Source organism: Lepus europaeus, chromosome 1 (assembly GCF_033115175.1).
Source record: "Lepus europaeus isolate LE1 chromosome 1, mLepTim1.pri, whole genome shotgun sequence".
Classification (NCBI taxonomy): Eukaryota; Metazoa; Chordata; class Mammalia; order Lagomorpha; family Leporidae; genus Lepus; species Lepus europaeus.
In genome coordinates this window covers 117,150,118-117,643,208 of record NC_084827.1, presented here as the reverse complement: position 1 = coordinate 117,643,208, position 493,091 = coordinate 117,150,118, and the positions used below count along the sequence as shown (strand labels likewise).

At 45.6% G+C, this 493,091-nt stretch overlaps 8 protein-coding genes and 1 long non-coding RNA gene across 17 annotated transcripts; 5 read left to right on the top strand and 4 right to left on the bottom strand.

Moving 5' to 3' along the window:
- Nucleotides 1-33,566: 33,566 nt before the first annotated feature.
- On the top strand, nucleotides 33,567-51,009 carry CHRNA1 (cholinergic receptor nicotinic alpha 1 subunit). The gene is made up of 9 exons (XM_062200503.1): nucleotides 33,567-33,609; nucleotides 38,868-39,013; nucleotides 39,105-39,149; nucleotides 40,549-40,658; nucleotides 42,882-43,077; nucleotides 43,515-43,752; nucleotides 47,542-47,765; nucleotides 50,336-50,575; nucleotides 50,878-51,009. The coding sequence occupies exons 1-9, from the start codon at nucleotides 33,567-33,569 to the stop codon at nucleotides 51,007-51,009; spliced, it is 1,374 nt and encodes a 457-aa protein (XP_062056487.1).
- Nucleotides 51,010-78,862: 27,853 nt separating this feature from the next.
- WIPF1 (WAS/WASL interacting protein family member 1) lies at nucleotides 78,863-203,748 on the top strand. 4 transcript variants are annotated; one of them, XM_062188063.1, is made up of 8 exons: nucleotides 78,863-78,999; nucleotides 175,515-175,603; nucleotides 180,167-180,296; nucleotides 186,508-186,675; nucleotides 188,968-189,741; nucleotides 194,757-194,969; nucleotides 195,594-195,707; nucleotides 200,807-203,748. In XM_062188063.1, exons 2-8 carry the CDS (start codon nucleotides 175,553-175,555, stop codon nucleotides 200,860-200,862), a joined length of 1,506 nt encoding a protein of 501 aa, XP_062044047.1. In that variant the 5' UTR covers nucleotides 78,863-78,999; nucleotides 175,515-175,552; the 3' UTR covers nucleotides 200,863-203,748. The 4 variants fall into 4 exon arrangements, with proteins under 4 accessions (XP_062044047.1, XP_062044075.1, XP_062044057.1 ...); XM_062188091.1 differs by lacking the exon at nucleotides 78,863-78,999 and adding an exon at nucleotides 156,051-156,216; XM_062188073.1 differs by lacking the exon at nucleotides 78,863-78,999 and adding an exon at nucleotides 158,317-158,404.
- Nucleotides 181,979-284,274, bottom strand: LOC133757573 (uncharacterized). Its single transcript, XR_009865698.1, has 4 exons — nucleotides 284,188-284,274; nucleotides 280,494-280,565; nucleotides 199,718-199,877; nucleotides 181,979-182,037 (listed from the first exon to the last, which is right to left on the bottom strand). It is a non-coding gene; the product is annotated as an uncharacterized LOC133757573 (long non-coding RNA).
- A 77-nt stretch (nucleotides 284,275-284,351) lies between these two features.
- On the bottom strand, nucleotides 284,352-286,087 carry LOC133763118 (laforin-like). The gene is made up of 4 exons (XM_062196380.1): nucleotides 286,034-286,087; nucleotides 285,347-285,639; nucleotides 284,772-285,299; nucleotides 284,352-284,658 (listed from the first exon to the last, which is right to left on the bottom strand). The coding sequence occupies exons 1-4, from the start codon at nucleotides 286,085-286,087 to the stop codon at nucleotides 284,352-284,354; spliced, it is 1,182 nt and encodes a 393-aa protein (XP_062052364.1).
- GPR155 (G protein-coupled receptor 155) lies at nucleotides 284,737-382,199 on the top strand. 3 transcript variants are annotated; one of them, XM_062187996.1, is made up of 18 exons: nucleotides 284,737-284,926; nucleotides 289,607-290,103; nucleotides 298,783-299,182; nucleotides 301,540-301,705; nucleotides 302,896-303,051; nucleotides 304,352-304,435; nucleotides 305,073-305,190; nucleotides 309,111-309,195; nucleotides 309,289-309,379; nucleotides 310,654-310,864; nucleotides 310,978-311,139; nucleotides 316,694-316,798; nucleotides 320,818-320,954; nucleotides 322,737-322,832; nucleotides 326,197-326,261; nucleotides 328,097-328,234; nucleotides 368,237-368,334; nucleotides 382,099-382,199. In XM_062187996.1, the coding sequence occupies exons 2-18, from the start codon at nucleotides 289,638-289,640 to the stop codon at nucleotides 382,197-382,199; spliced, it is 2,679 nt and encodes an 892-aa protein (XP_062043980.1). In that variant the 5' UTR covers nucleotides 284,737-284,926; nucleotides 289,607-289,637. The 3 variants fall into 3 exon arrangements, with proteins under 3 accessions (XP_062043980.1, XP_062043976.1, XP_062043988.1); XM_062187992.1 differs by lacking the exons at nucleotides 368,237-368,334; nucleotides 382,099-382,199 and adding an exon at nucleotides 331,301-333,869; XM_062188004.1 differs by lacking the exons at nucleotides 310,978-311,139; nucleotides 368,237-368,334; nucleotides 382,099-382,199 and adding an exon at nucleotides 331,301-333,869.
- Nucleotides 338,244-338,839, top strand: LOC133751247 (heterogeneous nuclear ribonucleoprotein H2-like; the record flags this gene model as incomplete). Its single annotated transcript, XM_062181216.1, has 1 exon — nucleotides 338,244-338,839. A coding segment is annotated over one exon (471 nt), but the record flags the coding sequence as incomplete, so codon positions are not given.
- Nucleotides 350,231-382,594, bottom strand: SCRN3 (secernin 3). 4 transcript variants are annotated; one of them, XM_062188040.1, is made up of 8 exons: nucleotides 381,831-382,125; nucleotides 380,430-380,595; nucleotides 377,425-377,606; nucleotides 376,682-376,881; nucleotides 375,191-375,400; nucleotides 354,722-354,884; nucleotides 353,770-353,950; nucleotides 350,231-351,375 (listed from the first exon to the last, which is right to left on the bottom strand). In XM_062188040.1, the coding sequence occupies exons 2-8, from the start codon at nucleotides 380,583-380,585 to the stop codon at nucleotides 351,205-351,207; spliced, it is 1,263 nt and encodes a 420-aa protein (XP_062044024.1). In that variant the 5' UTR covers nucleotides 380,586-380,595; nucleotides 381,831-382,125; the 3' UTR covers nucleotides 350,231-351,204. The 4 variants fall into 4 exon arrangements, with proteins under 4 accessions (XP_062044024.1, XP_062044018.1, XP_062043999.1 ...); XM_062188034.1 differs by lacking the exon at nucleotides 381,831-382,125 and adding an exon at nucleotides 382,226-382,352 and having other exon boundaries at nucleotides 350,233-351,375; nucleotides 375,191-375,403; XM_062188015.1 differs by having other exon boundaries at nucleotides 350,233-351,375; nucleotides 375,191-375,403.
- Nucleotides 382,595-382,618: 24 nt separating this feature from the next.
- On the top strand, nucleotides 382,619-427,571 carry CIR1 (corepressor interacting with RBPJ, CIR1). Its single transcript, XM_062188050.1, has 10 exons — nucleotides 382,619-382,781; nucleotides 384,742-384,836; nucleotides 389,928-390,001; nucleotides 390,531-390,541; nucleotides 390,628-390,692; nucleotides 391,071-391,119; nucleotides 392,727-392,844; nucleotides 424,029-424,135; nucleotides 424,996-425,081; nucleotides 426,541-427,571. Exons 1-10 carry the CDS (start codon nucleotides 382,710-382,712, stop codon nucleotides 427,244-427,246), a joined length of 1,383 nt encoding a protein of 460 aa, XP_062044034.1. The 5' UTR covers nucleotides 382,619-382,709; the 3' UTR covers nucleotides 427,247-427,571.
- Nucleotides 427,572-436,919: 9,348 nt separating this feature from the next.
- SP9 (Sp9 transcription factor) lies at nucleotides 436,920-439,341 on the bottom strand. Its single transcript, XM_062200488.1, has 2 exons — nucleotides 439,313-439,341; nucleotides 436,920-438,362 (listed from the first exon to the last, which is right to left on the bottom strand). The coding sequence occupies exons 1-2, from the start codon at nucleotides 439,331-439,333 to the stop codon at nucleotides 436,920-436,922; spliced, it is 1,464 nt and encodes a 487-aa protein (XP_062056472.1). The 5' UTR covers nucleotides 439,334-439,341.
- Nucleotides 439,342-493,091: the final 53,750 nt, after the last annotated feature.

The following is a 493,091-nucleotide window of genomic DNA, read 5'->3' as shown; positions in this document are numbered from 1 at the left end:
CAGCCGAGTGCCAGCAACCCAGGTCTGGGGCCTGGGGCCTGGGGCCTGGAACTTCACCACCCGCCACCATAGGGCTTTGCAGTAGTGGCCCTCCAGGGTCTGTGTCCTTGTTTGTCAAATCAGCATCCTTCTAGAACTAAAGTCCTGTCCCGCTTTTAAAAGTGAAACAGCATTAAAGACATTTTCAAGCCTTCAAGACTGTCTCAAACATAAGGGAACAAAAATAGAGTTGTTCCCTGGTTTCAGCCCAAGGCTATAGTAGGAAGTTGGTAGAACTCTCTCTGCTTCCATCAGTGTTCCTGTGGAGAAAATGTGGTCATTCAAGAGCTACTCCTCCACAGCTCACTTCAGTCTCCTGTGAAACGTGTCATTGCACCAGGCACCACTGAACACGGAGATTGATCAAGTGCAGACTTGATTGAGAACATGGCAATTTTCTTTAAAGTGGCAGCCACTAAAAGGCACCGAACACAAATGCTCTTGACCTATGAAATATATTCACCAGAGAGCTGATCTAATGAGTGTGCCCCTGGGTTGGGTAAGCCTGGACTGCTCTGTGTTCATGGCTGGGCTCCGTCTTCTACACAGACCTACTGTGAATGGAGAAATCCAGTTGTAAAGGATCACCCTGTGCCCGAGAATACTCTCAGCCCAGTCTGAGGGCTGGGGTCGAGCAGGCACTTGAGCTGGGGCTGTACCTGGAGGAGAAGCGCCTCCCACAGAAGTAGCGATCTCCGGGGCATCACAGCTCCAGGTGAGGTTGTGGATGACCAGCCCCGGGAAGAGTGCCTGTGGTGGCGGTGTTAGAGAGCCAGCCTTGTGGTTTGTGTCCTCAGAACGTGCAGACAAGTCACAGCCAGCTCGGCTGTGAACATCCTTGCACGGTTGGGTAACACTTCCTTCAAATGAAGAAATAATTCCCAGCCACTGGAGGTAGTTTCCTTAAAAGATAGCCAGAATCCTTTCCATACCTTTCTTTAGCCAGTGCGAGATTTCTTATGTCCTGGTCCTTTACGCTGAGGCAAAGGTTTCTGTTCCCACCAGTAAGGAGGGGAGAGGAGGAACCGATAAACCACCCGTTGCTACCCCCAACAGGTGCGCTGCTCTCACCAAGGGTCCATGCCTTCGATTTTCTGTATAGAGGTTTAAAGCATTGACATGGAAGGGGGCCTGCATACTGACAAGTGAGTAAAGCCGCCACCTGCAACACCAGCATCTCATGTGGGCACTGGTTCTGGTCCTGGTTGCTGCACTTCCCATCAAGCTCCCTGCTAATGCTCTTGGGGAAGCACCAGAGTGGCCCAGGTGCTTGGACCCCTGCATCCACAAGGGAGACCTGGAAGAAGCTCCTGGCTTTGGCCTGGCCATTGCAGCCATTTGGGGAGTCAACCAGCAATGGAAGATTCTCTTACTCTTCCTTTCGAATAAATTTGTTTTTTTAAAAAAATAGAGAAGTCAAAGGTTTTCCCCTTTACCTTTTTGGTTTTTAATGCTCTTAGGCCAGCTAACCAAAGGAAGTACTTCTTCACTGAGCCAGACTTAAAATGTGCCGCCTGTGAGTGGGAAAACAAGTATTTACCGAAATGTTTCTGGTAAGTTGACCTTTGAATAACTTCGGTTCAGGATTCCAGTCACTGGTTTTTTTCCTTAATACTTTAGAGTTTATCACTCCAAAGCTGATTAGATATGATTGGCACGTCTATGAAGCAAAAAGTTTAAAACGCACATTGGGGGAAAAAAAGGTACCCAAAACTCTTTCCAACTGCGTTTTTTTATTCCTCAGAAGTGAACTTCTCAGGGAATCTCTAGGTGTTTCTATAACTTGATGTGCCTGTAACATTCACGTTTGTTTCCTAACTGCTAACAAAGGCATTCCCTTCCAGGAACCGAAGCAGTCATGTTCTTCCCATGCCTCATTCTACAGCTCACACTCGCACTGACACCTGGGTCGCTCTGATCCAGCATTCACTGTGGCCAATAGGAGTCTGAGTATAGCAGTCAGGGGCCTGTCAGCCCAGTCCTTAGAGATCTGGTTCTCACAGTAGCATCTGCAAATGTAAGGAAAAAGACCTGCATCCCTTGACGTTTCCATGTTGCTCACTCCACATACATTTCCTGTGTGCCAGGCACTGTGCTGGGACTGACTTAGACCTCCAAGATCAGTTGCAGCTCTCAAGGAACTTGCTAATTTAGCCTCATCATTCTTAGGCTTCTTCACATTGTGCACCTGGTCACCTGTGGGCCTCAGCACACGTTGGCAACAGAAAGCTACAAGAAAGAAGACCACCTTCTCTTGGGAAATGAGAGCTCTCAAGTCCTACTCCTGGAATTCCACTTGATTCTTTAAAGTTGATCTTAAATGTTTGACCAATAAGGGCCTTCCAGAAATAAAATGCCATCAGCCTGGAATATTCTTAAAACTGAAATCTTTTGATTTTCATCATGTCAAGCTTAGAAGTGTTTCCCCTGATGTGTCTTCGGGTACAGCTTGTGCACAGTCCTAAGCTTGTCCAGGCAAAAACAGCAAGTCCTAGCATGAGTGGACACTTTATTCTTACCAAAGAAATGTTTATAATACAAATAATGTGTTCAAGGTTTTAAATTATATTGAAATTATGAGAAAGAGGACACAGGCATACAAAGGTTAAGTGCAGCCATCTTAGCATCAATGTTCCCTTCCCTGTAGTTCAGGGACAGAAGTTGTGACCAGCACCAGGACAAAGCAGTGAACATAGCCATCATGGGCAGGCTCCATGCCCTCACCCTCACTGGCCCACTTTGACCTCTCTGCCCCAATATTGGGCAAACTCCAGTATCTGTTGGCATCATCCAGAGAACTTAGTAGAGCAGTTTTATGGCCCCACCTCATCTCCAGAATTTCTGAATTAGGAGATTTAGGGTAGGGATCAAGAATGTGTACATCTAACCAGCCCCCTGGTGATGCGGTCACTGCCAGTCCCAGGGTAACTCTTTCGGAGCCACTGATCCAGAGTGTCCTCCCATGGCTCTACATTAGAGCATTTGAGTCCCCTACCACAGAACAGTTAAATCGAACGTTCCATAGGAAAGACCTGGACAGATGGCTCCCCAGGAATTCAACTATTTCCTGTTGATAGTTGAAATGTACTCAGAGTATGGTAAGACAGAAGAGAGAAATGATTGTCGTGAAGGTGGGAGTTTCTACTCAACAGACCGTGGAACCTAGAGGAACTGCACACAGGGCCAGATGGGGAAGGGCCTGGGTCAGTTTGGAGGCCGAAGGAAGGCAGAGGGTGGGCCACAGCCTTCGTTGGGGGTTCTCAAGGGAACGGTGAGCCAGGCGGGGAGGTACACTAAGTGTATGACTGACTGAGCCATTGTGATGGTTTCTGGGCTGTAGGGGAGGTCCCTTGTCTGAAGCCTGCCCTGGGGTGACTTAGGGCAGAAGAGAATATTGGCTGCTAGTGGTTGGTTTGTATATTAACAGGCACACTCAAAGGGGGTCTTTCGCTATTTCTACGAATTAGGCAGCTCTGGGAGAGACAGTCTGCCCAGGATCAAGGCCCCAAGGGCCAGAATGTCGAGAACACAGAACTAAGAAGGTATCAGTTGGCTGTCATCACTTCCTTTCTGGCATCTCCCACTTTTACCACCTCGGTTTGACTCTGTCCTCAATACTTTCCTTTCCTATTTCTTATTCAAATTTTATACTAAATTGCATAGCTTAACCTAAATCAGATGTTAAGTCAGAAAAAGGAAATGGGAGTTTGTCAGAAAAAGGAAATGGGAGTTTGTCAAATTTTATAAAAATCACAAAGAGAATGGATCAGATGAACATCTGCTTAACAAGACGACAGGCAGCTTCCCTGGGGACCACTAAGTCATTTTTATCCAACAGGCACTGAACTCAAAGACCTTGGTCCCCCAACAAGCAGTTGATGTTGGAGGTGTTGAATAACCTCAAGGAAGATTCCTTAGTTCTCAGAATACACTTGAGGGGCTAGTGCTTCAAATATCAGAAATGTGAATTGTCCTGAGCACTAGGATTTGGGACTCAAAACAGTACCCCAAAGACTGGCACTTGGCCAGCCTCAGAGGCCTCAGTCAAGGTCCTTCTAAACTTATCTTGTTACCACTGCAAACACAAGGAGAGGCTCTCTGGAACACTCTCATCTGCCCCAAGACATGGACGAGGCACAGAACACAACTGCCTTCCATCCCCACCAGGCCTCACAATCACGGGAAGCAAGACTGGAGTGATGCCTGCGTGGATGTCGTCACAAGACGTTCTCGTCTCTGGCTCAGATTCCAGAGGGAATCATTCAAGCGTTCTCTATCTTCTGGATTCCAATAATCATTTACTATCTCTAAAATTGCGTACCACATCCCCCACCCCCAACCCATTTCCTTCTTTCCCGTGAAGGGGCTGCGTAAGCACCAACAATCTGGTTGACGTGTTGAGTTTCACACGCGTGTCTGACTCGGGCTTCCACACACGTTAGTCACTAGTGGCAGCCTTTCTGTTTATCATCACTTCATGTCAACGAACCTTCCGAGGGTGAAGGGAGAGCCTTTCGAGGACAGCCTGCATCAACCTGACAGCTACGAGGCCTAAGGACCGAGACCCCCTCCTCAATGTCACTTCGCCGTTTATTCCAGGAAACTTTGCCCGAGGAAGACAAGACAAGACTGTGCACCAACACTGTACTCTGCCTCAGGAACTTCCTGGAGATGAACTTCCAAGGCAGCAAAGAGCTTGCTGACCGAACAGGAGCTTTCCTATCACGCCTTCCCACAAGGCCCTGCTACAGTCCCTCGTCTCAAGGGACTACTCCCTGCCTTGAAGACATCTTAACTGACTTGAGCCTACGATCCCGAGACTACAAAGCCCTCCTCTGACTTCGCATCCCGAGACACTGCTTACACGCTGCGGTTCTCTCCCTCTTACCACCCTAGTTCCAATTTAACCTAGTTTTGCTCTGTTAGCAGGCAGTCTGGGAACTCAGCAGATAGTTCAAGAGCAAAGGGCCCTGGAGTCAAAGCAGCTTCAGGAAGATGCCTCAGTTCCACCTTATGAACAGGCATGTCGGCATCTTAGAGCTTCTTTAAAAGTAAATTTAAACAAGCTGGTAACTTGGGCATGGGAAGATTTTTTCCTGCAAACTTATGATCAAAGAAAAATTCTGACATGTTCTAAATTTAATTACAAGAGCTAGAGAACAGAGGGAGATTAAAAAAAAAAAAAAAAAAAACTTCCCTAAGACTTGTTTATTTGAAAGGCAAAGCGACCGAGGAGAGGCCGAGAGATCTCCCCTCTGCTGGTTCACTCTCCAAATGGCTACAACAGCAAGATCTGGGCCAGATCAAAGCCAGAAGCTCCATCCGCATCTCCCACATAGAGGGGCCCAAGCACTTGAGCCATCATCCCCTGCCTTCCCAGGTGCACCAGCAGGGAGCTGTATTGGAAGTGGAGGATCCAGGACTCAAACCAGTGCTCCAATATGGGATGCTGGTGCCACAAGCAGCGACTTAACCCATTGTGCCACATGTTGGTCCCAAGATAAGAAAAGCCAATTAGTTAATAGCTGGAGGTGAAGCCAACAAGAACAGTCTCACCCTTCTGAAAGAAAGGTGGACTTGAACCTTATCCTGTTGGTGCAGGAATTGTCCAGGCTCAGAACCCAACCTGCCCAGAGCTCCCCAGTCTGCACTCTCGTCCCTAGACTTTTCCTACCCGGAGTCACGTGGCCCCTCCTTACCCAAGCCAACACAGATCCATCGTAAGCAATTCCTTTCTTCCTCAAATTTTATTAAAATACTCTTAGCTCTAAGTCCAGTGGACATTTTTCCAACTGCTACCTGGTCTTGCTGCTGGTATTTTCCAGAAACTTGCCCCGGGATCTGTTTCTTCCTTTCTAAGCATCTGAGGGCTCAATAAACCCCTTTATTTCAGATATCCCTCGGTCTCAAGAATTTTAGCTTAACATTACTAACTTTTCTGGGACCATTTTTCGCCTTAACAGGTTTGCAAACATTGATTTTAGTCAAGTCATAATGACTAGGAGAAATTAATGACCCTGACATCCTCTAGCCAACGGTAAGCGAGAAGGCACCAGGCTTCCCCACACTTCTACTTCCCCAGGGCCTCTGCGCTGGGCCAGCACCCTGCCCCCAGGGGACAGCGAGTTTCCTGGGCTCTCCAGTCTGTCTGCAGATGGCTGTTCACAGCAGCCCCCCAAGCCAGGCACCACCCCCCCACACACTTTGCCAGAGCAGGAAGAACATGATGCCCTCTTGTCCCGGGTTCCCAAAGCCACTGGAGCACCTGCACAGGGCCCCACACAGGTTGCGCTTAGAATGAGCACTTCATCAACACCCACTGGATAACCAGTCCTCCTCCTGAGGGCAGGGCAGGAGGTGGGGAAATCTCCATCCAGCACCTCGGTAGCTTCTCAGCCAGGGCAGCCGACTTCCCATCATTTGCATGCTAGAAAGCCCCTGGTCTCCTCCCAGGTCTGGGAGAAGAAAATCATAGCTCAGAATTCTAGTATCCAACACCCTGTCTGAAGTGCATGGCCAAGCTAAGAGGACTGGCGTCACAAAGCCAAGATCACTCACACCACCAAAGAGCATCTTGCAAGTGCGTTCCTCGGGGTCTTCTCGCTAGGAATTGGTCACCGTGAATAGTAACTGTAGTGATTAAAAGGAAACATCTGAGCACCGGCAATGTGTGAGGGGTTTAAGCTGCTGCTGGCGGTACCTGCATCCCAACCTGATGGCCAGTCCGTGTCCCAGCTACTCTGCTCCCAATCCAGCTTCCTGCTCATGTTCCCGAGAAGGCATCAGACTATGGCCTAAGTACTTGGGCCCCTGCCACCCATGTAGGAGACCCTGATGGAGCTCCTGGCTTCATGTGGGCGGCCACCGGGGCACGAATCAGAAGATGGAACATCTCTCGATCGCTCTCCCTCTGTTGCCCTAATCCCTCTGCTCCCACTCCCCCCCCCCCACACACACAGTATCTTTCTCCATCATTCTGCCTTTCAAATAAATCAATCTTGAGAAAATAAAAGGAAACATCTATGAAGACAGGTTGGAATCCTTACACTCTAGCTGGGTGTAGCAAGAAAAAAACAGAGCTGCCAAAGAGAAGCAGCTCAGCACGTCACTTCATGCGAGGGAGGAAGGGAGAAGCGATGGACCATTCCCTGAAGCTGCTCAGATGAGGCCCCAACCTAGGCCCCTGGTGCCACCGATTGTCTCCCCTGTCCCCGCCACGCGAGCTCACTGCCCTGGCTGGCTGCTGCTCTCTCAGATCGCAGAGCCGTCTGTTTACAGAGGCGGCCAGGGTGCTCACTCTGCAAAAACGCAGGCCATTGCAGGCCTACTGCACTGTATGTGGGCGATGGCAAAGCTTTCTTCCCGCCTACACCCCATGAACCGCTGTTCTTTCTTCCGATTCCAACTTTATAATGGGGAACAGAGGCTCTCACAAGCAATAAATGCCCACTGCTCCCCGCCTTGCCCTCCGGTGGGGGCACCAAGGAGCCTCCATACAGCCCAGGAGAGGACTGGCCCAGGCCAGCTTTAGCCAAGACACACAGAAAACGGAGCCTGTTGTGAACTGCCTCCCCCCCCTTGCCCTCAGACCTAATCAAATGCAAGCAAAAGCAAAGAACAAACCCCCGGGATCCATCAGCAACACGGGTAGTTCCTTTCTTCCACATACGTTTTCCTTGTACCAAAAGCCTGGCCCAATCAAAGCGAATCCAAAGGCCAAAGTTAGTTCTGAGTGCCTGAGGCATTCTAGGATGTCGTGGGAAAAAACCTCAGGCTTGGAATTCTAAAACAAAGCTTGCCGATTATGGAAGGACATTGCAGAAGAGAACGCCGGCCAGAAGCTGGGGCACCTGCAACACCGAAATTCAGGGCGGAACTTTACACCCTCAACCTCTGCAAAGCTTTGCTTGTGGCCGGCAGGGAGGGTGACCACAGGGCTGGTGGCTGGCCACTGCCACCGGAAGAGCCATCAGGAGGCTGAGCGGCAAAGGGCGGGTCATCCTACAGGCCCGCCATTCCAAATGATGTTGAAAATGGTCCCGAGGAAGTATTTGTTCTGAAAGATCAAAGGAGAGAGGACAGAAACTCTGCCAGGGGCTCCTGATGTCTGTCCAAGGCAAGGAAGCACCAAGGGTCTAATTAGCATGGGGAGGGTGGCGGGTTTGATTACCAAGGGGCTGGTTTCCTGGTGGGGCAGCACATCACAGGTGTGAATCCCACCCGTTCACCCTAGGACCCTGCACTCTTGAACAGGTCTCTTGCATAGCTCCCGGGTGATGGCTCAGCTGAGAGCTCCTGGCTCTGCCGTTACAAAGAGCTGGCCCTGCCACAGTTAGGTGGGTCTCCAGGGATGTCCCCTAGAGACCACAGCAGAGCCCTCGAGCCTCCCCTGCTGCCGTGGGTGGTGTCCTCTGGTCCCACGTGTGGGCCAGGAGGGACTGGGAAGCGAGGCATTTTGCAAATGGGTGGGTGACCCACAGGGATGCGTGGTCACGGCAGGATCTGGTTGCCATGGGGATGAGAGGTTTTCTGCTTGAGGAGTAATTTTCCATTGTGTCCATACACACGTGGCAGATCAGTGGGCTTTTGCAGATGGCCTCCAGGGGAGGAAACATTCTAGAAGTTGTTCCCAGGGGCTGGCTCTGTGAGGAGGGGTAGCTAGGTCAGCCTTTGCCGCGGGGTGGGGAGGGGAGGAGCAGGAGGTCTCCCCAAGTCACTCAGGGCATCAGTGCAGTGTTGCCGGGTGCTGGATCAGGAGAGAGAAGCATTAAAGATAAGCCAAAGACAGGATTTTCTCCTCCTTCACCAGGGAAATTTCCTACCTTTCCTGCAATTCAGCAAATGACTCCACCCCCCAGGACTCTAGCTCAACATTTAGGAGCAGTATTTTGAGCCCCTATGGACTTTGGGGTGTGTTGTGAAATACACAAAGCGTAAAAGTTACCATTTTAACTCCTTTCAAACGTACAATCTGGTGGCATGAAGCGCATTCACCATGGTGCAGCCATCACCTCCAACTTCAGAACTTCCAACAAATAGAAGACTGTACCCATTAAACGACACTTTCCCATTCCTCTTTCCTCCCAACATCTGGTAACCACTATTCTGCCATCTCTTGAATGTGCTTACTCCGCACACCTAATACAAATGGAATCACGTAATGTTGGTCCTTTTGTGCCTGGCTTACTTTGCTTAGCATAACGTATTCAAAGTTCATTCATGTTGTAGTATGGATTGGTATTTCATCCTTGGGCCCAGTGATTGGGCCAGTGGTTAAGATGCCACTTGGGAAGCCTCCATCCCACATCAGCGTGTCCGGGTTTGAGCCATGGTCCCACTCCTGACCTCAGCTTCCTAATAATGCACACCATGGGAGATAGCAGGTTATGGCTCAAGTGCATGGGCCCCCATACCTCCATGAGAGACCTGGACTGAGTTCTCAGTTTCCAGCTTTGGCCTGGCCATGTAGGCATTTGGGAGTAAGGAGAGTAGACCAGTGGATGGGAGCTCTCTTTCTTAAACTTTATTCTTTTTCCCCTCAAATTGACAGACAGGGCTCCCCAAATACCTATAGCCAGAATTGGACCAGGCTAAAGCTGGGAGCGAGGAACTCCACCCAGGTCTCCCAAGTGAGTGGCAGGAACCTAACTATTTGAGCCATCACCTGCTGCCTCCAAGGGTATACATTAGCAAGAGGTTGGAATCAGGAGCTAGAACAGAATGAGAGGTAGACACACACACTCCCCACCTCTTGCTTGAGTGAGGTCCTGTATCACCTAGGGCTCTGCCCCCAGGAATACCATCACCAGAGACTGAACCAATATAGTCCATGCCCGATCTTAGACTGTGAACCTCCAAAACTGTTAGCCAAAATAAATCTCTCTGCTTATCAGGTAGCCTGACTCAGGTATTTTCTCTAGTAGTAATGAAAACCTGAATACATCTTAGTTCAGTTTTCTTCTACTGACTGTTCAGATGCACTGTACTTGGGAACAGCACTCAACGTACTGGTAATAAATTGATTGACTTAAGCCACAAGGTGGGAGGAGAGGGCAACCGTCCTGTCTTCCAAACCCTCCTGACCCACCCTGTGTACCCAGCCATACGTGGCTTCTACCACCCATTCATGAGGGCCTGCATCACAACCGCCTTCCCACCCCCCACCCTCACCTCCTGCCTCCCACCAGTCCATGCTGGGGGCCCACAGCAGCTCGCCCACAGGCTGCCCTGTGCTCTTCTCCCCAGCACATCATTGGTCCTGGCAGTCACCACAGCCTGCCCTGCCCTCACTGTTCTTTGTGATGCTTTGTATTCTCTGGCAGCTCATGCCTTCTCCCCAACCCCACACATGTGCACCTGCAGCATCTGGTGCTAGACTAAGCCCGCAGAACTCAGTAAACAAGAGCTGCCGATTCATGACCCTGGCCATAGCCGGGCAGGTGCTGCTTGAGCCTTCTGCAGTAACAAACGTCTATACTTGCAAGAAGCCATTTCTAGAGATGGAGGCTGGGTGATCACTCAGCTCCATTTTGCTTTTGTTTCTTTGAATATTTTCATTGTGAAATACAGCATACACTCAACATCCATGTAATTGAGCAATGTAAAGCAGACATTCTTGCTCTGGGTGGCAGTGACAAGGAGAACCTTGCCACACACCCCATGAGTCCCTGTCCACCTTACAAAACCCTGGCCACATCCCTTGGGGCAGCCCTATACCAAATTGCCATGTTTTTCCCTTTTTTTCATATTTTACTACTTTTATATCCAACCCTTAAAAATGTGGTTTAATCTTTGCTTATTTTGGAAATTTACATGAATGAAATAATACTGTAAATTTTTTTTTATTTGCTTCATTCACTCAGCTTTAGGTTTGTGGTTATACCAAGCCATGGCAAGTTTCCAGTGTGTAGATACAGCTCAATATACTTAGGGCATATATCTGATACGTGTTGATGGACATGGGTTGTTCCAAGTGTGGAGCTCTCAGGAAAAACACCCCAACACATCCCTAGACACAAGACGTGAGCCCAGGGCAGCACTGCAAGGCCAGCTCTGCAGGCCTTCACTCCTACTAGGTAATGAGAGAGTGGATGGGGTTGTGTCATTCTCACTCCCGTCTCCAGCAAGAAGCTACCTGCTACACCCCTACTCTCCTACCCTAGAAAATGCCCTGGAAAGCCACACACACATGGAAGGCTGCCCACCCCTTCTACTGCAGCTAAAAACATCTGACAGCCACATCATTAATCTTGATGACCTCCTAACCCAGGGACCCCTGAGGAACCTTCCACAGCAGTCCCTGCCCTAGTCTCTAGGGTCCAGGCACATCAGAGAACATTGCTGTTATCCTGAAGCTGTGAACTGTAGAACCCCAGCTGGCACAGGTCATAAAGTGACCATCAAAGCTCAGGATGCCACTGTGATGTTAGATGGATCCCAGGTGTCCCCTGCAAACTCCCTTTCTGCTCCCTGCTGAGCTGAGCCATCCCCTCCCCCAACCCCAGCTTGGCAGCCCCAGCCATGACCTGGGCTGGGATCGGAGTTGCTGTAGCCTTAACCTTGCCAGCTGGGAGCTCCAACTTCTGCCTGGTGACTAGACCTGCCTCAGGAACAGATCAGAGATGCTATATAGACCACATCAGAATCAAGTGATCCAGCTCAAGTGTGGAAGTAAATAAAAAGTTCATCAGTCCATTCTCTTTGCTCAAAGACAAAAAAAATACATGTGCACTTTATTCCAAATTTCAATTACTAGAGGTCAGTACAAAGAACACAAGCAAAATCTCTGAAAATCTCACCAATCCAGAAACAAGCATCACAAACCTTGGTCAATGTCATTCCAGTTCTCTCAGGGCCAAAATACAGAAGGACAGCAGATGGACAGATAGGCGGATGGATGGATAGAGGAGTAGAGAGCTATGGATATAATTTAGAAAAATTCTATACATTTTAGAATTAAAGGGAAGGAAGGGGTTTTAAGATCCCCATATCCCATAGCAGAGTGCCCTCAGATCCTAGCTCTGCTCCCGACTCCAGTGTCCCATTAATGTGCACCCTGGGTAGCAGCAGGTGATGGCTCAAATAGGTAGGCCACCGCCACCCACACGGGAGACCGGCATTGAGCTCTGGGCTCCTGGCTTCAACCTGGCCCAGTCTTAGCTGTTGCAGGCATTTGGAGAGTGAACCAGCAGCTAGATCTGTCCCCCAGCCTTTCAAGTAAATAAAATAAAAAACTAATAATTATGTGTCCCTCTACGTTTTGAGAGTTATTATATTTATTTGAAAGGCAGATTTACAGAGAGGAAACAGAGAAAGCAATCTACCACCCACCAACTCATTCCCCAGATGGCCTCAATGCTTTGGGCTGGGCCAGGCCAAGACCAGGAACCTGGAACTCCATCTGGGTCTCCCACGTGAGTGGCAGGGGCCCAAACACCTGGGCCATCTTCTCCTGCTTTCTCAGGCACATTGGCAGGGAGCTGGATCAGAAGTGGAACAGTCAGAACTCGAACTGTTGCTCCTTTGAGATGCCATTGTTTCAGGGGGTAACCTAACCCACTGTGCCACAACACCAGCCCCACTGCTCTTTAAAAAACTCACATTTGTTGGATTTTTTCTCCTATCCAAGCATTCTTAATGCAGAAAGAGAACACAGAATTCATCCACATACCACTATCAGAAAATTAGTGCTAACATGTCTGCACACATGGGTATACACGTGATATGGCCTAAAATGTGTCCTGTCCCCAAGTTCACATGTGTGTAGCCAGGCCCCCATCCTTTGATGTAGATTTTTATCTGTTCCTAGGCCTCCATTCATCGGTCTGCACATGGTGTTGATAAGTCAACTCCTTTCTAGGGATAAACTCACTGAATGAGGGGACTAGAACACAGGTAAGAGTCTGGAATGCAGGCCTTGAAATCCTTTTCTTACCCCTACAGCTAATCATCTGCTGCTATACTTGGAGATGTGTTTCAGGAACTCCAAACCTTGCTCAAAAACAAAGCAAAAACCAACTGCTCTGAAGACCCTGGACTATTGGAGCCCACTTTGCCATCAAAACATCTTCAAAAGAACACGGGGGCCGCCCATCGCTGACCAAAGGCAGGCCATGATGCAGCAGGCTGAGCCACCACTTTTAACACCAGCATCCAGTATCAGACTGCCAGTCTGAGTCCCAGCTGCTCCACTCCTGGCCCAGCTTCCTGTTACAGTGCCTGGGAAGCAGCTGTCAAAGGCCCAAGTGCTTTAGGCTCCTGCCACCCATGTGGGAGACCTAGATAGAGCTCCTGGCTCCTGTCGCTCCACCTTTCAAAATAAGGTAACTCTTAAAACAGCCACTACAGAGCAAGGCCATGAGTGCTGGGGACCGATCAGAGAACCACACACAAGCTGGTCGTGCACCAGTCGACCCCTCCACTTTCATCTGTCAATCACACTGCCCTTAACCTCTCAGGGAGTCTGGAATTTAAGCAACAACTACCTGACTCCCTGCGTCGAACATTGCAATGAACACCAGCTTTCTTTCACCACCCCAGGTACTGGGGACTGGCTTTGTAACAGGGGAGTGGGAGCAGTTCTGGGGCTCTAGTAACTCCTCCAACTAATTGTCCTATAGCACGTAGAAACCCTAACATCTGGTGTGACTACATTTGGAGATAGGGCCATTAATGAGGTAATTAGGATTAAGTGAGGTCATAGGACCCTGATCCAACAGAAATGAAGTTCTTTGAAAAAAAAATTCATTTATTTATATTGAAACAGTTACAGAGAGAGAGGGAGAGAGAGCATTATCCAGGTCTCCCATGTGGGTGGCAGGTGCCCAGGCACTTGGGCCATCTTCCACTGCTTCTCCCAGGCCATTAGCAGAGCTGGACAACAGTTCTGCAGGCCTACCCCTGTCCCTACCCCCCCAACCCAGACAGGGCTCAAGGGTAAACGGAGCCGAAAGGAACCAAGGGACGAGCCCTCACCTGCCACATGGTAGGAGACAGAGCTTTGCGTCTCAGCTTGGCCACAAACTCAAGTTTGCACGTGAAGCAAAACAAAGCCAAACATGACCATTACGATGGCGGTAAACCGTCTATAAACCTGCATTTCTAGAGACCAACGCTACAACTAGAATTCCCATCACCAGAATACCAGACCACACCGGAAGTGCTGTTAGGCGGGGCCTCGAAGCCGCCAGCAGCAGCCCCTCCCTCCCTCCCAGGCTCCCTGATGGCACAGCAGCCCCAGCCGGCTGGGCCCCGCTTTCCTTGTCAGATTGCCCTTACTCCCCAGACACACAGGCCTTCTGTCCTGCAGACCCCACAGCCACAGAATCAACTCACCACAGATGGAAACATTTAAGACAGAAATCCAGAAAGTTCCAGAAAGCAAAACAAATTTGCCACATGCCAAGCAGGACGCTGAACACACGCAGACGGAACGACGTGTAGCGCCCCCTCACAAGCCCCCGGCCTCTCTGCAGCGCTCTGGAGCCGTGCGCACCTTACAGCCGGGCCCTGACGGCAGCATCCGCGCTGAACCGGCACCGACTCTCTTCCCACCATCATTCCCCAGACAACACCGTGTAGCAACTCTGCACGCAGCATTTACATCGAATCTGGTATCCCAAGTATCCTGGAGGTGATTAAAAGTACACAGGAGGGTGTGCACAGGTTATGTGCAAATACGACACCATTTTCTGTAACGCAGTTGAGCATCCGTGAATTTAGGTTATCTATGGGGTGCTGCAGCCTCTCTCCCATGGATACCGAGGGGTGACGGCTCTTAGGAGAATACAGGAGGGAAACCTCCAGCCATGTCTAACCTGAGCTGGGCAGAGCCCAAGGGTGCACGGGGTCACAGAAGGGAGACCCCTTGAGGAGTAGGAAGAGCTGCTGGGAAGAGTAAAGACATCCCCAGGAGCACCCAGGGCCTGGATGGGATGTGCACCCTGGAAGGATGCTCACCACTCACGGTCAAGGCTCACCTCCCCAGCAGACCCCAGACCTGTGTCTCAAAGTGCAGGTCAGGGCCTCCGAAGCAAGGCCTCATCTCCCAGTCGGGACGGGACAGCCTGCGTGAGCTTCCCAAAGAGCACCCGAGGAGCCAGAAGTTGCAGCCACGTACTTTGTCTCCATAGCAACAGGGGCTTGAACCAAATTTTAAACAAACCATTTGGGAAATAGACACAATAAATAAAAAGGGGCTTAAGTCTGTCCCTGGAGCCAGCTCCAGGAGTTGCCTGTCCCCGGGGAGGGAGCTGCTCCAAGCTCCCGGCCCCTCCTCCAGCCCCAGCCCAGGGCCCCAGCAGCAGACCAGGCTCCACAAAGGCCCTGACCAGGGAGCTGGGAAGCTGGGTCCGAAGTTCGTCATCCCAGCCCTCTGCCACTCCAGCCTCCCTGGCACTCCTCCTTACCCAAGACCCTCACGGCGTCCCTACCCCCAGGGCACCGCCCCTGCTCACCCTCCCGCCCCCTCGATCTCGTCATTGCCTGATGGCTCTGCAAGACGGGCCTGTGCCGTCCACAGGCACTGCTCCAGGCACCAGGACTGCGTTTCAGCCAGGTGCCCGTGATAGCAGCACTGCCCCCCAAAACCACGCCTCCCCGACCCAGAGGCAGACATGGGGGCCTCTGCGTGGGGCACACAGGCTGGGGGCCTCCTAGGATCACACCGTGTGAGGGGCTACCTGCTCCCACCGTACCCCACACAGGTCAACCTGACTCCCGGGCAGGTGGGGGCAGGATGAAAAAGACTTAGGGTTCCTGCTCCGTGGGGGTGCAGAGCAAGCTCGCCGGCTTAGCCCCACACAGCACCAGCTGGCGAGCACACCAGAACTCTGTCTTCCCCCATGCCACCTCCTCCTCTCACCTAAAATGGGAGGAGAGAGGGGGAGGAAATGCTGCCTTTTCCTCCTGTGCTGAATTTATCCCAGCCGCATGCAGACCGGCTGCGGAAGCCTGGGAAAAGATAAACAAAGACGCCTTGCAATCATTTTTCCAAAATCTCCCCGTGTTCTCTAGCCCACTTGGTTTGCTTCCTACCTTGCTGGCGTTGGCTCTCCGCCCGGCTCCACTCCAATCCGCATCTGAAGCCGGCCTCCTGACTCTCAGAGGCCCTTATATCCCACCCCGCACGAGCTGCAGACCCCGGCAGAACATTCGTTGCACCTGTGGGGACCTTGAACCTCAACAGGTGCCTAGTGTTTTCTAACTGGCAACCTTTCTTTGCCTCGGTCACTGTTTGGCCACACTTCTTGGTCACTAGCTCTGCCCCAGCCCCCTCTACACTCTGCCCAGAGCAAGGGCACATGGCCTTGTCCCCTTCCTTGCTCCCTGTGGAGGATCTTGGGAGAGATGCAAATTGCTCCAAGCCTCAGGGAGAGAGCCTACATATGTAGCACCTGGATCACCTGGCTTGGACCACAGAGGCTGGTGGTGGGGGAAGAAGGGGAAAATCTCCAGGGGGCCGGATGCCGTCTGGTCTTCCTGATGGCCAAGTGTTGATAAAAGAGCTGTCTGCAGAGTCCCTTCTGGAAAGCGGGCCTGTTTGTTCCGTGCAGCTGTGGCTCTTCATCAAGTTCAGGTGCCCCTAAGAGGCCACGTGCCACCATTTGCCAGGCGGCCAGCATGCAGCAGGCCAGGTCTGGTGCTGACCGCATTACCAGACCCTGGCACCAGCAGCATCTGTGAGGACTGAGCTGCCCCATGGGACACAGAGACAGTGCCATAGGCCTGGGTGCAGCGGGAGCCTCGTGCCTCCGTTTTCCCAGTCTCCCCCTCCCTCGGTCTCTGAGCCACTCAACACTCACATTCTCCTGCCTACATCAACCCAGTTGGCTCCAGCTGAGCACAACCGGGAGCTGATTGCCCAGGCCTGGGCTCTCATTCCAGAAACTTCCACCCTACTTCTTTCCAAAGCCTGTCTGCTTGCCCAAGGCCAGAGTGAACTCACTACCCTGAGACAAGCCTATCTCTGTCAGGTTAAAGGGACAAAAGCCTCCAAGTCTTGCACCAGCCCCTGCTGTCACCCCTCCTCCAATCCCTGGCTTCCTCCACCCGTGGGGCTCTTCCCACCGTTGAGTGAGTGGCCCGAGCAGTGACCGTGTGCGGGCTGTTGAGGACATCTGAAACAAGGCCACTGGCCAAGATAAAATTTCTCTTGGGAAGCCCCCGCTGGCCCTCTTTGTGGCCTCCAACCTGTTTGCTTCAAGCCCACCTATCCCAGTTACCTGGTTACTTGTAACTGGGGCTCTGATACACAGAGCAGGTGCCCAGGGATGGCCTGGAGGGCCCGCCCCAGCCTGATGTGGTTAGCAGTCACCATAATCCCGTCCTGATAAGTCAAAGACAGCAAGTGGTGCTGTGGTGCCTGCCCCGTGGCCTTGGCAATGCTCTCCCTGCCCCGGCTTTTGGCACCTGCTGGCAGTATCCGTTACTTCAGCTGAGGTAGATGTGGGCCTGAGCATCCCTCTGTGCCTGCTTTGTTCTCAGGGGAGCAGGAATACAGCCCGGACCCAGAAACAAAGAGTTTCTTAGCTCCCTGGGGTAGGGGAGGATCTGGGGAGGGGCCAAGGGGCTCTCCGGAAAACAGGACCTGGGTGATTCTTTGCATCATCTCTGGCCCCAGACTAGAATTCCCACCCCTAGACTGAGGCCTTGAGCAGGCAGAAGTGGGTCGCTGGTTGCTAATCCTCCTGACCGGTCACCCACAGATGGGGGACTCTGAGAGCGCCCAGCCAGCACCTTGTCCCCAGAACCTCGTTTCCTGCTGACATGCAGGCATGTCGTCATTCCCGGGGAGTCTGAGTAGCTGTAGAACGTGCTATTTCCATGTTCCCTGGATTCACCTGAGCTAACTCTGCTGCTAATTGGGTTTGTATCTGGCAGTGGTGACATTTAATAATAATAATAATAAAAAAGGTTCTGTTCTCCCGGAGCACACAGGAAAGAGTTGTCTTCTTGGAGCGCCGGCTTCCTGTGAGCATATCTGAATGTGATCAGGTGCATCAGAGCCGCTTTCAAATGCAGCCCCCAGGAAATAAGATGCACAGAGCACAGATGCAGTTCCTGCAGCCTAATGGCCTCGCACTGCTTTAACCACACGGCAGCCCGGAAACGGCCACACACAAAACCCAGATACGGCACCCCCTGCCTCCATAACCCCGCCACGCGGCACACACCTGGAGGAAGAGAGATGGGAGTCTTCCTGCCGGGTTTTATTTTTTTCTGGTCCAGAACAAATCATTCCCCAAATGTTTGAACATCCTGCATGGGGGTGGAAGTGATACTTACGTCTCAGGGAAAAGATGGTGTGTTTAGAGAATCATCTAGCTGGTGGTGCCGGCAGCCAGGGCCGGGGTCACTCAGGGCAAATCTCGAGGCCTGGGCATTTCTGTGTTTGGGGTCTCGGTGGGTTAATTTCGCCACCCCCACCCCGCACCCCTCCTTTGATTTTCAGTCCTGTAGTTTTGCAAGCCTCTGCCCAGGGACCCAGAGGCACCTCTTGTTCATAAAGTCCACATTCATGGCCCAGGGCCCGCAGTGGCTGGGGGGAAGCGGCCTTCCCCTGGGCAGTGGGAGGGAGCCAGGCTGTGGTCAGCGGGTGGTGAGCAGGGGTCCCCCGCCCAGGGGTGGGCGGTGCCAGCCTCCGCTGCGGTTGCCTGCAGGACCCCATGCCCTGCCTGTACTCGTGACGCAATGCGGTCCGGCCAAGCTCTGGGAACCCGAGCTGCACATTTCCTGCCTTTCATCTTCGGAGTGTCGGGGATGAATCTGTCCAAATCGGCAAACCACGTCCATCACTGGGGCAGAGAGCAGGGCAGCGGCTCGGAGGGAGCGGTGCCAGGCGGCCGGCGGGGATCACAGAGAAGAGGCTGAGGGCTGGGGGTGGTACCAGGCACCGTGCCCACACCGGGCCACATGAGTCCTGCTCAGACGAGGGGCACAGCCTGTGGGCGTTGTGCATGCTTGCGGTGGTCGGAGCTGCGTCATGGCTTGTGGGCTCCGGGGGGGGGGGGGGGGGGGCTGCACCGCGGGATTCACCCGGCCGCCCCTTGATCTCCTGCCAGGGTGGAGTTCTGGAGAGGATTCAGATTCAGAGAACGGAGGCGCGGACCGCCAACACACCAAACGTGACATTTGGGCGATGAGACTGATTTTGCAAAAATTAAACATGTGAAAATGTATGCCGCAAGCCAGGTTGTGCTTGTGTCCTGTCCTTGGGGGTGGCATGGGTGGGGAGGAAAGGAAATGCACCCCCTGGAGGATGGCTTCATTACCACGGAGAAAACTCAGGAACAGTACGTGCTGCTGTGGTCACCGGCTTGGGAGGACCCAGCTTTGCCTGGCTTCCTGGATTTGGCCACTTCGTTTCAGGCTGCTTGCTCTCCTTGACTCCCCCCACCCCCACCCCCCATCTCCACCCCGGCCCCTCACCCGCAGCCAGGTTCTGCCTTCACCTTCCCATTCTCCAAGGCACCAGGATCCATGCAGTGGTTCAGGTGGCGCTGGCCCCCAGGACTCCTTCTGCAGTGTCTCCCTTGGGTCTTCGCCTTCAACTGTCCCCCCTCTGAAACCTGCTTCCTTTGAATAAACCCACCCTGGCGTCCCTGTTCTCGCCGTGTAGCCCTTCTGAGTCTGTCTTTGCCCTTCCTGAGCCATATGGGAGGGGGCAGGTGATCTGTGTGCATCTCAAGGGAGTTTCCATCTGCACAGTCCCAGTCTTCATGCATATGATGCAGGAGAGTGTGCCGGGTTAGGACGGAAAGGGACGTACAGCGCCGCACACTGGCGGGGCAGGGTGCTCATCCCAGGGCCAGACACTAGGGTTGTGTCCTTAAGGCAACCATTCTATTAAAGGACAAGATCTTCGAGATCTTCCTTAACCAGCGTGCCAATCAGCCTTCAGAATAGAAATGAACACGAAAGCACAACCCTACAAATTACCAAGCTTTTTCTCCTGCAATCATAAGCCAAAGATCAGCCTCTAGGCAATTATATATATATATATATATACACATATATTTTTATATATAAAACACATATTAGTATACATATACAGATAATATATAATAAATATATACATTTATGTATGTTATTATATCTATACAAATATATAATTGCATGTTTATGTATTTGTATTTTAAAGCCAGAGAGAGAGAGATCATACATTCACTGGTTTGCTCCCCAAATGCCCATGATAGCCAGGGCCAAGCCAGGCTGAATCCAGGAGCCAGGGACTCCATCCTGGTCTCCTGTGCGGGTAGCAGCACCCAAGTACTTGAGCCATCACCAGCTGCCTTCCAGGATACATATCAACAAGAAGCTGGAAAACAGGGACTCAAGCCAGGCACTCTGATGTGGGATGTGGGACATTCCAAACAATACCTAAAACCATTTCACTAAATCCTCCCACTGCTGATTGTGTTTTTGAGAAGCAGTGTTTGAAGCGCTCTCTGGGAAGGGTCAGGTGCTACCATATTAATCCAGAACAACTTGCAGTGGGTGTTGAACCAGCGTGGTGGGAACCAAAGGCAAGCCAACCTCACATTAGCGACCCCTCAATGTGTATGAGTGCTCTGAAGAGCACTGTTTGCAATTTGGTGGGAGGTCAGCTTGGGACTGAATCCTTTCTCTGCATCCATGTCCCTCAGGGTTGTGCTTCTCAAACACGTCTGCTGGTGGCGCTGTAGCCACAGAGGAGGACAAATGCCTCCCCAAGGAGCCCGGGTCTGCTCAAAGGGGCCACATACAGCACTCATCTCCTTTAAGCTCTTGTACCTTAAGCACTGGTGTGAATTCTTATTTTTAAGATTTATTATTTACTTATGTGAAAGGCAGAGTGACAGAGAAAGATGGAGAAGGAAGAGAAAGATCCTCTATTTGCTGGTTCACTCCCGAAATGGCCATAACAGCCAGGGTTGTGCCAAGTCAAAGCCAGGAGCCAGGAGCTCCAGCCTGTTCCTTTTTGTCTCCAACCTTTGCTCTCCTGGCCAGTGAGAGAAGACCTGGACAAGACATGGGAACAGGCTTCAGGCTGCCTCCCTGCAGGCCAGGTAGAGCCGTGGTCCATGGCTGCCCAAGATGAGGTTGGTCAACTCCTTGTTCCCTCAGCACCACCAGTTGCTTCCTGACCGGTGCTCTGACAGCTGGGCTGGCATCCTTCTTGGTTTACAAGTTGTTATTCTATTCCTGTAAGTATTAATCAACATTTGGGTTTTAATCATAACACAGCTAATGCATAATTTCTGTTTGTTTCACAGCAAATTAAATAGAGAATTGGCAGCACATTAAATAAATGGTTAAATTGATAAATTTTTTTCTTCAAGTCTTCAAGTAAAATCAAAGCTCTAGGAAGATGCCCTGTGTTTAGCCGGTGGCCCCAGACCCTCTTCTCCTTGGGAGAGCTGCCAGAGAGGGCACAAAACCCAGCTGGTGCAATTAGCACATGGAATCAGGGCCTACAGAAGGGACTTGGGGAGGCTGACAACTGATCGAAGCCATGTAATAGGACAATGTGCTAATGTACTTAAAATGAGTATGGCGGATGAAAATGGTGCTTAGGTAACATTCAGTCTTGCCTAGACACTCTTGACACCAAAGGAACCTACGTACACATTCTGATTTCTTCTAAGTCCTCTATAACTAGCACATGGTACAGTGCCATAAATATTCAAGCACATCTGTACTCTCCCACTGCACTGCAGAGCACGAAATACTTCTGTCAGCTATTCTGTCACGCACAAGGCCCACCGTCCTCAGCTGTAATCAGCTAAGCAGTCCCGAGACCAATGATGTCATGCCTAAGAAAACCAGAAAAATGGGTAGGTAAACAGTATCACAGTAGTTTGTGCTCTTGTCAAACTTACGCTGCATATCACAGACTCTCTCTAAAGAAATCTGTTCATGCATTTATTATTCTATAGATTTGGAGACTAAAAGAGAGATTGCTTAAATTTTCATCATGTGCTGAGTCCCCAGAACATAAGATGTCACTGTGTATCAAAATCCTTTAGTGAATTATTTTTGGTGTTTGTCAGATTTTTACTCAAAAGGATTCATCCTTTGGAAAAGACAAGGAAGGATTCTCCCCAAGATGATAAACTCTTTGATATTTGACCATACTTTTGCAAAGGGTTGTGCAAGTCTTTTTTTTCCCCCAAGATTTATTTATTTATTTGAAATAGAGTTACACAGAGAAGGAGAGGCAGAGAGAGAGGTCCTCCATCTGCTGGTTCACTCCCCAGTTGGCTGCAACGGCTGGAGCTGCGCTGATCTGAAGCCAGGAGCTTCCTTCAGGTCTCCCATGTGAGTGCAGGGGCTCAAGCACTTGGGCCATCTTCTACTGCTTTCCCAGGCCTTAGTAGAGAACTGGATCAGAAGAGGAGCAGCCGGGGCCAGTGCCGTGGCTCACTAGGCTAATCCTCCGCCTGCAGCGCCGGCACATGGGGTTCTAGTCCCGGTCGGGGCTCTGGATTCTGTCCCCGTTGCACCTCTTTCAGGCCAGCTCTCTGCTATGGCCCGGGAGTGCAGTGGAGGATGGCCCAAGGGCTTGGGCCCTGCATCCCATGGGAGACCAGGAGAAGCACCTGGCTCCTGGCTTCGGATCAGCGTGTTGCGCCAGCCGCAGTGGCCCTTGGAGCGTGAACCAACGGTAAAAAGGAAGACCTTTCTCTCTGTCTCTCTCTCTCACTGTCCACTCTGCCTGTCAAAAATAAAAATAAAAAAGAAGAGGAGCAGCTGGGACTCAAACCAGTGCCCATATGGGATGCTGGCGCTGCAGGCTATGGCTTTACCCACTATGCCACAGCACCAGCCCCTGTGAAAGTCTTTGTTAGACTCCTGCCCTCACAGTGAGTGCACAACTAACACCATTGTCTTAAAGGACAGGAGGAGGAGCGGGATGTGGTTCAACCAGAAACCTGCAGCAAAAGGGGCGGGCACTGGGAGCAGCAGTTCAGTTGCTGCTTGAGTCGCCTGCATCCCTTATGGGAGTGCCTGGCTCGGCTTCTGATTCCAGCCTCCTGTGAATGCACACTTGGGTCCAACCACCCACGTGGGAAAATGCAGATGGAGTCCTGGCTCCTGGCTTTGGCCTGACCCAGCTCAGTTGTTGGGACATTAGACATCTCTCTGTCTTTTAAATTAAAAACAAAAACCAAAAAACTTCTGACAATATTTTATAATTTCTTATATTGTCTGCTTTATGATATTCTGAGAGCCCCAACTTTTAGCTTTGACAGTTTTTAGAATTATTACTCATCATTTTTATTATGTAATGAATAGAGTAACTCTCCAGCTAGACACAAGGTACTTCTTGCACCAAGGCATTTAATTCTACTGGAAGATGATAAGAAAATTCCACTGCAAAAAAAAAAGCATGAGAAGTGAAAAATAATGTTTCAGTAACCTCTTTACCAATGCCATTATTGCTTTATGGAGATAATTAAAAAACAAAATTCAGAATTTTAAATTATCTGTCTCTGCTGAGATCAATACTATAAAATATTTGTGCCAGTTTTTTCTGAAGTAAATTCCTCATTAATTTTATGTTTGATAATTCTTGTCATAGTGTCAAGAGTAGAACATTCTCAGTCCAAATTAAAACTAATTAAGTTATTTAGGGAACTCAAATGACTAACAATGTTTAACAGTTAGCACCTCTCAGAATAGAAACTCAAGCAGCTGACAAAATGGCAGTTGAAGAACATTCATGGCCTTGCCTATTCCAAATCACAGCGAAGACTGGCGTGCTGGTGTAGCAGGTGTAAACCCAGAATCCTCCAGGGTCCCGCCTTGGTGCTGGCCCAGTCCTGCAGAAACGTAGCATTGGAATCAGATCTTTTCTGTCTCTTGAGAAAATGCCAAAGGTGGGAGTGTGTTTCCCATTTCCAATGGAGCCCCCAGAACAAGCTGGGCTTCCCTGGCCGTGGTCTCTCCCCCTTCCCTCTATTCCTTTTCACTCCCCCGTAGCCCACTGGAGAACTTTCTCTCTCAACTCCCTTCATCTACTCTGCCTCAGCTCTTCATGTGCCACTCACGTTAAGCCCAGGCGTCTGGTTTTCCTGCAGACTGCTTTGACTCTGACTCCATGTAACAGAATAAGAGCAAAACAGATTCTGTTCCAGGCAGGAGGCGGGAGTAAGACCTGTTAGATTCTGCGTCAGACACATCTTTCTTGGTTTGTATCCATCAACAAAGGTATGAGAAGCCAGACATAGACGAGTTTTGCCATCAAAGCATTTCCTGCATTGATCGAGGGGTCACACCCTGGGGCTACCGTGGCCATGGCCTGAGCTCTGTTAGCCTGGTGTTGTCCCATAGCCACAGTACTCACTTGTGCCTACCAGGAGGCAGCAGCAGCAGAATGTACCGGGCGGGGGTGGGGGGTGGGGTGGGGTGGTGGTGGTGGTAGGAATTTGACCCAGAAGTTAAGGCTCCTGCGTCCCCTATTCCTGCATCTGGTTTGATTCCCGATTTCAGCGCCTGACTCCAGCTTCCTGCTAATGCAGACCCTGGGAGGCAGCTGGTGATGACTCAAGCGATTAGGTTCCTGCCATGCATGTGGGAGACCTGGATGGAGCTCCTGGCTCCTAGCTTCAGCTCTGGCCCAGCCCCAGCCATTGTAGGCATTTGAGGAGTGAACCTGTGGATGAGAAAGCTCTCTGGGCCTCTCTCTCTGGGCCTCTCAAATAAAAAATTTTAAAAATATCCCAGAGCCCTCTCTTCCTCTTTCTCTGCCTCTCTCTGTGACTCTGATTTGTCTTTCAAATAAACAAAAATTTAAAATCTTTTTAAAAAATGGGGGGAGGGTGGCGCTGTGGTGCAGCAAGTAAAAGCCCCCAGCCTGTAGCACTGGCATCCCATATGGGCGCTGATTCGAGTCCCAGCTGCTCCACTTCTGATCAGTTCCCTGCTGGCTGATGTCCCTGGGAAGGCAGTGGAGAATGGCCAAAGTGCTTGGGCCCCTGCACCCATGTGGGAGACCCAGAGGAAGCTTCTGGCTCCTGGCTTCAGATTGGCTCAGCTCCTACCATTGTGGCCATCAGGGGAGTGGGCCAGCAGATGGAAGACCTCTCTCTCTTTCTCTCTCTCTCTCTCTCTCTCTCTCTGTCTGTCTCTACCTCCCTCTGTAACTCTGTCTTGTGTTTCAAAAAATAAAAATAAAAAATCTTAAAAAAATATCCCAGAGATGATATATCTCATGAGAAGGGACATATTGGACTTTTTTCTCCTTCCAGAAGGAAAGTTTAAGAGAAGGATTGCACATAATGTATGCAAATATATGTTATACTTATATATATGATTTAATGCAATATACTGTTCTTAGTCCGAGTGTGGTTGTTCTAGAGGAAGTGAGGGTAGAGAGCAAGAGTCAGCCCCCAGGCCACCTCTTGCCCTTCCACCTTCTTCCAACATCTCACCTCCTGCCTTTTCTTGCAGCCACTTCAAAGGGGCTTCTTGGAGCACAATTGGAGCCTTGAGAGGAGTGGACCCAGCACCATCTTCAGACTCAGAAATATCAGATGCCCATCCTGGCCAGCTCCACTGTTTACCACCTACGTGAGCTTGGATACAGCACAGCGAACACCTGCCCAGCTGGGTTGCTGCAAGAAGGAAACGGGAGGCAGTGCGGGCTCCACAAATGGCGGGTGATTCCCTCCCTCCCTTTTGTCCCCAGGGGAAAGGAGAGGGTGAGCTCAGTGGGCAAATCCACCCCTGATGCTGGAAACCGCACCTGGGGGGGGGGGGGGGGAGCACGACCTCTCACGGAGGCACCTGTGCAACCCTGTGAGTGCCGACGCAGTCACCACCGTGAGACTCCGCCTGAACCGCGAGACCCTGAGCTTGGCTGGGAGAAAAACCGAGGACAAAGAAAACCGGCCACTTCGGACAGACCGAGACAGCGACAGAGGCAGATCAGCCGGCGTGGACTGGATAGACTCGCACAGCCTCAGGTCCCAATTTGCAGTTGAACTTCCCTTTGCTCTTGAGCAGTGCAGCCCGGGATGCCTGGGAACACAAACTCTGTCCAACAGCGCGGCAGGGGCAGGGCGGCACTGTCGGGGGCAATGCTTGATCCCTCTCCCGACCCTTCCGAGAGGAGTTCGCTGCTCCAGGGGTTCCTGGGAAGGCTCCTGTATGGGGTCTCTCCCATGACAGCCCCTGGGCTCTTTTGTGAGATGCTTCCAGGAGCCCAGGCTGCTGCTTTCACAGCCATCTGTTGCCACCTGCTGGCCACTGGCCTGGCACTCAGCACAGGAAAGCTAGGCTCCTGGGAGCTGCACCTCGACTGTGGGTGTGGAGAAAGGATCTATAATTATCCCAGTTGTTAATCCACAGAAGAAGGTGGGTTCATACAGAGTGGCACCCTTCTCGCGTGCATCACTGAGCCCATCTCACACAAGTGTGCAGCCAGGCAGCAGGTGCAGGCCCCACATGATACTGGTGATGGCCACTCATACCTCATCTGATCCTCCAACAAATGAGCCCAAGTGACCTCCTCTCTAGCTGCTCAGTGAATCAGGCTTCCCCTCCATTCATTCCCACATCAGCGGCATTTGACTGAATGTCCACTACGGGACAGGCTCTCTCAGTCATGGGCTGGGGACACAGCGGTGAACAGAAACAGGCCAGACGCCACACTCCCCAGTTTGCAATCTACTGGGACAGTCAGATGTTAACGAGAGAATCAGGCAAACAAATGTAACAGAACGCAATCAGGACAGGTGTCATGGAAAAGCAGCTATGGGAAGAGCAGGCCCAAAGGACCTTGGCTGATTCCAAATTGGAGATTTGGGTTATTTGATGTGCAGTAAGATTATCCGAGTGTTTTTCATTTCTTGACCCAGTATTTCCACTTTGAGGAGCTTATCAGAAAGCAGCAGCCAGAAAATGAGGCTGCTTTGTATGTATGAGGATACCCACTTCATGATTGCTTATAAAAGCAAAACCGAAAGAGGAAACTGGAGCAGGCATTTGTGGAGTGCTTAAGATGTCGGTTAAGGCACCCACACACCCTATCTGGTGCTTGGGGTTGATACTCAGCCCTGGCTCCTCACTGCAGCCTCCTGCTAATGGGGTCCCTGGGGATGGCAGCAGTGATGGCGCAATACCTGCCACCCATGTGGGAGACCTGGGTCAAGTCCCCACCTCCTGGCTTTAGCCTCTTCCAGCCCCAGCACTTGTGGCCATCTGGGGCGTGAACTAGTGGGTGGGAAGGCTCTCTCCTTCTCTAATAAAACCTGGGCTTTTTAAAGATTCATCTATTTATTTGAAAGTCAGAATTACAGAGAGGGAGAGACAGAGAGAGAGAGAGAGCTGGTTCATTCCCCAAATGGCCACAACTGCCAGCGCTGGGCCAGGCCCAAGCCAGGAGACAGGAGCTTCATCCGGGTGTGCCACATGGGTTTTGGGGGCCCAAGGACTTGGACCATCTCCTGTTGCTTTTCCTAGGCCATTAGCAGGGAGCTGGTTCAGAAATGGAGCAGCCAGGACTCGAACCTGTGTCCTTATTGGATGCTGGTGTCACGGGCAACAGCTTTACTCATGACACAACACCGACTCCTTAAATATTTTCAAAAATAAAAAACAGAGACCATTCAAGTGTCCAAGGATAAGGAATTGATTTAAAATTTAAAAAGAGACCATTCTGCAGCCATTAGCGATGAAAATGTAGAGCTATTATTGGACTAGGAAGAAATTTACTATACATTTTGCAGGTTATAGAAAAATACAGTAAATCTCATTGTTGAAAACACCTTTATGAGTGTTTTCTGCCTACTCCCAAGGAGGCAAGACTTTATTATTATGGTTGGATCATCATGATCACCATGCAAACATGCTGTTATTTCTTCCACCCTGCACCAAAAGAAGGCACTAAACAAAGATGTTCCTTTGACTGCATTTCCCCACCAGCTTGCACCTCATTTCTTTGTTACCCTTTGCAGCAAGCACCTGCCAGTCCCATGTCTGAAACGCACTGCAGACAGGTTTATTGTGCGTCCAGGTCACCAGGGTGGGGCTCCATATTCCTGGCCCGTGGTCATTTCTGGCCTCATCTCCTGGACTCCATGAGCAGCCCTGAGCACAGGAGGTCGCCCGCTCCCCCTCGCCTGGCCTCTCCAGGCTCTCGCGTGGCTCTCCTCCTACCCACTGCTTCCTCTACCTCTTTCTCGCTGCATCCCCCTCTTCTTCTCTACTTCCCTGATGTGAGTTCTCACCTCCTCTCTGCCGACGCCCCTTCCTTCAACCATATTCAGTCGTGGCTTTAAACACCATCTACTCCAGCCTACATCTCCTAAACTCCTGACCCGTAGAGCCAGCTGCCTACTCCAATTTCCAGGAGAGGTCCCAAACTCATTACGGCGCAAGCAGAACTTCTGGTTCTCCCCCTTTGGCCTGCTCCATCCACAGTCATCCATAATCCACCAGTTGGCACCAACATCCTTCCTAAGGCTCAAGTCAAAACCTTGCAAATCATCTCTAACACATCTCTTTTTCTCCATTGCCGGATCTAATCCTTCAGGAAATCCTGTTAGCCCTCATGCCAAAATGCATTTCCCAAATCCAATGACTTCTCACTTCCTTCACCACAACCGGTCTGGTCCAATCCATACCATCTGTGGCCTGGATTTCTGCAGAGGCTCCTAGCCTGTCCCTGCTCCCCTCTGGTCACCGGAGCTGCCAAGGCTGTCCTTTGCCAGCTTGTGACAGATCAGTCACTGCTCATCTCACAGTCCTCACAGGGAGCAAGTCTAGGACACACAACACGCGCTGTGTCCCCTCTTCCCTGGGCTGCTCCAGCCTCACTGGCTTCCTTCTTGTGCCCTGGGGACACCACGCCCACTCCCCTTAGGGTCATCTGTGCTCTTCTCTTGGCAAGGAACGCTCATCCCACACTCAAGTGCACCCCGGTCAAGTCTTTGCTCAAACGCCACACCTGCAGCGGAGCCCTGCCTCCTCACCGTGCAATCTTCCCGGGTGATCCCTACACTGCTCTTAGCCCCTTTCCACCTGCGGCATTTGGCAGTGGACTTATTCATCATATATACATATATGTTTTTATTGTCCATCTTCTCCAAATTAGAATGCAATTTGCCTGAGGGACGGGAATCTTTGTTTTGGTCATTGATGTATCCCACAAGCGTAGGTCAGTGCTTGGCACACAGCAAAACCCAATGAAACAATTTTTTTACTGAATGCATGGAAAAAATTTGAACATATATAAGTCATTAACTATGGATATATGGGGGCCGGCGCTGTAGCACAGTAGGTTACTCCTCTGCCTGTGGTGCTGGCATCCCATGTGGGCACCGGTTCTAGTCCTGGCTGCCCCTCTTCCAATCCAGCTCTCTGCTGTGGCCTGGGAAAGCAATAGAAGATGGCCCAAGTGCTTGGGCCCCGGCACCTGCGTGGGAGGCCGGGAAGAAGGACCTGACTCCTGGTTTTGGATCAGCACAGCTCCGGCCATTGCAGCCATTTGGGGAGTGAACTAATGGAAGGAAGACCTTCCTCTCTGTCTCTCCCTCTCACTGTCTGTAACTTTATCTCTCAAATAAATAAATAAAATCTTAAAAAACAACTATGGATATATGGGTAAAAATTTTCATTTTATTAAAGATTTACTTTACTTATAAGAAAGGCTGAGTTTTACACACACACACACACACACACAGAGAGAGAGAGAGAGATTCCATCTGTCAGTTCATTCACCAAATGGTTTCTCCAGGCTGAAGCCGGGAGCCAGGAGCTTCATCTGGATCTCCCATGTGAATGCTGGGGCCCAAGTCCTCAGCTGCTTTCCCAGGCTCTTCAGCAGGGAGCTGGATCAGAAGTTGAGCACCTGGGACTCAAACCAATGGCCATAGGGGTTGCTGGCACTGCAGGCAATGGCCCCAACATTTTTCTTTTTGATCACTTTTCCCTTCATTTTTCTATCATAAATTTGAATTATTTGAATATACTTTCATAACAGTAGTTTCACTTCTGTGGATAATAGCGATTTTAGTAAAGTATTTTTTAATCTTCAGTTTCAAGCGTTCACCTCTAGATTTGGTGAGAGGTGGAAATGTGGGGGAAAGTACCCAGGAGCTTCGTTCTGAAGCTCGCCTGCCAGGAAGTGGGAGAACTGTCTTGACCTGAGGCCCCCAGAAGCTGACCATGAAAGGAGTTTACCTGAGATGCGGCAGAGTAGGGAGAGGAGACAGAAAAGGAGGCTAACAAGGGGAGGGCTACAAGCCGTTTCCACCAGGAGCCACTGAGGACCCCTGAGGGGCAGAGGAGAGCGTGAGTGGGAGCTGCCCCGCCGGGAGGAGAGGAAGCTGGGGCACGTGTCCTCTCGGGCTGGTCGAGGGCCATTCCTGGAGGCAGTAACACACCTGGACTTCAGTCTTGTCCCAGGAATTCTACAGCCGGTAGTGGTGGGGGGGTGGGGGTGGGGATTCCCTGAGGCCGAGGGCTGCGGGTGTTGGCAGCCAGCTGTTTTCTCAGAGTAGACGTAAATGCCACGGGGACCTGGGTGGGCACTGAGAGGGTCAGGAACAGATTCTTAAATCCACATCCCTGTCCACTGTTCTCTGTGGTCCCTGTCTATGCCCCTGGGATATTCTTCCCTCATCATTACCTTCCACGGCCACATCGGAGGGACACAATGGGGACTGTGGAGATTTTGTAGGCTTCTTTCTGCTGGTGCATGTTTGGGCAAAGACTGATTTAAGCCTTCCACAACCATAGCTTTTTGTTGGTCTGGATTCATGAACCCTGCAAGTACACGTAAGAGTGTGAAATATCTGCTTCTGCTCATTTCCACACACCAGGAGGCACACATAGGTTCCCTGCGAGTCATGCTTCTCTAGCTGATCTACTTCTTTGCCTCCTAATCCCTACTCCTCTCTCCTTCCATTTAATGGCCACCATCTTGAAGCCATCTGAAAGAAAGACATAGGCTTGGGAGTGAAGAATGAACCCTTGCACTGATGTTTGCGGTGGAAGCCTCACGGGATTTCCTTTCTCAAACCCCTTTGCTATGTTATCACTTACTCATCGGGGTTCAAAGCAGAAGGCTGCACCTTTCAGGGCTCATTCTATTCTTTTAAAGAAAAGATTTTATTTTATTTGTTTGAAAGGCAGAGTTACAAAGAAGCAGAGAGGCAGAGAGAGAGGTCTTCCATCTGCTGGTTCACTCCCCAGATGGCTGCGATGGCCAGAGCTGGGCAAATCCAAAGCCAGGAGCCAAGACTCCCACGTGGGTGCAGGGGCCCAAGGACTTGGGCCATCTTCCACTGTTTTCCCAAGCCACAGCAGAGAGCTGGATTGGAAGTGGAGCAGCCGGGAACTCGAACTAGTGCCCATACGGGATGCTGGCACTGCAGATGGCAGCTTTACCTGCTGTGCCACAGCGCCAGCCCCCTGCCCAAGAATTTCAATGGCTTCACACAGTAAGTGTTTTGTCCTCTCTTGCAGTGGTGCTGAGTTGGGGGCCAGGGCATGGGGTGTCCTCCTCCATGCGGTCATTCAAGAGTCCATAGTGTCCAAGGCAAAGTCATGTTCACTATGTGGTTTCCAAGGCTGCCCTGGGCCCTGTCCCTTCCAGCCAGGCAGCCGGCGAGGACAAGTGATCACTGGCTGGATCCGAGTCTATAAGTCTGAGAAACCGTCTCCTCATGTCTCATTGATCAGAACTCATCACATGGCTCCTCTTAGAAAAATGGGCTGGGGCTTGTAATTCCTATCGGGCCAGTCACGGGGCCAAGCTGTGGAAGAGAGGCCCAGATCTAAGCAGTTAACCAATGATCTCCTGCAATTTGAACAGAAAAACATAGACATGTACCATGACCTTGTGGCTCCTTCTCTTCTGCCCTCCCAGTTTCTTCTCTAGTTTTTTAATGAGATCCATTGGAATGGGGGATTTGGCAGGATGTCATCCTCGGGTTTGAAACGAGAGACCTGGCTCACTTGATCCAATCTGGGAAGGAGACACAGGAGGGTCAAGCTTGGGTCTTTAGCTGCTGCCTGCTGTGAATCCATTTCAAGTCTTGTAAGAAAATCAGTTTTGGGGCCGGCGCTGTGGCATAGCGGGTAAAGCCACCATCTACGGTGCCAGAATCCCATATGGGTGCCAGTTTGACTACTGGCTGCTCCACTTCTGATCCAGCTCTCTGCTATGGCCTGGGAAAGCAGTAGAAGATGGCCCAAGTCCCTGGGCCCCTGCACCCATGTGGGAGACCTAGAAGAAACTCCTGGCTCTTGGCTTCAGATTGGCACAGCTCCAGCTGTTGAGGCCATCTGGGAGTGAACCAGCAGATGGAAGACCTCTCTCTGTTTCTCTCTCTCTCTCTCTCTCTCTCCCTCTGCCTCTCTATAACTCTGCTTCAAATAAATAAGTAAATCTTAAAAAAAAAAAAGAAAAGAAAAGAAAAAGAAGAAGAAGAAGAAGAAATTCAGTTTGGGTAAAAATCCTCCTTAACTGAGTAATGACTAAATGCTGGTTGGTAGGGACGTTTTTGAAGAAAGGAATTTAAAAAGCTGAGCCGTTCTGCTCCTCACTCTGGAGAGTGAAAGTGGGCAGAGGAATGAATAGAAGGGAACAGGAATCGGGAACACCTGCTGGCGCAGTGGGATCCTCTACCCGGTTAGTATTTTTCACTTGAATAACAGAGGAGGCAGGCACTGGGCTCCAGCTCACAGCACGCAGGGGACAGGCACTGCCTGACACAGAGCTCAGGGTTGAACAGCCACCCCACCACCACCCCGCCCCACCCACCCGAGCAGTAGGACCACTTGTATGGGAGATGCTATCTTTCTTGGAAGCTAAGCCCAGTTAAATACAAAACCCCCAGCAGTGGATTCAGCACCAACCACACTCTTCCCAAACACATGCAGTCCTGAGAGCTGCAGGCACTCTCAACCAAACCCTGAATCCGAGGAAATAGATCTTCATGTTCGTAAAAGTGGGCTTTGTGATTTAGGACGATCAGCATCTAAACATAAATAGTTATCAATTCAGAACAAATGACCCTAACCAAATCAACCCACTCAGGAGAGGGAGAGGACTGCCCAGCATTCAGGTAAATGCTCTCCTACCCTAAGTGTTTTCTGAAGACTTAATGCATGGTGCAGTTAGACAAGGGTACTTTGAAAGTTCGTAAAAAAAAAAAAAAAAAAAAAAACAAAAGCTCATGGAAATATGTATTACGAAAAAATTGCACGGGGTTCAGAATCTTTTCACACAAAAATAAACTTATCTTTTAATTCCATTTCCATGAACTCTTGAAGTAGCCCCACAACATAACCGCACTCAGCTTGCCAAGGGCACGGCTGTCCCGTAGGGTGAGGCACACGTGTGGCAGTGTGCACAGCCGAGCGACTTCCTGGGCTGCAGCGCTGAGGCAGCCCAGCTGTCGTGCCCACAGACAGGTGCTGTAAGACAATAGCTCACTTCCCCAAGCCTCTAGCGACCAAGTGTCTGGCCAGCGAGAGCCAGTGAACAGCACTGGTCACCGTGCCGCTGCAGTCCAGGCCCGCGCCCGCCATCCATGGAGCCCCGGCCTCTCCTCCTGCTGCTCGGCCTCTGCTCCGGTGAGTGCTAAGGTTGGGGGAGCAGAGGGGTGAGGCAGGGAGCCCTATGGAGGCCAAAGTCTTGCCTCTGATGGGAACGCAGAATAGCAGCACCTCACCAGCCACAGGTGCCTCTGCCAGTGTCTTCCTGATGGCTGGACTGGATTTTCGGATATAGATTTTTAGTCTGTGTTCCTCAGTTAAAATAAGAGCGGTCTGATGAGGAGCTCCAGGGTTGTCATCCAGGCCTGTGCCGCCACTGGGGTGCGGTATCCGAACCGGCTGCCTGGAGGCTCCATGCCTCCAGTATCCGGGACACTTGTGCACAGGGGCATCTGGAGCTGCCTTCCTAGCTGAGCGGCTGCTGGGCCCTCGAGCAGGGACAGAAAATCGAGGACAAGGCGGTTAGGTTCTTTCACTGCTCCCGGAGCACTCTGACAACAAAGAGGGTTGAGTGACAGCTGCATGTGCTAGAGAGGGAACAGAACTCCCCATCGAGAGGAGATAGTTTTGTAATTTTTTTTAAACTTCTGATGTTAAAAACAAAAGTCCATAGGAATGCATTCCTGCTGGCTTTTTTTTTTTTTTTTAATAAGTGCATGACTATATATAACTTGGGTTGGAATTGAAACCACGAACCTTGCCAGCCCTTGACCCGCATTCTGCTCTGGAAGGTGTCACAGCACAGCAACTGAAACACTACCCTGAATCCCACACTTCCGGTGAGGAAAACAGGACATGCTTGCTGGCTGCTGCTTAGAAGAGTTTACTGACAAAGAGTGGGGGGGGGGGGGGGCACAGCCTGTGGTCTCTCTCTTCCCTGAGATTCCTGACAAACACAGGCCTTCTGGGCAAGAGCTACAGGACTTTATTATTCATGTGTTTTCCAATAGCAGACTGGAGATCACCTAAACTCAGATAAATTATTATATCGTGGGGGATTTGGACTCAATGCAACAAAGCAAACCACCACCCCCCCACACACCAGAATTTCAGAATTCTGAAAGCTGTGCTTCTGTAGAAACATGAGTGATAGGGCTCACGGGGTCCTGCCCCAGGTGCACGCTGTCGTGTGTATTGAGATGGAATCTAGAATTCGCTGGTTCCGATTTCTGTGAGTGACTCACAGAAATGTAAAGTTACATCAGGCGGTCCCACCTTCTCCATTTTTTTATTATAAGAAAACCGTGGCTGAGAAAGCGTGAGCTGGCCTGCCCAAGGTCGCCTCAGTTATGAATGCTGGAGACTCGGACTGCTATACGCACAGGCACGCAGCACAGCCTGAAGCAGCCACAGCATCCAGCTGAGAAGAGAATCACCCGAGGTTGCCGGGAACAATTCAAAGTCCCTTTTGTCCAATCCACCAGGGGGCTTATCCCTACACACACATACAGACAGAACCAGCACGGCACAAAAACAGGCTTTGAAATTGTGGCTGAGTTCCTCAGGGCTCCTAAAACCATGTGTGCACACAGCCAGTGCTCAACAAAGATGTCACGTTCCCATGGGCTGAACAGAGCTCTTCAGTACAATGCTGCTAAAAAGGGAGATGTTGGTATCACTTTGTCTGCTGAGTTATTTACCCTGCCTTTTTTTTTTTTTTTTTTTTTTTGACAGGCAGAGTGGACAGTGAGAGAGAGAGACAGAGAGAAAGGTCTTCCTTTTGCCGTTGGTTCACCCTCCAATGGCCGCCGCGGTAGGTGCGCTGCGGCCGGCGCTCCGCGCTGATCCGATGGCAGGAGCCAGGTGCCTATCCTGGTCTCCCATGGGGTGCAGGGCCCAAGGACTTGGGCCATCCTCCACTGCACTCCCTGGCCACAGCAGAGAGCTGGCCTGGAAGAGGGGCAACCGGGACAGGATCGGTGCCCCGACCAGGGCTAGAACCTGGTGTGCCGGCGCCGCAAGGCAGAGGATTAGCCTAGTGAGCCACGGCGCTGGCCTACCCTGCCTTCTTACCTGAGTTCATTTACTGCGACCCAGGGAATCTGGGCAGAAACTACTCCAACTCTCCACTTCCTACTGGAATTGGGAAGGGCCCGTAGAATTCTGACTTCACGCTCTGTAGGTTTCCTGTAGCCCTACCCTGCCTAGGTGAGGGAAGAACAAAGAGAAGGATGCCAATGAGGCAAATCTAAGAAGCGGAGACTTCCTTGAGTATCCCTTAGAAATCCCTTCCAGAAGGAGCAAGGACCCTGTTACTGGCTAGGACGGGAGAGGAGGGGTGGACGTTGCTGGAATGTTGGCCATGCCTGCTTCACTTCTCCTCGGTGCACTCTAGGGCTGGCCTGCAGACTTCTGCTATATAGTGCTGACAATCTGCTCTATCCACTGCTTTCTAGTATGTTCTTCCTGTCAAACTGGAGTAAACACTCTGGTCCACTCCATGGTCTAGCCCCCAGGCTCCAGCCTCCACTGTGGAGCAGACGGGTCCAGGATGCACACAGCAATGGAGGACAGAGGGGCTGCCCTGTGCTGGGGGCTCACCGAGACAACTGTGAAAACCGTCTTTCAACAACCCGCTCCCCTGAGGGGTGGTTGGGTGCAGGCAGCAGCTTCGGTTTCAGGCCCTGCAAGAGCTCAGTATGGCTGGCACCTGGGCTGCCCTTGGAGCCTTCTGGGTTCAGAAAACTTGGGAAACTAGAAAGGAGGAGGGGGGCTGAGTAAGGAGCTCCCGATATGGGATTCCCATGAAGGTAACGAGGAAGATATTTAAGCTACACTGAAATCTTCCAACCCCTGAATGGCAATGACACATTTACCTTCTGGGAGCGGGCACCTCGCCTCCATAGATAACCCACTTCTAAGGAGCAAGGGAGCCATGAACACCCCGCTCAGCTCCAAACCTCGGTCTTCCCATTTCTAAAGAAGAGATGAAAACTTACCTCCGGGGATCATTGTAGGGACTCACTAAAACCAGATCAATAAAACACCCACACTTTTGGAGAGACACCAATGCATCAATTTGTTGCATAATGTCAATGATCCAAAGTCCTGGATGAGAAACAGTAGTTGAGAGCTTGGAGTCTGGCTTAGGAAGCCTGGGAGAGTCACTTCAGCTCTTTGTGCACCTGCTTGCTCCTCTGTAAGGTAGCCACCATCACAGTGGCCGCCTCACCCAGGGTGAGACAGGACGAGTTAGCAAGCCACAAAAGTGCCAGTACAGAACAAACCCAGAAGTTAGTGAATTCCTTTTATTGCTTAATAAAAAACACATAAAGTAACTGATTTTCCTCAGTAACTATTTCCTTGACAAGCACTTCCAAACTTAGTACCCACAGAGGAAGACAGCAAAATGACAACCCAGCAGCAGCCAGTTAACACTACTGGGCACAAAGGAAAGCATCTATCTCGCTCCCTCGGTCTTCTCTGCCCAGGGAGAAGCCGGGCTGGCCCCAGCGGTGACCTGCGGTAAGGGGAGATCTTGTTACTGGGATCAGGACAAACGGATAGGCTCGGATGGGCTCTTGTGTCTGCTTCCTCTCCCAAACCGGAACAGGCAGCCGCCGACCCACAGGCTTGTGGCACACAGATCCTTCCCAAGCCTCTGGCTGGGCTGTGGAACACATCCCCCATCCCCTCCCGGAAACAGCTGTGCACGAGCGCCCCTCCCATGAAGTGTTAGTGCAGGAAACCGTGCAGAACGAGGGCATGGCAGCCGCGCTGTGTCCGTCCAGCCACATGGCCTGGGACGAGTGGGGAGAATTTCTGCCGCCTGCCTCCCCTGAGGCTGGTCAGGGTCACAGAGCACACTGGACAGAACAGGCGGCCTTTGGTGATTCTGCTTTCTCTGCAATGAAGTAAAGAGTCCCTGGAGGCCGGCACCAAGGCTAGCACTAGGCTAATCCTCTGCCTATGGCACCGGCATCGCGGGTTCTAGTCCCAGTTGGGGCACCAGTTCTGTCCTGGTTGCTCCTCTTCTAGTCCAGCTCTCTGCTGTGGCCCGGGAGTGCAGTGGAGGATGGCCCAAATCCCTGGGCCCTGCACCCGCATGGGAGACCAGGAGAAGCACCTGGCTCCTGGCTTCAGATCAGCGCAGCGCACTGGCCACAGCACGCCGGCTGTAGCAGCCATTGGGGGGGTGAACCAACAGAAGGAAGACCTTTCTCTCCGTCTCTCTCTTTCTCACTGTCCACTCTGCCTGTCAAAGAAAAAAAAGTCCCTGGAATCACTCAGGACCCAAATAAGAGCCCCAAACCCAGCCAAGCACAGGGTTTTCACTTGGTTTTTAAAACTTAGCTGGGACATGTACCCACAAGCGGTGATTTTTTAAAAAAATTATAGTAAAATATACATTACGTAAGGCTTGGAAGCATACAATTGAGAGGCAGTGAGCATGGTCTCAGTGTTAAATGGTCACCACCACTGTCTAGTTCCAGAAGTTTTTCATCACCCTAAAAGGAAACCTCACACCCATGCCACAGTCACTCCCATTCTCCCCTCCCCTCAGTCCCTGGAAACCCCCAATCTGTGTTCTGTCTCCATGGATGATCTGTTCTACCTGGTTCAAATGAATGAAATCCTACAATAAGTGCCCCCTTTGTGTCTGGCTTCTCTCACTTAGCGTAACGCTTTCATGGTTCCTACGTTTCATGTATCAGTACTTCATTCCCTTTTCAAGGCTGGGTAATATTCCATCGTTCAGCTGTGCCAGATGTGTGTATCCCTTTATCTACTGATGGGCATTTGAGTGCCTACCACGTCTCTGCCACTGTGAATAGTGCTGCTGTTCTCTAGGGTGTGTACCCAGGGGTGGACTGGCAGGTCCTGCAGTGACTGTGTTCAACTTGTCGGGGAGCTGCCACTTTGCATTCCCTCCAGCCACACATGAGGCTGCAATTTGCCCCCCTCACCAGCACTGGTTCTTTGTCATTCTCTTAGCAGTGGCCATCCTGCTGGGGGCAAACCAGCACCAGTTTGTGAGTATTTGTGGCATCCTGGGATCTGAAGCCAGCTGGTCCAAGATTTCATTACACCATGACCAGACCTGGGACGGGAATCTCTGTGGTCTCTCCGGTTGTGTGTGTGTGTGTTCCTGGTAAACCTGGCTCGGCCAGGGGCTGTGTTAGGCAATGCCCCCCATCCAGGAGCAAGTGTGGAGATAATCTACCCTGCCTGCTGCCCCCCAGTGGAAGCCACAGCAGCCAGGGTGCTGGGGAAGGGACGAAGGCAGCCCCCTTCCACCCTGGCGGCAGCTCACTCACTGCCCCTCAATTTCTCATGCTGGTGCGCGTGGAGGGCAGGGTCAGAGTCTCACGGGCATGTGTCATCCACTCTCTCAGCTGGCCTTGTCCTGGGCTCCGAACACGAGACCCGCCTGGTGGCAAAGCTATTTAAAGACTACAGCAACGTGGTGAGGCCTGTGGCAGACCATCGCCAGGTTGTAGAGGTCACCGTGGGCCTGCAGCTGATCCAGCTCATCAATGTGGTGAGACGCATCGGGGCTCCCTGTGGCACCCTCCTCCCTCTCCCTGGGCACCTCCCAAGCCCCTAAACAGGGGGCCCCGCTCTCCTTTCAGGACGAAGTGAATCAGATCGTGACAACCAACGTTCGTCTGAAACAGGTAAGTCAGCCCCATCGTTGCCCTGATGCTGTTCATCTTCGCCTTGAAACTCCACCTGGGCCCAGAAGACGTCAACTCTGGTAACAGAGACATCTTCCAAAATGCTGAAAGCAGGCGTTTTGCACCGGAAGGAGTGTGGGGCCTGTGTGTGTGTGTGTGTGTGCTAGTCGGCTAAGGCTGCCGTATCAAGGGACTGCAAACTGGGTAGATTAAACACAGCAATTTCTCTTTCCATAGTCCGGGAGCTGGAAGCCCAAAGTCGGGGCCTGGGCAGGCTGCTTCCTCCCGAGGGCTGGGAGGGAGGCATCTGTCTAAGGCTCCGCTGCTGGCTTGGAGAGTGCCATTTTTCTGCTCATGTGGCTTTCTTCTTGTGTGTGTGAGCTCTCTCTCTGCCTTGTTCTCTCTCTCTCTCTCTGTACCTTTCATACATGTCTTACATATATTTGTTTCTGAATTTCCCCTTCTAATGAAGACACCAGTCATCTTGGATTAGAACCTAGCATAACGGCCTTATTTGAACTTCATCTCTATAAAACTCCTGTCTCCAAATAAGGTCGTGCTCTGACTGCAGCGTAGGGATTCTCAGGGGGCGCGACCATATGCATTCACACTTGCCGCCCTGGACCTACATAAGTATTAGTTTTGTAATACAGGAAAGTCATAAGACTATTTTTCTTTTTCTTTTTTTCTTTTTTTAAAGATTTATTTTATTTATTTGAAAGAGTTACAGAGAGAGGTAGAGACAGAGAGATAGGTCTTCCATCTGCTGGTTCACTACCCAGATGGCTGCAATGGCCAGAGCTATGCCGATCTGAAGCCAGGAGCCAGGAGCTTCTCCTGGGTCTCTCATGTGGGTGCAGGGGTCCAAGGACTTGGGCCATCCTGTACTGCTTTCCCAGGCCATAGCAGAGAGCTGGGTTGGAAGTGGAGCAGCTGGGTCTCCAACCGGCACCCATATGGGATGCTGGTGCTTCAGGCCAGGGCGTTAACCCACTGTGCCACAGCGCCGGCCCCCATAAGACTATTTTTTCAATGGTGGGTCCTTCCCCTTTCCTGGCGTGGGTGGTGTAGCTTGGCAGACTGTCACCTCCCAGCCACATGACTTGGGGTAACTGTGTTTCCGCACGTGTAAAGTGGGTGCAGGAATCATGCTTACAAGCTGGTTGTGAGCACCAAATGAGTTACCATCAGGAAAGCCCTTACCCCAGTGTCTGCATGCAGTCGGTGCCCATGTTTGCTGTTATTATTTGTCTAAAGTCAAAGCTGAATTCTGAATCACACTTGCCCTACAAGGCACGATTGCTGTCAATATCTGAACGCCCAGACCCAGCAGGGTGCTGCATAACCCCAGCTTTTAGACAAGGCTTTTGGCTGTGTAACGGGCTGTCATCATTTCTAGCAATGGGTGGATTACAACCTCAAATGGAATCCAGAGGACTACGGCGGCGTGAAAAAAATCCACGTTCCCTCCGAAAAGATCTGGCGCCCGGACCTGGTTCTCTACAATAAGTAAGCGAAAGGGGACAGGGACAGGCCGGGGAGCGGGGCTCCAGGACAGGCGGTGCCTGACGCCCTCGCGGGAGGGCTGTACACAGGGGCTGCGTCTCGGTCCCGCTAACACGAAGCGACCCTCCCAAAGGCAGAGGCATGCAAATGGGCTGAAGAAGCCCTATGGCGCCTCACGTTATGCACAGAAACAATCCCTGGAGCCAGACTGAATCAGGGCTGTGGGTGGGGTCAGTTCATCCCAGGGAGCTCCTGGAGGGTGCGTGGCAACCATCTGCAGACCCCAGCTCCTGGGTCCCTGGGGGTCAGAGACGTCCTCTCCACCAAAAAGGCCGAGCCTTGCAGGGCTGTCCCTTGTGTCACCTCCCGATCGCCCGGACGTCTGGGTCGCCATGACAGACTGCATGTTGCGAAATCATGACGCGATTGAAGACTCTGGTTTAACGACACGTTCATTATCATACGCCCTTCATTTGTCAGGCAACGTTCATGCCGACGCTCCTCCTCCCCTGGCAGGAGTGCGGCCGCTGCCGGGGATTGATGGTCTGGCACTGCACAACACGTATGCGTGCCCGCCGGCGTGCACTCGCAGACTGCGCAGGCGGGGAGGCAGGGCCGGGGAAGGAAGCCAAGAGCCTGGTGGGAGAGCCCCCCCCCCCCCGACTTTCTACCACCTTTGGTCCAATTGCATTTGGACTTGGGGCTTGAGTCAGATGATCCATTCACATTTTGGGAAAACGCGCTGTGAGATCCGAGGATCTGGTGCTGAGTTTCCCTTTCAGCAGGAATCTGAGGGAAGCGGTTAGCATCCTGTGGTCCGTTAGGGCAGGTGCCCTGAGGATCAGCCTGATGGAGCTCTCTGTTAGACCTGCTTATGGGGAGGGCCTCTGCTCTCTTGGGCTCTTTTTGGGGGGGCTCATGTCAAAAGGTTTCTGAATCAAGACCCGCCCCCCCCCCCCCACTTCAATCCCAAGGGCAAACCAGTGGGAAGAAAACCTTGTGATTGATGACAAGACAGATCAATACGCTTTCCGTCCCTGCAGGCGCCCCCGCTGCCCCCTGCCTACCCCTGACCCAGGCTGCTTAGGGAAGAGCAAACTGCCCCTGAATAAGCCCCCGGGAACAGGTGCTTGTGATTTTCTTAGCACGGGCCATGGTTTTCTTTTTAATGCGGAATTATTGCCAAACTTGAGGAATCAGGAAATATCACATTGAAATCTAGAAAAATCCAATAATCAAAAATCTGAAAATGTTTTATTACAAAAAAATATAGATTTCTAGTTTCTGGGGAAGAATTGTAGTATCTGACAGCAACACTGGGCCTTCCCTCGTGCTGTGCATGCCCTGGGCAGCTCCCCGTGGGGCTTCCTCCTGAGAGGAGAGAGGGGCTCTGTTCACCTTTCACCTGCACTCACTCCCCACCTGCTGGCCTGGAGGCATCTGAGCCTACAACCCCATTCCACTGAGTTCTAAACAGTTTGCAAGACAGAGAGACAGGGAGATTTTCCACCTACTGGTTCACTCCCCAAATGCCTGCAAGAGTTGGGGCTGGGCCAGGCCAAAGCCAGGAGCCAGGAGCCAGGAGCCCTGTCCTAATCTCCCACAGGGGTGGCAGAGGCCCAACTACTTGAGCCATCACCTGCTGCCTCCCAAGGTGTGTGTGAGCAGGAAGCTGGAAACAGGAATAGAACCAGAACTTGAACCCAGTCACTCCAATAGGGAGCACTGGGGTCCCAAGCGATGTCCTCACCACTTTATCAAACGCCCACCCCCTTCCCTAGCCTGCTTGAGCCATCAGAAGTGGTTTTTTTTTTTTTTTTTTAATTTCCTGATTTTCCCCAGTTAACTCTCAAAGCAATTGAAGGAGAGGGACAGGAGTAGGACATGTGGACAGATGGAGATTAACATTTCAAATACCACAGCAGACTAGGGGGAAAATAGCAGGACACGTCAGACCCAAGTTATGCGTCACTTCTTTAAAACTGTAGACACCTGTGTTCTTCCCCGATATTGTGACCCAGGGCTCACCCCTAGCTGAGGCTCAGGAACTTATATTTTTAACAAGCACCCCAATGATTCTTAGTATCAGACAAGTGTTGCCATAGACACAAAAGACTGCCTAAAGCTTCTATAAATAGCACGGGAATACCTAACAGCTGTATCCTGTGACTGTCCCCAAGGCTCATCTGTCGCTTGGACACATTTCCCTCTCTTGCCCCCCTGTAGTGCTGACGGTGACTTTGCCATTGTCAAGTTCACCAAAGTGCTCCTGGACTACACGGGCCACATCACCTGGACACCTCCAGCCATCTTTAAGAGCTACTGTGAGATCATCGTCACGCACTTTCCCTTCGATGAACAGAACTGCAGCATGAAACTGGGCACCTGGACCTATGACGGCTCGGTGGTGGCCATCAACCCGGTAGGTGGTGGCCTCCCGCGATGAGGCTGGGTGAAGATCAGTGTGACGGGTTTGCAACACTGCCCTGGATGATCCCAGGCCCCCAGCACCACTCAGAACTTAGTCACTCTCCAGCATGATGCTACTTAGCTGGTTAGGAAGGTCCTTGATGCGTCGCCCATGAGAACTACCTGCACTTCCTCTGCCAGGCTCATTCCTGAGAATTCTGATTTAACCCATCCTGGGTGGGGCCAGGGCACCCGAAAGTCGGAAAACTCTGATTAGTTAAATGTGTAGAATCCTAATATTTAACTTATCAGAAAGGAATCTGTGACCCGGATGCAGTTGTGGCCCACAGAGCTGGGGTGGGGTCTGTTCCCTTGTCACTGCTGACTGCACAAGCCCATACCTCCTTAGGGCGGCCTGGTTCGGGTTCCCTAATCTGTTTCCTTTCTCAGGAAAGTGACCAGCCGGACCTGAGCAACTTCATGGAGAGCGGGGAGTGGGTGATCAAGGAGTCACGGGGCTGGAAGCACTGGGTGTTCTACTCCTGCTGCCCCAACACCCCCTACTTGGACATCACCTACCACTTTGTCATGCAGCGCCTGCCCCTCTACTTCATTGTCAACGTCATCATCCCCTGCCTGCTCTTCTCCTTCTTAACCAGCCTGGTGTTCTACCTGCCCACCGACTCAGGTGGGTGCGGTTGCCATGGTGGCTGCTTGGCACAGGGTCAGAAACAATCGTGAGCTGACAAATGCAGGGAGACCCCAACCATCATCAGTGTGTGTGTGGTGGGGGGCACATTTACCGAGTGGCCATGCGCAGTGGTGAAAGTCACCGTGGGTGGGGCTCCAGGACAGGCAGAGTTGAACGTGACCCTGGCAATGCACATCCACAGCTCGGTCCAGCTAAAGCTGATTAACCACCAGCACTCCCTGCTGACTACCAACCATGAGCCCAGAAACGTGCTGAGTAAGCACCTGAGCACAGGTGCTCCACAGGCCACGCCCACTCTGAAGCTGCTTTCCATATGCGGGAACTTCAAAAGGCTCATGGACAAATGGAATTGAGAGATTATTTTTGGTACAAAGAACAATTGGACCCCATGCATAGGTCTTTATAATGTATCTTTCATGAACTCTGTAGACCCCTTGTTTGCATACATTTCAAAATTGCTCTGTCCCCAAATCAACTTGTCCTTTAATTCCATTTTCCATGGAGGTTTTAAAGTCCCCTGTTCTGATCAATCCAGGGGTCCCCCTGCACCTCTGCTTGCCGCTTGAAAAGAGGACCTGCAGGGCTGTCTGCCAGGCGGTCGCTTCTTCATACACAGGACCGCCCTGCCCAAGCGGCAATCCTCCCTAGCATTTCAGCCTGCACCGCTTACCGGCTGCTGAGTCCTCACACCTGTGACATGACTCCATCAGCCCCCAACAGTCTACTGCAAAGGGACGAGGGATGCTCAGCCACCTGCCTGCAAGCTACCACTCACAAACAACTTGCATCAGACACGCAGGGGGAAAGAGAGCACACAGCCCTCAGACCTACGACAGGTCCCACTCGATCTACTAAGATTTGTTTTTATCCCAAAACTTTAACTTCCCAAAAAGAAAGGAAAAAAGGTTGTTTACTCATTCAGCAAACAATTGCTAAGCAGCTGTTATGCAGCAGTATTCAGTAGGGCATAAAGCTGTGCCTTCACTGGGGCTTAGCTGGTTAAACTATCACCTGCAATGCTGGCATCCCATATGGGCGCAAGTTCGAGTCCCAGCTGCTCCACGTCCGATCCAGCTCCCTGCTAATGTGCCTGGAAAAACAGCAAAGGGTGGCCCAAGTGCTTGGGCCCCTAAACCCAGGCGGGAGACCTGGATGAAACTCCTGGCCATTGTGTTCATTTGGGGAGTGAACCAGAGGATGGAAGATATATTCTCTCTCTCTCCCTCCCTCCCACCCTCCCTCTGCCCCCCCATGTGTGTGTGTGTGTCTGTGTGTGTGTCTGTGTGTCTGTGTGTATCTAACTCTGCTTTTCAAATAAATTTTAGAAATAAAAAAAGTGCCTTTCCCCATAGAATGTGTGCTCTGATTGTGTAGCCATTTTTAACATTGATCACACATACAAATAGTTTTTCAACCTTTTAATCAGGGAAGTTTTTTTTAAAGATCTATTTATTAATTTGAAGGGCAGAGTGAGAGAGAGAGAAATCTTTCATCCGTTGGTTCACTCCCCAAATGGCCTCAACAGCCAGGTCTGATCCAGGCTGGAGCCAGGAGCCAGGAGCTTTCATCTGGGTCTCCCACATAGGTGCAAGGGCTCAACTACTTGGGCCCTTCTCCCCTGACTTCCCAGGATGCATTAGCAGGGAGCTGGAGAGAAATCAGGTTTCCCAGGACTCAGACTCGTGTTCCGATATGGCTGCCAATGTCACAACCCATGCCTTAACCTGCTGTACCACAATCGCCAGCCCCCAAAGAAACTTCTTAAAATGAATAGCAGAAATATTGCTGGGAAATTTGGAAACTAACCAGCATCTACAAATATTAAATGGCTTTTATCTGAAAAGCCAGGAGGACAATGATTAGATTGTGCTTGATAAATGTTAGCTCTGATGAACCAAGAACTGTTCTTTGTTTGATAAATGTTTTGTATTTATAATTCTGTCCCCTTGAAGGATTTCCTACCCACCAGGTATAGTGGACAATATCTTGCTTGCATCTACTCCGTGTCCTATGTATACTCCTGTCCCACAGGGATTGGTTCCAGCATCCCCCGGGGACACCAAAACCCTTGAATGCTCTGGTCCCTTACTTAAATGGCATTTGTACTTCATCAACACATTTCCTCTGATCTAGTTTAAATCATGTCTGGTTACTTAGAAAGCCTAACACAATGTAAATTGCTGATATATTGGATTGTTAAGGAAATGGCAAGAAAAACTCCATAGATGCAAAATGCAGATAAACTTTTGATCCAAAGCTGAATTTGAGGTCGGGGTGGGGGGCAGACACAAGGGCCAGCTGGACTTGTATTCTGACATCTGGAAGCGCTCGGTGTGGAAAAAGCGCCTTGCTAGGAGGCAGAGCCACACAAGGAGTTGCCAGGAACTCCGACAGCAGGACCAGCTCCTTCCAAAGGCTCCCTGTGGCAGCCAAGGTGGCAGCTCCCCTCGTACCCGGCATCCCTGCTGCCACACTCGCCGGGGACGCCTGGGACTCCAGGGCCTGATGAAGAGAGATGGGGCCTGGGGAATCCCAGTTCTCTCAAAATGAAAGTGAGAGAGAGAGAGAGAGAGAGAGAGAGAAAGGAGGGAGGGAGGGAGGGAGGAAGGGAGGGAGAAAAGTAAAGTAAAAAGGCAGCCAGAAGTGCCAAGGTGAGCTTCCTCTTAGGTGAAGGTGAGGACGCGAGGCGTGTGAGTTGTTGGCCTAAGAAGCTCCCTCAGGATGCCAGCTCCTGAGACTTGCAAATTTCGTGCTTTCTTTGGTTTCGGGCTGCAGCTTCCTCCCGCAATGACAGAAACAGACGTGGGTGACCAGTAGGCTGGCCCATACTTTCATCTGATGAGGTTGAATACGTTCTTCTGCAGAGAGAACTACCAGCCAGGGTCTAGCCCACCCACCTAGAGCCCTTTCGGTTCCTTGGGTTCCACCATGAAAGAGTGACCTGGCTACTCCCTGCTTGGCAGCCTCTATGGAATCGCTGCCACCCGCCATGATCAAGTACCAAGGGCACATAGGAAATTCTGCAGCCAAACCCTCCCCAGAACAACACTTCCGGGACGTGCCTGTCACATTCCTCTCCCCGTGGGTCTTGGTGTCCATCAGTTTGCTTGGGCTGCCGTAACTGCGAACCACAGATTGGGTGGTTGAACAACAGAAATGCATGTTCTCACAGTGTTGGGGCTGGGATAGTTTCTCTGGGGCCTCTCTCCTTGGCTTGCTGACGGCTGCCTTCTCCCCACATCCTCAAGTGGTCTTCCGCTGGTGCATCTCCTAATCCGTCCTAATCTCCTCTTACAGGGACACGAGTCACAGGACTAGCCCTCTCCCCAGAGGACCACATTGCAGTTTATTTTATTAAAAGATTCATTTTATTTAGTAGAAAGGTAGAGTTAGAACTAGAGCGAGAGATCTTCAGTCTCCTGGTTTACTCCTCAAAGGGCCACAATGGCTGGGGCTGAGCCAGGCCAAAGCCAGGATCCTGGAACTCCATCCTGGTCTCCCATGTGGGTGGTAGGGGCCCACATCTGCTGCACGTAATCAGGGACTGGATGAGAACTGGAGTAGCCAGGACTCCAGCTGGCGCCCATACGGGATGCTGGCATTGCAGGTGGCGGCTTAGCCCTCCATGCCACAATGTCAGCCCACGTGACCGCATTCTCACTCGATCAGAGGACCTGGGACAAACACACACGTTGGGGGAGGGCCGGACGGCACAGATGAGCCCGCGCAGGTAGGCCGCTGTGCTTCCTCCCTCTGTCTCTCCAGGGGAGAAGATGACCTTGAGCATCTCTGTCCTCCTGTCCTTAACTGTGTTCCTTCTGGTCATCGTGGAGCTCATCCCTTCCACCTCCAGCGCCGTGCCCTTGATCGGGAAGTACATGTTGTTCACCATGGTCTTCGTGATCGCGTCCATCATCATCACCGTCATTGTCATCAACACGCACCACCGCTCACCCAGCACCCACGTCATGCCTGAGTGGGTGCGGAAGGTGAGTGGCTGAGACCCCCACAGACCTCACAGGCCAGGCTCCCCCGGCCAACACTGCGCAGTTAGGCCCTGGAAGTCCTCTCTGTGCTGTAGGGGAGTTTGGGAAGGCACTCTCTTTGACCTCTTTCTAGGATAAATAACTCATGTAGCTTTCCCAGAGAGAGACGAAAAACAGAAAAGCCCACTCCAAATTCAGGCTCCAAGAATCTCTTTCAGGGAGATAAATAACTCACTGTCTTCTCATTCAAATGCTGTGAAGTTCTTGAGATTTCTGTCTGTGTGTCTTCCAGTGTTTGAACAGACTGCCTTATTTTTGTTGGGCGGGGGTGGGTCTTGATGAGACAGGGCCAAAAAGCAAATTTTCATGAGGAACTTGGTCTCCAATATTTACATTATTGAATTTTAAAAAAAAAACTGTTAGCATTTCAAATACATCCTTTTTAAAAACTCTACTGCTAAAATTCAGGAGCTCTGGTACAGAATGCAGCAGAGGCTGGCGCAGCAGCTCAACAGGCTAATCCTCCACCTTGCGGCGCTGGCACACCAGGTTCTAGTCCCGGTCAGGGCGCCGGATTCTGTCCCGGTTGCCCCTCTTCCAGGCCAGCTCTCTGCTGTGGCCCAGGAGTGCAGTGGAGGATGGCCCAAGTGCTTGGGCCCTGCACCCGCATGGGAGAGCAGGAGAAGCACCTGGCTCCTGGCTTCGGACCAGCACAGTGCACTGGCCATGGCGGCCATTGGAGGGTGAATTAACAGTAAAGGAAGACCTTTCTCTCTGTCTCTCTCTCTCTCACTGTCCACTCTGCCTGTCAAAAAAAAAAAAAAAAGAATGCAGAAGACTCGCCAGGCATGGACTGAGACACTTCTCCCAGTGGTCTCTCTCTGCAGATTCACAGTCACTGTTTTCAGAAAGACTGTTAGCTGACGCCTGGCTACCTAAGCTGCATTTTCCTTAGGAACAAGAAACAGAAGAAAACAGTCTAGCTGTTTTTCTTTTTTAATCATCTGCTTATTTAAAAGGCAGAGAAAGACAAAAAGATGGAGAGAGATCTTCCATTTACTGGTTCACTCACCCAAATGCTCGCAACAGCCAGAGCTGGGCCAGGCCAAATCCAGGAGCCTGGAACTCCGCCCAGGTCTCCTAGGTGGAGAGAGGGTTCCAGGCACTAGAGCCATCACCTGATGCCTGTCAGGGTGTATATGGGCAGGAAGCTGGAATCAGAGCAGAGCCAGGACTTGAATGCAGGCATTCCGATATGGGCTGCAGGTATCCCAAGTGGCGTCTTAACCACTGCACCAAACGCCTGCCCCGTCTAGATTTTTGTGGGACCAGGCGCCTATGTATCTGAGGTGGTGGAGCCCCTTCTTTAACCCTGTGGAGGCACAATCCTGGGACGCTGCTTACCAGGAGCCAGGAAGGTTTAGTGCCTTTGACGTTCTGCACACAGGCTCCCTCCAGTGGCTGGCTGCTCACATTACAGAATCATCACTGTGTTAGAGGATATACAAGGGTACTTCAAAAATTCATGACAAGTGGAAGGAATTAAAAGATAAGTTTCAGTGCAAAAAAATTTTGCAGGGCCAGCGCTATGGCATAGTGGGTAAAGCCATCACCTATAGTGCCGACATCCCACATGGGCGCTGGTTCGAGTCCTGGCTGCACCACTTCCGATCCAGGTCTCTGCTGTGGCCTGGGAAAGCAGTAGAAGATGGCCCAAGTCTTTGGGCCCCTGCACCCACGTGGGAGACCCAGAAGAAGCCCCTGGCTCCTGGCTTCAGATCGACACAGTTCTGGCTGTTGCAGCCAACTGGGGAGTGGACCAGCATATGAAAGATCTCTCTCTCTCTCTCTCTCTCTCTCTCTCTGCCTCTGTCTCTCTGTAACTCTGCTTTTCAAGTAAAGTTAAATAAATCTTTTTAAAAAAATAATTGAAATCCATGCATATGAAGCATCTTCAAAAAGTACAAGGTTCAAAATAAAAACTATGCAAGGATTTCAATATTTTTTACACCAAAATTAATATCTTAATTCCATTATCCATAAGCTTCTTTTGTTTAAAAAAGATTTATTTATTTATTTATTTATTTGAAAAGTAAAGTTACAGAGAGGCAGCTGGAGAGAGAGAGAGAGAGAGAGATCTTCCATTTGCTGGTTTGCTCCCAAAATGGCCACAGTGTTTGGAGCTGGGCTGATCTGAAGCCAGGAGCCAGGTGCTTCTTCCAGGTCTCCCACATGGGTACAGGGGCCCAAGCACTTGGGCCATCTTCTGCTGTTTCCCAGGCACATTAGCAGGGAGCTGTATTGGAAGTGGAGCAGCTGGGACTTGAACCAGCATCGATATGGGATGCCAGCACTGCAGGCGGCGGCTTTACCTGCTATGCCACAGCCCCAGTACCTTCCATGAACTTCTTGAACCCTCATATACAAAGATACCTTTGTATATGAGTTCCTTGTATTAAGGCTGAGGCGACTGTGGCCAAGAGGTGCTGACTTGTTCAAGTTCACATTGCTCAGAGACAGAGTTTGCAGGTTACCTGTTGACATTCATGCTCATACATCTCTCTTGTTGTTAGGTTTTCATTGACACTGTTCCAAACATCATGTTTTTCTCCACAATGAAAAGACCATCCAGAGAGAAACAAGAAAAGAAGATTTTCACAGAAGACATTGATATCTCTGACATTTCTGGGAAGCCAGGGCCTCCACCGCTGGGCTTCCACTCTCCCCTCATCAAACACCCCGAGGTGAAAAGTGCCATCGAGGGCGTCAAGTACATTGCAGAGACCATGAAGTCAGACCAGGAGTCCAGTAACGTAAGTGTCCCAGCTTGGAAGCCCCCTCTGTGTTTACACGGTCAAGGTCATGAGCGCAGACAGATGGGTTGACTTGACAGATAGGCTGGCATTCAAGATGCAGCTGCTGAGCAAAAATATGCCTTGGGGACCCCCTCTGGGCCTCCTTAGCAAGTCGTCACGTTGTGAATAATCTACTCTGACACAAAGATCATAATGCCAGATGTGAGATGTGCGGAGCTTTGAGATCCCCCCATTGAAAGGCCCATAGATGGCATAGCACGAAGGATGTGAGACCACCCTAACACTCTCCTCTCCTCCAGGCATCCGAGGAGTGGAAGTATGTCGCCATGGTGATGGACCACATTCTCCTGGGGATCTTCATGCTGGTCTGTCTCATCGGCACCCTCGCCGTGTTTGCAGGTCGGCTCATTGAACTGAACCAGCAAGGATGAAAAAAGCTGGGTTGAGCCTGGCTCTGCCTGGGACCACCAGAGCAGAGGAAGGTGGAAAAGAGGAAGAGTTGTCTGTTCGGATAACTCTCATTTATCAAACATGCAATTTTCTGTATTTAGTATTAGTGATAATGATTTGCCTTGACGTAAGATTATAGCCCTGAAGTGTTTTCACATTGCATCTCCCCTCAGTCCTGCTGTGCCTTCCTGGAGAGTGAGCCTGTGGCAGTAAATGCAACTGGATGGCTAACGGAAGTCTGCATTTCCAAATGGCAGTGGGGAGAGTCTCGCTCAGAATAACCGGGGTTCCCTACTGTGTTGTTGTTGCTGTAGTAATTTAAGCAAAGAGGCTATCCTGTGCTTAAGAGCCAGTTTTATGCCTCTTAGGAAGGTCCTATCTACCAGCCCCCAAAAGATAAAGCATTTGATTTGGAGACAGAGGAAGCAGCAGAAGGGGAGAGAGGTAAATTCCAGAACGGCCATCAAGGCGCAAGCTGCCCCCCAATCCTATGGTTTAAAGTAGATTTCCGGCTGGTGCCGTGGCTTATTTGGCTAATCCTCCGCCTGCAGCGCCGGCACACCGGGTTCTAGTCCCAGTTACTCCTCTTCCAGTCCAGCTCTCTGCTGTGGCCCTACACCCACATGGGAGACCAGGAGGAAGCGCCTGGCTCCTGGCTTTGGATCAGCGCAGCACGCCGGCCGTAGAAGCCATTTGGGGGGTGAACCAATGGAAAAAAAGGAAGACCTTTCCCTCTGTCTCTCTCTCTCTCACTGTCTAACTCTGCCTGTCAAAAAAAAAAAAAAAAAAAAAAAAAAGGTAGATTTCCAGAACTGGGAGATGAGGGACGGTGCCCCGGGCAAACAGCGGTGGGGGGGGGGGGGTGTGCCGGGCGTGAGCTCCAGACCCCATGGCAGTTGTCTCGCCTGTGTGCTTCTGCTGCACGGGACTCAACTTCCCTGAGCTCCCCATCAGGTCCCTGTGTTATAGAATAACACCAAATTGCAGGCAGACTAAGCTCTTTGCTCCAACTCAAGTGGAAGAACAGAGATTTGAGCCCAGACTTTCAGTGTATCTGTTCGCTCGCTCCCCTGGCCACACCTGGCTCCCCCTGGACCATTCTGTAATCCTGCCCAGTGTTTTTGTGAACTTCAGTCTTAGCATCAACCACCTTTCTGTCTCCCCAATCAAACCTCTTTCCCTCCCCACTCGCCCCAATCCTTCTTCCCATTGTTTTGGGTTCAAATCCTAGCAATGGAAGCAGAACTAGATGCACACATCATTACCGTTTCTAAAATGTTGAAGACGTCATTAGGAGAGAAAGTCGCATCTTTTCTCCAGAACACACTTCAGGTTACAATATAGTGGACCCCAGCAATAGAAACTGTGTGGCCCTGAGGTCGCTAGTGGCCGCAGATCACCAAAACACACCTGACCTGTGGCAGCCCATGGGCGAGCGGGGAGTTGCACAGCCAGGGGCCGAGGTGGTTTCCAGCTCCTTCTCCCCGGGGCTCCCTGTAGCACACCTACGGTGGGGCTACCACGTACCTTCATTTAAGCGGGAGCCATTCTGCAGCTGCTCAGACAAGTACACACTGAGTCACCATGGGACTCCAAAGGGATTGAAAGCAGGGAACTGAGCAGAGTTTTGTGCCCCGGTGTGCCCAGCAGGAGTTTTCACAACAGCCAGAAGAAAGAAACAATTCAAATGCCCACGGGTGGATGGATAGGAAGCAAGGTGTAGCAGACACCAGCAGTCTTCAGAGAGCTTGTGAAAAATGCACCCTATGGGGGTGACACTGTGGCCTTAGGCCCCTGCACCCATGTGGGAGACCCGGAAGAAGCTCCTGGCTTTGGATCAGCGCAGCTCTGGCCATTGCAGCCATCTGGGGAGTGAACCAGCAGATGGAAGACCTCTCTCTCTGTCTCTGCACCTTTCTGTAACTCTGTCTTTCAAATAAATAAAATAAATATTTAAAAGAAAAAAAGAAGATGCATCATATGAAAAACGGATGCATGGGCTTCCAAATTTTTAAACCAGAATAAATATATATTTTATTTTTTAAATTTTGGATTAACATGAGGTATGTGCATAAACTTATTTTTTAATTGCATTTTTACATGAGCCTTTTAAGATTCCCTTGTATGGGAAATGGAATATTATTCAGCCTTAAAAAGGAACGAAATTCTGATCCCTACAAAAGCATAAATTAGGCTGGTGCCACGGCTCAATAGGCTAATCCTCTGCCTGTGGCGCCGGCACCCTGGGTTCTAGTCCCGGTCAAGGCGCCGGATTCTGTCCTGGTTGCTCCTCTTCCAGGCCAGCTCTCTGCTGTGGCCCTAGAGTGCAGTGGAGGATGGCCCAAGTCCTTGGGCCCTGCACCCACATGGGAGACCAGGAGAAGCACCTGGCTCCTGGCTTTGGATCAGCGCGGCGCCAGCCACAGCACACCAGCCTCAGCGGCCATTGGAGGGTGAACCAACAGAAAAAGAAGACCTTTCTCTCTGTCTCTCTCTCTCACTGTCCACTCTGTCAAAAAAAAAAAAAAAAGAAAAAAAAAAGAAAGAAAGAAAGAAAGAAAAGAGAAAAGAAAAAAAAAGCATGAATTAGCCTCAGGCAGCTTGTGCTGAGTGAAATGAGCCAGAGGCAGAAGGAGAGATGTCACTGGATGCTGCCCGCAGGGAGCACCTGCTAGAGGCCACGTCATCATGACAGACAGAGAACAGAAGTCAACCGGACCTCTGGGAGCAGGGGCTAGGGGTTATGTTTGGTAGAAGCCAAGTTTCAATTGGGGAAGATGAAAAGTTCTAGAGACAGAAGCTGGTGATAGATGCACGACACTGAGTATACTTAACGCGTCTGTGCTGTCCACCCACAAATAGCTCCAGTGGTAACTCTTATGCTCTGAAGAAAAGAGCAAACTAAAGGCCTCAATGCCTGCCCTTAATCTGTCACAGCCTCCCAGGATAGACAAGACCCAGAGGATGGGCCGAGAAGGCATTTCATCACTTCGCTCACAAGTGGACAAGGAGGCTAAGAGCCTCCCTGAGCTCACGGAGCTCGTCAATGACAATGCTCAGGGCCCCGAACCCCTGCTCTTTCCATTTCCCCCCCCAAAACGGGCGCCCTGCCTGCGTTCCCTGCTTGCCTCCATCCTGGAGGTCAATATCACATGAACTCCGCCAGCCCTCCACCTGCTCCTGCTCCGTCAGCCACCTGCTCCTGACTCTGCCACCAAGCCATGGATGTCCATCTTTGGGATCTCTCCCCTCGGTGATAGCCCGAGTTCCAGAAGAAATGGGAGGTGGGGCAGTGTGTGCAGTGATCCTGGAGGGCCCTGCCCCGGCCGCCCTGTGTGGCCCTGCTGATGCGTTTGTCCGGACGGCAGGATGACGTCTCGGGATACAAGGAGCACCCTGAGGAACGGGCACTCAGTCCTAGGCTGTGACACAGGTTGGGGTTGCAGATGGCAGGTGGAGGCGGGGTTACTCAGAGCTCAGGCCCTCAGTCTTGTTTTGGGCCGGGGTTCTCAGTGAGGAGGAGGGCTCCTGGGGAAGCCAGGAGAAGCCCCACACGCCCGGCCCAGTAGCCACACGTTCTGCATCCACACATTCAGCCAGCCTCGCAGCAAAAGCATCCACAAGACAAACACGCACAGGCTCCATTTTCTCATCATGATGCCCTAAACAACACAGCACAACTACTTACCTACCTTCCACACTGTACTAGGTCATTATATTAGGTATTATTTCTTTAAAATATTTATTTACTTATTTATTTGAAAGGCAGAGTTAGAAAGGAGGAGGGAGAGAGAGAGATACCTTCCATCCACTTGTTCACTCCCCCAAATGGCCACAAAAGCCAGAGCTGGGCCAGGCTGAAGCCAGGAGCTTCATCTGGGTCTCCCACGTGAGTGCAGGGGCCCAAGCACTTGGGCCATCTTCTGCTGCTTTCCCAGGCTACAGCAGAGAGCTGGATCGGAAGCCAAGCAGCTGGAGCTCGAAACAGAGCCCAAATGGGATGTGGGCATCGCAGGTGGCAGCTTTACCTGAGATGTCACAGTGCCAGCTCCTATATTTGGTATTATAACAGGAATGATCTAAAGTACACGGAGGGGCTGGCGCTGTGGTGTAGCAGGTAAAGCCGCCACCTGCAGTTCTGATATCTCATATACTCTGGTTGGAGTCCTGGCTGCTCCACTTCCAATCCAGCTCTCTGCTATGGCCTGGGAAAGCAGTAGAGGATGGCCCAAGTCCCTGGGCCCCTGTACCCCCATGGTAGACCCAGAAGAAGTTCCTGGCTCCTGGCTTCAGATCGGTGCAGCTCCAACTGTTATGGCTATCTGGGAAGTGAACCAGCATATGGAAGACCTCCCTCCCTCCCTCTCTCTCCTCTGCCCCTACCTTTCAAATAAAATAAATAAATCTTAAGAACATATATACAGGAGAACATGCATGGGTTACATGTGAATTCCACACCATTTTATCCTACAAGGGGCTCGTGCCCCCTCCAATTTTGGTGTCCACAGGGTGTCCTGGAACCAATCCCACGGGGATTCTGAGAGCTGACTGTATCTGTTTTCAAAGCTCCTGAGGTGAAGTGTCACCAACTGGGTGCCTTAGACCAACAGGAATGCATTCTCTCACGGCTCTGGGTGCCTGCTGTGGACTGAACCACCCCAAACACACGTGGTCAACTCCTTCCCAGCCTGCAATGTAAGATCATGAGGCTTCGCCAAGGTCATGAGCGCAGCCCCTGCAGGGGCACTGGTGTCTTTCTGAGCAGGGACACCACGGAGCTCACCTTCCCCTCTGTCTACCCAGGAGCACATGAGCAGGCAGCCATCTGCAGCCAGGAAGAGAGCCCTCACCAGAGCCCAGCCGGCTTGGGACCCTGGCCTGGGACTCCCAGCCCCCAGAACTGGGGGAAGCTCTGTTGTTTAGGCCCCCTGCCTATGGGAGCCTGAAATGACTGAGTAAGGCCAAGTCCAAAATCAAGATGTCAGCAGAGTTTGTTCCACCCGTAGGCCATGCGGGCGAATCTGTTCCCTGCCTCACTCCTAGCTTCCAGCGGTTGCTGGCAACTGAGGGGGTTTCTTTATTTGGGGCAGCAACACCACATCTGCCTCCACCAGCAATGGCCTCAGCCCCTCTGTCTCTGTGCTGTCTCCTTTTCTCTCAGGACACTTAGCCATTGCATTTAGGGCCCACTCTAAATCCAAGATGCTCTCATCATCAGATCCATAATCATATCATATATATCAATTCTATCCACAAAGACGCTATTTCCAAATACTGTCACACTCCTTGGTGCCAGGAGTTGGGACTTGGGCACACCTTTCAGGAGCCATTGTTCAACCCACTGCAGGCAATGACCATGAAGCAGCATGGGGGAGAGTGCCCTGGGTGCGCAGAAAACCCTCCCAGGAAGCCCCGGGGGAAGGCAGAGCGCTGAGGGCCTGCTGGGCTAGGCTCTGTGATCCCCCCAGGGTGCTTCATCCCGCGCCCTCAACCCACCACCCTCCACTGCAGCAGCCTGCAGAGAGAACACAAAAGCAGCTAAGCCCCTTCAAGGTTTGCTCCCCACCCTGGGGCCCAGTGGCTCTTCAAAGGGTCACTGCAAATGCCCAGGGAAAGGACTGAGCTGAGAGCCCCCTGCCCCTCTCCCCTCCAAAACCTGAGGCTGCCTGCAGGCACTTAGGGGAGATTTTCAAACCCACAGGAAGCACCTGGAGGAGCCCAGCTGGAGGCCAAAGCCCCTGTCAGTCACAAGTGCCTTCTGCTGTGGATCACCCATCTGCAGAACCTGGGCCACAGGAGCCCTCTGGCCGAGGGCAGGCCCGGGGAGAGCCTCAGACCAATGGCCTTGGGTAGCTGGGGTCAGCAGGAGGCAGGGGACCTGAGGCAGGGCCAGGGAGGAGGCCACTGGACATGCTAATAGTAACCCTGCACAAAGCGTTATGGCCCACTAACGTTTCCACTCGTGGGTTCCCTTCCATCCTCCCCCTACCCCGTGAGGTGCAGGGTGTCGTTAGCATGGTGCCCACTGGACACGTGAGAAAATTGAGGCTTGGGGAGAACAGCATCAGAAGTGTCTCAACTGATAAGCAGAGCTGTCACTGCAGTGTTGTGTCCCCGACTGGGCTGGAGACAGGAAAGAGATGTGAGCGGAAATCCGGGTCCACAGTTTTATTGCAAAAATAAAATGCCCATGAAAAAGCATGGCTTGGGAAAGGAGAGGAGTAAAAGGAAATAGCCAGCAAAAGTACTCAACTTATTCCAATTCCAAGCTCAGCACTCTCTCTGCACTCACTGCTGGTGCTGGGGTCATGCGTGTGCTTTGCTGGTGGGACCGGACCACCATGAGGTTGCTGTGGAAATGGCCCCAGGTGGTCCCTGAGAGGCTGCACACAGAGTCCCCACAGCTCCGCACCTTCACTTCTAAGCATGCGCCCCGGGGTATCAGAAGCAGGGGCCTTGAACCTATCGCTGCGCACCAGCGTTGGCCACCTCAGTTATTCACAAGAGCCCACACAGGGGAGCAGACCGAGAGCTGTGAGCAGGTGCATGGGTACACAGAAGTGCGTACACACATGGAACACGACTCAGCCTTAAGAAGGAATGAGATTCTGACAACAGGATGGACCACAAATATTGTGTGACGCTACCTCTGCCAGGCACCTAGAACAGGCAGTCATGGGAACAGAAGTAGAATAGAGGCTACCAGGGCTCGGAGGGAGGGGTGAGTTGGTGCTCAATGGACAGGGGCAGTTTGGGAAGATGGGAAAGTTCCAGAACAGACAGTGGGGATGGGTGCAAGACATTGTGGGTACCTAGTGCCATGGAGCTACACTCCTAAAAATGCCCAAATTGCAAACTTTGTCACGTTTATTTCACCATGAAGAAAAGTTGGGTGTGTTTTTTTTTTTTTTTTTTTTTTTAAGAAAAGGTATTTTTAAATTACAAACTACACTGCTGTTATCCTTGATGAGGGTCTTGGGTGAAGACTGGCTCAAGTGAGCACTAAGTGAGAAACTGATCCCTCTGTGGGTGAGCTGGCTCCTCTCCCTCTCTCTTTTTCTGGGCACCCTGCTGGCAGGCCAGCTCCACTTTCCCTGGGGATGTCAGCCTGAGGATGGAGCAGGGGAATTATGTTCCAGACTTAAACCCAGGGAGCCAATAGCAGAGTGAGGCGGTGCCTGGGGCCTCTTCCCCACATCTCTCTGCCCCTCTAGCAAACACAAAGGCCATGCTAGGCCAGTCCAAGGTGTTCTGCACGAGCATTGCTTTTTTCAAAGCCAGGGAAATAAAGCCCTTGATTAACCTTTACTGGGAGATGGCCATGCCGTCTTTCCCCTTCCCACAGCCCTTTGCTGGCTGTCGCTCATCACCCGACAGGACCTACCTCTCTCTCTGATCTCCAGTCCTGGCTTGGAACCTTCCCAAAGGATGAAGGGTGCAATTTATTCACAGTGCCACCCTTGGGTCTGAGTCAGGGCAGTGCCTAAACACCTGCCGAAGATACCAAGAGCGAGTGAGTGGGTGCTCCAGCAGCCCCCGCGGTCTTCAGATCGCCCTTATTCTCCCATGAACACCTGCCCTCGCTCTCATCTGTCCGAACCAGTGCCTGTGGCCTCCCCCCTGTGCTGGTGAGAATCTCTGACGTGAGTGTGCACGTCACGTGAGTGTCAGCCACGTTTGTGAGCAGGACCACCGTGAGGCTCTCCAACCTGCACCATGCACGCTCCTGCGGAAAGCGGTTCTGTGAGCTCTCCCTACCCCTCACCGCTGCCCCGTGCCCTGCCCCTGTCTGACCCACGCAGCTGCAGCCCACCCCTGGGCGAAGGCCCCCACGCAGAGCCTCTGGGGAACCCGTCCAGCCCCGGCAGCCCAGAGTCTGTTCTTTCTGCTCTTCCCCAGGGGTCTCCCGAAACGTCCCCTTGTGGGGAGAATCCTCTGATCTGAATGAGACTGCTCCCACGTGGAGACAGCAGGGGGAGCCCACCCACGGTCCCTGCTTCAACTTCCTGAAGAACCTTGGGCAAAGAAATCCAACGCTCTGAGTCCCGCCAGGTCTGACCCTGTCCTCCGCAGGTGCTCCCCACATACCACCTCCTGGAAGCCCTGACTCCTACACGGCCTGTATCTCCCTCACTGAAGCCCGGAGTCACTTCAATATCTATTGTGTGGCCACAAATATTTGTTGAATGGGATCCTTCCCTATTGCTATCTTTATTGAGATACAATTCATGTGCCATGGATTACACCAGTTAAAAGGTCAGCGACATCACTATGTTCCTAAAGTTGTGTTTATGAAATACATGAAGTTTGTACACCTTAAATAAAAGTTTTCTGGGAGGGGCCGGCACCGTGGCTCACTTGGTTAATCCTCAGCCTGCAGTGCTGGCATCCCACATGGGTGCCGGGTTCTAGTCCCAGTTGCCCCTCTTCCAGTCCAGCTTTCTGCTGTGGCCCGGGAAGGCAGTGGATGATGGCCCAAGTGCTTGGGCCCTGCACCCGCATGGGAGACCAGGAGGAAGCACCTGGCTCCTGGCTTCGGATTGGAGTAGCACCAGCCGTGGCGGCCATTTGGGGGGTGAACCAATGGAAAGAAGACCTTTCCCTCTGTCTCTCTCATTTTCTAACTCTGTCAAATTTAAAAAAAAAAAAAAGTTTTCTGGGAAACAAACAAACCAAAAAAAAGAGTAGGTGATAATATTCTTAGTCTCGCTCCATTGTTATCTGTGATGAATGCTGGAAAGCTAGGATTAAAGGAAGCTTTGGTAAATGGGAGGCTAAAATAGTTTATTTTTTTCCAAATTCAAATTCATTTTATTTATTATTTTCCCAAAGAAACCTTTTATTTAAGGAGTTCACATTTCCTAAGTGCAACTTTAGGAATATAGGGATTCTTCCCACCATACCTGCCCTCCCACCCACCTGCTCCTTCCTCTCCCATTCCCAGTCCCATTCTCCACTAAGATTCATTTTAAATTAACTAAAATAGATTTGAATTGCTCCACTGGAAAATTATGCTGACTTCACCGCAAAACATAAATTGTTTATTCAAGAATCACAGCTAAGGGCTGGAGGCCTGGCATAGCAGGTTAAGATGCCACCGGCAATGCCAGCATCCTGCATTAGAGCACATTTCAAGTCCAAGTTGCTCCACTTCAGATCCAGCTCCCAGCTAATTCACCTGGGAGAGCAGTGGAGGAAGGCCCAAGTGCTTGGGTGCCTACCACCCACAGGGGAGACCCAGATGACATTCTGACCCAGACCCTGCTGTTGCAGCCATCTGGGGAGTGAAGATGAAAGTTCTCTCTCTCTTTCTCTCTCTTTCTCTGTTTTTGTGTGTGTATGCTCCTCTCTGTCACTGCCTTTCAAATAAATAAATCTTTATTTAAAAAAATCACAACTGAACTTCTCTGGAAGTTCAGATACTTGGAAGACACCCCCCCCCATACTATTTAGTATTTCTGTAGTTTCCAAAAATCATAATAACACACTTACCTAAAATATGTTACTATGGTTTCATAAATTTAATAAATATTTATGGAATAAATAAACAAGGGTTAAATTTTTTAAATAGAGAGGAAAGAAATTTTCCATGATTCTTTTAAATTGGTGTTCACTAAGAGAATAAAATATTTTAAATTATTGCTAATACTAGAGAGATAGGAAATAGATATTACATATTTCTCCAAGCATTAAATATTATTGAGGCCCCAGGAGCTAAGTCTTCCCCCAGCATCGCCCCAGCCCCATGGGAGACAGAGGTGTCAGAAAGCCAAGAGCTGGCCCGTGCCCCACAGCTGTGAGCGGCTGAGCTGGGATTCGCACCCTGAGCCCCAGCGCCTCACTCCTCCCCAGTTGTTTACCAACCCACACAGAGAAAATTCACAGCCTCCAGGCATGAAAGCCCCAGAGGCTCCCTCCTGGGCTGATGAGGACTTTCTCTGGCCCTGGGCAACATCCGGGCCCTGAGCAAGTGACTGCAGGAGAAGATGACCCTGGGGCAGGAGGTGACCCCAACACAGACACTCAGCCTGCTCAGCCTGGGGCAGTCTGTCTGGCCAGGAGGAAGCGGGAACTGTGACTTGGTCACAAGAGTCACGGAGAGGGGTTTGGCCTAGGGCTAAGATGCTGAGCTCCTGGCTTGGATTCCAGGCTCCAACCTTCGACTCCAGCTTCCTGCCAGTGTAATACAGAGTGAATCAGTGGATGGAAGATCTCTCAGTCTGTCTCTCAAACAATAACCAGAAGAAAGAAGAAGAAGAAATAGTAGTAGCAGTCATAGTTCAAGGAACCCAAGGAGATAATTTTCTTTAAGATCACAATCAGATTTCTTTGTTTTTGATGTTTTATTTATTTATGTGAAAGGCAGAGTGACAGAGAGGGAAGGATATATACAGGGAGGGGGTGTGGGGAGGAGGCCTTCCATCTCCTGGTTCACTCCCCCAATGGCTGCAACAGCTGAGGCTAGGCCAGGCTGAAGTCAGGACCCAGGAGCCCCATGTGGGTGACAAGCATCATCTGTGGCTCCAATGCACATTCACAGGAAGGCTGGATGGGAAGTGGAGGCGGAGGCAGGACTTCATCCCAGGTCTCTGATATTGGATGCCAGCAATGGCTTAATCTGCTCTGCCACAATGCCCACCCTGTAATTCAAGTTTAAATACACACACACACACACACACAGAGTTCTAGGAAACTTGCTATTCAGAAAAGAATATGTTAGCAAAGCAAAAAATCCTTTAGAATTCTACAATTACTTGCTAACTTTTCCCTTAAGTTCTGGTATAATATATACAAGATTACTACATAGTGGCCGGCACTATGGCATAGTAGATAAAACCACCACCTGCAGTGCCAGCATCCCAAGTGGGCACGGATCCAAGACCCCCGGCTGCTCCACTTCTGATCCAGCTCTGCTATGGCCTGGGAAAGCACTGGAAGATGGCCCAAGTCCCTGAGCCCCTGTACCCACATGGGAGACCTAGAAGAAGCTCCTGGCTTCGGATCAGTGCAGCTCCAGCCGTTGCAGCCAATTGGGGGATGAACCAGAGGATGGAAGACCTTTATTTCTCTGTGCCTCTGCCTCTCTGCAACTGTCTTTCAAATAAATAAATAAATCTTTTAAAAACAAACAAAAAAGATCACTACATACACAGGGAGGTGTGCACAGAGAAATATCAGATGTTCTGGATTCCAGGTACAGCTACACTTTGAATTCACATTCGATGCTTTTGAGCTCTTTGCAAAAGTGATTGCGCATCCCAAATGTGAGGCCTACACTTTGGCCATCACCTCAGCAAGACCTTGATCCTCAGAACGCTTGGGCTCTCAGCTGGGACTTCCTGTCCTCCTGTGAGTCCCTCTGATACGGATGCTCAGCCTAGCTTGCATCACTGGGATCGCTGGGTTTACTGAAGGATCTCAGGAGTTTAACTGAAATCCTCTAGCCAGGCCTGGGCTTAAATAGACACTTAAAATACTATCTTTTTCCCCTTGCTAATCATGTGGTTTAGGAGAAATTTACCAAGCTGATAAAAATTTTATTGAATAAGGATAGGATATTTTTGTTGTTCTATTTTGGGGAGAGTGGTTAAATGGCACAAGATACTACATATGCTGTAGTTTAAGAAGACGTGGCAAATCTGCAAAAATATGTAATATTTTTGTTAAATAAACTAGGCAGCAGCGCCCTCTTGTGTTGAAATGTAAGTACTACAGTCATTAAATTACAATGTAGGAGAGCAGCCCCTTAAAGCAAAGAAAACCTACTTACTCAGCTTTTCCTAAACAACTTTTTTTTTTTAAATTTTTATTTATTTATTTGACAGGCAGGGTTACAGACAGAGAGGGAGAGACAGTTAGAAAGGTCTTCCATCTGCTAATTCACTCCCCAAATAGCCACAGCAGCTTCTTCCAGGTCTCCCATGAAGGTGCAGGAACCCAAGGACTTGGGCCATCTTCTACTGCTTTCCCGGGCCACAGCAGAGAGCTGGATCGCAAGTGGAGCAGCTGGGACACAAACTGGCTATCATATGGGATGCCAGCGTGGCAGGCAGAGGCTTAGCCTACTACACTGTGCTGGCCCTGCAAGCTGCTTTAAGTACAAGAAAAGCATAGCGCTCAGTAACTGTTTTAACCAGCATTTCCACTGCCATTTGTCCTTATTAATTCTTCCAACATTCACTGGACTCCAGGAGTTAGGAAGACACGGCTGCTGTCCCCAAACCGCTCAGTCTGGTGCACATAATGTCCCATTAGCAGTGACCCCCACAGTGAGACCACCTCGTGCCTCTTCCCTGACCTCCCTCCATCATGGCCAGTGGTTAGTGTCTTCCTTGCCACCCTCTGGGGCTACAGTCCCATGGGCGCCACCCCTTCGGCATCTGTCCAGTCGGCATCCAAATGCATATTTGTCCCGTTTAATTCAACAAAATCCAACAGCAGCGCAGCCCCACAGCTTCGTGAGGGCAGGTGATGACGGAGGACCGAACTGCAGCTGCTTTGTGTGCATGGCTGCCAAAAATGGAGGACACAGCAATTGTCTTGTTGCGTTTGTGCACTGAATTTTCCTCATCAATTCCTGCAGCACAGTAAGGATGCCCATGGGAGACGTATCCTAGCACCCATGGGGTGCCACCTGTCATGAGAGGATCCCAGATGTGTTCCCCATGGGTGCCAGCCTGGGCATTGGAGTGCCAGTGTCAACCCTGGCAAGCAACCTGTCCCAGCCAAGCCCTGTCTGGTGGCCAAGAGCGTCATCAGTGACTCAGACTTTGGGAGCTAAAGTAATTTTTTTCAAGGGCTGACATGAGGTTGCCAGCATCTTCTTAGAGATGAACAGATTTTAAAGTCACCATTTATTGTGACCGTCATTTTACAAAAAAAAAAAAATTTAAATTGTTTCTATTTATTTGAAAGATGACGGGGGGGGGGGGGGGAGCAGGTGCACCTGAGACAGCCAGGAATCTTCTGTCTGCTGGTTCACACCCTGAATGCCTGCAACCTGGAACTCAGCCCAGGTCTTAGCGACAGAGGTTGCGTGATCCCCTCACAGTCTGAGAGGCTTCCCACCGGGTGCCTGGTTTTACAGGGGAGAGTGTGGGCTCACACGTGTGGATGAGGGCAAGTCACTCACCTGTGTAGGTGAGCACCTGTCCTGAATCTCTCTACCCTTCAAGGGGGGACCCCCACCCACCCTTGCCCAGGACCAAGGGCGGCAGCAGGGGCATCTGGCCTCGCCGGGTTCAGGGCGCAGGGCCAGCCGCTCCACCCCTCGGATCGGGCTATCCTCTGCTGCTGTAACAGGAGAGCTGAGCCAGGGAATTTATTGAGGGAAAAAGCTTAGTTAGCTCACAGCCTTGGGGGCTGCAAGGCCCTGGCGATTCAGCCTGTGGTGAGGGCCCCCTCATGGTGGCGGTGGGCATGTGTGCCAGTGGGAGGGACCACAGGGCGGGACAGGACACCTGCAGGTGTGGAGGGGCCGGTCTCGTTTCCCAAAACAACTGTCTTGTGAGGATTCACAGAAAGCCAGGCCAGCATTCACTCCCGTGGAGGTCAGCCCCTCCGAGGCCTCACAGCTGCCCCCTGGGCACCCCGCCTCTCGGCATCACCACACCAGGCAGCAAGAGCCAGCACCTGAACCCAGAGACACCCGCGCCAGATGCAAGCCACAGCCGCAGGGACCAATCTCAGCAGCTGTGTCTGCTTCTAAGAGGGCAGGCCTTACTTTAGAAATGTTTTATTTGCTTTTTAAATTTGATCTGTATTAACTTAGGAAAGACACTAGTTCCATCCACTCGTTCTCTCCCTAAATGCCCACAATAGCTAAGGCTGGGCCAGGCTGAAGTTAGGAGCTGGGAACTTCATCCTGGTTTCCCATGTGGGTGGCAGGGACCCAACCACTTGAGTCATCACCGGCTGCTTCCTGGGGTGTGCATTAACAGAGAGCTGGAATTGGAAGCCAGGCTGGGACTTGAACCCAGAACTCCCATATGGGATGCTGGCTTCTCAAACCATCCCCTAAAGCCTGCGCCAAGCGCCTGCTCCAGGAAGCCTTAGCTTTGTAGGAGAATTCTGTGTAGGGCCTGGCTGAGCAAAGCTGACAGATTTTAAGGTGCAAACCTCAGTTAGGGCAATGAGCAGGACACTAGGAAGCAAAGCTGCTTGTAGATTAGCTGGGAAGTGCATACCTACAGGAGAGGGAACGCTCAGAAACCAGGCCCCGAGGCCTTTGGCATGGACTTTCTCAGCTGCCTGTCTCTCCCTAAGCTTGCAGTGTCTCTGGCTTCACCTTGACCCCTTACTAAATTAGGGAAGTGGCACAAGGCTCCTGTGGTACTCTGGGTTGCAAGACTCAGAATCCAACGATCACCTCCTTGGCTAAAGCCCTACCGCTAGACTCTGTTCTGCTGGGGCAGGTGCTACTGCCTATCTGGGCATCCCATGTGGGCTCCAGTTTGAATCCCTGCTGCTCTGCTTCCAATCCAGCTCCCTGCTAATGCACCTGGAAAAGCAACAGAAAATGGTCCAAGTACTTGGGCCCCTGTACCCACGTGGGAGACCCGGATGGAGTTCCCAGCTCTGGATAAAGCTCCTGGCTCCTGGCTTGACCCAGCTCTGGCTGTTGCGATCATTTGGGAAGTGAAGCAGAAAATGTAAGTGCTTTCTCACACTTCTCTCTTTCTGTCCATCTCTGATGTTCTACAGGAACTTCAAGTCTTGATCAAACAAAATAATAACCATCCCCCCCCAACCCCAGATGGGCCCACTTTGGTGTCACCACATCTGCCGTAGAATCCAGCAGCCTCCTGTCACCAATGCAAGAAAGGCCATGAGTGCTGTGGACCAACCAGCGGCCCATGCGTGTGAGCTGATCACCCTCTGCCAAGCCCCCATTTTTTTTTAAAGATTTATTTATTTATTTGAAAGTCAGAGTTACACAGAGAGAGGAGAGAGAGAGAGAGAGAGAGAGAGAGAGAGAGAGAGAGAGAGAGAGAGAAAGAGAGATCTTCCATCTGCTGGTTCACTCCCAAATTGGCCCCAATTGCCAGAGCTGCATCCATCCAAAGCCATGAGCCTGGAGCTTCTTCCAGGTCTCCCATGTGGGCACAGGTGCCCAAGGACTTGGGCCATCTTCTACTGCTTTCCCAGGCTATAGCAGAGAGCTGGATCGGGAGTGGAGCAGCCGGGACTTGAACCGGTGCCCATATGCCCATATGCCAGCACTACAGGCGGCAGCTTTACCTGCTATGCCACAGCGCCAGCCCCTGAGTCCCCACTTTTTAATATTTACTGCCCTTAGCCCCCAGGGAGCCTGGGGATTGAGACTCCTCACTCTGCACTTTGCAAATAAACTGACTTTCTTCCACCGCCCCAGTGTCAGTGCCTATCTTGCAGTGCAGTGGGCAAGCAGACTCAGTGTAGGGGTTTGACAGCAATTCCTCCAACCGGCTTTGGGGGTGTTGTACAGCAGCTCTGGATCACCCCTGGGTGAGAAAAGGAGCAGGACGGCAGAAGGCCTGTCCATCTTGCCAGAGCACCTGCCCAGCAGCCTCTGCCCAGGCCGGGCACCCACTCATGCTGTCAGGGTCAGGTTTGTGACGGCGAGCACCCCAGCCTAGTACCAGTCACCAGTGACATCCTCCCACTCAGGGCATGGCAAATGTGTAGCTCACCCCCTCCTCTCCACCTTTCTCCCAAGGAGTCTTCTGTCCCTGATCTTCCAGGCTGTAGAGGGTCTAAGGGGGTCTTCTGTCCTCAGCAACCCTCTTCCTCCCTCGCCTCAGCTGGGCCCACCTCCCCTTCTCCCAAGGCCAGCTCCAAAATAACCCATCGACTACTGTAGGGGTAAGCAAACACACACACAAGGCAAAGCCACAGTTTGTTTCTGGAAGCCAATCCTTTTGGTAACGTTAACTGTAACCAGATTTTACCTTTATAACCTGGCTTCTTGGGGCGGATGTGTGACTCAACAGTTAGAGTCGTTGCTTGGGATGCCTGCACCCTCTGTCAGAGGACCTGGGCTGTGTCCCGACTCTGCTCCAGACGCTTCCTGCTAACGCCCAGCCTGGGAGGCAGCAGGTGACGGCTCAAATACTTGAGTCTCTGCCACCTGCATGGGAGACGGAGACCTGGATGGAGGTCCAGGCTCCCAGTCCTCCTGCTGCAGGCATGTGAAGAGTGAACCATTGGTTGGAAGATCAATCTCTCTCACTTCCTCTTTCAAATAAAATGGAAACAAATACATTAAAATTTTTTAAAGCATGCTTCTTGGGACAGTGGGCTCAGCAAGAAGAACCATGAAGATAGGGTGCTGGTGGTGACAACACGATGGGACCAGCATAGCACCATCCTTGAAATCCTAACCGTGCAGTACGGCAGCTGTAAAGACAGAGGGTGGGAAGGCTCTCCCCTCTGGTGATCATCTCCACAACCCCAGCATCCTTCTAACATTTATTTACGGTACTCTGAATATTCACCTGCAGTGTGCCGAGCAAAATGTAGACACTGCACAAACTTGACTGGGACCGAGTCCCTCCTGGGACTTGGGCTGTCACAGGGAACCCAGGTGAATAAGCTGGGAGGAGGTCAGCTGGCCTCCTCCTCTCCTTCCTCTGCCTCAAAGGCTTTGGCTCCTGTCCTTCCTGGTTCTAGCCCCAGAGAGTTCCTGCACCTGCTGTTGGGCTGCAGGAGGCTTGGCCCACACCTCACTCAGGGTTTCAGCATCCCCTAGAGCTAGGCACTGCACTGCCATTGTTCTAACTTTTGCATGTGGGAAACTGGGACCTGAGACAGTTAGGTGACAGCCTAGGTTGCAGCCACACCTTGCCCCAGGTGAGCAAGCCCGGGTGTGATGCTGGCCATCTGACTCCTAATGAATTACGGCCCCAGGGTGGCCAAGACCAGGGCTGGGGCGCCCAGACAACAGGCATGGGATTACTTTTCATCCTCAGCACTTTGCATTTATGAGGGGGCTTCAAAAATTCATGGGAAAAATCGAATTAAAAGTTTAGGAGGGGCCAGGGTTGTGGCACAGTGCATTAAGCTGCTATCTGTGATGCTGTCATCCCATATAAGTTCAAGTCTTGGCTGCACCACTTCCAGTCCAGCTCCGTGCTAATACACCTAGGAAAGCAGTGGAAGATGGCCCAAATGTTTGGGCTCCTGCTATCCATGTGGGACACCTGGATGGAGTTCCAGGTTCCCAGCTTCAAATCTCTTCAGCCCTGGCTGTTGTGGCCATTTGGGGAGTGAACCAGTGGATAGAAGCACTCTCTCTAGTAAAATGAAAATAAATTTTTAATTTTTTTAAAAAGGCAAGTTTATTTTGATGCAAAAAAGCTGAAGCCCATGCAGTGTTTTTTCCTAATCACATTTTCCGTGGACATTTTGAAGACCCTTTGTGTGCAAACATTTCAAACATGTTTACACCAAGGTAGACTTTCAATCCTGCTGTCCCAAGAAATTTAAAACTGTTACTTATTTACTTGCTTATTTTCATTTCATTTAAAAGGCAGAGAGGTAGATAGAGAGAGATCTTCCATCCTCTCTTGACCTTCTAAATGCCCCTAACGGCTGGGGGTAGGCCAGGAAGAAGACAGGAGGCTGGAACTCCATTCAGGTCTGGAAAGTGTGTGCAAGGGGCCCATGTCCTGAGCCATCACCTGCTGTCTCCCAGGGTGCACATGGGTGGTAGGTACAGCAGGGTTTCTTTGTCAGCATTTTCTTAAATTGACAGGTAAAAGTTATATATATTTAGGCTATACAGCATGATGTCTTGATTATGTACACATTGTGGCATGGCTAATGCATTACCTCACATACTTGGCTATGTATGTGTGTGGGAGAGTGTACCTGTGTGTGATGTGTACACTTTAAATCTACCCTGTCAGCCAATATACACTGTTATTAGCTCGGGTCACCATGATGGCCAAAAGCACTTGCTCCACTTCAGGATGCTTATCGTCAGCTGGGGACCTTGTTGAGTTGCAGGCTCAGACTCAGAAGGCCTGGGGACTCTGCATTTCTTTTAATATTTATTTATTGGAACTGGTGCTGTGTTATAGCTGGTTAAGCTGCCACTAGCATCCCATATGAGCACTGGTTTGAGTCTCGGCTGCTCCATTTCCAATTCAGCTCCAGTCCCAGATGCTGCACTTCCAATCCAGCTCCCTGCAAATGCACCTGGGAAGGCAGAAGATGGTCCGAGTATTTGGGCCCCTGCACCCATGTGGAAGGCCTGAAAGAAGCTCCGGGCTCTTGGCTTCAGCCTGGCATAGCCCTCACTGTTTTGGTCATTTGGGGAATGACCCAGCATATGGAAGACCTGTCTCTCCCTCTCTCTCTCTCTGTAACTCTGACTTTTAAATAAATAAATAAATAAATCTCCTTAAGATTTATTTTATAGGAAGAGGGAAAGATTTTTCCATCTGCTGGTTCATTCCCCAGATGACTTTAGAGACCAGGGCTGGGCCAGGCCAAAGTCAGGGGCCTGGAGCTCCATGCAGGTCTCCCACACGGGTACAGGGGCCCAAGCACTTGGGCTGTCTTCTGTTGCTTTCCTGAGCACATTAGCAGGGAGCTGGAACTTAGCAGAGCAGCCAGGACTTGGCTTTATCTTAGCCAAAAGGCCAAGTTGTGGTCACAGTGTGGATGCCCTGTGTGAGGAGCGAAGCGGTGAGACTTGACTCAGAGCTCGGACCGGGGATGCCAGCGTCACAAGCGGTAGCTTCCCTGGCTGCACCCAAGACTGTGCATTTCTAATGAGCTCCCGCTGGTGCCCATCCGCTGGTCCAGAGGCAGCCTCTCAAGCAGCAGGCTCGAGGCCAACTTGCCTTTCAGGTGCTCAGCTGCCTTTTTATCTTCAATTAAGCTTTCTGGGGCCAGCACTGTGGCATATTGGGCAAAGCCGCCGCCTACAGTGCTGGCATCCCATATGGGCACTGGTTTGAGTCCCGGCTGCTCCACTTCCAATCCAGCTCTCTGCTATGGCCTGGGAAAGCCATCATTGCTAATACCCTCTTTATGTCAGCCTCTGCTTCCCCTGGACACCTGGTTGGAGTTCCTGGCTCCTGGCATTGGCCTTACCTAGCCCTGGCAGTTGTGGGTATTTGGGGAATGAACCAGTACATGGGAATTCTGTCCCTCTCTTGCTCGCGCTCGCTCTCTCTCTCTCTCTCTCTCTCTCTCTATTTATTTGAAAGGCAGAGTGCAGAGAGGGAAGGAAAGACAGAGAGAGAGAGGTCTTCCATCCGCTGGTTCACTTCCCAAATGGCCGCAATGGCTGGAGCCGAGCTAATCTGAAGCCAAGAGCCAGGAGTTTCTTCCAGGTCTCCCATGTGGGTGCAAGGGCCCAAGGACTTGGGCCAACTTTCACTGCTTTCTCAGGCTGCCAGCAGAGAGCTCAATCAGAAGAGGAGCAGCTGGGACTTGAACTGGTGCCCCTATGGGCTGCTGGCACTGCAGGCTGTGGCTTTAACCTGCTGCGGCACAGTGCTGGCTCCTCTAGCTCTCTCTTGCTCTCAAACACATCATAATTCTTCAAGGGTTGTTTGAGGCCCAGAGCATCCATTCTTTCTTCTTAGCTGGCCCCTGAGGACAACCTCCTGTCTATCTCTGTATTGTTTACAATTCTTGTTTTCTATAAATTCTGATGCCTGCAGAGCTTACAAAACTTTGAGGGAGAGGCATTGCCCGGTGGTAAAGATGCCTGTGTCCCACCTTGAAATACCTGGGTTTGATACAGTTCCTGACTGCAGCTCCCTGCTAAGGGAGGCAGCAGGTGATGACTCAGGTTAGCGGGTTCCTGCCATCCACGTGGGAGACTCGATTGAGTTCCCAGATTCTGGCTCTGGCCCTGGCCCAGCCTTAGCCAATGTAGACATTTGGAGAGTGAGCCAGTGGATAGGGGCTCACTCTTTCTCCTTGTCTTCTGTCTCTGCCCTCTCAAAAGAACAACATTATCTTTCTGGCTGGGGAAAAGACTGTGTCCCCTGGGATTAACCAATTCCCAGACAGAGCAGAGGGCTCAGCCAGGAGCAGGCCTTTGCTATGCGAACTAAAACTAACCAATCCAGAGCCAGGCCTCCTCCATCTGAACCACACACCCAGGGGGTAATACTCCTCTGCCTTTACCCCCCACCACGGCAAGGACCAGGCTCCAGGGACCACGGACCATGGACCACGCTGAGAGCTTAGAGTCCTCCAGAACTCGTCAAACCAGCCAACCCCAACTGTTCCCCCTACCCAGCCTTGCTTCTCCATGTAACTCTCCCCTCCTCCTGCCACTTTTGCCTCCCGCCCTGCATTGGATCACACCCTCCCATGCCCTCCCACATGGTCCCATGGGCCACGCAGTCCCCTCTGTTTTGAGGGCCCATGAGTACAATCTACTTTGTTTTTGTGGGATTTCCATTTTTTCCATTTGTGGCCATGCCCAACTTATCACATCATAAAAGAACACGGAATGATCTTCTAGTGCTTTCCCTGAGCTGGAAATAAGTCCTGGGAATGAGAAGAGGAAAAAAAAAATCCCACGAGGAAGCAGCAGGACAAGGGACATTCCACCCTGGGACTGTTGAGAGTCAGAACCAAAATAAACCACAGTGTTTGCTAAGAGGTACCAGTCCTGTGTGTGCACTTACGTTGCAACAGGTAGTGTGGCAGGGAAGGTTTTTCTGGTGTTTTTTTCATTTATGGATTTTAATTTTTTTTCTTTTCTCAGTGTTCACAATAGGGGATCTGTTAATACTTCAGTCATGGACCTGAGGATGAGGCCATCCAGGTCACTTGATTGACGGTCTTCCATTTACGTCTCTTTTATACTCTTATATCACCCTGCCCCCTTGTTTCCTATTATTCCTGACTCTTAAAAATACTCTTCAGATATTTTAGCAAGTGCTTTTGTCACCTTTTAAATGGTTGTCTCCAGGTCACTCATATTGGAATAGCATCTTCACAAAGCAGTTAAAAAAATCTATCAGCTATCATAATCAATAAATTAGTTAATAAGGCAACCTACCCTAACCCTTCTAGTGTCCTCCACCCCCGTAGGCTGGACACATGGAAAAACTCTACAAAAGCACTCAGATCCCCAAGGGGACTCCCTGTGGATGTAGAGATGAGGAGGGGAAAGGCCCACCCCGAGGCCTGTCTATCTGGGATAGCCAGGCTGCTAGCCCAGGGTCCGCTGTGCTGGACGTGCCTGCCAGTCACAACCCTGAACCCTCTAATCCCACCCTCATACTTGTCAGTCAAAACACCCCCTTTCTAGGTATTCTTCTATTTCATCCAGGACATGGGTGGAAGGCACCATGAAAATACATTAAGATCCACGGGGAACTTCTTGGAGGTATCATAAAACTCCCAGGTGGCCTCCTGTCTGTAGAGGCACTGCCCTCTGACTTCATAAAAGAGGCCAACAACTGGGGGAAGCTCTCTCTTCCACAGGAGACCATGAGTGGAGGTGGTGCTGGGGTGCTCCCCCTGCTTCCCCTCCCCCACCCCTTTCTCCTCCTGGGTCCACTGCCAACCCATGATGGTACCTCTCTATGTGGGGCAACCCATGCTCAAGAGTGTGTGTGTGTGTGTGCGCTTTCTCATCTTTTGAATGAAATTCATCCTATTTATGTCAGCACTAAAAATTCTTATCTTTGTGTTTGGCAAGAACCTAGGATAACAGTTAACACCCCCTCCCCCTTTCACTATGAGCCCACCCATTTTTTGGTCATTGTACAGAAATCCAATCTCTGCAGGCCCTCCTCAGCTGTGCTGCCCCCTCTCACCTAAATAGGCCCCCCCTCTCACCTAAATAGGCCCCGGGGTGCTTGTGGGTGGAGGAGGGTGTTTGGAAACACCCTGCCTGTGGCAGCCCCGAGGGCCTTCAGGGCCTTGGTTCCCGACCAGTGAATCATCAGTCAGAGATAGCTGGCTGGATCATCAGGGGTTGCGAGGACATGTGCCTTCCTTGTGATCACACCCATTCCCCAGGTAAAAGCCTGCATGAGCTTCCTGGGGCCTTTCCAAGGATACTTCAGAAAGCTCTTGGAAAAATGCCATTCGAAGGTCACACACCTCTTCCGGGACCTGTCAGAAGACCCCTCGTGCCCCGGACCAGGCTGCCAGCTCTGCATCAACATGGTTCGCCCTTGCTCAGCGGCCCCGGTGCAAATTCCTGCAGCGCACCGTAGACACATGATTGGATCAAACACCTCTGTAACTGTGCTCTCTGGTACCACCCTCTGATCACTAGCCTGGAAACAGGATTAACTGCTTTTCAGTTCCTCTTTTACAGGAAGGAACAGAGCATGGGTGTCATGAACCCAGGAAAGTTCCCAGTAGTGCTGGACAGGTTCCAATCACCCCCACCCCCACCCCAGTCCACGACCCCATTCTCCACCCCACTCCAGGCCAAGGAGGCTGGTCTGTAAAGACTGTGCCTGGGAACGACACTGTGGCATAGTGGGTAATGCCACCTCCTGCAGTGCCGGCATCCCATATGGGTGCCGGTTCCAGTCCCGGCTGCTCCACTTCCGATCCAGCTCTCTGCTATGGCCTGAGAAATAAGTAGAAGATGGCCAAAGTCCTTGGGCCCCTGTACCCATGTGGGAGACCCAGAAGAAGCTCCTGGCTCCTAGCTTTGGATTGGCACAGCTCCAGCCATCACAGCCCATTGGGCCAGAGGATGGAAGACCTCTCTTTCTCTCTCTCTGCCTCTCTTTCTCTGTGTAACTCCAACTTTCAAATAAATAAAATAAATCTTTAAAAAAAAGAGAGAGAGAGACGGACATCCAGTCACAGGAAGCTCAAAGGACCCCAACCAGACTCAACCTAAAAAGGCCTTCTCCAAAGAATACTGTAGTCAGACTGTCAGAAGTTAAGGACAAGGTAAGAATCCTAAAGAGAATAAAAGAAAAGTGTTAAGGTACAGATAAAAGAAAAGCAGACTAACAGCAGAAACCGTACAGGCCAGAAGAGAGTAGGATAATATATTTAAGGTTTTATTTTAAAGATTTATTTATTTTGAAAGATGACATTACAAATAAGGAGAGAGAGAGAGAGAGAGAGAGAGAGACAGAGAGAGACAGAGAGAGAGAGAGAGAGAGAGAGAGACAGAGAGAGACAGAGAGAGAGAGAGAGAGAGAGACCTTCCATCTACTAGTTCATTATCCAAAAGTCCACAATAGCCTGACCCAGCAAAGCCAAAGCCAGGAGCTTCATCCAGTTCTCCCACATGGGTGGCAGGGGCCCAGGCACTTGGGTTATCCTCTGCTGCCATCCCAGGCCGTTAGCAGAGAGCTGGATCAGAAGTGGAGTAGCCAGGACTCATGCAAGATGCTGGCTTTTCAGGTGGCAGCTTTACCCGCTACACTACAACACCAGCCCCTATACAAGGTTTTAAAAGGAAAAAACTTGCAATCAAAAATATTATATCCAGTGAATCTGTCCTTTAGAAGTGTATTTCCCAGATAAGTATTTCCCAGATAAGCAAGGAGAATTTACCACCAGACCATCCTTACAAGAAATCCTGAAGGGAGTCCTACATTAGAAGTAAACATCATGAAAGCACATGACATCGCCAGATTCACTAACGGAGCAGACCCAACCAGCAACCCATCAACAAAATGACACCTGTTGGTTCTTATCTATCAATGCTGAAAATAAATGGATTACATTCCCCAGTCAAGAGATACAGTTTGGCTGAATGAATAAAAACAAACAAAACAAGAAACTCACTTCATAAGTAAAGATACACACAGACTAAAACTGAAGGGCTGGAAAAAGATATACCAGGAAAATGGAAATAAATGATCAGGAATAGCTACACTCATATAAAACAGACTTCAACACTTCCCTGGATCATTTAAGAAACCTTCATTTGAGAAGGTTTCTGTGTCCTGGTGGGAGCTGCCTATTTCACAATCCAAAAGCGACTTGGCTTTAAATGCCATTCTTTGGTTCTTAAGTTATTTTAAAATTTATTTTTATTTTATTTGAAATGGAGACATTGAAAGAGACAAAGAGATATCTCACGTACTGGCTCACTCCCCCAATGCCTGCAACAGCCAGCTCTAGGCCAGTCCAAAGCCAGAAGCCTGGAACTCCGTGTGGGACTCCCACATGGGGAGCAGGGACCCAAATATTGATTCATCACCTCCCGACTCCCAAGGTGCACGTTAGCAGGAAGCTGAATTCAGAAATGGAGCCAGAACTCAACCCACGAACTGTGGTATGCAATGTGGGCGTCTTAACCACTGCACCAAACACCCACCCATGTTCTTTGGTTCTTAATGTGATACTGAGTGAAACAGGAAAACAAGCACGAGGAATGGATGATGACGATGACTGTGGTGGTAACAGTAGCTACAACAATAGCAATAAGAAGAAGAATGAACCTTTCTTGAATGCTTACTAAAGTCAGATACCATGCATACAAGATACTTCAAAAAGTTCATGGAAAAATGAAATTAAAGGATGTTCATTGGGGCCGGCGCTGTGGCTTAGCAGGTAAAGCTGCTGCCTGCAGTGCCAACATCCCATATGAGTGCTGGTTCAAGACCTGGCTGCTCCACTTCCTATCCAGCTCTCTGCTATGGCCTGGGAAAGCAGTAGAAGATGGCCCAGGTCCTTGGGCTCCTGCACCTGCATGGGAGACTTGGAAGAAGCTCCTGGCTCCTGGCTTCGGGTTGGCACAGCTCCGGCCATTGCAGCCCACTGGGGAGTGAACCAGTGATGGAAGACCTCTCTCTCTCTCTGCCTTTCTTTCTCTCTCTGTGTAACTCTTTCAAATAAATAAATCTAAAAAGAAAAAAAGATGTTTATTTTGGTGCAAAATAACTTCAAAATCCATACATAGTTTAATAGCACACATTCTTCACAGACTTTAAAAAAAAAAAAAGAGTTATTTCTTATTTATTTGAAAGAGTTACAGGGGCAGAGGGGGAGATCTTCTATTTGCTGGTTTACTCTCTAGATGGCCGCAATGGCCAGAGCTGGGCCAGGCCAAGCCCAGGAGCTTCTTCCAGGCCTCGCATACAGATGGCAGAGGCCCAAACACTTAGGCCACCTTCTGCTGCTTTTCCTAGGCCATTAGCAGGGAGCTGGATCAGAAGACCAGATAGGATGCGGGTGTCACAGGTGGCGACTTTACCTGCTATGCCACAATGTTGGCCCTGTTTATGGACTTTTTAAAAGACCCCTGCCTTGGAGTGCAGTGGAGGATGGCCCAAGTCCTTGGGCCCTGCACCCCATGGGAGACCAGGAGAAGTACCTGGCTCCTGCCTTTGGATCAGCGCAGTGCGCCGGCCGCGGCAGCCATTGGAGGGTGAACCAACAGCAAAGGAAGACCTTTCTCTTTGTCTCTCTCTCTCACTGTCCACTCTGCCTGTCAAAAAAGAAAAAAAAAAAAAAAAAAGAGAGAGAGAGAGAGACCCCTGCTGCATGGATTAGAAGTTTAAGCATCAAAACAAAATTATCTTTTAACTCCATTTCCCATGGACTGTTTGAAGTGCCCCTGTGTTATTTCACACACATTAACTCAGGGCAGCCCTGCACCCTGATCAGCAGGAGCATGGTGGGAAGTCTGTAAGAGGACCCCAGCAACCTGTGCCTATTGACACACACATCCTGCTTAACACCCTCACCCCACACGTGGGCTGGATTGAGTGACTTGCATCCAAGGCGCAGAACACAGCACAGTGACAAGATGTCACTTTCAAGGTCAGTAGAAGACTGAAGATGCCATCTATGGTACCCCTCTTGCCCACTCCGAGGAAGAGTAGGTGCTACGCTGTGGGCTGCCCCGTTGAGTCATGGCAAGGCCTCGAGGTCTCCAGCCAACAGCCACTGAGTGACCCTGAAAGAGAGCCTCCTCCATCACACCTTGAGAAGACCGCAGTCTTAGGAGAGGTCGTGAGCCAGAACCACCCAGCTAAGCTATTCCCAGAGCCTGAGCCCACCGAAATCACGAGATAAGGAACCTGTGCTGTTTTGAACCACTGAATTTTGAGGGTAATTTTTTTGCATGGCAATAGACAACTAATACAAGAGGACTATCTTCATTTTAAAGATGCAGAAACCAGGGCTTAGCTACCTGTTCCAGGTCACAGTGTCTGGAAATCCAAGAGCCAACAAATTTAAGAGACAACTTAACCAAGAGCCCAAATACTTCACCATTGCCCATGCAGCTTCCTGGTAAAAGAAATGATGAAGAGGCTTTGTTTACAAGAACGAGGTATTTCAGGTCCTATACAATGCTATTGTAAGTAAATTGTCACTAACATTCTGGAGAGCAGTTGGGCAGTACCTCTCAAAATATAAAAGCCCTTCCATCTTGTACTCCTACTTAACTAGATGTTACTGCTGTAAGTTAGAATACTAACTTTTATTAGTTAGGAATAGATACATGGGCATTTAAGAGCATGTTTGTTGTATATTTTTAAGAGGTGAATAACTAAAAGTAACATAAATGTCCAGTAACAAAGGATTTGGTTGAACTAGGATACAATGTGCAGGGAAAAACTAGAAATTCTTAAAAGAACGAAGGAAGGGCCAGCTTGGGGCCGGGTGGGGTTAAGCTGCTGCCTATAATGCCCCATCCTATATGAGCATAGGTTCTGATTTCAATTGTTCCACTTCCAGCAGCCTGTTGCTAATGTGCCCAGGGAAAGCCCTAAAGTTGACCTGAGTTCTTGGGCCCCCACAGCCACATGGGAGACCCTATGTTGGCTTCCAGTGACCCAGCCCTGGTTGTGGCTGCTCTTTGGGGAGTGAACCAGCAAATGGAAGATCTGTCTCTTTGTTGCTCTCCCTTTCAAATAAATTTTTTAAAAAAGATTTATTTACTTTGAAAGTCAGAGGTAACACAGAGACGGAGAGAGAAAGATATCTTCCATCTGCTGGTTCAGTCCCCAGATGGTGTCAACGGCATGCAGGAGCTCCACCTGGGTCTTCCACATGGGTGCAGGGGCTGAGCACTCGGGCCATCCTCCCATTGCTTTTCCCAGGACACCAGCAGGGAGCAGGATCAGAACCCGCACCCATATGGGATGCGGGGTACTCGCCACAACGTCGGCCCCAATACATAAATCTTATAAAAATTTTTAATTAAAATTTTAAAGCAAATATATACAAATGGATTTCCTTAGGGACAGAAAGTCTCCAACGGTAACAGCTGACCCACTTTACACTAAATGTCTTTCCCAGAAGAGTTACCCGTGACTAGCATGTCACAGCACAAGCCTGCACCAGCGAACGGTGCAGGAGCAGAGAGAGCCTAGGGCCTTGGTTCCGCAGCACCTCCATCCCGGCCTCCCCGCCTGCACTCACAGGACGCGTGGCCGTGGGGTGCGAGCAGTACGGCTCAGTGGTTACGACACCCACCAGAGCTACTTGTCCTCCTCATTTTCAAATGCCCGGAGGTCAGTACAGCTGGCCCTGGGGGCGTCGGCCTGCACCGTGGGCCGGAGTCTCCCAGCGGGACTAGGGAGCCCCGTTGCTGCGCACCCGTCTCCTCCGAGGTGTGGGCAGCGGACCAGCACCGCATCTCCACGGGCAGCGCGCCCACACCCCCCACGCCTCTCCCGGCGACAGCGGATGCAGGCAGGGCCTCTGCGAGCTGCGCTCCGTCTGCAAAATGAACTTGGATTTAAGGCATCTGTTCTTGGAGAACAGGAGGCAGAGGCTGTGCCCCAGCAGGGGAAGCGGGACGCCCCCTCCAGGTCCCGCTCCTCGGGGTGCAGCCGGGAGCACGCGAACTCGCAGCCCGAGGGGAGGGCGCGGCGCGCGGGGGCGGGCGCAGGGCCGGCGGCGGGGGACGCGAGCCGAGGGGGAGGGCTTACATCCCGGCCAAGTTCCCGGATGGTCGCGGCCTCCCGGCGCCGATCGCTTTTCCTGCCCGCCCGGACCCAGGGAGAAGTTTCCCAGAAAAAATGCCCGGCGCGCCACGGGGCCCTGGAGCCGCCGGGAGCCGCTGCGCGGTAAGGGACGCGCGGGGACGAGACCTGGCGTGTCGGGGCACGCCGCGAGGCCCGGGCTCGACGGCACCTCTCGGCACACGGGAGCCGCGGGTGGGGCCGCCGGCGACGTCGAGCCCGGTCCCCTGCGGGCCGTGGGTGCGGGCGCGGGGCCCCGGAGGAGCGCGATTCAGGGCGGGACCGGCGTCCCGGGGAGCAAGGGGCCGCGGACGGGCGGAGCGCGGGACGCCGGCGCTCCGGGGCTGGGCGCGCCACCGGGCTCCGCGGACCCGGGGCCAGCCCCTGGAGCTAGGGACCTGCTGCCGCCGCAGTCCGCCTCGCGGGGATCGCATCTGCGTCCCCCAGGCGCGGGCAGAGAGGGTCTTTCGGGCATCCCCCGGGCCGCGGCCATCCTCGCGGCTGCAGCAGGCGCGCCGCTTCCCCGCCAACCTCCCCGCAGGGCGGCGCACGCCGGGAGAGGCACCGCCGGTCCCCGCCAGCGCGCGTCTCCCGGGGCCTCTCGGAACTCCCCGGACGGCTTCCCTTCCTTTTTCTCCTCGCACATTTCTGCTTGAAGCAAGTTGCCAGTGCGTGAGGGGAACCAGCTGACCCAGAGCCTCAACTGGTGGTTCGACTTTGGACCGAGATTAACAAAGGGCGTGTCTGTGAGGATCCGGTCCGGGCGGGGTCCGCGCCGTCCCGCTGGAACGCGCCCCGGTGCCCCTGGCTCCCCAAGCGCCCTAGGTCGCCCTCGCCAGCCCGGCCCCCTTGGAGCCTCCCTGGATCCCCCTCTGCCGCACCGCTAAACCCCAGACCCCAGGCGGGTGGCGCGTATTCCCATCCTGGCTGGGTTTTCTTCGCCAGTTTCCCAAAGCGATTTCAGAACAACACTGTAGCTTCATTGAGTCACTAAATACTTTGTTCCGCCTCAAAAACTCCCGTCGCTGTAACTTATAAAGCAGCCCCGAGACATTTTCAGCTTCACGTTGTAAATCGCCTTCTGCCTTTCCGGAGCGAGAAAGCCCGCTCCGGTTGTCAGCTCGTCTTTCCCCACCCTGCAGTGCTCACCACCCTGCCTTCTCCCTGTCCCCCGTCCCCACCACGTTAACTTCCTCAGGGCCCTGGAGGTGCTCTGCAAATCCGCAGCTCCGACTGGGAGCCCCGAGCGCAAGCTGCACGCTCCGTTCTGCAGGTGTGATTGAAACTGATCAACCACACCCTCTCGTCCTCCCGCTGACCCGCGCTGCGGCTTGGGCTCCCAGACACACTCTGTAAGGTCGTGTGACGTAGAGCAAAGAGATGGGTAGGCAAGTTAAGACTGGGGGGATTTAGAATGACCTCACTTCCGTGCCTTTTCACAAATTAAGTGTCTCCCGTGTGCTGAGCTCTTTCTGGTGCCATTGGGTGTGTCTTGCAGCTGGATCCGTGGTGGGATCCTAACCTTTGCTGTTCCTCCCTCACAGCCTGTGAGGGTCAAGTGGAATGGATAATGAGGTGTGGGAGAGCAAAGGCAGTGTGGTCCCCACCGCACCAAGACCCAGAGTGGTGATGAGCTGAAGGGAGCCCCATTGTGGACAGTGTTCATTCAGTATTGGCTGTGTGTGCTGCCTGGTATATCCAGGTGTTCCCAACTGGTAGTGATTTTAAGAACACAGGCAGCTTCCACAACACACACTAGGAGAATAAAACGAAACAAAAGTGCCTTTTGTTGCTGTAACCTCCATTTTTTGAAGCGTTTGATACTTGGGGTTCGACCTCCCAGAGCTGTGGTCTCCTAATGTGATCCACCAGATTCCTAATGATTTCCACCAGAGGTCTCCGCTGCTGTTTGCCAGCAGCCCGCAATTACTCTGTGGTTCCTGAAGGCTGGGTAGGCTTGTTTGTGCCTTGTGCTAGCCAGGACCCATGGATGGGAGTCAGGCCAAACGCTCCCTGAACATTGAGGGTCCCTGCTAGAGGTTGTAGCTATGCTGTATGCTAGGGGTACACGGAGAGCCCCAGCTCACCAAGGGGAGGGCCCCTGAGCGCTTACCTTCTGCTGGCGATGAGCGTGGTTCAGACAGCAGGAATGCAAGGCGGAATGTGACGGGTAAGATGGAAAAGGGAATTGAGAAGAGTGGAATTACTTCCAGCTGCAGAATCAGTCTTTCGTGCTTTTGTCCATTTAGTAAATATTTACTAAGTGTTTGCTCCGTGCCAGGTCTGGGAAGATTAATCGGCTGGTTCACGTTGTGTTCCGCGGTTCAGGCTTCTCCTCCCTGTGCAGACGTGGGGCTTCCTCGTTTGGCCTGGTGGTGTGGCCCAGCTCCGACACAAGGCAGCTGTTCCTCATTCTGTGGCTATTACGGTCAGGGCCATAATATTACGGTGATGAACCGTCTCTTGTAGGCTTTTCAATAGCAAAGCTCAACGTTCCTCAGAGTATCCCTACCCCCTCACACCTTCTGGTAGTTGAGTGGTGCTGTTCTATTTAACAAGCTTTAACCAGTACAGGGGAGTTGCGGAAAGCTAACTGGGGCTTGATTCTGGGAGCCTGGGGCAGCTCAGGCATCTGTTTCCTTGGAAGCCCCCAACCCAGGTGGTGTGGATGTGCTGCGGCGTGAGGGCAGATCTCCTGGCGGTGAGAGCGGGGGCCAGGAAGTCAAACAGACCTTGCTTCCGGCCCAACAAGAGCTCTAAGTCCTGTTTCCTTACCTTTAAAATCAGAGCAACAGCCTCTGCCTCCGAGGGTTGGATGAGGTCATGGGCGTGCGTCAAGAGCAGCGGAGTGGGATACTGCTGCTACTTGGCACCTTTGGGCTGCTATTACAGCTACAATACAGGACATATACTAATAATCCCTTAACTGTCTGCAGTTTGGCAAGTGTTTCATATCAGTCATCTCAAATATTCTGTGTGTTTTTTAAAAGACTTATTTGAAATAGAGTTATAGAGGGAGAAGGAGGGGGAGAGAACAAAGGAGAAGAAGAGAGAGAGAGATCTCCCATTCACTGTTCACTGCCCAGATGGCCACAGTGGCTGGGGATAGGCCAGGCCATTGACTGGGGATAGGCCAGGACCTTCATCTGGGTTTCCCACATGGGGAGCAGGGGCCCAGGCACTTGGGCCATCTTCTGCTGCTTTCCCAGGCACATTAGCAGGGAGCTGGACTTGAGAGTGGAGCAGCAGGAACTCCAACCAGGTGCCTACTTGGGATCCTGGCATTGCAGGCGGCAGCTTAAGCTGCTGCCACAGTGCCAGCCCCTCATGTATTCTCTTAACAGCCCTGCAAGGGAGAGATCTCATTGAGAAGAATCTTAGTACTGGGGGGCTGCCAGCCTACGGTGTCTGCTGAAGAAGGGGTGCCTATCCCCTATCTGTGAGGTTATCTTTACTTGTAAAGGGCAGTTAGGCAGAGATAAGGCACATCATTTTCCTGGCCGGTTGACCCCAGGAAATACCAGATCAACGTGCTGTGGCAGTGACACAGTGGCCATCATCCTGTGGGAGTGACCAGTGGATGAGACTCTCTTCTTGAGGCCAGCTGGCTTTGCTGGCAGGTACAGCACCCAAGCCCCCGGCTGGGGGTTCCACTGCTACTTCTTGTGACTGGGGCTCAGGGAACCCTGCTCAGCATTGTAGGATCTGCTGGTTGGTGGCAAATGCTTGTTGAAAAGGCAGAAACAGTACTTTGTTAATATTCATAAAAGAAGAATCTAAGCAGGTGATACAATTACCTGTAATTTTTGCTACTTAGTAGCTTTGACAATCATGGGTCATGTCGCTGAACTGGTTGCTTTGTGACATTTTAGCATAGCTTACTCTGAATATGTTTTTCTCTTCTAATAAGTCTTGTTCCCAGGATAACTCAATGTCTTTTTTTCATCTCCCAATTATATTAATTTAAGTGAGTGAAATTCTTCAAAGATTTCTGTGACCTGGCCCAGACTTTTAAAAATCGCTCCTGGCTTCCTTCTCCCTTCCTTCCTGTTTCCTCCCTTTCTCCCTTGACTGGTTGCTGTGCCCTTTCATTGACTCATTTACTCTTCACACAACCTGAGTCTGCACTTCCCAAGGTTACACAGCTGGCGTGCAAACCTGGGGCAGTGGGGTTCCAAACACAGCACTTTTCCTCCTGGCTTCTGCGTCAGCTTTCTTACACCTGCTTTTCAGGTTTGGCTCCAGGTAGACTGTGCTTTTCCATTGTCATCCGGTCACCTTCGCATTGCCATTCCGTCCCTCCCTGCCACCCTTCTTCTTCATTTGTATGTTGAATCCTATAGCAAAGTAGACTTTGCTGATATTCAATAAGAAGAAGAATATAGCTAAAATAAACAGGAGACACAGTTGTCTGTGCGCTTCATTAGTTGGTGGCCTTGATGGGGTTCACGTGGCAGGAGCATGCTCCTCAAGGAGAGCCCTGTCTGTGTTTCCCTCCCCATTCTCTGCTTCCGCCCTCTCCTGGTCAGGTTCCATGGACGCTGGTTTGGGCTTCACCTGTGGCTTCAATCCACTCTATCTGGTACTGCAGTCACTTGTGTCTCTTCTCTCAATAGACTGTAAGCTTTTTTTTTTTTTTAATTCATTTTTATATGCTCTTGGCATAGTAGGTTCTGGTGTAATAGGCTGTCAGCTGATGCGTGTTAGATGGTGGCTTATTCCTGCCATTCTGTAAGAGTTGTATGAGTGAATTTTCCGCAAAGGCAAAGTAGATCTCTGTTTTGCACAAGAGTATCTGGGTTTTGGAAGATGCTGGGAAACAAACTGCATCGTAAGAGTGGTTCCTTCACTGGGATTGCTGTGCATAATATGATCTCTTATTTGTATCGTAGTTTACTTGAAATGCTATTTTTTTTTTTGACAGAGTGGACAGTGAGAGAGAGAGACAGAGAGAGAGAAAGGTCTTCCTTCCGTTGGTTCACCCCCCAGTGGCCACTGCGGCCGGCACACCGCGCTGATCCGAAGCCAGGAGCCAGGTGCCTCTCCTGGTCTCCCTTGCGGGTGCAGGGCCCAAGCACTTGGGCCATCCTCCACTGCACTCCTGGGCCACAGCAGAGAGCTGGACTGGAAGAGGAGCAACCCGGACAGAATCCGGTGCCCCGACCAGGACTAGTACCCAGTGTGCCGGCGCGGTAGGCAGAGAATTAGCCTATTGAGCTGCAGCGCTGGCCCTGAAATGCTATTTTTTTTTAAAAAGATTTATTTATTTATTTATTTATTTGAAAGGCAGAGTTACAGAGAGGCAGAGGCAGAGAGAGAGAGAGACAGAGACAGAGGGGTCTTCCATCTATTGGTTCACTCCCCAGATGGCCTCAGTGGCCAGAGCTGTGCCGGTCCAAAGTCAGGAGCCAGGAACTTCTTCTGGGTCTCTCACACAGGTGCAGGGGCCTAAGGACTTGAGCCATCTTCTACCACTTTCTCAGGCCAGAGCGGAGAGCTGGATTGGAAGAGGAGCAGCCAGGACTCTAACCAGGGCCCACATGGGATGCCAGCACTGCAGGTGCTGGCTTTACCAGCTATGCCACAGTGCCAGCCCTTGAAATGCTATTTATTTGTGTATTTTCCAAACTGAGAAACAGTGGTTCTAATGATAAAGGAATGGAATTTTGTGTTATTGTGGGAATTGTTGAATTCTTGTGGGAATCATTGCTGGAGAACCTAAGAAGTTGTCTGGTTCCATGTGAAGTGAGGGCTGGGGCTCTTTTACCTATGGGTTGTGCCCCCTGCGCACAGGAGGACTGCACAACCTGAGAAAGATGTTCCAGCAAAATTGAAGGACATAGCCTGCCCCAGATTGCCACGGACCTCTTTGTGTTTGGGTGATAAACTGGTCTCTCAGGTAAGGGGTGTTTGTAGCAGGAAAGAAATGGTGAATAAAGGGAAAATTCAGAGCCAAACAGTTACCTGGGCCCGTGGAATCAATTACAACTTACAGTAAAAGTTTATGCCTTTTTAACTTTGGTTACTTAGATAATACATACTTCTTTAAAAATGTGTATTTGTATAAGTCTGCATTTATATATTCTCATGAGAAATACGTTCTCACTTTAAATATATGTACTGTACACCTAATTTCATTTCTAGTAATTCAGTACATTTGAGTACCCTCCTCCCCTTCTCCTTCCTCCACTCCACCTCATCTACTCACATACTTAACATTGTACTGCTTGGATTCTGTTTGCATTTTGCTTGCTTTATTTGGTGGTATTTCTTGGACATGTTGTCAGTATGTTGTTTTTAACTGCTGCATGGCAGTCTGCTGTATGGATATACGTAACTGATCCAGTATTGATCGTCAGTAGTCGCCTATTCGACTTTACACTGACAGCTCAGGGACTGTCAACTCACCTGTTAGCTCTTTCTCATGATGTCCAAACAGCCAACCAACTCAGAGACAAAATAAATGTTGTCCTTGAGCTGGCAGCTTGCAGACCAAATGAGCAGCTGGTTGAATTTCTTGCTTTTCAACCAGTTGTGTGTCCCCGCAGCCCATTTCTGAAACCTGCCAAGCATTTTCTCTGGATTCAAGTGAGAGATTGTGTACATTGCCTGAGACATCAGGCTGGAAAACAACCAAGAGAGAAATCTGACCTTAGCTTGCAGGAATGCTGTGTGGAACTGTTGGGTGTCCTATCAAGTGACATTCAAGAAAGTCCAAGACGTCCCTCCACCCCTCAGCAGAACCGAGTTTGAAGAAGACGTTGAGAAAACATGTAGCCTAGCTATTTGTTTTCTGAGAATGCCAACAGTGAGGTCAGTGTCTTAACCACAATGGTCTTGTGTTCCGGGGTGGATAGTTGAATAATGGAGATAGTCAGATCAGCCCCAAGATATCAGAGAATAGAAATGGACTGCTCTTAAACAGGCCCACATCCCAAGTGCACCGTTCGTGTGCACCATCAGGAATGCTGGGGTAAGGCTTCTGGAAAGAACTGTGGTGACTGCTAAAGGGGAGGGGGTGCTGGAGAGTGGGGAGGGAGGGCAGCCAAGCTGGTTTTCTTTCTCAGGTCTCAAGACAGGCTGAAGAACACTGAGATGAGTTTTCAGATGGTAGTGAAATTAAATTTTTAAAATTTATTTACATTTCATTTGAGAGGCAGAGAAAGAGAAAGAAAGCTATCTTCCACCCATTGATTCATTCTCCCAAATGCCCACAACAGCCAGGGGTAAGCCAGGCCAAAGCCAGGAGCCTGGAACTCCATCTGGGCTCCCATGTGGGTGGCAGGAACCCAAGTACTGGGGCCATCACCTGCTGCCTCCCAGGTGCACATTAGCAGGAAGCTGGTTGAGAAGTGCAGCATCTGGGGCGTGAAGCAGGCACTCTGTTGCATTCCAAGCAGACACCTGCAGTGCCGGATGCCCGCCCTGGTACTGAAATTTCTAATGAGGTTTTTGAGGGCCTAGAAGAAGGTCAGGTTGTTGCAGGCCTTTAAAACCATTTTTAACTGTAGTAAAGCCATTGAAGTGTGGTCTGTTCTTGTCCAGCAGAGCCAGGATTTGATTGCCATGCTTGGCTTAAGAAAGAAAACAGAGCACCCGTTTAAGTAGTCTTGAGTTTCATGAGCAGAATTTCACACTGTTCTTTTCCTGAATTTTACCACTATTTAGGAAAAATCCTCACATTTTGTTTGAGACAGATCCAAAAATTATTGTTAAAATTGGGGCTTCCTTTGAGTATCTTTCAATATTTCAGAGCTAGAACCTCTTTATTTATTAAATTTCATTTAGTTGCTTTATCTGAAAGACAGAGGGGGTTGAGGAGAGAGTGAGCGAGCTAGGAGCGCTGGCCCATCCACCACCTCACCCTCCAAATGCTTGGTTAAGACGCCCCTGGACACCTGTGTCGGATCTGAGCTCCAGCTTTGCTCCCTCTTCCAGCCTCCTGCTCATGTACGGCCTAGGAGGCAGCAGTGGTGGCTGAAATAGCTGGGTTCTCCTGGATTGAGTTCCTCGTGGTTCCTGGTTCTTGGCTCCTGGTTTGTTTCCGCAGCCTAGCTCTAGCTGTTGTGGGCACTGGGGATGAACCAGAGGATGGGAGTTCTGTCTGTCTGTCTCTTTTTCTCTTGCATCATGGCTGCTTACTATTTTATCATTTATTTCATCATGCATATTGTTTCAAGATTTCTTCTATAGTGTACCTTCTTTAGAGCACATCTGTGTGTTTGTGTGTTTCAACGCGCTAACATACAGAAGCTCTGAGTTCTGTCTGTCAGAGCCCCCAAAGTGGTATTACCTTCCAAAAATTCAGGTAATTCACAGGCTCACTAACATTATTTAAAAATACCTGTTTTCCCACATCCTTGCTGCATAAATCGTTTTCTAATCTTTTTTCCTGTTTTGTTTCCAATGATTTCTTTAGGGAGTACTTGTCACTGTTTCATCTGTACCTTCTTTTTTTTTTTTTTAGATTCACTCATTCGAATTATTCATGCCCTGTCTTTTCTTTAATGTTTCTGATGTGTGTAGGATTTGTCTCTAGAGCCAGAAAAGAAACACTTGTGCCTAACCTCACAGAGCTTAATTGTTCTGCATTGAAAGAAAACAAAATATTTGATTTCTATTTGTGAGAAGGCAAATATAAACCTTTCAATCCCAATTTTTCCCTTCTGAAAGTATGTGTATGTGATTTTTGTAATTGTCTCAGGAAATACCAGTGTTCAAAATGGGAAAAACAGAAACTTCCAAAATGTCCAAGATGGGACGTTTATAAGGAGAATTTAAGCCTGTGAAGTTAATTGGGTTTTCCTCTTGAATCCCAGCATCCAAAGACAAAGGGTCTTTGAGAGTGTCTGTTAGGAGGCGTGCTGAGATGACATGGAGAGGAAAAGGTGACTCATAGCAGAACAGAATTGAGACCTGGCCTGTCATTAAGTGCGTCTGCCCTGTTGCCCTGCTTATTTTTCTAGAAGGTGAGGCTAGATTCCCCTTCTCGTGCCCGTGCAGTTGCTGAGTTCATTATAAAATTATTTGTATAGAACTCCAGCAGTACATTGGCTAATCAGAAACAGCTGTACGACTGGATTCATTTATATGGACAGAATAAGTAAATCCATCAGCACTATTATATTCAGGTGGGTCAGGCCAACACCGTGCAGCCCAGGATAATAACGGGGCTTCAAAACTAACCCAACACAGACAGCAAAAAGCTCATGTTTGGTTAAAAGTTGGACTTGAAAATTAAGAGACCTGATTGAGTTCTTGGTATTTTTACCGTTATAAAGTGTTAGCATGTTCTGAATGCTAGTGTTTTAAAGGCAAGGAAGGTTAAAACAAGAACACCTACCCTAAAGGCCTGGGCCCCTGGCACGAGCTCAATTGTCTAGATCAGGGTGCCCTGCCAGAACAGTCCACGTTCTGCCAGACTGCCCAGGCCCAGGGCCTCAGGCTGGGAAAAACGCCACAGACTGAGCAGACAAACTGACACGTCTGCCTGGGGAGAGCTGCTCTCCGTCAGGGACCAGAGGAGTCCCTCAGAATAACGTGTCCTTGTGCAGAACCCCAGAGGTCCATGGGCGCTGCGGATCACGATGCAGCCTTGATGGTGCAGCTCTCAGCTGTCAGTGTTAGGGGAGATACAGTTACAGAAAGAACAGGAAACTCTAGACCCTGAATCTCCATGTCTGACACAGCCCTGAAGGCCCTGAACTCTCTGCTACTTCAGAATGCAGGTCACCCTGGAGGCCAGAAGTCCACCTGCCCCTACTGTCCAGGATCCAGGGCCTGGACCGGACTCAGGTGCCTGGCTGCCTCTGATGTGCTATCCTGGGGAGGTAGCTCTGGTGGGTGTTTACCACTGGGGCCGATAGGGAGGGAAGATGCCACCAGCAGGCACCCTTTCATTTGCTATGTACCATTAGTGTTGGCACCGGAATTTGCAAAAGCTTTTATCTTCTGATACCCAAAGATACATATCCCCTTTGCCACCACCATCTCCTGGTTTGGGCTGTCAATCAGTCATGAGAGCTAGTGCTGACTCTTAAAAAATCAAGACACCCGGCCGGCGCCGCGGCTCACTAGGCTAATCCTCCGCCTTGCGGCGCCGGCACACCGGGTTCTAGTCCCGGTCGGGGCACCAGATTCTGTCCCGGTTGCCCCTCTTCCAGGCCAGCTCTCTGCTGTGGCCAGGGAGTGCAGTGGAGGATGGCCCAAGTGCTTGGCTCTGCACCCCATGGGAGACCAGGAGAAGCACCTGGCTCCTGCCATCGGATCAGCGCGGTGCGCCGGCCGCAGCGCGCCAACCGCGGCGGCCATTGGAGGGTGAACCAACAGCAAAGGAAGACCTTTCTCTCTGTCTCTCTCACTGTCCACTCTGCCTGTCAAAAAAAAAAAAAAAAAATTCAAGACACCCTCAGGGGAAGACCTTACCTTGACAGGCTAGCTCAGACTTCCTCCAGGTCCTTTGCATTGCACACCTTGCTAAAGGTGAAAAGGGCTAAAGACTAGGAGTTCATCAGTTGTTTTCCAGCCCCAGCTTTGTTGCTTTGTAGAGAGATGACCTTGACAACAAGAAAACCACAATACAGAAGTGGAGGAATCGGCAGGAATGGGGTGAAGACAGAGGCCAGGATGTCTGTGCTGCTTGTGCTGGGACAGATGGTTGCCATCTCCAAATAAGGGACTGCCTGAAGTGCTCAGTTGTAACATTTTAGCTTATCAGTCAGAGATCTTAGAAGGCTGAACTTTTCCTTTGCCTGTTTTTGACTAAGTACCTGATAGTATCTTTTTGTGATATAAAGATCAAATTATATTTTAGCAAACTCATGGAGTCCTTTATTTATACTTAAGTCTCATTGTATATGTGCTGAAGAAAGAACATTACATGAGGCACTGCACTTTTCCTATTACACTGAGGTTGTTTTTTTTTTTTTTTTTTTTTTTTTTTTAATTTGTGGGAATGGGATTTGAGCCAGATTGCTGTCCAGGTATGCCTGGCATATTGTGTTTCGTTTGTACCCACTTTATTTATTTATTTATTATTGGCATGATTTCTTTTTTTTTTTTAACTTTTATTTAATACATATAAATTTCAGAAGTAAAACTTTTGGATTATAGTGGTTTTTCCCCCCATAACCTCCCTCCCACCCACAAACCATCCCATCTCCTACTCCCTCTCCCATCCCATTCTTCATTAAGATTCATTTTAATTATCTTTATATACAGAAGATCAACTTAGTATATACTAAGTAAAGATTTCAACAGATTGCACCCATACAGACACGAAGTATAAAGTACTGTTTGAAAACTAATTTTACCGTTAATTCACATAGTACAACACATTAAGGACAGAGATCCTACATGGGGAGTAAGTGCACAGTGACTCCTGTTGTTGATTTAACACGTTTACACCCAATTTAAAACCACTCTACCTCACTATATGCACACACATATACCCTTTTATATTCACTTCTATACCGTGTTAGCACACACAAGTGCACAACCCTGTAACCATCTGTCCTCACCATCTAGCACACATGGGCACACATGTACATCATTGGTTTATACTTTTAAAATATTTTCATTTATTTGAAAGGCAGAGACAAGATCTCCCATCTGCTCGTTGATTCCTCAAATGCCCACAATAACTGAGGCTGAGCAAGCCCAAAAGGTGACTCTTAAAAATCAGTACACCCATAGGTAAAGACCTGATGAGCTGAGAACTCAATCCAGATCTCTCCTGTGGGTGACAGGGATCCAAGTTCTTGGGCCATCACCTACTGCCTCTCAGTATGTATAGTAGTAGAAAGCCAGAACTGGGAGCGGAGCTGGGACTCAACCCCAGGTACTATGATATGGGATGTGGGTGTCCCAAGTGGAGTCCTAACCAGTGTGCCAGAGGCCCTCCCCTGACTTACCCTTTTAAGGAGCGCTTCTGATATAACCAGGAAGAACCAATTCCAGACTTCCTGGGGAAGTCCATGCATTGTTAAAACTGTGTCAGGGGCCTGTGCTGTGGTGCAGTGGGTTAAAGCCCTGGCCTGCAGCACTAGCATCCCATATGGGCGCTGGTTTGAGTCTTGGCTGCTCCACTTCCGATCCAGCTCTCTGTTATGGCCTGGGAAAGCAGTAGAAGATGGCCCCTACCACATGGTAGATCCAGAAGAAGCTCTTGGCTTTGGATCAGCTCAGCTCTGGCCGTTGTGACCATCTGGAGAGTGAACCAGCAAGTGGAAGACCTCCCTCTCTTTCTCAGTCTCTCTCGCTCTACCTCTCTCTGTAACTCTTTCAAATAAATCTTAAAAAAAAAATTTTGTGTCAGCCTTTGCAGCTTCTTAGAAAGCAAAGGCCACTACTCACTAATGAGTGCTTTCTGTAGTCTCTCACAAGACACCATATGCAGGTAAATGCGAGTGCTTTGGAGATTCCTGACTGTCCATTAAGGGCATCGCCAGTGAGAGTTTTGCCCTGGCTGTTGATGACTGTAACCATTGCTGATAATTCTTACTCCTGACCTGAGGAATAACACGTTGCCTTTTGACTCATTAGCAAACCATCTAGGATGGCAGCAGCCAGCAGGAACTGTGCACTGCTCTTGCTTCACAACATTACAGGGCTCCCCACTGTGCATAGAAGGATCTGGACCACCTCACAGGCATGTGGTACCCCTGTGGACCTTCCACCTTATGGAGAAGCTGCCCGGACTCGGCTACCAGGAAGCTGGACCTTGGAACTGGTGCCCTGGGGAGCCCAGTCACCATCTGTAGACAGCGTTGTGACTAGGAGAGAACGCTTTCTGAATACCAACTCAAGTGCCCACAAGAGTGTGGTAGAATCCTAGTAGCATCATTCCACGTGCTCCCTGTCAGCTCTGGTCCTGGCAGCACAGAGGGAGAGAGGAAAAGGGAGGAGAGTCTTGCGCTACTCAGTGAGGTCACCGTAGTCAGGGATGAATTATTCCTGTTCAGATTCCCAGTGATCGTTTTTGGAGAAGTTATGTTAGTAACATTGCTCACTGTGTACCAGGTAATGTTGTCAAGGCTTTAAATGAACTCCTTGAATTCACTTACCCACCCCATGAGGCAGGCACTATTATTATCTCCATTTATGGGTGAGGAATTTGAGGTTCATCAACCTGCCCAGTATCATACAGCGAGTGTGGCAGGGCTGGGCTTCTGTCCAGGCAGGGTGACCTCAGCCCACACAGCCATGTGACTCTGCTGTAAAGGGTGACCAGTTGTAAAGGGTCTGGGTGAGCCAGCTTTGTTTAGGCAGCCAGCTGGCCACTGACGCGGTGTTCTGCATCCCTCGGTTTGCATGCCTGCACTGGACTAGGGCCACCGACCCACTGTGAAAAGGACAGCCAGCTTCAATGGGGACCGATTGCTGGTCCCTCAGCTCCTTGTGCAGTGTCTTGGGTCTGCTTTGAGTCACCCACATTAACCCCTGATCCCATCACAAACACACGGTAAACCCCTCCATCCCCCCAACACTTCAGCCCTCCCTGGTGAGGAAGAGGATCTTCCTGGAGTGTCCCAAGTGCTGCCCATGGCTGGTGTTGTCGACTAGTACAACATAATGTTCTCAAGAATCACTGAAGAACATAAGCTCCATTCAGCTGGTGGGGAAGGAATGTAACACTCAACTAAAAAAATGCAGACCCTCTTCTTACTAAAAAAGAAAACAAACAAACAAAAAAAACCAGAACATGCCAGAATGTTAGAGCTGGGAAACCATGCAGAGATCACTTTGTCCAGCCTCTCCTTTCTCAGGGGAAGAAACAGCCCCAGAGAAGCCGGGGTCGTGCCCGAGGCCCGCTGAAACAAGTGAACCTGCTGAGTTCTGGTCCAGTTCTCTCCCTCCTGCACCTGAGTTTGCTTAACGTATCCTGTAAATCCTATACATCCTTATCAGATTTCAGGCTCTGTTTCTTTACTGGGCAGGGCCCAGGTTAGCACTGCTTGAAAAATGGAGGAGCTGCAGCTGCAAACCTCCTTCAGATCCAGAACACAGTAGGTTGGCAGGGGAGGGGAGTGGGGCTGGAGCAAGGCAGTGGGCCCCCAGAGCTCTGACTGTGTCCATGGCTTAGGAGGTGAAGGAATCAAACCGGCTCAGTTTATAGCAGAGTTCAGTGATGGGGGCGGGACGTGGAGGGGAACATGCCAGTTATTTCTCTGTACACAGAAAAGTATGGAAAAACCCTGTTGCTGAGTACACTTGACAGGGTGCCTGGCCCGAGCCGAGTGTGGCAGAGGCCCTGAGCTGCAGACCCCAGCCTGACTGCTGGGACGGAAAGCTGTAAGCCCTCCTGGAAGAGGCTCAGGCAGCCCGCAGAGGCCTCCCCACCCTGGGATCCAGGTCACCCTGCAGCCCTTCTGGGCTCAGGACCACAGTGTGACTGCAGAACACCGGCCGAGCATCCTCGCAGGCAGGCCTGGGGAGGAAGCCTGCTCTTCACCAGATAAAAACAAACCGAGGCCAGGAAGGGTCTCCAGAGCTACATAGACCCAGCCCCTGCTCTGAGCCACAAGGCAAGTTCTGTGGGGCGGGGCAGCTGACGGTGTCATTGACCTGGGGCTGATCTTAGCCTTGAGCTTGCATGATCCCACCCACAGGAAGAGCATTTGTAGGGGGACTGACACTGAACGCCAGAGGAGAGATTTGAAGGGTTTCTCCATGGCTCCTGCAAAGGTCTTGAGCCATTCTTGGAAGAATGCCCCACGCTTTGTAGACCGCGCTGGCTGGCAGCATAGCATGGTCAGCCCGGCTGTGACTGCTCTACCAGCAGTTAAATAGAAGCTTTGGGAGAACGGAAGATAAAGCACAAGCTACTCTGCTCTTCAGCTGGAGCAGATAAGGAGTCCAGCTGCAAATCCTTGGGCCACTGTTCTTGCTCAGAGGGTGATGGGGTCTTCATGTTTTTCTCAAGTGACCCTAGGCCCTTCTAGAATTCAGCAAGAAGCCACAGGCAGAGCTAGCACTAAATCTGAGAAGTTTCTCCTCACGCCCGTGGTCTGCCTGCCTTGACCTTGATGAGGACAGTTTGGATCCTGCTTGTGAGTGTGCTGTGCCGACGTCAGCCAGCCTCCCCTGATACCAGGCCCCTCACCTCGGGGTTCCAGAGCTCCTCTGAACACTCAGGGAGGATACAGGGGCTGCAGTGGGTGGGCATCGGGCTGGGTGCAGAACGGGCCAGCCCTCTCCTGACCTTACTGCCCCAGCTCCCTCTCGTGAACCCAGTAATGGCTGGCTTGAAGGAACTGGAGAACAGGGTGTGCTGTGACTGGTCCTGTTGCACAAGCTGACCCAGGAGAGTTCCTCTTCATTGTTTTCTCCCTATGAGGTACATCAGAAGGGCCCAAGGCAGAGAAACCGTAGGAATAAACTCATTCTTGATTTGCAGGCCACAGCAAGGAACTTTGCACTGTAGATTCTGGAGGGTGGGGAAACAGGCTAGTGGGTCCCTGCAGCGCTTCCCAAAGTCAAAATGTTTTTGAGAGAACATTTCAATTTAAGAGGCTACAAGTGGTTTAAAGTTTAAACAAGAAGAAGAAGAAGTAGGCTCAGAGAGGGGCCCTGTCCCTCCTGTCAGCTGACAGATGTGAAGAGGAGACAGCTGGGTGACAGCAGAGGACTGTCGTGGCGAGCAGAGCCCACCAGAAGAAGGTGTCTAGCCACCTTCGGAAGCCTTTCCTGACCATTGCCCAGAGCAAGAGAACTATTTTTCCTTGAGATCCAGTATACACAGATCGATAGATAAGCAGAAACAAAAGTTGTACAATAACAGAAGTTTTGTAAAAAACATTCGCCGTGCTCACCAAATGCAGCTTACACTCTATCCTGTTGAAAACCAGACAGGCAGGTTGCACCCCACCTGAGTGATAAGACTGCTGAAGCTGGGCAGAAGCTCGCAGCTTGAGGAATACTGACTCGGCCAGAAATGCACCAGGCACGGGGGAACCAGTCTCCTCGAGCTCTGGCCGGTTTCTGCAGAAGGAGATCCAGCAACACGGGCTTCACGGTTCTGGAAAACTTTTCTGTCTTTCAGTCGCTAAGTTGGCAAGGTGGTGCTGGTGCCGGGGAGCCAAGGAAGTGAGTGGAGGGGCGGATGGTCAACAGAGGGAGTGGTGGCTCAGTCCGACTGCTGCTCAGATGGAAAACGCTGGGTCTGTGTGATGCGGATAAGACATAGCCCCTGTTCACACTTGAATAGGTGTGTCAGCATTCCTGTCTGGTATGGGTGATAGTGAAATAGAAGCATAAACAAAATATGGGGACCTGAGGTCTGTTCATTCCGAGTTCCCAAACAGCAGGAACTGTGTTATAGGTGTTATCTAGTGGGATATATGTAGTGTTATAGCACTAGATCTGATTTTTTTTTTTTTTTGACAGAATGGACAGTGAGAGAGAGAGAGACAGAGAGAAAGGTCTTCCTTTTCCATTGGTTCACCCCCAAATGGCTGTTGCGGCCGGCGCACTGCAGCTGGCGCATCACGCTGATCCGAAGCCAGGAGCCAGGTGCCTCTCCTGGTCTCCCATGCGGGTGCAGGGCCCAAGCACTTGGGCCATCCTCCACTGCACTCCCGGGCCACAGCAGAGAGCTGGACTGAAAGAGGAGCGACCGAGACAGAATCCGGCGCCCTGACTGGGACTAGAACCCGGTGTGCCGGTGCCGCAGGCAGAGGATTAGCCTATTGAGCCATGGTGCTGGCCTAGATCTGATTTTTGTTGATGGTAACTAGTCAGTGTGCAGTGAAAGACCCTGTTAATTAACACTTGCAACCAGACTCGTAGTGATCCTAATTCCCTGTGGTGGTATTATTAATGAGACATCATTTGAAGGGCATTTTAACACACTTGATTGGTGACGTAGCATGGAAGGAGACCGGGAGCATGAGTTCTGGTTTTAGAGAAGAACTGCCAAACCCTATGGGGTTTCAGGTCCCCACTCACAGCAGGCTTTAAGAAATTGAGGTTTGGGGGGAGTGTTTAGCCTTGCAGTCAAACACCCACATCCCACATCAGAGCACCTGGATTTGACCCCAGGCTGCGGCTCCTGACTCCAGCTTCCTGCTACTGCAGACCTGGGAGGCAGCAGTGATGGCTCCCGTGATCGGGCTCTGGTCACCCAGGGTGGGAAGCCTGAGGTGACTGACTTGGATTGAGTTCCCAGCTCCCAGTTGCCAGTTGTGGGAATCTTGGAGAGTGAGCTGGTGGTTGAGAACGCTGTCCTGTCTTTCAAATAGATGAAGGAATTACAGAAGTTGAGGGTTGTCTGGCCGGACTTGACGAGGCCCTGCGGTGGTGAGCTCTGGCCCTCTGTCAATGAGGCAGTGAGGTGGCGTGGGGTGCTGGCCGCCAGGGAATGCAGCGAGATCCCCCCTGGGGTCCCTGCTGCTTGTTTGAAATTGCACTGAGTTTGGCCACGCGGGTCACAGATTGAGGCTCCTGTCATGTCAGGTTTCGGGGTGGTAGGCTCTAAGGAGAAGAGGGTGCTTGCAGGCCCCACTCTGTTGGATCCTAATTGGAGTCTTTTTTCCAAGTCCTGGGCCAGCCTGGCGCTGATGGGCGCATTGAGGCTGAGGAGTGCTGTAGGGGTTGTGGAGACCCTGGCGTGGGTCCCAGTGCAGAGCCGCTTTCCTGTAAGCGAGCTCTGTACACGTTGTCCCACACCAAGTACTGCCCTCAGCCTTGGTCCTGGGGCCTACGTGTACTTAGTCACAGGCCTTCCTTCAAGCAGTGGGTGAGTGTGTGCAGAGAGAGAGAGATGAGACAGAGAAAGGGGCTGGAGGAAGAATGGTGAGAAAGCAGGAAGGAGAGCAAAGGCCGGTGCACGACTTCAAGCAGGGACCCGGAGAGCTCCGGCTTCCACCTCCAGCTCTGTTACTGCCTGCTGACCTTGGCCCTCAGTTTCCTCATCCATAAATTGGGGGGTGGAGGTGCTCGCTCTGATCAAAACACCCTGTGGCTCTCTTTGGCCCAAGAAACATTCTCTGGCAGGAAGGCGAGGCCGCCAGTGAGGACATTCTTTCCTGTGCCCGCATCTGGAAGCAATTTCTAGATTCCCCGAGGCACATGTGCTGCCGGGCTCACCGAAGCAGAGGGGCTCGGCAGTGGTGAGTGGAAAAAGAGAGAGAACCTGCGTGCGTCTCCCTACCACCCCACTTCCCCATCTCTTGATTTGCCTTCCCATGCTGTGTCAAGGCGTGCCAGAGAGTGTGAGATATTTCATAGCAAATATCTGATTAAAAACAAAATCAGTCTTGCACTAACTACTTCTCCCCTGAGCCCAGAAGCCGCTTTGCGTCTTTCCCCAGCAAGCTCCAAGCCTGGGGGACTGCGGGAACCATGACTTCCCGAGTTTTGTTATCATATTTTTTTTCTTTTATTTATTTATTTGAAAGGCAGAGTTACAGAGAGGTAGAGAGAGAGAAAAGGAGAGGTCTTCCATCCACTGGCTCACTCCCCAAGTGGCAACAGTGGCTGGAGCTGGGCCCATTCAAAGCCAGGAGCCTGGAACTTCCCCTGGGTCTCCCACGCAGATGCAGGGGCCCAAGGACTTGGACCATCTTCCACTGTCTTCCCAGGCCACATCGGAGAGCTGGATTGGAAGTGGAGTAGCCGGGACACGAACTGGTGCCCATATGGGATGCTGTCACTGCAGTGGTGGCTTTACATGCTACACCACAGCGATGGCCCTTTGTTGTCACATTTATTGCACTCTTTCTCTCTGTGATGTTAGAATGGAGATGGCTCCTGGCTGGTTTGGATGTTCTTTGTGAAGTTGGATTGGGGAATATGGGCCCGGAGCTTTGAGGAGGAAGATGTGTTGGTTCCTTCTGTGCCAGGTGCGCCTTCAGCATTCCTCCCCTGACCAGCCCCGGGGTCTGTAGTGGCTGGCCAGTCGCAGACCCGAGCCATCAGGTCAGGGGAGCAACTTTCTCTAAATCATGACTTTGCTCCCAGAGCCTCAGCTGTTGCCTCCTGGTAGCCTCCCACCTGTTTTACTCCTGACCTTAAGTCTTGGGAAAGGAGATTCCTGAAAAGGACGTGTTTAGAGAGAGATGTTTTTTTGTCTTTCAGTCTTTCTCGGCCTTCTCTACTGCCTAATCCCCCGGTGATGTTAAAATGTAAAACTTAGTTTTGCAAAACAGATTTTTCCTAAGAACGAAATCTGCGTAATCAGAGCTCTTATAAACATTTCACTGACACTTGTTAAAGATTCTCATGAAGACCTACGGTATCCCTCCCAAGCTCTTTCTGGAAAAGTCCGTCAGGATCAGACAGTAGCGGACAGGGCAGCGGTCTCTTAGCAGGGACCACATTCTTTGCTTGTTTGGACTCTGAGGCTCCAGGGCAGTGCCTTCTGGTCCAGGCCATCCGAGAGGCCGTGTTGATGACTCTGGTTTGGTTAAGTCTGGGCTTGCTAAACACAAGGGGAGGACAGAAACCCCCAGCCCAGGCCTCACGTGGCTGCCCGCCTGCCCCAAGACACTCAGATTAGCCCTGCTTGGCTGAAGCTACGGTTGTAATTCTGTGCATAGATTTCCCCTCCTCCATAGAACCATAGTCAGGAATGTCTATTTTAGGCCCCATCTCTGTAGGGCTCCGTGCCCATGTTCTCAACAGCGCTGATCAGAGAGATGGTCTAGCCGCCCTGCTCCCTGGGTTACTGAGCGCAGGCCCTACAGACTCGGGGTGCCGGCGGGTGCTCTGTGGCTCCTTGCTCTCCCTGGGAGATGAGGAAAGGGTCCCTTCCTCAATTCTTTCCCTCTAGGGCTTCTCCTGTCCAGGGCCAGCACCACGCCCTGCCTCCAGTCTTGAAGGCATCCATTGGCCAGCAGTGCTGACCCCATTCCTTGAAGGAGTCACCCCAGTGCCGCCTCACTGCCCTGCAGCCCGAGTTTGCTTCGTGTATTCATTCAGCAGACGTAAAGGCTTGCTCAAGGCACGGCCCCCGAGTGCGTGAGTTTGTGTTCTCTGAGGGAGACACAGAAGGCGAGCCAGCAAACACGTAGCTCCCTCGCTAGGCAGTCTGTGACAAGGGCCATGGAGAAGCTGGCCAGCGATGGGATGGAGGATGGTGGGGGTGGGGGGCACCCATGAGACACGGCTGTCAGGGAAAACTGTGTGAGGGGGTGACTGGGAGTGGAGATACAGACGACAGGAGCCAGACTTAGGGTATCCAGGGGACGCAGGGGTCAGTCAGAGGGAAGGCCATATACAAAGGCCCTGAGGTGAGAAGAATGTGGACCAGCCCCAGAGAACGAAAGTGAGAAGAGGGGCCCCTCAGAGAGGCAGGCAAAGGCAGGTGCTCCCTAGGGACCTCACTCTCACTGGACAGGGTTCTAGCTGATGAGTGATATGATCTGGCTGATGCTTTAATAAAATCTTGGTTCAGACCCATCTCTGCCCAGCTCTGGGCTCATGGCCTCAAACCCCAACTGGCACCTGCCTGCTGCCCTCTGCCCTCCCATCCTGGCTGCCCCAGTGCAGGTCAGTTCTGCAGCTTGGCCACCGGCTGACCCACCTTGCCTGGGACTTGAAGGCACGGGCCCACCGTGAGCTGCTGTGAGCTGGACTGCAGCATAAGGCCGGCAGCCAAGGACGGCACTCACTCCCAGCTGCGCTGCAGCCCCTCCCCCTCACTTCAGTTCCTGCCTCTGTTCGGGTGCTTGCCAGCCCTGAACCTCAGCGATTCTGAGCCTGGTCACAAGACGTTATCAGGTACTTGTTCTGTGCTGGGCTTTACATGCATTGCTCTCAGTCCTTTTGACTATGAGACTGGCAGAGCTGTTAACCTAATTTTTAGAGCAGGGGAAACTGAGGCTCAAACAGGTTAAGAAACTGCAGGCCGTGCTGGAATGCACCTGAGCTAGGATTCAGGGCGGGCGGTCTGATGCAGTCCACTTGCAAGCTCTTACTGTGTCTGCTGCTGTCCGTCAGCAGGGACCCCCAGTCCTCCCTGCGGTGGGGTAACGTCCCACACAGCGTCTCCAACCTCAGCGAAAGCTGCACTGCTATCTTCCCCTGCTTGAACGCGCAGTCCTCCTGTGGTCCAGATGTGAACTCTAACCACCTGCCAAAGGACGGTAATAATAATCATAGCATATGCCTGGCTGTCTTTTTGTTAGTCTTATGTCACAGGTGAAGAAGCGCAAAAAGGTTAGGCAAACTGCTCAGGGTCACAGAGCTAGTAAATGGCGGAACCAGGGTGTGGACCCCGGCAGTCTGGGTCCAGAAAGCATTTAAGGTGCATTTCCTTGTGTTGAAGAATTCCACCCCCTCTGGTTTCCACATGGTGGTCCAGGTTCAGCACCTGGTAGCCACACAATGGTCTAACATTACTAACATAGGACAGACGTGTAAACGTATGAAGACACTTACCACATCTCTCACGGCTCCAAACCACCTTGCTAAGCTCTCAGGGGTCCGTTCCACCCTGGATCTCTCTCTCTCTCCCACAGAAGCACAAAGAGTGCTTTAGGAGTTACCATCCGCATCCAGATACTTGTGAGAGGTGAGGCAGCACACTGGGACAGCAAGTCTAAGTGGGGACCCTCCTGGGTACACCAGGGTGTGGTTCACTCCCCGACGTGAACTGGAGCCCAAATGGGATGCTGGTGTTGCAGACATGGCTTCACCTGCTGTACCACAGTGAGGCCCCACTCCAGGAAACAGAAAACTCAGGCTCCCTGAAAGCACCTGTTGACTCACTGAGAAGCTTCTTTATTAAAAAGACTTAATTAGCCGGCGCCGCAGCTCAATAGGCTAATCCTCCGCCTTGCGGCGCCAGCACACCGGGTTCTAGTCCCGGTCGGGGCGCCGGATTCTGTCCCGGTTGCCCCTCTTCCAGGCCAGCTCTCTGCTATGGCCCGGGAGTACAGTGGAGGATGGCCCAAGTGCTTGGGCCCTGCACCCCATGGGAGACCAGGAGAAGCGCCTGGTTCCTGGATTTTGTTTCAGTGGTCTCATGTAAGTTGTCCCAGGAGAGCCTCAGAGCGGCCGTGCAGGGCTCACGCAGCCGGGCTGGGCCTGCACTTTAGCATCCTGTCTCCAGGACCCTTACCCCGTAGCCTCCCTCCTGCCCCCATAGTGTCACTTTGGGTGTGTGTAGAGAATTCGTCTTCCCAGTGGGAGTAAAGCTTCTCTGAATGCAGTGGTGGGGGTGGCTGCCATCTGCGGTCCTCCATAGGGAGCGCTGGGAGACCCCCAGGCGCACACGGAACGCAGCTTTGACAATGGCACGCCTTTCCAAGATGCCTCACGCTGTTCACTTGTCTCTGGGAAGCAGGAATATTGCACGGTTTCCTTCTGCGTGATCTGTTGTGTTCCCACTGCACTGCATCTCTGAGCCATGGGGTGAGGCCCTGGGACTTGAGCCATCCCAGTCCTTGGCAGGAGCTTCGCTCCCTGCCTCAGAGGTGCACTTCTCACCGGCACCCTGTGTCCCACTGGTGCTGCTAATTGCCCCCTTTGTGGGAGTTACCTGCCTGCCCTCATCATCCGTCCGCCCTCCCAGTAAGCACGGATTACATGCCATGGAACGGAATCACATGAACAGCTTGGCCTGGCGTCTGTGCCTGTGCCTGCTACCCAGAAAGCCCAGCGCCTGCTTCTCTCCTGTCTGAGGTGAATGGGGTGATGGATATGGACCCCAGGGCACCTTCTCTTACAGAGCGCTCTGCTCCTAGGCCAGCCTTTCCTCTTCCCCAGAAGGGGGAAACTGAGGCTCGGCTTGTTTTGCTGCTCCTGTGTCCTGCCCTCTTCTGCAGTTTACTCCACAGTGGAGAACAGTCAGTGCGTTTCTGTTCTCTGGGGCTCCCGGGGCCATGGGCGCAGTCCAGGTGCCATCTGTCCAGAGAGGACCTGTGTTGTCTGGGGAGGGGAGTGGGCAGGTCAGGCTTTACCACTCTGCAAGTCTGGCTTTTGCTCTCTGCTGTGTTAAGAGGGCCTCATGCTAAGAGGGCCTCGCCAGTGGACAGGACATCACCGTGTCTGCCTAGAGTGCCCTGGAACTCGTCCTTCTGTTCTCCACACAGAGCATTTGAACTGCCAGAACTTTCCTAAATCTACTTCTTTACATCTCTGTTACATAAAGTTTATTAACTGGAACTAGCTTCAAAAGAGAAATGACGTATTACCAAAAATGCACTGATTAATTTGACCTACAAGAGATCATTCAGAAAACTCAAACCATTAGTCCAGTGTAAACTGTTAGAGAATATCCTTGGAATTTTGTTTTTTTCAATTGCTTCGTGCAAAAGTCAGACACTGTGCTTAAGCAATACCTTTTATGTAATGACCTATTTTCTTTTTCTTTCTGAAGAAGTAGCCATTATTAGAAGCAGCAATCCAAAGTTCCACCGAACCAGAATGCGTTTAGTTGGGGCTGGTACTGTGGCATAGCAGGTAGAGCCACCACCTGCAATGCTGGCATCCCAAATGGGCGCCGGTTCGAGTCCCAGCTGCTCTGCTTCCAATCCTGCTCTCTGCTATAGCCTGGGAAGGCAGTGGAGGATGACCCAAGTCCTTGGCCCCTGCACCCATGTGGGAAACCCGGAGGAAGCTCCTGGCTTTGGATCAGTGTATCTCCGGCCATTGGGGTCATCTGGGGAGTGAACCAGCAGATGCAAGACCCCTCCCTCCCTCCCTTCTTTTGCCTCTCTGTAACTCTGCCTTTCAAATAAATAAATAAATCTTAATAAAAGGAATGCATTTAGCAGTCTTTCTCCTCATTCTACAGATACACCTGCTAATGAAAATATCTGATGTTTAGGGGTTTAAAAATAGCCATATTCTGGGGGGCTGGTGTTGTGGCACAGTGGGTTAATGCCCTGGCCTGAAGCACCGTCATCCCATACGGGCGCTGGTTTGAGTCCTGGCTGTTCCTCTTCCGATCCAGCTCTCTGCTATGGCCTGGGAAGGCAGCAGAAGATGGCCCAAGTCCTTGGGCCCCTACACCCATGTGGGAGACCCAGAAGAAGCTCCTGGATCCTGGCTTCAGATTGGCGCAGCTCTGGCCATTGCAGCCATCTGGAGAGTAAACATTGGATGGAAGACCTCTCTCTCTCTCTCTCTCTCTCTCTCTCTCTCTCTCTGTGTGTGTGTGTGTGTGTATAACTCTTTCAAGGAAAATACATAAAAAATCTTTAAAAAATAGCCATATTCTGGGTCATGTAATAGTGCACATCACCAGTCTCAGTGGCACCGTGGTATCTTGTATGTGTCTGCGTGTCCCTGTGTGTGTAACTGGTTGGCTGTCTGGGTTAAAGGCATAGGCAGCTGTTTATTTTCACTGACTATTCAGGAGGCCATGTATGTAAAAATTGGCCAGTCTGGTTTTTGAGTGGTGATGGATTTTCCACACTGAACTGAGCTGTTGTTACCCAGGACGACTAAGCCAGGAACCTCAGGGCACCTGAGCCGCAGTGCTGGCCGTGGGTGTGCAGTGTTCACATCACAACCTCAGTTGGACTCCTCTACTTTAATGTCAGACCTGGAATCTTTTTTTTTTTTTTTTAAAGGGAGAACAGTAAAATCTTTTCCTTGGAAAATGTCTTGAAGCCAAAGAGAACAGCATGGGAAGAATGTGATGTGTTATAAATGGAAGCTGGGGTGGGGGTGACTCCCTCTGTTTCCTTTCAGTTGTTGTGGTTTTCTTGTGGGTCTGCTGTTCTTAGAAATGTTTCTTATCATTGGTTTCTTTTTGCAAGAAATTTATTTTGTACAATAATTCCTTACCCTTTTATTCATAGATTGCATTTATTACAGTTAAATATTGCTGTGTAGCAAACCACCCTAGAAGTTAGTGGCTTAAAACATGATTCATTTTACTTGCTCATGATGCTGCAACTAGGAGTGGACCCAGCTGTGCTGTTAATGTCTGGAGTCTCTTCACTGGCCAGTGAGCTGGGGCAGGACTCTGCTGGGGTGCAGGGATGGGCTTCTCTTTCCCCAGGTACAGCCAAGACCTCTTCCATCCCAGTCTCTCCACGTCTCGGCAAGGTCCCTGGGCTTCTCCCGTGGCAGCTACCATGACAAAAGCAGAAGTAGCACCGTGTCACATCTGCAGCGTTACATGGTTAAAGTGAGACACAGGGACAGCCCAAATTCCAGGGGAGAGTACTACACAAAGTGTGAGCACCAGAAGGCCTGTGAAACCACCTGGTTGAGAAGGTTGTTGGCAGAAGAACATGTTCACAGGCTGACAGAGAAGAGGGCACAGGGCCCTGACTACACTTACTGGCTGGTTCTATCTGTTTGGCTGCAGATATCAGGATTCTTTCTTAGTTTTTGAATTTTTACTTTTATAAAAGAGCAAGAACAAGCGAGATAGAAACAGACCTTCCATGTGTTGGTTCACTCCCTACATTTCCACATGGATGAGGCTGAGCCAGGCCAAAGTCCGAAGGCCAGAACTCAGTCCAGGTTTCCAATATGAAGAGCCGGGCCCTACGTACTTGGACTATACCCTGCTGTCTCCTGAGGAGACATGTTAGTAGGAAACTGGAATCAGAAGTGGCGCTGGAATCCCAGTCCGTGCATTCCAGTATGAGATGCAGGCATCCCATGTCGCATCTTAACTGCTGGATTCATTCTGTTGTATGGCTGAATAATATCCCACTGTGTATGTGTACACACATATACACACATACATGTATTCTTCATTCACCAGCCATTGATGGACATCTGGATCGATCCTGTATCTTGCCTGTTGTGAATAATATTGCAGTGAACACGGGAGTGCAGATATTTCTTTCACATGCAGATTTCCTTCAGATATGAATCCAGAAGTGGAATAGTCAGTAGATCAAATTTTTAGTTGTTTGAGGAACTTCATACTGCCGTCCTTGATGGCTTTAACAATCTATCCAGGTTCCCTTTTCTCTACTTCTCAACAGCATTTGTTATTTTTTGTTTTTTTGATAATAGCTGTTGTAACTAGAGATGATATCTCATTGAAGTTGTCAAGTTATCATTTGCATTTTTCTGGTAGTGATATTGAGAATTCATATTTTTTGGCCATATGTATGCAGAGAGAGAGAGAAAGAAATGTCTATTTATACCTTTAGCCCATTTCTCTACTGGATTGTCTTTTTTTGTTAAGTTTTCTGAGTTCTGTGTTAGTCAGTTTTTCATTACATTATCTGTGGGAGAGGAGTATTAACATAGGAGAGAAAATGCTGATTTTGGCTTTTGGCTTATAGTTGGAGGTTCACCATCCAAGGCCGGGCAACTCCATTAGTCTGGCATGTGATGGAAGTTGGCAGTGGCAGAGTGTGTGTGGGAAACCATCACAGTGAGCCAGGAAGCAGAGATGCAGGGAGCACACTCTTCATGTACCCCATAAGTGGTCTCTCCTTATAATCCTCTCATGATCGGATCATGCACCCTAGTAACCTAATCCAATCCAATTGCTTCCCAAAGGCACTGCCTCCAGATGCCATAATTGGATCAAGCCCTCATTTCAGTCAATCAACCATTAGCGTTAATCCAGTAACTGTTAACATACGACTTTGAGATCGAATGTCTGCAGGGGTTGGGCCATCCTCTACTGCTTTCCCAGGTGCATTAGCAGGGAGCAGGATAGGAAGTGGAGCCACTGGGACTTAAACTGGCACCCGTATGGGATGCCAGCACTGCAGGCAGAGTATTAACCCTCTACACCACAGCGCCGGCCCCTGGACTCTTGTTCTTTTGTGCTCCTTTATGTGTTTCTATTCTAAATATTAGAAAAGTAAAATAAGCCCTTTTCCCTGAAGGCCTCCCTGAGTAGGAAGGGGCCTTTCAGGTGAGCTTTGTTAGGTGGAAAAGAGAACGAGACTAGAAACTTGAGTCCTTTTGTGGGAGCAAAGGACTCTTGAGAAAAGGACATGCACAGTAAAGTAAAATGACAAAGGAATCCATCAGAATACTTGGTTGTCCATTCCAGAGTGACCTGACATAGAAATATCTGTAGCCTCAGAGAATGGAGACAGAACACGTCTCCATGATCAATTTTTAATCAACATAAATGGCCTGATAAATTATGCATGGAGGAATGATACAAAGCATTAAACAATGACGGATAAATAATTTAAATGGTTAAAAACTGCCTCTGCCACATGTTTGATGTATGAGAGCCCTGTTTGAATTTTCTCTTCAAGGAAGTGGAGGGTTGTTAGGGCGCAGGCTGGGGCCGGGGATCTTTTGTAAACCACATTCATGATGGGCAGAGTCATACTTGTGTGCCTCGAGAGACGGGAGCACAGAAGGGTCCGGCTCACAGGCCTCTGCACCTGTGTCTTCTCAGAGTGTGTGAGTGGCACCTGGCTGGTGGTGTGTGTGTGTGTGTGTGTGTTTAAGAGATTCTATTTATTTATTTGAGAGGTAGAGTTACAGATAGAGGTTGGGGAGGGGTCTTCCATCCTCTGGTTCTCTCCCCAAATGACTACAATGGCTGGAGCTAGGCCAATCCAAAGCCAGGAGCCTGGAGCTTCTTCTGGGTCTCCCATGTGGGTAGCAGGGATCCAAGCACTTGGGCCATCTTCCGCTGCTTTCCCAAGCCATCAGCAGGGAGCTGGATCAGAAATGGAGCAACCGGGACTCGAACCGGTGACCATATGGGGTGCTGGCACCACAGGCAGAGGCCTAACCTACTACGCCACAGCGCGGGTCCCTAGTGGATAATACTCTATCAGTGCTGCAGGCCCTGCTCATCTTCTAGAAGGCTAAGACTCAAGATCCCTCCTCAGATAAATGCAAGGATTTTGTCAGGAGTCAGGAGTCGGCAGTACAGTGAACTCTGTTTCTTAATCATTCTTAGAATTCCAGGACTCCTGAGTAAGAGTTACTGTCCCTGCACATTCACTGCCTCAGGGCAGCTTCTATTTCTGTCTCAAAATTAGAGTGGCTGGATGGGTTATACCCACCCAGAGAAGTGCTGGCGAAGGCACACCTCTGCCTGTTGGCCTCCACCGTAGGACAGCTGCATGTTTCCAGAGCGCCCTGTACAGCATGCAGAGGTCAAGAGCATACACATTGGGGGCCAGCACTGTGGCCTAGCAGGTAAAGCCATCGCCTGCAGTACCAGCTTCCTATATGGGCACTGTTCAAGTCCTGGGTGCTCCACTTCCAGTCCAGCTCTCTGCTATGACCTGGGAAAGCAGAGGAAGATGGCCCAAGTCCTTGGACCCCTGTGCCCATATGGGAGACCCAGAAGAAGCTTTAGGCTCCTGGCTTTGGATCAGCCCAGCTCCTGCCATTGTTGCCATTTGGGGAGTGAAACAGTGAATGGAAGACACCTCTCTCTGTGTGTCTTTCTCTCTCTCTCTCTCTCTCTTTCACTGCCTCTGCCTCTAACTCTGCCTTTCAAATAAATAAATAAATCTAATAAAAGAAAAATAAAATGCCAAAAAAGAGCATTCACATTGTAATCAGATCCCTGTGTGAATCCTGTCTCTGCCATTATTGGCTTTCTGACCTTTGTCAGGTTAATTTAACCTCCTTGAAGCTCAGTTTCCTTATTTGTAAAATGGGTCCAAGAATATCCATCCCAAACGACTATTGAGTATAAAATAAAATGTAATTGTCAATTGCTTAGCTCAGTGCCTAGAACCCAGTAGGGTCTCAATAAATGTTTATTATTAGCTGTTGAATTATATTTGAATGTTTATTTTTCCAGTCTTGTACAGAAGCACAAAATAGGCCACAAGAACTAGGAGGAAAAAAAGCTATAAATCTAGGAAATACCCACCACCTAATCTAAATCAAAGAGCATAAGCTGTAGTCCAAAGACCAATTTTGGAAAATTCAGTGTTTTAAAAATTGATTTTGAATACCTCAAGACCCAGGTATGTGTTCCCCATGTTTCCTTCTGCTCATCCTGACTGCTTTTACTCATGGGAGTTGTAGAAGTTAACCGGCCTCCCCAAGTATCCTAGTTCCTTAAATGCTTTAATTTAACTTGGGGCCTCTGATGGGTGTAGAGCCTTGGCGGCATAATTCTGGCCCAAGATGACTATGGACTTTGTACCAGGTGTTCACTTTGTCATCATCCCAGATGAATATCTAACCCAACTCCCATTTCAGGCCTTCTTTTGCCCTGGGACTCTGCCCTCACAATTCAGAAGCTGATTCTCTTGATGTAAAATTCAGCCATTTATGGTTGATGTTTTATGAGCACACATGTTACCAATAAAAGTTCAAGTTCAAAATGTTAGTGTAACAGATAACAGAAAACTGAAGTCTCACAGCAGGTGTTTTATGACATGCCCATAAATATATTAACTCTCCTCCCAATGGTCGATGTCCCTTTCATTTGAATCTGTTGGGGGAGAAGGTTGTGCCTGTGCTGATCAATAGAATGTGGCAGAAGTGACCCTGTGTGACTTCCATGGCTGGACCGGAAGAGTCAATACTTCTGCTTTGTTCATAGGGAGCACTTGAGCCACCACCATGTGAGAAGTCCAGCCACATTCCCAGGAGGCTTGATGGTGGTGCTCTGGTTATAGTCTTGGCTGAGCCCGTTCTTCAGCCTTCCTGCCCCGTGTCAGACATATAAACAAGGAATCCCAAGTGTTCCAGCCCCTGGCTGGTGAAGTGATCCCACCTGAAACCACAGCTGTTATGGAACAGAGATTTTCTGTCTCTACTGTGCCATTTCTGAATTCTTGACTGACAGGATCCATGGGGAAAATGAAATGCCGATTTTATGCAGCTGAGTTTGGAGATCATATGTTATGCAGCAATAGATAACCAGAGCATTCATCCAACAAGGTTGCCTGACTTTATACCTTGGCTAGTGACAGTATAACACATCACTGTGTTTATAAGACCTTGACTGTGAACAGCACCTGGTCCTGTTAACACATACGTTATTACTGCTAATTTTTTTCCAATACAGGATCAACATGGGGTGGACAATCAATCACTGAACAGATATTTACTGAACTGGGTCCAGGGTGAAAGGCAGCACAGCCAAGCTCTTACACTGTTTTACAGCTTGCTTGGGGGTGGGGCGGGTGTTCCTGCTGCTTTCCATTCAGCAGCTCGATGTCATCACGTCTCATGTAGAGATAATGGCTTTCCTCAGTGATGAGGCATTAAATAATGCATCAAAAAGCATTCTATGACTTTTTTAAATATTTTTTTAAAAAATTACATATATAAAAATTGTACAAATTATAGGTTACTATGTGATGTTTCAGTACTTGTCTGCATTGTGTGATTAAAATGTTGTAAATATATTTCTCTCTTCAAATATCTAACATTTCTTTATGTTGAAAACACCCCAAATCCTGCCTTTTGGTTATTTTTATTGAGAAGTATACCATACATTATCTATAGTCACCTACTGTGCAACAGGAGCCAGACCTTCTTCTTCCCAACTGGCTACACCTAATGCCCATCAGTCAGCCTTCCCCCATGTGCTCTTTTTAAAAAGCAGTAATCCTGTTGGTACAGTGTGATAATTTTTTAATGTGATAATTTAAAAAAAGATTTATTTATTTGAAAGAGTTAGAGAGAGACCTTGCATCCACTGGTTCACTCCTCACATAGCCGCAGTGGCTGGAGCTGGGCCCATCCGGAGCCAGGAGCTTCCTTCAGGTCTCCCACATGGGTGCAGGGGCCCATCTTCCACTGCTTTCCCAGGCCCACCAGCAGGGAGCTGGATCGGAAGTGGAGCAGCTGGGACTTGAACTGTGGGCCTTAAGGGTTGCCAGCACCACAGGCAGAGGCTTTACCTGTTACACCACAGCGCCAGCCCTGATAATTATTTTAGGTTGATAGATAATGCTCATAGCATGTGCATCTGCCAAGTAATTGGAACACACACCGGAAGTGCAGGCCGCCAGGGCTGAGGTGGCTGGTGCTCTGAAACACTGAACTCTGGTGACAGCCTTAGGCCTTCCCTTTGGAACTGGTCGGATGCCTTGTTTCTGGGGTCGTGGAGTCAGAAGTTAAAAGCCAGGGTATGGCAGGTCACAGGCAGACCTCCTGAGTGGCTGTGTGGAGAAATCTCTTCTTCCCTTCTGTTGATCCCTGGCTTCTCAGCGAGCAAAGTAGAAAGCCAGCTCCCTGTGGGTCAGTTGTCCTCAGTGTGTGTGGACATCGGCTCGGTGTTGGTGTTGTGCAGGCTGTGCCATGATCACACAGGTTCTCGGGGTGGGGGGTGCCAGCGTGCGCATTCCTCACAGCCCCACCTACTGAAGTGAGCCCGGGCACGCGGAACCCAGAAATGCCCTCAGCACAGGTGTGACTGAATAGACTGGGCGCTTTCCCTCTGCCAAAGACTTTGTCTTGTTTGGATACCTGTCTCTGTGTTAAAGAATGTTGTCAGGAGCTGTGCTCTTACCGTTAATAACACTGAGAAGTGTAAGGGAATTATCACTGTGGAGAAGAGCAGTCAGAATGGCCTTTGGTTCAGTGAAAGTAGAAGGTTCAGGAAGCCTCCAGAGACAGGAGCTTGGAGAATGGGGGACAAAAGAGGCTCTCTGTGTGTGTCTGCCCGGGCACTGGAAGCTGCTGGAGAGGTTAATCTCTGCTCCCAATCGTGGGTTTTGTTCGGAAGCTCTAACACGCCGTGCACACCCGGGGTGCACCGTTGAGAAACTGGGTGAACTAGTTGCTGGGGGGCAAGGAGGCAGCGATCCTTCCCGTGTGCAGAAGCACCTGCAGGCTGCCATCGCCGGTCCCAGCCCCGAGGAGGCAGCACAGGCAAGAGCATGTAAGTGGACTGTGCGGTGGAGAGAGGGGCTGGCTTTACCTGGGAGGGTCTGGGAGGCAGAGGCCACCTCCTGAGCCAAGGCCGAGATTGGCCCCTGACCCCCAGGAGCTGACTGCTCTCAGTGCCAGCAGAACCTAAAACTGACCTGCACTTCAGGAGAGCTGAGCCGAGAGCTGCCTGGAGGGGGGAAGGGTGCGCTGTAACTTGGCCTGGGCTGCTGTTAGGCCAGGGGGAGCCTCATGGAGACACAGACCCACCGGGGCCGGACATTCAATGAAGCTCAATTTCCAGTCAAGGGGTGAGGTGAGGTGGAAAGCGCACATCTACTAGGAATGACTCTCCGTCACTCTTTTTGTTGTTTTGTATTCTTGTATTTATTTATTTCATTTCTCTGCCAGCCCAGTGTGGCCCTGAGAAGAGACACAGGAGAGGCTCAGATAAACATACGTTCTCTACTCCCATGTCCTAGAGACGGGAGGCACAGCGTGCCAGGCAGGGCCGTGTGGGGAGACTCCAGGGTGACCAGGAGGCAGAGGCCAGGAGCAAGGGCCTGTTCCTTAGGAAAGCCAAGGCAGGGCAGGGCAGACAGTTTAGGGTTATCCAGTTTCAGAATGTAAATGGACTTTGAACTCTTGGGGTGGGCCCTGGCTGATGCATTCCTGGGATGGTCAAGGCCGAGGAATACTGCCTTCTGGGATGTATGGGCCTGAGAGACCTGTCTTAGGGGTGGTTAGTTTAAGTGTTAGAGCCTGGTCCTGGCCGGGCCCTTGCTGGCTCTGTGAACTGCTGTAGGAGGAGCAATTTCTCCCAGCGAGAAAGTTTCTATTAAGACGTCAAAACATCGTAATGCTCGGGAGGTGTGTGTGTGCATGTGTGATAGTGTGTGCTCATGTGCTTATATGTGCACACAGATGTGTACAGTACACAGATGAAGCAGCTGGCTGCCATTCATGGGCCTTGGCATGTGAGAAGTCTCCAGGTCTCCCGTGTGGGGGTGGCAGGGGCCCAAGCACTTAGGCCACCTTCTGCTGCTTTTCCCAGGCTGTGAACAGGGAGCTGGATGGGAAGCGGAGCAGCTGGGACATGAACCGGCACCCCTATGGGAAACTGGCATTGTAGGCGGTGGCTTTACCCACTGCACCACAATGCCAGCCCCTAAAGTATGTGATTCTCAACGGTGGTGACAGCACTGAGAGCCATGAAGGGAAGCTGCCGTGGGTGCCTCCCCTGTCCAGGCTTGCCAAGGGTGCACACGCTGTGCAGAACGGTGCATGAAGAGGCCCTCGCTGTGTATTACCTCCCCCGTTCTCTTTCGGGCATTGTTGTGCCTGAGCCAGTGCAAACAGAGGAGCACCACACATTGATAAAATTTGGTGGTCCTTTATTGCCAGCGTGGAGAGCGGGCTCGTGCCCTAAAGAACTCTTGACCCTGAAGCTCAAAGCAGCAGGGTTTATAAAGGCAAAAACCACAAGGAGGGGCGGGGGGAATACATGGTTACTAGGGTCAAGCTGACCTAAGGCATATGTGAAACTAATATCAATTACAATCTTGATAACACCAATTATAGTCTTGACCTTAGTCCAGGTACCGACCTAAATCATAGGTGGGACAGACGAATTACAATCTTAACATTAATCCAGGTGCAGGCTATCTGTTTTAAGCTTGAGCGACCATGCTAGGGAGTTTCTACATTTTGCCAAGCAGGATGCAGTATACTATTATTGTTTTGAGTTTCAGACCATAGTTAGTTTCAGACCATAGTCTCACCGTGGGGGGTGCTCTAAAATGGAGTCATTACCGTCAAGGTATTTCTTCAGCATGAAGACTTGGATTTGTGTAAGTTAAATGTGTTGTTACGCCAGCTGTACAGATGGAAATGCAAACCCTGGTGTGTCAGTCCCCCGACTGGTTGGGCATTCTTGGATTTTTTTCTTGGATCAGTTGAAGCAGTTTATCATTAAAGATAACATTAAGGATATCATTGAGAGCTGGGGTGGTGCTTTGTTTTTGTTTTTGTTTTTTGTCACTTTAAAACCTGTGTTTGATCAGGTCAGGTGCCTTTTTTCAAATGCTGAATTCATACATCAAGTTATATATTCAGTAACACATTGTACTTGGTCACAACTTATTTTTTTTAAAAGATTTATTTTATTTATTTGAAAGAGTTACAGAGAGAGGTAGAGAGAGAGGTCTTTCAGCCACTGGTTCACTCCCCAAATGTTCACAACAGCTGGAGTTGAGCCAATCCAAAGCCAGGAGCTTCTTCAGGTCTCTTACATGGGGTGCAAGGCCAAGGATTTGAGCCATCTTCCACTGCTTTTCCAGGTGCATTAGCAGGGAGCTAAATCAGAAGTAGAGCAGCCGGGACTTGAACCGGTGTCCATATGGGATGCTGGTGCTGCAGGCCAGGGCTTTAACCCGCTGTGCCACAGCACCAGCCCCCACAATTAATAAATAATTATTTCATTTGAGAGGGAGGGGGAAGGGGAGTTGCAGAGAGAGGTTGAGAGATCCCAATCACTGGTTTGTTCCCCAGATGTCTGGGAGCTGGGTTTCCCTTGTGGGTGGGTGACAAGGACCTAACCGCCTGCTACCTGCTAGGGTGCACATTAGCAGGAAACTGAAATCGGAAGCAAAACCTGGACTTGCATGGAGACGTTCCAGTATGGGATGCAGACTTCCCAAGCAGTGGCTTAACCGTGGCACCAAACTCCTGCCCTGGTCACAACCTGTCTGCCCCTGCGTATTCCTTACTTTTTTTTTTTTTTTTTAAGATTTTATTTATTTATTTGAGAGGCAGAGTTTCACACAATGAGAGGGAGAGATAGAGAGAGAGGTCTTCCTTCCGATGGTTCACTCCCCAAATGGCCGCAACGGCCAGTGCTGCGCCGATCCAAAGCCAGGAGCCAGGAGCTTCTTCCTGGTCTCCCATGCGAGTGCAGGGGCCCAAGCACCTGGGCCATTTTCTGCTGCTTTCCCAGGCCACAGCAGAGAGCTGGACTGGAAGAGGAGCAGCCGGGACTCGACTGGCGTCCATATGGGATGGCAGCGCTGCAGGCAGAGGATTAACCACGGCGCCAGCCGCAAGGTTTCACACTAATAAAATCTAGTTACTAGAAATCTCAGCACATTTTGATGACTGTCACAGTCGCGAGGGAAGTAAAGGTTACTAAATTATGGTAATGTTGCATTCAGTGCTGTTCGACCTCCACTTCTATCCCTGTTAGGAATTCTCCACAGGGCACCTGCGATTAATGTGCAGTCTATACAGAGTGTTCAGGAAACATATTTCAGTGAGCACCCCCATGTTAGACACAAAGATGTATAAGTTTGTCCTCAGGGGTAGTTGGTGGGCATCGTGTTGCTTTCAGTACTGTGTGATTGAGAGGTATGCAGCCAGCACTTAGTAAACTGCACCCTTGTTTTATTTTAGGCACCACCTAGAGGACCAGCTTTAGTTACAGAAGTTGATTGAAGGCAAAGAAAATAATAGGTGCTGATGTACACAGAGAAGGGGTTCCCGGCTCATTTTGACTGTTACTGATTAATAAGACCTTGAGAGCTGTGTCTGTTTTGAAGTTTGCTCCTCTGCAGAATCATGTAATTCAGCCCGTCTGCAGCCACTTCCAAATCCAAATCATAGTCCAGGAAAGCTCTGATAAACACATGTGCCTGGCGTGGCGTTGCTCAGCGGGGCATGACCCGCACTCCTCAGTACCCAGAGTAAATCCTCAGACCCCCCCGCTCCAGATTCTTCGGGAATCTTGTTCAAAGAAAAGACATTTGACTACCAGAAGCCCTGTGGTGGACCCATGCCTTGTATGTCCAGGTGGTTCTGAAGGGTGTGGATTCCGGGGCTTCACGCTCCACCCACACAGATTCGCCAGGATTCTGTGAAGTGACCAATCCCGCACCTGCACGGATGACTGCTATCAACATCTCTTAGCCACGTAGTTCTCACTAGCTGTGACGCTTTCTTCATTTTTTTTTTTTTTTAGATTACAGAGATGTGACTCATTTGCTGTCTAATTCCTTGTTTTTGACCATGTGTTAACGCTTTCTGCTCTTCCAAATGTAGGAAGGTCGCAGTGGTGCCCCCTCCAGGCCCCAGAGTCCTTGAGGACTTCCTGCCCTGTTGCTGGCTGGACTGTGCCTCCGCGGCATGGCCTGCAGCTTCCTAATGTCCTACACTGCCTGCCTGCAGAGCACCCTCAGGAATGGAGTTCTGTGCTTCACTCTGACTGCTTTTCTTGTGAGGAAGTCTGGTACTGAATTTCCTGAGAATAAAATTCTCCACTTAGTGACAGCAGCCACCACTTAGGTACTGCACAGGCTAAGCTCTTTTGATGCAGCATCACACTTAATACTCAGAAAAGTATCCCCATGTTGACAAACAGAATCCCCAAAGGAATTAAGCAGTTCACTGCAGCTGGTAAGTAATGGATCTGACTTTGGAGCCCAGGCAGTTAGTTTCCAAAATGCTTCCTTTTGGCAGTGATAGGAGCTTATTGACCAATTCTGCCCTTTAAGTATTGAATAAAGGGTAGGAGCACCTACACAGGAAGACTGTGCAAATAGAGAATTAGGTGTTTTGTTTTTTGGTACCATTTTGTGTGTGTGAGCGAGAACCCCCAATTCTGAACTGGAGCCACAAATCTGCATAATCAGGTTCTCCTGAGCACTAGGATCCCCCCAACACCACAGGCACACTTTTGAATTGCTGGCCTTGCCTTGCCTTGTAGTACTAGTATGTTTTCTGTCCAACCTAAAGGAAACGAGCAGCCAAAGGATGAGGACCTCTTGGTTCCTGGTGCTGTCTCTCTGCTACCTCTGGAGCTCTGCGTTGATGAGACTTCCTAAAACTCATCCTTGATGAACAGCAAAGCTTATCTGTCCCTAAACCAGTCTTTTTGTGAAGAAGGGAGCTTGGCATTTTCTTTCAGTGTTTTGATCTACAGTAAAGCTGAATGAAAGGCCTGGTTATTTGTAATTCAATTGTGTGGCACTGAAAAGGACCAGTTAGCTTGTTGGCATTGGGCCCTGTAGAATGCCAGAGGATGACGCCTCTAGGTAGGGCTGTGGCTTTGAGGGCAGCTGTCAAAGGACTTGGCGATTCTGGCTTAGATGACATTACAGTGGCATAGACAATGTACCAGTTGTAGTACACCAGCAAGAGAACTTTCTTGACCTTTCAGTTTCCCCTTAGCTGCTCCCAGGGCTCAGAGCTGTGGTGTGTGGTGTCTTTTTGCATGGCTTCTGATGAGAAGTGCCTCTGCATGACATCATGCCCACATATCCCCCAGAAACACTGTAGGAACAGCTGCTCTGGGGTCTGGCTGGACTGTCCAACTTAAAATCTAGAGCAGTGACCCCTGGGGACATGCCTCACTGTGTGACTCCCTGCGTGGCCCCCACATGTGCGCATGGGTCTGAGTGTCTCTCAGAAACACAACAAAGAGGCAGCTTTGGTGTGTATTGGAAATGATAGAGGACTTGTAGTCAGAAACTTCAGGTCTGCCTCTCAGGTCAATGACTTACTTACACATCCTACCAACTCCTGAAACTTATTCTCTTCATTTGTAATATGAGAGTGATTAAAAGTTATATTTATGAGGCCGGTGTTGTGGCACAATGGGCTGAGCCACTACTTGTGCTGGCATCTAATATCAGAGTGCCGGTTGGAGTCCCAGCTACTCAGCTTCCAACCCAGCTCCCTGCTAAAGCACCTGGGAAGGCAGTAGAAGACGGCCCAAGTGCCTGAGCCCATGTACCCATGTGAGTTCAGGTCTCCAGGCTTTGGCCTGGCTCAGCCCTGTCTATGGAGGCCATTTGGGGAGTGAACCAGTAGATAGAACATTCATATTCATTCATTCTCTCTCTCTCTCTCTCTCTCTCTCTCTCGGTCTTTCAAAAAACAAGCAAACAGAAGTAATATCAAATTTTACAAATATTTATGAGGCTAAATTAACTTGAAAAAATGTTATATAGAAGCAGAAACATGCTTTTTAGGTATTTACCACTTCTTTGTGGTACACACCAGGATTTTGGTCCAGTAAACAGAGGTATTAACAGCTCTTTAATCAGTTGCTGTGCCTTTATCCCCATCCCCTGTGCCCTACATGCCAGCATTCTCTTACCAATGAAATATGGAACTTAAATGTTAACTCCATATTCTCTACCCCCCCACACACACACAGAAACACAGACACACATGTAAAAATCCACAGAGCCTTTATTTTATGGCCAGCTTTCCCCCATCCATCCTGCAATATCAAAGCTTTTAAAAAATGACCACTGACTTATTTTTAGAAAAGAAAAAAAAAACAAAAACGGGCTGTGGATTCTTGTTTATTACTGTGACTTCTCAGCCAGGCACGAGGACCCTCAGAAGTCTGTCCTCCTGTCTGGCAGCGTTCTCTTCCTGGTTGAGTTGCTCGGTTCTGCAGAGGATGTGCTTACATTCATGGGGGTCTCACCTGATTCTAGGGTGGATGCTTCAGCTGGTGGTGATTCTTAGTGTCTGCAAGTGAGGGGACAGGAAATGCACTGACAGCTCATGACAGCTGTCATTAAGCACAATTTGACTTCCTCCTTTCCAATTTGGATATCCCTTATTTCTTGCCTAGCTTCTCGGCTAGGATGGCACTGAAGCCTCAGACAAGGGCACTGGTGTTTGATGCAGTAGTTGACACCTTTGGGGATGCCCATATTTACTATCAGAATCCCTCTGCTCAAAGCCTGGCTCCATTTTGGATCCAGATTGGTGCCAATGTGCATCTGGGAGGTAGCAGGTGATGACTGAAGTACTTGGGTCCCTGCTGTTCGTATATGAGGCTTGGATGGAGTTTCAGGCTTCTGGCTTGGTCCTGGCCCAGCCCCGGCTGTGCAGGCATTTGGAGAGTGAACTGGTGGGTGGGAGATTTCTGTCCTTCGATCTCTGTGTATCTTTTTGCCTTTCAGATAAATAAAAGAGAAAAATGAACAAGATGGATCCTGCCCCCACCCCTCTCTAAGCACTTGAACATTAAAATAGCATCTTATATGAATTCTTGGGTCAAAAGGGAAATCAGATTTCCTATAGTCTATTTTAAAATTAACAATGAGAATGCAACACATCCAAGTGTATGGGTTTAGACAGAGTTAAAGCTTTTATTTAAAAGGGCTTAAAATAAATTTGATTATAACCTGAAAAACTAATAGAAGAAAACAAAGTAAAGAGAAAGAAGTAATAAAGATAAAGCAGAGCTCGTGAGTTGGAAGAAAGTTGGAGTTGGCAGCCAGGCAGGTTTCCCAGGACAGCTGCCGGAATGGGGCTGGAAGGCTGAGGCGTGGGATAAGCAGCACAGTCCCTGCCCTCCTGCACCTTAGCTTTGGTTGAGATGAAAAATGCATGCGGAAAATAACTGGCAAATACACCGAGGCAGTAGAGTGCCCATACATGAGTTACCCGTGGTGAATCTACCCATCTCAAAGAGTAGCAGTTGGGCTCCCAGAATCTGATCAGACAAGCTGAGCTTGCAAGTCTGCTTCAGATTTACCAAGGGACCCTGAAAAGGTTAGCTGACTCCGCACGCAAGCTTGGTTTCTTTGTAGAGGAGAGATCATAGCACTTACTTCCTAGGTTGCTAATGCAAATTAAATGCAAGTCTGTGTGCTGGGTGCTTAGCATGTAGTAAGAGCCTGGTGAGTGAGTGCTGAGACGAAGTCAGTGCAGTTTCTCTGCCGTCCCTTCAGGGTGCTGGAGAGATGATTCGGGCACTGTCAACCTCTTGGTTCATATTACACGAGAGTGGGGACGAGAAATAGTTTCACAGTAGCCAGGTTCTCCCTACCTGGATGAAAAGATGGGGCTTTTCATCTGAGTCCATTTATGAAATATGCCACACTGGTGAATAGGTGAATTAGTCTCTGTCCATTCAAAGGAAAAGATCCATAAAGCAGCAGGGGATCATTAGCTGGAGAGCAGTTCCTGACCTCAGAGGGGGAAAGCAGAAGCAAGGAGTCCTGCCCCCTGCTGGCTGACCAGGCAGCAGCTCGAACGTCACAGCCCAGACCGAAGCTGCTCCGCCTGGCCCTGCTCCAGCTGCAGCATCGGCTCCCCTGGCACCACACGGGACTCCTGAGATCTTGGGAAAGCGATGCCGCAAATACAAAGGGACTCAGATAGTAAGCCCAGCAAACCGCTCAACACTTCCCTTTGTGTATCTGTATTAGGACTTGCTTAGAATCTGTGGTTGCAGCAAAGTTAGTTTGTCTAGGAGTAGGTAAAAATCTTGAGATTTTAAAGCAAAACCTATAGATGCTACACGTCGTACCACTTTAACAAAAATGTTGGTTCAGGCCGGCACCGTGGCTCAATAGGCTAATCCTCCTCCTTGTGGCGCCGGCACACTGGGTTCTAGTCCCGGTCGGGGTGCTGGATTCTGTCCCGGTTGGTTGCCCCTCTTCCAGGCCAGCTCTCTGCTATGGCCCGGGAGTGCAGTGGAGGATGGCCCAAGTGCTTGGGCCCTGCACCCGCATGGGAGACCAGGAGGAAGCACCTGGCTCCTGGCTTCGGATCAGCGCGGTGCGCCGGCCGCAGTGGCCATTGTGGGGTGAACCAAAGGCAAAGGAAGACCTTTCTCTCTGTCTCTCTCACTGTCCACTCTGCCTGTCGAAAAAAAAAAAAATGTTGGTTCAGTGGGGGGAAAATCGGTGAAGAAAGATGTCTACTGGTTGAAAAAATGGATTAATTGATCTACTTCCACCATTCCCAAGATGCTATCAAACTTGTAAGGTGCACCATTAAATTAAAGACAGGTTAGGAAGGGGAAAAGACATATTAACAAGGTCAGCATTGTGACACAATGGGTTAAGCTGCCTCTGACGCCGGTACCCCATGTGAACACCAGTTCAGTTTCCAGCTGCTCTGTTTGGGATTCCGCTATCAGCTAATGTGCCTGGGAAAGCAATGGAAGATGAGCCAAGTGCTTGGGGCCCTGCCACCCACATGAGAGGTCAAGATGGAGTTCTGGGCTCCTGGCTTTGGCCTGGTCTAACCTTGGCTATTGTGGGCGTTAGGGGAGTGTGTGTGTGAAAGATACATTTGAATATGTGTATGTGTGTGTCACCCTGCCTTTCAAATTAAATAAGTAGAACTTTATTTTTAAAAACATTGATAGAGATATGTCAAAGGAACACAGGCTCCAATGGAAGGAGTTCCGAGTAGCCATAGCTGAAACAATTTGAGCAAGAAAAGAAGTAGAGTTATAACCCAGATTCTCAAATAAATATCCATGAGGCCGTAGTGATACGGACAGATGAATGCATGATTTCATAAATGTGGAGAGGAGATAGATCGCCCATGCAGAGGGATTCCAAGTAGTTCACAGGTGCTGCATCCCCCAGGACTTCCTTCCGCAGCCACTGCATGGGCAGGTGGGGAGGTGGGGAACACCTTCAGGGTGGAGAGACCTGACGGACGCTACCGCAGCCAGGCCAGCACAGACAGTACTAAGTCTCGTTGATGTGTGTGCGCGTGACCAGAGTAAAATGGTGCCTTACCTGTGTGTGGTGCCCCTCCGAATGCTCCTTCATCCCGGTCTCACTGTGAGACACATCCCAGGCGTGGCACGTTCTGCACAGTCCTTGCACGATGCACCTCGAAGCTGCAAGGGTCATGGGAAACCAGGAAAGTCTGAGGAACTGACACAGCCAGGGTTAGCCTGAGGAGCGTGGTGACTGAATGTCATGTGGAACAGGAAAAGGACATCAGATGCGAACTCAGGAAGTTGAGTAAACCACAGCTTTACTTAGTGGTGCATCCCTGTTGGTTTATTAATTATAATTTATATTTCATCCTGATCCTAATATGTTAATGTCTAGAAACTGGGCGTAGGAGGTATGAGAACTCTCTCTGCCGTCCGTTCATTTTTTCTGAGAATCTACAGCTGTCATGAAAAACATAGTCTGTTAAAAATGTGTATGTGTCTAGGCAGAAGGAAAAATTCACAGAGAGAAGGCCTGTTAGGGATTTTTAAAGAGAAATGATAAACTGTTTGTCCAGACTTTTAAAAATGCCCATGAGAGCACAGCTTAAGCAGAACATACGTAATCTTAGTTGAAAAATAGAACTGGCAGTTTAACCCAGAGTGTGACACTTCTAGATACCTTCAAATGGAACCATTATTATTTTTCATCTGTGTAGTATTTTGTTTTTCCAAAGTTCTTTGTGATTTCTGACTCCAGGATGGCAGCTTTGCCGTGTCTGTAGCATGGACAGGCGTCCTGGCCTCACCAGCTAACCTAAAAGTGCAGCTCCATCAGAAAGCCCGCCATCACTGGCAGGGTGGTGAGACAGTCCTGGGTGTTTTCAGAGCCAGCTGTGCAGTCAGTGGTGGACCCCTGACCCTGGCTCTGGGGGCTGCTTTTCTTCCGTGGGGCATCCCCTACGGAAAACTTCCCTGGGGAATTGCAGGGTAATAGCTTCAAGACGTGGGACTTGCCTACAGTTACCTTTCTCAAAGACACAACCAAATCCCTTGAAAAGCGGTTTCTAAAGAGAGTGCTGTCAGAACAGCCACACAGAAACAGCTCTGGGGTTTCTGCACCGAGTCATGCCAGCCGCCCTGTGGGACATTCCCTCGGTCCAGGACATGGTTTTACTCCCACTCACCACTTCCTACATCCACAAATTACGGTCTGCCTGGATCCTTCTGAGCGCTGCGGCCACTGGAAAGAGGAAGACAGCAACCAGAAAGCTAGAAATGGCGCCTCAGGTTCTTGCCTTGACCCTGCCCCAGGTGCCTCCTGGTCTCCCCTGTCCAGGGCAGAGAGAGGCAAATCCGGGCATTCTCCAGGGGGCTGTTTCGGGGTCATCCTTGGAGCCCCCCTTGCCCAGGGCTCATCCCCACCCCGCCTGCCCCCAGAAAGACAATGCCAGTCCTTGCAGGGGAAACCAAGAATTGGTATATTTTGGAGGCTGGTGGTTTGTGGGGGGTGGGTGTGGGAAGCATTTGTCAGTTGTTGAGCCGGGATGTGGCTTTGTTTTCTGCATCAAGGCTGAGTGCACACTGCCTGACAGCAGGACTAAATAGACGCCGTGCCAACTTGAGACTGGCCTAGGAAATTCAGGGTGAGTGGCCAAGACGGCAGTAGGATCCAGAACCCTGAACCGAGATCTGGGTGTGCTTCTTCAATGTGGTACTCCCCTAGAAAAGAGTGTGGGGACATCCTGAAGGCCACACCCACCAGGGCCCCTCCTCAGCAGCTCTGGGGGGTTGGCCGGAGAGCACCCAGGCTCCAGGCTTCACCACAGGGTGCTGCCCCTTCTCAGTGGCACCCCGCAACCCCAGCATGAGGGGCCTGGGGCTGAAGACTATCCCTGCCATCCCTCCCTCCCTGTGGAGTCGAGAGATGCTGGGGGTCCAGCCCTTACTCCCCCTGGCCTGTTTCTTTACCTGCACCCAGGGAGCACCCTGGATAAGCTGGGGGGCCCCTGCAGAGACGGTCATTGCTGTAACCATGGGGTTACCCCATGTGGAGTGAGCAGCGAGCCGATCTTATCACATGCCTGTGACCGGGCTGAGAGGCAGTGGAAGAAGGTGCAGTGAGGAAGTGTGATGTCACGTGCAGCAGTTACAGGAAACTGACTAGAAGACAGCAGGGGAACTTGAGAACTCGCTCCTTTCCAGCGGACTAAAACAACTCAGGTCAGTGCTTATTTTTTTTCTCCAGGAAACCTTTTGTAGCCACCCTAAAATAACTAACCGATTCTCTTTTCTTGACACGTCTTTAACTGTTTCTCTAGTGGGAAGAAATTGCTCTGGGTTTGTGTGTATGGACCAGTGCATAACTGGTAACCGCACGTTGTTAGAGGAACAAACATTGAGCCATTATGGTGAAAATGAAATTCTCAGAAGCTCTTGCTTCCTTGTTTAAAACTTCTGTGCCTTTTAAATACACAAAACTTCAGATGTCCATGAAATAACTTATTTTATGGAGTTCAGCTAAGCCTCCCCTCATTTTTGCTGATTAGCATAAATCTGAAATGGGCTAGATCAGCTTGTGTTTGCAGATGTATGTGGGGTGTTCAGCGGCATCAGAAGATGCAGAAATGCTGCACTTTGGGCCGCAAGGCTGTGGGCAGAAGGTGGCTGTGTTCAGTGGACTTTCCATCTCAGAAACTCATTTGTTTTGGCCTGTGTATCATATTAAAATGATTTGTCAGGTCTTTATTAATTCTTGTGTTTTTTTTTTTTTTTTTAATTTCTGCTCTCTTTTTCCCCCCTTCCTTCTCTTTACTGACATAAATGGGCAGCAGAGAGGAAGGGGTTGGGTCGCTTGAACTTGAGATGAGGAAGTCTTTGCCTGCATAAGAGTTTAAGAAGCCAGAGCAGCTGGGAGCTACAGCACAGCAGAGCCAGCAGAGGCCATGAGGCTGAGCTGTTCCTAGAGCTTTCTCCTCTGCCCTGAGCGTCCGTGGAAGGGAAGATGTGAGGGTGTACTAAAGAGCCAGACATGTGCCTGAAGAGTTGGAAAATAAGAACCCCAAAACATCTGAAGGGCCCAAGATGATCCATCCTGTGGCCAGTGAGGGACAGTTTCCAAGAAGTCAATAAAAGGCCCTTACACGGTGGCCCCTGGGGTTCTCAGCCTCACAAGAGTGCTTCAAGATGGAATGAAAGGGGAAGTTTATTCTGGTGCAAAACATTTTGAGATCTGTGCATATGAGGGGGTCTTCAAAAAGTTCACGGACAAATGCATGTTATGGAAAACTGCACATAGAGATTTCTAAAAAGTGCACCAAAATAAACTTAGCTTTTCATCCTGCTTCCATGAGCTGTGTATCTGGAACACGGAAATGCCTCCAGTCTGAGTTAGGGAAGGTAATTGCTGGGTCCTTGAACAGTCGGTAAGCTCCAGCACAGGCCAGCCCGACAGGTTGCTGGGCTTTTTCTGGATGTTTTGGAACACATGTTCGATGCGGCTCTGCGTGAACGCAGTCGGGCGGGCTAGGCAGCAGCGGGGCTTCCGGTTCCATCCGCGTCTTCATTCCAGCCCAGAGGGTGCTCCAGGAGGAGGGTGTCACGGCGTCGTGCGTTGTTTATATCCCGTGATGAAAGAAAAATTGTTGTTGATGATGTCCTCAGATTGCCACATATTTGTCATTTTTTGCTACCGTGTTATGCAAGAAAATGGAGAGGAAGCAGGCAGACTCGGGGAGGAGCCTCAGCTGGGGCCCTCAGCCTGGCCGCTGCAGAACCCCCTCCCCCAGCTCTGATGGGGGCCCTCGGCGGGATTGGACTTTATTGTGTGTTGGGGCCCTATAAAGGGACCTGGAGGAGACCCTGGGGTGGGCGCCGCAGTGGGGGTGCACCTGACGCCGTCCGGTGAGCACCGGCACTGGGCTCCCAGCTCAGCACTGGCTGCACACCTCCGTTTTGCTTTGCTCTTTCACTTCGAGCCTTGCTGATCGGGGAGTGTGGTGTCGTGCTAACCTGCTGCTCACACTGGAAAGGGGCTTTTGGTTCCAGTGCTCTCCAGAGGGGCCTGAGGTCGCTCTCACAAATGCATCTGTCCACAAGGGGCGCCCACTCCTTCGGGGGCATCTGGGCCTCCCTGGCCGTTTCTTAGCGCCTCCTCCGCCTTTCGGCTTCCGCTGCGTACCTTCGTGTTTGCGATGCAGGCAGAGGGTGCTGGAGCGCCCCTGTTAGGCCGCGCCCCGGGGGGCTGGGGCTGAAGCCTGCGAGGAGCTGGAGCATCCCAGTGGCCGGTGGAGAGCACCGGGGCCATGAGTCTCGAGTGTGCATTTTAGGCAGGAGTTACTGCGGGGCTGAACACCGAGTTCAGTTCAAAGGTCAGAGTGGAAAGAGACGAGTAGTCGCCTTTATTTAGTCCGGCGGGAAAATGGTGACATTCGCGGGGAAGAACATATGGACACATTACTGAATTCTCGAAATAAGAACAGGGCTGACTTCACAACCCCCTCTTCTCCACACCCTCACCTACCAGGGCACTTCAAAAAGGTCATGGAAAATGGCATGAAAACGTATTATTTTAGTGCAAATGATTTTTAAGCATATGCAGTTTTTTCATGTATGTGTTTTTCATGAACTTTTTGAAGAGCTTTTATGTGTGTGGATTTCAGGAATTTTTGCATCAATATAAATGTATCTCTTCCTCCCATTTTCTGTGGAGCTTCTGCAGTACCCTGATACAGGCCTCTCCTCTTCTGAGTCCCGGCTACCTCGAGTCACGGTTCAAGTGAGCATGCGCAGCTGTAGATGGCTACACACCAAACACTGGTGTTAGTAACAACAAGAAAATAAGAAAGAAAACTCTGAGGAGGGCAGCCTTTACAGTATGGAATTCATTCATCTTTGGTCACATTGTGAGTCACCGGAGCAAATCCAGAGGCCCAAGCCTCTGGGGAGAAGTTCTTGGGCACTGTTATCACGGTGACACAGGAGGACGCTGGGATGCAGACAGCTGGGTTTCAGTAAAACACACATAACATAAACTGTGCCGTCCTAACTGTGAAGTGTATGGTTCAGTACTGTTAAGTGTATTTACGTTGTTGTTCAGCCAATCTCCAGAACCTTTTCATCCTAACTGAAACTTGACGGCCATTAAATAGCTCCCTGTGGCCCCTCTCCCACCAGGCCCTGGCAACCATCATTCTCCCTTCTGTTACTAGGAGCGTGACTGCTCTAGGTCACTCATACGCATACATGTGGAATCACGTGACAGCTTTATTTCACTTAACAGCTTTCGCATCTATCACATGGTAGCACATGTCAGAATTTTATTTCTTTTTAAGGCTAAATACCATTTTGTTATAGGTGTATGTCATAATTCCTTTGTCCATTCATCTGGTGTTTGGGCTGCCTCCCTCTTTTGGCTGTCGTGAATAATGCTGCTGTGATCATGGAAGTGCGAATCTCTCTTTGGGACCCTGCACTCCGTTTTTTGCCTATAACCTAGAGGCAGGACTGCTGCATCATAAGGCAATTCTGTGTTTAGCTTCTGAGATTCACCCAGGAATATGTCTTTGCATCCCACCCCCCCCTCCAAACAGACCATCTGGAGGATAACCCCAGAGTGCAGTGGTGGGGGAGACGCGGCAGCTTGGCGCCGCCTGGGTGGTGACTCGTAGGAGGCGCTGTCTTCTAACTGAGATGGACACCCATCCCACTGCCAGGGAAGGGATTGCCTGTGTGCCTCATCCGTCCCTCCCTCTGCTATTTCAATTTCTCTCCATTTCTTCATTAGTCAGAAGGTTGGTGCTGTTAAAAAGAAAAAAATCCTCCATTGTTTCCTCTCTGCCAAGAAATAGCATCAGAAAATGACAAGAATGGCTACGTTTGTTTATGAAAATGACAAGAACGGTTTATGAAAGGGCAGAGAAAGCTTTTCCTGGGAAAGAATACACTGGGAATAGATGCATTGTCAAAGTGGAAGTCTGACACGGTGTAACTGCCTAGTGTGTGTGACAGCCCATGCCCGCATGGTGCATGCCAGCCATGTACTGCCTGCACTGTAAATTCTCAGTGCAGATGAGAGCTTGCTGCTTAAGACCAGTGACATATTCACCAGAGTGCTTATTCTGGAATTTTCTGGCATGAGTTCAGCTTCCTTTCTTCCTGTGGTCATGCCTAAATTTTAATATGTCATATTTCAAATTAACTCTGTATTATTTTGTATTCCTAGTATGGCTTATAAACAGTCTTTTGTCACAGTAGGATACAAGATATGAATATGTGTGTGTGTGTGTGTGTGGTATAATAGGGGGAAATTCTTTAGAACATAAGTTTTGTCAATTAAAAGTCATTATGGTATCTTAGAGCCTTCAGATATTTGGACTGTGCTGCTAGCTTCGGACCAGGAAGTTGTTCCTAACTGCCCATCTAGATGCATTGGGAGGGTCTGGCGTTGAACTGTCCCTTCTATAAGTCACCGCCTTGCTGAATGGTGGAGACTTGGAGCATGGTCTTTGATTTCCAGGCCAGCAGCGGGAAGATTTAGTCTTCCTCAGAGGCTTTGGGGACCTGCGGAATGATCCTGACTCCTAAACACTGGGGTGGGAACAGCAGCGGACAGGCTGCCCAGCTCTGCAGGAGCCGCGGAGAGGGAGCTGGGAAAGGGGAGAACTGGAGTTCCAGCTCCGCCTCCTCACTGCCGTGTGACTTCTCAGGAAAGCCCCAGTCCAGAAGCCATTTCACCAAGTGAGCATTCTTGATGACTGGCCAGCAGCGCTTCTCCCAAGACCTCTCCAAAAGCCATGCGCGCCCTCGCTTTTTCTCCTCTCGCCTCTTTTCCCCTTCTTGGTTCACCTCTGCCATTGCATGAGCATCATCTTCTGAAAACTCAGGCCAGCACCTTCTGTGCTGCCTGCCGTAGCCCTGTCTCTTCCTTAGAGCATTTAATAACCTTCCCTGCAAAACACAGGCAAATCAAGGTTTTCAAGTTCAGTTGCCAGAATAAAAATATTTCAGAGTTTTTATGAGGGGGAAAAAAAACTTGGAAAAATGCTGTTGTTGTAAGATCCTAATGAGGCGGGAAGGAGGAATAGTTGACTTTTTAAAGATTTCTCTTAAGGCTCCATAGGAGGTAACAATAGGGGACAGGGAATTGAAAAGAGAATTTTCTCTAAAAGACAAAAATGTTAGGTTTCTCAGAAACTATTTTTTTCCTGTTCTTTGGTGCCAGGAACATCTGGTCTTGAGAAAAACGTAGGGAAGAGGCTTTCCAACGCTCTTGTCATTATTTGTAACTTAGAGATGGGTAAGAAAAAGAGAATCTTGCATTTAAAAAAAAAAAAATAGTCAAGACCTTAAGAGAGTTCTGTCCCCTCAGGTCTAGATTGGGAAACTAGAGTCCCAAAAAGTTCAGTGATTTATCTGTGGTCAGAATAGCTCATTAGTCAGGGGCCATGTTGAGGGGAGGTCCCAAAGACTTGGAATCTGCATATGGGTGCCCTCCTGGGATCTACAGAGGCCAGACCCTGACCCCGTGGGAGTAGACTAAGAAACTATGAATTTGGGAAACTTCCCACACCCCACTAATGTGACCTCTGCTTAATTTCTGGGAGACAGATCCAGGTGGTGGTAATTCTGTAGGGAGGCATCTCATCCGTCCTGCCCAGAGGAGGTTTGTGTGTAATGAACTAGTCCTGTGGCGTCACAGCTCAGAAAGGATGCATTTCCAGTGGGTGCCTGGGACAGGCCAAGGATAGGACCCTGAATCTTATGAACATATGGGTGCAAATCCGGTACGAGGTACAGGTAGGGCTCAGGGCTCACCATGGTCTGGATTAAGCAGTCCTCCAAAGGGACCGCCATCCTTAGCACAGATCCCAAGGTCCCTAGACCCCCTCCTCAATACTAATACCTTCTGGGTACCAGAAGGGATGTCTCAGAGGGGTATAATCTGGACAACCACCGTGGTCGCTGGAAGTGATGATGGCACCATCTGTATTGGTGGTTGTACCCAGCCGCATCTCACGGATCTTTTTTATTTTATTTATTTGACAAGTAGAGTTATAGACAGTGAGAGAGAGAGAGACAGAGAGAAAGGTCTTCCTTCCATTGGTTTACTCCCCAAATGGCCACCAGGGCCGGTGCTGTGCTGATCTGAAGCCAGGAGCCAGGTGCTTCTTCCTGGTCTCCCATGCAGGCGCAGGGGCCCAAGCACTTGGGCCATCTTCTACTGCCCTCCCAGGCCACAGCAGAGAGCTGAACTGGAAGAGGAGCAGCTGGGACTAGAACCTGGCACCCATATGGGGTGCTGGCGCCGCAGGCGGAGGATTAGCCAAGTGAGCCACGGCGCCGGCCCCCTCACGGATCTTTAATGTCTGTCAGCCACTCTGTGCCTTGTACCTCTCACTCCCAGATAAAAGGAGGGTCTTAGGGCCTCTGTGACCGCGGCTCTGTGTTTGAACTGTGGCGATCCACCACGCCACGAATTCAGCAGCCACTCCTCAGTATCAGTCCTACTTTTTTTCTTGCTCCTCCTCGAAGCGCCACAGACACTGTTAGAAGATGTTATAACTCGGGCGTCCTGCTATTGGAGCCGCAGTCCACAGTTTGGACACTGGGTGTTTTCATGGGCTGTTTTTCTCTTTGCCTTTCTTTTGGGGGCGTGCATTTCCCTGTAGTTCAGAAATACTGCGGAGCACCTCCCACGTGGGTCCCTACATTCTAGTTGGCAGCAGTGGATAATAAGGAGTGATGCAGTCCGTTAGAAGGTTAGGAGGTGACGATCGTTCTGGGAAAGGAAGCACAGCAGGGCAGGGCAGGCAGAGGCATAGTGAGGAATTCCTGGGTGGGCAGGGTGGCCATAGGTCAGCAGGAGATGACGGCAGTGAGTGCAGGAGGCAGCAGCCGGGGTGGCGAGCAGCAGTCAGCCCGGGGCTTAGGAAGGTGGAACCCACAAGACCAACTATTGCACTCAGCAGCACCAGGTGAGAGAGAGGATGCAGGAAGAGCCCAAGGGCTTTGGCCTAAGTACAGGAAGAATAAAGAAACCATCAAACAAACTGGGATGGGGAGGGCTGTAGGAGGTGCATTTGGGGTGGAGGGAGATGTGAGGATTTAGTTTGGGATAGAATGGGTTTAAGATGTCTGTTAGATAGATCTCCATGTAGAGAAGTCAGGAGGGCATCTCTGGGCATAGGAGTTAGAATCCCAGACGAAGTTCACCTTTCTTAATGTCCTTAGTGATTTAATACCACCCCTAAAATAATTTGGAGCCTCTAAAACTTATAAAAACCATGGACTGGGGCCAGCGCTGTGATATAGTAGGCTAAGCCTCCGCCTGCAGTGCCAGCTTCCCATATGGGCACTGGTTCGTGTCCTGGCTGCCCCTCTTCCAATCCAGCTCTCTGCTAATGGCCTGGGAAAGCAGTAGAAGATGGCCCAATCGCTTGGGACCCTGCACCTGCATGGAAGACCCAGAAGACGCTCCTGGCTTTGGATGGGCCCAGCTCTGGCCCCTGCAGTCATTTGGGGAGTGAAAAAGCAGATGGAAGACCGTTTTCTCCGTATCTCTCTCTGTGTGTCTGTAATTCTGTCTCTAAAATAAATAAATAGCATCTTAAAAAAATATGGGTTGGGGCCGGCGCCGCGGCTCAACAAGCTAATCCTCCGCCTTGCGGCGCCGGCACACCGGGTTCTAGTCCCGGTCGGGGCACCGATTCTGTCCTGGTTGCCCCTCTTCCAGTCCAGCTCTCTGCTGTGGCCAGGGAGTGCAGTGGAGGATGGCCCAAGTGCTTGGGCCCTGCACCCCATGGGAGACCAGGAGAAGCACCTGGCTCCTGCCATCGGATCAGCGCGGTGCGCTGGCCGCAGCGTGCCAGCCGCGGCGGCCATTGGAGGGTGAACCAATGGCAAAAAGGAAGACCTTTCTCTCTGTCTCTCTCTCTCACTGTCCACTCTGCCTGTCAAAAAAAAAAAAAAAATATATATATATGGGTTGGGGCTGTGCATAATGATCACTGATTGATTTCTGAGACAAATCAGGGGGAAAGTGCTCTTCTGGGTAATAGCAGAAGAAGGGCCAGGATCCTTGTCTCAAGTCTCTCACTGCTCAGGCCCCAGTGATTCCTTCTTTCTTTCTTTCTTTCTTTCTTTCTTTCTTTCTTTCTTTCTTCTTTTTCTTTTTTTTTTTTTTGAAAGGCAGAGTTACAGAGAGGTAGAGGCAGAGAGAGAGAGAGAGGTCTTCCATCCGCTGGTTCACTCTCCAGATGGCCGTAACAGCCAGGAGCTTCTTCTGGGTCTCCCACATGGGTGCAGTGGCCCAAGGACTTGAGCCATCTTCTACTGCTTTCCCAGGCAATGGCAGAGAGCTGGATCAGAAGTGGAACAGCCAGGACTTGAACCAGTACTCATATGGGATGCTGGCACTGCAGGTGGTGGCTTTACCCGCTACGCCACAGTGCGGGTCCCTTCCATAATTCTTAAGAAAAAAAATTTTTTTAAGCAAAATGGGCAAGAGCCACATGTAAACAAATCAAACTTTCCTTTGCTTTATATATAAAGGCAATTGAAGGAAATATTATGAGTTGTTATAATCTTTATGTAATTGTTACCTTAAATGTAAAGTTGCATTTAATATCACTGAAACAGTATCTAATTATACACATTTAAAAGAATTAATCTATGCTATTTTCCTGTGGGAAAGGAGGTATAAAATCTCCTATCAAGAGCAAAAATCCAGAATGGGCATTTGGTTCAGCAGTTCAGATGCCTGCCATCCCATATCAAAGTGTCTGGGTTTGAGTCCCTGATCTACCTTCCTCCTGATGTGCACCTCGGGAGGCAGCAGATAATTGCTCAGGTCATGGGCCCTGCCACCATCTGGGAGACCTGGGTTGATGTCCAGGCCCAGGCTCGCCTGTTGTAGATGTCTGAGGAATGAACCAGCAGATGAAGTTCTCCCTCCCCCTCTCCCCCTCTCCCCCTCTCCCCCTCTCCCCCTCTCCCCCTCTCCCCCTCTCCCCCTCTCCCCCTCTCCCCCTGTCCCCCTGTCCCCCTCTCCTCCTCCCCCTCCCCCTGCCCTCTCCCTCCCTCCCTCCCTCCTCCTCTCCCTTTTTCTGTCATACACCTGCCTTTCAAAATAAAATTAAAATAAATAATAAGGTTTAAAAAAAAAAAGAGGAAGAACCCAGAGTTCTGGTGGTTTGGTTCTAAGTCTGAACAAGACTGTTAAATTACATTTTGACCTCTAAAGTCTCTTTTTGTCTTTGCTTTTTAGTCAAGCTTATGTGAACAAAAAAGCATCATTTAAAAATACCTAAATGCATACAGTGGAGCAGTATTGACATTTCACAGCCTGAACCAAGACTAAAAACTCTTAAATTCTCATTCTTGCCTTCAACTTACAAGGATGTTTATTGAATTTATCTGCCAATGACCTCGAGGCGGGCACTGCAGTGAGCCCGCTGACAGAGGCGCACTTGCCTTGGGGGGCCAGAGGGGCTTGACCGCATCCGTGGGCGAGAGGCAGCGTTCAGGCCTATCTGTATGCACAGTGCCCCCAGTCTACTTCCCAGAAGTACACAGTAAAACTCACCAGGGCGTTTCAGTAGAGTGATGCAGGCCAAGGGGTAACGCGTGACAATTGCCCTTACGATAAGCCTGGGACCTGGGGCTACTCACAGAGGTCGTGGAGTTGCTAAACCAGTCCTTAGAGGGGAGGAGTCCCCAGTCAGAGTCTCCTGTCTGGCCTCCTGTCCCGGACCACAGTGGGGCTCAGGGGTGGTGCAATGCCGGTGAGCTGAGAGCGTGGGCCGAGAGCATGCCCCTTATCAAACCCACAGGAACCCATCCAGTCCTTACTTGCACATAGGCTGGATGGGGCCAAGCAGCAGCGGCTGTCCCTGGCTGCCCTTAGAAGGTGCTGGTCACAGGGAGACTGCCAGTCAGCTGCCCCAAGGAGCCCCGAGTGAGGGCTTGCACAAGGCTAGGAACTTGGCGGCTCTGGTGTCAGCTCAGGGCTCAGGTAGGGGAGCTGGGCTCAGGTGAGAGCTCTATAGGCGCCCTCATCAGCTCCCGCACCAGCAGCCCTAGGTGGGGACCTGGGGCCGAGCAGCCCCCTCTGCACTGACAGCCCGTCCTGTTTGCGGTGTTGCAGACACGCTGGTCATTAAAACACCAAGGCGCGTCGGAGTCACTTGGTGAATTGTCACCTCTCCATCACCTGCGTACCCCCAGGACCCCTAAGACTTCTCCCATAATTCAACAGCTAAAGGATTTGTGCCTGGCAGAGCACAGGGCACTTGCAGACCCTGCTTCACATCAGACGGCGTCCTGATTGCTCGGTGCCTGTGCTTCATTGGTTGGTAAATATCTTGAATATCGCCTCTGCTCCACTCCAGCAAGGTGAAAGCCTGCAGGCACTTCTGTGAGGTGATGACCAGCTGCAGCTGGGCTCCAGGAGGGCAAGGCTGGAGCCTGTGATTATGGCCCTGAGTTCACTGGTTCCATGAAACGGGGCTCGTAACAGTGTCCCAGGCTATTTTTCCTGTCTAGCCGGAAAAGATCTGCAGTGGCTATGGCTGGAGAGATAATAAACACAGTAGAAGCGGGCTCTGGAAGCATAATTTTTTTTTTTTTTTTTGACAAGCAGAGTTAGACAGTGAGAGAGACAGAGAGAAAGGTCTTCCTTCCGTTGGTTCACCCCACAAATGGCCGCAACGCCGGCGCTGCGCCAATCCAAAGCCAGGAGCCAGGTGCTTCCTCCTGGTCTCCCATGCGGGTGCAGGACCCAAGCACTTGGGCCATCCTCCACTGCCTTCCCTGGCCACAGCAGAGAGCTGGACTGGAAGAGGAGCAACCGGGACAGAATCCAGCGCCCCAACCAGGACTAGAACCCGGAGTGCCGGTGCCACAGGCGGAGGACTAGCCTAGTGAGTCACGGCGCTGGCTGGAAGCATAAATTTGATTCATGTTTTCAGAGGACCCCAAATTTCAGATTTGAAATTTGGAGGAAAACAGCTCCCCTCTGCTTGCTTTTTCCTGTGGTCTGAGGTGCATTCCAGCAGTGGTCGTGACTTCTCACCGCGGCTTGTTTACTGCCACAGTCAGCTTGGGCACCACCTGCCCGGAGGAGGTGAGAGGTCCCTGTACACAGGGCTCCGCGAATCCTGATTTCCTGGTGCCAGACACTTGCCTTTTGCAGCTGCGAGGCAAGTTTTCCAACTCTGATTTATTTCAGAGCTGGACTAGCACATGGTTTTAAAAAGAGGGAGAGAATCTCACACACACAGTGACTGCTCACAGATGGTGGACCCCAGGGGTAGGTGGGCAATCCTGGGCCCACCCACCAACTGCCACACTGGCTGTTGGAGGTAGGTGCAAGATGGGCTACATCCCCTGACACAAGGATCTTAAACCTGAGGCCTGTAAACTGGATAGGAAAAAGCATGCCATTTGATCGTCACCAGCCTTTCGCAAAATGTGCATGTTCTTCCACGCGTGTCACCGACGTGCTGCACCTGTGACGTCACCACCACCATCAGTCAGACACCCTGCGTGTCACTCAGCGTGTCCAGTGGCCCCCAGTGAACTCTGCCTCTGAGTAACCCACCCCCACCAGGTGTAGGCTGGATTGAATGATTCTCTTTGGCAAACACCATGTGGTGGGGAGGACGGAAAGGCCCTCTGAGATTTGGTTATGAAAACTCTGGCTTCCGTACTGGGAACACTTCCTCCCACTCTTCTGCTCACTCAGAAGGAAGCCAGCTCCCAGGTTGTGAGCGCCCTGTGACAGCAAACCCAGAGAGGCTTTTGGCCCACAGTTGGCAAGATTCGGGATCCTGCCAACATGTAAGCAAGCCTGGAAGATATGCCCCAGTCAAAGCTCCAGGTGGGAGCGTGGGCCCAGCTGATGCCTTGACCGCTGAGGACAGACTTTGAGCCAGAGGCATCCGGCTGCACTGTGTCCAGATCCCTGACCCACAGAACATGGTGTAATATGTATTAGTTTTAAGCTGCTTAGTTCTAGTGTAATTTGTTACATAATGACAAACTGACCACTAGACTACGATTAGAGATATCTCCAAATATTGTTTATGCTCTCTACTAGTCTGAAATTATGGTAATTGTTAGACTGGCCACTAGATCTTATTTAATACATCAGTAAAGACACCTACCTATGCACTATGGTATTTTGTGACAAACTTGTAAGCCATTTCAATGCCTTGCATCCCACCACTGAGTTTTGCCAATTCTTTTCTCTTACAGCATGTAGTCTTTACAGAGACTTCATAGTTGGAAACCAGTCAGTGAACAAGAACCATAATACCTCTCAGGAGGGCACCGTGATAGGTACTGTAGTTGTATCTGCCTTGTGTGGTTTACAGTTAAGACTCAAGTCCCAAACTCACCAGCCCTGTAACCTCTGGAAAGTTAAGGTGAGAAAATAACTTCGTTCAAGGTAGGACTGATATCTAAAGTACCCAGGAACTGGTCGGCACAGGTGCTCGGCAGCCAGCGTGGATGTTAGCCTGGGTGGCAGGGAGCATCGGTGTGCTAGGAGGAGGGCGCGGATGCGCTGAGTGAGATGTGTGCTCCCCACTAGGCACTCTGGCATCACAAGGGACCAGCAGTGCCGTTCCCCTATGCCCTCTCCCCCCCAGGGCCACGTGTTCGGAGCTTGACAGCTGCAGGTGGCTTGCGAGGTGGTTTTAGCGGAGTCAGCTGTGGTCTGGATGTGGTTTGAGTACTGTCCTTCAAAGGGTCTTGTGCTGGAGCCTTGTTGCCCACAGGGGTGATGGTGAGAGGTGGTGGAACCTTTAGGAGCTGGGGCCCAGTGCAAGGTATTGAGCTGATTGTGGGCCCATCCTTGGGAGGGATTAACATAGCTCTCGTGAGAGCAGGCCAGTCCACACGCTTGCCGCTTCTGCGGGTGGCTGGTGCCCTTTCTCCTTCCTCACTGTGTTGTGATGCAGCCAGGGGACCCTTGCCAGGAGGCTGAGGCCATGCTGTTTGGACTGTCCGGCCACCAGATTGGTGAGTGAGGGAAGCTTCTCTTCTTTTTTTTTTTTTTGACAGAGCGGATAGTGAGAGAGAGAGACAGAGAGAAAGTTCTTCCTTTTTGCTGTTGGTTCACCCTCCAATGGCCGCTGTGGCTGGTGCATCTCGCCGATCCGAAGCCAGGAGCCAGGTGCTTCTCCTGGTCTCCCATGCAGGTGCAGGGCCCAAGCACTTGGGCCATCCTCCACTGCCTTCCCGGGCCATAGCAGAGAGCTGGCCTGGAAGAGGGGCAACCGGGATAGAATCCGGCGCCCTGACTGGGACTAGAACCCGGTGTGCCAGCGGGATTAGCCTGTTAAGCCACGGCGCCGGCCTAAAGCTTCTCTTCTTTATACATTACCCTCTGGTGGGCATTTTGTTATAGCAGCAGCAAGCAGACCAATTCAGAGACGTGTGGATGGACGTTACTTACTTGGATAATATTGATTATTCTGATGTGTGCTAGGAAAAATGCAAAACAACACCTGAAATTCATGGTTTCATGGACATAGTTACTCAGGGTGCCACTAAAGTATGGATGAGGAGTTAAGGTTGTTTTAGGCTAAACTAAATAAAAGGATTAGGTGAATTAGATTGTTTTGGTAGTGTGCAGGTTTCACAAAATTAGGAAGTTGGTTTGCAAGTGTTTAAAGCTTTAAAGCACTGCCTTTGGAAATTTCTCAGAGTACCAGACATGCACCTTTAAGAGATGAAGGCTCGGCCGGTGCCATGGCTCAACAGGCTAATCCTCCGCCTTGCAGCGCCAGCACACCGGGTTCTAGTCCCGGTTGGGGCGCCAGATTCTGTCCCGGTTGCCCCTCTTCCAGGCCAGCTCTCTGCTGTGGCCCAAGAGTGTAGTGGAGGATGGCCCAAGTGCTTGGGCCCTGCACCCCATGGGAGACCAGGAGGAAGCACCTGGCTCCTGGCTTCGGATCAGCACGGTGCGCCGGCCGCAGCACACCGGCCGCGGTGGCCATTGGAGGGTGAACCAACGGCAAAAGGAAGACCTTTCTCTCTGTCTCTCTCTCTCACTGTCCACTCTGCCTGTCCAAAAAAAGAGAGAGAGAGAGATGAAGGCTCTAGGACGTAAGTTCAGTCAGGATGCTGTCAGTGTGAGGACCTAAAAAGCCAGATTTAGGGCAAAGGACTCTGCTCACCCCTCCCAAACCTCCGGGGCCTCAGAAGGGAAGGGGTGGTCAGTGATCTGGGGGGCCCAACAGGGTTCTTCATTGTTCTCTCTTTGGTAAAATTAAGTTCCATTTAGTTTAATTCCACAAAGTCTAAAGCCAAAAAAATTTCATGTTGGTGCCTAAATCACCATTGTGGGTCACTTTTTTTTTTTTTTTTTGACAGGCAGAGTGGATAGTGAGAGAAAGGTCTTCCTTTTTGCCGTTGGTTCACCTTCCAATGGCCGCTGCGGCTGGCGCATCTCGCTGATCCGAAGCCAGGAGCCAGGTGCTTCTCCTGGTCTCCCATGCGCGTGCAGGGCCCAAGCACTTGGGCCATCCTCCACTGCACTCTCGGACCACAGCAGAGAGCTGGACTGGAAGAGGGGCAACCGGGATAGAATCCGGCGCCCCAACCGGGACTAGAACCCGGTGTGCCGGCGCCGCAAGGCAGAGGATTAGCCTGTTAAGGCACGGCGCCGGCCATGGGTCACTTTTTTAATGGCCACTTAAAATGGGACCAGGCCAGACTGAGTCGAGCTGAGCTGTAATTGCAAAAGACACATTGGAATTTTGAAGAGTGGGCAAAAAGAATGTAAAACCCGTCGTTAGTAATTTTTGTGCTGGTTAATGTTGAAATGATATTTTAGATGCACTAGGTCAAATAAAATGTATTCTTAACCTCATGTGTTTCGCATCCCTTTTCTCAAGCGGCTGTTAGAAAACTGCGGAGTGTGCGTGTGTGTTGCATTCTGTTGCTATTGACCTGCGCTGCCTTGTGTGTAGACAAGAGGAAATAGCCACGTGCATGGGGCTGTAGCTATGTACCGCTGATGCCGACCGGCGGCTCTGCTTGTTCCTGCCCTGATCTGTGGATCTTTATTTCCGTTTGCTTTCTGGATACTCCTGGCATCTGGCTGGATCTGCAGCTCCACATGTACAAATCCCTTCCTGCTGAAGCCTGGCCCTCCTCCTGCAGCGGCCCCTCCCTCTGTCTTGTTACTTCCGCCTATGGAATATTGCTCTGGTCCGTCTGCCCTTTTATGTTCTTTTACTCGCTTCCTAATTTAGACCTGCAAAGCCCAGACCAATGCAGACTGGGTCTCCTGCCTTCCGAGTTTCCAGTCGTTTTCCATACGGTCCTTGGAATGTGCCTGAGGAAGCACAAATGTGACCATGGCACCACTGATTAAACAACTTTCCTAGGTCCCCAGCACCTCCTGCGCCCTGTTTGACCCAGTGTACTTTGCAGCCGCACTTCCCGCTGTGCTCATCCCCATGCTCATCTCCAACCGCTGGGGCCACATCCACCCGCAACCTCTCCCCATCTGGGCCACATCCACCCGCAGCCTCTCCCCATCTGGATGCGCTTCTCCCTCCTGTGAGCACAGGAGCTCCTCTGTGAAGCCGTCCACACCCACTGCTCTGCAGCTCCCACAGCGTTTTGTGTATGCATTTGCCAGTCTCCCGTGGCGTGATTTTTGGCTACTTTGCTGACATGACTCCCTGTCTACCGCTCCCAGAACAAATGCCTTCTCTCTGCCCTTGGCACCCTCCTCCCTGTTAGCCCAGCACCCAGCGCAGGGCCTGGTCACCTTGCAGACTCAGGACAGGAGAAACTAACAGATGAATGGTGAATATTTGAATGGTTCCAAGGGAAACTACTATTGTGTAGCTTTTAGCTTTCAGCAGGGGTCTTGAGAGTAGAGTAGTAGTTAGGGGTGAGTTTGGCTTTGGCCTACAGAACAGTGTTTTCTGACTTGATGCCGCAGAGAGTAGAATTTAGAACAATACCAGTTTCTTTTTCATATAGAACTGTATTCTTAGGCTGTGTTTTGCCTTATACTTTCACTCTGGTGACAGTGGTTTGTTGCCTCCATGAGGTTGGTCAGTCAGCCTAGTCTGAAGAAATGACTCACGTCATCGAGGTCATGTAGCTGTCAGAGCCTTGATCACCTTAACACGGAAGCTGTCCACTCAGTGACCTCTAATTGCTGTTTCTAAGACTCGATCACTGGAAGGCTTCAGGAAGTAGCCACGAGAGTTAATCATGGGTCTTTCTACCCAGTGGGAATATGGGAATTTTCTTTGAACTTGTATGAGCCCTCATTGTAGAAATACATGAAACACACGTGGGCAGCTGTGACGCCTGCTGTCCGGGCACCTCTGTCTTGCAAGGGTTCCTGATGTGTGGAAGGGCCTGTTAGGGGATCCGCGGGTGTGGTTCAGGCACTTGACTGTGATGGGCCCTTGGTCCCGGGGACAGGGGACTTCTCTCTCCCTGTGTGTGGCTGCCATTCCTCCTGTCTCCTCTCGTCTCTCCAGCGCCGTGGACTGACTGCCCCTCTGCACGGTTCCCAGTCCCTCCCTCTGAGAGGAGAAGGGACCAGAGGGGCTTGGTGAGTCACCTTTGTCCATGTCTGAGCAGTGTGCTGTCCAGCCTGCTCACGTCCACTTGACCAGTGTGGGTCCAGCAGCAGTGGATCTCAGAAGGGGAAGGCAGGCAAGGCCCAAAGGGAGCTCTTGTGATCATGGAATTTTCAATTATTCAGTTTGAATTATTTTAGATTATTCAAAGAAACCTGCCCCTGCTGAAGAGACGAGGGACAGGTACCGTTCAAGTCCATAGCAGAAACTGCATGAGTAAGATCTGTGGAAGTGAGAGAAAACCTCAGAGACTTGCTTGAACTCTGCCCTTTCCACTGTGTGTCAGCTCGGTGCTTTCTCCTGTCTCCATTCAGTTCTGGGCACACGTGGCCCCGCCCAGAACCACTAACGTGGCATGTGGTATAGAGGCCACGCAGAGGTGCCAGTGCACATCCTCATCACGTTCTACAGAGGGGGAAGGCCCCGGGGGGATGCGGACCCCACACAGTGCATGTTCCCACAGACCACACTCCATGCTCTGTGCCACTGCTGTGCACTGGCCGCTTCCACTGCTCCCCGTGTCCTCGAGATGTGGAGGACAGATCAGCCCAACGTGGCACTCCCTGGAAGTCAGCACCTTGCCATTTCAAGACCACACTAGCACTTGAGGCCTGTCGGATAGAAATTACCTTTTGCACCGAAAGCCCGTCGTGGTGTTCCGCGAACAGCAGGTGGACGCCTAGGTGACTGTTTGGCAGGGGTCAGTGTGTGCAACCCCTGCAAGGTCACGGTGGCCTCGGCTGCTTCTCTTTTCCAGATGCCTCTGATTTGCTCTTTCTCCTGGCCAGAGAATAGCACTGGAAACATCGGACACAAAGCATTCTCTCCCTTATTACTCAGCCTGTTTTTTTCCAGAGCAGCCCAAAAGGTTATGTTGGGTTTTATGAGCTGCTGAGGAATGCTGACGGGTGTACCACCTAGAGAGACAAACGCAAAAACTGCAGAGCTCGGAACTGCCCTGTGAGCCGGCCCACGAGCCGGCCATGGAGCTGGGACCACGTCTCTGCTTCCTGTGCACAACAGGACTATTTTGGCCAACGGCAGAAGAAGGGAAGGCGTCACTTACAGCATTTTAATTGTCCCCACATGTGATCTGGGCCCCGAACGTTAAACTAGAAATCTTACTACTCAGTTGAAGGTCCATAACATATGTTTCACATATTAAAGATTAATAATTTTAAAAAAATTCTTCCTTTTCTTCCTCTAAAAATGAAAAGAAAAGCATATTTTGGCCTCCTTGATTCTGTTGGCAATAAACACCGCGAAATAGCCCTTCACAGCCTGGGTTGAAAAAAAAAATTGCTGACAAAGATTTTCCCAAATACAAAAATATTTGAAAATAAATTAAGAACTTATTGGAAATTCTGGTAGCAGTTACCACCTGCTCTCCCAGGAAAGTAACTGCTTTTTACAGAAAACTATAAATTATTTTTTAAAAAGATTTATTTATTTATTTATTTGAAAATCAGAGTTAGAGGGAGAGAGGAAGAGACAGAAAGAGCGCACGCTCCCATTTGCTGGTTCTTGCCCCAAAATGGCAGCAATGGCTAGGGCTGAGCCGGGCTGAAGCCAGGAGCCAGCAGCCAGGGGCCAGGAGCTTCTTCCTGTCTCCCATGTGGGTACAGGTGCCCAAACACTTGGGCCATCTTCTACTGCTTTCCCAGGCCACTAGCAGGGAGCTGGGTTGGAAGTGGGGCAGCCGGGACTAGAACCAGAGTCCATATGGAATGCCAGCACTGCAGACAGTGGCTTTACCCACTGCACCACTGCATCAGGCCCCAGAAAACTAAATGTTTTTTTGAAATAGTAATAATATATGGCCTTTATCACTGAAGTGTTCACTTAAAGAGTTGTTTTTTTGTTTTGTTTTGTTTTGTTAACATTTAGTTTCACCTACTTGAAAGGCAGAATGAGAGAGAGAAGAGAGAGAGAGAGAGAGAAAGGGAGATATCTTCCATTGACTGATCCATTCCCCAGGTAGTCAGGGCTGGGCCAGGCTGAAGCCAGGAGCCTAGAACTCCATCTGGGTCTCCCACGTGGCGGTGGCAGCCCAGGCACTTGAGCCATCATTGCTGCCTCCCAGGATGCCGTAGCGGGAAGCTGATTCGGAAGCGTGGAAGCTGCTCCTCAAACCAGGCACCACCATACAGGATCCGCACATCCTAAGCGGGAGCTTAACCACTGCACCACAGTGCCTGCCCTTGAATAATTTTAAATGCTCAAAAATTGGAAATTCAGTTTTGGTCATTTTCAAGATTATAAATGTATTTCAGCCCAAGCTTGACCAAACAAATAAATAAAAAGCCCGTGGACCTCCAGTGTTTTAGGTGTCTTCCTTCCTTCTTAGCTCTTTGAGGACAGCACTGTGGAAAGGGCTCAGTGTGGCAGAGACCACGGCTGGGGGCAGGCCCACCGTGAGTTTCTGATAGAGCAGCGGCTTCAGCCATGACTAGGGGGCCACCTGTCTCCCGGAGAGAAAGGTGTGGGGTCCTCCTGGGGACCTGTGACTGTTTCTGAAGCAGCCGCGTGGGGTGTGTGTATCTTCTCTTACTCCATCCTGACCTCGGGCTGTATCACCTTGGCCTGCCGCGCCCCTTGGCACAGGACAGAGTTACTGGACAAATGCCAGCCCGCGCTTGTCCTCCGTGTGTGCAGTCATGGCCAAGGTAAACCCGGCTTTTGGATTTCTTCTGAGTTGAAATTGGCTGAGCTGTTTGTTTCCTCTGCGGCGTGTACAGATGCTTTTTGAACTATCTTTGTGTTGGATGATCTTTTTTTTTTTTTTTTTTTTTCTTTTTCTCACAGTATCAGCACACCACTTCCTCCCAGTCATTATTTTGAAACGGTTTTTGCAGAGGGAGAGATTCCTGGCGTCCGGCAGCCCTGCCAAGCACAGTGATGACTGAGAATGGCAGGAACACTTGCGTCGTGCATTTCACATTTTTGGATGAGTTCTGGCAGATGGGGCGGGCTGTGTTTTGTCAGCATCAGACAGTGGCTCCCCTGTTGGAATGATGCTCAAGTTCAGGCTAAAGTGGTGTCCTCGGCTGACCCCTGACTGCTCTTAGAATTCCATGGAACTCTGTTGAGTGTGGATTTCTACTTACCCTTGCATACTGACTGTTCTCTGAGCTCAGTTCTTAACTTTCTATTATGTTCTATGTTCAGCAATGAATATAACTTTGAATACTTCTAAATGTTGATGTACAAACATACAGTGCTTTCACTACATGTTTTGTAAGTATTACCCTCTTTTCTAGAAATTCATAAATTGTTTTTGTCAAGAAGACAGTCATATTTTTTGGTACCTCAAGAGTATACCTTTATGTACTTTCACACTTATGCAAAGGCAAATGCAACTAGACGGTTAAAATACTTGTACACAACTGTAAGTTTCTAGTAACTGCTGTGTTGTATGTGGGTAATTGTGGGGTGATCCCAGATTAGGCCTGGTCCGGGCTCTTGTCTCCATGTGAGAAGGAATGCAGGGAAGAGACACAGATAAAAGTGAGCAGGAAAGTGAGGTGCATCCACAGGGAACGCACACACTCAAGGAATGAGTGCAGGCGAGCTCTACCATCCTGTGTAGGATCTGCAGGCACAGGGGCCGTTGTCCGGGGTGGCACTTAATTCAGTATTCAGAAGGAACAGAGTTGGGGGCAAGGCTTGACTGCTGCCCATTTCTGTACCCATTTTTGTGCAGTTAGAGGGTGGAGGAAATTATGGTCCCCTGCCAGCAAAGGGTGTTAGACCTGTGCCCCTGTGGGTGGTTTGCGTTTGGGAGGACTAAGTCTGGGGTGAGTGGTGAATGCAGAGCTCTGGACAGAAACCTTGGTGCTTGAGGAAAGTGAAATTTCACACTGATCCTGACTGATTTTCCACCGGCGCCCTGCCCACGGGGGCTGGACACAGAGCATGTTTCTGGGTGGTGGTCAGTTCTACTGAAGCTTTCTTTCTTTCTTTCTTTTTTTAAATATTTATTTATTTGAAAGGCAGAGTTAGAGAGAGAGAGAGAGAGAGAGAGAGAGAGAGAGAGAGAGAGGTTTTCCATCCTTCCATCCGCTGGTTCACTCCAAATGGCCACAACGTCCGGAGCTGCGCCGATCCAAAGCCAGGAGCTTCTTCCAGGTCTCCCACATGGGTGCAGGGGCCCAAGGACTTGGGCCATCCTCCACTGCATTCCCAGGCCACAGCAGAGAGCTGGATCAGAAGTGGAGCAGCCAGGACTCGAACCGGCGCCCATATGGGATGCTGGCACTGCAGGCAGCGGCTTTACCCACTACGCCACAGCACCGGCCCCTGAAGCTTTCTTTGACTCCTGGCAAACGTCTTTAACGTCAGAACTCCTCATCTTGTCATGGCCAAACCTAAGGATCGGTACCAGGGGTTTTTTGTTTTCTGCCTCACAGCAATCAGCTCTTGCCCCCAAGGCCTCTCTTCTCTCAGTTCCTTTTGTGCCGCCTTTGACAACAGTCACAGCCTGTCCTGGTCCCATTGCCAATGCATCAGCTGCTGGGATGAAGCAGCCTGGAGTATAAGGACTGTCTTCCAGTCCCCACATGGGGAGACCACCCCAAAGGGCTTTTGCACACTTCCTTGGTGAACTGAAGAGAACTCCTGTTCTCTGCAGTGGAGGATTCTGGGACGAGTGGCCCTGTTCTTCTCCTAGAACCCTAACCTACTGAATGGCAGCGGCCGTCTCCAGGTGACATGAAAACCAGCAAGTGCAAAATGAACCGACTGATCCCTATTTCTGATTAGCTATTGAGAGAAATTCTGTTTTTAGGAAATGTGTAGGGCATGTTTTTCCCCTAAACTTGAGTTGAGTCTCGTGGTATTTGGAATTGTACAGAAATGCAGAGGCGTGAGTGAACCCAGTGTGGGACCAGCACAAGTTAAATAGATCAACACCAACTTTTCAAATACAGTGCAAAGTGTGTTTGAAATCGTAGATACGAGATTTAAAGGGAGACTCTGAAATTACCAGTACCCCAGTGTTCTCAAATGTCAGGAGCGCTTCATTCTTACATTGCCTTGGGTTGTCCCTTTATAGACAGACCCAGTCTACCTGCTGTGGGCCCTTCTTTCCCATTTCATCTCGTAGTCTTGTCCTCCTCCTGCAACCTGCCCTTATTTCCCCCTTTACCAAGTTGCACTAATTGGGGAGTTGAACTCACTTAATAGTGAATGACAGCCAATGTTGAGTGTTTAGTATGTGCCTAGCACTTCATCCCAAAGTGTCTGATGTCATTTATTTGCTTTTCATTTTATTTTATTCATTTATTTTTATTTGACAGGTAGAGTAATAGACAGTGAGAGAGAGAGACAGAAAGGTCTTCATTCCGTTGGTTCACTCCCCAGATGGCCGCTACAGCCGGCGCTGCGCCAATCCGAAGCCAGGAGCCAGGTGCTTTCTCCTGGTCTCCCATGCTGGTGCAGGGCCCAAGCACTTAGGCCATCCTCCACTGCCTTCCCTGGCCACAGCAAAGAGCTGGACTGGAAGAGGAGCAACTGGGACTAGAACCTGGTGCCCATATGGGATGCCGACGCTGCAGGTGGAGGATTAGCCAAGTGAGCCACGGCACCTGCCCCTACTTTTCATTTTATTTGAAAGGCAGAGAGAGAGATCTAGTCAGCTGATTCACTCCCTAAATGCCCACAATATCCAGAGATGGGCCAAACTGAAGCCAGGAGTCCAGAATTCAATCCAGGTCTCTCACATTGGGGGCAGGTATGTGGTAGCAGGAAGCCGGAATCAAAAGTGGAGTTGGGGCTCAACCCAGGCACTCTGATGGTGTCCCAAGAGGCATCTTACCTGCTGCTCCAGTGCCTGCCCCTGCTGTTTAACTTAGATATGTCGAACACGCTTCTAAGAAGGAAGAACCATAGAAATAAGGGAACAGCTGTGTCTCCCATCTTGCCTTGGAAGAAATAGATAGAACCAGATAGAAAAGAACACAGAGGAAGTGATTCTAGCCCAGGGTCTTGGTCAGTCATCAGGTTGATTGCTAGAGGTGCTTTGAGTGACCTTTACTCGGAAGGACATTTCCATTACCAAGTTTTCGATCTTAAAAAATTTCTAAATTAAATTTTATTTTTTTCCAAAATATTTTCATAATGACTACTGAGGATGGTGAATGGTGAAGATAAAGGAAACTTGGGTACCCCTCACTCAGCCTAAATGACTCCTTAGTTCCTGGGAACTTTGGTCTTGTGACAGACAGCGTAAGGTGACTTAGGGTCATAAGGGTTGTTTTCTGTACATCAGACTTGAGAAATTTACACAGGCCTGCACATGTGTAACGTAAACCAAAGCATTCCTGCTTTTGCCTTTGAGAAGGGCTCAGGTGAGATGTGGCCACAGTGGTACAAGTTCTCCTAAGCTACACAAAATCAGCCACAGCTGTCTTTGATTTGTGAACATTTGCTTCATAAATATATAATAAATACATAGAAATGGTCACACTATGTAGCTAGGTTTGAACAATTTTGTTTGAAAAAATCATGGAGCATCTAGGTAACTTTTAAGTTCAAAAGGGAGGAAATAAGGAAAAGACCAAAATCCTGTGATTTAAAAAACAAAATTCCATGGGACAAATTCCATGGGACAGGCATGTGGCCTAACTGTCAAGCCACTGATGCGGAGGCCTGCATCCCATATCAGAGTGCCCGGGTTTGAGTCCTGGCTCTGCTGCTGCTTCCAGCTTCCTGTTAATGCACATTCCGGGGGGCCGCGGTGATGGTTTAAGTGGTTGGGTCCCTGGCACCCATGTGGGAGACCTGGATGGAGTTCCCTGCTCCCAGCTTCAGCCCCTGGGGCCCACAGGCATTCATGGAGGGAGCCAACAGATGGGCGCTCACTCTGTCTCTTTCCCTCTCTGTCTCTCTGCTTCTCAAACAGAGTAAGTAAATAAGATTTTAATTTTTTTTTTTTGGACAGGCGGAGTGGATAGTGAGAGAGAGAGACAGAGAGAAAGGTCTTCCTTTTTGCCGTTGGTTCACCCTCCAATGGCCGCTGCGGCCAGCTCATCACGCTGATCCGAAGCCAGGAGCCAGGTGCTTCTCCTGGTCTCCCATGTGGGTGCAGGGCCCAAGGACTTGGGCCATCCTCCACTGCCTTCCCGGGCCATAGCAGAGAGCTGGCCTGGAAGAGGGGCAACCGGAATAGAATCCAGCACCCCAACCGGGACTAGAACCCTGTGTGCTGGCGCCGCAAGGCGGAGGATTAGCCTGTTAAGCCACGGCGCCGGCCAAGATCTTAAAAATTTTAAAAATTGTAAAGATGCAGATAACAGGTCATTGATGGAGACAAATATACTAATAATAAAGAACATAATAAATATATATGAAACATTATTCATCTCACTAAATAAACAAATGAGAATTACAACAGCTCATGCATGTAATTTTTTTATCTATCAAATTGGCAGGTTTTGGAAAATGATCAAGCACATGTTGAAAATAAATGAAATGGGTGCTGGTGGGAGTGTGCACATTAGAACACTGAGAGCACAATTTAACAGTATCATTAAAAACATTGTTCGTATCTTCCAGTCATCGTACTCCATAAATTTATCCTAGGGGGAAAATCTGAAATGACTACAGACATTTAGATACAAGTATATTAACCATGATAGGATCTGTGATAATGAAATTGGGTGTAATTTAAATGGCTAGCAATGAAAAATATTTACACAGATAAAAGAACACCTATAAAATGTCATATGAAACTACTAAAATTGTGTTAGGAGAATAGTAAGTGGGGAAATGTGGAAAAGGAGTATATGTACATACATACAGATACAGCGTGATCCCGTTTTAAGTAGACAGGGGAAAATGGACCAAAAGGAAAATCCAAAATGTTAACCAGATTTCTCTAAATGAGCTATGAGAGATTTAAAAAATTATCTTTTCTAAAAATTTCCATGTGTGACTCCTTAAGAAAAAAATAAGTTTACTTTAAATGAAAGAAGAAATTTATAAAGTGTGGGAGACATGAGGAAGTGAACCCCAGACAGTGCAAGTGTACTGACGATGTCTCCCAGCCAGGTGTCTTCTTTATTTCTTTTCTTTTTTTTTTTTTTTTTTTAATTTATTTGACAGGTAGAATTAGACAGTGAGAGAGAGAGAGAGACAGAAAGAAAGGTCTTCCTTCTGTTGGTTCACCCCCCAAATGGCCGCTATGGCTGGCGCTCTGTGCCGATCCGAAGCCAGAAGCCAGGTGCTTCTTCCTGGTCTCCCACGCGGGTGCAGGCGCCCAAGCACTTGGGCCATCCTCCACTGCCCTCCTGGGCCACAGCAGAGACCTGGACTGGAAGAGGAGCAACCGGGACTAGAACCCGGCACCCATATGGGATGCTGGCTCCGCAGGCAGAGGATTAGCCAAGTGAGCCATGGCGCTGGCCCCTGTCTTCTTTATTTCAACTAAGTTCAACAAGTTCAACATCATTTGGGATACCACCCTCCTCCTTTAAAATAAACAACAATAACTTAGTTCCCTTCTGACACCTCAGTGACATCATCGTATCCCAGGAAGGGGAGCTATGATCTAAAGTAAGGATATTTGGGGGACAGGAGCCCCTGAGTGCTGAGTGGGTGAAGGGAATGGTAAGGGCTGGCTTGAGGGCAAGTTCAGGGGCTGTGGCCAGGGAGCGTCAAAGATGGGGGAGCCCTTCCTCCTTGTCCTCTTCCCTCCAGCACCCAGAAGTCCTTTCCTTTGCGTCCTCGAACTGAAGTTTTAGTTACATCGTGGGTTGAACAGACTCTCATGGGCTGGCCTAGCAGCTCATCATTCAGCATGTTCACATGACGGCGGTGCTCGCACTGAAATAGCTGACCGCCAGAGCACTTTGCAGCGGGCCGGAATCCGTCTTTCTGGTGGCAGTGGTCTCCATGAGGCTGCACTGAACAAGAGAACGCAACACCTGCCCTGCACAAACGGGAGCAGTCAGATTCACTTCACTTCAGTCTCCTCATGTATGGAGCAAAACTCCATCAGGGTGGAGAATTTTGTCTGTTTAATCATTGTAATATCCCTAACACCAGAACAGTACTGGGTACGTGGTAGATGGTAGGTGTTTGTTGAATGACTATGCGTCAGAGGCTGGGCAGTGGTGCTCAGTTAGAGACGCACGGACAGGGTGAGCAGATGAAACCATCGTAGAACATACAGTGCTTCTCTTTCTTTCTTTCTTTTTTTTTTTTTCTTAAAGATTTATTTATTTATTTGAGAGTCAGAGTTACACAGAGAGAGAAGAAGCAGAGAAAGAGAGGTCTTCCATCCACTGGTTCACTCCCCAAATGGCCGCAACAGCCAGAGCTGCACCGATCTGAAGCCTGGAGCCAGGAGCTTCTTCCGGGTCTCCCACGTGGGTGCAGGGGCCCAAGGACTTGGACCATCTTCCACTGCTTTCCCAGGCCATAGCAGAGAGCTGGATCGGAAGTGGAGCAGCCGGGACTCAAACCGGCGCCCAAATGGGATGCTGGCACTTCAGGCCAGTGCATTAACCCGCTGCGCCACAGCACCGGCCCCCAGTACTTCTCTTTCTAGAAAACCCTCTGCAGCTCTGTGTCTTGTTCTTTTGGGCTGGAGAAGTCTGGGAGGTTGAAGGTTGTTGGGCCCGGAGTCAAAGAGGAAAGGCAGGGACAGTAGGGACGCTAATAGAGGAGCTGGGTCAGGGGCTGGGCGGGGTACTGGCCAGGGTGCAGGGCTTGTTGGCCATGCTGCCCCAACAACTGCTGGTTTGCCTTGCCAGGACAAAACTGCCACCCAATAGCCAAGAGTAGCATCCAGATTGGCTTTTGTTTAATTTTATTTTGCTTTTGTATTGAATGGGGGTAGAGGGCAGGGAGAGGCCATTTAGATTAAAAAAGCAAAACAAACACTTAGCCCATTTATCTTCCCGAGGGTGTCCTGCAAAACCTAAACCACATGTGGTTTTTCATACCTAATTTTCATGGCTTGTTATTCCCAAACTAGTCAATATTTAAGTGTAGCCATGGAGCTGCCTTTTACGTAAGCCACCAAGTGGTCATTCAGTGAGAATGGAGCTGAAGCAGAACGAAATGGTCCGAGGGTTTGGGTTACACAGCTTCTGTGCTGCAGGGAGGTAAAGAAAAGCAAAAACAAATTAAAAAACGCACACAAAGTGGGGTTTCTGATCACCTGGGAATCACATCTTTTGGGACCTGCCTATGTGTTTGGAGTGAAAGGAACAAAGGCAGTGCTCACACTCCAGTGGGAGGCCTTTCCCGTGGCCTGATAGGGCATCGACCCCATCAGAGATGGCCGAGAGGTGTTTCTCTCCCAGTCATGTGGAGGATCCAGAACGGCCATGTGGGCAGGGGAGGTTCTTGGTGGGAATTTGGATTGATTTGGGCCGAGTGAATTCTGTCTTGGCCATGCTACCAAGGGAAGCCAGGTCTGCTAAGAGATAGAAAGAAGCCACACGCCTCAGTGACACATTTAGAAACAGAGTGAAATCTGCCCCAGGGGACTGGAGGAGGGCAGCGGAGGGCGTCTCCACGGACCCCTTCTGCACCTCGCAGGCTGGCTGAGCTGTCGCCAAATTGCTCTTCAAGACCAGAAACAGAGCTCAGGGATGCGGACATTTCCAGAGCCACCAGAAGTGGCTTGAGAGGCAGAGAAAGAGAGAGAGAGAGGGAGGGAGGGAGGGAGGGAGAGAGAGAGAGGGAGTGAGGGAGAGAGTGCTCCCATCCACTGGTTCACTTCCCAGATGCCCCAACTGCCAGGACCAGGCTAGGCCAAAGCCAGGAGTCCAGAACTCAATCCAGGTCTCTCACAGGAGTGGCAGGAAGCATTATTGAGCCATCATGGCTGCCTCCCAGAGTGTGCAGTGGCAGGAAACGAGTCAGAAACTGGAGCTGGGATTTAAACCCAGGTACTCTGATATGGGGCTGGGACATCCTAACTGCTAGGCTACATGCCCACCCCTGTCCCTCCCCATGGTGCTTACTTTTTTTTTTTTTAAGATTTATTTTATTTATTTAGTTAGTTACAGAGAGGCCGAGGCAGAGAGAGAGCAAGAGGTCTTCCATCCACTGGTTCACTCCCCAGATGGCCACAATGGCTGGAGCTGTGCGTATCCCAAGCCAGGAGCCAGAGGCTTCTTCTCGGTCTCCTACATGGGCTCAGAGGCCCAAAGACTTGGGCCATCTTCCACTGCTTTCCCAGGCCACAGCAGAGAGCTGGATCGGAAGAGGAGCAGCCAGGGCTTGAGCCAACGCCCATATGGGATGCTGGCACTGCAGATGGAGGGCAGCTTTACCCACTACGCCACAGTGCCGGCCCCACAGTGCTTACTTGTAATAGCAATATTTTCTAATATCCCCTTCACAGTCAATGAACCTGACCTCACACACATAATTTCCCAAATGTCATCTTCATTAAAAAGAGAAATGAATTTACTATAAATTCAGTTTGTGAATGATCAGTACAAATGATTAAGCAACAAAATGAAGGCAGTGGGCAGATGTTTGGGTCTCTGCAGAGAATTCGTGACTGTGACAGCTGCCTCTACAGACTAACTCGAGTTAGAGACTCACATGCCACAGTTCATGGTGACCTTGGGCACTTGCTTTTTCAGAAGGGCCAAACAACCCAGTACAAATCTGCATAAAACAAAATTTTTTATTTATATGACATTTGCATTGGTGGAAAACTCAGGGAATGAATCCAACTGTGCAATAATTATTTATAATTTGAGTTAAGGTCTGGTTTCAGGAAACTATGAATGTTTTTCCACTTCCATTAGCAGGGCTTTTGAAGGTCAGATCGGTGACCTTGGTGAGTGGCATAGTCTGTACAGTACAGATGGCCCGAGTCCCAGGAAGCACCCCCATTGTTGTGACACCCACTAACGCCCTCATTTCCTGTCCTCGTGCAGAGTTGTTAGGTCTGCCTCTTCCAGGCAGCTGCTGCAGGTCTGAGGGCCCCATGGGGATCTGGGGTGGCTGAGCCTGGCCAGTAGTGTTCAGGCAGGGGATGTCAGGCGCAAAGGTGCAGAGCAGAGCTGTATCTGCCTTTGTTTCCCCCCTGGGGAGAGGCTGTAGGTGTCCCTGTGGTTCTGACCTCCAGCAGGAGACACCAAGAAACAGTTTTCAAAGCTACAGAGAAGTCTGAATACGCAACAGTATGATGTGTCTGTCCCCGCCCAAGAAGAAACTGTGCTGACCCCAATCTGGCCTTCATGCCTAGTGACAGGTAAGCAAAAGGGATGCCCAGCTGTCTGCATGCCAGCGTCTTCTCCTGGCACATGTGTGTACACACATGTGCATGGCAGGTTGTGAAAATGGGACTTTCCAGCAGTTTGCCCCTTGGGTGGTAAGAAACCACTCTCTATGGTTCACACAGGGTTTCCCCTGTGGGCCACTTGTATTGGATGTTGGTGACCAACTGGGAAATTTTTGCATTTTCATTGTTACCTAAGACAAGAGGGTGCCTTCAAAAACAGACACAAGGGACCTTTCCCGAAGTGAAGGCATTTTTCCCAAAAGAACCACGGTTAGTGATGTTCCACTCTCAGCATTTTTACTTATTTGTTGTTTGCTTAGCATGAAGCTGCCCCTCTATCTGCACGGAGAGACTAGGATTGCCACTGTGCCCTCAGCACCTGCAGTAGTGGGCATGAGGTGCACGAGAGCCATAAAATACAGATTTGTTGAAGCCAGCATTGTGCTGTAGAGGGTAAAGCCACTGCCTGTGAGCCGACACTGGTTCCAGTCCTGGCTGTTCCACTTCCATTCCAGCTCCCTGCTAATGGCCTGGGAAGACAATGGGAGATGGCTCAAGTGCCTGGGCCCCTGCAACTATGTGGGAGACCCAGAAGAAGCTCCTGGCTTTGGGCTAGCCCAGCCCCAGCTGTTGCAGCCATCTGAGGAATGAACCAGTGGATGGAAGATCTCTCTTTGTCTCTCTCTGTCTCTGTAACTCTATCTTTCCAATAAATAAATTAAAAAAAAAAAAAAAACCAGATTTGTTGAGTACGAGTGTGTGGATCTGCTGGGAGAGTGGTCTTTCTAGATTGTCCTGGGGCCTCCCCCCACCCCCAGGTGTCTCCCTTTTCTCCTTCCAAGCTTGTCACCTCCCGTGTTCTCTCTCTGATGCTGGCTAGTAGCACTGCTCCAGCAGGAGTGGCCCAGGCATTGGCAGGTCTCCCTCTTGTCTTATTAAGTGGCAGTCCTACATCACCTCTGTCAGGAGAAGCAAGGATGTTTTTGGAGGAGCAGATCCAGCACATTTCTGCTTTACCTGGGCACCTCCACGCCCAGAGCCAGGTATACGGCAACATAATCACAACCCCAGATTAAGGATGGATGAAGCTAACCTTGGAGTTGGAAACTTTCCAAGTTCATTTACAAATATTTCTTGATAACCTGTGATACGCCAGGTGTTCTTCCTAGGCAGCTGGGAACAAGACAGAGTTCCTGAGCTCGTGTAGGTGTGGGAAAAGGACCCCAGGACGATCCAGAAAGACCACCGCCATAGTGGTTCACGCACTCCTATTCAACGAATCTCTGTTTTATGCCTCTTGCATGCTTGTAGCCAGTAGTACCCCAGGGACTGAGGACACAGGGGCAGACCTTCCAAGGGGAAGAGCAGGTTGTGCACAAACACTGCTCAGCATGGATGCAGCGAGGCAGCAGGCCAGAGAGCAGCCAAGAGAAAAGTGTCCTTGGAGGAGGAACAGCAGCATAAGACAGAGCAATGGGAGAGACGAGGGCAGTGCGGGGTAAGATCAGAAGGAGCAGGAGAGGGCTGGACCTGGTGGTCCTCACTAGCTATGGCCAGGACTATAGATTTCACTCAGGTAGGATGGAAAACCACTGAGGTTTTGGAGTCTGCGAATTTTTTCTGAGCCCCAGACCTAAAACGATTATACCCTACAGTAACTCTTGGCTGGGGAGACATCTAGCATGCTGGGGTTGTGAGCACTAAGACTCCAAGAATGAGAAGCTAATTCAGTTCTTCAGTCCCACAGGCCACAGCCTCAAGACTATCTGTCTAGTCAGTGCCCTGCTTTAAGCGATGGCTCCCAGCAGAGTACACTCTTGAGAATCTATAGCTGTAGCCCCGAGCTGGAGTGGGCTCTGGGTAGGCCAGGACTTTCCGAGGCTGACGTTGATTGAACACCTGCTAAGTGCTATCCAGGCATCGTGCCAGGGAAGTTGGTGAGTGGGACTGGGCCTTCCCGTCACACCCGTGCTGTCTGGAGGGGGGTTGTCCAGTAAGGCAGTGGCTCTGGAGCACTTGAAATGCTGCCAGGAGTGAAATGCACACCCGTGCCTGGAGACTTTGTGTGAAAGAATGTAAAACATCTAATACTTTTCAAACCGTTTCTAGTACATGTTATAATGAGACTGTTTTTGAAATGGTGTGTTAAATATGTTGTAATTTCATCCATTTCTTTTTGCTTTTTTCAACGAAGCTAGTTGAAAATATAGAACTGCATGTGTGGCTCAAGTTCTCCATTTGGACAGTGCTAATCAAGAGGCAGGTGGTTTCCTTTGTTCTTGGTTGGAATTTTTTTTGGGGGGGGGGCTTTTTTGTTGCCACTATGAATGGCACTCAGATTTTGAGAATTTTACTCCTTTTCTAGGAAGAGCTACTTGGTTCTGAACCATTATAGGGAAGCACTCAATCTCTATCCTGTTTCATCCAAGAGCAAAAGAGGTCATTTTGAGAAGTGAAAGGTAGCTTCTGTAACTCCCAAGTCTGAGCATGTTTGTCAAAGTGAGAAAATTATTTTATTTATGTGAAAGACAGAGAGACAGAGATCACCCAGATGCTGGTTCACTCCCCAAATGCCCACAGCAGCCAGGGCTGAGCCAGGCTACAGCAGGAGCCTGGATCTCCATCAGGGTCTCCCACATGGGAGGTCTTGGGACTCAAGTACTCCCTGCTGCCTCTCAGGGTACACATCAGCAGGAAGCTGGAATCAGGAGTGGAGTTGGGACTGGAATCAGGGACTCTGCTATGGGATGTGGGCATCCCAAGCAGCAAATTAACCACTGTGCCAAATGCCTACCCTGAGAAACCTCCCAGCAGCCTCTAGTGGATGCAGAAGGCAGTGAGCTATGTCTCTCCCTCCCTCTCTTTTTAAAGTTCTTTATTATAGAAACTTAGGAACATCTCGCCCAACTTCAGGAACGATCATCTTATGACAGTTCTGTCTGAGCTGTACCCATTCTCCTTTCCCCTTTTCCACATTACTTTGAAGCAAGCCCAGAAGTGATATTACTTCATCCACAAATATTTTAGTGGGTATCTCTAAAAAAAATTAAGATTTCTGTGTAAAAACACCATGACTACAATGACATAGACACAGCCAAAAATTGGCAGTATATCTCAATATCATTAACTATCCAGTCGGTATTTACATTTGCAGTTGCTTCGTTTTTTAGTTTATTTGAATCCGGATCCAGAATGTGTCCACATGTCACATTCGATTGCTGCACCTCTTGAGTCACAGGTTCCCCTTGAGCTGACTGCACCATCTTCATTCTCTGTGCCACAAGGTCACAGTGTGGCTAGCATGAGGAGGTTCCTCAGGGCAGGTGCTGTGGCATAGCAGGTAAACCCGCTGCCCTGCAGTGCCGGCATCCCATATGGTGCTGGTTCGAGACCCAGCTGCTCTACTTCTGATCCAGCTCTCTGCTGTGGCCTGGGAGAGAACTGAAAAATGGCCCAAGTGCTTGGGTCTCTGCACCCACATGAGAGACCTGGAGGAAGCTCCTGGCTCCTGGCTTCGGATTGGCACAGCTCCGGTCTTTGTGTCCACCTGGGGAGTGAACCAGTGGATGGAAGGCCTTTCTCTCTCTCTCTCTGCCTCTCCTTCTCTCTCTGTGTAACTCTGACTTTCAAATAAATAAATCTTAAAAAAAAAGGTACTTCAACAAGTTCATAGAAAATGGAATTAAGAGATGTTTATTTTGGTTGCAGAAAAGCTGCAGTCGATGCATGCGTGGATTTTTCGTACTACACATTTTCCATGAACTTTTTGAAAACCCCTTATACAACAGGTTCCACCCCACATGTGTTAGAGTGACTCTCCTTGCATCTCCTTGGTTCAGAAGGAGTCACTTGCCCATCTCTGAAACAGTCACTTGGGCAGGACTGGTCACTTTTTATTCTGGAAGTCAGAGCAGAGGCCAGAAGATCAAAAAGAGGAAGATCTGTACATCTCTCCCCAAATACAGAGCTGTCAGTGTAATTCAGGGATGGGTGCTGGACAGCCCCAGAGCACTAAGTACCCTGTGTATCCATCACTCACATGCTTATCTTCCCATCATTGTACAGCTCCAGAAAGCTACCACCATGTAATAAATGGCACTCATCCAGCACCAAAGAGAATCCAGATCCAAGGCCGGCGCCGTGGCTCAACAGGCTAATCCTCCGCCTTGCAGCGCTGGCACACCGGGTTCTAGTCCCGGTCGGGGTGCCGGATTCTGTCCCGGTTGCCCCTCTTCCAGGCCAGCTTTCTGCTATGGCCCAGGAGTGCAGTGGAGGATGGCCCAAGTGTTTGGGCCCTGCACCCCATGGGAGACCAGGAGAAGCACCTGGCTCCTGCCATTGGATCAGCGCGGTGCGCCAACCGCGGCAGCCATTGGAGGGTGAACCAATGGCAAAGGAAGACCTTTCTCTCTGTCTCTCTCACTGTCCACTCTGCCTGTCAAAAAAAAAAAAAAAAGAGAGAGAGAGAGAGAATCCAGATCCAGCTCCAAGCTGAACTCTTTGTTGGGTAATTTACTTCTTGCTCCTGGGTTGGGTTCCAAGACATATGGTCTCCAACCTAAAATGGTTTGATGTAGAATTTTTCCATTTTACCATGGTGCAGAAGTGTACCCATATAACCATTCTGTTATTCACTTTCAGTATAATGTTCAATAAATTATGTGAGACATCCCACACTTTCTTAAAGTGTAAGCTTTCTCTGTGTGTTGAGTGGGCATTTAGCCGTCCGGTTCAGACACCTGCATCCCACATCAGAGTGCCTGGCTTCAGTTCCCAGCTCCAGCTCCTGATTCCAGCTTCCTGCCAATGCAGACCCTGGGAAACAGTGGTAACATCACAAGTAATTGTGTTCCTGCCACCCATGTGATAAACCTGGATGGAGTTCCCAACTCCTGGCTGTGGCCCTGCCCCAATCCCAGCTTTTGCAAGCAGTTGGCAGTAGAAGGGAGCTCTCTGTCTCTCTGTATCTCTCAAATTCATTTTTTTAAAAATAGGCTTGTGATGGATTATTTTGTCCCACTGCAGGTTAATGCAAGTGGTCTGAGCACGTGTAAGGCCGGCTACGGGAAGCCATTGCTTTCAGCAGGTTGGATGTGTTAAATGCCTGGTCAGTGGAGGAGCATCTGCATGCCACAGTGAAAGTCACCGTCCTGTTTTTCAGACGAGAGGTTGAGAGATCGTAACTGAATACCTTTGCAGAGACGGTGGGGAGCCAGGCTTCTCCTGTGTTCCAGACCTGTTTCCTGCTGTGGTCCTTACCTTTCTGACCCTCTTTTGTAAGTATAGCAGAGAAAATGTGGGTTTCCCAACCCATAAAGCTTCTAATTACTTGACTTGCAAACATCTGGGTTGTTCTGGCAAAGCAAAGCCTCCGATAACAAAGCCATGTGTTCCCTTCTGTTCTTCCAGTCAGTCCCCAGCCTCAATTTCTCTCTTCCCTCCATATCTTACTCAAGGACACTAGAAGTAGCCAACATGTTCTAAAGTCTGCTTTAACTGTGAAAAGTTTTATTTATTCATTTATTTTTATTTGAAAGGCAGGAAGGGGGAGTGAAAGAGAGAGAAGGGAAGCGAAAGAGAAAGGAAGAAAGGCAGGCTTCCATTTACTGGTTCTAATTGCCCACAGCACCAGAGCTAGGCTAGGCCAAATTCAGGAGCCCCAAATTCTATGTCTCCAGTGTAGGTGGCAGGGACCCAAGTATTTGAGCCATGATCTGCTACCTCCCAGGGTGTGCATTAGCAAGACCCTGGGTCAGAAGTAGAATGGGCCAGTGCCATGGCTTAACAGGCTAATCCTCCACCTTGCGGCGCCGGCACACCAGGTTCTAGTCCCGGTTGGGGCGCTGGATTCTATCCCGGTTGTCCCTCTTCCAGGCCAGCTCTCTGCTATGTCCCGGGAGTGCAGTGGAGGACAGCCCAAGTCTTTGGGCCCTGCACCTGCATGGGAGACCAGGAGAAGCACCTGGCTTCGGATCAGCGCGATGCGCCAGCCGCGGCGGCCATTGGAGGGTGAACCAACGGCAAAAGGAAGACCTTTCTCTCTGTCTCTCTCTCTCTCTCTCTGTCCACTCTGCCTGTCAAAAAAAAAAAAAAAAGAAGTAGAATGAGGACTCCAACCCATGCACTCCAATATGGAATGCCGAATCTTAACAAGGCTGTGCCAAATACCTACCTGCCCCCAGAATTCTTTTTTTTTTTTTTAGGATTTTTTAAAATTTATTTAAAAGAGTCACCAAGAGAGAGATCTTCCATCCATTGGTTCACTCCCAAAATGGCTGAACAGCCAGGACTGGGCCAGGCTGAAGACAGAAGCCAGGAGTTTCATTCGGGTCTCCCACGTGGGTGCAGGGGCCACTGCTTTCCCAGGCACATCAGCAGAAAGTGAGATCAGATGTGGGGCAACCAGGATTCAAACCAGTGCCATGTTGGGATCACCATGTGGGATGCCAGCACTGCAGGCAGTGGCCTAACCTGCTACACCACAGGGCTGGCCCTCTACCCCCTAAATTCTATGGAATCCTTTAATGGTATATCATCAGTAGGTTCATGATCTTAGACTAAAAGCTGCTGTAATAAATATGGCATGATTAGCAATTTTGCTGTCATATAACAAGGATTGCCAGTTTCTGGCCCCAAAGATCTGGCACAGCCTACTCCCAACCTTAGCCAGCTAGCCACACACTTCAGGGTTAGTTATTTTCACCACTCACTTCTGGTACCAATTCCTGTATCACTTAAGGTGCTTTGTATTGCTAGTGACAGAAAACCAGACCATACTAAATTAACAAAAATAGGCGGTTTTTTTGGCTCATGTAAATAAAAAGGCTAGAATCAGAGCTGGCTTCAGGTACAGATAGATTGAGTTCTCAAGCAGCATCTGCAGTACTTGGTTTTTCTCCGTCTCCCAAATCCCCATTTTGTTGGTCTGCATTTCAGACTGCATGTGGGCCAAGGTTGGGTGCAGCAGGTCCAGCCCCTGCATCCTCACAGGATGGGTGCTTGCCGCTGGCCACAAGTTTCATGATTCTGACAGTATCGTGGCCTATGCCTTGAAAAGTGTCCTGGGCCAAATGAACGCAAGGCCCTGGTCGGGCACCCCTGAGTCACGTGCCTTTCCTACGTCTGGTGTGGGAGTGAATGCCTCTCCAGACCATGTCATCTGCCAGGGAGGGAGGATTCTCTGAGCACAAATACACAACCAAACCAAAGGACATCTTTGTAAGTGGGCTGAGTGGCAGCTCAGCTCCCAACACACAATGAACTGTATTATAATTTTTCTGCAAAAGAAATTATACCATTTTATAGTGACAGGGCATGGAAAGCTGCAAAATTTGTTTGTAATTTTTTTGTAATTATTTTTAAATGGTTTACCCTAGGTTAATTATACTGATAATTATGTGGGAAGAGGATTGTTCCTTTCTCTCTGCTCTTTGAAATCACCTGACTCCTGTATTTCAGCATTGTGTAAGTAGATTCCTCTTAAGAGGCATACATGTAATCAGGCGGTGTTTCCTTTTCCCCCTAAAAAGCTATACCAGGGGGCCTTTTGCAACTGAAGAAAGTGTTGTGTTTTTTTTTGTTTTTTGTTTTTTGTTTTTTTGACAGGCAGAGTGGACAGTGAGAGAGAGAGACAGAGAGAAAGGTCTTCCTTTTTGCCGTTGGTTCACCCTCCAATGGACGCCGCGGTAGCGCGCTGTGGCCGGCGCACCGCGCTGATCCGATGGCAGGAGCCAGGTGTTTATCCTGGTCTCCCATGGGGTGCAGGGCCCAAGGACTTGGGCCATCCTCCACTGCACTCCCTGGCCACAGCAGAGAGCTGGCCTGGAAGAGGGGCAACTGGGACAGGATCGGTGCCCCGACCGGGACTAGAACCCGGTGTGCCGGCGCCGCAAGGCGGAGGATTAGCCTAGTGAGCCGCGGCGCCGGCCTGAAGAAAGTGTTTTTAAAACTGAGGGATGCCTGATCCTGTACCCAAGTGCCTGGGTTTGAGTCCTGGCTCCACTCCCAGTTCCAGCTCCCTGCTAATGCAGACCTTGGGAGGCAGCAGGTGTTGGCTGAAGGATTCAGGTCTCTGCCATCTACATGGGAGCCTCAAGTGGAGTTTGTGGCTCCTAGCTTGAGCCTGACCCAGCCCAAGCTATTGCAGACATATGAGGAGTGAGCTAGTGGATGGAAGAGGGCGTGCTCTCTCGGTCTCTTTCTCTTTCTCTTTCAAATAGATGAAAATATATAAATAAAAATAAAGATCTGCCATCTTAGAGTAACTGAGGGAAGCCAGTATGATAAACATCACTCCACTACCATGGCAGATACTTCACTAGGGTAGGTAGTCATGGAAACACAAATTGAAAACCCAGAGTTGTAAACAATGACTGTCCCCTGTTTTGTGCACGAGGCTGTGGTACTGATCCAGCCTGAGTTGGTGTGGGGCCCGATTCCTTTTGCTGCTTTTCCCACACTGTTGCTTGAGGATCTTCTGTCTGCTCCTGGCTTTTCATTTCTGTAGATTAATATGGAAAATTCTTTGGCTGGTTGGAGAGCCTAGTGATTATTGTTTTCCTCTGTCTTCAAGCTCAGACTGAGCTAAGAATTGAATGGGGAAGACTTCTACATTGAAAAATTCTAAGTCCAGAATGGCGATTGTCTTAGTTATCTCAGGTTCTCAGTCCTCTGATATCCTGGGTCTTTGGTGATGACTGCCACAACCACACAAACACTGCCCTCCTCTTCTCCCCTCCCCCCCCCCTTCCTGTCTTGTCCTCTGCAGAAATAAATTCCTGCAGGCATGGGGTTGCCCAGAGCTGGAAGCCAGCAGCTGTCCCCCACTTCCTTCTCTCCCGGCTGTGCTGCGACCAGCGGTGTGACACGGGCAAGTCTCTTACCCTCTGCCCACTGCCTCACCTGTAAACGACAGTATGTACTCAGCTCTGCAGTCTCCTTCAGCCTTAACATTCTTCATTTAAAAAAAAAAAGATTTATTTATTTGAAAGGGAAAATTAAAGATAGGGAGAGACAGAGAAAAAGAGATCTTCTATCTGCCGGTTCACTCCCCAAATGGCGGCAAGGCCGGGCTGGGTCAGGCTGAAGCCAGAAGCCTGGAACTCCATCCGTGGAGTGGCAGGGGCCCAGGTACTTGAACCATCTTCGCCACTTTCCCAAGGCACATTAGCAGGGAGCTGGATTGGAGGTGGGGCAGCTGGGACTGGAACCTGCTCTCATCTGGGATGCCAGCGTCCTTTCTTAAACCTTGTCTGCTGGAAAAGCTGACACTACTCTGGGAGCCCTGCTTTCACAGAGGAAGGGCAGAAAGCACTACTGCGTTGGACACCTGTGCGCCATCTACTGCAAAAGTGGGCCCACGGCCTCTGAGGTCCACCACGTGCTTGGAACTCTTCCCCCATCCACCAGGGACCTCTCCCTCTCTTCCTGCCTTATTTCCTCCATCCTTGCGTTTTCCTCCCCTCCTTTCTGATTGGTTGGTTGGTTAGTTGGTTTTCAACCTTATAAACCCATGTTTCTTTCCCCACGGCCCAATGACATAAAGCCACCCGCACTGCATGAGGCTGCATGGCTGAGCGCGCTGGTGGCCAACATTCCGATCTGCTAACCTTTCCTCTGGACAACCCCCTTCCAGCAGCTTTTCCCAAGCTTACTGACGTCTAGTCTGGACGTTTCCCATTCATCTTAAAAGAAAGCTGGGTTATGGTGGAATCTGTGAGGGATATCGATTTTCTTATTCTTTCACTATTGAAAACCCAGCAGGTGTCAGGTGCTATAGTAGATGTGGAGACCACAGCAGGAAACCAGGCAGACAGGGCCCCTGCCCTCATGGGGCTTTCTCCCTAATGGGGAGACACGTGTGTGAGTGAGCAGTTCATGAAATGCCAGCTGGTGACATGTGCTGTGCATGAAAGAAAAGGAGAGCGGAGGCCGGTGCCGCGGCTCAACAGGCTAATCCTCCACCTGAGACGCCAGCACACTGGGTTCTAGTCCCGGTCGGGGCGCCGGATTCTGTCCCGGTTGCCCCTCTTCCAGGCCAGCTCTCTGCTATGGCCTGGGAGTGCAGTGGTGGATGGCCCAAGTGCTTGGGCCCTGCACCCCATGGGAGACCAGGAGAAGCACCTGGCTCCTGCCATCGGATCAGTGCGGTGTGCCGGCTGCAGCGCGCCGGCCGCAGCGGCCATTAGAGGGTGAACCAATGGCAAAGGAAGACCTTTCTCTCTGTCTCTCTCTCTCTCACTGTCCACTCTGCCTGTTAAAAAAAAAAGAAAGAAAGAAAAGAAAAGGAGAGCGGAGATGGGGCGTGAGGGCGCGCATTTTTGCTGACATCTGAGAAGGAGGAGGAGCCAGGAGAGGAGTTTGCCAGGAAGAGGGCATGGAAGTCTAGGGCCCCAGGATGCAAATGAGCTCGGTGCCTTTAATGTATCAAAGGCTGGCAAGTCAATGAGCAAGAGGAGGTGTTCCCTCAGAGGATGTCTGAGGGTGGGGGAAGGGCACATCTTGTGGGTCCTTGAGGGCCTGGGACAGGAGTTTGGATTTTTTAAGGGAAATCAGAACCCATTAGAGGGACTTACGCAGGGGAGGAACATTATCTGAGCTATGTCCTGTCATGCATAGTTACACACCTCAAAATGTGTCCACAGTCCACCGCATTTACAACTAGTCATTAGATAGGGCAGGCAAGAGCAGGTGTTGGGTGCAGCTTGGGACATCCGCATCCATGTCAGAGTGCCTGGTTTGAGTCTCAGCTACTAGGGACATCGACTAGGCTCCCAATTCCATCTTACTGCTAATGAACACTAGGAGGCAGTGGGTGTCCCTGCCCCTACATGGGAGACCTGGATGGAGTTCTTGGCTCCTGGCTTCCAGCTTAGCCCAGCCCTGGCTGTTGCCAGCATTTGGGAAGTTAGCCAGTGGATAAAAGATCTCTCTCCATCAGTTTCTCTGCCTTTCAAATAAAATGAAAATAAATCATCTTTTAGAAAATAAAGTAAATGCAAACTCCACCCCCTTTCGTGTTTTGGGGGTTCCAGCCTTCCACATGACACACTGACTTCTAATTGAGTTTTCCCTAATAGCCGGGAATAGCCACGAACTATTTTTTTGTGTACCGAGAGTGTGTTTGCAAAGGAGGTGTGGGTGTGGTGCCCGGCTTAGAGAACCTCAGAAATAATGCTGTAAACAGGCACGTAGAGAAATGATCAGCTCGCCCATGTTCCAGTTTTAGACTCTACCACAGTTAGACTTCCCTGAAGACTCACTCGGGCATTTACTTGGTGGTTGATCAAGTGTTTTATCTTCCCAAGGGTTTGTGGAGCAGCAAGTGAATGATCGGTGCAGGCCTCACCTTTGTGCGGCCCGTGCCTGTGGTGTTTCTCCCTGTGTTAGGTGTGCACTGCACTCCAGATCCCGCACTGGATGAGACGAATGCAGCCCTTCAAGTGGCCCCAGGCAGAGAGGGACAGTCCGTTGTTAGCCCTGGGTTCGCCACTTCCGGCAACTGTGCCGTTGGCCTGACGTCAGGCACTTCTCGTGCAAGTAGACTCACCCCAGGCAGTTCTGACTTTGAAAGCTTTGACAGCGTCTGTCTCTGGGTAGGAGCACTTCTGCTGTTTGGGATGGGGCTCTCTAAACCGTAGGGAATTTCCTGTTCCTGGCCCTGCCCATGGAATCCTATTGTCTCCTCCCCGCATCAATCCCCACCTCCAGCTAAAAATGCTTTCCCACACTCCCAGCAGCTTAAGAGCCACTGGGTCCAGCCCAGCGCCATGCTTTACAGGCAAGGGAATGTTGAGCGGCTGTGGCTTTCCATTCCTCTTTTCTTTAAATCCAGCAGAATCAGGACCCAGCGTGTAGATTTTCCAGGGAGGTTAGTTCCTGCAATATGCCTCTGTGATTCTTTCTTCCGCCGGATACATACTACATGGCATGTGTTGCAAATTTAAGTCGGAGTCTTTCCGATGGGTCAAGCAAAATGAGGAGCATCTTCAGATTGTTACCTGTGCCACTCCAGGTTTGGGGCAGTGCTTTGTACACACCTCGTCTTCCGTCGCCGTCCACCTCTTGGAGTCCCTGAATGCCGAGAAATCGGACTTTGCTCCTTCTGCCTTTTGTCAAGCAGCTTCTGGGCGAGGGGTCGTCGCCCCAGGAGGTGTGGAGGACAGAGCAAAGTGTTCTGGCATGGCGCGTGCGCTCAAGTCGGGTGTCCTGCGGCTTGACGTGGACACCACAGTTGCATCTTGGAACTCATTTGCCTTGACACACCTGACCTGCTCCCCTGGCCGCCTGGTGACTTTCTCCCTGCACACTTGAATGCTCCATGAATGAGGAAGACTCACTTAGCCTGATTATCGGTGTTAAGAGCTTTTATTTCTTGAGTGACTTTTCCTTATTTCTAAATGGAATAGGCAGTGTGGCGAGTGGTGCTTTCACGTGGAATTTTCCCAAGGGAATCTCAAGCTCTGCACAGTGATTTCTGTGGCGGTGTCCAGAACAAAGCAGGGCTGTTGGGGGATGGAGGAGCTCACCTCCCCTGGTCCCCGTCCCAAACACCTGCTCACGCTGGGTGCGGAGGGGAAACACGACTTTTTTTTTTTTTAAGTTTAGGGTTTTTTTTTTCCTTGCTCGCTTCTTAAGGGTAAAACCAATCTAGTTTCTTTTTCTGTAGCAAAGGAAGAAGGAACAAACAACAAGTTAATCAGACAGGAAGCGAATAACCACAGCAGGACGCCTGCCTCTGACTCAGTCACACTGAGCGCGAGGCCAGAGCTGCGCTCGCGCATGGCTGCCCCCAGACGACCCTGCCTGGGCCTGAGAGGATGATGGCTTTTTCAGGGACAGTTTGCTCTCCTGGCTCGGGTCCCTGCTGCTCTCTGTCTGCCGGTGGCCCTGACCATGCCTTCCACGGTGCCCCGTAACGGTAAGGAAAGTTGTGTTCAAACCAAATATGTTTCCTTCATCAGCGAGATGGGGGAGTAAAATGGCTTTTAGTAGGCCACAGAATGTTGAGATACGGTTGTGTGGTTTTCACTGGGAGACAGTGTGATCTGTTCCTGTGGCCCGGAGGTGACTGTGGGTGATCCACAACTTGTATTTGGAGCCTGGATGTGAGCAGGATTTTCAGTAGAATTGTTCCTGACCACTGGACGTGCCTGGGCCCACAGGAATTTCTTTCCTATTTTCCCATTTCGAATGGGGGCTCCTGTCAGCAGTTACCCCAATTCAATGTAGGCTCTTGCTGTCCACACAACTGCTTTGAATCTTCAGTCTGGCTGGCAACCCTGAATGCTTCTAAAGTAGAAGGAGTCGTTAGACGCCTCAAACTCAGATGCCGGTGTCATGCGCCTCATTTGTTTCTGGTGCTGCAGGCATTTTTCTAAAGTTCAGATCCTAGAATCATAGCAGTCCTAGGCAGAGGCTTTTAGGAAGAAGACAGTTCATCCTTTTTTTTTTTTTTTTTTTTTTGTTTTCCTAATTAGAGAGTGAGCATTCCATCTGCTAGTTCACACCTCATGCCCACAGTGGCTGGGGCTGGACCAGGCCGAAGCCAAGAGCTCAGAATTTAATCCAGGTTTCCCACATGAGTTGTTGGGACCCAACTACTTAAGCCAGCACCACTGCCTTCCAGGGTCTACACTGGCAGGAAGCTGGAGTCAGGAGCCAGAGGTAGGAATTGAACTCAGGCACTCTGATGTGGGACATGAGTGTCTTCACTGGCATCTTAACCACCAGGCCAAATGCCCACTGCCAGTTTGTTTTTGTGAAGACTTTGCACAGCTACTATTAAATTCTATAGCATTTTTATAAGCATTTATATTTGATGTGATTACTATTTTGACATAAAAATTGTAATTTTTAAATTGCAGCGCTATGTAATCAGAGACCTACAGAGCAGGATTAAAGAAACTTTTTGTATTAAATTTTTTTCCTCTAGGATATGTATTTAAAAAAGGCAGTGCGAATTATAATCCTTTTCCCCCTTGGAGAAATAAAAAGCTTTAACAAATTAATTGGGCACATTCCACTTTAATGATTTAATGGCATAACTAGAGTATACAGAACAGGGAGAAGTGATGAATGGAGAGATGTAGTAAGAGTCCAGTTAAGCAAAGTAGGTCAGTTTGCCAGAGAAAGAAGTGAAAGGCCAGGCAAGGAAGGTAGGACAATGAGAGGAAGTGAAGCTGGGGCAGGTGTCGAGGCCGACGTGTGTGGAAGCCGTCCTGTTACAATACACCTGCGTTGTGAGTCTTAGAGTATTATTTACCAACTTCATAAAGCTTTGCTGTTTCTGAACTGGAATATTCTCTAGTTGAGATTCTTCTCTTTGGAAATCTGATGAGGTTGAGTGATTTACCTAAAATCACAACCAGGTTTTGAAAGCCCTTTGAAGAGTTTATTTATAGGCTCCGTGTTGACAACTGTAGCTGCCGCAGTCACTGAACTCTTACGGGTTGCACACCCTCTGGATGAACTGCATTATCCAGGGAACTCCCTATGAAAAGGACTCCCTGGGGTCCGGCAGCAGTTTCACTCTGAGTTGATGGAATCAAATTCTAGATCTGGCCCACAGGTCTGAACTTCCACAGCCTTTGCTAAAATGTAGCCGGAAGCGAGCTGCCCACTTCCTGGACGCTTTATGTTCAATGCTCTTTTGAAGTCTGTTTAACAAATTTCACTGGTTCTTTAAATTGTGATGATACGTTTTTGCTCTAAGGTGGGGCTCATTTTGTTTCTCCAAATTATCATGCTTGTACTTGTTGATGGATAGAGAGCATTGCACTTGGACTGCCACAAATACGTGTCTGTATCTGGCAGCCTCGGTCCTGAGCATTAAAACTGAGCAAATATTTGAGCAGGGAATGCCTTTTCCAGCATGCCTGTCTGGGAGATTTCAGATGCATTTTATACATATCTCCTCCCACTGTTCTTTGGTCAGACAGAGGTTTGTATGGTGTACACACATAGGAGTCTCCGTCAGTTCCTGGTTTCTCTCTCGTGGGTAAATGGGGAAAGGTGGTTGTATTTACTGGCCTCTTACCATATATTGTGCTCTTTACTGTGGCTTATTTTATGTTTAACAGATGGCTACTACTCACTAAGCACTATCTTACTGAACTCTTGAATAACCCTATACTGAGTCGGCACCATTGTCACCATTTTATCACAGAAACTGGATCTAGCAGGCTAAGTAATCTGCCCCAGCCACTGATAACTAAGCTGGAGGAAGTTTGCCTGTTGCCAGGCCCCTTTCCCACAGGTGCAGCTTGGAGCCACTGAAATAAACTTTCTGGGGTTGTTGTGGTTTCCTAGGTCTTTTTTCAGTTCTGGGAATCTGGGATACAAGTATTTTGTTTTAAATGTCACCGCAACAATAAATATCTTTAAAATGAATACTTTCAAGTACGAAATTGTCCTTTCAAAGACTTTTGACCTTTTCAGAAGTAAAGTTGGTGATGCTTTGGCTTATGTTGCAAGGCTGTATTTTCAATGACAAAATGAATATAATATCTTAAGCATGTTGACATACATGCTGTGTGTGTGCGTCCATGTGTGTGTCCTGCAGAACAGGGTGGGCAACGTACTGCCCGCTACAGAGTAAGCTGCTGCATCCCACACTGGAACGTCTGGGATTGAGTCCCACCTCTGCGCTGGGTCCTTCGTCCTGCTGTTGTGCATGCTGGGAGGCAGCAGATGATGGCTCAAGGGCTTGGCTCCCTGATACCCACATGGGAGAACTGCATGGAGTCCTGGGCTCCTGGCCTCAGCCTGGCCCAGCCCTGCAGACATTTGGGGAATAAGCCAGTAGATGAAAATTCCCCCCACACACACTCTTTCCCTCCTCCTCTCTCTCCCTCTACCTTTCTCCCTCTCTCTCCCCATTCAAATAAATAAAAACAAATACACTTTAAAATAAAGCTCAATGGGTACTGACAATTTAGGAAAGTTTCATTTTGAGATTTGAGCCACTGTAAGAGAATGTTGGGGAGACTGGAGAGGCAGTGGGAGGAAAGCCAGGGCTTCTCCTAGGTGAGGAAAGGGCAGAGGGGTTCCTTCCCTCGGCTGGATAACGACAGGTGGGTGGGTCAGTCATGGTTTTCTCTCCATTAGAAGGGTCTTGGATGTCTGTGCATTTGCATTAATTTTTGAATTAAATGCGTGTGATAGTGGGATTTTCTAGCGTTGCTTCTTAACAACATTTATTTCCCCAGCTGTGTCTTTCTGGGAAAGCTGTGAATTTGCATCCAAGGTCCTGGCCAGTCTTAATGACATTATAGATGCTTCCGAATGTCTTGTTTGGAACATGCCTCTCTCCTCTCTCCCAAATCAGTTCTCTAAAATAACTCTCAGAGAAGCCTTGCTAAGATAGCCAGGGACCCCTCAGAGTACAGGAGAGATCCAGTCCATTGTCATCAAGAGCTGCCCCAAGCAGAAGTGACGTAAGCTCTTCTTGTTAGTCATGCACTTGCATTCTTCCATGTTGTTTTAAATGATATTCACGAGAAAAGAGCAGGTGCATTGTTGAAAATCGAGGGATTTCACACGTAACAGGTGTGCGTTCCACAGGCAACTCTGGTGGAGAGTCACAGTGATTGGCAAGGAACAGGGCGGGGCTTGTCAAGAAAAGCTGCCCATCTCTGCCTTGACTCGCTCTGGGGTCCAGCTGCCTTTTCTGTTTTCCCTCTTGTATTGACTATGCTGTTGCTCTGAGCAAAGAGTAACACTGAGAGAAAGAAACCTTAGAACTTTCTAAAATGGCCGGAAGACATGGTTGGGGCAGGTGACGGTGGGGTGGGGCAAGATGGAGATGTGGCCTCGTGACCCCTGTCGTAAAACAGAAACTACAAGCAGCTGCGGCTGGGAAGAGATCATGCTGAAGAAACGATGACCGTGGCTTACTGTGAGCCTCGCGTTTCCTGTTGAGCGTTCTTAGAGGAAGTGAAGAACAAGGCCAAGTCCATCTTAATTAGTTCCAATGGTCTTTGGATCTCAACTGCATCCAACTAAGTTTGCATCAGGGAGGAGTCTAAAAAATAGAACCAACTATGACTAGGAGTCCCCACACTGACTGTGAGCTAAATGCTTCTATTTTTGCAGTGTAATTTGGAATTGAGTCATTGCCTTTGTGATGCCTGTCCTTGTAGTTGTCTGTCACGGTTGTCATGGCCCAGTATGAGCTAAAGAGCCTTCTCACATGAAGGCGCCATTGAGTAACACATAAATTTCCTTCTGTTAATGTGTTTTGGTCAAACAGTTGTATGTGTGATTGTGTATACGTGTGTGTGTGTGTGTATAGAGAGGGAGAGAGTGTGTGTATTTATAAGCTAGACACATACGCATCAAAATAACTCGAGTTGGGGTGGGCATTTGGCACCACTTGGGACACTCACATCCTACATTGGATGAGCCTGGGTTTGAGTCCCAGCTCCACCCCCATCCCAGTTTCCTGCTGATGCACACACTGGGAGGCAGCAGGTGTTGACTCAAGTATCCCTGCCACCCATGTGGTAAACCTGGACCGAGTTCCTGGCTCCCAGCTCTGGCCTGGTCCAGCCCTGGCGGGTGCTGGCATTCCCAAGGTGAATCAGCAGATGGGATATTTCTGTCTCTGCCTCTCAAATGATAAAAATTAAAAACAAAAACCAAAGAACAAAAGTTATCTATGAGTACTATTACGCTCAATCCTTTTTCATCTAAAATTTCAACATTACTGAGTGCTTCCTTCAGTGGCTAATATAACTGCAGCATTTTGTTTTCATTTTTGTGTTGTCTGTTCTCTGCAATGGTCCTTTTGTAAGTGGGGATGGGGGAAGGGAAATCTCAAAAAGAAAAAACAACTGAAAAGCCAAGAGCACACAGGACACACATAAAAGAAAATGAGCTTAGAACATTAAAAATAAGCAAAATATAAGTGAATATAAGTAACAGGACAATGAGGTCAAGAGAGCAGTTGGACCTGTGGGTTTGTCCTGTTGCTTTATTTCTGTGCTGTTCCCAGCTCTCAACTACACACACGCGTGCACACGCACACACACTTAGAGCAAATAAAATATTCTTCTACCAATTCAACCTTTTTGAAAAAAAGAGTTCGCATTTCCCCCATTCAATTTAGGTGGGATAGCATTGAAGGGTAGCTTCTAACGCAATTTACAGGTCATAGTGCTTTGTGTTTATAGATGGTCCAAGCAGTGAAAAAACATAACTGGGTAAGGCCGCTTATGTCTCCTCCAGTAACCCCCTCTCTGGCTGCAGGATCAAAGACTGGCCTTCCAGAGGTGGCCGGCTGCACTTGCTGGGTGCTGTTGGGCATCTCTCCCTCCTCTGTAGTGTGGGCCTCACACGGTGAGATCTAGAATGAATAGGAGGTTGCCGATGAGAAACCAGGAGCAAATTCTACTGATCCCACAGAGGTGGCTCAGAGAATCTGCTGCTTTTCCAGATAAAGCCATTAGGAAACCATGAGTTCTATGGGGGCAAGTCTGGACTGACATGAGTTCTATGGGGGCTGTGGTGGAGCCTCTACATGGCATGACATTGGGGAGATAATGTCCCCTGCATGGGGTGGGCAGTGGGCTGAGAGGTTTTCTTTCCCACCAGGTGTCCCTGGGAACCAACATGACAGGGTTAGCAAATGGGTCCAGGCTGCCACATGCCCTTGTTGGTCTCGAATCAATGTGTGACGTTGTCTGAGTGTTAAACCATGATGTTGACTGAATTAACAATACAATGAAACCAGCAACCAACCGTTTAATTCACAGAACTAGGAAATTCCAGAATTTCTACATATTTTTATAAAGTGTTTAATTTTATTTATTTCCATTTTATTTCAGAGAGAGAGAGAGAATCTCCCATCCACTGATTCACTCTCCAAATGCCCTCAACAGCTAGGGCTGGGCTAGGCCAAACCGGAAGCCCAGATCTCAATCCAGATCTCCTATATGGGTAGCAGGGATGCATCTGCTTGAGCCCATAATTTGTTAATATTGATGTATATTTGTGCAGGGAAAGGGGTATTTAAAGTCATTTGTGCAAAATAGTTTGTCCTGTTCTCTCAATCCAGAAATCCAGTTCCTTTCTAAAAGGTTTATTGGTAAAACCCTTCCCTTACCTCAACTGTCTTTCACCTAAAACTTGATGATTTTTAAATGATTTACTCTGCTATTAAAGACTTGGCGATCCTTCACATACTCTAGGGACCATGTGGATGTTTATGTTTCTTTAATGTATGACAGTCCAGAAATATTTGGGGTGAGAAATCAACTGAAAGGCATTAACTCAAAAGTGATTTTCTTATTGTTCCTACAGTGGATACCAGAAAAACCTGTTTATAAAACTGTGCTACGACTGCCACAACCATATTGCACACACCAGTCGGACCAAATAAAAGAAACAGGCAGGGGCCGCAAGTCGAAGGCCAGAGCGCAGGCAGGCTTGGTTTCTCCTGAGGTCTCTCTCTCAGGCTGGTGGATGAACCTTCTTGCTGTGTCCTCACATGGTCTTCTCTCTGCATGTGGACACCCTGTGTCTGTTCCTCTTCTTCTTCTTCTTCTTTTTTTTAAGATTTATTTATTTGAAAGGCAGAGTTACAGAGAGGCAGAGACAGAAAGAGAGAATCTTCCATCCACTGGTTCACTCCCCAAATGTCCGCAATGGCCAAACTGGGCCAATCTGAAGCCAGGAGCCAGGAGCTTCCTATGAGTCTCCCACGCGGGCGCAGGGGCCCAAGCACTTAGGCCATCTTCTGCTGCTTTCCCAAGTGCATTAGCAGGGAGTTGGATTGGAAGTGGAGCACCCAGGACTTGAACTGGAGCACGTATGGAATGCCGGCACTGTAGGCATCAGCTTTACCCCCTATACCACAGCATCAAGCCCTCTTCCTCTTATAAGGACACCTGTCACATTGGATTAGGGGCCTTAGCTTACTGGTCTCATTTGAACTTAGTCACCTGCTTAAAGGCCTTATCTCCAAAAGCAACCACATCCCGAGGTCCTGTGGTCAGGGCTTCCACACACAAACTTGCAAAGGATACAGTTCAGCTCCTAACACTGTGGGAACAAGAGCCTTTTCCATCCCTGGGGCTTTTCTTTGTTCATGTACAGCCCAACTCACCAGGGGAACACTGGAGAAAGTCTCACTTTTCGCTCTATAAAATGTAAGTTATTTAAACATTGATATTTCTAAAAAATGCCCATTAATTCTCAAAAGAGATGTGTTCCAAACAGTTCGGTGCCAGGGTGGGTGGCAGGCAAAGTTCAGCCCCTGGCCAGACGTGGCCCCAGTTGTAGGGAGCCTGGCTGGGGTCGGGGGCAGGCCATGGGGCACAGCACTTTCTGACGCAGGACAGAGCAGACCACACTTCAGCAACCGCTGCCCTTGTCCTCGCCCTTGTTCTGGGGCATCCCCTGACCTGAGGATGGAACTGCCTGTGGCCAAACTCCAGCTCGGAGGCAAGCAGCACATGCAGCCAGGCCCAGTGGGCAGGCTGCCTCCTTCCCAGCCCGTGCAGCTCTCCGCAGCCACTCTGGGCAAAGCCAGGGCCCCTGGGCCAGCCCCAGTCCATCCCTCAGCTGGCAGGCACTCAGGGCCCACCCTCACCTTGGGAGTGGCTCTCAGGCAGCCCACTGAGGACTCCCTCACCTGAGCCGTGCCAGCACCTAGCCTCCCACCATTCACAGATGGAAAGGGAGGCTCAGAGAGGCAACTCTTGTCCCTGGTGACTGGTGGCATAGCAGGGAGCGATAACCAAATCTGACACAGGAGCCATGTTCTCAAGTTTTCATTCGCTTGACTATACTGGTGTCTAGCGCAGCCCATAGGACTCCCTCTCTGTCTGTTTGAAACATAAAATAGTGTGCAGAGGAGTGCAAAGGAAAGGGATTCTACTGAGATACGTACTTCATTCATGTGTTTAAACAAGATCTAGCCACAGATCTAAACACTGCCAGCATTTCAGATCTGCAACAGTGTAATTGATAGAAAAATATCACGTGAGAAACGATGCAAGAGTCTCAGGTGGTGCCAGCGCTGTGGTGTCGCAGGCTCAGCCTCTGCCTGCGGTGCCGGCATCTCACATAGGTGCTGGTTCGGGTCCCGGCTGCTCCTCTTCTGATCCAGCTCTCTGCCTATGGCCTGGGAAAGCAGTAGAAGATGGCCCAAGTGCTTGGCCCCTGCACCTGTGTGGGAGATCCAGAAGGAGCTCCTGGCTTTGGATTGACTTAGTACTTGCTGTTGCAGCCTTCTGGGGAGTGAACCAGCAGATGGAAGATTTCTCGCCCAGTCTCTGTCTCTCCCTCTCTCTGTTAACTCTACTTCTCAAATAAATAAGTAAATCTTAAAAAAAAAAAAAAAGTCTCAGGTACAGTGGTTTGTGGCTTATATTTATAATTGAAGGAAATGCTAAATTTCAGTTCAAGTTTAATGGAAATAACATGTACTTTTTTTTTTAGCCAAGTTCACAAATCCCTGAATTCCATACCTTGACCCTGTGGGTACAAGGATCCAAGCAGGAGGGCATACTCTGGTTGGAGCTGTGCCCTGTGCAGAGGTCCCTCTGAAAGGCCCAGCTCTGGCTCTGATGGGGGCTGACTCCACGAGAGGAGGGAAGCCCCAGTCTCCCCAGGCTTTAGGGTCCTTCCCTGGGGAAGTGAGGGTCAGGAAAGTAAGTCCTGGTGGTAACACTAGCAAGTGGCTCACAAATAGGCCTGATTCTTTCTTGTGTTTATTTATTTGTTTTTATATGCGTGTGTGTGTGAGTTTATTCATTTCTATTTGAAAGAGTGACAGAGAGAGAGGGATCTTCCATCTACTGGTTTACCTTTCAAATCCCCCCAACATTAAGGGCTGGGCCAGGCCAAAGCCGGGAGCCAGGAACTCATTCTAGGTCTCTCACGTGGGGGCAGGAACCCAGGTACTTAAGCCATCTCCTGCTGCCTCTGAGAGTGCTCATTAGCAGGAAGCCGTATCTGAAGCAGAGGCAGGACTCAATGTCAGGCCCTCTGACAGGGGACGTGGGCACCCCAAGGGGCAGTTGAACTGCTGTGTCGTGGTGCCCACCCCTCATGATGCACTAGGGGAGATGCTGGGAGCTGTGCCAGCGTGGAGCATTAGGCTTGTTTGGGCGGTCCCTGCTTCTCATTCTACACACACTAAGAGTCGCCCTTGGTGCTGGATTTGGGGGACACCTGGTGGACTGGAGAGTCTAGTGGGAAGATGGCCAAGAAGTGGGCCTGGAGTGGGCCCAGCATGGGCGGGGGTGGGGGTGGGGTGGGGGTGGGGGCATGAGGTCCATTTTCTTTGGCCCACATGGTTAGCGACATGGCAGGATGGGAGTCTGGGGCTGCTCACAAACTTCCCCTCAGGCCCCATCCTGTTCGCAGTCCAGACCACACTGAGCAGCTGGTTAGGGAGGAGGAGAAGGGGTACATGCCTGTGTCTGTGATCTCGCTCTGCGTCGGAGTGGCAGTGGGAATGGGTCCTCCAGAGGGGAGTGAGAGGTGGGGCAGGAATGCAGTGGCAAATGCCGCCTGCCAAAGCTGAGAGCAGAGACAGCAGCGAGAGCTGTGGTAGCCTGGAGGCGGCCCACAGGGCAAGCCCATGCTGCTTGCAAGACCCTGAGGTCTTTCATAGGTTCTCGCTCCCTGAACCTTGGCTTTGCCTGCTCACCTCTGCAGTGCGGCCCTGGCCCTGGCCCTGGCCTCAGCCTTGCCCATTGCCATCTGGACCACGAAGCTGGCACTAGTCCCTCCTGGGGAGGGCGTCTAGGAGTTTATCTGTGAGTCATCAGTGCACGGGTACTACTAAAACAGCAGCCACGGAGAGTTGTGATTCAGGGTAGAATGCCCTAGAAGGGTCCCGTTCCTCAGCCTGGCCCCTCAGCTGTGCAGGGCACAAGTTCAGTTTATCTCTGCAAGCAGGGACTAAGTCATGAGAAACAAACCCATGAGAGGCTCCTTATAGTTGACCAGAATTCACTCACTGCCGGGATAATAGGTGACAGAGGCCGGCTGGCGAACCAGCGTCAGGATAAACCAGGGTCGCAAGGGATGTCCCTCCCCCGGGCCCTTGGATGAACTGTTCACGGAGCTCGTCCTCTGGGTGCACGGGCTGAGCAGGCTGCCTCCAGCCGTTAGCACACTACTGCTTTGCCCCTGGCGTCTTTCAGTTAGTTGGGCCTGAATTCAGTTTCCGATTCCTGCCCTCCCTCCTGGTCCTAGGAGATGCCTGGGCCGCAAGCCTCCGAAGGTGCCTGCTGCAGCTGCAGAACCCCCTCCCTAGGGGCCCCTGACCCAGGCGCCCAACCCTGCCTACAGGGCCCACTAGCTGGTGTCACTGCAGAAAAGACACACATCTGAGAAGACCCGTGTCTAACTGTAAAACAGAGTCCAGCCTACTGAGCAGGTGAGCGGTAGCCCTCATGACCCTGTCGGCCAGGGAGTGGGGCCGCGTGATCCCGGGGAAGAACAGGGGCCAGCAGGACGCGATTTGAATGAACCGCCATGGCGCCTTCTCGCGAGTGACTTACGTCTCCGAGGCCCAGTGTCCTCGTCTATAAAAAGCCCGACCATGCCAGTGTACAGTGTTGTGCCGGTGTCGGAGACACCGCAAGTGAAGCACCCTGGATCCACCTGGGACTCCCCAGATGCTGCTGCTGCGGCAGACGCTTGAAAAATGTCATTTCCCAGACAGCCCACTCGGGACGGAGCCGTTGTGAATGGTCACCGTTTCTGTTTCCCAGCAGCTGAGACAAGTCCAGCAGTGTCCTTTTAGCTTTCTCATTCCAATTCTGTTCACAGAAAGCAAGCCATCTAGCAGGATTTTAATAGAAAGCATTTGTTTCAAGGTACATGTTTTCCACGTTAACTTTTAGTGATTTAAATAAATTAGTATTTTAAATTCTAAGAAATTGCTTTCTGCAGTTAAGGGACTACTGAGAATAAAAGAAAAATAATTCTGCAGTTTGGAACTCAGGACACATCTCCCCCCACCCCATCTCACCTGTCTTCCCACCCCACACTGTCCTGTCTCCTTCCTGGGGCGTGGTGGGGACTCTGCAGGCAGGATGAGAAATAGCTTCCTCTTTGTGCTCCTGCAGTGCACGCCAGGCCCAGAGTAGCGCACGAGGCAGTGCGTGAGAATTCCAGCAGGGCAGAGGATGGGCAGAGTCGGGAGCAGGACGGGACCTTGTCAAGGAGACGCGTGAGCAAGAGGAGCCAACCGAAGTGGCTTTGCGTCCGTCAGATTTGGCTAGGGTTCCTTCCTGATGGTTTCGCGGAAACTGCCCTGCTGACTCAGGCCAGGGGCTCAGGGGCTCAGGGGCCACCTCACTCTGCCAGGGCCTGCTGTGGCAGGTGGTGGCACTCACCTTGTGAGGCCTGGGTCTGGCTCCCAGTCTCTTCAGGCCCCCAGACTCAGAGGCCCCACTGCTAGCCTCCTTCCTGTGCAGTAACCTCTTGACCAGGAAGTAAAGGTAACCCTGCCTCTTGTGTGAAGCTGCCACTTTGGTGGCAAAAAGGGGAGGAAAGCCAGGACAGGGTATTACTGAGAAATCTAATCCGTGGCTGTGTTTTGATTTTACAGATTTATCAGCAAGACTGTTGAGAGCCTAACTGTCCAAGATGCCCGTCCCTCCGCCTCCGGCACCCCCACCGCCACCAACATTTGCCCTGGTGAGTGCTCCATTCAGTTTCTGTGCACAGAGCAAGCCACGTGAAGGCAGAAGCTGGCACACCCGTGTTTGCTTGGAGTGTACTTGTTTCTGGCCTGGCAAACCAAGCCCTGACACTGGGTGAATCCAGACAGCACAGAGGGTTTTGTTTGTAAAGGGTCTCCTGCAAAGCACAGGTGTCCTGTAAGGGAAGTGTGCTGGCCCAGGTCAGGGGCTCACGGGAGCTGTTCCCAGAGCAGCATGCGCTGTTTCCACTCAGGTGAACTCCACGTGTAGATGCCGGCCTGCGGCTCGCAGGCAGGACAGTGCAGACCCGCAGGTCCATGTGTCCACAGAGCTTCGCTTGAAGCGTCTTCCACCTTCACTCCTTGCTTCTCCTCTGCCTCTTCCCCTTCCTTCCCATTGTGTTTCTGACAAAGATTATGTTCCCAGCAATCCCACCTCTCCCACACTCTCATGGCCCCCTTTAAATCTATCCTTGCAGTCAGAAGTCTACTCCGCAAAGGAGTTTCTTCCCTGGACTCACCCTGGTCCCTTGCCGGGCTTGGCTGGGGAAGCTGTAGCCCTCTCCAGGGGGAGCCTTCAGAAAGGCTCCAGGACACACTCCACTGCCAACCACACCGTGGGGGACGCCGTCCCTGCTCCGGAGCCTCACACTGATGCTGCCCATGGGGAAACTGAGGCTCAGAGAGGAAAAGTCTCCTGCCTCAGGCCTTCATGCAATGCGTTTATATAAACCATCTGAGGCTGGAATCTAGTTGGGTAGAACTGATCTTTTTTTTTTTTTTTTAAAGATTTATTTATTTATTTGCAAGGCAGATATAGAAAAAGAAGGAGAGAGATTTCTTCCATCCACTGGTTCACTCCCCAAATGGCTAAAACAGCCAGGGCTGGGCCAGGCTGAAGCCAGGAGCCAGGAATTTCTTTGGAGTCTCTTAGTGGGGGCAGGGACCCAAGCACTGGAGCCATCTTCCACTGCTTTTCCCAGGCACATTAGCAGGGAGCTGGATCAGAAGTGGAGCAGCTGGAACTCGAACCAGTATGAATATGAACCGGCACGCATGTGGGATGCCAGCGCTGCAGGCAAAGGCTTAACTTTCTACACCACAGCGCCAGCCCCAGAACTGAGCATCCTCTAGCGCATTGCTGCTCAGTGTGGTCCTTCAAAAGCTTGTTGAGAGACCCCAAGGACACCGGGGGCAGAAATTCAGAGTAAGCATTTGGAAACATTGGTAGCAATTTGACAGTACATTTGTAGCCTAAGATGGTAATCTTATGCCTACTTCTAAGATTGGAGTTTTTTGTCTTTTTAAACCAATTCTTAAAAATAATTCTTTAAAAAAAAAAAGTTAGAGTATTATGGATTGGACAAAAAAGATTTAAGCTGGTCCTTCACCTGGGTAAGTTTCAGCAGCTCTGAAGTGGTTAACATAGCAAGATGAGTTTATTTGTATTTCCCTAAAAGTGTGGGCTGTACATGACTGCCAGATAGTACATTAACTTATTTTAAAAATTTTAATGCTCAGGAATTTATTTTAATGTATATTCTAAAAATAACTAGCACATCAAACATGATTTAATAGTGATTAGTTGAAAAGAAGATAACCATTGAGAAACAGTATAGCAGGAGTGGGCCCAGCAGTCCACTGCCACGTCCCTCACCGGAGAACCCGAGTTCAGTACCCAGCTCCAGCTCCTGACTCCAGCTTCCTACCGGTACAGATTGTGGGAAGCAGCTGATAATGGCCCAAGTGGCTGGGTCCCTGCCACCAACATGGGAGTCCTAGTCTGAGTTCCCAGGTCCTGACGCTGGCCCTGGCCTAGCCCATCGTGGACATTAGAACAGTGAACCAGTGGATGGGAGTGTGCACACTTGTGTGCTCGCTCACTCCCTCTCCCTCTCCCTCTATGTGTATGTGGGGCTGCCTCTTGAATAAATTTTTAAAAACTCATTAAAAATTAGAAAAAATAAAAATATTATAGTGAATAATAGCAACCTGATTTAAGGAAAGACATTAAATAAATGACATCGGTGGCATATTATCATGAATAGTATACAAGTGACATTTGGGAAACTCTTGCTTATCTTATCAGCTAATTTTGATCCATTATTGCCTAACTCAGAGAAAGATCCTGGAGACACAGGGTATAGAATGAAAGGAAAAGGTGGATTGGTGGCCATCACGGAACGCTGCCCTAGTGGACTGCCATGAAGGAGCCTGGGCTGCCATGGGAGAGAAGTTAGCAACCAAGGTGGTCGGCTGTCAGAACAGATTTTGAGGCAGAACAGGAGGCCACTGAGAGTTGCTGATCCCAGATTGTGAAGAGAGCAGATGTGGAGTGAGATGGCCGGTGTTTGAGTCCCAGCTCCTGTTCTTACTCAGCAGGTGCCTGGGGCAAAGGAAGCCTCCCGATGCCCCAGTCTCCTCTGCAGTAAAACGGAAGTTATCACTCACAGGGCTGATGGGGACTAAATGAATGAAAATACATATAATGCAGTAAACAATGTGTGGCCCAGAGTAAAGCTATGGAAATGTTAACTCTCTATTATCATGAGCAAACAATATGACTATTTCAGGATGTTTCCAACTTACACAGAGATTCTCGTTAGCGTATCTCAGGGCTTTTCTGAGCTCTCCCTGCACCTCTGACACACTTCCCCAGCATTACCTCCTGGAACCCTGGCTGGGTCATCTGAACTCCCATCCCTTTCAGAAGGGTGTGGGCCAGCCCAGGAAGGACTCTCTGGTCTGCTGGAAGGACTTTTGGGTCAGGTACAGGCACCCTCTCCCTGTGCGCGAGCCAGGCCAGGCCAGTCTGCATGTGTAATGGACACAGGCAGATGCCTACTTCTGAGCCCTTACGCTGAACTCTTAGTGCCCTCACACCTGAAATACCCTGAAGGAATGAGACCCCAATGTCACTGGAATGATCTTTCTCAGGAATTCTGGAAACAGAAGAAAATGCCCAAATATTTTCAAGGAATGCCTTTGCCTACTCTGCAATTTCTGTGGGTGAAGCTTTCAAAGGGACTGAACATCAGAAGCTCCTTTAGGCCAAATGGGAGGAAACTTTCTGGGGTAATAAAAATGCTATATCATGAGTGTGGTGATGGTTACACCACCTTATACAGGGGTACTTCAAAAAGTTTGTGGGAAGATGGAATTAAGAGATGTTAGTTTTGGTGCAAAAAAAATTTTTTTTTCAAGTCCATGCATAGAGGCAGGCATTAGGCACCATGGTTAAGATGTTTCTTGAGATATTTGCATCCCATGTCAAAGTGCCTGGATTTAAATCCTGGCTCTGCTTCCAATTCCAACTTCCTGCAAATGCACACCATGGGAGGCAACAGCTGATAGCTCAGGTATTCTTGAGTCCTTGTCATCTTCATGGGAGGCCTGGATTGAGTTTTCAGCTCCTGGCTTGGGCCTGGCCCAGCACCAGTCATTGCAAGTATTTGGAAAGTGAACCAGTGGAAGGAAGATTTGTCTCTATTTCTTTCTGTCTTTCTATTTTTCAAATTAAATTCTTTTTAAAAATCACACATTGTTGCATAATGTTCATTTTCGATGAATTTTTTAAAAGACTTCATATATTTGTCAAAATTCACAGAACTTTGAACTAAAAGAATACTTTCACTATGTATAAATTACCTCATAGATAAGTCTAACTTAAATGAAAAAGGGAAAAAAAAAGTATCTTTGGCAGTACCGTCAGAGGGAATTATTATCTAAAACGTGTGGGTTTCAAGAAGAAAACCAGCTGACCCTCTTTGCTAGAGACAGTGTCTTCCCTATCCCAGGTTTGCTCTGTGAGACGGGGAAAGCAAACTGTCCTCCAGCACACATTCTGGAAACCAAGGCCTGAGCGTGCCCTGGGGAGCCTCGCAGCCTCCGGTGCTCTGCCTTTCTCCAAGACAGCCCTGCGAGCCCGGCCTGCCTCTCTGCTTACCAGCACAGTGCGGTCTGCAGTTGCAGGGACTTGCATCAGGGCCGCACTTTTTGTGTCTGAAAAATGAATGCAATTGATTGCTGCATCTGCTGCCAAACATCTGGGTCTTAAAAAGAATGACATGGGGGCCAGTGCTGTGGCGCAGTAGGTTAAGCCTCCTCCTGTGGTGCCAGCATCCCATATGGGAGCCGGTTCAAGTCTCGGCTGCTCCTCTTCCAATCCTGCTCTCTGCTATGGCCTAGGAAAGCAGTGGAAGATGGCCGAAGTGCTTGGGCCCCTGCACCCACATGGGAGACCTGGAAGAAGATCCTGGCTCCTGGCTTTGAATCGGCCCAGCCCTGGCTGCTGCAGCCATTTGGGGGTAAACCAGCAGATGGAAGATCTCTCTCTGTTTCTCCTTCTCTCCATCTGTAACTGCCTCAAATAAATAAGTAAATCTTCAAAGGAAAAAAAAAATAAGAATGACATAAGGTCTGAAACTCTTGGAGAATTTGCAGCCTAAAAACCAAGAGCCTTACTAAGAAGCTTCCAGTACCCCACCTGGCTGGCTGAGTGTTGCAGTGTGTGGTTTTCATCTATGAGAGGAGTACACATTTGTATGGTTTCCTTTCAGGCCAATACCGAGAAGCCTACCCTGAATAAGAGAGAGCAGGCTGGGAGAAATGCTCTACTCTCTGACATCAGCAAAGGGAAGAAACTGAAGAAGACAGTCACCAATGACAGAAGTGCACCGATACTGGACAGTAAGTGAAAAGGGGCTGTTTTCCTGTGGAGCTAAATGGTTTATGGCCTAACAATCAACTCTGCCCCTCCTATGTTGGTTAACAACAGCTGCAAAGCTAGCAAAATAAGGGACTGTGTCAGTCATTGTAGGCCACGGCTTTGGCTTGAGTTCCCCTCTAATGCTGCAGGAAGCCAGTATAATAATTCTTTGTCCAGGACATACACAGCAGCCATTCTCTGAATTATTCACAACACTTTCTGGAGATTAACCCATTGGTTCCTGGCAGCACAGAGCAGGAGGCATTGTGAAATACGGAAAGACTCCTAGCCCTGAAATCACAGGATGTGCGCAAGTCCCGCAACAGCCCTTAGGTACCATCTCCAAACCTCCTTTTCTCCATTTGTACCTGTTCTACTGACCTCACAGGGTTGTTGTAACCTTCAATTGGTAGATTGCCTGCAAAAGTGCTTTGTTGAGAACAAAGTGTAAGATGTGGATTGCTAGGAGCTTGACGAGAGGAAATGAGATCACGACTGTGCTTATCTACCCATCTAAGCCTGAGATGCTCCTGGAACAAGGCAGGGTTCACATAAACAGGCACCCACAACACAGGCTACTTGTTAACATTAGCGCTGGAATGGGAAATGACCCATGCCTAGCATCCACTGGCGATTGGTGGCCAGGACGCCTCACATTCCTAGACCTCCTCCGGCTTTGTCCCAGAGCACAGGTCCCATGTGGGCTCACTAGGAAATGGAATCACCAGATGGGCCCTATTGGCCAGTGGTTGATAATGCAGGACTGTAACAGCGGAGGATTCAACTTGTTGAAGGGGAATTGCTCGGAGAAGCAAGTAGTGGGTAGAGAAGGAAGAAGGGGTGGAGTTCAGGTGAGTGTGGGAGGAAAAGAGAAGATGATCAAGACGAGGCCTTTGACTGTTGCTCAGTTACCAGGCAGGGCGGTGCAAACGAGAAGGCACCACCTCTCAGAAAGGGAACTATTTTGGTTTTTGACTCTTGACACATTCTGACCGCTAAGTCAAAATGTCCACAAAGCTGATGTGGTTATTGTATAATCCCTTAGTCCTCCTGACCAGTATCTCAAGATTCTCCCTGGGCAGCCCAGCACAGTCCAGTCACTTTTAACTGGGGAGTCTTAGTCCATCTGAGTTCTGGTCCCTGGTGTGGGGCCAGAGGAGCTGCTAACCTCTACAACAGAGGCTAACAGTTTGCTCCACTGCAAGAGGAGTCTGGGGCTCTGGACAGGTTACTGACACTGGGCAGTCTGGGCCTATTCCGGAGCCCACAGGTTCTAACTCACTGTATTAGTCAAAGTCTACCTCTCTCATTCAATGGAAATAGTATTCATCCCTCTCCCTTCCAGCTGCTTGGTGATACATAAGAATGTGCTTCACTGCATGCTAGCTGTCCCTGCACTTAATTGGACACCTGTACTGCTGTCACAAGCTCTTTGCGAGTGGCAAAGTTCATGTGTGATTTTGTATTTGTTTGCGCTTGAAATCTCCTTGGGCTCTATGTCAACATACTGACCACGGTTATGCGTGGTCACTCTTGAGTTCAACCCTGTCCTGCCAGTTAGCTCTCCTCACTTTACCACCTTGTGTTAGTCTATTTTCTGTTACTATAATGAAATATTTGATGCCAGCTGCTTTATAAAGAAAAAAAGGTATATTTAGCTCACCATTTTGGAAGTCCCAGGACATGTCCCCAGTGTGGGCTCAGCCCTTGTGAGAGGAGCACCTGTGAGAGGGAGAGATCATGTGATGAAACAGGAAGCCAGAGGGAGGGGAGTGGCCATTCTTGCTTTCTTTGGAACAACTTTCTTGTGATTACTAACCAGGGTCCCACAGGAACTACATTAATCCCCAGCGCCCCCAATGACCTAAATACTTCCTGCGAGGCCCTACCTCTTAAAGGTCCCATCACTTCTCACATCACCACACTGAGGACCAAGGTTCCAACACATGAACCTTTAACAGATATACTCAGACCACATGCAAACCATAGCATTTCTCTACCCAAAAGATGCACAAATGTTCCAGGTTAAGAACACTAATGGATGATGTCTGATAGTATAGCTAAGCTCTTTGAATTTATTTATTTACTTTCATTTTATTTGAAAGACAGACAAAGATCTTTCATCTACTTGCTCACTTCCCAAATGCCTACAATAGCCAGGGCTGGGCCAGGCCAAAGCCAAGAGAAACTCAATCTAGGTTCCTACATGGGTGGCAGAAACCCAAGCACTCGAGCCATCGTCGCTGCCTCCCGGGGTGCACTTTAGCAGGAAGCTGGATTGGAAGCATAGGAGTTTGGACTCAGATCAGGTACTCCCATCTGGGATGTAGGTGTCCCAAGTGGCAACTTGGCCATTGTGTCAAATGCCTACCCTGGAATGTTTTTGTTTTGGGCTTTTTTAAGATGGAGAAAGAGCTCTTACCCTCTAATTCACTCCCTAAATGCCCATAACACTGGATTGGGGCCAGAACCAGGAATGCATTCTAGATCTTTCACAGAGGTGGCAGGAACCCAATTACTCGAGTTGTATGTGGCAGCAATTCTGCATATGGTTCTGGAAATTATTATTCTAATTTGATATTTTTCTGTTAGGTGAAGTAATTCTTGTCAGTTCATTATTCCACATTATTTCCTCTATCAGCATAGTTACCTTAAGCATTCCAGAAAGCTCTACACCTAGAAAAAGACCCAGAACTAACACAAACTGATGATAAATCTAATCCAGAAAAAAAGAAGACACAAATAAATAAAATTACAACTCAGCAAACAAAATAAGAGACTTGAAGTAGATCTTCTGAAATTAAGGTAGTATAATAAAGTTATGTGCTAAAATATTTTAAGATCTTTAAAAAATAATTTTCTAAGAAAAGCCTAAATCTATCAAAATTCACCCAGGAAACCAACCTCAAGAAGCAAGGAAAAAGGTGAAAAGTTTACCACGTTATTTTCGCTCCAAAAAGCATTGAAGCCAAATGATTTTATTAGTAACTTATTCTGAATTTAAGAAATAGCTCATTGGAATGCTATAAAAATTGTTCCCAAACAAGAAGAGATGGAAAATTATCTGACAGGTGTAATGAAAGTGTCATGAAGTGAAAATAAAGCTTGAAAAAGGTAGCACACATAAAAAAGAAAGCTGCACCTTAGTGACTGTCAGCCGAGGGTGAGTTTTGTCCCCCAGGGCAAACGTAGCAGTGTCTAAAGACTCTTTCAGTTGTCACAATGCTGGAGAGTGTGGGCATGGGGTGGGACTGCTACTGCCATCTAGTGGATAGAGGCCAAAGATGCTGTAAACATTCCACAAACAGGATAGCCAGGGGCAACAGAGAATTATCCAACACAAAATGAGAGTGCAGTAGTTCCAAAATTAAAAAGCCCTATCATAGACCATTTATGATCACAGAGGATGGAATGATAAATAAAATACCAGAAACTCTAATTCAGTGATATGTTAAAAGAAGAATTCATGAAGACTAGGGCTTATCCATTTTTAATGTTAGGAAATCTACTTAACTATCACTTAAAATAAGGAAAATCATATATACTATCATCTCAGTAGACCTTAAATAGGCATTTAATGAAATTCCATGCTATAAGAAAACCTTAAAAAATTGTTAGAAGAGTCCATCCTGACTGACTATTCAGGGGAAAGAAAAAACAGTTTCAAACCAATAGTTAATATTTAACTTGAAGATGCTAGAGGCCTTCTCATTAAAATCAGAACATGGTTGCCTTTAGCAACATTAATCATTTACAGTGTATGGAAGTTCAACCATCAAAGTAATTACCTATATAAGAGAAATAATATAACAGTTATCAGAAGAGGCAAAAGTCTTTATTATCTAGAGACTGTATGTCCACTAGAGAATGCAAGATCATAATTTTTTTGTACATTTCAATTTAGAAAATAAAGCAGAGTGGCCTGTTAGATACCAAATGAAGTTTTCTGATGCCAATAATAACCAATTACAAGATCTTACAGGAAAAGCATTCTCTTCACAACTTCAAGAAATAAAAATGTATCTTGGAGCCAGTGCTGTGGTATAATAGGTTAAACCTCCACCTATGGCGCCAAGATCTCAAATGGGTGCCAGTTCAAGTCCCGGTTGCTCCATTTCTGAGCCAGCTCCCTGCTAATGTACCTGGGAAAGCAGTGGAAGATGGCCCAAATGCTTGGGCCCCTGCACCCATGTGAGAGACCCAGAAGAAGCTTCTGGCTTCGGATCAGCCCAGCTCCAACTATTGTGGCCATTTGGAGAGTGAACAGTGAATGGAAGACCTCTCTGTCTCTCCCTCCCTCTCTGTAACTCTGCCTGTGAAATAAATAATCTCTTTTTAAAAATGTATGTATCTGAAGCAACTCTAACAAGAATCATGTATAACCTATATCATGAAAACTATAAAACTTACCCCCAAATCCACATGATGTGAATAAATAGGAAAATACACATTTCCAAATCTGAAGTCTAAATATCATAAAAGTGGCATTTCTCCCAGATTACTTTACAGATTTCAAGAAGTAGTTATCAAAGAAGATGTGTGTGGTTCTTTTGGGGGGAGGTAAGACTTTAAACAACTTGTCTAATAGACACACACATTTAAAGATTGATTTTTTTAAAAGATGGTATAATTGTGGCTTTCATAGATACAATATCAAACATTTTATTATTTAACTCATGAATTAATGAAGGAACCAATACAGTGTTACCAGTGCAAGGAAGAATACAAAATACCATACACATGTATAGGCAAATAACTGCTGAAATGAATTTAATGGAACACAACTGATTTTCATTTATTTAGACAAATATTATTTGCATGATTAGCAGCTTTCTACAACTTAAAGCTATAAAGTAGTTCAAAGACAATGAGAAACAACTCAGGAGCTAGACAAGAAACTATTTTTTTCTTTCTTCCTATTTCAAAATATCATAATTTCTGTAAATAAATGTAAAATAAAACATAATCTTTGCACTTTCTCAAATTGCAGAGAATTTTTAAATAACTAAAGCTCACTGTTGGTCTTTATGATATTCAGAAACTAAAATCAACCTAAAAGGCTATCAAATAAGTGATTAAGTAAGTTATAACACTTTCATATTCCAAAATACAATCCTCTGAACTCATGTTTTCAAAGAATATTAAATGATATAGAAAAATCTAATAATAAGATATCTGGGGGTGGGGGGGAAGCAGACTAAAAACTGTTCAGTGAATTTACACACACATACACACACACAAATACAAATACACCTCAATAGTGGATATTTCCAAGGAGTAAAATTGTGAGATTTAAAAATTTTTCCATTACTATTCCTCCCATCTGCTGGTTCATTCCCAAATTCCTGGGATCCAAGAACTCAATCTGAGTCTCCCACAAAAGTAGCAGGGACCCAACCACTTGAGCTGTGCACCCAGGGTGCACTTGAGCAGGAGGCTGAACCAGGGTAGAACCAGGACTTGAACCCAGCACTCCATATGGGATGCAGGCCTCCAAAATGATGTCTTAATCACTGAGCCAAATGCCAGCCCCTCCTTTATTCTTTCTACAATTCCCTTTCTTCTCATTTTTTACTGCATCTCCACCTCCCTTGGGATCTTCTTTCTGTGACGATTCCTTTATTTGCCAAGTCTTAGGCTGTAGGTCAAGCAGATGTTAACTGTGTTAGCGTGTGGAAGCTAGTCAGGAGCAGGTGCGGGGCAGATCTTACTGTTCCTCCCACCACTGGTTCTGGGACTGCCCTGCGCCCAAAGAAACCCCTCCTATTGTGACTGGAGGCAGGGCCAACCTTGGATATCCCAGGTGTGGGGTTGGCGCTGTGGCATAGGGGGTTAAACTGTTGCCTGCAGCTCTGGTTGAGTCCAGCTGCTCCACTTCAGATCCAGCTCCCTGCTAATGCACCTGGGAAAGCAGCAGAAGATGCACCAAGTGCCTGGGTTCCTGACTTTGGCCTGGCCCATCCCTGGCTGTAGTGGTCGTCTGGGGAGTGAACCAGCAAATGGAAGATCTTTCTCTGTCTCTCCCCTTCTCTGTGTAAATAAATAAATCTTTAAAAGAAAAGAAATCCCAGTTGTCCATGAGAGGCCCAGGTTCTGCCGGCTCCCTGTTTTACTGTACTGGCCCACGACGGGTGGGTACGCTGGTGGGTGTTTCCACACGTGTGAAAAGCTGGCATTTTGCTCCTTCCGCAGAACCTAAAGGAGCCAGTGCTGGAGGCGGCGGTGGATTTGGTGGAGGAGGTGGCGGCGGCGGTGGAGGTGGAGGTGGCAGTGGCGGCGGAGCAGGTGGCCCGCCTGGATTGGGAGGACTGTTCCAGGCTGGAATGCCGAAGCTGAGGTCCACAGCCAGCAGGGATAATGGTGAGGAGTGTTTCCCTCTCTCTTCAAAGCCAAAGACAGCGGCGTGGCAGTCTGGGGTCAAGAGGCTTGGTGTGCCCCTTAAGGCTCTGTGCTCTTTCAAACCTTTTACATTCTCTGAGTTGTTACCCCTATTTTACATGAGACACTATTTAGCGGCTTTTTTGTTTTGTTTTGTTTTATATTACTCATGATCAGACAGCTCCATAGAGCTAGGAGCTATCTGCCCAGTGTCCTTGGGTGTCACTTGTCCATTCTTGTACTTTTCTAAATAGTGGGCTAGAGTGGGAAGGAAAGGAGGAAGCAAATGGAACTTGTCACCCCTGAGAACTGCCCAGTGACCTGGCAGAGGCAGCCTTGGGAGGTGGCCTGCTCCACCTGTCCAGCATAGTAAACACTTCGGAGCCACTTCCCAAATACATGATGCAGCATGTCCAGTGAGCATATCACAGATGTCCCCAGAATCTGAAAGACTGGTTTGCATGACAGACTTTTAGCATTTCAGTGCCAGTGGTTCTAAGTGTTCTCTGTGGGGAGTTACTAGAAATAAGTCCTAGAGAATTATCTATGAACTTGATGGTAGAAAGAAGTTGACCTTGGTCATGCCTCAATAAAAGCCTTGAAGAGTGCATGAGGTTCTCCTGACTACTGCAGAAGCCCAAGGAAGTTTACCATAAAACATTTCTTCATGTTTGTCCTATTAAAGGAATTTTATCTCTATTACATAATCTTTTAGAATGTGGGAAAGGGTAAAATTTTCACATTTATGTGGCAAGGAATTAAGGCAAAAATCAAAAGAGGGGAAATGAGAAAATGGAGCTAGAATTGCAGTTAGTGCACAAAGTGCTGTCCCGGAAGCCCCCTTACACGTGGTAAGGTATACGGTAACCGCGACTTTAATCCGAACTTGGGAGATACAACCTATCCTAAGTTAGTGACATAGAAATACACATAGGAAAATACAGCTTTCTTCTAGTACGTGGTTCTCCACTGTGTAAGTGGCCAAGTGCTTCTGCCTGCAAGGATTTGTGATCCAGCTCCTGCTGGCCACTCAGGCTCCATTGACTTTGAATCTTTCCCATGCCCACTGTGCCTTAGGACACAGGCTGTTGTTTGGGGGGCTCATTTCTACTCCAGGGCCTTTGGACCTGCTGGCCCTCTGGGGAAGTGTCCGTCTCCTTCATCTTTCCATGCTGACTCCTGCTTGTGAGACCCTAGCTCACGTCAGTCTTCTGAAGAATGGTCCCCAGGCCACCCCACTCTGTTCTGACCACTCCAGGCACTCTGGATCTCATTGGCATATTTTAGTCTTTTTTTTTTTTTTTAGTATATTAAAATATTTAATTGCTGAATGCACTGGCTGGTTACTGTTTCTCTCCCCAGCCCTGCAAGGATGTAAACTGTAGGGGAGTAAGACCTTTTCTATTTTGTTCACTCCTCTTGTCTAGAATAGCTGGTGCACAGCAAGTGCTCAGCCGGTAAGCAGTATTTTTTATTAGCTCATGAGTGAAGTGGGAGATGTTCTAAGGCAGATTGTTTTTTGAGAATTATCTTCAGTTCCACACCATTCTGGGTGCTGGTTTGAGATTTCCCAGACCTTTGGTTCCCCACTTTGTTGAACCAAAACAGGTACAGGGTTGTTTTGTCCTGGCCATTCTGAGGTAAAGCAGTAGGACAAAGCCGCGTGTGATGCCATGTGCGCTGGCATCCATTCTTTAAGTTACACTTTGTTGGACAATGTCTTTGCTTCATTCTTCCTCAGTGCAGTCCCAAGCATTCTGCTATACTTTCCCACCTTGTCTTGGGCATTTCTTTTCAAAGGGACTAGGTGAGCCCTTTATATGGTTATTTAAATGGAGATAACTAATTTTTTTCACCTCTGATGACTCAATGGTTTTTCAGACCTGAGAGCTGTAGGGGCCAGGGCACATAGATGACGGAAGTAGCAGGAATCCTGTGCAGCCACCTTCTTCCTGTCCCGCACAGTGCACACTGACCTCTCCAGAACGCTTCCGGTTCCGTCCTCGTTTCTGTCCATCGCGCTAAGAGATCTTGTGGGAATCCTTTTGAAAGCTGATGGTTGTAGAACCTGGGACTACAAGGTCGACATGGAGCTGTGTCTGCTCCTCTGCCTCCAGGAAGGACCGCACAAAACCCAGTTTACATAGCTAATAATTACCCCTATGGTACAGCCCTCTGGGAAAGGCCTTCTAGTAGCTGGGCCTACGCTCCGGCTCTCTGATGTCTGCAGGGCTCCTGGTTTTCTAACTGAACATTTGTTTCCCTGTTCTTCAGATTCCGGAGGAAGCCGACCACCGATTTTGCCACCAGGAGGAAGAGCCACCTCTGCCAAGCCTTTTTCACCCCCAAGTGGCCCGGGGAGGTTTCCCGTGCCTTCTCCGGCAGGCCACAGGAGCGGTCCCCCAGAGCCTCAGAGGGTCCGAATGCTTCCCCCGAGGCCTGACGTAGGCTCGAAGCCCGATAGTGTTCCTCCTCCAGTACCTAACACGCCAAGACCTATTCAATCAAGTCTGCACAACCGGGGGTCCCCACCAGTGCCTGGGGCGCCCAGGCCACCTGGCCCCGGCCCCGCTCCGCCGCCTTTCCCTGGAAACCGAGGTGCTGCCTTCGGAGGAGGCTCCGTACGCCAATCACCCTCGGGCTCCCCCTCGCCCTTCGCCAACAGGCCTCCCCTGCCTCCCACCCCCAGCAGGGCCTTGGATGACAAGCCCCCTCCACCGCCCCCGCCAATGGGCAACAGGCCCTCCATCCACCGGGAAGCGGTGCCCCCGCCCCCGCCGCAGAACAACAAGCCTCCAGTGCCTTCCAGCCCGCGGCCCGCCGCCTCTGCACAGGCCCCGCCCCCGCCGCCGCCACCCAGCAGGCCCGGGCCGCCCCCCCTGCCGCCGGGTGGCGGTGGCGGCGACGAAATCCCAAGGCTCCCGCAGCGGAACGTGTCCCTCACGTCCTCTGCACCTCCCTTACCGTCGGTGGGACGTTCGGGCCCTCTTCCTCCCCCGCCCAGCGAGAGACCCCCTCCTCCAGTGAGGGACCCGCCAGGCAGATCAGGTAAGAAAGACACGGGTGAGTTCTCAGATCCCTAACACCCAGCCCACCAGAAAGCACTCACAGTCCTGGGGCTGAATGCAAACGGCAGCATAGGTGGGCTCTGGGAGAGCTTCCTGCATTGAAGTGACACTGACATGGCTGATTTCATCGTGACCTCACGTAAACCTCTGAGGAAAACGAGACCTATGTTTCTGTTCACGTCTGAAAGGAGGAGACCGAGTAACCCGTAAAGTTAAGTGCTCCCAGGCTACTTAGTAATCCAGCACCATCTCCTGCAGGAGGCCCTGGGAGCCCAGCAAAAAGGCACTTACTGAAGAGCTGATGGACTCTGTACTCCTCTCTTCGTGTTTCAGGCTTTGAGACCAGCTCCTTGCTCATCACAGAGAAACAGAAAAAGTTCATGTTGCATAGTTAACATCTCTGGCACATACATTGCTTGGAGAATCAAAGATACAGGCTCCCTCTTCCTATAATGTTCATAGGCATACACTCAAAATTGACATGCCATTTTCCAGATTCAAGGGCCTGCCAAAGCCCACCTGTGCCCCTCGCTCTCCCAGCTTTGAGAAACGTTAAGAGAACACAGTTTTCGGAGTAGGAAATGAAATGTGAGAATTCCTGAGAGTTGCTCTCTTTCTCCTTATCATAAAGCAGGCATTTTTAGAACACACATAGTATACTTCTTTCACAGTAGTTATTGAGAGACTCAGCAGAAGCATCTGCTTTTAAATTTAACCTCATCACACACACCCCATCATGTCTAGAAATAGGCATTTTTTTCTTTCAGTGTTAACTGACTTTTGACCTATGACCTCAGAATTCTAGTAACAACACCATTATTCCAACCAGTAGTCCTTCAAGTTCATCACACACTGGAATCACCTGAGGAACTTCAAGAAACCAGAAGGCCTGGGCCCTGTCCCAGGGTTCTGGTATAACTGGTCTGCGTGCAGTTAAGACCAGCTCCCCAGTGATTATAATGTCCAGTAGAGTTTGAACCACTCCAGCAAACCATTATGCTACAGGGAATTGACTACAAATACTTAGTGTCTAGTAGATTAAATCCAATTCCTAAATATAGTGGTATCTCACTGAATACTTTATTTATTTATTTGAGAGGCAGAGTTACAAAAAAAAGAGAGGGAGAGACAGAAAAGTCTTCCATCCACGGGTTCATTCCCCAAGTGGCCACAATGGCCAGAGCTGTGCTGATCTAAAACCAGGAGCCAGAAGCTTCTTCATGGTCTCCCATGTGAGAGCAGGGTCCCAAAGACTTGGGCCATCTTCTACTGCTTTCTCAGGCCATAGCAGAGACTGGATGGGAGGAAGAGCAGCTGGGACATGAACCAGTGCCCATATAGGATGCTGGCACCGCAGGCAGAGGCCCAGCCTACTATGCCACAGCGCCAGCCCCCTGAATAGACTTCAATGGATAAATGAGAACAGAAAGCACTTTTTTTCTTACCCAGTGTCTGTGATTTTCCCTAAACTGAGGAGCTTTCTGTATGGCTCTACCAAGTAGATGAGTCAACAGATTCTTGTGTCTCTCTCTCTCTCTCTCTCTCTCTCTCTCTCTCTGCCTTTCAAATGAAAATGAATAAAATGCACTTCTTTGAGAAAAAAGAAAAGAAAAATCACCTATAATCCTACTACCACCACCATTCAGAAATAACTATTGATAACATTTTTTTTCACAGGCAGAGTTAGACAGTGAGAGAAAGAGACAGAGAGAAAGGTCTTCCTTCCATTGGTTCACCCTCCAATGGCCGCCACGGCCGGCGCGCTGCGCCAATCCGAAGCCAGGAGCCAGATGCTTCCTCCTGGTCTCCCATGTGGGTGCAGGGCCCAAGCACTTGGGCCATCCTCCACTGCCTTCCCAGGCCACAGCAGAGAGCTGGACTGGAAGAGGAGCAACTGGGACAGAATCTGGCACCCCGACCGGGACTGGAACCCAGGGTGCCAGCGCCACAGGCGGAGGATTAGCCTAGTGAGCCGCGGCGCCAGCCACTATTGATAATATTTGAAAAAACTTTAATGAACGGGAGAGGGGGAGAGAGAGAGAGAGAGAGATTCCTTCTGCTGGTTCACTCCCCCAAACGCCTATGGTGGTCAGGGCTGGGATGGAAGCCTGGAGCTGAGAACACAATCTGAGTCTCCCTGTGGGTGACAGAAACCCAGTCACTTCAGCATCACTACTGCTTCCCAGGGTCTGCACTGGCAGAAAGCTGGAACTGGGAGCCAAGGCAGGAATCAAACCTGGGTACTTCAGCGCGGATGACAGGAATCTACTGCTAGGCTAAATTGCACCTCGTCTTTAGAACAGTTTTTATATATCTTTTCAGTCTTGTTAAAATACACAGGGAGTGCTTCGAAAAGTTCACAGGAAATGGAATTAAAAGATATGTAGGGTCTGGTGCTGTGGCACAGCAGGGGTAAAGCCCAGACCTGCCTGCAGTGCCAACATCCCATAATGGCACCAGTTTGAGTTCTGGCTGCTCCTCTTCTGATCCAGCTCCCTGCTAATGCTCCTGGGAAAGCTGTGGAGGATGGCCCAAACCTGTACCCATGTAGGAGACCTGGAAGGAGCTCCCAGCTTTGGCCTGGCCCAGCCCCAGTCATTGGGGCCACTTAGAGAGTGAATCAGTAGATGGAAAACCTCTCTCTGTCTCTACCTCTGCCTTTCAAATAATTCTTTTTAAAAAAAGAGATATAGGCCGGCGCCGCAGCTCACTAGGCTAATGCTCCGCCTTGCGGCACTGGCACACCAGGTTCTAGTCCCGGTCGGGCGCCGATCCTGTCCCGGTTGCCCCTCTTCCAGGCCAGCTCTCTGCTGTGGCCAGGGAGTGCAGTGGAGGATGGCCCAAGTTCTTGGGCCCTGCACCCCATGGGAGACCAGGATAAGCACCTGGCTCCTGCCATCGGATCAACGCGGTGCACCGGCCGCAGCGCGCCTACCGCGGCGGCCGTTGGAGGGTGAACCAACGGCAAAAGGAAGACCTTTCTCTCTGTCTCTCACTGTCCACTCTGCCTGTCAAAAAAAAAAAAAAAAATTAACCAGGCCACAATTTACAATTCATGACAGGTAGGAGTTAAACCCACAGCATATGAGACACTTTCTTCCAGGAAATCAACTCTTGCTGCCTGGAACTCCAACAAGGATAAGCAGATGGGACAGTAAATAAACCTGGCAAGGTGAGGCACTGAGGACTCCTTGAGAGACCTGCCAGGGCTCCATCGAGTTCTGGAGCCAAGACTTCCTGTCAGGGATCCCTGCAGTGGGCAAGGTGTTGAATTCAAGATCCCTTGTTGGATTCTGAGTCTGTAGGTGATGAGAAATTTATATTTCTAGCACTATATGACATTGTCTTTATGTAAGACGTTGGTGTCTCGTGAGTGGAACTCGCTGCTGAAGATCAGTAATCACTACTCAGGCTATTCCGACATACACAGGGAAATGCTCAAGTTTGGTCCCTGGTTTGTTTGAATGTTCTCACTACCCAAATAGCCTCTACATTTGGAGAATGGGAAAGTCAAAATAAATTTCATTTATATTATCAAAAATAAGTTATTTTTAATTTTTCCCAGGAATGTAAAAATTTATGGTTCTATCATCCCACTATTTTTTAAAAATGGTTTCAAATTCTTTTTAAATACTTTTTATTTGATTTTTGACTGATTAACTCCTGATAATAGTAGCATGAGAAAGGTGACTATCTGGCATCCTTTCATAGACAGGAAGTCAAGTTCCACAGGGCAACAGCTTGCTCAAGGTCAGGACCCTCACTAGCGTTTATAGCCCAGGATGTTGCTTAGTTGTTTGTCACTCTGCTCATCTGCCCTGCAGAGAGGAAGAAGCAAGAAGGAACTCCTGCTGTGCTCAGGATGACTGACCGGTATTTGGTTTCCTGCCCGGAAACGGGCTGTAGGCATCACAGAAACATACTTGTATAATTGGCAATAATCCTGTACATTTGAAGAACTTAGTTCTTCTGAAGGCCTAAAATAATTCATGACTTTGAAGATCTGTTTATGTATTTGAAAGGCAGAGTTAGAGAGAGAGAGAGAGAGAGAGAGAGATCTTCCATCCTCTGGTTCACTCCCCAAATGTTTGCAATAGCTAGGGCTGGGCCAGGCTGAAGCCAGGAGCCAGGAGCTTCTTCCAGCTCTCCCAGATGGGTTCAGGGGCCCAAGCACTTGGGCCATCTTGCACTTTCCTGGGCACATTAGCAGGGAGCTGAATCGAAGTGGAGCAGCCAGGCTGCTTAACCAGCTATGCCACAGCACCAGCTCTCAACCACTCTTTAATAAGATTATGACAGGGGCAGGTGCTGTGGCATAGTAGGTTAAGCATCTGCCTGCGGTGCTAGCATCCCATATGGGTGCCGGTTTGAGTCCTGACTGCTCCTCTTCTGACCCAGCTCCCTGCTAATGTCCCAGGAAAAGCATCAGAAAATGGCCCAAGCAGTTGGACCCCTGGCCACCTATATGGGAGACCCAGATGAAGCCCTTGGCTCCTGGCTTCAGGCTGGCCCAGCCCCAGCTGTTGTGGCCATTTGGAGAATGAACCCGAGGATGGAAGACTTACCTTTCTCTGCCTCTGCCTCTCCCTCTCCCTCTCTGTAACTCCACCTTTCAAATAAATAAATCTTTAAAAAAGATTATGAAATATATATAAAAGTATATGGTTGTCAGTATAAACAGACTATCACCTGTGTTCAATTTCATTGTATCATCTGCACTCTCAACAACTAACTCAAAGCCAAAACAGCCATTTAGCTATGAATCTGTATTTATATATACATGTGTACATATGTACTTTGTGTGTCTGGTTTATAAGTGCCTACTCTTTTCTCAGCTAAATCTCTGGCAGAGTCTCCACGATTTCTCCATATGCCCTAGTTTAAGAACTGAATCCAGCAGACACCCCTTAGATGCACACTGATGATGACTGTTACAATAGTAATGCATGGTATAAAGTAGGACTGAACTAAATGGCATTTTCTCTTTTGCCCCAGGTCCCCTCCCCCCACCGCCTCCAGTAAGCAGAAATGGCAGCACATCGCGGGCCCTGCCTGCCACCCCTCAGCTGCCATCCAGGAGTGGAGTTGATAGTCCCAGGAGTGGCCCCCGGCCTCCACTCCCCCCCGACAGGCCTGGTGCTGGGGCCCCTCCGCCGCCTCCACCATCAACATCAATTAGAAATGGCTTCCAAGATTCTTCATGTGAAGGTGTGTGTGGTTTGCTCATTGGCGGTAACATTTCTTGCTCCATCGTTGTTACCATACTGCACTACACTGATCTAACTAACCATTTTAGGGCCCACTATGATTTCAAATAAAAAAATAATAGTTGCTCTCCCAAAAAGACATGCCATTTTTCTCTGACCTGTTCTTTGTTTGAGTCTGATTTTGGTTAACTTCCCAGAGATTCCAGAATAATGAAAAAAAAATTTTTTTGTAGCTTATCTTCTAACAGTTTGCTGTAAGTAACAGCCTCAAGGGCCTACAGATATTAAGCACTCATGTCTGCTGTGGTTATCAGAGTGCTCCCAGTTACTCTTGAGCCCACTGGTGGGAAGATAGGGGTCCCATACCTTAGTCCCCACTTCTAAGGGGGACTGGCTGGATGCTGATCCCTGGAGTTGAAATCACTTTGCTTTGATATGCAAACGAGTATATTTGATGAATGTACTGCTCAGTGACATTTGTAGTTCTTGCAGCTTTTCTATAACCTTCTGGGCATAAAACCAGGAGTGACTTCTGCAGTCCTCTCTCTAGATTTCATCCGTGCCTCTCACCACATCAGTCTTCAGCGCATGCTGTTACTGACAACACTGTCTCTTTCTCCCCCAGATGAGTGGGAAAGCAGATTCTTCTTCCACCCAATTTCTGATTTGCCACCTCCAGAGCCATATGTACCAACAACCAAAAGTTACCCCAGCAAACTGGCAAGAAACGAGAGCCGGAGTGAGTATTTCTGCCAGGGCTTTGGCAGATTCAGACTGGAATACCTGGGTTATGTGTGGGTCCATATGGGAATTCCAGGCCTCTTACCTGGAGTCAGGCAGAGCCATTTAAACTCGGGTCAGTTTAAATGATTAATTTTTTTTATTTTTAAAATTTTAAATTTATTAAATAATAATATCAATTTTTAAATTATTTGGAGCCATTTAAATTCTGGTCAGTTCTCCATGCATTTTGAGAAAGAAATTGGGGAGACCCAGCCAGGATGCTTACAGGAAATAGTTAATGTGTCCGAGCAAGCTGGTAGTACTAGTTATGATGAGAGAGGACAGTTTTTTGGTGGTGGGGTCTGTATGACATGACTTAGCAAACACTTCCGCATTTTATCACATGGCTTTTGTCTCACAGGAGTCCATCGAGTCAGCTCAGGAACTTAGCATTGCTAGACTTTCAGATGGTCTCTGCCTTTTTACTAATACGTGTAATGCTTCCATAAGAAGGAATCACTCTTCCTCTATTGAAGAAATGTGACCAAGAAGGAAAAATAGACAAACCGGAATTTCATAGCAATAAATGTACAGGAGTAAGGAGGAATTAGCATGAAATGTACAGGTATCACTGATGAGGCTCAGACATGCAGAAGCCTTAGCTTCAGAACCAAACTCCCAAGCCAGAAATGTGTGGAGAAAAGATGTATGAGCAAGTCACATGGCGGTCACAAAGCCCACAGCAGAACACTTTACCCATACCCAGAGCCTGCTGCTGCTTCTCAACACACAGCTCTTCCATAAGTTCTGGTTGGTGGTTGCCAGCCTTGGAGCAGATTAATATCAGCTGAAGTTAAGGTCGATTAGAAAGCCTAATCACTTACATCAGTGAGAAGTGACAGCTGGCAGTCTCAGGTCACGGGAAGAGAGAGGGACAGTTATACTGCATGTTAAGACATATGACAATACCAGATGTTTTGATTGGGTTAAATTAATTGAGTCAAGCTGTGCGTTGTGTCTCTACTGAAGAATTCAAAGAGTTGGAAAATATTTTAGGAAAATTTTGATGAACAGATACCAGAAATAAACAGAATATTGCTGCTTGCCTTAATCCCTGGAAAAACTCATTAATGTGGAATACTGCACTCCCAGACAGTGCCTAATAAATAGGTAGAAAGTGCCCAATAAACAGGTCATTCAAGGGCTGGTAGTTGAAGTTTTTGATGACAAGTCTTCACATGGAGCAGACCTCCTTGAGTGAGTGTATGTGTGTTTTCATTAGGAGAGGGACCTCCACCTGGTCAGAACACAGCCAGTTTTTCTTCTCTCTTGGACACTAACAAATGTACTTGAAGGGATGTTCATACAGACTCTAAATAACTCTTCCTGACTTTCTACAGGCATTCTCAATCTAATTTAAATATTATTCATATTTGAAAATCAATAACAGAACCAATTTCCCCTTACCCTCTTGGCTTTTAATTTAATGGCTGTATTCCCTTCCCCATCCTCCTTCTGTAAGATGCAAGTAAACAACTTAAAGACCAGAACTGTGGATTGCTCACTAATGCATCTTCCTTGAGTATCACCATGCCCGAGTCACAGCAGGCACTTAGGAATATGCCTTAAGTTAGTGAATTAATGCCCACTGTCCCCACAAATTATTTTCCAGATTTACATTAAGTATTCTGGCATTAGGCATATTTACTATTTTATAATGACAATAGTTCATATATATAACACAACTAAGTAAGTTATTATTAAGAACCAAATTTTAGGGGCCAGTGTTGTGGCATAGCAGGTTAAGCTTCCACCTGCAGTGCCAGCATCCTATATAGGCACCAGTTCAAGACCCCACTGCTCTGCCTCCCTGCTAACATGCTGGGAAAAGCAGTGGAGGATGGCCCAAGTCCTTGGACCCATGTACCCATGTGGGAGACTCTGAGTTCCTGGCTCCTGGCTTAAGCCTGGCCCAGCTGTGGCCATTTGAGGAGTGAACCAGTAAATGGAAGGTCTCTCTGTCCCTCCTCTCTAATTCTGCCTTCAAATAAGTAAAATAAATATTTTTTCTTTTTTTTAAATTTTTTTGACAGGCAGATTTAGACAGAGAGAGACAGAGAGAAAGGTCTTCTTTTCCATTGGTTCACCCCCAAAATGGCCGCTACGGCCGGCGTGCTGCACTGATCCGAAGCCAGGAGCCAGGTGCTTCTCCTGGTCTCCCATGTGGGCGCAGGGCCCAAGCACTTGGGCCATCCTCCACTGTACTCCTGGGCCACAGCAGAGAGCTGGACTGGAAGAGGAGCAACCGGGGCAGAATCTGGCGCCCCGACCAGGACTAGAACCTGGGGTGCCAGCGCTGCAGCTGGAGGATTAGCCAAGTAGCCATGGCACCGGCCAAAATAAATATTTAAAAAAAAAAAAAAGTTTTATTCTGTTCCTATAGCTGCCTGCCTGGACATCCCTGAGCAGTATAGGTTACACTTTGAGTGACACCTATTTACAGCTATGGAGAAGGCCAGCCCCTGCTTCCCATTGTGGGGTGTGAGCTGATGGTCCAAGCCATGACAGATGTTCTAAATCCAGATGAGTCTGTCCTCACAGGAAAAAAATCTAGGGAGAGGACAAGGAGGGGCAAAGGGTGACAGACTACCTATGTTTTCCTCTGATCCCTCTCCTTGCTCAGTAATCAGACAGAGGCAGAGAGAGAGAGAGCGAGCAAGGTCTTTGATCCGCTGGTACAATCCCCTGGCTTCAGATAGGTGCCGCTCCGGCCATTGCGGCCATCAGGGGAATGAACCAGCAGATCAAAGACCTCGCTCACTCGCTCTCTCTGCCTGTGCCTCTCTGTAACTCTGCCTTTCAAATAAATAAATCTTAAAAAAAAAAAAACAACTATATGCAGGGGACCAGCGCTGTGGCGCAGCAGGTTAAATCCCTGGCCTGAAGTGCTGGCATCCCATATGGGTGCCGGTTCTAGTCCCAGCTGTTCCTCTTCCAATCCAGCTCTCTGCTATGGCCTGGGAAAGCAGTAGAAGATGCCCAAGTCCTTGGGCCCCTGCGCCCACGTGGGAGACCCAGAAGAAGCTCCTGGCTCCTGGCTTTGGATTCGCGCAGCTCCAGCCATTGCAGCCATCTGGGGGGTTAACCAGCGGATAGAAGACCTCTCTCTCTGTCCCTACTTCTCTCTGTAACTCTTTCAAATAAATAAAATAAATCTTTTTTAAAAAGAACTATATGCAGATAACCAATTAGCATATTAAAAGATGCTTAATATAACTAATCATTAGGGAAATACTAATAAAAACAACAGTAAAATAGAGCATTGTTCAGAAACCAGAAGATACTGAAATACCCAACAAAAGCAGATTGATGAAACTACAGTATCTCCATGTAATAGACTATGATTTTCATTAATAGCCATTTGTGGGAAAGGGCCTTTGGCACATTGTTTAAGATGCCACCTCCCACATCAGAGTGCCTGGCTTTGATTCCCCACTCCAATCTTGACTCTATCTTTTTTTTTTTTTAGATTTATTGTATGTATTTGAAAGTCAGAATTACAGAGAGATAAGGAGAGAGAGAGAGAGAGAGAGAGAGAGAGAGAATCTTCCATCCATAGTTCACTCCACAAATGGCTACAACAGCCAGGAGCTTCTTCCAGTTCTCCCATGTGGGTGCAGGGGCTCAATCACTTGAGCCATCCTCCACTGCCCTCCCAGGTGCATTAGCAGGAAGCTGGATCAAAAGTGGAGTAGCTAGGACTCCAACTGGAGTCCATATGGAATGCCAGTGCTGCAAGTAGCAGCTTAACTTGCTACACCACAGTGCCAGCCCTGCAACTCTACCTTTCCACCAGTACAAACCTGAGAGGCAGAGGGAGTGGAGGGCTGTGATGATGGCTTCAGTAATTAGGTTCTTATGACCTGGGTAGGAAACCTGGAATGTACTTCGAGTCCCCAGCTTTTTTTTAAAGATTTTTTTTTAAAGATTTTTAAACATTTTTATTTATTTGAGAGGTAGACTTACAGACAGAAGAAGAGGTAGAGAAAGGTCTTCCATCCACTGGTTCACTCCGAAATGACCACAATAGCTGGAGCTGAGCCAATCTGAAGCCAGGAGCCAGGAGCTTCTTCTGGGTCTCCCACGCCAAGTGCAGGGGCACAAGCACTTGGGCCATATTCCAGAGCTGGATTGGAAGAGGAGCAGCCAGACATGAACCAGTGTCCATGAGGGATGCCAGTGCCGCATGTGGAGGCTTAGCCTGCTACACCACACCACTGGCCCCTGAGACCCCACCTTTGACACCAGCCTAGCCCCAACCAACCACTGTGGGCACTGGGGAGTAAACCAGTGGATGTAAGATTCTCTCTCTCTCTCTCTCTGCCTAATAATTTTTTAAAAATTTTAAATAACTATATTTCTAACAACCAATGACATTGAAAGAGGGTAAGACTGACTATATGACTTTACTTTGGAGGAAAAAAGGGAACCGTTTCTAAATGGAAAATACACAATCAGTGTTAGAGGTTATCTCTCAGTGATACCAGCATAGATGAATTTTTTGTTTTATTTTTGCTTATCCATTTTTATTATTTGAGAGTCAGAGAGAGAGAGAAAGGCTGACAGAGCAGGTGCCCATCTACTAGGTTCACTCCCCAGATTCCCACAACAGCCAAGTCTGGACCAGGACTAGAGCTAGGAGCCAGAAACATAATCTAGATGTCTCATAAGAGTGGCAGGAGCCCAATTACTTGAGCCATCACCACTGCCTCCCAGGGGGCTGCATTGGTAGGAAGTTGGAGTCAAGAGCCAGGGTTGGGAATTGAACCCAGACACTGATATTGGGAGGCAGGCATCGCAATCACTAGGCTAATCACCTGATCCTGTTCACATTTCTAAATCTCTAATCAACACACACTATGTGATAAGAAGGAAAGCAGCTCTGTAACTTCCTTCGCACAGGTACTTAGTAGCAGTGGTGGATCGTCCTCTGTTAACGTTCATTTATCGCTTCTTCCTTTCTCATCCACATGTCAGTGGGCTTACAGCCTCGATCAGAGTTTCCACAGTGAGAACAGAAGTTTTCTAACAAAAACTGTTTGTTTGCTCTTCTAGGTGGCTCCAACCGAAGAGAACGGGGTGCCCCACCACTTCCTCCCATCCCAAGGTGATCTTTGCCTGCTCTTCTCCACCCAGGCCCAAGAGCTGCTTCTGTTGTTGCTATATGAGAATTGTACACACCCTCCCTCCCATTTTTCTTCCCTTGTCCCCTTCACATTAGGAAAGAAGGGAAAGTGAGGAAAAGGCATGTGCTAGGGTGGGATGGGGAAGAAACGCACCTAGCTTGTTATATTGTACATATTCTCAAAGTCATTGCTCGCTTCAGCTGCAGCCGCCAGCGCTGGCTGCTGGGGATCCATAGCTTTTGCAGTAAGTAGGCAGAGATGAATTGGGTCCCAGCTTTCAACCAACCAAATGCAAACATGCACTGCTTATTTGGTACAGGCTGTAATTGTTAGAGTCTCTGAGAGCTGTTTCCTTTCATGCCTTTTTGCACGCGTGGCCTCCTGTTTCCATGAACCACAGACCTAAGCACATTGCTGAGCAAGGGCACACCTGAAACTTTTGTGGGTGCAGGACGGCCGATCTTGGACAGTCTGAGGTAGACTGTCCAGTAGAATAAAATGTGAGGCCCATATACAATTTCAAGATTCTAGTAGGTTACTATAAAAAGGTAGGAAAAAAAGTGAAATTAACTGTAATATATCTTATTTACCCTATACATCCAAAATATCAGTATAATCTGCAATCAGTATAAAAATTATTAATGATATATTTCACTTTTTTTGGTACTAAGTGTTCAAAATCTAGTATGTGTTTTACATTATAGCACATCTCCACTTGGACTACTCATGTTGTAAATGCTCAATAGCCACATGTGGCTGATGGCTACCATATTGGACAGCAAGGTCTGGAAGATGGAAACTAATGCAAAAATCTCACTTCAAAAACAAAAAAGGCAAAATGAGCTTTAGCAATTCAAGTGGTACCTAGAAATAAAGTGAGGAACCAGCACCTTGTTTGACAGCTTGACCATAGATTTTGGTCTCTTATTTTCCTCTTCCCTTAGTATCTGTGTGTAAGTGTTGCTTCACAGTACCAGGGTCAGAAACTGATCTAATAGGGCTTAGGGGCACATGGAATAAAGCCATTGGCAAGCAATTGAAACCCTGTCAGGGGTTCCAGCTCAGAACCAGCTGGCTTGCACGGCTCACTTGTCAGCTGGATGCCTGCCTGGCGGGTATGAAGCTGCCTGTGTTCCTCTCTCGCTGAGCAGGCTCTTTAGGGCTTGGATATGCTAGGCAGGCGTGGTAGGAGGGGAAGAGGCAGGCAGTGATATCAGATCAGAAATATGGAAGAAGAGAGATTTGAATTGATTGGCAAACTTGAAAGATTCACTCTGATGCTTCTGGGGTTGAGCAAACTGGGGAGATTGCTAGTAGAAACTAGAGGAAATTTGTTTTGAATCTTTTGGGGAGAATGATTTGTCTTGGATCTATGCAAATAAAGCTTCGCTTAAGGACCATAGGGAAGAGCCAGACTTGCCTTTTTTTACATGATTTTTGTTTACAAAATTTTACCGGGACTTTTAAATCTAGGTATAGAGTTGGAAAGCAATTTCCACTTAGATGTTTTATATGGTTGATTATGTTTAAAAGTACCATTGCTTATTTTTTAAAAGCACACAACCACATATGTTTATGTATATCTATCTAAGCTTTGTATCATGACTTCAGTGTATTCGTGCGTGTTGCTGGCAGATGCTAACAAGAAATCAATCCAAAGAAAAATCTGAAAGATGCATTCCTATTTATGGAATAAATAAATGTTTCATTTATATGAAAGCAAAAGAACTTAGAGTTCTGACAAGTAGGATGTTTAATAAATTATGAAGTTACTGATTTGAATATATTGTATTTTTATAACTTTCCTGGCCAATCTTGGGCTTAGTACATTACAGAATTTGTTTCTCCCCTCTCTTCTAATATTCATCTGGGGCTCATATTCATATTCATCTAGGGGCTCTTTACCCAAAGAGAATCAAGAAATACAAAGATGCAATAAGTTTGGCAGAGTATTTTTAAAGATTTTTTTCTAACATTTTGGTAATTTAGCAGTATTTTACTTGGAATTCTTCTAAGTCAGCAGTGATAAACATCCTTAAGATAAAGTCTAGTGAACAGTGGGCTTTGGCCTTCCTAGCAAATTCAAGGGAGAAAAGTCTGATCCAAAGACTGAAAGAACTGGATACCTTATATATCTCAACTTTGCAGGTACCATTCTAAAAGTCTGAAACAAGGTCACAGCTCAAAGTTGCTACTCAAGTACAATGTTTCACAATGTATTTTTAAGGGAGTGTCTCACACACCTACACCTTTAGTAACCTGATAGCATACAGTTCTGGTGAGAAAGATCTATGCCAACATTTTCCAACTATGGCAAATCATAAAAACCATTTTTTCCCTTCCCTGAAATCAGAGCTTACACATGTGTTTTTCCCAAAAAATTTTCAGATAAATGGATTCAAGATGCAATACAGTATTTTAACATTTACGTATCATTTTATATTGAAATGTATTACAGTATTAAAATTCAGTGTTCAGTATTTATTTCACTATGCATTTTATTTAGTAAAAGCAGAGAAAATGTTTAATCCAATGGTGCCTTACTTTGTGATTTGAAAGAAATCAACTTTTTATGTCTAAGTAAAAAATTACTTGCATATTTGTAAAAATGGTTAGGCCTTTATATTTTAACTTGTAATACCAATTTTGTTACTGTTAAAGTGCCTAAAAATTTTGGCATGAAATTAATCTTTCCCTGTTTATAGTCAGGGGCTGTAGGGGAAGAAAAAAAATTGTTCATACCATTGCACTATGTAAACAGACACATTTTGATATCTATGTTATCAGGATAGTTTAAGTGGTAGGTAGAACCTACCCTGACATCTGTATAAGTTAGCCAGACAATAAATAAAAGAATAATTATGGTGTCAACTGGTGGTTTTTCTTTAAATATGTCTGTGTAAATATAAATGAGAAAGTAAGTGTCTGTTTTCTGTTTTATGCTGTGGGAAATAAAGACAAACAAGAAAAGAATCCATGGGGCCGGCATTGTGGCATAGCAGTTAAAGGCAGAACCTGTATCCCATGTGGGCGCTGGTTTGTGTTCCACTCCACTTTTAATCCAGCTCCCTCCTAATGGCCCAAGTGTTTGGGCCCCTGCCACCCACATGGGAGACCCCAGTGAAGCTCCTAGCTCCTGGTTTCAGCCTGGCCCACTGCTGACTATTGCAGCCATCTAGGGAGTGAACCAGTGGAGATTCTCTCTCTCTCTCTCTCTCTCTCTCTCTCTCTCTCTGTGTGTGTGTGTGTGTGTGTGTCCCTCTCTCTGTCTCTCCCTCTCTGGAACTCTTTCAAAATAAATAAATAAATCTTTAAAAGAAAAAAGGAGAATCCAGATAAGTAATCATCATTGTACCTACCTGTACCGTCAATGTACCTAATCTCTTCCTTTTTGGTTTTCTCAATAACCTGCATCTTAGTCAAAATCCATTTACTGGAGGCAGAGGTAAAGATGAGTAGTGAGAGCAATGGAAGATGAAATTGCAAAGACTAGCATGGACACTGATAAATTTGGAAAGGTCAATGGGAATTTGGGAATGCACATGTGTGTATGTGTGTGTTGCAGTATCTCAGTATAGCACAATGGTTAAGAGCTTCAGAAGACAGAAGATCTGTTTCCATCTCTTACTTGCAAGTCACTTCTGTAAACCTGTTTCTTTTTCTCTTCATGTATGTATGTGTGTGTTTGTGTGTGCGTGTGTGTTTGAAAGGCAGAGCAACAGAGAGACAGAAATGTTGTATCTGCTGCTTCTCCCAAATATGCCTGCCATGGCCAGGACTGGGCCAGGCTAAAGCCAGGAGCCAGGAACTCCCTGGGCAGCAGCTTAACTACTGCATCGCAATACTTGCTCCAGACTATTTCCTTATTTACAAGGTGAAAAACTTACAGTGTCAATATGTGCATTAAATGAGATTAATCCACTCAGCACAGTAGCCTGACTTAATGTCGGCACTCAAAGTCACAGTCACTATCAATCTGAAGTGTTTATATAAATGATCACAAATCACTTACAGCCAAGTCGACTAGAGCAGGGACTTACTAAGTATAATATTAAAGAAAAGGAGCACTAACAGAAAAGAAATCTATATCAGGTTTACAATTAATTGAAGGCTTCCTGAGCATGTAACTGTCACTGGGCAATTTAGGATGGCCTCTTCTGTCTCCATGCATTCTCAACACTTGGCATTTCATGCCTGTCTCTGGAGCTACATTTAGCATATCCATGTTTTCTTGTGAGCAAATGTTTAAAATATCCCATCCATCAGCATTATAGCACAAATCTCTTTTTCCTAAAATGCTGCTTCCATTATTACAGAGATTACATGGGATGCTAATTAAGCCTAAGCTTTGGAATCCCCACTTTTGGGAGTTGTGGAGGGATATCCTTCTAATTGAATACACTTATATCTTTTTTTATTTGTGGTCTTATTTTTAAGTAGGGCAGCTGAATTATCTAAAGCTTCAGAACTCATAAAACCTGGATCTGTCCTGCGTTATTGTTCTCCTCAGCTTCTAATGCAGAATTCAACCAAGTGTCTGTCCTAAAAACCTTCTTATGCCACCACTGTCCCATGAGGACCCCAGATGGATAGAAGACAGCAAAATGGCTTGCCACCTCTGTACTCCAAGAGGGGCCTGCAAATATTTTTAAAACAATTTGGTCATTGCACTGCACACATTATATTGGAGTCAAAGGCCGGCCCTACAATGTGACCCATCTAGGAAATATGTTTGCCCTTTGAGGTCTCTGAGAAGTCAGTCTGGGTGTTTCTAGACATTGAGCTCAAATTTAGCTCAAAATTTTAAGCAGGGGCCGGCGCCGTGGCTTAACAGGCTAATCCTCTGCCTAGCGGCGCCGGCACACCAGGTTCTAGTCCCGGTTGGGGTGCCGGATTCTATCCCGGTTGCCCCTCTTCCAGGCCAGCTCTCTGCTATGGCCCGGGAAGGCAGTGGAGGATGGCCCAAATGCTTGGGCCCTACACCCACATGGGAGACCAGGAGAAGCACCTGGCTCCTGGCTTCGGATCAGCGCGATGAGCCAGCTGCAGCGGCCATTGGAGGGTGAACCAACGGCAAAAAGGAAGACCTTTCTCTCTGTCTCTCTCTCTCACTATCCACTCGGCCTGTCAAAAAAAAAAAAAAAAAAATTTAAGCAGGAAGGAGGCTAGTGCTGTAGCACAATAGGTTAAGCCACCACTTGGGATTTTGGCATCCATATAGGAGCACCAGTTTAAGTCCAGGCCACTCTGCTTCCAATTTAGCTCCCTGTAAATGCATCTGGGACACAGTGGATAATGGCTGTAGTACTTGAATCCCTGTCACCCATCTGGGAGACCCTGATAGAGTTCCTGGCTCCTAGCTTTAGCCTGGGCCAGCCCTGGCTGTTGGAGGCATTAGAGGAGTAAACCAGTGGATGTAAGATATCTGACTCTCCCTCTCTGTCACTCTAACTTTCAAATAAATAAATAGATTTTTTTTTTTGACAGGCAGAGTGGACAGTGAGAGAGAGAGAGAGACAGAGAGAAAGGTCTTCCTTTGCCATTGGTTCACTCTCCAATGGCCGCTGCGGCCGGCGCACCGCGCTGATCCGAAGCCAGGAGCCAGGTGCTTCTGGTCTCCCATGTGGGTGCAGGGCCCAAGCACTTGGGCCATCCTCCACTGCACTCCCGGGCCATAGCAGAGAGCTGGCCTGGAAGAGGGGCAACCGGGACAGAATCCGGTGCCCCGACCAGGACTAGAACCCGGTGTGCCAGCACCGATAGGCAGAGGACTAGCCTGTTGAGCCACAGCACCGGCCAATAAATATTTTTAAAAACTTATTTTTTGACTAGGAGGATTCCTGCCAGAACACCTGGAATATCCATCATGGACTTACTCTAAGTAGGTTTTAGTATTAAAGGACTCCCATCCTTTACCTGTTTTCTGTCTCTCTTAGTTTTAAAGGTTACCAATCAAAATGCTATCTATTTCAGATAGGTCCCTGAAACAAACAGCAGCTGTTTATTTGTACACTTGCTCATTCAAATCACTGAAAAACAATCATTGAGAAGTTATAATTTATTAAGCACTGGGAATATAAAGCTGTTACATAATAGGAAGTCATAAGTACTAGTCTTATAACCAAGGGGGTGGGTGTTCGACTCAGTAGTTATGATGCTATTTTGGATGCCCACATCCCATACAGGAGTCCTAGCTCTAGTTTCAGTTTCAGCTTTCTGCTAATATGTACCCCGGGAGGCAGCAAGGAATGGTTCAAGTACTTAGGTCCCTGCCACCCACATGGAAGACCCAGATTGAATGTAGACTCCTAGCTTTGGCCTGGTTCAACTCTAGTTGTAGGCATCTGGGGACAGAACCAGTAGCTGGAGGATCTCTCTCTTTTTCTCTCCACTCCCATAAAATTAAATACATAAATAAATAAAGTCTAGATCCAGTAAAAAACATTAGCCAGTAGGCACACTGCTCCACTCTTAACACTGGTTCTGGATTGCTCCTTACCACCAATACAAGGCTGCTTGGTTGACCATGTGCATGAAAGGGAAACTCTCTGAGATTTACTCATGGGGCAAAGATAAGGCTAGGTCCCAATGAGGCCACCATGGAATAAAGGGAAAACATTTACCACAGCAGTGGTAACAGTAATTTTATGCCATTAAGACATTACTTTGAATTTCCTTATCTAAATAACACCTACACATTGTTATTCATAGTCACCTCCAATAACTGATCACCTACCATGTGCTACATTTAAGCTAGGATCTTTGCAAATAGTATTGCATGTATTATTGCAATTCTCTGTGTCTTTACACACAGAGAATCATGCCTAAGTGGATTAGAAATTTGCCTGAAGGCATTTGCTTTTAGTGGATCTAGAATTCAAACTCAAAGCTCTCTGAGTAAATCCAAATCAGAAGTCATAATATCATTGTCAACTTTCCATTTTCCAGTTTTAAAAAAGTACATTTCATAAAAGCAAGGACAATTTAATAATCCAAGACTAAAAAAGACCTAATCTTAAGTAGGCTCAATTCAATAAGTACAGCTTCATGGAAATTCACCACACTGTCTTTCTTTTCCTCATTGGACTATGCACTGGAAAACGGACTGGATCAGCATGTGATGGCAGTGATCAACTTCTGTCTATACTTGGTTCTTTACAGTGTAGGGGATGCTTATAATCCCAGCTTTTTCAGCTCTTCTTAGCAGATACTATCTGCTGCCTCTTCAGCTGATTTCAGAAGAGCTGCTGAAATTCCTGTGTGGTTTCATTAAACAGTTACAACTTTCTGAAAGTTATCGTGTCGGGGTCAAACTGCAATGAGAATAGTTAATTTGTTCTCCTATGTCTTTCTCTTTCTTTGTCCTGTCCATTATTTGGGGGTGTTTCTGCTGTTCGTATAACAAATTTGTAGTATTGTTACTCCCCATGAGGTTGGGAAAAGCCACATGACTCTGAAATACAAAATACTAGAATTTTCTTTCTTGTAACAGCCAGAGGTAAGCCTTATGTTCCTGGCCTCAGCACACAGCCTAGCACAGTTCCTCAGTGGCACCACAGCAGCACTCTGCAGGAGGAAAAGCTGATCCCTGTGTCACAGACACAAGGCAAAGACTCAGAGATTCAGTGACTCGATCAAAGAACTCACTGTGGGGACAAGAGGGCTGACTGACCTCCTCTCTGAGTGTTCCAGCCACACTCTTTTCATAGCATTTTTATCCCTACTGTCTTCTCATTTGACAAATATGATTGAACATGTTCTCACTGAGAAGGAAGAGTAAGCTCAGTCAAGCACACAAAGGTCAGGAGCCAGCATTGTGGCACAGCAGGTTAATCTACTGCTCAAGATGCCTGCAACTCATATTGGAGCGCTAGTTCAAGGCCTGCTGGCCTGCCTACTCTACTTCAGATCCACCTTCTTCCTAATGCACTTGCAACAGATGATGGCTGATCTACTTGGGCCCCAGCCACCTATGTGGGAGATGCAGATGGAGTTGGTGTTCCTGGCTTTGGCTTGGCCCAACTCTGGCTGCTGTGACCATTTGAGGAGTGAACTAGCAGATGGAAAATCAATCTATCTATCTCTCTCTCTCTCTCTCTCTCCTCTCACTCCTCTCCCTCTCCCTTTCTCTCCTCCCTCTTCCTCTCTCTCTCTCTCTCTCTGCCTTTCAAATAAATGACTAAATAAATCTTTCTTTTAAAAAAAGGAGCTATCAGAGGAGCCTCGATAACATTCTGCTGAATGAAATAAGCTAGTCAAAAAACTAGGCAAATATTGTAGGAGTCCACTTTTATGAAGTACCTAAAGAAATCAAAAATAAAAACAGTAAAATAGTGACTGCCAAGTGCTAGGGAAAGGGAGTTGCTATTTAAAAGGTACAGAGTTTCTGCTTTGCGAGATGAAAAAGTTAGTTCTGTTTGACATTGTAAATATACTTAACACTACTGACTATGCATTTAAAAATAAATTTTATGCTACATTTTTTACAACAATAAAAAATTTACGTCTATCATCGAGCTCTGATGGTCCATTTCCCTCACGCTGTGTGCTACCTCACCTGTTCTGCCAAAGGAAAAAATCATGTAGCAATACATTCCTGCCCAGTAAGGATCAGCACTCTGCATTGACTGCATTGACTGTACATTCTGTTGATTTTGAATTGAGTGTGTTTGCAAACTGTGGCCTCTCTCCACACCACTTTCTAGTGAGTTCTGGTAAACAGTTTTGATCCGCAGTGCTATCACAAGGTGATAGCATGGGTTCTTCCATAAAGAACCACAGAAGAGTATCATGTGGATACTAAAGATGTTTAGGCATGGGCAGGCATTTGGTGTAGCAGTTAAGACACCTGCATCCCATATAGAAGAACCTGGATTTGTGTTTGGCCCCAGTTCCCAGTTCCAGCTTCCTGCTAATGCCGACTCTAGGAAGCAGCAGGTCTGGCTCAAGTCCCTGGGTCCATTATGGCACCCGCATGGGAAACCTGGATGGAGTTCCTGCTCCTGGCTTCAACTCAGCCCAGCTCCAGCTGTTACAGGCATTTGGGGAATGAACCAATGGAGGGAAACTCTGCCTGCCTTCCTGTTTCTCTTTCTCTCTTTTTCCCTCCTCTCTCTTAAATAGTAATAAAAATATATGAATAGAATTATAAAAAATTCAAAATGACTTTGAAGTAAATGATAAACAACAGAAGGGAAAGAACAACAAGGACTCAAGGTGATAGAAGTCTTATGACACTTGGCCGGCGCCGCGGCTCACTAGGCTAATCCTCCACCTGCGGCGCTGGCACCCCAGGTTCTAGTCCCGGTTGGGGTGCCAGATTCTGTCCTGGTTGCTCCTCTTCCAGTCCAGCTCTCTGCTGTGGCCCGGGAAGGCAGTGGAGGATGGCCTGAGTGCTTGGGCCCTGTATCCGCATGGGAGACCAGGAGGAAGCACCTGGCTCCTGGCTTTGGATCAGCACAGCGCCCTGGCCGTAGAGGCCACTTTGGGTTGAACCAACAGAAGGAAGACCTTTCTCTCTCTCTCTCTCTCTCTCTCTCTCTCTCAGAAGGAAGACCTTTCTCTCTCTCTCTCTCTCTCTCTCTAACTCTGCCTGTAAATAAATAAATAAATAGAAGTCTTATGACACTGTGAAGAACATCATAAACATCCCTTCTCCTGGGGAGGATAGACCAAGAATTGAGACCAGGAATGGAAGAAATATAGCTTAGGACAAACTGTGATCTCTGGAGATTTAAATAAAAAAGAAAACCCACTGAAGAGGAATCTGGACTTAAGGATTTGGCCAAAACAGCCTGTTCATTTGGACTCTCTCCAGGAACACATGCCCCTAGAGTAAGCAGGGAATGCCTGCACTGCTCTGGGATCGGGCACTGCACACTTACTGGTGTTTCACTCTTGGGAAATCACTACAAGATGGCAGAGCAGTGATTCTAATGCTCAAAGCATCATCTGGAAGCTCTGTTAAGACAGTCATGTAGGTTTGTGCCCACTGTTGGTCAGTGGGTTTGGAGTAGGTCCTAAGAATATGCAGTTCCTGTAACAACAGATACCACAGAAATAAAAAAAAAAAAAATCAGGATTAATACAAAGAGCTATATGCCAACAAACTGGAAAATCTAGAAGAAATGGATAGATTCCTAGAAATGTGCAGTCTACCAAAACTGAGTCATGAAGGCTCAGAAAACCTAAACAGGCCAATAACCAAGATGGAGATTGAATCAGTAATAAAGATCCTCCCAAGAAAGAAAAGCCCCGAACCTTACAGCTTCACTGCTGAATTCTATCAGACATTTAAAGAACAACTAACTCCAATTCTTCTCATGCTGTTCAAAATAATTGAAAGGGAGGGAATTTTCCCAAACTCCTTCTATGAAGCCAGCTTCTCTTTAATTCCTAAACCTGAAAAAGATACAACAGAGAAAGACAACTATAGCCCAATATTCCTGGTGAACATAAACACACACAAAAAAAATCCTCAACAAAATACTAGCCAATAGAATCCAAGAACATATCAGAAAGATCATTCACTGAGACCAAGTAAGATTTATCCCTGGGATGCAGGGATGGTTCAACATTCACCAGTCAATCAATATGATACATCACATTAACAAACTGAAGAACAAAAAACATATGAGTATTTCAATAGATGAGAGAAAGTGTTTTATAAAATACAACACCTTTTCATGATGAAAACCTTAAAAAAAACTGGATATAGAAGGAATAATCCTCAACACAATCAAGACAATCTACAATAAACCCACAGCCAGCATCTTATTGAATGGAGAAAAGTTGGAAGCATTCCCAATGATATCCAGAACCAGACAAGGATGCCCATTCTCACCATTGCTATTCAATATAGTCCTGGAACTTTTAGCTAGAGCCATTAGGCAAGAAAAAGAAATCAAAGGAATACAAATTAGAAAGGAGAAAGTCAAACTATCCCTATTTTCAGATGACTTGATGCTTTAGGGGAACCAAAAAACTCCACTAAGAGACTACTGGAAATCATAAAAGAGTTTATTAAAATGAAAGGACATAAAACAACACACAAAAATCAATAGCCTTTCCATACATAGACAACGACATGGCTGAGAAAGAACGTCTAAGATCAGTTCCATTCACAATAGCCACAAAAAAATCAAATTTCTTAGAATAAATTTAACAAAGGAAATCAATGATCTATATGATGAAAATGACAAAACATTAATGAAAGAAACAGAAAAAAATGTAAAAATCTTCCACTTCCATGGATTAGAAGAATCAATATCAAAATGTCCATACTGGGGGCCGGCGCCATGAGTGGGTTAATCCTCCGCCTGTGGCACCAGCATCTCATATAGGCATCAGTTCTAGTCCTGGATGCTCCTCTTCCAATCCACCTCTCTGCTATTGCCTGCAACAGCAGAAGATGGCCTGGTCCTTGGGCCCCTGCACCAATGTGGGAGACCCGGTAGAAGCTCCTGGCTCCTGGCTTCGGGTCAGCACAGCTCTGGCCATTGCGGCCATTTGGGGAGTGAACAATGGATGGAGGACCTTTCTTTGTCTCTCCCTCTCACTGTCTGTGACTCTACCTCTCAAATAAATCAATAAAATCTTTAAAAAAAAAAGTCCATACTACCAAAAGCAATTTACAGGTTCAATGTGATACCAATCAAAATACCAAAGACATTTTCAGATATTAAAAAAAATAATCCTCAAACAAATTCATATGGAAACTTAGGAGACCCCAAATAGCTAAAGCAATCTTATACAACAACAACAAAGCCAGAGGCATTACAATACCAGATTTCAAGACATACTACAGGGCAGTTATAATCAAAACAGTCTGGTACTGGTACAAAAACAGATGGCTAGAACAATGGAACAGAATAGAAATACCAGAAATCAACCCATGCATCCACAACCAATTTATTTTTAACAAATGAGATAAAATCAATCTGTGGAGTAAGGACAGTCTCTTCAACAAATGGTGCTGGGAAAACTGGATTTCCACATGCATAAGTATGAAGCAAGACCCCTACCTTACACCTTACACAAAAATCCACTCAAAATGGATCAAAGACTTAAATCTAAAACCTGATATCATCAAATTATTAAGAGAATTATAGAAATTCTTAGAGAATGATTGGAGAAACTCCACAAGACTTTGGCATAGGCAAAGACTTCTTGGAAAAGACCCAAGAGGCATAGGCAATCAAAGCCAAAACTGACAAATGGGATTACATCAAATTGAGAAGCTTCTGTACTGCAAAAAGAAACACTCAGCAAAGTGAAGAAGCAATTGACAGAATGGGAGAAATTATTTGCAAACTATGCAACTGATAAAGGATTAATAGCCATATAAAGAGATTAAGAAACTCAACAACAATAAAATGAACAAACAACCCAGTTAAGAAATGGACAAAGGACTTAAACAGGCATTTTTCAAAAGAAGAAATCCAAATGGCCAACAGACACATGAAAAAATGTTTGCAATCACTAGCCATCAGGGAAATGCAAATCAAAACTACAATGAGGTTTCACCTCACCCCAGTTAGAATGGCTTTCATAAAAAAAAAATCAGCAAGCAACAAGTGCTGGTGAGGATGTCAAGGAAAAGTACCCTAATCCACTATTGGTGGGAATGTAAACTGGTAAAGCCACTATGGAAGACAGTATGGATATACCTCAGAAATCTGAATATAGACCTACCATTTGCCCCAGCCATCACACTCCTGAGAATTTACCCAAGGGAAATAAAATCAGCTGTGAAAGAGTTATCTGTATCCCCATGTTCATTGCAGTTCAACTCGCAATAGCTAAGATACAGAATCAACCCAAATTTCCATCAATTGAATACAGGAGAAAGAAATTATGGGATATACACACCACAGAATACTACACAGTAGTAAAAAAGAATGAAATCTTGTCATTTACAACAAAATTAATGAAACTGGAAAACATCATACTTAGAATAAGCCAGTCCCAAAAGGACAAATATCATATGTTCTCCCTGATCTGTGATAACTAATAGAACACCTAAAAGGTAATCTATAGAAGTGAAATTAACACTTCAAGATGAAATGACTTTGAACAGCCCTTGTCTTGACTATTGAGGAATGGTTTTTTCCATACTATTTGTTGAAGTTGTTGAAGTTTTTACTTAGTAAAGAGTTAATCTTATGTGTATAAAGTTAATAGAAAATAGATCTTATGGGGCCGGCACCATGGGGCAGTAGGTTAATACTCCACCTTCAGTGCAGCATCCCATATGAGTGCTGGTTCTAATCCCAGCTGCTCCTCTTCCAATCCAGCTCTCCGCTGTGGCCTGGAAGAGCAGTGGAAGATGGCCCAGGTGCTTGGGCCCCTGCCCCCGCATGGGAGGCCAGGGAGAAGCACATGTCTCCTGGCTTCAGATTGGCATAGCTCCGGCTGTTGCGGCCATTTGGGGAGTGAACCAACGGAAGGAAGACCTTTCTCTCTATATTTCCTTCTCACTATCTGTAACTCTACCTTCAAATAAATAAATAAAATCTTTAAAAAATAAAATAGATCTTAGTAAAAAATAAGAATGGGAATAGGAGAGGGAAGAGGAAGAGCGTTGAGAGTGTAGGTGGGAGGGCAGGTACCAAGAGAAAAATCACTATATTCCTAAAGTTGTATTTATGAAAAGCATAAAGCTTTATTCCTTGAATAAAAGGTTTCTGAGGAAAAAATTACAAAAAATTAAAGAAATCAAAGACACAAAAGATGTAAAAATCTTCCATGTTCGTGTATTGGCAGTATTAGTATCATCAAAGTGTCCATACTATTGAAAGCAATTTACAGATACAGTGTGATAGCAAATAAAATATCAATGGCATTAGTCTCAGATATAGAAAAAATGATGCTAAAATTCATACGGAAACACAAGAGACCCCAAATAGCTAAAGCAATCTTATACAACAAAAACAAATCCAGAGGCATCACAATACCAGATTTCAAACATACTCCAGGGCATTTTATAACCAAAACTGGTACTGGACTGGTACTGGCAAAAAACAGAATGTAGACCACTGGAACAGAATAGAAATGCCAGAAATCAATCCACACATCTACAACCAACTTATCTTTGACAACAAAGCTAAAATCAATCCCCAGAGCAAGGACAGTCTGTCTCTTCAACAAATGGTTCTGGGAAAACTGGTCTCCACATGCAGAAGTATGAAACAAGACATCTATCTTATACTTTACTTACACTAAAATCTACTCAAAATGGATCCAGGTGGGCTGGCACTGTGGCATAGCAGGTAAAGCTGCAGCCTGAGACTCCAGCATCCGATATGGACACTGGTTCGATTCCTGGCTGCACCACTTCTTTTTTTTTTTTTAATTTTTTAAAAGATTTATTTATTTGAAAGAGTTACAGAGAGAGTTACTCCCCAGATGGCCGCAACAGCTGGAGCTGTGCCGATCCGAAGCCAGGAGCCAGGAGCCAGGAGCTTCTTCCAGGTCTCCCACATGGGTGCAGGGGCCCAAGGACTTAGGCCATCTTCTACTGCTTTCCTATGCCATAGCAGAGAGCTGGATTGGAAGAGGAGCAGCCGGGACTAGAACTGGTGCCCATATGGGATGCTGGCACTGCAGGCTAGGGCTTTAACCCTCTGCGCCACAGCGCCGGCCCCTGTACCACTTCTGATCAAGCTCCCTGCTAATGGGCCTGGGAGAGCAGCAGAAGATGGCCCAAGTCCTTGGGCCCTTGCACCCATGTGGGAGACCTGGATGAGGCTTCTGGCTCTTGGTTTTGGCTTGGCACAGCCCCTACTGTTGTAGCCATTTGGAAAGTGGGCCAGCAGATGGAAGATCTCCTCTCTCTCTCTCTCTCTCTCTCTCTCTCTCTCTCTCTCTCTCTCTCTAACTCTAACTTTCAAATAAATAAATCTCAAAGAAAAAAAAAAAACAATGGATCAAGGACCTAAATCTACAACCTTATACCATCAAATCACTGTAGAACATTGGGTAAACTCTGCAAAGACTTCTTGGAAAAAAAACCAGAAACACAGGCAATCAAACCTAAATTAACAAATGGGAGTACATCAAGCTGAGAAGCTTTTATACTGTAAAACACTGAGCAAAGTGAAGATACAACTGACAGAATGGGAGAAAATATTTGCAAACTATAAAACTGATAAAGGATAATATCCAGAATTTATAAAAAGCTTAAGAATCTCAACAACAACAAAACAAACAACCCAGTTAAGAATTGCGAAAGGAATTTGAACAGGTATTTTTTAAAAGAGGAAATTCAAATGGCCAACAGACACATTGAAAAATGCTCAGGATCACTACCCATCAGGGAAATGCGATTCAAAACCACAATGAGGTTTCACCTCAGCCCAGTTAGAATAGCTCTCATACAGAAACCAACAAACAATAAATGCTAGTGAGGATGTGGGGGAAAAGTACCCTAATTCACTGTTGCTGGGAATGTAAACTGGTGCAGCCATTGTGTTAGACAGTATGGAGATACCTCAGAAATCTGAAAATAGATATACCATGTGACCCAGCAATCCCACTCCCAGGGAATTTACCCAAGGGAAATGAAATCAGCTTATGAAATAGTTATCTGTATCCCCGTGGTCACTGCCGCTCAATTCCTAATAGCTAAAATATGGAATCAACCCCGATGTCCATCAACTGATGACTGGGTATAGAAATTACAGTATTTATACACTAAGGAATACTACTCAGTGATTACAAAAACAGAAATCCTGTCTTTTGCAACAAAATGGGTGCAACTGGAAACCATTATACTTAGTGAAATAAGCCAGTTCCAAAAAGATACCATGTGTTTTCCCTGATCTATGATAAGCTAATAGAGTATGTAAAATGTAATGTTTTGGAGTGAAATTGACATTTTACAATTGGATGATTATTTACAGCCCTTGTCTCTACTGTTGAGAAGCAGTGTTTCTTTCTTCATACTATTTGTTGAACTCTTTACTTACTGTAAGATTAATCTTATAAGTATTAGGTAAAATGAAAATAGATCTTTGTAAAAATTAATAGTGGGAATAGGAGAGGGAGGAGGAAGAAGGGTAGGAGCATGGAAGGGAGATAGGGTAGGGTGGAAAGTATCATTATGTTCCTAAATTTGTATATATGACATACATGAAATTTGTACACCTTAGTAAAATTTTAAAAAATAGGGATTGGCGCTGTGGCTTGGTAAGTTAAGCCTCCTCCTGCAGCATCAGAATCTTCTGTGGGTGCTGGTTTGTGTCCCAGCTGCTCCTCTTCAGATCCAGCTCTCTCTTAATGACCTGGAAAAGCAGTGGAAGATGACCCAAGTGCTTGGTCCCCTGCACCCACGTGAGGGACCCAGAAGAATCTCCTGGCTCCTGGCTCCAGACTGCCCAGCTCCACTTGGACAGGCATTTGGCAAGTGAACCAGTGGATGGAAGACCTTTCTATCTCTCCCTCTCTCTGTCTGTAACTTTCCCTCTCAAATAAATAAATAAATCTTTGAAAATTTGTTAATAAAAATAAAAGAATATGCATTTCCAACAGGGCTTTTAGGTGATGCTTTTTGCAGCTGGTTCTCAGACCACACTTTGAGTAGCTGTGGTCATTATCAATAATTAAACTATTTTCTGGGGCTGGTGTTGTTGCACAGTAGGTCATGCCACTGCATGAGACTCCAACATCCCATATGAGCACTGTTTTTTTTTTTTTTTTTTTTTTTTTTGACTGGCAGAGTGGACAGTGAGAGAGAGAGAGAGAGAGAAAGGTCTTCCTTTGCCGTTGGTTCACCCTCCAATGGCCGCCGCAGCCGGCGCACCACGCTGATCCGATGGCAGGAGCCAGGTGTTTATCCTGGTCTCCCATGTGGGTGCAGGGCCCAAGTACTTGGGCCATCCTCCACTGCCTTCCCGGGCCACAGCAGAGAGCTGGCCTGGAAGAGGGGCAACCGGGACAGAATCCGGCGCCCCGACCGGGACTAGAACCCGGTGTGCCGGCGCCACAAGGCGGAAGATTAGCCTATTGAGCCACGGCGCCGGCGAGCATTGTTTTGAGTCTTGGCTGCTCCACTTCCAATACAGCTCCATGCTAATGCTCCTGGGAAAAGCACCAGAAGATGGCCCAAGTGCTTGTTTCCATGTGGGAAACCCAGATGTAGTTCCAGGAGTCTGCCCTTATCTAGCCCCGGCTGTTGTGGCCATTGGGGAGTGAACCAATGGATGGAAGATCTGTGTGTGTGCGTGTGTGTGTATGTGTGTGTGTTTCTCCCTCTCTCTCTGTAACTCTGCCTTTCAAATAAGTAAATCTTCGGCTGGCGCCGCAGCTCAATAGGCTAATCCTCCGCCTTGCAGCACCGGCACACCGGGTTCTAGTCCCGGTCGGGGAGCCGGATTCTGTCCCGATTGCCCCTCTTCCAGGCCAGCTCTCTGCTATGGCCAGGGAGTGCAGTGGAGGATGGCCCAAGTGCTTGGGCCCTGCACCCCATGGGAGACCAGGAGAAGCACCTGGCTCCTGCCATTGGATCAGCGTGGTGCGCCGGCCGCAGCGCGCCTACCGCGACGGCCATTGGAGGGTGAACCAACGGCAACAGGAAGACCTTTCTCTCTGTCTCTCTCTCTCACTGTCCACTCTGCCTGTCAAAAAAAAAATAAGTAAATTTTTATAAAATAATTATTAAACTATTTTTTGCATGAAACTAATATGTATGTATAACATCAAACCTAAAAACAAGTTCATATTTAGAATCACAGTTGAAAAAACTTAGCTGACTAAAGGAGAAAACCAGTAGGCATGGCACTGTTGTAATCAAAGAATAATTATGCATTATAATTACCCAATATTCTGTCTTTAACCATTACTCATTTTTATTAATCTTTTGTTGTTATTGCCTTGCCCACATATCATGGGAAGTTGGGGCAGAATCCAGATGTTAATAAATGTTAATTATGGATTTTTTAAAATCAAAACAGCAAAAATAATGAAAAGACCAATTCATGAAAGTTGACAAGCCTTCACCCTTAATCATCTCAAGGTTAAATAATGATCAGAATTCTTTCAGTTGAAGCACTTATGCTGCATTTTGATGTCTGACTATCACATAAATATAACTGTGCTATTAGGCTCTATTTTTCATTGCAGATGATATTGATGCATCCTTGTGTGGTATAGTCTGACACAGTAAAATCGTTACTCTCTAGGTAAGGATATTCATAAAAATGTAATTATCGTAATCAGAACAGACTTTAAGCTCATGAGCAGGGACTGCCAGATTTGTGATTGGCAGTTTTCAATCACTTTGTGTATAACAAAGAAACTTCTTAATGCAGCCCTGTGAATCACTGATGTCTTGCTTTGGGTGTTGTGAGATGGTGGTGACAACTCTTGTTAGCCTCTTTGGCCTGGCTTTGGGTAGGACTGCACACAGAGTTTTGACCTATTTCATTCAGTTTATCCACAGCAGATTTAAAAGATTTGCTGTTTGCTGAGAGAATGCTTTGAGAAAAAAAGAGACCACAGTAAGACTGCCTTGATAAGAAATAGTAACCTGACTACTAAACATTCATCATTTTAATTCTCAATAACTTGCTGGTAGAAGAATCCTAGAGCTGCTATTATATGCACCATGCCACCTGGGGTAAATGTAGCAAGTGCCATCAGTGGAATTATACCCCTGACCAGCCTGAGTGTCCTGTGCCCTGGATGTCCCAAATGCTGGTTAAGACTCATGCTGGAGGATTCCAAGATGGCGGAATATGGAGGGAGCTTACTGCTCTACTCTAGGAAAAGATGGTTAAAAAAAAAAAGTGAAAGAGTGCAATCTCAGGGAACAGTTAGAGAGAAAACTGCAGAGGAAATTTCATGCAAATTAGAGGGACACTGTGGATCTATGCTGAGGGTAGGGACACAGACAACTCAGGACCCCAGCAGCTGAGAGGCTCAGCACCAGCTTTGGCAAGTGAGGTGAGAGACCAGACTGCAGCAGCTATAAAGCTGAGGGCAGAGCCTGGCGTGAATCTGGCTTGGACTCATGTCAGGGACAATGTACCTGCCAACCTAGAAGGGAAAAAAGGGGGCACGTTTCTCTCTCCCCGACCACCCATCTTCTGTGTCCTGTAACAAGCTGAGAAAGGCAAGTGCCATTCTGGACATATGTAACTGTTGCACCAGATTGTGTCCACATGCCCAGCTACAGCAGAGAGGATACACCTGAGTCTGGCTGGGAGAATGGATAGGGGGCTGAGTGCTCATGACTGTGGAAGCCTTGTGTGCTGGGACTGTGAAAATACTGTGGCTGCTTGGCGGGGGGAAGGGGGGCGGTGGGGAGTACAGAGTATAGTTGAAATTCTGGGCAGTCACTGTGGGTGGCTCCACAGACTCAGGGCTTTCTGATTCCCTAGTGAAGGTCATTGCTGCGGGATCCATGCTCATACTGTGGCAGCGTGAATAAATAAATAGCCCAATAGGGCTAGTGTCCAGGCCTTAATCACCTTTGAGAAGAGGAGGTAAGCATGAGACTACACCAACAGAGCTTATCAAACCTACCCTCTAATTAAAGAGAGAGAGAGAAAGAGAGAGATTTAACACACCCAAGTTGGGTATCACCTTGAACACTCCCCTCATCCTGGAAGCACTGAACAGAGCTCCCTGGCCACACCCAACACACGTCTCTGGTTATTCACTAAAACAGCAGATACTTTACTAAGGCACAAAGGCATAGTCCAAAAATAAAAGCTATCACAGGGGCTGGCGCTGTGGCATAGTGGGTAAAGCCACTGCTTGCAGTGCTGGCATCCCATACAGGCACCGGTTCCAGTCCCAGCTGCTCCACTTCCAATCCAGCTCTCTGCTATGGCCTGGGAAAGCAGTAGAAGATGGCCCAAGTCTTGGGCCCATGCACCCGTGTGGGAGACCTGGAAGAAGCTCCTGGCTTTTGGCATTGGATCAGTACAACTACAGCCATTGCAGCTATCTGGGGAGAAACCAGCAGATGGAAGATCTCACTCTCTCCTCTATCTCTCTCTGCCTCTGCTTCTCTGTAACTCTGCCTTTCAAATAAATAAATAAATCTTTAAAAACTAAAAAAAAAGCCATCATGGAGAAGGGGAGCAAATATCTCCACAAATGCCTAAAAATAAATGCAGCAATTCATAAAACAAGAATAAAGAAGACAACATGACACCCCCAAAGGAACACATCACTTCAATACTAAAATGTGAAGATGAAGAGATTGAAGAAATACCAGAAATGGAATTCAAAGAATTGATCATAGGATTACTTAGAAGTAATCAGAAGCAAATCCACAAATTAAAGAAATCCATACATGACATGAATGAAAATTTTTCCCATGAAACAGAGATTTTTAAAAAGAAATCAAAATGAAATATTGGAAATGAAGAATTCAATAGATCAAATAAAAAGTGTGGTAAAAAGCCTTAACAACAGACTCAGTGAAGCAGAAGAAAGAATATCCAAGTTAGAAGATAAATCTCAAAATTCTACAGTCAGATCAAAGAAAAAAAGAAGAAATTAGAAAACTGAAAACCAGTGTTGGAGATCCATGGAATACTATCCAATGACCCAACATATGGGTCTTAGGAGTCCCTGAAGGTATGGAAAGAGAGAATGGATTAGAAGGCCTTTTTAGTGAAATAATTACAGAAAACTTCCCTAATTTGGAGAAAGAAATGGATGTCCAAGTACATGAAACACATAGAATTCCTAATAGACATGACAGAAAAGATCTTCACCATGACACATTATAGTCAAACTCCCCACAGTGAAACATAAAGAAAAGATGCTAAAATGTGCATGACAGAAATGCCAGACTACTTTCAGAGGATCCCCAATTAGACTCACAGCACACTTCTCATCAGAAACCTTATAGGCTAGGAAAGAATGGTGAGATATAATCCAAGTCCTAAGAGAAAAAAACTGCTAACCCAAAATGCTGTACCCTACAAAGCTCTAATTTATGAATAAAGGTGAAATAAAGACCTTCCATAACAAACAGAAATTGAAACAATTTGTCACTGCTTGTCCAGCCTTAAAAAAAGATGCTTAAGGATCTGCTACACAGAGAAACAAAGAAACATGGTCAACTCTATGAAAGTAGGTGAAGGCAGAAAATCTCCCAGAAAGTACAAAGGAAATCCAAAGTAAAAATAGGAATATTTATGGAAAAATGGAAGGAAACAGTCATTACTTATCAAAAGCCACCTTGAACGTAAATGGCCTCAACTCTCCAGTTAAAGATACAGACCAGCAGAATGGATTAAAAATCAAAACCCATCTATTTGCTGTCTACAAGAAACACATCTCACCAACAGATATACACAGACTGAAAGTGAAAGGATGGAAAAAGATATTCCGTGCTAACAGAAACAAAAAAGAGCTGGTATAGTCATCCTAATATCAGACAAAATAGACTTTAACATAAAAACTGTTAAGAGAGACAAAGATGGACACTGTAATGATTAAGGGATCAATTCAACAGGATGATGTGACTATAATAAATGCATATACACCTAAATACAGGGCACCTGGCTATTTAAAAGAAATATTAATGGATCTAAAGGGAGACATAGACTCCCATGCAACAGAAATGGGGTACTTCAATACCCCACTTTCAGCAAAGGACAGAGCAACCAGACAGAAAATCAGCAAGGAAACAACAGAGTTAGTAGACACTATAAAGCAAATTGACCTTATGGATATCTACAGAACTTTTCATCCTACAGTTGCAGAATATACAATCTTCTCACCACTGCATGGAACCTTCTCCAGGACAGACCACATGCTAGGCCACAAAGCAAGTCTCAGCAAACTCAAAATAATCAGAATAATACCATGTGTCTTCTTGTAACACAATGGAATGAAGCTGGAAATCAACAACTCAAGAATCTCTGAAACATACATAAACACATGGAGACTGAACAACATGCTCCTGAATGAACAGTGGGTCATAGAAGAAATAAAAAAATTTTTGGAAACAAATGAAGACAACAGTACAACATATCAAACCTTATGGGACACAGCAAAAGCAGCATTAAGAGGAAAGTTTATAGCAAATGGTGCCTACAACAAGAAACTGGAAAAAGCACTAAATAAAGAGCTATCAATGCATCTCAAGGACCTAGAAAAATAACAGCAAACAAAACCCAAAACTAGTAGGGGAAAGGAAATAATTAAAATTAGAGAAGAAATCAACAAAATTGAAATCAAGAAAAAATACCAAAGAACAGTGAAAAAGAGGTGCTTTTTTTAAAAAAATGAACAAAATTGACACACTATTGGCCCAACTAACCAAAAAAACGTGGGAGAAGACCCACATAAATAAAATCAGAGATGAAAAGGCAGGGTAACAATAGAAATCATGAATATAAAAAGAATCATCAGAAATAACTACAAAAAACTATATGCCAACAAATCAAGAAACAGAAAAAATAGATTCCTGGATACATACAACCTTCTTAAATTGAGCCATGAAGACAGGAAAGAAAGCCTAAACAGACCAATAACCAATACTGAATCAGTAATAAAGACCCTCCCAACAAAGATTCACCACTGAATTTTACCAGACATTAAAGAAAAACTAACTCCAATTCTTCTCATGCTGTTCAAAATAATTGAAAGGGAGGGAATCTTTCCAAACTCCTTCTATGAAGCCAGAATCATCTAATTCCTAATTCCTAAAATATACATAAAGACAACTATAGAACAATATCCCTGAAGAACACAGACACAAAAAATTCCTTAACAAAATACTAGCCAATTGAATCCAAGAACACATCAGAAAGATCATTCACTGGGACCAAGTAAGATTTATTCCTGGGATGCAGTGATGGTTCAACATTCACCAATCAATCAATGTGATACATCACATTAAAATGAAGAACAAAAACCATATGATTATCTCAATAGATGCAGAGAAAGCATTTTATAAAATACAACACCCTTTCATGATGAAAATCTTAAAAAAAGAAACTGGAGGGCTGGCACCGTGGCTTAACAGGCTAATCCTCTGCCTTGCGGCGCCGGCACACCGGGTTCTAGTCCTGGTTGGGGCGCTGGATTCTATCCCGGTAGCCCCTCTTCCAGGCCAGCTCTCTGCTATGGCCAGGGAGTGCAGTGGAGGATGGCCCAAGTGCTTGGGCCCTGGACCCACATGGGAGACCAGGAGAAGCACCTGGCTCCTGGCTTCAGATCAGCGCGATGTGCCGGCCGCAGCGGCCATTGGAGGGTGAACCAACGGCAAAAAGGAAGACCTTTCTCTCTGTCTCTCTCTCTCTCACTATCCACTCTGCCTATAAGAAAGAAAGAAAGAAAGAAAGAAAGAAAGAAAGAAAGAAAGAAAGAAAGAAAGAAAGAAAGAAAGAGAAACTGGATGCAAAAGGAACATTCCTCAACAAAATCAAGGCAATCTATGACAAACCCATGACCAATATCCTATAGAGTGGGAGAAAAGCTGAAAGCATTCCAACTGAGATCCAGAACCAGACAAGGATGCCAATCTCACCACTGCTACTCAATATAGTCTTGGAAGTTTTAGCCAGAGCTATTGGGCAAGAAAAAGAAATCAAAGGCATACAAATTGGAAATGAGAAAGTCAAACCATCCCTATATTCAGATAACATGATTCTATATATAGGGGAACCAAAAAACTCCGATAAGACACTATTGGAACTCATAGAAGAGTTTAGTGATGTGAAAGGATATAAAATCAACACACAAAAATCAATAGCCTTTCCATACATAAACAATGACATGGCTGAGAAAGAATGTCTAAGATCAGTTCCATTCACAATAGCAGCAAAAAAATCAAACACTTTGGAATAAATTTAACCAAATTCATCAAAGATCTCTACCATGAGAATTACAAAACATTAAAGAAAGAAACAGGAGAGAAAAAAAATTTAAAATGTCTTCCATGTTAATAGATTGGAAGACTCAATATCATCAAAATTTTCATACAACCAAAAGCGATTTACAAATTCAATGTGATATCAATCAAAATACCAAGAACATTCTTCTCAGATATAGAAAAAACAATGCTGAAATTCATATGGAAACACAGGAGACCTCAAATAGCTAAAGCAATGTTATACAACAAAAACAAAGCTGGAGATTTCACAATACCAGATTTCAAGACATACTACAAGGCAAGACATTGGCACAGGTTAAGAGTTCTTGTAAAAGACCCAGAGTATGGGACTAGCGCTGTGGCACAGCAGGTTAATGCCTTGTCCTGGAGAGCTGGCATCCCATATGGGTGCCTGTTTGAGACCCAGCTGCTCCACTTCCAATCCAGCTCTCTGCTTTGCCCTGGGAAAGCAGTGGAAGATGGCCCAAGTCCTTGGGCCCCTGAACCCATGTGGGAGACCTGGAGGAAGCTTCTGGCTCTTGGCTTCAGATCAGTGCAGCTCTGGTCATTGCAGCCAATTGAGGAGTGAACCATCAGATGGAAGAACTCTCTTTCTCTCTCTCTTCCTCTCCCTCTCTGTGTGGCTCTGACTTTCAAATAAATAGATAAATCTTAAAAAAAAAAAAGACCCAAGAGGCACAGGCAATAAAAGCCTAAATTGACAAATTGGAGTACATTAAGCTGAGAAGCTTCTGTACTGCAAAAGAAACACTCAGGAAACTTCGTGAAGAGGCAACCAACAAAATGGGAATAATTATTTGCAAACTATGCAACTGATAAAGGATTAAAAACCAGAACATATAAAGACATCAAGAACTCCACAACAACAAAATGAACAACCCAGTTAAGAAATGGGCAAAAGACTTAAACAGACATTTTCCAAAAGAAGAAATCCAAATCACCAACAGACACATGAAAAAATGTTCAGTATCACTAGTTATCAGGGAAATGCAAATCAAACCCCAGTGAGGTTTCATCTCATCCCTGTTAGAATGACTTTCATACAGAAATCAACAAACAATGCTGGCAAGGATGTGGGGATAAAGGTACCCTAATCCCTGTTGGTAGGAATGTAAATTGGTAAGGCCACTATGGAAGATAGTATGGAGATACTTCAAAAATCTAAATATAGACCTACCATATGACCAAGCCATCCCACTCCTGGGAATTCACCCAAGGGAAGTGAAATCAGCAAATAAAAGAGTTATCTGTACTCCAATGTTTATTGCACCTCAGTTCACAATAGCTAAGATATAGAATCAACTTTAAATACCCATCAACTGAAGACAAGATAAAGAAATTATGGATATATACTCTATGAAATACTACATAGCAGTAAAAAAAATGAAATCCGTTCATTTGTAACAAAATGGATTAATCTGGAAAATATCATATTTAGTGAAATAAGCCAGTCCCAAAGGGACAGATATCATATGTTCTCCCTGATCTGTGCTAATTAATAGAGCACCTAAAAGGAAATCTGTAGAAGTGAAATTGACACTTTGAGAAGCAATGACTTGGACAGCCCTTATCTTGACTCTCAAGGAACAGCATAATTTTTTTCTCCTGAATACTATTGGTTGAACTCTTTACTTACCATAGAGTTAATGATATGTGTGTAAAGTCAATTTAAAAGAGATCCCAGTAAAAATTAAGGGTAGGAATAAGAAAGGGAGGAGGAAGTTTGTAACTGTAAAGCCATATAGTTCTGCATACATTCCTAAGGATTTACTTCTAAGGGTATAGCTTAAAAACTTGCCATGGAACCCCAAATCCCATTAAGCTGGGTGGAAAAAATGCCATCTTAAGTGTAGAAATAATCATATTAAGTGTTTAAATGATCATATAGATAGGATAAGGTATTAAAGGGATCATATAAATATCAAGTGTCTGGTAAAAATAATAAATAGAATTAAAAAGGAGTGTTTCAACATGGGAAACAGTCCACACAGCAGACTCATAGAATGACAATCACTCTAAATAGCATTTTGACCTCAGAATCAGCCCTTAAGGCATTCTTGTCTGGCTGAAAAGCCCATTAGAGAATTTCAGGCATGGAAATACAAGACACTGTGGCAAAAAAAAAGTCCTACATGCAGGATCTCTGTGAGTGAAACCCCAGTGGAAAGAAGGGGCCATCAAAGAAGAAAGTCCTTTTCTCTGAAGTGAGGAGACAACTTCCACTTTGTTTATGGCCTTGTCTAAACACTGACGGAGATTGTGGATTCAAAAGGCTCCCATAGCCTTGTCAGTTCATGTCAAGAGCCTCATCATATTTAGTGAAATAATCCAGTCCCAAAGGGAAAGATATCACATGTTCTCCCTGATCTGTGCTAACTAACAGAGCACCTAAAAGGAAATCTGTAGAAGTGAAATTGACACTTTGAGAAGCAATGACTTGGACAGCCCTGATCACTGATGTCATACATAAGAGTGTTGCTTGTTAAATTAACAATAGGAATCACTGTGTACTTACTCTCCATGCAGGACCTCTGTCCCCAAGCAGTTGTACTATGAAAATTAACTGTAAAACTTCTTAAACAGTTTTGTATGTGTATGTGTGTGTGTGTAAATTATTGAAATCTTTACTTATATAGAGTTGGACTTCAGTGTATAAAATTAATTGAAAATGAATGGGTCTGGGAATGAGAGAAGGAGGAAGAGGTGGGGTGGGAATGGGGGTGGGAAGGCAGGTATGTTGGGAATAATCACTATAGTCCTAAAGTTGTACTTGTGAAATTTGTACTCATTAAATAAAAGGATTCTTCGGGGAAAAAAAAAAGATGTACTATAGGGCAGTTATAATCAAAACAGCCTGGTACTGGTACAAAAACAGATGGATAGACCAATGGAACAGAATAGAAATGCCAGAAATCAACCCATGCATCTACAAAAAACTTATCTTTAACAAAGGAGCTAAAATCAATCTGTGGAGCAAGAATTTTCCCAGCAAATGGTGCTGGGAAAACTGGATCTCTACATGCAGATGTATGAAGTAAGACTCCTAGCTTACACCGTACACAAAAATCCACTCAAAATGAATCAAAGATCTAAATCTGCAACCTGATACTATCAAATTATTAGAGAATATTGGTGAAACCCTGCAAGACACTGGCATAGGCAAAGACTTCATGGAAAAGACTCCACAAGCACAGGCAATCAAAGCCAAAATTGTCAAATGGAATTATGTCAAATTAAGAAGCTTCTGCACTACAAAAGAAACACTCAGCAAAGTGAGGAGGAAACCAACATAATGAGAGAAAGCATTTGCAAACTATACAACTGTAAAGGATTATAATCCAGAATGTATAAAAAGCTCGGGAAACTCAACAATGATAAAACAAACAACCCAGGCAAGAAATGGACAAAGGACTTAAAAACAGACTTTTTTTTTTTTTTTTTGGACAGGCATAGTTAGAAAGTAAGAGAGACAGAGAGAAAGGTCTTCCTTCTGTTGGTTCACCCCCAAAATAGCCGCTACAGCCGGCACGCTGCGCTGATCCGAAGCCAGGAGTCAGGTGCTTCCTCCTGGTCTCCCATGCAGGTACAGGGCCCAAGCACTTGGGCCATCCTCCACTGCCTTCCTGGGCCACAGCAGAGAGCTGGACTGAAAGAGGAGCAACTGGGACAGAACTGGCGCCCCAACCAGGACTAGAACCCAGAGTACCGGTGCCGCAGGCAGAGGATTAGCCTAGTGAGTCCCGGTGCCAGCTAAAACAGGCATTTTTCAAAAGAGGAAATCCAAATAGCAACAGACACTTGAAAAAATGTTCAGGATCACTAGCCATCAGGGAATTGCAAATCAAAACCACAATGAGGTTTCACTTCACCCCAGTTAGAATAGGCTTTCATGCAGGAATCAATAAGCAAAAATACTGGCAAGGATGTAGAGGAAAAGATACCCTGCAATCCACTGTTGGTGGGAATGTAAATTGGTAAGACCACTATGGAAGACAGTATGGAGATACCTACGAAATCTGAATATAGACCTACCATATGACCCAGCCATCCCACTCCTTGGAATTTACCAAAGGGAAATTAAATCAGCCTATGAAACAGTTATTTGTACCCCCATATTTATAGCAGATCAATTCACAATAGCTAAGATATGGAATCAACCCAGATGTCCATCAACTGAAGAATTGATAAAGAAATTATGGGGTATGTACACCATGGGATACTACACAGTAGTAAAAAAAATGAAATCCTGTTGTTTGCAACAAAATGGATACAATTGGAAAACATTATACTTAGTGAAATCAGCCAGTCCCAAAAGGATAAATACCATACATTCTCCCTGATCTGTAGTAACTTATAGCACACCTAAAAGGTAATCTATAAAAATGAAATTGGCACTTTGAGATGCAATGATTTTTTTTTATTTGACAGGTAGAGTTATAGACAGTGAGAGAGAGAGAGACATAGAGAAAGGTCTTCCTTCTGTTGGTTCACTCCCCAGATGGCCACCATGGGTGGCACTATGCCAATCTGAAGCCAGGAGCCAGGTGCTTCCTCCTGGTCTTCCATGCAGGTGCAGGGCTCAAGCACTCAGGCCATCCTCCACTGCATTCCCGGGCCACATCAGAGAGCTGGCCTGGAAGAGGAGCAACCTGGACTAGAACCTGGCACCCATATGGGATGCTGGCGCTGCAGGTGTAGGATTAACCAAATGAGCCACGGCACCAGCCCCTGAGATGCAGTGACTTTCAACAGCCCTTGTCTCAACTGTTAAGGAACAGATTTTTTTTTTATACTATTTGTTGAACTCTTTATTTCGTATAGAGTTAATCTTATGTGTATAAAGTTAATTGAAAATAGATATTAGTGAAAAATAAGAATGGAAATAGGAGAGGGAGGAGGAAGAAGGATGGGAATGCACATGGGAGGGAGGGTAGGGTGGGAAGAATCACTTTGCTTTTAAAATTGTACTTATGAAATGCATGAAGTTTGTATGCCTTAGATAAATGGTTTCTGAGGGGGAAAATAAGACTGTATGCTTAATAAAAATGTAATTGCTATCATCAGAACAGTCTTTAAATTCATGAGCAGGGACTACCAGATTCATTATTGTCAGTTTTCAATCACTTCCTGTATAATAAAGAAGATGTAAAGCAGCCTTGGCAATCATTAGGAGCAATCACATTTTGGTAAGTTAGAAAAATAAAAGCCTTCAAAAGGAAGTCAATAGGCTTTCAATTTAAAGAAAATAATCTATTCAAATGAGAAAGCAATTTTGCTTTTGAGTCCCACTGTCCCTTTTCAAAAATTATTCAGTAGGAGAATGTTCTTCCCCTGGCCTTAAATGGAAATCTCCATAATCCTATAACTTGCTTTTATCACTCTTAGGTCATTAGAAATACTTCAACCACTTTGTCTCCAACAGTCTCAATTAATAAGTTAGAATATACCTTCTTGGAGAAGGTATTTGGTGTAGCAATTAACTTAGTATTTGGGACACCTGTGTTACATAGTGAAGTCTCTAGGTTCAATCCCAGCTCCACTTCTTTCTGTTTTTTCAAAAAATATTTATTTATTTATTTATTTATTTATTTGAAAGGCAGAATTACAGAGAGAGATGGAGACACAGAGAGATATCCATTTGCTGGTTCACTCCTCATATGGCCACAATAGCTGAGACTGGGCCAGGCCAAAGCCAGGAGCCTGGAACTCAACTTGGGTCTCCAATGTGGGTGGTAAGTACCCAAGTATTTGGGCCATCTTCTGCTGCTTTCCCAAGCACATTAGCAAGGAACTGGATCAGAAGTGGAGCAGCTGTGACTTGAACCAGAGCCCATATGGGATGCCAGCGTTGCAGGCAGCAGCTTTACCTACTATGCCACAATGCCAACTCCCCAGCTCCACTTCTAATCCAGCTCCCTGCTAATCTGCACCTTGGAAGGCAGCAGGTAATGTCCCAAATACTTAGGTCTCTGACACCCACATAGGAGAACTGAATATAGTTCCTGGATCCTGGCTTTGGCCTGGCCCAGACCCAGCTGTTGTGGGCATTTGGGGAGTGAACCAGCAGGTAGATGATCTCTCTTTCTGCATTTCAAATAAAATTAAATAAATAAATACATAAAATTTAAAACTAGGCTCACTTTAAAAAGAGAGAGAGAGAGGATATCCAGTCTTGTGTAATAAGAAAGTCCTGAAATCAGATTTAAAGTTGAAATTTCTGCCTTTGCTCAGTTGGGGCCTGCATTAGCCAGTTTTTCATCACAATAACAAACATCTGAGAGAAGCTACTTATGAAAGAAGGTTTATTTCACCTCATGGTTTTGGAGGTTCACAATCCAAGACTGGGCCACTCCAAGGTCTGCTGTCTGGTGAGTGCAGTGGATGGTAGAAGATGTGAAGACAAAGGATCACATAGCAAACCAGAGAGAAAAGAGGCTAGGCTCAGTCAGCTTTTATAACCATCCCACTTGGAAATGCCTTCCAAGGCCCACTCTGTTACCCAAGGACTTCCATTCAGATCCATCTCCTGGACTACATAATTGGATTGAATGCCCACCCTTTTCCAATAGCACAACCTGGAGACCAAGCCTTTAACACATGTACCTTTAGGAGACACCCAAACTAATATCCAAACCATAGCAGGGACTTCTGCACCCAGACAGTCTGGCAATAGGGGTGAGTTCCACACTTTCTCTTCCCCTATCTACTGTTTCCAGCTCTGTTGAAACATTTTACTATACATGGTTTATTCTGGCTCAAAGCAGGGAAGAGGGAAGGCAGAAGAAGGAGAAAAGTTCTTAATTAACTGGTGGTTTCTCTTTTTGAGCAAGGCTACTACAATCTTTAAAGCTCCAACTTGGGGCAGGCATTTGGTGCAGTGGCTGGGACACTATTTGGGATGAATATATCCCATAGTAGAGTATCCCAGCACTGCCTCTGATTCTGGCTTCCTGCTGATGTGCATGTGGGAGGCAGAAAGTAATTGCTCAAGTCCTTGTGTCCCTGCCACCTATGTGGGAGACCTGGATGGAGTTCCTGGCTCCTGGCTTTGGTCTGGACCAGGCCCAGCCATTGCAGGCATTGGGGGGGAGGGGGGTGGACCAGTGGCTTGGATTGATCACTTGTGTACAGTTTCTTTCCCTCTCTCCCTCTCTCCCCCTCTCCCTCTCTCTTTCCCTTTCAAAATAAAAATGAAAAAATATTTTAAAAGCTGCATCTTCCTTGCATTGGATGCTCTCACATGCCCTTCAGAGACACCTCCACCCTTCCTACTGGGATCTCTTGCCTTAAGTTCCTGATCAGCTAAAACTCAGCTCTGCATGCACTCTGGTTTCTCCCTGTTGAAGCCTAAGAAGCCTCTAGGTGGCCCTGTTGGACAGGAGCTCTGGCCCATCCAGTGCAGCCACCTCTCCTTAGCTGTTAGACCTCTGCTCCAGGCAAGGCCCCACACCAGGCCCCTCACGGCCCACAGCCTCCAAGAGCTGGGGATGGGAGTAAAGCTCTGAAGGAAGCCCTTTCAAACAGAAGCCACTTGGGACGGGAGAGGCTTGCAGCCTGTTCCTCTCCCACAGAAAAGCCTCTTCCTAGTCTCCCCTTGCAGTCTCCGCTGCCCTGACTTTTGTTGTGGGGAGTGGCTCTTCCCTGCTCTTGCCACGTGCAGACACCTAAAAGAGCTCCAACACTCCAGGCTTCTCCTTAGGCCACTCAGTGACGCCACTCACTCACCGAAGACCGGGCCCAGGCCTCCCCAGGAGCTCGGCCTAAACCTGGGGTCAGAGGTCTCTTTTGGCTGCCACACTAACCCTGCCCTCCAGCTTGGCCACTCTCAGAAATGAGGGTGATAGTTTTGCTCCATCTGCTACCTTTCACTTGGTTTTCAGTTTGTTTGGAACCTGGAAGAGAAAGGGAAGTATTATCTGTTGGGTCCCGTCAGAACCCCAACGTCTTTTTACCTTGGGGGTAGAGAGGGAAGGTTTGAGTCATGTTAGCACTTTCTGTGGGTAACCCCTCTGAAGATTTCTTATCTTTTTATGGCACCTCTCTGTGGCTTGTCACATGTGTTTTACCTTATCACCTGGCTGAGAACCTAGTTAATATTCTGAAATGTGTCATGTGGGAAATAACTAGATAAAAGTTTTTAGTTTCCTTGAGAAGTCACTGATTATAGTAACTACATGAGGACATATATTTAGCAGTGAAATATTTCAGGTAACATTTAAAAATATTTCAGAAAGAAAAACAACTTTCAAAGAGACTCCAATTTTTTCTTGGTTTTGCTGAAGACTGTAAGTTGCTCCATCTTGCTTTGCCCTAATGTCATCACTTACAGAATAAAGAGTTTGCCCTAATTCTCTCTCAGGAGGTCCTTTTCCAACCCTTAATCATCAATCTGTGAGCCCTAGAAAGGAGATGGGAGAACATCTCTGTGGCTAAACAGGCAAGGCTGGTCCGTGGGCATGAAGGATACGAAGGCTAACAATGCAGGCCCTCGTGGCGTGCATGACCATGGCCCTTAGTGTACTCATTCAGCCTCAAACACTTCCTGGGTGTATATATTTGTTTACTAAGAGGCACTTGGTACATAACATGTAATCCTTGACCTAAGGAATTTATCAGTATGTAAGAGAGGCCAAGGTGTTCACAAATATTGCTAAAACTAAACATGATGCTTTATTTACCCAACAAACATTGAAGGAGCACTGCCCATTCCATACACAAAACATTGCGGTGGTATTGCAGGAATTGGGCTTGGGGTGCGGTGAGCATAATGTCCTCTCAGAACACCATGTTCTATGTCCAGGACAGACCCAAACAGAGCCCGTCATCAGGATGGGTTGAAAGTATAGAAAATGTCATGTGATAGTGCACAGTCCAAATCGGCCCTCACACTCATAGGCCTGTGCTTCCAAAGACAAAAGGCATTTCAACTGGGAAAATGATGGTAGTAGTTCTCTTATTTTGCTTCCTTTTTCTTTTTTCTTTTTTGAGACATGATTATCAGTAAGGATTCATTTTGCTTATAATTTGGCTACTTCATAGAAAAATGTGTCTACTAAGCACCTGGTAGTTGTAAAAAAGGCTGGTGTATGACCCAGAGAGCCAGATAAACATGTTGTTTATTCAGCTGTCCCAAGTCATGACCAATCTCCTTATACCCAAGGATTGTCCTCTCCTAAATTTTATTTCTAATATTCTTGGTACATAGTCAGATATTTTATAAAAATCAGGAAAGTCAAAGCCTTACCTCCCTGAAAAATTAGTTTTAAGTAAAAACATCCTTATGACATTTTAGGAAAGCTTGGATACTCTGGACCCAAAAATATGGGTGCAAATGCACTGATCTGGAATGACAAACACAACAGACCCAGGTAAAAGCTATCTGGCAAAGCAGGGCTACAAGTATCTCCTGGTCTATTGCATTAAGTAGCACAGAAGACACCCGAGGAATTCTAGCATATTCTCTGCCCTGAGATCTGAACCATATTTTCAGGGTAACAGCTGAGTCCACAGACTGCCCCAGCACCTGTGGATAGCAGGTCTGCCCTCTGGGGGCTCTGAAGTTGCTCTCTGCTCACATCCAGTCTCCAAAGCTGAACGTGAACCCTGTCTTCTTTCTTTCAGTGACTTTTCCAAGATGAGTTATGTTCAGCTTCTTGAATGCATCACTTCATGCATTTTTAAAGGCCTTGAACTTCATTGTGATAATGAACATGTAACTCACTTAGACTTCCACTCAAGTCACTCTGCAGAGGGAGGCAGGTTCCTGCCTTACTTTGTCTAATTTTAGTATTGACTAAATTGAAATCATTTCTAGGCAGGATCCCTGAAGAGAAGGTTTTTCTACTAAAGACACCTGGGGAGATTTGCCTATTAAGGAAGATGGACTATCCCTTAAAGAGATACCAAACAATGAAATGTTGGGGGAAGGCTCCAAGTAGGTGGAGAAGTTGGAAGGCACTGCACTACAGTTAGAGTGAACATACTTTCCTAATCAGACACAGAGCAGATGGTCTGACCCACAGTCAGAGAATAGGACAGATTATTTGAAATCAGGGATGTATGATCACCATAGCCCCATTGAATGAAGCCTGCAAGAGCCAGCAGCTGTTCAGAGTGAAAGTCATTAACAATGAGTTTCTGTGAGTTAAGGGATCCAGTGGGATGGGTGGGAAGCCTGGTGATGTCATCCACTTAACAGTCAGAGCTTCCTCACCCAACACAAAGAAGGCTTGTTACCACGGTTTTCTGGAACCAGTTGCTGTCATCACCTTGTCTGTAGGGACAAAGGTGCAATCTACTAGCCAAAAAACAATGAAGCTTTGCTTTCAAACAACATAGTCTGGGAATGCAAAATGGGAGGAACAGGAGCAAGAACAGTGCAGATCAACCAGTGTTCTTTGCTTTTTCAGTTCTACTGCTGCCTCTTAAACAGATTTGAAATGTCAAGCTATTTTTAAAAATTAAATGCTTATCATTCTGCCTGCTACTCTTCTTCTTTTTTTTTTTTTTTTTTTTTTTTGACAGGCAGAGTTAGACAGTGAGAAAGAGAGTCAGAGAGAAAGGTCTTCCTTTTCTGTTGGCTCACCCCTCAAATGGCAGCTACGGCCGGCGTGCTGTGGCTGGCACACCACGCCGATCCGAAGCCAGGAGCCAGGTGCTTCTCCTGGTCTCCCATGCGGGTGCAGGGCCCAAGCACTTGGGCCATCCTCCACTGCCTTCCCGGGCCACAGCAGATAGCTGGACTGGAAGAGGAGCAACCGGGACAGAATCCGGCGCCCCAACCAGGACTAGAACCCAAGTTGCTGGCACCGCAGGCGGAGGATTAGCCAAGTGAGCCGTGGCACTGGCCCTGCCTGCTACTGTTGTACATTCAATATGACACTTCAGAGCCATTTTGCTGCAAAGGAGGAGATTCAGAAATTCCAATTCTCCTATTTAATAGGAATGCTATGTTCAGCATAATGTAATAGAAAAGTTTCCCTTTATTGCCAACACTCAAGTCAACTCTCAGTTATGTGCTTTGAGGATAACCTTTGGAAAACATTTTCATTCCATTTCCTAAGCTTGTATCTCCTCTTTTGAGTTGCTGTCTTTTCAACTCACATTCTACCAAAAGATGGTTTTATTTAAACTATTACATCATAATAAGTTAATTTTTGTGATCCAATGCTTTTGTATTGTCTGAATAATCATTTCATCTCTAGTTGAGTAGATAAGAAAGTTTGATTTTAAGGGAAACAAAGTCAAGGGCTATAGGCTTCCCACTCTATATCTGGGCTTTAAATAGTACACATCATAAGGAAGATATTTATTTGGGGAGTAGTGGATGAAGCTGCTGCCTGCAGTGCTAGTATCCCACATTGGTGCAGGTTCAAGTCCTAGCTGCTCCACTTCTGATCCAGCTCTTTGCTATGGCCTGGGAAAGCAGTGGAAGATGGCCCAGGTCGTTGGGCCCCTGCACCCACGTGGGAGACCCAGAGGAAGCTCCTGGCTCCTGGCTTTGGACTGGCCCAGCCATTGCAGCCATTTGGGGTGTGAACCAATAGATGGATAGAAGATCTCTTTCTCTCTCTCTCTACCTCTCGGTAACCCCGCCTTTCAAATAAATAAATATTTTTTTCTTTCAAAAAATACATTTATTTGAATATCCCTGGTATGATTGTCATGTTGTCTGTAGTTTCAAGTGATTAACTAAAAGTGGATTAAATTCATTGTCCCCCATATAAGAAGTCTGGAGGGAGGGCATTTTCAGGTTGGCTCTGCCTGCTAATCTTGTACATGAAATTTAAAACTCAGGAACTGTTTTATTGTAAAGGAGGAAATTCAGAAATCTCAAGTCTCCTACTTAACAAGCTCAAGGCATAATGATTTGAGGATCTTGACTCTGTCCATATTTCCAACCCATCATCCTGGACACACTGCTTTTAGTCCCCAAGTTTGCTCCCTTGGTCACAAGGTGTCCTCTGCAGCTCCAATATGCTACACCCTCACAGGTCACCTAAAGGCTCAAAGATGAGAGGATCCTCAGCGAGGAGACGTTTCCCAGATACCACTCAGGCTTCCCAAAGTGAGGAGCTGATCAGTCCCTAACGTGGGAGGTGGGCTCCACACACATAAAAGTGGAAGAATAGCAGTGGAATAGATACAACCAACAATATCTGCCACAACTAGCAAACAGAAATTTAGAAAAATTCGATTTTCATGCACTAATGCTTTCTAGGGACTTCTGGATTATTTTCCAAAGAGATGATCCCTGGGAAATGAGCTTACAACCAAGTAACCATTTTCTAATCATTTAAAACAGTGAAAGGAAAATGTGTGTGGGAGAAGGTGGGTATGAGGGATTATGTAGCTTGATGGCTGGGTTGAGATGTGGTGAAAACTGAAGACAGAAAATATTCTGGAAATCGGTAACTGCTGCTAATACCCTAAAAGAGAGGTATGCAAACCTTATATGCCTTCCTTTTTTTTTTTTTTTTTTTGACAGGCAGAGTGGACAGTGAGAGAGAGAGACAGAGAGAAAGGTCTTCCTTTGCTGTTGGTTTACCCTCCAATGGCCGCCGCGGCCAGCGTACACCGCGCTGATCCGAAGGCAGGAGCCAGGTGCTTGTCCTGGTCTCCCATGCGTGTGCAGGGCCCAAGCACTTGGGCCATCCTCCACTGCATTCCCGGGCCATAGCAGAGAGCTGGCCTGGAAGAGGGCAACCGGGACAGAATCCGGTGCCCCGACCGGGACTAGAACCTGGTGTGCCGGCGCCGCTAGGCAGAGGATTAGTCTAGTGATTCACGGCGCCGGCCCTTATATGCCTTCCTATGGAAGTCACTATAATGCCACCTATGAAGTTTTTCCTGACAAAAAATAAATCAAATCATATTAACTTCTAATTCTAAAACCTAGCCAACAAGAAGTATAGGGATGATACAGGAACTTATTCAACACCAGCACAGGGATGTAATCAGCAAAGCTTAAACTCTCTGGGACAAATGGCATGCTACAGCAAATAAATGAAAAAGTGAAAGACATATATGAATTAAAATATATTAAAGAAACGAAAAATTTGAATCTTCATTCAAAGAAACCAATTTTAGAAAAATCACAAAATAAGGGCCAGCACTGTGGTGTAGCAGGTAAAGCCACCACCTGTGGTGCCAGCATCCCACATGGGCACTGGTTCGAGTCCCTGCTGCTTCACTTCTGATCCAGCTCCCTGCCAATGTACATGGGAAAGCAGTGGAAGATGGTCCAAGTCCTTGGGCCCCTGCACTCATGTGGGAGACCTGGAGGAGGCTCCTGGCTCCTGGCTTCAGATCGGCCCATCTCTGGCCATTGCAGCCATTTGGGGTGTGAGTCAGAGGATGGAAGACTTCTCTCTCTCTCTCTGCCTCTGCTTCACTGTAATTCTGCCTTTCAAATAAATAAATAAAATTTAAAAAAAAAAAAACATGGGGCCAGCACAGTGGCAGAGCAGGTAAAGCCACCACCTGTAGTACCAGCATCCCATATGGGCCCTGGTTCAAGTCCAGCTGCTCCATTTCCAATCCAGCTCTCTGCAATGCCTAGGAAAGCAGTGGAAGATGGCCCAAGTCTTTGGGCCCCTGCACCCATGTGGGAAACCTGGAAGAAGCTCCTGGCTCCTGGCTTTGGATCGGTGCAGCTCCAGCCATTGCGGCCAATGGGGAGTGAACCAGTGGATGGGAGACCTTTCTCTCTCTCTCTCTCTGCCTCTCCACTCTCTGTGTAACTCTGACTTTCAAGTAAATAAATAAATCTTTTTAATAAAAGATACTGTGGGCTGGCGCCGCAGCTCAACTGGCTAATCCTCTGCCTTGCGGCGCCGGCACACCGGGTTTTAGTCCCGGTCGGGGCGCCGGATTCTGTCCCGGTTACCCCTCTTCCAGGCCAGCTCTCTGCTGTGGTCTGGGAAGGCAGTGGAGGATGGCCCAAGTGCTTGGGCCCTGCACCCCATGGGAGACCAGGAGAAGCACCTGGCTCCTGCCTTCGGATCAGCACAGTGCACCAGCCGCAGCGTGCTGGCCACGGCGGCCATTGGAGGGTGAACCAACGGCAAAAGGAAGACCTTTCTCTCTGTCTCACTCTCTCACTGTCCACTCTGCCTGTCAAAAAAAAAAAAAAAGATATTGTGATTGTTTTTTAAGATTCCATATCCTCTTAAAGACACATAGTGAAATATTTATAACAAAAATGGTAAGATATATGAGATTTACTCAAAACAATCATGTAGAAGTAGAGAAGAGAGGATAGGGGAATGACTGGCTATGAATATAATTTGGAAGTAGAGAAATGGTTCATGGGAGTTCATTTAATAATTCTTAGTTTTCATTTACATTGAAATAACTATAGTTATTAAATAACTATATAATATAAACTTTTATAGTTATTTTATATTATATAGTTGATTTTTTTAAATTAAGAGATGAGAGATGAACAGAAGTAAGAGGGAAAGTTCCGGGTCACAATTTTGTCTGATTCAGTCACCCACTTGGGCCAGAGGACTTGTGGGATTTGCTGGTAGAGGGCAGTGACTGACAGGGATTTGCACAAGGTCTCCTAGAAATGGCCTAATCAAGGATGGCCCACGGGAACACTCACAAGTGCCATCAGGCTGTGGGAAAAGCTAAATACTATCTGCATCATTATTATAAGAAAATGCAGAAAAACCTCAATTGTTCTCAACTAAATCTTCCAAGCCTTGCATTGTGGTGCAGAGTGCTGGTTCAGATCCCGCCTACTCCACTTCTTGTGGCACTCCCTGCTAATGTATCTGATGAGGCAGTAGATGACAGCACAAGTACTAGGGCCCCTTCCATCCATGTGAGAGATCTGGACGGAGTTCCTGGCGCCTGCCTTTGGCATGGCCCAGACCTGGCTGCTTCAATCATTTGGGGAATGGACCCGTGAATGGAAGCTTGATCTCTCTCTATATATATATATATTGTTTTGCCTTTCAAATAAATAAATAAATAAATCTTTAAGACAAAAAAGAGTATTCCCAAATAAAGTAACAATCCCACTGAAGTAAGTGTTATCAGATTAAATGAAGTATTAATACTAGCCCCTGAGGTCCTAAGCAAACTGTAATAAAATTCTAATTGTGTTTTGCTATGTGTTGCTATTAACGCTAGTGTCTAAAGCCTCACAGTCATTCATTCACTTTCAGTCAAGTCTCAGATTGTTTTGAGAAAATATAAACCTAGTGCACATAGAACCAAGGAATTTCATGTTTAGATTGTTTGCTTGCTATAAATTGGAGTAAAAATTAAAAAAAAAAACAACCCTTTAACAGCAGTAAGTTATAAGACTTAATCCCGTAAGACTTCAATATCCCAGCCGGCGCTGCAGCTCACTAGGCTAATCCTCTGCCTGCGGCGCTGGCACACCGGGTTCTAGTCCCGGTTGGGGCGCCAGATTCTGACCCAGTTGCTCCTCTTCCATCCAGCTCTCTGCTGTGGCCCGGGAGCGCAATGGAGGATGACCCAAGTGCTTGGGCCCTGCACCCCATGGGAGACCAGGAGGAAGCACCTGGTTCCTAGCTTTGGATCGGCGCAGCGTGCCAGCTGCAACACGCCAGCGGTAGCGGCCATTTGGGGGGTGAACCAACGGCAAAAGGAAGACCTTTCTCTCTGTCTCTCTCTCTCTCTCTCTCTCTCACTGTCTAACTTCCTGTCAAAAAAAAAAAAAAAGGCTTCAATATCCCAATTCTCTAAAACACATACACATACACCAAATAGCATAGACACACTATATTCAAATTGTAAAAAAAATATATATGAGTAGTAAAGATCTCCTCCAAGCTCCAGATTGCTTGTAAATGATTCATGAGCATACTCCAAGTAAGGTACTTAACAACACAGCACCCAACTGAGCGTGATTCATCTAGGGAAATGCCTAACATACCTAAGTACATCGTAGATGTCTACTTTGAGTCATTTTCAAACTAGCTCAAGAAACTTCCTTGGTTCTCACTTCTACCAGGATGAGCTGGGGACAAGAGGAGGGGAAGGGGCCGGCGCTATGGCATACTAGGTTAGGCCTCCACCTGTGGTGCCAACATCCCTTATTGGCACCAGTTCAAGTCCTGGTTGCTCCACTTCTGATCCAGCTCCTTGCTGATGGCCTGGGAAAACAGAAGATGGGCCAAGTGCTTGGACCCCAGTACCCATACAGAAGACCTGAAAGAAGCTCCTGGCTCCTGGCTTTGAATGGCCCAGCTCCTGCAGATGGAATAAAGTTCATGTAATTTTGATAGTTCTATGGAAGTTATTTTTCCTCCTGGGAAGCTGAGGTGGCTCATGACTTCCCTGCCCAACTCTCTTTATGCCCTCTCACTGAGGTAATATGGATACCTATTTGTGGTGGAATGAGAAGGCCATGCCAAGATGGCTGCTAGCAACAGAAACTGCCTGGCAATAGGGATTGGATGGCTTCGGAAACCACATGGCAATGGAGCCTGACTGGCAACAGGCTGTGATTGGTTAGGGCATAGACCGCCCCTTGACCAGATTGGCTGCCTTGGCTATATAAGCTGCTGTACCAACTAAAATAAACTAATCTGCAGGCTGCTTGCCTCTGGTCTGCTTTCACCTGGCTCCCGGGGTCTGTGTGGTAACTCTGTGCCTCTTGCCCCTACCACGCTCCTCCTCTCAGAACAAATCCACCACAACACCTTTTTTTTTTTTTTTACAGGCAGAGTGGATAGTGAGAGAGAGAAACAAAGAGAAAGGTCTTCCTTTTTGCCGTTGGTTCACACTCCAATGGCCGCTGCAGCCCGCGCTTCGTGCTGATCCGAAGCCAGGAGCCAGGTGCTTCTCCTGGTCTCCCATGCGGGTGCAGGGCCCAAGCACTTGGGCCATCCTCCACTGCCTTCCCGGGCCATAGCAGAGAGCTGGCCTGGAAGAGGAGCAACCGGGATAGAATCCGGCACCCCGACCGGGACTAGAACCCGGTGTGCCAGTGCTGCAAGGCAGAGGATTAGCCTGTTAAGCCACAGTGCCGGCCCACAACACCTATTTTTAACTATGGACTTTCAGACAGGCAAATATTTTAACCAGTGTTCTCTAAATTTTACTAGTCATCAGAATCCCCAGGGGATTTTCTTTTTTTATAATGTGAATTTTCCATACTTTTTAAAAAAGATCTATTTAGTTATTTGAAAGGCAGAATTAAAGAGAAGATTTATTGGCCGGTGCTGTGGCTTAACAGGCTAATCCTCCACCTTGCGGCGCTGGCACACCAGGTTCTAGTCCCGGTTGGGGCGCCAGAGAGAGATAGATATCTTCCATCTGCTTGTTCACTCCCCAAATGGCTGCAACATCCGGGGCTAGGCCAGGACAAGACCAGGAGCCAAGAGCAGGGAGCTGGATTGGAAGTGGAACATCTGGGACTCAAACTGGCACCCATAAGGCATGCTGGCACTGCAGGCAGCAGCTTTACCAGCTACACCATGGTGCTGGCCATGGCGGGGATTTTTTTTTTTTAATAGACATTTTCACCTCTCCCAACCCTACTAATCAGTTTCTTACCCAGAGTGGCAGAAAAGGCTTTACAAGGCTAGAGTAGGAATTATCAAAAGTTCTTCAGGTGACTCTAATGATGACTCAGATCTGGGCAGTACTGTTGAGAGCACTAAGTGACTCCCAGTACCACAGCTACACACCTGCTCGTAGCCACCAGGAGAGAGGGTGAAAAGCCTTGGCAGTCCATGTCTTTTCCCTTCAGCCACCAAACTCCATCATCTCTCTGTTCTCAGACACCTGTAGTCAGACCACCCAGTTCAGATATCCCCACTTCACAAAGAGCAGACAATTCCTCTTGTACAGGAAAACAGGAAAAGAAGACATTCATTAGGATCCTAGGTCTCACTTTATAAATAGCTAATTTCAATTACGATTCACAATGTCTTTTTAAGGTTGACTTCAGCACCAATTCAGAGTTGAAAACAATGGGCTGAGAGGACTGTTGTGTTCATCTTTCCTCCACGGTTGGGCACAGAGAGGGATCCGGAATCCAGAACTATCTAGCATAGTGGAATGCTTTTCTTGTTTCTATCAGAGATGTAAGTAATGGAAAGAAAGACCAATCCATCCTTCCCTTCTTTTCCTCTCTGGAAAAGAGGTTTAAGACCCTTCCATGCTCAGGTCTATGAGCTTTAAGAGCTTCCTTGTGTTTCAATAGCTATCCCGGGAACAGCCCACCCGGAACCTCTGAGAGTTCTTGGCTTATCCTGAAAAGGGAGACGATGGACGTCACTGTTTCACAGGGGAAACACATACGTTCCTCCCTTGAAAGACACGATCCCCAGAGGCTGCAGAGAGGTGTGGGCAGCTCTTGCACACCCAAGTATGTAGGGCAATTCAGTTTCCCACTCCACCACAGCTGCAAAAGGGTGAGGAATATGCCACCCTCAGCCAACGTCAGCAGTTGTCCCGTCTTAAAACCTGATTCATGGGGAACCTTGGCAGGAGAAAAGGAACTAGCATTCACTGTGCACCTGTAACGTTCTAAGGATGCTTTCCCCTTGGGCCCAAGGAGCTGAGGGTGCCTATGGGGGTGATGGAGCAGACAGCAGCCCTTCCTGGTTCTGTTTTCCCTCCTTGTTCCCATTCTCCACAGCTGACTACCAAGATGCACCAAGGGCTGCATTTGTGTCCAGAGCTCTTAGGAGCTGTGCCAGGAAATCCCAGCTATCTGCTTGTGGAGTGTGGCCACCTGCTCATAGATCCATGGCCTGTAAAGTATCTTGATTTTTATCAAAATAACAAAGAGGATGACATGAAAGAGCACAAATGGGACACTATATTTGTATGAAATTCAAAAACAGACTAGGGGCTAGCACTGTGGTCTAGTGGGTAAAGCTGCTATCTGCAGTGCCAGCATCCCATATGGGCACTGGTTCAAGTCCCTGCTGCTCCACTTCTGATCCAGCTCTCTGCTATGGCCTGGGAAAGCAGTGGGAGATGGCCCAAGTCCTCCGTGTGGGAGACCCAGAAGAAGCTCCTGGCTTCAGATCAGCGCAGCTCCAGCTTTTGCAGCCATCTGGGGAGTGAACCAGCGGATGAAAGACCTCTCTCTCTCTCTCCCTCTCCTCTCTCTGTTGGCTCATCTTTTCAAATAAATAAATTAATTTAAAAAAAAAACAGACTAAACTTGTCTGTGATAATAAAGGTTAGTACAGCAATTACCTTTAGCCAAGCATTAACTGGGAGGGGGCAAAGGCTAGAAATTTCTGTATCTTGATCTGGATAGTGATTATACAGGTATATACACGTAAGAGTTCATTGTGCTACACACATAAGATTTGTGCATTTTACTATTTCGTAAACATAATAAATACAGCACAAAGCAAACAAGCCAATAAACAAGCTCAGATACAAATAATAACCTATAATGACCTGCCAGTTCCAGCTTGCTTTTTATTGTGCCCACTTACCCCTCTTGCTAACCCCATGCAATTTCTTAAATAAATCTGGCTCTTGACCTCAAAACCGCACAGGGACTATGAAAAGCGAGGAAGGATCACTCAGTCTGGTAGCTCTCAGGTGTGAGGGCTCTGCAGCATGGAGTTTATGAGCAGAGATGACAGAGCTGGGCCACAGAGGTTCAAATCCCTGCTCTGCCACTTAATGCTTATCATCTTAAGCTGCTTACTTAAATTCTCTATTCCTCAGTTTCCTGATCTATGTAATAGGCTTAATAATCAGGATTATACAAGATTAATCCATGTAAAAGCACTCAGGAAATATCCAACAGTATACTATGCCAACCTATGGTAATCGCTTTCCCAGTGTTATCTCCTACAGTCCTTGCAGCAACCCTCTAACAGATGCTGCTACCCCTGTTTTATAAGTGAAGAAGCTGAAGACATCTTGCCTAAGTTTATATAGTTGGCAAGAGACAAAATTATAATTTGATTTTGAACCAAATCTGTCTTTTTTTATTTTTATTTTTTGACAGGCAGAGTTAGACAGTGAGAGAGAGAAGAGAGAGAGACAGAGAGAAAGGTCTGCCTTCTGTTGGTTCACCCCCCAAATGGCCGCTACGGCCAGCGCACTGCACCGATCCAAAGCCAGGAGCCAGGTGCTTCCTCCTGGTCTCCCATGCAGGTGCAGGGCCCAAGCACTTGGGCCATTCTCCACTGCCTTCCCAGGTCACAGCAGAGAGCTGGACTGGAAGGGGAGCACTGTGACAGAATCTGGCGCCCCAACCGGGACTAGAACCCAGAGTACCAGCGCCGCAGGCAAAGGATTAGCCTAGTGAGCCACAGTGCCAGCCTTCTTTTCCTTTCAAAGGGCTTCCCTGATGCCAACCAGGATCCCCCTCATCATTTCTTCCTCCTGCAACCCTATGCTAACCTATTCTGAGTCTGCTTGTCTCCCATTGCCTGCTACTGAGCCTGGACCACATGGCCCTCTCTACCAGGAACATTCTAGCCATCTGCATTCTGTCTTGGCCCTAGCCACAGAACAACCAATCTAAATTACAAGCAAAAATTGGCTGAAGATGGTGGATTATCTCTCCCTCTGTAACTCTTTCAAAATAACAAAATAAATCTAAAAACAACAAGTGGAATCAGTAAAACCACTGCCTGCAATGCTGTCATTCCATTTAGGTATCAGTTAATGTCCCAGCTGCTCCACTTCCAATCCAGCACCCTGCTAATGACCTGGGGAAAGCAGTGGAGGATGATCCAAACATTTGGGCCCCTGCCATCCACATGGGAAACCTGGATGAAGTTCCTGGCTTTGGCCTGCCCCAGCCCCAGCCATAGCAGCCACCTGGGGAGTGAACCAGCTGATGGAAGATCTCTCTCTCTCTCTCTCCTCTCTCTCTCTCTCTCCCTCTCTACCTTTCTCCCTATCTCTCTCTCCCTCTCTCTGTAACTCTGACTTTGAAAATAAATTAAGTAATTTTTTGAAAAAGATGGTGGACTGGGCCGGTGCCACAGCTCACTAGGCTAATCCTCTGCCTGCAGCGCTGGTACTCTGGGTTCTAGTCCCAGTTGGGGCATTGGATTCTGCCCCAGTTGCTCCTCTTCCAGTCCAGCTCTCTGCTGTAGCTCGGAAAGGCAGTGGAGGATGGCCCAAGTGCTTGGGCCCTGCACCCGCATGGGAGACCAGGAGGAGGCACCTCGCTCCTGCCTTTGGATCAGCGCGGTGCTCCGGCCGTAGCGGCCATTTGGGGGGTGAACCAATGGAAAAGGAAGACCTTTCTCTCTGTCTCTCTCTCTCTCACTGTCTAACTCTGCCTGTCAAAAAAAAAAAAAAGATGGTGGACTGACCTCAGAAGACCATGTCTCCTTCTACTCCAGTTTCTTACAATAATAGGGGGGTAAAGAGTTGTTTTTAAAGAAGAAAGCCACACAACACTGGAAAACAGAGAAGGGTGTAATTATCAGAAATTTTTGAAATATCTGGAAGGTGGAAGTTAAATAAAATCAATATTGAAAAGGTCAGGAAGAAAAAGGTAAATCCAAATCCCAAAATTAGCTGTTTTAAGAAACAATGCAAATAATTAAAATAATATAGAGAGAAGAGTAAATTCAGAGTTTCCAAACTCTGTGATGTTCACAGTAATACAAACAAAGACTCTGAATCAACTGCAAGGAATTTATTAAAGAGTTGTATTCAGAACATGGGGCCCATGCCCTCCCCTGCTTCCAAACTAGCAGAAAGGCAACATCGGGAGCATTTGCCCTGGGGAAGGGCAGAGGCAGAGAGCAGGCATGGGATGTGTGGGCACAGGAGGAAGTGTCAGCAGACAAGGTAGCTCCACAAGGAACTCTGGTGGCACCACCTGCCCCCGGACTGAAACATTCCTTCCTTTAGCATCACAGCAAGGAAAGCCTGCAGGTGTATGGGGCATTGATTTTCTATCACCATCAAAGCCAACTACCACAAACTCAGTGGCTTAAAACAACACAAATGTATTATGTTATGGTTCTGTAGGTCAGAAGTCAAAGGAACTAAAGTCAAGGTGTCGGCAGGGCTCACTGCTTTCCAGAGACTCTAGGGAAGCCTCTTCCAGATACCACAGTCCACTCCATTCCTTGGCTAGAGGTCCTCTTCTATCTTCAAAATGAGAAGCACTGCATCTCTCTGACCTTTCTTCTGTAGCCATGTCTCCCTCTGACTAGGCTGGGAAAGGTTCCCTCTTCTCAAGGAATTATGTGAGTGGGCCCACCTGAATAATGTAAGATACGCTCTCATCTCACATTCCTTAATGTAATCATACCTGCAAAGTCCCTTTCACATTCACAGGTTCCAGGAGTTAAGAACCACCATTATGCCACCACATATGGTTACTGGGTGCCTGACAGATACCACTGCATCCTAACTGGGTAGCTGGAGTGTTGCCTGTTCTGCCCAGGTTCTGACCTGACCTGAAGTGACATCCACTAAGGCTGACAACAATGACTTACTACTCAAACTGTTTCTGCTGGTTTTCCAAGCCTGATTCTAGCCTTTCTGGTTGGTTTTGTAAGCTACTCAAAAGCATGTCAATCAATTACTTTTCTGCATACATTAGCCAGATCCAGTTTCTGTTACTTAAATTAAGAATTCTGTTCTACCCAGTTGCCTGCTAATGTACATGGGAAAGTAATGGAAGATGGCCCAAGTGCTTGGGCCCCTGAACCCATGTGGGAGACCCAGACAAAACTACTGGCTTCCACCTGGCCCTGCCTGGCCATTGTGGCCATCTGGGGAATGAACCAGTGGATGGAAGACACGTCTCTCCCTCTCTCCCCCTCTCCTCCTCTCTCTCTCTCTCTCTCTCTCTCTCTCTCTCTCTCTCTCTCCCTTCCTCTCTCTCTCTCTCTCTCTCTCTCTCTAACTCTGCCTTTCAAATAAATAAAATCTTAAAATGAGAAGAAGGAGGAGGAGGAGGAAGAATAGGGAGGAGGGAGGAGGAGGAGGGAGAAGGAAGAGAAGGCGGAATTCTGACTGGTAAAAGTGTCCTCCAAGCCTGTTCTACACCCACTTATCTTTAAGTAAATGCTCTCCTGGCTTTTCCCCACATACCTGTTTAGGACTTGCCATCTGGTCTTACAATCAGGGAAGTTTGTTAGATAACATACCTACACAAAAGTGACTTAAAGCCATGCCACTTACCTATAATCATCAACCTAATGCTTTATTTGGAAAAGTAAAGGGTAACTCAAGATCATTTGACATTGAGGAAAACCAACAGCATGAGTAATATTGGAATAAATAGATGTGGCCTGGAAGAAAAAGATATCAGAATAAAAATCTTCACCTTAAAAAAAAAGAGAGAGAGGTCCAATTGGTATATTCAGAGATAATCTGAGAATATTTTGCCTATATATTATGAGTATTCAGAGAATAGAAAATAATTCTTGGAAAATAAAAATCCAGTATGAGGGAGGAGAGGTAAAAAAAATCCAATAATAGTACTTTGTTCACCACTAAATTCTAACACTTAAAATAATGCCTAGGGACCAATGCTGTGGCACAACAGGTAAAGCCACTGCCTGCAGTGCCAGCATCCCACATGGGTGCGGGTTCAAGTCTTGGCTGCTCCACTTCCAATTCACCTCTCTGCTATGGTCTGAGTAAGCAGTAGAAGATGGTCCAACTCCTTGAGCCCCTGCGCCCGCATGGGAGACCTGGAGGAAGCTCCTGCTTTGGATCAGCTCAGCTCTGGCCATTGCGGCCATCTGGGGAATGAACCAGCAGATGGAAGAGATCTCTCTCTCTCTCTGCCTCTGCCTCTCAAATAAATAAATAAATCTTTAAATAATAATAATAATAATAATAATGCCTGTCCCACAATAGGAACTCACTATTTGCTGAGTGAACAAGTGATCAGTGGAAACTATCAACTATTTTCAACTATTGAAAATCAAACTAGTGTTCTGAAAGATAAAAGAAACTCTCAAAATTGAAATAAAAAGTAAATGGTAAATATAAGAAAGAACTAGAACAATATGGAGAATTAATCTAGTTGATTAGAAAGCCATCTAATCGGAGCTCCAAAAGTAAAAAACAAAATCATTGAAAAGTAAAAAACCATAAAGAAAAAAAAAATTAAAGTCCTCAGACCTGAAGAAAAAATGGCCCACGGAAAAATCGTAGTGAATTTTAAGAAACCCATAGACCAAGAAAATAACTCTGAAAAAATCCCCTTATATAAAATCTACAAAGGAACAAGATGCAGATTGGCATCAGCACTCCTGGATACTGAAGATACAAAAGCAACATTTTCAAAATTCCAAGGGGAAAACTATTTTGAACTTGTCTATATGGAGGTTTTCAATATAATTTACAACCGAGTGTAAAAGCATTGAAGATATTTTTGAATATACAAAAACTCAAAAGTTTTGCCACACTCTAAGCTGAAAAGCCCTTCACTCAGCCCAACTTCCAAAGTGACCACTGCAGCTGAGGGGACGGCCAAGTAGGATCAGCAACAGTGCAGGCAGAACTGTAAATTTCTTGTTAGAGATGCCACCTGCCTTTACCTGACCAGCTCTCCTCCCAGGCCAGCCAACTAATGAAAGTCAACAGAGTGCCTTCCCCTAGGAGGTTCACACCTCCCTTAGGATGTACCCCATGTGAAGAGATAGATAGGTCTGGGCCTCTGAGCTTACAAGGCCGAAAGCCCAACAGATTATTATCAAGCCCCTTCTGTCAGGTTCTATTTGCCTCTCAATCAGAAAACTTAATTGTAGCTTAGACAGCACCTTTCTTAGCTCCTCTAATAATGACTCTGTCCTTTGTTCTAGACCCTGTCTAGCGCACTTGGGCCTCATTCCTTTGTAATCATAACCTCTACTCTACCTCCAATGGCTCTACTCCCAACCTGTGTGTACTGATGGTCCTCTTCCCCACTTAATGCTGTATAATTGTTCAGACCTGGTAAATGACACTCTTAGGATCATTGGTTACTATCCTCACTCTGTCTTTTATGACCTTGTCTAAATATGATCAGAGTCGGCGAACTTGGAAGGCTTCCATAGCCTTGGCAACTCATGACAACAGCCTAGGGTGGTTACTGGCGCCATAAACTAGAGTGTCAATTTGTTGGGTCAACAACAGGAGTCACTGTGCACTTGCTCCTCTGTGGGATCTCTGTCCTTAATGTGCTATACATTTTGATTTAATGCTATAACTAGTACTCAAACAGTGTGTTTCACTTTGTGTTTCCATGTGGGTGCAAACTGTTGAAATCTTTATACTAAATTGATCTTCTGTATATAAAGAGAATTGAAAATGAATCTTGATGTGAATGGAAGGGGAGAGGGAGCGGGAGAGGGGAGGGTTGCGGATGGGAGGGAAGTTATGGGAGGGGGAAGCCATTGTAATCCATAAGCTGTACATTGGAAAATATATTCATTAAATAAAACTTAAAAAAAAAAGTTTTGCCACAGACTATCATTAAAATAATTACAATGTTCAAAAATATCCTAGAATAAACAATGAAAGGGGTAAGACACCACTTGGGATACTTGCATCCCATATCAGAGTGCATGGGGTTCAACTTGTGGCACCACTCCTGATTCCAGCTTTCCAATAATGCACACCTTGGGAGGCAGTGGGTGATGGCCCAAGTAGTTGGGTCCTCACCACTCACATGGGAGACTTACACTGAGTTACCAGTACCCAGCTTTGGCTTGGCCCAGTACTGGGCTGCAGCCTGCATCTGGGGAGTGAACCAGTAGATGGGAGCTCTGTCTCTCTGTTTCTTTTCTCTGCTTTACAAATAAATATAAATAAATAAATAAATAAATAAACAGTGAGCAAAAAAATGCTCCAAAAAAAAAAAAGATAATGTAGGATACAAGAAAAAGATAAGCCAAAACACATACAAACAATAGTAATTATATGTAAGAATAAAAATAATCTGGCAAAATGGCTGCCACTGTAGAGGTAGCAATGGAGAAAGGAGAAGTCAGAGAGTGTAAATTTCTTGTTCAATGGGAACATACCACCCCAAAACATTCCACTTAGGTATAAAGATTATTTTGTTCTAAAGGCATTTGAAAAATGAAATTTCCAAGAAGGGCATTCTAACCTTTCTTTTGTTCATGAAAATGGGGTAGAAATCCCCGCATGAAACATGGCCTCTGTACACCAGGAAAAAAGAAACACTCTTAGATGGGGAGGCACAGCCAACAGAATTCTGTACAAACAGGCCTTGTTAAAATAATTCTATCTTCCTTTAGTCTGGGTACTTTTCCACAATTAGCTCTTTTTGTTCAATATACTATGAGAGCACTTAGGCTTTGCATTTCTTTGGGACTTCATTTCTTTATGAGGGTGCCTGTGTCATATAAAACTCACATAACTTTCTCCTATTAATCTGTTTTATGTCAATTCTCAGGCCCAGGTGAAAACCCTAAAAGGGTGATGGTAATACTTTGCCTCCTCTACAATATAAAGATGGATTAATTCTAGATACTGATAGAAAACACTTATAATCATGGAAGTAAAAAACTTAAGCTACCCAATATAAATAATTGAAACAGAATACGTAATTTTGCCAATCCTGGAAAGAAAACAAAAGGAACACAGAGATTAGATTGATCTAACAAAAGACAAGAAAAGGAGAAAAAGGAAATAGCAAAACTACAACCTCAATGGAAAACATGTATCAAGATAACAGGAATATATTTCAATATACAAACAATAATAAATGTGACTGAATTAAGCTCCCTTATTTTAAACCTAATCCTGATTAAAAGAAATACAACTACATGTTGTTTATAAAACAGACACCTAGAACATTAAAGGGGAAGAAGGCTACTGCCAAATTGTTTCTTTTTTAAATACTTTTTTTATCTGAAAGGCATAGTGACAGAGAAAGAGAGACACACTCTCAGAGAGTGAGCAAGCAAGAGAGAGATCTTTCACAAACTAGTTCATTCCCCAAATGCCACCAACAGCCAGAGCTGTGCCTGGCTCAAGCCAGGAGCCTGAAACTCCATCCAGGTCTCCCACATGGGCGTCAGAGGCCCCAGTACTTTGGCATCCTCCACTGCCTTCGCAGGCACATTAGCAAGGAGCTGGAGGAGCAGCGGAGCAGCCAGGACTGGAACTGGCACTCAGATATGGCGTGTTGGTGTCCCAAGTGGCAGCTTAATGTGAAATATGGTAGCCCCATATTTCAAAATTATAAAAGTCACAGTTCACTAACAACCATGAAAGTCAAGAATCTTTATTCTTTTTTTTTTTTTTTCTTTGACAGGCAGAGTTAGACAGTGAGAGAGAGAAGAGAGACGGAGAGAAAGGTCTGCCTTCCGTTGGTTCAGCCCACAAATGGCCGCTACGGCTGACGCACTGCGCTGATCCAAAGCCAGGAACCAGGTGCCTCTCCTGGTCTCCCATGCGGGTGCAGGGCCCAAGCACTTGGGCCATCCTTCACTGCCTTCCCGGGCCACAGCAGAGAGCTGGACTGGAAGAGGAGCAACCAGGATAGAATCCGGCGCCCCGACCGGGACTAAAACCTGGAGTGCCGGCGCCGCAGGTGGAGGATTAGCCTAGTGAGCCGCGGCGCCAGCCTAGAATCTTTATTCATTTAATATAGAACTTCAAATTTTACAAAACAAAGGATGTTAAAAATACAGGAAATTAAAAGTAATCAATTGGAAATGAGGGTGTAACACTATAATAAATCTGTTTCAGGAATTGATAGACAAAAAAAACCTTTGAAGTCAGCAAATATATTGGAGCAATATACTTAACCACCTTAAACTATCAAATAACTTTGTCAAGTTTACAGGGCCCTTTGTCACACAGAATCCAATTATTTTCATTTTCCGACATCTCTCAGCTGTCTTCCCCGGCTTCTAGAAAGTCCACGGTTCCCTGAGCTTCCTGCCATTTCGTGGGTCCGGTGGGCCAGATCTGCTCTGCTGGCTCCTCTAATTCCTCACCTCACAACACTGTGGCAGCCCAAGACTGTCTTCCCCTCTTTTACCTCTGCACTGACTCCCTACATGATCTTGCCAGTCCTGTCTTTAAATACCATCCCTTTACTGGTAACTCCCAGATTTATTTCTCCTGTCCTGACTCTCCTCTGAGCTCCAGATTCTATTTTCCAACTCCAACTGAATATCTAATAGTATCTCAACTTTGACAAGTTGCAAACTAAAGTCTTGTGTTTCCCTACATACATACTAAAGGTTTTATTGTCCCACATTCATTTTAAATATGGTAAAACATATATAAAAGAATGTTACCACTGTAACTATTTTAAAGTATACAATTCCATAAAATTTAGTATATACACAAGGCTGTGCCACCATCTCTACTCTCCAGCTCCAGGAGTTTTTCATCACCCTAAATGGAAACCTCATAGCCATTAAGCAGTCACTGTCCACTGCCCTCTTCCTACCCTGAGCCTTGGCAACCACTAAATCTGCTTTATATGAGTGTGTCTTTTCTGCATATCTCATATAAATGGAATCATACAGTATGTGGTGTTCTGTGTCTGGTTTCTTTCATTTAACACAATGTTTTCAAGGTTCATTCATGATGTAGTATGTTTCAGTATGCCATTCCTTTTCAAAGCTGAATAATATTCTATTGTATGAATATACCCCCATTTATATTTGTTTATTTTATTTCCTATTTCTTTGAGAGGCAGAAGGATTGAGAAAGAGAGAGAAAGCTTCCATCCACTGGTTCATCAAATGCCCATAAAAATCCAGATTGGGCAGGTCAAATCCAGGAGCTGGGAATTCAAATCAGATTTCCCTCCTGGATGATAGGGACCCAATTATTTCAACCATCACTGCTGCCTCTCAGAGTATGTATTATCAGGAAGCTAGAATGAGTAGTGGAACCACACAAACATGGGATGCAGGCATACTAATTACTGGCACTCTAAATGCTATGCCAAACAGTTGCCCCTATACTTTGTTTCTCCAGTCATCTGTTGATGTACATTGGGTTATTTCCATCAATACACACCAAAGTTTTTCTCCCCATTGTCTCACACTCTCCTCTTCCCTAGACATCCTTGTCTGAACTGGTGGACTCAGTTGTTTAGGCCAAGAACCTAGATGTCATGTCTGATTCCTCTTTCTACTGGCCCCACTCATTCCTGATATTCAAACCAACACCAAGTCCTAACCACCATATCATCAGGTCACAATGGGTGCCAGTTTTGGTCACATTTCACCTTCTTCCCAGTTAGTACTGCTGTCACTCTTGATCCAACTAAAGGTCTTTTTGCTTCCCTTCTTTCTCTTCCAATTCATTTCCCCATGGCAATCAAAATGGCCTTTTAAAGTATAAATTAGACCTAGCCACACCAGACCTGGGGACTCTCCAGTGGCTTCACAATACACTGGAACAAAACCTAAACCTCTTGTCATGGTTAACAAGGCCAATGTCAGTCTGGCTCCTGCCTACCTCACTGAGCTTCTCACCTACATTCTGCACCCAGGCAAGGCCTCTCTCTGCCCATCTCCCGCACACTTTCTGGGTTCCTTACTGAGATGCATACCTCAGGTTGCCTGACTCCCCTCTTCTGAACATGCAGACCACCTCTGCAGAAAGGCTTTCCCTGCCTCTCCTATCTGAAACAGATCTTGCTGTGACTTGTATATGCTCTGTCCCCACCAAAACTCTCACTCAGGTTTGGTCCTCAATGTACCAGGGTTGACAGGTGGCGGGACCTTTAAGAGGTCATTAATCACCGGGGCTCCACCCTAATGGAGGGATTAATGTAGTTCCAATAAGAGGGGGTTGGTTATTGTAAGAACACACTTCTGGGGCCGGCGCTGTGGCACAGCGGGTTAATGCCCTGGTCTGCAGTGTCGGCATCCCATATGGGCGCCAGTTCGAGACCTGGCTGCTCCACTTCCAGTCCGGCTCTCTGCTGTAGCCTGGGAAGGCATTGGAGGATAATCCAGGTGCTTGGGCCCCTGCACCCATGTGGGAGACCTGGAGGAAGCTCCTGGATCCTGGCTTCAGATCAGAGCGGCTCCTGCCATTGCGGCCAATTGGGGAGTGAACCATCGGATGAGGACCTCTCTCTCTCTCTCTCTCTCTCTCTCTCTCTCTCTCTCTCTCTGCCTCTCCTCTCTCTGTGTAATTCTGACTTTCAAATAAATAAATAAATCTTTAAAAAAAAAAGAACACACTGCTGTAAAAATAGCCTAGTATCTCTTCCCATCTCTTGCGTACAAGCTTCTCTTCTGCCTGTGCCTGCTTGTCACTCTTGCATGTGCTCCTGCTCCTGCTGTGTGATGCCATCCTCCATATTACAATGCAGCAAGAGACCCTTGCCAGATGTGGCTATCCAATCTTGAACTACTCAGCTTCCAGAACCAGGAGCTAAACAGGCCTCTCTTCTTTATCAATCACCCTATCTCAGGTAGTCTGTTACAGCAATAGAAAGTAGATTAAGACATGCTGCTTCTTTCTATCACCTCCAACTAATGTTTTTCCCCTTTTACAACTTAGAACCATATATATAGTCTGCCTTCTCCTACAACAATGTAACTTCAAGAAAGTAGGTATTCTACCTTCAGCCAAACCCCTAGGGCCTAGAGCATGCCTACTTTGTCTGAGGCATTCAATAAATACTTGAATAATGAATCCATTGCATTACATATAGAAAGAAGACTTTGTGCTCAATGAACAGAATACCAATTCTTTGCTAACATCTTTGAAAGTTTATATGAATATACTACAGTGTACTCTTCTCCAAATTAGTGAGAGTATATATTTGTGTAAGATTTCTGGTGGGGGCAGGCACTGTGGCACAGCAGGTTAAAGCCCTGGCTTGAAGCGCCAGCAGCATCCCATATGGGCACCAGTTCTAGTCCCAGCTGCTCCTCTTCTGATCCAGCTCTCTGCTAAGGCCTGGGAAAGCAGTAGAAGATGGCCCAAGTCTTTGGGCCCCTGCACTCACGGAAGCTCCTGGCTCCTGGCTTCAGATCGGCATAGCTCTGGCCATTGCAGCCATCTGGGGAGTGAACCAGCAGATGGAATACCTCTCTTTCTGTCTCTACCTCTCTCTGTAACTCTTTCAAATAAAATGAAATAAATCTCAAAAAAAAAAAAAGGAAAAAAAAAAGAAAGAAAAGAAAAGGCATCAGAGGAAAACCAAAGCTGCTCTTAATGAGTGGCCAGATGTGGCTCTGGTGCTCAGGCCCTCATCAAGAATAATAAGATAATCTTAAAATTTCCCCTCCAATAAGCACATTGCCATCTCTGAAGCAAAACGAAAAAACAAACATTAAAAAAAAGATTTATTGGCCGGCGCCACAGCTCACTAGGCTAATCATCTGCCTGCAGTGCCGGCACACCGGGTTCTAGTCCCAGTCGGGGCGCCGGATTCTGTCCCGGTTGCTCCTCTTCCAGTCCAGCTCTCTGCTATGGCCCAGGAGTGCAGTGGAGGATGGCCCAAGTCCTTGGGCTGTGCACCTGCTTGGGAGACCAGGAAAAAGCACCTGGCTCCTGGCTTCGGATCAGCGCGGTGCGCCGGCCACAGCAGCCATTGGAGGGTGAACCAATGGAAAAGGAAGACCTTTCTCTCTGTCTCTCTCTCTCACTGTCCACTCTGCCTGTCAAAAAAAAAAAAAAAGATTTCTGGTGAATAATTTGGTAATATCTATCCAATCTTTTTTCTTTTTTCTTTTTTCTTTTTTTTGACAGGCAGAGTGGACAGTAGAGGGAGACAGAGAGAAAGGTCTTCCTTTTGCCATTGGTTCACCCTCCAATGGCCGCCGCGGTAGGCGCGCTGCGGCTGGCGCACCGCGCTGTTCCGATGGCAGGAGCCAGGTGCTTCTCCTGGTCTCCCATGGGGTGCAGGGCCCAAGAACTTGGGCCATCCTCCACTGCACTCCCTGGCCACAGCAGAGAGCTGGCCTGGAAGAGGGGCAACCGGGACAGGATTGGTGCCCTGACCGGGACTAGAACCCGGTGTGCCGGCGCCGCAAGGCGGAGGATTAGCCTAGTGAGCCACGGCGCCGGCTATCTATCCAATCTTAAAATGCAAATATCCTTTGAACCAGCACCACCTTTCCTTTCCCTACTGAGCTTCACTGATACCTTTGTGATAAATCAAGTGACCCTCCAGTGGGGGTCTATTTCCAGACTATTCATTCTGGCTGTTCTGGAGCTGGTTATTCTGTACAATAGGCTGACTAAAGAGTTAGTGCTGTGGTAATACAGAAAATACTTTTGCCTTTGGTAGGATTCACCATGTTTAGAGGACTATTCTGAGAGTTTGTCCTCCCCACCTTGGTGAATATCTAGAAGGAAGGGACAGAGGAAATAGATATATTTTTCTTTCTTTCTTTCTTTTTTTTTTTTTTGAAAGAGATACATTTTTTAAAAGCTACGGGAACTGCCACTTTGTGTTTTATACTGTTACCAAACATTCCTTTCCCCTTCCAAAGTTCCTGAAGGGCACTGAAATGATACATGTTGCAAATAATACTAAAAAGTGACATATCGTGAACATCACTCAAGTATTAGAAATCAAAGATCTTGGCTAGCGCCGCGGCTCACTAGGCTAATCCTCCGCCTTGCGGCGCCGGCACACCAGGTTCTAGTCCCGGTCGGGGCACCGGATTCTGTCCCGGTTGCCCCTCTTCCAGGCCAGCTCTGCTGTGGCCAGGGAGTGCAGTGGAGGATGGCCCAAGTGCTTGGGCTCTGCACCCCATGGGAGACCAGGAGAAGCACCTGGCTCCTGCCATCGGATCAGCGCGGTGCGCCGGCCACAGTGCGCCAACCGCGGCAGCCATTGGAGGGTGAACCAACGGCAAAGGAAGACCTTTCTCTCTGTCTCTCTCTCTCACTGTCCACTCTGCCTGTCAAAAAAAAAAATTAAAAAAAGAAATCAAAGATCTTACAAAGCCAACTCTTGATTTGAAAAATTGCCACTGTGGTCCATGGTGCTGAAGCAATTGGGTATCTGTATGGAAGCACAAATAGCACATGACTTTCAACCTCTTTGTTACGCCAAGATCTCAGTAGAATAGACTTTTATTTGTCCATTTTGCAAACAGGAAGAGAAGAGAGCCAAAGATCCTCTTCTGATTTGACCGAGCAACCCCCGTAGTGTTTATATCACTTGGGAACACAAGTGCCAACTCAACATTATCACCAGGACAACAAATCGACAAGTAAAACTATCAATAAGAATTACAAGTGTTACTGAAGGTTATGTTCACACACCATGGCAACAATTTCTAAAATCTCTAATACCTAAAGACACTCCTTTGTTCAAATAATTCCAATGATAGATTTATATTCAAGAGAACAGAATGAGCTGGTAGCAGTTGCAAATATTTATGTAAGACTTCATATCACACAGGAAACAATACTGATGTCCTTGTGAGAGTTCATATCTAAAACCTTGCCTCACTGGATCCCTTGACCAAGTTTTGAGACACAGAAGGATATCTCTTCCTTTGTGGCTGCAGTGGAGAAGAAATATCTTTTCAACTCTTTATTTGACTTCTAAAAATTAAGCTCTGTATTCTCAGAGCCAGGCTCTGATAGTTTCTCAAACAGTATTAAAAACATAACACAAACCTGTAGAGCTCAACTTTAGAAATGGACTCTTAGGATTTGACTTGATAGCAGAAAAATAGAAGTTACTCTTCTATCATATAACAGAGTAGGGTCAGACTGACACCAGACTTGTCATCAGGAAATACAGGTACCAAGACACATTGAGGAGACAGCTACCAAATTCCTTGCCAACATGATTACAAACTAGGATGTTGCACCCAGACAAACAATTAGATTTGAAAGTGAAATAAGGACATTTTAAGATATTCAAGAACTTGGAACATTTACTTCCCATAGACCCAGTTTGGGGAAATTGCTTGTGAATATTCTGCAGCAAAACAAGGAGAAAATGAAGAAACAGGAAGGCCAGTGATTACGGAAATGATGAAACAAACCCAAAAAGCAGAAAGGGGAAGTTCCAATATGATCTGCTACATAGTAAGATGAAAGAATGAATACTCCGTGGGGATTAGAAGAGACTGTGGGGCCAGCAATGTGGTGTAGCAGGTGAAGCCACTGCCTGTGGTGCCGGCATCCCGTGTGGGTGTTGGTTCAGGTTCCGGCTGCTCCACTTCCAATACAGCTAACTGCTAGTACACCTGGGAGGGCAGTAGAAAATGATCCAAGTCCTTGGGCCCCTGCACACATGTAAGAGACCTGGAAGAAGCTCTGGCTCCTGGCTTTAGATTGGCCCAGCTCCAGCCACACTGAACCAGAGAATGGCGGATTTCTCTCTCTCTCTCTCTCTCCCTCTCTATAACTCTGCCTTTCAAATAAATAAAAATTTTTTTTAAAAAAAGAAGAGACCATAGGATCTTAGGAGAGAGGTCACTAGGGGGGAAAAGGTATCTAGAGGTAGAGAATGGAAATGAATGATGAAATAATTAATGAAATGAGGTATCTGGGGGAAAGGTGAAAATATTATCAAAGCAAATGGCCATGAGGCCATGAGACCAAAAAAAAAAAAAAAAGGCAAATAGAAATACCAGAAAAAGAAAACTCACACAATTTTAAACAGGAAATGAAAGCATAATATGCTGTTTGTTTCCAGCTAATACAGGACTGCTCTTTAGGGGTAAAAATATAGTGTTGGAGGTAGGGAGTGGTTCATTAAAGTGAACAGATAGTCTGTGTAGATTATAGAAAGCCTTCACAACTGGCCTGAGAGATTTTGCCCATGTTCTGATAAGCACCAGGGAACCTGGACTCTTTCTGGAGGAAGCGAATGAAAAGTTAAGAGCAGCTTTCAGTAATGAGCAGGAGAGGCAGGAAGCTGAAGGATACATCTGTTGCAATTTTCCAGGTAGGAGTTCAAGAATAAACCCTCCTTAGGAAAGGAGACAACACCTCAGAAAGTTATTTCCAAGGAGGACTCCACAGGACTCAGGTACCAAGACCAGAAAAAGGGGTGGGGATGGCTCCAGAGATTTCTAGTCTATGAACTGGGAAGATGATGAAGGCATTGCTACTGTATTATTACACATAATTTTCTCCTCCTTGTTCTTGTCCTCCTAATTCCTTTGCTTTTTCTCTTTCTCCTCTCAAGAAGATTTTAAGCTCCTTAATGACAGAGACAAAAAGCTGTTTGCTTCCTTGTCACCACCACTGGGCCCTACAGCAAAAGGCACTTAGCTAATGTTCATGATGGCTGTTGTTGTTGTTGGTGGTGGTGGTGGTGGTGGTGGTGGTGACGGTGATGATGATGTTTCAATGCCTTAAAGATAGAAAAATTTGGGAGAAGAATTTGGGGGACAAAAAATAATGATGGTGGAAACAAAGCCGGTGATAAATCAACTGCTATTAGGAGTTGGAAGAAAATACTTTGTGAAAGTATTACTTTTGCCGTTGGTTCACTCTCCAATGGCCGCTGCGGCCGGTGTGCTGCGGCCAGCACACCGCGCTGATCCGAAGCCAGGAGCCAGGTGCTTCTCCTGGCCTCCCATGGGGTGCAGGGCCCAAGCACTTGGGCCATCCTCCACTGCATTCCCGGGCCATAGCAGAGAGCTGGCCTAGAAGAGGGGCAACCGGGATAGAATCCGGTGCCCCGACCAGGACTAGAACCCGGTGTGCCGGAGCCGCTAGGCGGAGGATTAGCCTGTTGAGCCACTGCGCTGGCCTCTTTACCTTTATTTTTCCTTTCTTTAGTTAACCCCCTTCATAATGTAGTATTAAAACCAGATCTTATGGCACAGCAGATTGGGCTGCCACTTGGAACCCCAAAATCCCATATCATAATGCCTGGTTTGAGTCCCAGCCACTCCACTTCCAATCCAGTTTCTTGCTGATGCACATCTGGGGATGTATCAGGTTATAGTCCAACAACCTGGGTCCCTGCCACACATATAAGAAACCCTAATGGAGCTCCTGGCTCCTGCCCTTGGCCTAGCCCAATCCTGGCTGTTGAAGGCATTTGAGGGGATGAACCAGTAGATGGAAGATATCGATATTGATCTCTCTCTTTTGGTCTGCCTTTATAATAACAATAATAATAATAATAATAATAATAACCGAGCATTAAAAGAAAAATAACAAGCAGTGGGGGAGTGTTGTGGTACAGTGGGTTAAATGCTCGTATCCCATATCAGAGCGTCTAGTTCAAGTCCCAGCTACTCTACTTCCAATCCAGCTTTCTTCTAATGTACCCTGTAAGCAGCAGATGATGGCTCAAGTGCTTGGGTTCCTGGCACTCACATGGGAAACATGGATGGAGTTCCTGTCTCCTGCCTTTATGCTGGCCCAGCCTTGGCTGTTGTGGGCATTTGGGGAATAAACCAGTGAATAGAAAATCAATCACTCAATCAATCTCTTTCTCTCAGTTGCTCTGCCTTTCAAAAACAAACAAATAAATACTACTTAAAAACCAAAATATGCAGCACTGGGGAATTTAGCTGCAGTCAAGGAATGTGCTTGTCCAGGTTCTTCTTAAAAAATCCTCTTTGACTGTAAACAAACAGACTTATTTTTAGGAAGCACAGCTATTAAACAAGCTGTGGCATAGGAGTATGGGTAGTCTACATCTTGTTTTGTTCTTATTTCTTAAGACAAAAAACAAAATGTTATTTTCAAAGACAGCACTAGGTGGCACTTGTGTGATGTATTCAATAGTTGCTCAGATCCTTTCTGGAAAATGTTTGATGGGAAAAAAAATGTAATAAATATTAAAATGGGGAAATCGTAATTACAATAATGAAGATCAGTATCTTATGATTGTGTTTACCATGTTACTATGTATGAGCAGTATCTTTATGCAGTGTTTGCATTTAGTATCTGGGTTTCACTTTCTTTATAGACATTGCAGGACAGAAACCAGCCACCCCTGTAATATATAAAAGCCACACATCACTAAAATAATAAGTAAGAAAGTAATATGAGGATTTGCACACATTGACCACAGGTGTTTTTTAAAAATAGTTGTTCCATTCCATTTAGAGTTTCAGTTTATAAAAGCAGATTACACAATAAGTTTTCTAAGGTATATCTATTCCATAAAGCAAGATAAGTAATCCTTACTTTAAAAGAAGACAGTACAACTTAAAGGTGTGTGTGGATTTGGGGAGTGGTGTTAAGTCATATTAATCAGAGAAAGAAAAGAAGCAAAAATTAAAGCAGATTTCTCAGGAATTTTATCATCTTTAAGGAAATACCATAAAGACTTTAAGTAAATACATTGTTTTTCCTCTCATTCATTTAGATAGTTCTCATTTCACAATTTACTTAATTATCTCATGATCCTACTTTAATGCAGAGATACTGTAAACTTTCCAGAAATCCAGGCTGAGTAGGTACTATTTAAAATAGAACATTCTGGCCGGCACCGTGGCTTAACAGGCTAATCCTCCGCCTTGCGGCGCCAGCACACCGGGTTCTAATCCCGGTTGGGGCGCTGTATTCTATCCCGGTTGCCCCTCTTCCAGGCCAGCTCTCTGCTATGGCCCGGGAAGGCAGTGGAGGATGGCCCAAGTGCTTGGGCCCTGCACCCCATGGGAGACCAGGAGAAGCACCTGGCTCCTGGCTTCGGATCAGCGAGATGCGCAGGCCGCAGCGGCCATTGGAGGGTGAAGCAACGGCAAAAAGGAAGACCTTTCTCTCTGTCTCTCTGTCTCTCTCTCTCACTATCCACTCTGCCTGTCAAAAATAAATAAATAAATAAATAAATAAAATAAAATAGAACATTCTGTTGCCAATTACCATGGCAACACTTGTAGCCTGTGGACACTCTCAACACTTTGCATCTTTCTCCTCCTTATTGTCCACAGGCCTTCCCAGGAACCTTTCCATGGACTGGGTTTCCTTGTGGCTCCATCTCACTCTTTTATACTCATTCTCCCTTTGTCTCATTTTTCATTCCTTATTTTAGATGTACTTTTTCTTGCTTGTAACTATGTAGGATAATTTCACACAATGAAATCCTTTTGAAACAAGATGGGCTATAAATAAATTAATAATAATGCTAATACTCTGTCTTGTGATTGCACTAATTTGGGGGTTTGGGATGAAATTGACATTTTGAAGGTAGTATCTCATGTAGTAGTAAACTCAGCATGTCAGAACTAAGAGCCAAATATGCAAAATAGCGACAGTGCTGAAAAAATCTTGGATTTCAGGGTAACAGTTGGGTTTCTTTGGATGCAAAGGACAGGAAAAGATTTTGGCTAAATTAAGCACAAAAGGACTTCAACAGAGAGCAAGCCAGGAAGTCATGAGATGGATGGGAGGCTGGAGAGCCAAGTCCAGACACAAGACAGGAAGAGGGACAGCGCCTGGAGTCCAGGCAACCAGAACAACTGCAGGATCTTGCCTGGGTGCTGCTGCTCCAGTGTACACACCTGAATTTCCCCCATCCATATGTGCCTCCTCACAAGATTAAACGTTTCCAGTGTCCTGTATATTCACAAATTTGCACTTCTAAAAATATGGGAAATTTAGTATGGGATAAAAGTTGTCAAAATGGAAAGTATAAATTTGGAAAAAGAAAATATCCCTGGAGCCCAGTTGTTTCACCTAGGGTCACCTGTAGCTCCTTGTTGCAGAGAAAGAAAACTACTGATTTACATCCCCACCAAGACTGCCCACACTGGGTGGCAGGGTGGGGGTGGGGTAATTTCCAGTGGGAAGAGCGGGGTCTCCCGCACAGAAACATGAGAGCTGCTGGAAGAGGTGCAGCCACAACTCACACAGAATCACAGAGCCTTTTCATATTACAGTGCAGGACAGGCAGATGAGAAAGCTAACGAAAACAGATCCTCTGCAAAGTGTGGGAAGAAGGACAGAGGCAAACCGCAAAAGGATAATGGAGAGGAAGACAGAGTCTGAAGTTAAAAAAGACAAAAATCTTCCAAATGAAATAATAAAGATGTAAATCCACAGATAGACCCTTTCTTGCAGAGGTAGGGTTCAGTGGGGGAAAAACAATAGTGAGGACCCAATTTTGCCAAGTATCCACACATGCCAAATTGGATTGTTATTTTTAAGTTATCTCATTTAATTATGTGATAAGGTATGACTGTTCCCATCAAAGTTAAGAAAATGCAGCATGGAGTTTTTTATTTACTAAGCTTGTGTTCATTCTGAATATTTTTTATTTTTAAAATAAAAATATTTATTAAATAAAATCAATGAATAATAATTACTTATGAAAATAAAACCTATATTTAACATAAATATACCCAAATATTGCATGGCATATAATTATAGTGAAATGTTAATTTATTTTTATTTTTATTTTTTTTCTTTTTTCTTGACAGGCAGAGTGTATAGTGAGAGAGAGAGACAGAGAGAAAGGTCTTCCTTTTTGCTGTTGGTTCACCCTCCAATGGCCGCTGCGGCTGGCGCATCGCGCTGATCCAAAGCCAGGAGCCAGGTGCTTCTCCTAGTCTCCCATGCAGGTGCAGGGCCCAAGCACTTGGGCCATCCTCCACTGCCTTCCCGGGCCATAGCAGAGAGCTGGCCTGGAAGAGGGGCAACCGGGATAGAATCCGGCACCCCAACCGGGACTAGAACCCGGTGTGCCGGTGCCACAAGGCAGAGGATTAGCCTGTTAAGCCACAGCGCCGGCCCCATGAAATGTTAATTTATTAAAATGAAAAACCCACTTTATTTGTTAAATCATATCAATGTGTAGCATTTACATTTACAAAATGTGAAAATATATCATTTACTTTGAGTATATTTCAAAAAATCATATGGAATCTATAAAGAAAGTTTAAAAGGTTTATGGAAAATGGAATTAGAAGATAATTTTATTTTCATGAAAAAAAGTTTGAAATCCATGCACACACATGGTCTTCAAAAAGTTAGTGGGAAATGCCTATGGATATTTTTAAAATAAAATTTCTTTTTAATATCAGTACAGCTCATGTAATATTTAAGATATACTATAAATTATTCATTTTTCTGTAATTCAAACTTCCCTAGATGCCTTATATATGATTTTTTAGAAATTTATTTATTGGGGCCAGTGCTGTGGTATAATAGGCTAAGCTTCCACCTGTGGATGGGCAACCCATATGGGTGTTCAGCTGCTCTAATTCTGATCCAGCTCTCTGCTTATGGCCTAGGAAAGCAGTGGAAGATGATGCAACTGCTTCGGCCCCTGCACACCTGTGAGAGACCCAGAAGAAGCTCCTGACTCCTGGTTTCAGATTGGCCCAGCTCCAGCCTTTGCATCCATTTGGGGAGTGTACCAACAGATGGAAGACCTTTCTCTCTGTCTCTATCTGTAACTCTGCCTCTCAAATAAATAAATAAAATCTTAAACATTTTTATTTATTTGAAAGGCAGTACAGAAGACAGAGACAACAGAGAGATATCGTCCACCCCTTGGTTCTCTTCTCAACAACATTCTGAATTTTTTTAAAAAAGATTTATTTATTTTATTTGAAAGGCAGAGTTATAGAGAGGCAGAGGTACAGAGAGAGAAAGAGGTCCTCCCTCCGCTGGTTCACTCCCCAAATGGCCACAACAGCTGGAGCCAAGCTGATCCAAAGCCAGGAGCCAGGAACTTCTTCCAGGTCTCCCACACGGGTGCAGGGGCCCAAGCACTTGGGCCATCCTCCTCTGCCCTCCCAGGCCATAACAGAGAGCTGGATAAAAAGTGGAGCAGACAGGACCCAAACCGACACCCATGAGGGATTCTGGCACTGCAGGCAGTGGCCTCACTCACTACACCACAGAGCCGGCCCCCTACATTCTGAATATTTTTAAAATTGATTTAATTTAAGGATGAGGAATAACTTACTTGAGAAACAGATATGGAAAAAGGAATGCACAGAAAATATTGAACTTTGTGCCATAAGGAAAAACTGGGGAGCAACAGGTTAAAATTATGGCAGAATCTTAAATAGGCAAAAATTATTAGGATTGACACTGTAAGTTCATACTTTGAGCTTCTAAGTATGTAGCAATGACAGGTAAAACATAAAAATGAGGAAATCTAAAAGATAGCTGGAGGCTTCTGGTTTAAGGTTGCACATAGAAAAATCTTGGAAGTTACCACTCTAACTTAACAAATGAAAGGCTAACAAAGTAAACAACCAACAAATCTTAGATCCATTAGAGAAGTGGAGTCACAGGATAATCCGTTGCCCCCACAATCTGAGAAGCAAGCAGACAGAATTTCGAACCACTTACCAGAAGCATCTACTGGAATGAATATCTGGGTAGGAAAACATGAGATGTAATTATGAATTGCTGGCAGCTGGGTGTGGACAAGATTGAGCATTTAAAACTGCAGGGAGGGGGCTGGTGCTGTGCCGCAGCAGGTTAACGCCCTGGCCTGAAGCGCCGGCATCCCATACGGGTGCCAGTTCTAGTCCTGGCTGCTCCCAGAAGAAGCTCCTGGCTCCTGGCTTCAGATCAGCACAGCTCCAGCGATTGCTGCCAACTGGGGAGTGAACCATCGGATGGAAGACCTCTCTTTCTCTCTCTCTCTCTCTGCCTCTCCTCTCTCTCTGTAACTCTGACTTTCAAATAAATTAATTAATTAAAAAAAAAAACAAAAACCTGCAGGGAGATTCAGTCAAGGGGGCCTACACACTTCGGTGAGGTTTACGTCCGAGATTGACCAGGTTCTCACCTTAAATACCAAACAAAGCAAAAAAAAAAACAAAAAAAAAAACCTGCAAACTTCTGGCAGGGGAAGGGGAAGGGGAAAGGACCCATTTTTAAATATGCCAGGGCACTCTGTCTTTGTTACCAAGGTCTGAACTAGTTAACCGGCACCTAACCTGCTGGGGTTTTAGTAGAGCCCATCTGACCCCAGGGGCAAGTACTCAACTGCAGCCCACTCCAGTTACCCTGTCCCACCTGAGTGGGATGTAAATCAGTGAGAAGCACTAGTGAAGTCCACGGACCAGAGACACAGACTCATGGAAACTGAGACCTAATCACAGGACTGCAGAGTGCTTCCTCTTCCCACCTGCCAACACGCCTCCACCCCCCACCTTACCACTGCGTCACCAAAGGCCTATTTACAACAGTTCCTTTTCCCCAACTCATTGCATTTGGCTACCACGAAAAAAATTAAAAGGCAAAAACCAGTTCAAACTACCAGCAAGCCATGACATGGCAGGGATGCTGGAACTGTCAGAGGATTTAAAATAACTATGATTAATATGCCAAGGATAAAGTAGACAGCATGCAAGAACTAATGGGCAATGCAAGCAGAGAGATGGGAATCCTAAAAAAACAGTGCTAGGGATAAAACCGACAACCACACTGCAACAGGAATGAAGGCTGTTTTGGAGTGATGATTGTTAGGCTGAACATGGCTGAGGAAATAATCTCAGAATCTGAGGATGAATCAGTAGCAACCTCTGAAACTGAAAATCAAAAAGCACAAGGAATGGAGAACAAAAGACTCACAACACAGTACCCAAGACCTGTGGGATAACTGCAGAAGGCAGAAATCTGGGTAATGCGAATGCAAAATGAGAAGAAAGAGAAAGGAACTGAAGAAATATTTGAAACAGTAGTGACTGAGAATTTCCCCCAAATTAATGTCAGACACCAACCACAGATGTAGGACGTTCAGACAACCACAAGCACGGTAAATGCTCAAAAACTACAATGAGCCATACTCAGCCCTGGCCATTGTGGCCATTTGGGTAGTGAACCAGCGATGGAAGTCTCTCTCTCTCTCTCTCTCCCTCCCTCCCTCCCTCCTCTTCCTCCTCCTCCTCTTTCGACCTCTGCCTTCCAAATAAATAAATGAAAATCTTAAACAAACTTCATCTTCTTCCACCCCAACAACAACAAAGATATTCATACTACAACAAGCTGCTCCATGCTTCTAATACAGCTTCTCCTATGTTTCTGGGAGGCTGCAGATGGTGGCCCAAGTACTTGGCTTCCTGCCACCCAGGCAGCAGAGCTGGAGGGAGTTCCTGGCTCCTCTTTGACCTGTCCTAGCACCCTCTCCCTCTCTCCTCTCTCCCTCTTTCCCTCTCCCTCTCCCCACTTTGACAACCAAATCTTGTGCTTTTCCTGTTACTCCATCAATTTGCTAACTTCAGAGATTGTACCAAGTCTCTTCTACGGTTGTCATGCCCAGTCAAAGCAGCTTGTCCAGTGGTAACTGACAACTGACTGCAATCTGTATTAATTTTTCTGCTACCACAAACCTTCCCCTATCCCCAACACATACAAAGGCAGAACCTGTGTCCCCTCCCTCCAAGACTGTACATCTTACTCTTATCTTACATCTTACTCTTACACAAAGCCCTCCTGAGAATTTACTGAATGCAAGGCATTGAGTTAAATGATAGAGATTGGGGCCCGTGTTATGGCACAACAGGTAAAGCCAACACCTACAGCACCGTCATCCATATGGGTGCTGGTTTGTGTTCTGGCTGCTCCATTTCCAACCCAGATCCCTGATAATGCACCTGGGAAAGCAGCAGAAGGTGGCCAAGTGCTTGGGACCTTGCTACCTGTGTAGGAGAACCCGGAAGAAGCTCCTGGCTCATGGCTTTGGCCTGGACCAGCCCTGGCCGTTACAGCCACTGGGGGATGAAGCAGCAGATGAAAGACTTCTCTCTGTCCCTCTCTACCTCTTTCAAATTAATCAATCAATCTTAAAGAAACAAATATATGGATCAAAAATAGGGTTTATAATCTAATTGAGAAGACAAAACACTAGAGCCAAGTATGCTCTTCTAAGATAGAATTAATTTAGTTTGTGAGTTATCTAGTTTGTTGATCTTCCTATTAAAATATGTATGGAGCCGGTGCCACGGCTCACTAGGCTAATCCTCCACCTTGCGGCGCCGGCACACCAGGTTCTAGTTCCAGTTGCGGTACCGATCCTGTCCCGGTTGCCCCTCTTCCAGGCCAGCTCTCTGTTGTGGCCAGGGAGTGCAGTGGAGGATGACCCAAAGTCCTTGGGCCCTGCACCCCATGGGAGACCAGGAGAAGCACCTGGCTCCTGCCATCGGATCAGCACGGTGCGCCGGCCGCAGCGCGCCTACCGCGGCGGCCATTGGAGGGTGAACCAACGGCAAAAGGAAGACCTTTCTCTCTGTCTCTCTCTCACTGTCCACTCTGCCTGTCAAAAAAAAAAAAAAAAAAAGTATGGTAGGCTGAATAGTGGCCCTCCAAAGATGTGCATGCCCTAATCTCAGGGCCACTGAACATATTTCCTTCCATGGCAAAAAGAACTTAGAAAAAAGTAAACAATAAGGATTCTGGATTGCCTAAACTATTCTGTTTTTTTGGTGTGTGTGTGTGTGTTTTTTTTTTTTTTTTTTTTTAGTTTTTCAGATTATTTATTTTGGCCGGAGCCATGGATCACTTGGCTAATCCCCTGCCTCCGGCGCTGGCACCCTGGGTTCTAGACCCAGTTAGGGCGCCGGGTACTTGTCCCGGTTGCTCCTCTTCCAGTCCAGCTCTCTTCTGTGGACCAGGAGGGCAGTGGAGGATGGCTCAAGTCCTTGGGCCCCTGCACCTGCACGGGATACCGAGGGAAACACCCGGCTCCTGGCTTCAGATCGGTGAAGCACCAGCCATAGCGGCCATTAGGGGAATGAACCAATGGAAGGAAGACCTTTCTCTGTCTCTCTCTCTCTAACTCTACCTGTCAAATAAAAAAAATATAAAAATAAAATAATTTATTTATTTGAGAGGTGGAGCCATAGACAGAGAGAGGGAGATACAGAGAGGTCTTCCATCCACCAGTTTACTCCCCATGTGGCCAGAGCTGGGATGATCTGAAGCCAGGAGCCCAGAACTTCCCCTGGGTCTCCCATGTGGGTGCAGGGGTCCAAGGACTTGGGCCATCTTCCACTGCTTTCCCAGGCCATAGCAGAGAGCTGGATCTGAAAAGGAACAGCCAGGACATGAACCAGCACCCATATGGGTGCCACAGTGCCAGCCCGCCAAGACTATTCTGGATTACCTAGGTAGACCCAATTTAATCATGTACTCCTTAAAAGTGGAGAACTTTTCCAGGCTGTGGAAATTGACTATGGAAGAAGGGGATGGAAAATGCAATATTGCTGGTTTTGAAAATGGAGAAAGGAGGCCAGCGCCGCGGCTCACTAGGCTAATCCTCCGCCTTGCGGCGCCGGCACACCGGGTTCTAGTCCCGGTCGGGGCACCGATCCTGTCCCGGTTGCCCCTCTTCCAGGCCAGCTCTCTGCTGTGGCCAGGGAGTGCAGTGGAGGATGGCCCAAGTCCTTGGGCCCTGCACCCCATGGGAGACCAGGAGAAGCACCTGGCTCCTGCCATCGGATCAGCGCGATGCGCTGGCCGCAGCGCGCTACCGCAGCGGCCATTGGAGGGTGAACCAACGGCAAAAGGAAGACCTTTCTCTCTGTCTCTCTCTCTCACTGTCCACTCTGCCTGTCAAAAAAAAAAAAAAATTGGAGAAAGGAGCCCACCAGCCAAGGAATACAGAAGGCCTCTAGAAGCAGGGAACAAGTCTTCCTTAGAGCCTGCAGAAGAAACCAGCCCTGTGACCCCTTCCTTTAATCCAGTGAGATGGGTTTTGGACTTCTGACCTCTAGAACTGCAAGATAAGATTATGTGGTTTTGAGTCCCTAGATTTGTGGTAAGTTATTACATCAACAACAGGAAGTTACTACAATTTGCATAACATGCATATGTCCCAATACAGTGCAAGACCCAAAAAGCCTACGATAGAGTTTGATGCTTCTGAAGAGGACACAGAGGATTACCCTAAGGCCAAGTTTCTCTCAGCAGGGATATCATCTGGGGAGCCTCCATGAATGCCTCTTTATTAGAGCTGGGGAATTTGCTGGGGAGGCAGAAGGCCCCCTTGCACAAAGCTTCACTTGGGTCACGGGCACATGCCGAGCACTGGCACAGGAATGCAGAACGCTGCTAACGCTGCTGACACTGCCTCCACGTATGCTGGTGCCACTCCTAAGTGATCTAGTCTGTATCCTCAGGACAGAGCTGTAAACTCTAAGTGACTGAACTGTTTCATAGAGCTTGCAGAGAAAGTAGCTCGGGGGGAGGGAGGGTTGGCTGGTTGAAGTTTATCTGCAGAAAAGGAACACTGACTGTGGTAAGAACACACCTTGGGCTGTGTAGAAAGCAAACGAGAACTGCTGTCCTACAATTTTTGGAGCTAACCTTCAGGGGCGTCTAAGGAGTCAGAGCCCAAGGCTGCTACAGGGAATATGGTGACAGATGAGATTGACGTGGCCTGGGGGCTCCCAAGTACAAACCTTGCTTCCTTGTAGACTGCTTACCCCTGGCAAGTACACAGCATGGCACACGTGAGCACCCATAAGCAATGATTTTGGATGGTCTAGGGCCTCAGATTCCTGGGCTATTTCAGGGCAGAGAATTTGGCAGTAGCAGAAATGATAGAGCATCGGGCTGGACCTTTTTACTAAGGCAGACTTGGGAAGGGTAGGGGTGAGTACAGAGCAGTGAGGACCATCTATCTGGCCAGCCAAGGCTACTGAATCAACTCTGTGGGTTCACCCTTGCAACAGAGGCTCAATCTATCCTGACAGCAGTAACACTTCTTAGAGTTAACAGCGGGGCTGGCACTGTGGTGCAGCGAGTTAATGCCCTGGCCTGAAGCGCCCACATGTATAGGAGCGCTGGTTCGAGACCCAGCTGCTCTACTTCTGATCCAGCTCTCTGCTATGGCCTGGGATAGCAGTAGAAGGTGGCCCAAGTCCTGAGCCCCTGCACCCAGGTGGGAGACCTGGAAGAAGCTCCTGGCTCCTGGCTTCAGATTGGCACAGCTCCGGCCATTGAGGCCAACTGGGGAATGAACCATCCGATGGAAGACCTCTCTCTCTCGCTCTCTCTCTCTAACTCTGACTTTTGAATAAATAAATAAATCTTAAAAAAAAAAATAGAGTGAACAGCTGGGAAAGCTGCTCCCGCTAAGGAAGAGAACCATGCCCTGAACCTATGAAATTTCCAGAGTCACTCACCTGATGAAAGGAGAATAGTTCCTCCCATAAAGGGTGGTGCTCTTCAGCCCAGGGTATTTTAACACAAGTCATAATTTTGAAAATAGATGATTTATCTATGGAAATGCTTCCTTTGTTGGTACAATTGTCAATCAGACCATTTGAATATATGGAAAGCATCATAAAGGTAGTTTGGTTTGGTACTTGTTATGGTTTGAAAATGGCTGACCCTTCCCAAACTCATGTTGAAATTTGATTGCCATTGTAGCAACATTCAGAGATGGAGCTTTTTTTTTTTTTTTTTTTTTTGACAGGCAGAGTGGATAGTGAGAGAGACAGAGAGAAAGGTCTTCCTTTTTGCCGTTGCTTCACCCTCCAATGGCCGCCGTGGCCGGCATATCTTGCTGATCCGAAGCCAGGAGCCAGGTGCTTCTCCTGGTCTCCCATGGGGTGCAGGGCCCAAGCACTTGGGCCATCCTCCACTGCCTTCCCGGGCCATAGCAGAGAGCTGGCCTGGAAGAGGGGCAACCGAGATGGAGCCTTTAAGAAGGTCATTAAGAGGCCGGCACCGCAGCTCAATAGGCTAATCCTCCACCTTGCAGCGCTGGCACACTGGGTTCTAGTCCTGGTCGGGGCGCCGGATTCTGTCCTGGTTGCCCCTCTTCTAGGCCAGCTCTCTGCTATGGCCCCGGAAGGCAGTGGAGGATGGCCCAAGTGCTTGGGCCCTGCACCCCATGGGAGACCAGGAGAAGCACCTGGCTCCTGCCATCGGATCAGCGCAGTGCGCCGGCCGCAGCGCACTACCGCGGCGGCCATTGGAGGGTGAACCAACGGCAACAGGAAGACCTTTCTCTCTGTCTCTCTCTCTCTCACTGTCCACTCTGCCTGTCAAAAAAAAAAAAGGAAGACCTTTCTCTCTGTCTCTCTCTCTCACTGTCCACTCCGCCTGTCAAAAAAAAAAGTTCATTAAGAAAGGTGAATGCCTTTCCCATGGGAGTGTGTTTGTCCTCCCAAGAGCGGACTGTCATAAAGCAAGGCTGCCCTCATGTTTTGTCTCCTCCGTAGGCATTTGCATACCCCTCTGCCTTCAGCATGAGGTACCATGCTTGCTGGTGCCATGCTCTTGGACTTTTCTGCTTCCTGAACCTTCAGCCAAAATAAACCCCCATTCTTTGTAAATTATCCAGTCTCAGGTTTTTTGTTATAGCAACAGAAAAGAGACTAAGGCACTAGTATGAACAGTAAGTCTCCAGCTACAGCTGGGAAGTTGTGCTTACAAGATAATTCTCATCAGCTTGGGAGGGCATTAAGGATTCTACATGGATGCCCTTGGCTTCTGACTGGATAGAGCAGAGTGTACAAGTGAGCCAATTCAGTAACAGGGGGGCACAACTGGTATCTGATGCAATCCTGGAGGCAGGTAGAAGACAGCAAGTGATTGGATGTTCATAAAGCAGCACTAGAGATGGAGCCCAAAATCCAACAACCAGTTCCAAAGTTGAGCCAAGGACCTGAGGTAGCATTTGGGTGTAGAAGGCATATAGTGTTCACCTGTGGGACACCTTCCAGGAATTTTATCCAAAGCTTTTCTTTGAAGTGGTTGGTCTTTTATCAGACATGTGAAATGGGTTTTGCTCAAGGGCATCTTCAAAGCCCTGATAGACACTTGACAAATATATGATAACGATATTCGTGCTAGACTTGGACAAACATGTGATATACCTAACCCAAGAATGAGTGATTTCCAGTCATTGGGCTATACTGCTGCAGGCCTTATCTCTTCAGTATAGGAGAAAATACACTGACTTTAAGATAATTCTTATTTCCACCAGCTGATACTACTCTGCAATTTCCTTTGATCATACTTTATAGCTTTTCACATCCCTTTGCACATTCCTATTTTATGCTATTGTACCTTGAAAGATTTTTGATCTCCACTCCAGTAGGAACTATAGCAGTGTTCTTTAGGTTGGGCAGGAACTTTCCACACTCTGGATCTAGAGTGGAGCTCTAATAACAAAAGAGAATTTGAAAAATGGTAGCAAGAATGACAACCTTAAAAGACATTCAACTTTCAGAAGATGCAGATGAATATTGTTATGATCTTTAATCAGGGAAGGATAAGACATCAAATGTACAAACTATAAAGGAAAAGATTAGTAAAAAAAAAAACCCTATATTTTAGAAAATAATAACTTATAAGGAAGAGGAATTATGATTGTTTCTCATAAACTAATGCTTTAGGAGATGGTAAAAACAACTGGGTTTTTGCTACATAATCCACAATATGTTAAATGTATTGGCTTAGTCACTGAATGTGCCAGAAAATTACTTCCCCCAATTTTGCCCATCACATAAACTTTCTGACTGGGATTTGAAAATGACCCTGCAGTGAAGTTATGATGTACATGCAAAAGAAACAGAGTGGTATTCTATTTTTGTCCACAAAAGACAAATAAAAAAAAATGGTTTTTACATGAAGAATAACATCCCGATAGGAAAAGAGCTACTAAAATGAATTTCTGAAGGAAGATGTCAGTCTCAATGTGCTCTTTATCCTGTAATGAGAATGCATTTCTCCCCATAGAGCACGAAGACTCTGCAAAAATTGTCTGCCTTCCTGTAAGACAAATATTCCTGCTTGCCCTAACAGATTTATAATTTCTAGTTTATTCCCTATATGGGCAGCTCTTAACCAGGAATCTGCATTAGAATCATCCACAGAATCTGAAAAGAAATGCAGACCTCAGAGAAGTGGTGTTGATTTAGTAGGTCTGGCTGGGGCCATGGCATCTATATTTTTAAAAATTATGTTGCCCAGGTGATTCTGGTATGAGGCCCTATGGATTTTAGACCATGCTTAAGATTTTTGCTTAATTGTAGCTCTCAGTCCTCTGACAGATCCCCACCTGTATATTCTTCCATCAGTTTGCTCATTTGGCTTTCCTGGGTCCTTGATGAGTAACTCACATGTACAAATCAAAAGGATTCTGCTAGCTCCTAATCACCAGCATGCAATAATATTGAAATGAGTGGGGCCAGCACTGTGGCGCAGTGGGTTAAGGCTCCAGTCTGTAGCACTGGCACTCCATATGGGTACTGATTCGAGTCCTGGCTGCTCCACTTCTGATCCGCTCTCTGCTGTGGCCTGGGAAAGCAGTGGAAGATGGCCCAAGTCCTTGGGCCTCTGCACCCATGTGAGAGACCCGAAAGAAGTTCCCGGATCCTGGCTTCAGAGCAGCGCTGTTGCAGCCATCTGAGGAGTGAACAAGCAGATAGAAGACACTTCTCTCTGCCTCTGCCTCTCTGTAGCTCTGCCATTCAAATAAATAAATGAATCTTTTTAAAAAAAAATGAAATGAGAAAAAGAATGCTAGAGTGCTGGAAGCACAGCAAGACTGAAGCCTATAAGAGGAAACAATGGAATAGCTTTTACCAAATGGCAGGAAATGCCAAAACTCTAACCCTCTTCCCTTCACCCTTCTGTAGCGTAGTTCCTGCACCACCTGTCTCCCAACCACAAGTTCACGTTGCCTAGCCTCAATGAGGCTGATGTAAAGCATCTTGTATTTCCAAGAACTGAGGAGCAGAATTTCCTTTCTGCTGTTACTTTGTAATTATTTCCACTAATATTCTACATTGTTTGAAATGTCTAGCTATTCTTAAGAGAGCTTTTTGCCTCTCCATCCTCCTCAGGCAAACTCCCTGTAACAGAGGTCATGCCTCTTCCCCTACACAACCTTCTGAAGTTAGCAGAGGGGTTTTAGACAAACTAGACAAGTGATTGCCTTAGTCTGCTTTCTGTTACAATCACAGAATACCTGAGCCTGGGTAACTCACAAAGAAGCTTATTTAGCTCATGTTTCTGGGAGCAGGGAAATTCAAGATTGGATGGCCACATCTGGCAAAGACTTCATGACCTTCAACTCATGGAAGAAGTGGAGGAAACAAGCAGGTGTGTGTGAAAGAGCGCACATAGGGGAAGTGAAGGGAGTCACCAGACTCACTCCGTGACAACCCACTCTTGCAATAACTAATACAGTACACCTCCATCCCACCGCCAAGAGAAGAATTCCTAGGAGACTGTCTGAATTCATTCATAAGAGTGGAGCCCCCAGGACTAGGCCGGCACCGCGGCTCACTAGGCTAATCCTCCACCTGTGGCGCCAGCACCCCGGGTTCTAGTCCAGGTTGGGGTGCCAGTTCTGGCCCGGTTGCTCCTCTTCCAGTCCAGCTCTCTGCTGTGGCCCGGGAGTGCAGTAAAGGATGGCCCAAGTGCTTGGGCCCTGCACCTACATGGGAGACTAGGAGGAAGCACCTGGCTCCTGGCTTTGGATCGGCACAGCGCACTGGCCATAGCGGCCATTTGGGGGGTGAACGAATGGAAGGAAGACCTTTCTCTCTGTCTCTCTCTCTAACTTTGCCTGTCAAAAAAAAAAAAAGAGTGGAGCCCCCAGGACCTTATCACTTCTCAAAGGCCCCACCTCCCAGTATCACCACACTAAGAATCAAACTTCAACATGACATTTGCTGTAGACAAAACATCACAGTGGTCATTTTGCCCATTCTCTTAATCTTTGAGACTTATAGCTGGATGGATGAGAAGACAGTAATTCAGACAGGGGCTTTTGAATTTCACTGGGATCTCTGCTTGTGGTTTGAAGATTTCTGAAAAGTGTTTAAACTGCCCTCAGGGATGGTCTCCTACTGCTTCTGAAATAAGTGATTCAATCCACTATGGCAAATGTTGTACTTAAACTTTTAATACTAGTTATTCATTTGACTGTTGAGTTAAAAAAATCCCTTACAGGCTACAAATGCAACATATAAAAAAAGAAATAATATTTTTAGGAATCTTCTAGGAATTTTGCCAAATTTTAACTTTAGTATACACATCTTATTGTTAACATATATGGGAGGGTTTGAGTTAGGCCATTAGAGATCATAAGAAGCCAGACTGCAGTTAGCTTATCATTCTATTAGCTATAGACTGTAGAAACCTGGGCCTCAATTAACAATGCACTGAGAAACTTACTTTTACCAATTTTATTCTCCAAGAACAACAAGCTTCAAACCTAAGGACCAGGCCTCTTTCTGACTAGCTCTGGGTAAATATTGTTGTAGTTCAGAAGCCTTTAAGTTCTCTTTCTTATTTCTGGAATGCTTTAGGGAAAGCTTGTATGAGAATTCTGGTATGAAAGTCTAAATTTCTGGTGTTCTTAGGATACTTAAATATTTTTGGAGAAATTTATTGGGACACTATCATATTTAGTCTATGTCACAACCAGTGATGATCCCCCATTATTTATTCTGCTTTAGTCACTGTCAGTTATAAAAGTGATCTGGTTCCTCTGCAGCCACACAAGGACTTCAATTCTAAGTCTTCTCTGTTACTTCAGTTAATAGTTGAAAGAAGCAGGATATGAGAAAGTGTTTCCATTTTAAGTGATTTTCTAAATAGGAGACTTCATAAACTTGCTAGTGCATATTCTAAGAATTAGTAAACCAATAAACATTTATGAAGTGTCTACTATGTACCAAGGACTGGTTTTTTTTTTAATGTTCTATTTTTATTTATTTTCTTCTGCTTGAAGGCAGAGTGATAAAGAGATACCTTCTATCTGCTGGTTTACTCCCCTAATGTCCATAACAGCTAGGGCTGGGCCAGGCTAAAGCCAGGAGCCAAGAGCTCCATCCACATCTCCCATGTGGGTGGCATGGGCCAAGCACTTAAGACATCCATCTGCTGCCTCCCAGGATGCATTAGCAAGAAGATGAATCAGAAGTGGGGACTCAAACCTGCATGCTCATGTACGATGCAGGCGTCCCAGGCAGTGGCTCAACCTGCACCACACCTGCCCCGAAGGACAGTTCTTGATATTGAGGAAATTAACACAGATAGCAGACCTGCCCCTTCAAAGAGCAAAGTAGACCTACTAGAAGAATCGTTCTGAGCTATGTGCTTACTTACTGTGCTGTTGATGCGACAGCTTTTTTGAGCTAGCTATTTACTCAAAAGTTCTACTGGTGTTTTAAACTACAGGCAGCTGGTTCCTTCACTTCCTCTTTATATTTTACCAAGTTGGTTTTAGTTTGCCATCTTAGACATCCAAATCAGAAAATGTCCTGCAAGATTCTAAGATTCTTTCTTTAAAGATTGCATATTAAATAAATTTGTCTGAGAGCCCATTTTTAAATGAACAAACTAGGAGGAGAAGCGAGAGTATTTTTGTTTGCTTGTTTTGTATTTTCATAGTCCTGATCTCTCCAACTTCTGTTTTTAATAAATGCAGTCAAAACCAAACCACAAGTGTCAAGAAGCTAAGACTAAAACAGATTGGCTGTGCCCCAAATTGCCATGCTTCTGTTGTATAGTTCCGTACTCTATAGTACCTAATTCACTGAAGTAACTTTCAGTTTCATATCCTAATTCTGGTTTCATTGTTTTTCTGCTTCTTAAATTCTGGCCCCGCCCCAAACTCCTCTCTATCTAACTACATTTGAGCTTTACCTGAGCTCAATACAAGGTCTATAACCAGATGAGATGTTTATGTTCATTTTCTTCGCTTTTGTCAGAATATTTCAGTAGCAAATTGAAAGGGAGGGGAAGAAAGTTATTTATGCAAACATATATACCCATATATAAATTAAAAGTGCATATAGGGGCCAGCACTGTGGTGTAGTGGGCTAAGCCTCTACCTGGGCGTTGGTTCAAGTCCCAGCTGCTCCTGTTCTGATTCAGCTCTCAGCTGTGGCCTGGAAAAGCAGTGAAAATGGCTCAAGTGCATGGGCCCCTGTACCCGTGTGGGAGACCCAGAAGAAACTCTTGGCACCTGGCTTTAAATTGGCCCAGCTCCAGCCATGGCGGCCATTTGGGGAGTGAACCAGCGGATAAAAGATCTGTCTCTCTGTCTCTCCCTCTCTTTGTAACTCTACCTTTCAAATAAATAAATAAATCTTTTTTCAGAAAGTGCATATAAATTAAAAGTGCATATAAAATACAAATTTTATTTATACACATATATTTAAATTAAACGATAATTTTCATGGTTTTCTCTTGACAGATAAGAAATTATTTCATTATAATATTTATAATAACAAAAAAGTCAAAGACTTATTTAAATAAGACTATAAACCTAGTTTATAGGTTTAGAAAAGCTGAAAAAAATAAGACATTCTGTTACTTTAAGACAGCTTTAACATAGTTGCTTATATCAAACAGCTCCCTTTGAAGAGAAGTACACTTCAAACACCACTTGTAGAACACCTACCACATGTCAGGGAGAATTATTCTAAGTGCTGGGGATAGAATAACAAAAACGAGGCCTTTGCTTCTATAAATTTGTATTTTGTGTATTAATTTCTTGTCACTATAACTAAACACCTGAGGCAGCATAACTTTATAAAGAAGAAAGGTTGGTTAGGGTTAAGGTTCTGAGTTTCACAGTTGAAGACTAGGTGGGCCCTCTGGTTGAGCCTATGGTAAGGGTACTCTTGCTGGCAGAGAGTCCTGAGGTGGCACACAGCAGCACATGCCAAGAACAAGCAGAGTAGCTGGACCCATCTCAACTTTTTAAATAATTAATTAATTAACTTTACTTGAAAGCAAGAGAGAGAGAGAAAGAGAGAGAGAGAAAGATCTCACATTTATTGGTTAATTCTCCAAGTGATCACAATAGCCAGTGCTGCGTCAGGCCAAAGCCAGAAGCCAGGAAACCAGTGGATGTGGTTGGCAGGGACTCAACTGCTTAAGGCAACACCTGCTGCTCCCCAAAGCACTTTGATATGGGATGTGGGCTCTCAAGTAACATCTTAGTTATTAAACCAAATGCCTGCTCACCTACTTGGCTTTTATAACCAACCCTCTTGCTAGAATTACCTTTCAAGGGCACATCCTCAATGACCTAAGGATCCCCTAGCTAGGCCCACCTCCTAAACATCATGACTGGATTAAGATTCCACCCTCTTAGTAACTTTTGCTATGACTTTAGGGTCTAAACATTCTCATGAGTTTAGGAGGCAAATTATGTTCAAACCACAGCATTCAGAGTATACTGTATTTTATTAGTGCTCTGAAATTGTTCTACTTTTATGACTACCCACCTCATTTAATACATAGTAGTAACTTTTAAATTTATTTTACAAGATTTATTATCATTGTTTACCATTTCTATATAAATGTTTTTATAACATACAACATTTCAGGCTTTCTCCTTATTAAATTAATATATGCATGGTTTTGGGGGCTGCCGTTGTGGCATAGTGGGTACAGCCACCACCTGCAACATCAGCATCCCATATAGATGCCAGTTTGTATCCCAGCTGCTCCATTTCTGATCCAGCTCCCTGCTAATGGCCTGGGAAACCAACAGAAGATGGCCCAAGAGTTTGGGACCCTGTCATCCAAGTGGGAGACCCAGATGAAGCTCCAGACTCCTGGCTTCCACAGCCATCTGGAGAGTAGACTAGCAGACTAAAGATCTTCCTCTCTCTCCTTTCCTCTCTTTGTTAACTCTCTCAAATAAATAAATAAATAAATAAATTTTTAAGTATATACATTTCTCGTAAAAAAAAAAAGGGAACTTTTCTACACAGAAAAACCATATGTATTCTTACCCCTCAGATATAACAACTGCCATTTTCTTTCAGAATTTTTTTCTATGAATTTGATTTCAAGTAACAGAAAATCTGATTCAATCCGGTTTAAATAGTGAGGAAAACCTACTGGTTCATATGAATGAAAAGTCCACAGGCAGACTAGCAAGGCTGATTCAGGAGAGGCTTGATCCCACAACTCAACATGCCATCAAAGCCCCCATTTGCTTTCTTCTGTCTGCTGTGCCTACCTTGGTCTCTGCATCATTCTAGGACTGGCTTGTCTCATGGTCCCAAGATGACTACCAGCATCTTCCTCTTCTCTGGCAAAAAGAGAAAACATTTCATTCTTTGCAAAGTTCTGAGAGTCATTTCTACTGTACTGTATTAGGGTTAATACTCACTAAGCCCAAAGAGATGCAGTGCACAAGTGGCCTAGCTTTGTCACAACAAAGGTGGAGTGACTTCACCTTCTCTAGACGCATATGATCTCTAAAGAGAACATGGTGCTGTTGGAAACAGGAAATGGAATTTTAAAGAAACTAAATGTTTTAAAAGAAATTTCATGGGGCCAGCCTTGTGGCATAGTGGGTAAAACTACCACCTGTGTTGTCAACATCCCATATGGGTGCTAGTTCAAGTCCCAGCTGCTCCACTTCTGATTCAGCTCTCTGCCATGGCCTGGGAAAGCAGTGGGAGATGGTCCAAGTCCTTGGGTTCCTGCACCCACATGGGAGACCCAGAAGAAGCTCCAGGCTCCTGGCTTCAGATCAGCCCAGCTCCAGCCATTGTGGCCATTTGGGGAATGAACCAATGGATGGAGGACCTCTCTCTCTCTCTCTCCCTCTGTCTTTCAAATAGAATAAATCTTTAAAAAAAATAAATTTCACAGTTTTAGATACAAACAACATATGTTGTCACCCTTTTATCTTCCTCTTTTTTATTCAACTTTGACTACACTATAAGAATGGTTCAGAGTTTCAACTTTTTAAAAGGACACCATTCTCAAAGTTTCACTCAATAGGCATTAATAATGGTAATTATAGATCTATATTTATGGATTTTATGATGTTAATGTTTATAATTTTTATAATGTTAATATTAGTAAATGAGGGGCTGGCATTGTAGCATAGTGAGTTAAGCTACATTGTTGCCAGTTTGAGATCCAGCTCCCTGCTAATGCACCTGGGAAAGCAGCTGAAGAGGGTCCAAGTGCTTGGGCCCATATACCCATGTGGGAGACCGGATTAAGTTCCAGACTCCTGACTTCAATCTGGCACATCCCCATGTGGTTGCAGCCATCTGGGGAGTGAACCAGTGGATAGAAGATCTCTATGTAACTCTGTCTTTCAAAAAAACAAAACAAAACAAAGAACTGGTAAATGAAAAGTGTTACTAAAAGTCATGTGTATGAAAGTCATGAGAAAAAAATCAGAACTACTTCATTTTTGGAAAAAAGTAAAATTCACCAATTCACATGTACATCATACTGCCTCAACATGTGTCCTACCTGACCACTGTCACTGAATCAAACCACTTGCTTTGTTCCTCCTGTCTATCTGGAGCCACGGGAATTGAGGAAAATGGGGTATCAGCATGTTCAAAAGCTACGGGTCCCATTTACTATAAGTGGAAGTTAAGATTCATTTACAGGCGTTCCTCCATTGGTCTGTGTAACATTTAGCTCTTCTTCCTCTTTTTTCAGTTAACAATATATTAGAGGTCAGCATCCGGCAGAATCATCAGCAGATGTGATCATGGAATTAAAAGCTTTCCTAATGGCACTCATTGGTAATTGCTTATTTAAGGATGACTTTTTAATGAAGTCTTTCATCTAGAAAGAGACTATTTCTAGACTGCCTCTCCACAAGCTGTTCTCAGAAAACTCATTCACTTCATACAGATAGCTCTTCAAACCACATATCCAGCTCTGCCTTTTCTTTCCCTTGAGCTTCTGTTTTCTCTTTAGGCATCTGCCAGAAAGCTCTATGAACATGTGTTGATTCTTTCATGTGTAGTTAGTTCACAGGATGGTAAGGTCTCTCATTCTCATTCTTCCTGACTATCTAGTTGTTCTCAGACCAACTGCTTAATTTCCTAGAGCCTCAGATGGACAGGATAACTTCTTTAAGATCGAGGAGACTAAACTAGGTAATTTCTCAAGCTTTTAGATTTTTATGTCTAAAACCAGATTCGCTATCTTTTGCTTGTAATGGCTTCCTCCACTGAAGTATTTCTTCATTTTCAGATACTAAAAAGATGGAAAGCAATGGAATTTAGGGCTAGAAAAGACTTGGAAGTTATCTCAATTCTTTTTTATTGTAATGGATCAATAAATACATAGGTTCATTAACATCTTCCTCTTTAGCCCTGTTAGTGAGCTCCATCACTACATAATGTCTCTCAGGCCTGTTCCATTCTTGTCACTGTCATCACCCCAGAGCAGTCTCCATTTCCTTATGTCTTGGTTCTTCCCAAAGTTACCACACTTTCTTGCCTTAGATCTCTCAACTAATTCTGGGAGTGCTTCCAGATTACACATCAAAACCTAGTGTGACCATTATGACATATTCCTTTGGGAAAGTATTTAATGGCTTTACTGTGGTCAAAGGATAAGGTTCAAACTAACTCAAGGAAGCAACTTACTTTTCCAGACCTATCTTCCAGTATTCCCTTAACTAAAGTTCAGTATTTAATTGAATTAATCTTCAAACTTTCTAAACAGAAATCCTGTCAGCCATGAGAAAACTGTAATGTCCTCAACAGCTCAAGCTGGGCCAATCGGAAGCCAGGAGCCAGGAGCTTCCTCAGGGTCTCCTATGTGGGTGCAGAGGCCCAAGGACTTGGGCCATCTTCCACTGCTTTCCCAGACCATAGCAGAGAGCTGGATGGGAAGTGGAAAAGTTGGGATTCAAACCTGCACCCATATGGGATGCTGGAACTGCAGGTGGCACTGGCTCAGGGCCAGTGCTGCGGTGTAGCAAGTAAAGCCATTGCCTGCAGTGTCAGCATCCCATATGGGGGCTGGTTTGATTCCTGGCTGCTCCACTTCTAATCCAGCTCTCTGCTATGGCCTAGGAAAGCAGTAGAAGATGGCCCAAGTATTTGGGTCACTGCACCTGCATGGGCGGAGGAAGCTCCTGGCTCCTGGCTCCTGGCTTTGGATTGGTTCAGCTGTGGCCATTGCAGCCATCTGGGAAGTGAACCAATAGATGGAAGACCTCTCTCTCTCTCTCTCTCTCTCTCTCTCTGCCTCTGCTCTCTGTTACCTTGCCTTTCAAATTAATAAATCTGTAAAAAAAAATTTTTTTAAAAAAGCTGGATTCAAGAGAAACAAAGCAGTTACAAGTGAAAACAGAAAACAAACAAGTGATCAGGTGCACAATGCATGCCTTTTCTAATTTTAATATCTACTCATTTTTACTTGCTTTCAAATCCTTGATCCTGTGTTGTTGGCAATCTATACAATTATCTTTGCCCTAAAGCTGCAGAGATGATTTTAAAAAATTGAAGTTGCCAGAAAAGTTAAAGATGCAAAACAATGCTTGTGGAGACACCAACCGGGATCGGGTTATAAATATCTTTAAATTTGAAATAACTTTGATCAGAAAAGGCTGATCCAACTACAGAGCTTCTTCAGATTTCCAAGCGGCGCACCATGCTAGTATCCGCGGCGCCTTAACTTAAAGCTCTGGAAGTTTCCTCGTTATACAACCAATTCCTTCTCAGAATACTGAAGTAGCTCCCGCCCCCGGCTTGAAATGCAACGAGTCTCGGACAGGTCCCATATTCTAAATCCAGCTTAGGGCTAACTAAAGCTTTACAGTCCTTTTTTATCTCTTAAGGTCAAAGTACACTACCGTGGGAACGGCGCAACGCAAGATTTTGACGGAGGTCCTTGCTTTTAAACTTTATGCTATAAAACAATAACAGAAATATTCTAACCAAAAGAGTAATTGCCGGATCACACGAGGCTAAGCTTAGGTAGCGGAAAATCAAACTGGGAATCCCCCACGGCGCCGCCATTTTGCCGGCCTCCGCCGGAAGTCTGCCGGGGAGGCTCGCGGCCGAGGGGGCGGGACCTGAGGGCGGGATAGAGGAACGTGGGCTCAGAGGCCTGAGGCCCCGGGCGGAGCGGGGTGGGGGGGGGCTCTAAGCAGAGTCTCGAGGCCAGGGGCGGGGCTTGAGGGTGGAGGGTCTGACTCAAAAGCTGAGATAGTGGGCGGGCCTGGGGGCGGGCAGAGGCAGTCTAGAAGAGGAACCTCAAGGACCGGGGCGGGACCTGACGGAGGAGCCCGAGTTTGAGACTGGGGGCGGGACCTGAAGGTGGGGCCTGAGGGCGGGGCGTGGGCTCTTGAGGAGAGGCCCGAGGCCAGGGCGGGGTCTGGGGGAGGGGCCAGAGGGCTGGGTGGGGGCCTATGAGGACAGGTCTGAGGCTGGGGGCGGGACTGGAGGCTGGGTAGGGGCGGGGCCGAGCAGCCGGCGCCCGGAGGGGCTGACAGGGCCGCAGCGGCTCGGCCCGGCCTCACTTTCTCGGAACGTGCGTGAGCTGCAGCTGCCGGCCACCAGCGGCGCTCAGCGAAGAGGGCTGGGGGCGGGAGATGAGGGTGATTTCCTCCCGGCCTGGCCTTCTACGAGCACCGACACCTGTCTCCTCGAAGCGCACGGGCTGCGGACGTAGCAGGTAAGATGGGCCCCCGGGGAGCGGACCTGTCGGGTCCCGGCTCGGCCCTACGAGCACCCGGTGCTCTCGCCCCTGCCCCTCAGTTCTGGGCAGATGGGCAGCAGCGGCCCTCCACGCCCTGGCGCCGCGGCCCGCTGCCCCCGCCTGCCCGCCTGTGCCCGCAGCGCCTGCCACCGGGGAGGCTCGCGCAGGGGAGGGGGCGGCTTGTGCCCTCTGGGGCCCGACTTGCGGTCCCCGGTGTGGGGAGTGCCTCACCGCACGTGCGTCTACCCTGTCAACATCGGCCTCTCCCCTGTATCCTGAGGGGGCTCGGGGTCTGCCTCTCCAGAGAGCCTCTGCCCAGGTACCTGGAGCGTTCCTCCAAATTTTCTTCCTTATCCCTTTTGGGCATGTGAGTTACCATGACGTTGTGACCCTCACCTCCTCGGGCAGCTGAGCGACCTCCCCAGGCTGCCTTCCAGGTGCTGTCGGGCGGCACCTACCCTCTGGGCAGCCTGTTTGCTTGGGGGACTCCCCGCACCCGTTCTGTTGGAAGGCCGGAGTCCGTCCGTGCAGACTGGGGAAGCGGTGCTGAGCGCTCCCGCGCCCCGGCTCTCCCCGCGAGCGGGCAGGAGTGGGTGAACGGTGTTACTGTTGGTGTTGAAGACTGCTTTTCCCACGGGACGAAGGATATTTGGGTGTTTGAGAGAGAGCCCGAGTGTAACGCTTTTTCTCTGAAGTTAATCAGCCGCTACTTCATTTTCACTTGAGATAGCAGTTACCTAACATTTTCAGTGGCTCACTGTTAACGAAGCCAAATATGATGTGGCTTTTTCTAGCCACTGCCCCGGGGAGTGGTCTTTTACTGTGACAGGTCAACTGACTTCTATAACAAGCCTTGTTTTTAAAGATGAAAAAATTGCATGCGATTTTTTTTTTTAAATCGTTGTGGCTCGTGTTCATTTTAAAAGATGCGTTAAAAAGTATATGTTCTTCCCGTTTAAAAAATATTAAGATGAGTTAAACTTGGAAGTCCTTTTGAGTATTTTGACTTCCCTCAGTTGGCAAGCATTGCTTTTGTTAATATTGGAAAATGTTAGAAGAAACCTCGTGGAAAAGTGCTTTCACTTTCCAAAAGTTTTTCTTCCGATTTTCAGCTAATTGAAAGTTAAACCTGGGCATTGCTACGATTTGACCATCAACCTGAGGGAAAGTGAAGTGCTCTCTCTTCACTATTAACAGCTACTTAATATCACACTAAGTTAAATTCAACACCTCCTAATTGTTCAATATAAAACAGAAATTCATAACTTCATGATGCATCATGAGTAACACAGGTATCTTTGAAGAACTAGCCATAGGACAATGAATTTTATTTGCTTTGTTAAGATTCTTATTATTATCAGAACTACAGCTTCTAATAGCAATTGCTATCATTTCTAAGAAGGCCTACTTTGTGAAAGGCTTTGTATAAAATATCCACACGGTAGCCCTCTAAGGAAAATTTTTGGTTTTGTTTTTGTATTTGAGAGGTAGAGTTAGAGACAGAGAGGGAGAGACAGAAACAGAGACAGAGGTCTTCTGTCCACGGTTCACTCCCCAAATGCCTACAATGGCTGGAGCTGGGCCCATCCAAAGCCAGGAGCCAGGAACTTCTTCCTGGTCTCCCTTGTGGGTGCAGGGACCCAAGCACTTGAGCCATCTTCTGCTGCTTTCCCAGGCCATTAGTGGAGAGCTGGATTGCAAGAGGAGCAGCTGAATGTGAACCGGCACCATTTGGCATGCCGGCCCCGCAGGCAGAGGCTTAACCTACTACATACGCCTCAGCGCTGGCTTCTGAGGAAGGTTTTTACTGCCATTTTTTTTTAAAGATTTATTTATTTATTTGAAAGTCAGAGTTACACAGAGAGAGGAGAGGCAGAGAGAGAGAGAGAGAGGTCTCCCGTCTGATGGCTCACTCCCCAGATGGCTGGCAGATCCAAAGCCAGGAGCCAGGAGCTTCTTCTTGGTCTCCCACGAGGGTGCAGGGGCCCAAGGTCTTGGGCCATCTTCTACTGCTTTCCCAGGCCATAGCAGAGAGCTGGATTGGAAGAGGAGCAGCAGGGACTAGAACCCACACCCATCTGGGATGGTGGCGCTTCAGGCCAGGGCGTTAACCTGCTGCACCACAGCGCCGGCCCCTTTACTGCCATTTTGTAGTTGAAGAAACTGAGGTTCAGGCTAAGTGATTGGCCCATGGACTTGATAAGGAATAAAACCCAGAACTTAACTCTTTTCACTGGACTGCTATTTTAGCTAAAACTGTTGATTTTAATAAGTCTCTCTGTCTAACTCTGCCTGTGGGGGGGGAAAAATGATTGGAATACATTGAAATGTTTGTGTGGTATAAAGAAAGGAGTCTGAGCAGTGTGAGTCATTACTTCAGGCGAAGAGATAGAGCAAACTTTTGAAAAACATCAGAAGACTGGGCTAGTTCGTCACCTTCAGCACTGCCCTTCCAAGTCAATAGTCTTAAGGGTTCCAAATGTCCAACACCTTTGTTGAATTGTTTACCAGCTTCTAACTTCAAGTATGGGTATTTGTGCCCACTAGTAGCTTTCCCAGGGTATAATTTGATGCTTATTTGGTAGACTTCAAGTATGTGAGTATTACAGGTTTTGTGTATATTGACCACTCCTGTCTAATCCTGGTAGAAAAATACTTGTCCTAATCCAGGTTAAATGTAAGGTTTTTAAATGGTTTTGTTTATACCAGGGCAACACAGAGAAAATTCACGTACACACCCCACATATCAGTTGTTGGTGATCTCTGGCCTGCGTATGAGGCTTCTTAATGTGCTGTTGATGTTTGAGAACTTGACCTGGGCATTTCAGGAAGCATGAGCTGTTATACTTTGTATGTTATGTAAGGCCACTTTATATGGTAAACCCAGAATAATCACTTAAGATTGGCAATTTTCAGCATATTAAATTCAAGTTATTAATAAAAGCTGATTAGTTTTAGAGCTGGCCAAAACTTGTGTTCATTGTGTCCCTTGGCAGTAAGAGGAGGTTTGATAAAATTATTGTAATATTTTGGGGTTTTTTTTTTGTGTGTGTGTGTGCAAATTGTTGAACTCTTTACTTAGTATAGCATTGGTCTTCTGTGTATAAAGTTAATTGAAAATTAATCTTAATAGAGAATGGAACTGGGAATGGGAGAGGGAGGGGACGATGGGGTGGGAGGGCAGGTATGGTGGGAAGAATCACTATTGCTAAAGTTGTACTTAAGAAATTTGTACCCCTTAAATAAAGGGTTTCTTTGGAAAGAAAAAATTATTGTAATATTAGCATAAAGGATTTGTTCCTTGTTTTAGCATTTTGTGAACATCTTTAGAACATTTTCTAGCACACTTTGGGTTCTTTAACATTTTATGAACATCTTTAGACCATTTTTAAGACACATTTTGTGTTCTTGAGCCTGTTGCTGTACTGAAAAATTTAGACTACTTGATTGCTTAAAAGAAAACTACTGTTCATGAATTAGATAATGCCTGAAAGAGCACATTGATTCATGAAGGGATAAGAGGTTTATTTAATCATTCATTAAAAAATTTCTTTTTCAGTATCTCCTGTGTGCCAGGTACTGTGACTTGTTAGGGACCCATTAGTATGACAAAATATGCATAATTCTTGCTTGTGTGACATTTGCAGCCTAGTCAAAGAGATAGGCATTTATCAAAATAGTCACTGTAATGCGGAGTATAATTATAAACCACAAAAAGCCTCCTAAAGGTAAAGAACATGGTTCTGTTTGGGAAAGAATCATGACCTTAATATGGGGTGAGAGAAGCCTGACCTGATGAAATGAGTCAGGAACTGCAGGATTTGGAGGATGAGTAGGTGTTAATCATGTGGAAAGTGGCAGATGGTTAGAGAAGAGAACGCTTTAGAGTGCACCGCATGTGCCAAGTCCCCGGGCATGAAGGGACGATGACACCAGTATGTGTGGCTGGGGTAAAAGCAACTACGAGTGAGTTGGTGGCATTCTATCATTTTGTTCATTTTCTCCCTTACAGTCTCTGAAAGTTCTATTTAAGTTTGGTTAAGTGATTACTGTGTGCCGAATGTGACTGCAAGGTGAATGTACGTTCATCTCACGTCCCTGTGAAGTAGATACCCTCTTTGCCCTTTCACAGATGAGGAAAGTGAGCCCCGGCAAAGTTACAGTTACTGATTCAGAGTTGCTAAGTGAGGCTCTGCTATGTTCTTCCTGATCCTCAAGTCTGCTCGCAGGCTGGAAAGGACCCGCGGACCCTACTGTGACTCCTCAACGCAACCCTGAGAACTTGCGCAGTTCCCAGAGGATCTGGACGCAGGTGGACATTCAGCAGCGGCCCTGGGGTCCCTGTGCTCTCGCCCACAGGATGGAGCTCCGTGGTGGATCACTGAAGAGACGTCCAGGGCATCACCGCAGCTGTAGTTTGTGGCTCTTGTGTCTGACTGAAGACAGAATAGCAACGTAAATATTTTGAGCTGACCTACCTGTGAGAGGAAAGAGGTTGTTAGCCAACTCTCACTTTTTTTCATTGCATCTTTCCCTGGTGGTATTTGAAGAAAGCATATGTATTTACTTGGTCATTTAATAAGGACAGAGCTTTAGATTTACAATGTTTCATTTCAACTAGAGTTCTGATTGCTTGTCACTCTGTTTTCTTTGCAGAGATCTGGTTGGAGGTGGAGGGTGAGAGAAAATGCATTCTTTTTCTAATGTACCTGTAGAGAACTCAACCATTGCAGTCAACATGACTGAGATTGGGTCTACAACAGTAACGCATGGATTTAATGCTACTAACGACTCACCTTCAATGGCAATAACAAGGCTTTTCCCAGCCTTACTAGAATGCTTTGGCATAGTCCTTTGTGGCTACATAGCAGGAAGGGCCAATGTCATAACATCAACACAGGCCAAAGGACTGGGAAATTTTGTCTCCAGATTTGCACTTCCAGCTTTGTTATTCAAAAACATGGTTATACTTAATTTTTCCAATGTGGATTGGGCTTTCCTGTATAGTATCTTAATTGGCAAAGCTTCCGTATTTTTCATTGTCTGTGTATTGACCTTGTTGGTCGCCAGTCCTGACAGTCGATTTAGCAAAGCTGGACTATTCCCTATTTTTGCTACACAAAGTAATGACTTTGCATTGGGATACCCTATAGGTAAGTTACTTTTTATCTGTCAAGTTTTTAAAAAACTCGGGTGTTTTAGGATATAAACTATGCATGCTTCTAATTTATCTAGGCATTTGTTAGTGACCAGTTCTTATTATTCTAAGAAACCTTTAATTGAGATGAGTTACATTTTCCTTCAGCTTCAGAGATTGAGGATCCTCTAAACACCTACATAAAATAAATGACCATAACCTAATAACCTCTGGGAATACTCTTTCATTATTAAAATATTAGCAGGGGGAATTCATGAGTAATTTTCCTCCTTCCTTTTGTTACCATCTAAAATATATGTTATTGTACATTAACATTGTTTTTGATCTTGTTATCCATACTTGACTGTATTGCTTGGAGTTCACTTTTTGTGTGAGAATAAAGATGATGAGGGCTCTTTTACCTTCACAGCTCTTCCTTTTTTACCCTCCCAACTCTTTAAGCAGCCTAAGTTTATGTTTCTATGTGTATATGTTTTCCTGATAGAACAGTGAACACCAATATGGGATGTTGGGATATTTTGAAAGGGAACAAATGTGGTGTTTTTCAGAACACTGCCACGGAGAATATGTGTATCTAGTAACTACTTTTTTATATTTTTAAATTAAAGTTATGCATCCTTTGATCTCGTATCATGATGTAAAGACATGAATATTATGGATGTATCCATTTATTCTTCACTTACTTATAGGGAACTGTTACATAGATGGTGCTAGCTGCTGGGAATACCCAGTGAACAAAATTCTTATACATGCTGAGTTTGCATTTTATTCTTTTTGTTTTATTATTTTTTTTTAAAGATTTATTTGTAAAAAAAAAAAAAGATTTATTTGTTTGTTTGAAAGGCAGAGTTACAGAGAGAGAGGAGAGACACAGAGACCTTCCATCTGCTGGTCCACTCCCCCAAATGGCTGTAATGGCTGGGGTTGGGCCAGGCGGAAGCCACAAGCCAGGAGCTTCCTGGGCCCAAGCACTTGGGCTATCTTCTGCTGCTTTCCCAGGCTCATTAACAGGGAGCTGGATTGGAAGTAGAGAAGCCAGGACTGAAATTGGTGCCAATATGGGATGCTGGCACTACAGATGGTAGCTTAACCCACTGCATCACAGCACTGGCCCCTGAGTTTACATTGTAATGGGAAGATAAATAATAAAATTAAAATTGTATCAGGTAGCAACAATAGCCATAAAAAATAAAGTAGTACGGGGGATAGGAATAAAGTGGTGCTATTTGAAGTGAGCTTCTCTGATGATATGTCTTCTAAGCAATGACTTGACGAGAACTTATTCATGTGTACAAGTGAAATCTACCATTAACTTCTCTTTTTTAAAATTTTTCATTTATTTTCGCTTTGCTTGAAAGGCAGAGAGACACAGAGGTCTTCTATCCCCTGGTCCATTCCCCAAATGCCCATGACAGCTGGGGCTGAGGGAGGCTGAAATTCTGAGCCCAGAACTCAGTCTGGATCTCCCTCATGGGTGGCAGGGACCCAAGTACTTGAACCATCATCTGCTGCTTCCCTGGGTGCGCGTTTGCAGGAAGCTGGGATCAGGGGCAGAGGTGGGACTCAAGCCAGGCATTCTGACACGCTTAGCTACCGTGCCAGACTCCCACCCCTTTCAAGTTTCTTATCTAGTAGTTTTCTCCTCTCCCCATCCTCAACTTTTTCACCACTGACCCCAAGATTCTAGTGAACTATGCTTTTCATCTCCTTCTTCCACCTTTGGCATTCCTCCATCTTGTTTACCAGAAACAGAAAAGTACCAAGGAAATTAAATAACTCCAAGTAAAGCAGGAGGTTTAAGAGGGAGGGAAAAACTATACTCTTAGGTAACTAAGCTGTAAATAGTCAGAAACTAGATAGACGTTCCTCTAAGGTTGTCGAACTTTAAAACGAAATGAAAACTCCTGGAAATAAAAGGAGTCAATGTGTTTGTACATTTCCTCAGGGGAATTAATAATGTAAATGTGTCAATCTATTTATGGCATAATGATCTTAGATGTGGCTTAGTGCCATAGTATTAAATATTTAATAAATATTGCTAGATAAAACTTTAGACGTGAAATAGAAAGATAGTGTCATACTCTTATAGATTAGTAAGCCCACGACTAAATAGAACTACCACTTGTAACTATAATTTTTTTTAAAGATTTATTTATTTATTTGAAAATCAGAGTTACACAGGACGGGGTGGGGACATCTTTCATCCAATGGTTCACTCCCCAGTTGGCCGCAACACCCAGAGCTGTGCCGATCAGGAACCAGGAGCTTCCTCTGGGTCTCCTATGTGGGTGTAGGGGCCCAGGGACTTGAGCCATCTTCTACTGCTTCTCCAGGTCATAGCAGAGAGCTGGATTGAAAGTGGAGCAGCCAGGTCTCAAACTGGCAGCGGTCTAACCCACTACACCACAGTGCCAGCCCCTTCTAACTAAAATTTACTGAGTACTTTCTTAAATATTTCTTAAATATTCACTTCCTTTAAGTAGGGCAGATATTATTATCCTCATTTCCAAATAAGGAGAGAGGCTTACAGTGATTTAGTTGTTTTATCCCAGGTTATACAACTAGCAGGTGACTGAGACCCAGACCTAGATCTTCTGGTTCTAAATCTTGGACATTTCTTATACCACACAGCAATACAACACGCCAATCTTAGAGGACCCAACCCAGCCCTTATAGTACATTAGTGTCAAAAAGAATCAAAGTTTTTTTCCTTGCGATATTCCATGAGATTAGTAGTAGTTGAAGAATACCTGTTAGATGAGTAAATCGATTTTCATACTGAGGCATAATCTTCAAATAAACAAAAGGAACAGCCATTTTCTTTACTGCTCTTCCTATGTCCAGTGTAAAATCAGTGAATCTGGTAATAATTGTGTTCCTAGCAGTGAGCTAGCCCACATCGCCCTGCTGACTATGTCTGTCAGTTTCTGAGTTGTAGTTTTTGGTTTTCTTTCTTAACCACAATTAGCAAGAGCTCATGTAACATTAGATTGTAGCCTGTGGCCTTACTGAAAACCAACAGTATAGACAGCAGTGCTCTCTCGCCAACAGACTGGCAGTTGCTGCAAGCCCTGACAGGGCCGAGTCTGTCCCGTCCGATGAGGATGTTCGTGGTACTGTTTGTGCCCATCTGCCTTCTGCCCGTGCACAGAGCGGACGCAGAAGACCGTCTCTGGAGAGAAAACCTGCTCTGCAGCCTCTCCCAAATCTTCACTCCCTTCTACAGAGAGGGGCTTCAGTTGTGGGTTGTGAGAAATGTCCTTTTTAAGACTGCCTTTATCCCACAACTGTCCTATTTACAGGTGACTCAACATATTGGCAAGGAGCAGGTAGATAAGTTAATGAATAAACAAAAAGGATAGTCATGTTTCCTTTTCCTGTAAGTTACACAATCATAATGGTCTATAAAATTACATTACAGTGATTTATCCTTACTCAAGTGACAATATAATACATTATTACAGACCAAAGAAGCAGCTCACTATTTATAAGAATGGATCTTTTGAGAAGTACTTTTAAATTGCCAAATGTGAGGAGAAACCAAGAATCTACCAAGGTGAAATGTTGATTTCAGCAAACCTGAGTGGTTCCCTGCCTCTGTCATTAAAAGATACTAATAGGACATAGTTAAGTCCTATAATTTATTCTTCAAACAATGCTGATAGCATAAGTACCCTGACTAATCATAATTACGCTCTAGTGCTTGAGCTGTAAACAGAAAGGAAATGAAGCATTTAACTATAGGCCATTAAATATAATAGAATGATCTTGTCAGGGTCTTTGTGTTATTTGCTAGGGATTGAAACCCTGCAGGAATCAAAATAGGAGCCACAGTAGGTGGCTAATTTTGTCTCTTAGTTTTTCAAAGCTATATAATAACTCCTCATAATGAGATTCCCCCTCCCTCCAAGAGCCTTACATATAAGCATTAATTAATTAGAACTTAATAGTTGATATTATGATTATATATTTCATTTTAGTTCCTAGAGGTCACTGCTTTTATGTGGTTTTTTTTTTTTTAGATTTTATAAACCATCTTCAGATTGATAACAACAGAAGAGCATGGCCAATTTATGAAAGAAGATACAGTGTTAATTATGCAAATGAAGGCAGAAATAGACTAAAATTCCCATGTTGAACCCTATTCTAGTAATTTAACAAGTATTTATGTAATCACAATTTTTTCCTCTCCCACTAGACCATACTTCTTTGCCTTTGCACATTTGCTCAACTGAGTTAAAAATAAATCAATATTAACCTGTTTTGTAAATATTTAGGATGTATAAAAGAAAAAGTTTATGAAATTTCATCTAGGCAAGAGGAAAAAGTTCAAGAAATCTGTTGTACAGCATGGTGTCTATGGTTAATAACATTACATTAAAATTGCTAAAAGCATAGGTGTTAAGTATGTGAGGTAACACATGTTTATTTAGCCATTTCACAACATACATATATTTCAAAACAATGTGTTCACTATAAATGTATGTACTTTTTATCAATTTAAAAACAACTTGATAAAAATTTCAACGACCACAATAAGTTGCTTTTTTTTTTTTTTTTTTAGATTTATTTATTTATTTGAAAGGCAGAGTGCCAGGAAGGAGAGACAGAGAGAGATCTTCCATCCTCTGGATCACTCCCTCCATGGCTGCAATGACTGGGGCTGGGCCAGGCAGAATCCAGCAGCCAGGAGCTTCTTCCAGGTCTCCCACGTGGGTGCTGGGGCCCAAGGACTTGGGCCATCTTCTGCTGCTTTCCCAGGCACATTAGCAGGGAGCTGGATCAGAAGTAGAGCAGCTGGGACTTGAACTGGCGCCCATATAGGATGCCAATGCTTCAGGCCACGGTTTTAACCCACTGCACCACAGCACCCCACCCAAATAAGTTTTTACAGGGATACAAAAGAAAATGGATTACTGATAACAATTAGATGTAAATTTCTGTGTGTTCAAAAAATACATTTTTACTGCATCTGAAACTTTTTGATGCTCCTTGCCATGTCAGTTAATTCCATTTGGCAAGTGTTTTCAGACTTGCTCAGCACTGTGCTAGACTGTGGGTTGGAGAAGTGTGTCTGCCAGGAGCTCAGAAGTTGGGGTAGCACTAAGAAACAAAGTGCCATAGTATTCCAGAGAGAGGGAGACTCATGCCATAGACTGAAGACTTGCTGGAAGTGTTGCAAAGAGGCTGGCCTTAAGTAGTAGGCAGGAATCAGGTAAGAAAGGAAAGATGTCAAGAAGCTGGAGGTGTGCTAGTCTAGTCTGATTGGCATGCAGAGCTGGGAATTAGGAGCACAGTGACAGTAAACTGCTTCATGGAGTCTGCATTAGGGAGCAGTGAAGGAGGAGTCGGAGAAATAAGGAGCCACTTGTGGAGACTGGGTTCTGAATATCCAAAGAAAGCTGTTACAGCTCTTCCTGTAGGCGTGAGAACTCTGGGAAAATGTTCACTGTTGAAAGATTTTGACTTTTCAAAGTTAAGATTTACATGGTACTGTTGGCAGTGAGCGAAGGGGATGACTGAGGGAAAAAAAAAAAAGAATAAAGGTTGGGAAACACATGAAGTAATCTAATGTTGGGATTTTTGACAAATAATAGTAATGGTAGGGATCAAGAGAAAATACAGAATAACCTATAAAAGAAAGAAAGTACAGTAGGTCTCCTTATCTGCTGGGGATACAGCGCATGCCTGAAACCCTACATAGGGTGTTTTTCTTTATGCATACAGATCTAAGCTAAGTTTCAATTTATGAATTAGACCCAGTGCGAAATTAACGACAACTTAAAATAGAACACTTGTAACCATACACTGTGATAAAAGTTATGGGGATGTGGTTGGTCTCACTCTCAGTATCTCATTGTACTATGCTCCCTCTTCTTGTTGACCCCGGGTAACTGATTCCATGGAGAGCGAAACCAAGGATTAGGGGACTCAACCATACTTGGTGACTGGCCAGCCATAGGTAATAAAAACTGTTGCTCAAATTTACACTGAGCTCTTGGAATAATCTAGAGTCTATTATGTGGCATTACTAAAGTGCCAGCAAAGTAAATTTCTATTCTGGAAAGGGGCATTACAGATAAGGGGCTTTGAATAGAGCAAAGAAAGATAGCTGTAACTTGTTGCAAGAAACACCTTCACTTTTTATTGTGGCCACTTAAGAAAAATTCTTGTACGTAGATTGAAAACACAAGACTTCCAGAATATATACTCTACATTAAAAGTTGAGTGGTGGGCAGGTATTGACACCTTTCTTTTTTGAGGTAGAACATCTAATCAGAAGTAAGCTATTTAGAAATAGTTATCAAAAGTCCTGCTTTTTTAGTCAAAAGATGAAACCTGACAACACATGAAGGAAACCCACTGAAAGAGTGCTAGCATACCTTATTTGAAAATCAGTGAAGAAAGAATTTATGAAATCTTATGTGATTAAATATTTTTTTAACCACGGATTTATTTTGGAGATATTACAGACCTCTCTGTAAGTGCTTAGCTGACAAAAGAGGGATTGAATCTTATAAAAAGTAGGTTTTTAGCTAATGAGAACAAGGTGAACTTCTGCAGGTTGTATAACCTAGTTGCATAACATTAATGAGTCATGTGCATGGTGGTAACTGAACTTGCGTATCCTGAGTAAATAAACAAATATATTTTCCTACCTGTGTCACTCTTTCTAAATGTAAATTGAGAAGTTTAATCATTTACACTTTTTCACACAATTGCATCTCTCCTTGTGATGATTCATTTTGGCTATTCATTTTTTATCTTTTTTCTCAACTTCAAGTCAGTTATGAATGAGCCTTTATAGGTAGTAGGTTGGACAATTTGGGGATCCATTGCCAAAAATGTGCCTAGAGACTGGGTTGTTTGCGCCAAGGCTCTCAGTCGCCTTGGCCAGGCCACTAACACTCATCTCTACCAGGCAACCGCTGGAAGTCTGATGCAACCCCCTCTCCTCTCCTACATGTTAGGCAGTGATCAAGTCCTGAAGTTATCTTGTAGACTCCAGCTTTGAAAAATCCCTTAAATCTCCCATGAGGTACTCATGCATCCTTTCTAGTGCACCATTCTTGTACATCTAACACAGCCAGTTTTCTTTTTCTCCAGCCGTGCTTGTCAGTGAACAACAGGTGAAGCGATTAGCTTACACTTGAGAACATGCTTTATGGAAAAAAGCCTGTGTTTTCCCAAGAGGGGAGAGTCGAATTTGCACTTCTTATTGAATCAGCACTGTTGTGACTCCCTGTATTCCTCTCCCGAACATTTCCTGGAGCCAGCTTTCTCTCCCTAGTTCAGAACCCTCATGGGGCTTCCCTGCCAGCTCTCACGTGGCAGCTGTTCCTCTCCCTGCAGCCCACAAACCTTCTGCTCCTCCTGCTCCTCCTGCTCAGTTACCTGCACTGCTGCTAGGCCATCGTGCTCAGCTCTGGGAACAACTGCTTTGAAGTGTATGCCGTCTGGCTCAACTGATCCTCGTTGCCATCATCTTCTAACCTCATTCCGGTCATTTCCCCTCATTGATTGATGTTAATACTCGATTCCCTGTTGTCATTCTTATCCCAAGTTTTACCACTATCTTGTCTCACTTTAGCACCCTTGTGAACTTCTCATTAAATTTTCTGCCCTCCTGGTTCTTGGATCTCCTCATCTCCAGTGGTATCTACTCCATTTCACCAACGCCAATGGCCACAGTCAGCTGGGAAATCATACAGTTAATAGCTCATTATCCTGCTCCACTAAACTTCCAACTGCACTGAATTCTTGGACTTTCTAGGGCCCTGCAGTCTTTGGCCCTTCTTCCTGTCAGCCATCTCCCACCTTCACTTCTCTTCCTGTACAGTGTGGGCTCCATCACTTCAGTGGTCATGTTTAGTCCTTTGTCTCCTACTCTCTCTGCAATCCTCTGTAATCTGACTTCTCTTACCAAGCCAGTGAAACTGCTCTCTTCACAGGTACAAACAATTGCCTTGTTGCTCTTGCTGCTTAAATATTTTGTTTACTACTAGATTTTTGCATTGAATTATTTCTTTCTAAAATTCTGCATTTTTTGGAATCTAATCTTAGCTCTTAGATAGTAAAAAATTAGCTAAGTCTTACTGAATTTTTAAAGTTGGTTATCATTTAAAATTTTGGTTTACAGTATGCTATAGTTAAAATTTATTAGGGGGGAGGAGAGAGAAAGATGGAGAGATATTTCCCATGGCTTCCCAAATACCTACAATAGCTAGGGCTGGGCCTGACCAAGCCAGGAGCCTGGAACTCAGTCCTGGTCTCCCATTGCAAGTGTCAAGAACCCAAGAACTTGAGCCATCATCTGCTGCCTCCTAAGGTTTACGTTAGCAGGAATACTGGTAGCTGGACTCAGGAGCACAGGCATTTCTTGCACTAAGTACTCTGATTGGAGACGCAGGTGTCCCAAGTATCTTCTTAACTATTGTGTCAAATGCCCACATCAAACGTTGGTTATCATTTTACGAACTAGATGATACAGTAAGTTTTTCTTCCTTTTTAGCTTTATTACTAAAATTTATGTTTCCAAAAATAGGCTAATGAGATCATTTAGCCCGATGTAGACTGGTTTACAGCATGCTATAATTAAGCACAATGTTATATACATAATATATTCATATATTTCTATGGCAATCATTTTAAAATCAATATTCTTGTTTTGCAGTTGAAGCTTTATATCAAACTACATACCCAGAATATCTTCAGTACATTTATTTGGTGGCCCCGATATCTCTTATGATGTTAAACCCAGTAGGGTTTATCTTCTGTGAAATCCAGAAGTCAAAAGACACTCAAAGTACTTCACAAAACAAAGTAAAAATTGTGGGACTTGGATTTCTGCGTGTGTTACAGAACCCAATAGTATTTATGGTCTTCATTGGCATTGCCTTCAATTTTATTCTTGATAAAAAGATTCCTGTATATATGGAAAATTTTCTTGATGGACTTGGAAATTCTTTCCCTGGATCAGCCCTATTTTATCTTGGTCTTACCATGGTAGGAAAAATAAGGAGACTGAAGAAGTCGTCATTTGTTGTCTTAATTCTTCTCATCACAGCCAAACTGTAAGTTTTGCTTACTTGATTTAGGAATTATGCTTTATAAAAGCCTTATTTATCCAATTCATTGGGGTGTGTCTGCAACTGTTTTTTCTTTGAATGTTGTTAATTTTTCCCAATAGAGTAGTTGTAATTTCAGAGAAAATGTGATATTTGTGTATGGTAGAAAATTATTTCCTTATTCCATGTAGATTACCCTTAATTTTATTCTCAAAGGATAAAGATGATTGGTTTCCCTTCAGCCTTTTTATAAAATTTCCTAACTATCACCTGATGTCCTAGTTAGATCATATTTACAAGAATTTTACAGGATCTAAATCCATTACAATCTTAAAAATATCTTAGAATGATAACAGTAATTTTCAGCACAAACTATTTTTCCATGACTTTTGGAAAAATAATCCGTAATTCTGAGACTGACTGAACTTTTTACATATTGGTAAATCAATGGAAATATTATTAGCTATCTGATCCTAGCCTGTCAAATAAGAAGTTCTTATCAGCTCCTTAGTATTTCTTCACCTTACTTGGTTCATTAGCCACAAAATTATACTTCATGGTGCAGGTGACATAATTTTACTTGCAAGATTATCCCAAAGCACTTGAGGTATATTTAGTAATGTGATGTAGTATTTATATTTTCATTTTAGTTGACAAAGAGAAATCTGCTGGTTTATTTCCCAAATGCCGACAGCCCACAGCAGCCAGGACTGGCTCAGGCCAAAGTCAAAGAATCTAGAACTCAATTCAGGTCTCCCATGTGGGTGGCAGGGACCCAGGTATTTGAGCCACCACCTGCTGCCTCCTGGAGTGTGCATTAGCAGGAAGCTGGAATAGGAAGAAAAGCTGGAACCCAGACACTCTCACAGGTTGCAGACATCACAAGCAGCAACTTAACCGTTGCGCCAATGCCCACTCCTACATTTTCAAAATAAATGAAAACAGATAGACGTTCTGAAAACTGTTTATGGTCTAGTGCTCCTCAGGAAAAAACATATTAATTATATTGTTATAGTATGAAAAACAGTTCTAACAATAATAGTATAGCATTATCAACTTCAGCTTAGAAGTAAAATTTAAGTATTTTACTTTAAAATATTTTTCCTAGGTCTTTGAGTCTTATTAGATACTTATAATTTTTTGAATTAACAAAGGGGTCCTTCAAAATGTCTGTGGAAAAATGGAATTTAAAGATAAGTTTATTTTGATGCCAGAAATTTTGAAATCCATGCATATAGAGTCTTCAAAGAGTTCATGGAAAACGTGTATCATGAAAAAAATTACATGGATTTGTATATTTTTTGGCACCAAAATGAGCTTATCTTTTAATTCCATGTGTACAAGTAGTTGTTTTCTCCATCTCAGTACCTCTCCAGATGCTGCTGTCACAATGTTCATAGCCGTGGCCTCGCATTTCTGAAGGAGAGCTTAGCTCCTGTTGATGTGCTCTTTCTGTAGAATCCTGAAGGATTTGTTTAATAATTGACTCATCACCAGATCTGGATTTCACTAATTATCTGCTCTACATCACCTGTGTCTGTTCCCATTGTTAGCCTTTTTTTAATGTATGCAGAGATGAAGAGCTAATCATAGCGTTCTGATTTTTCTACTGGTTTTTAGATTCTTTCAGAGCAGCATTGTTACCATTTATTGAACCATTTAAAGTTCAGCTTTTTTTAAAAAAAAGATTATTTATTTTATTTGAAAGGCAGAGTTACAGAGAGAGAGAAAGAGAGGCCCAAATGGCCACAATGGCTGGAGCTGTGTTGATCCAAAGCCAGGAGCCAGGAGCTTCTTTCTACTGCTTTCCCCAGCCATAGCAGAGAGCTGGATCGGAAGTGCAGCAGCCAGGTCTCAAACTGGCATCCTATGTGGGATGCCAGCACTTCAGGCCACAGCGTTAACCCCCTACACCACAGCGGGGGGGGGGGGGGGCAGCTTTTGTTTTTGTTTAGTTTTTTTGAAAGAGATTCTTACTCAAATTGCCAATCTTTTTTTTTTTTTTCTTTTAAAACTGCAATGCACCAATAAGGAAGCAAGAGAGCAGCTATAACCATTGCAACTTTTAACCATTTTTTTTTTTGCAAGAAAGTTATTTGTAGAACAAAAAATACCTGTTTTTTCTCCTCCAAATTCCTGATGTCTGAAGTATTTTCAGAATATTGTTACACTTTAAATGGCTCCAAGCTACATTCTGGATTCTTTCAACAAAATGTTCATCAACACGCATGCACGAAGAATGTGTTTAGATAGATCTTCTGGGCAGAAGAAGAACCTAACGCCACGTTCACCAGAGCAGTCTACTACTTGGGGACAAGTATGCTTGGCCGGCAAAGTAAACTATGCATTTCTTCTCTCTGCAGCCTGGTCCTGCCCCTCCTGTGCAGAGAAATGGTGGAACTCTTGGACAAGGGCGACAGTGTAGTGAACCATACAAGCTTATCCAATTATGCATTTTTGTATGGTGTCTTTCCCGTAGCACCAGGAGTGGCTATCTTTGCAACGCAATTCAACATGGAAGTTGAGATTGTATGTATAAACTGTTTCCTAAGTTTGTTTCTGTGGATGATAGAACAGTGAATTTTTGAATCACAGAAAGCAACATTCGTTTTTATGAGAATCTGATATCTGTAAGCCACCTCACTGTAAATAAGGAGGCATCATGGCATCACGTAAAAATAGTTATTTCATCTGGAATTTTTTATTCAGTCATGCCTTTTGTCAAGTATTGACTTATGTACTTATACTTAATTATGATTAATTCTAAAAGTTATTTATATTAGCTTTTGAAATTTTGAGGAAAAAATTATTTTATTCATTGATAACTACTTGATGCAAAATACCACATCATCAACTTCAACATATAGCTAAAATCAGTTAATACCAAATTATTAACAGTGTTTAAGTATATTATACATGCTATCTACAGCATTAAAGGATTTTGAAATATAAAACGGAGGACCTTAATTAATGAAGGTCAGTTCCATTGTGTGTGTGTGTTTTAAGATTTATTTATTTGAAAAACAGTTACAGAGGCAGAAAGAGAGGTATGCCATCTGCTGGTTCACTCCCCAAATGGCTGCAATGGCCAGAGCTGAGCCAATCTGAAGCCAGGAGCCAGGAGCTTCTAACGAGGTCTCCTACATGGGTACAAGGGCTCAAGGACTTGGGCCATCCTCTACTGCTTTTGTAGGCCATAGCAGAGAGCTGAATGGGAAGTGGAGCAGCTGGGACTCAAACTGTTGCTCATAAGGGATGCTGGCACTGCCGATGGCAGCTTTACCCACTACGCTACAACACCAGCCCCAGTTCCATTGTTAAATCTGTAAAAGTTTGCATGGTAATTTTTTAAATTGCTTATTTTTGGCCTATGTGAAATAGTATGTAAAGAAACTCTTTGTCAGCTTATTTAGATAATTGATATGATATCCTTTCTAGAACCTAGAGGATAACCATCACCAGTGGGATTTCTAATATTTATGACGTGTGATTATCAATTGAGCCTAGATTGGAAGAGGAGCCAAGGGAACCTAACTGTTAAGGACATTTAAGGACTCTCAAAAAGGGAAAATATGGTATTGGACAACCTGCTGGAGAGTGTAACATCTGTACCGACTCATTCTTATTTTAGAATGCTTTAATCTGTTACAGGTATTTTAAAGGGTAAGGTCATTATTTAATTGAGATTGTGACTCCTCAATCTGATTTCATTTTTTCAGGTAACCTCAGGGATGGTAATAAGCACGTTTGTGTCTGCTCCGATCATGTATGTTTCTGCCTGGTTACTGACCTTTCCCACTATGGACCCTAAGCCACTGGCATATGCCATTCAGAATGTTAGTTTCGATATAAGTATTATCAGCCTGGTCTCCTTGGTACGTATATTTCAGTGTGAGACTGAATCAAAACCACAGAATGAGTGCTTCAGTGGAAATAGAAAAGGACTTAAAAATCGAGGTTTTTATGAAATTGAGAAAGCTAAAGTCTCCTCATCAAGTAAATTGCCAAGCTTCTGATCGAGTTTTGTCTTTCCACTGGGAGTTAGAGTTGTATGGCAGATAAGGCAAGAGATTTGGTCACACCTGGATTTGACTGCCTGGCCTATCACAGAATAACTGTATGACTTACAAAAGCTGCACTTCTATCAGCTGTAAAATAAAGAATGATTTCACCTATTTCCCTGGGTTGTTTTAAGGGTTAAATGAGATGATAATATATGTGAGAAGCAGTTTGCTAATGATGAATCACTGTATCAGTACTAGCTGTTGTAGAATCATATGATTGGAAGGGATCTGTGGGCTCAAGGTTAACCACTCATTTAATATTAATGAAAGGTTAGCTTCGTTCTCCAATGAATATACTTAAATAATTAAGCATTTGACAATCAGAGAATCTTATAGATTGCTACCTATTGAATTCAAACAGTAACATAGCTGAATAAAAAAAGACCATGTTTGCTGGTAAATATGTCTTTTGGCAACAAATAAATGTGTGATTAAGGTGATTTATTAGAATTCCCACTTCTCACACGTTCCCAAAATCTTGCCATTGCTAAGAGGGCAGTTTGAGAAGACCTACTATGTAAGTTTCTGTTAGCAGTGAAAGGACAAAGTAGGAAATCAGCCAGTACCAGCATATACTTCGCTGGCCGCTGTGTAGGTGGAATACAAAGTCAAATATGGGGAATGCAAGACAGTGCATCTTCGGGTGAGTGGCATGTGTTGTTTGAGCTAAGACAGCCTGGAATTTACGTAACGTGTGAGCCAATGTGGCGTAAGACAAAGAGGAACATCTTAGAATGGAGCATTGTAGCTGCATCTCCCACTGAAACTTTTTTCCTGAATAGTTGGCTGAGATCCTGTGTCCTACTCCAGGCCCTGGAGTTAGGCATAGTTAGAACATGGTCCTGGTCAAGATATTAGTTCTTATTAAAGACCTTGTAACTTCTGAACAGTTGATTTACTGTGGGGTTTCTCCATGTTTTATATTTTACTTTGGGTGTGGTAATTTACCCAACTACCTTCTTGGGAATTCGACAACTTAAAGTAAATAAAATATTGGAATTTCTTCCTGAACCAGGATAGAAAGATTCTTTGAAGTAACTAATCAGTATGTTATTTAATAAGTAATTATAAAGATTAAGAAACATGAATAATTTTGAAATTTTGTCTTCAGATCTGGTCTCTGGGTATTCTTCTTTTGAGTAAGAAATATAAGCAGCTTCCTCATATGCTTACAACAAATTTACTCATTGCTCAGGTTAGTATCTCTACAGACATTCAGAACTGTGCTTTTCTCATGGATTATTCTACTAGTGAGGAGAAAACCACTTTGCAAGATTCTCCCAGTTATAAAGTCAGAAGTATTACCAAAGACAAATCAATTATAATTTTATTACCATTAGTTTGGTTTATGCCTAACATATTACATATTTCTACAAGTCTTGGGTTATCTAAGGTTGAGGCTAATGGTAGCATTTGATGATAATGTTGCATTTTTAATAAAAATAATCAAATCACTGAAAATTGAAATTTTCTTAAAGCCTTGCCCCTTGCATGTCTAAAACTATAATGGAAAGAAAGCTAACGTTTTCTGTGTATAATGTTACTAAATATAAGGTTGATATTTAGAATATAGTCTCTATGTTTTAATTGAATGTATACATTGTTAAAGTCTCTATATAAAAAGTGGTTTTTAATCATAAATCTGAGGTTTTGCTAATAACTAGGGTAGTTATTTATTACTAATTATTGATAATTTCCCAGTAATTTAAATTGAACAATTATTTTGCTGTAAATAAATATATGAGTAGACTGACTTAATAGTTATTTTCTATGATAGTATTGACCCATGGTTTTCTTAGCTATTTACAGCCTTTTAATAATTTTTTCTTTAGTCTATTGTCTGTGCTGGAATGATGCTATGGAATTTTGTTAAAGAAAAAAATTTTGTTGGACAAATTTTGGTGTTTGTTCTGTTGTACAGCTCCCTGTATAGCACCTACCTGTGGACAGGTAAGTTGGACCATGAATAGAAATTGAGGTCTGTTCCCCTTTTCCCTAGCCCTAGAAGCCCTGAGCTTTTCAGTGATTTATTTGAAGTTGGGTAGTATAGGATCAAAGTGTTCAATCAGGCAAGTGCACCCACCAACGCAGTCAGTCTGCAAATCTGAGTTCTGTCCTAATGGGTAGAGTCTTTGGCTCTAGGCCTAGGAAAGTAAACATCCCAAACTCCCTTTTGGAGACAGCAAGGGGGCAGGTACAGGAGGCAGGTGGAGAAATGGGAGAATGGACACACTGTGTGCCCTAGAGCTCACTATTAGACCGTGACTAAAAAATTTTGGCTCTGCCTTAAGCAAATGACTTAACATTTGTAGTCAGTTTCCTTATCTAAAAAGCAGGGTTATAGCATCTTACAAAGTTATTTTGAGGATGAAATGAAATATGGGTATTTATGTTCAGTACATGGTAGGCTCTCAACAAATAGAGGGGGAGAAGGTAAAATGAGGCTAAGAAAAAGTCAGGGGATAAAAGAGAATGGAAGTAGACGAGCACCTAGTAAGAAAGACTTTCTCATTTCAGCGAGTTTCAAAAAGAGTATTCAGAATGTTTTAGCACACTGCCATTTTGAAATATAACATTTATTTGGATGCATGCAGTCTGGTATAATTGTGAAAAATTCTGTCTGGCTCTTTTGTATTCATACTGCAAATCAGAACCTGTAGCGGGGCACATAAAAGGAAGTTGTAGGAGGGCGAGAGGCAAATGTCAGGAAGTGGCTGCAAAGGAAGACCTTTGATTTCATGCCTCCTGGATCAAAAGCAGGTTCCATCTAAGTCAACAGCCTTTTGAAGTGAAACAACAGTGTGGCGGTGAGGAATTACGGAATGAAAACTTCCATGCGAACGGAAGACAGTGTGTGCTTCTTAAAGCAAAGCACACCTTGCTTAGCATGAGAGACACCAAGTTGAAAGAGCTTAAAGACGTATTTCTAAATACAGATGGGCCAACTTCATCTCGAATACTTAGGTTTATTCAAGTTAACTTCAAGAGAATAAGAGAAGAGCAGCAGATAAGTGCATGAAAAAGCTCCAGGCCTTTTAAACATACATACCAAAATCTATCCAAAGAAGTTGTTCTGAATTCCCTGGGCTTGATGAAGGTGTTACCGGAGAAATTGCAGGGTTCTTGTCTTCGCACAAGAAAGAATTCAGGCGTAAGGTACCCTGTAACCTTTAGTTTATTGTGCTGCATCAGAATATTGGACCTAGAAGTGTTGCTTCTAAATCACCTTGTTCAGTAATTTTCAATTTCACTTATTTGCACGCTATCCTTTCCATTTTTGCCACTTTTTTTTCTTAAAATTGATTCACTTTTTAAACTTTAGTCAGTTGTATCTTATATAAATAAAATCCTATGGCATGTGATAATTAAAATCTTTCAATTGCATGTTGAAATAAATTCATGTATTTCATCAAAAACATTTTGCTTTTGTGTCACCCATAGTCTCTTAGATTTAAGAAACACTGCTCTAGTTTATGTGTTTTTTTAAATTTTGATTCACTTGCGAGGCAAAGAGACAGAGAAAGATAGCTTCCATCTGTTGGTTCACATCTTCAACAGGAGGAACTGAGCCAGGTGGAAGACAGGAATGCAGAACGCAAACCAAGTCCATGTGGGTGGTATCAAACCCAGACTCTCTGATGTGGAATACGGGGAAGTTTTGACCAAGAGGCCAAAACACCAGCCCCTGCTGTGCCAGTTTAAATCTTTCATTTTGCAAATTAAGAAAATAGGCATGAAGGGTTAAACTGATTCAGGGAGGAACTCTCACAGCTTCATCAGTGAGAAGTCCTGGACTTGACTCTTCCTAATAGGAACTGCAAAAATGTTTGTGGAAAGTAGAATTAAAAGGTTCATTTTGAAATCCATGCATTTTCATAGTACACCTTTTCCAGATCTTTTTGAAGGTTCCCAAAAGGCAGGAATGATAAAGGTTAAAAGTTGGAAGAGTGAGGTGGCCACTGAATCCATACATTCTTTTTTTAAATTTATTTACTTATTTATTTGAAAGGCAGAGTTATAGAGAAGCAGAGGCAGAGAGAGAGAGAGATATCGAGATATCTTCCGTCACTCCCCAGATGACTGCGCCGATCCAAAGCCAGAAGCCAGGAGCTCCTTCTGGATCTCCCACGTGGGTGCAGGAGCCCAAGGACTTGGGCCATCCTCTACTGCCCTCTCAGGCCATAGCAGAGAGCTGGATCTGAAGTAGAAGTGGAGCAGCCGGTGCCCATATGGAATGCTGGCACTGCAGGCAGTGGCTTTACTGGCTACACCACAGCACCAGCCCTAGAATCTATACATTTTTAAGAATAGCTATAAATTATTTAAACACAGCTAAAATACAACTCTAAAACCAAGCAGATTCAAACAAAACTATAAACCCAGTAGTTCTAATGAACAACATTAATTAACATGACAAAGGATCTGTTTTGTTAATCACAGCTTGGAATCTCAAATGGAATTCACTTCTCTGGTGTGGCTTTTTTGAGTTGGGCTTGCCTTACTTCCATACGCAGTTTTAGGACCCAGTTATCTTTTCTTTCTTCAAATCACCAAAGAGCCTGCATTTGGACTGCATTGCATGTTGGGGTATCATTTGGCCTTCACTTGGTTCAACCTAATACAAAACCAAACGCAGTGCCTGAAATCATGAGATTGTACTTTGGTTGCAAGATGGGCACACAGATGATTTTCCCTGAAGATAAACCAGAAAGACTTAAAATTTCCCACAGAAATTCCCAGATCCTGAAGAGTATGTCTTAGGAACCCCAAGGGTCCACAATTCTAAAGACTGGGGGTTCCAGAACCTTGTGACTGGGTTTCTTTCTAGTCCGGCTCTGCCCTCTGCTGGTTGTGTGCTTGGGCAAACCCTTGTTTCCATGTCAATAAAATGAAGGCGTTCGTTTAAAACAGAGTTCCCTTCCAACACTGAAGTTCTAAGATTATATAGCTATGTAGAACTTACTAAATAAGATATTTCTTGTGTAAGTCATTGGGTATAAGGTAAGGGAAGTCCAAGACCTTGGAAGCATTTGTGTTTGTGTTAGATTCACATCATGACTAAGCTCCATCACGACACTTGGGACATTTTCTAAAAACATAACCTGTGTAAGAATTGCTTACACTTCTTTCACCAGCACAGTGGGAGTGTTTTTATTTTTAGAATCTTTTAGTTTACAGTTAAATTTTTTTTTCCAATTACACTTAGGGTTTTTTTTTTTTTTTTTTTTTTTTTTGCCAGGCAGAGTTAGTGAAAGAGACAGAGAGAGAGTTATAGACAGTGAAAGAGAGAGAGAGAGAAAGGCCTTCCTTCTGTTGGTTCACCCCTGAAATGGCTGCCATGGCCGGCACGCTGCACCGATCTGAAGTCAGGAGCCAGGTACTTCCTCCTGGTCTCCCATGCTGGTGCAGGGCTCAAGCACTTGGGCCATCCTCCACTGCCTTCCCCGGCCACAGGAGAGAGCTGGCCTGGAAGAGGAGCAACCGGGACAGAATCTGGCACTCCCACCAGGACTAGAACCCAAGTTGCCGGTGCCGCAGGTGGAGGATTAGCCTAGTGAGCCATGGCACTGGCCAATTACACTTAGATTTTAAACACATAAGACAAAAGAATAAAAATAGGGCTTTTGAAAAGAATTCTCACATATAAAACAAAACTTGAGGAAACAAACAGTATAGAGTATAGGAGGGATGACATGAATGATTCCGAATTAAAACATACCTCAAACTATTGGGAATAATATTTATTTGGAAGGCATAAATTCTTGGACAAAAAACTAGGCTACTATAGTATTAAAGTAAACTTGATTTAAGATAAGGGAATAAAATTCTATGAAATCTGCTCAATGCCCATCTTTATTTCTTATTCTTAGGCCTTCTAGCAGTTTCTTTGTTTCTTTTGAAAAAGCGAGAGAGTGTACAAATTCCTGTTGGAATCATCATAATATCTGGCTGGGGGTAAGTTGGTAGTTTTGTGCTTGCTTTCATGTTTCCATATATACAGTTACTATTCATTCTCTCTTTTTCTCTCAATAACCCTTGTTATTATAGAATTCCTGCTCTCCTTGTTGGTGTTCTTTTGATAACTGGAAAGCACAATGGAGATAGCATTGACTCAGCCTTCTTTTATGGAAAAGAGCAGGTGGGAAGAGTTTATTGGCAGTTCTGTTCTTGAGCACATCTCTTTTGAGCTTGATTATGTACCTTGCTATACTTACCTTAAGTTAACCTTGCAAATCTCTTCCAACTTCTTACATGTCTATTGGTGTTCCTGTATCACTTTGTCATATATCAAAATATGTTGAGCATTTTGCATGTCTAATTCCATTTTTAGCTAAAAATTTCTAAATGCTTGCTACTTATTGAGTCTTCTTTTGAACATGCTTGTGAATTATGTTTCCTCTCCTGGAGAAAAAAATGATCAACTAAAAGCCATTTAATAAGATAGCAGTAATAGCAAAAAACTTGTTTGTTTTGAGAGACAGAGAGAGACCGATAGACCATCAGCGCCCATCCACTGGTTCATTTCCCCAAATGCTTGCAATGGCCTTGGGCTGGGCCAGGCAGGGACTGAAGCTGGGAGCTGGGAACTCAATCCAGGTTTCCCACAAGGGTGGCAGGAACCTAATCACGGGAGCCATCACTGCTGCCTTCCACAGTCTGCATTAGCAGGAAGCTGGAGTCAGGAGCTGGAGCTGTCAGGCATTCTGATAGGGGATGCGAACATCTTAACTGCTAAGCCAAATTCCCACCAAATTCTTGACTGTTAATAATATCATAAAAATAAATTCTAGAATAAAAAAAATGTATCTGGGGAAAAGTATGCTTAAAAAGCTAGAGTGGGAGGCTTGTGAGTTCTGCTGAATTCTTTGGGGATAAGGCCTAAGGATATGTGGGGTTCTTTGAACTTTCTTAAATTACTGTTTGCTTTGCAGTTTTGAGTTTTATGAGAATAAATAAGATTTTATATATATAAGGGACATAGACTAGTGCTAGCACTCAATGTGTTCAATAAATATTAGCTACAATTACTTATTTTTGGTATCATTACCATAAAAATGTCTCTAGTTGATGGAAGTATGCTTGAACTACCTATAGAAGTGGCAGAAACTTAGAAGTGCAGAAAAGGTTTATAAGAAATCATGTAGATCACTTGAGGAAACCAATGGCTATCTTGGTAACCAGTTGCTGGAGAATGAAAGAAGTATCCAGAAACTTATATAAATAAACCCTTATTTCTCTGCATATAACATGCATTCATTACATACTCTTGCCTGTTTTTAAGAACTACTGTTCTAGAGTCTTATTGCTGTGGGGATGTTAATTCCCACCCAAAAAGTGCCTTTAACCTTCTGTACTAAGACTCTCAAGATGGGGTTGTGAAAGTGACCTAACACCTTTTCCTGATGTTGGCAGATGATCATCACGGCAGTTACCTTGTTCTGCAGCATCGCGATCGCTGGCACATCACTCATGTGCATGAACCGCACCAGCCAAGCAGGGCGCTATGAAGGTTTTGACCAGTCTCAGAGCCACAAAGTCATGAAGCCTGGCAATGCTGCTTTTGAAGAGAGTCCAGAACCGACAAGTGAACCAGAATTGTTTACAAGTTCCATCCCAGAAACAAGTATGATCCTTAAATATATAGAAACTGCTACATGCCTTTTTTTTTTTAAAAAAAAAATTATTTTACAATTTTTATTTATTTATCCATTTATTTTATTTCATTTTATTTGAAAGGCAGAGATACAGAGACAGAGAGAGAAACAGAGAGAGATCTCCGATCTGCTGGCTCACTCCTCAAATGCCTGCATCGAAGCCAGGAGCTGGGAATTCAATCCGGGTCTCCCACATGGGTGGCAGGGACCCAACTACTTGAGCCATCACCTGCTGCCTCTCAGGGTGCGCATTAGCAAGAAGCTGGAATTGGGAGCGGAGCCAAGACTTAAATCCAGGCACTCCGATATGGGATGTGGGCATCCCAAAGTGGCATCTTAATTAGCCATTAAGCCAAATGCCTGCCCTGTTACATGCCTTTGTAGTGTATTCTGTTTTGAATATCATCGGTTTTGTCAAATTAAGAACTTATATCATAGTCAATAGCAGAAAGAGCTTATAAATTCATTTGATTTTTGTTTATAAGCATTTGTGTGAGGATAACCTTTCACAAAATTCCAAGACTTCCTTGGACCTAAGGGTTTTCTTTTTTAAAACAAGTAGAACATTATCAGTGAAATCAAAATCTTTTGAGCCTACTCCATTCTTGTTCATCTTGGAGGTAATCACTGTTATGAATTTGCTCTGTATTCTTCCAGAGCAGCTTATTATACTTTTAGAATATGTATAATTTTCCAACAAAAATACATAGTATTGTTTTACATGCTTGTAGATTTTTTATATAAGTTTTATATTACAATTAGTGTATAGTTATCAGTATTTTTAGAAGTCTATTCATGTTGTAGATGTGCTCAATTATATGAATGTACCAAATTTTATTTATCCATTTCCATACTGATGGACGTCTAGGTTGCTTTAAAATATCTTGCTGTTAGAAACAGCATTGCAGTGAACATCTTCGTTCAGATCTCCCCAAGTGCACGTCAAGATTTTTCCTAGGATGATAATTCCTGGGTCACAGAGACAGATATGTTTTCATGGCTTCAGTGTCAACCCTTTGTATATGATTCCTGAAGTTGGATCTCTACTATGACCCCTTCATATAGGTCCATTCCCAGATTTCCTGCTGCCTACACATACATTGCTTACATCTCTGAGTACGTAGCTGGCACTCAGTCCTTTTTCAAATGTAATCCATCTTTAACAGTTCCGTTTTTTTCAGTTGCTCCACTGTCCTTCAAAGCTTCCAGGCTCAATATTTATCTCCCTCTCAAACTAGCCAGTGTGTCTTCAAGGCATGTCGTTCTCCCTCCACAAGGTCCTTCATCTCCTCTTGGCCCCACCACCCCCACTTTGGCCTCCAGCTTCTGCGGATTCTTGTAATTCCCCCCCTAACCACGATGCCTCTCGGGTTTCCTGACCCAGTCTATTTTATGCAAAAAGGCCAAATCAGTCTCCACAAAGTTCTGGTCACATAGGCTGTGCTGCCGAGTCTGTGAGGGCCTTGCAGTGCCTCTATGGTCACAACCTTCACCTAGTGTTTGAACTCTTTCACGGCCTGGCCGTACCCTGTTCAGATCTCCTCTGCCACTGCTCCCCTTCAGGCTGCGCTGGCTCCACCCGCCTGAACCCACCTCCATTCTTGGCCTGTACCAGCACTGTGTTGTCATCGCTCACTTCATGCCTTCACTTCACAGCCTTTCAGCTTGGAGCTCACTGATTTCTCTGTTGGTTCATTTGTGACTATGTCATCATTTTTTGGAGCTAGTCCGTTTTCCTTTATAAAACTGAATTTGAAGGATTATTTTTTCATTAAAATTTAAAAGCTGCTTTTGCTGAGCCTGGAGTACTTTTCTTATCATGCCCAACATGATTTCCCCCCTCACTTTCTTGGCACACTCTTGCGTTTATCCTATAAACTAGTCTGCCGCTTGTTTTCAGACAGGGCTTGATGACCACCTCCTCCAGCTTGGCTCTCTGTGTCTGCTCCCACGAGTGTTTTAGAACTACTAAAGACCTGAGAACATCCATGGGAACTTAAGTGAAGGGTCTTCAGCCCAGAGACGTTTGCTATTACATCTTTACCTGTCTTTTTTAAAGACTTTCTCTAAATCCTGTCATCCTCATCTCTAGTAGGAAAACTAACTTGCAACTGCAGCATGGAGAGTCAGAAAATAGCCACCCCTTATCTCTGTAAGAAACCTTCTGCAATGTTTATACTTCTGTCTCCCTCTTATGTCACTATTTTATTATTGCTTTCTAAAATTTGTATTTATTTGAGTGAGAGAGAACACACACAAGAGTGCTCAGATCCACTGGTTCACTTCCCAAATGTTGGTGGAGCCAGTGGGGTGGGGGGACATGAAGTTGGGTGGCAGGAACCCAACTCCTTGAGCCATTGCCACTACCTCCCTGGTTCCACAATAGTTGGAAGCTGGAATTGGGAGCTGGAGCCGGGTATCCATCCCCAGCACTCCGATGTGGGATGGGGATGTCTTCACCATCAGCTTCACCGCCAGGCCAAACACCCACCCCTTATCATTGCTTTTTAAATTATCTGTGTAACCCAGTAGTCTGTAAGTGCTATGTCTGACTTCCCTGTCACTGTAGTCCCAGCACCTAGCATGCTGTCAGACTTATTGTATATGTTCCTGATATTTGTTAGATGGATGGCTGGGTGAGGTATTTCAGGATTGTCTGAAGCTACCCTGACAAGCAGACAGCAAAACACATCTTTATTTGCCTGGTCACTGGTATTCCTGAGGGAGAAAATTTTCCAACCTATTTGGTTATTCTCTTTCCTTAAATCCTGCTCACTTTTATTCTGCTAGTAGTATTCACCCATAACACCCTGCATGTCAGCCTGGACCTCCCCAGTCTGGGTAATCCAAAATAGTTCACTTATCTCTGCCGTTTGCTACACATCTGTCAGAGATCCATGACTTGCATATATTATAAATGTAGAATTATGATTAATAAGAAAAGTAACCTATTTAGAGAAAAAAGGTTCAGTAAATTAAGGTGGCTGATGGGCTACTTATGTACTCTTCTTATGTTTGAAGGCAGAAACTGCCACAGCTCTTTTTATGGTGGCCATAATCATTTATGTGTGTGTGTATGTGTGTTCATTCCCTATATGTATGTCTGTCATTAGAATGGGCTGGTCTTTTTTTTTTTTAAGATTTATTTTATTTATTGGAAAGACAGAGTTACAGAGAGAGGTAGAGACACAGAGAGAGGTCTTCCATCCTCTGGTTCACTCCCCAGATGGCCACAATGGCCGGAGCTGAGCTGATCTGAAGCCAGAAGCCAGGAAGTTCTTCCGGGCCTCCCACATGGGTGCAGGGGCCCAAGGACTTGGGCCATCTTCCACTGCTTTCCCAGGCCATAGCAGAGAGCTAGATCAGAAGAGGAGCAGCCAGGACTAGAACCAGTGCCCATATGGGATACTGGCGCTTCAGGCCAGGGCTTTAACCCGCTGCGCCACAGTGCCAGCCCCAATTAGCTGGTCTTACAACAGGATACTTTAAGAAGCTAGTGGAGAAGTGGAATTAAAAGTATGACTTGACTTTGGTACAAAAATTTTGGGGTGAGGAGGTTGGTGTTGTGGTGCATAGGTTAAGCTACCTACAGCCTTCAATGCTCACATCCCATAATGAACTGCCAGTTCAAGTCCTGCCTCCTCTGCTTCTAATCCAGCTTCTTGCTGGTGCAGCCTGGGAGGCAGCAGATGATGGCTCAAGTGCTTGGGCCTCTGCCACCCATGCAGAAGACTTGGATGGGGTTCCTGACTCCTGGCTTCAATCTGGCCCAGTCCTAGCTCTTGTAGGTACTTAGGGATTGAACCAGTAGATGGACAATCTCTCTCTGTCACTCTGCCTTTTAAGTAGATGAAAACAATACACATAAGTTTAAATGTTTTTCATAATTGTGTAAAATGTGTATTATGAAAAATTTGAAAAAATTTTTGCATTCAGATAAACTTAAATACTTTTAATTTTATTTTTCCACAGACTTTTAAAGTACCTTTGTATATTTTCTTAATAATTTTTATCTTGGTGACTTAAACCCAAATTGCTGAAGAGGGCTGGCCTAGATCATCTCTTTATTTTCTTTTCTATTATTCTCTGGTTCTATTTTAACCTTGAGATGGCATCATTATCTTAAATTTAGAAAGACATTCATAATAGCTTATTATAGATTGTCATTTTAATACCTTGAAATCTCTTGTTATTTTTATGAACATCAGTGAAGAATTTAAGCACTTTCTCAATGAAAGGTTCAACCTAAGAATTACTCATTTTTCTAGCACATGAAATTTTAATAAGTTTATCACTGAAGTGATTCTATTATAATGCATGTCAAGGAGTACCACGTCTGCACTCGCATGTGTGTAAGATCTGGAAAGGGCACCACGTGCAGTTCTCAGTGTGGAGCAAACATTCCAGCTCCATGGCAGATGTCTCAGTGTGACTTCTGTAAACTCCTCACCCACCAACTAGCAGGAGATTTTCAGCAGTATATATTTGAAAGAAAAAAAAAAGAGTATGTGATTATTTTACAGCATCTTCTGGACTAATAGGAGACAGTTTCTGAATAGAAGTGATTGTTGAGCTGAACTTAAAGGCATTAAAAGGATTTGGGCCAGTGCCGCGGCTCAATAGGCTAATCTTCCGCCTGTGGTGCCGGCACACCGGGTTCTAGTCCCGGTTAGGGTGCCGGATTCTGTCCCGGTTGCCCCTCTTCCAGGCCAGCTCTCTGCTGTGGCCAGGGAGTGCAGTGGAGGATGGCCCAAGTCCTTGGGCCCTGCTCCCCATGGGAGACCAGGACAAGCACCTGGCTCCTGCCTTCAGATCAGCACGGTACGCCGGCCGCAGTGCGCTGGCCGCGGTGGCCATTGGAGGGTGAACCAATGGCAAAAGGAAGACCTTTCTCTCTGTCTCTCTCTCTCACTGTCCACTCTGCCTGTCAAAAAAAAAAAAAAAGGATTTGGATGAATTAACAAGCGTGGGAATTCCATGCTTGTCAGCCTATGCCTTGAGACCCAAAGAAGCATGAGATTTGTGGGGGACCCTAGAGAATTATCCTCAAAGAAGGGAAGGCTTTTGTTGAATAATCTAGGGATAGTTGGAGAGAGAGGCCAAGTGTGTGTGTAGTAATGAAATAAAAGCTGTATTTTTAGGAAGGTGTTTGGATTCTTACTTCTTCAAGCACAGCAGCTAATAAAACAGCATGGATAAGAACATTTCCCCTGTCTTACACAATGAGGAGATGACATGTAAAGGATTTAACCCTTTGTCTGGAAATTTTAAATTTTTTTAAAATTTATTTATTTATTTGAAAGGCAGAGTATTACAGAGAGGCAGAGGCAGAGAGAGAGAGAGAGAAAGAGAGAGAAAGAAATCTTTCTTCCACTGGTTCACTCTCCAAATGGCTGCAATGGCCACAGCTGGGCCTATCCGAAGCCAGGAGCCAGGAGCTTCTTCTGGGTCTTCCACATGGGTGCAGGGGCCCAAGGGCTTGGGCCATCTTCTGCTGCTTTCCTCGGCCATAGCAGAGAGCTGGATCGGTAGTGGAACAGCCAGGAATCAAACCTGCGCCCTTATGGGATGCTGGCACTGCAGGCAGCAGCTTTACCCACTACCCACAGCACCGGCCCCTGTCTGGAAGTTTTTAAATGTTTGTTTTTGTATAAGCGCATTTGAATACTTTTTGATAGGTATCATATGAAAACATTTCCAATGCATGGGGAGTGCATGATGAGTAGATTTTGCTGTGTTTTACAGCTCTGGGACTTGTCCATTTCTGTTGTTATTCACATGTTACTTCATCTCTGTAGGTTGCTGCTCCTGCTCCATTGGAAATGGTGAACTGCACTGCCCATCTACAGAGCCAGTGGCAAACACGAGCACCAGTAGACCTGGGACCCCTTCATTTGAGAAAAGTAAGTGCCTCTGGCTATCAGAATGGCCTGATTCCTTATCCCTATACCTCAAAAGAACTCTACATAGAACATCTCTAGGAGCTGTAACATTATGGAACACAGTTTGGGAATAGGGATTTCCAAATGAGATGGGGAAAGTGCTAACAGGATGACAGTCATGCATAGACAGAATACTCGTTTGTGGGTAAAGCCACCACCTGCAATGCCAGCATCTCATTTGGTCACTGGTTCTTGTCCCGGCTGCTCCATTTCTGATCAAGCTACCTGCTAATGGCCTGGGAAAAACAGCAGAAGATGGCCAAGTGTTTGGGCCCCTGCCACCCATGTGAAAGACCTGGAAGAAGCTCCTGGCTCCTGGCTTTGGCCTAATCCGGTGCTGGCTGTTGTGGCCATCTGGGGAGTATACCAGAAGATGGAAAATCTGTGTGTGTCTCTCTCTTTCTCTTTGTGTTAACTTGACCTTTCAAATGAATAAATCTTTTAAAAAAATTTAAGTTTGGAGAACTTAGCAGGTTAAGCCACGCCTGTGACGCTGGCTATCAGTGCCAGTTTGAGTTCTGGCTGCTCCACTTCTGATCCAGCTCTCTACTAATGTGCCTGGGAAAGCAGCAGATGATGGCCCAAGTCCTTGGGTCCCTGTACCCACATGGGACACCCTGATGGAGTTCCTGGCTCCTGGCTTTGGCCTTACCTAGCCCTAGCTGTTCAGCCGTCTGGGGAGTGAACCAGCAGATGGAAGATCCCTGTCTCTCCCTCCTCTTTAAATCTGCCTTTCAAATAAATAAATCTTTTTTTAAAAACTATTCTTATACTTTTTTTTTAAATTTTGATTTATTTATTTGAGAGGCAGAGAGAGAGAGAGAGAAAGAGAGGTCCTTCATCCACTAGTTCACTCCTCAAATGGCCATAACGGCCTTAGCTGTGTTAATCCAAAACCAGGAGCCAGGAGCTTCTTCTGGGTCTCCTACGTGGGTGCAGGAGCCTAAGGACTTGGGCTGTCTTCTACTTCTTTCCCAGGCCATAGCAGAGAGCTGGACTGGAAGAGAAGTAGCCGGGACTAGAACCCGTGCCCATATGGGATGCTGGCACCGCAGGCGGAGGATTAACCTACTGCACTATGGCGCCGGCCCCTGTGTGCTTCTTTTTATATTGATGATTCTCTACATCTGCATTTCCAAAGCTTTCTTCCTTATAAGGAGAAAAAATCCTTATATAATATGTCAATAATAAAGCCCATTAGCAAATTGGACATGCTCTCTACTTACACAACTTTTTTTATTTTTTTGCCAAAATCTCTATAGGCTTTTCTTTCTTTCTTTTTTTTTTTTTTTTGACAGGCAGAGTGGACAGTGAGAGAGAGAGAGACAGAGAGACAGAGAGACAGAGAGAAAGGTCTTCCTTTGCCGTTGGTTCACCCTCCAATGGCCGCCACGGCCGGCGTGCTGCGGCTGGCACATCGCGCTGATCTGAAGCCAGGAGCCAGGTGCTTCTCCTGGTCTCCCATGGGGTGCAGGGCCCAAGCACTTGGGCCATCCTCCACTGCGCTCCCGGGCCACAGCAGAGAGCTGGCCTGGAAGAGGGGCAACCGGGACAGAATCTGGCGCCCCGACCAGGACTAGAACCCGGTGTGCCGGCGCCGGTAGGCGGAGGATTAGCCTGTTGAGCCACGGTGCAGCCCTCTATAGGCTTTTCTTATCTGACATTTTCTTCATTAATGATGTTAGCGCCTGAACACTTAAATTATAAGGATTTCTTACATTTTCTGGTCATATTTATAAAAATTTTATAGAATGAGATTCACTGAAGGGCTGGCATTGTGGCACAGTGGGAAAGTGGCTGCCTGTGATGCTTGCTTTCCATGTTGAAGCATGGCTCAACTCCCTGCTGCTTTGCTTCCAATACAACTTCCTGCTGATGTACCTGGGAAGGCAGCAGAAGATGCCCAAGTACCTGGGCCCCTGCCACCCATGTGGGAGACCCAGTTGGAGTTTCTGGCTCCTGGCTTCAGCCTGGCCTACACCTAGCTCTTGTAACCAGTTGAGTAGTGAACCAGCAGATGGAAGACTTCACTCTCTCTCCCTCTTTGTCTCTCTCATTCTGCCTTTGAAATCAATAAATCTTTTTTTTTTTTAAATGAGAGCTATTGTATATGTACTTTAGCTAGTCATATAATTTAGTATCCTTCCCAAACTTGAAATAATTTAAAAGAAAGCCTGAAATAAATCAAAACATAGAGAAATAGAATTTTTAGAGTTTATCAATGAGATTTATTCCTCACTCCCTGGCATAGCACTAAAACAAAATAAATACTACATTTAGGTTGTTGAATGACAATGATGTATGAAAAAGGCAAATGAAAGATAGTAAAATTTACTTCTATCATTTTTATAACATCTGTATATAATATTTTAAAACCTGGATATTATATATATACATGGATATATATACATACATATATATATATATATACTGGATATTACATATCTACATATATATGTAGAATTTTTAATAAAAATATTTTTATTAAAATGAGATCATACTACAAAGCTTACTCTCCTTTCACCTAGCAGTGTTGTGAACTTTCCTCTATGCCATTAACTATTTTTTTTAATTAATTTATTTATTTGAAAGTCAGAGTTACACAGAGAGAGAAGGAGAGGCAGAGAAAGAGAGAGAGAGAGAGGTCTTCCATCCACTGGTTCACTCTCCAATTGGCCGCAACGGCCGGAGTAGGGCCAGGCCAAATCCAGGAGCCAGGAGCTTCCTCTGGTCTCCCACATGGGTGCAGAGGTCCAACACTTGTGCCATCCTCCACTGCTTTCCCAGGCACAATAGCAGGGAGCTGGATGGAAGTGGAGCAGCCAGGATATTACAGCACTGGCCCCCTAAGGCAAATTTTAATAAAAGGTAAGAAGTAATACTAAATTTATTTATTTAGTTAGCCAAAATAGGTGAGCACAAGTATATATTTATCAGAGGTCAAACTTGAATTACCAATTTAGGCTTTAAAAATTATATACATAATTGAATAATTACATATATAATTAAATAATTATATGTATTTTAAAGATTTATTTGAAAGGCAGAGTTACAGGGAGGCAGAGGCAGATAGAGAGAGAGGTCTTCCATCCGCTGGTTCACTCCCCAGATGGCCGCAATGGCCTGAGCTGCACCTATCCAAAGCCAGGAGCCTGGAGCTTCTTCCAGGTCTCCTACATGCGTGCAGGGGTCCAAGCATTTGGGCCATCTCTGCTGCCTTCTCAGGCCATAGCAGAGAGCTGGTTTGGAAGAGGAACAGCCAGGACTTGAAACAGCACCCATATGGGATGCCACACTGCAGGTGGCAGCTTTACCCGCTATGCCACAGCGCCGGCCCCTTAAATAATTTATTAACATAATTGTATAGCATAAGTTATATGGCTATAGGGGCCAGCATTGTGGAGCAGCTGGTAAAGCCACTGTAATGTTGGCATCCCATTTGGGTACCTGTTCATGTCCTGACTGCTCCACTTCCTATCCAGCTCCCTGCTAATGGCCTAGAAAAAGCAGCAGAGGATGGCCCAAGTGTTGGGGCCCCTGCTAACCATGTGGTAGACCTGGATTAAGCTTCTGGCTCCTGGCCTGATAGGTGCAGCTCAGGCCGTTGCGGCCATCTTGGGAATGAACCAGAGGATGGAGGATCTCTCTCTGTTTCTCTCTCTCTTTCTGTAACTCTCACTTTCAAAAACAAAAATAAATAAATCTTCAAAAATACATAAATTATGCAGCTACAAAAAAATTGTTAGTGGTGTTAAAGGGAACTATTGCATAGTTAGTCCTTGTGTTTTTTCAGATAAAAACATTCTTAACTGAAACTCTCCTAAAACATGAAGGAGATTTCCTCCAATTTCATCTAAAATTATATACTGATTCTTAGCTGAATGTGCTTTTTTGTTGTTTCTCTTAGGAAGTCATTATAAATTTAAAATGCATTCAAATAAAAAGCCCTGATTAAAATTGTTGTGCATACTGTTTTCAAGATGATCGCTGTGAGAGTCGCTGTAACTCCCAGAGCTGCATCCTAGCCCAGGAAGAGGAACAGTATCTCCAGAGCGCAGACCAGCAACTGACGCGACACGTGCTGCTGTGTTTGCTTCTCATCATTGGCCTGTTTGCTGTAAATGTTTCTTCTGGTTTTGTTTTGGGTCCAATCCTTTAAATGTCTTGCAAAAGTTTTATCCAGGCATCTGGGAGAAACTAAGTTGCTGATTTCCAGGAGCATGGCAGTGAAGCCATCTGAATCCTAATCTTTTGCTAAATGTTTTGGAGGGAAGAGAATAATCATTCCTATTACTTGTTGTCTACATGCTCCAGTAGCTCTTCCTGATGCGAATCCATTGATCATTCTATACTGTGAACCTAGAATTTGGTAAAACTAGATAACTGTGTACAGGGCCGCTTACTCCTAAGGTACCTGACTGACCTACACTATCTCTCTGAAGATACTCATCAGATAAATAAACTTTAAAAAAAATATATAATTTTAACTTGGGGCTGGTATTGTGGCACAGTGGGTTAAGCTGGAGCTTACAATGTTGGCATCCCATATTGGAGTCCCTGCTTCAGTTCTACCTGCTCTGCTTCTGATCCACCTCCCTGCCTGGGAAAAACAAAAAATAGCCTAAGTGCTTGGGCCTCTGCCACCAACTTGGGAGATCTGAATAGAACTCCTGGCTCCCACCTGGCCCAGTCTCAGCTGTTGTAAATAAGAAATATATTGTAATTTACTCACCTACTTCCTTGTGAATTGTACATAGCTTTCAAAATGCTACAATAAATATCTCCATGTATTATGTTTCCTTAGGATAGATTCCCAAAGTTGAGAACCTTGACTTGAAGAATATAGCTATTTCTGTGACTTTAGATGTATTCTACTGAGTTGTTTTCCAGGGGTTTGTATAACTATATAAAGTGCTCTCACCAGCATTAGATATTGAAATTTTTTTTTAATTTTATGATTTTGTTAGTGAAACATAGTACTTTTTAAAAAATGCATGCGTTTACTGAACTACCAGAGGAGTTTTTAAAATTAGTTTTATGAGGACAGAATTGTAACACAGCAGGTTAAGCTGCCCCCTGGGATGCCTGAATCTCATATTGGATTGCTGGTCCAAGTCTCAGCTACTCTACTTCTAATGCATCCTAGAAGGCGGAAGCAGATGGCTCAAACACTTGGGCTCCTGCTATATGGGAGGCCTGGATTGACTTCCTGGTTCCTGGCTTCAGCCTGGCCTAGTCCTGGCTGTAGTGGCTATCTGGGCTGTGAGCCTACAGAGGGGGAGAATTCTGTCTCTCTTTAGCACTTTGTTTTTCAAATAAATGAAAATAAATATACATTTTTAAAAATTAGTTTTATGGTCTCACTTGTGAATCATCAGTTATTACATAATTCTCTAAGATGATTCAAGTGTAACTTGTGTAGGAGTAGGAGATGGGCCAGTTAGCCTGTAAGGAAACCTCACACTGGGATGCCCATTACATAGTGTGATAGCAGCTAGCACCACCGTAGCTACTGTTCAAGAACAAAAATCAAAAAGTAAGAAATGCTGCCAAGAATTGCTGCTTAGTGGTGTAATTGTTTTCATTGTGTAGAGCTAATTTTAAAATCAGTCCTGTCTCAGGCTAGTCGGCAGTGCGGATACATTATGTAAGCTTCTGTATTATGGCTCATGTCGTCTTGCTTCAAATCAGATCAGAATAGATGCTGTTTGAGTGACATCTGTCAGGAGGAGAGGTTGAAACCTCTTGTTTGAAAGACAAAGCCTCTATATTCTCTCAGTGTTTTTCCCTTTAGTCTTTTCTCCCTTAATAATTAAGAAGATAAGTTATTGTACTGTGCTCTGGAGAGAAATGATTAGCTCGCTTTGTATTAGAGTGTGTTTTTCTCTTCCCTTCACAGAATCTTTCCAGTTGTTTATGGTGGCTATTCAACCAAGAGCCTGGAAGACTGTATGTTGAGTTACAGTTTTTCTGTGCTGTGTTCAACTTTGGCCAGGTACTTATTTACTGAGGACTTCGTGGGCTTTTTGTTTTCCTGGATGGGCTGCTGGGGGGAGGGGTGCGGATGTTGTTTTCTTTTAAATCAGTAGGGTTGTGTGTGTTTGCCAGCTGCTGCTATACATGACAGCTGACAGCTGCTGCCTGTTTCCTAGGAGAGATAAAGTATTATATTGGTTAAAGTCATCAGAATGTACACTGTTTCAACCAGAAATACCAAATAGTTCTTCGCTTTGATTTTGAGATAAGGAATAATTTAAGCAGGAACAAAATGTCCTAAGTTCTTTTTAAACTTTGTTGTGATCATAATAACTCACTTTGGGAAAATAACTTACCTTCCCTGAGCCTTTAATTTAGCTACTTAAATTGATGGATGTCATTTCATTTCTATTTTAATATCTCTTGAACAACAGGACTCTAAATCTTAAAAAAAATCATGTGGTATATAAGTTTTGGCCAGGCATAGTTACCATTCTGGGTGAGTCTACTACATGCCAACCACTGTTATGCATTTCAGATTCATTATCTCATTTAAATATCACAGCAATACCTAAAGAGTTGGTATTATTATTGTCAATTTAAAAACTAGGGCACTAGGAGCGAGTGTTTGGCACAGCAATTAAGACGCTGCTTGGGAAGCCTGAATCCCATATCCAAGTGCCTGGGCTTGAGTCCCACCTCTACTGGATTCCAGCTTCCTACTAAAATATACCCTGTGAGGCAGCCATTTGGTGGCTCAAGTACTTGGGTCCCTGCCACCCATGTGGTAGACCCATATTGAGTTTCTGGCACCAGCTGTTGTGGGCATGTAGGCATGACAAACTAGATGGAAGATATCTCTCTCTCTCTCTCTCCCTCCCTCTCTCTCTCCCTGCCATCTTCACTTCCTCCTTCCCCTCCTTTTCCTCCTCTGCCTTCCTAATAAAAATCAATGAGTTAAAAAAACTAGGAAACTAAAATTATATGAAATAATACAATAGGTACTATTGCTTATGTTCATGTCACTATTAAAATGGATGTTTAAGGAAAAATGACATTTTACATACTGGGAAAATACTTTTTATGTGCAAAATTAAAATTTGATCTTTTCATTAACTGCTTATTTTTTAAAATAGAGAACATTAGCCGGCACCGCGGCTCACTAGGCTAATCCTCCGCCTTGCAGCGCCGGCACACCGGGTTCTAGTCCTGGTCGGGGCACCGATCCTGTCCCGGTTGCCCCTCTTCCAGGCCAGCTCTCTGCTGTGGCTAGGGAGTGCAGTGGAGGATGGCCCAAGTCCTTGGGCCCTGCACCCCATGGGAGACCAGGAGAAGCACCTGGCTCCTGCCATCGGATCAGCGCGGTGCACCGGCCGCAGCGCGCCTACCGCGGCGGCCATTGGAGGGTGAACCAACGGCAAAAGGAAGACCTTTCTCTCTGTCTCTCTCTCACTGTCCACTCTGCCTGTCAAAAATAATTAAAAAAAAAAAAAAAAAAAGTAAAAGTAAAATAGAGAACATTAGTCCACAGATTGAGTATCAGGTTGAAAAATACTGTTTGATTGTAGCTTTTGCCTTTTAAATTTGAAATAATTTGCCATATAAGTAGGTTAACATTTGTCAGTAGATACACCTATAAGTTGTTTCCTAACATTAATTTATTAAAATATTTCCAAGTTTTTTGGTCATTATTGTAGGAGACAAGAAAGAAACTCTCTGTCTAGACACAGAAGACCTCTATGAGTTTATTATAGTATGAGCATCCCAAGAGTTACTTGAATGCTGATTTAATTGACCTGGGAGGAGATCTGGGCATGAGTATTTTTAAAAATACTCACTGTTTTTCTATGCATCTAATGTTCATGCCAACAGTAAGTGGTATGGGAGCAGGTTTGAGTTAGAGAATGTTAGAATATTTGTGTTATTTAGGGTATGTGATATATAAGGCATTAGAACAGTGTAGGTGGCCAGTGCCTTGGCTCACTAGTTTAATCCTCCGCCTACGGCGCCGGCACCCTGGGTTCTAGTCCTGGTTGGGGTGCCGGGTTCTAGTCCTGGTTGCTCCTCTTCCAGTCCAGCTCTCTGCCCAGGAGGGCAGCAGAGGATGGCCCGAGTGCTTGGGTCCCTGCACCCGCATGGGAGACCAGGAGGAAGCACCCGGCTCCTGGCTTCGGATCGGCACAGCGCCGGCCATAGCGGCCATTAGGGGAGTGAACCAACGGAAGGAAGACCTTTCTCTCTGTCTCTCTCTCACTGTCTATAACTCTACCTGTCAAATTTAAAAAAAAAAAAAAAGAACAATGTAGGAAATGGAAACAGAGTTTGTTTATGGCTTAAAAAAAAGTTACTTGATACCCATTTTCACCTTGTGATATTGTTTCAGATCTGACTCATGTCCAAAATACTAGATTGAAAACTCATACTCTTAAAAGATAAATAAATAAATAAATAAAAGAAAGAAAACTCATACTCTTAGCACTTTGCACTCAAAAAGCCCACTCGAGGCTGAGCTAACCCAGGATTGGTATTAAGAAAGCTTCATTCCAAACAAAAATTAATGCCTGACATATTGCATTTAAAATGCTGCCCACACAACATATAGCCCAAGTGATTCAAAGGAGCAAGAGGTGCACACACTCCACTCCCATCTCATTTTCCTCTTGGGGACGAGTAGTAAGATATTTCCTTCTGGCTGCTTCTCGTTCAGGGGTGGAAAAGGTCAGGTCCTTCGTGTAATACTATATTGCGTTCTGCATCCCACCTCCCACCAGTCTGCACTCAGATCCTTCCCCCAGTGCACCCAACAAAAAACAGCTCCCAAACTCCTCTCCCCCAGGCAGTCCTAAGGTGTTCCCACGTGTGGCTGATAGCTAGTGCCACTTGCTGCCTCATGCCCAAATCCTTCAAGCCCTTCCCCTAACCACTAGCCAGTTTCACTTTATCTGAATTCTGTCCATTTATTGTGTTATAGTTAGATATTGCAGCATTTATTAATTACATAATTCATCATGAAGTTTTAACCCACAGAAATAAGTAAACACAGTGGGAGACATTTTCTTTTCAAAAAGGAAAAAACAAAGACATTACAGCCTTTGGAATGCTTTCAGTTTGCTTCAGTAAACTGTCATGCAAATATGGTTACTCAGCACTGGTTTGTATCACTCATTGGAATTAGTAGGAAAGCAGGATTGGGAAGAGGCAGTCAGTATCCTGTCTGCCTCCAGACACTGAACTTGAGAGAGCCTGCTTTGTGTGTTCCACTTAAAACACTGCTCTGTTCACTGTATGTCTGCTTCCTCAAGCACTACATTTGGCGACTTCCTTCATTGCTCTCAAAATTTTATTGTGGAATTCAGAAAAGGTAACTTTGTTTTCTTCCCTAGGGATTTATTTCCTTTGGAATCTTTGGATTGGACAAACATTTAATCATCCTACCTTTCAAAAGAAGGTAAATTTAGTTTTGAGGTAAATCTATTTGCATAAAGGTGATGACAGTATATATTAATGACAGTATCTATGAAGATACTGATATTTTTAAAACTTTAGTTACTGCTTGGAGACTGCTGAACACCACAAAGGTTAGCTGTTGATTCACATATTTGTTCAAAGTAATTGCAGAGAAAAGATAGGAAGAACTGTTACAACTCCAGCATTGTAATTTGCATTTTAACAAGAATTGATGATCCCTGACTCCTATCTGTGCCATTAACTACATAAAGTTAAATGAAACTTGAAAGTATCTTTAGAAATAGAAGTAGTAGGTGGTGTGCCCCCAAAAGTCTATACTTGATTGTCTTTCTTCCTTGACAACAGGATTCTTCTAGCAAAATGACAACTTAGAGAAACCCAAGTTTCTAAACTTTTTTGTTAGCCTAGTGATCTTTATATTAAGATTGGAGATTTCTTTATGCAAAACAACAAATGGGAATACTCCAACTTGGGGATAGGAGGAAGGGGTGAGGTGGGGAGTGCAAACCCTTGTATTTCCTTGTTTGTTTTCAAAGTCAAAACTTAGTAAAAGGGGCTGGTGCCTTGGATCACTTGGTTAATCCTCCGCCTGTGGTGCCGACATCCCATATGGGCACTGGGTTCTAGTCCCTGTTGCTCCTCTTCCGGGCCAGCTCTCTGCTGTGGCCTGGGAAGGCAGTGGAGGATGCCCCAAGTGCTTGGGCCCCTGCACCTGCATGGGAGACCAGGAGGAAGCACCTGGCTCCTGGCTTCAGATCCGCGTAGCTCCGGCCATAGCGGCCATTTGGGGGGTGAACCAATGGAAGGAAGACCTTTCTCTCTGACTCTCTCTCACTGCTAACTCTGTCAAATTAAAAAAAAAAAAATTAGTAAAAATCCTAGAAATGCTAATAGAGTTTTATCCTTCCAACTTTGTGAAAAATGCCTAGAAAATGGTAACTGTTCGTCCTCTTTTCTTCTTATTCTACATCATCAAGATGTAGTTGCTAAGGTCAGAATCACTTCATGAAGGAGGGAAAACATAATATGAAGGTCATTGAACTTGGTTATCAGCTTCATAATGTTTATCAGGTAGAACAGTCAACGGTTCTGTTGTCTTGATCTACAGAAACAAACTTGTTCTGGGCTCCAGATCCTACCATTTGTCTCTATGGTACGGAAATTGAAAAATGATTAAGCAAAACACTTGATCTCTGAGTTATTTTTGTATTTCATAACAGTAGAATGAGGAATAAGGAACATTTATTTGTAGAAGCTAAAGTGTTTCAAACATATATAAAGGGTTTATGACATGATCAGGTTCCCTACCCCAGCCCATGAGTATGAAAGTGTATACAGGGGCCCATGCTGTGGCGGGGCAGGTGAAGCTGCTGCCTGCAGTACCGGCTGCAGTCCTAGCTGCTCCTCTTTCGATCCAGCTCTCTGCTATGGCCTGGGAAAGCAGTAGAAGATGGCCCAAGTCCTTGGGCCCCTGTACCCACATGGGAGACCCAGAAGAAGCTCCTGGCTCCTGACTTGGCCCAGCTCTGGTCATTGTGGCCATTTGGGGAGTGAACCAGCGGATGGAAAACCTCTCTCTGTCTCTGTCTCTCTCTCTCTGCCTTTAAAATAAACAAATGAATCTTAAAAAAGAAAAGAAAAAAAGAAAGTACACATAGAGTAAGCATGTTTCTGCTTCAGAAACTAATGATGTGCAGGCGTTACAGATGACAGTTCTGCTGCATGACAGCCTGGGAACAGCCTTTTTGATGGGGCGATAAGGCAGGGAGTGCTTTTCTTTCCTTAAAAATAGTCTCCTTAAATTTCAATTTTCAGACTTGAATTCTTATGGAACAATAAAGAAACAGCAGAAAACAGAGATCCTCCTGTTTCTGAGGAAATAAAAATGACCTGTCAACAATTTATGCATTATCACCGTGACCTCTGTATCCGAAACATCGTCAAGGAAAGAAGGTAAGCCAACTGCCAGTACACGTTCCAGAGAACTATATTTGAGATGATTGGTTTTTGATTCTAACAGACCAAATAATTGAGCCAGGAATGACCATACGTGATTGTTCCTTTACAAAGGGTCTTCAAAAAGTTTGTGGAAAATGAAAAACCTGCATAGATTTAAATTAAAAAATTGGGGACACCAAGTTAAACATATCTTTTAACTCCAATTGACATTTTAAAGTTCCCTCATATGTTAAAAGGTAAAATAGTTGTGGGTCAATTTCTCATTTAAAAAATAGCATGTAAACGAGTTTCATCGCTTTGATTTTGCTGTTTTTAAAATGTTATAATTTCTGATTTCCATCAAAATGTAAAAACTGTAGAATGAACCAAGGTGTAGGGTGTAGTAGAATATTAGCATTCACGGCATGTTGTCCATTAGTGTCTCTCACAAAGCTTCAAGATACACTGGATTTAGAAATAATTTTGTATTCCCATCTCCTAGTGGTATTTCATATTATTAATGCTGTTGTCAAGAAAATGAAAGGAAATTTATGCCTCTTAATTAATTCTGCTGCTCATATTTCATCTCAAGTCCTAATCTTTAATATGTGACATATTCATTTTTCTAATTCCCCAGAGTATGGAATATGCTACAGCAGAAAATGATGAACTTTGAATAAACAAATGTTATACCATTTCTGGTTGTCATAGAAAAAAACAAAATGTAAAGAACCTAATAATTTTGTGTATAAATGAAAATATGATACCATTCAGAATGATTTATTTACATACATTATGCCACTCTGTTTAACATTCATGTCACTATAATCATAAGGTAACCTGGTATAGACAGTGGAAAGGAGACTCAATGAGTATGGTTTAATACTAGAACTTAGCGGGGCACTGGTTCTGTCCTGGTTGCTCCTCTTCCAGTCCAGCTCTCTGCTGTGGCCTGGGAAGGCAGTGGAGGATGGCCCAAGTGCTTGGGCCCTGTACCCGCATGGGAGACCAGGAGGAAGCACCTGGCTCCTGGCTTCGGATCGGCGTAGCATGCCGGCCATGGCGGCCATTTGGGGAGTGAACCAGCAGAAGGAAGACCTTTCTCTCTGTTTGTCTCTCTCACTGTCTAACTCTGCCTGTCAAAAAAGAAAAAATACTAGAACTTAGCTCCTGAACACTCACTTATTAGCTGTGTGTGTCACACTGGAAGTGTTTAATTTTCTAAACCTTAGTTTTCCCGGTCTTTAAAATATCTGATTCTTGGGGTTGTTTGAATTAGATAACAAAAATGTCTATGATGGGCCAAGCCCACTTTCTGGCAATCATAGATTATTAAAAAAAAAGTTTTCTGCCCATAAAATTTGAAGATACAATCTATGGGTAGTTTCAATAATTTTATTTTACTTATTTGAGAAACAGAGGAAGCATGAGCACACTTCTGCCCTCTGCTGGTTTACTCCCAAATGTCTGCAATGGCCAGGATGGGGCTGTGCCAAAGTAGGGAACCAAGAACTCAATACAGGTCTCCCATGTGGGTGGCAGGAACCTAACTACTTGAGCCATCACCCCATTATCACCATAGTAGGGAACTGGAGTCAGGAGCTGAAGCTGAGTATCGATCCCAGGTACTCCAGTGTGGGACATGGGTGTCTTAACTAGTGTTTCAGCTACTAGGCCAAATACTTGCACCTTTCAACTATTTAAACTGCTTTTTGATATTAAAAAAGAGAACTCCATGTTAGCTCTCTCAGACCTATTGTCCTTGTCCACTACTGTCAAGAAACATAGCCCTTACCATTTGCAGAGCTGCCTTGGGCCCAGATGGCTGAATGGGCACCAGCTGGTTCATTCTCTACTGCTTTCCAGACACTGTGGTCTGTAGTGTCACATCCTCTGACACTCTGTACAACTCCATGGGCTATTGTTACACCTGCCTGACCACAATCATCAGGAAGCAAATGCTACTCAGCTGGTGTCTGGGACAGAAAGTGTGATTCTATAAATTAAAGATCAACAAGGAGAAAGAAGGCTCAGACAGGTTGCCAAATGAGTATTCAAGCTTTTGTTGAAAGTGATTTTTACAGTTATGAAACAAATTCTAAGTGAAATACTGATGTTAAAATATTGTGATTTTATGAAAATTTTTGTATTTATTAATTTTTATTTTACTAATTCATACATGAAACTAGTATACATTCACTTATAGCTAAATGTTTTCAGATTTTCATGACTATTTCTCATTTCCTCTTGACCTCTACCCACTGTTTCCTGCTGCCGAGCACTTCTGTTTTATAGCTTGACTGATGCTTGTGGACAGATTTGTATTATCGATTGCATATTTGTATAAAACTGCACAGAATTCATGTAATTGGGGTTTTTTTGCATTTCTCTTTCCTTATTCATTTGTTCATACTTAAGGCACCCCACATTTGCATTAGGAAGATAAAGTTTAAGTAATTAAGTAGATTCATAATCAAAATACATTTTTTAAATCTTATATTTGTAGCAAGACATCTCACTATTTTTTCTTTGCTTCCTAATGAATCAAATTCCTGACAAACACATTAGTATGATTTTCTTTGGTGCTGAGGCAAAAAGAAAGGCTCCTTGTGGGTAATACAAGCTGGAAATAAAATTTGATGAATAGGTTAGTAAAAATAGTCACTTAACACCTTGTGAAATGTATAATGTTTTAAGACAATTGAATTACTTAGTATAACTAAGACATAGCAAGCTATAAAATAGATATTTATCTGTCTACCACATTTGATTATAAAAGGCCATGCTGCTGTAAAAAATTTCTTTTAAGATACATTTGTATTATCTATTTCGTTTTTTGTTATTGTTTAATCATTTCTGTTTTCACAAGCATTATTGGCATCTTTTCTTTTCCTCCAGTGGGCCTATGTAGGGTTATGTGAGCTAACCCTTTATACTCAGAACAGTCTCATTCCTGCCATGCTTTTAACTATCATTGCTGTCTTCCCTGTTTCCTTCTGTTTTTCCTTTGTTGTCCTCTATCATGCAGTGCTGATACCAGATTTACAGAACACATGGGTGAATCATTCCTTTGACATACAGGTGTGGTGCAAAGACGTCTGCTGGGACCTTCTGTGGCTGTGACCTGGTAAACTGGCTAATTGAAGTTGGTCTTGCCTCCGATCGTGGTGAAGCTGTGATATATGGAGATAGACTGGTGCAAGGGGGAGTCATCCAACATATTACCAATGAATATGAGTTTCGGGATGAGTACTTATTTTACAGATTTCTTCAAAAGAGCCCTGAACAGAGTCCTCCTGTTATTAATGCAAGCCCCACCTATGAGGAAAGATATAAAGAAATTGAACATTCATCACCTTCCTCATTTTCACCTAACACCTAAATTATGAAGAAGAGAATCCCACATGGAATCATACCCTAGTCCCAGATCTGTTACTATTTAGCTGTGTGACTTGGTCAAGTGACAAACTCTCTGAGCTTTAGCTGCCTCTTCTGTGAAGTTTGACAAGATGTGTTCCTTTCTCATGTAACATTCTGTGATTTTTATGTATGTGTGAAACACAGAGGAAACTGACTTAGGAAAAAAAAACAAATCAAAATTTTAAAGTTCTGATAATGAATAATTATTATAAATTACAGTAATATGCCAACATTTAAAAATCATTGTTTTCTGTAAATGTTTGCTATAATTTCAGAGTCAATATCAGATTAACTAGCTGTTTCTTTACGTTGCCATGGCAAGTGTACTTTTGGCAGGAAATGAACCTTAAATTATGACAACTTTGCACTATAGATAGCACTTCCTAAAAAAAGAATTTTAATGTTTCTAATAAGAGGGTATTATTCTCTTTATGTTTTCCATTTTCTTGATGAATATTACTCATTCACAGTCTAGAAGCACTATTTTTTTAACGTTCATCTTTTCTTGCTTTTCTATCCACAGTACTAACCTTTGCATTTAGGAAGGTAATGTAACCTCCACAGATTATGTCCACAGCCCTTCACCAGAAATATCTGATATTTTGTTTTGTACTACAAATAATTATTTGAGCATATTAATTTAACTACTATCAACAGAATCATTGCTGTGTGCTATATTATTTATGGTGTTTTCACAAAGCATCATAGTACAGAAAGGTAACTACTATTTTATTCCTTATACTTAAAAGAAAAACTATACAGTTCAAGCTAAAATTGAAGAACTTAGCCTCCTACTGTTACCTTTAGAATTTATTATTTTTAAGTAACCATGTATAAAAATCTATACATTTTAAAATTACTAAATATTACCATCTATCTTAATCCATTTAGGCTGCTATAACAAAACACTATAAATCAGACAGCTTATTTCTGGAGGTTGGGAAGTCCAAGATGAAGGCACTGGCAGAGTCAGTGTGTGATGGGGGCCTAATTTCTAGTTCACAGATTGTGCCTCTTGCTATGTTTTTCACCTGGGGGAAGGGAAGAAGTCAGCCCCTTTTAAGACCACCAATGCCATTCGGGAGGGCCATACCCTCGTGACCCAATCAATTCCCAAAAAGCCCCTACTAATGCCATCACATTGGGATTAGATTTCAACATATGTGTATTGGGGGGTATACAAACATTCAGACCATAGAACCCACAGATGAGCTTTATCTTAATTAAAAAGAGATCAATTCACATGACCATCGAATATCTACTTAATTATTAGTTGTTAGTGCTGGTCTAACTTATTTAAAACACGTTTTAAGTATTTAATTATATTATTTTTAGTGTCTCATATATAAAAGCCATTTAGAAAATAATTTATAGGGTTGGTGCCATTGCCCTTTTAATGTAACAAATATATAATTTTTTTTAGGAAACCTGCATGGAAACCTGTGTGTTTAACAATAAATCATACAAATTTAACAAGTAAATTAGTCTACTACTAACCTATACCAACTTTATGATTAGGTAATGGGGATGTTTTTAAGTTGAATTGTCTTGCTACAGCAATTTTTTAAAAAATGTATGGCCACATTATAACTCTGAATGCTCAGAGGTAAGTGGAAGGCCTCACTGATGTGCCAGGAGACTTTTACAGTTACAGTAACAGAAATCCTCATTCACATGCATGCAGGCGACTCAAACTCAAGTGGGGAATTTGTGAACAAGTCATACTACATATGTTCTGTTATTTGCAGGAAAGGCATCTGAAAATCTTTTTCCATGGGAGACACTAAAAGAAAACCTTGGATCAGAATGATCTGCAGTTTCAGATAATAAAGGCTTTTAAGCGTTCTTTTTAGAGTTAAGGACATGCTAATTTTATTAAATGAATATATTTATAACTGTTACTTTCTCACTGACAAAGCAAGTTTCTCAATAAAATGTCTATTTTAACTTGCATTGCCAACATCTTTTCTTGGAGTAATCTGAATAATGCAGAAGCCATCACAGAGGTCTTTTCTTTAAGTTCTCAATGTTTTCTTAAATGGTTTCCTGAGAGTGTTCAATTCTTCACACCCCTGTGGGTTCTCTGTATGGGGCCTCACCCAATTATGCATTCAGTTAATGTTTTTATGAATGAGTCAATATGGCATTAGATTCCTTTTTATACATTTCATGATTTTAAATTTGCAGTGTCACAGCTGGGAAAGTTATCTGATACAATTTTGATTAAAACTACCCCTTTTATACTAATCTTCAGTATAGTCAATTGTCATCTTAACTTTTTTTTATTTTTTATTTTTTATTTCATAAATGTGAATTTACAAAGTGCAACTTTTGTATTGTTGTGGCTCCCCCCCCCCAACCTCCCTCCCTCCCGTGGCCCTCCCTTCTCCCTCTCCCTCTCCCATCCCGCGTCTTAACTTTCAATGAGTAATCCCATGCCTAGCTTGTGCTTAGCTTTCAATATTTTTAGGATAAGATAACGTACACTTGGCATTTTGAGAATAATGATTATTGATCAGTAAATTTCAAAAGTAAGAAAAATGTGAAATTACTGTTTTACCAGTTTGCTGTGCAGCAGAATGCAGCTGTTTGTTTTTCCCCCTTCATCTGTCACGTAAAATGTTACACTACCTCACAACACCAGCACAGGCAGTCATGTGATGAGCGATGACTAGGAGCAGTCCAGGATCATAAATGTTATCATTGTTCTTTAGGGAAGAATGAGGTTATAAATTTCTGCAATTAGTATGATTAAAAACCTGATGTAACTATTTGAAAAGAAAAAACATTTACTCTGTAGACCTGTTTTTGACAAATTTTTAGAAGGGACTTTCCAAAATTCTAAACTGCATAATTATTTCCAGACCAAACTTTTTGATTGAACATTAATATAAAAACTGATATTTCTATCAAAGATAAAAAAACTAGTTTTATCCAAAATACTAAGTTGATTAGAGTATTCCCTTGGTTTAAGTAATGATAAATAATAAACAACATTTTTCACCCCCCCATCTTAATTTCAGCTACTTTACTTTTTAGTTGTAATTCACAAATAGAACTTAAGAAAATTTAAAAATTTTTAAAATACTCCAAGGCATTAATTACCCCATGCAAGTACCTTCTTTACATCAGTACTTGACTGCTCATATAATATGTATTGAGCGTCTAGCATGTGCCAGACATGATACTGAACACTGGGCACTCAACAGTGAGAACAAACATGATTCCTACCATCATAGAACCTCTGTGAACCAAAGATGCCAGGAATATATTGACATGTTATCAGGATCACATGTGGCTCCAAGAGTATGTAACAGGGTATGACCTTGTGGTATGGGGAAAACTTCCCTAAGGGAGTTATGTCTTGGCAAAACTCTGAAAGATAAAAGGACTACTTATATAAAGAGGAGCACAAGGAATGAATGGAGCAAGCAGAGGGTATGGCTATGAAAAAGGAATGGGGTACATTGAAGGATCTGAAAGAGCGGCACACCAGTGATGATGATGACACAGTGGGTAAAGCTGCCACCTGTGATGCAGGCATCCCATATGGGCATTGGTTCAAGATCCAGCTGCTCTGTTTCCAATCTAGCTCCCTGCTAATATGCCTGGGAAAGCAACAGAAGATGGTCCAAGTGCTTGGGCCCCTGCACCCAAATGGGAGACTTGGAAGAAGCTCCTGGCTCCTGGCTTCCACATGGTCCAGTCCTGGCTGTTGCAACCATTTGGGGAGTAAACCAACACACACACACACACACACTCTCTCTCTCTCTCTCTCTTTCAAATAAATAAGTAAATAAATAAATAAATCTTAAACAAAACCAATCATGAGGGGCTGGTCTTGTGGCTCTTTAAACCACCTCCTGTGACAATGGCATCCCAAATCACCACCAATTCAAATCCATTCAAATCCATCTCCCTGCAAATGTGCCTGGGAAAGCAGTGGAATATGGCCCAAGTGCTTGGACCTCTGCCACCCACATGGGAGCCCAGATGGAGATCCATGCTCCTGGCTTTGCCCTGACCCTGCCTTGGCTGTTGCAGCCATTTGTGGAATGATCTCTTTTTTCTCTTAAGTCTTTCAAATAAATTTTAGGGGGGGAAAATGGTGAAATACACAAGATATAAACAGGGCAGCCAGCAGGATTTTGTTGCTATTTGTTAAGGATTGGGACTTTAAGAGTTTTACACTCAACAGTGAGAAAATGAGTAACCTGATTAAGAAATGGGCAAAAGATCTGAACATACACTTCACAAAAAAAGATATATAGATGGCAAATAAGAATATGAAAAGATGCTCAATATCATATGCTGTAGGGAATGGCATATTTAAGCAATGAGATATAACTACTAACCTATAACAATGGCCATAAAGAAAAAAATGCAAGGATATAGAACAACAGGAACTGTCATTCGTTGTTGATGGGGATGCAAAAATGGTAGCCACTCTGGGAGTCAGTTTTGCGGTTTCTTACAAAAGTAAACATCCTTTATTATATACTCCAGCAGTGGCATTTCTTGTTATCTATCCAAAATGAACTAAAAACATGTCCACAAAAATTTTAAAAAATTAATTAATTTGGGGCCAGCATTGTGGCATAGCGGTGGCGCTGCCACCTGCAACACTGGCATCCCATATGGGAGCCAGTTTGTGATGTGGTTGCTCCACTTCAGATCCAGCTCCCTGCTGATGGCCTGGGAACACAGTAGAGGATGGCCCAAGTGTTTGGGTCCCTGTCACCCATGTGGAAGATCTGGATGGAGCCCCTGGCTCCTGGCTTTGGCTTGGCCCAGCACTAGTCATTGTGGCCATTTTGGGGGTGAACCAGTGGATGGAGGATTTGTTTCCCTCTCTTTCAAAATAAATAAATCTAAAAAATGACTTAATTGTGGCATAGGTTAGGCCTCCACCTGTTATGCTGGTATCTCTTATGGGCAACTGTTCAAGTCCTGGTTACTCCACTTTTGATCCAGCTCTCTGCTAATGTGCCTGGGAAAGTAATGGAATAGCCCAAGTGCTTGGGCCCCTGCACCGACGTGGGAGACTCCAAGGAAGCTCCTGACTCTTGGTTTTGGCCTGGCCCAGCTTGGCTGCTGCAGCCATTTGGGAAGTGAACCAATGAATGGGAAATTCTCTCTCTGTCCCCCTGTCTCTGTATCTCTGCCTTTCAAATAAATTTAAAAATTTTTTAAATTAATTAATTTGAATGGCAGAGTGACAGAGAGGGAGAGAGAGGTATCTTCCATTCCCTGGTTCACTACCTAAATGCCCATTACAGCTGGAGCTGGGCTAGCCTGAAGCCAGGAGCCAGGAACTCCATCTGGATCTCCAACATGTGGCAGGAATCCATGTGCTTCAGCCAGCATCTGCTGCCTCCCAGGTGTATTAGCAGGAAGCTGTATCAGAAACAGAGGAGTCAGGAATCTATCCCAGGCAGACTGATAGAGAATGCAGGCATCCCAGAGGTAGCTTAATCCACTGTAATACAATGCCCACCCCAACATGCATGTTTAGAGCAGATTTCTTCATAATTGCCAAAACGTGGATGCAAGTAAGATGCCCTTTAATAGTGACACATACCGACAATGGAATAATATTTAGCATTAAGAAATAACTATCAACCCACAAAGACACAGAGAAACCTTAATTTTCACTACTAAGTTAATGAAGGCAATCTGAAAAACTTGATGATTCCCACTATATGGAATTCTGGAAAAGACAAAAGTGTGGAAAGAATAACAAGATCAGTGGTTTCCAAGGGTTAGAGGGGAGGCTGAGCTGAATATGAAACCACAGAGGATTTTTTGGGCAGTGAAACTACTCTGCATGACAATAGTATATGTGTATCAGTATACATTGTCAAAGTCCATAAAATGAACAAAACCATGAGTGACCTCTAAAGAAAATCAGACTTTGGGTGATAATGATGTGTCAGTGAAGGTTCTTCAGTTGTTACAAATGTGCCACTCTAGTGCTACAATGTTGACAGTGGCTGTGCATGTAGGTGATAGAGTATATTAGAACTCTCTACTTTCTACTAAATTTTGCTACAAACCTTAAAAAAAAAACTTATAAAAAAATTTAGGAGAGGACTTATGATCAAATTTACATTTTTTTTTGTTTTTTTTTTCCCAGTTTTTAAAAGGAAGATTTATTTAACAAGTTTCACTTAGTACAATACATCTAAATGGAAATCACAATACAAGGAAAGATTTAAATCAAAGCCTCAGAATTTCATACAAACAACACAACCAAACTCCTAAATATTGGTATTACATCTCAAAATTGTCCCAGATCTTAAAAAAAAAAAAAAAGCATACACTCACGTGCCTTACAGGATATTGAACCAAAAAGCTAGAATTAACAAACATGCCAAATGTTTTCACTTTGAATCATAGACATAGCTCCTATATTTGAGTTTTACAGAAAAGCATGTTTCTCAACATGCATCTGAAGTTTTCAATGTATTGTGGTATAAGAGCAACATTTAACATAAGCAAAACTGCTTTAACCTAAATATGCTTCCTGCTTTAGGTACACTCCTACAACATAACTAACTTGAGGAAAGCTGAAAATTGTTTTAACAGTTATGGTCAATACTGAACTTTATTACCTTACAGAGCCACTGAGAATGATATTTATAATTTTTTCTCGCCTCTTAATCCCATGAGAGTCCATATTGAAATTGGACCGGATGCCAGGGTTCCTGGTGAGGCCGATGTTGAATTTGCTACTCATGAAGATGCAGTAGCAGCTATGGCAAAAGATAAAGCTAATATGCAACACAGATACGTGGAGCTCTTCTTGAATTCTACTGCAGGAACAAGTGGAGGAGCTTATGATCACAGCTATGTAGAACTCTTTCTGAATTCTACAGCAGGGGCAAGTGGTGGTGCTTACGGCAGCCAAATGATGGGAGGAATGGGCTTATCCAATCAGTCCAGTTATGGGGGTCCTGCTAGCCAGCAGCTGAGTGGCGGGTATGGGGGCGGTTATGGTGGTCAGAGCAGTATGAGTGGATATGACCAAGTTCTGCAGGAAAACTCCAGTGACTACCAGTCAAACCTCGCTTAGGTAGAGAAGGAGCATTTAGCAGCTACTGCTACAGAAATAAAAGCTGTGCATTTATGGGAGTGGAATAGAGTGGGAGGGATGTTTAGTATATCCAGTATGATTGGCAAGTGGGAACTACAATTGATTCTGACCACTTTTGGTCAGCTTCCTCTCTTTCTATCTTTCTCCTTTTTTAAGAAAACAAAAGATTAACAGTTTTGCATTATAGGCTTGTGATTCCTGCTTACTGTAAAGTGGAAGTCAAGATTGTTTTAAAACTTTACGCTCAGTCATTTGAAACACTGAAACATTCAGCTAGGATGTAAATTTACATTTTTAACAGATAACTCTGGCTGCAGTTATAAAGCATAAAAAGGGGCGGGGGCGGCGCTGTGGCACAGTGGGTTAATGCCCTGGCCTGAAGCGCCAGCATCCCATATGGGTGCCAGTTCAAGTCCCGGCTGCTTCTCTGCTATGGCCTGGGATAGCAGTAGAAGATGGCCCAAATCCTTGGGCCCCTGCACCCACTTAGGAGACCCGGAAGAAGCACCTGGCTCCTGTCTTTGGATCGGCGCAGCTCCAGCTGTTGCGGCCATTGGGGGCGTGAAACATTGGATGGAAGACCTCTCTCTCCTTCTCTTCCTCTCCTTCTCTCTCTGTGTAACTCTGACTTTCAAGGAAAATAAATAAAAAATCTTTTTAAAAAAAGTATAAAAATGGGTATAGGAGAACAGTTAAATGCAGTGGTCCAAATGACAGATGGTGCTAGTTTGGTCTAAGGCAGTGACCAAAGAGAAGGTGAAAACATGCTATTACTATGAAGAAAAATAAGATTCAAGTATGTGGATGGGGGAATTAAGATGGCAGTATAGGGATGGAGCTTACTGCTCTAGTCTAGGAAAAGAGTTTAAAAAAAAAAAAGTGGACAGAGTACAGTCTCAGGAAAAAGGGAGAAAATGGCAGAGGAAACTCTACGAAAATTAGAGGGACACAGGACCTATGTGGAGGGTGTGAACACCTGTAACACAGGACGCCAGCAGCCAAGAGCCTCCACACCAGCATTAGAGAGATGAAACCAGACTGCAGCAGCCCAAGCCACTGTTGATAAAGCTTTAGGAAGAGCCTAGAGAGAATCCTGCTTAGAGCCCTGTGGGGGATGTGTACCTGCCAAAGTAGAGGAGAAAAAAAAAGGAGGGGCATTTTTCTTTCTCTCCATGATCACCCTGCAATGGCATCCTGTAACAGGCTGACAGAGAGCAGGTGCCATTTTGGACATACGTAACAGCTGGCCAGCTTGTGCCCACACCCAGCAACTAGTTGAATGGAGACTCCTGAGTCTGGTGGGGAGAACTGACAGGGAGGCCGGCGCTGCGGCTCACTAGGCTAATCCTCCGCCTTGCGGCGGCGGCACACCGGGTTCTAGTCCTGGTCGGGGTGTCGGATTCTGTCCCGGTTGCCCCTCTTCCAGGCCAGCTCTCTGCTGTGGCCAGGGAGTACAGTGGAGGATGGCCCAAGTGCTTGGGCCCTGCACCCCATGGGAGACCAGGAGAAGCACCTGGCTCCTGCCATTGGATCAGCGCGGTGCGCCGGCCACAGTGCGCTGGTCGCGGCGGCCATTGGAGGGTGAACCAACGGCAAAAGGAAGACCTTTCTCTCTGTCTCTCTCTCTCACTGTCCACTCTGCCTGTCAAAAAAATAAAAAATAAATAAAAATAAAAAAGATAAAAAAAAAAAAAACTGACAGGGGGCTGGGTGCTTATTACTGTGGGAGGCTCGTGTGCCAGGACTATGAAAAAACTGAGATTCTGTGTGGGAGGGCTCATGTTGGGACTTTGGGCAGTCACTGTGGAAGGCTCCACACCCTCAGGACTCCCTGGTTACCTGGTGAGGGACATTGCTAGGGAATCTGAGCTTATACTGAGGACTGCACGAATCCTTTGTGTGGTCCTTGTGTGGTAGAGCAGATGAATATTATATCCACTGGGGCTAATGTTCCAGCACAGGTCTCCTTTGAGGAGAGGAGCTCAGTTGAGCAGAATAAACTTTCCTTCTGATAAAAAAAAAAAAGAAAAGAAAAAGAAAAAAGAGGAGATTTACTACCCCAAACCTGGGTGCGTCACCTTAGATATGCCCTTCATCCTGGAGAACTGAACAGAGCTCCCTGGCCACACCCACCACATGCCTCTAGATATTCACTAAAAGCAGACACTCCATTGATCTACAGAGGAGTAGTACAAAGGTAAAAGCTGCCACAACAGAAAAAAAATAAAAAGAAACCAATGAATATCTCCAAAAATGCCACATAACAAACGCACCAATTTAAGAAAAAGAATAAGGAAGACAACATGATGCCAAAAGAACACAACACTTCAAACATTTCAATATTAGATTGTGAAGATGATGAGATTGAAGAAATGCCAGAAATAGAGTTCAAAAAGTTGAGTATAAGATTACATTTGTGCAAACGCACAAATGAAATTTGTACATGACATGAAAGAAAATTTTTGCCACGAAATTGAGATCTTAAAGAGAAATCAAAATGAAATCTTGGAAATAAAAGAATTCAATGGAACAAATAAAAAATGCAGTGCAAAGTCTTAACAGAATAGGTGAAGCAGAAGAAAGAATATCTGACTTAGAAAACAAAGCACAGGAAATTATACAATCAGACAAGAAACAAGAAGAGGAAATGAGAAAACTAAAAAACACTTTTGGGAATCTACAGGATACTATCAAATGACCCAACATTCTAGGAAGGCATGGAAAGAGAAAGGATTACAAGGCCATTTTAGTGAAGTAATAACAGAAAACTTCCCTAATTTAGAGAAAGAAAGGGACATCCAAGTACAGGAAGCACATAGAACTACTAATAGACATGACTAGAAAAGATCTTCACCACGACACATGGTAATCAAACTCTCTACAGTAAAACATAAAGAAAAAATTCTAAAGTATTCACGAGAGAAATGCTAGATTACTTTCAGAGGATTGCCAATTAGACTCAGAGCACACTTCTCATTAGAAACCCTGCAGGCTAGGAGAGAATGGGGAGATATAGTGCAAATCTTAAGAGGAAAAAACTGTCAACCCAGAATATTGTACCCCACAAAGTTCTCATTTATGAATGAAGGTGAAAAAAGACCTCCCATAACAAATAGAAATTGAAAGAATTTGTCATCACCTGTCCAGCCTTGTAAAAGAGGATTAAGGATGTGCTTTACACAGAAACAGAGAAACATGGCCATCACTACAAAAGGTAAAGGAAGAAAAATCTCCCAGGAAAAGTACAAAGGAAATCCAAAGTAAAAAATAGGAATATTTATGGGAAAATAGCAGGACAAACTCATTACTTATCAACAGTCACTTTGAAAGTAAATGGTTGTGGAGCCAGCACCATGAGGACTAGGTTAATCCTCCACCTGCAGCGCCGGCATCCTATATGGGCGCCAGTTCTAGTCCTGGTTGCTCCTCTTCTAGTCCAGCTCTCTGCTGTGGCCTGGGAAAGCAGTGGAGGATGGCCCAAGGGCTTGGGCCCCTGCACCCGCATGGGAGACCAGAAAGAAGCACCTGGCTCCTGGCTTTGTATCGGCACAGCTCTGGCCATTGTGGCCACTTGGGGAGTGAACCAACGGAAGGAAGACCTTTCTCTCTGTCTGTCTGTCTGTCTCTCTCTCTCTCTCTCACTCACTGTCTGTAACTCTGCCTGTCAAATAAATAAATAAATAAATAAATAAAATATTTTTAAAAAAGAAAGTAAATGGTCACAATTCTCTAGTTAAAAGATATAGGCTGGCTGAATGGATTCAAAAACAAAACCCAAAAACAAAACTCATCTATTTGCTACCTACAAGAAACACATCTCACCAACAAAGATGCATGCTGACTTGCCAGAGACCTGTCCAGGGGGGCTCCAAGGTATGAGAGATGTTGGTTTTCAAAGAAATGAGAGGCACACTCACAGCAAGGCTGATGGCATGGCTCTGGATAGAGCACCAGACTTTATTTTTATATCATAAGTCAAATAATGATTCTTTTTTTCTCTCAATAACAAGTTTGTTGTCCATTTTTTTTTCTAATTACAATTCCTTTGATTTTCAAGGATATATTCAGAGCATGGCTTACAATCACAGACAGATGCAAGATAACAGGTTGCCCACATAAGCCAAGGCCTGGAGTGTTGTCGAGCTAAGCAGAAATTGGCTACACAAGCTAGAATTTCACTTTCCTAATCTAATCTTTACTAGAAGCCCCAAGTTCAAAGCAGGCCCTTTTAAAAATATATCCCCTCTTTGTAGTTCTTTCTGTAATTCTTTAATTTCTTTATTGTACTTATTTAAAGGTCCACTTAGATCTATTCCACCGTTTTGACATCCTAACCATTGTAGTATCTGTAGCATATATTGAATTAAAGCTTTAATAACATTTGTCTTTATTTAGTGGGAAGTATATACTAAGGAGCCTGTTGCCTTTTAATTCTTTTCCACAAACAGCTTAACCTTGCATAAAGCATTAACCCTTTTTCCTGTACTAACATTCTGCTTGATTAAAATTTTACAAAGCAATGGACATTTTGGGGATTATGAGACTAAGTGCTCATCCCTAAAATTAGAAATACAGAAATCATTAGCAGGACCACCAGGAAGCTCCGGCTTTCTTATGTAGAGTGTAGTTCCCAACAAACCTAAAACCACCAAGAGGACCGCAGCTGTCCTTCTCATGCCTTGCTGAGACAGACCTTCTGCTGTGACCTCATCAGCCAGCCAAAGTTGCCTTGGCCTTGCCACTGACTGAAAGTGAAAGGATGGAAAAAGATATTCTACACTAACAAAAACCAAAAAAGAGCTGGTGTAGCCATCCTAATATCAGACAAAATAAACTTTAACACAAAAACAGTTAAAAGACAAAAAGAAAGGCACTATGTAATGATTAAGAGATTAATTCAACAGGAAGATGTAACTATTATAAATGTATATTCACCAAATTACAGGGTACCTGGCTATTTAAAAGAAATGTTAAGGGATCTAAAGGCAAACATAAAATCAAATACAATAGTAATGGGGAACTTCAATACACCACTTTCAGCAATGGACAGATCAATCAGAAAAAATCAGCAAGGAAACAATAGCATTAATCAACACTATGACCAAATGGACTTAACAGATATCTACAGAACTTTCCATCCTACAGTTGCAGAACAGACATTCTTCTAGGCAGTGCATGGAACTTTCTCTAGGATTGACCACATTCTAGGCCAAAAAGCAAGTCTCAGCTAATTCAAAAAAATCAAAATCATACCATGCATCTTCTCGGACCACAGCAGAAAACAGCAACTCAGAAATCTCTAGAACATATGCAAACACATGGGGACTGAATAATATGCTCCTGAATGAACAGTGGGTCATTGAAGAAATCAGAAGAGAAATCAAAAAATTTCTAGAAACAAATAAAGATGACAATACAACATATCTAAACTTAATGGGATACAGCAAAAGCAGTGTTAAGAAGAAAGTTTATAGCAATAGATGCCAACATAAAGAAATTGGAGGCCGGCGCCGCGACTCACTAGGCTAATCCTCCACCTTGCGGCGCCAACACACCGGGTTCTAGTCCCGGTCAGGGCACCGATCCTGTTCCGGTTGCCCCTCTTCCAGGCCAGCTCTCTGCTGTGGCCAGGGAGTGCAGTGGAGGATGGCCCAAGTCCTTGGGCCCTGCACCCCATGGGAGACCAGGAGAAGCACCTGGCTCCTGCCGTCGGATCAGCACGGTGCGCCGGCTGCAGCGCGCTACCGTGGCGGCCATTGGAGAGTGAACCAACGGCAAAAGGAAGACCTTTCTCTCTGTCTCTCTCTCACTGTCCACTCTGCCTGTCAAAAAAAAAAAAAAAAAAAAAGAAAGAAAGAAAGAAATTGGAAAGACACTAAATAAATGAGCTATCAGTGCCATTTCAAGGATCTAGAACAACAACAGGAAACCAAACCAAAAACTAGTAGGAGAAAAGAAATAATTGAAACTAGAGAATTATGAATTAAACAAAATTGAAACAAAAAAAAATAATACAAATGATCAGCAAAATAAAGAGCTGGTATCTGAAAAATAAACAAAATTGACATACCATTAGCACAAATAACCAAGAAAAAAAAAAGAGAGAGAGAGAGAGAGAGAGAGAGAGAGAGATAGGACCCAAATTAATAAGATTAGAGATGAAAAAGTAAATATAGGAACCGGCGCTGTGGTGCAGCGAGTTAAAGTGCTAGCCTGCAGCGTCGGCATCCCAAATGGGTGCAGGTTCATGTCCTGGCTGTTTCTCTTCCAGTCCAGCTCTCTCCCACATGGGTCCAGTTGGGGTAGTAGAGATGCCTGGGAAAGCAGTGGAAGATGGCCCAAGTCCTTGGGTCTCTTCACCCACATGGGGGACCTGGAGGAGGCTCCTGGCTCCTGGCTTCAGATCAGCTCAGCTCTGGCCATAGCAGTCATTTGGGGAGTGAACCAATGGAATGGAAGACCTTTCTCTCTCTCTGACTCTACCTCTCTCTCTCTCTAACTCTGTATTTCAAATAAATAAAATAAATCTTTTTAAAAAAGTAAATATAACAACAGATACCACAGACATACAAAGAATCATCAGAAATTACTATAAAGAACTGTATGCCACAAATCAGGAAACCTAGAAGAAATGGATAGATTCCTGGACACATACAACCCAATTAAATTGAGCCAAGAAGACACAGAAAACCTAAACAGACCAATAACCAAGATGGAAATTGAATCAGTAATAAAGACCCTCCCAATAAACAAAAGCCTGGGACCAGATGGCTTCACTGCTGATTTCCACCAGACATTTAAAGACCTAACTCCAATTCTTCTTAAGCTATTCAAAACATCTGAAAGGGAGGGAATCCTCCCAAATTTGTTCTATGAAGTCAGCATCACCTTAATTCCTAAACCTCAAAAAGATACAACTGAGAAAGAGAACTACAGACCAATTTCCCTGGTGTATATAGTTGCAAAACTCCTCAACAAAAATGTAGCCAATCAAATCCAACAACACATCAGAAAGATCATTCAACTGGACAAAGTGGGATTTATCCTTGATATGCAGGGATGGTTCAACACTGACAAATCAATCAATGTGATACATCACATTAACAAACTGAAGAACAAAAACCATGTGATTATCTCAATAGATACAGAGAAAGTATTTGATAAAATATAACACCTTTTCATGACGAAAATTCTAAGCAAATTGGTTATAGAAAGAACATTCCAAAAAAAAAAAAAAAAAAAAGGAAGGACAGACATTCCTAAACACAATCAAGGCCACTTATGACAAACCCACGGCCAGCATCCTATTGAATGAGGAAAAGTTGGAAGTATTTCCCACTGAAATCCAGAACTGGACAAGAATGTCCACTATCACTACTGCTATTCAGTATAGCCAGAGCCATTAGGCAAGAAAAAGAAATCAAAGGGATACAAATTGGGAAGGAAGAAGTAAAGATATCCCTATTTACAGATGACATGATTCTATATATAGGGGATCCAGAAGACTCCACTAAGAGACTATTGTAACTCATAGAAAAGTTTGGTAAATTCCCAGGATATATAGTAAATACACAAGAATCAATAGCCTTATTTTTTTTTGTTTTATAATTTTTAATGATACAGACTCAGATGAAAATATTTGTTCAAAATCACATTGCTTTAAAGTGACTAAACCAAGATACAAACTCTTGTTGTCTAGCTGCAAAACTCCTTGCACTGTATGTGGTATAAGAGCTCTTGGCATTTTTAATAGCCTTTTTATACACATGTCATGGCTGAGAAAGAACTTCTAAGTACAATCCCATTCACAACAGCTACAAAAACAAAACAAAACAAACAAAAAAAACCAAATACATTGGAATAAATTTAACCAAAGATGTCAAAGATCTCTACGATGAGAATAACAAAACATTGGCCAGCGTCGCGGCTCAATAGGCTTATCCTCCACCTGCGGTGCGGGCACACCGGGTTCTAGTCCTGGTCGGGGCGCCAGATCCTGTCCCGGTTGCTCCTCTTCCAGGCCAGCTCTCTGCTGTGGCCTGGGAGTGCAGTGGAGGATGGCCCAAGTCCTTGGGCCCTGCACCCCCATGGGAGACCAGGAGAAGCACCTGGCTCCGGCCTTCGGATCAGCGCAGAGCGCTGGCCATAGCGCACAGGTCACAGTGGCCATTGGGGGGGTGAACCAATGGAAAAGAAAGACCTTTCTCTCTGTCTCTCTCTCTCACTGTCCATTCTGCCTGTCAAAAAACAAACAAACCAACAAAAGAATAACAAAACATTAAAGAAAGAAATAGAGGAAGATAAAAAAAATGGAAAAATCTTCCATATTCATGGATTGGAAGAATCAGTGTCATCAAAATGTCCATTCTTCCAAAAGCAATTTACAGATTCAGTGCAATACCAGTCAAAATACCAAGGGCGTTATTCTCAGATGCATAAAAAATGATGTTGAAATTCATATGAAAACACAGGAGACCCAGAATAGCTAAAGCAATCTTATACAACAAAAACAAAGCTGGAGGCATCATAATACCAAATTTCAAGACAAACTGCAGGGAGTTATAATCAAAACACCCTGGTACTGGTACAGAAATAGATGGATAGACTAATGGAACAGAATAGAAATGCAAGAAATCAATCCAAGCATCTACAGCCAACTTATATTTGACCAAGGAGCTAAAACTCATCCCTGGACAAGGCAGTCTCTTCAACAAATGGTTCTGGGAAAGCTGGATTTCCACATGCAGAAGTATAAAGCAAGAACCTTTCCTTACACCTTGTACAAAAATCCACCCAAAATGGATTAAAGACCTAAATCTATGACCCAACACCATCAAATTATTAGAGAATGTTGGAGAAACCCTTCAAGACATTGGCATGGGCAAAGCCTTCTTGGAAAAGACCCCAGAGGCATAAGCAATCAAAGCCTAAATTCACAAATGGGATTACATCAAATTGAGAAGGTTCTGTACTATGAAGAAACACTCAGGAAAGTAAAGAGGCAATCGACAGAATTGAAGAAATTATTTGTAAACTATTCAACTGATGAAGGATTAATAACCAGAATATATTAAGAGATCCAGAAACTCAACAACAAAACAGACATCCTAGTAAAGAAATGGGCAAAGGACTTAAACAGACATTTTTCAAAATAGAAAATCCAAATGGCCAACAGACACATGAAAAAATGTTTAGGATCACTAGCCATCAGGGAAATGCAAATCAAAACCATAGTGAGGTTTTACCTCACCCTAGTTAGAATGGCTTTCACACAGAAATCAACAAACAACAAATGCTGGTGAGGATGTAGGGTAAAAGGTACCCTGAAATCCACTGTTGGTGGGAATGTAAACTGGTAAAGCCACTATGGAAGATAGTATGGAGATACCTCAAAAGTCTGAATATAGACCAGCATATGCCCCAGCCATCCCACTGCTGGGAATTCACCTAAGGGAAATTAAATCAGCATATGAAAGATTTATCTGTACCCCCATGTTTACTGCAGCTCAATTCACAATAGCTAAGACATGGAACAACCCAAATGCTCGTCAACTGAAAACTGGATTAAGAAATTATGGGATATGAACACTATGGAACACTATACAGATGTAAAAAAAAAAAAAAAGAAATCTGGTCATTTACAACAACAAATTGGATGAATCTGGAAAACATCATATTTAGTGAAATAAGCCAGTCCCAAAAGGACAAATACCACATGTTCTCCCTGATCTGTGATAACTAATAGAGCACCTAAAAGGCAATCTGTAGAAGTGAAATTGACAATTTGAGAAGCAATGACTTGAACAGCCCTTGTTTTGACTGTTGAGGAAGTTTTTTTTTTTTTAATACTATTTGTTGAACTCTTTAATTAACATAGAGTTAAACATATGTATATAAAGTCAATTGAAAATAGATCTCAGTAAAAAATAAGAGTGGAAATAAGAAAGGGAGGAGGAAGAGGGGTTATGAGTATAGGTGGGAGGGTGAGCATGGTGGGATGAATCACCATGTTCCAAAAGTTGTAAATATGAAGTGTATGAAGTTTGTAACTGTAAAGCAGTATAGTTCTGCATACATTCTTACAGACTTACTTCTATGGGTACATTTTAAAAACTTGCCAAGGGCCCCAAATCCCCTTAAGCTGGGTGGTAAAAGTACCATCTTAAGTGTTAAAGTGATCATATGGATAGGATTAAGGATCTGGTAATAACAACAGATAGAATTAAAAAGGAGTGAATTCTCCAACATGGGAAGCAATCCACACAGCAGACTCAAAGAATGACAACCGCTTTAAATAGCACTCCAACCTCAGAATCAGTAGTTAAAGCATTCTGGTCTGGCTGAAAAGCCCACAAGAGCATTTCAGGCATGGAAAGCCAAGACATGGGGCAAAAAATGTCCTACATGAAGGATCTCACTGGGTGAGACACCAGTGGAAAGAAGTGGTCATCAAAGGAGGTACTTTTCTCTGAAGGGAAGAGAGAACTTCCACAGTATTCTCTACATACTGATGGAGTTTGTGGATTCAAAAGTCTTCCATAGCCTAGGTAGCTCATGTCAAGAGCCTTGGGTGATCACTGACATCATATATAAGAGTGCTAATTTTTAAATTAACACTACTTCCATGCAGGACCTCTGTCCTCAGAGTTGTTATTATAACTATGTCTAAGTGCTCCCAAAATATGTATCATTCTTAGATGCTTCATTAAAGTTAATTTTCTTAAAAAAAAAACAAACAAACAAGAAAACAAGAAATAAAGAAAAAGAATTAACTGTGAGATGTAATGACTTTGAACAGCCCTTGTCTTGACTGTTGAGGAACAGGGTTTTTTTAAATTTTGTTTTGTTGCTTTTTTTTTTAACCCAGAAAATTGTTTAACTCTTTACTTAGTATAGGGTTGGTATTCTGTGTAAAAAGTTAATTGAAAATGGATCTTAGTGAAGAATGTGACTGGGAATGGGAGAGGGACAAGGAGGAGGGGTGGAAGAGTGGGTGGGAGTATGGGTATGGAGGGAAGAATCACTATATTCCTAAAATTGTACTTATGAAATGCATGAAGTCTATATTCCTTAAATAAAAATTTTCTTTAGGGGAAAAATTAAAAAACAAAAATACATTTAAAAATATTAAAGACTCAATAATGTGTTCCTGGATTATCAAAGAAATGCTTATCCTTAATTCCCTCATATTCCGAGAGAGAAAGGGAAGTATGAGTTATACACAAAGGTTTTCAATTTAAGATCACCCATCACTGAACCATACATAGATAAGCAGAGTCAACCAAGTTCTTCATCTGACGTCTTTTCCTTGTATTAGACAAGGGCAATGGCAGGCCAATTATGGTTTTTATGAGAGAACTTTGGAAAAATAACTTCCTGGGAACCTTTTAAATATAACAACACTTTTAAAATTGTAATGACAATCTAATGATAGCAAGCACTAGACAAGATAATGCAATCAAGTGCCAAAAATGGACATCTCTAGAGCCAAAAATAATGTATTTTTAATTAGATTTTTTTTACTTATTTCTACAATTTTGTCTTACTTGGTAAAATTTATGAAACTTTAACAAAGATTTGTAAAACTTGGGAAGATAATACTCATTTACAATGTTCATAATATACAATGCATTATAATTTTTGTGATGTTATGTTTATATAATAATTCTACTTCATTGCCACTACCTCATTTTTGTTTCTGTTTTTACCAACTGAATAGAAGTAAAAGGAGAGAGAGAATCGAGACACGAAAAACCATTATCTCCTAAGGTCTTGGTTTTCTTATCCCATTCCCTAATCTCCCAAATAAGCTCTTCTAAAAATATCTTATTAACATAAGAGCCCATTAAAGGGATGGGCCCCTACCCGCCCTGTTGATAATTAGAGCTACAAGCTATTTGGTCAGCCAAATCTTGACAAGGAGTCTGTTTGAGTTTAGTAAAATTGCATGTACAGAATTAACCCACTTTAATGATGAAGACATAATATATAAATCCAGAAATTTTTCTTGTTAGAAGTGGTCAATATTTGCCCAAATCAAATCAAAACTGAACTAAACAAAAACTTGCCGCTAGAGGTATCTTCCATTACTAAAGAAAAATCTGCTTTCTTGGTATAATTGAGAAAATTATTTGAAGGTACTACATGATCACAATAAATATAAATCATTTATCACTGTAATGTTTCACATTTTATGTAGAATTGAATACTTAATTATTCTGCCAAACAAAAGTTACTGTGGTTAAAAACAAAATGACACAAGTGTATTACCTGGCATAACACCTGGCTATCCCACGATATATGTGTTCAATCCCAGTGTTTTTTCCTCATTATTTCAATTATAATTGTAATAGTCAAGATATTACTTGAAAGCTACTAAAGGATAATCAGATCTGTCCAACTAGGTTATAATGTTTATAAGGTAATAGTGTCTAGCTTCCAGGGAGATTGCACACCATTTTTATGATCACTAAGAACTAATATTTGACTTATAAATTCTAATTTCATCTTTTGTACTTTGAGAAAAGAGATTAACAATCTTATCCACATCCAGATGCTTGTTTTCAAGAATTGATTCTATCTCTTTGAAGAGTTCTGTCTCCAGTTTCCTCATATTGTCCAACAATGTTTTGCCCTTTTCCTGAAAAGTTAAAAATATTTGTATAAATACATACACACACAAGAAAAAACAAATTCCAAATCAACTCTACAGAAAAGTTTGTTTATTCTGAGTCCTGCTTCAGGCTTGGTTCCCCTCTATTCTTTAGCTTTAGAAGGAATAAAATTCTTTTTTTTTTTATTTATTTGAAAGAATTACACAGAGAGAGAAAAAGAGAGGTCTTCCATCTGATGGTTCACTCACCAACTGCCGCAGTGGCCAGAGCTGAGCCGATCTGAAGCCAGGAGCCTGGAGCTTCTTCCAGGTATCCTATGTGGGTGCAGGGGCCCAAGGACCCAGGCCATCCTCCACTGCCATCCCAGGCCATAGCAGAGAGCCAGATCGGAAGAGTAGCCGGGACCAGAACCAGCGCCCACACGGGATGCTGGCACCTCAGGCCAGGGCGTTAACCTGCTACGCCACAATGCCGGCCCCAGGAATAAAATTCTTTTAGGCCAGTGTTGTGGCACAGTGCCTGTGATGCTGGATCCCATATCTGGGCACTGGTTTGAGTCCCAGTTGCTCTGCTTCTGACCCAGCTCCCAGCTAATGTGCCTGAGAAGGCAGTGGAAAATGGCCCAAGTACTTGGAACCCTGCCATCCATGTGGGAGACCAGATGGAGTTCCAATTCCTGGCTTTGGCTTGGACCAAGCCAAACCATCACAGCTGTTTGAGGAATAAACTGCAAGTGGAAGATCTCTCTGTCTCTCCCTTTCTGTCACTCTTTCAAGAAAATAAAATAAATCTTAAGAAAGAAAGAAAGAAAGAAAGAAAGAAAGAAAGAAAGAAAGAAAGAAAGAAAGAAAGAAAGAAGGAAGGAAGGAAGGAAGGAAGGAAGGAAGGAAGGAAGGAAGGAAGGAAGGAAGGAAGGAAGGAAAGAAGAAAGGAAGGAAAGAAGGAAGGAAAGAAAGGAAGAGAGAGAGGGAGGGAGAGAGGGAGGGAGGGAGGGAGGGAGGGAGGAAGGAAGGAAGGAAAGAAGGAAAGAAAGGAAGAGAGAGAGAGAGAGAGAGGGAGGGAGGGAGAAGGGGCCAGTGCTGTGGTGCAGTGAGTTAAAGTGCCTGAAGTGCCGGCATCCCATATGGCCGCTGGTTCAAGACCCGGCTGCTCCACTTCCAATCCAGCTCTCTGCTATGGCCTGGGAAAGCAGTAGAAGATGGCCCAAGTCCTTGGGCCCCTGCACCCGTGTGGGAGACCCGGAAGAAGCTCCTGGCTCCTGGCTTTGGATTGACACACAATTGCAGCCAATTGGGGAGTGAACCATCGGATGGAAGACCTCTCTTTCTCTGCCTCTCCTCTCTCTGTGTAATTCTTTCAAATAAATAAATAAATCTTAAGGGAAAAAAAAGGAAAAAGAGAATAAAATTCTTTGAAAAAAATTATTGCTCTAGATTGAGCTAATGCGTTATACCAATGTATTATTTTATTTTTTTAAAGAATTATTTTAGTTATTTGAAAGACAGAGTTACAGAGAGAGGTAGAGCAGCTTCCTGCAGTGCCAGCATCCCATATGGATGCTGGTTCGAGTCCCGGCTGCTCCACTTATGATGCAGCTCTCTGCTATGGCCTGGGAATGCAGAAGATGGCCCAAGTCCTTGGGCCCCTGCATCTGCATGGGAGACCCGGAAGAAGCTCCTGGCTTTGGATCAGCCAGCTCTGGCCGTTGCGGCCATCTGGGAAGTAAACCAACAGATGGAAGATCTCTCTCTCTCTCTGCCTCTGCCTCTCTGTAATTCTGCCTTTCAAATAAATAAATAAATCTTAAAAAACAACATTATATTGGGGCCAGTGTTGTGGTATAACAGTTAAAGCTGCTGCCTGTGATGCTGGCGGGCATCCCATATGGGCTCCAGTTTGAGACCCAGCTGGGCCACATTCAATCCAGCTCTCTGCTAGTGAGCTTGGGAAAGCAGCAGAAGATGGCCCAAAGGCAGTGATGAAGGCTCAAGTAATTAGGTTCCTACTAGCCATGAGGGAGACCTGAATTGAGTCCCTAGTTCCCAGCTTCCGCCTAGCCTAGTCCTGGATGTTGCTGGCATTTGGGGAGTAAGCCAGAAAATGGGAGCTCATTCTCTTTGTCTCTGTTTCTCCAAAAAATTAATTAATAAATAATAAAAAGTAAAAGTACTATAGTACTTGGGAATATAACTGTTATATTACTATGTCCTTAATATACTAAATTTCTCTAAAAGACTCATAACACTTGCATTATTAACCAAAGGCAAAAAATAATAAAGCTCTATTAGTCTGAGCATCTAAAATATTTTCAAATTTATTTTTTATATGAAGGAAGGAAAGTTGACACTCCGAAGTACAATAAATGGACTGAATCAAACTTTATCCTAAATGATACAACAAAGAATTTAATCTAATCATACCTTATTATTGTCTATTATTTCCAATGCCTGTTGATGCTTTTGGTAGAGTGGGTGTCTTCTGTCAGGCTTACTCTTAAAGTGTGGCTTCTTTTTCACTGGATCTTCAAGTTCAAATGTGGGTGAAATGGTATCCAATAGTTGTGAAATATGTGGCACAAATATGAAAGGCTTAAACACAGATCTAGGAGAAACAGTCTTTATCAAATTGCCATGTCAATATATTTTATAACATTTAGCATTATTTAAGGCTTCCAAGATTTGCTATAGTTAGCAGTTTCTATTAATGATGCTATACACTAATGGTTCCTGTCATACTGGTTACACTTATGCTTGTCTTCCTTGGGATATGCTTTGGAACTGTATATAGCCTTCTATTCCAGTGAACTTAACAGAGGGCCTGACACATAAACAATGTCAGTGAAGTAATAATTTATCATGTCATACTTCAACCTCCACAGTTAGAGGGTCATCTTCAATATCAGAGATTGATGTTTGGACTTGGGATGAAAATCATTACCGGCCGGCGCCGTGGCTTAACAGGCTAATCCTCCGCCTACCGGCGCCGGCACACCAGGTTCTAGTCCCAGTTGGGGCACCGGATTCTATCCCGGTTGCCCCTCTTCCAGGCCAGCTCTCTGCTGTGGCCCGGGAGTGCAGTGGAGGATGGCCCAAGTGCTTGGGCCCTGCACCCGCATTGGAGACCAGGAGAAGTACCTGGCTCCTGGCTTCGGATCAGCGTGATGCACCGGCTGCAGCGCGCCAGCCGCAGCGGCCATTGGAGGGTGAACCAACAGCAAAGGAAGACCTTTCTCTCTGTCTCTCTCTCTCACTATCCACTCTGCCTGTCCAAAAAAAAAAAAAAAAAAATTTTAGCTTGACAAGGTCATCAACATACTAATGATTCCACCTTATCCCTTGCTCCCTTGCTTGTTTATAGCATGTTGTACTTTACCTGTCAGGGTCAGGCGTTCCTGTAAAGAAGTGAATACAAGGAAGGCTGGGGTCTTGAGGTAAAACAGACACCATGCTTGCAGTGGTCATGAATTCACCCTCCATATTAATGCCACTTCGTTTATCTCGGAGAATCTCCATCATCGTTTCAAAAGTTATATTTCCTAGAGAAAATAATTTTAAGAACCATCAAATAGGTATGCATATGCAGATGCCTTGCAAATAGTTGTTTTTTTCTCTTCTTTTAATATATAATGTATGATATTGGTCTTCGTATAAATGAAATAAGATTCAAACTTAGTATCAATTACAGTGAAACTTATTCCACTGTCATGGTAAGATTTTTAAAATATATATATATATATATATATAATATGCAGTCTCAAAACCACTGTAGCAGATAAAAAAAACTTCCTAAGGAGAAGGAACCACTAATGCAATAATATGGGGCTAGTATTGTGGGGCAATGGGATAAGAAAATGTCTGCAATGCAGGCATCCCAGATGGGCCCCAGTTCAAGTACCAGTTGTTCCACTTCTGATCCAGTTCCCTGCTAATGTGCCTGGAAAGCAGAAGATGGCCCAAGTACTTAGGCCCCTGCCACCCAGATGGGAGACCTGGAAGAAGCTCCTGGCTCCTGGCTTTGGCCTGGCCCAACCCTGGCTGTTGCGGCCATTTGGGGAGTGAATCAGCACATGGACGATCTCTCTCTCTCTCTCTCTGTAACTGCATTTCAAACAAATAAATATTTTTAAAAAACTTCTGGGGCTGGAGCTGTGGCACAGTGGGTTAACACTCCGGTCTGAAGCGCTGGCATCCTACATGAGCGCCGGTTCGAGACCTGGCTGCTCCACTTCCAATCCAGGTCTCTGCTGTGACCTGAGAAAGCAGTATAAGATGGCCCAAGTCATTGAGCCCCTGCACCCGTGTGGGAGACCCAGAAGAAGCTCCAGCTGTCGGCTTCGGATCGGCGCAGCTCCGGCCGTTGCAGCCAGTTGGGGAGTGAACCATCAGATGGAAGACCTCTCTTTCTCTCTGTCTCTCTGCCTCTCCTCTCTCTGTGTAACTCTGACTTTCAAATAAATAAATAAATCTTAAAAAAAAAAAAACCTTCTAAGGCATATTAAATTAATAATTAACTGAGTTTATCAATAATTATTATCAAAATCTATCTGTTTTGGGAGCCAAATATTAAGACAATATTGTAGGCCGGCGCCGTGGCTTAACAGGCTAATCCTCCAGCTAGCAGCGCTGGCACACAGGGTTCTAGTCCCGGTCGGGGCGCCGGATTCTATCCCGGTTGCCCCTCTTCCAGGCCAGCTCTCTGCTATGGCCCCAGAAGGCAGTGGAGGATGGCCCAAGTGCTTGGGCCCTGCACCCCATGGGAGACCAGGAGAAGCACCTGGCTCCTGGCTTTGGATCAGCATGATGCGTTGGCCGCAGCGGCCACTGGAAGGTGAACCAACGGCAAAACGGAAGAACTTTCTCTCTGTCTCTCTCTCTCACTATCCACTCTGGCTGTCAAAAAAAAAAAAAAAAAAAAAGACAATATTGTGCTTAGTTTCCAATCTTACACAAGATATTCTTTACAAAATAACAAATTAGAGGCCAGCATTGTGGCAAAGTAGGTACAGCCCCTGGTTGTGATGTGGGCATCCCATATGGGCACCGACTCATGTCCTGACTGCTCTACTTACAGTCCAGCTCCCTGCTAATGGCCTGGGTAATGAAGTGGAAGATGGCCAAAGTACTTGGGACCCTACCAACCCACATGGGAGACCTGGAATAAGTTTCTGGCTGCTGGCTTTGGCCTGGCCTGGCCTGGCCTCAGCCGTTGTGGCCATCTGGAGTGAACCAGCAGATAGAAGATCTCTCTGTCCCTCTCTCTCTTTCCATAACTCTTTCAAAATAAATAAATCTTTAAAAAATAACATTATTTTCCTATAATAATTTCTGTGCCTGACATCAATAACCTTACATGAGAGTATAAATTGTAAGGTAAGCAGGAATGAAGAAGACAAAACAGAGTATGGGTTAATGGAATTTGAGTGTGCACAATTCAGATGGACTAATTTAAGAAAAGTTTAAATATGTGGGCTCGTCCTGCGAGGCGCACATTGTTGGGATGGTGGGGCCATGGCTAACAAGAAGCACCAGAGATAGTTTCAGTGAATGTATCTGTTTATTAACAGTTGGCCACAAGCTTTTATAGGGCAGGCAAAGGGGAGTAGCTAGCTCAGGGTAGCAACACTAATTCTTTTTTTTTTTTTTTTTGACAGGCAGAGTGGACAGTGAGAGGGACAGACAGAGAGAAAGGTCTTCCTTTTGCTGTTGGTTCACCCTCCAATGGCCACTGCGGCTGGAGCGCTGCGACCAGCGCACCGCGCTGATCTGAAGGCAGGAGCCAGGTGCTTCTCCTGGTCTCCCATGGGGTGCAGGGCCCAAGCACTTGGGTCACCCTTCACTGCACTCCCTGGCCACAGCAGAGAGCTGGCCTGGAAGAGGGGCAACTGGGACAGAATCGGTGCCCCGACCGGGACTAGAACCCGGTGTGCTGGTGCCGCAAGGCGGAGGATTAGCCTATTGAGCTGCGGCGCCAGCCGAAAGGTCTTCCTTTTCCGTTGGTTCACCCCTCAATGGCCGCTGCAGCCGGCGCACCGCACTGATCCGAGCCAGGAGCCTGGTGCTTCTCCTGGTCTCCCATGCAGGTGCAGGGCCCAAGGACTTGGGCCATCCTCCACTGCCTTCCTGGGCCACAGCAAAGAGCTGGCCTGGAAGAGCAACCAGGACAGGATCCAGCACCCCAACCGGGACTAGAACCTGGGGTGCCAGCGCAGCAGGCGGAGGATTAGCCTATTGAGCCGCAGCACCGGCCTCAGTATAGGTTTAAAATCTTTCCTTTGAATAGATACAAGAAATATTTTTAAAAGATTATATTTATTTATTTGAAAGGCAGAGTTACAGAGAGAGAGGGAGAGGCAGAGAGTGAGAGTGAGGGCTCTTCTGTCTGCTGGCTCAATCCCCAAATGGCCACTATGCCCAGGCCAAAGCCAGAAGCTTCTTCCTTGTCTCCCACATGGGTGCAGGGACCGAAATACTTGGGCCATCTTCCACTGCTTTCCCAAGGGCATTAGCAGGGGGCTGGATAGAAAGTAGAGCAGCTGGGACTCGAACTGGCACCCATATGGGATGCCAGTGTCGGAGGCAGCAGCTTAACTTGCTGTGCCCTAAGAAATTCCTATTAGCAAAAGAAAACTGGTACTAGGAAATAGTCACTTGAAATAACACATTTAAAACCAAATGAGAGGGGGCATGGTAGGCGCCAGCATATGGATGCCTGTTTGTGTCCCTGCTGCTCCACTACCAACCCAGCTTTTTGTATGGCTTGGGAAAGCTGCAGAAGATGGCTCAAGTGCTTGGGCCCCTGCACCTGTGTGGGAGACCTGGAGGAGGTTCTGGCTTCTGGCTTCACATCAGCCCAGCTCTGGCCATTGCAGACATTTGGGAGTGAACCAGCAGATAGAAGACCTCTCTCTTTCTTTCCCCCTCCCTCTGTAACTCTGTCCCTCAAATAAATAAATATTAAAAAAAGAGAGAGAGAGAGAAGGTGGGAAGTTGTGTAAATTCCCATCTGATGGTCTCCATTCTTCAAAAAAAAAAAGGGGGGGGGATCAAAATTTCATGGTAAATAGCAGAGTTTATAAAAGGATTGAGTTTTTAACATGGAATAAAAATATTACAGAAATAAGTTTATATAAGTTTATAGCTAATAAGGCTTGTTTTTAAGTTTATTTATTTTTATTCACTTGAAAAGCAGAGCAACAAAGACAGAGAGAAATAGATCTTTCATCTGCTGATTCCTCAGATGCCTTCAACAGCCAGGATGGGGCCCTGCAAAAGCCCGGATCCAGAACTCCATCTAGGACTCCTATGTCAGTGGGAGGGGCCCAAGTACTTCAGCCATCATCTGCTGCTTCCCAGGGTATGCATTAGCAGGAAGCTGGATTGGAAGTAGAGGCAGAACTTAATCTCAGACACTCTGATATGGGACATGGATATCCCAAGTGATGGTTTAACCCACTGAGCCACAATGCCTAACCCTGTAGTTAATAAAATTTAAGTTAAAATTTAAATATGCTAATTCTTAGAACAAAGAATGAATGAAGTAGAAGCCAGTGCTGTGACTTAGTAGGTTAAGCTTCTGTGGGCAGTGCCAGCATCCTGTATGGGTACCAGTTTGTGTCCCAGCTGTTCCACTTCCAATCCAACTCACTGCTGATGGCTTGGGAAAGCAGTGAAAGGCAGCGCAAGTGCTTGGGCCCCTGCACCCCAGTGGGAGCCAGAAGAAGCTCCTGGCTCCTGGTTTTGAATACTCCTAGCTCCAGCAGTTGGGACATTCGGGGAGTGAAACATTGGATGGACAACCTCTTTCTGTCTCTCCCTCTCTCCATCAGTAACTCTACCTCTCAAGTAAATAAATAAATCTTTTAAAAAATTTTTTTCAACAAAGTTTTAAGAAAATACAACTCTACTTAACTACTGCAACATCATAATTTTTGCAAAAATATAGAAGACTTAGTTAAGTTTCTCAAGTCTCTCCCTTAATATTTTATTTTATTTATTTATTTTTTTTGGACAGGCAGAGTGGATAGTGAGAGAGAGAGACAGAGAGAAAGGTCTTCCTTTTTGCTGTTGGTTCACCCTCCAATGGCCGCTGCGGCTGGCTCATCGCGCTGATACGAAGCCAGGAGCCAGGTGCTTCTCCTGGTCTCCCATGCAGGTGCAGGGCCCAAGCACTTGGGTCATCTTCCACTGCCTTCCCAGGCCATAGCAGAGAGCTGCCCTGGAAGAGGAGCAACTGGGATAGAATCCGGCGCCCTAACCAGGACTAGAACCCAGTGTGCCGGCGCCACAGGCAAAGGATTAGCCTGTTAAGCCATGGTGCCGGCCTCTCCCTTAATATTTTAATACTCAAATCATTTTCCTATCATGTATTTAGTCATGCTATGAGTTTTGTCTTCAGTGTTACTTTGACTTCTTGAAATTACACATCTTTTATAAGATTTTCAGTTTGCATTTTATTTTTACTATGTTGTTGAATACTTAATAACCATTAAGGGGCTGACCAGCAAAATGCTAACATTAAACTCAATGAAAGTGCTAGGTGAGGAGGCCAGCACTGTGGCACAGATTAATCCTCCGCCTACAGTGCTGGCATCCCATATGGGCACCAGTTCTAGTCCTGGCTGCTCCTCTTCCAATCTAGCTCTCTGCTATGGTCTGGGGAAGCAGTGGAAGATGGCCTAAGTGCTTGGGTCCCTGCATTTGCATGGGAGACCTGGGAGAAACTCCTGGCTCCTGGCTTCTGGTCAGCACAGCTCTGGCCATTGAGACCATTTGGGGAGTGAACCAAGGAAGGAGGACGTTTCATAAATCATAAATAAAATAAATAAATAATAAATAAATAAAATAATAAATAAATAAATAAAAATAAATAAATAAAAAAAAGAAAGTGCTAAGTGAGGAAAGATGTTTGAATGAGGACTAATTTAAAGGTGGTTCATTAGTGATTTTTTTTTTTTTTTTTGCTTCTCTATGCAACATCTGTAACTTTGAGCCATCATCTGCTGCTTCCCAGGCACATTAGCAGAGAATTGGATCATAAGGCAGAGTAGCCAGGATTCAAACCAACACACCAACATGGGATGTAGGCGTGCAAAGCGGCAGCTTAATCCACTGCACCATAGTGCCTGCTCCTACATATTTTCTTCCACAAAAGATTTAACATTCTTCTGCTAGACATATAGAATACAGATGAATTATCTTGATCCACTTGACTGGTCTACTCCTTGTTTGTACTCACTCCTAAGGAGTAGCCTTTCTGGGATGGCAACTGAAAGCGCGGGGTATTTCCTAGGCTCCTTCTTATACCTCAAATCCAGTTTCTGTTCCTAAGGTCTACAGAATCCCTGCTTGGCTTTTAAGGTTTTAGTAGCTACTTCTGCTTACTTTCTCAGTGTCTCATCCTGCATATATGCTATGTAGAAGTCAGCAACTGCTTTAAGGAGAAAATGTGACAGAGAACGTCAGGATATTTTCAAAAATGTAAATAGTTTTTTCTCAATCTCCTGGATCAAGGCTCCTCATGTCCTAGCTATTTTGGGTGTCCATCCATGCCTTCAGATGGTGGGTTATTTTCCCTTTAGATCTTATCATTATTCCTGGAAGGAGGTCAGTCTACACTTGATCTTAGCCAAAAGGCCGAGAAGTGATGGAGGTCAGTCTAATTCCAGCTACTCCTCCATAGCTACTTTTTTTTTTAAGACTTTATTTATTTATTTTGTTTTTTTTTTTGTTTGTTTGTTTGTTTGTTTTGACAGGCAGAGTGGACAGTGAGAGAGAGACAGAGAGAAAGGTCTTCCTTTTGCCGTTGGTTCACCCTCCAATGGCCGCCGCGGTAGGCGCGCTGCGGCCGGCGCACCGCACTGATCCGATGGCAGGAGCCAGGTGCTTCTCCTGGTCTCCCATGGGGTGCAGGGCCCAAGCACTTGGGCCATCCTCCACTGCACTCCCTGGCCACAGCAGAGAGCTGGCCTGGAAGAGGGGCAACCGGGACAGGATCGGTGCCCCGACCAGCACTAGAACCCAGTGTGCCGGCGCCGCAAGGCGAAGGATTAGCCTAGTGAGCCACGGCGCCGGCCTAAAGACTTTATTTATTTATTTGAGAGGTAGAGTTAGAAAGAGAGGGAGAGAAAGGTCTTCCATCCACTGGTCCATTCCCCAAGTGGCTGCAATGGCCAGAGCTCAGCCCAACCAAAGCCAGGAGCTTCTTCTGAGTCTCCCACGCATATGCAGAGGTCCAAGCACTTGGGCCATCTTTCACTGCTTCCCCAGGCCATTAGCAGAGAGCTGAATCAGAAGAGGAGCAGCCAGGACACAAGCCAGTGCCCAGATGGAATGCTGGCACTGCAGGCGGAGGCTTAGCCTACTACACCATACTGCCAGCCCCTACTTTTGTGCTTTTAATTACTCCACCCTACTAGTATGCCTCCCATTTATTAAATTATCAATCTCTTTTTACCCTGAAGTATTAGCAACTTCTTAATAACACTAATGAATGTGGCAGATCCATATTATAATAAATACAATTTTTAAAAAAGAACAGGGGGCCGGCGCCGCGGCTCACTAGGCTAATCCTCCGCATTGCGGCGCCGGCACACCGGGTTCTAGTCCCGGTCAGGGCACCGGATTCTGTCCCGGTTGCCCCTCTTCCAGGCCAGCTCTCTGCTGTGGCCAGGGAGTGCAGTGGAGGATGGCCCAAGTCCTTGGGCCCTGCACCCCATGGGAGACCAGGATAGCACCTGGCTCCTGCCATCAGATCAGTGCAGTGCGCCGGCCGCAGCGCGCTACCGTGGCGGCCATTGGAGGGTGAACCAACGGCAAAAGGAAGACCTTTCTCTCTGTCTCTCTCTCTCACTGTCCACTCTGCCTGTCAAAAAAAAAAAAAAGACAACAGGGGCCAGTGCTGTATTATAGCAAGTACAGCTGTTGCCTGCAACACTGGCATTCCATTTGGGTGCTGGTTTGAGTCCTGGCTGCTCCACCTCCAACCCAGCTCCCTGCTAATGCAGCTGGGAAAACAGCAGAAGCAGCCCCATGTCCTTGGGCCCCTGAACCCATGTGGTACACCGGGAAGAAGCTCCTGATTCCTGGCTTTGGTCTGGCCTGGCCCAGCCCCAGCTATTGGGGCCATTTGGGGAGTGAACCAACAGATGGAAGACCTCTCTTTCTGCCTCTCTCTCTCTCTCTCTCTGTCTATATCTTTCAAATTAATAAAATAAATCTTTAAAAATATTAAATCAAAGACAACAAGAAACTTGAACCTATGCATTCAAACATGGGCACTGCATATCTTACCTGCTAGGCCAAAGGCCCACACTTAACATGATTGTTTAAGATTTTTTTTTTCCCTCTCTCTCAAAATGCTACTCTAATGACAAGAAAGGAACAACAACAACAAAAAAAGAATTTATAAAAACAAAGAGTACATGAAAAGCAAGAATATCTCCCCATTCTCATGATAATGTGAAGATAAAAGAAAAAGCTCATAGCAAGTCTATACCCAAATTTTGACTCTGTGACATTTCAAATTAAAAGAAAATTGACTTCTACCTAAAATAATGTTCTATCTTCCTTTAATCATGAAAGGTACTATTTTATGTAAATGGGAATAGAGTTATGTAAGTCAACATTCTCTTACCCAGTTTCTCCACAATAGAGCCATGACTTTAAATTCAAGAAAAATAACTTACTGAATTTACAGATAAGTTACAGGAGGAATGTCTATTAATTCTGAAAAACATAGGAAGAAAAACAAATGGTGCAGCTAAAAAAAGCCACTAATCTTTAAACTCAACAATAAAGGAAAAGCTTACTATCCACACCTATCAGGCACATAACTTCAGTACACAGTGAGATTTAAAAATGATTCAAATCTGAATTCTTATAAATGGCAAGTTTTAATAAAAAACAGTGTAAGAACCGTAACACTGTGATAATGCAGGTATTATAAAATGTTTTCTGTATTTGAAACCTACAATTCTCAAAATGAAAGGAGGATTTACATGATCTCTTGAGTAGGACAGCTATAAGTAATCCACTAGCAAGCACTGAATAAGTACGGAGACTGTAGTGGCAGGGTTCAGTAAAATAAATGCAAAACACAGGGTGCAATTTCATTGCAATTTAAACTAGTTATTTAAAATACACGAATGAATATAGACACAATTTGGATATACATGTAGCACAGTTAATAGCTATCAAGGAGGAATAGTTGGAAAGAAGAGAGGTAGGCTCTTCTATCTAGAAAAATCATGAGAAAAATTAACCATAATGTACTAGTAGGCAATTTTCTATAAAGCATTGGAAAGACATTTATTCTTTTGACAAAGCAGAAAAGGCTGGATGAACTGTACTTCATTCTTGGGAAAAAATGTTTCATATCAGATGCATTCATTACTATAATCATATATGCATTTCAAATCTATGGTTCCATGGTTAAAATGACAAATTAATTATTAAGATGTGGTAGCTAATTAATTTATAATTGTGCTGTTTGTTTTCCTTCCTATTATCCAATTATCCTAAACCTTAAAATTCTTAATATTTTCCTTTCTTCCTATGCATCACTGCTTGTCATTTTTAAAAATTTATTTATTTTTGTTTATTTAAAAGGCAGAGAGACAGAGACACAGAGCTTCCATCTTCTAGGTCACTCTCCCAAATGCCTGAAAACAGGCAGAGCCAAGCTGAAGCCAGGAGCCTAGAACTCAATCTGGGTCTCCAGTGTAGACAGCAGTGACCAACTACTTGAGCCATCACCTGGTGCCTCCCAGGCTGCAACCTTTAAGGAAGGTAGAATCAGAAGTGAAGCAGAGGGGCCAGCTCTGTGGCATAGTGGTAAAGCTGCCACCTGGAGTGCTGGCATCCCATACGGGCGCCAGTTCAGGTCCTGATCCTGCTCCATTTCCAATCCAGCTCTCTGCTGTGGCCTGGGAAAGCAGTGGAAGATGGCCCAAGTCCTTGGGCCCCTGCACCTGCGTGGGAGACCCAGAATGAGCTCCGGCACCTAGCTTCAGATCTGCACAGCTCCAGCCATTGCTCTCTCTCTCTCTCTCTCTCTCTCTCTGCCTCTCTTTTCTGTGTAACTATGATTTTCAAATAAATAAATAAATCTTTTTAAAAAAAGAAACTTCATTAAAAACTTCAAATCATAAGACATTCTTTTGGAAATTAAAATATAAGATATTTCAAATGTTTTCAAAACAGCTCAAGCATTCTAAAAACAGCATCACAAGCTTTTTCCTAATATACCAAATAACTAATATATTTAATTTAATGACTACCTGGGAAGCAAACACTAATCACTGACTGATCCATCCATGAGCAGCTGCTTTCAGATTCACAGATGCTTTCTATCCTACAAGTGAAAGTGAGTGTCATATTTTGGTTAGCTGGATGATCCAGTTATTTTGTTTCAATTATTTGGAAACAAAGGAAAAGAAAGGTACATTAGAAACTAGCTTCTGGGGCAGGCATTGTGGTGTACAGGTTAAGCTGCTGCCTGCAACAGCATCCCATTAGGGTACTGTTTCTGGTCCCAGCTCCTTGCTAACGCACCTAGGAAAGCAGTGAAAGATGGCCCCAAGTCCTTAGGTCCCTGCACCCATGTGGGAAACCCAGAAGAAGCTCCTGGTTCCTGGCTTTTGTCTGGCCCAGCCCCAGCTATGTGGCCATTTGGGGAGTGAACCAGCAGATGGAAGATCTGTCTCTCTATCTCTTTCTCTCTCTGTAACTCTGCCTTTCAAATAAATAAATCAGTTTAAAAAGGGGGAGAGAGAGAGAGAGAGAGAGAGAGAGAGAGAGAGAGAGAGAGAGAGAGAGAGAGAGAGAGAGAAGCTACCTTTTAAGTAGTAGTTGAGGCCGGCGCCGTGGCTTAACAGGCTAATCCTCTGCCTTGCAGCACCGGAACACCGGGTTCTAGTCCTGGTTGGGTCACCGGATTCTATCCCGGTTGCCCCTCTTCCAGGCCAGCTCTCTGCTATGGCTCGGGAAGGCAGTGGAGGATGGCCCAAGTGCTTGGGCCCTGCACCCCATGGGAGACCAGGAGAAGCATCTGGCTCCTGGCTTCGGATCAGCGCATGCGCCGGCCACGGCGGCCATTGAGGGGTGAACCAACGGCAAAAAGGAAGACTTTTCTCTCTGTATCTCTCTCTCTCACTATCCACTCTGCCTGTTCAAAAAAAAAAAAAAAAGTAGTAGTAGTTGAGCATTGGGTATAGCAGTTAAGACACATTCTGAGATGCTCTCATCCTATATCAGAATTTGAGTCCCATCACCACTTCTGATTCCAGCTTCCTGCTAATGCACACTCTGGGGGACAGGAGGTGATGGCTCAGGGACCTGAGCACCTGACACCTACAGGGGAGACTCAGATTGAGTTCCAGGCTCCTGGCAGCAGCCTGGTCCAGCCTGGCCAAGCCCTAGCTATTGTGGGCATTTGGGGAGGGAACCAGCAGATGGAAGATCTCTGTCTGTATGTGTGTGTATGACTCTCTCTCTGACTTCCAAATAAATGAAAATAAAAATAGAGATTAAAAAAAAAACTTCCTTAAAAAAGTCAATAGTAACCCAGTATAAAAATTGGATAAATATACATTAATAGGAGCTGGCACTGTGGCATAGCAGGTTAAGCCGCCATCTGCAGCACCAGCATCCCATATGGGCACTGATTTGAGTCCCAGACGCTCCACTTCTGATCTTGCTCCCTGCTAATGAGCCTGGTAAAGCTGTGGAAGATGGCCCAAGTGCATGGGTCCTTGCACTCACGGGGAAGACCTGGAAGAAGCTACTGGCTCCTGGCTTTGGCCTGGTTCAGCTCTAGCTGCTGTGGCCATCTGGGGAGTGAACCAGAGGATGGATGATCTCTGTCTCTCTTTCTCTCTCTCTCTCTCTGTGATTGTGTCAAATATAATATTTTTTTAAAAAGACCCATTAATAAACAGGTAACTTCTAAGAAAATTACAAGTTTTCAATAAATATAAGATTGTCTATTAAAAATAAATATATATTAAAACAACTATATATAATACCATGCCATTTTTTACTACAAAATTTATAAAGGTTTGAGAAATAACATCATATATTGACAAGTAAATTATGGGGTCTGATGCTGTGGTGTAATAGGTTAAGTCGAATGATTCAGGGAAAGCAATGGAAGATAGCCCAAGTGCTTGAGCCCCTGCACCCATGTGGGAGAGACCTGAAAGAAGCTCCAGGCTCCTGGCTTCGGATCAGCCAGCTGAACCAGTGAATGGAATGCGTATCTCTCTGCCTCTCAAATAAATAAATCTTAAATAAAAAAAAAAAAAAAAGAAAAGAAATGGGCCAGCACTGCAGCATGGCGGGTAAAGCTGCTGCCTGCAGTGCCAGCATCCCACAGGTGCGCCAATTTGAGTCCTGGCTGCTCTACTTCTGATCCAGCTCCCTGCTAATGGCCTGAGAAAGCAGTAGAAGATGCCCCAAGTGCTTGGGCCCCTGCACCCACGTGGGAGACTCAGAAGAAGCTCCAGGCTCCTGGCTTTGGATCAGCCCAGCTCCAGCCATTGAGGCCATTTGGGAGTAAACCAGCAGAGAGATAGAAAACCTCTCTCTCTCTGCCTCTCTGAAACTCTGCCTTTCAAATAAAGAAATAAATCTTAAAAAAAAAAAAAAAAAAGAAAGAAAGAAAGAAAGAGAATGGGCATTCACATATTGTTGGTGGAAATTCAAACTGATATAGCTTTTCTGATGACCCTTTTGGTAATGTGTTTCACAAGTTTTAAAATAAACCCCTACAGGGGCTGGCGCCATGGTTCACTTGGTTTTCCTTCACCTGCGGTGCCGGCATCCGGCATCCCATACAGGCACCGGGTTCTAGTCCCGGTTGCCCCTCTTCCAGTCCAGCTCTCTGCTGTGGCCTGGGAAGGCAGTGGAGGATGGCCCAAGTGCTTGGGCCCCCACACCTGCATGGGATACCGGGAGGAAGCACCTGGCTCCTGGCTTTGGATCGGTGTAGCTCCGTCCGCAGTGGCCATTTGGGGGGTGAACCAACGGAAGGAAGACCTTTCTCTCTGTCTCTCTCTCTCTCACTGTCTAACTCTATCTGTCATATCTGTCAAATAAAAAAAAAATACCCCTACTTTGACCCTATATTCTTCTTATAGAAACTCAACCTAGGAAAATAATCATGGATATGAAGATAAATAAACTATGAATGTGTTGTATAATTTTCAATAATTAAAGAATGAAAACAACCTAAATGATAGGAATTGGTTTGGTATAATTTGATTCACATAATCTTCAGTATACAGTGATTAAAATACTACCACAAAGAGATAAAGGGGATATCAAAATAACAGAGTACCTGTTAAAAAGTTAGAAAGACCTGTATGTGATGAAAACAGAATGATCTATATTACATTGCTGAGAAAAGTGATATGCAGAAAGTTATGAATAGTATGCTCTTACTTTTATAAAAAAAGAAACATATACATATATATTTCATTTGGCATATATCATCTCTTGTAGAATACATAATTTCCTAGGGGTTACTTGGGCCAATGTGTATCAATTTTGTTTATTTTTTCAAAAAAACAGCTCTTTGTTTTGCTGATCTTTTATAAGTTTTATAGGATTCAATTTTGTTGATTTCTTCTCTAATTTTAATTATTTCTCTTCTCCTACTAGTTTTGGGTTTGATTTACTGTAGTTTTCTAGATCCTTTAGATGCACTGATAGCTCATTTATTTGGTACCTTTCCAATTTCTTGATGTAGACACCTACTGCTATAACTTTCCTCTTAACACTGCTTTTGCTGTATCCCATAAGTTTGATATGTTGTGTTGTTATCTTCCTTTGCTTCCAGAAAGTTTCTGATTTCTCTTTTGATTTTTTCTATGACCCACTGTTCATTCAGGAGCATGTTGTTCAGTCTCCATGTGTTTGCATATGCTCTAGAGATTCCTGAGTTGCTGATTTCCAGCTTTACTCCATTGTGGTCCAAGAAGATGCATGGTATGATTTCGATTTTTTTTTAATTTGCTGAGTCTTGCTTTATGGCCTAGTATGTGATCAATCCTAGAGAAAGTTCCATGCACATGCACTGCTGAGAAGAACGTGTATTCTTCACGTGTAGGATGAAAAGTTCTGTAGATAGCTGTTAGATCCATCTCATGGGAAAAAGAACTGATTATCTAGGGTCAGAGTATGAAACAGAGATTTCTCTGTATACTCTTGTGTACCTTTAAATTTTCTTTTATTTGAGAGGCTAACAGACAGAGACAGAGTGCTCTAGTTTACATCTACGAGTTTACTTCTCAAATGCCTGCAACAGCCAGGACTGGGTCAGGTCAAAGCCAGGAGTCATGAACTCAATCTGAGTCTTTTCATGGATGGCCAGGAATCGAGGACTTGAGCCATCACCTGCTGCCTCTCAGGTGTAGACATCCCAAGTGGTGTCCCAAAGTGCCATTCGCCCATCACAACTGTTGAATTTTGAATCATGTGAATATACTTGCTTTTATAAGTAATGTCATAAAGTATTTTTAAAGGGATGATTTATCAATGACATATTTTTTTAAAAAAATATTTATTTATTTATTTATTTTGAAAGGTAGAGTAATAGAGAGGCAGAGGCAGAGAGAGAGAGAGAGAGAGAGAGAGACATCTTCTATCTGCTGGTTCATTTGCCAGATAGCCTCAACAGCCGGAGCTGTGCCAGTCAGAAGCCAGGAGCCACAAGCTTCTTCCAGGTCTCCCACATGAGTGCAGGGGCCCAAGCAAGCACTTAGGCCATTCTCCACTGCTTTCTCTGGGCACATGAGCAGGGAGCTGGATCAGAAGTGGAACAGCCAGGACTTGAACTGGCACCCATATGGGATGCCAGCAATGCAGGTGGTGGCTTAACCGACTACACCAGAACACCAGCTCTGAAAATTTACATATTGAAATGTGTATTTATTTTCATCTAACTTAAAGGGGGAAAGAAAAAGAGAGAGATCTTCCATCCACTGGTTAATTCCCTAAATACCCACAACAGCTATGGCTGAGCCTGGCTGAAGCCAGGAGCCTAGAACTCCATCTGTATCTCCCATGTTGATGGCAACATCATCTGCTTGAGCCATCATCTGCTGCCTCCCAGATGCATTAGCAGGAAGCTAGAACAGAAGCAAAGCAGTAGGGACTCAAACTAGCACTCAGATAAAAGATGTGGGCATCCCAAGTGGCTGATAACCACTGTACTACAATGCCCACCCCTAAAATTTACATTTTTGATTGGCAACTTCTTACTGTTTAATATAAGTATTTAATGCTATAAATTTCCTCATAAGCACTATTTTTACCACATCTCATAAATTTCGATATTTTAGCTTTCATTTTAATTCCATTTAAATGTTTCCTAATTTCCCTTGAAACTTCTTTTTTAACAGAATGTTGTGTGATTTCCAAGTATTTAGGGAGTTTTCCAGATCTCTTCTTGTAACTGCTTTAAAATTTAATTTTCTTATTGTCAGAGACTATACCTTGTCTCTTTTATATTTTTTTAAAGTTCATTTCTATTTACTTAAAAGGAAGAACAATAGAGACAATATTGGGGGGGGGGAGGAAAGGAGGGAGGGAGGGAGGGAGAGAGAGAGAGAAAGAAAGAAAGAAATCTTCCATCCATTGGTTCCCTCCCCAAATGCCTAGAACTCCATCCTGGCCTACCAAATGTGTGGCAGGGACCCAAGTGTTTGGGTCATCACTTGCTATTTCCCAAGATACACATTAGCAGGAAGCTGCATCTGAATTAGACATGTGAATTGATCCCAGGCATCCAGTATGGGATGCAGCTTGACCTGCTGAGCCTTAACCCACTGTGCCATAATGCCCGCCTCCTCCCTTTTACCTTTGTTAAGATTTATGACTCAGGGGGCTGGCGCTGTGGCACAGCAGGTTAACGCCCTGGCCAGAAGCACCTGCATCCCATATGGGTGCCAGTTCGAGACCTGGCTGCTCCACTTCTGATCCAGCTCTCTGCTATGGCCTGGGAAAGCAGTAGAAGAAGGCCCAAGTCCTTGGACCCTTGCACCCAAGTGGGAGACCCAGAAGAAGCTCCTGGCTCCTGGCTCCAGCCATTGCCGCTACCTGGGGAGTGAACCAACGGATGGAAGACTTTCTCTCTCTCTCTCTCTCTGCCTCTCCTCTCTCTGTGTAACTCTGACTTTCAAATGAATAAATCTTTTAAAAAATGACAAAAATAAAGAGAGAAGTCAATTTCACAAACATAATTCAATGTTTTGTATTCCTTTCTCAGTAATATATAAAGCAAGAAAAAAAATCAGTAAAGACATTGATGATCACAACCAACATCTTGACCTCACTGATATTTATAAAACACCATTCCTTACAACTGTAAAAGATGTATGACAGTACGTCAAAAAGTTCATGGAAAATGCACTATGGAAACACTATGCATGGATTTCAAGTTTTTTCAAACCAAAATGAACTTATCTTTTAATTCCATTTTTCTACCAATTTTTGAAGTATCTTCGTATTCTAAATGCCAAGATAGATCATATGCTAGAGGCCATAACACATCTCAGTGAGTTCAAAAAGAAATCAATAATAAGATGTCTAGGAAATCCCCAGATATTTGGAAATTAACAACACACTTCTAGAATAATCCATGAATCAGAAAAGAAATCACAAAGAAAATTTAAAAATGCTTCAAACTCAATGATTATAAAAATGCATAATATGAGTTTATTAAGATGGAATATACTCAGTATTGATCTATTATTATTTTAAAATACAAACTATTTTGGGGCTGGTGCCATGGCTCATTTGGTTAATCCTCCGCCTGTGGTGCCAGCATCCCATATGGGCGCTCAGGTTCTAGTCCCGGTTGCTCCTCTTCCAGGCCAGCTCTCTGCTGTGGCCCGGGAGGGCAGTGGAGGATGGCCCAAGTGTTTGGGCCCCTGTACCCGCATGGGAGACCAGGAAGAAGCACCTGGCTCCTGGCTTTGGATCGGCATAGCTCCAGCTGTAGCAGCCATTTGAGGGGTGAACCAACAGAAGGAAGACCTTTCTCTCTGTCTCTCTCACTGTCTAACTCTATCTATCAAATAAATAAAAATAAATAAATAAAATACATACTATTTTTACATACACAAAAATATTACTACAAAAATGTGTGCTAACAATGTATTTTATTTTTCCAATTAAAAATGAGGAATGCTGGGGCAGGCATTTGGTTCAGTGGTTAAGACACGGGTAACCATATCCTACATTGGAGTGCCTAAGTTCGAGTGCCAGCTCTAGTCCCAATTCCAGCTTCCTGCTAATGGGCACTCTGGGTGACTGCAGCTGATGGTTCAAGTAGTTGAGTCCCTGAAAACCACATGGGGGACTCAGATTAAGTTATGAGCTCTTAGCTTGGGCATGGCCCAGCCCTGGCTGTTGTGGTCATCTAGAAAGTAAACCAGTGGATGAAAGATCTCTATTACTTTCTCTCTTTGTCTCTCTGCCTTTCAAACAAACAAACAAAAATTTAAGATTTTATTTTTTATTTGAGAGGTAGAGTTACAGACAGTGAGAGGGAGAGACAGAGAGAAAGATCTTCCTTCCATTGGTTCACTCCCCAAATGGCCAGAGCTATGCAGATCCAAAGCCAGGAGCCAGGTTTTTCTTCCTGGTCTCCCACACAGGTGCAGGGGCCCAAGCACTCGGCCATCTTCTACTGCTTTCCCAGGCCACAGCAGAGAGCTGGACTGGAAGAGGAGCAGTCAAGACTAAAACTGGCGACCATATGGGATGCTGGCACACAGGCAGAAGGTTAACCTACTGCGCCATGGTACAGGCCCCTCAAACAAAAAATTAAAATATGGACCAGCATTTGTGGAACAGTGGGTTAAACCACCAATTGTGTAGCCTGCATTCCATATTGGAGTGTTGGATCAAGTCCTAGCTGCTCCTCTTCCAATCCAGATTCCTGTTAATGTGCCTGGGAAAGCAATGGATGATGGCCCATTGTACTTGCATCCTTGCCACTCACATGGGAGACCCAGGTGGAATTCCTGCCTCCTGGCTTTGGCCTCATCCAGCCGCGGGTTTTGTGGGCATTTGCAAAGTAAATCAGTGGATGGAAGATCACCCTCTCTCTGTCTCCCTGTCTGTCCTTCTCTATCAATCTGCCTCTCAAAAAAAGAAATCTTTTTAAAAATGAAAATTAGAAAAATGTTTGAATGTTAACTAAATGCTGAGTATTCCTTATGAGTGATTTTTTTTTCTTTTTTGTCTAAATGAATTTTCCAAATGTTTGACTTTTGAGCATTTGGCATTTTTGGTTCAATGATTTTTTAAAATTAATTAATTAATTAATTTGAAAGGCAGAGAGACATGGTGGGGGATGGAGGAAGGTATGCATAGAGAGAGATCTTTTATCACTGGTTCACTCCCCACGTGGCCACAACAGCCAGGGCTGGTCCAGGCCAAAGCCAGGAAACTGGAACTCCATTCTGGTCTCCCAAGTGGGTAGTGATGGTCTGTGTATTCGGGCCATCTTCTGCTGCTTTCCCAGGAGCATTAGCAGGAACCTGGATCAGAAGTAGAGCAGCTGAGACACAAACTGGCACTCTGATAGGGGATGCCAGCATTGCAGGCAGTGTCTTAATCCAATGCCAGGCCCCAGTGACTGTATTTTTCACTTTACAATTTCTATGCATTTTAGAATTTTCAAATTAATCTGCTTTTTAATAACTACCTACTCATGGATTTCATTCATTCCTCTATATCTTCAAATACTCATTTTAAATGTTCATTATAGAAAACTTCAAATATATAAAAATTCAGAAAAATTGTATAATGAACCCTCAAAAAATTTAGAAACACTGTATAATGAACCCTCAAATATTCATCACAGTATCAGCAGTTATCAAATTCCCCTACCAAATGATTTTAAACAAATCTTAGTCATATAATTCCATCCATATTTCAGTATATATTTTTAAAAATAAAATATTTATAAATATAACCAAAATTCAATGATCATATCTGAGTTTTTAATAATTCCTTAATATTATTAAATACCTTTGAAAATTTTAATCAGACTGTGTTAAACCTCTTTCAGTTACGTCTACCTGTCCTTTTGGTTTGAATTTCCTGAATCCAAGAATTATTTCTCTCTTGGCACTGAATTTGCTACTCTGTTTATAATTTATTTTTTATTTTTTATTTTTTTGACAGGCAGAGTGGACAGTGAGAGAGAGAGAGACAGAGAGAAAGGTCTTCTTTGCCATTGGTTCACCCTCCAATCAGCTGGCGCACCGCGCTGATCCGAAGCCAGGAGCCAGGTGCTTCCTCCTGGTCTCCCATGGGGTGTAGGGCCCAAGCACTTGGACCATCCTCCACTGCACTCCTGGGCCACAGCAGAGAGCTGGCCTGGAAGAGGGGCAACTGGGACAGAATCCGGAGCCCCGACCGGGACTAGAACCCAGTGTGCCGGTGCTGCAGGCGGAGGATTAGCCCATTGAGCCGTGGAGCCGGCCTTATAATTTATTTTTCTGTGAAATCATCTTCAAAGGAAATTTCTTATCTTTTTTAAAGATTTACTTATTTATATGAAAGGCAGAGTTACATAGAGGGAAAGACAAAAAAGAGAGAGGGATCTTCCATTTGCTGGTTTGCTCCCCAAATGGCCACAATAGCCAGGGCTGGGCCAGGCCAAAACCAGAAGCCAGGAGCTTCATCCAGGTCTCCCATGTGGTTGGCAGGGGTCCAAGTACTCGAGCCATCTTCCACTGCCTTCCCAGGTGCATTAGCAGGAAGCTGGATCAGAAGTGGAGCACCCTAGACTTGATCCAGTGCCCATATGGGATTCTGGTGTCACAGGCAGAAGAAGCCTAACCTGCCACAACACAATACTGGCCCAGGAAATTATCTTCTATGAAAATCTTGGCAGGTCATGAATCAGGGAAACCTCCATATGGGTGGATTTTTTTAATTAAAAATTAATTTTTAATTAAAAATTAATTGAAATTCAGAAAGAAAGAGAGAGACAGAGAAAGAAAGAGATTATCTTCTATACAGTGGTTCACTCCCCAAATGGCCACAATGGCCGGGGATGGGCCAGGCCAAATCCAGGAGCCAGGAGCTTCTTCCATAGGGCCCAAATGCTTGGGTCATCTTCTACTGCCTTTCACATTAAGAGGGAGCTGAACTGGAAGTGGAGCAGCCGGGACTGAACCAGCACCCATATAGGATGCTGGCATCACAGGTGGCAGCTTAACCTGCTATGCCACCACACTGGCCCTAATAAATAAATATTTAAATATAATTTTTGTACCATAATAAACTTTTAATTCCATCTTTCTAGGAATTTTTTGAAGGCCCCTCATATGTCTTTAACGTTTAAGTATTTTCTTCAATGTTTCTAAAGTTTTGAAAGAGAATGGAGAAATCCTTCTATCTTGTCCATTTGTCTTCTCAGCCAGAAGTTCCAGATAACTTCTGTAGTAAGAAGATAGCCAATAAGAGTACTATCCAAAAATAAAAAGATCAGAGCAGCAGCAGCAATCAAAGAAGTCTTTCTCCATGTTTCACTGAATTCTGAGAAGAAAAGTAATCTGAATTTTGTTTTAAACAAGTTAATAAGAACTAAAAAATAGTGAGAATTCAGAATTTAAACTTGACTTTCAAAATGAATCAATACCCTCTCACAACTGTGTTAACAGTTCACCCACCTCAAAAATGGCTTACAATATCACAATATTTTCAGTTTTAATAAAAACTGTATTAAGTATATTTCCTCAAAACAGAATTCATCACTCCTACAATGTATCTACATGAAATGTAATTTGTCATTCTGATATTATTTAAATGATAAAATTACCTTTGTGTTGATTCAGAAGCTTGTAGCCTTCACAGTACCTGCTTGAGGAAGTCATCATCTTGGCTGTGTCAAGATAAGAGTACACTGCAGCAAAATCAAACTCCTTCTTACCATCCCACCAGCTTTTCTGCTTAGCATAGTTTTTCATGTCTGGATGCTCCCGATTAATTTTGGTTGTTATAGAAAGTTGATTAGAAATATTACGAACTCCTTCTATTTTCAAAGAAGAAGAGGGAAAAGAAAAAGCAAAGTTATATTTAACATAAATTAGCTACACGTTCTTTCTTAATCACTATTTAAATGTAAATATAGACAAATGCCTCACTTAAAAAATGAGAGGAATCTACAAAGATACTTCAAAAAAAGTTCATGCAAAAATGCAATTAAAAAATAATGTGTTATTGGGTATTTGGTGCAGCAATCAAGATGTTGCTTGGGATGCCAGCATCCCATATTCGAGTGCCTGGGTTTGGAAGTGCTGGCTTCACTTCCAGTCCAGCTTCCTGCTAATGTACACCATGGGAAGAAGGGAATGGCTCAAGTATTTGAGTTCCTACCATTCATATGGGAGACAGGGATTGAGTTCTAGTCTCCCTGCTTAGGCATGGCCCAGAACTGGCTGTCATGAGCATTTGGGGAGTGAACTATTACCTCTCTGTATCTGCCTTTCAAAAAAAAAAAAGTAATGTGCATCTCCATGAACTTTTAAAATTATCATCACATGAACAAAACCATAGGAAAGAAAAAGCAAAGAATTCTAAAACAATCAAATTGTGTTGTTTAGTTTCAGATAATATAATACTGGAGTTTAACTCAATGTTAGAAGAAATGCTAATGAGGTTTTTTTTTTTTTTTTGACAGGCAGAGTTAGACAGTGAGAGACAGAGAGAAATGCTAATGAGTTTTTAAGGTTATTTATCTATTTATTTGAAAGTCAGAGTCACAGAGAAAGAGGGAGACACAGAGTGAGCTTCCATCCACTGGTTTACTCTCTAGATGGCTGCAACAGCAGGGGCAGGGGCAGGCCAAAGCCAGTAGCCAGGAACTTATTCTGGGTCTCCCACATGGGTGTCAGGGGACCAAGTACTTTGGCAATCCTCTACCACTTTAACCAGGTCATTAGCAGGGAGCTGGATTGGAAATGGGGCAGCCAGAACATGAACCAGTGCCCACAGGGGATGCCAGCATCACAGACAGAGGCTTCACCCACAGTGCCGGCCCCGGTAATGAGTTATTAAAAAGTGAAAAAACACTGTAAAACAGCCCAAAGCTATTGCACAGAACGTACATACAGATAACATGAAATTCATGTTCCCAGAGATAACACTTCTTTTTTATCTTTGAAAGCTCTTAATAGTGCTCTTTCACTCCAAATCAACCCCTCACTGCACTGGATTATTAATTTTATAAGATAATTAGATGTAATGTTTACTGTTAAGAGTGTATTTTATGAACTCTAAAGCAAATTAAATCATGAAGAGCTGTCCATACCTTGCACTTTTTCTGCTGCCCAGTACCTCCCTGCAGTCTCCAGAATCCAGGCTTCAGTCCTATCAGCTATCAGGAAACTGTTGTGATAGCTGAATTCCATTGTACCCTCTGTACAATTTCCACCCTGGCCATATTTCTCTAATAAGTCAACAATGACATTGAGGGCTTTTTCAGCTGTATCAGCTCTCTCAAGGCCAAGCCTAAAATAAACATATTAAAGTTTTTAGATTAAATTTCCTTTATTTTTCTTTGAAAAATTTCATGTATGTGAGATTTTGTGTCTACATGCAAAGTAAAAATTCTTTCAAGTTAACAGAAAAAATGAAATTACTTTTAAACTTTTCCTTTTGAAGTTACTTTGGAACCATGAAAAGAAGTCAAATAGATGTATGTTCAAATTTCAACTTGCTAACTTCTTTGAAAGTTATTTATCTCTGACCCTTAGGTATCTCATTTATAAAATGAGGATAATAACATGTACCATATAAGAGTATTGCGGGAATTAGTTAAGGGATGATAAAGTATGTTAGGTATTTCTAGTAAATTATAATTTCTAACTCGTTCCTTTCTGCCAATTAATGACATTTGAGAGTCATAAAGCTGTGACTGGTAGTCTGAAGCATATGTGACCCACGTCACAAAGTATCAAAATCCAAAAATAGGAAAAATAAAACAGGTAAAAATTATGCTAAAATTTAAATTGAGACACATTCTATAGTGCAAAAATGTAACAGAAAAATAACCTGACAAGGTCCATGCCCAGTAGTGCTTCTTCATCACAAACTGCTTCTCTTCCCCATACAGCTTCATTCCCAATGCAAACTCCATGCTCATTGGCCCCCATTTCTGCCCCCCACAACCAAGCTGGACGACTAAGGACAACAGCATATGTTTCAGGGACTTGATCAATTTCTATATAAGTGCACTGTAAAAAAAAAAAAAAAGTCACAGCAACAAACACAAAACCAAAAACAGAAAAGCTACCGAAGTCCAGAATTTAAAATTAACCATAAGGTATGACCATTATGAAACAGGCAAATGAAATACTCGTATAACCAAATTAAAAATTTCAATAATAAGGACATTACTTTAAAGATATTCAGAATTAGCTCAAATATTTGCTGAGCTTCTCTTATTATAAAGCACTCTCTTGAGCCAGTTACAAAAATCAATATAAATTTTGCTTTCAAGAAACTAAGACTTCCACATTGATGAAGATACAACAAAAAATCAAGTAAAAGGGCTATGAAGAGAATGAAGATGAGGTGCCATGGAAGCTTAGAGAGATGAAATCTAATTGTGAAATCTGAAAACATTGCTGTAGAGGGAAATGTATGTGCACTGAAGCTTAACAAAGCAGCTTTCAATGTCCTGAATGTCTTGATTAGTGATAAAAGTACACGTGTGGCATCCCTTAATACAGGAGTATTGCCACAGAAACTCAAGTTACAAGTGGAAGTCACCCATCAAGTTTGTTGACAGTAGGAAAAGGAATGAGAACCATGGTTATAAGATAGGCTAGATGGGTAAAGAGATAAAGTAGAAATGAGATGAATAGTCTCAGCAAAGGAAAAAAATATGGGGTTGTGGCGTAGCGGCTAAAGCCATCAGTTGCGATGCTGGCATCTTATATAGGCACTAGTTTGAGTCCTAGCTGCTCCACTTCCAAGTTACTTCTCTGCTAATGTACCTGGGAAATAGCTGGAAGATTACCCAAGCACTTAAGCCACTGCACCCATATGGGAGACCTGGAAGAAGCCCCTGGCTCCTGGCTTTGGCCTGGCCCAGCCCTGGCAGTTGCAGCCATTTGGGGAGTGAACCAGCAGATGGAAGATCTCTCTCTCCCTCTCTGTCTCACCCTGTCTCTGTAACTGTGCCTTTCAAATAAATAAATCTTTTTTAAAAATAAGACCCAATACACAGATAGCATCTAGTATTTAAATATTAGAATAGCAGTAAAATAAAATCCAAAAAGTATATAAATTAGGGGACTAGCACTGTGGCATAGCGGGTAAAGCTGCCGCCTGCAGTACCTAGCCATAAAAACACAATATGAAACCTTCACTTAAAGTTCCATGTTAAATGAGTTTTTAAAATATATTTTAAAGGATCCTTTATTTAATGTGTATACTAGCATGTAACTGCATAAAATTCATGTTGATAGTGTTATTGTGGTGCCCAATAAATTTTTTTATTTTTATTCATTTGAGAGGCAGAGAGGAAGCTCTCATCTGCTAGTTCATTCCCCAAATGCCTGCAACAGCTGAGGCTTGGCTAGGACCAAAGCTGGGAGCTGGAAACTCAAGCCAGGTCTCCTCTGTGGGCAGCAAAAACCCAGTCACTTGAGCCATCACAGCTGCCTTCCAGGATTTGCTTTGGCAGGAAGCTGGAGTCAGGTATGGAACCTAGGTCAATGATAAGACACATGGGCATTTTAATCACTAGGCTAAATGCCTGCCCCAAGTTTTTTTTTTTTTTTTTTTTAAAGACTTATTTATTTATTTAGAAAGTCAGAGCTACAGATAAAGAGAGAAAGAGATCTTCCATCCTCTGATTCAATCCCCACATGGCTTCAATGACTAGTGTAGGGTCAAGCCAAGGCTAGGAGCCAGGAACTCCGTCCGGGTCTCCCACTTGGGCCATCCTCTGCTGCTTTTCCCAGGCCATTAGCAGGGAGCTGGATTAGAAGTGGAGCAGCTGGGACACAAATCAGCTCCCCTATGGGATGCCAGTGTCAAACGCAGCAGCTTTACACACTGCAATACAATGCCAGTCTCCTGCCCCAACTTTTTTGATGTGTCAGAAAACTTTTTCTCAGAGCCTGGAAAAACTTTTCATATTCTATACCAATCAGGACCACTTTTGTCTATCAAACACCAGTGGAAACCCCCAATTCCTACTGAAGTTTTCTATGAACTCAATGTTCTTCTCTGCCACCACACCATACTGATCTTATCTAACTTCAGCATTTAAAACATCCTGTTTTATAGTGTGGGTACCTGCATACACATCCTATTCCTATACAAGAGCCTAAGCTCAGGTAGGGTGGGAAGATATTATGCTCTTAAAACTGTATATATATGGGGCCAGCGCTATGGCACAGCAGGTTAAAGCCCCAGCCTGAAGTGCCAGCATCCCACATGGGCGCCAGTTCTGGTCCTAAATGCTCTTCTTTTGATCCAACTCTCTACTATGGCCTGGGAAAACAGTAGAAGATGACCCAAGTCCTTGGGCCCCTGTATCCATGTGGGAGACCTGGAAGAAGCTCCTGGCTCCTGGCTTCAGACTGGACCAGCTCTGGCCATTATGGCCATTTGGGGAATGAACCAGGGGATGAAAAACCTCTCTCTCTCTCTGTCTTTAAAATAAATAAAAATAAAAATTAAAAAACTGTATACATGAAATTTGTTCCCTTTATATGAATTTTTAAAGGAAAAAAAAAAGAAAGAAAGAAAAGGAGTCTAAGGTTTTGAAAGGCAAAGTCTGAATCCTGACAGCTGCCTTTAAATCCCTTGCTCTATCTAACATGCTAACATATGGAAAAGATTCAAATATTTGATCAAGGAATTAACAATTTTTATTATATTTCAACTTCCTCAAAATCATTGAAATAAGTAACTAGATTATTTCTGATTCAAAGTATTTTCAAATTCAAATTTGTAACTTCAATAGTCTCTGCCAAATTGATAGCAACTATTTGTGGTATTTTCAAAGAAGCATATGCTAACAAAATGTGTATTTCACCCACCTTAAGATGTTCTCCAAGGTTATGAACTGCAGCAGGAAAATAAATTACTTCTTGCACTTCATCACAGAGTCTATCTGAATTTTTTCCAAAAATAATCCTGTTACCAACTGTTGCTGGAGGCAACGCCACAAAAGTGTCACAGGAACTAGGCTGCATTTTGTAAAAACTAGAAGTTTCAAAATAAAATGAGAAACATTTTTAAGTATAAATAAAACAAATAGCTCTACTCTATGGCCAAGGGATATCATAGCAAAAGCTAATAATGAGTGCTCATTAAAGTTTTTTTTTTTGTTATAGTACAATAATAAGTAAGAGTATGACTTGAGTATCAATCATGTTCTAAAAGAATCAACAAGAAAATGACAACGAGAACTATCTTCTTCTAATGTACATGTCAAGTTTACTAAGATTTTTTTCCACGCAAGAATTCCCTGAATTTCTTTTCACTATTTCCATTATTTTTGGAGTCCCTGTACCTGGTTCTACTGTTGTAAAGTATATACTCTATTTGTGTGTGTGTGTATATATATACACATATCTATCTATCTATCTATATGTGTGTGTATACATATACATATATATGTGTATATATATATATATATCCTCCTTACTGGGTAGTGAGCTCCTTGAGGGCTGGAAGTATGTTTTATTAACCTTTGCATTTTCATCACTGGAACTTATCTTTTTTAAAGGATTTATCTTACTTATTTGAAGAGAGAAGGGGAGAGAGACAGAAAGATCTTCCATTCTTCCATATGCTAGTTTACTCCACAAATGGCCACAACAGCTGGGGCAGGGCCAGGCCAAAGCCAGGAGCCCAGAACTCAGGATCTCCCATGTGGGTGGCAGGGGCCCGTCCCTATCTGAGTGCTGGTTTGAGTCTTAGCTGCTCTGCTTCGGATCCAGGAAAGCAGTGGAAGATGACTCAAGTCCTTGGGCCCCTGCACCCTCATGGGAGACCCAGATAAAGCCCTTGGCTCCTGGCTGTGGCTTGGCCCAGCCCAGGCATGAGGCCATTTCCAGGGTAAACCAGCAGATGAAAGATATCTCTTCTCTCTCTCTGTCACTCTACCTTTCAAATAAATAAAAAATAAAATCTTTAAATAAATAATGACTCAAGGAACGACTTCAGCTAAAACTCTCTTCTCAGTGAAGGAAGTTCTCCTTTATTTCTGTGCTTTTCTTTGTGTATTTCAACCATAAAGGTCCTGGGTTTCCTTCTAATTGTAGTCCAAAGTTAGTTCCATCACTCTATGGGCTTAGTAGGTCATTTAATCCCTCTCTCTATGCCTCCTCCCTCGTTGGTAAAATAAGATACTCTCTTATGGGGCTGTTAGGAGAATTTACTAAGACAACGTGTAAAGCGTTTTTGCACAGTCAAGGAACATAGCGGGCACTTACACTTATTACTTGGCAGAGGAGTAAATTGCTCACAAACGCCTTATTCTTAAGTCACTCCCACTGGAGGACTTGGGTGGTGGGGCAGCTACAGCGGTGGCAGCCCAGTCCACACAAAACCCTTTAGTCCCTGCGCTAACCGGGGTCGTCGGGGGAAGCTAAGGAAACTTAGAATGGCACGGAGCTCCGCGCAGAAGGCGAAGCCCTAACAACCTTGACTAACTTCTAACCGTATTCATCGTTCAACAAACGTCTATTGAACATTTTTCAGCACCAGGCGCCGCACCGTTGGGAACAAAAGCATCCCCCCACCCCCGCTTCTGGGGAGCTGACAGTCTTATTTTAGAGGATAATCCACCAAGCGCTCTCTGAAACGTGACACAGGATTAGAACCTCACAAACTCTCCACAGTTAGGGCGACCACTGCCGTCTGCACAACCCAGGAGAAACCCGGCGCAGAAACGTGTCCGCAACTCAAGTTCCCAGAAAGTGACGGGATCAAACTCCAAGCAGCGCTGGCAGAAGCCGTCACCCCGCACCTCGCGCCGGAACCGCAGCCGGCGGGGTGCAAACCGCCGCTGGCGCAGCTGGGCTCGGAGCCTCGCCCGTGGGCCCCTCGCCCCGGCAGGTCGCGCCGCGGTTCGCCCTTCCTCGTTCCCACGTCAACTCGGCACGCCTCTCCCCCCGTGCACGCCCCTCCGCTGGCCTCCGAGCTACCTGAAGCGACGGGGGAAAGTGGCGAGGGGGAGCGGCCCGCTGCCGGAAGCTGCCACCTTTGACCTCGGAAGTTGCTGCTGCGGCCGGGGTGCAGTTCCGGTTAGGCGGCGGAGTTTGTTTACGTTGCTCTCGGGTGTAGCGACTGCCGCCTTCTCCGACTGCAAGATGGGGAAATCCTTCGCCAACTTCATGTGCAAAAAGGACTTTCATCCTGCCTCCAAATCCAATATTAAAAAAGTGAGTAAAGAGACCCGCGGAGGGGTCTGGCTCATCGCTTCTGGGTCCCCTGGGGTTGCTTGAGGCGCGGTTTAGTGACGGTGTCCGTGTGATCCCCGGGAAGATCGTCGTTCCTGGATCATCTCCAGGCCTGAACCCATGTGCTGTGGTCCCTTCTCCGCGGAGTATCTCACTGACGAAGCGATCCTTAACATTTATTTCTCATCCGCGGAGAACCGGGGGGAGCCTAGTGGGCTCTGTCGCCTCTGTCAGAAAGTAAAGTCATAAAATGTGGAGATCGATATTAGAATTTCTTAGTGTTTCCCTCAGCTTTTGTCTTTTCTGGCCCCAGAGTTCACGACTTCTTAACTCGAGTTTCCTCTAGAACTCCCTGTTTAAGAGAGATCTTAAGAGAAATTAACTTCTTGTTTCCACTCTACATCTCATCCAATAATGTAGTGTCTTTTTGATTATCTCGATTGAATTTAGCGTTTTAAGTAATTAATTTCAAGTCTGCTGGGTGCAGTGTCGGATGCTATGGCAGTGCAAAATAAGTGGGGAAGTAGAGTCTAAACTTTGGAGTTAGACTCAGATTCCAGTTACTCCAGCCCCTTTTAGCCCTGAGACTTTGCACCTTTCTCAAAATACTTAATATCTGTAATCCTCAGTTTCCTAATCTGTAAATTAAGGAAAACCAATATCGATTTCCATGACTTGTGAAATTGCTGTGAGAATTAATGAGGTTGTATAGGTAAAAGGATTTGAAACAAAGACGGCACTTAACCCTGTGCCCACCACATAGAGGGCACTTAACCCTGTTACCAGCTCAATAAAATGTTGATTGCCTGTACATACAAATTTGTGAAATGAACTAGCTTTTAGTTGTTTTTAAAACCACGTATAGGGGCCCGTGTTTTTGGCTTAGCCAGTAAAGCTGCTGCCTGCAATGCCAGCATACCATATGAGCACAGGTCGCTCTACTTCAGATCAGCTCCCTGCTAATGGTCTGGGAAAAGCAGTGACAAAATGGCCTGAATACTGGGGCCCCTGCACCCACAGGGAAGAAACTCCTGGCTTCAGCCTGGCTGTTGTGGCCATCTGGGGAGTGAACCAGTGGATGGAAGATCTCTCTCTCTCTCTCTGTAACTCTGACTTTCAAATAAATTTAAAAATAAAATAAACAACTATAATGAGATTTTTATATGCAAAACATTTCCATTTATTTAAAAAAGAATGCTGTTTATATTCTCTTGCTTATATATGCATTAGAATGTACTTATTTATTTATTTGGAAGAGTTACAGAAAGAAAGATCTTCCATCCACTGGTTCACTCCCCAAATGGCTGAAATGGCCAGAGCTGGGCTGAACTGAAGCCAGGAGCCAGGAGCTTCTTCTGGGTCTCGCACGTGGGTGCAAGTAGTTGGGTCCTCTTCTGCTGCTTTCCCAGGCATATTAGCAGGGAGCTGGATCAGAAGTGGAGTTGCTGGGACTTGAACCAGTGCCTGTATGTGATACTTTACTCACCACACCACAGCATGGGCCCCTAGAACTTCTTTGAAAAAATATACAACAAAGGAAGTGGCATTTCAAGGCTCTTGTTTAACCCTTCATGTGCCCTATGCTAAAGAGTTATATAGATGAGACAAATTCTGGTAGAGAGATTCTTGTTCTGTTCTCTGAAATAACCTAGGGACTGAGTTCAGAGTGGATCTCAAGTTAGACATTTTTGCCTGACAGTTCAGCTATTTTTAATGCTATCAGGATGCAAATTGGATTTTTCAAGTATTATCTTGCAGTGATGTCATTATGACTAAATTGGATTATATATATATTATATAGTAAGTATAAAATGCTATCATTTTTTATAGTAAGTATAAGATAGCATTTTATACTTACTATAAAATGAAACTTCCTTAAGTATTTAGATTAAGTATTTAAATACAATTATTTAATTTACTTTTCTTTACTTCACTAATTTAGGTATGGATGGCGGAACAGAAAATATCATATGACAAGAAGAAACAAGAAGAATTGATGCAACAGTATCTTAAAGAACAAGAATCGTATGATAATAGGTATGAAATTCCATTTTGCCAGTGTTTTTAAAATAATGAATTATGTGAGAAGACTCCCTTACTGAATCATGTATTAATTCAGTTTTTTGGAGTTGAATGCCCCAGTGATAGGAGTCTGTTCTTTTCTTGTGAACTGTCTTCTTCACTCTTATACCTGTAAATGGCCACTTCTTCCAACTTTACCCCCAATTCACATAAAATATAGATTTATGTAGCTCATTACAGTCTGTGAGCAACTCCTAACTTAAGCAAAATTTAGAGGAACAGTAAACATCTACACTTGAACTGCTGAGACCTGGTTTTTTCATTTTTAAGTTTTACTTGCTTATTTGAGATACAGAGTGACACAGAGAAAGGAAGCAAGAGAGGGAGATCTCCCATATGCTGGATCACTTACCCAATGGCCCGGTCTGGGCCAAACTGAACCCAGGTGCCAGGAACTCCATTTGGGTCTCCCCTGTGGGTGGCAGGAATCCAGGGCCACCTTTGTTACCTCTTAGGATACATTAGCAGTAAGTTGTATTGGAAGCAGAGGTTGGACTCTATCCCAGGCATTCTGATATGGGATGCAGGTGTCCCAAGAGGTGGCTTAACCTGCTGTGCCACACCTGCCCTGCTGAAACATCTTACAAAGGTATTTTAATTTGCACTTGAAGGGAAAAAAGCACAAGACACTTTTCAGAGGAAAATACAAGTATCTTATTCTACCTGCACATTAATAATAGGATCATGTTAATAATAGGATCATGGATTCAGTTCTTCATTGGTTTCTTCCAGCAGGGTACCCTCTTTTAGCTATGGTCATATTACATTTATATTTGCAAATCTAACACTGAAACTGATTTTTCTTGGTTAATCAATCCAATCGGTACTGGTGCTTTTGTTACATAGATTATACTTTGAGTTAAAGAACATGTGCTTTCATCTGAAACTAGAACAGAACAGTAAATTTTCTACTCAGTCTTGTTTTCATCAAAATAAGAGATCTAAACAAAGTAATACCAAAATATTACTGCTCTAAAATGTAGTATATTCAGGGGCTGGCGCTGTGGCGCACTAGGTTAATCCTCTGCCTATGGCGCTGTTATCCCATATGGGTGCCAGTTCTAGTCTCAGTTGCTCCTCTTCCAGTCCAGCTCTCTGCTGTGGCCTGGAAGTGCAGTGGAGGATGGCCCAGGTCCTAGGGCCCCTGCACTCGCATGGGAGACTGGGAGGAAGCACCTGGCTCCTAGCTTCGGGTCGGCACAGCTCTAGCCGTTGCGGCCACTTGAGGAGTGAACCAATAGAAGGAAGACCTTTCTCTTTGTCTCTCTCTCACTGTCTGTAACTCTGCCTGTCAAGTAAATAAGTAAAATCTTTTTAAAAAAATGTAGTGTATTCAGAGAAAAATTAAGGGACTTTAAGCCAACATCCTGGAAGGATGTCGATATTGATGATAAGAACTACCATGGCTTCCAGTGCTTGGGCAAAACCTGGGTATGGAGCCTTCTGGCCAATCATCTGTAATTTCTTGTTTTTTTTTTTTTTTTTTTTTTTTTTGTTTTTGTTTTTGTTTTTGTTTTTGTTTTACAGGCAGAGTTAGACAGTGAGAGAGAGAAACAGAGAGGTCTTCCTTTTTCTGTTAGTTCACCCCCCAAGTGGCCGCTATGGCCGGCACGTTGCACAGATCTGAAGCCAGGAGCCAGGTGCTTCCTCCTGGTCTCCCATGTGGGTGCAGAGCCCAAGCACTTGGGCCATCTTCCACTGCACTCCCGGGCCACAGCAGAGAGCTGGACTGGAAGAGGAGTAACCGGGACAGAATCCGATGCCCCAACTGGGATGAACCCGGGGTGCCGGCACCGCAGGCTGGGGAATTAGCCTAGTGAGCCGCGGTGCCAGCTTCCATCTGTAATTTCCTATCTTTGAAGTGTTCATTGCCTACCTGGAAGTTGCAGCTCTCTCTCTGTCTGTTATGCGTGAAAGAAGGAAGCAGGCAGATGCAGACTTCTATAGACATTATGATTCCATGCAAGACTTTGAGGAGATATTTTTTAAAGATTTATTTATTTATTTGAAAGGCAGAGTTACAGAGAAGCAGAGGCAGGGTAGAGAGAGAGAAAGAGAAAGAGAAAGAAAGAAAGAAAGAAAAGTCTTCCATCTTCTGGTTTACTCCTTAAATAGCCACAATGGCCAGAGCTGGGCTTATCCAAAACCAGGAGCCAGGAGCTTCTTCCAGGTCTCCCACATGGGTGCAGGGGTCCAAGGTCTTGGGCCATCTTCTACTGCTTTTCCAGGCCATAGCAGAGAGCTGGATCAGAAGTGAAGCAGCCAGGTGTTGAACTGGCGCCCATATTGGATAGGCAGCACTATGCCACAGCACCAACTCCAGGGAGATTAATAAGGCTAGTATCTTTAAAGTACAAAGTGATTTGGGGATGTAAAGAATTTCTTTGAATTGAGTTCAAAATGAAGTTTGTCATTAACCTGTGTTCCTGAACTAAGAAACATGAATATATAGGCTAAGAGCTAGTTTCTCTCTTTTTTTTTTAAGAAAAAAAGATTTTTTTATTTATTATTTGAAAGGCAGAGTTACAGAGAGGCAAGGCATAGAGAGAGCCAGGTCTTTCATTTGCTAGTTCACTCTCCAAGTGGCTGCAACAGTCAGAGTTGGGCCAGTTGAAGCCAGGAGCCAGGAGCTTCTTCCAGGTCTCCCATGTGGGTGCAGGGGCCCAAGGACTTGGGCCATCTTCTACTGCTTTCTCAGGCCATAGCAGAGAGCTGGATCGGAAGTGGAGCAGCCAGGGCCGGAACTGGCATCCATATGGGATGTCGGCACTCAGCGGTGGCTTTATCTACTATGCCACAGTGCTGGCCCCAGTTTCTCTTGATAAGTTAATAAATACTGTGAACATTAGAAAAAGGAAAGGAAGAGGGATGGGCATTTGGCACAGAAGTTAAGACGCCACTTGGAATGGCCATACCTGTATCAGAGTCTGGGTTGGAGTCACATCTCTGCTTTGATTCCAGCTTCCTGCTAATGCACATCCTGAGAGACAGCAGGTGAAGGTCTTAGTGCCTGAATCCACGTCATCCATGTGAGAGACCCACATTGAGTTGCTGATTGGTGGCACCTGGCTTTGGCCTGTCCCAGCCCGGTCTGTTGCCTGCATTTGGGGAGTGAATCAGCAGATAGAAGAGATCTCTGTCTCTGTCTCTCTCTCGCTCTGCCTTTAAAATAAATACAATTTTTTAAAAAGAAAAGGAAAAGCTCAGTTCAACTAGGTACCTGTCTCACTAATTTTACATAATCTGGCTAACTCTTACTGAGTACCTACTTCTTCATACAAGAAAAAACAGTGGTTTGTAGGGGTCTGTAAGAGTGTGTGAAATGTAGTTTCTCTTTACTCTTAAGAAAAGTCTAGTAAAGGATATGTACATGGAGTTCAAAGCTGAATATAGTAACTGATATTTTTAAAAAGCATACACTGCTTTAAAAATGCAACATGCTGAGGGAAGTGTTTAGTCTAGCAGTTAAGGCATCTGCTTCTTCATTGGAGTGCCCGGGTTTGATTCTTAACTTCAGCTCCTGCCAGTGAAAGCCCTGGGAAGTAATGGTGATGGATCAAGTAACTGGGCTCCTGCCACCCACGTGGGAGATCTTGATTGTGTTCGCAGCTCCTGGCTCTGGCCATGGATGTTGTAGGCGTAGATAGTGAACCAGTACATGGGGATCTCTCTCTCTCTCTCTCCCTCTCTCTCTCTCTCTTTCTCTCTCAGCTTCTTAAATAAATAAGAAATGAAATATCATTAAAAATATATAGGAGTGGGTATTTGATGCAGCAGTTAAGACACTGCTTGGGGTACCTGCTTCCTGCATCAGAGTTCCTGGTTCAGTTCATAGTTCCACTTTCAATTCTAACTTCTTACCAATGCGCACACTGAGAAGCAGCCGAAGATGGCACAAATACGTGGGTCTCTACCTGGGTTGAGTTCCCATGTCCTGGCTTCAGCCTGGCCCAGCCCTGGCTATTGTGGGCAGTTAGGGAATGAACCAGTAGATGGGAGATCTCTCTTTCTCTCTCCTGTCTCTGATTTTCAATTTAAATAAATACAACATGCTAACTATAAAACACATTGAGTTCCTAGCTCCCAGCTTCAGCTTCAGCCCCTTTTCACCACCCCAACCCATCCTCTTATCAACCATTGTAGGCATTTGAGGAGTGAACCAGCAAATAATAGCTTTCTGTGTTTCTCTTCTACTTCTCAAATAAAATAATTTTTTTTAACAAAAGAGCTATACATAAAAAGGGATTTTTGATATGCAGCGGACACTGATTCTATTCCATTAGTCTGTTGTAAAGAATTTGCTCTCATTGATTTTGACTCTAATGAGCATTAGTTGGGTTTGACTTTCTAAATAAATCCCAGACCCATTTAAGGAAAACTATTTGATAAGGATTTAACTCAGCAATTTAACTTAATTCCAAGTTTATGATGGCATATAATATTGCAGAGCTGTCACTATACCCATGGCACTTCAGAGTTTAAATCAAATCCTATAGGAGGGGCCATGTCATTTTTTACTTTTCTGTTGGATTGGCCAGAATCTCTCAGGTAGGAAGAAAATCTCAGAACTTACAGTTACTTAAGCGGCAGTACTGTTTGTTTTCCATTCAGAAATTTCAAGTGTCATTCAGCCAGTGAAATAAAATTTTGGAACTTTTATCTCGAACAAAAGTATTTTATCTTGGGGTCAACATTGTGGCACAGCCAGTTAGCTGCTGCCTGCAATGCCAGTCTCCCGTATGAACGCTGATTTGACTCCTAGCTGCTCCACTTACAAACCAGCTCCTTGCTAGTATGGCTAGGAAAGCAGTGGAAGATGACCCAAGTGCTTGGACCCTGCCACCCACGTGGGAGACTTGGGTGGAGTCCTGGGCTCCTGACTTAGGCCTGGCCCAACCCAAGCCATTTCAGCCATCTGGGGAGTGAACCAGCAGTTGGAAAATCTCTCTCTTTGTCTTTCCTCTCTGTAACTCTGACTTTCAAATAAATAAATATAATACATCTTCTTTTTTTAAAGAAAGTATTTTAACTTTATGTCTTATTTAGGTTGCTTATGGGAGATGAACGTGTGAAGAATGGCCTTAATTTCATGTATGAGGCTCCGCCAGGAGCTAAAAAAGGTACTTCTTCATTCCTTTTTTTTTTTCTTTGATATGATTGAAACTAAAGCCAGAGAACGGCTATGACAGATAATTTTTAAAAGTGGTAAATACTATGTGATGATAAAAAATAGATATTGTAATAATAATTACAAATACTAAGAAATTTTCTTTGATTTAGTAGCATTTCATGTTGTTCATGATGTTGAGAAAAAAAATCAACATCAACAGTTCATTTATTCTGAAACAATTTGAATATATTTCTCTAGTCCTTTTTAAAAAATACTTATAAAAAGAAAATAATGTTTATCAATTAAAAGCATAAAAGTTTAAAAATTAGGAACTAATGTGTGTATTAAATACTATCTCTTATTTAGAATTGTGTTTTATTCTTTAGTGACTGAACTTTTGTGAAAGAAGAAAAAAACCAAATCAGTAAATTCTTAGAAGTTACAATTAAATGACATGATATTATACTCTATAGATTTTTATATTGAAGTTTTTAACTTATCCTGTCTTTTTTCCCCTGTACTTTTGACATGAAATCAAGAAAACAAAGAGGTAAGGCACTGTTTCTGTTTGAATTTACTTGCAATTGATTGTGATTTTATAGAAAAATTGACAGAATTTTCTATGAATATTTGTAGAAAGAAGAAACAGAAGGAGAGACTGAATACAAATTTGAATGGCAGAAAGGAGCCCCTCGAGAAAAGTAAGGACTGATTGATTTACTTATAAGATAAAAATAGATATTATTAAATTTATTGGCTGTCACATCTTATGCTGTTTTTCATTCAGTAGGGAAAGTAACTAATATGGAAATGTATTTTCAGTGACTTACCATATGCCACCAATCTACTTGATGATAGCCCTTTGTCTTATATAGTTTATATTTTTAATCACAAATTATTGGACTAGACAATAACTAAATGATGTTTAGAAATACTAAATAAATTTTACAGTCTTATATACTCATGGAAGCAATAATATATTTCTTAGTATTCTTTGAATTATAAAACTAGTTTCCCGATTAGCTTCTATTTAATGAATTATGCCTAACATTATGTTTGTACATTTTCTCTACTTATAGATATGCCAAAGACGACATGAACATCAGAGATCAGCCCTTTGGTATTCAGGCAAGTGACACATACTCTATAAGAATAACTTTTATTTAGTAAATAATATCTTTATAATGTTGTACAAAATATGGTTTAAAAGGCTGAAAAAGGACCCTATGGTTTGTACCAGATACTGTGAGAAATAGGGAGAAAATATTAAATGTGGTAGAACTGATAAAATATAATAATGAAACTTTTGTAGTAAGGATTATAATAATATTTGTCTCTGTTTTTTTATTTAATATTTATATATTTATTTGAAAGAGTAAAGAAGGAGAGAGAGAGAGAAATTGATCTTCCATCTATTGGTTCATTCTCCAAATGACCATAACAGCCAGGGCTGGGTTAGATCAAAACCAAGAACCAGGAACTCCATTCAGGTCTCCCATATGGATGGCAGGGGCCCAAGCACTGGGACCATCATCCACTGCTTTTCCAGGTGCATTAATGTAGCTGGATTGGGAGTGGAGCAACTGGGACTCCAACCAGAGCTCCAGTATGGGGTGCTGGTATTTCAAGCAGCTGCTTAAGCTGCTGCCCTGTCTCTATGGTTTTCAAAAAATTTGGAGACTTAGCTTAAGATCAAGAATAGATTTAAAACTATCACTTGTTTAGAACCAGGACATACTCTAACTGGAAGATCAAGTTCTTGTAAAGAAAATTTTATTAGAACATCACCTTATGTAATCTTTTAAATATTGTCTATGTCTGCTCTCCTACTGAAATAGCAGAGTCAAGTAGTTGCAACAGAGACAAGCACCTGGCCTGAAAAGCCTGAAGTGTTTACTATCCAGAAAGAAGCTCCTGGCTCCTGGCTTTGGATTGGTGCATCTCCAACTGTTGTAGACATTTGGGGAGTGAATCAGCAGATGAAAGATCTCTCTCTCTCTCTCTCTTTCTCTCTCTGTAACTCTGCCTTTCAAATAAATAAATAAATCTTTAAAGAATTTTTTTTTTTAATTCAAAACTCTAAAGGTTTAATGCATTCAAATTAGGCCATGATTTAATTATTTTTTGGTATTTTACCATTTCTTTTTGGGTGACTGTTATATTGTCACCAAACAAGAGGCCAAAAGAAAATGAATGTGGCATAGCTTTTGGGCAGAATTTACAGTAAAAGATGTTGGTGTCTGTATTAAATTATGAAACATAGTTATAGAGTCTCTTCCTCTGGAGGTCTTTTTTTTTTTCCCTCAATTATTTGAGAGGCAGAGAGAGAGAAAGAGAGAAAGAATGTGAACATGCACACCTATCTGCTAGTTCACTATCCACATGCCCACAGTGGCTGAGGCTGAACCAAGCTGAAGCCAGAAACCAGAAACTCAATCCAGGTCTCCCACATGGTTGGCAGTGACTCAACTACTTAAGCCATCACCTGCCGCCTCCCAGGGTCTGTATTATCAGGAAGCTGGAATTGGGAACCAGAGGGAGGAATCAAACCCAGATACTCCAGTATGCGATGTGAGCATCCCAAATGGTGTCTAACTACTTAACCAAATACCTGCACCTGAAAATATTTTTAAAATGTGAGTCATTTATTTTAAACTTTGCCTAGATATAGAATGTTGAACATTGGTCAGGTTCTTTGTATCTTAGTAAACAAAATTATGTTCACTATTTCTCAGGTTCGAAATGTGAGGTGCATTAAATGTCACAAGTGGGGTCATGTCAACACAGACCGAGAATGTCCTTTGTTCGGTCTTTCTGGAATCAACGCAAGTTCAGTTCCTACTGATGGTTCAGGTAGGCACCAGACATGACTTATTTGTTTTAGGATTTATATCCAGGACAAACAAGGAAAACTTAAATAATATTTTTCTTTAATCTCTCTGGATATTATTTTGTTTTGGTTTTTTGGACTGGGTTATATTCTCAAGATATAATAATGATCAGTAGGAAACTCTGATCATATGTGTTAAATTTGAAATGCTGTGTAATAAAATTAAGTTTAATTTTTGCAGCCAAAGTTCCTATGAACTTTTTAAACAGTTTTTCATGGTAGTCGCTTAAAATTACAAGAAAGAAATTGTGATTTTTCATATTCATATGATCATGAATTATAAAAACCAGCTGGATGGAAAGCCTCAACTGTCATCTCTCTAGTTTAGAGATTAAAAACAAAACTGAGCAAAAAAGGATATTAAATATGTTAAATTGGTTTTTATTTGAATGTTACTCACTATCTTATATGTTACTGGCTACTCAAGAAAAATTGGTCTAATTTGAGTTGAATCATTTTGGCTCTTTTTATAAAAAGATACTAAAATAAGAAGTTTTAATTTGAATTTATCAGTGCCTTGTTAGTATATTATTGAGACAGCCACACAAATCCAGCCCTAACTCATAGTAGATCATATTAGAAAGAACCTGCTTAACACTGTTACTGAAAGCAAGTCATTTCACTTGTATGAACTTCAGCTCCTTGTTTTAAAATAAGTGTGATAGTACAACAGAGATTTTCAATATTTTTAAGCTGTAGAACTTTTTTTTTTTTTTTTTTTTGACAGGCAGAGTGGACAGTGAGAGAGAGACAGAGAGAAAGGTCTTCCTTTTTTGCCGTTGGTTCACCCTCCAATGGCCGCCGCGGTAGTGCGCTGCGGCCGGCGCACCGCGCTGTTCCGATGGCAGGAGCCAGGTGCTTCTCCTGGTCTCCCATGGGGTGCAGGGCCCAAGCACTTGGGCCATCCTCCACTGCACTCCCTGGCCACAGCAGAGAGCTGGCCTGGAAGAGGGGCAACCGGGACAGGATCGGTGCCCCGACCGGGACTAGAACCCGGTGTGCCGGCGCTGCAAGGCGGAGGATTAGCCTGTTGAGCCACGGCGCCGGCCTGTAGAACTTTTTTGTTTCAAGAAATCTTAAATGAAACACTAGTATATAGACATATGAAGACACTCAAGAAAATTTGTGGAAAATTGAACATTAAGTTATTTTGGTGCCAAAAAAAAATGAAGTCCATGCATAAAGGGATCTTTAAAAAGTTCATGGAAAATATTCAAAACTGCATAGATTTCAAAAACTTTTTTGCATCAAAATAAAATACCCTTGTAATTTCATTTTAACTTAAAGTTTCTTAAAAGTGCTCACATATAAAAGCTGAGTTGCTCTGCTGAAGCAGAGCTCTAGGCCTGAAAACCCTTCCTCTCAGCCCAACAAGTCTCTGATGCATCTCTCTGGACTCCCCGTGGCTCCCACTGCCACCTGCATCCATGCCTGAGTTTACTCTCAATCTGTATCATCTTCCAGTGTCCTGTAACCAGAGATCTTGCTTCCTGGCAGCAAGCCAGACTCAGGCCACAGGTCTCAAGATGCCAGTTCTCATATTAGGCGTTTAGGAATTGGATCCATTATTAAGTTTGACATCATGTGTTTAATGGGATTTATGGGAGAGAACCAGAATTATTGGAAGACGTATAAACAGTATAAAATTATTTTTTAAAACATCCTTATTTTGCTAAAATAAGTTAAGAAAACACCTTTTAAGTAGAAGGAAAACTGCTCAGTGATGAGACAACCATAGTACAGCCTTTGGTCTAGCAGGCTTTAATAAAAGAACATCCTATTAATAACACATTACAGGTGCTCCCAGAAACATACACACACAATGCTCCCTCCTTGCCTACCCTTCTCCAGCTGGTGGAAGAAAGGAGAAAGGCCCCAAAGGAAATGGAATGGGGCCAATCATATAGCAAGAATCCCTTGGCTCAAATATTTATGACCACTCATTCCATTAATCAGAGATCTGTTACCTCTGAAAAGTATGTTGTTTTCTGGAAGGGGATGTACATTTCTCATCTTCTCCTTCATTGCAATCTTGTAATTTCTGTACAACTGCAAAACTCGTGGGACCAGGAAGAGTGATGGCTGCCCTTGTTCCCTGGCATCATGGTACTCTGATTCCGCTTCTCTGGGAATGAATAGGGTAGACTGTGGACTTAGTCCTTTGCTTTTGTAATCAGTGGACCTGATTTCTCTGGAGTATGTTTTAGAAAGTCTACTGACAACAGCGAAAACAACTTGTTCTGTTTGGTTAAGCTACTTAAGAGTATTGAAAACAATACAACCCCATAGTAACATGCCCCCACAATTATGTGAGTTCAGATACAATGAAGGTGGCTACTGGCTCTTCTCCAGCCCTCAGTTTATATTTATCAACCTTATAGAAACTAAATTACTCAGTTGATAACAATTGAGGTTTTTGTACCCCACATATGGTGGGATTTTATTATAGTAGTGTTCTTCAGTCAAATGAGCTTTTTCAATATAAATTGAAGTAGAAAAATGCTGACATTGTTGGCTCCTATCAGATTTCAACATTTTTAACCAAGCTTGAGAAGTTTGCATATTAGGGATTCTTTCTCTGTATCTAAATAAATTGAATTCTTGGGTGGGAGAGAGTAAAAAAAATTACCTTTATTAAACTAATGTGGTTTCTCTACATGGGGTTAATATCTCTAATATATAAAATGTTCCTTTGGGTCAATGTGAAAAAGATGAACACTCAAACACAAAGGAGCAGAGGTCACAGATGATTTACGAAAGGAGGAATTCAAAGAACCATTAAACATATGAGAATATTTTCAACAACACTGATAACCTAAGAAGTGGAAACAGGAATAATGCATTATCTTTTTGACTGTTAAATTTAGTAAAGATGTGAAAGAATGATATGTCCAGTGTTCAAGGAAGTGTGGTAAAATGAACATTTTAATTCTCTTGATAAATTGGAGCAGTTTGTCTGAAGAGCCATTTGATACATATCAAACTCCTGAAAAACATGCATGTTCTTTAAGCTAGAAATCCACTTTCTACTAAATTTATAAATGAAGTAGAAAGACAGTGCTCAGAGATTTATGTTAGTGAAAGGCAAGGAACTGGAAAAAAAGAGCATTCAGCATCTCAGGCAAAGGAATAGCCTTTCATGGCGAGGGCACCAGCCCTTCTGAGAGGCCGTGTAATTAGCGGTGTGGAGTGCAGGCGGTGCAGCATGGACTTGCCTAGATGCCTGGGTTGGAACCCTTGCTCTGCTGCTTACCAGCTGTGTAACTTTGGGCAAGGTATTTAACTTCTCTGGCTTGGTTTGCTACTGTCTAAAACACAGATAGTATGATAGTACTTATCTCATAAGGCTGTTGTGAATGCTAAGTGAGTTAGTTTATGCAAAATGCTTGGAATAGTGCCCAACACACAGAGAGCACTTTCTGAAGTTTTTAAAATTAAGGTGCCTTCCACTGAAATGGAATATTGTATAGCCATATGACATACATATATGAATACAGCTGTAGATCTGTATTGATATATAAGGATATATCAGGATGTATCAAGTTAAAAGAAAAAAAATGGGTAAGAAACAGTATTGTTTAAAAGTATGTAAAGAGGGGCCAATGTTGTGAAGCTGCATATTGGACTGCTGGTTCGAGTCCCAGCTGCTCCGCTTCTGATCCAGCTCCCTGCCTAGTGCACCTGAGAATGCAGTAGAAGGTGGCCCAAGTGCTCAGGTCCTGTCACCCATGTGGGAGACCTGGAAAGAGTTCAAGTGTGTAAAGGTAAACTGAAACATGGTAGGCATTCAGTGATTACAGTTAAAATGGCCGCCTACCTTTTATGGTAAAAGGATGACTCAGAATTAAGAACCCTATTTGAAAATTAATTCATAGAACTAAAGTTTCTTGTTTACTTTTTGAAATAATTATATTTGGCAACTATGTATTTGATATCTTACACATCAGCCAGTAAGTTTAATTTTTTTTTTTTTTTTTTTGACAGGCAGAGTGGACAGTGAGAGAGAGAGACAGAGAGAAAGGTCTTCCTTTTTGCCGTTGGTTCACCCTCCAATGGCCGCCGCGGTTGGCGTGCTGCGGCCGGCGCACCGCGCTGATCCGATGGCAGGAGCCAGGTGCTTCTCCTGGTCTCCCATGGGGTGCAGGGCCCAAGCACTTGGGCCATCCTCCACTGCACCCCCTGGCCACAGCAGAGAGCTGGCCTGGAAGAGGGGCAACCGGGATAGAATCCGGTGCCCCGACCAGGACTAGAACCTGGTGCCTAGTGAGCCGCAGCGCCGGCCTTAAGTTTAATTTTTTAATTTTATGTCCCAAGCTCATAGACACAGGCCCTACCCCTAGATTATAACTCAACCAGAAACAAAATAGCAGGGCCGAGAAATTGTGGCATAGTGGGTAAAGCCGCTGCCTGCTACAAGACGGTGGCATCCCATAGAGGTGCCAGTCAGTGTCCTGGCTGCTTCACTTCCAATCCAGCACTGTTAATGGCCTGGGAAAAACAACAGAAGGTGGACCAACTGTTTGGGCCTCTGCCACCTATGTGGAAAACCTGGAGGAGGCTCCTGGCTCCTGGCTTCGGCCTGGCCCAGCCTTGGCTGTTGTGGCCATCTAGGAAGTGAACCAGCGGATGGAGATCTTTAAAATAAAATAAAAACCAGAATAGCTCTGAGTCTGAGCAAGGAAACAGAACTAGAGTATTATGAAAGAATATTTAATAGAGAATAACTATAGAATGTATTCAATTATATAGTTAATAGAGGATGTGAGACTAAAATGACCTTTGCAGAATTAAAATTTAGGTTGACCAGAAGAGAAATCTAAGAAGAAACACAAGCACTGAAGTTTTAGTTTGGACGACTTCAGATGTCTAGAATCATATTTGAATAGCTCTCAAGAAGGTGGGCAAGGGGCAGGCATTGTGGTGCAGTGGGTTATGCTGCTACTTGGGACCCTTGCATGCAGTATCATAATGCCTAGGATCCATCCCACTTCTGCTTCTGATCCAGCTTCTAGCTGATGTGGCTGGGAGGCAGCGAATGATGGCCCAGGCTCCTGGATTCCTGCCACTCACATGAGATACCTAGGTGGGAGTTCCTGGCTCCTAACTTTGGCCTGACCCAACACTTGCTGTTGTGGGCATTTGGGAAGTGAATCAGTAAATAGAAGATCTCTATCTTTTTCTTCTCCCTGCTTTCCCCTGTCTCCCGGTCCCTCTTCCTTTCCCTCTCTCTTTCTCTCCACTCCACCCTTTGTGTCACTCTGCCTTTCAAATAAAGGAATCTCAAAAAAAAAAAAAAAAGAAGTGTGGCTATTGATGCTTCAAGCCAGTGTTTCCCAGATGTGCCTAATTGAAAGCATTACTTAACTATTTTGTTTAAATGTTGGTTCCCAGCCCCAATCCCAGTGGGGTTAGAAGCCTAAAAAGAGGAGTCTAGAGTCTGAGCCTCCAGGTGATGTTCATGATCTGAATGTTTGGGACAGTGCACACGTGTGTGTGTGTGTGTGTGAGTGAGATGCTTGTTTTAGAAGGGGAATGTATAGCAGAAAAAGACTTTTATAAAAGGGGGGGAGCATTCAGTATCATTTCTACTTTTTTACTGTTATAATCAGTCTATACAGCACTAGGGGAATGGCAACATAAACTTGATAATGTTAAGTGAATAAATAATATGAATTGAATCTAAGCTATGATTCTAGCATAAAATTGTATGCATACAAATTAGGACTGGAAGGAAACAGGAAGTTAAAATTTTTTATTTGGTGAAATGGGTAATATATATTAAAATATGATTTAAATATAATCATAATCTTAAAAATTTAGGCTTTTCAAGCATGGACTGTCATGATATTCTCTAGAAGACTAATGTTGGGCTGGCGCCATGGCTCACTTGGTTAATCCTCCACCTGCAGCGCCAGCATCCCATATGAGTGCCAGGTTCTGTCCCGGTTGCTCCTCTTCCAGACCAGCTTTCTGCTGTGGCCAGGGAGTGCAGTGGAGGACGGCCCAAGTGCTTGGGCCCCTGCACCCTCATGGGAGACCAGGAAGAAGCACCTGGCTCCTGGCTTTGGATCGGCGCAGCCATTTGGGGAGTGACCCAACAGAAGGAAGACCTTTCTCTCTGTCTCTCTTTCTCTCACTGACTCTACCTGTCAAAAAATAAATAAATAAAATAAAATAAAAAAAGAAGACTAATGTTTTCCTTGACAGTCCTATATTAAATTTATTTTCAGAATAATCAGAACAACTAAAGAAAGCAAAGAGTATGTTGTAAAGACTATGTTCATGATGAGAAATAACTAGCAGGCTGAATTCTTTGCTTCTGTCTTTATAGAATAACATGCTAGGAAAATTTCCATTACCAGTTTCCCTTTCAAATTGACAAGATATAAGTGTGAGAACAGGTAACTGGTGAATACACAGATAGTGTCATTTCTTAGATCCTATAACTTATCTAAAAATTTCTGAGGACACTGAACTCTGTGATAACATATGATCAGAGAAGATGGTAAAAGTTAATGATCTTTTTTAAATTAATTAATTAATTTATTTAATTAATTTAAAAAAGATCATTAACTTTTACCATCTTCTCTGATGGGGCTGAGCCAGGCCAGATCCAGCAGCTTCATGTGCGTGTCCCATGTGGGTGCAAGGGCCCAAGTACTTGGGCTGTTTTCCACTGCTTTCTCAGGTGCATCAGCAGGGAGATAGAATAGAAGTGGAGCAACTGTGACTCCAACTGGCACTCATATGGGATACTGGTGTGTCAGGTGGCAGTTTAATTTGCTGGCCTACAACCCTGGCCCCTTAAACTGTTTCTGATGCACCATCAGGGTTGAGAACCATCAACTCAAATGAAATGTAAGAACAGTTCAAGATATGAGGAATAGTGCCATTTTCTGTTTATTTCAATTATGTTTTATGTATTATAAAGTCAAAAATTTTCCTAAGAAAATGTTCATGGATATGTCCCAAGGATTTAGTTGCAAAGAATTGTGTGTGTGTGTGTGTGTGAGAGAGAGAGAGAGAGAGAGAGAACAATATCTAGTTAAAAACTGAATATCTAGTTAAAAGATGTTGACTATTGAATATTGTTACAGTGGAATACTATATAGTGCAGTATTATTAAATGATATGAAAACTTTTTAATGATATGGATGTTGTTTGCAACATTTTGTCAAATAAAGTGGTTTATATCTAGGTAGAGTTATAGACAGAATACAAGTACTTTTAGAAAAAGGATTGGATTGGAAGAAGATCAAAATATTAATATTAATTGTGTCTTGGTGGTAGGATTCGCTGAGATTATTAGATTTGTCTTTTTTGCTTACCTCTATTTTTTTTTTTTTTTTTTTTTTGACAGGCAGAGTTAGTGAGAGAGAGAGACAGAGAGAAAGGTCTTCCTTTTTCCGTTGGTTCACCCCCTAAGTGGCCGCTACGGCTGGCGTGTTGCGGCCGGTGGGCTGCGCCAATCCAAAGCCAGGCGCCAGGTGCCTCCTCCTGGTCTCCCATGTGGGTGCAGGGCCCAAGGACTTGGGCCATCCTCCACTGCCTTCCCGGGCCACAGCAGAGAGCTGGACTGGAAGAGGAGCAACCGGGACAGAATCCAGCGCCCCAACTGGGACTAGAACCCAAGGTGCTGGCATTGCAGGCAGAGGATTAGCCTAGTGAGCCATGGCGCTGGCCTGCTTACCTGTATTTCCAAAAGTAGAAGTAAATTACTGGGGCTGGCACTGTGGCATAGTTGGTAAAGCTGCCACCTGCAGCACCGGCATCCCATATGGGTGCCAGTTCAAGTCCTGGCTGCTCCACTTCCAATCCAGCTCTCTGCTATGGCCTGGGAAGGCAGTAGGAGATGGCCCAAGTGCTTGGGTCCCTGCACCCACATGGGAGACCTGGAAAGAAGCCCTGGTTCTTGTTCTGGCGCTTCGGATAGGCCCACCTCTGCCCATTGTGGCCATTTAGGGAGTGAACCAGCGGATGGAAGACATTCTCTTTGTCTCTCTCTCCCTCTCTCCTCTCTCTCTGCCTCTGCCTCTCTAACTCTGCCTTTCAAATAAATACATAAATCTTTAAAAAAAAAAAAAGTAAATTGCCTTTATAAATTTTTTGAACTTTTTATTTCAGGATAGTTTTAAATTTACAAAACAAAAATTTTAGAATTGTACAAAGAGTTCCCATATACCTCACTCCTAGTTTCCCCTATTATTAACATCTTTTTTTTTTCATTTTCAATTCTCTTTATATACAGAAGATCAGTTTAGTATATATTAAGTAAAAATTTCAACAGTTTGCCCCCACATAGCAACACAAAGTGAAAAATGCTGTTGGAGTACTAGTTATAGCATTAAATCACAATGTACAGCACATTAAGGACAGAGATCCTACATGATATTTTTTTAAAAATTGATTAATTTTCTATGCAATTTCCAATTTAACACCAGGTTTTTTTTTTTCATTTTCAATTATCTTTATATACAGAAAATCGATTCAGTATATACTAAGTAAGGATTTCATCAGTTTGCACCCACACAGAAACACAAAGTGTAAAAATACTGTTTCAGTACTAGTTATAGCATTACTTCACATTGGACAACACATTAAGGACAGATCCCACATGAGACGTAAGTACACAGTGACTCCTGTTGTTGATTTAACAATTTGACACTCTTGTTTATGGCGTCAGTAATCTCCCTAGGCTTTAGTCATGAGTTGCCAAGGCTATGGAAGCCTTTAGGGTTCGCCGACTTCGATCTTATTCCAACAGGGTCATAGTCAAAGTGGAAGTTCTCTCCTCCCTTCAGAGAAAGGTACCTCCTTCTTTGATGGCCCATTCTTTCCACTGGGATCTCACTCGCAGAGATCTTTCATTTAGGTCTTTTTTTTTTTTTTTTCCAGACTATCTTGGCTTTCCATGCCTAAAATACTCTCATGGGCTCTTGAGCCAGATCCGAATGCCTTATTAACATCTTATATTAGTATATTTGTTAAAATTCATAAACCACACCCACTTTACCTAATTTTTTTAATCCAAACTCCCTCTATCCCTGCTACCCTTCTCAGCCTGTAGTAACATTTTGTGTCCATATTGAGTTGTTTTAACCTCATATTTACACATTTTTAAAATAATATTGTTCTTGGCCGGCGCCGTGGCTTAACAGGCTAATCCTCTGCCTTGTGGTGCCAGCACACTGGGTTCTAGTCCCGGTTGGGGTGCCGGACTCTGTCCCGGTTGCCCCTCTTCCAGGCCAGCTCTCTGCTATGGCCCGGGAAGGCAGTGGAGGATGGCCCAAGTGCTTGGGCCCTGCACCCGCGTGGGAGACCAGGAGAAGCACCTGGCTCCTGGCTTCGGATCAGCGAGATGCGCCGTCCGCAGCGGCCATTGGAGGGTGAACCAATGGCAAAAAGGAAGACCTTCCTCTCTTTCTCTTTCTCACTATCCACTCTGCCTGTAAAAAAAAAAAAAAAAAAAAAAAAATTGTTCTAGGAGAATTAAATATGCATAGAATTGTATGGGATAGGCATTTAGCATAAAGCGTAAGACACCCATGTCTCATATCAGAATGCTTGGGTTCAATCTCCAGCTCTGGCTCCTGAGTCCAGCTTCCTGCTAATGGAGACTCTGGGAAGCAGCAGGTGATGGCTCAAGTAGTTGGGTCCCTTCCACCTAGGTGTGTGATCTCTATTAAGTTCCCAGTTCCTGCCTTTGGCACCCTGGCTGTTTTAGGCATTTGGGATTGGGATGGGGTTGCTGTTTTGTGTGATCTCTCTCTGCCTCTCAAGTAAATAAAAAATAATGAATAAAATCATATTGCTCCATTAATGGCTTTAAAATTTGACCTGATTTTGGCAGTGGTAGTTAACTAAAACTAATAAAAACTCTTACAGGCTTCTCAAAAACAAAATCAGAACTCTGCTATGTCAAATAGGAAAGCAAATAGTGATGTTGTATTCTGAATTTAAATGCAGTGAAAAATAAACTGACCAATTTCCTAATCCACTTGCTGATTCAAACTAAAAAAAAAAAATCTTTTCATTTAAAAAAATCACCTATTGAATAATGTCTCACCAGTGAATAGAGATTATTTTTGCAATAAGGCAATTTCAGTGGATGTGGTTATCATGGGATAATCACACCCCTGGGGTACAGCCTTGTGCCTGTAATCTCCCAGGAGTGTAATTATTTCATGATAACCGTACCCCCTGGTGTTACATTATTTCTATTATGAAATTCTTAGTTTAGTATATAAAGTAACTTACTTTGATCACAGGAAACTGAAAGGTGCTGTTAGAATGTTCCAGCTGTGAGGTTTACAGAGACCAGCTATAAGATTTACTTCTCCTTTACAAAGTTAAATTAGGCAATCAAAATGCTTCTTTGGGCTAAGCTGGTTTAGAATATCTTTTCTACTGATCATCTTAACTTTGTAAGTTTTCATCCACTCTAGATACATCAGAATTATATGGAAAACTTGAGTTTCAGTGTTGATGAATTTTCATAAAGCATTTTTATGCTACAACATAATGAAATGGCCAGCCTCCCTGCCTCCTACCTGTACTCTATAGCACTGTTCTTAACATTGACTCCTGGCATCTTTCAGTTACTTTTGTTTTAATGTATATTAAAATTAAACACTGGTTTTTAATTCCACAGTGTGATATTCCAACAGAACAAGGTTGTTTTTTTTTTTTTTAAGCTTTACTGAGCTGTATTTACATACTATTCAGTTGACCAATTTAAAATTACAGTTGGTTGGTTTTTGATATACCAACAGAGTTGTATATCCATACTGGCAATAAATTCTAGAATATCTCCATTACCCCTAAGAGAAACTCAGTACCCCTTAGCCCTCACCCTTCATCCTTCAGTCCCAGTCCCAGTCTCAGGTAACCACTAATCTACACTCTGTCTATAGATTTGCCTATTCTAGACATTTCACAGAAATGCAGTCATATGACTTGTAGAAGAAAGCAATTGTAACATTTCATTTTCTTTGCCTTTAAATTTCAGACTTTTATACAATTAAAGCTACTGTGCCATTCTCCCCTGTTCTTCCATAGAATATATTTTCCTATGATGCTTAAGCATATATACACACACAGAATACAGTGAACAATCTTGTATTAATTGAAAACTTTAGTCCACAAGGATGAGTATATGTATAGGTACCTGTGAAACAGATTAACATGTTAGGTTGTCTGTAAAAAATAGAAAGCAAAACGGTATTAATGAAACATCCTCTTTTCCTTACCTAAGTAGATAAAAATTTTACACATCTTTCCATGCCTAGATTCCAGAATTTCTCATCAGGAAGCAAACAGGCAACTCTGAAGCAGGCACTGTAGGAGAGCTAGCACTGGGTTTGCTGAAGTACATCAGGCAGATGGTGCCAGCCCTGCTTCAGCCTGCTTTTCAGTGATCTGTCATGCCCGCCATTTAATTCGCTCTGTAACAGCTCTGGGAGTGGATGAACCAGCCCTAAAACTGATGCTGCCTTGGTGTTCAGCATAATGGCCTGCTGAAATGCAGCAGTTAGTAGCACTCAACTTGATGTTGCTTTTGCAAAAGCAATATATGATCATATGATTTTTCTTCTTTAGCCTACTGATGTATGATGGATTATATCAATTAATTTTGAAATATTGAACTAGCTTTGCATACCTGGCATAAATCTCACTTGGTTGTACTGTATAATTCTTTTAAACACTATTGGATTCAGTTTGCTAATGTTTTGTTAAATATTTTTATATCTGGGTCAGCGCTGTGGCTCACTTGGTTAATCCTCCGCCTGCGGCACCGGCATCCCATATGGACACCGGGTTCTAGTCCCGGTTGCTCCTCTTCCAGTCCAGCTCTCTGCTGTGGCCCGGGAAGGCAGTAGAGGATAGCCCAAGTGCTTAGGCCCCTGCACCCGCATGGGAAACCAGGAAGAAACACCTAGCTCCTGGCTTCAGATCAGCGCAGCAGGCTGGCCTCAGCAGCCATTTGGGGGGTGAACCAACAGAAGGAAGACCTTTCTCTCTGTCTCTCTCACTGTCTAACTCTGCCTGTCAAATAAAAAATAAAAAAGATTTTTGTATCTGTGTTTATGAGATAAATTGGTCTATAATTCTTTCTTTTAATGTCTTTGGTTTTGGAATTAAGGTAATGGTGCCCTCTTAGAATAAATTAGGTAATATTTCCTCTGCTTCTATTTTTTAATTTTTTTTAGAAGATGTATTTATTTGAAAGACAGAGTGACAGAGAGGGGGAGAGAGGTAGGTAGGTATCCTCCATCTGCTGATTCACTCCCCAAATTGCCACAATTGGGCCAGGCTGAAGCCAGGAGCCTGGAGATCCATCTAGGTCTCTGACTGACATGGGTTGCAGAGCCCCAAGTACTTGGGCTGTCCTCTTCTGCTCTCTCAGGCACATTAACAGGGAGCTGGATTGGAAGCCAAGCAACTGGGACTTGAACTGGTACTCCAGTATGCTGGCATTGCAGGCAATAGTTCACTGTGCCACAACATTGAGCCCCCATCCTTTTATTTTTAAACTCTATATATCTTGAGGCTGGCGCTGTGGTATAGTGTAGAGGGTACACTATACCACAGGTATACCAGGGTAGAACCACCACCTGTAGTGCCGGCATCCCATATGGGCGCCAGTTCGAGTCCCAGCTGCTCCACTTCCGATCCAACTATCTGCTATGGCCTGGGAAAGCAGTAAAAGATGGCCCAAGTCCTTGGGCCCTTGCACCCACTTGAGGGACCTGAAAGAAGTGGCCATCTGAGGAATGAACCAGCAGATAGAAGACCTCTCTCTGTGTCTCTGCCTCTGCCTCTCTAACTCTGCCTTTCAAGTAAATAAATAAATATTTTTTAAAAATCATCACATTTCAAAATGTCAATTTAAAAAACATAAACTGTGTCTTATAGACAGCATATACTTAGGTCTTTTTATTCATTCTAATAATCTCTGTAGACTATTCTTATCAAAAGTGGTGAATGATATAATTGAATTATATCTGCCATATTTTTAAAATTAATTTTTTTAGCTATTTGAAAAGCTGGGGGAGGAGAGACTGGTGCACACAGACAGATGGAGCTCCAATCCACTAGTTCATTGTCAAAATGCCTATAACAGCTGGGGCTGAGTCAGGACAAAACTGGGAGCTGGAAACTCAATTCAGGCCTCCGTTGTGGGGTGCAGGAACCTAATTACTTGTTGTTGTTGTTGACAGGCAGAGTTAGTGAGAGAGAGAGAGACAGAGAGAAAGATCCTCCCTCTGTTGGCCACCCCCCAAATGGCTGCCACAGCCAGAGTGCTGCACCGATCCGAAGCCAGGAACCAGGTGCTCCCTCCTGGTCTCCCACACGGGTGTAGGGCCCAAGGACTTGGGCCATCCTCCACTGCCCTCCCGGGCCACAGCAGAGAGCTGGACTGGAAGAGGAGCAACTGGGACAGAATCTGGCACCCCAACTGGGACTAGAACCCAGTGTGCTGGCGCCACAGGCGGAGGATTAGCCTAGTGAGCCACGGCGCCCGCCTTTTTTTTTTTTTTTTTTTTTTTAAGATTTATTTATTTGAAAGAGTTATAGTGAGAGAGAGAAAGAGATGTTCCATCCTCTGGTTCACTCCCTAGATGGCCATAATGGCCAGGGCTGGGCCAGACCAAAGCCAGGAGCTTCATCTGGGTCCCCCATATGGATGGCAGGGGCCCAAGTACTTGAGACATTTTGTGCTGCTTTCCCAGATGCATTAGCAGGGAACCGAATTGGAACTGGAGCAGCTGGGACTTGAACCAGCATCCATGTGTGATGCCAGCATCACAGACTCAATGCCAGCCATCATCGCTGTCTCCCAGAGTCTGCTTGAGCACGAAGCTAGAGTCAGGAGTGGGACCCAGGTAATGAGCCCAGGTAGGCATCTTAGCCAGCATCTTAACCACCAGGCCATATGCCCACCCCTTTGTTGCTTTTTTCCTCTCTCTTTTCCTCTGATTCTCTAGCTTCTTTTTAAATTTTTACTTATTTATTTCCTTTTATTTGAAAGGCAGTGAGACAGAGAAAGATGGAGGCAGATACGAAGAAAGAGGGAGAGATCCCCATATGCTGGTTCACACCCCAAATATCTTGCCACAGCTGGGGCTGGGCTGTGCTGAAGCTGGGAGCCAGGAACTCACTCCAGGTCTCCATTGTAGATCAAATATTTTAGCTATTGTCTGCTACTTCTCAGGGTGCACATTAGCAGAGAGCTGGAATCGGAAGCGAAGCTGAGACCAGGCACCAAGATATACTGGTATCCCAAGTAGTATCTGATTTTTTAAAGGGGCAGGAAAACAGGTATTTTTTTTTTAAGTGTTTATTTATTTTAAAGGCAGAGCAACAGCAAGAGAGAAAGAGAAATGTATATATTGCTTCTCTATCTTCTGGTTCACTCCCCAGATGTTCCCGGTGGCCAGGGTTGGGTAAGGAAAAAGCCAGGAGCCTGGAAATCTCCCACACTGGTGGCAGGGACCCAAGTATTTGAGCCGACTTCTGCTGCCTCCTAGGATGCACATTAGCAGGAAGCTTGGGACTCAAACCCAAGCACTCTGAAAGGGATGCAGGCATCCCAGGTGGTACCTCAACTGCTGTGCCGCCAATGCCTGTTCCTCTCCTTTATTTTGAAGGATAATTAAACTAGATCCTCAATTCCGTGTGTGTGAGTTTTTCCTTTAAATACCAGATATTTCACTCAACTCTTAGTGCTTTCATGATTTCTTAAGAGAAGTCTAATGTAATTCTTATCCTGTTCCTCTCAAGGTAAGTCCCCCCCCCCATCATTTTAAAAAATTTCTTCTTTTGATATTTATCCTGTTTGGAATTCTCTGAGCTGTGACTGTGGTTTTTGGAAACATTCTCAATTATTTTAAATATTTTCCCCCTCTGGCATTCCCATTATGCATATGTTATGAAATTTATAGTTGTCTCACAATTCTTAGATACTCTTTCTTTTATTTATTTATTTTCAGTTTGGAGAGTTTCTATTGAGAGATCTCAAAGCTAACTGATGAACTCACCAGAAGTATTCCTCATTTCTATATTTTGTATTTCTATCATTTCCTTTTGATTCTTACACCCATCTGTTCCTGCATGTTGTTCACTTTTCCCATTATGACCTGTCAGCATTTTAATTATTTGAAATTCCCAGTCTGATAATTCCAGAATTTCTGCCATAACTGAGTCTGGTTCTTTTACTTGCTTTTCTCCTCAGACTGTGGTGTTTGCTTTTTAGCATGATTTGTAATTTTTTGTTGAAAGCTAGACAATAGCTAGCGGTTAGGTTGTGTGTGCTGTTTTCGGTAGCTATAGATGTCAGAGAGGCTTAAATTTCCTTGTTTGTTTCTTCTTTTTTATCTTTGAATTTCCTGACAGACTTCTCCTTTCATGTTCAGGGTCTGAGCCTTGCAGTTCTTTTTGTTGTAATCCCTTGGTATTATAGAGGAGTGGTGGTAAAACGCAGGGAAAGGGAAACATTCGAGAATCCTATGGTTTGGGCTTGGTCTTTTCATGAGTTTGGGCTGTAACTTTCACAAGTGCTTCTTAGCATCTTTCCTGTCCCCCCAACCCTGCTTTATTTTCCCATCTACGTTAGGCTCTGATAAAATAGTTTTATTTGGAAGTATTTGTTAAGGACAACAAAATACTATGAGCATATTTCAAACTGGTGATTTTCCCTCTTGCACTAGTCGAAGGAAAGCTTAAAGGAGATTGATTGTTCTTTAGTCTACACAGTGAGAACCTCGTAGAGCTCCTGGAAATAAAGTTCACATAAGTATGGAGGTCTTACTGAGGTTGCACCTCCAGGAATTTTCAGTGTCTCAAATTAGTCCATATTCTGCCTCCAACAACTGGTCAGTTACTGTTAAAGTATTCCCACCAGTCACTGGCTTCAGCATCAGTTACTAATTCCAGTAAGCTATAATTCTTTAAAAATTTTTATTTGTTTATTTATTTTATTTGAAAGGCCGAGAGACAGACATACAGAGATCTCCTGTTTACTGGTTCACTCTCCAAATGCCCACAACAGCCAGTGCAGGGCCAGGCCTAAGCCAGGAGCTGGGAATTCAATCCAGGTTCCTCCATGTGGGGGCAGAGACTCAAGTTCTTGAGCCATCATCTGCTGCCCCCCATAATGCACATTCACAGGAAGCAAGAATCAGGAGCAGAGCAAGGACTTGAACCCACATACTCTGACGTAGGATGTGAATGTAGCAGATAGTATCTGAACCATTGTGTGAAACAGCCACCCCAAACGTAATTTTTTTAATTAATTTATTTGAAAGGCAGAGGGACACACACACACACACAGAGATTTTCCATCCACTGGTTCACTTCCCAGGTGGTTGCAACAGCCAGGTATGGGCCAGGCCAAAGCCAGGAGCTGGGAATTATATACTGGTCTCCTACATGGGTGGTAAGGGCCCAAGTTCCCCAGGCCATTCTCCACCGCCTTCTAGGCACATTAGCAAGAAAGCAAAGCAGCCAGGACTTGAACTGGCACTTTGACAAAAGGTGTCGATATTGTAAGTGCCAGCTTATCCTGCTGGGCCACAGCATTGGCCCCAGTTGTAACTCTTGCGTCACCTTCTCTCTCCAGTCTTTAGAGTAGCCATTTGCCCTGTGTCTTCAATTCTGTGATAGATCTAAGATTTGTGAATTTTCTTTCTATTTTTTTTTTTTCAGTTTTTTTCTTGTGACAAAAAGAGGACTTTCAAGCTCTATATATTGGGTTAAAACCCAGATGTTTCGTTACAAAAGCAACATGAGGGGGCAGATATTGTGGCACAGTTGGTTAAGCCACTGCTGAGGATGCCAGAGTGCCTGATTCAAGACCTGGCCACTCCATGCCTCTGATCCAGTGCCTTAGGCAGTGGATGATGATGCAAGTACTTGGTCTCCTGCACCCATGGGAGACCCAGGTAGTTTTTGACTCCTGGCTGCAGTTTTGTCTAGCCCTGGCTGTTGTGGGCATTTGTTGAGATAACTAGTGGATAGAAAATCTCTTTTTCTCTGTCTCTCCCTCTTTCTCTCTCACTCTGCCATTCAAATAAATTTTGAAAAAGAAAATAAAATTTTTAAAAAGTACAACTTAGGGGCCATTTTGTGTCCTTGCTGCTCTACTTCTGATCCATCTCCCTGCTAATGGCCTAGAAAAAGTAGTGGAAGAGGGGCTGGGTGGCGTGGGCTAAGCCTCTGCCTATGGTGCCAGCATCACATATGGGCGCCAGTTCGTGACCTGGCTTCTCTGGAAGACTTCTCCCTGTCTCTACCTCTCTGTAGAGGTAACTCTACATCTCAAATAAATGAATAAAATATTAAAAAAAAAAAAAAAGCAGTGGAAGATGTCCCAAGTTTTGGGCCCCTGCCACCCACGTGGGAGATGTGGATGAAGTCCTGCCTCCTAGCTTCAGCCAGTTCAGCCTCGACCATTGAAGCCACCTGGGGAGTGAACCAGCAGATGGAAGATCTCTCTCTCTCTCTCTCTCTGCCTCTGCCTTTCTGCAACTCTTTCAAGTAAAGATAAATAAATCTTAAAAAAAACCATAATTTTTCAAAAGTATAACATAAAAATGGACTAGCATTGATTATTTCATTAACTTTTTTTGATGTTACTAATTATTCATGTTTGGGATTTTTAGGTTTAAGTTACTATATATTCATTTGTAGTTACTCTACCCTAATTTTTTGGATTTAGCTATAATTTAAAAATATATGGAACTGACTACATATGATAATATTTAAAATTTACATTTTTTAATAAAAGTAAATTTCAAATTCAAAATAGTGTCACTGAATGTACTAGACATATCCAAAATTTCTTTTTCTTTGTATTACTTAAGTTTCAGTTTAAGTCACACCACAAATGGCTAAAATGATGATACTTAATATTTCAAGTGACTCCATTCAATGTTGTTTACACTATAGCTTCTAATATTTTTAAACAACAAGAAAGTGAATAAATAGTTGAAAATAATGAGTACCATTTTGTACTTATTGCAAAGATTTGTTTGTGTAGCAGTCCTCTTTCCCTTGCCTAATTTTCTATCTCTTGATTTAATTTTTTAAGATTATATTTATTTTAGAGGCAGAGTTACAGAGAGAGGTCTTCCATCCACTGGTTCACTCTCCAAATGGCCGCAGTGGCTGGAGCTGAGCTGATCCGAAGCCAGGAGCCAGAAGCTTCTTCTTGGTCTCCCATGTAGGTGCAGGGGCCCAAGTACCTGGGCTATCTTCCACTGCTTCCTCAGGCCATAAGCAGAGAGCTGGATTGGAAGAGGAGCAGCTGGGACACAAACCAGCCCCCATATGGAATGCTGGTACCACAGGTGGAGGCCTAGCCTACTATACCACAGTACTGGCCCCTGGTTTTTCTTGAGGAATGTTACACTAAGCCGTAGTACTGATGGAGGTTTTCTGTGACAACAGCACCAACATGCTGCTCCTCTGTCTTTTTAATCAACCTTCATGTTAAAAGCATTTTTGTTGCTTGAGAACATTTGGAAAATTTAACTAAAATAATTGTCTGTCTGATTATAAGCTTTGCTAGAAAGAGGAGCATGCTGGGGGACTTTCTCTATAAAGAAAGATGATAAACTCTGTTGCCCTTCTGGCAACCCCACCTGCATCTGCTGTGGAGTTCTCTTATGCAATACCTCCTGGAAGAGGTTGAGTCCTACCAATGTAGCTAACATAACCCTACATCTGATGGCAGACTTTGAAAATTGTGGCACAATTCTGCAGAAAAAGAATTTGTGAGACCAGAATCTCATTAAAGCTAAATTCCTAAAATGAGCAGTGTCTGAGTCCCTCTTCTGTTGCTATAACAGAATACCTAAGACTGGGTGATTTATTAAGAGTAGAGGCTTTTTTGGGTTCATGGTTATAACAACCCACCCTTGAGGTAACTAATCCAGTTCCATGAGAGCAAGAGCTCTTTCCCAAGAGATAGCATTAAGCCCTTTGTGGGGGTGGATCCTTCATGATCCAACCTCTTTTTTTTTTTTTTTTATATTTATTTTATTTCTTTGAAAAGGCAGAGTTACAGAGAGAGAGAGAGAGAGAAATATCTTCCGTTCACTGATTCATTTCTGGAATGGTAACAATAGTCAGGCTCAGGCCAGGCAGAAGCCAGGAGCCTGGAGCTCTGGGCCTTCCACATGGGTAGCAGGGGCCCAAGCACTTGGGCCACCTTCCCCTGCTTTCCCAGGCACATTAGCAAGGAGCTAGATTGAAAGTGCAGCAGCCATGACTTAACTGAAACCAGCACTCATTTGGGGTGCTGGCATCACAGGCAGCTGCATAACCCACTGTTCCACAACACTGGCTCCCCAACATCTTAAAGGTCCCATCACCTCTCAACATGATTATATTGGGGAATAGGCTCATCTTGAGTTTGGATGGGAATAAGCCACATTCAAACCATATCAGGCAGTTATTGCAACTAATAGATCAAAGATGGTCTTTGGGGTGGGTGTTGTGTGCAACAGGTGAAGCCACCAACTTGAGATCCCTGCATCCCATATCAGAGTGCCAGTTCAAGTCCTGGCTGTTCTGCATTTTTTTTAAAGATTTAGTTTATTTATTTGAAAGAGTTACAGAGAGAGGTAGAGCCAGAGAGAGAGAGAGAGAGGTCTTCCATCCGCTGGTTCACTCCTCAAATGACTGCAATGGCCAGAGCTGGGCCAATCTGAAGCCAGGATCCTGGAGCTTCTTCTGGGTCTCCCATGTGAGTGCAGGGGCCCAAGGACTTGGGCTATTTCTACTGCTTTCCCAGGCCATAGCAGAGAGCTGCATTGGAAGAGGAGCAGTGGGACTTGAACTGGCACCCATATGGAGTGCTGGCACTGCAGACTGAGGCTTTAACCTGCTGCACCACAGCACCGGCCCCTACTCTGCTTCTGATCCACCTTCCTGCTGATGCACCCTGGGAGTCAGCAGATGATGGCTCATTTAAAAAAAAAACAAAAACAAGTTAGGCACCACTTCTCTTCTTTGTAGTATATAGTTGATTATAGTTCTCTTCTTTATAATATGCTTATGATTTTTATATTGTTAAATTTTTTTTAAGACAAGAGGAAGCTAGTTAGTTGGAAAGAAATATTGACTTGTTAGTGTGATTATTCAATAAAACCTGTCAAGTCATAGTGCTTCAAAGGTTAAAAAAGTGCTCTTTGTTAGGACTTTGGATTTTGGCTATTTTATTTTAGGTGATTAACAGTAGTTAAGTCATTTCAAGTTATTTATATATATTATAATTCACTGATTAAATTTGTTGTTAGGGTGGCTGTTTCTTGAAATTTCCCTTGACATGAACTAATTAATTGCAGTCCTGTCCTGTCAGTAAATGTCTCTCTGTATTAGAGGCATGTGTGGAACCCATGGAGGCTCTGCCTCCTGAAATCTCAAAGGGGTATTAGCAATCTCAAGTCACAGTCATAACTCTCTTTTGCATGACTCTCCCTATTAACATCATTCCATCCATTCAAGATCTGCTAGCTTCGAGTAAGGGAGGTTAGCGTGTGGTTACCTGGGAAAAGGACAGTAAGTGAAGTTTAGTCCATCTACTAAATATTAATCTTATCCAAATCAGACTTAATGAACTTAGCTTGAGCCTTCAGTTGTGTTCCACTCACTTAGAATCCCCTTCTGCTTTTTACTTTTCCTAAAGTCTTTATTCTTATTTATTTATTTGAAAGGCAGCATGAGAGAGAGAGAGAGATCTTCTGTCTGCTACTTCACTCCCCAAATGCCAACAATAGCCAAGATTGGGCCACTACAAAGCCAGGAGCCTAGAACTTCATTCTGTTCTCTCACATGGGTGACAGGGACCCAAGTATTTAGTCCATCATCCACTGCCTTCCCAGCACATTAGCAGGGAGCTGGATTGAAAACAGAGTGGCGCAGCAGGTTAAAGCCCTGGCCTGAAGCGCCGGCATCCCATATGGGTGCCAGTTTGAGTCCCGGCTGCTCCACTTCCGATCCAGCTCTCTGCTGTGGCCTGGGATAGCAGTGTAGGATGGCCCACTGGGCGCCTGCACCTCTGTGGGAGACCTGAAAGAAGTTCCTGGCTCCTGGCTTTAGATTGGCGCAGGTCTGGCCGTTGCGGCCATCTGGGGAGTGAACCAGCAGATGGAAGACCTCTCTCTCTGTAACTATCTTTCAAATAAATAAAATAAATCTTTAAAAAAGAAAGAAAGAAAACAGAGGAACTGGCACTCTGATATGAGATGCAGGTGTCCCAAGAGGCAGCCTGATGCACTGTGCCACAACACCCACCAGCCTTTTAAGTTCTTTGAGAGTTTGAAAACCAAACTCAATTTCTGTTTCTCTCCTTTCATACATTTCTTATGAAAGACTATGTCTCAATTGATTTTTTTATTCTCATGGCCTTATTTAAAAGTATGTGCTTAGTAAATAAAAGTGGCATCCCTGAGAACATCAGAAGGATTTGCTGACTTGTAAAGTTTACTGTTTATCATCTCTTCTGAATATGTCTTAAAATATAAATTTACAATTTATGTCTTTCCTGTGAACTAATTTCCTCCAAATATTATAAGCTTGAAGGCAAAACCACTTCTCTCCAAGTCCTAGTAGGATAAAATATTAAATCCTCAATAACATATACTGATTTTAAAAATCATTTTCTGGGACAGATGTTATGGCACAGAGAATTAAGCCACCACATGAGATGTTCATATCCAGTGTTGGAGTGCCTGGTTCAAGTACCAGCTCTTTCATTTCCAGGCACTTGGTGTTGGCCTGGCTCAGCCCCAGCTATTGCAGGTATTTGTGGAGTGAACCAGAAGATGGAAGATCTTCCCTTTCCCACCCTACCCCATCACTCTGTCTTTCAAATAAATAAGTAATCTAGAGACTCTTAAGTTCAGATCCTCTGTGCAGGGCTTTTGTCACAGTTCAGTTATATATATATACTATACATATATATATATATATATAAACTATATAGAACTATATATAGATGGCCCAAGTCCTTGGGCTCCTGCACCGAAGCTTCTGTCTGCTGGCTTCAGATTGGCCCAGCTCCCACCATTAAGGCCATGTGTGCTGTGAACCAGTGAATGGAAGACCTTTCTCTCTCTCTGTAACTCTGCCTCTCAAATAAATAAATAAATAATAGAACTATATATAGTTATATACATAGAACTATATATATAGTTAGAATATAGTTCTATATATATGTAGAATATATATACATATATATATAGTTAGAATCCATAGTATGACGATCCCTCAACTGATGTAAAATATCCTGTGTAACCTCTTTTTTTAAGTGAAGTACACTGATCTCAAGTTTGAGCTTGACAGCTGTATACACACAGGTACCCAACATCCCTGACAAGATACAGAGCATTGCCATCACCGTGGAAAATGGCCATTTGTCCCTCACCAGTCTGCCCCCTCCTCTAACAACCACTTTTATTTATTTATTTATTTTTAATTTATTTGAAAGAGTTACAGAGAGAGAGAGAGAATCTTCCATCTGCTGGTCCACTCCCCAAATGGCCACAATGGCTGGAGCTGAGCTGATCTGAATCTAGGAGCCAAGAGCTTTTTCTAGGTCTTCCATGTGGGTGCAGGGGCCCAAGGATTTGGGCTACCCTCTGCTGCTTTCCCAGGCATATTTGCAGAGAGCTGGATCAGAAGTGGAGCAGCCAGGACTCAAACTAGCACCCACATGGGATGCCAGCACTGCAGGCTGGGGCTTCAACCCTCTGTACCACAACACCGGCCCCCTACAACGCCAGCCATTTTTCTAATTTCAGGTCCCATATATTAGTTTTGCTTGTTCTTGAATTTAGTATTAATAAAGTCATACCATTCTTTGTCTGACTTCTTTGATCAACATGTTTTTGAAGTTTGTGGTTGCATTAACTTTTCAAGAGTATTCACATTCCCATAATTTATTTAAAACAGAATGCTAACTTCTCATACTTAATGTTTATCATGACACAAATGATTTTTCTTAGCCCTCTGGATTATGTGTAATCTTTAGTATGGTCCATATATCTCCACTAAAATGTTTACATGTAAATTAAGTTGAAAAATATAGGTAATAAAGACATATCAGGATGGCACTGTGACATAGCGCCAGCATCCCATATGGGTGTCAGTTCGAGTCCTGGCTGCTCCACTCTCAATCCAGCTCTCTGCTGTGGCCTGGAAAAGCAAAAGATGGCCCAAGTCCTTGGGCTCCTGCACCGAAGCTTCTGTCTGCTGGCTTTAGATTGGCCCAGCTCCCACCATTAAGGCCATGTGTGCTGTGAACCAGTGAATGGAAGACCTTTCTCTCTCTCTGTAACTCTGCCTCTCAAATAAATAAATAAATAAATAACTCTTTTTTAAAAAAAGATAATCAAATACTAGTGGTTCTTTATTGATTGTGTAAGGCAAGATTGTTTTCTAATGAGCAGTAATTCTTACTAGCATACCTTAAGGACAGTTCCTTATTTCCTTGTCTTCCTGTGTGTTTTCTAGACACACAGACTAAAATGAAATGTTCCATTTTTCCTATAAGCTGTGTGATTTTTTTAAAAATTTATTTTTAAGGAATACAAATTTCGTAAGTACAACTTTAGGAATATAGTTATTCTTCCCACCATACCTGCCCTCCCACCGACACTCCCACTCCTCCTCCTCCCTCTCCCCTTGCCAGTCCCACTCTCCATTAATTTTCAATTAACTTTGAACACAGAAGACCAACTCTATTATAAAGATTTCAACAGTTTGCACACACACACATACAACATACAAAAACTGTTTGAGAACTAGTTTTACAGTTAAATCTCATAATAATCTCTTTAATACAACTCATTGAGGATAGAAGTCCTGCATGGGGAGTTGGTACACAGTGACTCCTGTTGTTAATAATTAACACTCTTTTTTTTTTTTTTTTAAGATTTATTTTATGTATTTGAAAGAGTTACAGAGAGAGCTAGAGACAGAGAGAGAGGTCTTCCATCCACTGGTTCACTCCCCAGATGGCTGCAATGCCCAGAGCTACGCTGACTTGAAGCCAGGAACCAGGAGCTTCTTCCGGGTCTCCCACATGGGTACAGAGGCCCAAGGCCTTGAGCTATCTTCTGCTGCTTTCCCAGGCCATAGCAGAGAGCTGGATCGGAAGAAGAGCAGCCGGGACTAGAACCGGCACCCATATGTGATGCCGGCACTTCAGGCCAGGGCTTTAATCCGCTGCACCGCAGTGCCAGCCCCAACAATTAACACTCTTATGTATGACATCAGTGACTACCCATGGCTCTTGACATGAGCTGCCTAGGCTATGGAAGCCTTTTGAGTCCACAAACTCCATCAGTATTTGGACAATGCCATAAGCAAAGTGGAAGTTAAAGAAAAGTACATCCTGGGCCGGCGCCGTGGCTTAACAGGCTTATCCTCCGCCTTGCGGCGCCGGCACATCGGGTTCTAGTCCCGGTCGGGGCACCGGATTCTGTCCCGGTTGCCCCTCTTCCAGGCCAGCTCTCTGCTGTGGCCAGGGAGTGCAGTGGAGGATGGCCCAAGTGCTTGGGCCCTGCACCCGCAAGGGAGACCAGGAGAAGCACCTGGCTCCTGCCATCAGAACAGCGCGGTGCGCCGGCCGCAGCGCGCCTACCGCAGCGGCCATTGGAGGGTGAACCAACGGCAAAAAGGAAGACCTTTCTCTCTGTCTCTCTCTCTCACTGTCCACTCTGCCTGTCCAAAAAAAAAAAAAAAAAAAAAAGTACATCCTTTGATGGCCACTTCTTTCCATTGGGGTCTCACTCAGAGAGATCCTTCATGTAGAACATTTCTTGCCACAGTATCTTGGCTTTCCACACCTGAAACTGTAAGCTCTGTGTGTGTGTGTTTCTTTTAAGATTTACTTATTTTTATTTGAAAGTGAGAGTTACACAGAGAGAAGAGAGGCAGAAAGAGAGTTCTTCCATCCACTCGTGTGCTCCCCAACTTGCCACAACAGCTGGACTTGTGTCGATCTGAAGCCAGGAGCCAGGAGCTTCTTCCAGGTCTGCCACATGGGTGCAGGAGCCCATCTTTTACTGCTTTCTCAGGCTACAGCAGCGAGCTGGATCAGAAGTGGAGCAGCCGGGACTCAAACCAGTGCCCATGTGGGATACTGGTACTGCAGGCGGCAGCTTTACCTGCTACACCACAGTGCCAGCCCTAGCTGTGTGTTTTAATAGAGATCAGTTTGCTGTCCTCATTGTGAACCGGGGTTGAGGGCAGTAAGAAACCCCATTATTTCCAGCCTCCACTTAGATGAACTGGCAGTGTATCAGGAAAATTCCCAGGGTGGAACAGTTTTATTACAATTCAGTACAATTGGTTCTTGCATAACCTTTAGAAAATCATACATAAAACATTCTCATCTATATAAATAAAAATCACCCACACACTTTATTAATAGCTTTGCTCACTTTTTTCCAGGGACTTATGTTGCATGTTCCTACCATGCCCCTTATTTTAGTTTTTTTCAAAGCTGACGTCCCATAAGCGTTCTTAAAAACAGAAAGGTTATGGTAATATTAGGATTCAGATATAAGTGTCAGATAATTCTTGACAATTCCCACTAGACACAGATTTCTGTCTTGATCACATACTATAACTAGTGTTTCTAGGTGTCGTTTTCACATTTTGTGACAGAGTGGCTCATTTGCTAGAGACAGTTTAATTTCAGGAAAGAAAAAAAGGACAGAAGGTTGTACTTTCAGGGCCAGCATTGTGTGGTAATGGGTTAAGCGCTGCCTGCAGCACCCGGCATCCCATATGGGCACTGGTTTGAGTCCACTTCTGATCCAGATCCCTACTAATGCGTCTGGGAAAAGCGTCGGAAAATGGCCCAAGTGCTTGGGCCCCTGCACCCACGTGGGAAACCCAGATGAAGCTTCTGGCTTCAGCCTGGCCCAGCCCTGGCTGTTGCAGCCATTTAGGGAGTAAACCAACAAATGGGAGATCTCTCTGTCTCACCCGCCTCCCTCTCTGTCTGGGAGTTAAACCAGTAGATGGAAGCTCGCTCTCTCTCTCTCTCTCTCTCTCTCTCTCTGCCTTTCAAATAAATAGATAAATCTTTTAGAAAAAAAAGGAAGTTGTACTTTCATGGAAATAATAATTTTATTTGTGGTAATGTTTAGAGGTCTATTTTAAAATATACACTTTGAAGATGATACTACTGTTGTTACTACAATAAATATGTGGTGAAAGAGGTTATGTGGGCCGGTGCTGCGGCTCACTAGGCTAATCCTCTGCCTGCGGCGCCAGCACACCAGGTTCTAGTCCCGGTCAGGGCGCTGGATTCTGTCCCGGTTGCTCCTCTTCCAGCAGCTCTCTGCTGTGGCCCAGGAGTGCAGTGGAGGATGGCCCAGGTCCTTGGGCCCTGCACCTGCATGGGAGACCAGGAGAGGAACCTGGCTCCTGGCTTAGGATCAGCGTGATGCGCTGGCCACAGCACACTGGCCGTGGTGGCCATTGGAGAGTGAACCAATGGCAAAAGGAAGACCTTTCTCTCTGTCTCTCTCTCTCTCACTGTTCACTCTGCCTGTCAAAAAAAAAAAAAAAAAAAAAAGAGGTTACATGAACCTATCAGGTACAAGTCTTTATCTTTTTCCTTAGCTAGAGATGTTTTCCTTAACCAGAAACATGATTTTGGTCATCATGTTCATGAATGCAAAGTTTAGATGGTTTCCATATATTCCCCAAAAATATGTGATATAAAATACAAAAATAATTTAATGTCTCTAGATCTAAGTACCAATTTAACAGAAAATATAAGAACTAGAACATGCTGTATGGCATAACTATTCAGAATGGAAAATCTACAGGACAAATTTCTTAGTTTTTCAATAAATGTATAGCAGTATTAAGGGAAATGTGTGTAATTTTAGCTTAAAAGAGACTGAAGGGGCCAGCACTGTGGTGTGCTGGGTTAAGCAGCCACCTGCAGCGCCGCATCCATATGGGCACTGGTTTGAGTCCTGGCTGCTCCACTTCCAATCTGGCTGTCTGCTAATGGCCTGGGAAAACCACTAGAAGGTGGCCAAGTGCTTGGGCCCCTGCCACCCATGTGGGAGACCCAGATGAAGCTCCTGTCTCCTGGCTTCAGCCTAGCCCATCCACTGTGAACCAGTGGATGGAAGATCTGTCTCTGTCTCTGTAACTCTGCCTTTCAAATAAATAAATCTTTTAAAAAAACACAGAGAGAGACTGAAGAGATCTGTACTGGACTATGGTCTTTTTACTTTTTATTTCTTGAGCTCTATTTGGTGGAACCAATAAGTTTTTGACAATAATGTAAATTAAAAATGTTATCTCAAAAATAAAATATTTCTGAATTAGAGAGGGAGATCTATAGACCAATTGCAGTGGTGTGTGGACCTTGTTTAGATACTAATCTGAACAAACCAGCTGTACAAAGATACTTTTGAGACAACTGGAAAAATTTGACCATTGATTGCACATTAGATGGTATTTTTTAAATTCTTAATGTTGGTAGGTATAATAAAGGTTTTGCAGTTTCAAGAAAGTCCTTATCTTTTAATGATTCATACCAAAGTGGTATCTTTTATTTAAAATACGCTACCAAGAAGGAAAGAAAATTGGAGGTAGTAGATCAAACAAAAATAGCAAAATATTATTAATTGTAGAAGCTGTGTAATGTAGCTTTGAAATTCTCTATAGTATAAAGTTAAAATAAAACATACACATTATGTTTTGTTTTGGCAAATAGCAGCACCCTGTCAATTAAATTCATGCATTAAGTTTGGAGGAAAGGCGGTGAGATTCCTGATGCAGCTTTACCCAAACTACAACTCACTGCCTCCCCTCCTCTCACTTAATATACAAACTTTAGATGATAATGCGTCCTTTGGAAACTGAATGAGAGAGACACCTCACCTCGGGAAGAGCAGAAGGACCCAGCACTAACAGTGCAGCTCAGGGTCTGTTTGTCTTCAGCAGCGTTTCCCTCCTGTGCCTTTGAGGCATGCTCCTGTTGTGGTGTCAGTTATGTGGCCTTTCTTTGTTTATAGCCAGAACTTTTGACTTAGTGTATTGTTCTGTAAAAATGAATGCCTTTTATGAATCAGTAAGCCCTTTACAAACAACATTTTATACAACAAATTCACCTGGGAACTTTGTCCCGAGACACTGATTTTATGGTCTAATTCTAGGAGAAAATAGAAGCAGATACTTTGGTCACAGTCGATAAAAAATTTACCCATGTCATACAGCAAAGAAAGTTTGCAAAATAAATGAATGTTGACGTTGACGGCAGTTTCTTCAGTGCACCTGATCTTGAGTTGGTTTTCCTGTTAGTTGTGATGCTCTAGAAAGGAGCCTCACAAACTGACATTTCAGAACAGTGCCCTTTTTCTGAAATCACTAGACTCTCTGCCACAGTAAATTTAAGAATAAGCCAAATATTCCTGAGATCCCACTCCATTGTAATTAAACTTAAAAAGATACTATACATAAAAACAGTTGCATTTGAACATACTTGTGCAGTCTATGTTTATATCTGTATAATCAATTATATCTACTAATTTTGAGTTCTGAGAGAGCCAAAGTCATTTCTGTGTAATTTTAATAGCCACTGTCACTATGATGATAGGAAAGTATGATGATATCTTGATAGGTGTAGCTTAATTAAACCCCATGTTAGGGCTGGTGTTTTGTCTTAGTGGGTAAAGCTGCAACCTTCGACGCTGGCATCTCATATGGGCACTGGTTTGAGTCCTGGCTGCTCCACTTCCAATCCAGCTCCTTGCTAATGGCCTGGGAAAAACCAATGGAAGATCTCTCTCTGTCTTCCTCTCTCTCTTTACCTTTCAAATAAATAAATAAATAAAATTTTTAAAAAACAAAACCAAACAAAAAGCTTGTCATATCATTTAAACCCCAAACTTCAAACTAGAACTTATGATGAAAAAGGCTTAAGTACAAAAACATGTAAGATTGGATTTTAGAAAGTGTTACCATCCAGAGAATTTTTTAAATTATGAAGACTGTATCATAAAATAGTCATAAAAGTTGTATCCTACTGGTAAAAATGTTGTCACTGTTTTTTGAGCACTCTTTTTCATGTGCTTCACTAAACACGATATTTACAGTCAGTGTGGAAGTCAGTATGGCTAAGTTCATTTATGGTTTTAGAGAAAATAGCATTGCTGGAAGAACAGTGTTTGTTTCCTGGTCACAGTGGACCATCTGGAAGTACTGGAGAAAAAGCATGTTTCCTAAAACTCTTAGAAAACGACTCATCTTGTGATAAAAACTGATAACCTCACATCATAATAGCCACGCTCTTTGACCCTTTTCTAGAGTGGTCTTCATTTTAATTCTTAGCATGTTTGCTTTTCAGGTTCGTCTGATACCTAATTAAGTTGTTGACAGGAAATGTAGCTTTCACAATTCAGAAGAGACATATTCTACTTTATAAAATTATGGTCCTGCATGTGAAATTTGAGAAGTCATTAAAGTGAACATTCTGTTATTCACTTAAAACTATTAATCATTTCCATATCAGTCAAATATCTAGAGCAGATATTCGCTTGTTCTTGGTAATATGAATAGAATGGTAAAACTCAGAGAGTCCAATAAGGTTTAACCTGTGCCTGAACTTCTCCCACTGAATTTTCTCAAAGAATTATTTATTTATTTATTTGAACGGCAGAGTTACAGAGAAAGAGAAGGAGACAGAGAGAGAGAGAAAAAAAGATTTTTTATCTGCTGGTTTACTCCCCAAATGGCCACAACAACTGGGGCTGGACCAGGCAGAAGCCAGGAGCTTCTTCTTGGTCTCCCACAGGGTTGCAGGAGCCCTGGGACTTGAGCAGTCTTCCACTGCTTCCCTAGGCACATAAGCAGGGAGCTGGATAGGAAATGGAGCAGCCAGGACTCGAACCAGCTCCCTTATGGGATATCAGTCGGTGCTGTACACCTGCTGGGCCACTGTGTCATAGTGCTGACCACCCCACCTTCAAATTTTTCTGCCACAACTGCTAGACAGATATACTTACCTTTTGCTTTGCATGGTAATATGTAGATGAACATGCAAACAAGTGGTAAAAGATTAGTAAAGCAGTGAAAAGAAAAATAGACAAAGGATTCCATCAATAAACTGTATTCCATTTCTGAATGCTTCTTTATCTTTTCCCCTTCCTTATGAATCTGCCTCCAGTAACTGTCTTATTCTTTCTTATAGTACAGATCCTGCGCTCAGAGTAGTTCATTTAAGCCAGGGTGATGACTTAGGCCAAAAACTTTAAGTGCTGCCATGAGATGTTGTCATTAGTTTGCCTCCTGCAGGAAAACAAAGTGAAATGAAAATATACAAATGAAGCAAGAATCTCTTCTACCCAATGTTTGAGACAAGGGGACAGGGCTTAAAAATAGGTTTTCTTAAAATTTATGTATTGTTAGTCCATATTAAGAGAACAAATGAAGCTTGCTTTTCGGTTTGGGATTTTATAAAAGTAGAAACAGCAGCTTGTGAAGAGTAAAAACAGACATTTATCATCAGTCTAAAACTGCATGTCACCACCTTGTACTCATAGCTCGAAATGCCAAAGTCTGGGTGTGTCCATAAGATTAGCTACAGTGCCCTGAGGTTACCTATGGTGGTAGTGGTGGAGTGTTTGATAAGAGCTACTATATGGCAATGTATTCGGTATTGATACTTGATAAAGAAGGGTGAGGAATTTTGCATTGGCATCTAGGATAATAAAGTTGCTCATGTACCTTTAAAAGTAATCTCTTTTAAATAAACTCATATTGAGAGAATAACCATTAAAAGTTTAATTGTAGTTTTTTATCGTTTTGTTTCAATACTAAAAACCATCAACCAGATAACATCTAAATGTACCTTTTTCAATATGACAAAGTTACATAAGAAGAGAATCCCCTTGCACGTAAAGAAAAATGCAATTATTTTCTATTCCGAATCTCCAGACTGCTGTTTTAGAAAATCATATCTGATTATTTGCTCAGCAGAAGATTATTGAGTTGATTTAGCTGTGATTTTACTTAACAAAGCTTCAACTGCATTCCTACTGTGGAGTCCGCCAAAGGTAGAGAGATATAAACGATACATTCAAACTGTGATTTTTGTGAACAGGGCCATCGATGCACCCCTCGGAGCTAATAGCGGAGATGAGAAACAGTGGGTTTGCACTGAAACGAAATGTACTGGGGAGAAACTTGACCGCAAATGATCCATCACAGGTAATGATCTTTTTATCAGTAAGCTGAAAATGTCTATAAATCTAAATGTGATTGCTTGAGAATTGCTACTTAATGTTTTCCAATATGCATATATCCATAGGAAATATAGAGCAAAGAAAATGCCTAAAATGTGTTTTGATTTTGCCTCTTTATTATTTTAACCTAAATGAGAAATTGTTTATAAACCTATATTTTAATAAATGAAACTGCTCCTCTTGGATTTATGTGAATAAAATACCTAACTGAACTGGTGATCAGATAGTTGTTTTCTCCTTCCTGCTAACTTATGCCTGACATTAAATAGAACCAGTGGAAAGAAGGATATGAAAATAAACCCCCCAAAAATTATAGAAATGACTTTAAACTTCTTAATTCAACTGTCATAATCCAGAAAATGGTACATTGGAAAGGCTATATAAGTATTATCATATATTTGATATTGTACTGTTGAAATTATGAAGTTAAACTTGTGGATTGTTTGAGCTTCCTATATCAGACTCATGATCTTAGATTTTATATTGCATTAAATCAGCAGTGAAATATTTGAACAAACAAGTGTCTCATTTCAAGAGATAGCGATTGGAAGCCATGCTATAAATAAGGCTTTCACTGTGTTTCTCTATTGTCCTCTTTCTGATAAAATTTGCCAGTGCTGACAGCAGTCATGTTAACCTTCTAGTGCAGGCGGACCACAGAAAAATGTTTAAATTCCCTCTCACTTCCCAGTTAAAAATGTCATGTTCATCTATATACAGTGAATATGTTCCTAATACAAAACTTACTTATAAATGTTTCTTTCTCATGTGATAAGTAACTTGTTTTAAAAATCTAACAACTTAATGATATCTTTCTTGAACCAGGAGTACGTTGCAAGTGAGGGTGAGGAAGACCCAGAAGTTGAATTTTTAAAGTCTCTAACAACCAAACAAAAACAGAAACTTCTCCGGTAATTAGGAATTTATATTCAATGGATTTATTTTTTCTTTATGTTTCATCGTAGCATCATATAACCCTAATCATAAGAGCTCATAAAGTTCCTCAAGCCATTCATTACAATTATTGGTTTATTATTCAGCAGTAGTATTACAAATCTTCCTTTTCAGTGATAGGAAAAGGAGCGTCAGGTTATATGTTCAGATTATACCACAAAACTGTTGCACTTTTTAGAACATGGTATTTGGAAATAGACTTATTTGTACATTAGTATATTTTTTGGACACAGTTTTCAGAAAACAAGTATTTGCTCCTCATATGCTCCCGTATGTTTGGGCCATGTAGTTTCTAACTTTTTTCAATTTTATGAGAAATACTGGAAGATTGCTTAAATCGAGGTCACTACAGATGTTGTTAAACAGTTGGCCTCTGGAGTGAGAATCGAAGACATGTCCGCTGTGTCCCATAGAGGGAGCTCATGATGTCTTCAGTGTGCAGTTCTGAGAGTGCTTGGAGAGAGCCAGTGAAGACGCCGTGATTTCACAGTGCCGGAGACTGCGATGTGCTCTCTAGGCATTCAGAATGCCTTAATATAGTTGTCCTAATTATTTTTAGAATTAAATAATTGTTGAAAATTAGTATGTGAGTAATTTATATAACAAAGTATCAAAATTTTAAAATACATTCTTATTCAGAATTTCTGGAGCATGTACTCTTAATTTTGGTAATCAATGTTGATTAGTTTCCACACTTTAGTTATATATAAAGTTAATTTTTCATCTGATTATAGCTGTATATTTTCAGATTGCAATAGGTGCAACTAAATGTATACAGATCTTTCATAGGTTTTCTTTAGACTAACATGGCCATTTATTTACAGTGCTATCGTTTCAAATTCTAGCTTACTAACAATGTGATTTTTAAATTTTGTTTCTTTATTTTAATTTTTTCTTTGAAAGGCAGAGAGAGACAACAGAGATAGATCTTCCATCCATTGGTTCACTCCATAAATGCCCACAAACACCAGGGCTAGGCCAGGCTGATGCCAAAAGCCTAGAACTTTATTCAGGCTTCCCACATGTGTGGCAAGGAGCCAAGTTCTTAGCCCCTCACCCGCTGCCTCCCACTGTACACATTCAGCAGAAAGCTACAATCAGAAGCAGAGCCAGGACTTATACTGAGGCACTCACCAAACACCTACCCCACAATGGCTTTTTAAACTAGTCATTACTACTGATGAAGTATACTCAGAGACTTGGCTTAATGCATTTAATTTTTTAGTTTAAACTTCATGTATACAAGTCTGGACTAAAACGAAAATGATTTGTCACTTAATACAGTAAACAGCATGTTTATATATGGATACCATTTTTAGTAGTTCCTGAGAAACTAGAAATTGTCTACGGACAGTTCTGTCATTGTTGAGGAAAAGACAGTTTTCACAGTCTGCACCTCTTTCTTCTCTATTACAGGAAATTGGATCGGCTGGAGAAGAAAAAAAAGAAAAAGACAAAAGACAGAAAAAAGAAAAAGCTTCACAAGAGAACTAAACACAAAAAACATAAAAACAAGTCCTCTTCTTCCTCCTCCTCCTCGTCTTCCTCCTCCTCCTCCTCGTCTTCCTCCTCCTCTACTGAGACTTCAGAAAGCAGCAGTGAGAGTGAGAGTGACAGCAAAGGGAAGAAAAGAGAAAAGAAGAAAAGAAAGAAAAACAGGTGTTCCGGGAATAGCAATGATTCTGAAGAGAAGGACAAGTCTAAGAAGAGGAAACTTTATGAAGAACTTTCTAGTAGTCACAGCAAGGAAAAAGCCAAGGAAAAGCTTGGGTTTTTAAAACAGGAGCATTCTGGGGAGAGCAGCAAACGGAGCCATTCTGACTATGACAGAAAGGCCAGAAGCCATAACCATGGCCCAGAAAAGAGAAGCTCTGAAAGACACGAGGGGAGCAGCAGAGCCCACAGCAGAGACGAGAGGAGGAGGAGCCGAAGCCGAAGTCCTGGTGGTTACAAGCAGAAGGAGACAGGAAAACAGTCCCAGTGGAGTCCCAGGGAAGAGCGGAGTGGAAGAAATGATGCCAGAAGCCACGGCACACATAAACACAGAGAAAACAGAGAGAGAGAGCACTCGGGAGATAAACGGACAAAAGTGACACAGCGGCGAAGCAGGAGTAGAGAATAAAGAGAATGTGTGTGGCAATCACCTGGAAATAAAACCGTCTCCATTTTCTCACTGAGTACCTTTAGCAAGGGCTAACTTGTGTGCTATGTGTTTCTAATGGAAAAAAAAAAAAAACTTTTAATTTTCCATTTCTGTAACTTGTCATTTCAAGTATAAAACTGTATGTGCACTGTAAGAATGAATTTTGCAAATATTTATAAGTAATCTGAGGGCTGTAGAAACAATTTCTACTGGTAACTGTTTTTTGAGCCCTGTCCCAGATAAAAACCCCATAGAACTCTGTGACATTTCTTTGTTCTGAAATATCATTAAAAGAATGACAGTACATTGAATGGGTATAATTTAATTTTCTTTTTTAAATTCAAATTTGTGATTTTACAACTGACTTTTCCTTGAAGCCAAGTACAATCATTGTTGAAATTCACTAGTGTGAACTAAACAGTGGCTTGATCAATATTTAAGACTTTTAAACTCCCCTCAGGTGTTTTGTTCTACAGAGTAAGCTACAAGGTATACATTTGGATGATGTGTTTGTGTGCTGCCATACACATTACCTCAAAGGCTCAACAGGACAAATGCATCATCTTAACGGTTTTGGAGATCAGAAGTCTGACGTATCCTTGGGCTACTGCAGTGTCAGCTGGCCTGTGTTCCTCCTGGAGGCTCCAGAGGAACATCTGCTTGTTTATTAATTCCAGCTCCTGGATGCCGTCTGCATGCCTTGGCGCCTGGCCGCCTTCCACCGTTTTCAAAGCTAACAAAGGAAAGTCAAGTCCTTCTCACAACCAGTCACCCTGGCACTTCGACATTATACAGCCCTCTTCCAGCTATAAGGACCCCTGATTACACCAGGCCTACCCGAAGAATCCAGGGTGATCTCCCTATTTTTAAGATCAACTTACTTGCAACCTGAATTCCCCCTGTCCGTGCAGTGCAACATTCACAGGTTCCAGGGTTAGGGCTCTGTACATCTCTGAGGGACAAGCATCCTGCCTATCACTGGTGGCCTTTGTACCACAGGTACCCAACTCTCCAGAGTTAAGCATTCAAATGTCACAACACACCGAAAACCAGATATACTTCATGAGTATTAGTATATAAGGCATGTTTAAATGTAGCCACAGAATTTCCCATGTGTTTGAAAGAATATGTAAGGTAAAGGGAAACTAGAAAAAAAAGTCCACAAGTAACATGCAGTTCCAAGAACATTGCACATCATGAGAGAGTATTTTTATTACTAGGGTTCCATTTTTCAAATAAAAACATCTGCTAGTGAATACAAAAATACCAATGAGATGGCTGATTTCGTTAAGTCCTATAGGAAAGCAAGTGTGAAGGAGACGTGAGGCCACCCTACGTAGACTTTATGCACACACATAAGTGCCCTCTAAAGATGCTAAGTGTAAGCAGCTCTTTGTTTAGATTTTAAGAGTCGGAGGGGAGATGAAGTTGAATTCCTTCTACAGTATTCTTTAATAACAGTGCACCTCAAAGATTCCTTCACGTAAGAAAAAGCATGCATTTCAAATTGATAGAGACTGCTAATTTACACCTTGAGCTCATCAGTGTTGCAGTGATTATTTTCTACCTTACACCTTTTTAGACTTTATAATTTTTATAATGTCAAAACCTGTGCAATACTTACTGCCTTAACGGGTTTCTGAACCAATGTAGTGTTCACGAAGAGAAATGTTGAAATGCATCCTGTAATTAAAAATGAATTAAAGAAATACATTATCATTTTACATTTTTTTCTCATTTGACTCATTAAAGCGTGGTCCACTTTTAACTTTGTATAAAGTGGCAATAAGAATATTTTTTAGTCTTTTAATTAGCCTTCACAGTTAAGAAGTTACGAAGTGCTCTAAAAGCCCCAATAATCTATTCAGTTCTGAGAAAAATTTCTAGTTAGTTAGGTAAGATGTTGATTTGCTGTTTGGCTTTCAGCCGCGGTCACGGAGGGTCGTGGACAGGCGCAGTGGCCCTGCGTTCTAAGGTAGTACCTCCAGGAACAGCAGGAGGCTGAGCCACAGAACAGTAACACACAGCTGTGAAGGGGCCCACCTTAACATCCTTTGCAAATTCTAGTGATACCAGAGAAAAGATAGTGATTTTTGAAATAAAAATATTGGGTACCTAATTCTACTTTTGATTTTGAAATGTAAGGTAGAAACCAGAGCTGAACCTTGTCATGCAAAGGATGCCTGGTAGGTGAGGAGGTTCCTCTGAGTACAGACAAACCCTCCAGGTTGAATGAGCCCATGATCTGAGCACCCAAACCAAGTCCTCAACAGTGGGATATTTTAGGAAACCAGTCTGGTGAAACGTATCACTCTGACCCTCAACAGAGAAATTATTTTATGGAAATCTTAGTACGCCTAGACATTTTTATTTGCCCTTGGGCCTAGAACCGCACTGAGAGGCCTGGGCCTATTTTGGAGGTTCTGGCCCAGATGGCCCCTTTGCCCCTGGCCTAACATTTAACATAACACTAGCGAATTAATTCCTGTAGGAGGTGCTGTCGATTTATAAATGGCCAGGAAAATCGGGTTGCTAGGTTAGGACTTGTTTATCTGAACGTCTGGTGGTAAATTAGTCATGATTTCTTTCAATAAATGCCCAAACAGGCAGAGGTGGCTGCAGCGTGGCGGCCGGTGTGTGCTTACCCGGCCAGGTGAACTGGAGACGTCGTTCTGAACCACGAGAAAGCTTTGCACGGGGAAAGCCTCGGAGCGCCCTTTCTTGAGGTTCTCCCCCGAGCCGCTGCTCGCCGACGGGGAGCGCCGGGCGCGGGCGCGGGCGTGGCCCGGCGAGAAGCCCCCCGCATTCTGCGTGCTGCAGCGTCCAAGCCCGGTGGGTTTGAGTCCACCGGGCCGGGCCGCGCCCCCGACCTGCGGGCCGCTGGGCCACGGCGCTGGCGCAGACCGCTCAGGGAGGCCGCATCGTCCACACCCTGAACTTAGGACCTGGAAGAAAGCTGCACTTTGAGCTTCAGCGACTGAGAGATATTTAAAAATCTCATTTAGGTTTTCTGAAAAGAACACCTTTGCTCTAGTTAGCACTTCTTGAAAACAGATAAAGGCAGGCGTGCGCTAGCTGCAGGCCTTGCGAGCTTTTCAGGATCAAAAAGAAGAAACGCGTTTTCAAAAGTTGGGAAGAACAAATAAGAGCGAAGGGGCCTCTAAGGTTTGGAAAAAGCGGTGACAACTGAGCCCCCTCACTCCCCTCCCGAGACCGAGGCTTCTAAACCCGGCTCCCGCCGACAGGAGGGGAAGCAGGCACCTCCTCGCCCACCGCCTTCCCCCCTCCGCGGCGCTGCTGCGAACCCCAGAACCCCACATTCGGCACCAAGCAAGGTGCGGGGTGGGGCGCGCCGGCTGCTGCGGCCCGTGAGCCTGCGACCCCACAGAGACACCCGACGCCCAAGCCCTCCGTGCCCAGGGCTCCCCGAGAGGGTGGGCGCACGGGGAGGCCGGGGCATCCCGGGACTGGCCCGAGCGAGCCAAGGACGGCTCCCGTGCCCCCGAGGAGACGCCACCCCGCGTCCTCTGGTGCGTTCCTTCCAGACGCGCGTCAGGCCCCCTTTTGAGCACACCCCAGAACCCCAAAGGGAGAGGCTGACACTCCGGGGGGCACACTCCCTTCCCAGACCATGCGCCTCCCGCGCGACGAGGCCGCTCGACTCCCTACCCACCGGCAGAGGGTCCGAGTTGGCTTTCCGCACGGCCCCTGCCCCGCCCGGAGAAACCCTCAGGCTGCCAACCCAGGAGCTGCGGCCCGGGGCTCGGCGCGCCGGGGCCGCCGCGGGCCCTCGCCTGCCTGCCGGCTCCCGCCCGAGCTCGCCCGGCCTCGGGCGCGTTTCCGCGGCGCGGGCCGCAGGGCGCCTCGCCCACGGGGCTCCGGGGAGCCAGAGTCCGCGGTGGCTCGCGAGCCACAGGTGAGGCGCGCGCTCCGGGCCTCCGGGCCTCCGGGCCTCTCACCTCTGACTCCCGAGGCATCCGTGAAAACGTGAACTCCCGCCAGCAGTCCGCGATTGGGGGAGACACCCTGTGACTCTGCGATTTCTTTTATAAACGGATCGCCCAGAAGTGCTCAGATGCCTGCAAAACAGTGCAAAATCCTCAGGATGAATTCCCAAAGGGAGAGTGCAAGCGTCTTGGAAAACCCAACAGCGCTCAGGTGCTGCGCCTCCCCGGGTCCCTGGAGGGCCGTGTCCCCACGGACGCTCCGGAAAGTCGTCCTCACCAGGAGTTAGGAACACCCCGCACATATTTATATCAATAATATATGGGGCAGGCATGTCTGTATGTGTTTACCTCACACGTATTTCCATAAACTCCAGCGTCTGGAAGGGGGTGGGGTGGGGGTAACACCGAACGGTTAAAATTATGGAGAAGGGATAATAACTGATTACTAATTTGAAAGTAAATAAACAGGTGACTTTTTCAGATCAAATCCCTCCTTGGATCGTTACAATAAATATCTCTGAAGGAAGCTCTCTATTTATGTTGTCATTGATTAATTCTTCACTACCTCATTTGATTTCGATTTAGAACGATTTGATTCTAATTTAATTAGCATGTAATTTGGATGTACATAATTACTGTAATTATGACATTCAGGTAAGGCAGCTTTAGGCTGAAAGGCAATTTCAAATTTTCTAGCAACCTACTTTGTACTGGGAAATGGACAAGGACTTTGCGCCCTGCTATCCAAGTAGTAATTAGCACATCTTTGAAATAGGCAGTGCGGCGGGGTTTGTATTAAAACAGCAAATACAAACCCAGCCGAGTTACCCGCCGCAAAGGTGGCTGCGAGAACCGGGGAACGCGTCGCGGTCCGCCGCCGCCAGGCCGGGCAGCTTGGAGCCTCGGCCGGGCTCTCGCGGCCGCGGGCGCCGGCTCCTCCGCCGTCCCGGGCGAGGGGTTCGAAGGCGTCGCTTTTAAAATTAAAATACAATAAAATGCGGGGAGCGGGTCGGGGGGCGGCCAGAAAGGCGGGGAGGAAGTCCCCGCAAGACCTCTGCGGGCCGGGGTGGGGGTGGGGACTGGGTGGGCCCGGGCGAGCAGGGACGGGGCGGCGGGGAGGCCGACGCGCCCCCAGCTGTCACCCACTTCAGACGGGGGGTCTCGGAGGGAGAGGGGCGGTCGGGAAGGGTGCGCACCCATCGGCCGGGGTTGGGGCTGGGGGTTTCTCGCCGCCGCCCGGGGGCCCGGGCCGAGGTGGCCGTCGGGCGGACGGGGCGACAGGCCTCTGCGGCCGTGCCCGAGTCCGGCGGCCGCGCCGCGGGTGCCTCGCCCCGCTCCTCCGAGGGGCCTGCGGTGGGGAGGGCCCGGCGCCTGCTCCACTCCGCGAGGCCCTCGGATGCTGGGTCCACTCTGCGCGCACTGTCGGGCCCCGGCCCGGGTCCTCGGCGCTCGGCGATGCCCACTTCGAGTGGGAAGACCCTGGAGTTGCCTAGTAGGGGACGTTACGAGCGGCCGTCCTGCGACCAGGGCCGAGCGGGACTTCATTTCGTTTGTTTTTGTTTGGGTGTTCGGCTTGCACGTTCCAGAAACGACCTCCGTCCTGGGGAGCCGCTCCTGAGCTGTGCCCGCCAGCAGCGTGGCCCGGTGCCCGCGCGAACACAAACCCTCGCCGGTCCGCTTGGCCGCGGCCGGCTCGCAGTGGCCGAGGGCCGGCGCCGGGCTGCGCGCGAGTGGCCGCGGGCCGGGCCGACAGCGCGGCCTTCCCGCCTCGAAGCTCTAGATGGCGCCCGCGAGCCGCACTCGCCGCGCTCTTCTTCGGGGAATCAAGAGCTACTGTCAAACATAAAAGCAAATCAGAGTTTTCAGTTTTTTTTAATGTGTTAAGAATGTTATTCCTTAAGAAAATTTGTAGCTAAATTATTCTCACTTAAAATAAACACTTAGTATACCAATTACACAAATGGGCGGGATTTATGTGAGATTTACTTCATCTGCATTTTTGTAGTGGAAGAGAGCCTTGGTGAATACAGATAATAGATGCAAACAAGATTAGAGTTAAAATAAATAAAGTTTCCGTCTGAATAAAAAGAAATTCAATTTTACTAGACTTGCAACGATGTGACGGAATGGCCAGACACGCCGTCCAGGTGCACACTCTAATCGCATCAGAATAATGTTGTTCCCCCCACCCCCCACGCCCGCCCCTGGAGGAAAGAACACATTTTCCGCTTGCTCGTCAGGTAGGGTCCAGGGCGGCAAAGCAGCGTCAGGAAGGGAAGCCAGGGAGGGTGTGAGGGGGGCCGAGACGGCGCGGGGCGATCGCTCCCGGGCTGCCAGGAAGCTAGAGGGCGAGGCGCGGGGGGCACCCGCCGACACGAACTCGCGTTGCCCGCACCCCACCCGGGCCTCCAGGCCGCAGCCTGAGAGGCCCTGCCGAGGGGGCCCTGGGGAGGCGCGGCCCCACCTCCGATGGGGACCACCCTCGGTCCTCGCTTGGAGGGGCTCTCTCCAATTTGCTCGGCCTCAGCCGGTGGTCGCCCGCTCGGGTCGAGGTTTCGCGAGGCCCAGGGGCGCCCAGGGCCGGAGGGCGGCATGGGGTGGGCCCAGGGGGCCGGGGTCGGTTTCTCCCTTGGGTGTCGGCCGCGGGCGGGGCCCCGCTGCCCCGCGGTTCGGGTTTGGCGCGCTCGGGTCCCCCCCGCCCCCCACGGCTGAACGCCGGGCCCGGCCGCCGCCCGCCGCCCCGGGAGCCGCGGTGATGGACGTCCGCTGACCCGCGGGCCAGAGGCCTTGATCACTGGTCTGCGGAGGGAGCCGCGCGGCCGGCGGGACCTGCGCGGCCAGGCCCTTTGATCTGCCCTTTATTATCCGCGGGAAACAAAGCGGCCCGGGCCCGACGCCCGGGCGCCCTCGCTCCCCGCAGCCCAGCACAGCCTCGGCCCCCGATGCGCCGAGCACCCTCCGGGCCTCCAGCGCGCCGCGTCCCCCGCGAACCTCCCCGGAGGCCCGGCGCGAGCCGGAAGGCGCGTGCAGGCGCGGGTGGGGGAGCCCCGGTCACGAACATTCCAAGCGGAGACAGAAAATGGCGAAAGTGAGACGAAACTTGAGGAAGACGAGCAGGGCCGCGCAGGCTGCGGCGAGCGCCCGGAGGGAGGAGAGGGTTCTGAAGCCACCGCACCCCGGGCCGCCGACGCCCCGCTGGGGACCCTCGTTCTGTTCCTTCGCCACTTTGCCGCTTGGCTTCTCCGAGCAGAGTGGGGGAAAAAATGTTTTGTTGACTGCTAGTGATTTTTTTTTTTCTCTCCTGAGAATCAAAACCTTCACTTAAGTTCCCTAGACGGACGGTCATCGAGAAAGAAAAAGAAAATCTGTTGGTGCTGACTTCGCTTGTGTTTCCTATTGTGTGGGAAGCCTTTTAGAAATATTTCTATCCTGTGAATATGTACTTTATTTTCTAAATTAACAATTTTTTTCTCGAATTGCGAAATTATCTCATTTACCAATTTCTCTTTTCGTCTCTCCCTCCCTTTTCCCTCTTTCAAACCGAGGCTGTTAAGTTGGTGGTCAGAAGACAAAGAGAGTGAAAATAATTTTCATTTCAATAATTGCCTTCTGGTCAATTTAACTGTGCCTTATTTTGAAAGAGACTGTCTAAATGAGATTCCTGTCCCAAATGTGTTCCCAGGCCTGATCCCAGCCTTTAATTATTCCTGAGTTTTTTTCTTCAGAATAAGACGCCGCACTGAGTAATCACAAAGAAGTCAGAGAGCATCCTTGAACCTTTTCAGAAGCAGCGCCACTGATATTCAAATAACCTGCGAGGGCCATTTGCCGGCGCGGGGACTAGCCATTTCCAATTCACTATTTGCATAGATCAGCCGTCTTTGAAAAGGAAAGGAGCAGTTGTCGTCCATAACATTAAAAAGCCTAGTTATCAAATCAAGTGCTTAGTTTGGGGGCTTTTAAAACGTTTACATTTTATCTCAGGTTGCCCTTTACGTTTGACATGCAAATTTGGTGCAGTTAATTTAGACAATTAAAAAGATCTTCAAGGGAGCTTTGTCACAGAGAATATTTGGAGTTTTCCCCGTGGACCAGCTGAGATAAAGTTGGCCAGAACAAATGATGTCTAGGAGATTAATTAGATATTTGATAAGACATGAATCCCTAATAAGGGAATACAAGGCACAGGGGGCTGCTGTGTGCTCTAAGTCAAAATTAATAACATTTAACAAGATTTTCATTTAGGCATGAAATGTCTTTTCCGGGTATTGACTCGAGCGATTTATTCCCCCGAGTGGCCTCCCAACGTAGAGGGCCTTGGGAGCCAGAAGACTTCTTTCGAAAAAGCTTTTTTCCTTTTACAGATTGTTTTTTAAAAAGCGATTTAAACAAACAAACCCACCGGGAGGAGTAGGACCCTCCCCAGTTAAGGCTGCCAAGGCCTCTGAGGTTTTCAGAGTTCTAGATGTCACCTTTCCGAGCCCTCCCATCAAGGAATACAACTACACGTTCTTATAACCCAATTTAATTTACGCTGTTGATATACAAATAAATAATTTCGACTTCTCAAAAACGTATATGTATTATGGCTTTTATAACCCACATAAACTTTACATTACCTACAACTAACATTAAGGGAATTTTTTCCCCCAACAACAAAAAAAAAAGTCGACCCACGTGAAGGTTATTGAGGAGGGGGTGGAAAGGAAGTGTATTGTTCAGAGTCCTTTAATAATACCAAAATGAAAATATGATGTCAAGATTTTCTTCATACAGATAAACGCATTTAATTTCTTTAGATGACCTTAACTTACGTGTTTGAGTGAAATGATAACTCAACATTTTAAATATCTTTTACATATATACTGACTTTCACAAAGTGCATCAGAAAATTAAAAAAAAAAACTTCCTGAATTTCAGGAATTCACCAAAAAAAAAAAAAACCCTCTATTCGAATGAACATTTACAAGAAAATAAAAGAGAACACAATCTTTTGAACCCTATTTATACAGATGTTATGAAATACAGAGAAACTGTCGCTAGACTTCCAGTTTAATTTCTCACCTTAAGCCTTTTTTTATGCTTCCCTTTTTAGGAAAAAAAAAAAAGTATCGCAAGTAGACATCAAGCAGGACTTGGAGCATCTTATATATAGGATAATCCGCACAAAGGGTCCGTTCGTTTCGGGTCCCGTCCGTTTGCGAATGTTCCGGTGGTCCTTGGCTGGGCGCTGGCTCGGCGCTCGCACCGGGGAACAGGAGGGCGGCGCGGGCCAGGCGCAGGACTGAGCGTTCCCGGGTCTCGCTCTTCGCTCGGGACGCCTGTGCGAGCGGCGTGTGTGTGTGTGTGTGTGTGTGTGAGTGTGAGAGTGGGCGCGCTCGTGCTTGCGGGTCTCCGGGGATGCGTGTGCGTGAGTGTGTGTCTTTGCGTGTGTAGTTTTAAAAAGTGGTGCTGTCGGAGGACGGTTCGCTTTGTTTCGGGACCACGCGTTCGATTCTCGTCTGGGCGCGGACGGCGGAGGGAAGCTCCTGGCGCGGCGGGCGAGCCACGGCCCCGGAGCCCCGCGCGGCTCCATCTCGCGCGCAGCCCGGGCCGGGGGGGCTTCCCTGGAGCCCCCGCCCTCTCGTCCCCCGCTGGCTCGCCCTCCGAACCTCTCGATCGCTCTCGGTGTCTCTGTTGGCTCGCTCGCGCCTAGGGTCTGGCCTCTAAGAGTCGTTGGGGCCAGACGTGGCTTCCTTGCCTCCCGCAGAGGCGGCCGCCGCCGCCGCAGCCGCCGCCGCTGCCGCAGCCGCTGCCGCCGCAGCCGCCCGGGCGGCACTGACGCCGGAGTCGTGCAGGATGAGGTCGGGGGACTCGGAGCGGGGCGTCTCCAGGTTGCTGGCGTCCGTGTCACTGTCGCTGCCCTTTTTGCCCCCGCCGCCCCCGTTGTGCGTCTTAATGTGTTTGCTCAGGTGGTCGCTGCGCATGAAGCGCTTGTTGCACACCGGACAGGCGAAGCGCTTCTCGCCCGTGTGAGTCCGCAGGTGCCGCTGCAGCTCGTCCGAGCGCGTGAAGCGCTTGCCGCAGAAGAGCCAGTTGCACACGAAGGGCCGCTCGCCCGTGTGCCAGCGCAGGTGCGCCTTCAGGTGCGACGTCTTGCCGTACACCTTGCCGCAGCCCGGGATGTGGCAGCTGTGCAGGCCCTTGCGCCGTAGGCTCGCGCCGGCCGGGCCCAGCCGCTCCGCCTCCTGGCAGTTGGGGCAGTCGCAGGTGGCGCGGCCGGAGTACCGGCGGGCGGAGCGCGCCGAGCTCCCCCCGGCGGCCGCGGCAGCGGCGCCCGAGATCATGGCGCTGGCGGCGGCGGCCGCCACCGCGGCGCTTGAGTCCGAGTAGGAGGGCAGCACCGGCTTGAAGCCGTCCTGGGCCAGCAGGTGCTGGCTGGTGGAGAGCAGGTGCGAGGCGGCGGCGGCCGAGGAGCCGAGGCCCGTGGAGCTGAAGGCCGAGTGCGTGAGCGAGCTGAAGTCGGGGTTGTAGGTGCCCAGCTGCGAGTGCAGCGAGGCCTGGGGGGCGCCCGAGTGCAGCGAGCTCTGCAGCCCCCCAGCAGGGTTCTGCACCTCCAGCCACGACCCCGGGCTGCTGTGCACGTCCCACCACGACGACGCCGCGCCGTTGGTCACCTCGCCCGCCGCCAGCGTCGAGTGGAAGCCTGACTTGTACCAAGACTCGTACGGGTGCGCCATGCCCACGCGGGAATAGAGGCCGTCGGCCGCCGTCGTGTGCACCTTGGAGATGAAGGCCGACTGGCCACCCGCCTCCTGCGGGGACACCCCGGCCGCCGCCGCGGCCGCCGCCGCCGAGTTGGAGAAGAGGCCTCCGTAGTCGCTGCTGAAGGCGGACGACGTGGGCGACGTGGAGGCCAGGCAGAAGGCGCTGTTGGCGGCGCCCGAGCCGCCCGCCAGGCCGCCCGAGCCGCGGCCGCCCGTGGCCACCGCGAAGCCCGAGAGGCTGGAGCCGAGGTTGCAGCTAGACGAGGAGCGCTTCCAGGGGTGGAAGCCGCCTTTGGCGAAGGCGCTCGACTCCGGCAGCGTCGTCAGCGGGCTCGTGTTGCCGATCTTGTTGCAGGTCGCCGCCAGCATGGCCAACGGGGTGGTTCCGAAGCGCGGCTCTTCCTGGAGTAGGGGGAGGGAGGGAGCGAGGAGGAGGAGGGCAGGAGAAAGTGGGGGGAGACACAAAGCGCACCCGTGAGCAGCCCGGTTCCCCCGCGACTGGTCCCCGGGGTGCCGTGGCTCCCGGGCCCGCGCCTCTGAACCACGCGCTCGCAGAGGCGGCGCCACGGCCGGCGCGGGGCAGAGGCGATCCCGAGTGCGAAGGTCCGGGCGCCGCAAAGTTGTTGTTCGGCGAGGCTGAGGATCTAGGACGCCTCCGCTGTCCCGGCTCGCCCTGCCTAGACCCGCACTTGCGCTGTCGCCGTTAGCCCGCGCCTCCGCCAGGAGCCCCCCAGGCACCCTTCCGGGCGAAGCGTGAAGGTAAACACAGCCCCGCGCTTCCGGGGCGCGGGCCGCCGCTAACGCGGCCCGGGGACCCTCGAGACTCGGCGCACTCCTCCCAGGGGTGGCTACGACTCGCCGCTTTTAGAGTGGAAAACGCTGGTTTTAATGTTTACACATTTACACGCTGGTGATGGAAATATTCCGAGGATAAGCAGCCCAGCGACGGATTTCAAAGTCACGGGCGAACTGGCGAGCCGCGGAAACGTAAATGTTTATTAACGTGACTGCACAGACTGCAAGACGATTAAGGCTGTTTTCTGGAAATACCACTGTCGCGTAATTGCAACAATCCCCCAAAGCAGGGGGGGGGGGGGAGATGGGGGGAAGAAGCCTCTGGCTTTTTTCTAAAACCAAAGGACAAGGGACTTGCTTAAGAAATCCTTTTCTTGCACACATCTCCTGGGTTCTACTTACTTAGAAATCAGTCCCGGAAATGTGGAAAGTGCTGAAAGAGCTGGAGCTTGCAGCCCAACAGCAACAGTTTCTTGGCAGCCGCAGACCCCGAGAAGCCATAACGAAAAATGACTGCAGTCGAAACAAGCAAATGCGTTGCCGCGCTTGCGACTTACCCCGAGTATAGACGTGGCCATAGCAGGTCTCTGGGCTGCGTGGCGGGGCCAGGAGCGGGGCTGAGCCTGGCGGCTGCTCGGCAAAATGGCTCGGGTCCCGCGCGGCTCCGGCGTCCCCGCGCTCGCGCCGAGCGGACTCCGGGCTCCCGCCGGCTAAACTCAGCCTAAGTGCGAGGAGCACCCGCTTTGAAGTGCCGCTGGCTGCGCCTCTCGCCCAATGAGGGCGCAGGCCCAGTCGACGGGAGCGGCCCCGCAGCCAATCAGACGTGCCGAGGGGCCCGAGCCCGGGCTGCTGGCGCGTGCCAGTCAAGTCTGCTAGCGAGGACCGGAGGGGGGAGCTGGGGACGGAAAAAATTACAGTGCAATTAAAAATTTACACACACTCACGCACCAAGCCAGGTTTAAGTGCCGTCGAGATGGAGCCGCGAGCCCCCCGGAACAGCCCCCGGGATGTTGCAAGTCAGGGCCGACGGTTCTGCACTCGCCACTTGTGGGAAAGGAGGCGCTGGCAGGGGAGGGGGCCAGGCGGACAGGGAGATGTCAACGCTCACTTTGTGTGTCCCTGCTCCGGGCTGCGAGGCACAACTTCAGCTCGTATCCGTCATTCCGTCTCGTGATTTTACCGGTGTCGATCGTCTTCGACCCAGGTCCTTGCTCCCACTAGGTTCAGCGTTCCTCTGAGTCACAATGAGGAGGGGGCGCGAAAGGACAATTCCGGGAGGAGGGAAGTGGGCCTCTCAGCACAGGTCTACACCCACAGATTCGCCGGGAGGGCCCGGGGCCTGCTGCCTCCCTCCACCCCTCCCCCACACAGCGGTCGAAGTGACTTCCTAATTGTCGCTCTGGCCTCTGACCCGGGGGGTAATACAAGTGCCACTCACGCCAGCAGCTTCTGGTGGTAATTGAGGGCACCCTTTGTACGGTTTCGCCAGCGCCTAGATACCAGGTTAACCCAGTTGTCAAATATGACTAAACAGTGGGACGTGCTGATTATCTGACGGGTTTTAGCTGGGGGCTGGCACGGGGGTGGGAGGCATCAACCCATACAACACGCTGCACGAAGCCGCTTATTTTCACATTGTAACAACTTTGGAAACAGACCCGCTGGAACGGCGTCCGCCCCCGCCGCCACCCCCGCTGAAGCTGCAGCTTGCTCTGCTGTTTGTTTAACCCAGGGAAGATGTGCGTGTCGCCTGGCATCCCGGAGTCGAGTTTGCGGGCCCCACTCCCACTGCAGACCTCTAGGGCCTACAGGAGCCCGGCACTGCACCCTGCTTTTGCAAAGGTGCCGAGGGAGCCCCTGCCGGCCCTGCACCCGCCAGGGCCCGGGGCCAAGCCACACTCGGGCGCCTCCACCTTCCGCAGGCAGGAAGCATCCTGAAGTCTCCCCCAGACCTGGTCGGCGTGAAAAGAGGCGTCCCACGACAGACAAGGGCGTGTCCTCGAGTCCCTCAGCAAGCGCTAAGCCAGCTAGTGTTTCTGGGCTCCGCTTTCTCTTTCTTCTGCGGGGAACCCAGGAGCTGCTTTTGCACCAGGAATACCAGCGCCCTGGGGCAGACCTCGGTACTGGTTGTCATGCAGCACCGAACTCTCCAAACCTGGTGTGTGTGTGTGTGTGTGTACATATATATCATCATGTATGTCTCCGTATACACACACACACACAATCAATCAATCAACATTAAATGTTCGAGTGCAAAAGACGGGTCGAGGAGTGGGGGCAAGTGAGGAGGACATAGAAGTGTGCCCCGGCGTTTCCTCCTTTGCAAGATCTCTCGGCCCAAAAGTACGACCACCGCGGAGCTTCTCTTCAGCCCTGACACGGAGGCTGCTCGCATCCCGGGGCACGCCGCGGGCGGGGAGGGCCATGTGGGTCGCTTTGCTTTTCGTTAGAATACCTCTGCCCAGAATGCTTTCTTTTCTTTTTTCGGTTAAGGTGGCAAAGGCACCAAGGAAATTGTGACTGAGAAAAGGGAGAAGAGAGGAGAGCGAGAAGAACCGTGCATCTCTGCACGCAGCGCCGTGCCCTTCCTTTTCCGCGGCACTGGAGATCGGAGGGGGCGGAGGTGTGAAAACTCCCCAGGGGACGCGAGGTGGAAATCGGGCCGCGGGGAAGAACCGGAAAGCCCGGCAGGGGGACCCAGGAGCCGTTCCCAACAGGTGACTGCCGCCCTGGAAGGAGAGCGGGTCCCCAGCTTCCCGCGGAGTCTCTGCGTCGATTTACTAATAGAGGGATTGTGAGGTGGCAGCGAGGCGTTGCCGACTCACCCGGTGCAGCCCCGGGAGCAGAGGCGCCGAGGTTTCCCCGACCACCTCCTCCCCCACCCCCAGCACACCCTCTTAAGGAAACCTGACGAAGTAATAAATACGACAATCCGAAAAGCCACTTAGCACTGGTGACCCAGAGGGCGGCTCTCGAAGGCACCCCGGGCTCCCGGCGCCCGGCCCGCCCGCCGCAGTCTCCCGCCGAGTCCCAGCTGTCAGAGGCGGACGTGGGCACCGCCGGACTGCGTTGGGCTCACCGGGGCCGCCGCTCAAGTTCGGGAAACCTGCCAGGCCAACGCGGGCCGACACCCAGGCCACCTCGATCCAGGGTGGGACCCCAAGGAAATCTTTCCCAGGAAGTCCAGTTGTTTTTTTTTTTTTTTTCTGACAGATTTTTCCCCCCATCCTCTAAAAAATCTAGTTTTTAAACAAAGATCAATGTGTTATGCTAAAGTGTTGAGCTGACTGTTAAAACATTTGGGGAAATAATGACAATGTAACAAAGGCCTGGTTTGGAGTGAATCATCACCCTTTTAAAAGTTAAAGCAATTTTCAGGAGAATAGCTTTCAGCAAACGCTTTACATTATTCAAAAACGGCCAAATAATGCTCTATTATAGCGCCTGAATGCTGCCAGTCAGCCCCTAAGTGCAATTTGTGCAAAGGCCCCGGTGCCTTATCTCCACTTCTTTATAAAGAGGTGAATATAAAACAATTTCTTCCAAACCCAGACAGAGAGCACGAAAATTGCTTCCCTTTCTGCAATCAGGGCAATTTAACTGGAGTGCAATTAGCACTATTAAATGTCGATTCTGCATAAACAAATCTGACTGAGCAGCGAAAGTGGGGTGAGAACCTCATATACACTGAAACTGATTTTTTAAAATTATGTATCCGGGTCCTTTACAATTGATCCGTGACGTTTTCATCTCGGAATATATTTACATCGTAAATACACTATGGTTAAATCAAATATTTTTTGGCAAAATTCAACGCGAATCCTAATAAAGACGAATAGGGCAATTAAAGGGAAGAGTTCACTTCCTTTGAACAAATATTGTTTCTCCCATCTTGCCTCTCCCGAGAGCTTTGATCTGAGCAACTGCTCAAGTTGCTGTGTTTAGCCGGCAAAGCCGAGGAACAATTCCGTCATTAGCGCTGATCGGGAGGATTGGCGCTCCTCAGCAGCACAGGAAAAGCTTCCCCTGATGCTCGAAGCAGGGCGGCGACCGGTGGCCAGTTATTTTCTGAATAACTCGATCCGGTAGCTGGTTAGGTATTAGGTGGTGGCCCCGGTCTCCCGGGAGCTTTGACCAAGCGCAGAGTTTAGCAGCAGACGCGCAGCACGGGGGTTGGGGGGGGCGGAGTTGGGGCGCCTCGAGGATCTGGGCGGGAGCGGAGGCGCGGGGGGGGGGGGGGGGGGGAGAAGGCAAGGTTCTCTCCTGGCCTGGCTCGCTGCAGTCAATGCCTGGGACACCGGCGTGGGGGTGCGGGTAGGGGGGGTGTGGGGGAGGGAGGGGCAGGGGCTCCTAAAATGCGTTTATCTGACCTGTCCTCCCACCTGCCTTTATTTACTGATTTGCTAAGCCACAGAGCTTCCTTTTTGAATCATTTGTGCAATTAATTATGCTTTTCATTTGCATGATCCACACTAGAGCAGTGATTATCAGGTCAGCTCGGTTTGGGAGTTGGGGAGCTACATTAATAACTGGAGCTTAAAAAATAAAACAAAAACTGTCCCTGTGTATCACCATCTCCTGCCACGGGCCAGGGCCAAGGAAGACCAGTCTCATTCCTGGAGCCTGTTGAGTGGGGTGACTGCTTTGAACAGATGCAGCTTGGCAGTTGTGGGTGAAAATAAAATGCAGTTTTGATTAGAAGGGAACCTTTTACTGTTAACACATATTTATGTTTTTAAAAGCTCGAGTGTTGAGATCAAATAGATCAAGAAAATTAATTGAAAAGTGAGAAACTCTCTCACAGTTTCTGTTGAGCTTTTATTTAATACTTGCTCTAGAATGCCCTCATTCTAGCTCAACCCTTGCAAATAAAAAGGCCAGGAAGAATCAATAAACCAATAGGATTTTCATTTTTTTTTTTTCTACTCCAAAGGTGCCTTTACTAGTTAGAGGTGGTAGCAGATGCAAATCTTTCTTGCTCTGTAAGGTCTGCTGGAGAAATTGAAAAACCCCTCTTCTATTAAGTACAGTCCAAATGTTTGCTACACAACTAATTTTCTGCTGCTAGATGTGTCTGGGACATATATTTTAAGCTTTCCTTGATCTGTTTATCTGAGCCAAAAATGCATTCACAATTAAAGGGAAGCCTCTGGTGTGTCAAAGGAAGGAAGGTGACTGTAGATTGTGTGATGATTTTAATGACTGCAATTATTGGAAGATTATTCAACAGCATCATAGATTTGTTTACTGCATTACTCGGAAACTATGGAGGGGGGCTATTCGGCTTGAGGATGTATCTTCCTCTCCTTCCTCACCAGCCACTGCAGAGGGGGCTTGGACCTAAGCAAAAATGGTGGTCAGTGTTAGTTGTCTCCTCCTCTTTAAGAGCATCTCTACCACAATGATGCACATGGTTATCCAAGCCAATCGCTACAGACATGGAGACATCAAAGGCACCTTGAACTAATCCTGAGGAAAGCCAGCAGAAGCACTCCACCGTGGCCTCAGTTTTACCCTTTGGCCAGTCAGCTCTGGAGGAAGCCTCTAGAACTCTTGCCTCCCCTGCCCCGGGGCTTGCAGAAGGCGCTGCCGCTACGGGATGCTGAGCAGTGCAGGCGTACCCACCTCCAGGAGTCCATACTGCAGAAACTTTGCCTTTTCTTCCTTCCATGTAACACCCCCTTTCCTCCCCTCCATATTATTTCCTGTCATAACTCCCAACGTTGTCCTACTAGAAATAAAAAGAAAATACAGAACTCGAAGCATATCAGTTTGTGACTAAGTTTTTTACTGTACATTCACACATCAGGGATGCAATAAGGAAGGCTTCGTGTCTCACGTTAATGATCCTCAGTCCACCATAATCAATACATTGCAGCGCGGGCTTTGCTCATTAATGAATTAATGATTTGGGGGCGATGTTGTGTGTGTGTGTGTGTGTGTGTGAATAGTAAATGCTGCCGGGAGCATTCCCTCCCCTCCCGTCCCCGAGGCGCTGAGACCGCCGTCAGGGGCTGCCCGCGCTCCGCCGGGGTTCCGCAGCCGCCTGGGCTGCAGCTCACGGTGGACTTGGCTGGAACTGAGGACCTTTCCTCTTGAAACGTGAGCCTGCAGGATTCTGCAAGTGGCAATTAGGAGCCTATTACAAGCCATTAGATTGATCAATGTACCTTAAACAATGCGAATGATTTATAGGGCTGATTCACGCGGGGAAGAAAAAGAAAGCGGGAGGGATGGGGGGGGGGGGACCACTCCACTTCTTTTACATTCGCAGCACCCTCGCGGGGAAGAGCAGGGCCCAGCCTCCTTTCACCATAGCTAAGATCTGATTTACTTAGAAAACTTTGCAGAGCCACAGCTTCCCCGGCTTGTCCGGTGGGTGGCGAGATGCTTGTGCTTCGCCCCTCTCTCGGCTTCCTAAGAAGGCGGGGAGGGGCAGCAGGCGGCCACCGGGACCACCCTGCCCGGGCCGAGGGAAGACCCCGCCCGCAGCGGCCTTGCTGCCCCCTTCTCCTTCCCCAGGGCTGTTCCGGAGAGCGGGCCCGCCTCGCAGGCTGGTGTAGCCGAGTGTTGGGGACCCTCATGGCCTCCTCCTACGGCGGGAACCCAGATCCCTGAGCCCTTGAAGTCTGAAGCGTGACACAGGCCGGAGCCGGGGTCCGAGGTCCTTGCGCGGAAGATTCCTCCCGCTCCTCTACCACGCGAAGGCTCCATCCGAGCCGGGTCCAGCCCTCCCGCAGGGCCCGGCGTCCGTCCGGAGTCGCCTCCTCGACTGCAGGAGCTGCAGGCTTCCCACGACAAGGACACTGCCGCCAGTGTCCCCGGAGCCTGCGAGGGGAGGACAAACGCACTTCACCCGTCCCAGGGGGGGAGGTCCCCTTTGTCTGACCTCCTCCTCCCGAGTCTGCCCGCAGCTCCGTCACAGGGGAAGGGGCAGGCTGGGGAAGAACCCGGGGCAGGGCGCGGGCGACCCTGCCCTGCGGTCCCTCCTCCCTCTTCTCGACCCCAGCCCTCTCCCCCCTCCTCCCTGCCGCCTTCCCTCCGGTCCTCTCACCGCCCGTCTTCTCCCGGCTCCCGCGCCCAGAGGCCTGGGCAGGCGCCGTTTCTCTTCCTGGCCTCAGCGGTTTGGCGGGAAAGGGCTTCGTCCTGGCTTGTTCATGGGTGTCTGGGACGAATCCTTTTGTTTGTGTCTAAATGTGGGATCGGAAGCTTTGTGGGCTGATAATGGGACGCAGAGGGAAGAGAGAAAGAGCGAATAAACACCACGCATGTGTCTTTTGCAGCCCGTCTGCGAGGAGGGCCCAGGATCTGCAAAGCCTCCCAGGTGGATGGCGACTCTGCTGCTCACAGCCAGCTGCGCTCCTCTGTCCTTCCTCGCCACGTCCCCTCTCTTGATTTCTGACTTCGCTTCTCCCGGCCTTCCGGCGCACTGGGAGGCTGAGAAACAGAGCCAGTTCCAAGACCCCAGCGCCCTGAGACTTCCCCGGGAACAGGCCTGCCCTGGGCCCACAGGGCCAAGCTTTCTTGGTCTCAGCCACTCTGGAGCCCAAGGTTAGAGGGTTAGCCAACCCTACCATACACTATGATGTCAAATAGACACCCTTCCAGGTCCAGATGGACACCCTCCAACCCGACCGGCTCTGGGAGTCTTAAATGGCAGGGGGTCGAGGGGCTAGAGGGAGGTCCCGCACACTTAAGACACGTGCGCCTCCCTTGGCTTCCTCTGACCCCCACGCAGAATGTACACTGACGGCACAGCCACACTTACCCGGCACAGGCCAGCGCCGTCCACACTCCGTCGTAGCCAGGGATCAGCAAGGGGGTGACAGTGCCGCGGGGAGGCAGGCGCCAGCTCCAGGTGCTTCCCCGGGAGCAGGGGGTGTTCAAAGCCAGCTGCGAGCTTCCCCACCGGGTGGCCAGCGGCCTCCCCTGCACCTCCCGCAGAGCTCCCTTGCCGCTTCCTGCTCTGCACCCGGCTCGGTATCTCCGCATCTCGGCAGCCGCAGCCCCCGAGCGCCCCTCTCCAAGAAGCCGCCTCTACGCCTCCCATAGGCTCTGTTACATCTGGGATGCATTGCCCCTTAATTGTCAACCCCATCATTGTGATCAAGTGAACGTTGCTAATCTCTACATTTATTGTTTAGGTAAATAGAGGCTGCGTTTAATCAATATCCAGGGCCCCAGCCCTCGCAGCGCCAAGTAACTTAAGTCAACGGTGAAGATTTCAGTGTGTGCGTAATTACAGAGCACGCGGAACATTCACTCCAGCCTAATTCCACATCTCTTCCCCGTCCCCGGGGAGCCGGAGGGAAAAACACGAGGATTCTCCACCCTCTGAGGGACTGAGGGTCGTCTCCTTTGGGGCCAGAAAAGGACTTGGTGGCTATGCCACCAGGCGTCCGGCTCGTGCTCTAGACGGAGCGCGCAGCGGACGCCCGGGCCTGAAACCGGACTAGGGATGCCCCTGCCTTCCCAGAGGCGGGATCCCGCTCTCCGCGCCCCCTCCCTACCACTTGGAAACCCCTCCCCCCCAAATCTGCCACCGCGAGGAGGGCGGTTCCCACCCCCGGGGGCCCCCGGGCGGGAGGGCTGGGGGCGGGGTCGCGGAGGCGAGTTGCCAGGTGCTCCCGACGCCCCGGCCCCCGCGTGCCGGCTGCCTCTCCCCGCCGCAGCTCCGAGCTGCGGAGTTCCCTGCGGGTGGGGGTGGGGAACTCCCGAGAGTGCTGCGCTCGGGCGCCCCGAGCCGGGGCTCTGGGCTCTTCTCCTTAAACAGCTATTGTCTCCTAATTAAGAGGACCTTGGGAGAGGATCAGGATTCGCAGAAGGGGTGGGCGGGCCTAGGGAGGGGGCGGTGCCCTCCTCGCAGCAGCTGGGCGCTGGGAGCGGCCCCGGATTGAGGGCCTCTGGGCCTCCGCTGGGAAGGGGTGAGCTGGGATTCTTCAAGGGGGTTGCGGAGGGAACCTGGCCCCTCCCGACGTCTTGGAGTGGGGCCCAAAGAGCTGACCCTCCGCTTGAGACATAAACATTTCCCCTTAGGCAACTGTCGCCCAGGGTTTCTGTTTGTCCTGGTGCCTCTCTCTCCTCGCTCCATTCCTGAGACAGTTCGACAAAAACAACCAATAACTCCAGTTGTAACCAGACAGTTGCCTCGCCTGGAACTGTCCCTCTTCTGTGTAAGCAGGCTGCTACGGTCGGCTCATCGCTTGAGAGGTTGGGGTATGGAGAGCAGCGTTACACTGTATTACAGCCGGAGCTAGAGTTTAGGGCCCTCACTATTGGATGAAAGCTATTGACTGGTTTTAATTTTTGGAATTGAACTCTCTCTCTCTCTCTCTCTCCCTCCCTCCCTCCCTCCCTCCCTCCCTCCCTCCCTCCCTCTCCCTCTCCCTCTCCCTCTCCCTCTCCTTCTCCTTCTCCCTCTCTCTCCTTTCTTCTTCCTTTAAAAGTTGAATAGCATTTAGAACAAGAGGGAAATTAAACACAAATGTCAATGCAATCCCGAAACGCCTTTTCTTTCTATTATCCCTAAGTCTTCTCTTCGCAGGTCCCAAGCTACTCCCAAATCTGTGACCCTGCTGATCTGATAAGCAGATCTCCTTCCTGGCTACAAACGCCCTTCCAGAGCCATTTCATTGGCAGTGTTCACTTGGCAGTTTCTGGGGCATGGTTGTAAAGGTAGGCAGAGGAAAAGCAAGGCATGAGGGAGCCAGGGCCAAACCATAGGCCCTTTGCAGGTCTCAGAGCTGGGAGCCAGTTAGAGCCCATCCTTTAGTGCTGCGATCTTGGGCACCCCTCAGAACTTGTCAGTTTCTTCTTATCTAAAATAACCTAGTAACTTCAACTTGGAAGGAATGTTAGAAAAGTTAAATAACACGTATCTAGGGAAATTCCTAGCTATGCACTCAATACTTAGAAGTTGGGCTAAAAAAGCTCTCTGTTTCCACTGAAATGGCATTCCCAGCTAAAACGTACTGTGAAGCTAGCTAGAACTTACTAAAGGCAAAGCCAACCATCACAGTGAAACGAGTTTAGTGTTTGTGTGGGCCTAATACAGGCTGGGGTTGGATGAGGATGAACGCAGTGACAACTAACAGCTGCCTGTCTTAGGAGGAAGGTTAGCACCTCCAGTCAGCAGCTTACTTTATGATCTTACTTTCACAGATCTGTCTCATCTTTAATAGTAATAGCCAATATTTATGGAGCAATTATTACATGCCAAGCATTCTGCCAAGTCTTACATATAGCATCTCATTTAATCCACACAACAATCTTGTGAGGTATTACTGATACCTCTCTCTCTCTCTCTCTCTCTCTCTATATATATATATATATATAAATATAATATGTATATATATTTATATATATAGTATATATATTTATTTATATATATAAAGGTTTTACTATGAGGCTGGCCCTATGGCATAGTGGGCTAAGCCTCTGCCTATAGCGCCTGCATCCCATAGGGTGCCAGTTCATGTCCCAGCTGCTCTTCTTCTGATCCAGCTCTCTGCTAATGGCCTGGGAAAGCAGTGAAAGATGGCCCACGTGGGAAGACTCGGAAGACCTGACTCCTCACTTCGGATTGGCCCAGCTCCAGCCATTGTAGCCATCTGGGGAGTGAACCAGCAGATGGAAAACCTTTCTCTATCTCTTCTCTCTGTAACTCTACGTCTCAAACAAATACATAAAATCTTAAAAAAAAAAACACAAGAAAATGGATCTAGGAAAGTTATGTATACATAAATATCAAATTTGAAAAAAAAATTACCATAGAAGATGTTACTATTTAGACTTTTATAGGGTCCGGTGCTGTGGTGTAGTGGGTAAAGCCGTTGCCTGCAGTGCTGGCATCGCATGTGGGTGCTGGTTCGAGTCCCTGCTGTTGCACTTCCAATCCAGCTCTCTGCTATGGCCTAGGAAAACAGTGGTAGATGACCTAAGTCCTTGGGCCCCTGCACCTGTGTGGGAGACCTGGAGGAAGCTCCTGGCTTTGGGTCAGCACAGCTCCAGCTGTGGCAGCCATCTGGGGAGTGACCAGTGGATGGAAGACCTCTCTCTCTCTCTTTGCCCTGCCTCCCTGTAACTCTGACTTTCAAGTAAATAAATAAAATCTTTTTTTTTAAAATAAACTTGTATAAAAGTAGTGAGACTCTTTTAAGGAACTTGTCTATGTTCATCTCCCAGCATCAACGATTGTCAGCTCAAGGCCAAACTTATTTCATGTCTATACCATCCACTTCCTCTTGCCTCATTTTGAAGCAAATCTCAGACTTATCATTTTATTAGAAAATATTTCAGTATGAATCAAAATATCAGAAGTAATAACTAAAAACTCTGTGACACCACATTATATTCAAACTTAAAATCATTTAAAAGCATTTCTTAATATTATAAAAAAACTTATTCAATGTTCAAGTCTCTCCAGTTGTCTCATAATGAATTTTTATTATTAAAAAATCAGTCCTAGATATTCACACATGATATTTGGTTAATATGCCTTATAAGTCTCCCCTATCCTATGGGTCCCTCTTTCTCTCCCTCTTCCTGGAGGCCTCTTTTTTCTTTTCATATTGAGTTTCCCCCTCTTTTTATTTGCTTTAGCACATTTGGTGAAGTCATTCAGTCATTTGTCCTGATATTCTTTTTATAAATGAAGAAACAGGCTCAGCGAGGGTAAAGGAATTTGGTAAGGGGTAGAAAAGAAATTCAGTTTCAGCTGTGTCCGACTCCAGAGTCCAAGCACAATGGCTTTATTATATTCTCTTTAAATCAAGTGATGAAAAGCAAGACACAGGAAAAACACAATCACCCATAAAAGATTTCAGAACATGCATGACTCCCCCAAGTAACCAGTTCCTTCACTAAGTACTCACAGAAAACCGCTCACTTAAAGCCCAGGCAGGGTTTGAAATTTGGGAAGAGAAATTGAAAACAGGATAACGCAGTATCCTCCTTATGTTTTGAATCTGACTAAATAATTCCTGCATGCAAATGTATCCATCACATGAAGGGGTCTTTATTTCCAACAAATATTTAGCAAGGCAAAAACATTTCTTAAACAAATCTACCAATTTGATTTTTCTCTCTTCTGCATTTTCCTCCTGTTCTCCCCTTTTCCTCTGTTCTCCATAGCTAGATAAAGAGGAAACATCTCTTTCAAGTAGTTATTTAAAAATACCAGTCAAATTAACAATTTGGTAGTTTGATATGTGGTATCTGGCTTTCGTTACAATAGTTTTGAAACCACAGTTACCCTAGCAACTGAATACATCTTTTTCTTTAAATTTTTTTTAGCTGTCTGGAAGAGAGAAAAAAAGAAAAAGAAAACTTCTTGCCAGAATTTTCCCATAATAGCTTCCATTAACTGCAGTGACTTCTATTGGAGAGGCCAGCACTGCTGTCTCCTGCTGTCACCAGTCATTCACTGATCTAGCAGATGTTTTGTTTGATAAGGCCAATTTGAGCTTTATAAAACATTTATTTTTTCACCTCCAAGGAGCAAATACCAGTGAGGATGGGATTCATCGTTGATCACTGGATACCATACAAGGGCCTCAACCTGCCAGTGGAGCTTTTAGGTGAGAAGAAAAACTAAAACAAATCTAAAGGCTACATTTAATAAAAGAAGGGGGAAAAAAGAAAAAAAAGAGGGGGGATGGTTAAAGGGCATTAGATCAGTCCTGAGGGACTTAGCAGGAGAAAAAAGTGAGTAGAGGAGCCAATAGTCTACTATGGAATCTTCCTGGAAATATCTGGTTGGTGTGCAGTTGCCAAAGAGGGCGATAATGTTAGTGATAAAAGGGAATGAGAGAAGAAATGATTCTCACTGCATTGAGTTTTGTAGATCTGATCAATCATGTGTTGGTATTTTAAGGGAGTGAAGTAGAGAAGAATCAGCAAGGGGAAAAATGGTGTACATTAGGACTTCCTGGAGCAGCAAGACTCTCTCGCACCATTGGTGAAAACATGCATTTACCAACGAACAAAATCCCCCTTACAATCATGCTGCTAAAGCAGATCTGAGAGTCCTTTAAACTATTTATGAAAAAAGTTTATTATATGCATAATACACACGGCATCTCTTCCTATATGACCCTAGAAATAAGTGCTCAGTGGTTCTCAAAGCAACACATTCTATCTTTCCCATCAAATTAATAAGCTGTTAGCTTTGTATACTAAGATAAATTTATCTTTCAACTCTATCTTCCACAACTTTCCCAAGTACCCTCATAGCTCTAGGTATCTTTTGATTTACACACACACACACACAAATTGAAACTATCTAAATCCTTTCACTTGAATAGAAGTAAGGTTAATTTCAAGACGTGGATCTGGTGTGGGTAAAAGCAAAAGGTGATGTTGGGTGGGTCTGCTCCTGTTAGTAAGATGCCTCTTCTATGAGTGTCACGGGGATTGTTTAGTCATTCTGCAGAAGACCATAAAAAGGAAGGAAGGAAGGGGGGGGGGGAATAGAAAGAGAGAGAGGAGAAAGGGAAGCGGAGGAAGGAGGGAGGAAGGAAGAAAAGTTTTAGAACACACCATGCACAATATAATCGCTCAACAAAATATGAAAGCATGAAATTTTCAGTTCCTGATTTAAATTTTAAAATATTTATTTATTTGAATGGGGGGCAGAGATTGTCCATCCTTTGTTTCGCCCCCCAAAGAGCCAGGGCTCTTGTCTGCAAGAGCAAGGAGCCTGGAACTCAACTGGTGTCTCCCACTGTAGGTAGCAGGGACTCAAGTTCTGGAACCATCATTTGCTGCCTCCCATGCTACAAATCAGCAGGAAGCTGGAACTGGAAGCGAAGTCAAGACTCAACACTGGCGCTCTGATATGGGATGCCAGTGTTCCAAGCAGTCTTTTAACTGCTGTACCAAATGCTTGCCCTAGATTTTATTTTACATTGTCCTATCTAAGTATAATATTTTGACTTGAGGAATTATATTTTGAACCAGGGTAAGAACTACAGACAGAAGGAGAGGGAGAGGGAGAGGGAGAGAGAATGTCAATTGCATTTGCAGAAAATGTAATCTTTCTATCGCAAATTCACCCTGAATTGGGGGTCTTTCGCATTTTGAATTTTTATGCCTTGGCAATAGTTACATATACAACAGAGAGATATCTTGGAAACAGGACCCAAGTCAAAACACAGAATTCATTTTTGTTTCATATATACCTTATATGCAAAGCCTGGAGGTAATTTTATATAAATTTTTAGTGCACCTGCATTTTGACTGCAACTTATTACATAAGGCCAGGTGTGGAATTTTCATTGTGGGATTGTGCCTGTGCTCAAAAAGTTTTGAGTTTTGCAGCATTTTGGATTTTACATTTTCAGGTTAGGGATGTCCCGTCTGTATATGCACACTTCTCTCTAAGGTAAAATAGAAAAAAAAAAAAGAGCTGAGCAATAATATCAGGGCTTTTTCTTAACAACTTGAACCATTAAAGGCACCTACTGCTTCTTTATTGACCATGTGTGAGACCCTGCACCTGGGTTACATTTCCATCCCACCCTTCCACAAGATCTAAAGCTGGAGCCAAGTGGATCTGCAAGGGAAAACCTTGGCTCTGTTAGCAGAAGCAGCAGGAGTGGAGACTGGGAAGGCAAAAAAGTGCTGGTGCGGATGGTTAGTGTAACTATTACAATGCCACTTGGGATGCCCACATCTCATATCCAAGTGCCTGGACTTGACTTCTGGCTCTGCTCCCAGTTCCAGCTTCCTGCTAATTTGTACCTTGGGAGACAGCAGATGGGTCCAGCTGGGTCTCTGCCACCCAAATTGAGTTCCTGGCTCCCGACTTCAGATTAGCCCAACCCTGGCTAATGTTGTGGACATTTGGGAAGTAAACCAGTGGATGGGATATCTCTGCCTTTTTCATCTCTCTGCCTTTCAACTAAGTTAAATTTTTTTTAAAAATGCAATAAGGGGACAGGCACTATGGCACAGAAGGTTAGGCTGCAGGTTGGAACAACAGCACCCCATATTGGAAAGCCAGTTCAAATCCCAGCTACTCTATTTACCAATCAGCTCCCTGTTAATGTGCCTGGGAAGCTGCAGATGATGGCTCAAGTACTTGGCTTTCTGCCACCCGTTTGAGCTGAGAGTCCAGGATGAAGTTCCTGATTCATGGTTTCCTGGTTTTAGTCTGGCCCAGCCCCAGCCATTGCAACCATTTGGAGAGTGAACCAGTGGATGGAAGATATCTCTCTCTCTCTCTCTGACCCTCTCTCTGTCACTTTGTCTTTCATATGAATAAATATTTTTTAAAAATGAGAAATATCTACTATAGATGACATAAAGACAAGTTAATATGTATTAGATATAAGAGCTAAAGAAATCTGGAATGAAGGATTACTCTGAAATGGTTAAGCACCAGTAACAATAGACATTCACTTCTAGAAGTGTGTGGTAGGGGCCAGCACTGTGATGTAGTGGGTTAAACTGGCGCCTGCGATGCCAGCATCCAATATGGGTGCTGGTTCAACTCCTGGATGCTCCACTTTCAATCCCACTTACTGCTAATGGGCTGGGAAAAGCAGCAGCAGATGGTATGGGTCCCTGAACCCACATGGGAGACCCAGAAGAAGCTCCTGGCTCCTGGCTTTGGCCTGGCCCAGCCCCATCTGATGTGGACATTTGGGAAGTGAACCAGTAGATGGAACCCTGCATTTCAAAAAATAAAATAAAATAAATCTTTAGAAAAAAGTGTGTGGTAGATTCTGCTCTTGTTTCATTTTCTTTTCTCTTTTTAAACACATTTTTTTTTATTTCGAAGTAATTTCAGGCTTACAGGAAAATTGCAAGAATCATAAAAAGAGGAACCAGATTGTGGCACAGTGGATTAAGCTGTCACCTGTGACACTGGCATCCCATATGGGAGCACCAGTTTGAGTCCTGGCTGCTCCAATTCTGATTCAGCTCCCTGCTGGTGTGCCTGGGAAAGCAATGGAAAATTGAGCTCCTACCATTCATGTGGGAGGCAAGGAGGAATTCCTGGCCTCTGGCTTGAGCCTGGCCCAGCCTGGCTGTTGAGGCCATTTGGGGAGTAAATCAGTAGATGGAAGATGTTTCTTCCTCTCTCTCTGATGCTCTGCCTTTCAAATAAACATATACATCTTAAAAAATCATTCAAAGAAACATTATATCAGATTTTAACATTTTTATCATTTGTTTTATTATCCTATCAAAAGATTCAGATTTACAGTGAAGATGGTATGCTTGGTTTGAGATTAGCTAACTTTGAGGTAACAGGATTTTCAAGTAGGAAAGTTGAGGAGACCTTTGAGGTCAAAGGCCTCTAATTCAAGGGAGAGACTATTCATAAAGATAAAAAGTTAAAGAAAACACTAAATAAGACTAACTAGGCTGAGGACATGACTTCTGGGGAAAAGCCTTGTTCTGAAAGATGAAAGCTCGTAGTTCAGACCAAGAAAAAGGCATGTACTTTCTTTCTTTTTTTTTTTTTTTAGAAAACTTTTATTTAATAAATATAAATTTTGAAAGTACAACTTTTGGATTATAGCGTTCCCCCCCTCAACCTCCCTCCCACCCACAAACCATCCCATCTCCTACTCCCTCTCCCATCCCATTCTTCATCAAGATTCATTTTTAATTATCTTTATATACAGAAGATCAACTTAGTATATACTAAGTAAAGATTTCAACAGATTGCACCCACACAGACACACACAAAGTATAAAGTACTGTTTGAAGACTAGTTTTACCATTAATTCGCATAGTACAATACATTAAAGACAGAGATCCTACATGGGGAGCAAGGGCACAGTGACTCCTGTTGTTGATTTAACAATTGACACTCCTATTTATGGTGTCAGTGATCACCTGAGGCTCTTGTCATGAGCTGCCAAGGCTATGGAGGCCTTTTGAGCTCGCTGACTCTGATCATATTTAGACAAGGCCATAATCAAAGTGGAAGTTCTCTCCTCCCTTAAGAAAAAAGTACCTCCTTCTTTGATGGCCCGTTCTTTCCACTGGGATCTCACTCACAGAGATCTTTCATTTAGGTCACTTTTTGCCATGGATCTTGGCTTTCCAAGGACATGTAATTTCTATTTATTTATTTATTTATTGACAGGTAGAGTTACACAGTGAGAGAGAGAGACAGAGAGAAAGGTCTTCCTTTTGCCATTGGTTCACCCCCCAAGTGGCCACCACAGCCAGAGCGCAGCTTGGATCTGAAGCCAGGAGCCAGGTGCTTCCTCCTGGTCTCCCATGTGGGGGCAGGGCCCAAGCACTGGGCCATCTTCCACTGCACTCCCGGGTCACAGCAGAGAGCTGGACTGGAAGAGGAGCAACTGGGACAGAATCCGGCGCCCCGACCGGGACTGGAACCCGATGTGCTGGCGCCACAGGTGGAGGATTAGCTTAGTGAGCCGCGGCGCCAGCTAAGGGCATGTAATTTCAATGAAATTTATTATACAGTTATATCCAGGGGGAAATTTACAGAAAATGAAAAATTATTATTATTATTATTATGGATTTTAGGTAATTTACATGTTTTAGTTACTAAAGTTGTGAAACAAACTACCCTAAAATTTAGTGGAATAAATAATCATTTTATCATGATCACGGATTTTGTATATTTGGAATTCAAGTAGGGTACAGTGGATAATTTGTGTTAGTGCTATCATACCTGAAGTTGCAACAAGAAAGACTCAAAGGCTAGGGGTGGTCGGCATTTGGGGGCTGGAATCTTCACTCACAGACCTGGCAGGTGGTGATGACCATCAGCTGGGACACCCACCACGTGGTCTTTCTGTGTGGGCTAGTTTGCGCTTCCTCGTGGCACATATCTGAATTCCTACAGTGAGTGTCCCAAGAGAGCAAGTTGGAATACTTGGCATTTTTGCTATCTAACCTTAAAATTGTCACTTTCCCAAACTCTCTTGATTGAGGCAGTCACAAGCATTTGCTTAGGTTTAAGGGGAAAGGACATATACTCTACCTTTCCATGGTAACAGTGTTAAGGCCATATTGTAAAAAGAAATCTTGGGACACAACATGTTATTTCAGCCATTTTTGGGAAATACAGTCTTTAATAATGTAGGTATGAATGGTTTCCAAAATGTTCATGGAAATAAGTTCTAAAAATTGTGCATAAATTACAAAATATTTTTGCATCACAATTTCTTAACTTCTATTATTTAAAATATTTATTTATTAGAGAGAGAGAGTGAGAAAGAGTATGTGTGTGTGTGTATGTGCTCCCATTTGCTGGCTTACTCCCCAAATGTCCACAACAGATAGGACTAGGACAGGATTGAAGCCTTGAGCTGGGAACTCAATCCAGGTCTCCCTCATGGGTTATAGGAACCACACTACTAGCATCGTCTGCTGCCTCCCATGGTGTGTATTAGCAGGAAGCTAAAGTCAGGAGTGGAGCCAGGATTTACACCCAAACACTCCAATATGGACTGTGGGTATCCCAACTAGCATCTTATTTACCAGGCCAAACCCCTGCCTCTAAAGTTATCTCTTTTTTAAAAAAAAGACTTATTTTATTTATTTGGAAGGCAGAGCTACAGAGAGAGGGAGAGATAGAGAGAGAATTTCCATTTGCTGGTTCATTCCCCAAATGGCCACAGTGGCCAGGACTGGGCCAGGCTGAAGCCAGAAGCCAGGATCTAATTCCCAGTCTGCCATATGGGTGGACCATCTTCCACTGCTTTCCCAGACACATTAGCGGGAGCTGGATCAGAAGTAGAGCAGCTGGGACCTGAACCAGCAGCCATATGGGACATCAGGGTTGCAGGAGCAACTTAACACATTCTGCCACAATACATTCCCCTAAACTTATCTTTTAATTCCATTTTCAATAACTTTTTGAAGCATTCACATAGATACATTTAAGTATAAAGGACTCTTCCTGAGCACAGAGGATTGACATCTGAGAGTTATTTTTAAAAACATGTTTTTAATTTATTTGAGAAGCAAGGGGAGAGAGAAAGAGAAAAAGAGAGAGAGAGAGAGAGAGAGGAAGAGAGAGAGAGATTGTTCCAATTCACTGTTCACCCCTTAGTGCCTGAAAAGGCTACAGGTAGGCTGAGGCCAGAGCCAGGAGCTGGAAACACAATTCCTGTCTCCTGAATGGGTGGCAGGACCCTAATTACTTGAGCCATCACCATTGCTTCCCAAAGTCTGCACTGGCAGGAAGCCAGATTCAGGAGCCAGAGCTGGGAATTGAACCCAGGCACTCCAATGTGGGATGTGGATGTTTAAACACTAGGTTAATCACTTGTTCCTGAAAGTTAAATTTTACAGTCTTTAGTAGTAGTTGGAAAGTAAAGTCTCCCCTCAAAGACTGAGATGTAAAGCATGGTTTTACATATTTCTTTATGCATTTCTTTTACCTCTGTTAGGAGTTATTTTCTACTAATTTCTTTTTAGAAAACATTTATTTATTTATCTATTTGAAAGACAGAGTTACAGAGAGAGAAGGAGAGACACAGAAAGAGACAGAGTGACCTTCCATTTGCTGGTTCACTTCCCACATGGCCACAACTGCCAGGCTGGGCCAGGCTAAAACCAGGAGCCTAAAACTCCAACAGGATCTCCCATGCTGTCTTCTGCTGCTTTCCCAGGTACATTAGCTGGGAGCTGGACTGGAAGTGGAGCAGCTGGGACTGGAATTGGTATTCATATGGGATGCCGGTATTGCAGGCATTGGCTTAAGCTACTCTACCACCATTCTGGCACCTCCATTAATTTCTTAAAAAGATAAGATTTTCTATGCTTGGTTAACATTTCACTTTCACATGTATAGTTTAGTAAGGTACATTACATTTTTTTAAACTTTCTATGAGAAGGTGAATGGCAGCAAGTCCAGAATTACCAAATCCACAGCATTTGGCCTAAAACACTGCAATTGAGGGTGTTCAGCTAATAACTCAATCACTCACATTTCCTTAAAATAAAACTCGATAGACTGCTTGAATAGAGAATTATTGGTAATAGGAATAAGTAATGTGCAGTCTCTAAGTTCTGAATTCCCTTTTATTATCTTCCATTTGGTGACACCATCCAAAGGGTTGGAATATTGAAAATCAGCCTTCATCTCTGAAAGAAACATTAATACTTTTTGTTGTTGCTTTGACTCCTTTTCCTTTAAAAAAAATGAAAAGGGACTGAGCAAATGTCCTAATGTTTGGTTAACAAATTAAAAACCCATGTTAAAATACTTCAGGATCCTGGTCCTGTTTTGTTATGTCATCAGGGGTTGATTTACCAGCTGTAAAATTACATAAGAAACCTTTTAAATGTAGAACTGTTGACAATATTTGAACTTCTGTACATACACTGTGATCTCCTGATAATGACTACATCAGTTGTGACAGCTCACTGTAGTTCACCCAGACCAGGATGTGTTTTCAGAGATGTGAAACAGGTCAGAGGGCGGGGCTTGTTTCAGTACTCAGTGCGTATTCCTTCTTCAACAGTTCAGGCCTTTACCAGGTTTCTCTAGAGTTTTTCTGCAAACCTTTAAAACAAACCGCTTCTTTTTTTTTTGACAGGCAGAGTGGACAGTGAGAGAGAGACAAAGTTCTTCCTTTTTGCCGTTGGTTCACCCTCCAATGGCCGCCGCGGTAGGTGCGCTGCGGCCAGCGCACCGCGCTGTTCCGATGGCAGGAGCCAGGTGCTTCTCCTGGTCTCCCATGGGGTGCAGGGCCCAAGCACTTGGGCCATCCTCCACTGCACTCCCTGGCCACAGCAGAGAGCTGGCCTGGAAGAGGGGCAACCGGGACAGGATCGGTGCCCCGACCGGGACTAGAACCCAGTGTGCCGGCACCGCAAGGCAGAGGATTAGCCTAGTGAGCCGTGGCGCCGGCCAAAACAAACCACTTCTTTTAAGAATGAATATGATATATTTAGGTAACCTATCAAATTAGAAGGCAGAAAAGGGGGTGGGCATTTGGCTTAATGGTTGACACTGCTTGGTACTCCTGCATCCTATCAAATCCCAGCGCCTGGGTTTGAGTCCTGGCTCAGCTCCCAGTTCCAGCTTTCTGCTAATTTGTACCCTGGGAGGTAGCTGGTGATGGCTCAAGTAATCAGGCTTGCCACCCACATCAGAGACCTGGATTGCGTTCTCAGCTTCTAACTTTGGACTGGCTCAGCCCTGTTGAAGGCATTTGGGAAGTGAACAGATGAAAGATTTCTCTCTCTCTCTCTCTCTCTCTCTCTCTCTGTCTCTCTCTCTCCTCATTCAGATTAAATACATAAGCAGTAAAAAATAAAAGAACACTCCTAGGAACTTTACTTATGTATTCAGTTAATATCTCCCATACTAGAATTTGCTCACACAGCAATGTGTAGCTGTAAGGAAGGCTGGGAAATACAGCCTTTACACATCATGTAATGATCATGTTTCTTGCTAAAAATTCTGTAACTAAGTGTTGTTGTTTGGACTTTTTAAAAAGTTTATTTTTATATTTATTTGAAAGGTAGAGTGACAGAGAGAGAAAGAGAGTTGGGTAGCGGGGAGAGATCTTTCATTTGTTGGTTCACTCCCCAGATGTCTCCAAATGTCCACTAAAGCTGATGCTGGGCCAAAGCCAGGACCCTGGAACTTCAGATGAGTTTCCCACATGAGTGGCAGGGACCTAAGCAGTAGATCTATCAATTGCTATCCCCAGGGTGTGCATTAGCAGGAAGCTGGATCAGAAGTGGAGGAGGGATTTGATCCCATGCACTCCCATATGGGAAGCTGTTGTCCCAAGCAGTGGGATTGTTGTACCATAATGACTGCCCCTGTTTGAACATTTTTGTCTCTTTCACATTCATGCTTTAGAAGCTTAATCACCAACACTGTTGAAAAGTGGGGCCTAATGGAAGGTGCTTAGGTCTAAACACTATACCTCCACGGATGTATTAATGCTGCTATGAAAAGAGGTTGCAGGAGTGGGCTCCTTCTTTAACTCTTGCCAGGTGAGAAACAGCATTCTTCCCCTCTGGAGGATGCAGCATTCAAGGTGTCATCTTGGAAGGAAGGGGAAACCAGGTGCTTGCAAAACCTACCAGTACTTCATTTTTTTTTTTTTAAAGATTTATTTATTTATTTGAAAGTCAGAGTTACACAGAGGAGAGGCAGAGAGAGAAAGAGAGAGGTCTTCCATCCAATGGTTCACTCTCTAGTTGGCCGCAACGGCCGGAGCTGCATCGATCCGAAGCCAGGAGCCAGGAGCCAGGAGCTTCCTCGGGGTCTCCCACTTGGGTGCAGGGGCCCAAGGACTTGGGCCATATTTCACTGCTTTCCCAGGCCATAGCAGAGAGCTGGATCAGAAGTGGAGCAGCCGGGTCTCGAACCGGTGCCCATATGGGATGCCGGAACTTCCGGCCAGGGTGTTAACCCATTGTGCCACAGTGCCGGCTCCTAGTACTTCATTTAAAAAAATTTTTTTGGGCCGGCGCTGTGGCTCAATAGGCTAATCCTCTGCCTGTGGCGCCGGCACACTGGGTTCTAGTCCTGGTCGGGGCGCCGGGTTCTGTCCCGGTTGCTCCTCTTCCTGTCCAGCTCTCTGCTGTGGCTTGGGAGTGCAGTGGAGAATGGCCCAAGTCCTTGGGCCCTGTGCCTGCATGGGAGACCAGGAGAAGCACCTGGCTCCTGGCTTCGGATCAGCATGGTGCGCTGGCCGCAGCGGCCATTGAGGGGTGAACCAATAGAAAAGGAAGACCTTTCTCTCTCTCTCTCTCTCTCTCTCTCTCTCACTGTCCACTCTGCCTGTCAAAAATAAATAAATAAATAAAATTTAAAAAAAAATTTAGGGGGGGACCCGTGCTTTGGCATAGCAGGTAAAGTCACCGCCTGCAATGCTGGCATCCCATATGGCCGCCAGTTCACGTTCTGGCTGCTCCACTTCTGATCCAGCTCTCTGCTATGGCCTGGGAAAGCAGCAGAAGATGGCCTAAGTCCTTGGGCCCCTACACTCTTGTGGGAGACCCCGAGGAAGCTACTGGCTCCTGGATTTGGATCAGCACAGCTCCAGCCATTGCGGCCAGTTGGGGAGTGAACCAGTGATGGAGCCCCCCCCCCCCCTTTCTCTCTCTGTGTAACTCTGCCTTTCAAAAAATAAATAAATCTTAAAATTTATTTTTAACATTTTTAAGTTCATCCATGTTGTAGTATGTGTCAATATTTTATTCCTTTCTATGACTGAAAATTATTCAACTTCATGTACACACTATAGTTTGCCCATTTATCTGTGGTTAGACATTTTTTTAAAGGATTTATTTATTTGTTTGTTTGTTTGAAGATAGAGTTAGAGAGAGAAAGCTTGAGAGAGAGAGAGAGAAATAGAAAGAGATCTTCTACCTACTAGTTCACTCCCCAAATGTTTGCAATAGCTAGGGCTGGGTTAGGTGGAAGTCAGGAGCAGGGAACTCAGTCTAGGTCTCCCATGTAGGTGGATGGCAGGAACCCAACTACTTGAGCCATCACTCACTGCCTCCCAGGGTATGCATTAGCAGGAAGCTGGAATTGGAAGCAGAGCTGGGACTAGAACCAGGCACTTCAATATATAGGATGTAGGTACCTCAAGTAGCAACTTAACTTCTGTGCCAAATGCCCTCCCCACTCCTTTTTAAAAAAAGTTTTGTTTGGGGGCTGGCACTGTGGCATAGTGGGTTAAGTGCTGCCTGAAGTGCTGGCCTCCCATGTGGGCATTGGTTCAAGTCCTGACTGCTCCACTTCCAATCCGGCTCCCTGCTAATGTGCCTGGAAAGGCAGTGGAAGATGGCCCCTAGACTCATGTAGGGGATTGGGAGGAAGCTCCTGGCTTCTGGCTTTGGCCTGGCCCATCCCATACCATTGTGGTCATTTGGGGAGTGAACCAGTAGATGGAAGACCTATCTGTCTTTACCTATTTCTGCAACTCTGTCTTTCAAATAAATAAAATAAAATTTTAAAAAGTTTTATTTATCTTACAGAGTTTATCTAAAATGCTAATTTTTACCTCCTTGAAAGGCAAAGTGAGTGAGAGAGAAAGAGATCTTCCAGTTGGTGGTTCACTCCCTAAATGCCCACAGCTGTTAGGGGTGGGCCAAGCTGAAGCCAGAAGCTGGCAATTCCATCCAGGTCTCCCATGTGGATGGCAGGGACCAGAGCACTTGGGCCATCATCTGCTGCCTCCCAGGGTTCATTAGCAGGAAGCTAGATTGGAAGCAGAGGATCTAGGCCTTCAACCAGCACTTCAATATGGGATGCCCCAGGTGCCTGTTGTTCCACAATATCTGCCCTAGTGCTAGTATTTTTCATATTGTTTACATAAATAACCAAGATAAAAATTTCTAAACCTAAATGATAACATCAGTTCCTGCAGCCTTGGCTAATTCATTTAATATTTCTTTTGAGTCTTAGTTTCTTCATAGATAAAATGCAGATGATACTACCACCCTAACTAGTTAACAGCATGACAGTGAAGGTCAAATATAAAAATGCCCGTGAAATTGCTTCAGAACCTACAATGTAGTACAGTGTCCCATACTGTTGATGATGTGCTTTCTGTCTTTTGTTATCATTCTTTTTAAAAAAGATTTGTTACAGAGAGGCAGAAGCAGAGAGAGAGAAAGTCTTCTATCCACTGGTTCACTCCCCAGATGGCCACAACGGGCCAACCTGAAGTCAGGAGCCACGAGCTTCTTCCGGGTCTTCCACATGGGTGCAGAGGCCCAAGCACTTGAGCCATCTTTGGCTGCTTTCCCAGGCTATAGCAGAGATCTGGATCGAAAGTAGAGCAGCCAGGACCTGAACTGGAGCCCATATGGATGCAGGCGGTGGCTCTGCCTGCTATGCCACAGCGCTGGCCCCTTCTTATCATTATTAATGTGAGAGCTGAGGCTACGTTAGATTATTCACTACTATATTTCCAGCAACTAATAAAATTCCTGGCACATAATAAATATAAAATACATGTTTAATGAGTACAAAAATATGAAAAATCTTATCTGAAATTGACACGGACTCAAAATGATAAAAGAGACTTGGTAAATCATGCAATAATCTCATGTTACAAATGGGGAAATTGAGGCACAGAACAATTAAATGACCAATCTAAGATCACAAAGATTAGATAGAGTTTCCAGTACAGTGGAAGCAATAAAGGCACAGTCATCCTCAAAATCACAAGGAAAACACCAGAGACCCAGAGAGAATGTCATTCCCTCCTTAGCTACCTTATTATTACAGTCCCAAGAAACAGGGTGTTCTCTGAGAGTATTCAGATTTTGTACTATTAACCACTGCTTCCAAACAGGAGGCTAACCAGTGGAAACTCAAATGTGTTGGTTCTAATGGTCCCAAATGTAAGAACTGGTCCTGTAGAAGCAATAACTGCTAACAATCTTTTCTATAAAATTTCTCTCAATGCCGTTGTCTTTGCAGTCTGAGCTATGAATCCTGTCCACATACTTCATGAGAAATCCTCTGGTTGAGAATGCATCTGGATCAATCGTGCTACCAGCAGTGTCCTGACATAACAGGATTGGGCTGGGATCACATTTTTGGAAGAACACTCCATTTGATATGTGAGATATGTATGCCTAATGCTCCCCAAGCAAATGCCACCATTCAGTAGCTAAGATTCAGTGATAGAAATTAGCAGACATTTATTGGCTTTGGCATATAAAAATACTTATTTTTGCTCATGAATCTATGGGTTGGCTAGGCAATTTTGCTGATCTGAGCTGGGCTAGGTTCACTCATGTCTGTGATTGCTAGTGGGTCAGCTGGAAGCTGCTTGGACTAGAATGGCCATGGGTGAGATAACTCATCTCTCTGTTCTGGTCTTAGCTGTCATGGTAGAGGCTAGGTTCCAAAAGGGCAAGCAGAAGGCATGCAAATTTTCTTAAGGCCTCAGGGTAGAAATAGCGTATATACTTCTGCTGTATCCTATTGGTTAACCAAATGGCAAGGCAAATGGAGATTCAAGAGTAGGGAAAATAGATTTTACCTCTAGATGAAAGCGGCTGCAAAGTCACATCATAAGGGGCATGGATTCCAGAGAAGACAAATTTTGGGTACTCTTGTAGTCTACATCAATAGGATGAGATTTTGCTAAGGAAATTTTAGTGAGATTTCTCCTTGAAGTGTCTCCAGTGGGCCAAACTTAATAGCCTTCACCTCTCCCCTTTTTACCAAAGACTTATTTATTTATCTGAAAGCCAGAATTATATATGGAGAGAGAGAGAGAGAGAGAGAGAGAATCACCTATCTGCTGGCTCACTCCCCAAATGACTGTAATGATGAGCAGTGGGCCAGGCCAAAGCCAGGAGCCAGGAGCTTCATCCAGGTCTCCCATGTGCACACAGGGGCCCAAGTATGTGGGACATCTTCTGCTGCTTTCCCAGCTGCATTAGCAGGGAGCAGGATTGGAAGTGGAGAAGCTGAGACTTGAACCAGTGCCCATATGGTATGCCAGTGCTGCAGCCTTCACCTCTTGAATTGGGGGAAATGGAGAACTTTATTGGAATAGTGGAAAGAAACCTGAATTCAGAAAGGCTGGTGACAGATAACAGACTTTATTTTGTAGTTTACAAAACCTGACATATTGGTTGTTTTTCTATGATTTCCAAAGTTCACCTATGCCCAGTAACAAAATGAATTTCTATGTTCTGAATTTCAAGTTATTTACAAATCGCAGCTTATTTAATCCTTGAAACCACTATGTGAGATATTATTCCTGTTTTATGGATGAAGGGAACCAAGGTTTAGGCAGGTTAAACATGCTAATCAAGGTCTCTCAACTGTAACTGAGAGAGTAGATTCAAACCCAACCTACTTTGTCTTTAAAGCCAATGTGGAGACATTACACATAATGCTGTTCACACTCCTAAAATGCAGAAGCTCCCTCTACTTCTGTGAATCACACTGTACAGTCATGTGGAGGTACTTAAAACCCCAACACTTTCAATTCAGTAATAGAATTTGAGAATTTTGGCCGGCGCCGTGGCTTAACAGGCTAATCCTCCGCCTTGCGGCGCTGGCACACCAGGTTCTAGTCCCGGTTGGGGCACCGGATTCTATCCCGGTTGCCCCTCTTCCAGGCCAGCTCTCTGCTATGGCCCGGGAAGGCAGTGGAGGATGGCCCAAGTGCTTGGGCCCTGCACCCGCATGGGAGACGAGGAGAAGCACCTGGCTCCTGCCATTGGATCAACGAGATGCGCCGGTCGCAGCGGCCATTGGAGGGTGAACCAACGGCAAAGGAAGACCTTTCTCTCTGTCTCTCTCTCTCACTATCCACTCTGTCAAAAAAAAAAAAAGAATTTCAGAATTTTTATATGCAGTTAACATGCTAAAGCAAGTTAGTGTTATATCATAAAGCAGAGGTTAACAAATATTTATTTTAAATAGCTGACAGGAAATATTTTAGGATTGTATGGTTTTTGTTGCAATTCTATGTCAAATGAATTAGTGTGTCTGTGTACCAACAAAAACTTGTTTACAAAAACAGGTGACCAGCCTGAATTTTTTCCTTAAGATTTATTTATTCGTGGCCAGTGCTGCGGCTCAATAGGCTAATCCTCCACCTGCGGCGCTGGCACACCGGGTTCTGGTCCTGGTCAGGGCACCGGATTCTGTCTCGGTTGCCCCTCTTCCAAGCCAGATCTCTGCTGTGGCCCGGGAGTGCAGTGGAGGATGGCCCAAGTGCTTGGGCCCTGCACCCGCATGGGAGACCAGGAGAAGCACCTGGCTCTTGCCTTCGGATCGGTGCGGTGCGCCGGCCACAGCACACTGGCCACGGCGGCCATTGGAGGGTGAACCAACAGCAAAGGAAGACCTTTCTCTCTGTCTCTCTCTCTCACTGTCCACTCTGCCTGTCACAAAAAAAAAAAAAGATTTATTTATTCTAAACATACACACTCAGAGAGAGAGAGAGAGAGAGTGAGAGATCTTCCGTCTGTTGGTTCACTCACCAAACGGCTACAACAGGGGGGCTGGGACAGGTTGAAGTTAGGAGTAAGGAACTCCATCTGGATCTAAGTACTTGGGCCATCACTGCCTGCCTCCTACGAGGCATGTGTGCTGTTACAAATGACCACAAGCTCAGCGGCAACAACACACATCTTTTTTCTCGTGGTTCTAGAAGCCAGAAGTCTGAACTCAAGTTTGCTGCACTGAATTACAGCTTCAGATGTGTGTGGCTTCCAGCTCCTGAGGGTTGCTGGCCTGACTTGGCCCCAGCCTCATGCCTTCTGCTTCTGCCCCTGTGACCAGCCAGATTTATCACAAAGTTTGATACTAAGCCAGGATTCAGCAAATATCTTCCAAAGGCCAGTTTGAAATATTCTCCAAATACTCTCAAAAGTTATAGTAATAATGTATATTGTAATAATTCATATATTAAAAGATTTTGTAAAAAAATGCATACTCATAACTATTTCACTAATATACAAAAAAATACATGTTAAAAATAACATTTAACTCATTAATTAGTGAGGAAAGAAGATGTAAAAACCAGCTCAAAGAAGAACCAGCAAAAATGAATTTGCTAATAGATGAAAGACTGATCAATATTTCCAGGAAGGGGTAGGCAATGTGGTGTAACAGGTATTTTATTATAGTAGGTAAAGCTGCCGCATGAGACATTGGCATCTCATATGAGAATCAGTTTCGTGTCCTGGCTGCTTCATTTCCAATCCAGCTCTCTGCTAATTGCCTGGGAAAAGCAGTGGAAGATGGTATAAGTATTTGGGCCCCTGCCACCTACATGGGAGACCCTGATGAAGCTCCTGGCTCCCAGCTTTGGCCTGGCCTAGGCTCTGGCCATTGGCGGCCATCTGGGGCATGACTCAGCAGAAGGAGTGAGTCTTTCTCTCTCTCTGTAACTCTGACTTTAAAATAAATAAATAAATCTAAAAAAATATTTACAGGGAATAGAATACTTGTATACAGAATGATAATTAAGTGCATCTTCTCTAGACACAATTATTGCCATATGTGAGGCAAGGCTCATTTGCATTACTATCAGTTTTCTACAACATACAGAGTTATATGTAACATTGCTCAAAGGTGATGAAAACCACAGACCCTTATATAGTTAGATGACTCCAAAAGACAACATCCTGTGAAAAGATACACAGTAATCTTCAGAATTTTCCGTAATAATCTGTTGTCATTTTTATTACAATTATGTTTTAATCTAAAATTTTCAGAAAGGATAGATACAACACTGGTGATTCCAGAGATGTTTTCAGGCACCATGGACAAAATCTTAATCATATGTGTATTCATAGTAGATTATAAAATTAAAATTAGTCTGTCAAACTGATGATTTCAGATACTTTTTTTTTTGGCAGGCAGAGTTAGACAGTGAGAGAGAGAGAAACAGAGAGAAAGGTCTTCCTTCCATTGGTTCACCCCCCAAAAGGCTGCTATGGCCGGCGCGCTGCACCGATCTGAAGCCAGGAGGCAGGTGCCTCCTCCTGGTCTCCCATGCGGGTGCAGGGCCCAAGCACTTGGGCCATCCTCCACTGCCTTCCTGGGCCACAGCAGAGAGCTGGCCTGGAAGAGGAGCAACCAGGACAGAACCAGGCGCCCCAACAGGGACTAGAACCTGGGGTACTGGCGCCGCAGGCAGAGGATTAGCCAAGTCAGCCGTAGTGCCAGCCTCAGATACATTTTTAAAAAAATACTAGATAAGTCACTATGACATTTCAGAACAGTATAAACAAGAGATGATTATAAAATCTTGCAGAAAGAAAATACATTATTTACAAAGGATCAAATGAACATTGGATGCTTGAAAACAAAGGAAAAATGCCTTCAAAGTTTGGGGTAAAAACTGTATTGTGTAGAATTTTATTTCCATTTGAACTCTTCAATCAAAAGTGAGAGCAAAGCACAGTTTTTCTCAGAAATTCAATAACTCAGAAAGCTTAGCACTCATATAAATTCCAGGTAAATTAAAAACTTAAGTGTGGTGCAGACTTGATCCCAGCCAAGATGAAGTAACAAAGACCAGATTTACCTCTGCCTGAAAGAACAGGAAAAAAAATCATACAACATGTGCGAAACAATGGTTGTCAAGACACTGGATATGAAATGATGATGGACAGAGAGTTGAGGAGATGGAACTAGAAGAAGCTAAAGCTTCTGAAGTCTGCAGAATGAAGTACCAGAGAGCAGAAAGCTTCTCAGGTGACAGAGTGAGAGAGTGAGAGAGAGAGAGAGAGAGAGAAAATCCCCCAAAGTGTCCAGAGGTTCTTCAAGTATTCAGCAGAGTACTTATCAGCATAGATATGAGAAGAAACAATAAGGGATGATGAAAAGAACTACTTATAAGAAGTTTACATAGGGCCAGGAATAGTAATTCCCACCAGCCATACTGGAAAAATCTCATAATTCATAGGATATTGGGTAGAGAGCTCAGAAAGCTCTTGCTTCAGAGTGGAACAAAATTAGTCCTAGATTAAATGTTATTCTGGTCTCACCTAATGATTCTTAAAAGTGACTTGAAATGATCAATATTTTTCCAGGTAACTTAGTTGCATCCCAGAACAAAGCTCAAGAATATTTATAGGAATATAAAAATATACAGCATGCAAGAAAGTAAAATTCACAATGTCTGGAATCTAATAAAAATTATAAGGCATGTGAAGAAGCAGGAAAATTATAAGGAGAAAAAGCAATTAATTGCAACTGGATAAAATGGAAACAGATGATAGAGTCAGTAGCAAGGATATTAAAAGAGTTTTAAAACTATATTTCTTATATTCCAAAGTCTAGAATAATAGTTTTCAAAAGAAAAGTGATCCCACTATCCCAGGTGACATTGGGAGTGCCTGGAAATAGTTTAGTTGTCACAACTTAGAGGTAATGATACTACCAGAATGAGGTAGGTAGCATCCAGGGGTACCTTTAGACATCCTGCAATGCAGAGAACAACCCCGCACAACAAAAATTATCTAGCCTAAACTGTCGATAGTGTTCAGGTTGAGAAACTCTGATATAGAGGAAAGGATGAACATGTTAAGTAGAGACATGAAACTTTGAAAAAGACACGAACTGAACTTCTAGAAATAAATAGAACAATGACTGAGATGAAAAATACAATGGATATAATTAACAACAGATCAGACATTGCAATGAAAACAGAAGCTAAAATAAGAACATGGCAATATAGACTACGCAAAATGAATCTCAGGCAAAAACAAGTCTGGGGGAAAGAAGAAACAGTTAATTAGTGGGCTGTGGGACAAAACTTCAAATGACCCAATATACATATAAATGGAAATCTAAAGGAAAGGGGTGGTATTGACAGAAAAAAAAATCTTGGAAAAAATAAGCCATGATGTTTCCAAAGTTTACCAAAGCTGTGAAACCATAGATTCAAGAAGTTCAATAAACCACAAACACAAGAAACATAAAGAAAACTATACCAAAGTAACATTACAACTAAATTGATTAACACAAATTATATAGAAAAAATATTGAAAGCAGCTATAGGAAAGAAAAGACAAGATTCGTAGGGAGGAACAAAGATAATGATGATAGGACATTTCTCATCAGAAACAACATAGGCAAAGAGAAAATCAACCTAGAATTGAAACTTGACTTGAAAGCTGTTAACACAGAATTCTAAACTAAAATATATTTTTCAAATGAAGACAAAATAAAAACATTTTTATATATTAAAAAGCTGAAACAACTCATCAAAGCATATTGAAAGTATAAAAATGGTAAAGAAAATATTTTAGGCATAAAGAAAATAATATCAGTTGGAAATATGAACCTACCAAAATGAATAAAGAGTATTAGAAGTAGTAACTATTCAGCTAAATGCATGAGATTTTTCCTCATTTTCAATCTTTTTTCAAGATTTATTTATTTATTTGAAAGGGAGAGTTACAGAGAGGGAGAGACAGAGGCAAAGGCAGAAGCAGAGGCAGAAAGAGAGAGAGAGAGAGAGAGAGAGAGAGAGATCAATCTTCCATCTGCTGGTTCACTCCCCAAATGATACTCCCCAAATGGCCACAATGGCCAGGGCTGGACCACTCTGAAGCCAGAAGCCAGGAGCTTCTTCTAGATCTCCCATGTGGGTGCAGGGGCCCAAGTAATTGGGCCATGTTCTGCTGCTTTCCTGGGCAAATTAGCAGGGAGCTGTATTGGAAGTAGAGCAGCCAAGACTTGAACTGTCATCCATATGGGATGTCAGGGCGGCAAGTGGTGGCTTTACCCACTACACCACAATGCTGGCCCCATTTTTCACTCTTTTAAAAAGATAATTTGTTGGGGCTGGTGTTGTGGCATAGCAGATAAAGCTGCTGCCTGCAACACTGGCATTCCCTATGGGTGCCCATTTGTGTTTCTTCTGCTCCACTTTGATCCAGATACCTGATGAACTGGGAAAGGCAGCAGCAGATGGCCCCTGCACCCATATGGGAGACCAGGATGAAGTTCCTGGCTCCTATCTTCAGCCTGGCCTAGTACAGACCTTTGTGTACATCTGTGGAGTGAACTAGCAGATAGAAGATATTTTCTCTCTCTCTCCTTCTTTCTCTGTAACTCTTTCAAATAAAATAAATAAATCTTATAAAAATAATTTTTTTTTGACAGGTAGAGTGGATAGTGAGAGAGAGAGACAGAGAGAAAGGTCTTCCTTTGCCATTGGTTCACCCTCCAATGGCCACCGCGGCTGGTGCGCTGCGGCCGGCGCACCGTGCTGATCCGATGGCAGGAGCCAGGTGTTTCTCCTGGTCTCCCTTGGGGTGCAGGGCCCAAGCACTTGGGCCATCCTCCACTGCACTCCCAGACCATAGCAGAGAGCTGGCCTGGAAGAGGGGCAACTGGGACAGGATCGGTGCCCCGACCGGGACTAGAACCCGGTGTGCCGGCGCCGCAAGGCGGAGGATTAACTATAAAAATAATTTTTAAACAAAAATAATGTAGTGTGGCATTTGTAGCATATGTAGAAGTTAAATGTTTGATAGTAATAGGGCAAAGTGATGGTTGGTTTGGAGGGGAGGCTAAGGAGGTTCAGCATTGTCCAATAGCCCTGTCTGTGTGACTGAATGGTAGGTTAAATTTAGTGGGGGAAGTACTAGAAAACTATCTGGCCTGCTAGTATAAAGCTAATGTTTTTTTTTTGTTATTTGTTTGTTTGTTTTTTAATTTTTTTGACAGGCAGAGTTAGACAGTGAGAGAGAGAGAAACAGAGAGAAAGGTCTTCATTTTTCCGTTGGTTCACCCCCCAAAACGGCCGCTACCGCTGGCGTGGTGCGCCGATGCAAAGCCAGGAAACAGGTGTTTCCTCCTGGTCTTCCATGCGGGTGCAGGGCCCAAGGACTTGGACCATCCTCCACTGCACTCCCGGGCCACAGCAGAGAGCTGGACTGGAAGAGGGGCAACCGGGACAGAATCCGGCACCCCAACTGGGACTAGAACCCGGTGTGCTGGCGCCGCAGCAGAGGATTAGCCTAATGAGGTGCAGCGCCGGTCTAATGTTTTCTTTATTGAAGAAAAAGGAATGAGTAAAGACTGATTTATATAGGCATTTGATATGTATTTTCTCGGTAATAAAGTAGGTTATTATAATAATATAAAGTTGTAATAATGTAGAATCACTGTTTGATCCTCTCTTTGAATGTCCCCTTTCTTGGGCTCTTGAGCTGTTAGCATAGCTATGGGTATACTCAGATGGCAAAGCTGAACGTGCTGCCCCTCGGGAAGCTAATGAGAAGTCACTTTATATGCAAAGCTTGGGTATGCTTACCAAAGTCTTTTTATTTTTTCTCTAATATGAGAACACACACACACACACAAAGGCAGATATCTTTATAATAACAGGAAGATGAAGACATTTCCTTTTTCAAAAAAAGTTTTATTTTTTTGAAAGGCAGAGTGAGAGAGAGAGAGAGAGAGAGAGAATGAATCTTGCATCCACTGGTTCACTCCCCAAATGGCTGCAATAGCTGGAATTGGGCCAATCTGAAACCAGGAGCCAGGAGATTTTTCAGGGTCTTGCACTTGTATGCAGGGGCCCAAGTACTTGGGCCATCTTCTGCTGCTTTCCCAGGTGCATTAGCAAGGAGCAGGATGGGAAGTGGAGCAGCTGGGACTCGAACCAGCACCCATATGAGATGCTTGGCTCTGCAGGTGGCGGCCTTCCCTACTAAGCCACAACACCGATCTCTAAAGACATTTCTAAACATACGACCAAAGCCAAAAAGAAATGTGGCTCATTTGCCTGTTATTGGAACTCACTTTGTGCCAACATTGTATCAAAAAACCGAATTGCCTTCTGGTGGGCATTTGGCCTAGTTAAGATGCCAATTAAGATACTTACCATCCCATATTGGAGCATGTGAGTTCTAGTCCTGGATTCAGATCCCAACTCCAACTTACTATTAACACAGACACTGGAAGGCAGCAATGATGCTTCAGTAGTTGAATACCTGCCATTGTCTGAGGAATGAACCAGCAGACGGGAGCACTCCCTATTGTCTGTCTGTTCCTCTCTCTGTGTATGTCTTTCTTCCTCCCGAATAAAAAATGAAAAAAACCCAAACCTGAATTACCTAATATTCCCATTGACTTGGTCAATTATTTTGGCATTGTATAGATACAAAATTTGAAATAATTTCTTTCTCCAGAAATTAAGACTTTAGGGGTTGGCACTGTGGCAAGGTGGGTAAAACTTCCACCTGCAGTGTCAGCATCCCATATGGGTGCCAGTTTGAATCCTGGCTGCTCCACTTCTGATCCAGCTCCCTGCTGATGTGCTGGGGAAAGCAGCAGAAGATGGTCCAAATCCTTGGGCCCCTGCACTCACGTGGGAACCCAGAAGAAGCTCCTGGCTCCTGACTTTGGATTGGCCCAGCTCTGGCTGTTGCAGCCATTTGGGGAGTGAACCATAGGATGGAAGATCTCTCTCTCTCTCTCTGCCTCTGGCTCTCTGTAATTCTGCCTTCCATATAAACAAATAATAGTTGTTTTTTTTTTAAATTGAGACTATAACTATAACTATAACCTGCTATACCAAAATGCCAGTCCAGAAGTTGGAAATATTATACTCTGCAACACATTATCAACTTACCAAATAAGTTAAAATATCCTAAGTAGACAATTAAGATTATTAATATCAAACACATTTTCTTGTGAAGCATTTTTTCCCCAGAAACCTTTCATTTAAGGAATATAAACTTCATACATTTCATAATTACAACTTTAGGAACATGGTGATTCTTCCCACTCTATCTACCCTTCCACCTCCTCTCCCACCACTCTTCCTCCTTCTCCTATTCCCATTCTTATTTTTTACTAAGATCTATTATCATACACATATGATTAACTCTATGTTAAGTACAGAGTTCAACAAATAGTATAAAAAAACCTGTTCCTCAACAGTTGAGACAAGGGCCATTCAAAGGCATGTGAAACATGTTATCTGTGCTATTTGGACTCTAGTACTTTACCTGGAATAAGTATTTTGCATACTTGACAAAATATTGTCAGTGAGTATCTCTTGCACTATTATGCAAGGTTATTATATTAATAAACATTTGAATGTTCATATTGCAATAAGAAACACTTCCAGATCTCAAGATCATGACAACAAAGGTTTATTTTTTACTCACAGTACATATCCACTGGGACTCAGCCTAATATGTGTTCATTTCAGGATGCAGGTTGAAGGACTAAAATCTATTGAAGGAATAAAACCTATTGCAGACATTGATTACTGTGGCAGAGGGAAAGGCAATATAATGGTTGACTAATGGCTGAGAGATGCAATAGCTTTTAAACTTCTGTTTAGATGGTATATATCAATTATGCCTTACTTTTCACTGGCCAAATCATTAAACCTAATGTTAACAGCATGGGAAAGTATACACATACATGAAGGCATTGCAAGTCACACAGAAATGTGTAGGATGTGTAATTCTCTTACAGGAAATATGGGGGAAAAATTAAGAACAAAAATGCAATCTTCCATAGTTATTAAATGGTATGCATCTGAAGAAGAAATTATTCATCAAACTCCTCTGGGCACTCAAATAATAGCAACCCAATGTTTTATGTAATGTTCTTTCACATTTCATTACTGCACTTTAAGAATCATGCAACTTACACTGAAATACAAATCATTGTTTTGCAGTGCTATTGTGGTTTTGGGTTTAAAGATGAGGGAGAAAAGTCTCCTCAACAGGACCAATCACTGACAAGTTTGGCCAGAGAGTGAGCAATCTCTGACAGAGGTGTCCCAAAGCTTTTCTTCCTACACATAGCTCACATGTTCTTTTCTAAATGTGAGGCAGCCACCACCCTTCACAGTCCTTATTACTGTTTCTAAGTCTATCCTTTAGAATTTATCCTTCACTCAAAATCTTTTCTCCAGAAGCAGCACCACTGGTTTTTCTCCAGTATTCCACTGAGATGCCATCCATGTCTTCTGAATCAGAAAGCCTGCATATTCTTTTTGTTTTTTTTTGACAGGCAGAGTGGACAGTGAGAGAGAGAAACAGAAAGGTCTTCCTTTTTCCATTGGTTCACTCCCCAATGGCCATTACAGCTGGCGCGCTGTGGCTGGTGCACCGTGCTGATCCGAAGCCAGGAGCCAGGTGCTTCTCCTGGTCTCCCATGCAGGTGCAGGGCCCAAGCACTTGGGCCATCCTCCACTGCACTTCCGGGCCACAGCAGAGAGCTGGACTGGAAGAGGAGCAACTGGGACAGAATCCGGTGCCCCAACTGGGACTAGAACCCAGGTTGCCGGCGCCGCAGGTGGAGGATTAGCCTAGTGAGTCGCTGTGCTGGCCTGTCTGCATATTCTTATAGCAATTCTGGCTATAGTCGTCCCCACACTCCCACTTTAGTTCATCATACACAGGCTAGCTGGTTATTCTGATGACACACACATGTTTGGGTAGGGAACTGTTTATTTTTTTGAATAATTATTTATTTATTTAAAAGGCAGAGTTACAGAGAAGGAGAGGGAGAGGGTGTAGGGGAGGGGAAGGGGTGGAGAGGGAGAGAGAGAGAGAGAGAGAGGGAGGGAGGAAAGGGAGGGAGGGAGGGAGGGAGAGAGAGAGATCTCGACCATCTGCTGGTTCACTAACCAAATGGCTGCAATGGCCAGGGCTGGGCCAGTCTACAGCCAGGATCCAGGGAGTTCTTCCTCGTTTCCCACATGGGTGGCAGGGACACAATCACTTGGACCATCTTTCACTCCTTTTTCACAGGCCATTAGCAGGAAGCAGGATTGGATATGGAGCAGTGGGGACACAAACTGGTACCCATATGGGATGTCAGTGTCACAGGCATGCTATGTTTTTTATAAACTCTATTATCATGCAGATTTTCTAAGTCTTCACTTGTGATCCAAGAATTTTGTTATAATGTCTGATCTTACAAGTTTTTGAAAGGCATTGACCCCACCAGTTTCAAGGACCTTCAAGGACTTTCATTTTCATCGGTTGCTTGATGCCATCCTATTTTTAGGTTTCCATTATGATATCATGATCTTCCTAAGATGATTGCTTAATTTTATTAGTGCATTTGAGGCAGTCACTCCCTTAACCCTTATGTTAGCTGTGGAGATAAAAATATCTGTTATTATTAGATGAGATGTATCATCAAAAAGATTCTGAGCAGGCTGGCGCCGCGGCTCAATAGGCTAATCCTCCACCTGCGGCGCCAGCACACCGGGTTCTAGTCCCGGTTGGGGCACCGATCCTGTCCCGGTTGCCCCTCTTCCAGTCCAGCTCTCTGCTGTGGCCCGGGAGTGCAGTGGAGGATGGCCCAAGTGCTTGGGCCCTGCACCTGCATGGGAGACCAGGAGAAAGCACCTGGCTCCCGGCTTCGGATCAGCGCGGTGTGCTGGCCGCAGCGCGCTGGCCGCGGCGGCTGTTGGAGGGTGAACCAACGGCAAAAGAAAGACCTTTCTCTCTGTCTCTCTCTCTCACTGTCCACTCTGCCTGTCAAAAAACAAAACAAACAAAAAAAAAAATTCTGAGCAATTGGCAGATCTGAAAGAATAGGTACAAATGAGATTGTTCATTGGGCTTTGAATGTATTCCTCATCTTTGCCAGGAACTGAGTGGAGAGGTTCAGGTTTCCAAGAGGTAAAAGCCAGCAACTAACAACTAAGTGGATGATCCAACAAAGAAGTATTCAACTTTGAACTTGAAGAATCATAAATTCGGCTTGCTCTGGTGGGATGCTGACATAGATGGAACACTCATTACAGAAACTAGACTGAATGTATTACTGAAGAAGCCAGTGTTTCTTAAAGCCTTTACAAGTCACCAACAAAAGAGTTTCACAAGTCTCAAGAGACTTTGGCGGCCAGTGCCGTGGCTCTCTAGGCTAATCCTCCGCCTGCGGTGCTGGCACTCCGGTTCTAGGCCCGGTTGGGGTGCCGGTTCTGTCCCAGTTGCTCCTCTTCCAGTCCAGCTCTCTGCTATAGCCTGGGAAAGCAGTAGAAGATGGTCCAAGTGCTTGTGCCCCTGCACCCACATGGGAGACCTGGAAGAAGCTCCTGGCTCCTGGCTCCTGGCTCCTGGCTTTGGATCGGCACAGCTCCAGCCATTGTGGCCATTTGGGGAGTGAACCAGCAGATGAAAGACTTCTCTCTCTCGCTCTCTTTGAATCTGCATTTCTGTAACTCTTTTTAGTAAAATAAATAAATATTTTTTAAAAAATGAAGAGATGATGAAATGATCAAAACAGGATTTCTTCAATGAATTTTTAAATTCATTTGAGAAAGATAGGGAGAGAGAGAGCTCCCAGCCACTAGTTTCACTCCATAAATCACACAATAGCCAGGACTGGGCTCAGTTGAAGCCAGGAGTTCAGAACACAATCCAGATCCTCCATTTGAGTGACAGGAACACAATTTTTTGAGCCATCATCGCTGCCTCTTAAGATCTCTGTTAATAGGAAGTTGGAGTCAGGAGCTGGAGTTAGGCATTGAATCCAGGCATTCAGATATAAAACACTGGCATTCGTTTTTTGAAAGGCAGAGTTACAGAGAGAGACGGAGGGAGAGACCAAGAGAGAAGAACTTCCATCTGCTGGCTCATTTCCCAAATGGCTGCATGGGCTGATCCAAAATCAGGAGCCAGGAGCTTCTTATGGGTCTCACACATGGGTGCAGGGGCCCAAGCACTTGGGCCATCTTCTGTTGGTTTCCCAGGCATATTAGCAGGGATCAGAAGTGGAGCAGCTGGTACCCTTATGGGATGGTGGCACCACAGGCGATGCTTTACCTGCTATGCCACAGGGTTGGCCCCACAGTGGACATTGACATTCTAATTAGTGGCTTATGGCTATGTCAAATGCTTGCCTCTTATAGGGAATTTTCTTCTTAACCACTCATCTTCTACTGGTTGTTGATTCTCAATTAGGATATGAAAGGATTCAGCAATGATACAGTTCTTCATGGAGAGGTGCAGGGCCAAGGAGGTTATGTCAGGAAGGTAGAATAGGCCTTTCACACTGGCCCCTCCTCTTCAGGAGTACTTTTGTAGCTCCTCATATCTGAGTTCCCTTTAAGAAAGGCAATGACTGAAATGCATGTAAGCTGATGGTACCATATTAACCTCAGTGATGCTCTTCCAAGTAATTTTTTTTTTTTGACAGGCAGAGTTAGACAGTGAGAGCAAGAGAGACAGAGAGAAAGGCCTTCCTTTTTTCCGTTGGTTCACCCCCCAAGTGGCTGCTACAGCCGGCGTGCTGCACTGATCCGAAGCCAGGAGCCAGACGCTTCCTCCTGGTCTTCCATGTGGGTGCAGGGCCCAAGGACCTGGGCCATCCTCCACTGCACTCCCAGGCCACAGCAGAGAGCTAGACTGGAAGAGGAGAAACCAAGACAGAACTGGCGCCCCAACTGGGACTAGGACCCGGGGTGCCGGCGCCGCAGGTGGAGGATTAGCCATGTGAGCCGCGGCGCCGGCCCCCAAGTAATTTTTTTTTGGACAGGCAGAGTGGACAATGAGAGACAGACAGAGAGAAAGGTCTTCCTTTGCCGTTGGTTTACCTTCCAATGGCCGCCGTGGCCGGCGCACCGCGGCCGGCGCACCATGCTGATCCGAAGGCAGGAGCCAGGTGCTTCTCCTGGTCTCCCATGCAGGTGCAGGGCCCAAGGACTTGGGCCATCCTCCACTGCACTCCCTGGCCACAGCAGAGAGCTGGCCTGGAAGAGGGGCAACAGGGACAGAATCTGGCGCCCCGACCGGACTAGAACCTGGTGTGCCGACGCCACTAGACGGAGGATTAGCCTGTTGAGCCACGGCGCTGCCCCCCCCCCCAAGTAATTTTTAAAAACTACTTTATTGGGGCTGGCACTGGGATGTAGTGGGTTAAGCATCTGCCTGCAGTGTCAGCATCCCATATGGGCACCATTTTGAGTCCCAGCTGCTCCACTTCTGATCCAGCTCCCTGCTCATGGCCTGGGAAAGCAGTAGCAGATGGCCCAAGTGCTTGGGCCTCTGCATCCATTGGGAGACCGAGAATAAGCTCCTGGATCCTGGTTTGGATTGGCCCAACTATAGCCATTGGGGCCATTTGGGGAGTGAACCAGTGATGGAAGACCTCTCTCTCTGTCTCTCCCTATTTCTGTCTGTAACTCTGCCTCTCAAGTACTTTATTATATTGACATAAGAAAACTACACGTATTTAATTAATACAAGTTGATATATTTGGAGATAATTATAAATCTGTAAAACCATTACCACAATAAAGGGCACAGACATATCCATCACTACCTTCAAAATTTCCTCATGTCCAATTTACTTATTTATTCCATTTAACATTAAGATCTACTCTGTTAGCAAATTCCTATGTATACATTATTATTAAGGATAGGCACTGTGCTGTACAGTGGATCTTCAGAACTTACTCATGTTAAATAACAGAATTTGTACTCTTTGACTGACACTTCCTCAAGTCCCTGCAAGCCACCATTCTATTCTCTGCTACTATTAGTTTTACTATTCAAGATTTCTGAATTAAGGACATGCAGAATTTTTCCTCTGCCTGGCTTATCTCAGTTAACATAATATCCTCCAGGTTCATCTATATTGTCATAAATGGCAGAATTCTCCCCCCCATTTTTAAAGGCTGAATAATGTTCCATTTTATGTATATACCAGATTTTTTCATTTATCCATTCATTTAGGGACTTTTAGACTGCTTCCATATTTTGGCTATTACAAATAATACTGCATTTGAAATTCAGATATCTCATTGAAATATTGATTTCAGTTTCTTTGGATATTTATCCAAAAGTGAGATTATTGGATCATACGATAGTTCTATTTTAACTTTTTGAGGAAACCTCCATGCTGTTTTTATATTAGATGCACCAATTTACATTCCCACCAACGTATAAGGGTTCTCTTTTTGTTCCATCTCATCAGCACTCATTACTTTTTTTTAAGATTTATTTATTTATTTGAAAGTCAGAGTTACACAGAGAGAGGACAGGCAGAGAAAGAGAGAAAGAGGTCTTCCATTCACTGGTACACTCCCTAATTGGCAGCAATGGCTGGAGCTGTGTCGATCCGAAGCCAGGAGGAAGGAGCTTCCTCCGGGTCTCCTACGTGGGTACTGGGGCCCAAGGACTTGGGCCATCTTCCACTGCTTTCCCAGGCCACAGTGGAGAGCTGGATCAGAAGTGGAGCAGCAAGGACTAGAACCAGTGCCTATATGGGATGCTGGCACTGCAGGCGACGGCTTTACCTGCTATGCCACAGAGCTGATCCCTCATTACTCTTTTAATAGCTGCCCTAATAGGTGCGAGGTCTTGTTTTGGTTTTTGTTTGAATTTCCCTGATCATTAGTGATGTCAAGAACCTTTTCATATAGCTGATGATCCTTTGTAAACCTTTTTTGTGGAGAAACATCTACTCAGATCTTCTGCCTATTATTAAATTGGACCATTTGTATTTTTTTTATATTGAGTTATAGGAGTTCCTTATATATTTTGGATGTCTATTAACCTATTATCAAATACATAGTTTGTGAACACTTTTCTCTTTTTGTAGATTGTCTTTTTGTTTTGTTGTATACTTTTTAGTTTGATGTAATCTTACCTATTTTTTGCTTTTGTTGCCTTCTATTGTTGTTTTTGGGGTCATATCCAAGTAATCATTGCCAAGACCAATTTCAAGAAGCTTTTCATCTATATTTTCTTCTAGGAGTTGTATGGTTTCAGTTGCTCAGTCTTACTGCTTCTATTCTACATAGTATTAGAAGTCCTAGCCAGAGAAGTTAGATAAGAAAAACAAATAATAGGCTTCCATATCAGAAAGGAAGAAGTAAAGTTATCTGTTTGCAGATGACATGATGTTTTTATATATATATATATATATATATATATATATATATATAAAACCCTGCAGATGCCACAAAACCTATTAGAACTAACAACATTAATTAAACAAAGTTATAAAGTCAGTGTACACAACTCACCTGTGTTTCTTTACACTAACAACAACTGTTCAAAAGGAAATTAAGAGAACAATCTGGGGCCGGCATTGTGGCATAGCAGGTAAAGCCACCACCTGCAGTGCCAGCATCCCTATGGGTACCAGTTCGAGTCCCAACTGCTCCACTTCTGACTCAGCTCCCTGCTAAGGCACCTGGGATAGCAGTGGAAGATGGCCCAAGTGCTTGGGCCCCTACATCCATGTGGGAGATCCAGAAGAGGCTCCTGGTTCCTGGCTTCAGATCGGCCAACTCCGGCCATTGTGGCCATTTGGGGAGTGAACCAGTGGATGGAAGATCTCTCTCTCTCCCTTCTCTCTCTGTAACTCTGCCTTTCAAATAAATAATAAATAAATCTTTTAAAAAACTTTTATTTAATAAATACAAATTTTTGAAAGTACAACTTTTGGATTATAGTGGCTTTTCCCCCCATAACCTCCCTCCCACCCATAACCATCCTATCTCCCACTACCTCTCCCATCCCATTCTTCATCAAGATTCATTTTCAATTATATATACAGAAGATCAACTTAGTATATACTAAGTAAAGATTTCAACAGATTGCACCCACACAGACATACAAAGAATAAAGTACTATTTGAAAACTAGTTTTACCGTTAATTCTCATAGTACAACACATTAAGGACAGAGATCCTACATGGGGAGCAAGTGCACAGTGACTCCTGTTGTTGATTTAACAATTGACGCTCTCATTTTTGACGTCAGTGATCACCCGAGGCTCTTGTCATGAGCTGCCAAGGCTATGGAAGCCTCTTGAGTTCACAAACTCTGACCTTATTTAGACAAGGCCATAATCAAGTGGAAGTTCTCTCCTCCCTTCAGAGAAAGGTACCTCCTTCTTTGATGGCCTGTTCTTTCCACTCATTAAGGTTTTGGTTTTTTTTTGCCACAGAGTCTTGGCTTTCCATGCCTGAGAAACTCTCATGGGCTTTTTAGCCAGATCCGAATGCCTTAAGGGCTGATTCTGAGGCCCGAGTGCTGTTTAGGGCATCTGCCATTCTATGAGTCTGCTGTGTATCCCGCTTCCCATGTTGGATTGTTCTCTCCTTTTTAATGCTAGCAGTTATTATTAGCAGACATTAGTATTGTTTATGTGATCCCTTTGACACTTAATCCCATCTTTATGATCAGTTATGAACTTTGACTAGTAAGATGGCATTGATTTGGAATCCCCTGGCATGCTTCTAGCTCTACCATTAGGGGTAAGTCCGAGTGAGCATGTGCTGAACTGTACATCTCCTCCCTCTCCTATTCCCACTCTTACATTTAACAGGGATCAATTTTCAGTTAAATTTAAACACCTGGCCAGCACCGTGGGTTAACAGGCTAATCCTCTGCCTTGCGGCGCCGGCACACCAGGTTCTAGTCCTGGTTGGGGCGCCGGATTCTATCCGGTTGCCCCTCTTCCAGGCCAGCTTTCTGCTATGGCCCGGGAAGGCAGTGGAGGATGGCCCAAGTGCTTGGGCCCTGCCCCCGCATGGGAGACCAGGAGAAGCACCTGGCTCCTGGCTTCGGATCCGCATGATGCGCCGGCCGCAGCGGCCATTGGAGGGTGAACCAACGGCAAAAGGAAGACCTTTCTCTCTGTCTCTCTCTCTCACTATCCACTCTGCCTGTTTAAAAAAAAATTTTTAAACACCTAAGAATAATTGTGTGTTAATTAAAGAGTTCAACCAATGGTATTAAGTAGAACAACAACAAAAAAATACTAAAAGGAATAAAGTAGTAAGTTGTTCCTTGACAGTCAGGACAAGGGCTGATCAAGTCACTGTTTCTCATAGTGTCCATTTCACTTCTAAGGTTTCCTTTCAGGTGCTCAGTTAGTTTTCACCGATCAGAGAGAACATATGATATTTATCCCTTTGGGACTGGCTTATTAATTTTTTTTTTTTTGACAGGCAGAGTGGATAGTGAGAGAGAGAAACAGAGAGAAAGGTCTTCCTTTTTGCCGTTGCTTCACCCTCCAATGGCCGCTGCGGTTGGCGCATCATGCGGGTCCAAAGCCAGGAGCCAGATGCTTCTCCTGGTCTCCCATGCGGGGGCAGGGCCCAAGCACTTGGGCCATCCTCCACTGCCTTCCCGGGCCATAGCAGAGAGCTGGCCTGGAAGAGGGGCAACCGGGATAGAATCCGGCGCCCCGACCGGGACTAGAACCCGGTGTGCCGGCGCCGCAAGGCGGAGGATTAGCCTGTTCAGCCACGGCGCCGGCCAAGGGACTGGCTTATTTCACTCAGCATGTTTTCTAGATTCCTCCATTTTGTTGCAAATGACCAGATTTCATTTTTTTTTTTAATGCTGTATAGTATTCTATAGAGTACATATCTGAAAATTTTTTTATCCAGCCTTCTGTTGGTGGGCATTTAGGTTGATTCCACATCTTAGCTATTGTGAATTGAGTACAATAAACATTGAGGTGCAGACAGCTCTTTTATTTGTCAATTTAATTTCCTTTGGGTAAATGCCAAAGAGTGGGATGGCTGGGTCTGTGGTAGGGCTATATTCAGGTTTCTGAGGAATCTCCAAACTGTCTTCCATAGTGGCTTTACCAGTTTGCATTCCCACCAACAGTGGATTACTGTGCCTTTTTCCCCACATCCTCACCAGCATCTGTTGTTAACTGATTTCTGTATGTAAGCCATTCTAACTGGGGTGAGGTGAAAACTCACTGTGGTTTTGATTTGCATTTCCCTGATGGCTAGTGATACTGAACATTTTTTCATGTGTCTGTGGGCCATTTGGATTTCCTCTTTTGAGAAATGCCTATTTAGGGCCGGCGCCGGGGCTCAGTAGGCTAATCCTCCACCTGCGGTGCCGGCACCCCAGGTTCTAGTCCCGGCTGGGGCGCCGGATTCTGTCCCGGTTGCTCCTCTTCCAGTCCAGCTCTCTGCTGTGGCCGGGGAGTGCAGTGGAGGATGGCCCAAGTGCTTCAGTCCTGCACCTGCATGGGAGACCAGGAGGAAGCACCTGGCTCCTGGCTTCGGATCAGTGCAGCGTGCCAGCCTTAGCGGCCATTAGGGGGGCGAACCATTGGAAAGGAAGACCTTTCTCTCTGTCTCTGTCTCTCTCTCTCTCACTGTCTAACTCTGCCTGCCCCCCCCCCCAAAAAAAAAGTGTATTTAGGTCCTTGGCCCATCTCTTAAGTGGGTTGTTTGTTTTGTTGTCGTGGAGTTTCTTGATCTCTTTGTAGATTCTGGTTATTAATCCTTTATCAGTTGCATAATTTGCAAATATTTTTTCCCATTCTGTTGGTTCCCTCTTCACTTTCCTGACTTTTTCTTTTGCAGTACAGAAACTTCTCAATTTGATGTAATCCCAATTGTTAATTCTGGCTTTGACTGTCTGTGCCTCTGGGGTCTTTTCCAAGAAAGCTTTGCCTGTGCCTATATCTTGCAGGGTTTCTCCAATGTTCTCTAATAATTTGATGGTGTCGGGTCATAGGTTTAGATCTTTAATCCATGTTGAGTGGATTTTTGTGAAAGGTGTAAGGTTTTGCTTCATGCTTCTGCATGTGGAAATCCAGTTATCCCAGCACCATTTGTTGAACAGACTGTCCTTGCTCCAGGAATTGGTTTTAGATCCTTGATCAAATATAAGTTGGCTGTAGATGTTTGGATTGATTTCTGGTGTTTCTAGTCTGTTCTATTGGTCTATCCATCTGTTTCTGTAGCAGTACCATGTTTTTTTGATTATAACTACCCTGTAGTATGTCTTGAAATCTGGCATTGTGATGCCTCCAGCTTTGTTTTTGTTGTACAAGATTGCTTTAGCTATCCGAGGTCTCCTGTGCCTCCATATGAATTTCAAGCATCATTTTTTCCAGATCTGAGAAGAATGTCTTTGGTATCTTGATTGGTACCGCATTGAATCTATAAATTGCTTTCAGGAGAATGGACATTTTGATGATATTGATTCTTTCAATCCATGAGCATGGAAGATTTTTCCATTTTTTGGTATTCTCTTCTATTTCTTTCTTTAATGTTTTGTAATTCTCATTGTAGAGATCTTTGGCATCCTTGGTTAAATTTATTCAAAGGTATTTGATTGTTTTTGTAGTGATGTGAATGGGATTGATCTTAGAAATTCTTTCTCAGCTGTGGTATTGTCTGTATATACAAAGGCTGTTGATTTTTGTGCATTGATTTTATATTCTGCTAGTTTGCCAAACTCTTCTGTGAGTTCCAATAGTCTCTTAGTAGAGTTCTTTGGATCCCCTAAATAATCATATCATCTGCAAAGAGAGATAGTTTGACTTCTTCCTTCCCAATTTGTATCCCTTTAATTTCTTTTTCTTGCCAAATGGCTCTGGCTAAAACTTCCAGTACTATATTGAGTAGCAATGTTGAGAGTGGGCATCCCTGTCTGGTACCAGATTTCATTGGAAATGCTTCCAACTTTGCAATAGGATTCAATAGGATGCTGGCAGTGGGTTTTCATAAATTGCATTGATTGTGTTGAGGAATGTTCCTTCTATACCCAATTTTCTCAGAGTTTGCATCATGAAAGGGTTTTGTATTTTATCAAATGCTTTCTCTGCATCTATTGAGATAATTATATGGTTTTTTTTCTGCAGTCTGTTAATGTGGTGTATCACATTGATTGATTTGGGAACATTGAACCATCCCTGCATACCAGGGATAAATCCCACTTGGTCTGGGTGGATGATCTTTCTGATGTGTTGTTGAACTCTATTGGCCAGAATTAACAATAAATAAGTCTTTTTAAAAAAGAACAAAAAAAGAACAATCCCATTTATAATAACATCAAAATAATAAAATACTTAGGAATAAATCTAACTAAGGAGATGAAAAACATATCTGAAAACTATAAGGCATATTGGAAGAAATTAAAATGACATAAATAAATGGAAAGACATCTTGTGTTCACAGATTAGAAGAATTAATATTATCAAAATGTCCATACTACCCAAAACAATGTATAAATTCAATGAAATCCCTACCCAATGGCAATTTTTTAGAAATAGAAAAAGTCCTAAAACTCATATGGAACCACAAAAAAATATAAGTAGCCAAAGTAACCTTGGATATGAAATACAAAGCTAGAGGTGTCAAATTTCCATATTTCAAAATATTATAGGCCGGCGCCGTGGCTTAACAGGCTAATCCTCCGCCTTGCGGTGCTGGCACACTGGGTTCTAGTCCCGGTTGGGGCACCGGATTCTATCCCGGTTGCCCCTCTTCCAGGCCAGCTCTCTGCTATGGCCTGGGAAGGCAGTGGAGGATGGCCCAAGTGCTTGGGCCCTGCACCCGCATGGGAGACCAGGAGAAGCACCTGGCTCCTGGCTTCGGATCAGCGCGATGTGCCGGCCGCAGCGGCCATTGGAGGGTGAACCAACGGCAAAAGGAAGACCTTTCTCTCTGTCTCTCTCTCTCACTATCCACTCTGCCTGTCAAAAATAAAAATAAAAATAAATAAATAAATAAAATATTTAAAAAAATATATTATATAAAGCTACCATACTAAAAACAGTGTTGGGGCCAGTGACATAGCTCAATGGGTTAAGCTACTTCTTGTGATGTTGGCATCCCATATGGGCACTGGTTTGAATCTTGGCTGCTCCACTTTTGATCCCTGTAGATAGGCCTGGGAAAGCAGCAGAATATGGCTCAAGTGCTTGGGTACCTGCCACTCATGTGGGGGACCTGAATAGAGTTCCAGGCTGTGGCTTTGGCCTGGCCCAGCCTTGGCTATTGCAACTATTTGGGGAGTGAACCAGTAGATGGAAGATCTTTCTGTCTCTCCCTCTCTCTTTATTCCTACCTTTCAAATAAATAAATAAATAAATAAACAAATCTTAAAGAAACAAAACAAAACAGAGTATGGTACTGGCATAAAGATAGATCAATGGGACAGAATAGAGAGGCCAGAAATAAATCCATGCACATACATCAAATTTGATTTTTGACAAGAGTGTTAAGGATATACAATGGGGACAGTATGATCTCTTTAATAAATGGTGCTGGGAAAACTGTATAATCACATGCAAAGAATGAAATTAGATTTTTTTTTTTTTGACAGGCAGAGTGGACAATGAGAGACAGAGAGAAAGGTCTTCCTTTGCCGTTGGTTCACCCCACAATGGCCGCTGTGGCCGGCGGGCTGCGGCAGGCGCACTGCGCTGATCTGAAGCCAGGAGCCAGGTGCTTCTCCTGGTCTCCCATGCAGGTGGGTGCAGGGCCCAAGGACTTGGGCCATCCTCCACTGCACTCCGGGGCCACAGCAGAGAGCTGGACTGGAAGAGGAGCAACTGGGACAGAATCTGGCGCCCCGACCGGGACTAGAACCTGGTGTGCTGGCACCGCAGGTGGAGGATTAGCCTACTGAGTCGCGGTGCTGGCCAAAATTAGATCTTTATTTTACGTCGTACACAAAAATCAATTCAAAACATATTAAAGATATAAGTCTAAGACTCAACGGAATTTTTAAAACAGAGTGTTCTCTCCTTTTCTGCTGCAGGGGTTAGGAAAAGGCAGAACTTGTGACAAGGTGGCTGGTGGCATCAGATAGGCTGTTGGGCCCACACCCTAAAACAAGAAACAGAAGATTGTTTCTGAAAGAGAGTTCTCTCAGTTCTGGTGTTGTTTGTTGCCTGGCAGTCTGAGCAGATTCACCAACTACCTAACTCAGACTTCACAGCAAAGAGGCATGGAAGATGGTGCTGTGTGGATCACAGCCAATCTGGGACGGAAAGCTAGTTTCTTAGGGAAGGAAAATGTGCTCTCTAAATTCTAAAGGGAAATCTCCTGTTCTTTTCTCCATGGAAGAGGAGCTGATACTCAGATGCCAAGAAACTTGTTAGGCCACAATTACCCATGCGCATCTCACTGTGATTAAAGACATGAATTTTGTGCTCCCCTTTGCTTTTGTACACTGACAGACCTTCTGCTCCAAAATGAGAAATTTTGTTCTTTTGGGATATTTTTCTCCTTGTTCATGCAGCAAAGGAGTAAAAGGAGCTCAAGTCAGCCTCTTCTGGGGAAAGCTGGATCATCTTTCTCTTATTTCCTTTTTCATTAGATGCTTTAGTCCTGGGTTAAGTCCCTTCCAGTGAGAGAATGGGTCTGTCTGGTCCAGGTAGAACAACTTATATTATTAAATAGCTTAAAAAACCTTTCTTGTGCCCTGGAAATTTTTATGAAGAACAGGATACATGGACCTGAACCTGTTTCCAATCTGGCTGTTCATTTTGTTGATTGGAAAGAATTAATTCACTCCCCCACAGGCAACATCAAAGAAAAAAGGCAGGATTTTCAGGGCTACCAAATGTGTTCAGTGGTGGTCAGATTCCAGGTCTATAAATTGTTGACTTTCATTTGTTATAAATGTTTGCTCAGGCTCATGATGCGATAAGCAATATACTAGGCAGTGGACCTTTGGTAAACACATTAGATAATCCATGCTTTACAGGTGTTTTACATATACGATGCTTTTATGTGTAAAACTGGGGAGAAAACAGCTGTTCCACAGCCCTTCCAATCCCAGCAGGCCTTTTCTTTTAAGGAATAATGAATATATATTGCTCCCTTCACATTTTCCATTTCTGCTGTCACAAAGATTGTATCCAGGAGGCATGTGATTCCAAAAGGTCCATTTGATGATAGGTGAATACTACAAATTAGTTTGGCTGAATTTCCGGAAGTTGCACCCAACTATCCTGTCCTCTTTGAAGTGCTGCACAAGACTGCAAGTTGTCTGCTGCTGGCCTTCTGCAGTATGTTTTGCGATAGATGAAAGAACCAGCATCATGTAAATCACTACAGTGTTCAGACTCTTCCTATACATTGCTTGCTCAAGGAACAAATACGTGTTTGCGGGAAGGTGACCCATAAGTTGTAACAGGAATGGATACAGGTAGGAGGATTAATGGTACAACATGAAACTCAAGCTTTCAGGCTTGGCAGAACACAGTGAGGGCATCACAATGGGGAGCTAACTGCTAGGATTACTGGATGTACCTCCATCAGGAATCTACCACCTTGAGCCAAGAGCCATGAGCCCAGATGGTAGTCCTAGAATTCAGCTGCTTGCCAGAAATTGTTCTGTTAATTTGATGGCCTTGTCTGACGGGAGAAAGAAGAAAGGAATGTAACATTGAATTGAGCGCATTCCTAGGGACTTCAAAGGAGGATGTGAACTGGGAGCATTTGCCATTTTGGATTCTTTGTGTCTGGTTTAAGACAAAATTTAGATCCAAGAATTCTCAAAAAACGAGTTATGAGTATGATTACTTCAGGTAAACATACTTGTTCATATCTGCTCAGAATTTAGTGATTTTTTTTTTTGCTTTTATTTTTGTATTTTGTACTTGAGTTTAACTGAAAGACATTTCAATGATCAATGCTATTGTATGACATTAAATTCTAGGTTCAGAAATGGCTATTTCTTTCTCAAGATTTCTTGTTTTAGGTGATGACTGGGCTTCAGGATTATGTGGATGAGCCAATGACTACATTTATACTTTTCACTCTACAAATACTTGTTGACTATACAGCACTTGGAAAGTGGCTCAAAGATGAACCAAATAGATCAATTAAGGTCTACATATCAACATAACCTGATGTGAAATGTCACAATGTAATGTCCAACATCCACACAGCTCACATTTTTTCCCAGAGTGTCAGCATCAGGGGATAATGTAACAATAGCCAACAAATACTGATTTGCACTCTGTGCCCAACTCTGTTAAAATTTTTCCAGCTTTAAATGATCACTTCTATTGAATGCTTCAGTTAAAACACATTATTAACAAAACGTTTCAGACACTTTCTCGACTATCCATTTCCTCCACCTTTCCCCCTTTTTTTTTTTGTTCTTCTTCAAAAGAAAATTCACAAAGAATTCTGAAGGAAAACTCAAAGAAAATATAAAATTTGCCCTTTTAAAGAGTACAGTTCAATGGTTTTTAGTACATTTGCAACACTGTGTGACCATCACCACTATACTAATCTACTTTCTGTCAATGGATTTGCCTATTCTGGACATTTTATATAAATACGATCATATAATGTGTGGCCTTTTGTATCTGACTTCTTTCACTTAATATTTTCAGGATTCATGAATGGTTTAGGTTGAAGCAGGCCTTCATTCTATTTATTTATTTGAGAGGCAGAGAGAGAGAGAGAGAGAGAGAGAGAGTGAGTGTTAAGAATTCAATGCAGGTCTCCCATGTGGGTGGCGGGAGCCCAACTAGTTGTACCATCACTGATGCCTCCCAGGGTCCATGTTAGCAAAAGGAAGCTCAGGAGGAGAAGCTAGGAATTGAACAGAGGCATTATGACATAGGATGCAGGCATCCTAGCTGGCATCTCAACTGCTAGGCCAAACACCAGCCTCTCTTCATTCTTTTCTACTGTTGAATAATATTCCATTACATCGATATACCATATTTTATTTATCCATTCATGGATGTGGGTTATTTCTAACTTTTTGGCTACTATGACTAACACTGTTATATGAACATTAATACACACATATTTGTATGAAAATTCATTTTAAGTTTTCTCATATACATCAGTAGGAGTGGAATTTTTGGGTTATATGGTAACTATATTTAACTATTTGAGAAATTGCTAGATAGCTTTCCAAATTGGTGAACTATTTTATGTCCCTACCATCAGTGTATGAGGGTTTTAATTTCGCCACATCCATGCTAACATTTGTTAGTCTTTTTTTTATAGAAAGCTTTTATTTAATAAATATAAATTTTGTAAGCACAACTTTTGGATTATAGCGATTCTTCCCCCTATACCCGCCCTCCCAAATGATCCCACCTCCTACTGCCTCTCCTATCCCATTCTTCATTAAGATTCATTTTTAATTATCTTTATATACAGAAGATCAACTTAGTATATACTAAGTAAAGATTTCAACAGATTGTACCCACACAGACATACAAAGAATAAAGTACTGTGTGAAGACTAGCTTTACTGTTAATTCTCATAGTACAACACATTAAGGACAGAGATCCTACATGGGGAGCAAGTGCACAGTGACTCCTGTTGTTGATTTAACAATTGACACTCTTATTTATGACGTCAGTGATCACCCGAGGCTCTTGTCATGAGCTGCCAAGGCTATGGAAGCCTCTTGAGTTCACAAACTCTGACCTTATTTAGACAAGGCCATAATCAAGTGGAAGTTCTCTCCTCCCTTCAGAGAAAGGTACTTCCTTCTTGGATGGCCCCCTCTTTCCACGGGGATCTCACTCACAGAGATTTTTCATTTAGGTCATTTTTTGCCACAGTCTTGGCTTTCCATGCCTGAGAAACTCTCATGGGCTTTTTAGTCAGATCCGAATGCCCTAAGGGCTGATTCTTATTTATTAAACACATCCTGTAGTTGTCGTGGTTTTTTATTTGTATTTCTCTAATGACTAATGACATTTAGCAACATTTATGTGCTTACTGGCTATTTGTATAACTTATTTGGAGAAATGTCTATCAAATTATTCCCATTTAATATAAAACATTTTAAAATTATTTTCATTTTATTTGAAAGGGAGAAAGAGAGAGAGAGATCTTCCATCCATCAGTTTGAACCAGGCACTCTGCTAGGGGGTGCAAATATTCCAAGCAACAACTCTGTTGCACCAAATGCCCACTCCCCCCTTTGCCCAAAATTGAGTTGTTTTTGCATTATTAAGCTGTAAGTGTCCTTTACATATTCTGGATCCTTATCAGATCCTTATCAGGTACACAATTTTCAAATACTCTCTCCTCTTATATGAGTTTTATTCCTTTTTTTGGTGGTGACCATTAAAGCACAAAATTTCTAATTTTGATGAAATCTAGTTTATCTATTGTTTTCTTTGTCTGCTTATGCTTTAAGTGTCATGGCTACAAAAACTATTGCTTAACCTAAGATCATGAGGATTTATTCATATGTTGTTTTCCTAAGATTTAAGAGTTCTAGCTTTTACATTTAGGTCTCTGATCCATTTTTAAAAAATATTTATTTGGAAAGCAGAGTGACACAGTGAGAGAGAGAGAGAGAGAGAGAGATCTTCTATCCACTGATATACTCCTTAAATATGTACAACAAGTGGAGCTGAGTGTGGCCTAAGTCAGATGGCAGAACTCCCTCTGAGTCTCCCACCTGGGTGGCAGGAGCCCAAGTGCTTGGACCATCCTTATCTACATCCTAGGCACATTAGCAAGAAATTGGATAGTGGAAGGACTCAATCCCAGACCATCTAATCAGGGATGTGGGCATCCCAAGAGGAGAGTTAATCTGCTGTTCCAGAATGCCTGTCCCTCTGGCCCATTTGGAATTAATATTTGTATATTGTGTGAGATAGAAATCCAACTTCATTATTTTCCATAATTATAATTTTCCAGGGATTTTTACTTTTATTTTAAAACTTAAAATATTGATAAGGAACTTATAAAATTCCAATGAAATGTAGTATTAACAATAAAATATGAATTTTCTGATTTCTAGGTTCATGTCCCAGTTACACTGGTTTTTCCTCTAAGAGAAACCACTAAATCTCTTCTGTTTAACTTTGTAATCATTTAAGCATCACAGATTTTTTTTAAAGATTTACTTATTTATTTGAAAGGCAGAGTTACAGAGAGGCAGAGGCAGGAAGAAGGAGAGAGAAAGAGAGAGAGAGAGAGAGAGAGACAAAGAGAGAGAGGTCTTCCATCTGCTGGTTCACTCCCCAATTGGCCACAACAGCTGGAGCTGCACCGATCTAAAACCAGGAGCCAGGAGCTTCCTCTGGGTCTCCCACGTGGGTCCAGGGGCCCAAGCACTTGGGCCATCTGTTGCTTTCCCAGACCATAGCAGAGAGCTGGATCTGAAGTGGAGCTGCCAGGGCTCAAAGGGGTGCCCATATGGGATGCTGG

What these genes read in the sequence shown, in the direction of transcription:
- CHRNA1 (XM_062200503.1), top strand. Translation starts at nt 33,567, where the DNA reads ATGGAGCCCCGGCCTCTCCTCCTGCTGCTCGGCCTCTGCTCCG. An exon ending in GACCTGGTTCTCTACAATAA is followed by an intron (nt 40,659 to 42,881) that starts GTAAGCGAAAGG and finishes GCCCCCCTGTAG; the next exon opens with TGCTGACGGTGACTTTGCCA. An exon ending in CTACCTGCCCACCGACTCAG is followed by an intron (nt 43,753 to 47,541) that starts GTGGGTGCGGTT and finishes CTGTCTCTCCAG; the next exon opens with GGGAGAAGATGACCTTGAGC.
- SP9 (XM_062200488.1), bottom strand. Translation starts at nt 439,333, where the DNA reads ATGGCCACGTCTATACTCGGG. An exon ending in TGGCCACGTCTATACTCGGG is followed by an intron (nt 438,363 to 439,312) that starts GTAAGTCGCAAG and finishes CCCCTACTCCAG; the next exon opens with GAAGAGCCGCGCTTCGGAAC.
- WIPF1 (XM_062188063.1), top strand. Translation starts at nt 175,553, where the DNA reads ATGCCCGTCCCTCCGCCTCCGGCACCCCCACCGCCACCAACATTTGCC. An exon ending in CGCCACCAACATTTGCCCTG is followed by an intron (nt 175,604 to 180,166) that starts GTGAGTGCTCCA and finishes GTTTCCTTTCAG; the next exon opens with GCCAATACCGAGAAGCCTAC. An exon ending in GGCAAGAAACGAGAGCCGGA is followed by an intron (nt 195,708 to 200,806) that starts GTGAGTATTTCT and finishes TTGCTCTTCTAG; the next exon opens with GTGGCTCCAACCGAAGAGAA.
- SCRN3 (XM_062188024.1), bottom strand. Translation starts at nt 380,585, where the DNA reads ATGCAGCCTAGTTCCTGTGACACTTTTGTGGCGTTGCCTCCAGCAACA. An exon ending in CTGGGCATGGACCTTGTCAG is followed by an intron (nt 376,882 to 377,424) that starts GTTATTTTTCTG and finishes TGTTTATTTTAG; the next exon opens with GCTTGGCCTTGAGAGAGCTG. An exon ending in GGCAGCAGAAAAAGTGCAAG is followed by an intron (nt 375,404 to 376,681) that starts GTATGGACAGCT and finishes CTTTGAAAATAG; the next exon opens with AAGGAGTTCGTAATATTTCT.
- LOC133763118 (XM_062196380.1), bottom strand. Translation starts at nt 286,087, where the DNA reads ATGCCCAGGTTTAACTTTCAATTAGCTGAAAATCGGAAGAAAAACTTT. An exon ending in TCGCTCAGCTGCCCGAGGAG is followed by an intron (nt 285,300 to 285,346) that starts GTGAGGGTCACA and finishes AAAAGGGATAAG; the next exon opens with GAAGAAAATTTGGAGGAACG. An exon ending in CTCACGCACGTTCCGAGAAA is followed by an intron (nt 284,659 to 284,771) that starts GTGAGGCCGGGC and finishes CTGTCCTCATAG; the next exon opens with GCCCCCACCCAGCCCTCTGG.
- CIR1 (XM_062188050.1), top strand. Translation starts at nt 382,710, where the DNA reads ATGGGGAAATCCTTCGCCAACTTCATGTGCAAAAAGGACTTTCATCCT. An exon ending in AAAGGAGCCCCTCGAGAAAA is followed by an intron (nt 390,693 to 391,070) that starts GTAAGGACTGAT and finishes CTCTACTTATAG; the next exon opens with ATATGCCAAAGACGACATGA. An exon ending in CAAAAACAGAAACTTCTCCG is followed by an intron (nt 425,082 to 426,540) that starts GTAATTAGGAAT and finishes TCTCTATTACAG; the next exon opens with GAAATTGGATCGGCTGGAGA.
- GPR155 (XM_062187992.1), top strand. Translation starts at nt 289,638, where the DNA reads ATGCATTCTTTTTCTAATGTACCTGTAGAGAACTCAACCATTGCAGTC. An exon ending in TTATCAGCCTGGTCTCCTTG is followed by an intron (nt 303,052 to 304,351) that starts GTACGTATATTT and finishes TTTTGTCTTCAG; the next exon opens with ATCTGGTCTCTGGGTATTCT. An exon ending in ATCATAATATCTGGCTGGGG is followed by an intron (nt 309,196 to 309,288) that starts GTAAGTTGGTAG and finishes TTGTTATTATAG; the next exon opens with AATTCCTGCTCTCCTTGTTG.